The sequence below is a fragment of the Bos javanicus genome, chromosome 13 (genome assembly GCF_032452875.1).
Source record: "Bos javanicus breed banteng chromosome 13, ARS-OSU_banteng_1.0, whole genome shotgun sequence".
Classification (NCBI taxonomy): domain Eukaryota; kingdom Metazoa; phylum Chordata; class Mammalia; order Artiodactyla; family Bovidae; genus Bos; species Bos javanicus.
The window spans coordinates 11,272,563-11,765,232 of NC_083880.1; the positions used below are offsets into that span (position 1 = coordinate 11,272,563).

Below are 492,670 nucleotides of genomic sequence, written 5' to 3' on the forward strand. Positions count from 1 at the left end.
CATGTCCGACTCTTTGCGACCCAGTGGACTGTAGCCCGCCAGGACCCATGACATGGGATTTCTCAGGCAAGAATATTGGAGTGGCTTGCCATCCCTCCTCCAGAGGATCTTCCTGACCCAGGATTCAAACCTGTATCTCCTTTGTCTCCTGCACTGGCAGGAGGATTCTCTACCACTGAGACACCTGGGAAGTCCCTCAAATCATCTGAGGGAGCTTTAAACATTCCTACTGCAGAGGTCACTGCCAGACCAATTCCATTAGAACCAGCAAAACGCAGATGAGTGATTTCAATGATCATCCACATCCAAGAACCACTGAACTAATTCTTAAAAAAGTCACAAATTGTAGGAGTTCAAACCAAAGAAGAGAAAGGTCATCCTGACATGCTTCCCTCCTCCCAGCCCCCAGCAACCAGGAGTGAGCAAAGCACCCCAGGTGGGACTTAGCCAAGAGGGCAGCCTGCAGGCTTGACGCCATGGGGAGGGCCTTCCACAGGGCCTTCATCCCAGGCTTGCCCAGGCCTGGCCACATGGTCAGCAGGTGTTCAGGCCACAGAGAAGCAGACAGGGAGGCCCAGCCATGCTCACAATCTGCTCCAGAATAAACAAAGCATGTGACATCATTTCCTGCCTGCACTCAGCTCAGGGCCTGCTCCCCGAGGGTGAGGGAGGGGACAGGCAAGTGTGGTGGGGCAGGTCCCTAGATGAGCTCCTGTGATAACCAACTGCAGCCTCTCCTTCAGGCTCTTGCATGTGCAGAAAGCCCCTCATGTCAGGATCTGCCACCTTACATCCCCGTGGGCTCCAGGTCCTAATCCATGACTTTCTATTCCTGTACCTTACTTTCAGAGGAGTGAGTCTATTTCAGAGCCTCAGTATCACCAACAAGGCGCCCGGGGATGGGACTCCTCACCCACCCCTGAGTCTGCACAGCATTCTTCAGCTGCCAACACAATCTCTGCCCGTCACATCCCTCCACTTTTGAGGGAGGAAACCATGTCTATTCCTTTTCAGACTATTTTTAGAGCCGTTTTAGGTTCAAAGCAAAAATGAGGGGGATGTGAAGAGATTTCCCATCTACTTCCTGCCCCCAGACATGGGTGGGCTCCCCCCCATCAACATCCCCCACCAGAGTGGAGCATTTGTTGTAACTGATGGACCTACGCAGATGCCTCAAAGTGGTGCTACCCCTCGGATCACTGCCCAAAGTCCATAGTTTACACTAGGGTTCACTCTTGGTGTATGTTCTGTGGGTTCGGACAAGTACATGACGACTTGTATCTATCACCACAGTATCATACAGAGTGTTTTCACTGCCCCCAAATCCTCTGTGCTCCACCCGTTCATCCTTCTCTCTCAGCTCACCCCTGGCAACCACGTCTATTGTCAATTAGGTCCTTAAAGCTCCTGGCGTTTTCCTAGGCATGCTGAATGCAACAGATACAAACAATCGACCAACTGAAAAGAAATATCTGGAATTGCCCAATTCCATCGACTTGGAACACTGCCCTTTCCAGCTGTTATGCTAGAGGGCCAGGCTTGGGGAAAACTGAATCCTGGGTGAACATCCATCCCAGTGGTAGGACGACCCTGAGATGACACAGAGATGACCCCAGGCGAGGTCCAGGGCAGGCTGGTGACTGGTTTCCGCAGTGGTTGCTGGTAGGTTTGGGTCACTTCCCAGAAGCCACTGCTACCCTTTTGCGCTTGGCTGGGATGCTCAGTTCTGAACCAATAATACCCTTTCAAATTTAAAAATCCCTCTGCCTGGACAAAGAGGGAAGACAAAGGGGATAGGGCAAAACAGGAGCATTCTGAACCCTATTGCAGTTAGACTTCAAGGTAAATAAGTCCTACCTTATGCTAATCCTGCCTCCGATGGGCCCCACCAGCAAGCTGATGAAGTCATAGTGGGGCTGGTGGGGGCGCTAAGCCAAGGTTCCTGCTGCCCACCCTAAGTAAGCAGGGCAGCAGAGCTAGCGTACCGGCCGTTTCTAAAAGGGCCCTGAACCTACCAGGCTAATGACCGGCCGGAGGGAAAGTGAACCAGCACAGCTGAGGCAGTCAGCGCCCAAACACGCTGGCTCCAGGTGGAAGGACGCAAGGTGAGTGGCCTGGCGGGACCACGTGTATCCACCCATGACCTGTAACCGCCGGAGCGGCTGGCCTGCCAGTTCCATTTACTAAACCAGTAACTTGGCGATTCATGATCTTGGCCAACAAATAGTTATTCTGAGTGCTGACCTGTGTCCTAAGGATGACAATAATGAGCAAAACAGTCCTGGCCTTTGCACTCATTCAGGCCCACCCTCCACTATCACCACCTGTAACAAAATAGCCAGGGGTTGATATGAAGAAACCAGGCATGGGAAAATCAGCCTTCTAAACTGATTCGCTAGCAAGTTGGCTCCAAGTGTGAATCTGTGGACGGATGTCTTTAAAAGCATCACAAGCTAATTCACAGTCACTTTAGGAAACTTCAGAAAACCGATTCACTTTCTCTAGGAAAAACATAACTGCACACACATACCGGGGGGTGGGTTGGGGCACCTTGCTTTGCTTCAGCCAAGTCTAACAGCTTTTCTCCCTGCTGAGGAGGGGAGACCCAACCTGAGAGTGGACGATTTTTTTTTTTAACCACCGCGGGGCATGCAGGATGTAACCCCAGACCAGGGACTGAACCCATGCGCCACCCTTGTGTTCCCCACTCCCTCCCCCGCCCTTGTGGCAACACCGAGTCTTTACTCAACCGCCAGGGAAGCCCCAGAGAGCAGATGAATCATTCCTCTCTTTTTAGAGATGGTAGCAGTTTCCAGCTGCTCACAGTAGTGTGGGGACCTGGAAATCACAGAGGGTAGCTTCCTTCAGAAAAATCCAGAGCACAGGAAGAGCCTCAGCGGTCCCAAGAAAGAAATGGTTGCCCCTGGGGCTCCTAGTCTTACCTTGGCCAGTGGGTGCTAGAACCAATCTTGCCTGGCAAGTCATAAGAGCCAACTTATTCCCACTGGAGCTGTCACACTGGTGGCTCAGTCACAGGGGACCTTTCTACCAAGAGCTACCCCGCAAGGGTTACTATCCTAGCAGCCTGAGCAGAGATGCAGCCCCACTTAATCCGCCTTCAGGGCCATCTTTAGCTGCTCAGCTGAGGCCTGGCTGCTTAAAGAGCATCTTGTCTCCAGCTGGAGTGTCCTCCTGCCAACAGGGGCGCTGGGGTGCCCACCTGCTTGGCTCTTGACGGCTACATCCACTCTTTGGAGTGGGTGGGGATGGAGCAGGCCACCTCCGGATAATGAGTTGCCACCTCCCTTAGTTACTACCTGTAGCTTCTGTGCTACGAGTATAGCTCACCAATGTCGGCCTCTGTTGGATTCCACCCCGGTTGGCTAATGCCAGCTGAAAAAGGCTCAGAAAAGACTGACTCCCCTGCTGAAGACGCATAGATGGTACAGTCTCATTGCTACGGGTTGAGGACTTGTACCAGCCACACCTGCCTCTTGTGAACGTGTTAGAAATTTAGAATCTCGATTCCCATCCCAGGCCTATTGAATGGTAATCTGCAGTTTAAGGAGATGCCCAGGTGTTTTCATATGTCCAGTTAATTTTGAGAACCATTGTGCAAGGGGACGCACTCCCATTGCAGATGGTTCTGTCAGCAGAATCATTTTACCTGTATCCCTTGCCCCTTTCCAGAGAAGGCAATGGCACCCCACTCCAGTGCTCTTGCCTGGAAAATCCCATGGATGGAGGAGCCTGGTAGGCTGCAGTCCATGGGGTCGCTAAGAGTCGGACACGACTGAGCGTCTTCACTTTCACTTTTCACTTTCATGCATTGGAGAAGGAAATGGCAACCCACTCCAGTGTTCTTGCCTGGAGAATCCCAGGGACGGGGAAGCCTGGTGGGCTGCTGTCTATGGGGTCACACAGAGTCGGACACAACTGAAGCGACTTAGCAGCAGCAGAAGCTTGCCACTTTCTCTCTTCATTGTACTTCTCTGCTCCACGAGGTCACAAGTGTCACTCAGCACGCTGACTGGAACTTATTGTTTCACAATGCCTGCTTTATAAGATTTGTCACGATGTAATAGGCTTGGATTTTTAAGACAAGTCACTAAGAGGTCTGGATATTTATTCCCAAGTACTTTCCCTCCCTTTAGGGAAGTGTTTTCATGGCAGCCTGGCTGGGATTGAGGACTGCTGAACTGTGGCAAGGTTGCCTAAGTCCTTGCCTGTCAACTGATGAAATGTGTCTCCAACATGTATTGACTATTGCTCAATGGAGGTAGAAGCCCTTGGAGTAATAAAATACAAATCCAGCGTTTACTTTACTGAGGTATAACTGGTCCACAAAGAACTGCACATGTTTAGTGGGTACAATTTTATGAGTTTGGATGTATGCAAACACCTGTGATGCCATCTCCACAATCAAGGCAACAGAGAGATCCAATACCTCCCAGAGTTTCCTCCTGTCCTTTGGGTTTTGTTCGTTTTGGTCTGGGTTTGATAAGAACACCTAACTGTGACGTTCACAAGATTGCATTGTTAGTTATAGGCATGGTGTGTATGGCAGATCTCTAGAATATATTCATCTAGCTTAACTGAAACTTTATACCCACTGAATAACAACGCTCCATTTCCCTGATGTCTAAGCCCCTGGAAACCATTGGTACATCCATTCTCTGCTTCCATGAGTTTGACTGTTTTAGATAACCTCATATAAATAGAATCATACAGTATTCTTTCTCCTGACATTGGCTCATTTCACTTAATATCCTTCTGGTTCATCCATGTTGTCACAAATGGCAGGATTTCCCTCTGTTCTAAGGCTGAATAATATTCCATTGAATGTAAGTACCATATTTTCTTTTCAAATTCATTTTTAAAAGCCATTTGCCCTGTCAGTCGTACTTGCTGGTGTGCTGAGCTCATTAAAAAAGGGCCACATTATTTAAGAATTTGGGGACACTGCTCTAGTGGTCTGAAGTCCCAAGTTCTCTGGAGTGTCTCAATCAAAAGAAAGACATTAGTATCTATTTTCACTGAGCTGTGAGTTTTCAAAAAATTTAAGTGTTTAAGAGTTAAATATAAATACTGACCTATTGTTTTTTTAAAAAATAGGATCTTTGTGGGGGACTGTTTGTACCGGATTATAATTATATATTTGTGTAACATGAGTTACCGCTGGGGGCTTCTCTGATAGCTCAGTTGGTAAAGAATCTGCCTGCAATGTAGGAGACCCCGGTTCAATTCCTGGGTTAGGAAGATCCGATGGAGAAGGGATAGGTTACCCACTCCAGTATTCTTGGGCTTCCCTTGTGGCTCAGCTGGTAAAGAATCCGCCTGCAATGAGGGAGACCTGGGTTCGACCCCTGGGTTGGGAAGATCCCGTGGAGAAGGAAAAGGTTACCCACTCCAGTATTCTGGCGTAGAGAATTCCATGGACTGAATAGTCCATGGGGTCACAAAGAGTTGGACACAACTGAGTGACTTTCACTCACAGGGTCTTTGGTGGAAAGGGTAGAAGGAGGATATTGGAAAGAAGGGACATTCTATTAACAAAGAAACTAATCTGACTCCATATTGGGTCTGTTTCTTTTACTTTAACCTTTGTATTCTATTGCTTTTGCTCAAGGGGGACTTCCCAGGTGGCTCAGTGGTAAAGAATCCACCTGCCAATGCAGGAGGCATGGGTTTGATCCCAGGGTTGGGAAGATCCCTAAAGAAGGAAATGGCAACTGACTCCAGTATTCTTGCTTGAGAAATCCCATGGACAAAGGAGCCTGGTGGGCTACAGTCTATGGGGTTGCAAAAGATTTGGACACGGCTTAGTGGCTAAACAACAACAAATCACTAAAAGGATGTTGTCTTTAGCTTAAAGTATACATAACGGCCCATCTCTTGGAACTCTGCCTCCTATGTCTGAGCTTAAACTATCTTTTTTTAGCTCACAGGAAATATCCTGACCTGGCCCACCTGTGAGTGGCTACAGGAAAGAAGAAATTAACACATCTCCTGAGTATGGTTGGAACCAGGAATATTTGCAAAAATGTACAGGCTTTTTTAACTTTACCTCTTCACTTCCCCACTTTGTTCTATAAAAGCAACTAAGCATCCAAACCAGGCAAGACGGTTCTTTGACACTAGTTCACCATCTTAGTCTGCTGGCTTTCCAAATAAAGTTGCTATTCCTTGCACTAACAAACTCATCTCTCAATTTATTGGCCTGTTGTGCAGGGAGCAATACAAACTTGGACTCGAGAACATCATGACACCACTTCTGGTCCTGTAAATTTCCAATCTGGATTTGGTCAGTTATAAGCCCTCAAGTCAGTTACCTCTGTTATAAGCCCTCCAACAATAGATGTCTGCATTTTATATCTACATATTTTTGCATTGCAACTTTTTCAGTTACAACAGCGCTTAGAGACCAAGAATGTAGACAAACTAGACTTGAAATCAGACTCCCAAATTTCTGTATTATATAAAAAATAAACAAGATACTAAATCACATCGATGTGACAAAGATAAATACTTTGTTTTGTTGACAAGTTTGTTTTGATCCTGTCCTTTTAATTTTTTCTTTGTGAATGCTTTACATGTTCATCTGTAAGTACAACACTAGATGCCTATAATTTCCAAATATATAAATAGTCATACGTTAGGGATGCTTGCATGCTCAAGGACTTTATCAAAAGAGTACACAATCAAAACTGTTTGGAGACCAGTAACTAGATGAATGATCTCTTGCTGTTTTTTGTCAACAAATGGATCAGAAAAGTCCTTTTATTGCCATTCTTTAAAGCCGTCGTCATGCTATCACATTTTCTAGGCCTGAGTCATCCTTGTTAACATTCCTATTTCAATTTGCTCATTTAACACGAGACTTGGAAAGAACTGACAGGAAATGCGGGTTTCATAACTACTGTAACAAGTCTAATTCACGCTCTTCCTTGCCTCTGGAAAAGCCTGAAATTCAGAGGTTCAACTGAGACTCTTCCCCGAGTTTCTCAGGAAGCAAGCAGGGTACATTAGACATGGCAACACCCTCTTCCAGACAAAGAGCAAAACCCCAAGAGAGACACTGGCACGTGGCAGAACTGTAACATGGGGATTCGGTGCTGTCTGGGTGTCACAGGGTTCGAGGGCTAGAGGCTACCTTGGGGACCCATCATGGCATAAATGAAGACAGGAGGCAGAGATCAGAATGACTCACTCAAGATTACACAGCTCGACAGTGGTAAACCCAAGACCATGTCTTTGGATTCCATTTGGGCCCTGGGACTCCCTGACATCCCCTCAGGGCTGATGTGGGGGAAGCGGGGTGGCGGGGGGGAACGCCATGACTGTTGGTCTCGGGTGAGACACGACACTGGTGCTCAGTGACCCCAGGCAGTGTCCTAACAACATTCTAGCCATGTGGCTCAGCGTGCCTGTGTGGGGTCCATGGGGAGAGGATTGTGGTGGCCTCCCCCTGGGAAAGTTGCCTCACACAGCCCTGCCCCTGGAGAGGAGGAAGCTTACCTGCGTCTTTGCCTCCAGCTCCAACACACATTGAGGCAAATGAAAGAGGAGGATGGAACCCCGAGGAGGTCAGAGGTCCTTATGCTAGAGCATCCCCGCCACACAGGAGGTGCTCAGGAAATTGTTGAGTGAGCGAGGTCTCACCTGAGAGGTTGCAACGGGGGCAAGTGAGAGGACCCAGTTTTCAGACCTGATCATGCTGGACTTGCAGGGGGAGAAGCCACAGAGGTTAAGAGTGAGAGTCCGGCCTGGAGAGCGGATCAGGAAGGAGCCAAGAATCATCCCCCGGGGATGTGTTGTATTTCTTGCCGGGCTGGGAGGTGTTGGGGAAAACTCACATCCTTTCTTTCAAAGCTGGGAAATGAGCCCACTTATATATCCTGCACTTGACAGGTTTCCCCGCTCCTCACTCGCTCAGCCTCGCAGGCCCAACTCTGACCCTGACACAAGTCACTTCCTCCCTCTAAGACTCAGTTTCCTCATGTTCAGAGGCAGAAGTCAGGCGCTTTGCCACTCACCTGCGGAGCTGCTGTGAAGACTGAAGGATAATTCAAGGTCAAGGGCTTCAGTCACTGTGAACTGCTCCGCACATGTGCGTTGGCTTTAGCGAGAAGAGGCCACATCTATCTGGTCCACTGGTGGATTTCGCCCGGAGCGTGTCCCCAACTATCTTCAGAAGGAGGGGAATCACTTAAACTGGCCCAGAGCAAGAGCCCTTTCCAGTCAGTCTCTGCACCCGGGTTTAACCTCAGTTGTGAGGACCAGCAGCCGTGGGGCACGGCTTCATTTCCCAGCTCCACGTGCAGCATCGACTCTCGGATCGCTCAATCTCTTTAAGAAGAATCACATGGGCACCTATTGGTAGATGGGGTGCACCTGCGGATTTCAGGATGTGCACGTCCAAAGCTTGCTTTTTTTTTTTAGCTCTGGGCGCAGTTAAAAGCTTTTTTCAGGACACAGGGAATGCCGTGTCTTGAAGCTTGCAGCTTCCCCAGAGCAGTTTGCTAAGGCTTTGGCAAGTTTGCGCTACACTCTTACAGCAAATACAAGATTTTAAAGACATTAATTGGATGAATGTCGTTCTGAGAACGTCTGGGCTCTTTGCAGCATCTCGGGGCCCTGTTTCCACTGCCTCTCCCTAAGCACGTGGACTCCGGCCACAGATCACGGTCCAGCCTCACTTCTCTCTCTGGTCAGCAAGCGTGACTGAGGGGTCATGAGTGAGGCGACAGAGAGAAAAGGCTGTGGGAGGGAGCTGTGCAGAAGGCCCCCAGTGGGCCCCACATGGTGGTCACGCCCTTGAGCAACCCTCACTTCTAATGAATAGAATATGGCAGAAGCACTGAGGCACCAAGATTAGGTAATAAAAAGACTGTGGTATCCATGCTGCTACTTCAGTGTTCTCTCATTGCTCCGCCTGCCTGTCTCTTCCTTCAGCAGCGCTCACTTTGTCAGCAGCCCTAGATGAGGCCCACATGGTATGGCTAGGAATGAAGCCCACGAGGGCACCTTTTCACCAGCGATCCTGGCGCCGTCGGCCCAGGCACTGGTATTTCTGAAATGATCCCAGGGTGATTGGGACGTGCAGGCAGGCGTGAGGACCACCAGCAGCAGCAGTGCCACCTGGGGGCTCAGCCCACACCCCCCAGACCTGCTGACTCAGAAGCTGCGTCTCAGCAGGATCTCCGGGGGGCGGGCGAGGTGAGGCGTGGGAAGCTTTGGGACGCAGCTTTGAGGCAGTGCAGCCTGGGGACTGTTTGTCAAGCAGCACAGGTGAGGGGATGGGGCTCCCGTTTAGGGCAGCCTGTGCCAGAGTGATGCCAAGTCCCCCCACCACTTATGGTGCCCCTGAAGTTCCATCACTATTGGGACTACTGTCCAGACCGGAGACAATTCGTTTAAAAGACTTACCATGAATAAGCATTCTCTCCTCCCACAGGGGTGCCCTGTGACAAGCACTCTGGGACAGGTGGGTACAAAAGTCAGCCGTATTCCACTTCTATGCTGGGGAATAGCTGGCCCTAAGGAGAGGGGTCGGTCAGGATGCTCTTCTCCGTGACTACAGCCAGGTTGGCTGGCGGCTCAGCATCCTGTGTGAGTGTTTCTCCATGAGCCGATATAAACAGCCTGAATCAGCAAGGCCCACAGAAATGAATCCTGATGCCCCCAAGACAAATATAATGTTGAAGCTAAAACAATGTTTTTTTATAGAGAGGGGGAAGAAGCAGCCTGAGATGAAGGCAAGAGGAAAAGGGTTCATAAGTTGACCACAAATTGCATTTTCCTGGCCCATTAAGTCTTTCTGGACAGAGTCCGTGCTTGCTGGTGGAAACACATTAGGAAGATGAACTCATGCTAAACACAGTTGCTCCCAGGGGAGGATGGAAGAGAAGCAGAGATCTGAGACACTGTCTTGAAAATAAATCAGCGTTTTTGAAGGCGATCTGGGGAAAATAGCAGACAACAGGGAGGTCTGCACGTCAGGGATGAAACTCCGTGTATATGAAGAGAACTTTCCAGTGATATCAATCAGAGTAAGAGAAGAGACTAACTTAAAACACAAAACTAAAAACCCAGCAGTGTTATGATTATCGTCTGCAGCTCTGATTCTAGGTCAAATACAGCTTCTGTGACATTTCCCCTGAGACATGAGACAGTGGAACAGCAGAAAACACATGGGCTAGTAACAGTTATGCCTGTGTTCCCTCTGCTGTTGTCCCTCATTTACTGAACTTGTGTAAGTCTAGGCTGAGATGCTAAGAGAAGTTTCTCTTGGAGACGTGGTGTGATAGACCTTAGGAATGGTGACGTTCCAGACTTAACTGATTCCATGGTGTCAACTCAATAATTACCAGTGGCCCCCAGTTACTAAACAAATGAAGTCCAGATTGGGCAGTTTGGAATTCAGTGACTTGCAGAGAATTACGAGAGGAAGTACAGTAGGATGGCCTTTGATGTCAGTCCAGTTGAGTTTGAAACTCTGCTGCCTGTAGGTAAATCGTTTAATCTTTCTGAACCCATTTGGGGAAGAAGGGCACCTTTCTTGTTGAGCTGATGGTTAAATGAGATACTGAATGGAATTCAGTTAGCACAGTATCTAGAACAGACAATCTACGGCATGGTTAGTAGGAGCAGTTATTGCTGCTGGTAATAATAACAAAGTATGGTTCTTGTCTAGATGGACAGTTCTGCATCTATGCAGGGAGGCTTTTGTTTAATTCTTGTACCACTGGTTCCCTACATATATTCTGGCCAATGATAGACCATCCCAAGAGAATGGGAAGAGCAAAATTTTCCTGAAAAATATAAGGAAATTTGAGGTGAATTTCAATGCATATTGAACATTTTTTGAGCCACAAGGGGGTTTGGTGAATGTCTGAAGGATAAAGGTGCTGGGCATTGCTGCTGGAACTCAGTGAATTCAAAGTTTGACCTTAAACATTTCAACTCTAAGGCTCTAATAAATATCAGCTTTCTATTAGGATAAGTTTTATACTTCTGTGCACTTGCTTTGGCTATATTTTCAGTCACAGTTGGTGAGCCTTCTCTTTAATGAATCCTTACAGATAGTTTTCAAAACTGGTTAGGTTACTAAAGTTCTTTCGTTCCATAAAGCCTGCATTAACTATGTCACCTATGCACCCGCCGAATGAACCGTGCGTTATGATATAGCTCCTAACTAGGGTCTGTGTTGAGAGAAGCCTTATCAGCTAAGAAAGGACTAGACATCAGGTATCAGATGATGGATACTGTATTTATTTGGGGCTCACTTATTTCCACTAAGGTTCATGCTTTTTTCACTTGTATGGGTTAGTGTTTATTCTTTATTTCTACAACCACGTCCAATTCCCGTCTTCCCCCTTGATACAACTTATTATTTGGATTGGAGGAATTGTCTGGTGGATCACATCCAATTCCCACAATATATCTGACGGTCTATGAGCTGAAGGTGTTCCAACCAGGAAAAACAAACAACAAACAATATTCACTCTTCTGATTGAAACAAAGCAGGACCCTATGGTCCTCACCCTCATGTCCTCTGCCTTCATTTTGCCTGTAGAAAAATGTTAGCCAAAGATCATTTAATCAGAGAAGTGAGAAAATGTAGAAATCAAGGAAAACAGTCAAACAAGACCAAGTAATGATAGTTCAGTCATTAAGCAAAGTCAAGGACCTTTAGTTCCTCCTCAAGGGCTGTAGATAATATTCTGAACTATATCCTGTGAGATGTCTTATAGATGCTACCAGGTGGAGAAGTTTACATGATGACCAGACTGTAGCCATGACTTAAGTTGCCACAATTCCAAGAACTGGCCCCAAGAAATGGAAACAAACTACCCTGGAGCTGAAGGTTAACTGTAAACGATCAAGGTGACACTGATCAGACCACCGATGACCACTTTCAAGATCAAGAGCTGACTGTGCTGTTTCTGCATGTAAGGCCCTCTGTCTATAAAAGCTCTTGCCCACTGACTGTAAATGGTGGTGGGGGAGTTGGCCTTTGGCGAGGTGTCTGCCCGCCCCCTCCCTGGTTGTTGGCATCCAGAATAAAGCAAACTTTCCTTTCCACCAACCTTGACTCTTTATTGGCTTTTGAGTGGTGAGCAGCCAGACCCCACTTTTGGTTACATGGTCAGAAAAGAATCTTCCTTTGGGCATTGAGAATTCCCAGGTTGTGCCCAGGAAATGAACAGGTGTGGGCATGTGTGGGCTGGCATGTGAGACTCAGAGAGGTTTTCCTGGAAATTAGTGTTGGCTTTTCCTGAAAACAACTCAAGAATATCTAGTTAGTGTGATCTGGGTTTCTGGGGGCTTCTGGGTCCACCTCCAGCCACCTTCTGCAGCAGTAAGGCAAAGGGGGAGCCTGAGAGCCCACCAGAAGCCTCAAAGCCAAGCTATGCCTGTCCTGCCCCCATCTTTGGCAGGATTCCTGCACAGGATTCCTGGGGTGGTGATATAAAGTATTTGTGTTGTGTCCAGTTGCTTCAGTCACATCCAACTCTTTGTGACTCCATGAACCATAGCCCACTGGGCTCCTCTGTCCATGGGATTCTCCAGGCAAGAATACTGGAGTGGGTTGTCATGCCCTCCTCCAGAAGATCTTTCCTACTGAGGGACTGAATCCGTGCCTCTTGTGTCTCCTGCATTTCAGGTGTATTCTTTACTGCTTGAGCCATCAGCTGCTAAGTCACTTCAGTTGTGTCCAACTTTGTGCGACCCCATAGATGGCAGCCCACCAGGCTCCCCCGTCCCTGGGATTTTCCAGGCAAGAGCACTGGAGTGGGTTGCCATTTCCTTCTCCAATGCATGAAAGTGAAAAGTGAAAGTGAAGTCGCTCAGTCGTGTCCAACCCTCAGCGACCCCATGGACTGCGGCCTTCCAAGCTCTTCCGTGCATGGGATTTTCCAGGTGAGGGTACTGGAGTGGGATGCCATTGCCTTCTCCTGAGCCATCAGGGAAGCCCATAAAGTATTTAGGGGACGTTATGAATTACCAGGGGCTCAATTCACCTCCTTCCTTCAAATCCAAACTTTACAAAGAGGAGGACAGAGAGAGCTGTTGAAACACTCCAGTCTGGCTTCTTATGGAGGAAACGAACGACACACATCTGAAGGTGATTAATTGTCTTTATTGGAGGAAAACAAGAAGTCATCAATCTCATCATCAGTATGATAGAAATCTTGATATGTGTACATGATTGTCAAGGCAGAGAGTCATTTGCTACACAGGCCCGTTAACAATTTTGCAGTGCCGCAAACCTATGCGGAGTAAACTTCTTGCAGAGTTTATTACATGCATGGAATAAATGCACAGTTTCCCTTCTTTTGGACAAGCATGTTTTTATGGAAAAATTGAACCAATTACAAGCCTAGTAATAATAGACACAGGGACATTCCTGGGTTCAATGTCATAAGCTTTTGGAAAACATGCTCACTGTTGGGAGAGCTGCAAGAAGGACTATGACATTATTGCAGTGACCAGAGCCAATTTAGAAATTGTTCCAAATTTTATTCTGGACAGAATGTACCTTTTGTATAAATATCTTTCAACCTGAATGTGGGGCTAAGATAAATGTTCTCTGGAACTTGCTGCCTGTCTTGCAAAACAAAGATGCTGCAGCAAGGCTGTAGCATTTTTGTCACTACCACCACGTTTTTGCTTTATAACATGTCAAGAGCCTGGCTGCCAGCGCTGCCCCAGCACCTCCTCCCTCAAGTGCAAGGTTACCACGAGGGCCCAGGAACCTCAGTCTGTCCAGATTCAGGTTTTTCTTTGAGAAGTAATTTATCCAGTGTTTGGGGTTTTTGAGTTCCTGGTGATATCTTATCTCTATGACGAAAGCCTCAACACTCCTTTTGTTTTCTTTTTTCCTGTCCATAAGAAAATAAAATCACCTCGAAGTAAAAGAAGTTGGTAAATCATCAGAAGACACAATCATCATATGAGAAGTTCCCTGGAGACCAAAAGGTTAAAAATGGATATGGCGAATGCAGAAGCGGCATTAGTACAAAGGGGGAAATGCAGTAGTCAGTCCCTTTGGTGTAGAGAGAGATACAGACACCAAGAAGCCATTCCACACTTTGTCCACGAAACCAGACCTGGCAGCCACATGCTGCAGGGTTGGCTGCCAAATGAACAGCCTTTGCGTTTGCAGAAGCAGAGGCCCCGGAGCCACAAGCGTGGCTGCTCCTGCTACAAGTGGCAGGGAAGGCGGGAGAGACTGATGCTCCTGCCCGTTGCATCTGGCCCAGAGCAGGAGGTGGGCCAGGTCGCGGCCAGCATGCAGGGCCGACTTCACAGTGGGGCTGGGCTCCTGTGCCTGTGCTGGGCTGCAGATCACACACTGGGTTCAATGCACTGGGACCACACTGAAGGTCAGGGCTGAAGGGGGCTTGGGCCTCCTGCCTTCCTCTTTCTCCTCCCTGCCTTCTGGACAATGTAGAAGTGTCAAGTAATCTCATTGGCAGGTTGGTTTTCTTGGCATCTCTGTGAATTAAGCTCCCCTTTTAGAAATCTGCCCAATTCACCCTTCCTATCTCAACTTTTTCAATTCTGAAAACCAACTGGAACACTCTGTGGCCAACTTGCAGCCCCAACCTAGGACCAGCCCCCTGTCCCTCACAAAGAGTGGTGGGTTACAAACTGGTATATACATTTTTTTTTTTTAAACAAACTGAACAGTGTTTGGTCTGGAATGTGTTTAAGGAAAAGGCCAACTCTGCAGAGTGTAAGTGGACAGAACGGGAAGCAGTATTGTTTCAGAAGAACATGCAAAGGTTTCGTGCATCAGTTGATTCAGAGGACCTTCATTCCATTTGCCAGGACTGATAGTGAGACCCTGGGAAAGAGCACATCTTATTTCCGCTTAGGGAAATGGGAGGAACTGCCCTCTACTGGGCCTTGCTGTCCGTTTTCACAACCAGAGGAAGCCCAGAAGGGAGCTTGTGGAGACCATAGAAAGTTGGGAAGTCAAAAGTGTTGTAGGCGAAACACAGAGGCCATAACCCTCCTTCTCCCACTCTCAAACCTGAAGCAATGGTTCCAGGGTGGCTTCTCCAAGGTGAAGAATCAACACAACCCAGGTCCTGGGTGGGTGAGGGGGCCATGGTGGCCAAAGCCTTAACATACGGAGTTATCTGCACTGGGATACAGTCTTTTCTCACAACACATCAAACCCCAGGGAATTCATCAAGCTGTCACTCCTGCAAAGAAAGGGTCAACCCCTTTCTTTGCAAGGAGGGGTCACTTGCATTCTGTCCCTTTGTCCCTAGTGTTTTTGGCCTTCATTCTAAAGGAGGGGGTCTTCCTCTTCCATTCATAATCTCTTCATAATCATAATCTGGACACCACGGGAGACCAATGAACAGGATGAGATTAGTGCTGTAAGTAGGCTGAGCCGGGGGCACAGGTGTCACATGCCTTTCACCAGCTCATGCTCCCTGAGTGCCAGAGACTTGTCTGGTCAGCTCTAAGTCCAACTGCCCAGTTCCCTGGACGCTACACTCAGAGCCAGCTGAAGAGCTGGGACTTGCTCAAAAGTCTGTCAGGGCCACACTTGGGTGCACGCTCTCTGTTTCAGAAAACACTAGCCTCCCTGATGGCCTCATGGATGAGATGAAGCTCAGGGAAGTGAAGGAGAGACAGGAAGGCAGCTAAGAGCAAGACCATTCGAAGACACTCTTTCAAATAAGAAAAATAACCCACTTGCTCTGAGGAGGTGAAGAGACCAAATTGGTGGGGGTGGGGGGTGTTGGAAGGAAGCCTGTGATGAAGTCCATGGTCCATCCTTAGCCTAGCCACAGGCACTGGCCTTGAGGGGATGGGTAAGCCGGGTGCCCCTATGAAAAGCTCAGCTTCTGTTGGTATAATCTGACATCAGTGAGGGTCCTAGGGCTCGACCACTCCACTTGGCAGGTGTACCAAAAGGCATATTCCGAGTTCTCTTCCCGTGTTGTAATCAAGTGTAAATAACACGGTTGAAAGAGAACCTCTGTTTTTTAACTGCTAATCCTCTCTGAGCAGAGAAGCTTTTCCACGTGGGGCTTATTTTCTCCTCTTCCTAAAACAATGGGGAAAAAACCTGAGTCTGGTGGCATCCAGACAGCAGAGATTCACCTGATGTCAAGTTCAACAAAACTCTACTTTTAGGCTGAAACAGCCACTATCTTCTTGCAGTTTGGTACTGAGACCTGATGTGGCCAACCATGGCCAAGAGCTGACCCCAAATCACAAAGAGACACCTGCAACCTGCCCGTCTTTCAGCTCTTCTGCACTTTTCAGGTAGGACATATTTTCAAACTAATTGCCTAGAACATGCATCCCATATTTCAGCTCCAGAAAATAATTCACCACCCATAAATCTGGCTCCAGATGCTGCTTTCCAAGTGAAAGTGACTGTGTAGTGCACAGTTCAAGGAGCTGGTAACTATTTGGGCACACATTCTAAGTATCAGATTCAGGCAAATTATCACCCTTCCTCCATAACATCTAAGTACTTCTCCTCTTATACTGTGAAACTTGGATCTTCCATTACACTTGTTAGTAAGCAACATTCTACTAACTTCCTGGGAGACATGCCTCAGTTTTCTGATTCTGTTTATAATATTCATGCTATTGTCCTTCAAATGAGGCAATACTTGCTTCTTAACTGAGTCTTCTGTCATTTTATAGACATTTCCAGGTTTGTTACAAATTTTGAAGAGTAACAGCTTGATTTCCACTCTGGATACACGTGTGGCAGATGTCAAGTGGGATTCCTGTCAAGGGGCTGAGTGTCTATGATGTGGTGGACATGGGGTGGACCAGATGCCTGTCTTTCCAGCAGCTCTTACACCCAGCTGCACTGCTGTCCTGAAGGAGGCAGAATGCAGCTGTTAAGCCTCATAACACTGTGTGTGTGTGTGTGTGTGTGTGTGTGTGTGTGTGTGTGTGTGTGTGCTGAGGGGGCCATCACTGAATATTTGGCCTACACCCAGGCAAAGGTGTAGAAGTGACAAAGACAGCCTGACCAACAGGATCCGCTGAGTCTGACTATCTGCGGGAGAAGAGCACGAGGAGAAGGGAAGTCATGGGACCATCAAGAAGACATGCAGGGACCCACTGCAGCTTGAGGCCGACTGTGCGGATGCAGACTCAGGGCATCGTGTGGGCACGAGGGCTGAGGGAGGGCTTTTGCATCTGGCACCACCTGCTCGCCTCTTCATGACAGCATCTTGGAACTCTCGTGGAGAAGCGCTTTGTCCTGGGTTTCACACTGTGCTCGCTCTATCCTGCACATCCGTCCACCACGTGGGTGAACAACGTGGCCCAGTTTTCCTGGGACACTGCTGGTTTGAAAGTCCTATATCCTGGGAAATCCTTCAGTCCTGGGAAACCTGGGACCACTGGTGACCCCACGATCTCAGATCTTTGGTTTGGGGATTCCCTTCGTCAGAGGGATGGCTTTGCATGCCAGCTGGGCCTGGCTGGGGTGGTCTCTGGTTGTCACTGCAGTGTCCCACTGGCTGGGCAGGTCACCTCTCCTCACCACCTCACATCAAAGGGGTCTTTTCCAAGGTCATTGCCCTCTCTTCCTCTCTCCGGATCCTCACCCTCTAAGAACAGCATAAACACTCGCAGAAACAACCGGTGTGAGCTGGAGGCTATTCGCAGTTGTAAGATTAGAAATGCATTTTTAAAAAACAGAGAGATCAATTTTAAAACTGCATAGCTGGGCTTTCACATGCCACCCTCCTCGTGAGAAAGGAGAGCTGTGTGAGAAATTTGCTCCAAATAAAATGGCATCGTGCTCTTTCTGTGCGGGAGGCTCTGAAATTTTTGCTGGGGGAGAGGGGTCATCTCCTTCATCACAAGTCTAGCCTTTCATCTTGGGGGAGTAGGCGTCTTCATTTCTGACCACCGACGGCCAGAGGCCCCAGGGTCTCCAGTTGGAGAGGGCTTCACTGGAGGAGCTGCCAGGCAAGGTTTTCTGCAGGTGCCCTCCCACAGGCTCCCCAACTCCCAGGGAGAAAACAGGCCTGCAGAAGAGGTGAGTTATCTTCTCAGAGAACTGCCCCTCCAAGGAACAAAGGGAGACAAGGGGAAGGAATTGAAGTAAAGTGCACTCTTCACCTTGGAGACAGATTCTCGATCAATCCTCTATTAGAATTTTAAAAAATACTTTTAAATTCCCTTTGAAGGAAAAAAAAAAATCTCTTAAAGATTAACATAAAATTCTACTACCGACAAGCAAAAGATACAGGTCATGGAAGTAAGAAGTATAGCTTGAAAGGACACATTTCTTAAAAGGAAAAAACAAACAAACCCTAATGCACAATATTTACCAATACTTAAATAATCCAGTTGAAACCTTTTTTTTTTGTCATGAATGAAAAAATACAACATAGACGGTTACCTCTACTGAGAAGAGCGGGAAGGACAGGGCTTGGGGAGAGGAACTGAGAAAGTCCGTTCTGTTAGAGCTTTGCGAGATTCATATGTACAGCACCAGATCCTATTAAGTCAGCTCCCTTGAGTCAGTACAGTTTGTGAGAAATGAACACTTCAGAATTGCAGTATAAAATATGGCCATAAAAAAACTGCTGTCTTCCAGTCCTGTGCAGGGAGGCGCACCATGCAAGGTGGGATCGCTCTGGAGTGGCTGGTGGCGCTGGTGGCCCCCGGGGGCCCCCTTCCCTGGCCCGGCCCCCCGGGCCCCACCTCCGGGGCCAGTCACTTGCTTCCAGAGTGCACTGTCGTCACAGTGGTGGGCCTCGGTCTCCGATCTGCTCCCACTCCTGAGACCCCGGACGCAGAGGACACGAAACTACAGAGCGTGGAGGATGTCAGACCTGCAGGGGTCAGCGGACACAGAAGTTCAAAGCTTTAGAAGAACGTACTCACTCCCTCTTCCCACTGCAAGGGTTTGTTGGGGTGGGGGGAAAAAACTTTGAGGCCCTTGCTTCTAAACTTTTACCTACCCACAGGAAAACATCTGCAAGGATCCCAAGTCGTCTTAGGGACTCGTCTTCCCTCCTTGCTTCCACATAGCAATGATAACTGTGTTGTATTTGGATACATCATGGTTTAGCTACCATAACAGGATGGCTTCCATTTACTGAGCATTTACTACATACTAGGCATCAGGCTAGGTATTAAACACATGTGTGTGTGTGTGTGTGTGTGTGTGTGTGTGTGTGTGTGCTAAGCTGCTTCAGTCATGCCCAACTCTTTGTGACCTATGGACTGTAGCCTGCCAGGCTCCTCTGTCCATGGGATTCTGTGGGCAAGAATACTGGAGTGGGTTTCCATGCCCTCCTCCAGGGGATCTTCCCCACCCAGGGACTGAACCCGCATCTTTTATGTCTCCTGCATTGGCAGGTGGGTTCTTTGCCACAAGCACTGCCTGGGAAGCCCAGTGAATATGTACTGTCTTCATAAGAACTGTTTATTTCTTACAACAGTGCTGGGAAAGCAGTGGCTTTAAGAGCGAATAAAGAATGACCCCAGCTTGCTGTGTGCTCTGGACTTTTGGCTAAGAAGCATCTGTGACCCAGGATACACTGACTTAGTCCTGCATGAATTGGCAGCCCCCCAGTCTAGAACAATTCCTGACATGCTGCACCTCCCCAGGCAGATGCTGGCATCAGAAATGTCCTGTTGTGGAATGATCTTAGCTGTGACAGTGTACCACCCACCCTTGCCACCATGAACCCGTGAGCACAAACACACGGACGCCGTAAAGTAAATGACCATGATGGCTGTGCTGTCAGAGCCACTGTCTGAATCTTCAAATAAACAATAGGTTGTGGGGTTTCCTTTGACCAGAAGGTGGAAAGGATTTGCACTGAAATGTAAATTGGGCCTAAAGCAGTGTGCAATTGTGTCAGAAAATGCTCAGTGGAGGTATCCTGGGAGGACTTTAGGGCTGGATGTTCAGAAATGAGATTCAAGGATTATTTAAAGATGAAGGGAACTGTTTTTTGAGGCAAACAGGAAGGAAGCGTCATGCCCAGGGTGAGACCAAGCTGAAGGGTTTCAATGAAGGAAATTCTTCAGGGCAGATGAGAGGTTCCCTGGTGGCTCAAAGGGAAGGAATCCACCTGCCCGTTCAGGACACACCTGAGTCGGGAAGATCCCTTGGAGAAGGAAATGGTAACCCATACCAGTATTCCTGCCTGGGAAATCCCATGGGCAGAAGAACCTGGCAGACTACAGTCTATGGGGTCACCAAAGAGTTGGACACGGCTTAGTGACTACACAACAACAAGCGGGGCAGATGAGCCCGTGGAAAAGCCCAGCGAGTAAGGTGAACGTGTAGAGTGGGGACTGGGAGAGAAAAATAAGGAGGCTGTGCACGTGTCCTCGGCGATGTATTGTTCCACACAAAGATGGAGGACAAGGAAACATTAGTATGGGTTGGCCAAAAATCTGGTTCAGCTGTAACATATTATGGAAACATATTATGGAAAAACCTGAACCAACTTTTTGGCCAACCTAATATCTTTACTCTGATCGCAAAGCCAACACACTTCAAATAAATTAGCTCAAATGGTCATCCAATAATACGTTTTAAAAGTCAGTGAGACCCAGGCTGTCATGAGTCTCTGTCATCGGTCCCTAAGGGTGACGCCCAACGAGAAGCAAGTCAGATCATAAGGAGATGCATCAGAAGTGTCGGCTTCCGTTCACACATGGCGGGTGGGACTTGAGCCACTGATGTCTCATCTCGACATGGAAATACTAGGACTTAGGGTTACATAGATATTAAATAATTAAAATTTTAAACTATTTTGAAAAACAGTGTGCTAGAGTTGTTGGGAGTGTTAATGAATTGAGTATTAACAGTGCCTGACACACTTACTGTGAAAGTGTTAGTGGCTTAGTCGTGTCCACCCATGGTCTGTCCATGGAATTCTCCAGGCAAGAATACTGGAGTGGGTAGCCATTTCTTTCCCCGGGGGATCTTCCCGACCCAGGGATCGAACCAGGGTCTCCTGCATTGCAGGCAGGTTTTTTAACCATCTGAATTACCAGGGAAGCCGGACACACAGTAGGTACTCAGCAAACCAGAGTCCCCTTTTCTCCCTACCAGATCTGCCTCAAACACCAGTTGGAAAGCTCTGTTTTTGCTACATACGCACAATCTTTTTGGCTGGCCAGACTGAGGCTGCTCGAAACACTTGCATTTGAACTGTCCAGGCTGCTGCCAAGATGTAGTTTTCTCATATGTCTCACGACGGCCGTGGCGTTAAACGCTTGCTGATATTTCAGAAAGAGGAAAAGCAGACAAAATATTTCAGCTAATTAGAAAAGCCTCAGGCTGTCTCCTATCATGTCTCTTGTTACCCTCAGCAGTTTAACTTCTGAAAACATTCTCATGAACCTCTAGAAAGGAAACTTATGTTGCCGCTTCTTCCAAAAGTACATTCATCCTTTGACCCTCTCTCCCCCCATCAAAATACATTTTGGAGATGACGAGAATATTTTTCTTCTGACATAATAATGTAAACTGCAGAATAAATGTAAACCAATTCTCTCCATAATTCCGAAGTGACTTCTAGAATAAAAAGCATATTGTAATAACGCAGTACCTTAACATCTTATTTTTAAGAGTTTTCATTTCTGATTATTGGTGTTTTTGTCCTAAATAACAGCATTTCCTGTGAATAAAGTAGTTCAATGGAATTATTATCTGCATAGTGTCTACTTGTTGGCTGTCATGGAAAAATAGCCAGCTCTTAATTACCCATGCTTATGAGGACACAGGCTAATAGTTTCAGTCCATCACATTTTTACTGGAATGTAGTGATAAGTTCAATTGAGATTTCCTGTTTCCCTTTTCCATTTTTATATCACTTTTTAATACGAGTCAATTCCTCAAAGTTCCAGCAAAGTGAAGAAAGACAACAGAGATTTCTTAGGAAACTGCAAATGAGGAAGTGCTGGCAATATTGCTGTTTCTGGGTCTCAGAAGGAAGACATTAAATCATATACTTTATCCTTCTCACACCACGATGCTCTCTCTTCAAGTCTTCACCTTTACTACTTAAAATCAGCACCATTATTTGGGTGAGGTTCTGGGAATTTTCATCAGACCTCCTGGGTGAGAACAACCTTTAGAAAGAAGAAGCCCTCCACCCATAGGGCAGGTCTGAGTGGTCAAGTTCACTGGGGATAGAGGAAATAAGGACTTACTCTCCACTTGCTTTTGGCGAAGTTCTTCCGGATCTGGGCGCTGACCGACTCGTGGATGTTTTTGCTGAGGGCTGTGTCACCAGCGATCCTGAAACCAACGCAAAGATGCTTCTTCAGAAGGGTTTTGTAGGCGGTGGGGTGGCGGGCGGGTGTGGGCTCTGACACGGGGTCCCATGCTTTCTTGGCAAAGCCGTGTCCTGTCCCCTTTGCAGGTTTGCTAAGAGGGGGGCCTGTACCCCCACGGCTCTGGTTGGAATGTTCACAGTCCACGACCACCGCGCTCCGAGCCCCGACCCACCTCCTCTCTGCACCCCTCCAGGCTTGGGCAGCACCTCCATGGTAGACCGCTCGGCCTGGCTTCCCCTTCCCCCTTTGTCACCGCCATTCCTACAGCTTCAGAGTCCACATGGACCACACAACCTGAGCTCAGCTCCCCTCCCTTTCCCCCAGCTTTCTACCTGCTAGGCCTCACCGCTGAGATGGCAAGCAGGTCCGCCAGCTGGTCTGACCTCCCAGCTTCCTCCCACCGGCCCCGCTCCCTGGCATCACCAGAGCCTCTGATCCACGGACCACTCACCATCCCAGGCCCAGCACTCCATTCTGACTCTATCCCGGCTAGGCTAAGTTCCGCCACGTTCCACTCTTGCTCCCGCCCTCGGGGCCCCTGATCTGCTCTGTACGCGGTGACAGGGACCCAGTCTCAGCTCAGCCCTGACTGGCACACCTTCTCCTGCATTTCCTTGAGAAGTCCTCAGAACTGCAAGGACCACGCCCCCCAGATCCCACTGGGTCCCTGACATCACTGGGCAATCTTGATGTTGTTCCTGCTTGACCTTGGCTTTCTATTCCAGGGAAGAAGGGTAGGCTTGGTCTTTGCCTCCTACCCTTGGAGTCCCGCTCATCCTGTCACTTCCTCCCTCTGCTCTGCCACACCTCTCCTCTCTTTCTTCCCCACTTCCCTCCTCCCCCCGACCCCCCAATCTGTTCTTGCGCCTCCCTCTTTTCTCTGGGCCTGCAGTCTCCTGTCTCACTGATGGCCTGGGGGTCTCTCCAGCCCATTCCTCTCCCTCAACACCAGCCTCACTCGACATTCGACCCCCACCACCATTCTCTGGCAATCTCACAGGAAACTGTTCTGTTTAGTCTTTTCTGGGCTTGAATCCACCCATCTTCCTTTTCTCTTAGCACCAAACTATTCAATTCTAAGCTGACTAATGATGCTTCAGAAATAATTTCTTGGATTTTGGAAAAGTTAAGGGGCAGACAGATGCCGGGGACACTGACCATCCTTTCTGGCTGGAGGGTGACCTGTGGGTGAGGGAGTCGGCCGGGTCTCAGACTCAGATAGCCCGGGACACAGGCCAGCTTGGACACAGACTGCTGTGTCCATTCACTTCAGGACATGAAAGGAAGAAACCGCCGCTGTATGAAACACATTCCCACCACCAGCTCCTCCCATTAGAACTGAAAACATGGCTGGTGCGCTCTGGAAAGGAAGTCTGTGTCAGGCTGGGTCTAAGTTAGAATACAGTCTCATATCCCAGCTCAGTGCAAGGCCCCCTCAGTAGACTCCTCTGGTTTTCCCAGCAGGGCTTAAAATACACATCTCAGATGACACTCAGAAATGAACCTAAGCCAGCAAGGTTTCCATTTCCTTTTCCACTTTTTTTTTTTTTTTAAGTGAAGTATAGTCCCCATGGACTGTGGCCTGCCAGGCTGCTCTGTCCATGGGATTCTCCAGGCAAGAATACTAGAGTGGATCCCCTTCTCCAGGGTATCTTCCCAACCCAGGGATCGAACCCTGGTCTCCTGCATTGCAGGTGGATTTTTTTTTTTTTTTTTTTTACCATTTGAGCCACCAGGGAGGCCCTAGGTTTCCATTTTCAACAACTGTCAATAGCCCCCTTTCCCCAGACACATGTCAGTGAAGGGCAATATCTGAATGAACAAACCCGAAGAAGCAGACGTGTCATGAAGCCTCTTCTCCTGGAGGGCTCATGTGCTTCCTCCTGCGCCTCTTGTAACAGCTACATCCTCAGAAAAGAATACCAATTCTACGTGTCGTTGGCCAACTCTTTCTTGGAAACCTGGGGGCAGAAGTGGCCGGAAAGATGGAACTCCTTGGACTGAGCACTGCTGCAAGGCAGAGTCCTCTCCAAACCAAACAGGCTGGGCAGGGGTGTCAGGGAGACGCCCTTCCCTGTGGGTGAGCCCAGCTGAGAGGGACAGAAAACGCAAATCTTCAGTTGTTCTAGTAAAGTCCTGTGCTCACTTCCCAAAGTGCCCAGGCATGCTGCCACTGGCGAAGGACCCAGCAGGACAGACAGTGGCCCAGAGGCCCTTGTTAAACATCCGGCTTGGAGGTGAAGCCAGCCATCTCGGCTCATGACAGCTCATGACCACCTTCCTCAAACAAGCATCATTCCCAGCAGCCAGGAAGTTCCCCAGGATAACGTGGGATGCTCAGCGCTCCCAGCTTCAGCCTCGTTCACTGGCAAAACCAGAGGCACAGAACCTGAGAACTAGAAGGGACCTGGGATGTCACCTCGATTGTCCTAGGAACTGAACAACACCTCAGATACAGAAGAATTTCCTGATGATTCTGTACACACAGGTAAAGCTACAGGCACCTCTATTTCATCCGGGTCTCCGACTCTCTCTCGCTTCCCAGTGTCTGCCTCTAGACTAACAAGGGAGATGGCATTCACATCAATCATGCTGTGTCAGGTCTGCCTGGCTCTTTCTCACCACACACAGATCATCAAACTCCTCTCCTTGCCTTTTGGTGCTTTGATATCTTGTATACAGCCTATTCTGGGCTTCCCAGGTGGTTCAATGATAAAGAATCCACCTGCCAGTGCAGGACACACAGGTTCAATCCCTGGGTTGGGAAGATCCCCTGGAGAAGGAAATGCAACCCGCTCCAGGATTCTTGGGATTTCCCTGGTGGCTCAGATGGTAAAGCTCAGATTGTCTGCCTACAATGCGAGAGACCTGGGTTCAGTCCCTGGGTTGGAAAGATCTGGAGAAGGAAATGGCAACCCACTGCAGTATTCTTGCCTGGAAAATCCCATGGACAGAGGAGTCTGGCAGGCTACACTCTCTATGGGGTCGCAAAGAGTCGGACGCAACTTCACTTTCACTTTCCAGCATTCTTGCCTGAGAAATCCCATGGACAGAGGAGCCTGGCAGGCTATAGTCCACGGGGTTTCAAAGGAGTCAGACACGACCAACCAACCAAAAAATAACAACAGTCTGTTCTATTAGTACCTACATAGCTCTGATTGTGCGTTCTTGTAACCACTTGCTCAAGACAGGCTTGGTGATGCCTAGTGTGTCTCCCAGACCCCTGGGATCCTTCCCAGTTCCTGCAGTTGCCGCAGCTCAGCTGCCTGAAGCCCCGGGGAAGGGAGGGGTCTCCATGAACACTGAGGACAGCGCTTCAGATGCCCCCTGGCTGGGCCAACACAACAATGTCCCCCCAGGAGGGAAAACTGCTGTTGCCCTGGGGACTGGCTGAGTGTCACCTGGGATCACCTGAGGTCACCTGCTGACCCTCAGGATCATCACTATAGTTTGCTTGTCACTGAAACTGGAGGCAGAGGCTCAGAACAATCCAAATGAAGTAAACAAACCTCATCAAGGTGCTTCCCTGTCACTGGGACTGGATTCCCATCCTGCCGTTGTCTGCTCTTTAGCCATCAGCCAGCACTCGGTTGGCTCCCAACTATCCATCACTTAGAGGAAGGCGAGGCCTCCCGTGCGGGGCTGGGGAACATATGCTGAGATGGGCTGACTGCCCTCTGCAAGGACAGCTTGGAAAGGAACCCTGTCCTGCCTGGAGGGGTCTGTTTTGAGGCTAAGGGGAGGCCCTGCCCTAGCCAAGCCAACAGGCCTTGGCTCAGTGGGAAGAGCAAGTGCAGAGTGCGAGATGATGCTCTCTGGGTGTCATCTGTGTACTGGGACCACGGTCTCCAGAACAGGGATGCTGGTAAAGCCACATCTCACATCCTGCAAGCTCTCAGCTGAATCCGTGTTTTCAAGTTGCCTGGGCAGTGTTACATATGAGAAACAGGTATATTGTAAATGCAGGTGTTTCTGGAATGCTTGAGTCAAACCATCTGTCTTTACCATTTTCTGACACTTGACTTTCTGGGAATTCTGAAATGCACAGTAAGAATTATAAAACATGGGGGAAAAAACCCTATCTCTGAAGTAAGGAGGCATTTATTTGTGCAGCTCACATGCCAATACATCTCAATGTGACCCAGGCTGATGACCCTGAAGTCATCTCAGACTTGACCTCTTTCCTGAGCTCCAGACTCATTCTGCAAAGCACCCACCAGAACAGATCTGCATCAAGATGACACAGCACCCTCATTCTCTTTTACTCCAGCCCGCCTGTTCCCACAGCACAGCATCCTCCCAGCCCCTTGAACTGGATAATCTGGAATAACCTCACCGCTTCACGGGTCAGCGCGGGACCCGTAGCTTCCCCACCCCTGGCCTGTCTCTGCCCCCTCCCTGCATTCCTGGGACACTGGGCAGACCACCTCCACCCTCCTGGGGCCAGCCCTCTCCACGTGACTGCTCAATAGTCCCCAATCCTGCTGCCAGGCTGAGGTTTTGAAAATGCAAATTTGATCACTCAGCTTAAAACCTGTCTGGGGTCCCCACTGCCCAAAAGCAGAAGAATTCCAATAGATTGGAGATTATTAGGTACTCTTCTTCACATGGATTATCTCATTTGCTCCCTTGAAAATCCCTCTAGGATATATACCACTGTTATTTCCCATCTCAGAGCCATAGGCGAGGCCCAAAGTTTAAAGAGCTGGCTCACACAGCACAGCCCGAGTCCAGGACTGGGGTCCACCGGGCCCAGCTGAAGCTCACGCCAGAACCTGCTGGGTCTCTCCTTTACAGTCTCATCTTTCAGTGCTCCCCGTCCACTCTCACTAAACGCTGCAGCTTCATGGATGGGTGTACAGTGTAAGCCCCCAGGCCTGGCCCAGGAGGCTCATGCAGCCTGGAATCCCTGCCCCACCCTAGGTGGCCTGATGACAGGCTTTTCAGAGCACAAGGCGGGCATCTCTGTGAAGTCCTGCTGGATTCTCAGCCCTGCCTTGCCCCTCTGCCAACATCGACAGTCCGCATATTGTACCGGCTGTTTTACTACTCCTGGCCTTTGTCTAAAAAAGGAGGCTCATGATGCTTTAATAAGAGAGCTTAATGACGCATTTGCTACGTGCCAGATGGGCTAAACCCTCTATGTGTGCACGTGATCTCAGACACTGCTTCTTACATTGACCCCCAAAACTAGGTACCGTCATCCTCACTTGAAAGATGAGAAAATTAAGGCTCAGAGAAGTATAAACCCAAAGTCACCAGGTTCAACCCTAGTAAGTGGCACAGAAGGTGGCTTCAGGCTTCCCTCGTGGCTCAGAGATTAAAGTGTCTGCCTCCAATGCGGGAGACCCGGGTTCGACCCCTGGGTTGGGAAGGTCCCCTGGAGAAGGAAACGGTAAACCACTCCAGTACTCTTGCCTGGAGAATCCCATGGACGGAGAAGCCTGGTAGGCTACAGTCCACGGGGTCGCAGAGAGTCGGACACGACTGAGCGACTTCACCTTCAGGGCACCACAGGAAATGTAGTCCAGGATGTCATAAACTATCCATTCATCCCACTGGAGACGACGAAACACTAACTTGAAAAGCATCTTAAAAGAAAAAGAACATATAACCTCAATCTACTTACTGGCTGAGTAATAAGCTCAAGGAATAAAACTCCGCTCTTAAAGCCTCCTTGGGGGATTACCTTCAATAAAAATGAGCCTAAAATATTTCACATAAAGTGAAAAAGCTACAGCTATTTCTTGTGCATCTGTCATTAGTGCCTTCAGAGACCGTGTCCTCCAAGGTTGGGTGGGGAAAGGAAGAAAGCGCTGGCCCCACGGAACGCCAAGCCTCACCCGTGGTTTTCACAGTGGAGACCCAGCCGACTGGCCCCTCGAGTGGGTGACGTTCTTACCATGGGTGCCGAGCTGCCTGCTCGCATGTGTATCTTTTATTCGGATCTTTCTCCATCAGGTTCCGAATGAAGTCTTTTGCTGTTCAAAAAGAAGGTGCATGGAGAGGAATCAGTGTGTGGCCTGAGATGTGACAATAAGATACCAGTGGGTCTTTGGGAGTATCAAGGGTACCACGACAAATATGAGACCAGCCTTCCACAGCCACTAGGGAGCTGGGACAAAAGGCAGGCAGCACCAGCGTTCGGGGAAAAGAGAAGCTGAGATCTGAGGTTCTGAGTGGTGACGCAGTGAACGAGGAGGCAGCTGAGCCTGGCCTGGGACCCGCCTCCTGGCTCGGAGTCCCTTCCTGCCGGCAGGCAGCGAGTGGTACCTGTGGTCCAGGGAAGAGATGAACAATCCTTGTCACCAGGTGCCCCTCACTCAGCTCACCGCTGCCTCAGGGAGCTGTTTCGTTGATGTCTTCTCCATGTTAAGACATCACGGATTCAACGAAATCGCCCAAGCACCCACTAGGCTCCCCAGGGCTTGGGTCAGCCCTGGGGTTGCGGACACACAGCCCGCCAGAAGCGCCCCCTGCAGCCCCCGAGGGTGACGACAAACAGCGAGCAGGAAGTGCTGAGGCAGGAGGTGTGCCCTGGCGGAGGAGGAACTGCTTGGAGGCCCAGCAGTGGGTGTGGCCTGGGCAGGACACTGAGCGCGTGGGGGTGGGGGAGGGGCTGGGTCCCAGAACTGGGGGACATGTGCCGGGGGGAAATCTGTCACCTTGGGGGCCCAGCAGCTCACTGCCCGCAGGACTGGACTTCTGGGGGACAGCTGTGCCCTTCCCAGCTCAGAAGTAAACTAGTCCTCATGCGGCCCTTTCCTGAAAGTCTTGGAGGACCACAGTCCCATCCCAGGTTTTAGAAGACTGAGGAAGAAAGCAAGGCATTTCCAGTTAGGAGGAAACAGTGCAAGTGTGTGATGTTTGGATAGGTGGTTCATTATTTCATTTGATCCTTATACCACCTGCCAGAGTGAGGGAGTAGTGTCACCATCCTCCTCTGTTAGGGAGGAAGGTGAAGTTAGAGACGTTTGATCTGCTCCTGTGGGCCTTGGGTTTGATTGTTCTCCCTGAGGGGGAAATGGTGAACTTCCCTGGCAATGTTTCCTGTGGCACAGTAGCTGAGGTGCGGGCTCTGGCTTGAAGGTATGGGTTCAAACCCCAGCTCTGTCACTTACTACCTGCGTGGCTTCAGTCAGGTTATTTCACCTTCTGGGGTCTCAGTTTCCTTATCTGTCAAATGGGGCTAAAAGGACTCCCCACCTGACAGGTTGTCCTGTCCCAAGGACTGGGTGAGCTAGCACACATCTGGAGCTCACGGTTCTTAGCACACAGTAAGCGCTCAATAAACACGAGCTAACACTGTCTCCTGGAGTTTATGAGTCTGAGTAAACTTTGGAAGGTGGTGAAGGACAGGGAAGCCTGGCATGCTGTGGTCCATGGGGTCGCAAAGAGTCGGACACGACTGAGCGAGTAAACCAACAGCAAACACGGTCTCACTCCAGAGCACCCAGAGCAGCGTGTGGCCGAGCAGGGCAGGAGTGAGTCCCCGGCCCAGCCCGGCTGGGACACATGGCCCAAGCCTCTCCTCGCTCACAACTCAATTCAAAGTGTTAGCTCAGGACCATTCTGAGCCCCCAGGGCCTGTCGGAGACGGAGGTGATCTGGGTGTAGGGGTCCCCGAGCCATGAGACCTACCCGAGTCGGAGATGTCATCCCAGTAGGGGGAGTCGAACTCATATTCCGCCTTGAGGATCTGCTCAAAGAGCTTGGAGTCGTTTTCGTCATAGAAAGGAGGGTAGCCGCAGAGCCTGGAAGACAAGAAGGCGTAAGGATCTGAACCGGCTGTGGAACCAGCTCCACGTGGTGGCTCGACGTCCGGCTGGAGGAAGAGCTGTCTTCGCTCGAGTGGAGAAACCTGCCCTGAGTGTGCTGCACACACAATCTCAGCCAAGAATCCGAACCTCCCATGGGTTCACATGGCACAGAAGTTCACAGGCAGCAAAAAGAGTTAACCCAGGTGGTGACAGAGGGTGAACATGTACACTGAATTCATCTTAAACGTTTCTGATCTTACTCCCCGTGATATCATCCCCAGTAGAAGACAGGTTAAGGAAACAAACAGAAGATATGTTCAGTGTACTCTATAGAGAGCTTCCCTGGTGACTCAGCAATAAAGAATCTGCCTTCACTGCAGGATATGCAGGTTAGATTCCTGGGTTGGAAACGTCCCTTAGAGGAGGGTATGGCAACCTTCCTCTAAGGGATTCCAGTATTCTTGCCTGGAAATCTCATGGACAGAAGAGCCTGGCGGGCTACGGTCCATGGGACTGCAAAAGAGCCGGACATGACTTAGGGACTAAAATGAAAACAAATACATTTTAGAACCCTTCCAGGTTCACTTTATTTAATCAGAGCAAAATAGGGAAATTTTTACAAACCTGAGTAACCAAGTTGCCATAAGCGGCCCCCAAACGCACAGTTTCACCCTACCACATCCAACCTGGGTATCTGAAAGGTTACAGTTTCTCCCATTAACATGTAATAAGCAGAAGCTGACATAAGTTATAATACCATAACCTTTTCCCCAATAAACCCTTAAAATTGAATTTTCAAAGATAATCTAGGTCCAGTGGTTAGGACTTGGAGCTTTCACTATAGTGGGCCTGGGTTCCATTCCTGATCAGGGAACTGAGATTCCACAAGTTGTGAGGGGCAGGCAGTCCAAAAAAAAAAATTATTTAGGATGTTGGTAGAGAAAACTTCTAGTTCTAGAGATACTGACAGTCACAATAGGGAATTTTTATTAAATACCCATAAAGCAACTCGTGCCATGAAACTGTGGGTTCTCCCGCCCAGGTCTGCTACCAGCTCTGATGTGACCTTCACCACTAATAGGCCAGTGATACATTTTTCTGGACCAAGATGTCCTCATCTAAACACAAAGAGGCCAGACTGGAAAATTCCTAACATTTTTTTGGCTTTAAGATGCTGCGGCTCTGTGCTGCCTTCTCCCAATTTGTTTGGCTGGCTGTGCGTGCGTGCATTCTAAGTTGCTTCAGTCATGTTAGACTCTTTGCGGTCACATTAGACTCTTTGTGACCCCATGGAATATAGCCCACCAGGCTCCCCTGTCCATGGGATTTTCCAGACAAGAATACTGGAGTCGGTTGCCACTGGCCTCCTCCAGGAGATCTTCCTGACCCAGGGATTGAACCCTTGTCTCCAGCATCTCCTGCATTGGCAGGTGGGTTCTTTACTGCTAGAGCCACCTGTGAAGCCCTTGACTGGCTGGGAGACCAAGGGAAAGATCTGGTCCACGCTTGAGGCCTGGGTGGGGGAGGGAGGGACGGGGAAGACAGGGGCAGGCCCTGGTTGGGACTGGACATCAGAAAGGGATGAGATTTACACTGTGACTGTGATGGACAGAGCAGAGGGCAAGGCTGGATTCCAGAAGGCTGGGCAGAAAGCTGGATGGCACAGAACTTGGTTCTGGGCCTGAGACAACCCCCAGGGTGGCAGCAGCCACCGTGAGAGAGTCCTGCCCCTAGACGAGCCCGGAATCTTCCCACACAGCCCAGTGTTGTTCAAAGCACAGCTACAGCCCAGAGACCAGTTTAATGAGAACAAGGGAACAGGCATCAACAGGCTCCAGGCCTTTGAGGGACTGAGGCTGTCGGCAAGTAAGAAATTTAATAAAGGGCCAAAGCACAGCTTTCAGTACATTTTTTCAGCCGCTCCTGCACTCTGCACAGCCTCGCTGCCTCTGCTGTATAGGGGAAGGGCTGACGACACTTTTAAATGCTGTGAGACATTCTGTGGGCCGATAAGATTCAAAACCGTCTCTCCCTACAGGGTTGGTTTAGGGGCTAAGAGCCTGGAAAATTTCATTTTTAAAGATTTGCTGCTTTTGGCGAAATGAGTGAGAGCCAGTGCTTCTGAAACCACGAAGCCCATATTTCACTTCCCAGGAAAGCCTGGGGCTGAGAGACAGACGCAGAAATGTTTCCCATAATGAGGATTTAGGGTAAATGAAATGTGCATATTAGGAAAAGCAGACAGAGCGAAATGTTAGTTCATCTTGGAAAACAGCGAAATTGTAGATACGTGAGGCTTCTGTTTGTTAACAACAGAGTGTGTTTTATTTTACAGTTCGACTTTCAAGGGAAAAAAATCTTTAAGAAAATTTCAAGGAAGATTTATTCTTCATGTGCCAATCTTCTTAAAGTAATTTGATTTCTTCTGGTTTTAGCTCTCTTGGGGAGGGGAAACACAAAATACTTTTTGTGTTTTGGTACTGAGGATGGAGGGCTTCTCTGATAGCTCAGTTGGTAAAGAATCCACCTGAAATGCAGGAGACCCCAGTTTGATTCCTGGGTCGAAGATCCGATGCAGAAGGGATAGGCCACCTACTCCAGTATTCTTGGGCTTCTCTGGTGGCTCAGCTGGTAAAGAATCCGCCTGCAATGTGGGAGACCTGGGTTCGACTCCTGGGTTGGCAAGATCCCCTGGAGAAGGGAAAGGTTACCCACTCCAGTATTCCGGTCTAGAGAATTCCATGGACTAAAATAGTCCATGGGGTCGCAAAGAGTCGGACACAACTGAGTGACTTTCACTTTCACTGAGAATGGAAAGAAAGGAAACGGATGGAGCTTGAGGACTAAATTAAAATTAAGAAAGAAGGTTTTAAAACAGGGATGGAAACAGAATGGAAGGGCAAGGAGAGGTTGTAAAATCTTCCTCAGACCTAGAAATTTCACAGGGCTCCCAGGCGAGGCTATTTCATGAGTGGTTTGTGTGGCAGGTTTAATTAGCAGAAATGACAACTGTGAGATGTTTCTATCTCCATATACAGGATGCTGACTTCCACAGTCCTGGGCCTGCCCATTTGCAGGCTTCGTTTTCATCTCTGTGTTCACATTTTACATATCAAACCAGCTAAATAACCTACAAATTGACAGGTTCTCAAAGACGATAAAGCTATTCCCAATTGTTCTAGAACAAGAAGCCCGTGGTTCAGGATAATGTCTGAACTTGCCCACGACAGAGGGTCCCCCCAGTGCCAGCAACCCGGCTCCACCAGCTCCTCACTCACGTCCATTCCAGTCTTGGAGGGCCATCCAGGGAGCATGCTTACCCCTCCCGTCTTCCCTCTACTACTCTGTCTGTCGTCTCATCTCCTCTGGCACACTTAAACAGATGTACACTGGGTTCTAGTGTAGCCTCAGCTGAACACTTATTCGGGGTCAAAAGTCCCACCATGCGCTTGCTCTATTCTCTCTCTTAAACCTCACTCCCCCAGGAGGGGAGCATCTCTGACAGCCTGCCTGGACCTGCAGAGCCACCCTCCACTCTGCTCTGTCCCCGGGAGGCTGGCCTGTATGGAGGGTTGCTGAGGGCTGAATTCTCTGACATCTGCTGGGGGGTCAGCCAGCGGGGACCCCAGGGGAGATGGGGGAGGAGGGCAGGGCAGGGCGATGCCCTGGCCCCTTCCACTGAGACTCAGGCTGGTTACAGCACTGAGCCCAGGGCAGTGCTGCTCCCAGGGAGGGGGCTCTGCCACACTCTCCCTTGGGCGGGGTAACTGCTTCCTCCTCCCTGATCACTGAGGGTCAGGGCAATTACCGCTCAGCTGCCATCAGTCTCAAGGTCACGGTGCTATTCCTTGCGGTCCCTTCACACCAGAGCCCTGTATACAGTCCCTTGTATAATTCTCATTTTAAAGGCAGAGAAGCTAACTTGCAGCGAAGTCGGGACATGAGCCCTGTCTGTCTGATTCCGGGTCTGTTCTTAACTGTCTTGCTTGTTCACTAAAGGGAAGGAGGCTTGAGAACTGAACCTTAGGTTTCAGTTTTGACTTTGAATTCTCTCTGCAGGCCCTTTCCTTTGCCCACTGGCCCCTTCAACTGCAAACAGAGCCCAGCCACTGGACCCGACCTCCCCATTTCCCAGATACTGGGTCTAGCTGCTAAGATGCTTAGGGTTGGTTTGCAGTCCACAGAGTACTTTTTATTTCTGGACCGAAATGAAGGTCTGCACTCTACCTGGGCTGCCCTCCCCTGGCCCTTTCCAACTGGCACATCCCAGCTAGGGTGTTACTAGGAAGACCCAGCCCTCTGCTGCCAGGCAGTGTGGGTGCCCTGCTCTGTGATCCTTCCTTATGGCACACTGTCCTGACCTCCACACCCTCCTCAAGGCAGGACCATGTCTCGTGTTTTTCTTTTTTCTTGGATTTCTAGTGCTCAGCTCAGGGTCTACCTATGGCAGTTCCTGGGTCAATGTCTGGATGAACAAACATGCTCTTGGAGAGGGGGTTTCACCGCTGGCTGCTGAGCCCTCTGGCTGGGCTCTGAAAGAGAGACAAGGATGAAGGAAGGATGCAGGAGCACCCACTGCAGCACAGCCCAGGACGCCATCGGAGTCCTCACTCATCCCGACTCCTCCCTCCTGCACACCACCCTCCCGGAAGGTGGGAAATCAGCAAAGCTCGGTGCCATTGACTGACGTTCCAGAAGAACCCAGTGAGCAAGGCCAGGTGCTGGGAGCAACCTGGCCTCCGTTTGTAGAGAGAATGCATTGGGTTACCTAAAACGCCACTACCGTTTTGTGGACAAGTCTCATGGAGGAAGTTTTCCATGAAGAAGGCTGTTAACATAAATGAAAGTGAAAATCACCCACAGCCAACCATGGCTGGCCCAGCAAGGCACAGTTATTCTTGGAAAATGAAATGGTGTGATAGGCTTAGAGCTTCCACTGAGCGGTCCCGAGACTTGACTGCAATAATTGTGCTGATTAAGGGATGTTCCACCTCCTCCTTTGACCTTGGACAATATCAGTGTCCTTACACAAATGGAAGCCTGCTGAAAAGAATTCCAGATAACAATCAGTTGTTACCTCTTTCTGCTTTTATGTAACTTTACTGTCATAATTCACTGCAGCCTTCTAACTTCTTGCATATTTCTTAGACCTGATTTAAGGTTCTGCTTTTCCTTATTGACTTTTGGTTTGAGAGACAGACACAGAGAAGACAGGAAGGAGCTGGTATCAGAAGCAGTGACAGGCAATGAGTTATTACACTTATACCTGTTAGGATGGTCATTATTAACAACAAAAAAATAATGAAAGTTAACAAGTGTTAGGATGTGGAGGAAATGGAACCCTTGTGCACTGTTGGTGAGAATGCAAAATGGTGCAGCCACTATGGAAAATGATACGGATGTTTTCCAAATATTAAAAATGGAACCACCATGTGATCCAGGAATCCTTCTTCAGGATATATTCCTAAAGGAGATGACATCAGTGCCATGAAGAGATACATGTGCTCCTGTGTTCACTGTAGCACGGCCAAGATGTGAAAAAATTCTATGTCCACTGATGGATAAATGGATAAAGGTGGCTCCGTGGTAAAGAATCCACCTGCCAAGTGGGAGACATGGATTTGATCCCTGGGTCAGGAAGATCCCCTGGAGAAGGAAATGGCAACCCACTCCAGTACTCTTGCCTGGAAAATTCCAAGGACAGAGGCGCCTGACAGGCTATAGTTCATGGGGTCGAAAAAGAATCAGATAGGAATTAGTGACTCAGCACAGAGAACAGAGGAGCCATGTGGGCAACTGACTGCAGCTGTGTGGAGGGTGGGTTTGAGGCAGGAAGACAAGTTAGCTGCTGTGAGCAGACATGGGAAGGACCGGAGGCACAGGCAGTGGTAGCGGTTGGGGGAATGGATTCCAAAAGGAGTCCAGAGGGAAAAACAGGAAGATGAGGTGATTAGCTATGGAGAAAGGGAAGGCCAGGATGCCTCCCAGGTCTCCAGCGTGGACCACGGGGGCTGCATCAACCATGGTGGAGAACACAGAGGGGAAGGGACCAGGGACAACCCCAACGCGTCACCACAGCACCTGGCAAGTCCAACCTGTCTCTTCAATAGACACAGCCCTCCTCGGGGAAGCAGCTCTGGGCAGCTGTGTCCTTACAGTTAGGAGATCAACACCTAATGTCCTACCCCAGCCTGCCTTCTAGAAAGACAGGAGGTGGCCCATCAGTGGGAGACAGGGATGAAAAAAAGTGAACCCGAGTCTTTGCTGAACCAAACCCCAATAAGGTCACATCCGGTAGCCCTGGTTCAGCGCTTGGCTCCCCTGCACTGCAGCAGGGGGTACAGAGGATAGAAAAGCTGCCGTCCAGACCCTGGAGCTCAGGGCTGGGCAGAAGTTCCGGCCTGCCTCTCTTACCCAGTGTAGCTGGGAAAGCAAGCAACACATACAAGCAAACCTTCTGAGCATCTGAAATGTGCCTCCTGGGCTTCCCTGGTAGCTCAGCTGGTAAAGAATCCACCTGCAATGAGGGAGACCTGGGTTGATCCCTGGGTTGGGAAGATCCCCTGGAGGAGGGCATGGCAAGTCACTCTAGTGTTCTTGCCTGGAGAATCCCCATGCACAGAGGAGCCTGGCAGGGTACAGGCCATGGGGTTGCAGAGTCGGACATGGCTGAGTGACTAACACACACACAGCACAAGTGCCCAAACACACTGCAAATATTCTACATAAAAAGCCTCTGAGTGCAGCAGTCCACACTGACAACTGAGGCATCATCTGGAAACAGCAAACCAGAACGCGCCCTTTAGTCTAACTGGAGGAAGAGCGTGAAGATGAAGAGGTGGGTGACTTTGCAAGTCCTGTCCTCTGAGGGCTGACTTTGCTTTCATAGGCATTTCGTGGTGTGGCTTCCTCAGCCTGGGATTCAGAGAGATAAAAGACACAGATTCGATTGGCAAGATGGCGGAGGAGTAGGACGGGGAGAACACTTTCTCCCCCACAAATTCATCAAAACAGCATTTAAACGTCGAGTAAATTCCACAAAACAACTTCTGAATGCCGGCAGAGGACATCAGGCACCCAGAAAAGCAATCCAACTCTTTGAAAGGAGGTAGGAAAAAATATAAAAGACAAAAAAAGAGACAAAGAGGGAGGGACGGAGTTCCGTCCCGGGAAGGGAGTCTGAAAAAGAGAGAAGTTTCCAAACACCAGGAAACCTTCTCACTGCCGAATCTGTGCCAAGCTTTGGAAGCACAGAGGGCAACATAACAGGAAGAAAAAATAAATAAACAATTAAAACTCGAAGATTGCGAGAGTCCTACGGTAACTCCCCCAGCGGAAAAGCAGCGCAGACGCCTGCACGCGCCATTAGCAAGCGGGGGCTGGGCAGGGAGGCGCAGCGTGGGCTGCATTGCTTAGAGTAAGAATCTGGCCTGAATACCCTGAGCACTATCTGAGCGAAATAATTTGGGCTAGCAAACCAGACTGTGGGATATCTACCACACGAAAAGCCAGCCCTAACCTAAGACCGCCAGGCCCACGCACGGAACAAAGGACTGAACAGAGATAGCCGGCTGCAGACCTTCCCCCTCCGGTGACAGGCAGCCAGAGCCGGAAGGGGGCAATCGCAGCCCCAGAGAGACATTATCTATAAAACTGTAAGCAGGCTTCTTTGCTAACTAAAACTTCTTGGGGGTCTGGACGGTTAACATCTGCCTGAGAAGGCGTGCCGGTTTTACACCCAGATAACCGAGTGGCGGGGAGGCGATAAGTCGCAGCATTGGCGCTCGCCAAACACCTCATCACTTGAGCTGCTCGGACCTGGGAAGAGCACAAAACTCAGGCCCAAATGAGTCTGCGCCTCTGAGGACTACCCGAGTGCCTGAACCTGAGCGGCTTGGACCTGGGAGGTACATGCAACCCAGGGCCAGCCTCGGATTGTTCCCGGCGGAACAACCTAGAGCCCGAGCCGTGTGGGCAGGAAAGCTACACGCGCCGTGAGCGGGGGCAGACCCAGTGTGGCTGAGGCACTGTGAGCACACGCCAGTGTTATTTGTTTGCAGCATCCCTCCCTCCCTCCCCACAGCGCGACTGAACAAAGAGAAGAAATACAGCTCCACCCATCAGAACACCGACACAAGCTTCCCTAACCAGGAAACCTTGACAAGCCACCTGTACAAACCCACACACAGCGAGGAAAAGCCACAATAAAGAGAACTCCACAAACTGCCAGAATACAGAAAGGACACCCCAAACTCAGCAATTTAAACAAGATGAAGAGACAGAGGAATAGCCAGCAGATAAAGGAACAGGATAAATGCCCACCAAACCAAACAAAAGAGGAAGAGATAGGGAATCTACCTGATAAAGAATTCCGAATAATGATAGTGAAATTGATCCAAAATCTTGAAATTAAAATGGAATCACAGATAAATAGCTTGGAGACAAGGATTGAGAAGATGCAAGAAAGGTTTAACAAGGACCTAGAAGAAATAAAAAAGAGTCAATATATAATGAATAATGCAATAAATGAAATTAAAAACACTCTGGAGGCAACAAATAGTAGAATAACAGAGGCAGAAGATAGGATTAGTGAATTAGAAGATAGAGTGGTAGAAATAAATGAATCAGAGAAAATAAAAGAAAAACGAATTAAAAGAAATGAGGACAATCTCAGAGACCTCCAGGACAATATTAAACGCTACAACATTCGAATCATAGGGGTTCCAGAAGAAGAAGACAAAAAGAAAGACCATGAGAAAATACTTGAGGAGATAATAGTTGAAAACTTCCCTAAACTGGGGAAGGAAATAATCACCCAAGTCCAAGAAACCCAGAGAATCCCAAACAGGATAAACCCAAGGCGAAACACCCCAAGACACATATTAATCAAATTAACAAAGATCAAACACAAAGAACAAATATTAAAAGCAGCAAGGGAAAAACAACAAATAACACACAAGGGAATTCCCATAAGGATAACAGCTGATCTTTCAATAGAAACTCTTCAAGCCAGGAGGGAATGGCAAGACATACTTAAAATGATGAAAGAAAATAACCTACAGCCCAGATTATTGTACCCAGCAAGGATTTCATTCAAGTATGAAGGAGAAATCAAAAGCTTCTCAGACAAGCAAAAGCTGAGAGAATTCTGCACCACCAAACCAGCTCTCCAACAAATACTAAAGGATATTCTCTAGACAGGAAACACAAAAATGGTGTATAAATTCGAACCCCAAACAATAAAGTAAATGGCAACGGGATCATACTTATCAGTAATTACCGTAAACGTAAATGGGTTGAATGCCCCAACCAAAAGACAAAGACTGGCTGAATGGATACAAAAACAAGACCCCTACATATGTTGTCTACAGGAGACCCACCTCAAAACAGGGGACACATACAGACTGAAAGTGAAGGGCTGGAAAAAAATTTTCCATGCAAATTGGGACCAAAAGAAAGCAGGAGTAGCAATACTCATATCAGATAAAATAGACTTTAAAACAAAGGCTGTGAAAAGAGACAAAGAAGGTCACTACATAATGATCAAAGGATCAATCCAAGAAGAAGATATAACAATTATAAATATATATGCACCCAACATGGGAGCACCGCAGTATGTAAGACAAATGCTAACAAGTATGAAAGGAGAAATTAACAATAACACAATAATAGTGGGAGACTTTAATACCCCACTCACACCTATGGATAGATCAACTAAACAGAAAATTAACAAGGAAACACAAACTTTAAACGATACAATAGACCAGTTAGACCTAATTGATATCTATAGGACATTTCATCCCAAAACTATGAATTTCACCTTTTTCTTAAGCGCACATGGAACCTTCTCCAGGATAGATCACATCCTGGGCCATAAAGCTAGCCTTGGTAAATTCAAAAAAATAGAAATCATTCCAAGCATCTTTTCTGACCACAATGCAGTAAGATTAGATCTCAATTACAGGAGAAAAACTATTAAAAATTCCAACATATGGAGGATGAACAACACGCTGCTGAATAACCAACAAATCACAGAAGAAATCAAAAAAGAAATCAAAATTTGCATAGAAACGAATGAAAATGAAAACACAACAACCCAAAACCTGTGGGACACGGTAAAAGCAGTCCTAAGGGGAAAGTTCATAGCAATACAGGCACACCTCAAGAAACAAGAAAAAAGTCAAATCAATAACCTAACTCTACACCTAAAGCAACTAGAAAAGGAAGAAATGAAGAACCCCAGGGTTAGTAGAAGGAAAGAAATCTTAAAAATTAGAGCAGAAATAAATGCAAAAGAAACAAAAGAGACCATAGCAAAAATCAACAAAACCAAAAGCTGGTTCTTTGAAAGGATAAATAAAATTGACAAACCATTAGCCAGACTCATCAAGAAACAAAGGGAGAAAAATCAAATCAATAAAATTAGAAACGAAAATGGAGAGATCACAACAGACAACACAGAAATACAAAGGATCATAAGAGACTATTATCAACAATTATATGCCAATAAAATGGACAACGAGGAAGAAATGGACAAATTCTTAGAAAAGTACAACTTTCCAAAACTCAACCAGGAAGAAATAGAAAACCTTAACAGACCCATCACAAGCATGGAAATTGAAACTGTAATCAAAAATCTTCCAGCAAACAAAAGCCCAGGTCCAGACGGCTTCACAGCTGAATTCTACCAAAAATTTAGAGAAGAGCTAACACCTATCCTGCTCAAACTCTTCCAGAAAATTGCAGAGGAAGGTAAACTTCCAAACTCATTCTATGAGGCCACCATCACCCTAATACCAAAACCTGACAAAGATCCCACAAAAAAAGAAAACTACAGGCCAATATCACTGATGAACATAGATGCAAAAATCCTTAACAAAATTCTAGCAATCAGAATCCAACAACAGATTAAAAAGATCATACACCATGACCAAGTGGGCTTTATCCCAGGGATGCAAGGATTCTTCAATATCCGCAAATCAATCAATGTAATACACCACATTAACAAATTGAAAAGCAAAAACCATATGATTATCTCAATAGATGCAGAGAAAGCCTTTGACAAAATTCAACACCCATTTATGATAAAAACTCTCCAGAAAGCAGGAATAGAAGGAACATACCTCAACATAATAAAAGCTATATATGACAAACCCACAGCAAACATTATCCTCAATGGTGAAAAATTGAAAGCATTTCCGCTAAAGTCAGGAACAAGACAAGGGTGCCCACTTTCACCATTACTATTCAACACAGTTTTGGAAGTTTTGGCCACAGCAATCAGAGCAGAAAAAGAAATAAAAGGAATCCAAATTGGAAAAGAAGAAGTAAAACTCTCACTATTTGCAGATGACATGATCCTCTACATAGAAAACCCTAAAGACTCCACCAGAAAATTACTAGAACTAATCAATGATTATAGTAAAGTTGCAGGATATAAAATCAACACACAGAAATCCCTTCCATTCCTATACACTAATAATGAGAAAACAGAAAGAGAAATTAAGGAAACAATTCCATTCACCATTGCAACAGAAAGAATAAAATACTTAGGAATATATCTACCTAAAGAAACTAAAGACCTATATATAGAAAACTATAAAACACTGGTGAAAGAAATCAAAGAGGACACTAATAGATGGAGAAATATACCATGTTCATGGATTGGAAGAATCAATATAGTGAAAATGAGTATACTATCCAAAGCAATTTATAGATTCAATGCAATCCCTATCAAGCTACCAACAGTATTCTTCACAGAGCTAGAACAAATAATTTCACAATTTGTATGGAAATACAAAAAACCTCGAATAGCCAAAGTGATCTTGAGAAAGAAAAATGGAACTGGAGGAATCAACCTACCTGACTTCAGGCTCTACTACAAAGCCACAGTTATCAAGACAGTATGGTACTGGCACAAAGACAGAAATATAGATCAATGGAACAAAATAGAAAGCCCAGAGATAAATCCACGCACATATGGACACCTTATCTTTGACAAAGGAGGCAAGAATATACAATGGATTAAAGACAATCTCTTTAACAAGTGGTGCTGGGAAATCTGGTCAACCACTTGTAAAAGAATGAAACTAGAACACTTTCTAACACCATATACAAAAATAAACTCAAAATGGATTAAAGATCTCAACGTAAGACCAGAAACTATAAAACTCCTAGAGGAGAACATAGGCAAAACACTCTCTGACATACATCACAGCAGGATCCTCTATGATCCACCTCCCAGAATATTGGAAATAAAAGTAAAAATAAACAAATGGGACCTAATTAAACTTAAAAGCTTCTGCACATCAAAGGAAACTATTAGCAAGGTGAAAAGACAGCCTTCAGAATGGGAGAAAATAATAGCAAATGAAGCAACCGACAAACAACTAATCTCAAAAATATACAAGCAACTCCTACAGCTCAACTCCAGAAAAATAAATGACCCAATCAAAAAATGGGCCAAAGATCTAAATAGACATTTCTCCAAAGAAGACATACAGATGGCTAACAAACACATGAAAAGATGCTCAACATCACTCATTATCAGAGAAATGCAAATCAAAACCACTATGAGGTACCATTTCACACCAGTCAGAATGGCTGCCATCCAAAAGTCTACAAATAATAAATGCTGGAGAGGGTGTGGAGAAAAGGGAACCCTCTTACACTGTTGGTGGGAATGCAAACTAGTACAGCCACTATGGAGAACAGTGTGGAGATTCCTTAAAAAACTGGAAATAGAACTGCCTTATGATCCAGCAATCCCACTGCTGGGCATACACACTGAGGAAACCAGAAGGGAAAGAGACACGTGTACCCCAATGTTCATTGCAGCACTGTTTATAATAGCCAGGACATGGAAGCAACCTAGATGTCCATCAGCATATGAATGGATAAGAAAGCTGTGGTACATATACACAATGGAGTATTACTCAGCCATTAAAAAGAATACATTTGAATCAGTTCTAATGAGGTGGATGAAACTGGAGCCTATTATACAGAGTGAAGTAAGCCAGAAGGAAAAACACCAATACAGTATACTAACGCATATATATGGAATTTAGAAAGATGGTAACGATAACCCTGTATACGAGACAGCAAAAGAGACACTGATGTATAGAACAGTCTTATGGACTCTGTGGGAGAGGGAGAGGGTGGGAAGATTTGGGAGAATGGCATTGAAACATGTGAAACGTCATGTATGAAACGAGATGCCAGTCCAGGTTCAATGCACGATGCTGGATGCTTGGGGCTGGTGCACTGGGACGACCCAGAGGGATGGTGTGGGGAGGGAGGAGGGAGGAGGGTTCAGGATGGGGAACACATGTATACTAATTAAATAATTTTCTATTAAAGAAAAAAAAGAAAAAGAAAAAAAAAAGTCAAAAAAAAAATAAATAAAAGACACAGATTCAAATTCTGGCTCCAACAAGGCCTGGTAGAGTGACTTTGGGGAAATTATGTATTGTCTCCCAGTCTCAAGTTCTTTTGTAAAATGACGAAAATAGGACCCACATTATAAGAGATATTATAACATATATCACACACATTGTATAATAATCTATATTACATATAACACACAGATAGATGAACGGATGGATACAGGTAAAAGATATAACATAGGAAAGTGCCCATCACATTGCAGTCATTAAATGCCAGCTCCCCTCTCTTATCTCCCCTTGTTTGTCTCTTTTCTATTCTACCAGCTCCATCTAACTTTTCAGCTTCCCTCTGCTGAAATATTGTGCAGTGAGACCCCGCTCACCATCTGGAAGACCCAAGGGAGTGGGAGAGAGGAACAGATGAGTCTGAAGGGACTCAGTCCAGTGTCCTACCCTTTTAACGTGGAAACAGAACAATATAATTAAAAATTTTGTACCAAGTCTCAGAATCATTCATGACTGACTGTACATCCTGACCTCAGCTTCTACACTGCTCTGGAAGGGAAGGAGAGAGAAACCACCTCTAGTCATGATAGTATGTGATAGATGTGCAGACAGGATGTTCTGTAGACCTGCTTTTCAACCTTGATCTTTGAGGATGGGTATTTCCAAGCCTTTTATCAAGAAGTCCTCAATTCTAGGAAATTGCTCAAGCTTCCCTGAGAACACTTACTCAAAGGCATATTAGTGAAGAAAGTATTTTTATGCAATTGATGCTTTCAAACTGTGGTGCTCGAGCAGATTCTTGAGAGTTCCTTGGACAGCAAGGAGATCAAACCAGTCAATCCTATAGGAAATCAATCTTGAATATTCACTGGAAGGACGGATGCTGAAGCTCCAATACTTTGGCCACCTGATTCGAACAGTCAACTCTTTAGAAAAGACCCTGATGCTGGTAAAGATTGAAGGCAGGAGGGGAAGGGAACAACAGACAAGATGCTTGGATGGCATCACTGACTCAATGGACATGAGTCTGAGCAAATTCCAGCAGATGGTGAAGGACAGGGAAGCCTGGCGTGCTGCAGTCCATGGGGTCACAAAGAGTTTGACATCACTTAGTGACTGAACAACAACAGTGTAATTGGGTGAAACAACAAACTTCTATGTATATTGCAAACCAGAGAAACTGAGAAGGGCCAACCCAGGCCCAGTTGGTCTCTGAAAAACACCTGAAACCTCAATCAAACCTGGGCATTCCTCCTCTGGAGAGCAGAGTCTGCTGGATGTATAACAACCCCTGGGCAGCCACCAGTTGGCCCTGCGTCTTGGCTGTCTGTGAGACTCAACAAGTGTTTACTGGATGAATGTCTGGAACATGTACTAAGCAATCTGAGTTCTCGTCCTCTTACTCTGGTTAATAGGACAGATTTTTTAAAATAATAAAACAAAGCAAAGCTTTTTAAGCTGTCAAATCTCTGGTGCTTAGTTGCAAGGCTCACTTAGCAAAACAGATATCAGCACATTATTCGGATTTGTAGACCAGAATGACCGGTAAGACCTGAATGTTTACAAAGATGTAATGCAATTACTTTAGCAACTAGAGATTTGCTTATATGCATGCCAGAGCTTCCTCCTTGCAAACCTGAAAGGGACGAGGGAAAGTTCACGTATTAGAACCATGTGCAGGCTGACTTCAGCAAGGCGCCCTTGGTGAAACGCAATGGCCAAATGTCCCGTTACCCCTGAAATTTGGTTAATACTTTGAAAGCTGAGAAGGTGCAAGCCGACCAGGGAAAGCTCTAGATGAGGGAAAAAAAGGGACACTAGAGGGGAGACGGGACACACATCCCTTAGAAAGTTTATATATAACTGGAGCTGAAGTCCAGGAGTTGGGCAGGAGGGGAAGAAGGACAAACTCTTCCCCAAGCGTGAGAAATTGGCAGCATACTCCATTTGGAGTAAAATAGTTACCAAATAATAATAATAATAAAATAAAACTTGTCCACAGTAAAGGGTTGGGCTGGACAAGACATCGTCCAAAGGTGTGCTATGATCCAGGGACCTACTTCCAAATGTGTAACTTTTTGATTCTTGCATCAGCCTAAAGGACAGCATCCCCAGGAAGTCTAGGCGGTGAGCACACAAGGGAAACACCTCCGAGGGAGGTTCAGACAAACCCACTTTCAACTCAGCCTCTGCTGACAGTGGATTGGAGGTGGGGAAGGGGGCGGTCAGAGGAGGATAAGTGAGGGGAGCTTCCAACAGCCAGGAATGTTGCGTTAGAAGAAACACGGCAAAACTTTCAGCAGCTAGAATTAGTTCTCACGAGTGATGAATTTGCAGCAAGGAGTGCAGACATCCAGTCTGGAGGTGATTAACAGGGGCGCTAACTGATGATTCTGAACCCCGGGCAGATTGCCAACTCCACTTGTGCATCTTGTAGGGTTTTTGCTCTCTGCCTCCCTCCTCCAGCCCGTCTTCCTTCTCTCTCAAGTTCTGCTGGGTAAGCAGTTACGAATCTGTGCAGACTAACAGCCACACTTGGGAAATGTCTTGTACCTCCATTCTGTTGTTGGCCTTGGCTTTTGATTGCACTTTTTGCTTGTCCCCTAACCTCCAACAGCTCTCTCACAAGGCGCTTTTAAAAAAATTTTTACTTTTTGGCTGTGCCATGTGGCATGCAGGATCTCAGTTCTCAGACCAGGGGTGGAACCCATGCCCTCTGCACTGGAAGCGTGGAGTCTTAACTCCTGAACCTCCAGAGAAGTTCCCACAAGGCACTTCTGAGGATGACTAGAAATTGCTTCCACCCTCAGAGGCTCATCCTCGGACGTGCACTGTGAGAGCACGGCAAGCCTATTGGAAGCTGCGGTGTGGTCTTGTGTGCAGCCCTGGAGCACCTGTACCTGCCATTGAGTCATGGGCTCCTGGTCCCTCCTTCTGAACCACCTCCACGGTCGTTTCCAGAATTGCTGGTGTGAACTGGTACTTCTCCTCTTCCCACCTCCATCTCTTCTCTTTCTGGTCACAAACCCAGCTCAGACTAAGAGGTCTGAACTCACGACTCATATTATTACAGCTCCTGGCGAGCTGGCCACTTTCCTCTCTGTGCGCCTTTTGGTTTTCTAACCAAAAGAAAACCTGTACCACCTGCCTCCAGCCTCCGTGCTGGCATGCTCCATTCCAGAGGATAAACCTTTTAAAACATAATAAAAGCCTAGATTGATTCTTTCGTTCACTCGGTGTGGTGCTAGACAAATGAAACATCCTGATATTCAGAGATTTTACTTTCCCCATCGCTAAGTATTGGTGATACATAAGTTCAAAGCTGGATCAACCCTTCCAAGTTATATTTTAAAAATTACGTTCCAAATTGAATGAGACATCTTTTATCCAACACAGTAAGCACATGATATCTTTAGATAATTGGGTCTTAGAGAATTAACCACTTCCCCTGCCTGACAACCTGGTAGATACTTGAAGACAATCCTTCCAAGTCCAGGTCACTGTACGCCACTCTCGGGGAGCCTTCCTCAAGGCTTGGGCAGGGTCCATATCTCTTCCTGGGAGTCCCCCCGCCTCCACCAGCTCCTGCCGCCCACCTTAGGGACAGGCAGCAAGACCAGATTGTAATTTATCTGTTACTGCCTGTTGCCTCTGGCAGACAGGAAGCGCCTGTGTGGCCAGGGCGGTAATGAATCCATTTCAGCAGCCATGCCATATTGCCAGACACGTATTAGTTTCAATAAATGTTAGTTAAGTGAGCAAATGTCAATCCCCTGCCTTCCATCCTCCAGGCTAAATATCCCGAAGCATTTAGATGCTACTTAAATGACAGTCTCCAGGAGATGATGCTTACATGAAGTAAGTGAGCAGAGGGAGTGAAATGCTCTTCCATTTGTCCTGAAGCCACACTATTCAGTGTGGAAAAGGAGACATTCTCTTCCTGCTTCTCCCACCGGGCATCCTTTCTATCTTGTTGTTGTTTAGCCACTAAGTTGTGTCCAACTCTTTGTGATGCCACAGATTGTAGCCTCTCAGGCTCCCCTGTCCATGGGATTTCCCAGGCAAGATACTGGGGTAGGCTGCCATTTCCTTCTCCAGGGGATCTTCCCGATCCAGGGATCTAACCTGCATCTCCTGCATTGCAGGCAGATTCTTTACTGCTGAGCCACTGGGGAAGCGCACCTCCCCCGCCCCACCACCTGGGCCTTTGCAGAGACAAAGGCACAGATGGGGTGAACTTCACCTTCCCCAAAGTCACTGGCAGGAAATTGCTCCCATCACTGTGGAAAATGGAGCATTTCTTGACCTCAGTGGTACTGTTTGTAAAATTTCCTCCATCACCCTGTGCATATCCCTGCACCCACTTCTTGAAACCAGAGAGTATTTTATGCTTGGTTCTTTCCTAAGGGTTAGAGGTGAACCAACTGTCAACAGACCACTAATAGTCCTTCTCCCAAAGCAGCGGAGAGAGGGTCATGAGCCCATGAATGAAGCTGAAATATGGTCAAGCAGGACTCGTAAACAAACAGCACTTAGGCACCCACAAGGTCCACTCAGTATAGACCAGGGGGGGTGGCGAGGATTGGGCATCTTTCTGAGACTCCTCAAAAAGCAGCCACACTGAAATGCAGGAGTAAAATCAGTGAGCCTGGAAATTATAACCAACATCAATGCCTGTTGAAATAAAAACAGTGAGGCTAGAACAACAAAAGAAGAGTGCAAGGTGGTGGCTGGTCTTTAAGGTGGAGGGAGGCAGCAGGTGTAAGAACGTCTGCACGCGGCCACTCTGACCAGAGATGCGGCAACAGTGGTCCCCCTTTTCCAGAAATCACCTTTGGGAGACAGAGGTGACTGGGAGCCCACGAAGGGCTTCATGAAAACACCCAAGGCCATCCAAGTCCACCCAACTCCTCAGCTCTGATCCCTGGTCACTAAGGAAACTCCCTGTTGGAGTCTGCTTTCTCCTGGAACTTGCTAGTCTGATGACATGCATATCTCATTATTTTGCAGGGCATGCATCTCATTATGATTTAATAAATGGACATTCCAGTTGTGGGTTTTTTTTTGGTTTTGTTTTAATATCTTTAGAGTCTGGCTAGTGTGAATCAATTACCTGAGATCATCTGAGCAAGATGAAGCAACAGATGTAATTTCATTTCTAAATGTCTAAAGCCAAGGTTAAAACTATATACCCATGGTGGCCTGGATGTGGCGATATGTCCCACTCTGCGAGGTTTATGAAAATATGATAACTGCTGCCTGCTGACAATGCCAGTTCATTATTTCTATCAGGGTTAAATGAGAAGAGGAACCATCATAATACCCCAGGCTTGGATGTTTCACTGGGGCTCAATAATCACATCGTGTTCTCTCCTACTGAAGCGTGGGTTTGTGCTGTCTCTCTGGGACACATGGGTCCATAAAGGGGCAGCTCTCAGTGGTGGAAAGAATGATGAGTTCCTTGGTAAGGAGCATCCTTTGTCTCAGAAAATGGACCTAGTGTGCCAGTTAAGGATTCTTAGTTCCATTCTTACAAAGCTAATTATGCTGTGTACCTTGGTCAATTTATTTCTGTGACTTAGTTTAAAAAACTGAACAGTGTAGGAAGGCAGTCAAAAAGTAAGGGTATGCGCATGAGTATTCACCTGGGATTTCCTCTAGGCAGAGAGGTCAGAGGTCACAGCATGGGTAAGCGCCCTCACCACCCACAGCAGATCTGGCAAATCCACCCCTAACCATCCTTTAGCATTGACTGGTTTCCTTTAGCATTGACTGGTTTGATCTCCTTTCTGTCCAAGGGGTTCTCAAGTCTTCTCTAGCACCACAATTTTAAAGCAGCAATTCTCTGGTGCTCCACCTTCTTTGTGGCCCAACTCTCACACTTGTACATGACTACTGGAAAAATCCTAGCTTTGAGTATATGGACCTTTGTCAGCAAAGTGGTTTCTCTGCTTTTTCATACACTGTCTAGGTTTGTCATAGCTTTCCTTCCAAGGAGCAAGTGTCTTTTAATTTCATGGCTGCCGGCACTGTATTCAATGATTTTGGAGCCCAAGAAAAGAAAGTCTGTCACTTCCACTTTTTCCCCTTCTATTTGCCATGAAGTGATGGGATGGGTGCCATGATCTTAGTTTTCTGAATTCTGAATTTCAGGCCAGCTTTTTCACTCTCCTCTTTCACCCTCATCAAGAGCTCTTTAGTTACTTTATGCTTTCTGCCATTAGAGTGGTATCATCTGCCTATCTGAGATTGTTGATATTTCTCCCAGCAATCTTGATTCCAGCTTGTGATTCATCCAGCCCAGCATTTCTCATGATGTACTCTGCATATAAGTTAAGCACGATGACAACATATAGCCTTGACATACTCCTTTTCCAATTTGGAACCAGTTCATTGTTCCATGTCCAGTTCTAACTGTTGCTTTTTGACCTGCATACAGGTTTATCAGAAGACAGATAAGGTAGTCTGGTATTCCTATCTCTAAGAATTTTCCGGTTTGTTGTGATTCACACAAAGCCTTTAGCATCTTAATGAAACAGAAGTAGATGTTTTTCTGGAATTCTCTTGCTTTTTCTATGATCCAGCAGATGTTGTCAATTTATCTCTGGTTCCTCTGCCTTTCCCAAACCCAGATGTACACCTAGAAGTTCTTAGTTCCCATACTGCTGAAGCCCAGCATGAAGGATTTTGAGCATGTAAATGAGCATGACTGTACTCAATGTAGTTTGCGCATTCTTTGGCATTGCCTTTCTTTGGTATTGGAATGAAAACTGACCTTTTCCAGTCTTGTGGCCACTGCTGAGTTTTCCAAATTTGCCGACACACCGAGAATAGCACTTCAACAGCATCATCTTTTAGGATTTGAAATAGCTCAGCTGGAATTCCATCACCTCCACTAGCTTTGATTATAGTAATCCTTCCTAAGGCCCACTTGGCCTCACACTCCAGGATGTCCAGCTCTAGATGAGTGACCACACCATCATGGTTATCTGGATCATTAAGACCTTTTTTGTTTTTTTAAATAGTTCTTCTGTATATTCTTGCCACCTCTTCTTAATCTCTGCTGCTTCTGTTAGGTCCTTACTGTTTCTGTCCTTTATCGTGCCCATCCTTACATGAAATGTTCCCTTGGTAACTCCAATTTTCTTGAAGAGATCTCCAGTCTTTCCCATTCAGTTGTTTTCTTCTATTTCTTTGTATTGTTCAGAAGGCCTTCTTATCTCTCCTTGCTATACTCTGGAATCTGCATTCAGTTGGGTATCTTTCCCTTTCTCCCTTGCCTTTTACTTCTCTTCTTTCCTCAGCTATTTGTAAAGCTCCTCAGATAACCACTTTGACTTCTTGCATCTCTTTTTCTCATCAGACTAGACACCAACAAATTCATTATGGTGTCCAGCCTACCCATCTTCAATCCTTCCCAGCAGCTTAGGCTACTTGGGCAAAGATTTTTTTTTTTCCAAGTCCTGATCCTCAAAGGAAGATTCCTGGCAGGGAAAGGACCTACCAAAAGGGTTTTTAAAAACGAGTCTCCTTGTTAGGAAAAAAACAATATTTCTCTTGCCAAATAATGGATAACATTAATGACTGTGGAGATCCAAAAGAGAACCGATTTATCAAGGATCTACGCCGACAAAATGAGGAATGTTTGAATGGCATGCGGAGAGGAGAAAATGGGGTGTCTGTCACAGCCACTGTTGCTACAAGCTGATATCTCAGGGCGACAGGCTCATCAAAGGGCAATAACGCTGCTGCAGCCCCCAAATGGCAGAGGCTGACCTCTTTCCCATGCCAGGCGACACGAACGATCAAAGGCTCGGCATGGATTCCCCCAGGGAGCACCGGCTTCTCTGTGTGCTGCCTGTCGGTCACGACCCACTCAGCAGCCTTCCTCATCGGTCTTCAGATCAAGGATGGGATAGGAAGATCAGGCATGGCGGACCCATGCAGAGTAGCCAGAGTGTGAGTTCCATGAGTTCTCACTTCTGACACTAGTTCAGCCCAGAGCCGACCTTCTAACCGAGAATACCAACCCAGTCAGAGCCTTTCACAGCGTATTTTGCGGTCCTCAAACACGCCTCAGGCACCCCAGTTCCCGTGTCTGCATCTCTCCCCTGGTTGGGATGCTGTCCTCTGGCTTCTCTGCTTACATTAGTCTTTTCCAAACTTCTGGATATCCTTGGGATGATGGTCCCTCCTTCCTGAATACCCTATCCTTCTCAATGGTGGCTTCATCCCAGGAACTATGAGAGCTGGACACCAGCCTTGAGTGTCACTCAGTCTACTTAGGAAACTGCTTGTGCCACCATATACACTGTACTCTGATGAGAGGCATCATGTCTTTGTCATCTTGATTATTTTCAGCACCTCACACAGTGCCTGGAATAGAGAATGTACTGAAGAAATGCCAGTTGTTGACACCGATAATGATGAATTTGAGACCAGTGGTTCTCCAGGCAAGAGCCCTATTATGTAGCAATTTATACCTAGGATTTGGCCTTTTACTCATAATAATCTGAGCACTGTGGAAGGTATAAGTGAGATGTCCAAAGTCCATCTGTTCTCTGCTTGAGACTCTCTGAGCTCTGGAAGGTACCAAGGAAGATAAAAACCCAGGCTGCCATTTTGAAGTCTGACACAATCATGAAATCAACCTGAGACCAATCCTTGAAGCAAACACAGTGGTGACCAGGCAACCATCAAGTTTCAGCTTATCAAGTTTATACTTAATATAAAAACAAAGAAATACAGTATTTCTTTGCTTAATGCTCTATGGGAATCCAGCCAAATATTATATTGTATACTGCACTGATAAGGAGTGGGATGTATTAATTCTACTGCTCAGCTCATACCCAGTAAACCTGTCAGTATCTCTATCCCAGATTTCTGAACTCCACACGTAGTCAATGGGTGTCTCAAAGGTGACTCAAGTTCAACATGACCAAAATGAAATTCCTAATCTTGCCTACTCCCTAAATTGTTTCTATATCACTCTCCTACCATCTGCCCCAAAGTTGGGTTTATCCTTGAAGCATCCCTACCCTTCATCCTTCACATCCACAGTATATCTACCATTTCACCTCCATCCTTGCCCCCAGGGCAGAAGCAATCATCACCACTCATCCAATGTAAGCCTCTGAACCGTCTTTGTTCTGCCCTGTCTAATCCCTTGTTAGAAGAGTAGCCAGACTAATATTCGAATGAACATCACTGTAGTATACAATATAATATTTGGCTGGGTTCACGTAGAGTGCAGAGTGAAAATCAGATCAGGTCACACCTCTGGTCAACTGTTCTTTGACTTCGCACTACAACTTGGGTTACAATCTAAGTTTTTGGGACTTCCCTACTGGCCCAGTGGTTAAGACTCTGTACTTCCACTGCAGAAGGCGCAAGTCTGACCCCCGGTTGGGGAACTAAGATACCTCATGCCACGTAGTGGGGCCAAAAAAAAAAGAAAAAAACCGTCAGTTTTCTTTCAGGTCTCCCCTTCCCCTGGCTCTTGCTTATATCCTGTCTTGATCCTCTAACCATGTTGGCCTTCTGATATTTTCCTACTTATGCCCCGTGGCAGACACAGTGTTACCTACTGCAAATCCATTTCTTGCCTTCTTCCTCACTGAAAGTGAAAGTGAAATCGCTCAGTCGTGTCTGACTCTTTGCAACCCCATGGACTGTAGCCTACCAGGCTCCTCTGTACATGGGATTTTCTAGGCAATAGTACTGGAGTGGATTGCCATTTCCTTCTCCAGGGGATCTTCCCAACCCAGGGATCGAACCTGGGTCTCCTGTGTTGTAGACAGACGCTTTACCGTCTGAGCCACCAGGGAAGCCCCCTCACTAGCAGTTCTTCCTCACTAGCAGAACTCTGATTTCACTCAAGGATACACTGCACTGTAATACAAAGGTTTGATATCGTTATTGTAAAGTGTGTGCCACGCCTGACCTAAAATGTCCATGTTTCAAGGGGATTCTGCTTTAATATTTTCACTAAGCTGAGGTCAACCAAACCATTTACTGTGGACTAAATTGTGTAACCCAAAGCCATATGTTGAAACCCTACCCCTCAACATGATGATATTTGGAGATAGTGCCTTTGAGAGATAACTACATTTAGATGAGGTCATTAAGGTGGGGACCTCCTGATGGGATTAGTGCCCTTAGAAGAAGAGATACCAGAGAGCTTTCCCTCCCTCTTGGCAAGAGGAGGAAGACACAGCAAGATGGTAGCCATCTGCACACCAAGCCAGGAAGAGGGTTCTCACCAAGAACCAAACCAGCTGGCACCTTGACCTTGGACTTCCAGCCTCCAGAACTGTGAGAAATAAATGTCAGTTGGTTATGTCACTCAGTCTGTGGTATTCTGTTAAAGCAGTATGAGCTAAGGCACCAGTGCTTGGTTTTAAACTGCTTATCCCAATAATGCAGTACATACCTCCTCTCAGGTATTCTGACATATGGTACCCCAGTGCCAAGACTTCAGGGAAATAATTATATATAGACACTAATGCAGACCAGAGCAATGGCTCAAGATTCAGAATGGATGTAATGAAGCAAAAAAGCAGAAGGCCAGATAAAGGGTCAGTCTTTCACCTAGACCCATGGAAGATTTCTCTAGATGATACCTGCTTTGGTGCTTTGCAGGAAGAGGACTGGCTTATCGCTCATTTCTCTAAGTCTTTCACAGTCAAGCTGGTCAAGGATAAGAGCTTTAGTTGAGGGTTTAGGGAGCCAGGGAAATAACACAAGGCCATGGCCAGAGTCTGCTCACCCAGGACCCTCCAATACAGTATGCAAAATTGTATGGGTGTGAGTTTATAGGGAGGAGGATCCACAGCTTTCATTAGATTCTCAAAAGGGTCTGGAACCCACCTCCTTCCATAAAAAGGACCACACGACTGCAGAAGATGGCCAACGTGCCTCAGAATTGAAAGCATTCTCTAGGTGCAATGTGTTAGCTTTGTTTAATAGCTCAGATGAATCTGGCTTTTACCTAAATTCCATAAGTGGGAGCCCTACACCCAAGTACATCATAACAGATAAAATTCTCCTGTGATAAGGCCAAGAATCTACAAGAGCTGTCAGCTAAATCCTCATTAAATTGCAAAAGTTGCCAATTGAAAGGATGCTGTATAAAGACTACTTGCTTCCCAGATAATGAGACAAAACCAATACAGGGGGGTGTTTCCAGTCTTTCTCCCATCACAGTCTCTCTTAGCCTCTTGGCTGTGGTGGGCTTTGTCCCCTCCTTGAGGATGTTAAGGAGAAGAGATTCATCTGCTATTAGTTAGGGACTCACTGACCTAAACCTACCCTGAAAGTATGTTCCATAATAAGTGTTTGAAAGTATCACTACAAAAAGAAATTGTAACTTAAAAATAACTTTACAGTGAACTTAAGCAAATCAACACATAACTATAAAAAGGAGAAGAAGGGGACGACAGAGGATGAGATGGTTGGATGGCATCACCAACTCAATGGACATGGGTTTGCATGGACTCCTGGAGTTGGTGATGGACAGGGAGGCCTGGTGTGCTGTGGTTCATGGGGTCACAAAGAGTCGGACACGACTGAATGACTGAACCAAACTGAAAATAAGTGCAACAGGCCTATGACCATGGTGTTTCCTAGGTCGTAGAGATAAGGCACCTGAGAAGAAATGAGCAATTCCAAGGCTAAATTTTGGTTTCCATCACATTTTTCTTACTGTGATTTCTTGTTTTAACATACATGTATTTGGTCTTTGTTGCAGCACATGGGCTCTCTGCTGCAGCACGCAGGCACTCTAGTTTTGCCTGTAGGCTTGGTTGTTCATGGCACGTGGGATCTTAGTTCCAAGACCAGGGATTGAACCTGTGTCTCCTGCATTGCAGGGCAGATTCTTAACCACTGGACCACCAGGGAAGTCCCTCTTACTGTGATTTCTGTTGGATTTGCCCTAATATTTTCATATTGCATCGTCAAGCCAAGGTGGTACATGAAAAGATGCTCAACATCACAAGCTGTAAGGGAAATGCAAATCAAGCCCAGAATGAGATACGACTTCATCTTTCCACCTACTAGGAAGGCTGTTGTCAAAAAATGGAAAAAAATTGATGGCAAGGATGTAGAGAAATGGGACACCCTTGTGCATCCCTGCTGGGAATGTAAAATGTTGGTGTTGCTTTAGAAAACAGTATGACAACTCCTCCAGTAGTTAAACACAGAATTACCACGTGACTCAGCAATCTGAGAATACACTCAAAAGCATCAAGAGCAGGACGCAAACAGGTATTAGTGCACCTGCATTCATAGCAGCATTACTCACAATAGCCAAAAGGTGGAAGCAACCCAAGTGTCCACCGATGGATGAATGGATAAGCAAAAATGTAGTATATACACACAATGGAATATAATTCAGCCTCGAAAAAGAATGAAGTTCTGACACACACTACAACATGGATAAACCCTGAGGACATTACACTAAGTAAAAAAAAGAGAGAGAGACAAAAAAGGACAAACATTTATGATCCCCTTTCCATGAGATACCTAGAGAAGCCACATTCATAGAACCAGAAAGCAGAGTGGTGTTGCCAGGGGCTGGGGGAAATGAATGGGAGTTAATGTTTAGTGAGTTTCTGTTTGGGAAGATGAAAAAGCTCTGGAGACGGATAGTGGTGATGGTGGTACCATACTGGGAATGTACTTGATGCCACTGAATTGTACTCTTCAGTTCAGTTCAGTCACACAGTCATGTCTGACTCTTTGCGACCCCATGGACAGCAGCACGCTAGGCCTCCCTGTCCATCACCAACTCCCGGAGTTTACCCAAACTCATGTCCATTGAGTCAGTGATGCCATCCAACCATCTCATCCTCTGTCGTCCCCTTCTCCTGCCTTCAATCTTTCCCAGCATCAGGGTCTTCTCCAATGAGTCAGCTCTTCTTTCAAGTGGCCAAAGTATTGGAGCTTCAGCTTCAACATCAGTCCTTCCAGTGAACACCCAGGACTGATTTCCTTTAGGATGGACTGGTTGGATCTCCTTGCAGTCCAGGGGACTCTCAAGAGTCTTCTCCACCACCACAGTTCAAAAGCATCAATTCTTTAGCACTCAGCTTTCTTTACAGTCCAACTCTAACACTTAGAAATGGTTAAAATGGTAAATTTTGTATACAAAATAAAATGTATATTTTGTTACAATTCCATTTAAAAAGAAAAAAAGAAGCCGAGATGGCAAGTCATACTTACAAGATGTAGGCAATCACCCCGATGGACCAGCAGTCGACGGCTTTGCTGTAGGGCTTCTGGGCGAGGACTTCAGGAGCTGAGACAACAAAGGAGAGACACAGCCTGACAATTTAAACGACAAGAACATAAGGTGGTCTGTGGGCGCCTTTTCGCTTTTTTGGTCTGCTACTTGGGCTGAACTTTTGGTGATTCTAGAAACTGAGAAGAAACATGCAATCTGATGTATTTGTTGACTTTTGTAACTGGACAAAAGGGGAGCGTTCACATATGTGTATAACTGGAGGTTGTAAATCAATCAACACACACTGCACAGGAGATATTTTATGTCAGTGCTGTTCTAAAGCTCAGACCAGACAGAGAGGAGTGAATACCCAGTCTGGGGCCCGGGGTGTGACTTCACCTCAAATCAATTCAAGGAAGCATTTCTGGCCCCTGTGTAGGGTCTTTCTAGGTGCTGTGGGGACGGGCAGGTGAAGCCCCCTCCTCCTGCCTTCATGGAGCTTATAGTCAAGATTAGATTTAGAACAAGTCTCCGGGGCCCTGCCTCAAGTCTGCCCCTAGTTCCTTCTCTAAAGTTTTGATGGGTTATCTGTCACTTGTGCCATTTTATTTTCTCATCTGTGAAACAGGAAAAATGCTACTTAATCTCATTTCCTGGTTCTAACACGCTATTCATCAAGACTCGCCTGTCCAGGGCCTTGGTTTATTTTGTATTATTTCCTGTTCCTGGCCTGTGGCTACTGCCCAACATTGAACAACCCACCAGGTGTCTGGCACTCAGCACAGTCTGCCGTATGTATTTGTGCAAAGAGTAAACAAACATAGAAAAGGAAGCAAACCGTCTTCACAAGTAAAACCTCCTTTTTATGCAAAAACACATCTGGTTGAAGTGTCTAGGATAGACTCTGCAGAAAATTTAAGAACGTAGAGAAATAGAAATAGCTCCAGGTTACATGGTACTTGTCACAGGCTGAGCTGTGTTCTGTGAGCTGGGGATGCATTAACCCCCTACAACTGCATTGGTAGGGAAGAGCTTAGTTACCATCCTGCTTCCCAAGTTACAGGTAGGGGTGCATGGGGCCTCAGACAGCAGGGCACTTTTCCACAGCATCCAGCTACCAAGAGGCTTCTACACCAACTTAAAAGTTAAAGTGTTTAGTCACTCAGTCATGGCCGACTCTTTGCGAGCGCATGGACTGTAGCCCACCAGGCTCCTCTGTCCATGAAAGTCTCCAGGCAAGAATACTGGAGTGGGTTGCCATACTTGGTTTCACTTGAATTAAGTGCCTGGGTCTCATCCTGTTCATTCGTAAACGTTCTCTACTGTCCTTCCAACAACTCTGCACCTCAACAGTAAGGAAAATGAGCCTCGGACATGTGCCTTCTCTATTTTAACTAATTAACTAACTTTGGCTGTGCTAGGCCTTTGCTGCTGCTCAGGCTTTTCTCTAGTTGCGGGGAGCGGGGGCTCCTCTCTAGTTATGGTGCAAGGGCTTCTCGTCGCGGTCGCTTCTCTCGTTATGGAGAACGGGCTCTAGAGTGTGTGGGCTCAGTAGTTGTGGCACATGGGCTTAGCTGCTCTGTGGCACATGGGATCCTCCCGGACTAGGGATCAAACCTGGGTCTCCTGCACTGGCAGGCAGATTCTTGAGGACTGAGTCACCAGGAAAGCCCTGAGATGTGCCTTTTCTGACAACACCCAGGAGATATGGCTCAGGAGATACTGAACACAATTCAATCTCATCCTGTTCCTGCTCTTTCCACTGGAACCTACTGACTATGAAGATAGCATTGCTTCAGTTTGGAGAAAAGCCCTTTTGCAGAAAAACGAACAGGGAAGTCCTCTTACCCTGTTGCAGATACCTTCCTGAGCAAGAGGGAAAGACACAAACTCCTGTGGATGTTTCTGCTTATGATGGTAAGAAATACAGTCCACGGATAACACCCAAATCTAATTTTAGGTTTCAGCCCCAATTCCTCCGATCACTTAAAAAAAAAATTTTTTTTTAACAAGAGCAAAATAAACACATTTCTACATCTTTGTTACGTTCACCTTCAACTACAAAGCTAGGGAACCCACAACCTGGAGAAGTGGCCCTTGGATAACTGGGAGCTGGCTACAGCCATTGTTCCTTTTCTCCAGAACTGCTCAGAGTCTGTTTCTCAGATACTTCTATTACAGCAATGGATGAAAGGGAGCCATTTCCCACAGCAAACTAATTTAGGAGGTAGGCGGTCTTAGAGCTGATGTTCTAGTCTGAGTGGCCACAAGGGCACAGGTGGTGGGAGGGGGCTGTTTCTGCAGGGAGCTTATTTTTGAGCCTCCAGGGCCATCCTCGTGGCCTGATGGAAAGTTCAAAAGAAGCAGAAAAGGCTCACAGAGCAACGTCTGATCCAGGTCCACGCATGCATACTAAGTCGCTTCAGTCACGTCCAACTCTTTGTGACCCTATAGACCATAGCCCACCAGGCTCCTCTGTCCATGGGGTTCTCCAGGGAAGAATAATGGAATGGGTTGCCACGCCCTCCTCCAGGGGATCTTCCCGACCCAGGGATCAAACCTGTATCTCTCATGTTTCCTGCCTTGGCAGGCGGGTTCTTTGCCACTAGCACCACCTGGGAAGGCCCTGATCCAGCTCCACCTCCCCGCAAAGCTGACAGCAGATGTCAGGAGCACCAAGCAGGTGGGGAGAAGCCCCAGCTTCCGTGTCACGTGGTCTGTCAGGCTCTTTAGGGGCACGATAGTGGTGCCTAAACACTCCATGATACCAAAGGATGAGACCCAGCCCCAGCAAAGCACGCTGGACTCCTAGGAAGAGCTAATCCTCTGTGTTCTCCTCCTGAGCACTCCATTCTCACAGTCTTCCAGTTCTGTGAATGTGGGAGGAAGAATTCTTTAAAAAAAAAAAAAAAAATCCTCCTCCTCAACATCATCTGTTAGAAAACAGAAAGTACTGGCCACCATCCACTGTTCAGCAAACAAGGGAATAAAGAACACGGTTTCCCTTTTGAAATCCACATGCCTGGGGACACCTGCCCATCAAGCCCTTGGCCTGCAGTCTGGCAAATTTCGAGACTTGAAAAGCAAGTGGCTGAATTATATGCAACTTGGGCCATGGATGTTTAGATTCCTGAAACCACAGATGACACCTAATTTTTAAAAATATGAGATTTCTGTTTAAATAATACACTTTTAACATCAAGTAAGGCTTTTTTATTAAAAGACCTGATATAGAACAACTGCAAGGATGTTAGGGCAAAGTTCTAAATGATGGGTATCCACATTGGGGGTGGAACTCTATGTACCTGTACCAAACATGTCTTGTTCTCTTTGACATTGTGTCTTATCTGGGTTATAGCAACTGCAGCAAAACATAAATACTTTTCAATCAACTGACACCAGAACCATTTGCCCTCTGGTGAAGTTCTTCATTGCACTTGAACCAAATCCAGGGGGTGAAGCCAGATATCATGCAATGTCATGATAAAAAAGACAAAGCAAACTGATTTGGAATTAAAATTCTCACCAACTTAATATATTCTTACAGTTGCATGATGGTGCACACGTGAATCGCTTAAATTCTGTTTTCCCTTGAGAACCAAATTCTGTTTTCCTGGAACCAAAATGATTTGGAATTAAAATTCTCACCAACTTAATATATTCTTACAGTTGCATGATGGTGCACACGTGAATCGCTTAAATTCTGTTTTCCCTTGAGAACCAAATTCTGTTTTCCTGGAACCAAATGTTCTTCCGGACATGGTTTGAACAAGCCCACCTAGCTTTAAATGGCTAACGTTTCACCTCATAGTAATTCTTGGAAAAAATTAACTCTCAGGCAATATTCAAAACCTTCTGGACAAACAGACATGGTGATCAAACCATGGTGAACCCCTGAGGTCATGGGGTGATATTTTTTCTCCTAGTCTCCATCTGTGTTCTGCACTTGGCTCCATTGTTCTGTCAACGGGTTTCACTCCTCTGGTTTTTGGTCCTCCTACCATTTCCCCTCCTACCACTGTGGCTCAGAGAGTAAAGAATCTGCCTGAAATGCAGCAGACCCAGGTTCAATCCCTGGGTCAGGAAGATCCCCTGGAGAAGGGAATGGCAACCCACTCCAGTGCTCTTGCTTAAAGAATTCCATGGACAGAGGAGCCTGGTGGGCTATATAGTCCATGGGGTCTCAAAGAGTCGGACATGACTGAATGACCACACTCCTACCACTCCCCTGGTCCCTTTCAAATATAGTGCTGGCAGAATCCCTTTTCTCTGATCTTTTTTTTTTCCTCTGATCTTTTGAAATACCAGTTTTCATTCTGAGAATCAACCAAACTCCTTCATGTTATGTTATCAATCTTATACCATTGGCGAGAATTCACTGGAATTCTAAAAAGTCACAGCATCCAACTTACAAACTTTCAAACAACAATTGAGGGCGATGGCATGGAACACTGTCCACCTGGAGCGTCAGGAAGTGATGAGGGTTCTCTGTGCCACCACCATCCCATCTCACCCCCAGCACCCACAGGAGCTGCCGATTAAGAACTTTTTCATCAAGCAGAAATAATTTTCTCTCCTAATTGTACCCAGCATGATTCACGTGTTGTGGCAGGTTGGCAATGACTCTAGCCACCCCCACACCTTCTAACTGAGGGTGGCTTTGAATTGAAATAACTTAACTGGAGCTACTGACAAAGGGAGCAGTCATGGAGAGGCACTGCAGCTTGTCTGCAATGCCATCAGCCCCCAGGCAGAGCAGGAAAGGGCTTGATTTTGAGGCACAGACACAGCAGAAGAGGAAAACTCAAGTGGAGAGAATTCCCTGCAAGTCCAATGGTTAGGACTCCACGCTCCTAATACAGTGGGCTCCATCCCTGGTCAGGGAACTAAGATTTTGCATACCACATGGTGTAGACAAAAACAAACCAAAAAACTAATGTTTTTTTTTTTTTTTTTTTGTAAAGATTCAAGTTTGGAGGGCACACGTGTTCCTCCAGTGCATTTTAAGACCCGGACCTTGGGGCAGTCAGTGGTCATCAGTGGCAGTAGAGGTGTCCGCCCACCCAAAGTGTTGAAGGGACAGATCCAAGACAGGTGGCAGGTCCAACCTCCTGACTGCATCTTAGGCTTGGCTGAAGTCAGCCTTTTCGAGGTGGAGAGAGTAGGGGTGGGGTGTCGGCAGCCTCACCTGGGTGACTTGGGTTGAACCTGACAGTTGGGTTCCCAGGTCCATTCATCACAGACCTGTCATCCACTAGCCTCCAGCAGGCTCCTATGGTACCTCATCCATCCCTTTACTGCTGTGTGAATCACACTGTCAGCACCAGACTTCGTGCTGCTGGAGGCCATCTCTAGACTGTATTTTCAGGCATTAGCACATACTGATTATTCATCAAATGGTGATACAACTGAATCCAACCCACTCAATACACACATGCCATTATTTCTACAAGAAAATGTTTCCCAGGACTTCCCTGGTGGTACAGTGGATAAGAATCCACCTGCCGATGCAGGGGACATGGGTTAGATTCCTGGTCCAGGAAGGTTCCATGTGCTGAGGAGCAACTAAACCTGTGCACAACAAGGAGAGAAGCCATTGCAATGAGAAGCCTGAGCACCGCAACTAAGAAAGCCTGTGAGCAGCAACAAAGACCTAATACAACCAAAAAAAGACAATTCCAGAGAGATGATTGACAAATAAACTTTGCTGCCTCAAATATTTTCAGTGAGTAGCCATATGAACCATAAAAAGAAAAAAGGAAAGAAAACATAAAACATAAAAAGAAAACAAATTTTGGATTGCAAGCCACTGTCTCTTGGGAAGTCCCTATATTTCGTACATTGTTGTTCAGTTGCTAAGTTGAGTCTGACCCTTTGTGACTCCATGGACTGCAGCACAGCAGGCTTCCCTGTCCTTCACCCCCATCTCCTGCAGTTTTCTCAAATTCAAGTCCATTGAGTCAGTGATGCCATCCAACCATCTCATCCTCTGTCGTCCCCTTCTCTTCCTGCCTTCAATCTTTCTCAGCATCAGGGTCTTTTCCAATGAGTCAGCTCTTCACACCATGTGGCCAAAGTATTGGAACTTCAGCTTCAGCCTAAGTCCTTCCAATGAATAGTCAGTGTTGATTTTCTTTAGAATTTACTGGTTTGATCTCCTTGCAAACTAAGGGACTCCCAAGAGTCTTCTTCAGCACCACAGTTCAAAAGCATCAATTCTTCAGCACTCAGCATTGTTCATGGTCCAACTCTCACACTCATACATAACTACTGGAAAAACCATAGCTTTGACCAGAAGATCAATTGCTAAATACCTTTCCTTAAGCAAATTATTTCTGACATGAATTTGGGGGATAAAAGAAGCAGAATTATCCCTAATTCTCTGAAAGTGGGTGTTTGTCATTCATCTTGCTCTCCTTTTAAAAGCTTTTCTTAAAGGGATTTCAGAATTATTAATACTAGTTCTAGGGCTAAACAGTAAAAAAGGTAGTCTAGTAAGTGATCTCTCAGAACCTCCTTCCTGTTAGATCTTGGGGGCTATTAATTCAGATTTGGAGGGGGGTGGTATTCCCAATAGAAACAGTATCCCATCAGCTGAATTTACACCAGTAAGTAGAAGTCATCTCCAGCCTCAGCAGAGCCTCCCACGAGCTCCTGGAAGGATCTGTGGACAGATGTTCTGCCTTCTGAGCCCCAGGCTTACCCCACGCTCTCCAGTGAAACAGTAGGTTCCAAAATGACAATAATTAAATTTACTGTTATGAGACTCACTACCAACCCACTGTGGAAAATTCCACTTGGTGGGAAATGTCTCCTATAAACAGAGCTGTTCTATATTGATTTAGAGCAAGGATTTCTGGTAAAGGGAAGGACTCCAGAGATTTAAAAAAAAAAAAATTCCAGAAACCTTTCATGTTGTTTTTAAAACAATTAAGTTGCCCATTTTCCTTACTGAATCAGAGAGAGAGAAAAAGGCCTAACCAAGTGGAATTGGAAACGCGGACAGTGGCTTGTAGGGGCGGGGGCCACAGTCATCAATCCTCAGGCTCTAATAAAACAGAGGAGGAATTTTCCCTTTTCCTGCATCCAAGGATGTGCTGCAGAGAGAGGGGAGACTGAGAACTCACCGTGTTGCCACGTTCATGTTCAAGGTGATTTGTTTCCTCCATGGGTGTCTGAGGACCACTCCTCTCCATAGGTCAAAGATGTCACTTCTTGGGGAGAAGAGAGGCACTGGCAGGAGGGGTGGCCCAAGGTGGCAGGAGCAGCCCTCAATGATGGAAAAGAAGAGCCAGTGGTCCAGAACCACAGTGGGGGGGCTTCTCCTTATTCAATTGCTTAACGGGTTGCATCCCCCTTCAGGCACTGGCTCTATAGGTGACCGCAGCACAGCTGGCCCCTGCCCCCAGGGCACACCTGTTCTCTGCGTCACTGAGGGTACACACAAGCCTCAGCCACCTTCCTAAGGACGATGATTGTACTCAGACAAGATCATGGCAGGTTTGAGAGGTGGTCTTGATTTTTTAATTTAACTCATTTGAAATCCAGCTCTGAAGACAACTGAACTTACTCTAAAGTGAAAGTGTTAGTTGCTCAGTCCTGTCTGACTCTTTTGTGACCCTATGGACTGCAGCCTGCCAGACTCTTCTGTCCATGGGATTCTCCAGGCAAGAATACTGGAGTGGGTTGCCATTTCCCTTCTCCAGGGGAATCTTCCTGACCTGGGATTGAACCCAGGCCTCCTGCATTGCAGGCAGATTCTTTATTGTCTGAGCCACCAGGGAAGACTTAAAAATATTCAAGGAAAAAAATAAATTACCTCCAATAGTCAAATGAAAAATAAGGTGAAAATAGATAGTGAAAGATACAACCAGTGAAAGAAATTACTGTGGCCAGTGGTGCTGTAAGAATAGGCCTTCACGTTGTACTCTAAGAAAAAAGTAATAGGTGTAGAGATAAGAGTAGGAGAGGTCTGAAGGATGTGGAATGGTTGCCAGGACTTAGGTTCTTGTAACAAAAAATGACTTTAGTTGTCTGGATATAAGAAGTTTTAAATAGCTGGGTACCTAGGCTCTACCATTTACTGCATGTGTGGACATGGGTAAGTCCCTTAACCTTTCTCAGCCTCCATTTTGCTCATCTGTAAAATGGGAACATCAATAGAGGCCAACTTTGAGGACTGTTATGAGGCTTACAGGAAATAAGCAGCACATAACTTATGGGTATAAGTAGTAGTTATTATGTAAGGAAGAGAAGTTGGTAAGATCAAGGGAGCAAAAGGAATGTAGGCTTTATCACTTTCTAGAAGTAAGGCTGGATAGATTCCTGATATCATGTAGTACTTTCCTTTGATTCTAGCTTAACATAATGGAAATGATTCATAAAGGAAGATTTCCACCCTTTTGATGAAAACCCTCAAGTCAGGACTGAGCCAGGCTCACAGGAGACTGGAAGGGCCGGTCGGGAGAGCTTGAGTCTTAGAGCTGGCAGGAGCCAGGTGGTCCCTTTGTTCATCTAGTTATGGATCCCTGTGGTCACTTCATCACCAACACATTTACATCATCCCCTCTTGGTCCAGACACCAGCCCTGACCCGGTAACAGGAGCAGCCTGTCATGGCTGACTGGCGGTGCTGTGAGCATGAGGACCATTTGTCCTGGTATCAGATATCCATGTGCTGGCCAGGGGCTCTGGCTGTGTGTGGCACCTTCATGGCTCTGCGTCTACTGAGGGAAGGACAGACTGAGCTCCTCCCACATTTTTTCCCCCGGCCCCCACCTCCCCTACCTCCAGGCCGGGGTCATCAAGGTTTCTATCTCCATCGCCCTGAGCTCTCCTCATCCTTTAAGCAGTGACAAGGGTGCAAAGCCCAGTTCTAACCAGTTCTTGCTTTCACGGGCCTCAGTTATAATTCTTTTTTAAAGAAGGTTGAAAATTGTTCTGGAAGACTGGTTATAAAAATGCCCATATCCTAATTTTTTCCCCTAAGTTTTCCTTTATTGAAATATAGTTGATTTATAATGTTGTATTAGTTTCTGGTATATGGAAAATGATTCAGTTATATATATGTGTGTGTGTGTGTGTGTGTGTGCATATAGATATATTATTTTTCATATTCTTTTCCATTATGGTTTCTTACTGGATATTGAATACAGTCCCCTGTGCTATACAGTAGGACCTTGTTGTGTATCTATTTTATATATAGTAGCTTGGATCTGATAATCCCAAACTGACAATTAATCCCTCCCCCACAGCTTCCTCCTTGGTAACCATAAGTTTGTTTTCCACATCAGTGAGTCTGTTTTATAAGTAACTTCATTTGTGTCACATTTTAGATTCCACACTTAAGTGCTATCATATGGTGGTATTTACCTTTGTCTGATTTACTTTACTTAGTATGATAAGCTCTAGGTCCATCCATCCATGCTGTTGCAAATGGCATTATTTCATTCTTTTTATGGCTGAGTAGTATTCCACTGTGTGTGTGTGTATACATATGTATACACACACCACGTCTTCGTTATTTATTCATCTGTGGATGGACATTGAGGTTGCTCCCCTGTCTTGTCATTGTAAATGGGGCTGCTATGAACACTGGGGTGCGCTGCTTAATTCTCTGGAATGTGCTACACTGCTGCCACCTGTGCCACTTGAGATAGAGCTGACGGGACCCTCAGAGCAGCGACACCTCTACCTGTCTTTGAATGAGCTTCTGTTTTTTGAAAATGAATTTGAAACATCCAACCTACTACGTAGCCTATGACATCAGCAGACAGGCAGGCAGGCAGACGGGCAACCTGCCAGTCTATGGCTTAGTCTAAGGTTCATCTGTCGCTCCCTGTGGCTGACCTTGCTGAAGTCCCATACATTACATGGCACAGTATTTGCATATTGTTTACAACATCCTCCTGCAAACTTCAAATCATCTCTAGATGACCTGTAAAACCTTATACAATGTTAAGGCCGTATAAATCATTGCTGATAAGCAGCAAATTCAAGTTTTGCTCTTTTGGAGCTTTTTTGCAATTAAAAAATATTAACAAATGGATAAGAAAGCTGTGGTACATATACACAATGGAGTATTACTCAGCCATTAAAAAGAATACATTTGAATCAGTTCTAATGAGGTGGATGAAACTGGAGCCTATTATACAGAGTGAAGTAAGCCAGAAAGAAAAACACCAATACAGTATACTGACGCATATATATGGAATTTAGAAAGATGGTAACGATAACCCTGTATGCAAGACAGCAAAAGAGACACAGATGTATAGAACAGCCTTTTAGACTCTGTGGGAGAGGGTGAGGGTGGGATGATTTGGGGGAATGGCATTGAAACATGTATAATATCATATAAGAAACGAATCGCCAGTCCAGGTTCGATACAGGATGCTCGGGGCTGGTGCACTGGGATGACCCAGAGGGATGGTACAGGGAGGGAGGTGGGAGGGGGGTTCAGGATGGGGAACACGTGTACACACATGGCGGATTCATGTTGATGTGTGGCAGAACAATACAATATTGTAAAGTAATTAGCCTCCAATTAAAATAAATAAATTTAAATTAAAAAAAAATTTTCGATCTGCATTTGGTTGAATCTGAGAATTTGGAATCTGTGGATCCAGATGGCCAACTGTATGTTATGCATGTGTGTCCCAGGACACTTGAACCAAGTCTTCCTGTCCCTGAGGAATCTCCACAGGTGGTGAGAAGGGTCACAGCAACTCTGCTGGTGGATAAATGAATAGAGCTTAAACCAAACTGCAATATAGTTCCAAAGGGTTAGTGACATTTGTGTGTCATCGAGGTGGCAAGAAGGACTTCACTGAAACAGTGGGAGATACAAACCACTATATATAAAACAGGCAACCAACAAAGACCTACTGTGTAGCACAGGGAACTCAGCTCAATATCTTCTAATAACCTATAAGGGGAAAGAATCTGAATAAGAATAGATATTAATACATAGATATAGATGGGCTTCCCTGGTAACACAGCAGTACAGAATTTGCCTGCAATGCAGGAGACCCAGGTTCAATCCCTGGGTCAGGAAGATCTCCTGGAGGAGGGTGTGACAACCTACTCTACTACTCTTGCCTGGAGAATCCCATGGATAGAGGAGCCTATGGCTGCAGTCCATAGGGTCCCACAGAGTCAGAAATGACTGAAGCGACACAGTGAAGCAGCAGCCGCACTGGCAGATACATACGGGCTTTCCCAGGTGGTGCTAGTGGTAAAGAACCTGCCTGCCAGTGCAGAAGACACAAAAGACCCGGGTTAGATCCCTGGGTGGGGAAGATCCCCTGGAGAAGGAAATGGCAACCCATTCCAGTATTCTTCCTGAAGAATCCCATGGACAGAGGAGCCTGGCGGGCTACAGTCCTTGGGGTCGCAAAGAGTCAGGCACTACTGAATTGACTTAGCATGCACGCATACATAGATACGTATAACTGAACCACTTTGCTGCACACCTGAAACTAACACATTGTAAATAAAAATACAGTGGGAGAGAAAGAGGACATTTCTTCCCAGTAGTGACCTGTTCAGAGCCAGTAAATAAAATCCTAAAGATCAAGGAAAATAAGATTCAGGCGTATATATCAGAGGAGAATCCAGCCTCGGAGAGAGCTGCATTACAAAGAGGAGGCGGTACTGAACAAGTTTACTCAGATCTGCTTCCTGCCAGTAGAATTTTCAGCAGGAGGAGTATTCAAAAGGAAAAAAAAAAAACCCTCAGTGAGGGGCTTTACTATGAGCATAATGTTGCTTCACCTAGATTTAGAGTATTGCAATCTGGATTGTTGGCAAACAAAAACACAGCTGAAATACAGAATCCTTCCTTGCTGGTGGTTTGTCTTCAGCCCGAAGTTGCACAAGTCAGGAGGAGCAGAAGGTTCTCGGGACAGCTTGTTCTCATTGTGCTGGTTATAGGTTCCTTAGCTCTCTCTCATCCTCTTTTCGAGTCGTAATTCACTAAAAATGCATCACAGAGGAGCGGCTCACTTGGATTTTCCTAGTCGCTTCTTGAATTTTACCACAGGCATGAATTGTCCCCATTAAAGCGCCATCCTGGTTTCCCATTACCAGTCTGACTGGAGCTGGGTTACTATTCAAATGCTCCCGAAGCCAAAATGTGGCTGGTGGGAGTCCGGGAAGGAATGGAAAGGGAGTGGAAAACAGGGAGGGTGGCTGGTATCTGGTGTTTTCAAACGTGGGAGAGACCTGGAACTCAGCGCAACAGAGGAAGAAAAACGTTCTGAGTAAGGCATTTCAGAGCAGTGTGGCATGGATAAGCCCGTAACGTGTTCCCTGCAGGTGGGCCCAAGATTCTGCCTCTGCCCTAAGGGGTTTGTGACCACAGTCAGATGGCTCCTTTGCACTGAAGCCCTCCTCGCTTCTGAAATCTGATGAACTACACTTCAACATGAAGAAGACTGTTACACTCATTTCAATGTTTTGGTCTATAATCATTCAAAGGAAAAAAAAAAAAAAAAAGAGTAAATTCCAAAACGTGGCAGAGCTTCTTTCCACTCTACCACCGCAAAAATGGTATCAGTTCAGAAACGATGAAATTCCATCCCCAGGATTCAAGTGTTGAGAGAGGAGCTGTGAAGGAATTCCAGAAGGATGGAGACTGCTTCACAGTTTTAGGAGGGATTTAGTGGGGGCGGGGACTCTTCCAGGGCAGGGCTGCGTTCCCTTTGCTTGTGTTCTGCTCATGACCTTTTGCCCTCACCCATATGCACTGTCAAGGGCTAAAAGTCTTGCCCTAAAACTCTCCCCATGTGCGGGCGGGGGGCTGTTCTCTCTGACAAATGGAGTCTGGGTGCAGCGCCCAGTGTAATGAAACAGTTGCTGTTGGTTGTCACTGAGCAGCTGCTGAGAGAGAAGGAAAGAGGAAGTTCTTATCTGGACCTTCCACTCAGTCATCTGTGTGACAGTTTATCAGTTACAGAAAATCCTGTTTCAATGCTAAGGGTCTGAGAGGGTGAGAACAATGATGTAATGCTCAGAGACGTGTGCTAAAATTTAAGTGAACAACAAGTAAAGCCCCAGCTCTCTGGGAGAGAATGACCGCACAGAAGAGTGAAGATGAAAGCAGCAGGAACAGACGATCCATGAGGAAAGATAAAAGGAACCGAGTGGCCCAGCTTGCTTAAGAGATGGGTGACGTCAACTTAATTGAGTTTTTTTTCTTGTGTGTTCTGAATGAAGATGGGGGAAAAAAAGACGGTCAAATTTCCTTGACACACACATATTTATACACTTAAAGGGTACTAACTCAGATGTCTGTAGAAATAACAGGATAGTAGAACCAGAAAAAAAGTCACAGAGGTCAATCTGTAAGCATCTTTTGATAGGAAAAAGCTCCTAGTAGGAAAGTTCCCTGCAGGTGGCCCTTCTGTCTCGCCTTACCACTAACCTTAAACCAGGCGCCCCCATGCTGTATTCATCTCCAGCCCTGGCACACCTTACTAATCTTTTGTTCATACAATCCTTTGCCTACCTTGTTGGTTCTTTCACAAATCAAAGAAGCAGAAATGAAGAATAAGGAACTGACAGAGGACCAGATCTCTTCCCTAGCTTCTCTTGAGTTTGCAAACAACTGTGTGAACAAGATAACATCTGAAGAAAGGCCAGAAGGAGTGGACCAGCCAGCACCCAAGTGCGTATGCAGTGGGGGAGGGCGATGACTGGCCCCTGCCTCAGTGAGTCACGAGATGACTTCCCTGTTTCCCTTAAAAGCTTTCATGGCAGAGCAGGATCTTGGGAGGTGGTTTTGTGGGGACACTGAGTCCACCATCTCCCCAGATTGCTGGTGTTCTGATTAGAGGTACCTTTCCTTTCTATCAACATGAGTATCGTTTTTGTAAGTGGAGAGCAGTGGGACCTGATTTGATAATCAGTTCAGCAGGCTTATTTTACAAACAAGAAACTGAGAACCCAAGGGATGGCTCAGGCCTTCCTTGGAGAAGGCAATGGCACCCCACTCCAGTACTCTTGCCTGGGAAATCCCATGGATGGAGGAGCCTGGTGGGCTGCAGTCTATGGGGTCACTAAGAGTCAGACACGACTGAGCAACTTCACTTTCACTTTTCACTCCCATGCATTGGAGAAGGAAATGGCAACCCACTTTAGTGTTCTTGCCTGGAGAATCCCAGGGACGGGCGAGCCTGGTAGGCTGCTGTCTCTGGGGTCACACACAGTCAGACACGACTTAAGTGACTTAGCAGCAGCAGGCCTTCCTTACAAGTAAGCAGTGGCAGAGACAGAATCTCACATTCAAGACCCCCTGTTGTGATGGCCACCAGCTACAGGCTGGGCAGCTTTGAGAGCAGGTCTTCATCCCAGCGTGAAACCCTAGTTCCTGGAATCCCCAGTTTCCAAGATCTCATCCAAACCCCAAGCTCCTTATCAAGTTTTCACAATGCAATGATCTCATGAATTAAAAAAATTTCTCTAACAGTGAAAAAATATGCCAAGAATGCTGACCAACTGTTCTCCATTTCCATTTAGAGGGGAACACACGAAACTTGTCTAAACGATTTCAGACATGTTAAGCCAGGGATAGACCAAAGCCTTCAGCAATGTCTCTGCAGGCAACTAAGTTACGAGAAGAGACTGGAATGCCTCCTTCTTCAAAGTTTAAGTAACGTCACAGTAAGGCACCTTCTGAAGGACCAAGATATAGTTCTGCTTATAAACACAATGACAGCTCAGACAGAAAGGCTTCTCTCCTTATTTCTGAGGAACATCCAATAATGAAAAAGTGGTTCCTGGCATGTATTCCAAATGGAAGACTGCAAAGTGAGGGATCATCACTCAAACAGCTCGATGGAAAAAGAAAGTCTCATGGAGCTCAAAGGCAAACATCAGAGAGCGCCACCGAGCACCACCCCTGCCTGCTTGCCCTTTTGAAAACGAAGCTTGCAATGTCTGAAAAAGAAGGACTGTTCTCTCGAAGAATCAGTAAGAGCACAGGCTTGCCCTCTGGTGAGGCACTTCGTCACTTAATTCAGAGACAAAGGTTCAAAGTTTTTTTTTAAAAGAACTTAATTTTCCAATAGAATTTTCCCCATAGAATCTGAGAAATCACACCAGTGTGCAAATAGCAATTATCTAGAAGTCAAACATAGGCTTTTCCCTACTAAACAGAGGTACATTTGTCATCTCTAGTCTCTTATCAATTACATGACTAATATGAATGCTTTCCGTGACTTATTGTTTCTGTTTAGTGATTCAGGAGAGCTCGTTGGTATTTTAATTGATGCAGCAGAGCAAGTCGCATAAGTAATGTTACAAACTTTTCAGCTCTGATTTTATGTCTTACTGGCGGTGCCAAGGGGATTGTTACATTTGGCTCAATTAAATGGATTCCAAATCCAGGTCAGCACCATACTGACGGTCACCTTGTTACCCTGAGGAGCTGATCGCCACCAGACAGCCTGATGTTTCTCCTAAATTCTCTCCAAGGACTTATTAATGCAGGTCCGCCCTCCAAGCCAAGTCAGTCTGCTCATCCCCCAGACCGTGTACCTGAAGTCATTCACAACCCTGGACCTTTGTTCTCCTGCTTGCCTGCATCCATCACTCCCTTCATCTTGGCCCAGCTTCTACCCTGCCTTCAAATCCTGCCTCCTCTATGAGTCTCCTCCCTTGTGGTTCTAGCCCTCGCCCAGCCCCCTCTCACCCATACTATGAGGTTGCTTCTGAAATGTCAGTTACTAGATACTGCAAACATGATCCCTTATATGGGTCCATGTTTCCCACTGGCCATCATGTACTGGAGCAGCCCCAGGTGTCTACAGAGCCCCAGGGGCTGCCTGCAGTAGGAATGCAATACACCAGAACACCAATATGGAGATGCCCGCAATCCTGTCACCAGTGACCTGACACCCAGCCCAGGCCTAGGTTCCTTATACAGGCTGTGTAAGGACCTCATGGCTTCCCTGGTAACTCAGCAGTAAAGAATCTGCCTGCCAATGCAGGAGACTCGGGTTCCATCTCTGGGTCAGGAAGATCCTCTGGAGGAGGAAAGGGCTACCCACTCCACTATTCTTGCCTGGAAAATCCCATGGACAGAGGAGCCTGGCAGGGTCCATGGAGTTGCAAAGGGTCAGACTCGACTTAGTGACTGAACAACAACAACAAGGACCCTTTGCAGCTGCTAAGGGTCAAGGGTGAAGTTCAAAGGGCTCAGATTCCTTCGCTTTCTCCCAAGGTACCATGTGTACTGGGATATGTGAGCTAAACAGCCATTTCCCCAATATTATTTCATTATTAGAGAACTCATTTAAATTGAAGTAATGACGTTGGTAAAACTATTCAGTTGCAGATTCATTTAGGTGATAACTGACACAACAACAGAACAACCGCGCCTGCCGACTGAAACCAGCACGACTGGGAAGGATTCTGCACTAAAGCTGACAGCCGGCCTCTGCTCCTGGCTCGGGCCTGGGGGCGTTCAGGACCCCCAGGATGGGCAGCAGGAGAACGGTACTCTCTTCCTTCTCTCCCAGAAATGCCCACTGGGCCTGCCCTATTCAAATCAAAAACAGTTGGGGCAAAAAGGAGGCCGATACAGGGCACTTCGTCCTTCCTGAAGCACTGTCCAAATGCCACGCTCCCCCACTTCTCTTCCCACTTCACCTCTGTCCCTTCTCTGTCCCTCCAAGTCCCCAGGACTCAACCCCAGGACCATTCCCTCCTCCTTCTACACCTGCTCGCCGCCCCCTCCCCCCCAGCCCCCCGCCCCTCCCTGCTACACCCGCCCCTTGCGGATTCCATTCAGGTTCATAGCTTTAAAATGCATCAGAGGGAACTTCCCTGGTGATCTAGTGGTTAGGACTCCCAAGCTTTCACTGCAGGGGATGCTGGTTCAATCCCTGGCTGGGGAATTAAGATCCCACAAGAGGTGCAGCACAACCAACCCCCCACAAAACAAAAAATAAAACACATCAGAAGCTGTCAGTTCCCAACTAACGTCCATCCTCACTACTTATGGATTCCGTATCTGAATTTGCCTACTTGCTAAAACCCATCTGCAGCCCCCAGATCAATACTTGGGATGCTTTTGTGTCCATCTGTAGACCTGCTCAGAGTGGCCAGAACCTGGAGTTGCCCGCAGTGCTCGCTCCCAGCCGGGGCACACGTGGCAGCGCTCTGTCCTCTTGTTTCATCTCTCACACTGTCAGCAGCATGGTTTTCATGGTCCACTCACTGCCACATTTTCCCACATTTTTGTGCCTTTCGTTGACTTTGCTATTAAAAACAGCCCTCACGAGTCAGGGCCAAGGTGCTGTCCAGGGCTCCCAAGCCCGAGAAGGCTGGGTGTGCCTTAGAGAGAAAGCGTGTATTCAATAAACTTCATTTAGGCAGGAGTTACAGTGCTGTTGGCCTGAATTCAACGTTAGTGAATCAATAATAATATTAAATAAAGTGTCACTGAACAGAGATACAGGGACTTCCCTGGTGACTCAGATGGTAAAGAATCTGCCTGCCATGTGGGAGACCCATGTTCGATCCCTGGGTCGGGAAGATCCCTTGGAGTTTATCACAAGGGATAAACTGTCTACCACAGTTTACCACAGCATCTGTTTATCACGAACAAACAGATAAAAATCACAAATACACAACTAACCGCAGTTCTGTACCTACACTGTTAGCCACATTTAGCGTCATTCTGAGGGAGCCGAACTGACCTTACATACAAGTGCCTTTCTCCCACAAAACTGAATGAAAAAGCAAAGTCAGCATCTTTTAAACCAGGGGCCACATAGTGAAAACTGTACATTGTTGTCCATTCGTTTAAAAAGCAAAGTCGCTAGATGGTATAAAAGTGATGACCGGTGCCTTTGTGATGGATAATGAACACTTTTTCTTTATGGCTGAGAATTATCTCCACTCTCTCTACATAACCAGAGACACTTCCTGTTCTCTTTCCTGCTCAGACACACACACACACACACACACACACAGACACTTCCTGTTCTCTTTCCTGCTTTATTTTTCTGCACAGCACCCATCACCATCTAAGATATTAATACATCTATTAGCCTATAGTCTGTCTCCATCTCAAACATAAGTGCCAAGAGGTTGAGGATTTTTATATTTCTTTTTTCTTTCTACAGATACATCCCTAGTGCCTAGAACAGAAGGTAGGCACTAAATAAATAATCCTAGAATGATGCATAATGTGATTCAATTCACCTGTTAGCCCTCTGTCTCTCACAAGACTGTGAACATTTTGAGATCAGAGACTCTGTCTATCTAACCCATATTTGTATTCCTAACACCATACTACTGTGCATGACATGTAACAGGAATTCAATAAGTGCACCCTGAATGAATGGCAGGGGAACAGAGAAGAAAAATCACTAATGTTCATAAGCTTAGGTGTTTATTCAACATGCGACTGTGCAAAGATTAGAAAGCACAGCCCCTGCTCTACTGGAGCACGGGTGAGACACGAATAAAGATGGGCCCAGATGCAACGTGATCAGGGCCATGATGAGGAAAGGAAAAGAACAAAGACGACAGAGGAGACAGTGGGTGTTGAGACAGCAATCAGAAGAGGCTTATGTCACCTGGGCTTTGATGGTCAAATAGGAGCGTGCCACACAGACTGTGGAGGAGAAACAGCCTGAGCTCAGCTGCTCACTGCCCAAGGCATGTCTACAGAGACACAAGCTTCCCGATGTTGCGCCTTCTTTGCTCTAAGAGGTCTCTCAGCAGTCTTGGTGCTTAACAAATATGAACAAGCAGAAACGCTCCATTCCCACGGTCGCCCTCCTCTCTCTCCTCACTCAAAGCAAACCTGTGTCTGATGACAGAATTCCCTGATGGCTCCACTCGCCACCATGTAGGATGATAAGAGCAAAGGCCACATCCAAATGTCAGTCCCAGCCCCATCAGCATCTGACGTCTAAACAGAACCAGACCACTCGGATAGCAGCCACTTAGAAACCCAAAGAGACTGCCGTTCCACCAGCTCTGCCAAATGCAAAAAAGCAGAAATCGATTTAGAAAGTGCTAGAGCTTTCCAACATCAGAGCCAAATATGTGAACGATGTGACCCATATGTAAATATGCACATTCTGTGTCAGGACATCTGAACCCGCTGTCCCGAAGGGGAGCTGGGCGGCCACAGCATCCCCAGTGGGACACAGCAAGGCCATTCTGGCCAGGAGACTGGACCCCAGGACCTCACAAGCCTGTCCATCTTCTGATGTCTATGGTTCACCACAGTTGGAGCAGGCTTTTTCCTCCCTGTCTTTTAAGAGAAATGAGAATAGCTTGTCTCATCCATTGTTACTTGCTGCTTGCTTGGTGGCTTGGACTAAACTGGAAAAATTCTACACACACCCATCACACACCCACATTTCCACCCATGGCACCACCCCCAGGCATACACGTGTGTCTCCCCACGCATCTCACACCACAGCCACTGTTCTGAGTTCTCCTGGTGGGGTCCAGGCTCTTCCTGAAACCATCACTTTTCTATCCTAGAGCAGGGACAACTTACCCTCCCATGCACCTCCATCAGATGTGCTGCCTCCTCCAACAGGATCAGAACATTCTCCCTTCTCTGTCCAATGCAAATACACAACCCAGGGACAAAACCCAGGGACAGTCAAGAGCTAAGAGGTACTGAGCACATCTTTTCCTCCCCTCCCACATTTACACCATCGTGATCTTCTCCCAAATCTGTTGCTTCTTTCTATTCCCCTCATTTTCTTTCTCTGTTCCCCTCAAGTCTGTATTTTTCTCCCCAAGTTCCTTTAAGAGTGCACAGGTTGTGACATGAACAGGGATGACTTAACGCCCATTATCATGCAAGCACCTGAAGGGCCCTGAAGTGCCTCCAAGGTCATTTGAAGTTTCCCACAATGCTCGGGGCCCCACACTCATTCTAGATGAGGCCTGCTCCCCTCATATAAGGGAAGGTCACACGGCACTGGTCATATAACTTCACCTCTCCTCCTTAAGGGCAGGTTTACTGTTATCACTAGGAAAAGCCATCATGCTTTGTATGATGAGAATTCAGCCTTGGTCTCTGGTTCCCAAAAGTCTTTACCAATTTCCGTTTCTCTGGCTCTTAGCCCTTCCTGGCTTATACTCTCTCTGCAGCACCAGCTGATGCCTCCACTTGGAACACTGTCTCCTAACCTTCCCATGGCTGGGGCTGCTTCTCGTCATGAAGGCCAATGCCCAGGTCTCCTCCTGTCCCCTTAGCCATTCCAACTCTTCCTCACACTTGTCACTCTGTCCCATACCCCTGTTTATATCTTCTTCATAGCATGCAAGGTCTGAAACGCCTCTTCACCTGTTTCTTTGCTGTCTGTCCCTCCCAACTAAAACGTCAGCTCCATGAGGGCAGGTGCCTGATCTATATTCACGGTCTTCACCCCAGTGCCTAGGACAGCATGGAGCACACAGCAGGCACCTGAGTGTACATTGCTGGAGGAATGAACACAGTCCTGTAAATGAAGTCTAACTTCATCCACAGCTCCAGTGGCCTTTCTCCAGGCCCCCAGAAGACGGAGGAGGCTTCTCGGTATTTGAGTGCTCAGATCTGCCACAACCTTTTCTGCATTCTGCTGTGTTTGGGACAAAGGATCTGGGGTTCTGATTATAGGAAAAATTTTAAATTCTTGGCTTCTCCAGGACAGGTCAGGATTGGCAGAGAGCCCAAGAGAGTGACTTGGTCAAGGTTTGAACCAGACTCCTCTGATCAATCTTTTCTTTCTACCTATGCCTACCTCAGCATTTAAATGTTTCGTGTGTGTCTGCACCCTACTGCTGTCTCAACGTGTCACTGTAAATATGTGAAAACATAGATACATGTGCTGTATTTCTGGTCTTAGAAACGGGGAATTCACCCAAATCAATTCCTGGCCTCCATGCAGGCCCACACCCAAATCAAACAGGATTTCAGGGGAGGGTTTCAGGGGAAACCACATCCCTTGAAGCTTGTTCCAGTGTCTCTCAATCTTTTTATTACTCCCTCAAGGGAAACGATGCAGGTGCCAGGTTTGAATGCTAAAGACAAGCGATCAGGCTGACAAATGGGAAAATACACACGCAAAGTCCTTACCAACATAGCCTGGGGTCCCACAAGCTGTGGACATCACGTCTCCTTTGCCTTCCATTTTGGACAATCCAAAGTCGCTGATCATGATTTTGGACTCCTCATCTTGACTGTAGTACAACAGGTTCTCAGGCTAGAAAGAAAAGTAGGAAAAAAAAATTTACAAACTACGTTGATAGCTGGGTTAATTGTGGGAGCCTCACCAACTCACCAAAACTTAAGGACAATGGAGGACAGACTTGAGCTTTAGACACAGTAAATACCCTAAGAAAAGCAGCGTTTAATGAAAGCAATGTGGGGGCCTTACCTAGTATTGGGGCATTTATGGATTTTCAAGAAATGTGAGCCCTTATTAATATTTCCTCTCATTAAAAAAACTGAAGTATATACTGAAGCAACTAGAAAGTAGATGCCTTCCAGACTTGTCGATTCATTTGCTGGGTTAGGGGAAAGGAGGTTCCCAGAAAGAACACTGCTTTTACAGGTGTTCTGTGGTTTCTTTTTTTCTGACCCTTATCAGCAGCCGCCTCTGACCTAAGGGTCTCTCTCCCGGATCTCAGAACCCTCCTGAGTCGTGCAGCTCTGCACATGCATTGCACACCCCCCTTTCCTCAGCCAGCTGACACCTACGCACTCTGGGAAGTATGCTTCCCAGAGCACCTGCTTCCCTGGGAAGCAGAGGGAGGTCATCCTGGAATGCATCGATGTAGAGGATCCAGAACTTTCTAGCCACGTGTCCTCAAGAACTCGAAGCCTCTGCTTGTGTTTCTGTATAACACAGAGTGATGGTTCCTCCTGTGCTTCCCCGACTGTAAATGTCAGAGTTCAGGAAGCAGTAATTCCCCACATGCAGCAAAGGTTTGATTATAACTTTGTCTCCACTCCAGATCTGCACGTCAGTGGCACCTTCATGGTATCTACGTGGGAGGGGCTTAAGGGTGACAACCCTGGGGCTAACTGGGAGACGATGAAACCTCCTCTGCATGGCATCTTCTGGAAAACTGGGGAATTTGGTTGTTCCTGGCAAAAAATGGGAGAGAGGCTTATGCAGCCCTGAAGAGCTGTTGAGTGAGAAACCCTTTACCCTTGTCATCTCCTCTTGGTAATTTACCATCCGTGACCCTTCACTCTGCTCAGTGGTTATACATCCTCATGTGTCCCTGCTGAACTTGAAGTGGAGCCCAACTCTCTCCCCTAATGCGATGTCCCTCTTGCAGGAGTCTTGAATAAAACATTCCTTACCATTTGAACATGTGTCAGAACCAATTTATTTTTCCTTTAACAGAATCCCCCCAAAATACTACCCTTCACCCAAAATAACAAGATAAAAAGGAACAGCATTTATCAACCACAGGGACATGAATCCTGTGGACAAAGCATGAGTTTAGAAGAAAATCAAATGCATGTTTGCGGATGTTTCCAGTGAGTTTTAAACTAGGATAAAATGGGCCAATCAATAGTGGAAACAATAATGCTCAGAAAGCAGAGGGAAACAATCTGACCGAACAGTGCACGTGGCTTCTCTGAATGCTTAGGGATTAGCATTTGGTGAAGAGTTAAGAGTCCAATCATGGGGGCAGAGAGATTTTTTTTAAGTTTCTGATTTTGAAACTTCCTATCCCTGACAGTGCTTCTGCAGCTGTCAAGGATCTCATGCTCCTAGACAAGGCTGCATCCAGGCAGGAGATGGCCTAAGAGCCCAGAATCTCTCCATACACCTTATTCCTACAGGAGATGCATTTGGATCAATAAACGGCTTTTCTGAAGGGCGACTACTGACGAGGATTCAATCAGCTGGTCATCCTCAGGTTAGGTCAATACTTGTCTCAAGATTTAGTAAAGACAGCAAGACTTTTCAGGATGGAGGGGGAAGTAGGGGGAACAAAAAAGAAAGTGGGAGACAAGATGGGCTCAGGGATAATGTAGGTGGAGGCCCCCAGCTGGCAGAAGGAGGGCTGTGGGTGATGGGGGGACAGAGGGGATCTTACAATCCTGCCTGGGGTCCTACAAGGCCCAGGACTCACCTAAAAGATTATTTTTTCTGCATTTTATGGAATGTTTGCAAGACAGCTGGTGGCCAACACATGACTTGGGATGTCAATTCCAACCCTTGTTCATGTAAGTTTTTTTTTTTTTTTTTATGTTTTTAAATTTTTATTCCTTTATTTCTCATGTGTTCCCCATCCTGAACCCTCCTCCCTCCTCCCTCCCCATACCATCCCTCTGGGTCGTCCCAGTGCACCAGCCCCAAGCATCCAGCATCGTGCATTGAACCTGGACTGGCATCTCGTTTCATACATGACATTTCACATGTTTCAATGCCATTCTCCCAAATCTTCCCACCCTCTCCCTCTCCCACAGAGTCCATAAGCCTGTTCTATACATCAGTGTCTCTTTTGCTGTCTCGTATACAGGGTTATCATGTAAGTTTTTAAAAGATCTGAATCAACATTTCCTGTAGAGTTCATGTTACATATAATCATACTCCTAATCCAGCGATATCTTTCACCCCCCGAGGGAACACCTGGCAATGCCAAGAGACATTTCCGGTGGTCTAAACTTCAGGAGTGGTACAGGCATCTCACGGGCAGAGACCAGGGATGCTGCTAAACATGTCCCCGTGCATGGGACAACCTCCCCCAGCAAAGAATGATCCAGCTCCAAGGCCAACAGTGCAGCCCCTCCCCAACAGGGGGAGGCAGCAAGGACACTTCTCTTGGCTTGAAAAAAGGGCAACTGAGGATCTTCAGTAGCTTCCCCGGGCAAGAAGACACAGGAATGCCTTTCTGAAGGGAGAAAGAGGTATGTTCATGTGTGGGGGCTAAGTAGTATCCTAAGTTGTGCTCTAATCTTTTAAAAAATAATTGTATTTATTTATTTTTGGCTGTGTTGTTGCTACACGGGCTTTTCTCCAGTTGCTACAAGGAGGACTATCCTCTAGTTGCAACGCGTGGGCTTCTCATTGAGGTGGCTACTCTTCGTACAGAGCATGCGGCTCTAAGGCACAAGGGCTTCAACAGCTGTGGCACTCAGGCTCAGTAGTTCTGGTGCATGGGCCTACCTGCTCCGCAGCATGTGGGATCTTCCTGGATCGGGGATCGAATTTGTGTCTCCTGCACTGGCAGGCAGATTCTTCAGCACTGAGCCACCAGGGAAGCCGCCTAATCTTAAATTAACCCAACTGTAAAACTCTCTATTTCCCTGGCCTAGATCACAAAGTTAAGTGTTTTAGAGGTTTATGAAAGTTTAATTTCTGAACCCCAACTTCCTCTGCATACATAAAACTTCTTTGTGCCTCTGTAAAGAGCCCACAAAATTGTCCTAAAATGGTAATGTTCTTGCCACAGTGATAAGCCTGGTGATCTTAAACCTCTACCAGCTGGGAGACATATGTACTTCTCCAAAAGCACTATCTGTGTATAAAAACCCCCATCGCCCATGCAGCCAGTCTGTCTTTCTAAGTGGAAATAGACATTGTCCATCTAGGAAATGGCCTATCTGCTTAGGCTGGATTTCTAGTGAGTACAACTTGCCCATCATATCACATCTTCACGGTCACCAAGCTAACTTGTTTCAGGAAGAGTTGACTGCTGAGGTCGAGAACACAGAACTGGCATTTGGTGAGAACACAAGTGAGCAGAGAAGGCTCTGCTGCTTGGCTTGGAGGTGCCATGTGGCCTTACCGAGCCCTCACCTGGCCCTCTGAAGGACCCCCAAAGTCCTGAAGATTACCTACAGCCCATTTCACCTATCAAAAAGCCTACAAAGGCTGTAAGAACACCATCAATGTCCTCAAATACCCTCATCCAGTGGTTCTCCAAGTGTGGTTCCCAGGCCAACATCAGTATCACCTGTAAACCCCTTAGAAATGCAAGTTCCCAGGCCTGCTGCAGACCTGCAGGGTCAGAACCTCTGGGGGAGGGCCAGAAATCTGTTTCTTTTCAGCCCTGCAGATAAGTCTTCGCTAGTGGTAAAGAACCTGCCTGCCAGTGCAGGAGACATAAGAGATGCAGGTTCAATCCCTGGGTCAGGAAGATCCCCTGGAGGAGGGCATGGCCACCCACTCCAGTATTCTTGCCTGGGGAATCCCCATGGACAGAGAAGCCTGGCGGGCTACAGTCCATGGGGTCACACAGAGTCGGACTTAGCTTGCACAACGCAGACAAGTCTGATGTAGGCTAACATTTGGGAGCCACTACTTCAGTCACTGGGAAAAGATCAACACGGAGAAAAGAAGGAAAAATTTTACAGTGGGTCCCTATGAAAGAAAAAGCTATACCGTTTTACACCCTGACACCCAGTACCAGATAATGGGCAGATGTTAACATTCTGTTTTAACACGTTTATGATTTATTCTTTACATTGATTTAGACTGCCCATAGTCGTGAACAGCACAGCTTCAGTACAATATGATCCCTGTGTTTCTGACAGGAGTGGTGCATATGCGTAATGGGTAGGGTTTCCATCTTGACCAGTCAGTGAACCCTGGGGGCTGGGCCTGGATCTACTGTAGAATGAAGCCACTTTACAGTTTCGGATCAATTACACCAATTTTTTCTGTTCCTCAAATTGGTATGTTTGATCCTTGCTCTTGGTACTATGATACCTACCCTTTGGCATCTACTGGGACCTGTGAGCCAAGGTGACCGAGGCCCAGATCCTTCAGTGCTATTAGTCAACAGCAAGTATTCCTAAATATTGTAGGGAAAAGATAAGAATGGAACAGACAGGACACAGGGAGAAGGCTGTGTTTGCAGGTCATTTAATCTGTCTTTCCTGATCATCTTCGATTTCCTTTCTCTCTCATCTCATTCCTCTACCAGCCACTTCTTCCCCCGACCCCCCCACCCCCATGTAGTGGGTTATGCTGAAGCAGGGCCGGAATTGGAAAAGACTGAAGAACTGCACTGGGCAAAGGGTCTTCATGGCCTCTATGTCTTGATCAAAATTACCCTTTAGACAAGCTTGAACCAATACACAACCTACCTCTCCCATGGCCCTTTTAGTGCATGAAAGTTAAAGTGAAGTCGCTCAGTCATGTCCGACTCTTTGCGACCCCACAGGCTATAGCCTACCAGGCTCCTCTGTCCATGGGATTTTCCAGGCAATAGTCCTGGAGTGGATTGCCATTTCCTTCTCCAGGGGATCTTCCCAACCCAGGGATCGAACCCGGGTCTCCCGCATTGTAGACAGATGCTTTTACCATCTGAGCCACCAGGGAAGTGCATAATGGTTATTAAATGTCTCAAACAATGGCCAGCCCCATTGATCTCCATCATCTTTCAAGCCACTTCTGGGTCCCAAAGGCCCTGACAACTAACAGTAGGCAAAGCCCACCATTCATTCCACCCCTATTCCAAACCAAGGTAACCTCATCCCTCCTCTGGAGCCGATCCTCTCCTGACAGTGCACTGTGGGTTGGAAAGCAGTTGGAGAGTGTTGCTAAGTGATGGCCTCACCTTGAGGTCTCTGTGGACAATACCCATTCTATGGAGATAGTAGACCGCATCCAAGACCTGGCGGATCAGAGTGCTAGCGTCTTTCTCTGTGTAAAATCCTTTCTCCACTATCCGGTCAAACAGCTCTCCACCAGATACACTGTTAAAAAAAAAAACAAAGAACAAATCAGTGTAAGTTTATTTTTTTAATGTTTTATTTATTTAAAAAAATCTTTATCTCTCTGACCGGGTCTCAGTTGCAGCACACAGGATCTTCAGTCTTGTGGCATGTGGGACCTACTTCCCTGACCAGGAATCAAACCTGGGCCCCCTGCATGGGGATTGTAGAGTCTTAGCCATTGGACCACCAGGAAGTCCCCAAATCAGTATACGTTTAAAAAGACATGTTGAATTGTTCAGGGAAAACTATCAATAAGACCTATCAATATGGTGAAAGACTAAAATTCTATTTCAAAAATGAATCTACTTTCAGATTTAAATGTTGTCTCCTTATTCCCCAGAAGTTATACCAGGGAAGTGTTTCTATGTCATGATGGTACAGATAGTCTAGAAGGAAAGAAAGAGAATAAAAACACACTAGGACCTGTGGACTAGGCAGGCCTGAGAAGTCTCTCTTGGCCTTTGCTCCATCCCGCTGGGACACTAAGTCAGAATAACCTTCCAGAATCATCAGTGACAGGGAGACAACACTGCAGAGGGGCCCCCCTCACACGTGACTGTAGCCTTAGAGATCTGGGTGGTGGGATGGGGTGTTGGTGGGCAAAATAGCAAGCAGCCAACAGGATGTCCGGGTTCTTGACCCAGATCTGCTCTTAAGATGCTGAGAAGATGAAGACTCTGGGAACCTTTGGACCTCAGTCTTTCCATCTATGAAATAAGGGAGTTAATCTAGTCAATCATTCCCTCAGATGCATCAGAACGTCAAAGCCACTTTTGAATTACAAAAAGATAGAAGAACGACACTCCAGTGTATTGTTTTAATTTGGTTTGGGGGAGAGACTATTCCATTTTAATTTGCTTTGAGTTTCAGACTGCATTAACCATTTTTTGGTATTTATCGAAAGGGAACCTAGGTCACCAAAGGTCAAAAGGCCCTGGTGGAGAACCTCCAGAGTCCTTTTCAGCTATGATATTTGATGCTGCTCTAGGTTTCACAAAGTAACAGAACTGCAAAATACTGAACAGAAACAATTCAACTAACACCTCTGCCTTCAAATTCTTAGACTACAGGATTCTCAAAGAAAAAGTGTTTTGTTCAAATAATTAAGCCATTTTGGAAATTAGCTTCAAGGGATTTATTAGCACTATTTTAATAAAAGAAAAACAAATTTCCCCAAAATAAAATGGAAAAGATATATCTGAAACTCTAAAATCATGAAACTTTCACAAAAAAACTTTTACATCTTTAAAAGACAGGCCCCAGCAGTAACACACACATACACCAACACATGAAGCTATGATTCATTCTCCGCAAGTCAAGGCGATTAATGTTCAATAACTGAGCCACTGAAATGTTCTTTTTTAAAGAACTAATAAAACAAAATTGCAGCTATAAAAGGCCTGTGTATGAGTCTCTCCCATTACTTATAATCAGTCTGAGCCATATTGAGCTTGGATAATGTCTCATTTCCAAAGCAAACTGAGCAATCTAGATAAAAGAAGAAAGACGCTCTGGAAAAATAAAAAAGCAATTCAAAGAGTGAAAAGAAACAGAAACAAGAGGGGAGTAAGTACAGCTGGACAACCGCACTGTCTAAACGATCCATCCTTGGGGAAACCCGAATCCCAGGACATTCACATCCCATCTCAGCAACTCTCATCAAGTTCTCGCCACTCTTCCTTTTTCCCAGACTCTTCTTCCCAGTGAGCTTCAATGCAGAAACTCTACACAAGACTGTATTACAGGAGACGTATTGCTGCCAGGGTTAGGGTAAATGTGGGTCATTCACCTGGAGGCAGTTCACTTCACTAGATCACTTATTCACCACTCATTCTACATGTGCTGGGCGCCCACTAGGTGCCAGCCACCCTGTGCAGCTGGTGCCAATCAAGGCGTCATTAGCAGTACAGGAGGAAAAGTCTATCTCGACTGTGCCCCTCCTCACCCCCTACATCGGCTCACCTTCAGTAAGGGCGCTGAGCTAGTGTTCTACCACTGGGCTGCTACTCACATGCTCCGCAAGGTGCCTGAAGGCCTTAGGCAACAATGCTCCCCACCCTTAGCACCCCATAACTTGTAATTTGCCAGATCTTTCCCCTCCCTCCAAACTGATCCTTCCTGCTTTCTAGTCTCTCAAAGTCCTCTTTTCCGCAATGGGATGTAAGATATTAATAGCTACTGAATAATATTTTCTCTGTGATAGTTCATGCAATAAGATCTGAAGCAGGGACTTCCCTAGTGGTCAGTGACTAAGATTTCGTGCTCCCAGTGCAGGGGGTCCAGGTTCGATCCCTGGTCAGGGAACTGGATCCCACATGCCACAACTAAGAGTTCACTCACATGCCATAACTAAAAGTCTCCATGTGTCCCAGCACAGATCCCATGCGCCATAACTAAGACCCAGTACAGCCAAACAAATAAATAAAATTTAAAAAACATGATGCGAAGCATCAGAATTGAAGAGTAAGATACTCCTGTGCTCGGTAGGGTCAGGATCTCAATTTTCTGCCCATTTAATATTTCACTTCTTAAATTCCAAATTGCACCAGGGATTTATTTTTCTGAACAGTGCTCAGAAAGAATGTGGTTTCCTTAGAAACCAAGGAACAGGGAAAAAGTTTTAAAACTTGCCAATAAAAAATGTAACAATACTGATAAAAATACTTTAAAGTCTGTAAGTTTTTATACTTTGCAAAAATCTCCTCAAGCATACATTTCAAAAAGGCCATTCTGACAAGACTGAATGTTTGAGCTCCCCCAATTCATAAGCTGAGGCTCTAAACACCCACATGATGGTATCTGGGGGTGGGAACGTAGGGAGGTAATTAGATTTAGTTGAGATCATGAGAGTGCAGCCCTGATTATGGAATCAGTGTGTTCATGAAAAGAATAAGGGACACCATAAAGACACAGCAAGAAGGCGGCCATCTGTAAGCCAGGAACAGTGTCCTTAAATGGAATCAAACCAGCACCTTGGTCTTAGACATCCTAGACTCCAGGACCGTGAGAAATACATCTCTTTAAGCTGCCCAGTAGCTGGTATTCTGTTATGACAGCCTGAGCTAAGACACCCAATCATTTTCAAAATCACTTGTGAACAACCAGAATCCCAGAATCACTGGTAAGGAAATAAACTTTTTTTTTCTTTTTTTTTTGGAAATAAATTTAGAATTGTACTGAGGGGCATGTCTCATTTTCCGGCTGGCAGGATGCATGAAGGTTGGGTGGTCAGCTGCTGAGCTGACAGGTGGTTTTCTTGAGTCAATATTTTTCTACAGAGAGCTTCCAATGTGTGTGGTTTAAAGGTCCTCATTAGAAATGGAGTTCCCCAAGGAAAACTTGCAAAGCACCAGAATGCAATTAGAAGGATGAGGTCAGGTGATTGGAGAAAAGGAGCAGGACCATAACAACAGGTCAATAAATAAAATTACTTAACGGTAGCCACGGGAGAGAGGTTCAGCTTTAGGGAGATGTAAGCTATTTCAACCCACTCCAGTACTCTTGCCTGGAAAATCCCATGGATGGAGGAGCCTGGTGGGCTGCAGTCCATGGGGTCACTAAGAGTCGGACACGACTGAGTGACTTCACTTTCACTTTTCACTTTCATGCATTGGAGAAGGAAATGGCAACCCACTCCAGTGTTCTTGCCTGGAGAATCCCAGGGACGGGGGAGCCTGGTGGGCTGCCATCTATGGGGTTGCACAGAGTCGGACACGACTGAAGTGACTTAGCAGCAAGCTATTTCAAATCCCGAAAGATGATGCTGTGAAAGTGCTGCACTCAATCTGCCAGCACATTTGGAAAATTCAGCAGTGGCCACAGGACTGGAAAAGGTCAGTTTTCATTCCAATCCCAAAGAAAGGCAATGCCAAAGAATGCTCAAACTACTGCACAATTCCACTCATCTCACATGCTAGTAAAGTAATGCTCAAAATTCTCCAAGCCAGGCTTCAGCAATACGTGAACCGTGAACTTCCAGGTGTTCAAGCTGGTTTTAAAAAAGGCAAAGGAACCAGAGATCAAATTGCCAACATCCGCTGGATCATCGAATAAGCAAGAGAGTTCCAGAAAAACATCTATTTCTGCTTTATTGACTATGCCAAATCCTTTGACTGTGTGGATCACAATAAACTGTGGGAAATTCTGAAAGAGATGGGAATACCAGACCACCTGACCTGCCTCTTGAGAAACCTATATGCAGGTCAGGAAGCAACAGTTAGAACTGGACATGGAACAACAGACTGGTTCCAAATAGGAAAAGGAGTACGTCAAGGCTGTATATTGTCACCCTGTTTATTTAACTCCTATGCAGAGTACATCATGAGAAACGCTGGGCTGGAAGAAGCGCAAGCTGGAATCAAGATTGCCAGGAGAAATATCAGTAACCTCAGATATGCAAATGACACCACCCTTATGGCAGAAAGTGAAGAGGAACTAAAAAGCCTCTTGATGAAAGTGAAAGAAGAGAGTTAAAAAGTTGGCTTAAAGCTCAGCATTCAGAAAACAAAGATCATGGCATCTGGTCCCCTCACTTCATGGCAAATAGGGAAACAGTGGAAACAGTGTCAGACTTTATTTTTGGGGGCTCCAAAATCACTGCAGATAGTGATCACAGCCACGAAATTAAAAGAAGCTTACTTCTTGGAAGGAAAGTTATGACCAACCTAGACAGCATACTGAAAAGCAGAGACATTACTTTGCCAACAAAGGTCCGTCTAGTCAAGGCTATGATTTTTCCAGTGGTCGTATATGGATGTGAGAGTTGGACTGTGAAGAAAGCTGAGCGCCGAAGAATTGATGCTTTTGAACTGCGGTGTTGGAGAAGACTCTTGAGAGTCCCTTGGACTGCAAGGAGATCCAACCAGCCCATTCTGAAGGAGATCAGCCCTGGGATTTCTTTGGAAGGAATGATGCTAAAGCTGAAACTCCAGTACTCTGGCCACCTCATGCGAAGAGTTGACTCATTGGAAAAGACTCTGATGCTGGGAGGGATTGGGGGCAGGAGGAGAAGGGGACGACAGAGGATGAGATGGCTGGATGGCATCACCAACTCGATGGACATGAGTTTGAGTAAACTCCGTGAGTTGGTGATGGACAGGGAGGCCTGTTGTACTGTGATTCATGGGGTCGCAAAGAGTCGGACACAACTGAGCAACTGAACTGAACTGAAGTATATAAGAAAACTGGCTACCAAAGACTAAAGGAACAGAAGACAGGGGATATGGTTTGAAAATTCTCTATCCTCTCAGTTGAACTTGGACATTTATTTAGAACAACTTGTCTGCAGTGAACTTGGGCTTGCTCAGCCTCTGACCTCCGTGCCTATTATACACTGCTATCACTATGTGAATCTTAACTACTCAAATACCAATTAGCTGGATGTAATGATCTCAGTGGGCTTCCCGGGCGGCTCAATGGTAAAGAATGTTCCTGCCAATGTAGGAGACATGGATTCAAACCCTGGGTCAGGAAGATCCCCTGCAGAAGGAAAGGGCAACCCACTCTAGTATTCTTGCCTGGGAAATCCTATGGACAGAGGAGCCTGGTGGGCTACAGTCCATGGGGTCACAAAAGAATCAGGTGTGACTGAGCGACTAAAAAATGATGTCAATACTATTTACTAGCAGAATTTTAAGTAATGCAGATCTCTTCAAATTCAAAAACAGTCAAGAAACACAGTTTCAAAATTGCTGGATCAAGTAAGTAAACTGTAAGTTTTGATCCTAGACCGTAATATATTCTGTACTGTACTATACACAACTTTGTCGGTTTTCCATGCATCCACTGTGAGTACTAGGCAAACTGCCCTGCTTTTCACATGCACTTGAACTTCTCCATCTGATTTTGGTAGAATGTTGTTGTTTAGTAGCTAAGTCATGTCCAGGTCTTTTGCAACCCCATGGACTGTAGCTCTACCACACTCCTCTGTCCATGGGATTCTCCAGGCAAGAATACTGGAGTGGGTTGCCGTGCCCTCCTCCAGGGGATCCTCCTGACCCAGGGATTGAATCCAAGTCTCCTGCAACTCCTGTTTGGCAGGCAGATTCTTTACCACTGAGCTACCTGGGAAGCCCCTGATTTTGGTAGATATTATCCTCTTATTTTAAGATTTACTGCTAATTACAGCGTGTGTTATAAGTTATAACAATATCATCCGCACATCCATTCAAAACTTACATTTGTGCTAATGTGGAAAAATAGGCTCCAAAAGTCTATTACTCTAGAAGTTAGATTTAATAAAAGATGAAAAAGGCCAATGGAAACCAGAGTATGTCACCCCAATATATGCCTCTTAGACATAAAATTATTTTGAGTTGAAGGCAGTTAAGAAGTGTAGGAAAAAGCTCCCCCTTTCCTGTCTAAAGGGAGGAAATAAATTCTCCTTTCACTGGAGACACACTCTGATCAACCCAGAGTGGAACTGGCAAACAAACCGAGTTCAACTAATCCTTCTCACCTTAGTTCATCATTTACTACCCCTATTCCAAACCCCTTTGTATTGTCTGCTGTCCATAAATGTACTGTTTGCCTAAAAGGTATAAAAGCTTTCTGCCCTGGTCACTTACTGAGGACTTAGTTGCCTTGTGTAGGCTACATATGTAAAGATTCAATAAAATGTGTCTGCTTTTTCCTTGTTCATGTGTGACTGTGAGTTTCATCTTCAGATCCAGCCAGGGACGCTCAGAGGGTTGAAGAAAGCTTCTTCCTCCCCAACAAGGCCAAGCAGTATAGCATGGTGCTATTAATGTTAGAGACAGGAGTCTGAGAAGTATCAGTGCTGATCCTGGGATGATAAAAAGTAGTATTACAGCAGACATGCCCTGAAATTCACAAGACAGTCACATAATGAGGCAGCACCAGTATTAAAGACCCAGGTGACTCGGTTACAAGAGCCATATGGCCTTAATGTGCTCCAATGCAAGACTGGTTATAAATGTGTGTTTTCTAAGAACCATTTCCCCTATTTACATAGAATCCTAAGGGGAAGGCAGTCCTGAAACATGCAGGTTGTGATTGAGAGGCTGAAAACAAAGCATTTTTGAACTGTGAAAGCCCAAGGCTCAGATGACAGAAATACACATTCTTTTCACCCAGCCAGGAGAAAAAAAGGGACCATCAGTCATCGCCTCAATCGTGCCCCTAGGACTTGCTTCCTCCCACAGAGGGCACCCACTCTCACTCTGCCCCCACTCCCCAATCCTCGTGACTTCATCTGCCTTTGGTGCCCCCACCCTCTGCTCCTGGGGGGCTCTCTCACCCTCTCCAGGAAGATTAAGGGTTTATGTCATGAAACCTCTGTCCTCAATCTTTCTCTCCTTCAGCAAATCCCACTTTAATAATAAAAATATCTTTGTTCTCAGAATTCGGTTTCACAACATCTTCCCAGCCTCAATCTGTTCAGAAATTTCTAAAACACAAACACATGCCTCTCCATGGGATGGACCAGAGATGTGTAACCCCTCGTGTGCTGCTGAATTTTGATTCTGGCTCTTTTGTTCTCTAGGTATCAGGGTGTTGTGGGCTGAATTGTGCCTGCCCCCCCCAATCCCAATTTCTTAATGCTGAAATCCTAACCACTCTGGTACACCTCAGAGTGAGACTGGATTTGGAGACGGGGCCTTTAAAGAGGTAATACAAGTTAAGTGAGGTAGTACAGGTCCAGTGTGAAGAGACGCCAGGGATGAACACAGAGGCTGGACCCTGTGAGGACACTGTGAGAAGACAGCCGTCGGCACACCAGGGAGAGAGGCTTCGAGAAACCAAACCTGCCCACGCTCTGATCTTGGACCTGAGTCTCCAGATTGGTTAGGAAGTAAGTTCCTGCTGTTTCAAGTCACCCGGTGTGTGGTATTTTGTGGTGGCTAACTCCACAGCAGATGAATACACTGAGCAACATAAAGGTCAGTCCATATCCATGTAGTGTATCTTTGAATGCATTATTGTTATTGTTTAGTCACTCAGCTGTGTCTGACTCTTGGTGACCCCACGTACTGTAGCCCACCAGGCTCCTCTGTCCATGGGATTTCCCAGACAAGAACACTGGAGTGGGTTGCCATTTCCTTCTCCAGGAGATCTTCCCAACCCAGAGATCAAACTCGCATCTCCTCCCGACCCAGAGATCAAACTCACATTTCCTGCTCACATTGGTAAGGTAGATTCCTTACCAATAAGCCAGCAGGGAAGCCCCTTCAAGTGTATACCCTTCTTTATATTTTTTCAAGGTTTACTGGGAGAAAACATTTTTGCTACTTTACTTGTATGCTTTTTTATTCACCTAATCAAATAGTCTTGTATCACTTGATAAAATGTTTTCCTGTTTCAAAGGGGCACATGGTCCAGTGTGTATAGAGGGAGTGACTAGGACAGACAGAGAAGAGTTGGGACTGAGGGGTGAGGGTACCCTGGAAGACCACAGAAGGACCCTAGAAGAGACCCCAGGGACAAGGCAGGAAAAGGTGAATCGGAGCCATCTTAAAGAAGGAGCAGTATTTAGTCAAGTGGAGAAAAGCCCAGTGGGCAGGGAGAGTCCAGTCATTTGAACCATCATGAAAAGAGTTCTTGCTGAATTAATTTTTAGGGAAATAGAGTCAATGAACGAAGTGTTAAGTGAGCACTGTCTACAAGCCCAACACGTGGCATGCAGTTTCGCCCATATTTGGGGAGCTACAAAGTTCAAGTTGACCATCAAGACCACTAGCAAATAACGACTTGCCAGATTGTGACCCAGGCTGGCTGACCACAGCACAACCCAGAGGGGAGAGATTTGTGGTTAGAGAAGGTTCCTGAAGGGGATGTTGGAACTTCCTCTCTGTCTCTGGGAGTCTGGCACAGCACTCAGTGAAAAACGTCAGCTGATTCCTGAAGGAAGACGTTAGGAGGAAGATCACGAGAGGGAGGAAGAAGAGAGAGGTGGGAACGGACAAGATATGCAAAGAAGCCTGATTATCTGGAAGATGTGACTGGTGAGGATGAGGTCAAATCACGAAGGATTCTGAAACTCAGGCAGTGGAGACGGTATGGGCTGTAGTGGATGGCACTTAACTCCAAGCCGCTTGTGACCTAACGAACCCCCTTCTGAGAGAGATGCTACTGAGAGTGTGGCCATCGGTGCCTGTGGGCATGGAGGCAGGGACATACTGGAAGGAGCGTCCTTTTGCAGGGTATGCACACGATCCTCTAATGTAGGTCTGTCCTCCCCATCCTGGAGGTCCACTTGCTTTTACAGTTCTGATCCTGCAGGCTTCCTACCGCCTTCAGATATGCTCACAAGAGCAAATCCATTCCTCCAGCCCCAAGTCAGTGAGCTCTGCAGTGTGCACTGATTCTTTCATCCATCAAGGCAACAACTTTCATTGCTTTGGTGGGACCTCAGTGATTCCTTACAACCATCTCTCCCTATTTATCAACTATGAACCACCCCCCCACCCGCTCCTCCCTACCCCCCAGTTCCCATCCAGCCTCGAGGCTGGCCTGGAAAAGTGTGGTTAGAGCCAAAACGATGGGTAAGAAAGAAGTGAAAGTGTTTTTATTTTGAGTATGAAACCTGCCTGCTGAGACTCTGATAAAGAAATTTTACTTTTGCATTACTCATAAGAAAAGGATGAAAAGATTTATTTAAAAAATTATCAGCATGCTCAAGATTAAAACAGCTGATCTCTTCTAACTCCAACACCTGTCCACATTCCAAAAAAAGATAAGTTAATTACAGATCATTTTTATGGGCCCAGCACGCTTCCGCGGCGCCACTCTGCTACAAATCACTTTTAGACTTTTGTATTCCAAGAGGGCAAAGCATGTCTTATCCATACTGAATCCCTAGTATCTATGACTTATGTTCCAGTGAGGGAGGAAGAAAAAGGAAATAAATGAACAGATAAACGTGAAACAGTGTTGTTGTGGTTTAGTTGCTAAGTCATGTCCAACTCTTTCGCGACCCTATGGACTGTAGCCTGCCAGGCTCTTCTGTTCACCGGACTTCCCAGGCAAGAATACTGGAGCGAAACAATAAGAGTTTGGAATGCTGTGGGGAGATGGAAACAAGCCTGAGATGAGTATCTGGTGGAGCCACTTTAACGTGGGCTTCAAGATGGCCCCATTGCATGTCAGGGAAGAGCCAGCCAAGTGATGACCAAGGGGAGCTTCCAGGCAAAGGGGTGAGGCTGTCCTAAGACTAGGATAGCCCAGTCTTAGGGCATTTGGTGACCAAAGACAAAGTCATGGTGAAGTGGAGTCTGATGGGCAATGTAGTGTGGTTGAGAAAGACGAAGGCCTAAGTCATATAGGGCCATGCCTTATGTGTTGAATGTTTATGTCCCTACCCCCCACAAATTCATATGCTGACCTAACCCCCAAAAAAATGGTACTAGGAGGTGGGGCCTTTAGGAGGCGATTGGGCCATGGGTGGAGCCGTCATGAAGGGGATGAGCACTCTCATCAGAGACTCCAGAGACCTAGCTGGCCCTACTTCCACTACATGAGGACACAAGGAGAAGTCGGGAGAAGCCAGAAGAGAGCTCTCACCAGAATGCAGCCATGCTGGTGCTCTGACCTGGGACATCCATGCTCCAGAACCATGAGGAATAATCTTCTCTTGTTTCCAAGCCACTCAATCTACGGTACTTTGCTATGGCAGCCCAAACGGGCAAAGATGCCAGGTAAACTAAGATTTAAAAACAGTGGGTTTATGCTACATCAGATGAAGTATCATTGGAGGGTTTTCAACCAGGAGACAGGAGAACTGTTTTACAGTTTTCAAAGCCTTGGCTTTGAAGTCCCTGTGGGCATGGCTACCTGTTGTGTGGACAATGGTTATAGCATAAGAGTGGAAGCAGGCAGATTGTTGGGGAGTCCCTGTAGCGATTCAGGTGACAGAGGCTGCTGGCTCAGCTTGGGGAACGCTGGAGTCTGAGAGGAGTACAAAGACATGAGATATATTTTAGGGACACAGTAGACAAGACTCACTGATAAAATTGATATAAGGCATGCTAGAAGGAGAGGAATCAAGAATGTCTCCTGGGACTTCCCTGGTGGCCCAGTGGATAAGAATCCTCCTGCCAATGCAGGAGACATGGGTTCGATTGCTGGTATGAGAAGATCCTACATGCCAAGGAGCAATCAAGCCCATGCAGCGCAACAACCGAGCCCACATGTTGTAACTACTGAAGCCCATAGGCCTAGAGGTCAGGCTCTCTGAACAGGAGAAGCTGCAATGAGACGCCCACGCACAGCAATGAAGAATAGCCCCTGCTTGCCACAACTAGATAAAGACCGCACTCAGCAATTAAGCCTGAGCGATAACAGATAAACTAATAAACTCCATAAATTTCAGCATTTACTCCGTACACCCAGCGCAGCCAAAATAAATAAAATAAAATAAAAAAGGATGCCTTTTAGATTTTTGACTTGAGGAACAACTAGATTATTTGAAAAGGGGGTCCCTGGTGAAAGAACAAGTTTGGAGGAGATAAAAACAACTAGGTCACCACTGACCACCAGAACTTCCTGCAGTGATGGACATGCTCCTTATCTGCCTTCTGATGTGGTGACCACGACTCACAGGGAGCTACTGTGCATTTGAAACGGCTCGTGGCACTGGAAAACTGACTTTTAAATCTTATTGAATTTTAATTAATATAAACAGCTCCATGGCACTACCATATTGGACTGCACAGATCTCGAGCCTTGGGTAGGATAAGGAAGTCTGAGATACCTAGAGGATGGATGGAGAGGTCAAGCAGGTAGCCATGGATATGAGACTGAAGTTCGGGGGAAGATCAGGGCTAGAGTTCAAAACTAGCAAGTCATCAGCATGCAGACAGTCTTCAAAGCCAAGAGGGTAGACCTGATCCACTGGGAGAGTGCAGCTGGATAAGAGAAAAGCGGCTGAATGCTGGGAATGCCAACGCTCAAAGACGAGCCAACAAAGGACCAGACAGAGGTAGGAAGCAAAGGAGGAGTATGGGGCCATGGAAGTCAAGGAGGAGGTCTGGTCAACCCTGACAGATGCTGCTGAGAGATCAGGGAAGATAAGGACAGGAAAATGTCCACACGTCTTCGTGTTTAAGAAGACGAAGGTCAGGGCTGGAGGCAGAGAACCAGGAGTCAGCGGTATATGAAATGGCTTCTCGACTTTGGGACTGGAGATGCCTGAGTACACAGAGAAGAGAAAGGTACTCAGGACTGGCCTCTCTGAGCCTCATTTTCTCAACTACACAAAGGGGAATTAAGCTTGCCCTAAGAATTAAGTGAGACAATGAAGGGAAAATCCCTAGGCAGACTTCCAGCATGCTGTAGTGTTTTATAAATGTTGGTCCCCTTCTCCCTTTTCTGCAGGGCATGGAGGGGGAGTGGGGCAGGAGCTGATTGATAAGGGATCAGTGTAGAGGGAGTTGCTATAAAGAGGGAGTTGCTATAAAAAGGGAGTTGCAAAGAAAGGAGCTTGACATAAGAGCTTCTGGTCCCACCAACATAAGGGTTCCCTGCTCTCCTCTCTGCTCTGTGTAAAAAGGCTGGGCTTTTGGAAGATACTCATGTACTTCATTATGACGTAAATTTGTGACAATGTAAGCTTTCTTATGTAATCTCAAAACTTTGTATTGTGACTTCTGTATTAATTATATGTATTCTTGTAACTTTATATAATGAGGACTCACAATGTGAGGGTTGAACGTTATTGACCTCTGATGGCACATTTTCTGAGATGTTCTCAGTTAATGAGAAGCTAACTGATGGGCCAGAGTTCCAAGCAGTGACCTTGTGGTAGAACATATATATATGCATGAGCTTTATACTAACAGATGTTCCTGAATACATTAATTATAATTTTTGGAAAAAATTCTGTAATGAAATGTTTGTTACATACCAGCCTTCCCACTGTTAGTTCCAATGAGGAAAATTTCACTTGGCAACAATTATTATTTTTCTTTTGCAATTTTTGAGTATGAATATAATTTTGCATTTCTCGAGTAGATAACAACTGGAGGAGATTGGAGACAGCTTTGGAACAGGTCTGGAGTATGGCTTGGTTACAGACAGTCCGTAAAATCGCCAACTCCCATGTGGGGAACTGCCAGTTGGCTGTCAGCACATCTCTGCCTATCTTGCGTGAGTTTGTTCAAAACTAACCGAGAACAATTACGCAACTTCATACATGCTCAGAGGTTCAGAATCTGAAGGAAACTTGATGCAGTCCCAATTCTATGACAAGTCTAAAAAATGTATTTTAATTCTTTTGTTTGTTCAGCTTTAATTTATTATGTGTATTTATATTCATTCTAGTGTTTCTCAGCTAATCTCTACTGAAAACCTTAGAGCAGGTGTGTGTGAAAGCTCATGCAGGGATGTAATATGAGAAAAGACTTAGAACGCCTTCAAAAAAGCACAAGCAAAGTAAAAACTGCCTACCTATCATTCGGACTTAAATCTGCGGAATTCAAGTTCCCTTTTTATCATCAACAAATGTGAAGATTACAGCTGCCCACTGGAGGGTTCCCTGGCTCTGGGCCACCTTTGTACCCATTGAACCCACACATTTTTTATCTTCCTAATTATCAATCATCATTTAGATCCAAGCTTGGACATCATGACTTCAGAAAAGGCTTTCCTGACCCCCAGACCACATTAGGTCCTCCCCTCCCCCTGCCCCATAGCACTCTCTCTTAGCATCTATATTTCTGTCCACCACTCATCGTAGAATTAAACATTCAAATATGTGTCCAATGCTGACCCTCCTACGCCACTCCTGCCTATTCTGGACTGAGAACTCCACGAAGGGACAGGTAGCATCAGCCTCTTTGCTGACACTGTTTTATCCAGGACCTGGCACAGACAGAAAGCTAACTCAATAGATGTTAAATAAAGAAAGATTTTGTACACATGCAAACAAAACAAAACAGTGAGTGGGATCTGGGTGTAGCTGGGTGTGGCATACATAAGCGGTCATGCAATCCTCAAAGCAAACACCATGAAGGGCACAGCAGAAGAGTTCTGAAGCCCACCTCATCCATCCATCCTCAGTTCTCCCAGCCACCTCAACTTGCTGCTGGTTTGCCTCTTTCACCTCTCTCTCTCCAATCTTACCTCCCCTTGACATCCTAACGCCCTGTGTTTTGCTTTATTGCTTGGAAGAAGCACCCCACTGAACAATGTTCTAGAGCTCCCGACTCACCCAGTGAATGGTTCTCCTGCCTGGTTGGTCCTGGCTTTGTCTACAAACCCTGAGCAGACAAGACTCGGTAAATTCCTCTTAATAGAAGACTGCACCTAAAAGCATCTAAATAAGAGGACCTTTCAGCATATTTTTATAACTATCCATTTTTAAATCATGTCAAAAATCCATTTAGGATAAACTGCTAATGGGTGAGTTATGAGTGATACAGAGCAGCGTGTGGGGACAGAGTGACCCAGGGTGTGAGCGCCTGGCTGGCAATGTCACGGCCCAATTGTGTCTCCAGGACTGAGATGGGGCAGATCAGAACACACCAAAGCCATTTGTAGAATGAAAGCAGCTAAGCCATCATAGTTTCCCTTGTAATTGCATAAACATAAATTATATGCTAAAATGGCTTCTTCAGTTAATTTGCTCTTTAAGAATGAAGATAATGAAACAGAGATTTTACTTAAATATACACTACTGCTCTTTCTCACTCAGCCTAAATTCATTCAAGTCTGGGAATATAACAAAAGCTCCACTCATAAACTCACACACGTCCCATGTGCTCTAATCCATCACTGGGCAAAAAGAATTCCTGCTGATACACTTCCACTTTTCTAGCACCCATACATTTATCTTGCACATGTAGCAAAGAGTGAAATAAGATGTAAAATGACCCTGAACGTGATCCCTGCAACATATTTGAAGACACCATTTAACAACCCACAAAACCTCATTATGGTTGTGTTAAGGACAAGCCTTAATACAAAAACAAAGACAGGTTTTCTGCTAAGACAGACACCACTAACCCCCAGGAATGAAGAGCAGCTTTGTGAAAACCACCCTGAGATTTGGAGATAATTTAGAATCACTACCTCTGAGGCACCATGCCTGAAATATAGGAGCTGTCTTTAAACACAGATTGATGGTCCAGGTGTGAATAACTGGTAAGACCTAACGTTCATGCTTTCACATGAGAAACTGTCTCTCCAAAAAAACAAATTATTAGAATAAGAGTATGAGTACAGAGTTCATTACGTGGTGGAAATATTCTGGAATCACGTAGTGGTGATGGTTGCACAAGCTTGTGAGTATACTAAAACCCCAGTGAACTGCATTCCTTATTATAAAGGTGAATTTACGGTTTATGAATTATATCTCACGTATTCTTAAAAATGTTTTTCTTTTTTAGACCCATTATTTTATCAATAGGATGACAGATGTGCACAAGGCATTTATACTAACCCTGGAAAGAGCTTAGTTTTTTGCCTTGACCATTTCAGTTCAGTCTCTTGTGTCCAACTCTTTGCGACCCCATGGACTGCAGCACACCAGGCTTCCCTGTCCATCACCAATTCCTGGAGCTTGCTCAAACTCATGTCCATTGAGTCGGCGATGCCATCAAACCATCTCCTAAGTTCCCTTCTCTTCCTGCCTTCAATTTTTCCCAGAATCGGTCTTTACCAATGGGTCAGTTCTTCGCATCACGTGGCCAAAGTATTGGAGCTTCAGCTTCAGCATCAGTCCTTCCAAAGAATATTCAGGACTGATTTCCTTTAGAATGGACTGGTTTGATCTCCTTGCAGTTCAAGGGACTCTCAAGTGTCTTTTCCAACACCACAGCTCAAAAACATCAATTCTTCAGTGCTCAGCTTTCTTTATAGTCCAACTCTAATATCCCTACATGACTACTAGAAAAACCATTGCTTTGACTAGATGGACCTTTGTCAGCCAAGTAATGTCTCTGCTTTTTAATATGCAGTCTAGGTTGGCCATAGCTTTTCTTCCAAGGAGCAAATGTCTTTTAATTTTATGGCTGTAGTCACCATCTGCAGTGATTTTGGAGCCCCCCAAAATAAAGTCTCTCACTGTTTCCATTGTTTCCCCATATATTTGCCATGAAGTGATGGGACTGGGTGCCATGATCTTAGTTTTTTGGATGCTGAGTTTTAAGCCAGATTTTTCACTCTCCTCTTTCACTTTCATCAAGAGGCTCTTTAGTTCTTCTTCACTTTCTGCCGTAAGTGTGGTGTCGTTTGCATATCTGAGGTTATTGATATTTCTCCTGGAAATCTGGATTCTAGCTTGTGCTTCATCCAGCCTGGCATTTCACATGATATACTCTGCATAAGTTAAATAAGCAAGGTGACAAGCTTGACATAATCCTTTCTCAATTTGGAACCAGTCTGTTGTTCCATGTCCAGTTCTAACTGTTGCTTCTTAACCTGCATACAGGTTTCTCAGGAGGCAGGTCAGATGGTCTGGTATTCCCACCTCTTGAAGAATTTTCCACAGTTTGTTGTGATCCACACAGTCAAAGGCTTTGGCATAGTCAATAAAGCAGAAGTTGATATTTTTCTAGAACTCTCTTGATTTTTTGATGATCCACTGGATGTTGGCAATTTGATCTCTGGTTCCTCTGCCTTTTCTAAATCCAGCTTGAACATCTGGAAGTTCTTGGCTCACATACTGTTGAAGCCTAGCTTGGAGAATTTTGAGCATTACTTTGCTAGTGTGTGAGATGAGTGCAATTGTGCAATAGTTTGAACATTCTTTGGCATTGCCTTTCTTTGGGATTGGAATGAAAACTGACCTTTCCCAGTCCTGTGGCCACTGCAGCTGGCATATTGAGTGTAGCACTTTCACAGAATCGTCTTTTAGGATTTGAAATAGCTCAGCTGGAATTCCATCACCTCCACTAGCTTTATTTGTAGTGATGCTTCCTACATCTCCTCAGGTCACCTATCATGTGACCTCAAACGGCACCTCACTCACTCACAGAAATGTGTCTTTTAAAAATTCCTATCAATAGATATCTTCAGCTAAGAATTTAATTGCATTAAAACCTCACTAAAGTGATCTGCTTCAAAATATACCAGGAGTCATTTTCAAAGGAATATGCTAATTAGGGTAATAAAAATGTTCTGAAAGTGGATTCAAGTGATGGTTGTATAGCTTGGTAAATTTACTGAGTTGAGTGAACTTTATGGTACATAATTATACTTCAATGAAGTTGTAAAAAACAAAACAAAAAAGCCCAGGTGGGCAGAAGTGGGTGGAAGTAGAGGGCAAGCAAGCTGTCCCTTAGGCTGACAATGGAGGAGGCTGGGTGATGGCTAAATGCAGTGAATACTGCTGGTGTCAGAGCTTTCCACGTGGTTCAGTGGTAAAGAATCCACCTGCCAATGCAGGAGATTCAGGAGACTCAGGTTTGATCCCTGGGTCAGGAAGATCCCCTGGAGGAGGAAATGGCAACCCAGTCCAGTATTCTTACCTGGGAAATCCCATGGACAGAGGAGGCTGGCGGCCTACAGTCCTCAGGGTTGCAAAGAGTTGTACGGGACTGAGCGCGCACATGCACTGCTGGTGTTGCCTACCGAACCCCTTTCAGGCCACCCTGGTCCGCAATTCTTAGAACTGACTGAGGACGTCGCTGAAATTGCCCTTAACTCACCTCCTCTCTCTGACCTGTCCCCTTGTTTCACCCCTGACAGATGCTGATCCCAACAGCTCTTCTCAGAAAATCACCTGCACCCAAATTTCTGCATCATTATCTGTTTCCGGGGAACCAGACCTAAGACAGAGGCCTATTAAACATTCTCTCTACATTTTAAAGCGTTTAAAAATTTTTATAACAAGAAGTGATAAACAAAGGTTACACACCTAGAAGTTTCCAAAACTGAAGTGCCACAAACTCTAGAAAAATTATACAGGATGTTTCACAGACATTGTGGCCAATACTAAATCTGTCATTCTATGAACTCCAAGTCATAGAAGTCTGCCACCTCACTGTCTTCCAGGCTGTTTCATAAAGGACGGTGAGATGCATTCACCTTCACCCGTCCGTTCAGATGGATTTGCTGAACTCAGAAGGTCTCTTCTTACCCTGTCTGCAATAGCTTCAAGAGTATGTGTTCTCTGCCAAACACGAAGAAAGGAAAATGAGAAAATCGGAGAGTAATGAGATCCTCAAGAAAGGCAAAGAAATGCAGGAAAGTCTCGAATTTAAGAGTCCATTTTTTCCCCTACATTTAATTTAATTGCACTTTCTGCTAGAAAGCCTGCAGGCAAGGGGATAATAAGATTTTGGTGATTAAATTATTTAAAGTCTCTGATATTATAGCATTTTAGAGAGCGTTCCACATATTTTGTCTATCAAAAGGATGATCCGGAAAATCCCCTTTCCTTAGGGAATCCAGGAGCCACCAATTATCTGAAATTGCTTTGCTTAAAAAAATCCCACTTATTTGAATTGGGATTGCTTGTTGTCTTACTGTTATTAACTCCCACTGGCCCATTACATGAATGCTGGCACTATATTAAATGTCCTCAAACAAAGAGATGCTAATTACAGATTTTGTTATGTATGGTAAGTCCAAATAATACCTAGCACTATGGAGTGTACTGTCCGATGCAAAAGATAGATCTCTCCCAAGAAGGCAATGCCACCTAAGTTCTTGCAATTTGCTCCAGAACTGCCTCAGTTTACCTATTTGCTCCTTGTTCAGTGTCTCATCTCCTCCAGATGTGAGCCTATCTTCATCAGTTCATCCTGTCTACCTCTGGTTCCATCTTCTCCTTCCGATCTTGGTACAGACGTCAGTGGATCGCTCACTTATAACACAAAGTCCTCTCCTCATGTGCATTTTCCCCACAGACTGGCCCCTGTGAATGCTGACCTATAACCCCAAACCAGGGATGCCAGAGGGTACGGCCCCAAAGGAGAAGAGGGGGATCTGGGGCATGGGCAGGGAAATGCACAAGGAGAAATCAAGAAAATTAGACCCCAAAGTATGTGATGAAATAAAAAACCACACTGCTCTGTTACCACACTATTATATAATATTTTTACAAGTTAGGAAAAACATTTGGCATAAATAATACCACTTTTCAACTCTTAACTGCTGTCAATCTTTATTTGTCAAAAATATTTGTGTAATCAAAATGGCAATATGAGTTTTCTACCATCTTACCCCCAAGGAACTCCCAACCACTTCCCCAAAGCCCAGGGGTCCAGAGGAGATGTTCCAGGACATCACTGGAGCAAAATTAAATCTGAGGTTGCACCCACTGAAAGGGGTGAGACAAACAGTTTCAGTTTACCCATGTCAGTCTCCCCAAGACAGCTCAGGACTGGGAGGACTTCTCAGCCTGTGATTCCTCTCAGTGTCCCTGGCTTCCCCAGCTGTGCAGAACACTGTCAGAGACCCATTTCTGTAACAGAGGACAAAAGAAGGGGAGAAGGAGACAAGAAAAGCGAGAGCATGGGCCCCCATATGGGGGGGACTCATGGGTCACTTGGAGCACTAGAAGCTCCACAGCAGCCCTGTCATTTGGCACCATAATCGAAATCTTGGGATGAAAAGAGGGCACATTTCAGGACTTGCTGCGGATCTGGCTCTCCTCCATACCAGCTCCTTCCGGCAGCACAGCCTTCCAGCCAGTGCCAAATCTAAACAAAAGGAGCCCACAGCACTCACTGGCTCAGAGCTTCTTTAAAATTCCTCAACGTGCCTACAGTGGAATTTCAATCAAAGTCAGCTTATCCTTCTTTTTCCCCTTGCAATCTGAGCATGCTGCCAGCTAGCTCTCAATCCTACAGCAATGGAATACTAGGGGGATGGGTATGAGGAATGCAGGGTTTTTTTTAAAAATAGACTTTCTTCTAGAGCAGCTTTAGATTCACAGCAAAATTGAGGGGAAGGGACAGAGATTTCCACTTACCCCACCCTCACATAAGCACAGCCTCCTATCAACACTTCCCATCATTTGTTATAACTGATGAACTTACACTGACACATCACCATCACCCAAAATCCGCAGTTTATAGCAAGGCTGACTCATGATGTTGTACATTCTATGTCTTTGGACAAATGCATAATGACATGTATCTACCATTACAGTTGTAGAAGAGTTTTTTCACAGCCCTAAAAATCACCTGCACTTTGCAAATGAACCTATCTACAAAACAAAACAGACTCAGAGAGATCAGACTTGTGGTTGCCAAGGTGCGGGGCTGGGGGGGTGGGGGTTGGCAGGGGTGGGCAGGGATGAGTGGAGAGGGATCGACTGGGAGGCTGCAGCTGGTAGATGCAAACTATTAGATTTAGCATGGATGAATAAGGTCCTACTCTATAGTACGGGGCTTCTCTTGTGGCTCAGCTGGTAAAGAATCCACTTGCAATGCAGGAGACCCCGGTTTGATTCCTGAGTCAGGAAGATCCCCTGGAGAAGGGATAGGTTACCCACTCCAATATTCTTGGGCTTGCCTGGTGGCTCAGCTGGTAAAGAAACCTCCTGCAATGCAGGAAACCTGGGTTCGATCCCTGGGTTGGGAAGATCCCCTGAGAAGGGAACGACAACCCACTCCAGTATTCTGGCCTAGAGAATTCCATGGACTGTATATAGTCCTTGGGGTCGTCAAAAGTCTGACACGACTGAGCGACTTTCACTTTCACTGTACAGTACAGGGAACTATATCCAATCTCCTGGGATAAACCATACTGGAAAAGATTTTAAAAGAATGCATTTACGTGTGGCCGCTGCTGCTTAATCGCTTCAGTAGTGTCGAGCTCTGTGTGATCCCATGGACTGTAGCTCGCCAGGCTCTTCTGTCCATGGGATTCTCCAGGCAAGACTACTGGAATGGGTTTCCATGCCCTCCTCCAGGGGATGTTCCTGACCCAGGGATCAAACCCAGGTCTTCTGCACTGCGGACAGATTCCTTACCATCTTTGAGTCACTTTGCTGTTCAGCAGAGATTGTCAGAACACTGTAAATCAACTATACTTCAATTTTTTTAAAAAAATTAAAAAGCATCTGTGCTTTGCCCATTCATCTCCCTTCTCCTCAACTCCAGGCAAACACTGATCCATTTACCGTCTTCATATTTTTACCTTTTTTAGAATATTATCGTAATCATACAGTGGGTGGACTTTTCAGACTGATTTCTTCCCTTTAATAACATGTATTCAAATTTCCCCCATGTTTTTTCATGGTGAGGATAGCTTTTCATCTCCTTTCTTTGTTTTCAAGAAACACACTGACTGTGCCACCCTGTAACTCCACTGGGACTTGAACTGGCCAGGCTGCCAGCTGCTCCCTGCTCCAAGGTCAGAGCAGAGCATTCTACATGGTGTTTGGTGACCTGGACCATAGGATGCAGGGAGAGGGCTGGCTCCCCAGATGGAAGAGAGAGTCCAGTTCCTTCTAGAGAGACACATTCTGCCAGTGTTACTGTGTGGATGGAATACAGTGAATGAAAGTGGGAAAGGTTCCAGGTACATCCTTGCTCTGCTTCCAGCTCCCTGAATCCAGGTATCATACTTTACACTCTAGATCTCATATCTGTAACATGGGCGTAGTAACTGCAGTTATTGCACAAGATCATCAGGAAGATTAAATAAGATAATGTATGAAAAATAGACACAGAGCAAGCGCTCCATAACTACCAGCCATTATTATTATCATAATCATTATAAAGCACTTTGAAGCAAATACCCGGGAGTACATCTCCATTTCACAGATAGGACTGATAAGTTTTTACTGCTCTAACAAAAGTTTACCGCACGCCTGTTTTGAGATAGGTACTCTGTGAGGTGTGGGGAGGGATGGGTCCAAATGCCCAAATCCATCCTCCTAACGAGCTACTTACGCACAACCTGGTGCCAAACAGCTGGCTGCAAAGTCCTCTGAAAGGACGCAGGAGATACAGCAAAAGGGAAAATATGCACTATGAGAAATAAAGCCGCGTAAGAGAGTCGGACATGACTGAAGCGACTTAGCAGCAGCAGCAGCAGCAGCAAGAGAGTAAAGTGAAGACGGGGGAGCGGAGAGGCAAACTCGCAAAGCCACCAACTTCTCTGTCCCCAGTGAAGGCAGTCACAAACATGACTCTAAGATGTTTCTACAGCCAAGTCCAAGAGGTTTGTGTCTAGAATTTAACAAGAACCAATTGCTCAAGGGAAGCACAAGACACGGAGGACCCGAATGGAGGCTACTGCTGGGGGCTTCATCACAGGGGGTCTTAAAGAAGCTTCAGATTTGATCTGCTCACACGTGAACCTCTGACTTTTCAAAAACTTTAGAAATTAATTATACATGCAACAAACACACGTGGATACTTATGCTTTTGAAAGTTGCAACAAAACAAGTGAATTTTTCAATTAGTTGGAGAAAAGCAAGTTCAATTCAGGACCCAGGAAACCATCTGAGCCAAATGTCTCTGAGAAACGAAGGCAAATAAACCTTATGTAGCAAACAGCTGGTGCTTCCCAAGAATAGAAGGATCAACAGTCACTGTGCTCCAAACTGGAGGCACAGGGTCTCATGTGAGGATTTGGGACCAGGGAGCGACACTGTAATGATATTTTAAGTAGTTACTACATGCCAGGCACTCTGCATAATATTTTATATACATTATCTTATTTGACCTTTACTCTACGGACATGAGTTTGAGTAAGCTCTGGGAGTTGGTGATGGACAGGGAAGCCTGGCGTGCTGCAGTCCATGGGGTCGCAAAGAGTCAGATACGACTGAGCAACTGAACCGAACTGAACTGAATCTTTGGGGTGTGTACTATTATTGTCTCTATGCAACAGGTGAGGAAATTGAGAATGAGAGGGGTTAGTACTTGCCAGACAGTAAGCGGTAGAGAGAAGATCTAAAATGAGGTCCAGGGAGTTTTCTGTAGTCTAGTAGATAGGATTGTGAGCTTCCACTGCAAGGGGCAAAGATTTGATTCCTGGTCAGGAGAACTAAGATCCTGCAAACAAAGGAATAACCAAACAAGCAAACCTAGCTGCTTGGCCAAAATATCCAAAGGGAACATGAGTGCATTTAAGAAATAAAATGAGGTGCATTTTGGCTCCACTGCCAACGTCTTAGCTCAATCCTAAGACACAGATTATCTTGCCAGATGCTAGCATCATGATCCCCCATCGCTGCTGGCAACTTTGGACTCCAGATCCCTGCCGCCATACTTTCCAGTGAGGTCATTAGCTCTTTGTTGACGGTCTACCTCTCCAACACCATAATGCTTCGTCATTTCTCTACACGTAGCTTACCCTGCTCATGCCTGAGTCTCTCAGAACCTTGAAGGAGGGCCTCTCGGATCCTCCAACGATGCAGTCCTGCACCCTAACCTCACACACATTCATGCTCCTGGCCGTCCCTGGGGCCTTGTCATTACCAGTAACTGCGATCCATCCACAATCATAACAGCAGGCAAGCTCCTATCTGATCTCCACCTTCAATCTTTCCAACCCACTCCTTCTAGTATCCAGAATCCAGCAATCCTTCAGCTCCACTGGACCCCTAATCCATCATTTCCACCTGTCACCTTTTCACTGTCTCTAATCACCTCCAAGTTCTCTCTTGCTCCTTTAACCAGCTTCACTTCCATTATAACATCCCTTTTTCTATCTCCTTGCTCCTCTCCTGTCTCGTTTACTTGGCAAAGCCATGACCCTGGTTGATCCAGCTCTACCCCTGTTATGCCTGTACCTGCGCTGCTAGACATGGTGGCAGAAGACACGCGAGGACGACAGGTCCCACTTGCAAATCCTCAACACTGCTCGGCAACTACAGTCTCTGCTTCCCTGCATTCTCTTTGACTTATTCCGACAGACCGTCGTCTCACAACTTCTCTCCTCCATTCTCTATCTTCCAAGACTTAGTTGATAGGATCTAGTTGATTTCTTTCTTCCCTGACAAAACTGAAACAATCAGAAGGAATTTCCAGAGGCTTCTGCCACCTAAAGCAACTGCACCAAGTTACTCTGCCCTTTTATAGTCAACCTCATTCTTCTAAAGTCAATCCTCCTGCCTGTGCGTGAGGTCTCCTTTCCTGGGCCAAGTCCACATCTGGACAATTCTCCATGCTTCCCTCCACAGTATCAGCTAGTCTCGTCTCTGCTGGATCATCCTCACTGGAACACAAGTAAGTACACTGTACCTTTTCTCATTAAAACAAGACTCTTATCTTGATGTTGCTTCCCAGTCAGCGACTGTCCTATTTCTCTCGTCTCCTTGGTAGCAAAGCAAAATATACTCTCTACACTTAACTTTAAATCCTCTCCCCACAGTTCTAAACCCTTCACCTCCTATCAGGCTTCTGCCCTAGCACTTCACTGAGACTGCTTTCATCAAGATCACCAAAGTAGGAACCACATTGGTGGTCCAGTGGTAAAGAATCCACCTCCCGATGCAGGGGACACAGGTTTGATCCCTGGTCCAGGAAGATCCCATGCCTCGGAGCAGCTAAGCCCGTGCATCACAACTACTGAGCCTGTGCTCTAGAGCCATGAGCTGAAACTACCGAAGCCCACATGCCTAGAGCCCATGCTACACAAGAGAAGCCACTGCAACGAGAAGCCCGACCAGGTAACCAGGCTGTAGCCCCCACTTGCGGCAACTAGAGAAAGCCCACATACAGCAACGAAGACCTGGCCCAGCCAAAGAAATAAATAAAATTTTTTTAAAAAGATCACCAAGGTGGTGATTCTCTACTGCTCAACACAGCTGTGAAGTCTCAGTCCTCCGCCTACTGGAGCCATCAGCACATTGGACACCCATGGCCATGACTTCCTTCCCGAAACGCTTTCTGGACTCACCTTCCAAGGATCTGGATTTCCTGCCCAACTCACCAGTCACTCCTTTTCAGCCTCCTTTTCTGACTCCTCTTCTTGCAACCCCTACATGCTGGGGAGCCCCAGGTCTTGGTCTTCAGTCTTTTCTTTGTCCACTCTCACTATCTTGGTAATCTCATTCTGAGTTACAAATTCAAATCAACATACCAATGACTCCCCAGGGTCTATCTACAGGACTGACCTCCAGCCTAAATGAATCAACCTGCCTATTCCAACTCTCCACTTGCTTACATCTCAGGCAATTCAGACTCAGCACATTCAAGAATGAACTGACCTTCCCTCCCAATCAGCTCTAACTCCAACCTTCTCATCGGTTGGTGGTAATTGAATCCTTCCAGCTACTCAGAGCAAAAATCCTGGTACTGCTCCTGGGTATATTTCTCTTCTGGGTATATTTCCAACTAGGGAATATTACTGAACCTCAAAATATTTCCAGAATCCAATCACATCTCCCTATCTCCCTTGCAACCATCCTGGTCTGCAGCCCATCCTAACCGGGTTGACACAGTAGCCTCTTTTTTTTCTTTAAGACTTATTTATGTATTTTTGGCAATGCTGGGTCTTTGCTGCTGCATGGGGCTTTTCTCAAGTTGGGGAGAGCAGGGGCTACTCTCTAGTTGGGGTCCGCAGGCTTCTCACTGCTTCTTACTGTAGTGGCTTCTCTTGTTACAGAACACGGACTCTAGAGCACAGGCTCAATAACTGTGGCACGCGGGCTCAGCTGCTCCATGGCATGTGGGATCGTCCCTGACCAGGGGTCCAACTCTCATCTCCTGCATTGGCAGACAGACTCTTCCCCGCTGTGCCACCAGGGAAGCCCTGCAGGAGCCTTTAATGGACCGCCTGGATCCACTACTGCCCTCTAGTCTATTATCGTTGCAGCAAAGCAGCAGAATTCTTTTAACATGAAGTCAGGTCACAATTCACCTCTGCTAAAAATCTCCCAAAGATTTTTTCATGCAAAGATGTGCACAATAAGGGACCAGCAATGGTATGGACCTAACAGAAGCAGAAGATATTACAAACAGGTGGCAAGAATACACAGAAGAACTATACAAAGAAGATCTTCATGATCCAGATAATCATGATGGTGTGACCACTCACCTAAACCCAGACATCCTGGAATGCATAGTCAAGCGGGCCTTAGGAAGCACCACTACAAACAAAGCTAGTAGAGGTGATGGAATTCCAGTTGAGCTATTTCAAATCCTAAAAGATGATGCTGTGAAAGTGCTGCACTCAATATGCCAACAAATTTGGAAAAGTCAGCAGTGGCCACCGGACTGGAAAAGGTCCATTTTCATTCCAATCCCACAGAAAGGCAATGCCAAAGAATGTTCAAACTACTGCACAATTGCACTCATCTCACACTCTAGCAAAATAATGCTCAAAATTCTCCAAGCTAGGCTTCAACAGTACATGAATAGTTTACTTCTAGATGTTCAAGCTGGATTTAGAAAAGGCAGAGGAACCAGAGATCAAATTGCCAACATCTGTTGGATCATCAAAAAAGCAAGAGAATTTCAGAAAAACATCTACTTCTGCTTTACTGACTATGCCAAAGCCTTTGACTGTGTGGATCACAATAAGCTGTGGAAAACTCTTCAAGAGATGGGAATACCAGACTGTCTGACCTGCCTCCTGAGAAACCTGTATGCAGGGCAATAAGCAACAGTTAGAACCAGACATGGAACAACAGACTGGTTCCAAATTGGGAAAGGGGTACGTCAAGGCTGTATATTGTCACCCTGCTTATTTTTAACTCAACTTATTAACTGCAGAGTTCAGTTCAGCTCAGTTTAGTCACTCAGTCGTGCCCAACTCTTTGCAACCCCATGAATTGCAGCACGCCAGGCCTCCCTGTCCATCACCAACTCCCGGAGTTTACTCAAACTCATGTCCATCAAGTCGGTGATGCCATCCAGCCATCTCATCCTCTGTCATCCCCTTCTCCTCCTGCCCCCAATCCCTCCCAGCATCAGAGTCTTTTCCAATGAGTCAACTCTTCGCATGAGGTGGCCAAAGTACTGGAGTTTCAGCTTTAGCATCATTCCTTTCAAAGAACACCCAGGATTCATCATGTGAAATGCTGGGCTGGATGAAACACAAGCTGGAATGAAGATTGCTGGGAGAAATATCAATAACCTCAGATATGCAGATGACACCCTTATGGCAGAAATCAAAGAAGATCTAAAGAACCTCTTGATGAAAGTGAAAAAGCTGGCTTAAAGCTCAACATTCAGAAAACTAAGATCATGGCATCTGGTCCCATCACTTAATGGCAAATAGATGGGGAAAAAATGGAAACAGTGACAGACTTTATTTTGGGGGGCTCCAAAATCACTGCAGATGGTGATTGCAGCCATGAAATTAAAAGACGCTTGCCCCTTGGAAGAAAAGCTATGACCAACCTAGACAGCATATTAAAAAGTAGAGACACTACTTTGCCGACAAAGGTCTGTCAAGTCAAAGTGATGGTTTTTCCAGTAGTCATGTATGGATGTGAGAGTTGGACTATAAAGAAAGCTGAGCACTTAAGAATTGATGCTTTTGAACTGTGGTGTTGGAGAAGACTCTTGAGTGTCCGTTGGACTGTAAGGAGATTCAACCAGTCCACGCTAAAGGAAATCAGTCCTGAATTTTCATTGGAAGGACTGATGCTGAAGCTGAAGCTCCAATACTTTGGCCACCTGATGCAAAGAACTGACTCATTTGAAAAGACCATGATGTTGAGAAAGATTGAAGGCGGGAGGAGAAGGGGATGACAGAGGATGAGATGGTTGGATGGCATCATCGACTTGATGCACATGCGTTTGAGTAAGCTCCAGGAGTTGGTGATGGACAGGGAAGCCTGGCGTGCTGCAGTCCATGGGGTTGCAAAGAGTCAGACACCATTGAGCGACTGAACTGAACTGAAAAATCTCCCAAAGGCCCCACAATTTTCTCAGAGTCAACCCAAAGTCCAGTCATGCACATGCAGCTACAAAGACTAGAGAATCCACCCCTTATGGATCTAGACCCCTGTTTCTATCTCTTCTCCCCTGCCTCACCCTCACCAGCCACACTAGCCTCCTCACTGTTCTGTGGCCTCTGTTCCGTGGCCAGACCAGCCTCAGATCTTTCCACTCACTGTTCCTTCTGATTGCAACGATCTTCCCCTAGATATCCACGATGTTTACTCCCTCAACTCCTTTAAGTCTCTGCTCAGATGCTACCTGCTCAATGAGGTGTTTCTCATTGACCACATTCTGCTCCTGCGTCCTTGAGCACCCTACACTGCTTCATTTTTCTTGAGAACTCAGCACCTTCCAACGTATTACAGAGTATACTTATTATATTTATTAGTACTGTCTGTGTCCTCTCCTCTATAGAGACAGATTTTACTTTCCATTGTAAAATATAACCATCCTTGGCACTCAGTACATACTTAATATACAAGACTGGTTGTATGAAAAACATACACACACAGAACAGCCCTGTCTAATGTTCCAAAGCTCTATTATTCTGGGAACTCAATTATATTCAACCGCAATGACACGCAGGCACAAAGAAGGGCATTCATCAGGATACTGAGAACCTGAGTAAGGACGTAAGGCCAATTTCAATTATTGAAACTTTTCAGATTTTTCATGTGTTGGATTACCTTAAAATTTTTTTCTCCTTGTTTATAGAATTGGTAGTCACTATAATTGCTCATTGTGAGCAGGTACACTACTGTTGTATCTTCTAGCATTTTTGTAGGTAAACAACTAACCAGAGAGTGAGGTCAGAAACATGAGTGTACACACACAGACACATCAAAAGCCAAACCACGGTGGCAGCCTCTATAGAATCACTGACTTTGGGAGCCAAACCATGCAACCCTGCAGCATGAAAAAGCAAGGGGTTCCCCGGGGAGGGTGAGTGAGTAAAGTTTAAACAGCAGAAAGAGAAACCAGCCTGCCTCATCTCGTGCAGCCATCAATGGCATAAAGATAGCATCTCCTTATAATGATTTTAGAAGCCAGGTGTCTGGCTCAATCCTGTTACCACTTGCATAATGCAATACTGGAACGCTTCTTCCCACGGACTAATTCATAGCCTCCAGTTCCTACACATAGACCCTATCAGGCCACTTAACTCTGCTCTAATGCCAGTTCCCATCGCTGGCTGTCTCCACCCTGCAGTAGCTGTTACCCTCGCCCAGGGGCTCTCCTGATGGACTGAAATTAAAATATAACCCCAATGCTTGTGTGGGTGTAACCCATCTTGCCCAAGGATCTGTACAAGCGGCCAACTGGGATGACAAAAAAGATAGAGCTGTCCCTGCAAGATGTCAGCAAAGATGGGCTGCTAGAAAAACATGCAATATTTACTTAGATCTTGAATTGCAGAAACTGCATATCCAGGCATTTAGTAAGACAGGTAAAATCAAGACTGTATCAGCCCACTAACACGTGATACTGGAATTGCAACTCAGTGTTATGGAATCGGCTCTCTGCTTTGCTCCCAGGGAGGCATTTAAGCATATCTTCCAGTTCAGCTTCCCTGGTGGCTCGGACGGTAAAGCATCTGCCTACAATGCGGGAGACCCGGCTTCGATCCCTGGGTCAGGAAGATCCCCTGGAGAAGGAAATGGCACCCCCACTCCAGTACTCTTGCCTGGACAATTCCATGGACTGAGGAGCCTGGTAGGCTACAGTTCATGGGGTCGCAAAAAGTCGGACACGACTGAACGATTCCATTTTCACTTTCCAGTTCAAAGGGCACAGATCTTAGAAATGTGACACATTTTAAAAGTTCTATGGCTCTTAGATACATCATAGGATGTTGTACAGTGATACACCAGGATCTGATCTTGCACATAAATTAAAACAATCAGCCTCACTGCCTTGATGTTGAGAGTTGTGTGTAAGGCTGGGATATATTTCAGGGGTCACCACATGGTACAGAAGTGTCCCCCAAAACACCCTCATCCCCATGTGTGTGACTTCTGCCTCTGAACGTTTTATTTATCAACCCATTCGTTACACTTGTTCTATAAAATACAATGGGCCAGCATACACTGTACACAATCTCAGTCCAAATGTCAAAATGCAAACTGCTTAGACATTCACACACCATCAGTAAAAAAGCTACTTGAAGCAAGATTTTTAAGAAATATTGAACATCAGAACAGACTTGTGACAACTTCTTTGTCCTCAATGATTACTTAACCTCAGATGACAAATACACCCTGGTGTCATGGTTTTGAGTCTTCATCCTAACATTTCTGGGCTTGAAAGGGATTATTTTAAAAGGTCTGCAGAAGGCTTTAAGATGTAGCCTACGGTAATTAGAACAAGTCTGAGTTTTGCTTCCCTTCCTGGGTAATGAGCTTTTAGAAAACTGCAAAGCCCCAAATGCTGGCTTTTTTGGCCCCACAGCCCACAGCCCTTGCATGCAATAGATGCCCTGGGGAGAATGGCCAGAGGACCGTGGAGGGGGAGGGTCTGGATGTGATCGCAGGCACAGCTGTCAGGGACATGGTTTTAATGCAACCGCCCCTCCCCTCGGCCTTGGGGGTCAGGAGTACAGCACAGAGGAAACTTGGTTCTGGTGAACTTTCACCCGGATGAACAAACAAGTGCAAAGAATACTTTTTAAAAAAAGCTATTCTGGAGGAAACAAAAGTGGAAACTGGGAACCCAAACCCTCCCCATATCTGAAACTCAGTGGTGGTAAGCAAAGTCTGGGACCTGGGAAAGGTGAGAACAGATCCAAGCTGGGTCACCCAGGCGAGCCACTTCTGTCTGCCTATCTCAGCTTCCTTAGCCACCACAGAAGAGGCATGAGGATTTGATGAACAATGTAAAATGTTCAGCACAACTTTGCTCCATAGCAAGGGGTCTACAAGTAATTACTACTCATAATAACATGCTCTGATTGTGGCTTTCGTAGAATTTTCAGGACACATCTCTCTGAATTCTGCCGAACTGGATATAATTAATGTTGACAGCATGTAAGTCTGTTTTCTATTAGCCTTCGGTATTCCCATTTATGACGTTAAATATCATCAATTCCATTTTATAACCTAAGTAAAAACCCCAATTAACTATTTATTAGCTAGAAAAAGCACACAGCATGTGAATAGGAATGAAACACTAAAAACTTCCACCCCAAGAATTCCTTTCCAAAGTGTTTACAACATGTGGGGAGAGTGGAAAAATTACATTTATTTTGTTTTGAAGATTTTAAGTGCTGTCTATAAATACGTTATACAAACAAAATCTACTTAAAGAAAAACAAATGATAAAATTGTGTGTATCTGTATGTGTGAGAATCCATTTTAAAAACATGCAACATTCAAAATTCCAAAATTTCATTCTGCTATGGTCATTGACTGTGGAACAAAATTGGAAATCCTCCATAGCAATGTTATTTTGAGCCTATGTCTTTCGTACTAAATGTACTCAGAAGTACATTAAAATGGTTTTGACCTTGAACATGGGTGAATCAAGACTATTCCTTAAAAAGAGATAGAGCCTTATACAATCAAATACCATACTATTTGGCAGCATCTAATCTGCTAGGAAAAGCTGACCAACTTTGAAATCCTGTATAATCCTTCCCTCTCAGGACAGGTACAGACATGCCCTATGCTATTAATTTTACATGCTAGACTCTAAGATGAAAGATGAATACTGAGGAGAAAAAATACTAACTGACATTGCCAGAGGGTAATTATGATTTTTTAAAAGACAGCAGTTAAAAGTTATCTGATTACAAACCACTGTGGATGAATATTCTTTGAAAAAATTTAAAAATTATGTTTGGGTTAATATATCTGAGTTGAAGTTCCATTTTACTCTTTATTGAAGTTGTTTTGTTATAGTACTTTATAAGGGAAAAAATTCAAAAGATACTTCCATTGGAGGAAAAATAAAATTACAGTATGAGCTATTATCCCTTCTTTAAAAAATAAGAATAACAAAAAATTTTCCATTTTTATAAAATTAGTTTTATTCCATCAACAAGGATACCTCTAAAACAGCTGGCAATTTATCTGGCACCTCAGTATATTAATTTATTATTGCCTGGTACATATTTTTACAAATTTAAGACTTAAGTATAAGGAAACTGTGAAATTATTTGTTTACCTCTTGATAAGCAATCTGGAAAGATATCATAAACAAGGAGTATGATTTGTTTACTATATAGCCCACTTATCCACACTTAAGCAATTTTTAAACAAGGGAAATTGTACATAAATTTCATAATGTGGCTTATAATTTCTTACAAGGAAACAAAGTTGACAGGTCAAAATTAGCATTTGAATGTCGACACTGAATCGACATGCAAAGTTTTAAATAACTTTGACAAAGTTATTTAATGTAATATTCTATTTTTAAAAGATAAAGCTATCAGAATTATATAGTCTATTTAAATTAATCTCTTCTCCATGCCTGAGAATTTTAAATCCTTGGTGTCGAGCTTCAAGTAAATATTCTTTAAAGCTGTGTGCTATTTAAGAAAACGCACTATATTCAAGCGTCAGTATATTTTTGTTTCTGTAGCACTGCTAAGTCTACATAACTGTTCAAAGCATTTATATGTTTGTATATTCTGGTATACTTTTATGAACAAAAAGACATAGCCAGACCAGGATAAAGTGCAATACTTAGCGTTGGTATAGCATTATAATTTATGAGGTAATAGTCAAATCATGAAATATAACTACCCTCAATAAGACTCTGGGCTCAGGCATTTTAAGTACTTTTTTTTTAACCAAACAATTTCTTTTTTTTGTTTGTTTTGTTGTTGTTGTTGCTCAATAACGTACCATATTTTTCTTCTTTTTACCTTTTGAAACCCTTCACCAATTTCTCCAGCCTCTCACCCCTCCAACCCTAGCAATCACCAATCTGTGAGCTAGATCTGCATATATCTGAGTTGAGGTTACATTTACTCCCTTTAAAATGAGTATGTTACGTCCTTTTGTTTACTATGAAGTCAGTCTATTTTTTTTTTTAATTTATTCAAGTATAGTTGATTCACAATGTTGTGTTAATTTCTGCTGTACAGCAAAGCGATCAGTTATACACACACACATACACATCTTCTTTCACATCTCTCTTTCATACTCTTTTCCATTATGGTTTATCACGGGATATTGGCTACAGTTCCCTATGCCGTATGGTAGGACCTTGTGAAAACACCCTATTTTTGAGCTGAGATGTATAGGAACATACTAAGGCCTGACGCTGGTGAGGATTTCCACGGTCAGGACCACAGGGTGCTTTCACGTGCGTGTCCTTACTCAGCCTGTGGCAATCTGGCGAGCAGCCAGGACAGGACAGATCTGCAAGCTGATTTTGTAGACAGAGGACTGTGGATCCAAGGGGCTCCCCAATTCCCCCAAATTACATTGCTCCAGGGAAACGGGGCAGGGATGCCCTTCTACTGCCAACTGCTAGACAAATGTACTTACTTATTATTCAACAAATGTAAATCTTTAAGAAAGTTGTGATAGAAAGAAACATGCCTTTAATGCTTCCACGGTTGCATCAAGCGTCTCAGGTGGCAGAAGGTGGGACACAGATGGACATATCATGCCACCTCTCAGACCCGAGGGAAGGTCCTGAGGAGTAAGGCTGAGTGGGGCTTTACTCCATTCTAGGCAGAAGGAGCATCTTACTTTTAAATCTTCAAAGTATTAACACTTCCCCAGACAGCCTTTAGATTCAAGTGCCTTGCAGTGTCTATGACCATGTACTCAGTTGCCTTCTTTAAAGCGGACTGACACAGTTTTGTTTTTGTCCAGCAATCGTGGTTCATTCTTACCCCTGAAGATGTGGAGGTACGGCTGCAATACATCTAAAGCAGATGAAAACTCTGAGGACGTGAGGTGACTCCTACCTTCAGTTACTGTGTACATGCTAAGTCGCTTCAGTCGTGTCCAACTCTCTGTGACCCCATCGACTGTACCCCACCAGGCTCCTCTGTCCAAGGAATTCTCCAGGCAAGAATACTGGAGTGTGTTGCCATTTCCTTCTTCAGGAGATCTTCCTGACCCAAGGATCAAACCAGAGTCCCTTATGTCATCTGCATTGGGCAAGTGGGTTTTACCACAAGATCCATCTGGGAAGACCTGTTACTGCAGAACCCTCTAAAAACCCCAGAACACACACACTAAATAGCACAATCACTTCTCCCTAAGTCCTGATACCATTTTCCTTACACTTTTAAGATAAAAGACAACCATAGATAGTACAATACAAATCAGGAAATACATTTTAAAACCTTGCTTGTGTACATTAAAACTACCTCCAGGTCACAAGCATGGTAATTTATGTTGTATTTTAGTAGAAAAAGTTACTTTCTGCTACATAGCAGCTCTGCTGCCCATGAAGCGCTTGCTCCCATGAATATACAGGCTGATGAACTTAAAGTGAACCAGAAGATGCAGGTTCCCTGGGCTATTGTGCAGTCACAGCATGTTCTTATGTAACTGATACATCTGTGGTATGTTTAGTCATGTGCTTCCTTACATAGATAACCTTCCCCTTCTTTCTGAGATGCCCTGAAACTGAGCATTCAGCTTGTAACAACTAAAACGTGCCAAGCACTTGACTATGGATGTCTCATAACAACTCTTTGAAGATTCCTTTTCTCCATCTTCTAGATGAGAGTGATGGAGAATACATTTCTATTACTTCCAAGAGATGACTTTACAATCTGTGCTCATCTCAAACCTCTTTGGGATTATATTAAAATGCAACCCGAATGTCAGCAGCTCCTGCTGCCTTCCACTTTCTGTGTCCCCTGATCAGACTTTGTCATAGCCCACTGCCAGCCTGGACACAGAACTCAGCCCATCTTTGAATTTATCAAAGAGAATTCAGCCACAGAAAAGCATCAGTGAGTGCTGGAACCAGCTGAGGTTTTAAGGAACCACAGAGGAGGGAGTTCACCTCTGGATCCACTCAGCAACAATAAAGAAGCAAATCCTCATGAGACAGCTCTGTTCTCGTGCCAAAGTCCTTCCTCACCCCATCCATCACCAGCAGTCCTAGATCTTCACCAGCCCCTCCTGCTCACAGGCTTCCAGGCTCCAGGCTTCTCTCTCATGAACTGCTCCCATTTCTCACTCCCTCCGTAGCACAGAGCAATTTTCTTTTTCCTACAACCACTTCTCCACTCGCTTCTTCCTAATGCACCTCCAAGATCAGTGAAACTGGGGTCCCTCTAGGTACAGAACCCATTGCACTTAGAGACCAGCAAGGGGTTTAATTAATTCCTATAAAAACTTCTGGTATGGAATGTTAGGTCTACACTGGTAATTCTGACATGTAGAGTCGAGCACTGTATCTATAATAACACAAAGGCTTGTCTACGGGAAGGAAGACTTGGGCTCACCCAAACCTACCATTTCCTGCCAATGTTTTCAAACAGATCTTCACAACACTCAACACGATCTGAAGGACCTTGACCATTTATGTGTTGACTTCATTTCTGGGTTTCCCTCTAACAGATAATAAGCTCTGTGAGTGCATGGTCTTTGTCTGCTTTGCTCACTCCTATGTTCCTGATTTGCAGAAAGGGCCTTTCACCTAGTAGATATTTTTTGGATGAATGACTGAACAAATATATGAATGAATAGTGGCCAGAGAAGGTAACATTCAGTTTTGAAGCTCTGAGCCATCAACAGCATGCATCCCAGATTTTGACCTGCAACCAACAATGCACAATTGAGTGAGAAATGATCTCCCAACACTCCCGAGGAAATTCCATTCTTCCCTGTGCAAAGTTCTAGAAAGTGTTTTCATAACCTGAATGTGGAGGGAGACAGAAGTAAAGAGGCTGCTCTCTCTCAGTGAGGATGAGAAAATGTACTGTGATTCATCTCAAATTATTTACTGAGTGACTGAAATGTGCCAGAAACTGGAGTAGCCAAGGAGACTACATGAGTTGCAACACGGTCTCTGTCCCCATGTTCATATATCCATGCTTTTCCAGACACTAGTCCTTTGACTTTGAAGACCTTGGTTGTGCCAGGCAAACTCACCCTCCTCTCAGGCTCTGCTCACCTGCACCTCCCCTGACAACAGGCTGTCTACCATTGGTGCTTCCCAAGATACTGGGATTACCCAATATCTACTACTCCCAAGACATAATTCAACCAATCTGCTATTATTTGAGTACATACATCTCAGTTCAGTTCAGTTCAGTTCAGTCGCTCAGTCGTGTCCGACTCTTTGCGACCCCATGAATCGCAGCACTCCCTGTCCATCACCAACTCCCGGAGTTCACTCAGACTCACGTCCATTGAGTCGGTGATGCCATCCAGCCATCTCATCCTCTGTCATCCCCTTCTCCTCCTGCCCCAAATCCCTCCCAGCATCAGAGACTTTTCCAATGAGTCAACTCTTCACATGAGATGGCCAAAGTACTGGAGTTTCAGCTTTAGCATCATTCCTTCCAAAGAAATCCCAGGGCTGATCTCCTTCAGAATGGACTGGTTGGATCTCCTTGCAGTCCAAGGGACTCTCAAGAGTCTTCTCCAACACCACAGTTCAAAAGCATCAATTCTTCAGCGCTCAGCCTTCTTCACAGTCCTCTACACCCCACCAAAACACAGCAAGCCTGATGAGTCAAAGCCTACATATATGACCTCACAGAATCTTACCAAAGATCTCTGCTGAATGAATTAGTAATTTGCAGAAGACAGGTGTGCTGCTCTTGGCTTCTGAGAACTACTCACAAGCATGGTGCAAAGTACATCTTTGGGTTGCAATTAATTATAAGGCTGAAAATACTAACAAATGACTGTACACACAATAGACTTCTCAGCATAACCTGCCAAAACCCACCACCTTTCTTTAGATTTGAAAAGTCTTAGATATAAATTCCTATTGATTCTTTAGAACCATTCAAGAGAAAAAATTTTTTTTCCATTGCAGCATTTCATTCTCAAAAAGCAGCTTGGCTTGAAAGTCTCCCATTTTCATGTCATATGTCTGTTAAGACAATCAGGGTTTTGTGCCAGCCATTGGCTGGGAACAATGGATCTGTGTTTACTTTAGTTGAGATTAGAGAATTTGTCAGCAGTCACCTTATCAAAGACATCACTTTTGGGTCTCCCTGCCAGTAAGTAATGGTTGGGTTGAAAGATTAGTAAGAATGTCCTGAAGTGAGTTGTTAGAGGCAGTAGCTCAAAGACTCGCCGTGTTTCTCATCACTCAACCTGGCTCTCCATGTTCAAAAACAGGCATCCATTCTTCTGTGTTACTAATGGGACTGTGTCTTGAGACCTGTCTCAATCATCTTCTTCTAGATATAAGTAAAGACATAAAACCAGTAGGGGCATTCCCTACGTGATGGTCCAACGCCCTTCCTCTTCTCTCACTGAAACCCCAAGAGTTACTCTTTGCTAGGAATTCTGGAAATGGACCAAGTTGGCTATCTTACACTCTAACTGAAGTTATATGTCTCAAGTCACACAAAGTCATGCATGGTTCAGAAAGAAAGGGCTTTCTGTGGCATCACTCTGTTTTTCACCTACAAAAGCATTTCTCCTTAGAAGTGACAATGAGTATTAGAAGCATGTTCTCAAAGGTCTTGCTACTCAAAGAGGAACCCCTGGAGGAGCAGCATTAGCATAACCTGGGAGTCCAACAAAATGCAAATTCATGCCTCCTTTCCTACCCAGGTTGACTGAATCAGAATTGGAATAAAGGTGGGACTGAGGAATCCTCGTTTCAACAAGATTGCCAGTGATTCTGATGTGCACCAAAATTTGAGATCTGCTTTAAAGTACTCCCGTGTAGATTTCTCAGCCATACTTCCCTAAGGACCAAAATAAAAAAGCTGGAACAGGCAATCGCTTTTAGGTTCCTACAAGTGCTAACAGTGTTATATATAGGTTTTGCTCTAGGATAACTGCAAGAGAGACTTGCTAAATAAAACTTGTTCACCAAAGGAGCAGAATTAAGATTGACAGGGGAGGCAAAGATCCAGAACTAGCCGTTTGTTCTCTTTAAGTTCCTAGTGTTTGCCAATGAGTGGTTTTGGGTAAGGTCAATACAGAGTAGTTCTAACCCCCAAAAGAAAAGAGGATTATGGGTGAGTCCTCTTATGGATGAGTTTAGCCTGCTTACTCCTCCCTGCCTCACATGAGGTGATCACAGAAACATCAGGTGAACTTCTCTCCACAGATTTCTTCATCATTATGATAAGTTGCACCATGAGACATTCTGTGGTGCATCTATGAAATGAGTGAAATTCTAAACCATTCTCAGGGTGAATCTTGAATGAAAAACTTCAGAAGAGACATTACAAGAGATGGAACTGATGCTTCAGAAGTGAAGAAAATCATAAGAGACCACTATGAAAAATTACATACCATCACATTACAAGAAGCTAGTGCATAAAACAGAAAAGAAGCAGACTCAACGACAGAGAACAAACTAGTGGTTACCAGTGGGGAGAGGGAAGGTGGCAGGGGCAATATAGGTTTAGGGGACAAAAAAGGGGTTATTATGGGATTATATGAAATCACATGTGTGAAACTTCTGAAAACTGTAAAGCACTACAGAATTTAAAGAATCTTTCATTCAATGAAAAAAACACATTCATGACAAGGAAATAAAAAAGGTGTGTTTCTATACACTAATAATAAACCATACAAAAAGGAAATTAAGAAAACAGTCACGGCCAAAAGAATAAAATACTTAGGAATAAACTTAATCAAGAAAGCAAGAATTGTATGCTAAAAGCTACAAAACAGAGATGAAGAAGTTAAAGAAAACACACATAAATAGAATTATATCTTTCCAGTCTTCATAGATTGGAAGATTTGATATTGTTATAATGTCCATACTACCAATAGTCATCTAGAGATTAAATGCAATTCCACAATAATCTCAATGACACTTATACGAAGAGAGAAAGCAATCTTAAAATTCATACAAAATCACAACAGTCACTAAATAGCAAAAACAATCTTGAGAAAGAAGAACACAGCTAAAGGCATCACACTTCCTGGTTTCAAAATATATTACAAAGCTAAGTAATTAAAACAGTATGGTGCTGGCATAAAGACAGACATATAGATCAGTGGAAAAAAATCAAGAACTCAAAAATAAACCCACATACATATGGCAAGTGATCTTTCACAAGGGTGTCAAGAAAACACAACAGGGAAAGGACAGTTTCTTCAACAAATGGAGTCTGGGAAACTACATATCCATATGCAAAAGAAAGAAATCAGACACTTACTTTATGTCTTGCATTAAATCAACTGAAAATGAATTAAAGACTTACACTTTGGACTTGAAACTGAAAAACTCCTAGAAGAAAAACATAGAAGGAAGCTCCTTGACACTGCGCTTGGCAATGATTTCCTAGATACGTACCAAAAGCACAGGCTGCAAAAGCAAAAATAGGTCCATGGGACTACATTAAACTCAGAAGCTTCTGAACAGCAAAGGAAACTATCAACAGAATAAAAGAGCAACATATGGAGTGGGAGAAAATATTTGCAAACCATTTACCTGATAAGGGGTTAATATCCAAAATATATAAGGGATCCCTACAACTCAATAGAAAAACACCAAATAACCAGAGTTTTTAAATGGGCAAAGGACCTAAATAGACATTTCTTCAAAGACGACATACAAATGGCCAACAGGTATATGAAAACGTGCTCAACATTACTAATCCTCAGGGAAATGCAAATCAAAATCACAACAAGACATCATCTCACACCCATTAGAATGTTCTATCTGTGTTTGTGCTCAGTTGCTCAGTTACATCTGACTCTTTGCAACCCCATGGACTGTAGACCTCCAGGCTCCTCTGTCCATAGGATTTTCCAGGCAAGAATACTAGAGTGGGTTGCCATTTCATTCTCCAGTGATCTTCCTGACCCAGGGATTGAACCCATGTCTCTTGTATCGCCCACATTAGCAGGCAGGTTCTTTACCACTGGGCCACCTGGGAAGCCCCTGTTAGAAAGGCTGTTATCAAAAAGCTAGAACTTATTCAGCTGCAGATCTGCTGTACAACACTGTGCCTATAGTTAATGATATGCTACTGTGCAGTTTAAAATTTGTTAACAAGTTAAATCACATGTTAAATGCTTTTACCACAATGAAAAAAACAATCCCATTATCCCTCTCCTCTGTCTCATTTTGGTTAAACAATCTCCCTGTGGGGTTTTGGAGTTCTTGGCAGATGTGAAAGTGCCCGATCGTGAGGACTCTGGGAAGCAAGAAGGCAAGGTTAGCAGAGACTACTGACGTCAGACGAGCAACACGACTTCCGCATTCTGCTTTGAGTGTGAGCGCCCAAAATCTTCAGAAAGCTTAGGGCCAGTTATGAAACCCCTAAGGCATCATACATTCAAGTTAAGCAGGACAAAAAGAAACAAGATACAAAGCATTTGTACCTTGAATGAAAGAAAAAAAAGCAATAAAAAAGAAAAGCTAATGAAGAAGATAAGTCATGATGCATTGGCAAAACCATCTTGAGAATCTTGTATAATCACCCCTGATAGCCCTAACCTATCAGTTCAGCTTGAAACTATGAACACCTGCTCACATTGTCACTTTTTATTATTCAAAATTTACTGAAGTTGTTTTTTTCAAGGCAAGTCCATTTATTTACCCAAGTGGATATTTAAAAACCTGAGGGAGCCATCTGGTGGCTTGTGTGCCTAATTAGAATCCTTCTCCTGGGCACAAGATTGCTGCCCTGTGGGCACTGTCATTGGAGCAAATGACACAAGACAAAAAAGAGTTGACAAAAAGCATTCTTGTGGTGTATGAAAGCCAAACAGTGTTGTTTAGCTACAACCAAACCAAAATTAAGGGTGGGCATCCTTAAGAGTAATTCTGATATTATTTTCTCTACCTGCTCTGAAAAAGAAACTAAATAATGGCTATGAATAACAAAAAATTCTGTTGTGAACTCTTTCAAGATTGCATTTTCTCATAGAATAAGGAGACAATTCAATAATCAAAAAACTAGAAATCAAACCAAAAACATAGATTGATGGCTTGCTGAAACAATGCTTAAGTTAAACCAGCTATACATCTTATTCTGACTTTGTAAGAGAGCAGTAGCATAAGATGGGAAGATACAGGTTCTGCTCAGAAAAATAAAAAATTCAAGTCCTGAGCATTGTTAATAAAATAATTTAGTATTTAATACACTTATGCTATGCTATGCTAAGTCACTTCAGTCGTGTCCGACTCTGTGCGACCCCACAGATGGCAGCCCACCAGGCTCCCCCATCCCTAGGATTCTCCAGGCAAGAACACTGGAGTGGGTTGCCATTTCCTTCTCCAATGCATGAAAGTGAAAAGTGAAAGTGAAGTCGCCCAGTCGTGTCCAACTCTTAGCGACCCCATGGATTGCAGCCTAACAGGCTCCTCCGTCCATGGGATTTTCCAAGCAAGAGTACTGGAGTGGGGTGCCATTGCTTTCTCTGTTAATACACCTAGTACACCCTTTTATTCAGGTCCAGAATGTTAATGGTTTCGGTGCAGAGTCTACTTCTTCAAATACTGGAAAATTCTTTCTCTGTAATACATTTTTTTCATGTTTTAAAAAGCATACGTACGATGCTCATTAGGAAGGAGAAAAGAGGACTTCAAAATTTCAGATAATTGCCTTGAGTAAGAAGTGGTTCTTCTGTAACAACACACTTTATAAACTTTTCTTATAAAGCTTCCATTACTTCAACTTGCCCAGCATCAAATAAGTTACTGGAAATGATTTTTTTTTCCTTTTGCATGAGGAAAACCCAGTTTCTTAACACAAAAGACGAATTACACTGCTTTCACTGGCAACCATGAAGAACAAGCACTTAAGAGTTTCTCATTATTGCCTGTACAGTTTATTGTTAAAATATAAACTGGCTATAGAAATGTACCAGAAAGCTGGCGTAAATGTGGAAAATAAAAACGAAATTTCTCAAATTTCTTCTAAAACCAATACAAAGACTACTTAAAAAAAGATATATCTCCTAAACTACAATTTAAACCAAATACAACATTTAAAAAGACTATGAAATGTACATTGTTGCTGGACTATTTCTAAATTAATGGAATTCTTTTTTTCATCATTTAACATTTTTTAACATTATTACTGTGGTTGTCCTGGATAAATTGAACACTTTCTGTGGTTGACAACTAGAAGTATGTAAATTACATGCTAATTGAAACTACTTTAATTACATTAAGAGTATGTTTCACCTTTTATTGAATTGTTTTCTTTATATCAGTTTTAACTCCAATTGTTACTGCCATTGTGTTTATTTCCTATGGATAGTAAAGCATATCCTGTTTTTATTTTTAATTTATATTCATCTTTGTTTTGTATTCAATATGAAACAGAGTTCAGTTTTTAAAGCTCAAATGATTCCTTCACATTCAAATCAGAAATTCATTAGTTTAAAACTTAATGAAACAGAACCATTTTTGTCGTAACACTTGCTTTGGAAATGTGAACTCGTTCGAACATGACTGATATATCACAAAATTTCCCATTTGCATAAATGCAATTCTGCCTGTGAGAAACACTAAGTCAGATCCAAATCAGGGCAATTTTGCTCCTGAGAGGATATCTGGCGATGTTCGGAGACATTTCTGGCACTTAATGGGTAGACATTAAAGGTGTTGGCAATCATCCTACCATGAGCAACACAGCTCCCCCAACCCCCCACCACAACACAGAATTATCCAGCACCAAACATCAGTGGCGAAACGGGTGAGGGACACTGCACTGGTGAAGAAAACGGTGAGCTGCGCAGCAGAAACAAAACGCACACACTGCACACCCTTCAAGCGTGGACCGGGTGCCCTGCATTTCCCTGCGCCTCCGTCACAGTCACAACTTCCCATCTGGCTGCTGACCATGCTCCTCCCCTCCTCTTCCAGCGACTAACAAGCTCCAACCCTTCTTACACCCACTTCCACAAGCACATTTCAAGGAGTGTTTTTAAGGTAACTACTTCTAAACCACTTAACATGCAAAAAATTATGCTGTCTCTACTAGGTTCCCATGGACTTCTGGAGAGTTGCATACCTTACACCATTTCTCCATAAGCTCTGTGGTTTTTGTGATGATTATGTGATTTTTGCATCACATAAGAAGTCTTGGAAAAATATACGATATTATTATAGGAGAAATGAATGCATTTTTTATTTCTGTGTTAAATATACGTATTCTTCTCTCCTCTCTGATTAAATTTCTTAATGTTAAAACATTTTCAAAATATGTTCCATGGTCTAAACGGATTTTTAAAACAACTTCCAAAAGATGGCTTCTAAGCATACATAAGGGCATGAGAGAGGGGTGTTCCCCTGGTTCTACCACTACCTAGAACTTGAAAATAGATGCCTACCCTGGTGCCTGATACATAACAGGCACTCAGTACTTACTAAATAAGCAAAATGCCTTCTGCCGCCCCACCCCCACAAGATCTAAGTATAATCTGATAGAGGGTATGAACATCCATGACATTTCTACATTTAACCTTTAAAAATACATTATACTCTCATATAATATACAATGACATGGCCTTCTGCATGCAAAAGTTAGATGCTCACACAATCAATCAGAGCTTTGCATTCATGACCAAAGTCAAGTTTGAGTTGAATCACCACGCTTGTCTGTACAACAGTATTTCATTGTTGGAATATCTTTGACATTTTCCTATTATTAATTACGAAAATAGATGTTAAACGACAAGATGCACCTGAAGCAACTAGTGATAAAAATGAAGATCTTACAACAGTAACGCAGGTGAGATGAGACAAAGATGGCGCCTGTGAAACGGAGCCAAAGTGACCAGCTGACTGCTTACTGCACTCCAGCTTGTCCACTGTTTGGGTTTAGTTATGAAAGGACAGAACAAAAGTCAAAGAACTATATGGGACGCTAGTAATACAGCTCCAGAAACTGTGACTAAAGGATTACGGGTAATGAAGGCTTCTGGATATTTTTATATACCTATTTATATAAATATTAGTGTATTTAAAAATCTGTCTGGAATAGAAATATTTAAGTGTACTGGTCAAGTTTTGCAAGTAAGTGCCATGTTCTGGGGAATACAGTCTGCAAGAAGATAGAGGTTTGTATTAATATTCTAAAGAAGAAACACACGTATGAGGGTGAGCATGGGAATCAAGCAACAAGGGAAACGCAGAGAAGAGGCCAACCAGGACCGAGTGAGCAGTGCCTTCCAGCACGGTTGGGGGGACACTGGCTGTGACCATGGTCTGTGGCAGGAATGTGCCTACAATGGAGGCGAAGGGTTCAGACTATCCATCACACTTGACGGCGGCAGCCATTAAAATAACCCCATTCCTGCCGCTTGCTCTGATTCCAAGCAGTCTCCTGATTGTAGCTTGCTTCTTCAGATAATTTTGCTTAAAGGCAAAGAATAGGATGCTTAGCAAACATGAGCTCACTGGATAATTACACATTTCATTATTAATCAGTAAAACTAGCTTTCTCCTTCTGTTGATGGATTCTGTTCTGACCAAAAGATCTACTCTTGGAGTGCTGAGAAATCAGTAAGGCCTAGATGCTGGCCTTGCAGGGCACTGATGCAGCCAGGTATATGCCACCCCTTGAGGGCCACCTACACGCGCAGCTGACCTTCCCCGGGTCTTCCCCAGTCCTAACGACCATCTGCAGCTGCATAATTTTCAAGCACAGGGATGGCCCAACCCCCCTAACTTCCATTCTCTCTACTCTGATTCCTACAAATGTTGATCAAAGTCTACGTTCCCTCCCTGGTTGTTGTTGTTTTTTTAAAACCAAGATGCATGTGTATCTGCTGTGCCAACACAGAATGTCCAGGCCTTAAATGTCACTGCTGTGAAAAGCCAGTTAGCAATAAGCAACCTGGAATTCTCAAGAACAAAGTTAACCTAATGTCACACTTTGACCAACCTCTGGATAACAGGCACTTAGTTTATGGAAACTCCAAAGCCTAAACAAGACCCATAACAAACCTATGGTGTCTTCCACAAGTCTTCAACAGTTTGATTTCTTAAAGGAGGCACCCACTTAACAGAAGCCCTAAGAAGATCTGAAATAGGCTCCTCCAGGAGTTTCAAAAGAATCTTTCCGTACGGAAATGTGTTTTATCATGTGATTATGCTTTGCTCTTTTCACAGACAGCGATCTTTGAAACTCTTCAAAGTGTCAGTTTGACAGTGTAGCCGCTGTTGATAAGCTCCTTCCTCTCTGCCCAGGCACACGCACACACGCACTGGGTCTCCCTCCACTTTTTTTTTAATGTGGACCATTTAAAAATGTTTCATTTATCTTCGCCTGTGCTGTGTCTTCACTGCTACACAGGCTTTTCTCTAGCTGCAGTGCATGGGTTTCTCACTGAGGTGGCCTCTCTTGTTGCAGAGCACAGGCTCTAGGCTGCACGGACTTCACTAGTTGTGGCTGCTGAGCTCTAGAGCACAGGCTCAGCAGTTGTGGTGCACTGAGGCATGTGGGATCTTCCTGGATCAAAGATCGAACCCGTGTCTCCTGCATTGGCAGGGGGATTCTTTACCACTGAGCCAAGAGGAAGTCCCCAGGGCCATTTCTGGAAGCTGGCTTTGAACTACCTTGATGTGCACGCCTACCCTAGCCCATCTTCCATTTGACTGTAAATACTCTAGAAACAAGGGCTGCACCTGAACTTCCCTGAATGTGTCACAACGACCGCTGCCCTGAGATGTTTCGACAAACGTCCCTTCCCATTGGCTCTGAGGATCTTCAGGCGAAGAAGAGTGGGATGTTCCTCAGAATACAAGTGAACTCTGGCTCTTGGACTTCTTGGTGAAATTCTTAAAAATATCTTCTTACATCTTCTATGTCCCCTGTTCATGGCAAAAGAGCAGGTGCCCCAGAAATAGGTACTGATAATATGCATAAGTCAGCAAATAAACCCTACTTTGCCCCCAGAAAGTAAAAGTAAATGAAGTTAAAAGAACAGCAGCTGAGTGTGGCTGAGTATATGAGAAACATGATCAGATGGCATGGTACACAGAATATTTCAAATCAGGTTTGTCCAAGAAAAATGTATCATGTTTATGGGAAACATGTTTATTTTCCCAATTTAATTGAGAAATATTTGGCATAATCACTGTATAAGTTTAAGGTGTACAGCATGATGGTTTGATTTACAAATATTGTGAAATGATTACCACAATAGGGTCAGCTAACATCCATTTCCTCATAGATACATAAAAAACAGGGAAAGAAAAGAAATCCAAAAATTTTTGGAAACATATTAGCTTATCAAGACTGAATCAGGAAGAAAATAGAGAATCTGAATAGACCAGTAACTAGTGAGGAGACCATATTAGTAATCAAAAAATCTCTCAAAGTGGTTCTGTGTACCACACAGATGGTTCTCTGGTGAATTTTACCAAAACATTTCAAGAAGAATTAACATCTTTTCTTCTCAAACTATCCCCAAAAATGAAAGACAAGGGAACACTCTCAAGCTCATTTTACAAGACCAGTATTGTCCTGATACCAAACCCAGAAATGGACACTACTAGGAAAGAAAACTGTAGGCCAATATCCCTACTGAATACAGAGGCAAAAATCATCCATAAAACACCAGCAAACCAAATTCAGCAGCACATTAAAGCGGCCATTCACCATATTCAAGAGGGATTTGTCCCTGGGACACAATGACGGTTCAATATTTGTAAAGCAATCAAATCAGGAAAGCTAATATTTTAGAAGGAAGCCAAGAATATTCAAATGGAGAAAAAATAGCCTCTTCAATAAATAGTGCTGGGATAATTGGATATCCATATGTAAAAGAAACTGAGCCCATATCTTATGCCACTCACAAAAATTAACTTGAAATGGACTGAAGCCTGGTACTGGGTTTGCTCTGGGAGCCAATTTGCCTGCCCCTCTCTTGGCTTGAATGTTGCCGAGCCACACAGCTGCCAGGAGTTGTCACCAACATGTTTTAATCAGACGGGGCTGAAGGCACCCTCCACACCTTGCCTGGGAGTGGGCAAACCTGGCTCCAGGGCCAGCAAAAGTCCTCATTTGAGGATCCCGGTCAGGCAAACCTTTACTTCGCCCCGTTTCCTAGTCTGAGTGACTCCTGACTTGGTTCTGCAGGTGAGCAAAGCTGCTGGTTGGGACTCTCTAGGCAGGAACTCTGTTTGCCAAGATTCAAGTGCTGCTGCTGCTGCTAAGTCGCTTCAGTCATGTCCGACTCTGTGCAACCCCAGAGACGGCAGCCCACCAGGCTCCCCGTCCCTGGGATTCTCCAGGCAAGAACGCTGAAGTGGGTTGCCATTTCCTTCTCCGATGCATGAAAGTGAAAAGTGAAAGTGAAGTCGCCCAGTCGTGTCCAACTCTTAGCGACCCCATGGACTGCAGCCTACCAGGCTCCTCTGTCCGTGGGATTTTTCCAGGCAAGAGTACTGGAGTGGGGTGCCATTGCCTTCTCCGATTCAAGTGCTAGGTGTTGCAAATCCTTCCCCTCCTCTCTGTCAAAGTATGATTCCCAGGGGTTTAGCCCACAGATTTCCCTGTGATCCCCATTGTGTGAGATCAGAATAGGGCTCCCACAAAGCCACCCACAACGCCGGGGGAGGTCGGGTGTCTCCCCAGGTTTTCTTTTCCTACTGGAGAAACCAGGGGCTCAGGGCAGACCTCTCTATGCAGTGCTGCAACGGCCCGGGGCAGGGCGATGGGGTCAGCACATAGCTGCTCCTCTTATCCCTCTAGAGCAGCCTGTCTTGCCTTGGTGATGCAGGGGGTGCTTCAGTCTCACCCCCGGTTCTACCATTCTCCCAGTGGTACCCTGTTCTTGAATAGGTGTTAGTTGTTCTCCTCATGAACACAGCGAAGCTAGGAATGACTGAAGTGGCCATCTTGGTAACATCACTCTCTCAGGAAGTATACATACCAACAGAAGAATTCCAGTAGAACTCTATTCTGGACCAACTCATTTTCAATGATATATGGAAAAACTAATGTTGGATAATTCTCATTGTCAAGGTTCTCTTAATTCTAGCCTAGCATTGTTGGAACAGGTTGGGGGATACAAGTGGACTAGATATTTAGAACAGCTGGAAAGGACAGACATCAAATGGTGTGACGATTGTGGTCAAGTCAGAATGTCCTTCCCTGTCTCATATGGACAGAATTTGCAGGAACACTCACTGTCTCAGCAAAGCAAAGAATGTTTGCATGCACTGTTTTTTATTAGAAGATCAGCCAGAAGTAGCATTAAGCAGCAGGTGCTCTGGCGAACAATTTTAGGGTCTCCACACTCCACAAGAGGAAAAAAAGGGCTCTCCTGGTGGTCCAATGCTTGGGAATTCCGCTCCCAATGTCAGCGACATGGGTTCGATCCTTGATCCAGGAAGATCCCACGTGCCACGTGGCCACTAAGCCTGTGCGCGACAACTACCAAGCCCACTTGTGGCAACTACTGAAGTCCACGTACCTAAGAGCCCCAGCTCTGCAGCAAGAGAAGCCACTGCAATGAGAAGCCCTCGTTGGAACTAGAACTAGAGAGTAGCCCCGACTCTCTGTAACTAGAGAAATCCTGTGCGTGCTTCAGTGAAGATGCACCCAGCAGAGCCAAAAATAAATAAACATTAACATAAGTGAAAAAATAAACTTTGGGAGCTCTGAGAATTGCAAAAGGCAGGCACGAAGGGGATTCATCAGAACTCTTGCAAGGATGCATTCTCATGCGTGTTTATCCACAAGCAATCCTGCCGAGTTTTTTGCTATTCATCTTGTGGAACTACCTCTTCTCTTACTTTTCCTGTATTTCCTGCAAAGCAAGGTTCGGATGGTTCTCACTGGGTGTTTTCCTCCCTCAGCCCTGCAGATGGCGCTTCTGCTCCAGGGCGCTCGGGCTGCCCTGGAAATAGATTGTTTCCTCAGAAGCTAGTATTTGCTACATCACCTTATGTAACTAAAACAGGCAGTTTTCTATTTCGCTTTTAGCCAGAAACCAACTGTTCCTGGAATCATAGGGCCCTTAGATTTTATTAAGCTGAAATGAATACAAAGAGGGAGAGAATAAAAAAGAGAAGAGGCTTTCATGATTGAGAATTCTAGGCAACAGGTTTAAGTGGGAGATGGATTTTTAAATTCAGGATGAATCAGACAAACAGTACATACAAAAGCACGGTCTACCAACCACAAACCCATCTTGGTCTCAACAAGTTGATGGAAATTTCAACTCCGAAGGATCAAATATCAATCAAACACAACAGGGATCTGTGTAACTTTTGTGTGCTGGCTGTGTGGATGGATGCCTTGGTGTAACACGTCCCTGAGAGCCCCGTGTTCTTCTTGGGCTTCTCCATTGTACGAGGGCTGTGTTGCGTGACTGTTGCTTGCGTTAGTGGAATACAGCATCAATCTTCACAAAATCTGCCTCTGCCTGGATTCTGACTACAAAAGTATTGTGCTTTCACTGGCTGAAGTTGGATGGTGTTCCGGGCAGCCTAGGTGGGTTAGTCCAAGCATGCTGGCCACACTTTGAGGACCTGAGTCCTAAAAAAGCTGGTGTCCCCGGTCTTCTCAGTCATCATCCAGAATGCTAACAACTTTCATGTAAAAACCAAGAGCTGTCATACTGCATCAGAAGTACTGCTTTGCTTCTCTGTCTCCACTAGTCTGCAGGCTCTTTATTTTTCATCTGGTATCTTTCACAGCTACTGTAAGTCCTAGTCCATCACAGGTGTTCCATAAACATGTACGGAATGAACGGCTTGGTATCACTCAACTACAGAAAACTGTCAATAGACTGTCCAAAACCTTCTTGAAGGTGGCACGACACTGTTATGTATAAATCAATGCCATCCCATCTGGACCCACCTATTGTACCAGTTTACGGAGATATAACCTAGGTTCTAAGTGGGGAAACTAAAGAAGTTGTTGAGTGTCTTTGGTCAGTTGGTTACAAATGACAATAGGCGATATTTCTTCAAAAAATTATGTGACAGATGCAGTGTTAAAATCTCACTTAATGCTCACAACAGTCTATGAGATAAATATTTATTATATATATTTTTAATTTTATTTAACTTTACAATATTGTACTGGTTTTGCCATATATCAACATGAATCTGCCACAAGTATACACGTATTCCCCATCCTGAACCCTCCTCCCTCCTCCCTCCCCATACCATCCCTCTGGGTCGTCCCAGTGCACCAGCCCCAAGCATCCAGTATTGTGCATCGAACCTTGACTGAGGCACAGAGAAGGTAAGTGATTTGCTCAGTCACATAGTAGGCAGCAGAGTCAGGTACAAACACATGTAGTCTGACTCAAGAGCTGGTTCTTTGAATCATCACACGGTCCTGCCTCCCTTTACTGTGGGGTCCTCTCTGATTCTCTTAATGGAAAGCCTGAAGCAGCACCCACACTAATACCAGTAACTTCTTTCTTGAAGGTGGGGAGTGGGGAGAGGTAGGCCTTATTCAGGGAGAAGGCAATGGCACCCCACTCCAGTACTTTTGCCTAGAAAATCCCATGGATGGAGGAGCCTGGTAGGCTGCAGTCCATGGGGTCACTAGAGTCAGACATGACTGAGCGACTTCACTTTCACTTTTCACCTTCATGCATTGGAGAAGGAAATGGCAACCCACTCCAGTGTTCTTGCCTAGAGAATCCCAGGGACGGGGAAGCCTGGTGGGCTGTTGTCTATGGGGTTGCACAGAGTCGGACACGACTGAAGCGACTTAGCAGCAGCAGCAGCAGCAGCAGGCCTTATTCAACGTTCTCAGTAGCTGATGATCCGTGTTGTTCCTATATGCATATGCATGCGTGCTCAGGTGTATCCGACTCTGTGACACAATGGACTGCAGCCTGCCAGGCTCCTCTGTCCATGGGATTTCCCAGGCAAGAATACTAGAGTGGGTTGCCATTTCCTCCTCCAGAGGATCTTCCTGACCCAGGGATTGAACTCCAGTCTTCTCTGTCTCAAAGCATTGGCAGATGGATTCTTTACCTGGGAAGCCCTGTGTTGTTCCTACACAAACGTCATCATCCACCAAGGGGAGTTTCCAGCCCTTTACTTCAGAATTTCTGTAGTTCTCGGCATTTTCAAGTGCTTCTTGCAGACCCCATATTCTAATTCAGATGAAAGAGATTATCTACTGAAATTATGATGACAAGCTCTCTGGGACAAAGCCCCAAATTGTACAATGGCTCCAAGGCAGCAGACATTGATTTCTTGTGCACACAAGCTCATGAGCTCATGATCACTGCTCTCTTCTCGGGAGTGACCCCTGGATCCAAGATCCTTCCTTCCAGTCATCCCATCTTCTCCAAGAGGAAGGGTGTGCATCTCCACCCAGCCAGTGACAGGAGAAACAGCACGAAGAATTTTGCATGGGAGGTTCTGATGGGCCAGGCCAGGAAGGGCACTTATCACTTCCGCTCACATTCCATAGATGGGGCTGAATCTAATTGCAGGATGAACTGGGGAATTCAATTTAGCATTGTGCCCAGGAGGAAAAGGAAACGGGTTTGATGAATAGCTAGCCAGCTTCTCCCACAGGCTAATCTTAGAATTAACAGAAGATGCAATCAATAAAAGAACTTCAAACCTCTTCATTTATACATTTATACATTTCAGTATATCATGTATACATTTTTTTTTCTTTCTTTTAAAAGAGAGAACCATGATGTTAGAACTTTCAGGCTCTTCATTTTGTGTAAATAGATCACCACCCCTCTGCAAACAGGACATGAGCAGTCTGTGAGGTGCGTACACAAAATAAAACAAAGCAAGGACTCTGACCTCCCCAATTTCTAAGACGTTTTCATCCACACAGGGAAACCACTGCTCATCTCCTTCCATTACTTACAGGTTATAGCTGTGCTGGCAGGAGGATACTGTACCCAGCAAGTACTGATTTCTGCATTATCATTATAAGGGACACAAGCCAGCATTTCAGACCATCCTCTGATGAAAACATAACCACAAGTGACAGATGGCACAGAGGCAAATGTGCTGGTGGCTGCAGAAATCACAGAGAGATGACCATATTCTGTGGAAGCAGGGGCGCAGAACTCACCCCCCGCGCTCCTCCCAATTCCTTCTCTTAATCCCAGTCTCCTGGCATCTTAGGGCTCTGGGCGAGAAATTTGAAAACTACTATTCAGGAGCCATGTCAGCAGCTGTAAAGAGCTATGGACAGACTGATTAAAAAAAAAAAAAATCTATGCTGTTATCCCAAGAATAAGCATTTCCACATCTACCTCCATAGCTGTGGTTTAATAGCAACAATCTGGCATTGAGGAGCCCCCTTATTTTAAGATAAATACTTGTCAAATGAAAAATGATGGATGGCTCTATCTGTTTCTGTAAGCACATCTATGCAATACTGGAGTCTTCTCAGAGCTTAGGCTCAGAGCTCACAAGCCTGGGAACCAGCCACAGATGCCAACTTCTAGGCCACTTTCACTGCAAAAACAAGGATATCTCACCATCTTTGCCAGAAGTCCTGAGATTGCACCTGCCCCCAAGCCTTTCTAACGGACCAAATAAACTGAGTAGGATCCCAGGTAAGTCCATGTGTAAAATTGGATCTCCAGTGACGGGTAATACAAAGCAGCAAAGAAATCTGACTAAGACATTCAGTTATTTGTAAGCCTGTGTGATGAGTTAGCCACCTTAAAGGATTTGTCTTTCAGAGGATTTGTTGTTCAGTTGCTAAGTCATATGTGACTTTTTGCAACCCCATGCACTACAGCATGCCAGACTTCCCTGTCCTTCACTATCTCTTGGGATTTGCTCAAACTCAAGTCCATTGAGTCAGTGATGTCATCCAACCATCTCATCTTCTGCTGCCCCCTTTTCCTCTTGCCCTCAATCATTCCCCAAATCAGGGTCTTTTCCAATGAGTCGGCTCTTCACATCAGGTGGCCAAAGTATTGGAGCTTCAGCTTCAGCATCAGTCCTTCCAGTGAATATTCAGGACTGATTTCCTTTAGGATTGACTGACTTGTTCTCCTTGCAGTCCAAGGGACTCTCAAGAGTCTTCTCCGCACCATGGTTTGAAAGCATCAATTCTTCAGCACTTAATCTGTCTGCAATGCAGCAGAAACCTGGGTTGGGAAGATCCTCTGGAGAAGAGAAAGGCTACTCACTCCAGTATTCTGGTCTGGATAATTCCATGGACTATATAGTCTATGGGGTTGCAAAGAGTCAGACATAACTAAGTGATTTTCATTTCACTTTAACCTTCTTTATGGTCCAACTCTCACATCTGTACATGTCTACTGAAAAACCATAGCTTTGCTATATGGACCTTTGTCAGCAAAGTGATGTCTCTGCTTTTTAATACACTGTATAGGTTTGTCACAGCTTTTTTCCAAGCACCAAATGTCTTCTAATCTCATGGCTGCAGTCACTGTCCGAAGTGATTTTGGAGCCCAAGAAAATAAAATCTGTCACTACTTCCAGTTTTTCCCTATCTATTTGTCATGAAGTGATGGGACTGGATGCCATGATCCTAGTTTTTTAAAGCTAATGTTGAGTTTTAAGCCAGCTTTTTCACTCTCCTCTTTCACCCTCATCAAGAGGTTCTTTAGTTCCTCTCCACTTTCTGCCATTAGAGTGGTATCACCTGTATATCTGAGGATACACATATTCTAATTCCAGAAGACAGAATGTCATTGCACTAATTTATTTCTATTTTCCTCTCTTTCAGATGATAAAAAAGACAGGCAATCATGCTCTTAAAAAAAAAAAAAAAAAACTCTTCATGGAGGTGCCCAAGTGGTCTCTATGTAAGTATGACAAGCTTAAAAACAAAAACAAATTCCCAAAAGTGTAAATATGACACAACACTGTAAGTCAACTAAATTTCAATACTTAAAAAAAAATGTAAATATGGTCAACTGTGCCTATAACAAGAAATTCTGGGCATCTAGTCCACCTTCTTATATTTCTTTCCTACTGGCCTCCTGTCAAAAGTAACTTTTCCTTCAAAATGTACCAACTGCTGAATATGCCTAAAGTCTGCCAGAGACTAAAAATTAAATTAAACAAAGTGGCAAAACTCAAAAGAGAAATATTTTCAAGCTGATTGAATCATAAATTCTTCTAAAGGCCCTCCTAACATGCTGGGTAAACAGATATGTTCACGGATGCTGCTACAGGGAGGAAACAGGATAGCTCAATCCTGCAGCCCCTGAAGACAACGCTTGCCATTTCTGAGTTAGCAGACTCTCAACTTTGGGCTCCAAGCCTCCGCTCTAGATACTTTTATCCCCACGAGATTTAAGAACACAGTCAATTCTTCATAGGTCTCATATTTTCACTCTCCTTCCACCGACTCTTAATTGCATTGCAAAGCCCTCTTTTCAGTTTGTCTCTGTGTCCACCAATGGCCCAAGGGTGGGGAGAGCTGGTCCATTCTGAGTCCACATCTCCCTTACTAAGAAAAAACTAACCAAAAAAGAAGAAAAAAACAAAAACCTTCCAACAGTGAGTGGCCTTAGCACTCTCCTCACATTTTCTCAGCCAAGAACTTTTTTAGCCACAATGTATTCCATCTCTACAAACCCTCCATGTCTTTTTTTGAAAAAACTTTCCATTTATATCACTGTGGAGGCTTTCCCTAGGCCTCCACAGTCAGGTTCTTACCCGCCCCTAGACAGAGTGACTCATCCAGGAGCAAAGTCTGATGTGGGAGGCTGGGTTGGGAGGCAACCTCATCCGAGACAGCCACCCGCCACCCCCCAGCACAGCTCAAGCCCCAGAGAGTCGGGGCCCCTCTCTTGGCCTTTCTGCCAACTGGGATGCTGCAGAGAAGCGCTAGCTCCTGCCCACTTCCCCTAGCCCAGCTTCACACCTAAGGTCAGCCATGCTTCCAGAAGCCACCCCAGCCACTGGGCCTCAGGCCTCTCAGTTCTGGCTTTCAAATCTCTTAAGGACATGCTGACCTGGATTTGGATCCCAGTTCAGTTCAAATCCTTGTGGCTCAGCTGGTAAAGAATCTGCCTGCAATGCAGGAGAGCTGGGTTCGATCCCTGGGATGGGAAGATCCCCTGGAGAAGGGAAAGGCTACCCACTCCAGTATTCTGGCCTAGAGAATTCCATGGGCTGTATAGTCCATAGGATCTCAAAGAGTCAGACATGACTGAGTGACTTTCACTTTCACTTCAGTTCCGATCTGTGGAATACCCATGAGTTAAGCATCACCCCACAGGACCCTGTAGTTAAACGCCTCCATCAAGTAAATTTCAGGCTTCCCTGATAGCTCAGCTGGTAAAGAATCCACCTGCAATGCAGGAGACCCTGATTCGAGTCCCAGGTTGGGAAGTTCCCCTGGAGAAGGGTTAGGCTGCCCACTCCAGTATTCTTGGACTTCCCTGGTGGCCCAGATGGTAAAGAAAACACCTGCGATGCAAGAGAATAAAGAATCCACCTTATATGATCATGCCCACAATCAGTGAATTTCACCTGGGTCCCCAAAGCCCCCGCAGTATGTGCTTGCCTCCATACCTGCCTGACCTTACCTATTTTCTTATTCTGCCTCATACACTGGAGACCAATCTACGTTTGCTCGCTTGAGGGCCCAGGGGTTCAGTTCTACACTGAGAGCTCCATGTACTTCTGTTATTTCTTTTCATTCTCACAACACTTGAGCAGGGCCAGGCACCTGCTCACACATTCTACATAATGACAAGCTCCGCCCAGAAGCCCTGTAACTTGCTCAAGGGGCCTGAGCTAGTAAAAAGTACAGATCTGTTTTGTTTTTTTTTTTTTACTCCTAAAGTTCCATATTATTTTCATACTATCTAGTGTTTCTGATGATCACTTCGGATTTGCAATAATGTTTCAAAATTAATTACCCCCAGGCTTTATAATCATGCTCATAAATGGCAAGAAAGGTAAAGTCACAGAGTAGCCAGGGAAGCCGCCCACAGGCTTCAGTCTGGTAGACACTGGGTGGTGGGGGTGAAGCTGTGGACAGGCCTGAGCAGTTCTGGTCTTTGAAGACTTTTTTGAGTGTAATATTTTGAACTGATTTCAGGACACAAGTTGTCACCATCTGCCTGTGGGTATTTAGTTTGCTTGATGACTTAAAAGGTATAGGGGCAGAGAGGAATTCAATCTAAGAATTTCGTAGGATCTGAGAGCCTTGACCCAATGACTTCTCCCCAGGGAGTTCAACAGCCTTCCCCACAATCAGCATCTCAGCTGGACGTCAAGACCCAACTCACTTTAATTTTACAACACTGGGTTTTGAAGGAATGTGCCTTTGTGTGTAGAATGTAACTATCTGTTTCACATATTTCCAAAAATCGAATATTTGTGCCTAGGTGGTTTAACACTGCATGAGAAACTCTCAGGAATGGAGGGAGATGGGGAAATTGACTTTGAACTTTGTGGAGTGTTGATGCCAGCTCAGCTTCTTACCAGCTGACCTGAGGATTTCAAGATCCCAAGATATAAGCATGATCATTTAAAATAAACTCCAGTACATCAAACAAGACACCCATGTTCAATATCCAATAAAATCCCAGATTAGTCAAATCAGAAGTATACCTACAATATCACAAAAATAAGAAGCAGTGAACAGTCCTTCCACCTGTAAAGCTATTCCGATTACACTGTCTTGGGAGTTAATATCTGTAAAATGAGGGAAGAAATCGGTGCCACTGAAGAATAGAGAGACGCACAAATTCTTTGAAATGACAGGAAAAGGAAAAGATCCCCAACTCTCTTGCTGAGGTCATCTAAGGACTTTAGAGAAACATGGAACAAAAGTGTATTACAGCTGCTGCTGCTGCTGCTAAGTCGCTTCAGTCATGTCTGACTCTGTGCGACCCCAGAGACGGCAGCCCACCAGGCTCCCCCGTCCCTGGGATTCTCCAGGCAAGAACACTGGAGTGGGTTGCCATTTCCTTCTCCGATGCATGAAAGTGAAAAGTGAAAGTGAAGCCGCTCAGTCGTGTCCGACTCTTTGCGACCCCATGGACTGCAGCCCACCAGGCTCCTCCGTCCATGGGATTTTCCAGGCAAGAGTACTGGAGTGGGGTGCCATTGCCTTCTCTGTGTATTACAGCAGAGGTCCCCAACTTTGGGGATCTAATGCTTGATGATCTGAGGTGGAGTTGATGTTGTTTATTTCTATGTAACCATAGAAATAAAGTGCACAATAAGTGTAATGAGCTTGAATCATCCAGAAATCATCCCTCCTCCCCAAGTCTGTGGAAAATTGTCTTCTACGAAATTGGTCTCTGGTGCCAAAAAGATTGGGGACCGCTGTATTACAGACTTTCCCACAAAACCAATGGCATTTATGCTACCTTAGCCATGCTTTATTATTCTAAGTTGACATCTAACTGGGTTCAGGAACCAGGCAGAAAAGAAGTAAATATACACAGTGTCCCGGTCATCCTTCCTATGCTTTTCTGACGTGCAGACTGAGTCAAGTTGCTTTGTTCTGTGCCTCACCTTCCTACCACGGCCACCTCCCAAAGTCCATATTAACAACAGTAACGGAGCATGTAGACACACACTCCTGGGACTTGGGAAGAGCCTCCCAGCTCACGGAGGGGCAGCACTGCCAGCCTGCATCAGAGGTGGCAGCATTCAGACTGCACAGACGCGTAACTCTCGGGGCGGGGGGTGGTTATTAAGACCGCAGGTAAACGGACTTGATTTGTGCTGCACTGAAATCCTTCTGTTGTACAAACCTGCTGTGAATGTGAGGGAACAAGCCCAACCAGCTGCACTGTGTGCCCAGCCGCCGCAATCACCGTGTCGTTGTTTTCTGTTGTCCAGCTGCCAAGTCGTGTCTGACTTGGCATGTGACTTGGCACAACTTCGTGAGCCCATGAACTGCAGCATGCCAGGCTTCCCTGTCCTTCACTGTCTCTTGAAGTAACCATGCAATATGAAATATATATACTGTATCTTCTTAAAACAATCATGTGTGTGTATATACATATACATATATAGACAACATAATATTACTCAGCCATAAAAAAGAGTGAAATATTGCCAAGTCAGGCAGAGAAAGACAAATATTATGTAAAATCACTTATATGTGGAATCTAAAAAATAATACAAATGATTCTACATACAAAACAGAAACAGACTTACGGACATAGCAAACAAACTTATGGTTACCAAAGAGGGAAGGGGAGGGATAAATCAGGAGGCTGGAATGAGCAGATCCAAACTACTATACATAAAATATATAAGTAATGAGGACTTACTCTATAGCACAGGGAACTATATTCAATACCCTGTAATAACCTATAATGTCAAGTAATCTGCAAAGATATATATATACACACATATAACTGAATCAACTTGCTGTACACCTGAAATGAACACAAACTGTATATCAACTATATTTCAATTTTTTTTAAAAGATGCCAGATTGGATTTGTAAGGAAAAAAACTCATCACCAGTAGTACACAAATCCAATTCTACCCTAGCCAGAACAACTAAACCAACAAAAAATTACCCCAAATCTCTCCTAATATAATTTAAATGAAACACATTATTATAATCCTGCTTTCTTATACACTTATACACAGTGAAATCTTAATTAACCAGACCTGCCCTAACTGGCACTCTGAATAACTAGAAGTTTTGTTCTGAATTCAGTCTTTAAGAGAAAGAAGCAATGGATACTCAAAGCATATCAAGTGCTGACTACAGAAAACATACACTGCGTTCTGGAGTCAGAGTGTCCCCTCACCCACCTCTCTAAAAACTCCCATCTTTCTCCAGCTGGAGGAGTTTTCTTTGCCTGTTAAATTTTAATTCCAAAATTTTGTGATGGGTATCGGAGAAGGCAATGGCACCCCACTCCAGCACTCTCGATCCCATGGACAGAGGAGCCTGGTAGGCTGCAGTCCATGGGGTCGCTAAGAGTCGGACACCACTGAGCGACTTCACTTTCACTTTTCACTTTCATGCATTGGAGAAGGAAATGGCAACCCACTCCAGTGTTCTTGCCTGGAGAATCCCAGGGACGGAGAAGCCTGGTGGGCTGCCGTCTGTGGGGTCGCACAGAGTCGGACACGACTGAAGCGACTTAGCAGCAGCAGCAGCAGCATATCCCAAACCATGCATTCAGTCCTTCCTTCTTTAACAGCCCAGATAAGTTCACACACACGTCCCTCTAGTCTATCACTTGTCATCCTGAATGACTGTGTGCATCCACACATCCGTTTCTGTCTCTGGACCAAGGGACAGGCCATTATCTTAGGATTCCCACAGCATAGCGCATAGTAGGTGCTCAAAAAAAAAAAAAAAAAAGCTTGCATTCGAGAATAAATAAGGAGAAACTGCTATAGAGCACAAGGAGCTCAGCTTGCTCCATGCTCTGTGATGGCCTAGAGGGGTGGGATGAGGGGTGGGGGGCGGAAGGCTCTAAAGGAAGGGGATTTATGTATACTTACACAGATTCATGTTGTACAACAGAAACTAACACAACATTGTAAGGCAATCATAATTAAAAATCACAATTAAAAATAAATAAGGAAATGCATGAAAAAACAGCTCTTTCTCATCTTCTATCTCCACATCCATAGAGATGAAAAAGACCCTGACGCTGGGAAAGATTGAAGACAAAAGGAGAAGAGGGCAGCAGAGAATGAGATGGTTGGAGAGCATCACCACTGACTCAATGGACATGAATCTGAGCAAACTCCAGCAGATAGTGGAGGACAGAGGAGCGGGGTGTGCTACAGTCCATGGGGTCACAAAGAGTCAGACACAACTTAGCGACTGAACAATATATATCCATATCCACATTGCTGCACTGTGGTTCTTTGTTTCAGAATGATGATGATGTAATTTCCTAAACTGATAAAGATGCAAGGCCTTTAGCATAACTAAGTGCTAAATACAGGTGCTGAAGTATTACAAGGCATCTCATAAAGATGTTCAAAATCATGAAATCAGGAGTTTCTAGTTAACACTGTGCATGCATGCTCAGTCACTTCAGTCATGTCCAGCTTTTTGCAACTCCATGGACTGTAGCCTGCCAGGCTCCTCTGTCTATGGGGATTCCCCAGGCAAGAATACTGGAGTGGGTTTCCATGCCCTCCTTCAAGGGATCTTCCCGACCCAGGGATCAAAACCATGTCTCTTACGTCTCCTGCACCGGCAGACAGGTTCTTTACTACTAGCGCCTCACTACTTTTAGCTAATCTGACTGTTCAATTAATAAAAAGATTCTCACCCTGGAGGCACTCCAGCTAAAGAGAAATTGCTATTCTTACAGAGCATATATCCTGTTTGGATGAAAAGAAAAGAAAGTATGTCTCAACTCTTGGCAAGAGAAACAAACAACTGAATTCTGGCCTAAATCCTTGTTACAGTCAATGACCTTCATTCCTGGTTTCATTTACCATGAACAGAGATAGTTATCAAACAGAAATAGTCAGCCACAGTCAAAACCAAAGACCAGACTGACTTTCCTAAAACAGCCTGTGTTATAAACACACCCATGTTCATGTAAGTGAAACAAAAGCTGAATAAAACAATATTTTCTTATTCTTACCTACAAAGGCATGCGTGTGTGCTTGGTTGCTTCAGTCGTGTTCAATTCTTTGTGACCCTATGGATTGTAGCCCACCAGGCTCCTCTGTCCATGGGATTCTCCAGGCAAGAATACTGGAGTGGGTTGTCATGACCTCCTCCAGGGGATCTTCCCGACCCAGGGATCAAACCTGCATCTCCTACATTGCAGGTGGATTCTTTACCTCTGAACCACTGGAAAAGCCCCTTAGCTACATATGGTAACTAACATTTCCTATTCTTTTTTCTTTTTGTAAAGCCAGTTATAATCCAATGAACTGAATTCAAGATCAGATGGTGGGTCAAGACCTCAGTATGAAGAAATCTACCCTGTAGTCAAAAAATGACCAATTAAGTAGCACACAAGTCAGCTCCCTGAGTTATCCCTGATCCCTACTGATCACCAATGATGGCATAGAGACAGCGTACCAGTCCAACTTTTTTTTTTTTTTTTTTACCAAATCTTATTTCACACTTCTAGAACAACACCACTGCAAGGGAATAATTAGAACAAGAAGAAAAATAAGTGATGTTTAACTCATAAACATACACTGAAAGTAGATCTTCCATGGGAGATGCATAAAATGAATGCCATCAAACATTTAAAGGCATTATACATACACGCAATGCTCATCATCTGACAATCTTCATGTCCTACTCCACCCCCCACCCACAAAGTTTTCCAAAACCCATTGTAATCTCAGTTGTCATTTTATCGATTGTCAGTCATCCAGAAAAAGTACTTCACTTGAGCTTCTACTCCTGATGACTCATTCTTGGGAAAACATCTCTTCTTTTTGAGTTATCTCTTAGGTAGGGAAAATAAGATATTTGAAAAATGTAGCATTTTGTGTAAAGCCACTTATAATCCAATAAACTGAATTCAAGATCAGATTGTGGGTCAGGAGCTAAGTATGAAGAAATCGACCCTGTAGTCAAAATATCATCAATTAAACAGCATACAAGTCAGCTTCCTAAGCTATCCCTGATCCCTGCTGTTCACAAATGATGGGAGGTCTGGCTATACAGACAAGGGTCTCAATTCAAAATTCCAAGAGCAGGTGACAGGGCCCGAGGACCCACATTTCTCATTTGTCCCCAGCCATTTTAACTCAGTGTTTCATACAAAACTAAGATAAAACTATAACTAGTAAAACGAACTCATGTTTCTATTCCAACAGTGGGAGGGTACTGATAACTATAATTAGCTATGTCGACAGGGTTTATTGATAACAGCAAGGGACTTTACATAAATAATGTTCTGGTTTTTAAACCTTGATGTAACAAGGCTGCCTCTCAAAATTACCTTTTAAAAGGTTTAAAAGGAGGATGAAGAGCCCAGCTGTGGGCATACCTGCAGTGAATTCATTCATGTCACTAACTGGAGGGGCCACTGAATCCTTCTGCGCCCCCCACCACACACACATACTTCAAAACAGTCAAAAAATAAATAACTCAGAGGACAACACTGGTCTATTTTTGGCTCTCCAAGAAGAATGAATTGAGTATCAAACCTTGGATGATTCGTCTATGGTATATATTGTTGTTGTTCAGTCACTCGGTCGTGTTTGACTCTTTGCGACCCCACAGACTGGACTGTAGCACAGCAGGCTTCCCTGTCCTTCACCATCTCCTGGAGTTTGCTCAAACTCACGTCCATTGAGTCAGTGCTGCTCTCTAACCATCTCATTTTCTGCTGCCCTCTTCTCCTGCCCTCAATCTTTCCTAGCATTAGGGTCTTTTCCAATGAATTGCATCAGGAGTCCAAAGTATTGGAGCTTCAGCTTCAGCATCGGTCCTCCCAATGAATATTCAAGGTTGATTTCCCTTAGTATTGACTGGTTTGGAATACATGTAATCTATAACTATGAACAAATATGAGAGTTTACTTTTTGACAGCATTTCACATTTTTTTACTAAACTTAGTCATCTTAAAAAAATATCTGGGTGATGGATGAAAGACTGCTGTTTGATAAAGCAGTTAAATAAGTGCCATTTCCAGGTGGGCGCTACGAAGGCACCTTTCCTTACGGGGACTTGAGTATGAAGGCACCTTTCCTTACAGGGACCTCAGTCACAGGACTGACTCCCACAACCCGTGGGCCTGGCAGCTTCCACACAGGCCGTCCTGAGCCCTGCCAGCGGGACCCTTGGAGCCCTCTGCCATTCTGCACATGAAACAGGAACTCCAGCAATGAGAATCTTTGCCTACTTGGGAGTGACAGCTGAAGGGGAACCGCAGGGCTCCAGCCAGGTTCCCAACTGGATATCATACACATGAGAAAGAAGCTTCTATCATAAGCCTTTCAGATCTGGGACTGATCTGTTCCAGCAGGAAAGAACTCCAGATTTCCTTTCCAGGAGCAGGTGACTATTACCACTTGTGTCTGGAGAAAAAGAAAAGAGCCTCAGGCTCCTCCAGAGAATACTAGCAAATTACCTGGAGTTTGTGGGAAGATGGATATTAAAAAAAAAAAAAAACAAACACTTCCAGATGTTTATCACAGGGGTGTCACTTTAAGAAACAACATACCTTAAACATACTGACCTGACCCGGAAGAGGCAATCTAGCTCTGGACCAGATTTATTCAAAGAGTCTGAAGTCTGTTTAGGTGTGGACTTAAAGCCATGGAAATGATGACGATTAACTGCAATTAATTGAGTAATTAAAGTCTTTGTAATCTTTGCAGGTGTTCATATTGTTCCATTTTGTTTTTACAAATCGCTTTAGATTATAATTATAAGGAATAAGCCACTGGAAGTGAAGGTTGTTCATTAGACACTAAAGAATAAGCTGTAGGAAATACAAAAATGAAAATGTCACCATTTAAACATGGTGACAAGTTTTCAATCATACCCAAGGAGTGATACTGAATTCAATATAATTTACAGGAAAAAACAAAAACCAGCTACTTTGAAAACTGAAAGTTGATCAGTTGTGTCCAACTCTTTATGACCCCATAGACTGTAGTCCATCAAGCTCCTCTGTTCATGGAATTCTCCAGGCAAGAATACTGGAGAGGGTTGCCATTCCCTTCTCCAGGGGATCTTTCCCACCCAGGGATTGAACCTGGGTCTCCTGCATTGGAGGCAGATCCTTTACCTTCTGAGTTACCTTAGGGGTACACAAAATATAGCCCAAACAAGGTTCTGAAATAATACAAGGATTTGCTCAGAATTTAGAGGCAACAATGGAATCAGATTTGGCTTAAACATCTTAAAATCTCTCAAAAGCTTCTACCTGTTATACTTCCAAGAACCAGAAGCGGAGTGAGAATGTAGAATTTTCCAGGGACAAGAAAGTGATCCTCTTTTAACAAAGGCTCACTCTTTTGTTGCCAAATGTGAAGCAACAGAGATTAAGAATAGGAATGTGGGTTCAAGTTCAGCAGTGTTGCTAAATGTTTTGAGAATGCAACGACATTTCTTAAAATCAAGGACAAATGAAAGACCCTTGGCACAGGGGTACTTCCTGCATCTCCACAGACATTACTGACCTTACCAGCCTCTGGCTTTGGTCTGGATTTTGGCCACTATTTGGGGGAAAACACCCAACATGTGTTTCACCCGTTTGTAGAGAAAGGTAAAGAAAATTAAAATACAAATACAGTCGGACCTCATCAGTCGTGGATTTCCTATTTGTGAATTCACCTACTTGCTAAAATGGCTCTGCTGCTGCTGCTAAGTCGCTTCAGTCGTGTCCGACTCTGTGCGACCCCATAGATGGCAGCCCACCAGGCTCCACCGTCCCTGGGATTCTCCAGGCAAGAACACTGGAGTGGGTTGCCATTTCCTTCTCCAATGCATGAAAGTGAAAAGTGACCCCAAAATAAATAGTGGCGGCATTCTGTGGCCATTTGAGGACGAGTAAAAGGGAGAAAGAATATTTAAGTCCCAACATGCATGCTTCCAGCTGAGGTGGAACAGAGAGGTGCTCTCACTCTATAAACCAGTATCCTCTTGCAGTCGATTTATTGCCATGGTTTTTGCATTTTTTGTTGCCGATTTTGCTGTTGAAAATGGCCCCAAGCACAGTGCCGAAATGCTATCTAGTGTTTCTGAGCTCAAGAAGGCTGGGATGTGCCTTATAAAGAGAATATATGTGTTAGATAACTTTTGTCCAAGAATGAGTTATAGGGCTGTTGGCTGTGAGCTCAATGTTAATGAACCAACACTAACTTATTAAATGAGGTCTCTTTAAACAGAAACACACAGAAACCAAGGTTATGTATTGACAGGTGGATGAAAATGTGACCAGAGAATCACAGGCACCTAAGCCTCTTTTCCTCTAAGAACAAGAGCTCAGGATTTGCTAATTAAGTGTTCATGGTGACTTCATACGTCTAAAAATGCCAGTGAATATAGCTTTCAGGAGCATCTATTGTTTCAGCAATTGAGGCACACTAGAAAACTGGATCAGATCTGACAATAGAGTTCTATTTACAAAGTTACCACCAGGAGAAAATGAGCGTCACTCTTTCAATAAAGAGCAGCCGTCCCAAGGCCATCCAAGCTTTCCTATCAAACCAGCAACTCTCGGCAAATACACTGAATGGCCTTTGTGAGACTTAGTGGTTTTGGAAACGACAGAGCCATTTCCCACAGATCATCTGCAAACCTACTGACCTTTTACACCACGTGGCTGCCTGCATCCCAAACTCTGAGTGATGCCAGCCAAAACCCAGACCACAGCCAGAAGCTCAGTAACATCAATGGAAATGCAGAAAGTGTGCCTGGGTGGAGGGGTCTTTCCCTTGTCTTTGATTTTTAAAAGCATTATTGCCTTCTCAAAAAATTAAGCAACACTGCTGAAACTTAGCCCAGATTCCTATTGTTAATCTTTGCTGGTTTTTCTACAGCAATAGACTAGCAAGAAGCCAGGAGGTTAAAAGTAGAGAATCATTTCCTGGTCCCCAGAGAATCCCCAGTTCCAGTTCCAGCTCTAACATATATGAAAAGGTAAAAACATTTCTAGAAATTTTAGGACTATTTAACCCAAACCCGATTCCATCATTTCCTCTAAATTCTGTGGGCATCGGTGTATTATTTCTACCTCCTGCTTTAGGCTATATTTTATCCTCACCCTAAAGTAGCCTGTTTTTACTGTAAGTTATGTTGAATTCAGCATCCTTTTTTTCTTTTCTTTCTAAACTCAGTGAAAAGCAATGTTAGTATGATCACAAACAAGCTGCTTAGCTGAGAACTCGAATCCATTCTGAAAAAAACCCAGGCAGATAAGTGTCCTAGAATATTAACTGACACTGCCAAGATGGAGCCACGTCTAACCACGAACTGTGTGTATTTATACAAAACTGTCAGAGCTTCATGAGCTATTTTCTTCGAAAGCCCCATTTTCCCATAAAAGCAAGAATTCAAAGTTTATTACTAGAACTACTTGTTCTACTGAGTAGAAAATTCTTCTGTTTCCAAATATAATGAAGAACATCAAGAATTACAAGTAGAATTGAGTCAGTAAATGACAGCTTGTAGAGAACGACATTTTCATCTATTAAGACAATTACTGATGAATGTGAAGATGAATATGTAACTTAAGTAGATGGATATTTCTTCAGGCATTCAGACTCCTGAGATAATTTTAAAGCAGCAATTTTCAAGCTTTTTCACCCTCAGGACAATTATTGAAAAAATCTGGGAAATATTCAAACTCCATGTCTCTTTTATAAGTTAGAAATTGGCAGGATTTCCAAAGAGATGAAATATTCCTTTATTTTTTAACTGACTACATTGTTGCATGTATTATATCACAGAACTGTTAAATTTCAGAGCTGGGTGGGACTACCGTGCTTCAATTGGGGGTTATCAAAATGTGGCTGTAACTAACAAGAAGGGCATCTATCAAGGGGTCTGTAAGCCCTTCTCTATGTCCAAACAACTACAGGGCACTTCATGGTAACTAAAGCATGGACCCTACTATGTGGTATAAAATATCACCTTTTACTTATAGTAATTACCAATCCCATTGTCATAATGCCCTGGCCTCAGGACCATGGAGGAGAGAGGAGAGAGCTGGGAACGGGCAGGGATGAAGCTAAAGGCAGGCCCCAAGGATGGGGTAGTCAGAACAGTGGCTCCCAAAGTTGTCCTTGTCCCCACAACCCATGAGCCTGACAGGTTATTGGCAAAAGAGACTTGGTAGATGTGGAGAAATAAAGGATCTGGAGATGGGAAGGTGAGCCTGGAATGTGCAGTGTAATCACAAGGCTCCTTAAAAGACCCAGAGGGAATTCCTTGGTGGTTCAGTGGTTAGGACCCAGCGCTTTCACTGCTGAGAGCCTGGGTTCAATCCCTGGTCAAGGAACTAAGATCCTAAAAGCCACTCAATGCAGCAAAAAAAAAAAAAAAAAAGAAAAGAACACATATTAAAATTATTCAGTAAAGATCTTGCTTGTGGAAGAGCCGTGATTTGGGGTGGATCATTGCTGGGCCTGGCAACTTAATCTTTGCCTGCCTCGTGTGCTACCTGCTCTGTCACGTCCAACTCTTTGCAACCCCATGCACTGTACCCTGCCAGGCTCCTCTGTCCATGGAATTCTTCAGGCAAGAATACTGGAGTGGGTTGCCAGTCCCTTTTGCAGGGCATCTTTCCAACCCAGGGATCAAACTGAGGCTCTTGCATTATAGGCAGATTCTTTACCACCTGAGCTACCAAGGAAGCCCTGCCTGCATGGTGGGTAAATACAAATTTAGTAAATGCTCTGTGGCTCTCGACAGGTGATGCATTATCTTTAATTTGACCAGGTGATTAAACCTGCTTTCATTAAAACATATGACTCTCTGGTTCCCTTGAAAAAAAAAAAAAAAGAAAACCTATTAAAAAAATAATAAAATTTCTCTTGATAAAAAAAAAAGCCAGAGAAGGAAAAGGAGCTCTCATGGAAGAGAGGAAGATGGCATACTGATAGCTTTGAAGGTGGAGGAAGAGGCTGGGAACCAAGGAGGGCAGGTAGCCTCGAGGAACTGGAAAAGGCAGGGAAACATTCTCCCCTAAAGCCTCCAGGATGGCGGCTTGGAGTATGCCTTGATTATGTAGCCTAGTACCCCCACTTTGGACTTGTAACCTCCAGGATACTACATTTGCATTGTTTTAAGCCACCGGTTTTATGGTAATTTGTTACAGCAGCAACAAGAAACTAATACAGAAGCCAACATCTAACTGACGGCATGTAAGAAGAGAATGAGACAGTGAGATGGGGCAGGATCCAGGCTGTCATTAGTACTTCAGGGTAAGTCAGGGACCTCAGTCGTTGGAAACAGAATCATAGTGATTGGGGCAGGGTCTTGGCTGAGTCTCTAGGAGGTGAGGTTTGGCAACGGCTAGGTAAGTTTGGGCCAGGACCCTAGTCCCAACAGGGACCCCACCATATAGATGGAAACCACGGTGGCTGCTCTGCCTCAGTGCCCAGGCATTCAAGAGGGTGGTGAGAGGACAAGCAGGCAGTGAGTTCCTGCCCTCCTTCTGCTGGAACTTCCGGGAAAAGAGGAGAGTTCCTTCCACAAGGTGAAGATATGAGTCTAGGGCTGTCAGCTGGAAAAACTGCCTAAAAAATAAAGAATCCAAGAGGACACAACTAGATGATGAAAACAGATCCAGACAGAAATCCAATTGCGTCAAGAAGCAAGTTTGACCCCTGATGACTTTTAGTTTTGAAGCGATACTTTGTGCTTAATCCAGTGTGAACAGGGTTGCTAAGTGAATGAGTCCTAAATAATACACAATCATTAAGAAAATTCTCTCTTTTCACATAGAAAACATCAGCTCTCTGGCATTTTGCTTGTTTAGTCGCTAAGTCGTGTCTGACTCCTTTGCAATCCTACAGACTAAAGCCTGCCAGGCTCCTGCCAGGTGAAAATACTGGAGTGGGTTGCCATTTCCTTCTCCAAGGGGTCCTCCTGACCCAGGGATTCAAATCCACATCTCCTGCCTTGACAGGCAGATTCTTTACCACTGAGTCACCAGGGAAGCCCATTTTAATGAGGGCAAATAAATTTGGGGGGAAGCAGATGGAGAGGAGAATAAAGGCTGGAATGCATGAGTCATGTCTTTTTGTTAAGCCAGCCCAATACTTTAACACTTTTAAATACTTAAAAAATTAACACATAGGAACTGTATAACTATAGACATACATACAAAACAAGTAACCTGTTATTACAGTAGTTCCAGGACAGAATGGATGAGGCAGAATAAGCAGGTTTAGCATTGGCTAGTTTGAAGTGTTTCTGTGATGAATGATTTAGTTTGAACAATAGCTAGGGTGTAGGGGTTGTCTTAAATTGTCTGGCCCGGGAGGATTAGAGGAGTGTTGTTCCTGAAAGTAAGAGCCCCACAGAGGAGGAGGTTAGGGTGTGGGCTCTGGGTCGGCTGGTCTGCATACAGAAGGCATGATCATAGGTGAGTCATGGACTATCTCTAGGAACTGGCTGATGCTGGGAGGGGCAATCCTTCCAGCATTAACAAGGCCCCAAGATGTCAAAACTTCAGAAACACATGGTTAATACACTTATATTATCCCATAACACTTTACCCATGAGCTATTTTCTTGTTAATGTATTTGTGTTCTGTTTATTTTCTATTAGCTCCACTGGAATGTAAGCTCCTTAAGGCAGGATAATTATCTGCCACATTCACTGCTAATTCCCAGCACCTACTACCGGAGACGATGCTTGATTTATGTGTACTGAAAGAATGAATGAATTTCTCTCCCTGGAATTGCTATTTTTGTCCCTTGCCCATTTTCCTATTTAACAATCCCTTGTACTTTTCTTATTGCTTTGCACTTTAATGAATACAAAAATTAAGGCTTGGTCAGTGATGTGTTTTGCAAATATTTTTTTCAGTTTCTCTTTATTTTTTAAGATGGTCTTAGCCATAAAGAAGTTTTAATTTTTATTTTCATGTAGTCTCAAAGTTATCAGTATTATTCTTTATGGCTTCTGAGTTTTAGGTCAAGCTTCTGCAGCTCAATATGATATAAAATAGCATGATATTTTAGTGTTTCATTATAATTAATCTTTGGGGTGATTAGAAATGATTTTGTATGGAGAAATAAGGTGGAGATCTACTTTTTCCTAAATTACTAGCACTATTTATTCAACAATCTACATTCCCCACTAGTATAAAATACATTCTTTAACATATACAAAATTGTGTATGTATGTGTGCGGGTGTATGTTTATGTTTTTATACACACACATGTTTATAAACCCAGGTCTCCCACACTGCAGGCAGATTCTTCACCAGCTGAACCACAAGGGAAATCAAGAATACTGGAGTGGGTAGCCTATCCCTTCTCCAGCAGATCTTCCTGACCCAGGAATCGAACTGGGGTCTCCTGCATTGCAGGTGGATATAAATTGGGAAGGGCATATTTTTTTCTGAACTCTGTATGACCCCTGACTAGTCTTATATCAATATCACATATTACCTAAATCACTATGAACTAATATCCTCTATTCTAACTAACAAGAGACAGGCCACACTCTATTACCAGATCATTAAAGGGGCCAGTTTTGCAGCTGACGTGAACAGCTGTATCAAAATACAGAAATACCTGTGAAGGGGAAGTAAAATTACCAACGTGTAACCCCCCAACACATGAAATCAAACAGATACTCTGTTAATATAGCCCTTGTGATAGAGCAAAAGAGTTCAATCATTTGGTTTAAATCCCTTTACCTTAAAAAAAGCAAAATAGGAACTGCCACATCTGTCTCATCTCTCTTTGGAGCCAAAGGTGAGTCTACCAACCTATGTCAGCCTCAGGGCCAAAGTGAGCTACACCAGAGGGCCAGGGAATGGGTCCCCACAGCTACAGGGGGGTCAGGGTCACTTTTCTTCATCATTTCTGACCATCTCAAAACGGACACCTATAGGATGTAAATGTTGGTTTGGTTATGGAAGGCTTCCGTCTCCTCCTCTTCATTTTATTCACAGAATTTAATCTTGCAGATTAAAATACAGAGAAACTGAGCCTATGCCAGGCATTAAACCTCTCTGTCCGGAGTCCTTCCATCCCCATCCACAAATGCACGCTCACACTGAGGCCTGACCACCTTCATTCAACTTCTCCGCGTGTAACATCTATGTCACGTATCAGCCCAACTTCTGGAAGGCCCTACCCACCATGACCCTTTGTCAGTTTCAAGCATCACTTTGAGGACAACTTTCAGGAATCTGGGGGAAGGAAGAGGGAGCTTCCTGCCACCCTCTGTGCCGTTTGTTGTTTCAGGAATGAGTGCTTCAGCCACGCGCGTGTGACCATCTGCGTGTGAAACAATGGTGGTGAGCTCTTGTCAGCGGGAGCTATGATCTGAGTTGCCTTCAGTAGCTGGCACTGAAATATTAAAGGAGTCAAGGCACACACAGCTCGTGGAACAGTGGCTGGTCCCGCAAGTGCTCAACACTCGGGAGTCCGTCAATATTCTTGCCAGCTCTCCATGATTCTCGTCAAGTCTACAGTCATGTGACACACGGTCCTGGGGCGTTTGAATGAAGCTGACAGGTCCCAGTGGACATCAGAGAGAACCCACCAGTCCTCAGTGCATAGATTACGGTCAGAGTTACTATCAAGACAAGTCATAGCAATTTCCCTGGTGGTCTGGTGGCTAAGACTCCACCCTTCCAATGCAGGGGTCCCTGGTTCGATCTTTGGTCAGGGAACTAGATTCCACATGCCACAACTAAGACCCATCATAGCCAAATAAATAAATTAAAATATTTTAAAAAGACCAAACTCATAAAACAATATAAATATCTCTCAGCATCCACGATCCTGGCACATCGAAGAGTTCTCTGTGTGTTGTCTTACTTACTTTTAACCTTTCAACGAAACCATGAACCCCTGAAGCAGAATGAACCATAAAAACGACAAACTAAACCTCATTTTGCTTTCTACCTAATGATAAACTGAATACAATGAATTTTATAAATAGTAGGCCCAGTTCAAACCAGTTCCTAATATCTACACTTCTGTAAGAAAACCACTTCATATATGCTTTTACCCGAGTTTTCTGTTCAACTATACTTTAAATTGTAGATGAGGGGTGAAGGTGAGAGAGAAGTGAAACCTCTTTATGAAGCAAGCTGTCAAACTGCCATGACGAGAAACAAGCTATTAAAGAGTATACTTTATTTAGTTAATGAGCCTATATAACCAACTAATAGAGATTAAGCTTCATCTGAAAGGGGAGGGAATGAGGAAGGAAAGAGAATTGAGTGAGTGATGAGAGCTGGTTGCCAGGGAAACTTCCTTTATGAAAAAACAGTCACCCCACAGGGTGGTCATAATTTTTCTCCTTTTCAGTTTAATCCAAGTTGTAGGAAGCAGGAAGTCAAAGGGGTGGGGGGCGTTAACCTCTCTCCTCTAAAGGCTTATATAAGATGGCTGAGAAGGGAACACTGTGCTTCCTTTCTCAGAAGCATAAACAGTCTTCTAAAAAATCTGAAAGAATATAACTCATTACCCAGACATCTGAGGATAAGTTGAAGCTGTAACCGTTTCAGAAATTAAAGGAATTCTAGGCCCTGAAGGATCTACACCATCTCACTGACTTGCGATCAAGGAGTTCTGGATAAGTTTTCTATCCAAACGTGGCAGGGGAAAATCTGCCAATATTGTAACAGTAACATTAGGGCATCAAATTCTATTGACTTGTTTGTAATTCTTAAAATCTTTCGTTCCATAATTTATCTTCAAAAAGCTAAACAGGAGTTGGTAATTAGCGACTGGTTTGCATTTATTCTTATTTCAATCAAGTACCACTTTTTCAAGGATGAACGCAGACGTGTGTGGCCAGAAGCCCTCGCACTATGAATGAGTCATTCACACCAAATGAAGTTTTATCAACTGACCCACTCATCCACCTGCTGCCAGGAGGGCGTCAGGCCTGGAAAGAACCAAACGGCCCCTAGAAGGCTACTGTGGAAAACAAGAGGACATATGTCACAATGGTATTTTTCTAACCTTACAAAAGAATTAGAACATGAAAATACTTTCTCAGCAGAGCCTGGATTGAAATGGTATTTCATTCATCTTAGTCCCGGCTGGTTTTCATCGTGTCCACTTCTGGGGAGCACAGATGATCTGTTTTCAAGCAACTTTAACATATTGGACACCTGAATATATATAGGTCATTAATCAAATGTATTTTCAGCCATGCTTAAAGTCACAGAAGTCTTGAAATCACAAGAACTGAGACAAGACACACTGTTCCTGGGCTTAGTAGCCACGATGTTCCTGAGACAGTGTCAGGGAAGAACATGAGGATAATTGGCAGAGAAGCACAATTTGTTACAGCCACACAGATCTTCAATGGGAAAGCCAAGCTTCCTGGTTATCACAGTCCTCAGCAGCTATTAACTTCAATGTCCCCCCTCCTTTTTTAAAATTTATCTCCAGAATATAGAAAAGGGGTCTTTATATCAGTCTACCACTCGCTCTGTTGCTTGCATTATGGCAAAGGATGCCTCCTGTTCTAGCCTGATGTCTAAGCCCTTTGGTTTGGACACTCCTAGGCTATACATCAGAGAGAGCAATGGCACCCCACTCCAGTACTCTTGCCTGGAAAATCCCATGGACGGAGGAGCCTGGTAGGCTGCAGTCCATGGGGTCGCTAAGAGTCGGACACGACTGAGTGACTTCACTTTGACTTTTCACTTTCACGCATTGGAGAAGGAAACGGCAACCCACTCCAGTATCCTTGCCTAGAGAATCCCGGGATGGGGGAGCCTGGTGGGCTGCCGTCTATGGGGATGCACAGGGTCGGACAGGACTGAAGCGACTTAGCAGCAGCAGCAGGCTATACATACACAGAGGCCTTCAGTTTGTGATGTGGTCACAAGAAAATATAATTCTGCTAAGACCGAGGCACCAGTCCCGGTCATCCATCAACCACTTCACATTACAACAAAATGAGAAGTTCATCAATTCACAAAGGTTCTATAAGCTTATATTAAAGGCATGATGGAAATTAAACAGCATCTTTAATCTACTGCAAATGTAAAATCCAGCAGGGAGAGAACAGGTGTAAACATTTCTGGCATACAATTCTGGAAGCACAATACAGGTAGCATTGTGTTGAAAGGCTCTTTGTCACAATAGATGGTACAATATGTTTTTTCCTGAGTATAGACTCAATAAATCAGAGGGAATGGCTGACCCTGAAGCAACATGAATTGCTCAGTGAGATTATTAAAGACCCAAATCATTAAGGACTCAGTTCGACAGTTGAAATTAAAAATGAATCTGTTCTGAAAATGCACCATATCAGACCTTTTTCTCATTTAGAGTCTGATATTATTTGTCAATGTAACTGCCTCTCTCTTAATCACATCTTCATGGTGGAAGATTTAGGCTCTGATTATGCTAAAAAAATGGAATTCTGTGTCATATTGACAACTGATTCTCAATGCTTCAAAAATTATTGGTAGAAGCAAAATAATTACTATTCAGGCTGGCAGTGAAAGATCCAGTGGCTGAAAGACCCAAAGGGTCTTAATGATCTGATAAGTGATTTACAATAAAGTCTTAAAACACTAGGGTTCCTTAATTAAAAAATATATATGGTTTAAGAAAAGAAATTCAAATAGTATAAAAGGGTATATATTAAAAATGTTTTCTTCCTATTCTAAATGCGAATGCTTTCCTCCAAAAATCAACTCTGAGCAGTTTTCTGAATATTCCTCTAAACACTCCCTGTATATATAAGCATACATGTGCCTGTATAACCTATATAACCTTATTTAAAAACACAGGTATGAATACATGCTACAGGGACTTCCTGGTGGTCCAGTGGTTAAGAACCCACACTTGCACTGGAGAGGGCTCAGGTTTGATCCCTGGTCAGGAAACTAAGATCCCACATGCGGTGTGGGGTGGCCAAAAGATTTGTTTGTTTGTTTTTTAAATGCACATAGTGCTTATCAAAACCACCCATATAAGCACTTAACCAAGTAACCTCATCCAGGGCATAACATTCCCATGGAAGTATATGGTGTAAATGGAACTTTCAATGCGGAAACAATGTTAATTTCTAGATGCAACTTGAGCATCTAGAAGCTTAGAATCAAGATGATCCTGTGCAACTATGTTGTTTTACTTACAGATGCCACTGCAGAGGTCTGCCTGTTACTCACTGTTACTTGCTGTACTCTAACCCAGAGAAACTGTTTCCTTCTCTGCACAGGATGCATCAACTCTCTGGCTCATATGCAGAGTGGGAGGGGTGCTATAGCTGGGAGACGGATGGAACAAAATAAAATACAAGTGAAGGGCCCTCAAACTCCTGCAAAACTTCCCTGAAGTATCCAAAATTCCTGCTACTGTCCACTTAGTTGTCCTCAAGGTACAAGTCCACCCACCTCCGGTCACTCATCCACCCTTAATCTACCACTTTTCCACCATTCAGAAACACCATCTCCTCTAACAAGCTGGGGATGACTGAGAACAGAAGATAGTGAGTCACCACGGAGAGGGGCTGGGAATGGCTTTTCTGAATATAAATATGCATAATTCAGTGGCTGGAAAACTATTCCTGGAATCAGATGATGAGCTGCTCAGGCTCTTCATAAGGCACCAGGGTCAATTTACTTAGTTAAGCAAACTGCTCTTGGGAAGGTAGATATTTGAGCAAAGTTAAACAGTTATTTAAACATTATTTTAGAACAATTCCATTATTTGTATGGACTTTAGTTTTTAGATACATGAATTAATAAATTCCAACTCTACTCAGGAATGGCTAAAAGATTTAGCCACCCCCTTCAAGGACCTTTATCAAGGGTTTATAAACTAAAATAGCCGGAGTCCTTTCTTCCAAATAACTTGGCATCAATCGGCAGGAAATGTTCTGGTTGGGACTGCTTCTGAAATGCTCACTTCCTCTGCATTGACCCCATATCTGACCCAACACACTTTCTCCCCCACTCCCCGTCCCCATCCCATCTGACCCTACAGAGATGCAGTTCAGCCAGATGTTACCGATCCATCAAAATCCCCTGCTGACTCAAGGAACTCCATTCATTCCAGGAGAAGGATGGTTTCTTAAAACTTTAAGATATTAGAAAACACTTCCGGCCGCATCCTAGTCCCTGAACGGGAGCCCCTCTGCCTACTCATAAGCCTTACAAATTGGGCTCTGGGCTCTGTGGTTAGTATACTAGTGATGTCTACGTATATCATGCTCTTGCAGACAAGAAATTCCCCTTCTTTAATGATGTGCTTTTCTTAGGCTTCACTGGTTTGTTTTAAAGGCACCAGATGTCACATCTGTATGCAATGCAACTTCATTCCTATGTTAGAGAGCGCTCCTGCAACCACTATGAGTGGAACCACCACGTGCAGCTGCCCTGAAATGTGTTCAATTGCACGTGTTTGTCACTACGGTGTCTGAATAAATGGTTACTGAGGGTGATGAAAAGAAAGGTATGTTGAATGCAAATGCGTATGGACACGTTAGCTTATTAGGGTGTTATACCAAAAAAAAATCCCTAGATTTCTAAATTCATTGGCTTAACAATCATTTTAAGAATAATGATTTACTTAATAATCATTAATAATCAGAAATAATTTACTCAATATCAATAATCAGAAAAGTTTACTTAATAATCACGAATCTTTTAAGTTCCAGGCATTGGGATAAATCTTGAGAATGTACAAATAAGACAATGCTTCAAGGGAGCTTACAGTTAGAAGAGAGACATGTGTGAGCAAGTGAAGAGCAAAAAGAATGCAATGAAATCATTTATGGGACAGTGGGAAAAGACAGGAAGGACTGGTTTAATTCCTAGAGATAAGGCAGATTAGAAAGAGAACTGCAGCAAGAACTACTGAATTACTTAGGAACTAACCAGCCTATTCAGAGAGTGAACGAAGCCACTGAAGTTAATAAAATCATACAATATCTGAATTTTTTATTTATGGACTGACAACTGGCTTACCACATTGGTATGTCGATGAAAAAGAATTTTATTTAATAACTATCTTCAAAAAGAAACTCATTTCCAAAAAATAAAATAACATATCCACATATATTAATTTAAAAAAAACTTCTTTCTGTTGACTATATTAATATCAGAAAATAACATAAGCAGAATAAATACATTTGGAATATAGTCACCTATTTTCATTAATTTTTAATTCATATCCCTCTTTAAATCCACATCTAAAGAATTCACTTTTTCTAATGTGGACCTATTATTTAAAATTTTTCATAAAATTACTTACAATCTTCAAAGTTGTATTTTATAATCACTAAATTTGAAACTGTGAACACCCGTGGTGGATTCATGTCAATGTATGGCAAAACCAATACAATATTGTAAAGTAAAAAAAAAAAATTGTGAACAGCTTCAAGAGAATTTTTTCTATTAGCCATAATATTTTTAACTTAGAAAACACTCTTTATGTAACTGCTTCAATACATAGTAATTCAAAGTAAGTCCTGCTAAACAAAAACATTCTAAATTGTAAATTTTAAGTCAAAATATATAAATACTTCAGCCCAAGTATTTTTATACAGTTACTGTCATTTTGCTACGTTTCTTGAACAAATACTATCTTTCTTTGATAAATACTACCCTCCTTTTGGAGAAGGAAATGGCAACCCACTCCAGTACCCGTGCCTGGAGAATCCTGTGGAGGGAGGAGCCTGGTAGGCTACAGTCCATGGGGTCGCAGAGTCGGACACGACTGAGCGACTTCACTTCACTTCACTTCACCCTCCTTTTAAAAGATAAACCCTGTCAAATTTGTCTCTGTTGATAATTTTTAAAATGTTTATCTATATGTGAAAGCTGCAAAACAGTTTTCCCGGTCTCAATCCATTGCAGTACAGATACAAAGTTACCCAATTAAAAATAGGAGTTCCACCAAGATGCTGCTCACAGATTCAGTTATTCCAAAGGACAATCACAAAATCCTGAAACTATGAGTTTGTATACATATATACAATGTATATGTATATGACATTACTTATATATGTATGAATACATATATATATATATGTATATATATAAGACTTTATTTGAGCTCTCATCATGTAATTTGTTCAGTTTCTTTCTTTCATAGGGATGTGATTTCAAGTTTTGTCTTCAATAACTGCAGTTTGCTAAAAATGTCAAAAGTTGTTATTGTTTTGCACTTGAATTGTTGAATACTTTGATGAAAGATTTCCAGCTGCTTTTTTAACTTATACAATCAAAATATGGGGGATTTGTTTACAAGAAGCTTGATATCACTTTAGTATCCTTGTATTGATTTACAAAGTACCATCCTTAAAGGCTCATACAGTTCTAATACCCAATCAATAGAGCAGGTAGCTTAGAAGAACAACGCATGTCTGGAGTGAGGGGAAAACAAGAGAACAGAAGCAGAATCTTGCCAGAATCACATAAAAAGAAAGCTGAGTGATGCTGGACTGGGCTGAGATTGGAGACCATTTAATTTTCAGCAGATCCAAGCCACCAGAATGTGTCCTAAATTCCAGTGGTACCCAGCAGCCCTCGTGTAGGAGCAGAAGTCACACTGATGTCAAGTTTTGCATCTGCAAGATGGATACAGCAGGCAAGGAAGGAAGGATGCTGGCAGGGGGTGACCATGGAGATACTGGAAGGGTGCAGACTATAGAAGGAAACCCAGGAGGGAGGCATTGGGGGACCCCAGTAATGCCAAAGAAGAGGCAAGAAATTTTAAAAATTGAGGGATTGTTGTCAGCTGCGCTGAGAACAGGTAGAAATTGATGTGTCAGACAACAAAGTATTCAATATATAAAAGAAGGTGGGGCCAAACAGTACAAACTTCCAATTATAAATAAGGAGGAGGGATATAACTTACAACACGATAAATGAAAATAATACTGCTGTATATTACAAATGAGAGTTAAGAGAGTAAATCCTAAAAGTTCTCATCACAAGTACCTATATGAAATGATGCATATTTATCAAAGGTATTGTGATACCACTTCATGATGTAAATGAATCAAACCATTGTGCTGTATACCTTCAACTTACACAGCCCTGTATGTCAATTCTATCTCAATAAAACTGGAAGGAAAGAAAGAAGATGGGGGATGACAGAAACAAGGAAGGCTGGAAGAAAACAAAGCTTGAGAGTCTGAGCCTCAAAGAAGCAAGGATTTTGATTTCAAGATGTAAAGTTAATTATCCAGATCTAGCAGAATTCTAAATGCCTGCTTCCAGACAGCAACCAGAGAACCTCTCTATAACCCCCAGCCCTGCCCTGTAAAACATCGAATTTCCTCCACTAATCGGGGTTGCCAAACCAGCTTCATCATCAACCTGCCTTATTTATGAAGCCCCATGGATTCACAGAGACAGAACATGCTTTTAAAAGTATCATCTTGGGAAATGGAGAGACTGGGCTAGCACATGCAGAAAACCAAACTACTGGATTTCTAATGTCTATGCTTGTTTCACACTGAGAAAATGGGTCAGCAAATTAAACAGACCACGGAACCTGAGACCTGAGACCTTCGGCTTGTCTGACACAAGAAAACAACAACAACAAGACTCTTCCACTTTACAGACAAACCAGGGAGGCCAGGTGCTGAGCTGTGACGGGACTCATCAGAGGCAGGAGATGGCCCGGCATCCATGGTTCTTTCCATTTGTAGCATCCTTAAATTAATTTCTTAAATAAACCCCATGAAGTGAAGTGAAAGTTGTGTCCGACTCTTTGTGACCCCATGGACTATACAGTCCGTGGAATTTTCTAGGCCAGAATACGGGAGTGGGTAGCCTTTCCCTTCTCCAGGGGTTCTTCCCAACCCAGGGATCAAACCCAGATCTCCCACGTTGCAGGTGGATTCTTTACCAACTGAGCCACAAGGGAAGCCCAAACCCCATGAGATCACCCCCAAATCTCCTTCCAGATGCTGGACAAGATCTCCAATGGAACAGGAGGGAGTTTACACTGAATAGCCTCAACCTTCCCCATGAAATAATCTGAAAAAACGGTTTGGATTTCCATGATCCCAAGGAAAGGGCAGTGATTCCCTCAAAAGGACAGAAGTTGGTGTTGAATTTGATTATTTCCAAGGTTACCTTGGGCTCCATCCCAGGACTTTATAGTGTCTTTGCCGTGCAGGAACTCAGATGTAAATCGGCAATCCAGGACGCAGTCACTTAAAAGTGAATGTGCCGCGACACAAGTAAACTGTGGAGTGTTCTAGAACTCCCCGCTTCAGACCTCCTCCCTGCTACCCCTCCTCCTCCTGAATCCAGGCCCCACTCGACGTGCGCCCCAACTGGGGCCCTTCTGCTGAGCCGCTCACCTGCGCCCTGCCTCTCAGCGGCCTCTCAGGCCCCCTGACTGTCCCCTACTGTGGGGCGCACTTGCCCCACCCTCACCCTGCACCTGTGGTCATGCTACCGGAATGCTTTCTCTGACAGCCACATGCAGGGCTGGCCACAGCAAAGGCTACGCCAAGTGCAAAATAAAACCAAATGTTTCTTGCTCAAAAACTAGGAAAACTTTCCCCCCTTTCTTCTACTGTCTCTCACTCAACCTGTCATGGTGCTTTTTTCTTTTTTTATGTTATTTAACGTCATGCTCCTTCAGTCACGGGGATACTCACCTGTGGGGTGAGTGCAGACCCCACAGCACCTGCAGTTCCACTGCGGTGTGGACTGTAGACATCTGACCAGAACCCCCACCATGCCCAGATCCCCACAGGGTGGGAGCAGGGGAGAAGGTGGTAGGTGGGAAGACGACAGGAGGTAGAACTTGATACAAGCTGATGCTCCAAGTTCCTGGGACTTGACTTACAAAACACAAATTCAGAGTCAATCACTGCTATATTTAGAATGGATAACCAACAAGGACCTACTGTATAGCACAGGGAACTCTGCTCAGTGTTATGTGGCAGCCTGGATGGGAGGGGGATTTGGGGGAGAATGGATACATGTGTATGTATAGCTAAGTCCCTTTGCTGTCCACCTGAAACTCACAACATTGTTAATCAGCTATATTCCAATACAAAATAAAAAGGTTTTATTTAAAAAAGAGAAAAAAAGAATTTTAAGATGGCAAGTACAAGATACTGAACTCCAAGTGTGGGGTCTTTTATGGGTGCAGGGCTCCATGAGCCACACCAGTGAAGTCAGGCTTGGCCATGCAGTTCATGACCTCACTTCCTTCAGGTCTCTGCTCAAATGTCACCTCTCAGAAAGCTCTCCCCTGACCATGTGTATAAAATAGCAAACCACTCACCCACCTTTCAGAATTTCACATTCTCTGACTCTCCTTTTCTCGATAGACCTTACCACTGCCTGGTAGATGGGAACTTGTTGATGAAGTGACCTGTGCATCTGTTGTCTGTCTCTCCTGCTATAATGTTTGCTCTGTTGAGGAAGGGAGTTCGTGGTGTTCATTGTTACATCTCCTGGGTTAATAAACCCAGACATATGGCAGGGGCTCCAGAAGCACCTGCTGAGTACATGAATGAATGGTTATTAAGCTGCACAATGACCACGACAGGTTGTAAATGTGCGTTTCAGGAATTTCAGGAAAGAGTGAGTCTTTGTGAGCTGGGGCCCGGGTACACAGCTTACATTCTAAAGAGGAATAATTTTATGACTGCTTTCTTCAAGGTTTGTGCAGAATTCTCTAAGGTCACAGAGAAGGCTCTAGTGGAGGTGACACCCTTGGGTGGAAAGTGATTAGGACTTAGCTTGATGGATGTGCTGGGCATAAGGGGGTTGTACTCCAGGCTGAAGGGCTGCTTTAAAAAAAGAAGAAGAAGCATTAAGCAGTCTGGGTGGGATATGAGGGTTTAGTCTGATGGCCCAAGAGAAAAGAGAGGGTCCAGATGCCTCAGAAGAGGAGAAAGAGCATTTAAAAACCTGGGAAGACATGAGAGAAACTCTGAGGCTAGGACATCCACATCCTATTTGCAGAGCATGAGAAAATTGGTTTGCTTGGAGTAGAGAGTCTGGTTCTTTTAATAAGTCATCAAATGGAATTGTAATTCAGGGGCATCTTATACTAGAATGTCTAATCTGATATATGCAATTTATTACAGAAATTTATTATATTAATTTATATGCATGCTTTTTATAAGCCTCAAATGTTTATCTACTAGAGAATTAGAAGCAATGAAGTCTACAGAGATATCTCTATTTTTTATTTTATAAGCTCCAATTGCTGACTCTACACCATTACATGTATCCTTAAATCAAATAAATATGTGTACAATGTGTAAGTTAGTAAGTGGGTAATTTCTGAAATTGATGTTTTATATTCTATGGATGCCTCTACTTTTTATATATGTTTATGGATTCTCAAATTTGAATCCATATCAGTGACCAGATGCAATCTATCAAAATGTTTACAATTATTCTAAAATGTATATGGTAGTGGTAGTTTAGTCGCTAGGATTTTTAAATTGTGCATACTTTAAAGAACTCACTAGATTTCAGGAAAGTAGTTCAACTTTGTTCAAACTGGATAAAATGGGGTAAGATGGTGTTTGTGCTGTGCGTAACTGCTCAGTTGTGTCTGACTTTAGTGACCCCGTGGACGGTAGCCCACTAGGTTCCTCTGTCCATGGGGATTCTCCAGGCAAGAACGCTGGAGTGGGTTGCCATGCCCTCCCCCAGGAATCAAACCCAAGTCTCCCACACTGCAGGCCGGATTCTTTACCATCTGAGCCACCAGGGAAGCCCAAGAACACTGGAGTGGGTAGCCTAGCAATTGAACCGGGGTCTCCTGCATTGCAGGCAGATTCTTTACTAGCTGAGCTACCGGGGAAGCCCAAGATGTTGTTTAGAATAAAATTACAATGTATCAAACATGATTGCATTAAAACATGATTATAAAGTCAAACTGTTATAAGAGACAATGAAGGACATTCTATGTTGATAAAAGGATCCATTCAACAAGAATATCAGAGGTCCAAAACACATGGAGCAAACATCAGAAGGACTGAAGAGAAAAGCAGCTCTATAAGACTAGAAGGAGACTTCAATATTCTGCTGCTGCTGCTAAGTCGCTTCAGTCGTGTCCAACTCTGTGCGATCCCATAGATGGCAGCCCACCAGGCTCTCCATCCCTGGGATTCTCCAGGCAAGAACACTGGAGTGGGTTGCCATTTCCTTCTCCAATGCATGAAAGTGAAAAGTGAAAGTGAAGTCCCTCAGTCGTGTCTGACTCCTAGCGACCTCATGGACTGCAGCCTACCAGGCCCCTCCGTCCATGGGATTTTCCAGGCAAGAGTACTCTCCATAATAAATGGAACAGTCAAACAGCATATCAATAAGGAAAAAGAGGCTTTGAACATCACTACAACCCACCTGAACCCAAGAGACATACACAGACTATACCACCCAGCAACAGTACATGCACATTTTTGTCAAGTTCAGATGGAACATTCTCCAGGATACATTAAGAAACAAAACACAAAAAATTAAATTTTAAAAGAATGAAGTCATACAAAGTTTCTTTTATGATCACAAGGGAAGGAAACTAGAAATCAACAGCAGAAGGAAAGCTGGACATAATTCATAAATATGTAGAAATTAAACAACACACCAAGTCAAAGAAGAAATCACAAGGGAAAGGAGAAACTATCTTGAGACAAGTGAAAATGGAAACACAATATACCAAAAATAGGATTCAGCAAAAGCACAGCTAAGAGGAAAATTTATAGCTGTAAATGCTTACTTAAAAAAAAAATATTAAAAGATCTAAAAAATGTGATTGTATTTTGGCAATTTCACAGTTGAACCTAGTGAAACTGGTCCATGATTATACTGGATCTCGGCGTTTTTCTTTTCTTTTCCTTCTTAACTCTCTAAACTCTTTAACGCTCAGTAGGTTTTTCAGTGGCAGGAAAGACAATAAAGCCATATTAAGTAATCAGCCTGGAAGATGACAGAGTAGCAGCAGCTGCAGTATTGGGTTTGTCTCTGCCAACGCCTCCAGCCATATCTCCCACCAAGAGGACGTACCATCCCCAATCCCAGCCAGACTGAAACCCCACAGGCCTAAAACCACATACAGCTTGAGCCCCAAAGACATGTCCCTACAGACTGAGCACATTACAGAAGGCACCTTTCACAGACCGAACCCTCCACGGATTGAACATACGACAGACTGCATCCCCCATAAACTGAAACCCTTAAAGAACAGACTGCCACAGACTGGACCCCCTTCATTCTAAACCCTTCAAAGACTGGAGCCCCCACACACTGGACCCCTCACAGACTAAACCTCTCACAAACTGAACACATCAAAGACTGAATCCCCCATAGGCCACACCCCTTGAAGAACAGACCCCCCTGTTGATTAGACTCCTGATATTCTAAACCCCTCACAGATTGGACTCCCACAGACAGGACCCCTCACAGACTAAACATCTCACAAACTGGACCCCCCACAGACTGAGCCCCTCACATCCTACCCAGGCTCCTTAAAGCCTCTCTGTGTACCAGCCTTTCGGCCTTGCATGTTATGATGGCTCCTCTGCAAAGAGAGCCTTAGATTCCCCCAACCACACCTCACATGGGTCCCCCAGTCCCCCGCCCACCCACCCAATACTGAACAGAAGTCACAGGTCCTCTGGGCTCTCAATTAGTGCCTGTTGTGAACAGAGATAAGACTTTGGTAATCTATATGTAAATATACTAAGGTGTCATAGTCAGAAGCACTTTTGTCTTCATGATTATGCTTGGCTACTTACAAAAGACTTTCTATTGGGAGTCATAATTTGTGTTCTAATTAAAACTGTTTCTGGGAACACACGGTATGAATTATGAATACAATACCCGCATGAAGCTAACACCGACAACCCACAAACAAGGAACTATTCAAACAGCTTCGTACACCAGCTAATGAAGTAGATAAATCATATTTTCTCTTGGAAGCTGCATATATTTTTGTGTCTTGGACTGCTCAGGAATCAAATTAACATTCTTTAAAGAATATGTGTTTAATCACTAGTTTTCAGGCTCAGCGGGTAACTAGCTGTACATATCTTAATGCTATCATGGAATAAAAGGAACATTATAAATATCTTTATCTTATGTGGTAATATGCCAATGCAGAAAGTCACAATATTGATAAAACACATTCATTCATTTCTTCATTAATTGAAAAAATTATTTAAGAAAGAGACATGATCATTGCTATGAATGAATTGAGATTGCTTTAGCATTTCCTGTGATATCATCTAGTAAATTTTTCCCCTCACAAACTACTACAAAATAGAGGGCATATTATAGTTAGCTAAGCTTTTATGAAATCCTAAGTAATACATTTTTCCAGGTTAACTGAACTACTCACATTAATATTACCTATGAGATTCTTTCCTACAAAATGTCAACAGTATATTGTATTACAATGATTACGTGTATCCACTGGGTCACCCTCTGGCTTGGATGAAGGATCCAGCATTTCTGCTCAGGTTCTTCATGTAAAATTGGGATAAGAGTTGCTCCTTGGGGTAAGAATTAAATGAGTGAATAAATGTTAACCACTTTTCCTTTTATATGTGATCATTAATGGAACAAATATTTGGTAAGTGCCTACCATAGGGGGCAAGCACATTTCTAAACAGAGAACAAAACGGAGGGACATTTTCTGACGGTGGTATAGAGAAAAATCCAGCTGGGAAGAAGACAGGGAATAAATGAACATGTGGCAGGAGATGGGAGGAGAGATGCTGTTTCACAGGGCAGCTAGGGAACAACTCACTGGAAAAGTGACATTTGGTAGAAATTCTAATATTTCTAGTATTCCCACGGCAGCATGAAGAGACAGAGTTCCAAGCAGAACAAAGGTCCACTGGGCCGCAAGCACGGTGCGTTTGAGGAACAGCAACGTGAATGAAACAATGCAGCTGAATGAGGTAATGAGAGAGGAGTGGGAGAGATGAGGTCAGGGAGGTGACCAGGGGGTCTGGACACGGGAGGTCCTGGAGACCGCTTCAAGGACTCGGTCTCAGGACCTTCCCTGGCAAGGCAGTGGTCGAGACTCCGTGCTTCCACTGCTGGGGCTCTGGGTTCTGAAATGGGAAGGCAGTGGGAGTTCTCCACAGAGTCATGACAAGGTCTGGCTAACACGCTGAGAGAGAACAGTGCAGCCGGGCAAGGCTGCGGGAGGAAAGAGGAGTTTCATTCATGGTGGTGATGATGGCGAGAAAGCGGCTGAATCCTCAGGATAGTCTCGAGGGGGTAACCGCAGGGTGTGCCGACGGATGGGATTGTGGGGCATGAGAGAATAAAAGATGAGTCAGGGAGGACTTTGCATTTGGCCTGAGCAATTGGAAGAAAGGAGTTTACCACTTGCTGAGATGAGACCGACAGCAGGAGAAGCAGATTCTGTGGAACGTTCAGGAGTTTATTTCAAATCTCATGAGTGAGTAATACTCATGACACGGCCAAGTGGAGCCACTGAGCAGACAGTTGGATATACAGCCTGGATGTAGGGAAAGGTCTAGACTGAGGATATAAATTCAGGAGTTACCCACATATAGACATTTAAGCCTAACTGAAAATATGATATAATTCAACTCAATACGAGGTATAATCTCATTCTTTAAAAAGTATTCTGATTTGTCCTTTGAATTTTATCAGCCTGAAGTGTATTTTGCATCCTAAGTTGTTACAGATGTGGAAGGGGAGGAGTTGAGGGTGGTCTTTTATCATCTCCAGGTATGTGGGCTAATATTCCACAAAGTCAGGCCAGAAATAAAGTTGAAACAAACTGACTTTTCTTCTATAATTTACCCCAGTGTCATTTTGACCTCACACCATCTAAACGAAGAATGTTCCAAAAAGAACTATTCATTATGCTGTACACCTAAAATGAATACGAAGTTATAAGCCAATTATCTCTCAATAATCACAAAAAGAACTAAAACAGAGAAGCAAGTTCCAGAAAACAGCATTCTGAAAAAAAAGATATTTGTCCCAAAACCCAAATAAAATTTAAATATAGACCTCTATAAACAATCTAGTCTCTTTTGCTGCAACAGCAATGGAACAAGTATGCTACATACTCAGAGTTGAAACAGCAATTAGCTAAGTAATAAAATTAGGGGGCTGAGCATCCTCTATAATATCTGAGTGTCAGTGACCACGATGATGTTTCCCAGGAAACCAGAAATCTCCCAGTAACAAATATTGTGAAATACAGTTCCCCTCAAATGCTGTGTTCTAGATCAGCCTCGAGTACTTAGAAAATAAGGACTTTCTAAACTCTTCAAAAACAAACAAACAAACAAACCCAAACCTCCTTCCGCTGATCTAAGCAGAAAAGACACGGGGGTCTTGGGGACAAAAACTATTGAGACTTATCCATAAAAACTAAAACACAACAACAAAAACAATAAAGCCCACAAAATCCTCAGCCTGACCAAAGATTTTCCCAGGACTGTATTCTGATAGATCAAAGCTTTTCTGTCAGTGCTTTTTCCCTTCTTGCCTTCCTTCCTCTCTCCCTCGTTTCTTTCTTTTTTTTTTTTTTTTTGTCACTGCTTTAAAGAAACATCACTGGTTTAGATAAAAAATGGAGAAGAGGAAGGAATAAGAAAGGTCAATCTCAATTTTTAAAATATCTGACATAAAATACTTTAAAGGAATATAATTACAACATTAAAATACACTTAATATTTAGGACTAAACTATCAACATTTTACCAAATGCAATTCCTTTGGGGACCAACCAGAATTAATGTGAATTGCAGATGACATGACTGTTTAGATAGAAAATATTAAGGAATCCACAAAACAACTACTACAACCTGTAAGTCAACCTAGCAAAGTTGTAGGTTAATGTACAAAAATCAATTGTATTTTTATACGATTATACATACTACATATATAATAGCAGTGAGTCAATGGAAAAATGAAATAAACAAGAGGACTGAAAAGGGAAAATATTTCAGAATAAATTCAACAAAGACAATGGAAGATTTATACACTGACAATAACAAAGTAGTAAAAGCAATATTTCCAAGTTTGTTCCATTCTGGACGCTTTCATGCTCTCCTGCCAGCCCACCTTTATATACGCTTCTGCTCCTAAGTATATAACCAAGCTGCTTAGAAAGGCAGAATTCAAATGTACTTGAACTTTATCTCATAAAATTAAAGACCATCTGCAGAGACAGACTGATAAAATGATATAATTCCATAAAGAAATTAGTCTGCATTGAGGACCTATTATTTATAAGATTATTTCTCACACATTTTTTCTCTCTCAGTACTCACTATAGCCCTCTATGTAAATATATTATTATTATGTAAAATTTTTTCCAGTAAGGAAACGGAGACTGAGAAAGGCCCAGTTATTTGCCAAAATACACCCAGCTATTAAGAGGCAGAGCTGAGACACATATATTTGGGGTGCTTTCCACTTATTTAGTGACATTACCATAAACAGAGAATTTAAAGCAAGTGAATACATGTAGTTTTGGATTCAACTATCAATACTTTGGGGTTTTTTTTTTGTATCACCAATAAAGAAGCACACATTTAAATATAATACTGACATTTTGTGGGGCTTTTTCTTGTCACCAAAATGTCCTATTTTTCCCACAGGGCAGTCAGTTTTTGGTGGAAAGGTGATTCACCTGCTTCTTTAAGAGGTGGTTCTGTATAAAACAGAGTCCCACGAGCTTCTAGGAAGTACCTGAGACTTGGGGAGAACTAGAAATGTGCTGCTGCTGCTGCTGCTGCTGCTGCTAAGTCGCTTCAGTCATTTCCGACTCTGTGCGACCCCATAGACGGCAGCCCACCAGGCTCCTCCATCCCTGGGATTCTCCAGGCAAGAACACTGGAGTGGGTTGCCATTTCCTTCTCCAATGCATGAAAGTGAAAGTGAAGTCGCTCAGTTGTGTCCAACTCTTAGCGACCCCATGGACTGCAGCCCACCAGGCTCCTCTGTCCATGGGATTTTCCAGGCAAGAGTACTGGAGTGGGGTGCCATTGCCTTCTCTGAGAAATGTGCTAAATTTTCTAAATTATAAAACAAACAGAATAGCACAGAACTAGGAGAGCCCACACTTAGGATACTGAAAATTTAACATGGAGCCAGCAGTCATTGCCTATTGTATGGCAGACAACACCACAAGAACCTGTAAAACTGCTTATCACCATCTCGGACTGTCTTTCGTCAGAGAAAAAACACCCACATGCTTCCAACCTAGACACTTTTAGAAGTATCTATACAAAAATCTCATAATCTACTAAAAATACTTCAAAATAATGAAATATTAAACAAATGCATTGATGAACAGCTGTTTGCATGTTAATATGATTCCAAGTTAATACACTGTTTAAACATTCATCAGGAAAAGGAAAATCGATTTAAAAAATAAACCGTAATGCCTGACCCTCAAATCTTCTACCTTTGGAAATCCAAAGTCTGAAAATCATTAATAAATAACAAAATAAATAACAAAATAACAAATATTTTGACCTTCAACAAAAATCCCCTTCGGTTATTAAGCTCAATCGTACAGTGTTTCAGAATTTACTCAAGTGGTGGTGAAAATGTAGCACTCTGATCCAGTTTCCATCACTTAATACTAACAAATTTAACCCTAGGATACTCCTACTAATTATATCACTTAGAAGAAAGCATTTGTGTAAGTGGGGAGGCTAATTTCATCTCACATTTAAAAAAAACAAATGTTCAAGTGAAGTCTCTACCTAGATTTTCAGCTTTCTTATTTCTTCCACCTTCTGGTAAGCTCCAGAGTTACTGGAATGCAGAAATATTCTAAAGGGGGACTATGTTAATGGCATAGTCTGACTCCAATTATATGTCTCTTGTGTCTGGCATGAATCTCATGCACTTTCATCTGCCAGCAGCAGAAGAGGAGAAGGGGAGGGACAGAACACAGAGCTGCCATCTGCTGCTACCCCCGAGCTCCTGAGAAATGAAGACAAGCCGGGGAGTTTCTCCTGGAGACAGAAGCCGTGTGTATATCCCAGCGGGACCACGAAGTGCTTCCAGGAAGCAACATTTGGACCTCGCACATTAAAAAGCAAAAGAATTTCCCTGGAGGTCCAGTGATTAAGAAGCTGGGCTTCCACTGCAGGGGGCATGGATTCAATCCCTGGTCGGGGAACTAAGATCTTACAAGTCACGTGGGAATAATAAACAAATAAAAATAATTTTTTTTAATCCACAGTTAAAAAAAACTTACAAGAGACATCCTAAATAGAGTGACCCTGCAAAAGTAGCATTGGATTCCATTATGAGAACTGTAGATTTTCACATCCAGCAACTGCAGACAACAGCAAGTGAGGTCTCAAGGTCACTGTCCTTAGACAGACACAGTCTTAACCCAGTGTCCCGCAGTTCCCACCACCCGCTGGGGTCCTTCTACTGACCCATTCCATTAATTCGTTTCACAACCTGGCCCTTTAGGCATCTGAGTTTGCAACCCCTGGTCTGCAAACAATTAAACACAGTACTTACAGCTGCATGACCAAGTACAAGTGATTTGGGCTTTCATAGATGTCTTCCAGGGCCACGATGTTCTCATGCTTAATCCTGAAAGGAAAAAAAAGTGCGCATATGGAATAAGTACATGAGACATGTAAGTACAGAGACATGCTACCTTAAAACAAAAAACAAAAAAACACACATGTCGTAATAGCAAAAAGTTCTAAGACAGAATCTAAACACTACAAGGTGATGTTTTAAGATGCCTCTTCATCTTTTCCCCAGACTTTTTTCCCGACTCATCTTCCACGCTCTCTGCTCTTCTCTCTGGAGGCTCTGTATCTGATCACATAGCAATACAGGATAACCATCACTGCTTCCCTGTACACCCTAGCCTTCTAGCATTTATTCACAGGAATCCCAGGAATGGGCCAAAATCCTATTATCTGGCAGGGTGCACTTTGGACAGCTGAGCCCCCAAGGAGCATTTACTTGTTTCCTCTTTTGCAGCCTCACAACGGCCATCACAGACTGACCGGAACAGCCCGTTGTATGTAAATCCATCCCCACAACAGGCTGGATGTTCCAGGGATCAGCTTCACCTTCAGGTTTCTGACTCCAGGGTAAGTAATGGAAAACTAGACTGACCACCTCATTGGGGTTCTAGTCACCATTATCCTCAAAGGGCCGTTCAGTACCCCAAGCACAGTAGACCGATGCTTCCCCAAGAGTGCCTCCCAGACAGGCAGCACCAGCGTCTCCTGGGAGATAGTGAGAAATGCAAATTCTCCTCAGACAGAATCAGAATCTCTGAGGCTGGAGCCCAGGAACCTGCTTTAACAAGATCCTCAGATGATCAGTCTGCACAAGGGGAGGTGGAGGAATTCTGTATTATGACAGGGCTTCTCAAAGGGCACACTTGAATCTCTGGGGAATCTGGTCCCAGCACACATTCTGATTCAGTGGATTCTGGGCAGGGCCTGAGAGCCTGGCATTTCTAACAAGCTCCCAGGAGATGATGGTGCTGCTGGTCTGCAGACCACACCGGGAGCAGCAAAGTCCTAGCAATAAAACTAAAAGAGAAGAAAACAGTCTAATTCTTGCCCTTCGAACTACCGATTAGGAATAGCTTCTGCTCAGAATGTACAACTTGGTGTTTATTTAAAACATTTGAGAGAAGAATCATTTCATTATGAGCTAATTAGCTCTTACCACAAACTTCTTTGAAATGACTGCTGAACCATTTAAAAGCAAGCATTGAACAGGCAGATTCCTGTGAATCCCTGAAAATAGGCATGACAGGCTACTCATGCTATTTCCCCTCAGTACTTAGCACAGAGCTGCTTGATAGCATGGAGCTGCTTTGCTCCTAAACAACGAGTCATTATTTATTTAGGGAAAATGAATGCAATTTTCCTAAGTGTGAAATGTCTACCCCTCAAAAGAAATTTATAAGATAGAACAAACCAGAATATGATCTTCCTTTTGAGCAGATGAAACAAGAGAACAAAAGAATTAACTGAGAGAGGCTATGCTTTGTTTTGATCACGGCAGCTCTTATCAGTCAATGCAGTTGATGTGTAGGAAGTAAGAACACAGATTATCCCAAATTCACATTTCATCTGATTCCAAGGCAGGGAACCTAATTATTTGTTGGCAGTGGCTTCTGTGGTTCCTAAGCAAAATAATATCAGCAACATATCATATGAACCAAGGAAACCATGAGAGAGTAACCTGGCACCCTGATACCCCAGATGTTTGTGGAATTATTATTATTGGACACGTGAAAAAAAATGCAAAAACAGTACAGAATACATGGATTTTCCCCTTTTCCAATTAAAAAAAAATGCCATTGGAATCCATCACATAGGCACAAATGTCTTCTTTCAGTGAAGTTTACTTGGGAGTTAATTAAGAGCTTAGACTTATGGGAATGTGAAAGGAATGGGGTTTATACGGAGAACTGCCAGATAAAACACAGGACACTCAGTTACATTCAATTCTAGATAAACAATGATTACTTTTAAAATATAAATGTGTCCCAAATACTGCACTGCAGTTTATCTGAAATACAAATGTAAGTGGGTGCTAGATCTGGCCACTCAAGTACATGAATCACAATAAATGAGCCTCCAAACTGGGCTTGGGGGTTGTACCTAGAATCTTAGCTCCCCTCAGAGGTTCGGCCAAGAAGACAATTTGAACCCTGGACTACAGCCATTAATACAGATTCAACTATATACAAAGAGTCAACTATATACAAAGCACCTGCTCAGCCAAAGTAGGAGACTAATAAATTAAAAATATAAGTCCTTTATTTGGATGCAAGGCATAGAGAAATTAAAATCTATTTAACTTGCTACACCTTACATGAGTTCTTACAGTGGCTCAAACGGTATAGCTACTGACTCTCCCTTTGATGAATCAATCAGTCAATCAGTCATCACTTCCTGACTTTCTGCTCTGTGTCTGGGAGAACATAAGGAAAAAACAAAATAAGGTTTGCCCTCAAAAATTTTATCACCTTAATGGAGAGACCCATGAAGCAATGAGGGAAGAATTAAATGCTATGTACTGCACAACTGTTGTTAAATTCAGAGAAAGCAAGGCCCTGGGTCAGAATTATAGTGAAGGCCTCAAAAAAAAAAAAAAAAAAGATGGAGGCTAAGTTGGGTAGGATAATGTATCAATAAGCATATCATAAATTTCAGGACTTCCCTGGCAGTCCAGTAGCTAAAGACTCCGAGCTCCCAATGCAGGGGACCTGGGTTCCATCCCTAGTCAGGTAACTAGATCCCGCATACAGTAATCAGATCCAGCAGAGTCAAATAAATGTTTTTTAAAATTTCCAAGAAATTCTAAAACGGTCTTTTAAATGTCTCTTAAGAAAAGCGGTTTAATTCACTTGTAAATGTTACAATGTGACAAAAGATTGCAGCCTGTACTTTATGCCACCCTCAGATTCCTTAAGGAAAACCAAACTGAAAATTTTAAACATTATTTCATAGCCAAATTATCCCTACAAAATGCCATGTGAATATCCATCCACACATCTCTGCGTGCTCACCATGTACTAACCACACAGCTAGGAATCACAACAGAGGTACCTCAGCCCTGTAGAAGCTCACACAGCTGGGCGTCCAGCTGCAGCCAGGACACTTCACAGGCAATCTTTCTTATATTTACCAGAAATCATCTTCTTTACAATTAGTGCTCTCTCCTGGTGCCAACACAGAACAAGCTTACACATCATATAAGCTCTTCTCATATACCCTGCAAATATTTGTGGGGTATAATTTCCCTACTAAGTTTACTCTTCTTATCATCCATCAGTTCTCTTCCAACAGGAATTCTATTCCTTCCATCGTGTTACTGTCACTTGTTTGTTGGTTTTGTTTGTTCAGAGCAGGTTATTCTGAACCGAAAGTAATGATCGCAGTGCAAGATACAGCATCAATAATAAGATACTAAATAATAGGGTAGAGCTATTAACTATGCTGAGCTGGATATTATAATTTTGCAGATAAAGCTTAACCTTAGGTACATTTTTTACGGCAGCTGCATGACTGTTGTCATATAAAGAATATAAGCTCCATGGAGGCAGGGATTTTTGACTCTTTTGTTCATTACTCTCTCCCCAGTGCTGAGAAAAGAGCATGGCAGGTAGTATTAATACTGTCAGTACATGCTTCTTGAATGAATAGAATAATATAAAGTTTAGGGACAATTAAATGACCAGATTATTTTTACCTAAACTTCTACCAAACAAGATCTCCTCTCTTACTCAGGCTTGACTTTTTGAACTTAGCTTCATTAAACTCAGTCTTTTGGGCTCTATGTGATGCTTCAGATGATCAGAAATATTCTGGAGTTTGATTCTCTCTTCTATTATATTTATGACCCCTCTCCACATTGGGCCATCTGCATATTTTGTTGGGACACATGCATTCCCTATGTCTTCATCCAAATTCCTGAATTCTTAAGTGGGAAAGTTACAAGCCAGAACTCCATGGTATTCCACCAGAGACCCCATCAAGAAAACCAAGACATTCATTCATCAGCTGGCTTTGATGGCTGCTGAGTTGCAAAGCCAGCAATTTTAGCCCATTTATTTTACTGTTCTAGCCATAAGTGGACAATTAAAATTCTTTGCTGAAATGGCACTCCTCACTTTGAAAGTGAAGTCACTCAGTCATGTCCGACATTTGTGACTCCATGGACTGTTGCCTACGAGGTTCCTCCACCCATGGAATTTTCCAGGTAAGAGTACTGGAGTGGGCTGCCACTTCCTTCTCCAGGGGATCTTCCTGACCCAGGGATCGAACCTGAGTCTCCCGCATTGCAAACAGATGCTTTTACCATCTGAGCCACCTGGGACTTTACATACCACATAATACTATTTGAAAGGGAAATGGGTATTTGGAAAGAATTGTTCTTGGTAAGCCCATCGTGACTCCTAGCAACCACTACAGGTTTTACTAAATGCTTATAATCCATGTGCCTAATTTATAGTTTCAGAACTTTGCTGTGCAGTGGAGTCAAACTATCCTGTCTATACATCTCATAGTCTACCTTTTTCATATTTGGAAGATTTGCCAATATCTCTTATGTTGTTATGACCAACCTAGACAGCATATTCAAAAGCAGAGACATTACTTTGCCAACAAAGGTTCGTCTAGTCAAGGCTATGGTTTTTCCTGTGGTCATGTATGGATGTGAGAGTTGGACTGTGAAGGAGGCTGAGCACCAAAGAATTGATGCTTTTGAACTGTGGTGTTGGAGAAGACTCTTGAGAGTCCCTTGGACTGCAAGGAGATCCAACCAGTCCATTCTGAAGGAGATCAGCCCTGGGTGTTCTTTGGAGGGAATGATGCTAAAGCTGAAACTCCAGTACTTTGGCCACATCATGTGAAGAGTTGACTCAATGGAAAAGACTCTGATGCTGGGAGGGATTGGGGGCAGGAGGAGAAGGGGACAACAGAGGATGAGATGGCTGGATGGCTCGATGGACGTGAGTCTGAGTGAACTCCGGGAGTTGGTGATGGACAGGGAGGCCTGGCGTGCTGTGATTCATGGGGTGGCAAAGAGTTGGACACGACTGAGCGACTGAACTGAACTGAACTGAACTTATGTTGTTTTCTCAGATATTTCAACTGGGACACTTGAGATAAATGCAATTTCCTTAGTCCCCTGGGATGTACCACATCTAAATCAAGTGAATTAATTTTATAACTTTCTTTAGGCCCCACTTATATATGTGGACTTCCCTGGTGGCTCAGATGGTAAAGCGTCTGTCTACAATGTGGGGGACCCGGGTTCAATCCCTGGGTTGGGAAGATCCCCTGGAGAAGGAAATGGCAATCCACTCCAGTACTATTGCCTGGAAAATCCCATGGACAGAGGAGCCTGGTAGGCTACAGTCCATGGGGTGGCAAAGAGTTAGACACAACTGAGCGACTTCACTTTACATATGTTTTATATAAACCATGTTTTGAGTGTTAACTATGTGTCAAAACTATACTAAGTATTTTTAAGGATTTCATTTAATATAGTAACCTCAGAAAGTAGCTATCATTCTCCCTATTTTTAAAAGAAGAAAACTAAACTTAAACTAAAAGTAAGACCCCCAAGAGGCTAAGAAAGCATTCCCAAGTCATACAACTAGTAATGGATTTGTCAAGATTCTAACTCCTAAGACCCTGTTCAAGCACTTACGCTATAACTTCATGTTAACTAACTTATAATGAGAATATCAAAGATATTCTCATAAATTCTGAGTTGTCTGTATAAAATCATAACACCTAAAGTTGAAGTATTAAGTTTCATAACTAACAACATAATATCCACCTCTGGAGGCAGTGAGGCAGAGATCTGTATTACTCTCCTGAAATCTACTGGAAGCTCTCAAGATACTTGGTTATAAACACCCTGACAGACGAAATCCCAGTGGGTCAAAGTGAGCCAGAGGGAGAGCTATTCAGAAGCAGAAGGAACAGTTAGGAGTCCAGAAATTCTAATTAGGAAGAGCCTTCAACCAGCCTACATCTGCTGGTGTCCTCAGAAGAGGGAAGAAAGTAGACAGAGAAAAGAGGTGGGGCACCTCATCAACAACCAAATGGAAAACCAAAGTTCTGTCACCCTTGCATAGCTGAATCCCTAGGTCAGCACTCAATCTCTCTAAAACAGGGCCAAGAGAACCTTCATACATAAGGAATGTTCACCCCCAAACAGCAATCCTTTCTAAAATGTGCATAATTCAAAAGAGTAATGGCACTAAAAACAACTCTGTGATGAAAAGAGCCTCACTTAATTTTAATCACTTGCCTACCAGGCCCAAAGTAAGCCCTGGATGGTACATCTACATACAGAAGGCAAATGATTTAAGTAGTAATCTACACTAAAATTGGGCTTCCCTGGCAGCTCAGCTGGTAAAGAATCCGCCTGCAATGCGGGAGACCTGGGTTCAATCCCTGGGTTGGGACAATTCCCCGGAGAAGGGAAAGGCTACCCACTCCAGTGTTCTGGCCTGGAGAATTCCATGGACTGCACAGTCCATGGGGTTGCAAAGAGTCAGACATGACTGAGCGATTTTCACTTATACACTAAAACCTCCATAAATCTCCACTAATGGGTAGAGTAGGTGAGCTGAGGAGAGTGGGCCCAGGCAGAGAGAAGGAGAGAAAAGCTGAATGGAAAACCAGCATATGGACGCTGCTGCAGACTTCTGCCTGCATGGCGACTGACAGCCATGCAAGAAAACCCCACGGAGAGCCAGGAGAACATTGTAAAGTTAATCCATGCAAAAAATTGTGCCAAATGCACAAGCAGGCCCCATGCCAAGCCCCCAAGCTGCAGAGAATATCAGGACCCAGAGGACAAGCATCCTATTGACTACACACGCTCCTACAAAATGATAGTGAGATCATTTCTCCGTCTGGTCCAGTTCTCCAACGCTTACAGAAGCCACACATTTTCAACTCCACATAAAATGAGGGAGGTTAGAAAAACACTAAAGAGAAGAGGAAAGCAGGGAAATCCCTTTTTTGTTGTTGTTGTTTTTTTCATCCTTTTTTCACTGATCTTGAGGGGGACAGGGAACCACAGCAGCAATTATGAACACTAAGAAGATTATCAGGAGGAAAGGCAACAAAACATCTTTCCTTCGCGTGGTCTTTAGAAAAGGTCACTTCTCTACTCAAGTGAAAGAGGCCACAGGAGAATAAGAGATGGAAGTAAATGTAATCAGAAGGGGACATGAGACAAGGTGTTTACTGGTGAAGGGGCGGAATGGATCTCAGCACAGGTGCACAGATGGAAGTTGCATCAATGAGCAGCGACCAGTCTCCCGTCCTCCTCCCTTAAGCACTTCTGGGCTAACAGTCCAGTCCAAGAAAGCTCTTTCTCAGGGGAAACACAGGCCCCTCTCAAGCAAAGACCTAAAGGACTGGGTCTTTCACTGCCCATGACTCTTAACTTTTTTTAAACAGTCCACAAAACTTAAATTTCATTCACAAAAAAGATGCTACAGTTCTCTGGCATCGCAAAATAGCCTCAAAAATATCTGAAGAGCATTCTGACATGTTGGCAAACACTCTTGCTTGCCTAAGCAAACAGTATGTTTTCTTTTTCTTAATAAACAAAATAATTTCCTCTTTTCTTGGGTCATTTACAGTGGCTCAGTCGTAAAGAACTCGCCTGTGATGCAGGAGCCTCAGGAGATGCGGGTCCGATCCCTGGATTGGGCAGATCCCTCGGAGAAGGGAATAGCTACCCACTCCAGTATTCTTGCCTGGAGAACCCCATGGACGAGGAGCCTGGTGGGCTACAGTCCATGGGGTCACAAAGAATCGGACACGACTGAAGTGACTGAGCATACACATAAGCAATACAGGAAACACTGTTGAGAAAATCAGGATATTGTCAGTCACAAGGGAAAGTGATAGAGCTGAAATATTTGCCAGATGGTATTAAAAATAATACCTTTCCTTTTTAGAACTTAACAGGCACATTCACAGACGTGATCACATTTCATTTTCACAACAACTCCATAAAGCAGGTATTATTATTCCTATTTTATAGATGATCACTCCCAGTTTATAACCACTTAATCGTTCTTCCATCTTCCCTCTGGTCTTGCTCTCTTTCTAACCATTCTCCCTGCTATTTAAAGAGTCATCATTCCACAATATAGAATATGCTGACCAAACCGACTGAAATTCATCAGTGGCTCCCACTAGTTCAGAATAAAGTCCAAATGACTTGACATGACCTACAAGGTACCATGTTGCTTGGTCTTCACATACCATCTCATCCTCCAGTGCTGCCAGAACTCTACTGGACCCAGGCAGTTCTCAAACACCAGTGCACACCTTCTTCTCTGGCCACACAGGTGTGCTCATCCCTCTCACATCTTCTCACTAATCTATTCACCCTCTCAGACCCATCCTACGGCACCTCCACTGTGAATCCCTTGCTATTCCTTACCTTCCATAGGACTGATTCCCTCTCCTCTGGACTACCCCAGCTTTTTCATCACCTGTTGTTATACACATGGCATTGCATCCATCTGTTTGTATGAATATCCATGTATATACTAAACGGTTTTACATGCAGAGAATAAAAGTCTAGAAGGATACAGTTAAACTGGTGAGTACCTCCAAAGGTGAGCTAAGATGGGAGGATATTTTCACCCTCCAGTTTTTGTTAACTGAGTTTCTTCATCTGAACACAACAGAGGGAAACGATTTGAGTGACTGTTTTCTCAGTTCTTTCAAGGACAGCACCATACTAGTTGCATAGGAGAGAAAGTTAATTCATTATACATAATAAATTCTTTAGGGCATGAGGGCTTGATTCTCTTACTGAACTCAAGTACAAAAGTCAATGGATTGTTGTATTGCCAGATTTTTACTAAGAGGTACTTTTTAAAAGGCTCTTGATCAAAATCATCAACAGCTGGTTCACCAAAATCTATCCATAATGCTGGACACAAAGAAACACATATTGATTAGTTTAAATGCTCAAGCAATCAAGACATACTATGCCTCTCAGCTCTGACACATCTAACTGCAAGATTTTGGACAAGTCATGAAATACTTTCTGACTTGATTTCTTCATTTCTTAAGTGAATACTAATTATGTGGTCTCATTATCTACCTCTATATACACACATATATATATACATGTATAGAGGTAAAATCGGAGAAGGCAATGGCACCCTACTCCAGTACTCTTGCCTGGAAAATCCCATGGACGGAGGAGCCTGGAAGGCCGCAGTCCATGGGATCGCTGAGGGTCAGACACGACTGAGCGACTTCACTTTCACTTTTCACTTTCATGCATTGGAGAAGGAAATGGCAACCCACTCCAGTGTTCTTGCCTGGAGAATCCTAGGGACGGGGGAGCCAGTGGGCTGCCGTCTATGGGGTCGCACAGAGTCGGACATGACTGAAGTGACTTAGCAGTAGCAGTAGCAGCAGCATAGAGGTAAAATTATCACACATACACATACTATCTATGATATTAGATAGACATGGAGAGATCCTGTCTACTAGAAATATAGGCCACCCCAGGAAAAACTAGAGTTCAAAGTCCAAAAGCTTTGAATCATCTTTCTTTGCAGCCAGCAGATGGGGCTGTAATCAACAGGACAAAAGGAGCAAAAGCCTAGTACCTAAATCAAGAACATCTTAAGAATGCAAGCCACTTTCCTTGTCTTTTTAAGGATTAAGTACCTAGAACTAACACCCAAAAATGATGTCCTTTTCATCACAGGGGACTGGAATGCAAAAGTAGGAAGTAAAGAGATACCTCAAATAACAGGTAAACTTGGCCTTGGAGTACAAAACCAAGCAGGGCAAAGGCTAACAGAGTTTTGCCAAGAGAACACATTCATCATAGCAAATACCCTCTTCCAACAATACAAGAGAAGACTCTACACATGGACATCACCAGATGGTCAATACCGAAATTAGACTGATTATATTTTTTGCAGCCAAAGATGGAGAAGCTCTATACAGTCAGCAAAAACGAGACCGGGAGCTGACTGTGGCTCAGATCGTGAACTCCTTATTACCAAATTCAGATTAAATTGAAAAAAGTAAGGAAAACCACTAGACCATTCAGCTGTGATGTAAATCAAATCCCTTAGGATTATACAGTGGAAGTGAGAAATAGATTCAAGGGATTAGATCTGATAGAGTGCCTGATGAACTATGGACAGAGGTTCATGACACTGTATAGGAGGCAATGATTAAGACCATCCCCAAGAAAAAGAAAGGCAAAATGGTTGTCTGAGGGGGCCTTACAAATAGCTGTGAAGAGAAGAGAAGCTAAAGGCAAAGGAGAAAAGCAAAGATATACCCTTTGAGTGTAGAGTTCCGAAGAATAGCCAGGAGAGATAAGAAAGCCCTCCTCAGGGATCAAGGCAAAGAAATAGAGGAAAATAATAGAATGCGAAAGACCAGAGATCTCTTCAAGAGAATTAGAGATACCAAGGGAACATTTAATGCAAAGATGGGCACAATAAAGGACAGAAATGGTATGGACCTAACAGAAGCAGAAGATATTAAGAACACGTGGCAAGAATACACAGAAGAACTGTACAAAAAAGATCTTCAGATAATCACAATGGTGTGTTCACTCACCTAGGCCAGACATCCTGGAATGCAAAATCAAGTGAGCCTTAGGAAGCATCATTCTGAACAAAGCTAGTGGAGGAAATGGAATTCCAGTTGAGCTATTTCAAATCCTAAAAGATGATGCTGTTAGAGTACTGCACTCAATATGTCAACAAATTTGGAAAACTCAGCAGTGGTCACAGGACTGGTAAAGGTCAGTTTTCATTCCAATCCCAAAGAAAGGCAATGCCAAAGAATGTTCAAACTACTGCGCAATTGCACTCATCTCACAAGCTAGTAAAGTGATGCTCAAAATTTTCCAAGCCAGGCTTCAGCAATACGTGAACTTCCAGATGTTTAAGCTGGATTTAGAAAAGGCAGAGGAACCAGAGATCAAATTGCCAACATCCACTGGATCATAGAAAAAAATAAGAGAATTCTAGAAAAACATCTACTTCTGCTTTATTGACTATGCCAAAGCCTTTGACTGCATGGATCACAACAAACTGTGGAACATTCTTCAAGAGATGGGAATACCAGACCACCTTACCTGCCTGCTGAGAAATCTGTATGCAGGTCAAGAAGCAACAGTTAGAATCAGGCATGGAACAATACACTGGTTCCAAATCGGGAAAGGAGTACATCAAGGCTGTATATTGTCACTCTGCTTATTTAACTTATATGCAGAGTACATCATGCAAAATGCCAGGCTGGGTGTAGCACACACTGAAATCAAGATTGCCAGGAGAAATATCAATAACCTCAGATACCATCCTTGATAACCACAGATGATACCAACTTTATGGCAGAAAGTGAAGAGGAACTAAAGAGCCTCTTGATGAAAGTGAAAGAGGAGAGTGAAAAAGCAGGCTTAAAACTCAACATTCAAAAAACTAAGATCATGGCATCTGGTCCCATCACTTCATGGCAAATAGATGGGGAAACAATGGAAACAGTGACAGACTTTACTTTTGGGGGCTCCAAAATCACTGCAGATGGTGATTGCAGCCATGAAATTTAAAGATGCTTGCTCCTTGGAAGAAAAGCTACGACCAACCTGCTGCTGCTGCTAAGTCGCTTCAGTCGTGTCCGACTCTGTGCGACCCCATAGACGGCAGCCCACCAGGCTTCCCTGTCCCTGGGATTCTCCAGGCAAGAACACTGGAGTGGATTGCCATTTCCTTCTCCAATGCATGAAAGTGAAACGTGAAAGTGAAGTCGCTCAGTTGTGTCCGACTCTTAGCAACCTCATGGACTGCAACCTACCAGGCTCCTCCATCCATGGGATTTTCCAGGCAAGAGTACTGGAGTGGGTTGCCAATTGCCTTCTCCAATGTAGACAGCATATTAAAAAGCATTTTCATTACTTTGCCAACAAAGGTCTGTCTAGTCCAAGCTATGGTTTTTCCAGTAGTCATGTATGGATGTGAGAACTGGACTATAAGGAAAGCTGACTGCCAAAGAATTGATGCTTTTGAACTGTGGTGTTGGAGAAGACTCTTGAGAGTCCCTTGAACTGCAAGGAGATCAAACCAGTCCATCCTAAAGGAAATCAGTCCTGAATATGCATTGGAAGGACTGATGCTGAAGCTGAAACTCCAACACTTTGGCCACTTGAGGCGAAGAACTGACTCATTTGAAAAGACCCTGATGCTAAAAAAGATTGGAGGAGAAGGGGACAACAGGGGACGAGATGGTTGGATGGCATCACTGACTCGATGGGCATAAGTTTGAGCAAGCTCCAGGAGTTGGTGAAGGACAGGGAAGCCTGGCATGCTGCAGTCCATGGGGTGCAAAGAGTCGGACACCACTGAGCAACTAGACTGAACTTAAGTATCACATGTGATATTCTCTCATTTTGAAATGAGTTTTGCTTTGAATCCTTAAAAACAAACACCAATTAGAATCTTGCACACTGCTGATCATAGTTTTAAAAAAGCATCTTGCACATCCTTAGTACAAGACAGGGTACACAGAGTGGAGCCTCACATCAGGAGGCGGGTCTAGAAACTATCATGGTACCATGAGAGGGCCACCAGCTAGCCTGGCTCTGTCTCAAGGGGGCCATATGTCGATTCCATTATTTTCCAGAGTCTTAGTTTCCTTCTCTGGAAATTAACTAGGCAAACAGGGACTCCCTTAGGTCCTTTCCAACTCTAACAATCAATGAATCTAAAATAATGAGCAAAGTATACTGAAGTATGTCTGATCCCACAAAGCTTGATTCTAAGCCAATATGCAGTGTTCTCCAGGATTGTACTTGCTACACAGAAACCCGGATTACAAGTCACGCTTCAACAGGCTCTTTTGCGTGGGTAAATTTGTCAGTTAGACATGGAATAGAATTTCTTGAGATAAGAATCCATTTACAAGGAAAAGACTTTCTTTTCACTCTCCCACAGTCAGCCTCTACAAGGCCCTGAACCAACAGAGAAAGGACCGAGTGGTTTGTTCATGTCTGGAATAACTCCAGAAGTTCCAACCAAGGCTTGGTTGTCTTTAATCCAAAGGAGAAATGAGTTAGTTTCAAATCAGTGTGAAAAACCCAGTGCTTGGCACATACCAACACTCCGTGAATATTGCACAAGAATGGATAAATCAACGAGTGACTAATCCCAGCCTTCCTAAAGTCTTACAGACCAAAGACACTCAAAACCTGGGCACCTGAATCAAAAAAGGATAAAGATTTGACTCTTTCTTTCCTACTCCTATCACCACCCATAATAAATTACAGATGGGTCTCAAAATCAGAATTATCTGATTTTTTGATAATTTTTAGAATTATCTGAGGAGTTTTAAAATATATGATAGACTTCCCTGGGGGTCCAGTGGTTAAGACTCCATGCTTCCACTACAAGGGGGCACAAATCTGATCTCTGCTCAGACAACAAAGATTCCGAAAATTGCTCCTTTAAAAATAAATAAACAAAATTAAAATAAAATATATGCTATCTGGATCTACCCCCCTGGAGATTACGATTTAATTGTCTTGGAAAGTGGCCTAGGCTTCTGAATTAGGAAAAAAAAAAAAACAATCCAAGTGATTCAAATGCAAAGTCTGAGTTCCTCTGATAAGTTACTGAGTTAATAAAAACCTTGGATGGTGAGAAAGGATTTACTTTTAAATACTTGGTTGAATACATTTATTTCATAACTGATCTGATTTAAAGATAAGATGCAGGGTGTCCTGAGGATAAAGGTTCAAGGCTACTGGGCCTACGTATCAGTCCTCTGGGAAAAATAATATGAAAATTTAACAAATTTCAACTGGTTAACTATAACATTTCTAATATTTCAAGGCCTTACTAAGGCCTTGAAACACTAACACATTTAAGGGAATGTTGTGATTTCCTTCGCTGGATTTTTGGCTACCTTTCTGTCAAAGGGTAATAAGGGTAATACACATTTCTCTGGATGTTTTAACATGAGAATAGACACCTTGGAGTCTTGCAGAACATAAGGCCCTTACTTGCCTGGAAACAGAGATAAAGTCTTATAACTCTCATTTACCAGCTCCACTGATATGACAATCCAGCCTCCAAAGACACCTTACGAAGGGACTCTCAGAAAGCTTGTTCCAGGGTCACTGCAGGCCATTCCAATGCGAATTGAGAAGCCACGCCTATGTGCGATCCTGCGATGACCTGTAACCAGACGCTGACAGCCTGGGCTGCATCCCACGGCTTCCTAACACACACACACCATGCCCCAGACCAAAGACATGGGGTTTGCGTTCAAGGAGCACCTCTAAGAGGCTTGTAGCTCTGAACAACTTGCATCCCTGTGAGTATAAAGGAAAAGGGGCCAAGACAATGCGTTGGAATCTTGAGAAAAGGCATCATGTCCTGTTTCTTTCCTATCACGAGAGCCCTGCGCTTTCTCTGTGCCAATACCCACGGTGAGGTCCTGTATTTCACAACTTGAATCCAGGCTCTGCCAAGCCCGCAGGTGCCCAGAGTGGCTCAGGGGCACGGCCCTGGCACAGCACAGCCTGCAGGTGAACACGGAGCCCCGGGAGCATGGGTAAGGAATGCAGAGGCACACGGCTGCCGCCTGTGCTCCCTCCAGACAACGAAGCCTCACGGCCAGAGGAGTAGGATGCTGGAGGCTCTGTAAATCTGCTGGAATACTGTGCTGTTTATTGCTAAAGCGAGGAGCAAGTTATACAGGAAAAAGATGGGGTGAAAAAGAGTTAAAAGGGAAAACTAGAGATGGAAGTCTGCTCTGAACAACTGTTTCCCATCAGCTCCGTTTCAGACTGAGGAGGATGGAACTAGATGCTCCTCAATGTTCTAGAAAAGTGCCCATGTTCAGACAACTGGCCAGAATTGAGCTTTCTTTAGCTTTTGAACATCAGTGATAAACACTGTCAATGCTCAGGGCTGCTCAGGTCAGTTCCAGGCTTCAGGAAATCAAATGCATTTGATGGAAAAAGTAGTGTTCAGGCACTTTCATGAAGGTGTTTGTGGCTGGCTGTGTGTATATATAGCATACAATCAGACACACACACACACACACACACATACACACGCTGTGTTCAGTCACTCAGTTGTGTCTGACTCTGATGTGACCCCATGGACTGTAGCCTGCCAGGTTCCTCTGTCTATGAGACTTCCCAGGCAACAATACTGGAGTGGGTTGCCATTTCCTTCTCCAGGGGATCTTCCTGACCCAGGGATTGAACCCATGTCTCTTGTGTCTTCTGAATTGGCATGCGGATTCTTTACCACTGTGCCAACTGGGAAGCCATATATACATATCTGTGTGTTTTTTAATTGTATAAATTATATATAATATATATTTATCTGTTATATATTGTTTATTTTATTTATTATATATTTATAATATAAATTATATATATATAATTCATACAATTTAAAAAAACACAGAGGTAATCTCTATGTCTAATAAGGGCAACTCTGTTCCTTCTTGAGAAAGCAAGAACAAGTTTCTTCATAACTGCAATTACAGACATGATTAGAAAAAACAGCATGTTTTGCTTTGTCAATGAATGTTAAAACGATGTGTCTGATACATGCTTCGCCTCTCCAAATCGTAGTTTTATGGTAGATGGGTGTGAAGTGCCGAGGTAGTTTGGACTTTCTAGTTTTACGACGTCCTGCTAATAAAAGATTATGATAACCCAGGGGATGAGCACCAAGGCTACGAGCAAATTCTCAGGAATGATACTATTCACAGATGGTGGCTCATAAACTAATTTCCATTCACCCCGCTTTCTAATCAGAATTTAAAAGGGAATTAGGAACGCAATCGTGCTGTGAGGGATAAGGGAATGGGAGAAGCCCCGTCATACGGATTGACCCTGACAGCTACACAAGGGTAGCCGGGGAGGGGATGGTGGCTGTCCCTGGGCTCCTCCGCACACGCAGAGCAGCTGCTGTGCACAGGTGGTGGCCATGGTCTGCAAGCCAGAGATGGGGGAGGGCAGGCCAGGCTGAGGGCACGCACAGCCCGCCAGGCGCGTTTTAGGTGACTGCCTTTTTCAGAGCAAAGGTATGGAGACTTTTTTCTCTCCAAACATCCAAGCATCTTAGTCCAACAACCAGACTTCCTTGAGGTCACTTTGGATCCAAGCTTTCCAGTCTGGTTTCCCCCAGCTCCTCCGTGTTCTCAATAAATATTTTAGAGCCATCATGAAATACAACTTTTACAGACCCAACTCTAATAGATACCAAATGTGAACACAGTGGAAACCACCAGCAGGTTCGCTTGTGTTCCCCTTGAGAGCACTTGTAATAAAAGTTACAAAATGGGATTCATACATTCACATTGATAAAATACCACATTTCTTACCTGTTTGTGTACTGGGGCTCTCTATGTATAAAAACGTATATTTTAAAGGGTTCTGTTATTTTAAAAAAAGAAGAAAACAAAAAAAAAGATAGGGGAAAAAGAAACCACTGCACTAAACAATGCAGAAGGGAATTAAACAGTTTCTTCCCTGTTCTACCTAAAGAAGTCTAGCATTAATATTATGAATATATTTTCAGATACAAAGAGTCCTGGCCTCAGAAATTCATTCACTAAGATGCTAATGTTCTTTTTCTTTCTGAATCTTTGGTGTCTTTAGAATTAGTTATTTAAGTTCTGTTAAAATCAGGCAGACGCAAACAATGCAAAAAAGCAAAACAAATGGCAACGACTCCAGGATTCTTGCCTGAAGAATTCAACAGACAGAGGAGCCTAGCAAGCCACAGTCCATGGGGTTGCAAAGAGTTGGACACAACTGCACGGCTAACACTTTCTTTTTTCCTTATGCACTGCCTAAAGTCACACAGCGCTGGGTTCACAGCGTTGGAGCTGCTTTCTCACCAGAGGCTGGGGGGCAGCCAGCACTGTGGAATACACTCTTGCAGGCACAGAGCCTGGCAGAATGATGTATCTCAGGGAAAGGATGCCAAGAACATTTGAGGAGTAAAGTACAGAAAGAATAAGGGCCTGGGTGGAGGAAGGTGCAAAGTGTGGTACCTCTGGCAACGCACACACAAAACTGAGTCAGAAGCCCCTGTGTGGACGGTGTTAATTAAGGACCCTTGGGGGAAGGAAGCTTCAACGTGGAAATGAAGACCGGCAGTTGCAGGATCTTGCACTGAGCGTGGAGTCGGATGAACCATCTGGTAGTTTTCCCTCTTTCATCTTTTTTTTTCCTCTCTTTTTCCTGGGGTGTGGGGGATGGGGCTGGTGGCAAACCAAGCATCTGAAGGTCTAATGTGACTTTATGACAAATAAACACACAGAAGCTCGGCTCAACAGGACAGTCAGTCAGCTGTCAGGATGAACACTGCACAAGAATGCCACCAGATGCATCGCAGGCGGGCGACCCAGGCAAGGAAGCGAAAAGCACGCGCTCTTAGAGTCTCCACCACTCTCCCTCAAAGTCCACTGCACGCCAGAGCCCTTGGAAGAGCGTCAGTGCGCATCACTTGCAGACAGTCAGCATAAAACTCACAGACCCAGACTTCATCAGACGTCAAGAGAGTACCTGACTGATTCATGTTGAGGTTTGACAGAAAACAACAAAATTCTGTAAAGCAATTATCCTTCAATAAAAAAAAGAGAGAGAGCAGCTTCAAGCACCAGACATGAGGCCAAGTAATCAGGATAGAAAAAGAAATGAAAATTTGTTTAGTCACTAAGTTGTGTCTAACTCTTGTGCGACTCCATGGAATGTAGCCTGCCAGGCTCATCTGTCCATAGGATTTTCCAGGCAAGAATACTGGAGCGGGTTGTCATTTTCTCCTACAGGGGATCTTTCCCACCCAGGGGTTGAACCCACATTTCCTGCACTGGCAGGCAGATTCTTTACCACCGAGCCACCTGGGAAGCCCCATAAATAAAAGAGAATCCCTGGAACTCCCTGACCCGTGTGGAAAGACAGATGTGTAAGGAAGCATCAGGGTATGGCTCAGCCAACCTCCTGCCAGAGGGGTGGATGCTGGCAATGGAAGCACAGCCCACTCCCATGTCTTATTCTGCCTGGGTGCTTGGCAGGGTTTCACCCCAGGTGCTGATGTGCAAACTTGTTGGCAAGTTTGCCAGGCCTAGAAAGACAAGGAAAAGAGTTCTCCAGAGAGAGGGAACAGCATTTGCAAAGACACAGAAAAGTGAGGTGGACTGTGTTGGAATCTAAGGATACTCAGGTAGATGGGGAGAAATCTTGAGGGCAGATTAAGGAACATTATGAGAGGCTTGCTTGCTAGCTTCAACAGTATGAGTTTTATGCTAAAGAAATTGGGAAGCAGGATGCACATGTCAAACTCCAGCTCTGAAAAAAAGTACATGTAGTATTTTGTTTTGCAGGGATATTTAAATATAGCCAGTAAGAAAAGCTAAGATAAGAATGTGCCTTCAATGCAGGAGACCCAGGTTCGATCCCTGGGTCAGAACGATGCCCTGGAGAAGGAAATGGCAACCCACTCCAGTATTCTTGCCTGGAGAATTTCATGGACAGAGGAGCCTGGTGGGCTACAGTCCATGGGGTTGCAAAGAGTTGGACACACTGAGAGACTAACACTTCAATAAGAAAAGCTATGACAAACCTAGATAGTGTATTAAAAAGCAGAGACATCACTTTGCTGACAAAGGGGTGTGTGTGTGTGTGTGTGCGCGCGTGCTTCAGTCATGTCCGACTCTGGGTGACCCTGTGGACTGTAGCCCAGCAGGCTCCTCTATCCATTGGATTCTCCAGGCATGGAGAATCCACTGGGGTGGATTGCTGTGCCCTCCTCCAGGGGATCTTGCTGATCCAGGGATTGAACTGGTGTCTTTTATGTCTCCTGCATTGGCAGGTGGGTTCTTTACCTCTAGTGCCACTTGGGAAGCCCCTGCCAACAAGGATCTGTCTAGTCAAAAGCAATGGTTTTTCCAGTAGTCATGTATGGATGTGAGAGTTGGACTATAAAAAAAGCTGAGAACTGAAGAATTGACGCTTTTGAATTGTGGTACTGCAGAAGACTCTTGAGAGTCCCTTGTACTACAAGGAGATCAAACCAGTCAATTTCTAAAGGAAATCAATTCTGAATATTCATTGGAAGGACTGATGCTGAAGCTGAAGCTCCAGTATGTTGGCCACCTGCTGCGATGAGCCAACTCATGGAAAGCCGACTGATGCTGGGAGAGACCGAGGGCAAGAGGACAGAGAATAAGATGGTTAGGTGGCATGACTGACTCCATGGACATGAGTCTAAGCAAACTCCAGGAGACAGTGAAGGATAGGGAAGCCTGGTATGCTGCGATCCGTGGGGCTGCAGAGTTGGATGTGGTTTAGCTACTGAACAACAACATTTCAAAATAACTACAAATGGAGTATAGGTTTTAAAAAATATGAATCACTAAGCTGTACACTTGAGACTTATATGATACTGTAAATACCTCAAATTAAAAATACATATAAAATTGCAAATACCTCGATTTTTTTAAAAAGCAATACCAAAAATCAATACATTATTTACTTAATTAAGCCTTATGACCTAGTTCCTTATAAACCATGCTTGAAGTCCTTAACCCTCTCTCTCTCTCCTACCAATGGTGTCACTTAAACATGAAATTTCACTTTCCTCCAATTTTGATCTCTCAAGTAGAAAGTTCATACACACTTCTCTATTTCACCATGAACAAGGAGAAAAAGTCAATTGGACAAATAAACACACAAAATGTGAGGGTCACGACTCCTTTTGCCAACAGTTTTTTTTTTTCTTTTTTCTCTAAAAGAAAAGAGAATTGTGAGAAAGAAAACAGCATCTGTCACAATCTGGGGTTTTGTTCTTCAGAGTCTTCTTACACCTCCAGAATCAGGATACCGTTGATGGAATGTTTCTTATTATTTCCCAAAAAAACAAGATAGAGATAGGAAAGACCTGTTCTTCTTCATCAACTACCAACACTTGGCGACAGAGAGAATGCCAACTACTTGAAGGGATTTCTGATAATGCAGAGACCCATCCAAATTTTCCATGGGCCTCAACACAGCCTCTGATCCTTTTAGAGACATATCTATCTCCTCTCTTTTCTTAACTGACGCTCAAATTCGGTACTGAATAATAACACAGGATGAAAATCAAGGTAGCCTCTCTGTATTAATGTGAATTAAAACTTGGCAAAGCACAGACCTTAAGAGAATTGAACAGACATAGAGAAGGCAATGGCACCCCACTCCAGTACTCTTGCCTGGAAAATCCCATGGACAGAGGAGCCCGGTAGGCTGCAGTCCATGGGGTTGCTAAGAGTCGGACACCACTGAGCGACTTCACTTTCACTTTTCACTTTCATGCCTTGGAGAAGGAAATGGCAACCCACTCCAGTGTTCTTGCCTGGAGAATCCCAGGGATGGAGGAGCCTGGTGGGCTGCCGTCTATGGGGTCACACAGAGTCGGACACAACTGAAGCGACTTAGCAGTAGCAGCAGAATCTCAAAGTGAAAACTAAGCGTCGCCATATAGAACATTTTTAAGGAAACTGCTGTACGCTTCTAAAGTAAAAGAAACCTGCATGACAAGGGATAAAGAATTTCTAAACTTTTAAAATAATTTGCTACAATTCGGTTGGATCTTGATTTTTTTTTCCTTATTCAGTTCCATATTTTTTTGTAATAACTATCATTTACTTAGAGCTTCCTACGTGTAGGACCCTAGGTGGATCATGTTTCAAGAACTGAAAATGCTAAGGGAGGAACCTATTATCCTTACTTTACAAGAAAGGAAACTGAAATTCAAAGGGATTAGGTAATTGGCCCCAAATCAGCTAAACGGCATGTCCCGTATTCAAACCCATGACTCATTCCTAAGCTCACTACTTTCTACTACAGTAAATGCCTCAGAAAGGAAAGTCTGGATGTATTCCTCCACATTTCTTTAAGATAAGAAAATTTTTCTAGAGAAAGAGAAGTCTTATTACTTCTGTAACATTATAACAGTATTAGTTACATAACAGGCTTTCTTTTAAATTTCTATTATCTGTAATGGTGGTCAGAAAAGGTTTTTTGGAGTTACACAAGTCAGACAGAAAGAAGCTATGAATATTCAGATGAAAGAACATTAAAAATTCTCACTGAGATTGCAGGAAATTACTATCCTAAAACCTGAAAAAAATCTTTTAAAATCAATTATAAGAATGCTTTGCACTCAGAAATCATCTCCCATACTGAGATTTGAGTTTTTAACCCAGCTTCTGGATAAAAATAATTAATAGAATAAATCAAAGAGTAAGGAATTTTTCTCATAGAAATTTATTTTCTATTTAATGGAAGATACAAAACAGAAGCTATTTACAATGTATCAATCACTTGCTAAAATACTAGACATGTGTGAGAAAATTACAGAAATTCTCCAAATAGTATGAAAACAATTTAAATAAAGTCAGACACCCTCATGATGAAAACGGACAAATAAACATCTCCTTAGGAGACTTCCCTGGTGGTCCAGTGGCTAAGACTGAGCTCCCAATGCACGGGAGCTCAGCTTGAGCCCTGGTCAGGAACTAGACCCACATGCCTCAACTAAGAGTTCACATGCTGCACCTAAAGACCTGCACGTGGCCACAAAGATGGAAGATCCCGCGTGCCGCAACTAAGGCCCGGTGCAGACAAATAAAGATACATGTTAAATAAACGCATGTCCTTAGGAACATTCACAACGTAGGCAGCATTTTCAGATAAGATGCTCCTAAGTTATTTTTTAGAAACCCCCATGGTGTGATAGATACCAGGCTGCCTCCCGTTAGCCATGCAGCCCTATTCCTTGGTGAAGTTCTTGAGTTTTCACTTGACCTACTCAGTCCCACACAGCTTGTGCTTTGGGGAAAGTTAACTCTACCCCTAACAGTAAGATCAGGGCATCCAGCTCAGGCCTTGAGTAAGGAAGCCAAGGATCTAAACGCTGCTGCCTGTCATGGGACCAGAAGAAGGAATTAACTATAAGATGGCATTGTGGAGAACAGAGCAAAGGAAAACGGTAGAAACCAAGCTCTTGATCCCGGTACTATTTCACTGCGTGAAATTAAACGTTTAAGACAGCCCTGTCTCTGGAGGAACAGACACATCCACCCATTTTCCAGCCAGTCTCTCATACAAGCTTTGTTTTCTGTTGCTTACGATCAAATGCATCCTAATTGATACAGATGGTCCAAGTGAAGAAGTTCATGCATTTCTATCTTTCTCCGTAAGTGTGAACAAAAATAGAAGTCTGTTTCATAGCTAGGTTTAGAAACAAATTTGAAAACGATAGCACTGCCTTAATAACGAATAAATTATTATTGTGAGTCTTGACTAAAAATAGCAGGGGATAAAAAGTTGCTCTCATCAAACAAAATGTGGGAAAATGTTCACTGCTCTTCATATACTTCATAAAAATAGGCATCCACTTAAAATGTGAAAGAAATAAGGGAGACAGAGGAGGAGCTCTGGAATAACTCTGAGCCATCTGAGACATACAGTAAAGGCCAGAGGCCAAGGAAATGACAGCTTGGCACAAGAAAAGGAATGGATTTAAGCCATTTGTGATGTGCATCTAACCTTCACACAATCCAACTTAGATTTCTGCGTATTCGAAATCCACTCCTAATACAGGAAATTTTTAAGGAGCCATCTGACATCTATTTCCACTTTCTTCGAAGAGACCCACTGAATGCAGCTATCGAGGGATATTAACACAAATCAGTATTTACTTGTAATGGCTTATGGAAAAATAGTGAGGAAAGTCATTTCTCTGTGGAGCTCCATAAGATATGAATTAGACCTTGCACTGCCTGTAAGGAAAAATGTATAATTTAATACAAAAGGCCTAGAAGCCCCTTCAGAATCAGAGGGAAGTCTCCACATTGGGGCTCACTAAAATTCCAGGGGAAGTTCAGATGGCTGAGAGGGGCCAGGAACCTCGAGGAAAAGACGAAGGAAGCCACATAGTGAGGAAGCAACAACCCAGGGAGGAAAGAAAGCCAGGCTCTGAGGAGGAAGGTCGTGGAGGTTTCCAGAGATGAGGTAAGGGTCTGAATACGGAAATACTCAACCTGACGGCCAATTAAGATGGCGAGTTATCTGACTTGTCACCAACGTGAAAGGAATTTAGTTTGGATGTCAAAGGTTTGGGCATTTGGCACAATCCTTTGGTTTGAGTTGTGTTTATTTTTTGACTCACACTAATGGAAAAAAATAGAAATTTATTTTTGTTGAGAAATTCAAAGAGGTAATAACTCTGTTCTGTTCTACTCAGGCAGCCCTAGTGGAAGAGAAGACAGAGTGAGAAGCTCAAGGCGGACTTTTATACCCCAAACAAGGCGAGGTCACACGGACTGCACTAAACATATGTATCTAGTTTAGTGAAGAGAATAGATAAGCCTAGTTTTTATAATTATTTTGGGGAAAGAAAGAAAAATAAGTTATATAACTCACTCCCTTCCAAGGCTACTTTGGACCTTTTTATTTTTATATTTTACCTCAAATATACTAGGAAAAATTGTTAAGTTTTCTTCACAGAATATTTCCCTAAACTCACTGGAAAATGACTATACAGCTTTCTTCTGCATTGTCAAAACCCAATCAAAACTTGAAACCCTAAAATAAACTAAAGAGTGGGTGGCAAAATTAAATTAAAAGCATAAAAAACATGAAAAAAAAAAAAGAAACCACTGTTAGGATAAATTTAATTTATTGTGTCATTTATTATTGGTAGAATTATTTTTGAATCTAGCTTCTGGCCATATGTAAATTTAATTAGTATGCCTTCCACGTCTTCTTCCAAGCTATTTATTTTTCCAATATTGGAAAGAATATGTTCTGAGCCAGCCCTGGGGCAAAATCCCCAGAAATTTTATTCCAGGTTTATATTTTCTACTGATCAACAGCCTTTGGGTGTGGCTACTTGACCAATTACGTGTCCACTAAAAGATGCTTACTTCTTGAAGAAAAGTTATGACCAACCTAGACAGCATATTGAAAAGCAGAGACATTACTTTGCCAACAAAGGTTTGTCTAGTCAAGGGTATGGTTTTTCCTGTGGTCATGTATGGATGTGAGAGTTGGACTGTGAAGAAGTCTGAGTGCCGAAGAGTTGATGCTTTTGAACTGTGGTGTTGGAGAAGACTCTTGAGAGTCCCTTGGACTGCAAGGGGATCCAAGCAGTCCATTCTGAAGGAGATCAGCCCTGGGATTTCTTTGGAAGGAATGATGCTAAAGCTGAAACTCCAGTACTTTGGCCACCTCATGCGAAGAGTTGACTCATTGGAAAAGACTCTGATGCTGGGAGGGATTGGGGGCAGGAGAAGAAGGGGACGACAGAGGATGAGATGTCTGGATGGCATCACTGACTCGATAGACGTGAGTCTGAGTGAACTCTGGGAGTTGGTGATGGACAGGGAGGCCTGGCGTGCTGCGATTCATGGGGTCACAAAGAGTCAGACACGACTGAGCAACTGAAATGAATGAATGAATGAAGTGTGGTATATTATTTAGCTCACATTTTCCCATCTCACCTATAAGGATATTCATTAATGTATTCAACAAACGTTTACTGAACACTTGTTACGTGGCAGGCCCTACAAGTACTGGACTAAATGACTCCTGGTCCAGGCCTCAAGAAAATCAGTCTAATCCATTGATGGGCCAGTGAATATCCACAACATAATCTGAATGATAAGACAGCATCTCCAGGCACAGGACTGTTCACCTATGTCAAAACTTTGCTCAAAATTCTATGCTGACTCGAAGTGGTCCCTGCTTACTTTCCTTATGGTGTTCACAGCCCATTCCTTCCATGGTATGTTTTGGGGTCTTATCTAGCATCAGCTTATTCCTTACAGTCCTAAATTCACGTGTTTCGATGGTTTAAATATTGACTTATTTTTTTAAGTCAAAAGTTTATCAAAATTGTATTTTCAGCCAAAAAATATCCATGATGATGGATAAATTATTCTTTAAAATCAGTTTGAAAGAATTTACCTGTTAACAGAATATACAGTGTAGAGATATCCAATCTTTTTCATGTCAGCACAGTGTGTAAAAGACATCATATTTGTAAAGTTCTGCACCAGTGTCTTTCTACCAATTACAGGGGGATGCAAATTGCCTGATTCCACCTCATGAAAGAAAAGATTTCTTGTCTGTTTATCCATTTCTCATATCTTCATGGTTTAAACCCATGGAGAAAATATGGTACTACTTGTTTCCTGAAATTTTCCAGCTGATCTGTCCAATGGGCTTACAAATAAGACCCTCCAGTGGAGCTGAATGCCACCCACACAACCTACATTTATTGAGAATTTAATGCATGGAAAGCTCCATACTAGCTTTTTGAGGACCCACCTCTGAGACAGACAGAAGAACCCCTATTTCTACTGGGAACCAAGAGATACCCTAACTTGCCAAGTATCCTGGAGTTAGGTTTTCCTGATTCTAAAATCCTTTTCCTTTCCACCATCCCTGCTGGCAAAACCTCTGGCAAAACCTTCCCTAATTGCACAGGGTGAAGGCAAGCTGACAGCAAACAAAACCCCCCAGTTGGGAGAAACATTCTCGTGTGCAAAGCAAATGAAAAGAGTTTTCTAGGAGTAGAAATTTCTGGGTCTAGGAACACAGATTCCTCCCAGTGAGAGGAAGGAACCATGCTGTGGAATAATAATAAGGACATCTGTCGGTTTCTATCATCCAAAAGGGGAGTTTCACAGAATGTTTTATGGTAGGGTTTTTTTCCCTCCTGTTAAAGGCCAGAGTTTGAGGAAATAGCATTATCAAAAATCATCGATTATTCCAGTAGATCTACCAAGAGAGGTTTCACATAAAATTTCAGGTGCACAGAAATCTCCAACTGAATGGCAGGAATATGGACAGACTCCAAATAAGCAATATATTTCCATGAATCATTGATTGTTAAATAGAATCATTTTCCAGAGAGCAATGTAATGAGAAATTACCTAGGGGCCTAGATGATCTGGTTATGAAAGCAGGAGCATGCAAACCAGTGAAACTAAACAAACAGTAAATAGATGGGCAGTGGGAAACAAAATGGTAATTATAAAGTAAATGAATGTTAGCTCTCTCTTGAAACAAGTTTTCACATGTGTCCTAAAGAACATGGAGATGGAAATTCTCCTAAGATTTCCTTGCAGTGGACAGATGAGCTGGACAATTAACCCTCAGAGAGCCCATCCTGGTTCTCATCAGACCCTTAAAGCATTTTCTCCATAATTTGTAAGAAAAGGAGACAGCACCTTCTCTTCCTGATGCTCAAAGTCCTATATATTGCTGTCAACTGAATTCATGAATTCCTGTAATTCAGCAGGTAGACACTGGACATTTTGTGTATCCCAGGAAGGAGCTATGTGGTAGACCCAAACAGGGAGCCGGCGGGGGGGGGGGGGGGATGAGGCCTCAGTGCTTGTTAAGAGAATGGTCCAGAGAGGATAAAGGAGGAGAGTAGACAGATAAGATCACTTACAATTGTAATGAAAACTGGGAGGGAGGTGCTGGGGACAAAAAGGACGGTAATGTAGATGACAGTGCCAGATAAGGTCTCCCTGAGGATGAGTGTTTTACCACAGCAGAGGGAAGGCAGCCTCACTTTCCTCTTTCCTACTCTTCCTGCATATTTACAGACTGAGAGGTGCAAAATGAGGGGTGGGCGGGGAGGGCTGCACAGCCAGTGTGGGATGGAGCTCACCCCTTCCTTCAGGTGCAGAGAAATCTCCAGAATGTGCAGAGACATTTACTGAGCTCTGATGATATCACAACCTGTGAGCCCCTCACGTTGCCCAGGGAGACTCCAGTGAGCAGTCTATTCTGATATGTGTGTTACATGTTAATGTTGCGGGGGAGGGCTATGGGATCTTGCAGAAGGGCAGCCTGGCCAGTTGTAGGGGCTCCAAGATGACTTCCTGATAGAAATGAATGTGGTAGATGAAGAAGGAGGAGAATTCATCCAAGAAAAGGGGGGGTGGGCAGGGAGGGGGGTGCAGGGCGTAGGAAATAAAAAGGGGACAGAATCCTCCGGGCAGACAGAAGAGCCTTTACAAAAGGCTGAGGTGACCAAGAGCACAGGGTGTGGCAAGGGGTGCTGGGTTTGGGACAGTCAGATAATAAAGGGCTGGGGGTGAGGATGGGGAAGCCTGGGTGGATGTTGTAGGAAAAGCCAAGAACAAAGATTGGATCCTGGAACCAACCAGGCTAGGAGTTGGGGACTTTATCTAGATGGCAATGCAAAGCCATGCAAAGTAGATCTGAGGGGATTTCCCTCGTGGTCCACTGACTAAGACTCTGTGCTCTCAATGCAGGGAGCCCAGGTTCGATTCCTGGTCAAGAAGATCCCACATGCCGAAACAAAGATCAAAGGTCCCAAGTGCTGCAATTAAGCCCTGGCTCAGTCAAATAAATAATAAATAACTGTATATATACACACACACACACATATATATTTTAAAGTAGACCTGAAGAAAAGGGGGGGTGGGCAGGGAGGGGGGTGCAGGGCGTATTGGATCTGCAAATGAGAAAAAGTGAAACAGTGGCTAGAAGCCTAGTCTTCATTAACTTCTGTCCTCCCCCAACTTTGCAATGAACTTATGGTCAATCAATGAGGGAGAGGGGTGTGTGTGTGCACGTGCAGAGGAGAAGGGGAAGAAAGGGGAAAAGATGAGAGGCGGGGGTAGGGGAAGGAAGTAGAGAGAGAGAAAAAGGAGGAAGAGAGAAGGTTCCTGAAAACACAGCAGTACCCTCCTTCCCTGTCCTGCGGTCCTCCTCACCAGGAATATGTCTGGAACTTCCCCACCCACCCCCACTCTGCTGCCTCCTGGCTGGGAGGAGAGGTGGGAGCGGGGAGGGGCATCTTAGAGACTCTGGGCTGGGGTGTTGAGTGGCCTTCCTCTACTCTTTTAGAAGCCAGATTATGCATCTGTGAAGTTTTCCCTCTTATATGCACGTCAAACTAGAGAAGGAGCACGTTTCTTTCCTTCTCGTGCCATATGGCTCGCGTTCCCATCTGAGTGATACGCCTGAATATAGCACCACAGCCTCACAAAGGGGAACAACGCCGAGGACGCTTCACCTCTAGTTCCTAGCCAGGTTCTCAAACAGACTGCTTCTTCCAAGGATAAAAAAGATTGCTAACATTTGCACGATTTTTGCAGCTGACTTGGCTCCCTGACAACAAGGGCACCTGCACATCAGCAGGTCCAGCAGCACCAACACCGAGACCTTTCCTGGACCTTCTTGTCTGGAAAATTCCATGGGCAGAGAAGACTGGTGGGCTGCAGTCCATGGGGCCTGCAAAGAGTCAGGTATGACTGAGTGACTGAGCATACATTCTCTTCAGTAGTAACATTTCTACTACTTCCCTCTATACCCAGGCCAGCCATGATGAGATTAAAAAGGGAACTTAAGTCACATGTCTGTGTGTTTTCATAAAGACACAAATGCCAGCATCAGTGGGCAAGAATGTAAAGTAACAATGAGAATCACTTCTTCCTGCTGCTGCTGCTAAGTTGCTTCAGTCGTGTCTGACTCCGTGCGACCCCATAGACGACAGCCCACCAGGCTCCGGCTTCCCTGGGATTCTCCAGGCAAGAACACTGGAGTGGGTTGCCATTTCCTTCTCCAATGAAGGAAAGTGCAAAGTGAAAAGTGAAGTCACTCAGTCATGTCCGACTCTTAGTGACCCCATGGACAGCAGCCTACCAGCCTCCTCCATCCATGGGATTTTCCAGGCAAGAGTACTGGAGTGGGTTGTCATTGCCTTCTCCATCACTTCTTCCTACTAGAGTTAAAAACCAACACTTGACTTTCAGAAGGGAGAATATTCTAAACAGAGGTACATGCAGTTGTCGCATTTTAGGGATCTAAGTCTCCAAATCCACTCCGAAGAGAATATGGTTTTGATTTCTAGTTGCTTTTGCAAATGCCCACTGTGTTGGTGCTCACGTGCGCTGATTAGGAACATTCAAGCACAAAGGAAACACTCTCTATTCTGGGAAAATGTGACCAGAGCCCTGATCTGTACCGAAACAGTGACTGGCAGAGGGCAAGACGCCAGAATTAAAACATTAAACTGAAAATCACTGTGAAGTGGTAGGAAAAACCTTGGCTTCGGAGGAAGTTGCATTCAAATTCCAACATCTATTGACTGTAAAACCTTAAACAAGGTACTTGATCTGTTTTCTTATCAGTAAAAAGAGAGTATAGGCACACCTCATTTTATTACACTTCGCTTTATTGAGCTTTGCTTTACTGTGCTTCACAGGTACTATGGGTTTTTTGTTTGTTTTCTTCTTTTATTTTGATTAAAAAAAATAAAATTGAAGGTTTCTGGTAACCCTGCGTCAAGCAAGTCTATCGGCACCATTTTTCCAATGGCATTTGCTCACTTCATGTCTGTGTGTCACATTTTGGTAATTCTTGCAGTATTTCAAGCTTTTTCATTACTAGAATATTTGTGATGGTGATCCGTAATCAGTGATCTTAGATGACACTAGTGCAAAAAGATTATGGCTCACTGAAGGTTCAGATGATGGTTAGCGTTTCTTAGCAATGAAGCATTTTTAAATTGTTACATATATATATATATATTTAGACATAATGCTATTGCAAATTCAATAGTCTATAGTGTGGTTATAACTTTTAAGTGCACTGAGAACCAAATAATTCATGCAAACTTGCTTTATTGTGATATTCACTTTATTGCAGGGGTCTAGAACCAAACCTGTCATATCTCCAAGGTATGTCTGTATTTAATATGCCCCTTACAGGATCATACTGAGAATTAAATCAAATACAAATTTGATTACATACCAAATAACATGTTATATACATTTGACATATAAAAAATGCCTAGTAATAGTGCTGTGGCTAAATAAAATACACAAATCAGCAAGAGAAGCTGCAAAAACTCATGGTCTTTTCACAAAGTGAAAAGGGGTCTGTGGATGGTTGGTAGTGATGGTTGCCACTGAATTATACCCTTAAAAATGGTGACGATGGTAAATTTTATGTGCATTTTATTGCAATTACTGTTAAGGAACTACTCCAGCAACACAAGAAACAATTTTTTCCAACTACAATGGGGTTGAAAGTCATCCTACAAGATAGGAAAAGCTCCTAAACTGATCCCAGGACAACCCAAGACCCTCAGCATCCCGCCTCAGGCTTTTGTGTTTCCCACAGCACCACCAAGTGGACCAGAAGGAATCCTCCATCCAAGCTCCGCGTGAGCCAAGCCTGAGAAGTATTTCTTCTGTTCAGACTTCAGGCTACCTCAATCATCAATCAAGATGATTGATGATTGAGGCCTCAGAGAAGCAAGTGAATGTAAATGGTCAGGGCATGTTGAACAAGAGCCTTTTTGGAAGAACTGCTTTGATTTTTCACACAGTCTTAGGGACCGAGTTTCTCCTATCACCCTGAGCGAACTGCATAGGTATCCAGCAATGCTCAGTGTTAAGAAGCTCACAAAGCCAAAGCACTCTCTATCAATATACTGGAACTTGACCTTCTCCAGTTCAACCTTCTGCAGAGATGGAAGGAACTTGCCAGAAACCTATTATTTGCGGATTATTACTGCCTCATCTCTCACTGTTGCCTGTCAGGGGTTAAAAAAAAAAAAATTACAAACTTCTCAACTGCTCTAATCTTCTCCTGCAAGACCACGAAGGTAGCCTCTGATCTATTTGCTCGTTTCTCTCAGGCACGGCTCCAATCTCCCACCTCGTCCTGAGGTGTGGCAGACAAGACAGAACCCCTACAGGGATGGGACCCATAGCAGGAAAGGAATGACTTCTTAGCTCAAGCTCAGCTCTCAGCATATATGTTACCACCTTTTTATCTATCAGAGGAGGCACAACTCACTCGCTGCAGCTCAGCCTCTGGGGGCCTCACCAGAGGAGACCCACAAATGGGGAGATAGCCCAAGTTTTAAGTCAAACACAAGACTCCAGACAGAAAGAATTCCTAATGGGCCATCAGAAGGTCTGGGTTCCAGCCTCCAAACCCCTTGAAGTTTCATTCCTTCATCTCTAAACGGGAATAATTATATCTGACTGACTGGCTCCAGGCTGCTGTGAGGTTCAAATATGCAGGAAAACATGTTAAGTCAGATACCAGCTCTCAATAGCTTCGTGTAATTAGATTATAACCCATTTTCCTTAGGATAACCTCATGGCCCACCATGATCTCACCCCACCAGCCTTTCCCACCCGGTTGAGTGAGTTGAGTCTCTCCAGTCCCATGGTCTTCTTGCTGTTTTCCAGCAGCCCAAGGTTATTCCCTCTTGTTGTTGGTGCTGTTTAGTCACTAAATCTTGCCCACTCTCTTGTGACACCACGGACTGTGGCCTGCCAGGTTCCTCTGTCCATGGAATTTCCAGGTAAGAATACCGGAGTGAGTGGCCATGCCCTCCTCCAGGGGATCTTCCTGACCCAGGGGTCGAACCCACGTCTCTTACATCTCCTGCATTGCCAGGCAGGTTCTTTACCACTAGCGCCACCAGGGAAATCCCTATCCCTCTTTAGGGATTCCATATTTCAATAAGGCTCATCTCCAGATTCTGCAAGGCTGGTTCCTCATGCTTTCAACTTCTGCTCAGAAACATGACATTCTCTGATTCCCTATCTATTTAAAACAGCCCAGGGTAAAACGGAGAAGGAGTTGGTGGCCGTTACCTGCAACAGGAAGGTAAATCTTACTTTATGAAGTCTGCCCCCCATGGAGAAGCCTGAAACTGAGTTCAGTGCGGCCTTGACCATACAGCGGTCTCATTCATCAACCAGGAGGGAGGGCCCGGATTGGGGAAGGATCAGCTCAGCAAGACTGGCAACAACCAACCTTGGCAAAGTGTTTTTGGGCCTTTATTCATTTACTCCTTCATCTAACAGATACTCACCGAGTGTCTCCCGCGTGCCCTGCTGAGGCTGGACAGAGACAGAAACAGTTTCTGTTCTCATGGTCTGCATCCTCCCGGATACATTTTCATAAAGAAGCAAGTGCGTATTCTGAAGGCAACCTCTCCGGTCACATGGCTCCACTTTCTTCCTGGCACATGACCTGAACTGTCCCCTGTTCTAATGATGGCCTCTGAACAATAATGGACAGTGTCTGGATTTTTCAAGGCCACCCAACAGATGGAAAACTTTTTAACGAAGATTCACCAGCTTTCTTAAAGTACCTACTCCCCGATTTTACCAAGTTCAATGGCAAATACTTCGCACACAGAAAAAATGTCCATGAGAACAGCAGCATCTAGCTTCCAGGATCTGTTCTAATCTCTGGAGACCCACATCACAAGAACACTGCTGAGAGTCTTGGCTGCCACCCTCAGAACAGTCCTCTGCCTCGTTTCTGTTTGTTCATGTGTAAGATCATGAATCATCAAGAAGCGGTGCAAGGCACAGTTGCTTCTCTCAAGGAATTTTCACTTTGGTGGGGGTGGGAGGACCCTGCTTCATCACTAGTGTGGCATCTTCTTGGTCCCTCCCCCCTCACGCACTGATCCTCAGGGGTAACTCTGAAAACAGCACGGATAAAGTGCTGTATTATTTTGTCCAACAGGATCTCCAAGAAGGGAGGTATCAAGAGAAGCTGAGGTCAGGAGGGGAAGATGAGATGAAGAAAGGGAACACCACTGGGCAGAAGAGGGATGAGAAGAGAAGACGAGAAGAGGGCCACACGTGGTCACGGTGTATGCACACGATGGGGTGGCGAGGAGCACTGGCCTCAGGAGGGAAAGCAAGAGAGATGGTCCAGAGGCAGAGATGAGCTTGCTGGGGCACAAGGGGAGGCGGTACAATGATATAAGAGATGACTGGGAGGTAAACAGCTTCAAATACCACCGTGAGGAATTTGGGCTCAACCGTTAGAATTCTATACCCTGCAGGGTGGCAAGAGATCATTGGTCCAAACTGTACCCAAAAGCAAGATTAAAAAGCCCACATTGGGAGCATTAAAGCCCTTCTGCCCTGAGGTCCCTCTGAGCTCACTAAGGATCAGCTGATCAGTACAGAGGGGTGCAGCCCCAACTCTGTCCACCCTCTTTCCATGTCCATAACCCTGAACTCATACCCATCTCAATGGGCGGTCACCTCCTTCTGGAGCCTCTTACTTGGGCAGATGCTACCAGCAAACACTGCTTTGAACTCAAAGAAATGGAACATCTTAATGACATCGAGAACTCTAAAATTGAAAATAAACAACTATTTGGCTCTTGTAAGAGTTACCATTTGGCACTTCTCTGCAAGATATTGTGGAGGCTGAAACAAAACCAGAGGTAGAGAATACGTCCCATCTCTAATGACTATAATCAGATCTTCCCACACAAGGAGTTCTTCCCTTCCCAGTCACACAGGCCTCTCACTTGGCTCCAGGAGATGTGCTGACAACCTTGATGTGGAAACCACACGAAAGTTCTGGCAGAAAGAAAAGCCTTTAGCTCCTGTACTGGTTTTATTTTATTTATTTATTATCATCTTGGGCTTTCCACACCTTGGAACAAGATTTTCCATGATATCAAGTGGAGGGCAGTGTGGATTGCATAAAGTTATAATTTTCAATATCACAATAAAATATCCCCCTGGTAAATTAAACAAAAGGGCAATGTTTGCCATATGCTAAAAAAAAAAACAAAAAACTAACAAGCAAAAACTCAACATCTTAAAAAAAAAATCCCCTTTAAGTATAGACCATTAATGTCCTGTTGTTTTATTTTTAAATAAAAATAATTTTTTTCTCTGTAGCTTCATAACATTTTACAGAATAAGCTAAATGTTAAGGTGTTTTGAGACCAGGATCGAGCTTCCCAACAGGCACAAGTGGGAGAGACCCACCAGCCAATTCAGGAGACGTAAGAGACATGTGTTCAATCCCTGGGTCAGGAAGATCCCCTGGAGGAGGGCATGGCAACCTACTCCAGTATTCTTGCCTGGAAAATTCCATGGACAGAGGAGCCTGGTGGGCTATGGTCCATGGGGCAGCAAAGAGTCGGACACGACTGAAGCGACAGCACATAAGCACAAATGAGACTAGGAATGTTTGTGGCCCCTCTGAATATGATGCAACATCTTTTACCTCTGCCAAGGTTAAACCACATTTCAGAGCAACATCCCAACCCCAGTGCCGCTCAAATGAAGGAACTCATCAGAATCAAGTACAGAGCTTCTACAAACACAAACCCCACAGACCCCACCACAGGCTCAATGAGGCAAAATCTCTGCAAGGGAATCACAGGTGTTCCTAAGTTACACTCACAGTTAAGACAAAGAAATTACTTTCTAACTGTGAATTCTCACATTTGGTAAGCTCTCACATTGATAAGAAAATGTGCAAAGTATGAAAATACTCCAGTATTCCTAGACAGAAACCAACATAGGTTCTGTATATGAAGCTCTCTTTTCAGAAAAGAAAAGCTCCTCAATGCACTCCAGAGGGGGAGAAATGGCCCAGACTCTCAGAAAGAAGGTGGGAAACTATTACCTTTTCCTGAGTATCTAGATGAGTCCATACAAGCTAAACTGGGTTCATCTCGTTTCTTCCAACAAAAGCTGCTCAGGTCTCATGCCTCAGTCTGGTTCTCTAACAATGGGAGGTGAGAAGACTCCTTAGAATATCCTGAATAATCCACAGCATGTCCCCTAAATCAAACATTATGCCCTGAATCAAGCCTGCGAGAGGAACACTGAGCTGTCAGACCCCATACTCTGAATCAGTGTTATAGAGTTATAAGGCAGCAATTAGGTTGTTTTCTGGATATGAGTCAGAATAAAGTAAACTGGGGAGCTGATTGTACATGAGCTGATCAGTCACCCCGAAAGCCACTCCCCTAACTTTCTCTTTAAAATCCCTCCCCTGAAACCAGTCGGATAGGTCAGGTCTTCTGAGCATGAGTTGTCCTCTCTCCTTGCTTGACCCCAGGTCAGGTGCCTTGCAATAGATGTTACACTTTCCTTCACCACAGCCTGGTGTCAGTAGGTTGGCTTTGCCTGCCATCAGGCCAGTGGACCCAAGTTTGGTTTGGTAACAAACCCAGTCCCACCACCCCCATCAGGTTAACGAGGCAGCCTGCCCCACTCCAGCTATCTCCTCGTGCCTCCAGCTCCCAGGCACCGGATTCTCTCTGGAATCAGTCCTTGTGTACCCTTCATGCTGGAGACCTGGAACCAGGGGGCAACCACTGGCCCCAGAGGTAGGCCTTCCACCATCCAGAGATGTGACCTTGTAAGCAGGAGGCAGGTTAAAATCAGAACAGCAAAAATCAGCAACCAGAGGGCTCACAGTGCTTAATGAGGCCAGTCTGAGCCCTGTTCACTACGGTCCAGAGGGAAACGCTCTGAGCCTCTAACAGCCGCAGGAACGGAACATTCTCTTCCTAGAAGGAAAACACGTCTCAGATCAGACAGGTAAACAACACTTAGCGTCTCCTCTCCAGGGGGAACGAGTCGGAGTCCTGCAGGGCGTCACGGGCGTCCCCAGCCCTTCACTGAGGACACGATGTCCCATGCTTCAAGAGGAGCTCAGGGACTGTCCACGTGAACTCCAGTCAAAGCTCTTGGTATCACATGGAAACTCAGGAAATGTTCCTTTGCCGACCTGAGGAGCCAATGGTTATATTTCTGTTTTTTCCCTTACTTAAAAAAAAAAATCCAGCAGTACTTTTTTAACCCAACCTTAAGTCACGTTGCTGTATTTATTCACTTTTGGCCACATCTTGCAGCTCGTGGGATCTCACTTCCCCAACCAGGGATTGAACTCAGGCCGAAGCAGTGAAAACCCAGCATCCTAACCACTAGGCCACCAGGGGCCACCTCCGGTGTGGCTGAGGGGCCAGAGGAGCCCCTCAGAGAAGACAGGTGACTGAACAAAGGCCCTGCGTGGTTCAGCTCCAAACACTAGCAGCCAAACTCTATCCCCATTCAACTAAAGACACATGGATGTTTACGGCAGCTTTATTCATAACTGCCGAAACCAGGAGGGAACTAAGACGTCCCTCAATAGATAAATGGATAAACAAACTATGGGATACCCAGACAACGTAATGGTATTCAGCACGAACAAAAAATGAGCTATCAAGTCACAAAAAGACATGGAGGAACTCTTCACTGCCTATTGCTAAGCGAAGGAAGCCAATCTGGAAAGGCCACACACTGTATGATTCCAACTCCACGGCATTCTGGCAAAGGCAGAACTAGGAAGACAAGTAAGAAGATCGGTGGCTGCTGGGGTGGGGGCTGAGGGAGGAAGGGGAAGGGAGACTCTCTGTGACCCCATGGACTATAGCCTGCCAGGCGCCTCTCCCCATGGGATTCTCCTAGCAAGAAAGTGGTTGTCCTGCTGGAGCAGGTTGTCATTTCCTTCTCCCGGGGATCCTAGGGATTGAACCCACATCCCCAGAGTCTCCTGCATTGGCAGGTGGATTTTTTACCGCTAGCACCACCTGGGAAGCCCCCAACAGGTGGAGATCAGGGTATTCTTAAGGCAGTGAAACTGTTGTATGATACCGGCTACATGTCATTACACATTAGTTAAAATCCATAGGACATGCAACAGAAAGAGTAAACCCTAAGGTAAATGATGGGCTGTAGCTAAATAACAGTGTATCAGTATTGGCTTATCAATTGTAACAAATGTATCACACTGAGGCAAGATATTAATCACAGAGGGAACTGAAAGTGAGGGTTTATGGGAACTCTGCTGCTGCTACTGCTGCCAAGTCGCTTCAGTCGTGTCCGACTCTGTGTGACCCCATGGACTGCAGCCCACCAGGCTCCCCCGTCCCTGGGATTCTCCAGGCAAGAACACTGGAGTGGGTTGCCATTTCCTTCTCCAATGAAGGAAAGTGCAAAGTGAAAGTGAAGTCGCTCAGTAGCGTCTGACTCTTAGCGACCCCATGGACTGCAGCCTACCAGGCTCCTCCGTCCATGGGATTTTCCAGGCAAGAGTACTGGAGTGGGGTGCCACTGCCTTCTCCTATGGGAACTCTGGACTCTCTCAATTTTTCTGAAAATCTAAAACTTCTTAAATAAACAAACAGCTAAAAAAATACATAAAGTCTGTTAATTTTTGAAAACCCTGCAATGAGTCATGCCTACACAAGCACTAAAATGGCTAAAATTTAAAAACAGAACCAAATATTGATAAGCAATTAGAATTATCTTATGCTACTGGAGGGAATAAAGATGGCACAATCACTCTGGAAAACAGTTAAACACACAATATACCAAATTACCCAGCAATGCCCCTTCTCAGTATTTACCCAAGAAAAATGAAAATACACATGTACACAAAGGCTTGAATATAAATGTATATAATAACTTTAACATAATAGCTGCAAGATGGAAAGAACTCAACTGTTCATCAACGGGTGGGGGGATAAAAGGGACTACTATGCAGGCATGCTGCTGCTGCTGCTACTGCTGCTGCATCACTTCAGTCGTGTCCGACTCTGTGCGACCCCATACACAGCAGCCCACCAGGCTCCCCCGTCCCTGGGATTCTCCAGGCAAGAACACTGGAGTGGGTTGCCATTTCCTTCTCCATTGCGTGAAAGTGAAAAGTGAAAGTGAAGTCGCTCAGTCATGTCCGATTCTTCCTGACCCCATGGACTGCAGCCCACCAGGTCCTCTGTCCCTGGGATTCTCCAGGCAAGAACACTGGAGTGGGGTGCCATTGCCTTCTCCATATGCCGGCATGAAAAAGGACAAATACAGAAGCATAAATGAAGCTCAATAACATTGTGCTGAGTGAAAGATAACAAACGAAGATACCACATATACTGGATACTTTCATTATGTGAAGTTTCAGAACAGGCAAAAATAATTACAGTGGAAAAAAAAAAATCAGATCCATTGATTGCCTAGGCCGGAGTAGAAGGTATTAACTTGGAAAGGACACAACACTTTCTGAGGCTATGGAAATATTCTGCATCTTTATTGGGTTAATGATGATCTGAATGTATACACTAGTCAAAAACTCATGGAACCACAGATTTTAAATGGGTGCATTTATTATATAAATAAAACTCTCATAGAGGCTATTCAAATTTAAAAGATAAAAAAGGTACTTATTAAATCCAGGGGGAAACCAAAAAGGCACAAGGAAGAAACTGTAAGCCTAACATACCTTATGATTTTGCTGTGAATATTACATAGTTGCAATAATGTAAGCATTGATCTCTGATTTAATCATTTAAGGTTTTGTGTGTGTGTGTGTGTGTGTGTGTGTGTGTGAGTGAGAGACAGCAACTGAGTATATATGTGTTTGTGGGGTTAGATTTTTAAAAAGCTAAATCCTCTAGTTAGTACAATGTCAATAAACAATGTTTTAAGACCCAGATGAATCAAGAAGTAGTAATAGAAATATTGTAGTTAGAAACTTGGAGGTAAATATCAGAAGAAACAGTTGAAGAAGTTCAAAATGTATCATCTTCAGAAGAAAAAAATCAAAGAGTAAGGAGGGGAAGGAAGAAGAAGAACCAGTATTTTAAATCTAGCCTTACTGTTTTTCCCAGATGGGAAAAGTCAGGTCAACTGCATAGACTTTTTTCATTCAAGTGAGAAAAGTCTACTTGAGAAACCAGATTAAGATCAAAAGGCTTTCTGAGCCCAAAGTCAGATCATCTATCTGAGTAGTCAAGCAGAGAAAGACTCGAGTCGTCTTTCGAGACCTGAGATGTCCTTGCCAAGAGGACAGACTCTTTATGCTCGAACTCCTCCCTTTCTGAGGTTCCACTGTGCGTTGCCATTTCCTTCCCCAGGAGATCTTCCCTACCCAGGGATTGAACCCGGGTCTCCCGCACTGTAGGCAGACGCTGTACCGTCTGAGCCACCAGGGAAGTTCCATTACACGTTAAGGACTGGGAAAGGTGAGGTTCAGCCTGTTCACAATAAGACAGAAGGCTTTTCTGGGAGGCAGATGACAGAAGAAGGGATAGCTGAGAATGGGGGAGGGAAGCACCTGCGAACCAGGGGGTGCCCAGGGATAGGGGGCCAGGGTTACATCAGCACTGAGGGTGGCATACCCAGTGCCACCCTGCCTACAGCAATGCTCTAGGGAGTCCGTGACCTTGAAACCCAAAGCCATCTTCCATCTCTGTTTTTCCCCTGGCCACCCTGCCATGACCACTGAGGTCAGCTTGCTGAGCTTCTCTCCCCAGTCAGGATTCAGGGACCTCAAGCTGGTGGCTTTATATCTGCCGTGTTGGAAGTGTTTACACCACAGAAATGGGTGAAGGCTGCCACAGAGCTGGTTGTTAAGCACTGACCAGCACGCCACTGGGCTGTCTTCCCACCACTTGCTGAGATGAACCTTATGGAAATGACTTCACTGTCTCTAGATCCACAGGACACTGTCTAACCTTCCTGTTTCTTGAACTAGCTGCTATGTTGACAGTCAGTCATGTCTTCCCTCGTGAACCTCCTCTCACCCTAGATTTCTGAGACTCTTTGCTGACTCTTCTTTTCCTTCTAAGCCCATTTGTATCAGGTTCTACAGATTCTTTCCCCAACCAGGCCTGCCACGTTGGTGTTTCCAAAGGTTCTCTCTCCGGTTATCGCATCGTGTCCTTTAACATGCAGCCAGGGCATTGCTTCCTCCAGGAAGACCTCCCTGACATGCCTGGTGTGGGCTATGCCCATCTCTAGAATGCTCCTGCCCTCTTCTCCATCACAGATGAATGTCTGTCTGCTTGTGTGACCCCTCTGCTGGAGGGTAAGAACCTAGAGGACAAGGCCTTAGAACCACAGCAACAACAATAAAAAAATAATAATGACAAACAGCTGTTCCTGGCGTGCACGCTCCACCAGGCACCAGCCCAAGTGCTCTGCGTAGATTATTCCATTGACTCTTTACACCAACCCTGTGATTCTCCCAGGAGACACTTGACACTTGCAGAGTTGAAATCAGATGAGATCAGTCGCTCAGTCGTGTCCGACTCTTTGCAACCCCATGAATCGCAGCACGCCAGGCCTCCCTGTCCATCACCAACTCCCAGAGTTCACTCAGACTCACGTCCATCGAGTCAGTGATGCCAATCTCATCCTCTGTCGTCCCCTTCTCCTCCTGCCCCCAACCCCTCCCAGCATCAGAGTCTTTTCCAGTGAGTCAACTCTTCGCATGAGGTGGCCAAAGTACTGGAGTTTCAGCTTTAGCATCATTCCTTCCAAAGAAATCCCAGGGCTGATCTCCTTCAGAATGGACTGCTTGGATCCCCTTGCAGTCCAAGGGACTCTCAAGAGTCTTCTCCAACACCACAGTTCAAAAGCATCAATTCTCAGCACTCAGCCTTCTTCACAGTCCAACTCTCACATCCATACATGATCACAGGAAAAACCATAGCCTTGACTAGACGAACCTTTGTTGGCAAAGTCATGTCTCTGCTTTTGAATATGCTATCTAGGTTAGTCATAACTTTCCTTCCAAGGAGTAAGCGTCTTTTAATTTCATGGCTGCAGTCACCATCTGTAGTGATTTTGGAGCCCAGAAAAATAAAGTCTGACACTGTTTCCACTGTTTCCCCATCTATTTCCCATGAAGTGGTGGGACTGGATGCCATGATCTTCGTTTTCTGAATGTTGAGCTTTAAGCCAACTTTTTCACTCTCCACTTTCACTTTCATCAAGAGACTTTTGAGTTCCTCTTCACTTTCTGCCATAAGGGTGGTGTCATCTGCATATCTGAGGTTATTCATATTTCTCCCGGCAATCTTGATTCCAGCTTGTGTTTCTTCCAGTCCAGCGTTTCTCATGATGTACTCTGCATATAAGTTAAATAACTTGCCCCAAATTACACAGACTCGAACCTTGAAGCGCAGGTGCTGAAATCGAACTCCTTAACCAATGCCCTGCGGTGGCTCTCCCAGTTGGCACAGCCCAAGAATTTGATCACCAAATCAAAGGACATGAGCTTGAGCAAACTCCAGGAGATAGTGAGGGACAGGGAAGCCTGGCGTACTACAGTCCATGGGGTCACAAAGAGTCGGACACAACTTAGGGGATGAACAACAACATGGATGAGGAACCAAGAGAAGAATAGACAGGCTGCTGCTGCTTCTAAGTTGCTTCAGTCGAGTCTGACTCTGTGCAACCCCATAGATGGCAGCCCACCAGGCTCCTCTGTCCCTGGGATTCTCCAGGCAAGAATACTGGAGTGGGTTGCCATTTCCTTCTCCGAACAGATAGGCATGGCATCTAGTAAATGTCTTGATATTAATATTTCTTTTTAAAAAAATATTGTATTTATTTATTTGGCTGCACTGGGTCTTAGTTGTGGCATGTGGAATCCAGTTCCCAGACCAGGGATCAAACCCAGGCTCCCTGCATCAGGAACATGGAGTCTTATCTCCGTCAGAGATGTCCCTAAATGTCCTGATACTTCAGTACAAGTTTGTGTTTATAACACTGTTGAATAAACAAAATAGTTCTTAGCTCCAATTTACTTGGTTCTTTACAACTGCTATTTTTCAGGCCAATGCAGCTGGATTTTCATACAATAAAAGACAAAGGATGGTTCCTTCTTAGTGAAAGTGCAGCATGGAAGAAGAAAAAATGCTACTGAAGACATAACCTTCAATCTTTTGACACAAACAGCAAAACACCATACACCACAAAAGCAGGTTATGAATTCCATTTACGTTCTCTAGTCAGTCTGTTTTGTTTTTGAATCTGAGGTTACCCTCCCCACCAAAAAAATAAGAAGTGCCCTGGGGGTTTGAACTCCTGTTAGTTTTAAAAGCAAAAGCATCTTTGTGTTTGGGGAGGGAAGTGCGGCGATCTACTGGGGCAATCTGCAGAGCTAGGCCTTGCTTCGGATCCTCGGGTGACTCAAGGCTGCCAGTCGCTTGCTGGAAAGTTTGTGCTTTGTGTCTGCGGCCACGGCAGTGTGCGCTCAGGGGGCTGAGAGAACAGGAAGAGTGCAGGGAGACATTCCTAGGAAATTAACACATCACTAAATGGCCCAGGAGGTTTTCCATATTCCTCTCATTAAAAAGCCCACGACACCTCTCCAGAGCAATTTTCCCTTTACATTGATGCTGTGGGATAGTTTATTGGAGCATGTAGCATTAGCCCTGGAGTTCCTTCACTACTGAAGGGAATGGGACAGGCAGGTGATGGGTGTGTGTGTGTGTGTGTGTGTGTGTGTGTGTGTGTGTCCTTTCCGACTCTTTGCAACCCCATGGACTGTAGCCTTCCAGGCTCCTCTGTCCATGGGATTTCCCAGGAAAGAACACTGAAAAGGGCAGCCATTCCCTTCTCCAGGGGATCTTCCTGATCCAGAGATCAAACCTGCACTGCAAACAGATTCTTCACTGTGAACCTTACTTGGCTTTAAAGACAAGAAGGAGAGATGGGGAGAGGAAGGGAAAGAAGAAGAGACAAGGAAGGAAGGAAGAAGGAAGGGAGGGAAGGAGGGAGGCAAGAAAGCCATAAGGGAGGAAAGAAGGGAGAGGAGGGAGGGGGAGAGAGAGAAAGAAAGATGAAGGAAGGAAAGAATGAAAAGGAGAAAAGGGGAATGAAGAGAAAATTAAAGGAAAGAGAAGTCAAATCACTGGGAATGTCCCTTTGCACTGTCTGAACAGCCAGCCTTGTTTTGGGGGCCCAGGTATGGGGTCCCTGAGATGATCCCCAAAATGTAACTCACCGGGGCCCTGACTTCCATCCTTTCCTTCAAGAAGAGCAAGACTGCACGCACATCCTGTCACTGAGCACCACTGCCCGCTCACTGAGAGTCTGGGCTTGTCTACTCCTCCATCGAATTGGAAAGACCCAGCTCCCAGGGTCCTGGACTCCCTGTGCCATGCAGTAAAGCATACAGACTCACACGTCCTGTGTGTGACTCTACCAAGCATGTGCCTCCTACAGAAGGCAGCTCTAAGAATCAGACTCTCGACTCCAAGTTCACTCCTCTGGCACCACTGCCACGGGAACGACAGTCACTGTGCCATGTGCTGAGTACTCCGGGGTTGTAGGGAACCAATACACAACATCCCTTCTTTCTCCTGCTGAGTTAAGAAACAACAGAAAATGAGTCAGAAGATACACACACCAAGGATGGAAATGAAACATGAGCTCTGTTCCTGAGAAGCCAACTGGACCCCAATCTGGCGAATACTGGCCCCTGAATTCTGCAGCCCAGCCCTCCCAGCACAGGCCCCTGAGTCCACTGGCTGCAGGTCTCCGCTGAGACAGGATGCACGTTCCCATAGGAAGCTCAAGGCGCAGATGGGGCCAAGCCCAGGGCTCAGCCCCCCTCCCCTCCTCAGGGCTCTCCAGCATCACCACCTCACTCCTCCTCCCAGGGGAAGGACAGGAGAGAGGCAGGGCAGAGCCTTAGGTGAGCAAGTCTGGGGGAACCTGAGGCCCAGGAAATGCGGGTTCTGTTTCAAAAGCATCTTCTCACATCTCCGTTTACTTCTGACAGCGAGGCTTAGAGAGATGGCAACAAGGGTCCAAGGTCACCCAGGCAAGTAGGAAAATGGGATCTGCAGCAGCCCTGTGCTCAGCCCTGCTCTAGCAGTAAGACTGAGGCCCCAATGAGCAAACAGTTTGGCCAGACACCACACACCCATAGCAGAAGGAAGAGAAAGACTGAATGCCATGCTGTTTTCTGATCGATCAGATAGATGTTTTTCAATGAACAGCTTCATTTCTCCAACTGTCTATCATCCAAAGAGAAAAATAAGCCTTGATTGATCATTAAAATTTCATTTGTAAAATGATTCTGCTGTCATTCAAAATCATTCCTCATAGCTCTGTTTGACCTCTCTGCGTATCCTCTCCCACGGAAGTCAGAGATTAGACTTGTCTGGGCTACCCAATTGTGAAAGGGCTCCCACATATCTGGCTGCACCTCAGGGCGTTCAGATTTCTCATTTTAAACTCCCCCTGGCCTCCCTAAAAGTGATCAACTCACAAGACTACACACTGCTGAACCCCCTGGTATAGGGTGTCAGCAGAAGAGCAAGTGATTTTCTAAAACTACTGGAGGTTTTTGAGGGTAGAAACATGGAAGGAGAGGAAAGAAAGATGAAGAACACACAGAAAATGTACCTAGAGGTTGTCATCCTGAGTTAAGTAAGTCAGACAGAGGAAGACAAATATCACACGGTATTGCTCGTATACAAGCAGGATTTAAAAAAATCGCACAAATGAACCTATTTACAAAACAGAAATAGAGTCACAGATGTGGAAAAGAAACTTATGGCTACCAAATGGGGAAAAGGGGAGGGATAAATTGGGAGGTTGGGATTGACATATACACACTACTAAACATAAAATAGGTAACTAAGAAGGACCTATTGTATCACACTCTACTATATACTCGGAGAAGGCAATGGCACCCCACTCCAGTACTCCTGCCTGGAAAAATCCCATGGATGGAGGAGCCTGGTAGGCTGCAGTCCATGGGGTCACTAAGAGTTGGACACGACTGAGCGACTTCACTTTCACTTTTCTCTTTCCTGTACTGGAGAAGGAAATGGCAACCCACTCCAGTGTTCTTGCCTGGAGAATCCCAAGGACGGGGGAGCCTGTTGGGCTGCCGTCTATGGGGTTGCACAGAGTCGGACATGACTGAAGCGACTTAGCAGTAGCAGCAGCATATACTCTGGGCACTATATAACTCAGGGCACTCTACTCAATACTCTGTAATGACCTAAATGGAAAAAGAATGCAAAACAAGTGGATATATGTATAACTGATTCACTGCCGTACAGCAGAAACTAACGCAACATTGTAAACCAACTACTCCATTAAAAATTAATTTTAAAAAATGAATACACAGAGAATGGAAGTAAATGAAAAAACTAGTATTTACTGAGCATATTCCATGGGTCACGTGCTGTTCCTGGTGTCTTATGGGCATTAATTCACCCAATCTCACACGAACCTTCAAGATAAGCACTACTATCCACCCCTTTGCACAGATGGCGAAACGGAGGCACTGGGACATGAAGAACTCTGATCGCTCGGTCTGTGAGCCTGAACGTGCAGCCAGGCAGGTCTCAGGGCCTCTCCTCGACGCGCACGTCACACTGTCCAGCCACCAAGCACAGGCAACCACTGGCCTTCAGAGCAAAAGACAGTCTCCTCCCCTAGTCCTCCTTCCCTCCAGTCTTCAAGGAAAAGAGGGCAAAGGTGGCTATTATCAAAAAGGCAAGAGAGGACAAGGCTGGTGAGGATGCGGAGAAAAGGGAACCCTCAGACACTGCTGGTAGGAATGTAAATTGGACAGCCAGTGTGAAAATCAGTGTGAAGTCTTCTTTAAAAATCGAAACATGATCCAGCAATCCCACTCCTGGGTACATACCTGAAAGAAGTGAAATCAGGGTCTCAAAGAGCTCTCTGCACCCCACGTCCACCACAGCACTCTTCACTGTACCCAACACATGGGAACAACTAAGGGCCCATCGTCAGATGAGTGGATAAGGAAAACGTGGCACATGTGTACGATGGAATGTTACTCAGCCGCAAAAAATAAGCTCTTGCCATTTGCAACAAGATGGATGAAATTTGAGGCCATCGTGCTAAGTGAAATAACTCAGAAGAGAAAGACAAATGCAGTAATGATCCCACTTACATGTGTAAATCTAAGAAAATCCAAACTCATAAAAGCAGAGCCTAGAACCGTGCTTGCCAGGGGCTGGGGGCAGGTGGGGGACATGTGGAGATGCTAGTCAAAGGGTACACACTCTCAGTTACGAGATGATTACATCTGCGGATCCAACGCACAGCACTGGAGTAAAGACAAAAGGCTCTATTTAGTACTGGTGTATTATATACTTGAAGGCTGCTAGAGGAAGAGATATTAAAATGCCCCCACTGTAACACCAATAAAAACTGGTAACTACACGATGTGACTGAGGTGTTAACAAACTGGATCATGGTGATCACTGCACAATATACACGTGTACTGAATCATCACTCTGTACAGCATCAATCCACACAATGTTGTATGTCAAGTATAATCTCAATAAAGTAAAGCTGAAAAAACAAGGAACCGGCCCATCCTAAAAGCAAACAGGCATCCGCTCCCTGGGATGGTAAGTAGGAGTCTGAGTTTGGGCGAAAGAACAGGTCTTGAATATTTGCAAAAGGAGCCTCAGGTTCCTCATCTACAAAATGAGTGAGACATAACCTAGCTCCCAGTATCCTGCTGGTGATGAGAAGAGCTCATTTATACAACGCGCTCAGTGCTCAGTCCTTGACTCACCGCAGAAAATCAGTAATAGGAGCCGCCGTCACACCGACCACGGGGGTGACACAGAACGTGTGCATCCTCAGGCTGGCTCGAGTCTAGGAGTAGATCAGGGGCTTGACGGGGAGGACATTTCCCACTCTCAAAAGCATCAGGAAGCCACGAGCTGAAACCCACGGCTTCCGTGAGGAGCCTCGCCCTGGGGGGACCGTGCACGATTCCCACAAGTACCTAGCAGACCTTGGAGCCAAGGCCCTATATTTAGGATGTGCTGTCTTAAGAACCTCAGGGTAAGCTCAGTCAAGCAGGTTAACGGAAATGGGCAGGTGGTCAGTGTCGAGAAGAGCTGGTTCATTTGTGAATTATCCGGCATCCTGGTCTCTCTGAGACCCAAGTTTTCTGCCTCTGGATGCTGTTCCATCTATGAGGGGCCCACAGGATAGTGAAAGCAATGTGTGAGTCAGAGGCCCTGGGGGTCCAAGGTCTAGTGGTCCCTCCTCTGGGGGACCTTGGTTTAGTCACCACTAAACCAAGTGGCTGCCTCCATAGCTGAACGTCTCTGTTCAGCTATGCAATGAGGATAAAGCACCTGCTTTCACTCAAAGTAAAGAGCTATTCTGGGTACTTTCTGCTCCAAGTTGCATGGCTAAGAAACGAACAGACAAAGCGTTTCAGTTGGACCCTTTTCCCAAGCTCCATCTGCCCCTAGCACTGAGGACTCCAGCTATGCCTGCGATGCCCACGTCTGCCCTGTGGCTCCCAGCCCTCTGCATCTGCCTCGGGCCCCGCAGGCAGTCTGAGCCAGGCTGCTGGCACCAAGCCCCTGCACTCCCGGACCCCAGGGAGAAGCCGGGCTGTTTACTTTTGGTTTCCCAATAACTGCTGTTTCTAAGAGCTCCCTGCCAAGGGAGAGGAAGGGAGGGAGGCAGCTACAAATGGCCACGGCCAAGGGCAGCCCAGGGCTGAGGCAGTACTGTGGAGCCACGTGGGCCACGTGCTAGGCACCTCTGCCCGAGGGCCCCCACAGCTGCCTTCATCAGCTCACTCCTGAGAAACCCCCTTATCTGAATCGCCCTCTGAAGGCCGTGGAGAGGAATTATACTTGGGAAGTTCCACTTGGGACACAGAACAGCAGATGGAGAAGGGGCGCTGGGGCTCAGGGTGGGTCCCTGAGTGACCTGGAATCACCAGGTGCTGGGAAGGGAAGGGCGGCCGGGGCAAAATGATGCTGACAGGTGGGTAGGTGAGCAGACATAGAGGCATACCTTCTGCTCCGGGCCAGTCCTGACCTGGGACATGTGCCTGATGGCCTCGCTCTTAGACTTACACACACACACACACACACACACACACACACGCACACACGCACGGCTTCTTTCCCCTCTCACCCTGCATTAGGTAGAAGCCACGTGGTTCACAGTGAGGACCCCTGACCTCGGAGCCCGGAGACCTAAGCTCTGGCCCCAACTCCACCACGTCTTAGTGTCACAGCCTTCATCTGTCCAGGCCTTGGGGTTTTTTCCTCCATAAAATAAAAATACTGATTGCAGCGGATCAGTATTTCTCAACATGGAGCTCTACATGCACTAGTGTCCAGGAAAAAGGATCCCGGAATCAACTACATTTTCAAGCCCCTCGCACTCCAGTACCAGGGCACCCCCCTCCCATTCCTGGAGATTCACGCCCTTCACTTCCCCGTACTCCTGACACGTGATGGATGTAATACGCATTTGGACAGTTAATTAGAATCTGAATCCCTAGATGCGCTCAAAGTATCACTCTCCAGTTACAGGTAGAAAATTATTACTATTCTCAGGAATGAGTTACCTGGAGATAATTAATAAGACTGACCCTCAAATTTCTGACCCCTTCTGAAGAGCATCACACCACTGATTCCAGAAAGCTCCCCTAAGAAGCTGAGTACGTGGATGACATCCCTGTGTGAGGGAGAAATTCAGCTTCCGGTGTGCCAATGCTGCGAAGCGTTCAGCTAATTAGTCAAATATTTACTGTATGTTGTATACAGACTCACAAACATAGAAAACAATCTCATGGTTATCAGAGGTAGGATGGGGGTATAAATTAGGAGTTTGGGATTAGCAGATACACACCACTGTATATAAACAAAGACCTACTATATAGCACAGGGAACTAGATTCATATCTCGCAATAATCCATAATAGAAAAGAATTTGAAATGGAGATATATATATATATATATTCATGAATATACATAGAAAACTAACACAACATTGTAAGGCAACTCATACTTCAATAAAAAAAAAATTTTTTTTTCACTCTGAGCAGCTGCCAGGTCAGGGACACCATGAGATTTAGAGAGTGTCACGTGTCATCGCCCTGTGCTTTAAGATAAGGCCCAGCCAGAACAGAATGGGACAAACCTTGTCATAAAAGAAAAACTTGCTCCCACTGTTTAGGGGACACAGACTGCTTGTGGGCAGAAGTTCAGGCCACAAAAGACCGATAAAGGACTTCAAGATCTCTGAGCAAACAGCCTGCCTGCTCCAGTAAACGAGAGGGAAAATTCTTTCATTATCGGACATTTCAGTTGCTGAAAGGGAGAGTTGACCACACTTCACTTGATCAACATATGCTAAACAAAGGAGCCTGGAAATTAATCAAAACACCTGTTCACCGAGTCCTCCGTATTTTGTTTAAAAATAAAAACCAAAATGTTAGTGGACTGCAGTGTGGAGGCTCTTTCGGGTTTTACCTGGAGTTACACAAAGAATTTGAGTTAAAATGCAGGGTCCATTGTCTTGGTTGGCTGTTTCTGACGTCTCCCTTGAGTGGAATAGGTCTCAAAGGGAACACTTAATCAGATTTGAAGACACCCATCCAGCCTCCCACTTAAAGTGGTGAAAGTGAAAGTGAAGTCTCTCAGTCACGTCTGAGTCTTTGTGACCCCATGGACTGCAGCTCACCAGGCTCCTCCAACCATGGGGTTTTTCCAGGTAAGAGTACTACTAGTTCAGAACAGGCTTTTGGCCTACTATATGCACCCAAGCATCCCCTGGTTGGTAGTAAGGGATTTACAAAATTCTGGAATTCTTCTCATCTCCAGAGGCTGACTCTGGGGAAGCCCCAAGCCCTCCCTGCAGAACCCAGCTGTAAACTGTGTTCATAACCATGGGCAGGATGTCCTACGTCAATGACAAGAGCTCACAAGTGCTCATAAAATAACAGCATCTCTCAGTTGGAGAGACGAGGCCAAAGTGCCAGGACTGGAGCCTCAGCTTCACCATCAGTTCTTCCAATGAATAGTCAAGGTTGATCTCCTTTAGGATTTACTAGTTTAATCTCCTTGCAGTGCAAGGGACTTTCAAGAGTCTCCTCCAACATCACAGCTTGAAAGCATCAATTCTTTGGCATTTAGTCTGCTTTACGGTCCAACTTTCATAACCAAACATGACTACCAGAAAAACCATAGCTTTGACTATACGGGCCTTTGTTGGCAAAGTAATATCTCTGCTTTTTAATATGCTGTCTAGGTTTGTCATAGATTTTATTCCAAGGAGCAAGCGTCTTTTAATTTCATGGCTGCAGTCACTGTCCGCAGTGATTTTGGAGCCCAAGAAAATAAAATCTGTCATTGCTTCCACGTTCTCTCCTTCTTAAGACTATGCCAATTCAAAAAAAAAGAGCATGAAGAGGTTTAACTTCTCAGGGAGTTGTTCTAAAATTTGCAGAAGCAGACTATCCCCAAACACATTCCATTTTCTTCTGAAAAGGAGTTTGCTTCCTGAGACATGAAGAGGGTGATAGGCACTGAGTAGGTACCCAATGAACCTCAGTTCAAACCACTCCGGATCTCACTACGCTTCTGTTTCCTCTAGTCCCCTCTTGGGATAAAGTACATATTGATGCATCTTGGGAGCTCTTTATGGACAAAATATCTGCATCGTTCAAACGTGATCCTGCTGGACAGCAGCTGTAGGAAAGGAAACAAACAGGCTGGAGTGGGAGCCGCACAGAATCACATGCTCCAAGCAGGTGTGCAGCCGCAACGGTCAACCACGGGCACACATGAATAATGGAAAGGCAATCGAATATCCTTCAGTATTTTTTCATTTTCACAGCAGGAACCCAGGTTCAGCTACTGCTTTCATGTGGCGACACTAAGAATCAAAGCATGAATGAGGTCTTACTGAAGCTAATAAGCGATTATTCTTCACCAGAGAAATGTGATTAGAGTGTCTACACATGCATATGTTTTATAGCATCGTCTTTTTCTCTTTTTTTTTTGGCTGTACCACATGGCATGTGGAACCTTAGTTCCCCGACCAGGGATCAAACCCACATCCTTTGTATAGGAAGCATGGGGTCTTAACCACTGGACCGCCAGGGAAGTCCCAGAATCGTGAGTCCTTCAGCTCCTGGACTGCTCGGTGTTTCTCCTCCACAGCATCTAGTACAGTAACATCCCCATGGTAACTGGCAAATATTAGTTGCTGTTGTTTGATAATGATGCCAACACTGGCCTGACATCCAGGTAACTGTCCCAGGTGTGATGATCACAGAACACATCTCCCAGAGATCTGGTGAGAGCACAAATAAAGCCACCCAGCTCGCACTCAGCAAGGTCAAGCTTTATCTTTTCAGAGAGAAGGAACAGCTGAAGGCAGATGGTGAATACAGTCCTCTGGGCAGCCCAGGAAAACAGGCAAGTTAGTACCAAAGAACTGGCCAAGGATGTGGATGAAGTGATCATCTTAAAGCTGGAATGGCTCAATTTACAGGAAGGATCTGACTCTCTCACACACCTGGGCCATACAAGTACCTCCCTGTGAGAAGAACGCTATAGTCTCTGCTTACAGTTTAGGTCTGCTTACTTCCAGGGCAGTAACTTCACAGCCACCCCCTCATTTACTGAGGTGCCTCTCAGAAAGGGAAATCCTGTGCCCTCGAGCTAAATGCATCTGTGAAAGGAGACTTGCAACCCCGGAAGGCCAACGACCTTGAGATAGCAGGGCTGTGAGCTCCAGGACACCCTGGCCTCCATTCCTGGAAGTTCAACGTGAAGTTTCCACAGCTGGGACATCACAGCGGGGGTTCCATTCTCAAGGGGGAGCCACAGATGTTCCCCCAACCATTATGTCATCACAGAGTCAGACTGATGCCTCGTGTTCAGGAAACTACCACAGAACCCAAGTGTGATCTGCAAAAGTGGTTGTTTTGTTGTTTCTTTTTCCAAACAGACTCTGTTCCCCCAACTGCTTGAACCCTAGTGAGAAGTGCTAAGCTTCCCCACAAAGCTGTAAATTCCCACGGGCAGGGGCTGTGTATTTACACTTCACATGGCAGGGGCTCAAGACCTGTTGAATGAATTTGACCCCAAACCCCACAGATAATTCAACAGCCGCATCTTAACTTAGCACTTACCTTATTAACATTTATTTTTACCATCTTCAGTCCCTTTGGGACTTCCCAGGTGGCTCCATGGTAAAAGAATCCACCTGCCAATGCAGGAGACTCAAGAGATGCGGGCTCGACCCCTGGGTCAGGAAGATCCCCTGGAGAAGCAAATGGCAACCCACTCCAGTTTTATTGCCTGGAGAAGCCCATGGACAGAGGGGCCTGGTGGGCTATAATCCATGGGGTCACAGAGAGTCGGACACACCTGACCATGCACATACTCCACACTTCAGTCCCTTTATCAAAGAGAGAGTTAATAAAGGCAGATAAAACAGCCACTCCCTCCAAAAAAAAAATGCAGAAAAGGAAAACAACAATGCCAGATCTGAAAACACTGTGGGAGGGACCGGTGGTCTGCAAGGCACAGAGGGTGGGACACTAACGACAGATCTGAAATGCATCTTAGGGTCTCAGAGAACCCACCCCCAACTCCATTTACACTCACTATCTCACGGGATCTTGGCATGAGAATCCTTGAGGGTAAGGCTCCATGCCCATACATTCCCATCTTTAAACACACTCACCTATTTCTTTCTTAAGTTTTAACAACACTGATCTACAGGCTACATCAGGATGCTATATCTAGGAACAGGTAGGTCACCTAGGAGAATCAAATCAGGAGCTTTGGGAATAAATTCAACCCCTCCCCCAAATCTCCCTACATTCACCTCACTCCCTGTCGCCCTTTTTCGGGGGTCTTACTAGGTCATGTCCCTTATTATGACGGCTGGATCTGTCCTCTCCCCCCCGTCACAGGGTGTCTGATGCCCACCCAAGGGGGGAGCCCTCCAGACTACATTTCCCAAACTCCTTCGTGGATGGTTCTCCTCCAACAGGTGCAGGGGAGATGGATGTGAAGTTGCTTGCTACCCACAGTCCTGGAGGTGTCTGATTTATCCAGGGCTGGTTACATGATTTGCAGAGTCTAGTGCAAAATAAAAACACAGAGCCCTTAGTTCAAAAAGCAGGGGTGTCTCTTTCCCCAACCTCTCCCTGGAATTTTTTATTTGCCATTTAAAGTTGGGCTTCCTTGGACACAACGATGGAAGGTCGGCACCTTGCTCTACCTCCTTCACAGTCCCGACCCTTTGCACACTCATGCCGGACCAGCACCAGAGCGGGTGTGGCAGGGGTCACTGGAAGAGGGCAGGTGATAGATGGCTGAGAACCTGCCCTGGAGAGGCGGTCAGGTGGTGGGAGCAGAAACTCATGAGCCAAAGAGAGTAGAACATGTTCATTATACTTAACCTGCAAAACATAAATGCAAAGATAAAACAGATAGCCAATGGGAATTTTCTGTATGACTCAGGGATCTCAAACAGGGGCTCTGTGACAATCTAGAAGGGTGGGATGGGAAGGGAGATAGGAGGGAGGCTCAGGGGGGAGGTGACATGGGTCTACCTATGGCTGATTCCTGTTGATGTATGACAGAAAACCAAAAAATTCTGTAAAGCAATTATCTTTTAATTGAAAAAAAAAATTAAAAAAAAAAAAAAAGAATGTGAAGGCGGCCCAGATTTATCACCCACCGAGGTGGCAGAGGTCCCAGGGAGCGGGCCCTGGGTCAAGAGTTTAGAGTCGGGGGAAGTGTTGATTCCACAGCCCGCTACATCTCAGTGGTCCCCCAGATTCTGACCATTCTTCGTGTTCTGATCCTCCTCTGCCTTCTGACTGCAGCAAAAGGGGCGTCTCATGGATTCATTTTGAGGATCATTCTTGGCAGCCCTCCTAATAACCATGTCAGCACTGAAATCCCTCTGTTCTGTTTGTCTGTCTCCAAATTCGTCTGTTGAAGCCTTAACTCCCAGTGTGATGGTATGTAGAGGTGGAGCCCTTGGGGGTGATGAGGACATGAGACTGGGGCAATCACAATGGGACGGCTGCCCTTAGAGCAAGAGGAAGAGGGTCAAGCACTCTCTCTCCACCTCGTGAGGACTCAGTGAGAAGACAGGAAGAAGAGCCCATGCCAGGCCCTGGAATCTGCTGCCACTTTGATCTTAGACTTTTAGCCTTCAAAACCATGAGAAATAAATATCTGTGTTGAAGCCACAAAGTCTACAGTATTTCTAACCACAGCCCCGGCTGACAAAGAAACCCCGGACTACTGACTTTGCGCTTCAACAGGAGCTTCTGCTTTTTCTGCAACTGAAAAGTAAACTCCATTCTCCTCAGTCCTAGTTCCAGGCCCCTGGGCAAGGCTATGCTGCCGCTTCCCTGCCTCCTGGGACCTTCCAACACTGGCAGGCTAGATAGGCGAGAACCACAAGTTCAATCTTCTGGAAATAGGTTTGTACCAGGAAAGCAAGTGTATTAAAAAAAAAAAAATGCATTTCCCCACAGACACACTGCTAGTAACCTAAACTAGCCTTGAACTTCCCGATCATGAGAAACATTTCTACATCTGAGACATTGAGAAAGGCCTGGGCTCATTGACTCCCTGAAAATCCACTGCAGGAAATGAGGGCAGAAAATGCAGAATCCACTAGCATTGGCTCTGCTGGTGGGTGTTTCCACATTCCCCCTGATTCCTGGCTCTGCAGACTCTGAGGAGTGTTGACAGCCCCAACTACAAGGCATTTACAAGATAAGAAAAATACAACTAGGATCAGCATGTCCCAAATGGCACTTTGAAAGGAGATGCTACATAAACAAGACTCACACCTATAGACTTAACTGTGGTTGAGCAAAACAAACCCGTTTGGTTGGTATAAGAGAAAGTATTACATCTTGAAATGCTTGGGGAAGGTTGCTAGGTGGCAGCTGGGTGTTTTTTTTTTCCTTTCCCCAAATCACATTAATAACTTCACTCCCATGTTTTAATGAGAGAAGGATCACAAATTCCCATCTGGCACAACAACTGCCCAGCCAAAGATAATTACCAATTGAGTGGCCCAAACTTGGGAAGACAGGTAAGTCCGGAAGAATCTAGTTTGGAGGGAGAGGAGGAAAAAAGGCCAAAGACCACCTAGGATTCTACTTTAAAGAAATACTCACAGCTGAAAGATAAAGAAAAAACTTGACAAACAAGACTGAAGACAGTGGGAAAAGGCAGACCTCGATGCCTGTTGCATTTCCACCTTATTCATTCATTCAGTAAACATTTACCATGCACCTGCTATATGCCAAGCCCTGTGCTTGTCTGATAGATAGAGAAATAGACATCAGTTAAGCCCTGTATAAAATTTAACAAGCTTCAGTTCAGAGGAAGAGAGATAACAGACAATCACATAACACTATGCAGAAAAACTTCAGGGTAATCTAGAACAGGGGCTGGTAAACTACAGCCAGAGGCCCACACTTGTTTTTGTAAATAAAGTTTTATTGGAACTCAGCCCATCCACTCATTTACATAACGCGTTTGACTGCCTTGGCATGACAACAGCAGACTTAAGAAGTCACCAGCATGGCTGCAAAATCTAAAACATTTACTACTAGATTCTTTTAAAAAATATTTACTGAGCCCTGGTCTAGAGAATAAATGGGAACCTTAATTCAGACAGAAGTTTAGGACGGTTTCCTGGAGGAAGTGACAACTTAGAGGCATAAGAAAGAAGAGGAGGAAGAGGCAGACAGAAAGAAGAGAGAAGGGTTTTAAGCAGAGAGGGCCATGTGGGTAAAGGCAGAGGTGGAAGACAGCTTGGCAAGTTCAAGGACTGTAAGGGGTGATGCACACAGGAGGCAGAGAAAGCAGCAACTCCACGCATTCTCTCTGATGGAGGCAGGAGTGACAGCAGCATCTGGCAGACACAGAGTGAGAACTACGGGCCGGCTGCATTGAAGCATTTTACACACAGTAATTCTTCACTCCCTGAAGGGGCTTATGGATCCAACAGAATTAGAAATGAGGGGCTGGCAACTGTAATTGCATAACAGTTCCCCTAATGTTGAGAAATTGGAGTAGGGAGGCCAAGAAGGAGGGAATATATATCTATATAATGTGTGTGTGTGTGTGTATATATGTATATACATGTATACTTACGGCTACTTATGGCTGATTCACGTTGTACTGCAGAAACCAGCGCAACATTGTAAAGCACTTATCCTCCAATTTTATGAAGTACTTATCCTCTAATTACAGAGAAGGCAATGGCACCCCACTCCAGTACTCTTGCCTGGAAAATCCCATGGATGGAGGAGCCTGGTAGGCTGCAGTCCATGGGGTCACTAAGAGTCGGATACGACTGGGCGACTTCACTTTCACTTTTCTCTTTCATGCATTGGAGAAGGAAATGGCAACCCACTCCAGTATTCTTGCCTGGAGAATCCCAGGGATGGTGGGGCCTGGTGGGCTGCCCTCTGTGGGGTCGCACAGAGTTGGACACGACTGAAGTGACTTAGCAGCAGCAGTAGCACTATCCTCTAATTAAAATAAATAAAAAATTTTTTAAAATAAAAATAGAAAAGATAAACATACTGGGAATAGAAAAAGTGTTGAGACACTGTCAATTGCTCACATCAGAGAATTGGGAGGTGGGTGTGGGCTAGCAGATACTAAATCCCTCCCCACCCCACCTTCAAGTGCCCCTTTGGCATTGTCACATGCAGAAGGAAGTGACATGCAAGGTGGTCTCTAAAACAAGATAATATTATCCCTTGAATTAAAGTGAATTATTGGCATTCTAAAGAGGAATATCAACATTATTGGTGATTTCAGACCTTTACATCTACTGAGAAATCCTGGAGAATAAGAAAAATCCTGATTTTCAAAATGAGAGAAAAGGGTGGATTCCAGAAAAAGGACAGATGATGCCTGAATCCTCCTCCTAGCAATATTCTAGGGAGATTATGACATGGAAATTTTATAAACATTCAGAAAACACTGAGGCGAGGTCACTGAGCCACCCCAACTTCCTGGCCTGTCTGGGTAGAGTGATGGGGTTGACAGATCAGAAAAATGCCCCAGACAGACTGTATTTTCATTAGAGCCAAGCAATCAACCAAGACTTTTCCATATATTCTTTTGATAAAGAAGAGACAAATATGCTTTTTTAAAAGCCTATGATGCAGATGTATAGCTGGCAGCACATTCAGAACCAGAGAGAACACCCAAGTAGGCAAGACTGGTGTTCTCTGTGGCTCTTCCTCCATAAGGGTGTTGCTGTCGTTCAGGCCCTTAGTTGTATCTGACTCTTTGGGACCCCATGGACTGTAGCACGCTAGGCTCCTCTGTCCTCCCCTACCTCCTAGAGTTTGCTCAGATTCATGTCCATTGAGTCAGTGACGCTATCTAACCATTGTATCCTCTGCTACCCTCTCTCCTGTTGCCTTCAATCTTTCCCAGCATCAGAGTCTTTTCCAAATGAGTCGGCTCTTCGCATGAGGCAGCCAAAGTATTGGAGCTTCAGCTTCCGCATCAGTCCTTCCAATGAATGTTCGGGGTTGATTTCCTTTAGGATTGACTGGTTTGATCTCCTTGCAGTCTCAGAGACTCTCAGAGCCTTCTCTAGCATCATGGTTTAAAAGCATCAATTCTTAGGCATTCAGCCTTCTTTATGGTCCAACTCTCACATCCAAACATCACAACTGGAAAAACTATAGCTTTGACTACACAGACCTTTGTCAGCAAAGTGAGGTCTCTGCTTTTTAACACGTTGTCTAGGTTCCAAGAGGATTTCTAGGTTCACCATAAGGGAAATGCAAATGATAACAGGTAAATGCTAATTATTCAGCGTCTACTTTAGCAAGGAAGTCATCCACCACCACTGGCATTTGGCAGAGACTCAAAACAGGCAGAGAGGTGGGAAAGTTTGTGGTGGAAAAAGGGAAGGTTTCAGAAATGCCTGGACTGGGGGCTGTCAGCATGGAGAAGCTACAGACAAACTACAGTGGGGCATCCTCTGGTTGGTTTGGGAAACATATCGGGCTTCCTCAGGCTGCTCCTAAGATGAATACTAGGGAAGTATCAGCGATTGGTTAAGTCCTGCTCATTTAGGACAAACTGCCACAGAGGTTATTGTGTGGTTCCCTGGACTGGTTACTTCAGAGGTCAAAATTCTCATGTTTTATGTGGTCTGGCCACGTTCTGCTCCCTTCCCACATCCTCTCTGTGACCAAAGTGGGGAGAACAGATAAACTGTTCAGGTAAGTTTACTTCAAAGTGGCTTGAAGAAATTTTAGAAAGTAGAGAAAACAAACCTGGAAGAGGGCATGGCAACCCACTCCACTATTCCTGCCCGGAGAATCCCCATGGACAGAGGAGCCTGGTGGGCATGAGGTCGCAAAGAGTCGGACACGACTGAACGACTAAGCACAGCACAGCACAGAGAAAACAAAAGCAACTAATTAGCCCCAAATTCAGAGGCAATCAAATTAAAAAATCAATTAAATATCTTCCACAAGGAAAATCAAGGGCATACAGAATGATGAAATTTACGTGTACTATAACAGGTAGCTAAAACAATTGCCAGCAAAGTCGGTTTATATGCAGCTTATTAATGCACGAGTTAGAATGAATGGCTGATTCATCCACGGTTAGTTCTGCAAACTTGAACAAGTCACTTGATCTCTATCAGCCGTAATTTCTTATCATCTGTAAAACAAACAGGCTGAATTAAAATCTCTCAAGTCCTTTATGGCTATAAAATTTTATGGTTCTATGATTCTGGTCACTTGGAGAGTTCTTTTATTCTACATGCGGCAGCTTTATGTCTGCCCCGTTAGATATATTAATTCATTAGGAGCTGAATTGGATAAACAAAACAAATTACACCCATGTTTTGTAAAAGTGCATTCATTCCACAACAATTTCAGAATAGTAACTATGGATAAAGCACTCTCCTAGGAGCCATGGGAGAAACAAAGAGACCAGACAGAGACCCAGCACTGAGGGACTACAGTTGAGAAGTGAAAATATGCTCAGAATTAACTCTAAATAGACAAAGTATTCAGTGCCCTAAACCGATACAGAAAGTGCTCCAGAAAAATGACCAATACTCTGGACGCTCTGGACCCTTGAAGGCTGCAAACAGAATGATTAGCTAGTGTCTTATTTTTTCATACATATTGTCATTTGCATATTGTGACCGGCAAACAATTTTTGTTTGCTTTTAAGTTTCATTTGGTCTCACTCCTTTCCCCCTCAACTTTGGGGTTTGGCACATCAGAGCTATACTAGCTGGTCCCTTCTGCAAAGGGCATTTAAAAGGAGGGTTTAGGACTTCCTTGGTGGCACACTGGGTAAGAATCCATCCGACAATGCAGGGGACACAGGTTCGATCTCTGGTCCAGGAGGATTACACATGCCACGGGGCAACTAAGCCTGTGTGGCACAACTACTGAGCCTGCACGCTGCAAATACTGAAGTCCGTGTGCCTAGAGCCTGTGCTCTGCAGTAAGAGAAGCCCCCGCAAAGAGAAGCCCAGGCACTGCAGCCAAAAGTATTCCCCACTCAGCAACTAGAGAAAGTCCGCACAAAGCGATGAATACTCAGCACAGTCAACAATAAAATTTTTTTTTTAATTTTTAAATAAATAAAGGAGGTTTATGCCAGAATGTTGGCATCCCTACATGTGACAAGATGTTCTGGCCAGAGAAAGCCCAGTCTCAGAAAATACTAAATAACTTCATTAAAGGGGCAATGAAATGTTCCCATGAAGCTGATTTTCTTCAAAGTCCGGTTCCTAGGAAGTGGTAAATACTGACAATTATCATTTCCTGCTCCCCTCCACACCTGTCTAAAGCTACTGAAGTGTGGGGTGGGGGTGGGGTAGATTTTTTAAAGATACAGTTTCATAACGTTAGAATGCCTATGTCTTCATTGGCAAGAGAGGGGTTCTGGAAGATTTTCACTTGCCCCTTCCTGGCTAGGAAGCCTGCTCCTTAATGTCTGCAGCTCTGTGGCGGCCATCCAAAGATGCTCTGATTTTCCCTAATTTAAGAGAAACAGGCAAATCACAAAATAAAAAGTGCTCTCTGCCCAGGAAGTACAGCCGCTGCCTGCAGGCTTGCCTGTCAAACTGCCTCTGGCCACAAGGCAGTAAACAAGTCAGTCTCTCCAACATACCAAACAATTTTGGGTTACATGTTACAGTCTGTTACCAATGAAAAAATAAACGGATACAAAAAAAGGCACTTTAAATTGACACAACTCTCTCAAGTCCAATGCAGAGCATACGTTACTTTCTTGAATAGCAGCTGAGAACTGCACAAAGGCTGTCTGGGTTTTGTTTTTGTTTTTGGAGGGGGGAGGGTTGCGGGAGGGATGTCCAGGTCAATGGAAGGGCTTTCTTTTGCTAGCTTATCTTCCTCTCCAGGGTGGCAGGCAGCCCTGAGCAGGTGCACTGCTGCAGGGAGAGACAGACGAGGGAGAGACAGATGAGAGCAGGAAACAGGAAGTTCTTACAGACCAGTGGCTCCTGGTTTGTCAATTACCAAAAAACAGGCAACCAAACACTGACTCAATATTTACTAAACCTGATAAGGGTTTTGGAGGTCCCGCCTGATGCTGACTCTATTGACTACAAATCCCCAAACAATTAGCAGGCACTTTTGGAGAGCAGGGCTTCTCTCGGTTTTCCTGCAAATTCTCCTGGGTGTGCCTCCTTACTTACATTCTGGGACTAAAAGCCCTCGAGGATGCTGCTAAGTCTGCAGTCAGAGTGTCTAATCATTATTCTTAACAAGTTCACCCTCTTCATATGGCCAGACCAGCTACGGGATGCTCCCCACCCAGTCACAATGGCACACATTTGGCAAGGTGTTACCCACAAACGAGATACAAAGGGACAAAGAGCAGCTGCGGTCCCCAGAGGCCCCGACAACTGCAATAGGTACTGAACCGCCCAAGTTTTTTCCCACCCTCCTGGGAATATTCACTTCAGAATTGCTATTCTAAACTAACTTATTTCCACAAGACATAGATGTGACCTCCTCTACTTAATATTCATGTTCTCCCACAAAGCTTGCATGTAAACATATCCTTTAGAAACAACAACAGAGTCACTGTTTAAAAGAGCTTGAAGGCAAAAATCTTCATTAACTCATCCTTTCTACAGCACAGACATTCCTTCATCTAGAGAAAAAAAAAATCTGCAGAGATGCTAATGCAAACCCAAATATTTATTCTTGAGCATAGGAAAAGAAAAGGAGGGTGAACATGTTTTTCTAAAATGATATGCAAAGATGAGCCATTTTTTTTTACAGAAGCCATTTCACCTGAGCATTCCCGTGGAGCCCTGCCTGCTCTGTCTTTCCTGCTGTGTTGGTTATTCTGGTCCAAGGATTCTCAATCCTGGCCCCACATTAAAGGAGATCTGGATTTTTGTTTGACCATTTTATAAAAACTTGAAGTATAGTTCATTTACAAGGCTGTGTAAGTTTCAGGTATACAGCAAAGTGATTCAGTTACATATATATACATTATACATATATAGATCTATTCTTTTTCAGATGGGAGGTTCATTTTTTAAATTTATTTTTAATCGAAGGATAATTGCTTTACGATACTGTGTTGGTTTCTGCCATACATCAACGTGAATCTGCCACAGGTATACATATGTCCCCTCCCTCTGGAACCTCTCTCCACCTTCCTTCTCCTCCCACCCCTCTAGGGTGTTACAGAGCCCCGGTTTGAGTTCCCTGAGTCATACTGCAAATTCTTGTCCGCTATCTATTTTATGTATGGTAATGTATGTTTCCATGTTACGCTCTCTATACACCCCACCCTCTCCTTCCTCCTCCCTCACGGTGTCCATAAGTCTGTTCTCAGCGTCTGTGTCTGCTTTATTGCCCTGCAATAATTTCATCAGTATCACCTTTCTAGATTCCATATATATGCATTAATATGCAATATTTTTCTCTTTCTGACTTACTTCATTCTGTATAATAGGCTCTAGATTTTTAAATATTCATGTCCAGACCCCAGTCTAGACCCCAAAGATTCTGATTTAATTGATCTGGAATAGGCCCCAGTGGTTTTAATACACAGCCAGAATTCAGGACCACAGGCTAAAATCAAAGGTGGTAAGTCACTGCGATCCATCACCTAACCCTAAATAAACGTGGACAATGAGAAAGTGAGTACATTCCTAGCTCCGAATCTCCCAGAATTTTATATATGGGATATTATTAGAGGGACTCCAAACTGTTGTTTGTGCTGGCTTATTTTGGAAATCAGAGCATATTTTAGGAAAGTGACTGTGGGCTGGCTAGTTCCCAGTTGTTGCTTATTAGCTTTAGGTTGTGTACCATCACACCTTTCCCAACTCTGCTGAGAAGCCTGTTTCCCTTTGAAAGGAAAGGAAACCATGAAATCAGAGCCTGCTACTCAGAGATCATTTTCAACTAGACAATTAACAGAGGAGAAAAGTGAAGCCAAGAGTGGATACAATGAAAATCACTAACAGAAAGATGCCCCAAGTGACAGGGAACCAAGACCACAGTCTAATTTTCTGGTAGAAAATGGGGTGAAGGCCAGCCTCTGTGCTTCTGAGACTCCTGTTTCCTATCAGTAAGAGAATCCCCAGAGAACAGCTCTGCTCACAAGATGCTCTTAGCCAGAGTCCGGCAAGTTCTCACCTGTCAGCAACAGAAGCAGAAAAACAAGTAGGAAAGGGAGCTCTTCAGAAGTCTTGCTTTTATTTTTTACTTAAAAGGCTGTTATTTCTTTTGAAATATACCTTTCCTGTGTGTTTTATAATGTTAACTTTATTTTGTGTAATGATTTTCACAATAGATTTAGTTGGCTGGAAAAGGAGTACGTCAAGGCTGTATATTGTCACCCTGCTTATTTAACTTCTATGCAGAGTACATCATGAGAAACGCTGGACTGGAAGAAACACAAGCTGGAATCAAGATTGCCGGGAGAAATATCAATAACCTCAGATATGCAGATGACACCACCCTTATGGCAGAAAGTGAAGAGGAACTCAAAAGCCTCTTGATGAAAGTGAAAGTGGAGAGTGAAAAAGTTGCCTTAAAGCTCAACATTCAGAAAACGAAGATCATGACATCCAGTCCCACCACTTCATGGGAAATAGATGGGGAAACAGTGGAAACAGTGTCAGACTTTATCTTTCTGGGCTCCAAAATCACTACAGATGGTGACTGCAGCCATGAAATTAAAAGACGCTTACTCCTTGGAAGGAAAGTTATGACCAACCTAGATAGCATATTCAAAAGCAGAGACATTACTTTGCCAACAAAGGTTCGTCTAGTCAAGGCTATGGTTTTTCCTGTGATCATGTATGGATGTGAGAGTTGGACTGTGAAGAAGGCTGAGTGCCGAGAATTGATGCTTTTGAACTGTGGTGTTGGAGAAGACTCTTGAGAGTCCCTTGGACTGCAAGGAGATCCAACCAGTCCATTCTAAAGGAGATCAGTCCTGGGTGTTCATTGGAAGGACTGATGCTAAAGCTGAAACTTTAGTACTTTGGCCACCTCATGGGATGAGTTGACTCACTGGAAAAAGACTCTGATGCTGGGAGGGACTGGGGGCGGGAGGAGAAGGGGACGACAGAGGACAAGATGGCTGGATGGCATCACTGACTCGATGGACATGAGTCTGAGTGAACTCTGGGAGTTGGTGATGGACAGGGAGGCCTGGCGTGCTGCAATTCATGGGGTCGCAGAGTCCGACATGACTGAGCGACTGAACTGAACTGAACTGAACTGATGCATGTATACAAAGTAGCCACTCAGTTAATGTTTCAGGAATAACTGAATTGAAAGCTCTTATTTGTTCAGTCGCTAAGTCATGTCTGACTCATGTACACACATGTACACGTAAAGAACTGCCTACTGTGTGAGGCTCAGAGTACATTTTTTAACCAACAAGAGGGTAGATAATGCCCTTTGGTGGTCAGCAATGGATTAGTACTTCAAAGGACAGAAATACCGTTGCTTGATCCACAGTAGATTTCAATGGTCATAAGGGATCGGTGACTCCACCTTAGGGAGTCGAAAAGGTGAAGGAGGGGATGCAACGCCTTTCCCACCAGATGTGCACATCTCTCTTGAATCAACACTGTTGCTCCCTTTCATGTTCTTGTACGGACACGTCTGGGGCTTTCCAGGAGGCGCTAGTGGTAAAGAACCCACCTGCCAATACAGGAGACACGGGTTCGATCCCTGTGTCAGGAAGATCCCCTGGAGAAGGAAATGGTAACCCACTCCAGTATATTTGCCTGGAAAACCCCATGGAGAGAGGAGCGTGGTGGGCTACAGTCCATGGGGTCACAGAGACAGACACGATGGAGCCCGCGCATGCGCGTGCACATGTCTTTGGAAAACCAGGAAGAAATTGGTGGAGATAAAAACCAAATCTTGCCTGAAAAGTGTGGTTGTGTTTTGCTGTCCACCCCCTGGAGCGTGCATGGTGCCCTCCAGAGACAGGAAGTGGGGTCGCAGGAGGGGCCAAAGGAAGACAGAAGGGGAACTGACTCTTTCTCTCTTGGCCTGGGTGCTAACACCCAGCATTTGCCTTCCACCTGTTGAGTGAGAGATGATGGAAGCAAGCTGAGAACAAGGAAGGCAGATCCCCAGACAGACCCACATGGACTAGACAGAACCCCTGGGCTCTGGAGACGAAACTGCTGTGCATCCCTTGGAGGACAGAGCGTCTTGATTCGTAGAAGTCTCCCTGTTTGACCACTCCTTTGTAATACCCTAGCACTGGGTAGTCTCAGAAGTGCTGCAGGGAACCAGAGGAAGAGACACCAGGGAAGGCTGTTGGCCTGTGTCTGAGCCTGGGTGTAAAGGGACAGAAACAGGTGGTCACACTCCTCAGAATGAAACGCAGAGAAGGTGACTCGGGGCTGCAGGGGAGGCTGGGAGTCAGCTCCCTCTCTTTACAGGGTCTTTTCTTGGAACTAGCTTTGGGAGCAGGGACCTTGGCAAAATCCCTCTTTGTTTTAAGAGGCTGAAAGAAGCCGATGGTGGTTTACCTGCTGCGGCTATCACCAGTGAAAACGCACTGGGCATGCTTTAGAGCAGTGCTCCCTAACCTTTTTGGCACCTGGCACTGGTTTCATGGGAGACAAACATTCTATGGACCGGGGGTGGGGGGTGATTTGGGGAGGATTCAAGCGCATGTATCGTGCACGTTGTAATAATAAAACCATTTGTACAGGAAGCAATATGATACCCAAAAAGGCTTAGATTCTAAAGAGATCTAGATTTTAATCTCAGTTTTAGGCAGCTACTGAAACTTTCTGAGTCTCAGTTTCTGCATCAGTCAAATGGAGATTCAATACCTGGCTGATGGTACTGCTGTTAAGTCTGGAGACAAATGTGCATGGGAACAGGTATATGAGTGCCCAGCAGTGGACATGCTGCCACCATCATCATTATCCCACCTCCATCCTCCTCCTCCACACCATCCTCCTCACCATTACCATCATCTTCATCCCCATCCTCCTCCTCACCTTCATCAGCACCATCCTTCTGGTCATAACCATCATCATCCCCACCATCCTCGTCCTCAACAGCCTCCTCCTGCTCAGCCTCCTCCGCCTCACCACCACCACCATCATTATCATCTCCAAGTTCTTTCACATGCATGGCTTACTTCTTGAACAACAGCCTCTAGGCTTCTGCTGAAGGAAATTCAATTTCTTCTTCCTGACATGTTACTCATTCTTAATACTCCCTTAAAATTTATTGCCACTTTTCCAAATAAGAGCAATATACCTGGTAGAAGCCTCTTCCTTCTGATAGCTTTTTATTTACTGGCATAAATCTTATGGTTCAGCATCAGTTTAAGAATCTACACTCACAAGGTATCAATAAGAACCTGAGATAAGTCGAGCTCAGCTTTCTGCTCTCCACAAACGGAGAGACGAAAAGGGAAAGAGGTGCTCCCAGGAGGACAGACACTGTTTCCATGGAAATCACACAGTCACCATTCCCGAGTGTGCTCCCAGGAGGACAGACATTGTTTCCACGGAAATCACACAGTCACCAGGCCCGAGTGCTGACAGCTACTCTGCCATCATAACGTTCTGATTATTCTACATCTAGTTAGTACAATCACACTCATGCAGTCTCTGGAAAAATAAAAACAAATAGGAGATGTTACCTAAATGAGAAATCCCAAAGCATGGAGTATATCAGGAACATGGAGATATTCAGAATGACTGACAACTATTGACAATGTCAGATAAAAATCTAAGAGTCCTACTGGGAAACAGCATCGTCTTTGAACTTAACAAAAAGCACAATGCCCTCACAGAATGCTAGCCACTCAAATAATAAATATACGTAAATGGATGTCAGCTGTCAAATTTCTATAGGTAAAATAATAATAGCCATTGCTTCTCTTTCTCCTCTGGCCATTCCTGTGGCTACTGGTGGAACCTTCCCAAGCACTCTTGCATCCTCCCTAGGCTGGTACCCAGGTAAGCAGACACAGTATCCCATGGCTCTTGTTTTCCTCTCCAGTGGGGCCTAAATGATATAGTCATTTCGTTATGATTTACATTCTATTTTTCAAGTACAAAGTGAAATTTGAGCTGGCTAACAAGCCGTGTTTGAACAGTAAGGCTTCTGCATACAAAGTACATTTTCCACCATCATCTGAACCAGGGTTCTCAGAGGGCTTAATGTGCAGCTAATTCAACACTTGTGGAGTCACTAGCTTTGCATACTGAACACTGTGACCTGGGAGGCAAGTGGCTGGCCCCAGAAGGCTCCAGTCTCTCTTTGACACTATATATAGAGAACTAAACCTTCAGGATCCCCTCCCTGAGGAATTCTAGCTCAGCCCAAAGACCCTCTGTGGTTTCACAGGACAACTTTGCCTCCATAAAAAAGGTGGGATCCCTGGATTCTCTGCTCAAGGGAAAAAACTCCCAAGGGAGACACAGGAGAAAAAGCTTAGCGTGGACACCTTTCTAAATGACCCCACCATCTGAGCAAAAAGATGCCATCTATAAACCAGGAAAACAAGGCTGGTTCTTTTCCTGAGCGTCAAAGAATTGATGCTTCCGAACTGTGGTGCTGGAGAACACTCTTGAGAGTCCCATGAACAGCAGAGAGATCAAATCAGCCAATCTTGAAGGAAATAAACCCTGAATATGTTTTGGAAGGACTGATGCTGAAGCTGAAGCTCCAATACTTTGGCCACCTGATGCAAAGAGCTGACTCATGAGAAAAGACCCTGATGCTGGGAAAGATTGAGGGAAAGAGGAGAAGGGGGTGACAGAGGATGAGATGGTTGGATGGCATCAGCAACTTAATGGACATGAGTTTGAGCAAGCTCTGGGAGACACTGAAGGACAGGGAAGCCTGGCGTGCTGCAGTTCATGGGGGGTCACAGAGAGTTGGACATGACTGAGCAAACTGAACTGAAATGATGAACCAGGAAGCAGTTCCCAGCCTTCAGAACTCTTGAGAAATAAATTTCTGTCATTTATAAGCCACCCACCTCTGGTATTTTGTTACAACAGCTGAATGGACTAAGCCATCTGAGAATTTTAACAAGGTAGCATTGGTCAACAGGGTTTGAAAAATTAAAGGGAATCTACACTTTGAAAAGCCTATGATGTCTGGCAACTCAAATTAATTGGAGCTCTTTGGGAAAAGAGCATCAGTAGCACGGTTGGGCAGAAGCTGTGCTGTAAAGAGTTGCTAAGTGAGTTGAGGGAGGAAGTATAGCAGTCGAAGGAGGTAGGAACATGATTTAAAGTCTAGTCGGGGAAGAGGGCAAGAAGAAGGAAAGAAAAAAAAATGATAAAAAAGGGGGGCATTCTGCAACCACTGGGAGTGATAGGGTGAACTCACTGTTCCAGAAGTCAGACCTTCAGAGGAGAAATCCTCCCACTCTGTGTTGACAATAGTACTAAGCGTTGGCTTCCTTTGTTGTTTAGTTGTTACTTCGTGTCTGACTCTTTGTGACCCCAGGGACTGTACCGTTATGGAGCTAAACAGAAAGATGTGCTCACAAAGGGATTTGCCTCCCAAGTGTTAATGTTCTAACGTGTGTGTACTCAGTGGTGTCCGGCTCTTTGTGACCCCATGGCTTGTAACCCACCAGGCTCCTCTGTCCATGGAATTCTCCAGGCAAGAATACTGGCGTGGGTAGCCGTTTCTTCACAATCTTCCTGACTCAGGGACTGAACTCTCGTTTCTGCGTCTCCTGCACTGGCAGGTGGATTCTTTACTGCTGCGCCGCTAGAGAAGCCTAACGTTCTAGACGATACCCCTAATATTCAACCCAAGACAGGGATGCCACCTAAACTGCTACTCTGCCATCTTTTCAGGCCACCTCCCAGGGTCTGTGTCAAGGGGATCTGTCCTGGAGGGGCCCTGCCAGGATTAAACAAACACACACACACACACAACAACAAACACACCAGACATCCACAGTGAGGGAATCGGGGCTGGATGTATGGAATTACAATTCAAACCAACCCCCTCAACTGGAGGGAAGCACTGGTTTTAAAGAAACAGCCACATTATCCCTTGCTCTGCAGCAAGGAGACTCACTAGAAAGAACATCTAATGTTGAGTAACAGCTTCTTTCTGGAATTTTACTTTTATACCTAGAAAAAATTACATACTAATGTATAACAACTTGACATTGAGGAAAATTCTGTGGCTACTTGAACCGATGGGCTTATCCCTCCAACAGTACCTTTCCTGGGTGGTCAGCTCCTCAGCGGCCTCCACAGGGCCAACTGCAAAATGACCCGCGTCCCTCAAACCCACTCTGATGTCCAGGACAGTATGAGACAAGCCACCTCTCCCTTTGTTTCTAGAACGCTGCAGAAAGGTACAGAGAGAGGGGTCAAACAGTGCAAGCAGGCACAGGACCGGAGCCTGGTGCTCAGCACGTCTCCCTCTCCTAAGCCACATGGGGAAGGTGGGCGGGTCTCTCAGACTATGACCCCTCCACAGCAGCACTTTCCATATTTCCCTAATCATTCCGCAGTCTGGAGCTGGCTTCTTCCTACTGCGCTTCTGAGAAGTAGTATCGCCAATCTGTTGCCAAGAAGCTGGCACATAGGACAGGGTCCTCAAACACCCCCGAAACAGGAAGGAAATATTCCCAGAGGTTCATCTTTAACCCAGACTCTGAGTTCCTTTGCAGCAAATTGCAGGGAACCAGAGGCAGCTGTGGGCTGGACCCGAGAGCAATCGCAGCAGCCTGCAGCATCACTGCATCAGCACCCAGGAGGGGGAGGCAGAAAGAACAGCACAGATAACTGAAACCACCAGGGGACTTTCTGGAACCGGATCCCATATCTTACACTGGAATGTGGCCAGGGTACCAGGGCAGAACCTTCAGTCTCTGTAAACATACCACAGCACCTTTCAAAATGAGGAAAAACTGACCTTCCTGGAGGTCCAGGGTTAAGACCCTATGCTCCCAGTGCAAGGGGCATGACTGGGGAAGATCCTGCATGCCACATGGGATTAAAAAAAAAAAAAAAAGCTACCTTTCCGATGAGCAGGAGTCATTTTCTTGCATTCTCCCAAGGGATGCTCTACGAGAGAACCAGCGTGGTGTGTGGATAGAGTTCTGGAGGAGGAGGCCAGAAACCATCGCTCTGGCTGCACACTCACATGAGCCTGTTCTGTGACCTTGGGCCACTCGCTTGACCTCTCTGACCTGTTGTTCCATCTGGAGGTCAAGACAACTGGACCAAAACCTCTAAGGTCCTCTTCCAGTTCTAATGCTCAGTGACTGCCATGTTAGGGGAAGAAGACAGCAAGAGAAACAAATGGTATCTGCCTTCACAGCTTAAGAGAAACAGTAAAGCTGATGTATTCCTGACAACTGCAATCACGCCAGGCATCAGCACCATGGTATGGCCTCCGCTGGATGAGGGAGCCGCCTCCCTGTGGCTGGCAGTGCGTCCTCCGCCAGCAGGGCCTCCGTGGGCTCCAACAGGCAGGCCGTACGCATGTGATGTGGCTTCTGGGAAGGCACCTTCTCCCGTTTCCACTGTCCAGCCAGACTGTCCCTCATACATGTAACGATGTAAACAGCAAACATTGAGCTCACACAACGTGCCAGACGCTGTTATAAGCACTCTGTATGCATCAGTTCTTTAATCTCCATAACAACAATGTGAGGTAAGGACCAACATCTTCCTGATGATGGAGGCACAAAGTTGAAATCGTTTGCCCAAGCTCATTCAGCTTCTAGGGCTTCTCCGGTAGCTCAGTGGTAAAGAATCCGCCTGCCAATGCAGGAGACGCGGGTTCGATCCTTGTGTTGGGAAGATTCGATCCCTTGGAGAGGGAACCAGCAACCCACTACAGTATTCTTGCCTGGGAAATCTCATGGACAGAGGAGATTGGCAGGCTACAGTCCACAGGGTGGGAAAGAGTTGGACACGACCTAGCGACCAAACAACCACCACCACCACAGCTTCTAAGTGGGGTAGTCAGGTGAAAACTCAGGCTGATTCTGAGGTCTTCACTAATATTTTATACTGTCCCTCTAATGGCAGTGTAAAACAGAGATAACTTCCTTTCACTATTAATGAGCACCCCTATGTAGTGGGCTGCGGTCAACATCAAGAGTATGTGGCCCTGTTTTAACAACATGGGAACACCAGACAGAGCAAATCATAATGGGAAAGACAGAGAGATCTGGGTCTGACTTCCTGCTCTATCTACTTATGAGGCCTCCGGAAATTTTTTAAATAAGTCCCAGCTCAACTATAAAATGTGAATAATAATATCCACTTCAGAGATTTATAGTGAAGATTACATAAAACGAGGCTCCTAGAAGTCCCAGCTAGTTTTTAAATGATGACAAAGTAGAATATTTGTTTTTAAGATCTCAAAGGGTAGGTATGTATGGCTCTAGACTTCAGATTACAAGGTTGAGACAAAAGCTTGAATTCTGATTTTAGAGTTAATCAGTCTGTTAATTTAATCAATTGACATCTATTGCCTTTTTAAATCTATTGCTATTTCTTCCTACTTGTTGGGAGTCATAAGACTTTTTTTGGCTATTTGGCTTGTGAGATCTTAGTTCCCTGACCAGGGATCGAACCCAGGCTCTCAGCAATGAAAGCACGAAGTCCTAATCACTGGACCGTCAGGCAGGTCCCGGGAGTCATAAGACTTCTGATTCCCAAGGGCTGCATCTACAGTGAACAAAGTTCCCAAAGCAGTTTCCTAACAGAAGGGCAAGCTGGGGATCCTAAAAGATGGGGAACAGCTCCACAACGTCTCCCCAGCTCCATCTCATCCAAATTAGTCTCTGCACTTCAGTTTCTCCTTCCACAAAATGGGTACAATTTCTGCTCTGAGCTCTCCCACCAATTTATTCCACACTCTTACAATAGCATGATGAGAGTAGCAATGCCTAACATTTGCATAATCCCTAACACTGGAAGATTTTAACATTTTAAAAAGGCTTCTCTTATGCCTTATGATCTTATTTAGGCACCCAGACAGCAGATTATTGACAGCCTTGAAGGTATATTGACTAAATTAAGCAAAAGGAAGTTTTTGCTCTTAAGTGAAAAGATGTAAAAAAAAAAAACAAAAACTGAAATGTATTTAAAATGTGTATAAGTGTATATGTAAATATGTGTATCTACATATACATACATGTGTCCATATTTATGCACATATACACATATAAATGTGTACATTTAGCATATCAGTTCAGTAACCTTCAACAAAAATGAAAACACCACATCCATCACACCACTGAACTTGTTTACAAATAAATATCCTTGACTGTTGGGATTCCTCAGTGAGACCTACCTCATGCCTGAATCATGTAGTCAACCTTATTTTTTAAATATGTATAAAAGAAAAATGTAAATAGATAAAAATGAATATTAAATCCCATTTACCAAATTCCATATATGTGTGTGTGTGTGTGTGTATACATATACATACACACGCTATTTTAGAAATTATTTCTTTCAGTGTATATATAAAAACTTCAGACCAGTCACCTAAGACTCTAATCTCAATCTTAGACTGACTTGGAGGACAAAAGTCAGTGATATGGCTTTCAAATGGTAACCGATTAAACCACCCAAAGGATACCCTTGGACTTTAAATATGTAAAATAAAGTCTATTCACCAAACTTTATAGAGTTTAAACTATAATCAGTTTAAACTGATAATCAGTCATAAATAAAGCTTCACTAGAATCATTTATCCAAATAAACAATGATGCAACTATGTAGAAAATAGAATTGACACAACCTAAAGTTTAACAGAAAAGAAACAGTGAACTTTTGGTGTATATTTATTTCTTTTTCTGTATTTGCCATACTGGTTTTATCCCAGGATTCCTTGTACTTAAGTCTTTCAGGTTGCTAAGGATCCTCCAATATAAGCTTTTCTGATTTTTTTTGAAATATCAGATAAGATATGTATGTATATATGTGTACACACACACACACTTATGTTGGAATCATTTAAATGAAATTTATATGAATCATTAGCTAAGTAAGTTGACTGGAGAAGAGAGAAAACACTTGCCAAGATAATAATAATTTAGAGGAATTTAAACCACCAACTAATCCACACAAGGGTTGAACTGCCCAAGCACACAGTCAGATTAGATGACAGGGAGACAGCACATGGAAATAAGCATGCAAATCACTAACACTGTTTTTAAAAGTGTGATAAAACACAATGTTTCTTCAAATACTCTAAATATCTACAGAGTCATATATATATAGTATAAAAGGTGGCAGGAACAGCCAGACTAGATTAAGTCAACTCTGTTGCTGTAGAAGAATCATCTTCCCCTCAAACCTGGCTCGTCTTCTAGAAGGCTCCCTGCCCCCACTGGCTGATGGAAAGCCCATGGAAATCAGCAGAGGTTTCTTCCCTGCTCTAGTCTCTACTGAGTCAGCACCTGCAGCCAGCGTTTCTAACCCTCCTTATCACCCGAATCCCCTCACACACTCCTCCCCTCGATGCTCCCCACCTTGCTTTTAGTTCTGGGCTGGACTCTGGAAATCCATGGTCTTAGGAAGAGGACCTCACAGGCACAGTCAGGGGGGACAGAGGTAAGCCTGGTGCCGTGGGGGTCTCAGAGGGAAGGGCACCCCAGGGCGGGACAATTGGGGGAAACCCTGAAGAAGAGGGTGTCTCAAACTGAGGCTCAGCCCACTGAAGCAGAAAGGAAAGAGGAGAGGCAGGGGTCTGGATCATTTATGCAGGAGTCATCTGTGCCTTTTGGAGGAATGAACTTGAACTTGGAGGGTGGGGAGGTGAAAGCTGCTGATGTTAAAGTGGAGGGGAGGGTGCTGTTTACCAAGGAGTCTGGATCCCATCAAGCAAGTGACTTCACAGAATTAAGGTGGAGAGGGTCAACAGCAGATGTGCAATTAAAATCTCATGTGCATAGAACTGGAAGGAGGCATTAAGAAAGAGTCTGTCTGATCATGAGAGCCACACTTCACATGGTACTTGGGAAGCAGAAAACGCACGCAGGGAGACACTCCAGAGGTTCATGGTCCCTGGAGAGATAAACCACCGTTCCTGGCCAGACTAGTCTGAATATCCCTGTTGCAGCAAGGAACACCACCAATTCTAGTCTCCTCCTATTCACAGCAATACCCAAGAAATTGATAGAACTCATAAAAATTCACTGCTCCTGGATCTCAAGTCAAATTTTTTAAATGTTCCTGGATTATCTGCCTTGGACAAAAAGCACCATGGGAAAGCCACTGGGAAGCATCACATGTATCCTCTTTTGGCTGTACAGTCACGTTGGCACGAGGCCAATTTTATTTCTTATACACATGCCTACCGTTAGGATGAAATAAACGATGACCAGCAAATAGTGGTTTGGACAAAGCTGAGTTTACAGTCAGATCCACAAGGCTAGAAGAAACGGAGAAGTGAAGTACAGAGTTAAAGAGGAGAAAGTGCACCAAATTTGACAAGATTCCAAGGTCGGTCTCCAATAGGGCCAGATGGACTAGCGTTGGCTCTTACATATGTTTGATGCTTTCATTAAGCCTGGAGTGAACAGGTCCAAGAAGGGCTGTGTCACCTTTCCAACGCGACTAGAGTCCTGCAGCTGATACACCCGCCTGTGCACGCTCCAAGCTTGACAAGATTGTGACTTTAATCATAGCCACATGGAACAAAAATAACCACCACCAAATAACCGAACCACATCCCTCACCCTGTTTTGTTGGAATTACACAGTTTTTCCCAAATTAAGGGAACTTTCAGCAAAAGTTTTTCAGGGTAGTAAAGGGTTCCAGGATCATAACAGAGAGAGAGCCACCTCCCTATTTGTTATCACATGGCCTCCAGACATTCCGTTTCACACTTCCTGCCTGTGTCCTTAATTCTGAGAGTATGTTTCCACAGGAAAGGTCGCTCCGTGCCGGAACACCATCTTCTAGGCAGATTAGATCCTTAAAAAGTTGTATTGGTGCCTGAGAAACTCAAGTATCAGCTTTACCACCTTGGCCATTTTCCGTCACTGGAGAAGTGGTTTTGTTCACTCTGAATCGATGAATTTCTATTAAAGTGTCTGTTTCTCTGACACACACAATAAACCGGCACTTGGCAGTGATTTAAAGAAGCAAACGGGCCAGCTTGCCGTCAGAACAAAGCTGCAGGAGCAGAAGCAAGCCAGATTTCAATGAGTTAATTTACAGAAAAGCCTTTCTCTGAAGGCTAATACTTAATTCAAAACCAGCTGTCTTCTCCTTTGGGGGCTCAAGCTGCTTGCCTTGCCTCTAGTTAGTCTGTGCCGAGAGAAACGTGTCTAGTCCAAGAGAGCCAGGGAATGAAGCTCCTGTAAGGAGTGCTCAGGCCTCCGGAGCCTGGCTGTGGTGCTGACTCACGCTCTCCCAGGAAGACAGCCTCACCGCCCTGTCCGCGATCCATCCTTGACCTTGGCCATAGCAGATCCTGGGCTTTGGTGTCTGCTGCCTTCAGCAGCCCTGATTCCCTTTGAATGGCAGGCTTGCCAGTGAGAGTCCTGCTGACTTGACCAAGCCTTATGCCAGCCTCTCCAGTCTGGGAATGGCCATTACTGCCCCTACAACCCGGCCACCCTCGAACAGCCAGGTTCTCACTCCTGAATCCAGCTAGTGGCTGGTGCCTGCGCCCCACTGAGTGGGATAACAGGGTCGAGTCAATTCCCCTCCAAGGATGAAATCCAGCTCTTCAAGAGGGACCACATTTGAGTTTGCTCCACTAAACAAGCCCTCACACCTAAAGGAAGCATCATCTGGTAGGTGTGTGCGTGCACACATACACGCATGTTTACATCTGGTGTGTGTGTGCACGCACATATATGCATGTTTACATCTGGTGTGTGTGTGTGCGCGCGTGCATATGTGCATGTTTATGTCTGGTGTGTGTGTGCGTGTGTATGTGCACATATATGCATGTTTACACATTTCTCCATACTGCTGGGCACATGAAGAGCATCTTCATCCCCCTGGCAGGTGAGACCATGAGGCCAAAGCCTTTGAGCAGCTCTTCTCAACACTGACTTGGCTGCATGTAAGAGTCCTGAGACGGAGATGGGGTGCTTTTTAAAATTTCCCAGTAGCCACCATAACCTCCAATTCTATCTCAATTGGTCAGGCTGGAGCCTGGGCGTCAGGATGTTTGCAAAAGATTCCTGGGTGATTTTAAAGTGCCATCAGGGTTGAGAAACACTGATTTAGAGGGAAAAAGGCAGAGACCCTGAGCTGAGACTCCCCAGTGTATCCACGATGAAGTACTTGCAGTTTAAAAGCAATTCCTACCCAGGCGAGAATTCTCCCCCAAGAAAGATCATCTCTGCAGCCAATAAAGTAACCATTAGAACAGCATGGAATCCTGGGGCCATGTTTCATGAGTACAGTAACTCTTGAAACAGTCCAAGCCTTGGTAACCCCAACTATTAGGAAAAGGGTTACTCTGAAGACATCGGTTTTGCTTCTCTCGTCTCCTATATTCCATCTCTATGCATTCCCTTCATCTGTCATTTCAGTGCAGGCTGTTCGTATATTTTCCTTTCTACTTCTCCATAAATGCTTTATGTGTTGCCTTGAAATTAGATTTGAGCACTGCCTGCCCTCTAAGTAAATAATACCACGGAAACGATAAGCTCCATAATCCAGTGGTAACACTAACATTGTGATATTCCATAATGCAGAGAACACGCCCTTCACAGGACCTGAGCTAACCATTCCTCCAGGGAAGGCTGGTGCTGAGCCATACAGACCCTGCCTCCTGCCGGTCAGACAGAATCCCTCGATGTCACATAGCAACTGCCTACCATGACGCCTGCCTCTTTTTATTCCCTCTGAGCTTGGTTTAACATCCACTTATCAAGTAGGAGATTCATTTTGGGACTATTTTCAGGGCAAGAATAGAGACATCCTTAAGGATATATTAGCTACATTACTTTAATCCAATGAAAATCATAAATCTCTCACCCTGCAATAAACTCAGCACAGAGGAGGGCAAGCAGTCTCCCAGATGGGCCTCCTTAGATGAAAAACAGCCTGAAAATATAACAATGACCAGGGTATATGACAGAATTTGGAATAATGCAGGCCTCTTTGGAACCCTATTTTCAAGGATTTAGTTACAGAGGACCAAAGGATTTTTTAACACGTGGTTTCAGACAAATTTAACATTCAGCAAGCCCAGGTCACGGCTGGGCTTCAGATCTCCATCATCAACCTGCCATCCCCCAAGACCAGCATGTCTGAATCAGAACTCACCACCTCCCTCCTGCTCCTGGATTTCTGATCTCAGTTAACAAGGTCATCATCCATCCACCCACCTAACCAATCAGAAGCCTGGAAGTTATCCTAGACTCAACTCTCCCCTCAACTGTCTCCCAACTCCTCCCCAATCTCTAAGTCCTGGAGATTCCATTTTGCCTCTTGCATCCCAGCGCATAGATCTGATTTTAATGCACTGCCGTGCCTCCAATGGCTGCCTAACTGCTTCCCCGTATAGTAAATCTTGCCCCACTTTCTTCGATCTGTGACAATAATCTTTACGAAACAATCCTGATCACGTTGCTCTTTCCATTAAAACACTTCAAGGCTCCCCGCTGTCTGCAGGATAAAGTGGGGATATACAGCATCCCATGATCCAACCTCCCCAACCTCAGGGCCCTCACATCTCACCTGGGACCCTCCGCCTGGTCCACTGGGCTCCGTGGAGTTCCCAGCACACCAGCTCGCCTCCCATCTCCTTTCCTCTGTTTACCCCGCCTCCTCCTGATTGGAATATCCCTCTGCCCTTCTTCCCTTAGCAAACTATACTCACTGTCTAGACGCACCTCCTCCAGGAAGCCTTCTCTCACACCCAACCCCAAAGGGAGAAATGGGAAGCCCCTATCTTAAATCCCTGGTAAGACCTCTCATACAGTATCTACAATGTCATTGCACTTACCTAGCTCCTGGAAGACAAGGATTGTATCTTGGATTTTCAATCTCAGCACCTAGCAGTGCCAACTGATGCACAGGAATTTCACAAACATCAGTGAAATGAATGAATGCTTCAATGGTGGCTCTTGATAGCAGTTCCAAAACTATCTTTTCTACAACTAATATATTATACTTTGCTTTCGACTGCTTATGACATGTGACAGCCTCTTATTCTACTTGTAAATCATTCACAGGGACCAAAACCCATATAGGAGATATAGCCCATTTTATCCCCTGAGAAATCACTGGTTTTCCATTCCTCAAAGAAGGGTCACACTTCAAGGCACCCCAGTAGCAGAGACTGAGAACTATCAAAATAAGTGATTCCCAATCCCTGGTCCTCCCTTGCTTGAACCGCCCTGTTGCTGGAAGTGCGTATCATTTGAGGGAGCCACAGGGTGGAGGCACTACTTACGGCAGAAAGACCAAGACACGAGCCAAGACTGGTTTATGAAGTTTGCATCTGCTGCCCTTGCCCAAGGAGACAGAAAATATCACCAAAAATAAAACCTGACCTCCTTGGTTTTGTGGCTTCTAAGCTCATGAGGGAGACACCCAAAATAAAGACACCCATCGCTGATTCAGCAACAGGCAGCCCTTGTGCCCAAGGCAGAACCTCTGGAAGGCTCTGAGCCCACCCAGATTTCCATCTAAAATGCCAAATATCTGCAACGTGGCTGCAACTTAATACACAGCCAAATCCCTCTTCTCCGGGTGCTGATTTCACATTGGAAAATGGGCAATTTAAATAAGTGTTTCATTAACATAGTGTTTTCCTGCTTGATGCTAATGTACGTAGAGAAATTTGTTTTCCCAAATTCTTTGCCACAGAATTATTTCATGCAGTCCTCACAGGAAAACATGAAACTCTTCAGGTCTCTAAGAGACCAAACAAATAAGAGAAAACGCTTGTAATAAAAAGTACTATCGAGATCCATTTGTTCCAGAACACACGTCACATATGCTGAAAGGACAGGAAGATCCTGACCACCTCGGTGGCGCTGGGCTTGTACTGATGGCAACAAAGCATCGTTCAGTGGGCACAGTTGGTCCCCAAGACACACAAGTGGGAGAGTTTATTCAGCAAAACCCAGACAGTGTGACACTTTGAGACCCAGTAAGGCTTGTTCCCATTCTGTTTCACTTATCTGTACAGGGATTCTTGCTCTGTGCTGATTCCAAATCCCCCAAATTTCAAGGATACTTCTAGCATCTTTTGCTAATAGGAGAGCTTAAAAACTTCATAGCACAATGCTTGGATACACTCCACTCACACAAAAGCAGGTCTCATATAAAAGTTTGTTTCCTCAAACCTTGGGAGACACAGGGGGAATGGCTTGACCGTGAAAATGAGGGGAGAGGCCTCGACACCATGCTAATGGGAGACCATCTTTTGGGAGGATTCAACCACATCAGAACGGTTCTCGGCACCTTTGATCTGGAGGCATTACTCTGACTTAGTTCTGAGATGCTGGGATAGGGCTTCCCAGGTGGCACTAATGGCAAAGAACCCACTTGCCAACGCAGGAGACATAAGAGACCTGGGTTCGATCCCTGGGTCGGGAAGATCCTCTGAAGAAGGGAAAGGCAACCCACTCCAGTATTCTTGCCTGGAGAATCCCATGGACAGAGGAGCCTGGAAGGCTACAGTCCATGGGGTCACAAAGAGTTGGATACAACTGAAGCAACTTAGCACACATGTAAGAAATATACATTTGGTCACTGAGTTGACCAAAATATATTTCTCATATATACATTTGGTCTTGTCCACAGGTCCCAACTTCAGCTCATAAAACTCTTGGAATTTCCTAAGTGTGAGACAAAGGTGCCTTTGTTATGTGAATGAGGTGACTTTTAGAAGCACCAGGCTGGAGGCTATGTGTGTGTGTGTGTGTTAGTCACTCAGTCATGTCTGACTCTTTGCAACCTCATGGACGGTAGCCAGCGAGGCTTCTCTGTCCATGGAATTCTCCAGGCAAGAATACTGGAGTGCGTTGACTTTCCCTTCTCCAGGGGATCTTTCCAACCCAGCAATCAAACCTGGGTCTCCCGGATCGCAGACAGAATCTTTACCATCTGAGCCACCAGGGAAGCCCAGGCCGGAGGCTAGCTGCCAGGAGAATCAACCATGTGACTAGAGGGTTGGGGCTTTCATCCCATCCCCCAGATTTCCAGGGAGAGGAGAGGGGCTGGAGGTTGAATCAGTCACCAATGGCCGATGATTTTATCAATCACAACTATATAATGAAGCCTCCATAAAAGCCCTAAAGGACAAGTTTTTGTCCCTTTTTGGAGAGCTTCCACACTGGGGAACCAGAATGCTTCTGTGTGCCACCCTGGCCTCACGCTTCAGGAGGACAGAAGCCTCTTTGTTTGGGACCCTGCCGTGTGTATCTCTTCATCTGGTTCTTGGTTCACATCCTTTAAGATCCTTTCATAATAATTCGGCCGTTCAGTGAGTAAACGGGTTTTCCTGAGTTCCGCGAGCCATTCTAGCAAACTGATGAATGCCCAGGAAGGGGTCGTGGGAGCCTCTGATTTGCAGTCGGTCAGAAGTACAGGTAACACGCAAGCTTCAGACAGCAGCCTGACGGGGGGTGGTCTTGTGGGACTGAGCCCTTCACCTGCGGGATCGGACTCTGTCTCCAGGTGGACAGTGTCAGAATTGAGTTGAACTCTTGGACACCCTGATGGCAACAGAACTGCTTGCTGGTGAGGGAAAAGCCATGCATGTTGGAACTGGGTCCAGAAACCCCATCCAGGTTCTATTACGTGGGGAGCAAAACCAAACTCAGTGAAGAGGTAAAGCAGGTACCCAGTGAGCTCTGGAACTTGCTGGGTGCCAGGTGCCAGGTGAGTGGCAAGAGCAAGAGGCCCACCAAAGACTGGAAATCACACTGGTGGGGCTGACCTCCCGGGCTGTGCCACATCTGAGCTGCAAGGCAAGGGACAAGTGACTTTCATCTCTGAGCTTCACCTCCTTCTTACAAAATAAAGCACCAACAACAAGAAATCAATAATAGTACTGGGCACAGTGGCAGCTGCCCTTTCACTGACCACGTACTCTGCAGCAGGCACTGCACAGATACTTGCTAAGCACCATCTCACTTAATCCTGAGAACACCCAGGGGATGTTATTAACTCCAGTTTATGGAGGAGGTGCAGAGCTCAGAAACAGCCCAAGGTCACCTAGCTGGAGGGAGTGGCGGGGTCTCAGTTCAAATCCAAGTCCATCTGACTGCTCTGTTCTTTGGAAAGAATAATGACCTCAAATGACTGCCACAAACATTAGGAGATGAAATACAGTATGGAAAGTGCTCTGGACGCCCCATATAAACAGCAGTCAGGATTAACAAGCCCACTCCTCACTGCAGGTCAGCGTCCTGGTCGCCCTCTCTAGCCACTGAGCATGCAGCTCCCTGTAGCCTCCTCCTTCCCTTGCATCAGAGACCCCATCATCTTAGCATGACCCCCGGTGAGGGGGTGGGGAGGCTGTCCTCCTGCACTCACTTTCTCAGGACGGCGATCTCATTCTCAATGCTGCTTTCTTTGCCCTTCAGCGCCTTCTTGGGGATACACTTGACCGCAAAGAGTTTTCCAGTTGCCTTCTCTTCAGCTAAGACCACTTCCGAAAATGCCCCACTGTGAACAAAGAGGGAGAAAAAGAAGCAGATTAGATTGAGAAGATCTGGGGACTCCTGACAGGTCCTTTGATCCCACTTCCAAAATCAAGAGTAATAGCAACAATAAAAATGATCCCTGGTGATTTTTTTTTAAGCCAACCAAACGTCTTTATGCAAAGAGTAAACAGAGGCAAGGGTGACCGCTTGCAAAGGGACACGGGGATGTCCACGTGGGTGTGGCCACCTCCCCCTGTCACCTCCCACTCTGAGAACAACCAAGCAGTGATAATTCAGGAGTTACAGGAATGCTCCAGGAAGGTTCCTGCAGAAAAGATTGCACCCATCTGAAGCTGTCGGCACCCCCAACCCCAAGCAGACAAGAGGGTAATATTCAAATGTCTACATTCCTCCCAGGCCCTTTCAGTCCCAAGAAAATTTCAGAGCACTTCGCAAACCTGTAATTAATTCTCACAGATAGGTAAAAGTGTAATTAATGTGTACAATGTGTGGTATTGACACGGGTTAATTAATTGGTAGGGCTGTGCATGGCTGCAGTGAGCAGCTTATTTCTCTTTTAAGTCAAACAAACAAAAACAAACATGATGCCCTGAGTCAGGGAGACTTTCCTGCCTGAAAACATAAATCTTTCTCTGTGAGGTCAGAGCCCCAAACTGAAAATGTAACCAGAACATTCAGGCCCAGAGATTACCTATCTCCTGAGAGGTGGTCCATGATCCCCAGAGGCTGCCTTGTCCCTCCACCTGCCACCTTCTCTATCTCCAGCAGAAAACCTCTGGGTGCCACTCTCGGGAGGGGACACAACTTCCCTAATGACTCAAACAAAAACAGACACCTTCATTGTCTGCTGCAGATCTCAGTAACATGGGTTTTGTGCAGGCCACAGAAAGTCACTGAGTCATTCTTGGTCTCCAGACTTTCAGGGGCAACTCCTATTTCCTTTGAGAAACACTAAACACAGCTGCTAAACAATTATGATCAGAGACAAGCTCTCCTGCATCAAAAGAAGCTACTAGAAGGACCAATGTCATCCCAACACTGGTGCCTTGGGGCCTTTGTTCTTCAGTCAACGTCAAAGAGATGCCTAAGCAATGGATGAATGGATAAAGAAGATGGGGTACATATACACAGTGGAACACTACTCAGCCACAGAAAAGAGCAAAATAATGCCATTTGCAGCAACAGAGATGGACCTAGAGATCATCATACTGAGTGAAGCAAGTCAGACAGAGAAAGACTCACATCACGTGATACTGCTTAGTGTGAAATCTGAAAAAAATGCACAAATGAACCTATTTACAAAAGAGAAAGAGTCACAGATGTAGAAAACTTGTGGTTACCAAGGGGGAAAAGGGGGCATGGGGAAAAACTGGCAGATTGGGACTGACACATATACACGACTATATATAAAACAGATAATACAGACCTTCTGCACAACACAGGGAACTCTACTCAATACTCCGTAATGGCGTTTATGGGAAAAGAATCCAAGAAGAGTGTATACAGGTATATGCTTAACTGATTCACTCTGCTGTGTACCTGAAATTAACACAACACTGTAAACCAACTAAACTCCAATAAAAATTAATTTAAAGAAACAACAGATGCCTAAGCAAGAGCGGACTTTTCTCTCCCCATCCTGTGCCACCTGACAGGGCTAGGCATCTGTCCCGGAGCAAAGACAGACTGATAGACAGATTTTAAGTCCTTTCCAGTGGGAGGAATTCACCACTCAGTGCAATTAACTGTGAGTCTTCGGGGCAAGTGCTCCTCCTGAACCCCAACTCTTGAGAGAGCAGTCTGTCTTCAAGGCCTGCATCTAATTATAGAAAGCCAAGAGACAGAAGATAGGCAGTCCACGGAAGAACCAAGTGCAATATGTCAGAGCAAAGATCTGCCCACGGTCACGGGCCAAGTCACAGTCTGCCCCACCCTCCACATGCCTGGCATATGCAGACACCGTCTTGACTCCGCCAGAACAGCAATTAGGAAACGGAAATACATAAAACCCAGGGCAGATTTATCAGAGTGATATATGGTATTAGACATTCCCAGTGGCATTTGGTCACTGCCAATGGCTTTCATCCAAAAAAGCCAATTCATAACAACTTGAGGGACTCCTCCACCCAGCAGCTGCTCTTCCTGCTCGTGTGTGCCTGGGGATGAACTGAGGTGAATTCTCCTCCCAGTGAGGGTTCCTAGGCAGAAGGAATGTGAAGGGTTACGGACTCGCTCCCGGGGAAAGGGGGGATGGGAGGGATTGGGATTGACACAAATATACTACTGATGCTATATATAAAGCAGATAGCTAAGGGGAACCTGCTGTGCAGCACAGCGAACTCTTCTCGGTGCTCTGTGGTAGCCTAAATGGGGAGGAAATTCAAAACAGAGGGGATGTATGTATACATATGTGTGCTAAGTCACTTCTGTCATGTCCGACTCTGCAACCCCATGGACTATAGGCTGCCAGGCTCCTCTGTCCACGGAATTCTCCAGGAAAGAATACTGAAGTGAGTTGCCATGCCCTCCTCCAGGGGATCTTCCCGACTCAGGGATGGAACCCGTGTCTCTTAGGTCTCCTGCTTGGGCAGGCGGGTTCTTTACCACTAGCGCCACCTGGGAAGCCCATGTATATGTATAGCTGTACAGCCGAAACTAACACAGCTTGGTAAAGGAACTCGAATAAAAATTGATTCTTAAAAAATGGTTATGTTGGAAAAATTTGATAAGCCTTTTCACTCATTACCTCTCTAAAGGAGAAAGAAGTTATATGAATAACTGGAGGCACTGGATGTTACATACCACTTGACATTTACAAAGTGCTTTGGCCCATTTCAATGAATCCAATTCATACGGCAACCCAAGAAGTACACAGGAAGTTACTGTCCTCTGTTTTGCAGAGGAAGATACTGAGGCCCAGGTGATAAGGGTCAAAAAGGAAAACGCAGGTTTCCTAACCTTCCCCAGGTCCTTTTCAAGACACTCTGCTAGGCTGCTAGCAGGGAGCCTGCCCCACAAGAGGGGAGGGTCAGACACTGCCTTTCGGTGAGCTGTCTCCTGTCCTCCCGCCCCGAGGGTGCAAACCCACCTCACGGCCTCGCTGAGCCAAATGGTGTGCATCTATCCAGCTTTAAGCTTTCCAAAGACCGAGCTCACTGGTCTTCAGGGGATATAAGATAAGCATAAATTGCTATTGTTCCTACAATAAACATAAATCACTGGAAGACACTTTCCCATTCCAAGAAAGCTAATTAAAAATATCAGAAGCAGAAACTCCTGAATGAAGAGTGGGGGCACTTTCAGTGTAATTACACAACAAAGTCAGGCATGTGTCTGCTTGTGTGCAGTAGGGGGGAAGGAGAGGGAGACAGGGAGAGAGAGGAAGGCTGGCAAGGGGCTGGTCACAGGAAGGAAGACAGCAAGAAAAATGATCTGAGAGCCAGAAAGTCTCCAGACAACCCAGGGAAATAAATTCCTAAGAACGCAAGTAGGGACTGAGAGTTACCAAGTTATACAAAATACAGGGAGGTCAGAGCAGGTCGCGCTCCACAGCTGTAAGATACAAGTGCTGGGCATTTCATACTGGGCGGGAGAGCCTTCCAGCCAGACTGAGCCACACCTGAAGCTTGAACTGGTGGTCTGTGTGGGGGCCGCTCCTGGCTGGCACCCCCTTGTCCTCCCTCCATGATCTGACTCCTCCTTTTGTCACCCTTGACTAGAACCAGGAGCGCTGGCCACTGGGAGGTGGCAAGGGTCGACCAAGTGCTAACCCAGGGCTCTCCTGCTCCTCATCCTATTGGTCTCTTGTGTGACCTCTGACGGCGGTAGCCTCCTTCCTAAAACTCCCTCCTTCCTGGTTCTATGACAGCTCTCTCCTCCCATCTATACATCCAACTTCTCTCAGGGCCACCTGTTCCTCCTCTTATCAAATGTCAGCGATCCCCTAAGTCCCATCCTCAGCCCAGCCTTTATCCTAGTCTACGCCCTCCCCTGGAAAATCTGGGGGTGTTTCCTGTTTCCACACCACCACCTATCTCCTCATGGCCCCCTAACCTTGATCTAAATTGTAACCTCCCTCATCTCATCTCATGTGCAAATCTCATCTTTCCAGCTGCCCACTAGGGTCCTAGTATCTTCTTCCCCAAACTTCTATCTCTTATACCCACTCTCATTTCTGTAGATCTAGGAAACCAGCCTAGAACTCAACCTCATTTTTTTTTTAATTTTATTTTTAAACTTTACATAATTTTATTAGTTTTGCCAAATATCAAAATGAATCCGCCACAGGTATACATGTGTTCCCCATCCTGAACCCTCCTCCCTCCTCCCTCCCCATACCATCCCTCTGGGTTGTCCCAGTGCACTAGCCCCAAGCATGCAGTATCGTGCATCGAACCTGGACTGGCATCTCATTTCATACATGATATTTTACATGTTTCAATGCCATTCTCCCAAATCTTCCCACCCTCTCCCTCTCCCATAGAGTCCATAAGACTGTTCTATACATCAGTGTCTCTTTTGCTGTCTCGTACACAGGGTTATTGTTACCATCTTTCTAAATTCCATATATATGCCTTATTATACTGTATTGGTGTTTTTCCTTCTGGCTTACTTCACTCTGTATAATAGGCTCCAGTTTCATCCATCTCATTAGAACTGATTCAAATGTTTTCTTTTTAATGGGTGAGTAATACTCCATTGTGTATATGTACCACTGCTTTCTTTATCCATTCATCTGCTGATGGACATCTAGGTTGCTTCCATGGCCTGGCTATTATAAACAGTGCTGCGATGAACATTGGGGTACACGTGTCTCTTTCCCTTCTGGTTTCCTCAGTGTGTATGCCAAGCAGTGGGATTGCTGGATCATAAGGCAGTTCTATTTCCAGTTTTTTAAGGAATCTCCACACTGTTCTCCATAGTGGCTGTACTAGTTTGCATTCCTACCAACAGTGTAAAAGGGTTCCCTTTTCTCCACACCCTCTCCAACATTTATTATTTGTAAACTTTTGGATCGCAGCCATTCTGACTGGTGTGAAATGGTACCTCATAGTGGTTTTGATTTGCATTTCTCTGATAATGAGTGATGTTGAGCATCTTTTCATGTGTTTGTTAGCCCTCTGTATGTCTTCTTTGGAGAAATGTCTATTTAGTTCTTTGGCCCATTTTTTGATTGGGTCATTTATTTTTCTGGAGTTGAGCCGGAGGAGTTGCTTGTATATTTTTGAGATTAGTTGTTTGTCAGTTGCTTCATTTGCTATTATTTTCTCCCATTCTGAAGGCTGTCTTTTCACCTTGCTAATAGTTTCCTTTGATGTGCAGAAGCTTTTAAGGTTAATTAGGTCCCATTTGTTTATTTTTGCTTTTATTTCCAATATTCTGGGAAGTGGGTCATAAAGGATCCTGCTGTGACGTACGTCAGAGACTGTTTTGCCTATGTTCTCCTCTAGGAGTTTTATAGTTTCTGGTCTTACGTTGAGATCTTTAATCCATTTTGAGTTTATTTTTGTGTATGGTGTTAGAAAGTGTTCTAGTTTCATTCTTTTACAAGTGGTTGACCAGATTTCCCAGCACCACTTGTTAAAGAGATTGTCTTTAATCCATTGTATATTCTTGCCTCCTTTGTCAAAGATAAGGTGTCCATATGTGCATGGATTTATCTCTGGGCTTTCTATTTTGTTCCATTGATCTATATTTCTGTCTTTGTGCCAGTACCATACTGTCTTGATAACTGTGGCTTTGTAGTAGAGCAAAAGCCCCAGTCCAGACGGCTTCACAGATGAATTTTACCAAAAATTTAGAGAAGAGCTAACACCTATCCTGTTCAAACTCTTCCAGAAAATTGCAGAGGAAGGTAAACTTCCAAACTCATTCTATGAGGCCACCATCACCCTAATACCAAAACCTGACAAAGATCCCACAAAAAAAGAAAACTACAGGCCAGTATCACTGATGAACATAGATGCAAAAATCCTTAACAGAATTCTAGCAATCAGAATCCAACAACACATTAAAAAGATCATACACCATGACCAAGTGGGCTTTATCCCAGGGATGCAAGGATTCTTCAATATCCGCAAATCAATCAATGTAATACACCACATTAACAAATTGAAAAATAAAAACCATATGATTATCTCAGTAGATGCAGAGAAAGCCTTTGACAAAATTCAACACCCATTTATGATAAAAACTCTCCAGAAAGCAGGAATAGAAGGAACATACCTCAACATAATAAAAGCTATATATGACAAACCCACAGCAAACATTATCCTCAATGGTGAAAAATTGAAAGCATTTCCTCTAAAGTCAGGAACAAGACAAGGGTGCCCACTTTCACCATTACTATTCAACATAATTTTGGAAGTTTTGGCCACAGCAATCAGAGCAGAAAAAGAAATAAAAGGAATCCAAATTGGAAAAGAAGAAGTAAAACTCTCACTATTTGCAGATGACATGATCTGCTACATAGAAAACCTTAAAGACTCCACCAGAAAATTACTAGAACTAATCAATGACTATAGTAAAGTTGCAGGATATAAAATCAACACACAGAAATCCCTTGCATTCCTATACACTAATAATGAAAAAACAGAAAGAGAAATTAAGGAAACAATTCCATTCACCATTGCAACGGAAAGAATAAAATACTTAGGAATATATCTACCTAAAGAAACTAAAGACCTATACATAGAAAACTATAAAACACTGGTGAAAGAAATCAAAGAGGACACTAATAGATGGAGAAATATACCATGTTCATGGATTGGAAGAATCAATATAGTGAAAATGAGTATACTACCCAAAGCAATTTATAGATTCAATGCAATCCCTATCAAGCTACCAACAGTATTCTTCACAGAGCTAGAACAAATAATTTCACAATTTGTATGGAAATACAAAAAACCTCGAATAGCCAAAGCGACCTTGAGAAAGAAGAATGGAACTGGAGGAATCAACCTCATTTCTTTCCCACTTCCACCACCAAGTAGATCCAGGTTTCCACTAACAAGACTCTCAGATGACCATCTGTCTTTCCATCCCTACACCACTGCTTTGAGTTCCAGTTATTCCATTCAGGACTCTCTCCTGGCTCCTCTGGCCTCAGTAAGCCTACTTTCCACCACTGCTGTTGCTGCTGCTGCTAAGTCGCTTCAGTCGTGTCCGACTCTGTGTGACCCCAGAGACAGCAGCCCACCAGGCTCCCCCGTCCCTGGGATTCTCAAGGCAATCACACTATCTTCTACCTATTCCTGGAATTATTTTTCCAAAGCAAAGATCTGATTATGTGACTACCCTACTTAAAACACTGAGGCTTCAAGTCTACACAGCATAAAGGTTAAACTCCTTTGCAAGTTTCCATGGCATTCAATGGGCTTTCTGGTGGCTCAGACGGTAAAGAATCTGCCTGCAATGCAAGAGATCTAGGTTTGATCTCTGAGTTGGAAGATCACCTGGAGAAGGAAATGGCAACCCACTCCAGAATTCTTGCCTGGAGAATTATATGCACAGAGGAGCCTGGCAGGCTACAGTCCATGGGGTTACAAAGAATCAGACACAACTGAGTGACCAATACTTTCACTTCCATGACATTCAAAGCTCTCTGCAATTTGACCCCAACCTGCAAACTCCTCCACCACTAAGCCATCCTCCCCAGCAAAAACATGCCCCACCATGCACGCATCATCTCCACTCAACCACAAAGGTCAGCTGGCATTTCCCAAATACACCCATGTCCTTTCATACCTCTTGAGGTGGGTTCCAGTCCACCCATCTCCTCTCTTTCTTGAATACCATTCCTTTTTCTTTCTGCTTGGCAAAACTCTGTTTATATTTTTAAAGGGCCTAGTTGATATATTTCCTTATCTTTGAAGGCTTTCTTAATTGTCTTCCCAGCAGACAGAATGAGGCCGTCATTCTGAGGCTCACACACTTGACTCACACCTCTATTGCCTTATGCACACATGCCATTTGTGGCCTTTTGTGTGCTTCCCTATATGTGAGCAGAACTCCTAAGTTGTTCTCTTCTGTGTCTCCATTCCTAACAATGTTTGGCACTAAATGATGCCCAAGGCAGTTTGATGATCACCATTACCTGAGGCTCTCCTTGGATTCTCCCCTATGCTGCAGATGCACCAAGTAAATGATGTTCTCCAATGACCTTCCACTCAGTGTAGGGGAAAAATACTGTTCCTTTCCTCCTTTATAATGTAGTCCTCTGAGTTTCTATGCAAGCCTATGCAGAAAGATCCTCAACGGTTTCTCTCGAAGCATACAAATTCTTTGCACCTTTCCAGATATATTTTAAACTGTATGCCTATGTATCTGAATGCTTAAATCATATTCTGCTGCTGCTAAGTCACTTCAGTCGTGTCTGACTCTGTGCAACCCCATAGACGGCAGCCCACCAGGCTCCCCCATCCCTGGGATTCTCCAGGCTAGAACACTGGAGTGGGGTGCCGTTTCCTTCTCCAATGCATGAAAGTGAAAAGTGAAAGTGAAGTTTCTCGTGTCCGACTCTTAGCGACCCCATGGACTGCAGCCTACCAGGCTCCTCCATCCATGGGATTTTCCAGGCAAGAATACTGGAGTGGTGTGCCATTGCCTTCTCTGTAAATCATATTCTACACTTGGATAATCCTGAGGTCACTAATTTGTGAATTTATGGCATGATATTTCTCCCCATAAATCATTATCTTGATTATAGAAGTAAAATTCGTTAGGAAAATGGAGAGGGCAGATTTTTAGATAGGTAAAGGACTTTAGGAAATGCATAATCATGGGGGAAATAAAAATCCCAGGGACTTGAAAATGGTATTTCTTCAAGTTGTGACAAGATACTTCTTTGAGTTTCAAAGAAAACTATTCTATTTTTTAAAAACACAACACATTTCCAATTAAATTAAATCTTTATGATGAATTACTGAAAAGGTGAAAGAAAAAAGTTCTTCATGAAGTGCTAAGTATTTTCATCTCCTGAAGATAAGCTGCACAAATTACAAAAGCTGTATCTTTCCCCCTTTTCTTCCACATTTCAAAGCAAATCACATCATTACCCAGAGGTACACCTTACTCTGATTGTAAGCCAGGCACACTGGAGAAAATAAACAATCTTTTGAGAGCTGAATTTCCAAGACTTGAGGGAAATGTCATATTTTCTATATTGACTAAAGAATTCTAAATGACTCCCCTTGCTTCTAACTTCATAAATAATGGCTCTGAAAAAGACGCTTTGTTTTTGCTTCATCTAGTTAGTTGTAAGAATGGAACTCTGGTGTTGTAATGAGAACTATCCATGCCATAGACTATCCCTGCTATGAAGTTCAGTCAGTGATTGGCACCCAGTCCTCTATGAGTGAAATGATTCCCAACTCGCAACTGACTAATGGAAAAGCAAGCAAAGAAGTGGGTCGGGTTCCACAAAGTCCTTATATTCTTGAGCTCCCTAGAAAAAGCAGCACAAAATCCATGTGCATCAAGGATACCTTGCTTTAAATAGACATTTAAGGGTTTTGTGAATCACAGTTAGACATTTACCTTCCAGGTGTTAAAGAAAACTTCTAGGGCCATTCAGAGCACCTTACCCCCCAGATGTGCTGCAATATATTGAGACTAGAACTCAGAGCACAGCCACACCCACAGATTCACTGGATGACACAACTGCTCACTACCAATTCTGATCATAAAAAGTAAACACAAGAATCTATAGGGAGGAGGGATAAATTAGGAATATGGGATATATACCCACTACATATATATATATATACCACTACATATAAAGTAGATAAACAAGGATTTACTGTATAGCACAGGGAACTATATTCAATATCTTGTAATAATCCATAATGGAAAATCTATAATGAAATACATACACACATATATATGGACAACTGAATCACTTTGCTGTACACTTGAAACTAACACAATATTTTAAATCAACTATACTTCAATTTTTAAAAAAGAGGATCTCTGGATTCTGCTTTCTTGATTTCTATGATCTATAATCTGAAGTTGTTAAGAACAAATATCAGGTAGTACCTAAGAACAGGAGCTGATGTGCCAGCTCCCCTAAGTGCACATAATGTTAAAATAAACTCTTTTCACAAACAAGAGCAATTGCATCACAAAATATACAAACATTTAGTCTCTGACCACCTGCTATGACTTGTATATTTTCGGTGCTCCCCACATGTCCATATGATTGAACTGGTGAAACCTCTAAAAGACACCGCTGATTTTTAAGCAAAATCAGGAATTCCAGAGCTGTCTTTCTGATTCATGAGAGTACACTAAAGTGGCCACTCGATAAAATTATATCCATCCCAAATTAGACCAAGAAATAATCAGATGCTGCTGAAATGATATGCCCTATTAGTTTAGAGCCAGCTATTACTTGTCCATTGAGCTTCCAAGCTTCTGAATCATTCTACATGCAAATCAGATTGGCTGTGTTATTGTCTTTATTAACACCATCACCTCTAGCCCACTGTTACTACTACAACCTGCAACTGGACAGGCAGATGTTACCCCAGGCTCTGGACCGTAAATCTAAAATGTTCTTTTCCACTAAGCCTATTGTTTTTCCCGGTGTCAGGGCCAGGACAATATTAAGGGCTGATGGGGAGGAAAAGAAAAAAATCTAATCAGTAGAAATGAAGTTGGTAATATTTGGCTTGAGACAACAGAGAAACAAACAGGTGCCTTTGAGACCTCTTGTTCCAGAGCAGAATCAATTCTCAAAATAGGAAAACCTATGTGCTCACCCCAATAGTTGTCTTACTGACCCCAGAGAATCCAAACAGATAATAACAGGAGTGGAGTCAGATGGTCTCAGTGTCTAAACTCTCCAGGCAGAAATGAGGCAATTTTAGAAGTGGCAATAACTCTTTCTGGTAGAATCTTCACTTAAATATCTTCACTAATTCATATACCACGAATGACATTGTATGCTAATTCAGTCCAGTGACCTAAAGAAAGACATGCCCGATATGAATAAAGCTCTGACAAGCAAGCAGAGAGAGAAGTCTTAATTCAACAATAAATATGTGTGCACGAAAACTGGCATCTCTTCATTAATAGATATAACATCTATTACTTTAAGTGTGTTTCCTCAAATCCTCCATTTGACAATTACATAGTACTACTCATGATAGTTCACAGCAACGCTTCAGCTAGAAGTAACACAAACTTCCTTTTTTCAAGAAAAAAAAAGTATAACAAGCCCTCATTAATTTTGATCCGTGTCTCACCAGCCAGCTCACATAAGTGACATTTTCTTAACTTTAGTAAGGAAGACTCCCATTAAAAATAGCTATTCTTTTTCACCCAGAAATACCCTCTTCTTCTTCAACTGGCAAATTCCACAATGACTAGCCACCAGATTCTAAAACAGCTTCAAGAGCCATGACAGAAATGTTCTTAAACATTCATCCGATTAGTGTGATTGTTGCCCAGATCACTTCTCATTCTAAGTACATCCCACATCTAAAGCCACTGGAGTGGGCGATGACAACGCTCGTCACAGGGAAAGCTGCAAAACAGCACTGTCTTGCGGGTGGCAACTTGGGTTCCTTAAGGTTCTTCTTGGCGCTAAATCTTTCCAGCTAACTGCTTCACTGATCCAAATGCAGAAGAGAAATAAATTCCAAATGAATGCCTCCTGCCGTATTTTAAAGAACACACTTCATTTAATAGCACAACTTTCCCCTTCACTTCTCTGCTGTGGTCCCATGTCTTCTCTCTGCTCTTGTGAAAGGCTGATTCGGAACTCGAGTGAGTCAGTCATTTTTTCCTCAGCACATCCACAGGGAGCATTCATGGAAGCCTGGTTTTTGGAGGTGATGGCAGAATAAAAGATTCCGTTCTTCTGGGATTACAGAATCTCCTTGTAGCCATGGCTAAAGGGCCGGCAACACTGAAAGGCACGTAAGGTATACTTGTGGGTCACACATGCCTTTGCTGCAAGAACGCCTTTTACTTGGATGATGTGGTGATGACTTGGATGAAACTAAACTCCCAGGATCTTCTCTATGTTCCTTGATCAACCATGCAGACCTAAGAGACCTGCAGCCTTCATAGATCTCCTCTTTGGCCAAGATTTTCCTGACAGAGGTGGCTCTTCAGAATGCCCCGGCCCTTTCTCACTCCCATTTCTCATGGCGGGGTAACCAGACCTAGTGTACATTCATGTCCCGCTGCTAAGAAGATCCAGCATCCCCCTGATGCCAAACCCACAGGCTTCGGAGGGACTGGGAACAAGGGGTGGGCAAAACCATAACCCCTAAGCCAGGAGGGACATTTATGGTTAACCCAGCTGGAGAAGGCGATAGCACCCCACTCCAGTACTCCTGCCCGGAAAATCCCATGGATGGAGGAGCCTGGTAGGCTGCAGTCCATGGGGTCGCTACGAGTCGGACACGACTGAGCGACTTCACTTTCACTTTTCACTTGCATGCACTGGAGAAGGAAATGGCAACCCACTCCAGTGTTCTTGCCTGGAGAATCCCTGGGATGGGGGAGCCTGGTGGGCTGCCATCTATGGGGTCGCACAGAGTCGGACACGACTGAAGCAACTTAGCAGCAGAAGCAGCTGGCCATTCCTCATACGGTCATTTTCACTCACTGGTAGGCTTGTATTTGAAACCCTCTTTTAAGCTTATTTGAATTCTTGCTCAGGGCAGATGCAACAATAGGTAACTTCAAGGGAAATGCCCTTGAGCTCCATGACAACCAAACTTACACAACAAGGTGCCCTTTCATAGGTCTTTCAAGCTCCCCCATTAAAAAATAGAGAGAAAGAGTCCTTATTGCTATAATAATTACTACATTAAAAAGACATTTGGCTGTATCTATTGAAAGAAAACAGGAGGCCTAATAAAACTTGGTTTAAAAAAAACCAATATAAGTTTGAAGTAGCAAAGCACTGTAAATATCCTACATCAAACCTCAGAGCTATTGCAGCTTTTGGTTTGAGACCACCAAAATAAAGCAAATATCACAAAAAAGTCACATGAATTCTTTGGTTTCTCAGTGCGTATAAAAGTTATGCTTATGCTACATTGTAGTCTATTAGGTATACAAGAGCATTACATCTAAAAAAGCAATGCACATGCCTTAGTTTTAAAATATTCACGGCTGAAAAGTGCTAACATCTGAGCCTTCAGTAAGTTGTTGTCTTTTTGCAATAGTGACGTCAAACATCACTGATCACAGATCACCATCACAAACACTCTAATGGTTTAAAAGTTTGAAACATCGTGAGAATTGCCAAAATGTGACACAGACACATGAACTGGGCCAATGCTGTTAGAAAAGGGGCACCAACAAAGCTGCTCAATGCAGGGTTGCCCCAAACCTCCCACTTAGTAGAAAACGCAGTGAAACACAATAAAGTGAAGCAAAAGAAAATGAAGTCTGCTTGTGTCCATCAACAGGAAATTGACGGAGTAAATTACAGCCTAAAAATACAAGGAACTATTATGCAGTCATGTAAAATAATTAAGCAGACTTATGTGGGCTAATATGGAATTGCACCCAAGATACATTGTTAAGTGAAAAAATAAAGGTGTACAGCAGTGTCGTTTGTGTTACTGTTTGCATCACACACACACACACACACAGGCACACATACACACACAATTTCTGAGAAGTCAGACAAGAAGCAAGTAACACTGTTTCTTCCAGGGAGAGTCCTAAGAATGAGGCTTGCTGGAAGACTTCCTTCCCACCCATTTTACGAAGTACCCAGTGTATGTACATGCACTGTTTTTCCATTAAAAGTTATTTAATGAGGTAGAGAAAATTTTGGAAAAAGAGAATAACCAGTAACTATCTATGCAAAATGACTACCCAGCTAGTTAAAGGCTTATACTAGAAGTCCAGTTGGATTAACCAACTAGCTATATGTTATTGACAAAATGTCAGCAACAATCCCATTACAGAGCCAAGTTCACGCTTGTGCTGGGTGGAGACTAGTGGACAAAAGCAGAACAATGTGGCAGATGTTACACGCGAGAGGCGCGTGGGAGGAGGAGAATTTTCCAGGAGACAAGGCTAAGCAATGCTATGTGCGCCCATGTGTGTGTAGAGCTACAAAACACACCCTCTCTGTTCACAGCACTGCAGCAGCCTTCGGTGGACAGAACAGTGCCCCTCTAAAGACGACCACCTTCTAATCCCTGGAGCCTGTGAATATTAGCCTCACGGCAAAAGGGACTTGGCATCTGTGATGAGGTTAAGGGACTTAAAATGGGGAAAGTACCCTGGATTATCTGGGTGGCTCAATGTAATGACAACGGTCCTTACAAGTGGGAGGCAGGAAGGTCAGAATCAGAGAAGGACATGGGGTTCCAGAAGCAGCAGTCAGGGGGCTCCCCTGGTGGTCCAGTGGTTAAGACTCCATGCTCCCAGTGCAGGGGGCCTGTGTCGAATCTCTGGTCAGGGAACTAGAGCCCACATGCATGCATGCTCCAAGTAAGACTGGGGGGTGGCGGGCAGGGAGAGTGGGAGACGAGAGAGAGACGGGAGAGATAGAGAGAGAAAGCAAGGAGCAGTGGTCAGAGTGATGCAAAAGGGGCTGTGAGCTGAGGAACAGAGGCAGCCTCTAGAAGCTAGGAAAAAGAAAGAAGAGGTTTTCCCCAAGGCCCCCCAGAAGGAACGGAGGCCTGCAGCTTCTTGGCTTTCACCCTGTAATACCCACTTCAGAGCTTCTGACCAGACCTAGTAAGTCACTAGGTCTGTGGTAATCTGTCATAGCAGCAATAGGAAACTAATACAAATCTCCAGTATTGGTATTTATCCCCATTTTACAGACAGGAACACTGAACTCATCAAGGTCCAAGAATCTGCCCAAATCTCAAAGCTAGGAACTGGAGGAGCCAGGATTCAAACCCAGGTGTAAGGGTGGAAGAGAAAGCAGCCGCTGGACAGGGAACTTGGAGCCACACTGTGAACATCATAAATGTCAGACGGAAGAGTGTCACTTCGTGCAGCGGGTAGTCAGAAGGCGTGAGGTTCTGAACACACAAGGGAAATGAACAGAGCCGACTGACATTCTCAACCCAGTCCAATGTATCACAGGCAATCTTGCGTGTCTTTTTCATCATTCTGAAAGGAAACAGAGATGGGTCCTCCCTGTCACAGTGATATGATATGGCTTTGCCCTGAGGACGTTCACTGATGGCAAACATTTTCGCATTAGTAGTCCTGAATGGTATAAAAACAATTTTCACGAAGAAAATTCCCTTCTCTTTCTCTTTACTTTAGAGATTGTTCCTAATTGGCTGCATCGCCTTACACTAAGCTGATGAAATGCTCCACACATCTTCCCATCATTGAGCTGCACGTTGAACAGGTTGGAGACAGAACCTGGATGCAGGTTATTCTGTGCTTCCTTATAGGTGCAAAGTTTCGGCCTAGAGAACAATGTTCTTCCCCTAAAAAGATCGGTTATTGTGAAAAGAATGAAGCGTCCCTAACCTAGATTATCACCAACCACCACCACCATCAACATCCTTGTCTATACTGATTACTAAAGAAAAGTGAAAAGTGAAAAGTGAAAGTGAAGTCGTTCAGTCGTGTCCGACTCTGCGACCCCATGGACTGTAGCCCACCAAGCTCCTCTGTCTCTGGGATTCTCCAGGCAAGAATACTGGAGTGGGTTGCCATTTTCTTCTCCAGGAGATCTTCCCAACCCAAGAATTTTACCCGGGTCTCTCGCATTGTAGGCAGACGCTTTACCATCTGAGCCACCAGGGAAGTCCACTGCTTACTAAAGCCTTATTAAAAGCTTACTTTGAAAACTCTTTGCCAACAGTTTTCTAATTCTACCAATAACCCTGTGTGACTGCATCATACCCACATGACATTTGACAAAACGGAAGTTCCAAGAGCTTCAAACTTCTGCTAATCAGTTAATCAACTGACAGTCAAACTCTGGTTTGATGCCAAAGCCATGCTTTTTCATTTATAAAACTATGCCACCTCTTCAGGTAGAGTTAATTTCATAATTCATGAAGGGTAAAGAAGAGGGGGTGGGGTGCAGAGGTTTTCCTCACTCTATTTCATCCCCGAATTGTCCAAATTCTCACCCATACTGTGTCAATGACAATCTGCTTCTAATGGGTAAATTCATTTCTTAACCTGTGAACAGAACCCCAGGAACCCTGGTTTTCTGACACTGTTTATCCATTTAAATCCCAAGGAGCCGAGGCACAAAGTTCTTCCCACCTCCAGGAACCCACACGCTGCAAGAGGAGGGTGGGCGAATTTTTAATTTGGACTTTCTGTCCATGTTCCTAAGCTACTCCTCCAGGTTTTCAAATTAAGCCCCCTCCTTACTGCCTTTATATCTTAATATTCTAAGGCTCATGTTCATTCCTTTCAAAAGTATAAAAACTCAGTAGACTCGAGATCAACCCTGAGGGGGCCCCACCCGCTGAGCCCTTCTCTTCCTAAACTGCCCACACACCCCATTCTTCATCTCCCCATGAAAGGAACCAACTTAATCTTCAAACACAACGGCCAAGTGCTCCATTTCCTGTAGCAGCAGCATCACATTAACATTATCCCAGATCAAAGAAAAGCTCCTACATCCTTCCACAGGCTCTAGCGTCTTGCTAGAAAGCTTTACTTGCTTGTCAACCACAGACACACCAGCTACTAAACAATCTGCTGTGAGGGGCTGATGACATTATCTCCAGCCAGACACAGTGGAGTGCACCTGCCTAGCAGGGCCCCACAAAGCACAAGAGCTTCATCTGAGATACTGATAACCTCCGCATGGAAAATGACAGCCAGAAGCCTGGGGATACGGTTCACTGGGCTTTTCTCCATGACTTGACCTTGAGGTTATGACTCATCACAGAGATCAGGGAAAGGAATACGGGGGTAACCTTGCCCCTGCCAGCCCTCCCTAAGTCCCAGGCCCCAGGAACGGTGACCTGGATGCTCTGATGCCCAGAGAGGAAACTGGTCCTCTCTACTTGGCTTCTCCCAATAGGACTGATAAGTACATGTGTCTCTCCCAGTGCAAGGGGGATGCTGTCTTTAGAAATTCCAGGATCCCGTCCCCCTGACAATGCTCTATTCAAGTTTGGGCTTCTCTGAGATTTCTAAAAGGTAAAACAGGGTCAACCCTCCAATCAGTGAGACTCCCCAGAGCTGGGGAGGGACTCCAAAAGGCTTGTCTGCCCCTAGAATATCTCCCTGTATTTGCCCACTAAGGTGCCTGAGCCACTTCTTCGTCTAAGGGACATACCTCCTGCCCTCCCCTCCGAAGTCCAGGCGCATGGCCTGGGCACGTGCCACATTCACACCTGCTCAGCAGGAAGTCCTTAATGACACTGGGGACCATCTGGAGTTTAAACATTACTCAGCTCTCGGCTGTGAAGATGAACTTCAGTCTCAGAGAAACAAGCTACAAGTGTCACTGACTGCTGTTTCCTGGAGGTGGTGACAGATAGGGGGCAAATGTCCCCAGGCCCTGCTGCTGCCTGGGGAGCAGGTCCCCCACCTGTGAGCCCCCAGCGCGGACAAAGGCCAGGCTGCTTGGTCAGCTCACATACAGTGAGCATTTGCCAGACCCTGTGGAGAGGGACGGAGAAGGCAATGGCAAATCCACTCCAGTGCTCTTGCCTGGAAAATCCCATGGATGGAGGAGCCTGGTAGGCTGCAGTCCATGGGGTCACTAAGAGTCGGACACGACTGAGCAACTTCACTTTCACGCATTGGAGAAGGAAATGGCAACCCACTCCAGTACTCTTGCCTGGAGAATCCCAGGGACGGGGGAGCCTGGTGGGCTGCCGTCTATGGGGTCACACAGAGTCGGACACAACTGAATCGACTTAGCAGCAGCAGCAGCAGCAGCAGCAGCAGTGGAGCGGGAGGGAGGCAGATGAAGCGAGCTTTCTGCCCAGGAAGCTCCCAGGCCAGTGAGAAGGGAGGCAGACCATAAACAAACATATATGTCAGGCGCTGGTCAGAGCTAGAAACAAAGATAAAGTGCAGGAGCAAAAAATATATATAAAATAGCATGGACGTTTCTAGATGACGTGGCCAGGGAAGGTCTCTGTGCTGAGAACTGAACGGAACAAGGAAGAGGGATATTCCAGAAGCATATCCAGAAGACTTTTCCAGGATGAATGCAAGGCCCTGGGCTGGTGGGGGTCCTGGCTTGGTAAACAGCAGGCAGCCAGGGTGCCTGGAGTGTGGGAAGGAGGGGGAGGAGCCTGGGAAGTTCATACAGAGCATTAGGGCTTCTGGGCCACGGTTCTTGCCTGAGTTATTTCACAAAGCTGCTCAGATGGGCCTCTTTAGGCCTCAGTTTTGCCATCTACACAACAGGGATGATGTCTGCACCAAATAAGAGTTGTAAAGGCAATGCACGCCAGGCCCGCCCTCAGACTCCACTGTGAGTGGGGGCTCGAAACCCAAAACTTAACAGCTCCACACCTCCCGCCGTCTGTACCCACATCTCCTGCACGGTGCTGGCTGAAGGGGGAATAAAAATGCCATCTGCATCTCACTGCTCATCTGCCAGACACCTAGCTACTGGTCTGCACCCCCTCAGGCCCTTCCTGGAACTGGCACTCCACCTTATAATGGCTCAAGTCATGTCATAGATCAACAAGAGGAGGTTATGAAAATGTATCAAACACACACACACACACAATGTGATACTAAAATGATTTAATTTTCTTTTTTCATTTGTCACAGTCTTGAAAAGTCTGCTTAAAAATAGAAACTGGATCCACAAATTGTTTGCACCATTAAATCAGATCCACTTCTCGAGCAGCAGCAAAATGAACTCCCTTCCTCCAACCCTGGCTGTCTTCCTTTCTTCTCCAGGAACAAATCACTGTGTCTCAACCATCTTAAATGACACGAGAGCAGAATGGAAGAGATCAACTGTCAGGAGGCCTCAGTGCCAGCATTCTCCCGAGGGTAAATATCAGGGACGATTAGAATGGCCTTACTTGATTTTTCAAACAAAATCCTTACTTGATTTTTCAAACAAAAATACCAATCCAGAACTTCCTCCTAAGTGCGAGCAACCGTTGGCTGGCTGTGCCTTTCTCCCTCTCCGAGAGCTTCATAGCATTTGAATGGGAAAGATCAAAGTGTCGTCTTGAAAGAGAAAAAGATGAGAACACATGTCATGGCATCATTCTTCAGCAGAGCATTTGATACAGCATCCAAGCCAATGCTATTTAGTCAGTGAGTTCCCAGGCCTTAGCCAGGCTTTATTTACATATCAAGAAAACCTGCATTGCTTAAAATTCCCAGTTAAAAAAAAAAACAGAACTGGTGGAAATGCTTTAAGAAAAAAGAATTAGAAGGTATGCGTAAGTCAACATTTTTAAGCAGGGCACAAAACGACAAAAAAATCTACTCCAGAACAGAAAATATTCAAGTCTTATGAATTAAAAATGGGGCAACAGTAGAAGACACTGTAAGCAAAGTGAAAAAAAAATGATAGGATGAGGTAGAGACACAAATTTTGAGTAAAGCTGGAATGGTATATTCATATCATGGGATATTATTCAGCTATTGAAAAGAATGAGTTAGTTATAAGAATTTATCTAGAGGAATGTAATATTCCTAATTTATATATACAGATATCACTGCAACCCATAAGACAGAGTTAACATCCCTCTAATTCCAAGGGCTTCCCAATAAGACAATTCCAGGGGGCGTAACTTATAGAATTCATGCTCAGCAGAGATACTCTGGTCCTGAAAATTGATATGAACCAGGATACAAATATGAAGTTCACAGAATGGCCAATGAACATATTAACTGATGCTAAACCTTTCTAGTGGTCCAGAAAAAAGCTAAATAAAACTTCAACAGAACAGCTTCCTTCTCTAAGGTTGAAAACTTCTGTCTACAAACTGTCAACGACATTTTTGGAAATGAACTGGCTATCCCTGTTCAATTTCATTTTAGGAAATCCATCCTTTAGAAATAAAAGCATTCTATAAGGAAACAGATATAAATATGCTGATTATAGCACTATAAGAAGTAGAAAATAATGAAAACAGCATGAATTTTCAGTAATATTGGAATGGTACATCCATAGCCATGGAATGTAACATGGGCATGAAACAGAATGAGTTAGAGTTATATGTATTTATCTAGAGGGATGAAATATTACATGTATCTATAAGAATATAGATACCTCACATAACAAGTAAAGATACTCAGCAGAATACTCTGTAGCAATTAAATGATGAGATCTACTTGAATTAACAGGGATAAATCTCAAAAACATAATAATGGCAGAGAAAAATCAGGTTACTAAAAGATACTATAATACTGATGTCATTTATATCACTCTATTACACACACACACACACACACACACACACACCAACAATACGAAGCCTACGCTGTAGGATGCACAGTGTATACATATGGAGTAAAAGTATAAAGACACACAACAAGAACATACACACTAGCTTCCAATACAAGTTGTTTGTGGGGATGGCAAGAGAACGGGACATGGATCCATAACTGTGTAACAACAGCATTTTTTGCGACGTCTAAAGCAAATATGGTTATATATTAATTAACATTTGCTCAGCCTGGATGGTGGGCCCATAGTAGTCTGTTCATTTAATTTTCAGTGCTTTTTGGTCAATTTGAAATATTTCATGATATTTTAAAATTTAGCCAAAGGCAGAATAGACAGTGGTGCCTTAAGGAACGGTCGTGCAAGCGTGCATGCTCAGTCACTTTAGTCGTATCCGATTCTTTGTAGCTCCATGGACTGTAGCCCACCAGACTCCTCTGTCCATGAGATTCTCCAGACAAGAATAAAGGCATGGGTTGCCATTCCCTCCTCCAGGGGATCTTTCTGACCCAGAGAGCGAACCTTCATCTCCTGCGTTTCCAGCACTGCAGGCGGGCTGTTTACTGCTGAGCCACCAGGGGAGCCCAAGGAACTGGAGAGTCAGGGGCCGATATGGAAGTCCTGGGCCCTGATCTCCTAGGACAGACCCCATCGCACCTCCCATCCTCAGAGAGCAGAAACAGACTATCTTCCCTCTCAGTAGCCCCAGACCACACAACATAGCCTCTCATTTCCTCCTCAGTACAACAGGGATGGTGACACTCCATACCTAGGAAGCTGTTTGAGGATGGAACAAAAAGACAGGAATTATACCCTTACTCCCTGGTGTGATCTGTACCAGAATATCAACTACTCTGATGAGGCAATAGGCCCTAAAACAAGACCAAAAAAATGCACAAAACATTACAAGAACTCAGAGGTAAAAGAAAACAAACTTGGTCTGGCCGAAATGACACATCAGACTTTCACAAAGCAGAGGCATCTGAGCAACCTCTTAGGAATGAGAATTTTCTAGGGTAAACTCAAACTAGAGAAGGCAGGGCCCTGTCCAGGTTGAGAGGATGAAACTGACAAGGTTAGAACGCGACTAAAGACGTCTGGAGGCCTTTAGAATGGGCCTCTGGATGTCGCCCAGAATGTTTTAACTCCTGGCCTCGTGATCTTTGACTGATTTCACAGAGGACTTTGTGGTCACTCTCATGAGGAGGACATATCACTTACCCAATAATTATGGTCGAAGAAGGTTAAAGTGCCTGCTTTCATGTCTTTGGGGAACAAAAATCAAGACTCAGGAAACACTGAACAAATAAAAACAAGTCACTCTGGAATTAAGAGCTAAAATTGGTGGGATGGACAGGAAGTGGCTTAAGTTCCAATCCTTTTGCCACCTGATGCAAAGAGCTGACTCATTGGGAAAGACCCTGGTGTTGGGAAAGATTAAAGGTAAGAGAAGAAGAGGGCAGTAGAGGATGAGATACTTGCATGGCCTCACCAACTCAGTGGACATGAATTGAGCAAACCCCGGGAGACAGAGGAGGAAGAGGAGCCTGGAGTGGAGCCTGGAGTGCTGCAGCCCATGGGGTCACAAAGAGCTGGACACGGCATAGTGACTGAACGAGAAGAAGTTGGAGAATGGAGGAAACATCAAGGGCTGCTGCCATGAGACCCAGAAGGGACGAGGCCTAATCTGATAACCTGGAACAGGAAACGTCCCTGTGGGAAACAGAACAGCAGGAGCTTGTGTCAGGCCGTGGCTGAGACTGTTACCATTCATTTCACGGCTCTCAGTGTTTTAATGTCTTTCCCAGTAACAGAATCCTGACATCATGGGGGCAGCAATGTGCCCAGGGGCTGGCCATTTCCCTTTTGTCCCAGACACACAGCTGGACTCTAGTTCCCAGCTTTTCAGGGACACATGACCACGTGACAGAGCTCTGGCCAGTGGGGCATAAATGGATGTGATGGGCCCCTTTCAGGATGAACCAGAAACATCCCACATAGGACTCTCTACCATTATTTGCCACCTGCCCATTCAATGCAGAGGACGGCAGGTCCTCAAGGAAGGTAGTACCAAAGAGACAAACTCTGGAGGTTGGTTTGTTCCAACAGCTAACATGAGTCTAATATACCAAGCTACACCGAGCTGCAAAGGTAAAATTCCCAACATCCCTTTCAGCTAAAGGTGGTCCAGGAGATTTAAGCCAGGGTCATTGTGTGAGGCTTACAGAAGACTCTTCAAAGGGGGCTGACTTGCTGTGATGCCTGCTTCTTTGTCCTTGCTCCTCCTTTGCTCTAGAGTAAGGCTATGATGGCTGTATCTCCAGTAGTCAGCTTGTGACCCTGAGGATACAAGTCCTTGCTAATGGTGACAGAACAGAACAAAGAACCTAAGTCTCCGTGTCTTCACAGAGCCACCATGCTAGTCCTGGATTCTCTAAGTTTTAAATTTTTTCCACATGAAATAATAAGCCCACAATCTGTTCACAGCATGTTAGTAGAAACTCTTACTATCTTCCAAATCTATTTACTAATAAAATGGTCATATCTACCCAATTACACTCATTTCACATGCCAGCAGGGTAATGCTCAAAATCCTTCAAGCTAGGATTCAGCAGTATGTGAACCAAGAACTTCCAGACATACAAGCTGGATTGAGAAAAGGCAGAGGAACCAGAGATCAAATTGCCAATACCCACTGGATCATAGAAAAAGCAAGGGAATTAAAAAAAAAATCAATATCTGCAAAAAGCCTTTGACTGTGTGGATCACGACAAACTGTAGGAAATTCTTAAAGAGATGGGAATACCAGACCACCTTATCTGCCTCCTGAGAAATCTGTATGCAGGACAAGAAGCAACAGTTAGAAACAGACATGGAAACGGACTGGTTCCAAATTAGGAAAGGAGTACATCAGGCTGTATATTGTCACCTTGCTTAATTAACTTACATGCAGAATACGTCATATGAGATGCCTGGTTGGATGAAGCTCAAGTTGGAATCAAGACTGCCAGGAGAAATATCAATAACCTCAGATGTGCAGATGACACTACTTTAATAACAGAAAGTTAAGAGGAACTAACGAGCCTCTTGATGAGGGTGAAAAGCAGGTTTAAAACTCAACAGTCAAAAAATGAGGATCGTGGCACCTGGTCCCATCTCTTTATGGCAAATAGATGGGGAAAAAGTAGAAACGGTGACAGATTTTATTTCCTTGGGCTTCAAAATCACTGTGGACAGTAACTGCAGCCATGAAATTTAAAGACCCTTGCTCTTTGGAAGAAAAGTTACGACCAACCTAGACAGCATATTAAAAAGCAGAGACATTACTTTGCCAACAAAGGTCTGTCTAGTCAAAGCTATGGTTTTTCCAGTAGTCATGTATGGATGTGAGAGTTGGACCATAAAGAAGACTGAGTGCTGAAGAAATGATGCTTTCAAATTGTGGTGCTGGAGAAGACTCTTAAGAATCCCTTGGACAGCAAAGAGATCAAACCAGTCAATCCTAAAGGAAATCAACTCTGAATATTCATTGGAAAGACTGATACTGAAACTGAAGCTCCAATATTTTGGCCACCTGATTCTAAGAGCCAACTTGTTGGAAAAGACCTTAAGCTGGAAAAGATCGAGAAGAGAAGAAGCGGGCAAGAGAGGATGAGATGGTTGGATGGCATCACTGACTCAATGGACACAAGCTTGAGGAAACTCAGGGAGACAGTGAAGGACAGGCAAGCCTGGCGTGCTGTAGTCCATGAGGTCACAGAGAGTCGGACACGACTTGGCTACTGAACATACATTTTTTTTAAAGGAAAATGGAAAGTGTTAGTCATTCAGTCATGTCCGACTCTTTGCGACCCCATGGACTGTAGCCTACCAGGCCGCTCTTTCCATGAAATTTTCCGGGCAAGAATACTGGAGTGTGTTGCCATTCGCTTCTCCCAGGGATTGAACTCGAGTCTCCTGCGTCTCCTGCATTAGCAGGCGGAGTCTTTACCACTGCACCAATGAGTTGATACATTTTTTAAAGGCCTACACGAGAAAGAAGAAAACGCACAAAGTATTCTATCATATTAAGAAAAAGAAACTCAATTATGTGTGGAGAAAATGAAGATTTTTTTTTTTCTCTCCGAGGAAAATTTTAATTGTTCACTAGAACACCCAGGGAGAGCATGATCAAGTGGAAATGATCAGCTGGCCTGGTCAAAGCTCTCCACTGGGTAGCATTTGGAACATTCCCTATTGCAAAGACTTGGAATAGGGATCTGTTACAAATGACCTAGGAAAGAGCTCCTGGATTATAATTCTTTGTAATTAGAGACAGAAAATCTCCTTTGAGTTTGCTATCAATTCCCTGGCCTCAGTTACTAGACCCCAACTCATCAGTTAGTTATTTACCACATCAAGCGCCCCAGGAGGAAAGCCAGCAAAAGTCATTTTTTAGTTTATGACAGACACAGACAGAACATTATGAGAACACAATCACCAGGAAACAAAGAAAGCAAATGTCAGGTGAGACCAAGTCTTGTTTCAGTTATAATTACACTGCATTCAATAGTTCGTTGTTTCATGCTATTTTGTGCAAAATGGGTTTGGTTTGATTCAGTTTGGTTCAGTTCTGATGACTCCTGGTTGTCTCTCCTGCTCCATGGCTGTTCACAATGACGACACTGGAGCCACTGTTTTTATCATTAGGAATCTGGTTCCAAATAACCGGACTGTGCTTGCTGACAATCTGTTTAAGCCATTGTGATGCATACAGGTGAGGAAGGGCCAAGGCACAAGGAAACTTCTGAGGTTGGTAATTTCCACACATCCCCAGCAATGATATCTCATTTCAGCACAAGGTGGACAAGGATGAATGCACTCCAGGCAGGCTGGGGAGAGAGCTTTGCTTTTTTGCCTGAGTGGTGGTGGTGGTTTAGTCGCTAAGTCGTGTCCAACTCTTGCGACCCCATGGACTGTAGCCTGCCAGGCTCTTCTGTCCACGAGATTCTCCAGGCAAGAATACTAGAGTGGGTTGCGATGCCCTTGCCTGAGTGGGTCCCTAATATACATTACATCCTCCTGAAAAAAAGTATCACCAGCTCATCATTAAATTGTGATGGTCCAGATTAAGAATACTCACATGAATGTAAACTTCATACATCTTCTACTTCCTGTTCTATTTGCCAAGAAGAAGCTTGACAGTGAGGGTCCTTTAAGCCTGTGCTCTAATTGTTTGATCCTGGATAATCTCAGAATTCTTAACACCTCAGTCTCCAAAAGTAATGGAAACGAAGGGAGGAAGCTTGGAATTATAATGTGGAAGGATGGAAGCGGTCCACAAAAGTAATGCACAAAAATGGCCCCTGGCAGAAAATACATGAGAATCCCTGCCATCTTACCCTCAAGGCCATGAGGACCCTCTTCCTGTAAACTCTTCCAAGTCCTATATAAACCACAACAGGACCTTCAGGCCTCTTCATTTGTAATACACTATTATCATGCAAATTAGCAAGCTGCATTTTCCAACCAGAATGTCTACTATGCTGAATGGGGACCCCAATCAATTTCAGATCACAAACTATTAGATGAGCGGGGTGTTTGTGTGTGTGTGTGTGTGTGTGTGTGTGTGTGTTAAGTCAGTTCATTCGTGTCCAACTCTTTGTAACCCTATGGACTATAGCCTGCCAGATTCCTCTGTCCTTGGGATTACCAAGGCAAGAACAGTGGAGTGGGTTGTCATGCCCTCTTCCAGGGGATCTTCCCGACCCATAGACCAAACCTGCATCTCTCATGTCTCCTGCATTGGGAGGCAGATTCTTTACCATCAGTGCCACCTGGGAAGCCCCAGATGAGCCACACACATCATCAAGTTCAATCCCCTTGCTTCCCAGAAAAGGAAATGAGGTCAAGAAAGACTGAGCAACTGGCCCAAGGCCCAGGCATTTCCAACACTGGGGTGATAATTCAGTCTAGCGCTTTCCTCAAACAAGATACTCATATTCACCTGGGAAGTAAGACGGCCCAAGGTTCCCCATACACAGCTCGCAGGGAGGAAGCAGCTTAACTGCGCTCCTTGTGCGGATGCCAACAGCTTCTCTGTTCATTACAGAGAAGTGTTCAGGAAAGCATGGCCTCTGGAGCCAGACAGACCTTGACTTGAATCCCTACACCAGCACCAATCAGCTGTGCAAGTGTGGAGCAGTAACTGAAGCCACTCTGAGCCTCAGTTTCCCCACACGGAGAACAAGGATGTGAATCCCTTCCTTAGAATGGCAATAAGCATTACATGCTTATGAATATTATAAGGTACATTATCCAGCTCAATATATCATGACCAGCTGGATAAACATGTTTTTCAAGAGCGTGTAAGAGACAAAAAAAAACCAGGCTTCCCAGGTGGCTTAGTGGTAAAGAATCCGCCTGCCAATGCAGGAGATGCAGGTTCAATTCCTGGATCGGAAAGAACCCATTGAGAAGGAAATGGCAACCCACTCCAGTATTCTTGCCTGGGAAATCCCAAGGACAGAGGAGCCTGGCAGGCTACAGTTCACCAAATCACAAAGGGTCAGACTTGACTTAGTGACTAAAGAAGAGAAAAAAATCACATTCAAGTTGTTTCCATTTCTAAAGCCTTACCTCCAAGAAGAAAATGACAATGAATCTCCCTTCATCTCAGTGTAAGACAGAGGGAAAGAATCTTATCTATTCTCATCCACACTTAATTATATTCATCCTGAAAGGCTCATTAGACTCTAACCCTAGAGAAAAAATTTTAAAACATACATTAGTTTAAGAACTTTCTTCTATTTGTTTCAAAAATGGCCTCTCTAAATCCACAATGATGAGCAAAATTCATAAGTGACCTCGGTCCACTGCATAAAGCAATACCCAGCTCCGTGTGGTTCTCCTCTAATGGCCTTAGGAAACAGATCCACAGATCCATTAATACACCCTCATGAACATTGGCCATCTACAGCATTTTATATCATCTGAATCAAACTATGGCAAATATAAAGTATGCAGTCTGGAAATAAAGACTCATAGGAAGGGTGACCCTTTGCCCTGGCCTGCCCAGGACAGTCCTAGTATGACGACTACTCAGGTTCCCTTTCACTCAGAAAAACGTATCCCGATTGGGACAACACGTGTGTTCAGTCGCTCAGTCATGTCTGACTCTTTGTGACCCCAGGCTCCTGTGTCCATGAGATTTTACAGGCAAGAATACTGGAGTGGGTTGTCATACCCTCCTCCAGGGGATCTTCTCGATCCAGGGATCAAACCCACGTCTCTTGTGTCTCCTGCATTGGCAGGTGGATTCTTTACCACTAGAACCACCTATGAAGCCCTTGGAATAACTTAATACACGATAATTACACATATGATCAGTATGTGTCAAATACTTATAGGTAGGAAGACATGTAAAAGAAGGGTGACCCAAGTGTGGCCCCTTTGCTGGGTAAGTTACCTGTCATCTCTGAGCATTCATTTTTCTCATATCTAAAAAGTGGGAACCATAATACCTATTTAGCAAGGTTATTTTAAACATCAGAGACGTGTCCTGCAGAGTCCCTGGGACATTTGTATCCTATAAATGCAGTTATGTGGTGATAATGAAGATAAGGATTTCATCAATTTAGTTCTCCAGAACTGCTTCCTTATGCATGACAACTAACATCCATGCATCATTTTACCTTTGACAAGGTGCTTTCTGATACATCATGATGTGTGATCAATAAAATCAGGAAGTAGGACATCCCTGGCAGTCCAGTGGTTAAGACCCAGAGCTTCCATTTCAGGGTTCGGCCCCTGGCTGGGGAAATAAGACCCCACATGCCATATAACATGGCCAAAAATAAATAAATAAATGCATAAAAATGTTTAAATAATAAAAATAAAATCTGGAGGTAAACTGAGACCATGTGAGTCTCTTCCAACTTTAACTTCCTATGATTCTATTTCTCCAAGTCTTATTGGCTAGGAATACACTATACTTTCCAGAGAAGATAGCAACAATCATTGAAAATATCACATCTCTAGTCTAGAGATTGTATTGCCACCTCTCCAGCAAGTTGCCTGACTTTTCTCAGATTTCCTACATGAAGAATGAATATAGTTATTACTTTAGAATGAGAAGTGTGATGTGCTCACAAAGGCATTTCATTCTGAAGGTGATTTGTACTATTATCACTAACGTAATTTTCTAGCAAGCAGGTGCTGGCATGTGATAGATAAGTGTTGGATTTTATCATCACTGTCATTATTATAATAATTGTAGCTATGTGTAAGGACTTTTGAGCCAGACAGGCTAGATAGCTCCTCTACTAATTAGCTATGTTACCTTGGACCAGTTACTGTACTTAATTTCCCCCAAAAAGTATCATCATCTGTAAAACGCGAATAATACTACCTACCTAGTAATACTGCCTATGTAATAATACTACTTACCTAATAGGATTGCTGCAAGGATTAAATGGATTAATAAATGTATGGTAGTTAGAACAATGCTTGGCACATAAAGCATTTAGTAACTGTTGTTTTATTGTCACTGTTAATACCATCATTGTTATCTCTAATGTGTACTATTAAGTAAAAACAAAAAACAAATGCCAAACAAATAGCACGCTACTGCTTGTTTTTTAAAAGGGGGATGTAAGACTTGTGGGACCAGCCAAGATGACGTAAGCTCACAAAAGCCTCTCTCTCCCCCTGATTACAAGTAAAACCTCTGCACAGGACACAAAAGTCAACTTCTTGAGGCCTCTGAAGAGTAAACAGTATCAGATAGACTGAGAAAGAAGTTAAAAATTGAAGAAACACACATTGGCAAGTTTCCTGGATTAAATTTTCCTCCATTATCTCTTGGCTTTGACTCAAATGTGGGTCCAATCAAGGAAATGCACAGTGGGAGAAGATAACAAAAACTCCAAGAAAAACTCCTTTCTGGGCAGACAACTAGGATAAAGGGCCTCTTTAAAAAAAAACAAAGAGTGGAATGGGATATTCCTGGTATCTTTTTGTCTTTTTTCCCTCCCTGCCCTGATGTAAGGTTGGACCTCATCAGGGCACTGATCTGCTGCTGTGCATCACGAGACCCTACAAGCCCAGGAAACAGCCCATCTCTCTGGCCAGAGGAACTGGGAAAGCAGGCCCTGTGGTCTCAAGAGTGTAAGAGGAGACTGGTTATTTTTCTCTTTTTCTCTGGCCACTTTGCTTTGAGGGCAGCCTCCGGTGTACAGAGCTGCACAATAGCATGTCTTGGGTGAGAGGGGAAAACTCCAAGACACATCCAACTTTCTGACCCAAGAACTGAGAAGAAAGACCGCTAAGAGTGAGAGTGAGGAAAATCCTAGAGAGGGGAGGGTTGGGGGAAGGAGACCGTGTAAATCTATATATGGATCAACACTGGTTTCAGACTACCCACAAGACACACACGAGTGAAATACACCCAGAGAAGCAATGGCTTTGAGGACTTGCATGGTGGTCCAGTGGTTAAGAATCTACCTGCTATGAAATCTGCATTATAATGGATAGAGCACTAAATACAAGCAGTAGAAATGGGTGCTGGGTATGCACATGCTCAGTTGCCCAGACATGTCCAACTTTTTGCAACCCTATGGACTGTAGCCCCCCAGATGTCTCTGTCCATGGAATTCTCCAGGCAAGAACATTGGAATGAGTAGCCATTCCCTTCTCCAAAGGATTGTCCCGACCCAGGGATCAAACCTACGTTTCCTACACTGGCAGGTGGATTCTTCACCACCAAGCCACCTAGGAAGCCCCAGGTGCTGGGAGACCCTCTCGCTAATCGGCCAACCAGTGACATCTCCCTCTTGCCTCATGAGAGCAGACTGATGAGACAACTGTTACTAGTACTGGCATTCATGACACCTTAATGTTGCCACACTGCTCTCCAGCTTCAAAGCACTTTCAGACTCATTATGTCATTACTTCATCACAACAACTCAGGGGAAGTCAGGTCTCTCCCAGACAGCACAAATGACAAAGGCCTGGGTGCAGAGGGCATCATTCAGGACGCTCTTAGGACCAAGCATGGCCCACCACCACCACCAAGCAGACCACAAGACACAAATGCTTGATCTGAGCACAGAAGACCAGTGTAGATACACAACACATCGTCACTTGGGCTGTGACTACTTTGAGTTTTCACTTTAAGCAAAGGATAAGGAGGGAATTCCCTAGCTGGCCAGTGGCCAGAGGTCTGCACTTTCACTGCCGAGGGCATGAGTTCAATCCCCGGTCAGGGAACTAAGATCCTGTGGGCTGAGAATCCACCTGCAATGCAGGAGATGTGGGTCTGATCCCTGGGTCAGGAAGATTCCCCTGGAGAAGGCAATGGCTACCCACTCCAGTAATCTTGCCTGGAGAATTTCATGGACAGAGGAGCCTGCTGAGCTACAGTCCATGGGGACGCAAAGAGTCAGACACAACGTAGCAATTAACACTTTCCTTTTCAGGAAGAAGACCTTGGACAGGCAGAAAACTGAGAGGTCAGTCAAAAAAAAAACCGGCAAAACATCTGTCCAAGCAGCTGCAGCCAGAAACACGTGACCGGGAACACTGCTCACAAGAAGCCCCATCAGAACCTCCTCTTCTGGGGCTAGGTTGGGCAGGAGAGCCAAGCCTCTGCCAATCATCGTGGGGTGACAAGACAATTTTGGCTGAATTCTCTGAGATCTGTGCTCTTGATTCTGTTCAGGAAAAGAAAACATAATCAGCCCTCTGTAACGTAGGGCTCTGCATCCTCAGATTCAAACAACCACAGATGGAAAATATTCGGGAGAAAAAAATTCCAGGCAGTTCCAGGAACTTGCATTTGCCACACACCAGCACCTGTTTACACAGCCTTTACTATGTCTGATGAGTACCCTAGAGGAGATTTAAAGTGGATGGGAAGATTGTGCAGGTCATACGCAAATATGACACTGTTTTATATGAAGGGCTTGAGCATCTGTGAATATCCAATATCCGTGGGGTCCTGGAACCAGCCCCCAGAGGATACCCAGGGACAACGGTAACTGAACCAAAGTTAAACAAAGCCTGTTCGCGTTGGTCCTTCTATTACGGGAATTGTCAACAACAGCCCCGCAGCGGTTTGCTTGTTTTTCCCCCTCACACTCTTTGAACAGACTGAAATCACCTGGACCAGGAAACATTTTTTCCCTTGGACATAAGTGAATGCCCCTTTGAGTTTTAGTGAGCTTTATGAGCACAACCTTTCTCCTGGGTTTAACAAAACACGCAGATGCTCTCATGCCCACTTTCAGGCTCAAAGACAGGGAGAAAACAGCAACTGGAAATGAATAAAACACAATGGTGGCAGCCAGGAAGTCTAAATCCCAGAGCCCAAAAGGAAGCCCTATCTATTAAAAAGAATCATGCTATACTTAATTACAGCTCCAGGAAAGAGCCTTGAATCTCCCGATGGGCAGATGCAAAAAAAATAGTGGGCTTTTGGTGAAGTGGGTGGTGGAAATGTCAAGGTGATCTGAATCCAGAGGCAGCTGAATACAGGGCCTTCTGGAGCCTTGATGGAGCCCACGTGAGTCCCTCTGCTGGAAAGGGTTTTACACATATTTATTATGAGTCAACACATTCTGATACCTATTTGTACCCTCCAGCCACATGCCAAGGGTTTAGACAGTTATAATCCACTGGGCATCTTATTACAGCAAAATATGCCAGCGTCCTCCAGCATGCGTTTCATTCTCTTTACCTCCGTGCCTTCACATATGTGCATGATTTCATGCCATTCTCTCCAACAGCTCAGTGAGGAACAAGGGTGGGCACCGTTATCCTGATTTCACAGATGAAGACACAGAAGGACAAAACCCACACTTTGAGCCTGTGAATAGACGGGGCTTCTACCCACATGGTTCAGACCTGCTGTTCCTGCTGCTGGCTTGGTGAGAAATCAGAGATGGTCCATTCTTAGGTTCTTTGTAGGGGAAACAAATCCTTGCGTCCATCGAGGTACGAACACCCTTCTGTGTGGTCGCAGGGTTCTCTGTACTGATGCCCAGTGGAATTACCAAAAAGGTTAATTTTTTCAAATACCAATGTCTGGGCACCATTCAGAGATTCTGATTCAGCTGGACTGGAACAGGGCCTGGGTATGTGCATTTTTTTTTTTCAAAATTTCCCCAGGAGATTATAATCTGTAGCCACTGATAAAAACCACCAGCCAGTAACCTCTTTATTGTTCAGTCACTAAGTTGCTCAATTTTTTGCGACCCCATGAACTGCAGCACGCCAAAATTCCCTGTCCTTCACTATCTCCCAGAGTTTGCTCAAACTCATGTCCATTGAGCTGGTGATGCCATCCAACCATCTCATCCTCCGTCGTCCCCTTCTCCTCCTGCCCTCAATGTTTCCCAGCATCAGGGTCTTTTCCAATGAGTTGGGTATTCACATCAGGTGGCCAAAGTATGACCTTTAGCTAGCAGGTCATAAACATCTGAGTTGACGAGAGCACTGGAGTGAGAATCCATAAAGGCTGAGGACAGGAGGTGTTTGATTCTGTAACCTAGATTCTCTACCACCTACAGCACACTGAAGTGGGTCGACGGGGCAGGTACTAATGAAGAAAAACTCGAGCCTCTTTGTAACAAAGCGGGCCATCAACTGCACATTTAAGCCATGCACACAGTATAACTGCTGAGAGAATGAAAAGTGAAGGTCGAAACACCCTGCTTCAGAATCCAGGTCTTCTGCAAAACCTAACAGCCTAATCCTTTCCCCACCTCAGGCTCCATTTCTCATCAGACTGCAGGGACCACCTTTAAGGAATGAGAAATCTAGTGTGTACACAGCACTGCTGAATTAAGGCTTCTCGAAGCTCGTCGGCACTGCCTTTCTGCATTCATCTGCATTCATTTCTACTGTCTTCCTGCAGAATGGATGCATGCACAGGCAACCAGAAAATGCTAAGCTTGTACATCTGCACTCCTCTGCAGCCTGCTGAAGGCCCCCTCTGATTCACTCAGTGATCGCCAGAATGAAATTACATGTCATCAGTGACTCTGAGGAAGGACTGAATTACTGGGTGGTCCCGAGGCTGTGCTGGCAGCTGGCCCAGAAACCAGGACCACCCTCCTCTCGGCAAATGATCTGATTCCGCTGCACCCACGTGCAGCCACCTAAGCGAAAATACATTCAATTCTCAGCTGTGTGTCTCAATGCAGGAGCGCTTTTGTGATGGATAACAGGGAACGATTATAGGCGATCTTAAGGCATCTTTGGAGAAGGCTTCAAAAGCTTCCCGAACCATCATGGACTGAGCAGTGTGGCTCTGAGTTTAGGCCAGCAGGACACACAGATGCTGAAGGCTAGGACTGGGTTTGTATCCAGGTTTTTCTACACCCACAACACGATCTCTGTTTGAAAGTCTAAGGGCATTTCCTCCCCGACAATGACAGCAGACAGCAACACAGACTATATTCTTTTCAGTGACCCCAGTACCTAAATGGAAACATGCATCCAGCCAGCAGGCCTGGGAGGAGTCAGCAGAGGGAGCCAGGCCTGTGTGCGAGTCCCCCGGTGCCCTGTGCCTACTCCTGAACCACTGATTGGCAAAGTCCCCTGTGAATGGAGGACAGTCTCCAATGTATTAAGTGCAGGGGCAGGGATCCACCAAACACCTGTGTGGGGACAAGGACCACTTAGAAATCACATTCTCAAACCTCAGAGTTCTGGAAGAAAAGTGTGCTTCCACCTCGCCCATGTCAAAACACACAAACTCACGTCTAAAAGGAAGGTGACAATCCACATTCACCCGTGTCATAATAAAACCACACTGCTTTGGTCAAACACTGGTCTCCACAATTGCTTTTCCTCCTAGAGGGGGATTCCAGGTCAGGAAATGGCTGTGTGTGCCAGGCGTAGGGTAGTGACCAGTGCACTCACCAAGGGCAGGTGGAGCTGGGGGCCTGGGGCCCCTCCCACTGGCAGCTGCTACACGGAAAGACGTGCAAGGAACCCAAGGAAGGCTCTTGCCAACCCTGCATCTTGGCACAGGCTGCTTCCTCTTCTGAGATGCTTTCCTGCATCTCGGAAAATTTAATAAGATGTGAATGGTCACAACGTCTATGCCCACACCCCCTCTCAAAGATTACCTCGAACTCCACCAGAATTGCCAACCCAGTCTTGGGCGGGGAGGCAGTTTTCCAGAAGTGTTAATGTTGCTTACAAATTCATTTTCCTTTAATAAACACAGGACATTGTGTGTATTGGCCAAGGACATTCCTGGTTTTATTACTTTGGTTTAAATGCACAGACTACATTAAGTAGGTTCCTTCCAGCTTTCTCCAGGTTGTATTCACTAAATACGGATCAAGATAAGGACTAGAGTTAGAGTGGGGGAAAGACAGATGTGTTTGGTTTTTTTTTTGCTGTTGCTTCAGTTTTTTTGATGTAACATAAAATTTACCATCTTAACCGTTTTTAAGTGTGCATTTCAGAGGTAAGAACACTCACCTTGTTGTGCAACCATCACGTCCGTCCATCTTCAGAAATTGTTTTATCTTCCCAAACAGAAACTCTGACCCCATTGAACAGTAAGAGTCCACTCCCCACCCCATCCCCGTCCTCAGAGCCTGGCTGACACCATCCTACTTCTGTCTCTACAAATCTGATGACTCTAGGGACTTCATATAAGTGGAATCAAGCAGTGTTTGTCCTCTTGAGTCTGGCTTCTTTTACACAGCATAATGTCCCCCAGTTCATTCATGCTGTAGCATGTGTCAGGATTTCCCTCCTTTTTTAAGGCTAAATAGTATTCCAGTGTACAGATACACATGGCATCTTGTCTATCCATTCATCTGTCCATGGACTTCAGGATTGCCTCCACCTTTTGGCTGTTGCAAATAAAAACATCTTTACTTTTGGAAGGATTAGTCTAAGGCACCAAAGAGATACACAGAGGGAAAAAACACAGAGTTGAAAGTCAGGATTTCTTGATGAGGGCAAGCAGCCAACATGGAGATTGCAATTTGAGAACATCATTCCAGAGCTGTTTCCCAGGATGTCTCAAGATGCCTGTTAAAAGGTCTTGACCCCATCAAGGCCCACGGAATCAGACAAGCTGGAACAGGACTCCAGGTTCTGCATTTTGCAAGCCGCCCAGCAGATCAGACAGACACAGGGAACACAGGACACTGTATACAGAGAAGATGGGGTAGCTCATTCTAGAACGCAATCTTCAGAAGCACCTATGTTCACACAAAGGAAAGATCAAAAGGAGCCATGACTAGAGACAGGAAAGATAAATGAGTTATGTGCAGAGGCAGCAAGGGAATCGATAGAAACAAAAGAATCAGAAAGAGCAGTAAGGGCCAGCTGAGGGGAAACAGCCTGAGTCAAGGGGGACCTGGTTGGCGGACTTCTAGAAACTGAACTCTCAGGGAGCCAGGAGCCCACACACGGTGCCTTGTGCCAATTTTCAAAAGCTTCCCTTCCTCTGGGTGCCCCCTTGACCAGCAGCCTACAGAAACTGGCGCAGCTGCAAGTCTTAAATCAATCTCCTCAAGCTCCCCGTTATTCCTGGAAAAAGAACAATAGGATTTTCTGGTGTCAGCAGCAAATGATTTTCTTGGTGAAAACCAGAAGTTGAGATTCCCTCCTCTTCACAATATGTTTCATCTTGGTGAACGTAAGCCTTCCTGCAACTGATGAACAGAAATTAAAGAGACAGACAATACCTTGCTGTGGCCAGGCAGTCCTCATTTCTTAGGACAGAATCCTCAAAGCCAACAACTACAGGAGGCAGGCATCATCTGAGTTGCCACAGGAAACCTTATTTCCACTGCACCAGAGAAGGCGATGGCACCCCACTCCAGTACTCTTGCCTGGAAAATCCCATGGACGGAGGAGCCTGGTGGGCTGCAGTCCATGGGGTTGCGAAGAGTCGGATACGACTGAGAGACTTCACTTTCACTTTCCACTTTCATGCATTGGAGAAGAAAATGGCAACCCACTCCGGTGTTCTTGCCTGGAGAATCCCAGGGACTGGGGAGCCTGGTGGGCTGCCATCCATGGGGTCGCACAGAGTCGGACACGACTGAAGCAACTTAGCAACAGCAGCAGCAGCAGGGTTTCCAGGGTTTTCTTAGCCTCTTGGTTTTCTCCACGGTGTCTATCAGCTTGAGGGACATATACTGTGCATACTACCCACTGAAACCCACTCCAGTATTCTTGCCTGGAGAATCCCATGGATGAGGAGCCTTGCAGGCTACAGTCCATGGGGCCATGAGAGTCAGACACAACTCAGCACTAAACCACCATGACCACCACCCACTGGAACAAAGAATCACGAGGAAACAGAGCTTCCAGAAAAACCCAAGTTGCAGTCTCATTCCAGACAGCAAAGTATATTCAAACAATAACTCTAAGGCTTTCAATGCATTCAAAAATTCATCCTCACCTATCCTTAAAAACTGTGTTTCTTTTGAAACATTTTTTTTTCACACATAACACAAGCAATGTATTTAGAATCACATGACTGAGTCAGGTTGGTATGGTGGGAAGACATTTTTTTTTCTTGTGTACTTCTGCGGTTTGTGTGTTTGTTTGGTTGTGGGAAGAACACTTAACATGAGATCCAGCCTCTTAACATGCTTTAAAGGGCACCATAGAGTGTTGTTAACTACAGATGCAGTGCGATATAACCAATCTCTAGAACTTACTCATCTTGAAAAACTGAAATTTCATACCCATTGAAAAGTAATTACCCATCCCTCTCCCTCCAGCCCCTGGCCACCACCATTCTACCCTCTCCTTCCATGAGTCTGACCACTTTAGATTCCTCTCTCTATATAAATGGAAACCCACTCCAGTATTCTTGTCTGGAGAATTCCATGGACAGAGGAGCCTGGCAGGCTACAGCCCATGCGGTTGCAGAGTCGGACACGACTGAGTGACTAACCCTTTCACTTTCATATGTAAGTGGAATCACGCAGTATTTATCCTTCCATGAATGGTATATTTTACTTCACATAACATCCTCTAGGTTCCTCCGTGTTGTGGCAAATAGTAGAACTTCCTTCCTTTTTAAGGCTGAGTAATATTCCACTGTTGATGGGGTTCTCAAGGCAAGAATACTGCAGTGATTTGTCATTCCCTTGGTGATGGACAGGGAAGCCTGGCATGTCGCAGTCCATGGGGTCTCAAAGAGTCGGACGTGACTGAGCAACGGAACTGAACTGAATATTCCACTGCAGGTGTAAACCACATTTTCTTTATCCACTCATTTGTCAATGTACATTTGGATTGTTTCCATATTGTGGCTGTCGTGAATAATGCTGCAGTGAATGTGGGTGAGCAATAGATCTGGGAGATTCTGATTTCAGTTCATTTGCTATCCTTAAAAATTTTAATGAGGTGCTCAGCTCTGTAACAAACAACAAACAAATGGTTTCCTCTATTAATCGGTGCAGTTCATTGGAAAAATGTTCCCAGCTCTCCCTTTCTATGGGGAATATTAAGACTTCTACGGCTTCCTTTCATTAATTCCACAAACATTTATTGAGCTGTGCTAGGAGCTAAGGAGGGCTTCCCAGATGGCACTGGAGGTAAAGAACCAGCCTGCCAATGTGGGAGATGCAGGTTCAATCTAGGGGTCAGGAAGATCCCCTGGAGGAAGGCATGACAACATACTCCAGTATTCGTCTGAAGAATCTCATGGACAGAGAAGCCTGGCAGGCTACGGTCCATACAGTCACAAAGAGTCACAGACAACTGAAGCGACTTAGCATGCAGGCATACAGGAGCTAAAGACACAAGGTAATGGAAGCAGCAGGGTCCCCACCTTGGGCCTGTGCCCACTGGTACCCAGTGCTGGGTGAGCAGGAAAGAGAAGGCCTGGGTCCTTTCATTCACTCCTTTACAGCGGGTAGAGAATCTTAAACATCCCAAGCACTGGCTCATACAGTCTTCTCTGATCCTCACAAAAAACTCAGGAAGCTGGCTGTGTGCATGCTCAGTCACTTCAGTCATGTCCAGCTCTTCAGGATACTAGAGTGGGTTTCCATGCCCTCCTCCAGGGGATCTTCCTGAGCCAGGGACCGTACCCATGTCTCCTGCATTGCAGGCAGATTCTTTACAGCTAAGCCACCAGGGAAGCCCTAGGAAGCTGACTAGACAGGCATAAACACCCATGGCACAGATGAGAAAATCAAGGCTTGGGAAGTTAAGTGACTGGCCAGCCCTCACATGTTTAGCATGTAGTAGAGCCTGGAATCCACCCAGATCTCCCTTGCTTCTAATCTATGACTCTCATACAAAAGATGAATGGGGTGCCCCTTCTTTTGGGGGAAATGATACATTCTCATATACCTGTGATGTGATGGGGACAGGAAAGGTCAGGAGGAGGATGAGGAGGAGGGCAGCTGTCTGAAATCATCTATCAGGGCAGCCCTCCTCTGCTCTATCCTGGTTAGTATGTGCTACATGCCTGAGCTTGCGCTGGCCTTGATAAAGAACAAACAGCAATAAAGCTTCAAAGCACAGAAGAGCCCCAACCTTGCCGAGAGAAGCGTAATTAAATTCTCATGAAATAGACTGACGCTCCCCCATTTGTTTTCACTATTATTTATTCCTGGTTGCACAACCGAGCTGAAAAAGTGGGGGAAAAAAAAAAGACAGACCCTGCTTGTGAAGGAACTTCAGCTGTTCCTGTGGCTGAGGAAGTAGCCAGGGAAAGTTCCCTCCAGAAAGTAAAGACCAATCTTCCTAATATCGTAACATGTGGAAGCTTTGGTTTCACCTTCGAGAAATCTCCACATCACAGTTTTATTGCCTTTGAAATTACTCTGCCTTCTTATCCCATGCTGGGTTTTGCAGAGGCATGTTCATTCCCCTGGGACCTTGAGAGAAAAGAGGTCCAGAAGTGCTTTACCTGCAACCAGTTCAGTTTTTTAAGGCTCTTGGGAGTCCCCATCCTCGTGTCCAGAGAGAGGCCAGGCAGGTCCTGCCATCAAGCTTCACTCTAGTCCCCTCCAAAGCCACACTCCCTCCACTAACACTTCACACGTTCTCACTGCTTTGACACCAATCGAGGTATGATGGGGTAACAATGGTCAAGGAACACCTCAAAAATAAAGAGCAAGCCAGAAAAAAACCCAAGAACAAAGAACACAAAGATTAAGGAACAGGAGATGATGGTTTGTGACTGACCTGTCAGAAGCAGGAAGACGTGAGAGTCCAGGCTCAGTGCGCTGCTCTGTCGCCATCAACCACTGACCTTCCCCAACTAGTGAGGCTTCAGCCCTGCCTCCCGAGAGATGTGGGCCACACCTCGGGAGAGGGTCAGAGAGGACATGGATGCAGAGCGGGGGCAGCCTGGGAGAGCAGCCACCTCCTGGGAGGGGGCAGAAGAGGACAGTGGAGGGTCTCTGATAGGACACGTTCCCACAGGCTCGCAAACCTGGCCTCACCAGATCTGCTTAATGGGCTCCTGATCCGAGTACCACACTCCAGAAAAAGCGGGAAAGCAGGACACCCACGGGATACTTTGTAATCAAAGCCAGCCAGGTGCCCTCAGACAGGAAGTGCAAGTCTTCTTGAGAAATACCGACTGTCCCGAGGCCAGGGTTTTGCCTGCTTAGGAACTTGGACTTTGAACCCTGCACCTTTAACATCACTGCAAAGCAAGACTCCTAGAGAAACGCTCTGGTACGATCTTCCATCTTCCTGACCACCCTGCAGCAGCCGCAGACCTAGCTCAGGAGGACTGGCCCCAAAACACAGCAAAGACTGTTCGGTTAGGAAACACAGAAGTATCCGAATAAGTCATCACTGTCAGTTACTCCTCCAGCAGATGCATTTATTCATAAGGGTAGATTCAGTCCAGCGCTGTGAGGGGAGGCCTGATGTGAATGTTCGTCTCGTGGTAAGATCTCTGCTCCCAAGTGTCGCCCCTGCTCGTCACCAGCCTGCTCCTGCCATCACCTCTTCTCTCCCTTCTGCCAGGGAGATGCCCTCCCATCACTTATTAAAAGTAGCCCAGGCAGCCAGACGGCTGTGACACATGCCACCCAGAGGGACCTGCCGCCAGGCTGGAGCCCAGATCCCAGGAGTTGTTTTTGGTTCACACATCTCATTGAATGTATTTAAATACATTATATGTGGCCGCCTGGCTGCACAGGCAAAGGGAGAAGCAAGCGCTCTTCCCAAAAGCCCAGCAGCGTGCGCACGCAGACACACGTTCACACATACACATGTATACACATTTGCAAACATTTACATATACACGCACATGTACACACACATGCATATGTATATACATGCACACATAAACACATGCACCAAATGCGCACACATGTACACATGCACACACATAACCACACATATATCCACATATACTCATGCGTGCACACACATACACATGTACAAATACCACATGCATGCACACACAGACACACACACAAACATGTACACATGAGTGCACACACACACACGCCGATACACCTCCCCCCCCTCCCTCTCCAGGGGCTGAATACTACTGTGATTGAGGTTCCCAGTCAGTCCAGCCTGCCCTGATCTCTCCCCTGCGACTTGCGCTCAGTAGGTCCCCCTCCCACCCCGGGTGGTCCTCAGCATCATCAGTACGCCCCTCAGTACACCCCAGGGTTTCTCAGTGTCAGCATGGCTGATGTTGGCTGGATCACTCTGTCCCAGGGGCGGTCCTGTGTGTGGTTGAGCAGCATCCCTGGTGTCTACCCACTAGATGGTAGCACACACACACACCCTCCCCAAGGTCTCCTGGGGCACAGTCACCCCGGCTGAGAATCACTGGTATACACAATCTCTTGTTTTTTGGTCCTGCCCCTCAGCATATGGGACCTCAGTTCCCTGACGAGGGATCAAACACATGACCCCTGCATTGGAAGTACAGAGTCTAAACTACTGGACTGCCGGGGAAGTTCCTACACTATCTCTTTAATTAAACCATCAGCTCCTGGAGAACAGGTTCCATGTTATTTCCTTTTTTATTTCCTCCCAGCAACATGGCTGTGCATACAACAGATAGCATGGCAGTACCTGCTGGAATGAAGACATGACTACGCACACAGCAGGACAGTGGCACAGAACAGCAATTAGCACAGGGCAGCGTGTGTCCCCAGGTAAACCCAGGCTTGGGCACGTGTAATATCCCCCATGTTCCTTACGATGTAACACACAAGAATCAGATTTCCTGAATAAAGCCACTCCTTAGTGAATTTTAGCCAGTAGGTAGTGCTTTGAGTATAACAAGACACAATAAAAAACTGGAGAATGATAAGGGCAGACCCCAGGCCATTGTTCACAGAGAAAACTATGAACCAAACTTCAAGGCAATTGCTACGGGTGTAGCATTAGGCTGGGATTCCCAGGTTTCCACTTCCCCTGTGTTTTCCTTCATTGCTGGGTAGGCAGAATGGCTTTGAGCTAAGAAACCGTACACAATGGAGAGAAGGGTACATGCAGTCTGGGGGTCAGGAGGGCACAGATGTGGATGATCAAAATGTCAACTCTGAGCCCAGACATCTTTGGCGAGGGATCTCTGGGACCCTCAGTTTCATTATCTGTAAAGCGAGAAATTAAATGACAACCACAGAAAGTTACTGAGAGGCTTCACTGAGGCAATCTACATGAAAGTGTTCACAGAGCGGGCATTTAATAACAGTACAATTTCCTCCTCTTCATGCTAACAAGAGAATTCAACATTAATATTTTTCATCACCAAAAACTGTGAGGTGCAGAGTATAGCTGCACTATATACTCTTAATTACAGTAGTAGTTAAGAGTATAGCTCTTAACTTCATTGAGAAGTCCTCATCAAGGATCCATACCTTGGTGTCTTCACCAAGAAAGCCTGACTAGATGACCGACTGGTAGAACGTCCCAAGCCACTTCTGACAGACCATTCTCTGTACGTGTCCACAGTCACAAGGTGACTGGTCTTTTCTGCCATACAGGCTCATTACAGATATAGTTCAGGTTCAGTTCAGAACCCCGAAATAAAGCAAGTCACTAAAATTTTTTGGCTTCCCAGTGCATGTAAAAGTTATGTTCACACTATACTGCAATAGCATTATATCTTTAAAATATGTATATACCTTAATTTTAAAATACTTCATTGCTAAAAATGCTAACCATCAGCTGAGTCTTCAAAGAGTCATAATCTTTTTGAGATAGTGACATCAAAGACCACCATTACAAACATACTAATCACAAAAAGGTTTGAATATTGTGAGAATTACCACAATGTGCCACAGAGACATGAAGTGAGCAAATGTTGTTAGAAAAATGGCACCAATAGACTTGCTTCCATCAGAGTTGCCACAAACCTTCAGTTTGGGGGAAAAAAAATCCCACAATATCTAGGACATGCAAAATATGAAGATCATGGCATCCAGTCCCATCCCTTCGTGTATGGCAGATGGGGAAAAAAATGCAAACGGTGGCAGATTTTATTTCTAGGGCTCCAAAGTCACTGTGGATGGTGACTGAAGCCATGAAATTAAAAGACCCTTGCTCCTTGGAAGAAAAACTTACAAACCTAGACAGCATATTCAAAGCAGAGACATCACCCTGCCAACAAAAGTCTTTATAGTCCTTTGACCACACAAAGGATTATAATCCTTTGACTATGGTTTTTTCCAGTAGTCATGTACAGATGTGAGAGTTGGGCCACGAACAAGGTTGAGTGCTGAAGAATTGATGTTTTCAAACTGTGGTGCTAAAGAAGACTCTTGAGAGTCCCTTGGACAGCAAGGAGATCAAACCAGTCAATCCTAAAGGAAATCAAGCCTGAATATTCATTGTAAGGCCTGATGTTGAAGCTGAAGCTCCAATACTTTGACCACCTCCTGCCAAGAGCTGAGTCACTGGAAAAGACCCTAATACTGGGAAAGATTGAAGGCAGAAGAAGGGGATGACAGAGGATGAGATGGTTGGATGGAATCACTGACTCAATGGACATGAGTTTGAGCAGGCTCCAGGACGTAGTGAAGGACAGGGAAGCCTGGCGTGCTGCAGTCCGTGGAGTCGGACACGACTTAGCAAATGAACAATGACAACAAAGCGAAATAAAGCAAAGTGCAAGAAAACAAGGTCTGCTTGTACATCAAAGACATCCTCAGTCCCCAGGAAGGCAGGTCACAGCAAGGGCAGCGACAGCAGGGGCTCCTCCAGTTCCAGAGGAGAAAGACTCCCAGGCTGGCTGCCTGTCCCCACCAGAGGAGACACACCACTGACGGGTGATGCTGGGTCTCACCTGCCTCCATCCTCAGCGGGGGCCAAAGGTAGGTGAGCACACCTGGATAGGTGCACATAGGGAATGATCCTGCTCCAGGAGAGAAAGGAAGGAGTTACACGGCTTTCTTCCCCTCACCGCCCTGCCCCCTCCACCCTCCAGGCGGCCAAAACTACATCGTCTTTGGGCACCCCAGATTGGCCACGGTCTCACTAAATGACCCATGGAGGGTCCTTCTTTCTGTGATTCCTTTTCCTCAAGTAGACCATGGGCAATGTCAGTCTGTCCCAGCGCACCTAGGAAGGGTCCCGGAACTGCACAGAAGCCCTGGCAGGGGCCCCTGCTGTGCAACAGCAACACCCATCAGAGCCCCTTGGAAGAGATTCCTCAAAGCCTAACCCCTAAAGGGCAGAGAATCTGCTGTAATGCTATGTTTTCCCCAGGCTGCTCTAAGGGACCATTCTCACATCTTTCAAGCCCATCCACTGAAAAGAGTAGAAAAATAGCCCTTCCTGGTTCTGTTTCAGCCAAGTCCTAGCACTGGACCCCACGTGTGCCACCCGCCAGACGGCGTCTCCCAGGGACAGACTCAGATGTAGGGAAATCCATCCTGACGCCTCTGGGCCAGCGACAGGAAAGCGTTTATTTCTGCTCTTGCCTCTGACGTGTCTCTCTTTCATTTTTCATTTCATTTTTTCAGAAGCCACTGGAAGGTAAGAGAATCATGAAATATGCATGCGGATATGGACTGTGGGCAGCTCAGATAAAGCAGCCGGGTTCTTATCAGAATGAGAATGGAGGTGCAGGCTCCTGGCCGTGAAACAAGACCCAGAATCATCCATCCACACCTTAGCCAAAGCTGCTGGTCTCCCCAAACGACCCCGTCCTTCAGCTCTAAGTACTGAGATTGATTTTTAAAAGATAACATATGGAAGAATGGCTGGGGAAGTTTTTATTTACCCGATACCCCTTCCATCTTTCTTGCATCTAGTCCACTAATCAGCCAATAATATAAATGATGATAAAGCGCCATGCTTGATATGGATGCAAAAATATATGGAACTAGTAGAAGCCGAGAATATAGATTTCAAGTATGATCCAAAGCAAGGTTTTTTAAATCAATGACAATTTATTCACTGCTAAAATTGGGTATGAATATCTGCTACCTAAATGTTATTGTGAAAATTGATAGAAGTCCTTAACTTAGATTACATCCCATGGAAGGAAAAGATTCTACATCCAAAGTAAGGTAGAATCATTACTGCTTTTCTTTGCAACTTCTTAATCGAAAAGAAGTGAACGCATCACAACCAGTTCTAATGTAAAGATGTATTGTGTCAATAGCAACAATGACCTTGGTGTTTCCTTGGAATTCCAAGATCAGCTTGGGGGCTTTAATCAGCCCACCTGGATAACCCCAATCTAGGCCGGTCCCAGGTACTCACTCTAAGAGTTCCTTCAGTCTGGGTCAGGCTTCGGTCCTGGAACTCAGATCTCAGGTTCACATCGTGAAATCCTTGACAGACAACAATAAATCGTCTTGTACATTCTTTCTGCGTTCCGCTAGTATAACATATTAGAGTATTTCCACCCTTTCAAAGCTGCCTAAATATTTATTCCTTAACTTTCCAAAGGACATAAAACCTTAAGTGAGTAATACTTTCAAATGAACCACTCTGGCATCCTGTATGTCTTGGAGAGCTAAATATTTTGCTCCCTTAACTGGAAAAAAAGTCTCTGATTTTAAAAATTACGGCAAATTTTTTTAAACTGGAAAGAACCAACCCATTAAAGCCCTGGATACATGGAAAAGGTGTATCATTGTTTGAATTAATTGTAAATATTCCTTGATAACATTCAGTTCATTCTAAACAGTCACAAAATTGATGTCATCATTGTGTCCTGCATTATCATAAAGTCATGTGTACTTGTGACAGTTAGAATAAACAGTTATTTGCCTACATCTGGAAATGTTTTAGGCAGTAAAAAAGGTGAAGGCATTTTTCCCTTCTCATAGAAAGCATGGGTTTTCACCAGGGCAGCAAATATTGTTGTGAGAAATTCACAAGGGTGGGGGGAAAAGTGCTTGCTTTGAAAGGAACCATAATCTAAGTTTTCAGCCCATAAATTCAGTGTCTTTTTTTTTTTTTGGCCATGCTACATGGCTTGCAGGATCTTAGTTCCTGAGCCAGGGACTGAGCCCAGGCCCTCCAGTCCTGAAATCGCCAAGTCCTAACCACTGGACTGCCAGGGAATTCCCAAGAATTTTTTTTTTAATTGCCAGATTTTAACAGAGGTGTCTTTAATCCTAAATGAGATTTTCACCTGAAAAAAAAATTCCATCTCAAAGTAACTCTTACCCCACTGATTTCTAGCATGTGTTTAGAATCAGTTTTTTTTTTTTTTTTTTACTAGATATCAAACTTGAAACAATGAGATAGATCTGAATCAATCAACCAATGAAGGCGAAAAATGACAAGATAACCTGAGGCCACAGTGAATATAAAATCAAAAGCAACAACATCAGGCTTGGTGACACACTTGGCTGGCAGGACACAGGTGGGGGCGAGGGACAAGGAAGCAGGTCTGCCTTCCTATGTATACCTTCCAATATAACATGTGTGTGTGTATAAAACAAATGTTAAAAATTAGCATGTGTTTCTCTAGCACACAGCAGCTGGGGAGGAAAGCCGGCTCAAAAATAAGCTGCATGCCAAAAATATTCAGAGTGAAGCTAGCCTGGGATTCAACCTTTCCCAGTGATAATCCACCCTAGATAATCTGATTCTATAACTGAACTTAAGCTTCTAGTACTCACCTTCATCAGATGTACTGTACTATAAATGGCTGAGACTTTTCTTGTCGGTACTAACATGACACCTGCCAGTCCTGATACACCCCACCTTGCTGAGCAACCTTAACTCCCCTTGGAGACTCCTGGCAGGAATGGTATTTCCCCCTCCACAAGCACTGTGCTGAAGAGATCTTCATTACATTAACCCAGGCCTCAAGTTCAAAGATAAATCTCCTATAACATTCCTTCAATGTCTCTCATACTGTATTTTCCCTCCCCATCCTCATATTGTAATCCCTGCATTTTATTTTATTTCTCTCTTGCTCCATGACCAAGTTTTCTTTTTTTAATTAATTTTTATGGGAGTAATGTTGCTTTACAATGTTGCATTAGTTTCTGCTGTACAGCAAAGTGAACCAGCTATACGGATACATATATTCTCCCTTTTTTGGATTTCCTTCCCATTTAGGTCACTGCAGAGCACTGACTAGGGTTTCCTGAGTTACACAGTAAGTTCTCATTAGTTATCTACTTTATACCTGAATGTCAGGTCAGACACTATAAAACTCTTAAGAGGAAAACAGGCAGAACATGCTTAGACATAAATCACAGCAGGATTTTTTTTAACCTACCTCTTGGAATAATGAAAATTATTTGCCATTTGTCTTTTTAAAGCTCAGATGGGGGCGGGCTTCCACCAGAAAATGAGTGTATGCTCACTGTGGAGGCTAATCTTCAACCTATTTGATCCCACCCCACATAAAAGGAGTAACATAAAACAGATACACAAACAGGCTGATATCACAGGCACTCTTCTAGGCTAAAAGACATCATCTTTTCTCCATGAGATATTGAGTGTACTTATGAAGTCCTCATCTATTTACACTGGAGTTGGTGTCTTTAATTTCCTTCTGCATTCATTCTCTGAGAGTATGATTTCACCACTACCAAAAAATGTAACTGATACCATTTTCAAAAGTGTATTTCCAATGAAAGGCTCTTTCACACTGCTCACAGGACAACTGGGATTGGGTCTGAGCAGTCAGATGCTTAAAAACAAAGATGCAATGCTCCCTGACTTCAGACTACACTTCAAAGCTACAGTAATCAAGACAGTATATTGTGTGTTCTGTGGCAGATTCATTTTGATATTTGGCAAAACTAATACAATTATGTAAAGTTTAAAAATAAAATAAAATAAAAATAAATAAATAAGCAAGGTGGCAATAAAAAAAAAAAAGACAGTATATTGGTTTAGTCGCTAGGTTGCATCAGACTCTCGTGACCCCATGGACTGTAGCCCACTGGGCTCCTCTGTCCATGGGATTTCCCAGGCAAGAATACTGCAGTGGGTTGCCATTTCCTTCTCCAGAGGAATCTTCTCAACCCAGGGATCAAACCTGAATCTCCTGCATTACAGGCAGATTCTTTCCCAACTAGGCCACAAGACAGTATGGTACTGGCACCAAAAAAGACACATCGATCAATGGAAAAGAACACACTTCAGAAATAAACCCGTGCACTTATGGTCAATCAGTCTATGACCAATGAGGCAAGAAGATACAATGGTGAAAAGACAGCCTCTTCAATAAGTGGTCCTGGGGAAATCTGGACAGCTACATTTAAAAAAATGAAATTAGAAAACTCTCCAACACCATATGTAAAAATAAACTCAAAATGGATTAAAGACTTAAATGTAAGACTGGATACTACAGAACTCCTGGAGGAAAACATAGGCAGAACATTCTTTGACATAAATCACAGCAGTATTTTTTTGGATCCCTCTCTTACAGCACAGGAAACAAAAGCAAAAATAAGCAAATAGGACCTAATTAAGCTCTTTTGCACAGCAAAAGAAATCATCGACAAAACAAAAAGACAACCTATCCCTGGGTCAGGAAAATCCCTGGAGAAGGAAATAGCAACCCACTCCAGTGTCCTTGCCTGGGAAACTCCATGGACAGAGAAGCCTGGCAGGCGACAGCCCACGGAGTCGCAAAAGAGTTGGCCACAACTTAGCAATTAAACAACAACAGAATGGGAGACGATACCAGCAAATGATATAACCAATAAAGGGTTAGTATCCACCATAATGACGAACTAACCAAGTGGCCAGAAATGAGGGAACCATAGACTTTTCACCAGGGAATAAAGGAGAGCCAGAGTACCCAGGCTCAGCTGTCTCTTATCTATGGTCTATAAACAAATTTCAGGCAGGCGGGGAACTCCTGAAACTGTCTGCAAAACTCCAGGGGTGTGTGTGTGTGCATAAGTGCCTTTTTCTTGTGAGAAGATGCACAGCTGGCATCAGATATTTCAGGCAATGTGAAAAGGTTAAGAACTAGTACGGGAGGATCTTGGAAGGTTCCTTCCTGCCCCAATGCTTCGTAAGGCAGGTGGGTTGTGGGCGCTGGTCACACCTTCCCCTCAAGGCCACTCTGCAGCCCACTGGCATCTGTTCACCTCCAGACGTCAGCCTGGGCTCCTCAACCTTCAGAGAAACCACTGCCGCTGGCCCCACTGCCACTTGCCTCTAGGCGACCCCAGCAAGATCTTTTTCATGACAGGCCAGGGAACAGACTGCAGAGGGCAAAAGGGTTGTTTATATTGACTGTGGTTATGTGGGTCAGTGAACATGCCACAGTGACCTGCTAAGTTATTGACAAGAATATATAAGCAAGTGTTCAAGGGCTTCATCCATTAATAAAACTACATGGCACCTGCCAGGCTGGCCACATGGGAAGCACAGAAGCAGTGCTATGGACGCTGGGAGTGTGCACTCAGCAGGACACAGGCAAGAGTGGGGCCATGAAATCCGCCCCGGAAAACAACAGAGGTATAGTGAGGCTGGCATTCTGTTCTTCTTCAACACCCATCCCCTTTCCTCCTTCTGTCTTCAAGTTCCCTTTCCCCTCCATCACTTCCCTGGCTTCTAATTAAGCTGGGGCAGGTCCCCAAAGGCCCCTTCCACACCACAGGAACCTTACAGCCATGGTGGCAGAAGAATCTAGCAAGTCAGGGTGTCAGAGCGCCCTGCCAGCAGCTGGCTCTGATGACAGCTCCAAGGGCTGTATTGCTGTTTCACAGCGCTTATCACACTCTAATTAATTTCAAAACAATGTCTCTCGAGTCCTTTGCCTCCACGCAGCACCAGGCAAGGGTGGGGGGGACAACCCTTGAGTGGTTTCCCGAGCCCAATTAAGGCTTCACAGTAGAGGCGAGGGCTGCAACACACAGGGAACACTGCTCTTAGGCAGGGGCCCCAGGAGATTGTACCCAGGAAACCTTGGAAACTCCCCCGGGTGGTGCCAGCCAGCTCCCTCCTAGGCCCCAGCCGGGTGTCACCCACACCTTTCACGCCTGCCCCGTTCACAGCTGTCCCACGCTATCTAGAGCAGGGGACATCATGTTCACCAATGTGATCCCCTTGTGCTAAAGGCAGGAACGCAGCCCCCAAGGTGTAGGAGCGCCTGGCAGCACACGGCCCTCTGCAGAGCTGGCCTCCATCTGCAAAGAGCTCCCCAAGATGCAGATGGTCAACTTGAGGCCAATGAATGTGAGAGCTCAAGATAAAAGCTCAGGCAATAGGTGATGGAGATGAAGTGGGGGGCTGATAAAGAGCATGCGCAGGTACACGCTGCAGGAACTGCCAGGAAAGGGAAGCCTGGGACATCATTCCATTAGTTCACACCATGTGGACAGTCTCTATTAAAAAATCTACTCCAACACCAGTATAGTGTAGAGTCACTGCCGACAGCTGTGATCAGATAAGTCGACTCAACTCTTCACTGGCTTCACAGGAGACTCCAGGGTCATTGTGTCATAGCATCCTCATCCAGAGCATATGGAAGAATCAGCATCACATAAAGGATCTGGGCCACCACTGTGACGGTGGGGGGAGCTTGGGAGGCCTCCATCCTCAGAAAACAAAAATCTGTACCCTTTAAATAATTAACACTGGAAATTTGACCTTGGACTCACAACTCTCTGAAGCATCCTGCTAAATTGTTATCAGTCACTTCAGCTTAGGCTGAATGATGTGGTGGGAAAGAGCGTGGGTGACATCTGGGAAGGGAGGGGAGCTCTGGAAAGGTTTTCCGAGCCCCTTGGAGGGAGTGTTTCCCAAGCTTGCGCTCATCAACAGAAGCCCTGAATTGCCCAGGTTGTTAACACAAGAATGTAGGGACCAGGAGCCCACAAGCATTGCTTATTATTAAATAAGCATCTACGAATATATATTTTTACACTTTCCATTTGAGATAATACTGACATTTGCTGACTCTTGCTAAGGGTCTGTTCCGCTATTAGAACAAAGAGAAAAATCTGTCCCCTTGACTTTGAGAGCTCTTTTGAGAATGATACCACTTTCTGGTAAGAGGAATCCCTGGTGCATGAGTGCATGCTAAGTCACTTCAGTAATGTCCAACTCTTTGTGACCCGATGGACTATAGCCTGCCAGGTTCTTCTGTCCATGGGATTCTCCAGGCAAGAATACTGGAGTGGGTTGCCATGCCTTCCTCCAGGGGATCTTCCCAACCCAGGGATCGAACCTGTGTCCCTTATGTCTCCTGCATTGGCAGGCGGGTTCTTTACCACTAGCACCACAAGGGAAGCCCGGAATCCCTGGTAGGACCCATCAGAAATGACTCCAGTTTCCCAGCACCTTCCTTTTGGGATATGTGTCATCACAGTGCTGGGCTGAGGCTTACTGCAGCCCTTGAACAATGATAAAAGGACTCAAATATTGATTGAGGGTCAATCCAATAAAATGAAACCCAAATAAACCGAAATAAATCAACCAATGCTCTCTCTGCCACGGGGCAACTCCCAGGGCCATGCCAGTTGTTCAAGAACAGTCTGTGAAATCAGCCATCATGTTATTAACCTCGTGAGTTGATCGATAAGTTTGCTCAAGGTTAAGCAGGAGAAGCTGGCAGCAGAGGCACTGGGAGTCCAGTGGAGTTAACCCACGTGTAAATCAAAAATTTCCATATAAAACAGGGAGCTTATTCATTAAAAGGACCTTGTGAACTATCCTATTTTCAACTGAAAAATGAGCTCCTAATTTCTCCTGTTACACCAGTTTAAATTTTTAGGCACTGCATTTTCTGAAAGCAAAGCGTCCGTGGCTGTTAAGTCTCTGACCCACTGTGGTTGTTACTCAAAGACTAAACCACGAGACCCCAGCCTCTACTGCTCTGCTCACTCACTGCCTTCCTAGGAAATCCTGAAACAGAGAAGGGGGCATCTGGGATGGGCCACAATGTATGACTGTACTTGGCAGCTGGTCATATATTAGTCAGCATTCTACAGAGAAACAGAAGCAACAGAACCAGAAAAACAGAATCGATAGACTTATTATAAGGGATTGGTGCACAATTACCGAGGCAGACAAGCTGCAAGATCTGCAGGTGAGTCAGCAAGCGGAGGCCCAGAAGAACCCATGGTATAGTTCCAGTCTGAAGGCCAGCAGACTCGAGACTCAGGAAGAGCTGCTATTTCAATTAAAAGTCAGACAGGAGAAAGCCAATGTCCCAGTTCAAAGGCCATCAGAATTATATATCACAGATTATATGACCTAAAAACTATAATACTATAAATACGCTTAAGTCTCAATAAAAGGGTACTTTTCTATTTTGCGGGGCGGGGGGGGGGGTGGCTTCCCTGGTGGCTTAGAGGGTAAAGCGTCTGTCTGCAATGCAGGAGACCTGGGTTCAATCCCTGGGTCGGGAAGATCCCCTGGAGAAGGAAATGGCAACCCACTCCAGTACTCTTGCCTGGAAAATCCCATGGATGGAGGACCCTTGTAGGCTACAGTCCATGGGGTCACAAAGAGTCGGACATGACTGAGCGATGACATACGTTTCCATTTTTTAAAAAAGGAATTTCCCTCTGGACATACATATACCTATGACTGATTCATGCTGATGTATGGCAGAAACCAACACAATATTGTAAAGTAATTATCCTCCAGTTAAAAATAAATTTTTTAAAACAGGAATTCCCTCTGATTTACAGGAGGATCAGCCTTTTTGTTCTATGCAGGTCTTCAACTGATTGGGTGAGGCCCAGCCACACTAGGCAGAGCGATCTGCTTTATTCAGTCTACTGATTTAAATATTAATCCCATCCAAAAACACTCTCACAGACACATTCAAAGGTGATGTCTGACTAAATGTCTGGACAACCCAGATCCCAGTCAAGATGACACATAAAGTTAACCCTCACAATGGTGATAGCTGTTTTCTACAATGGGGAATTCAGGAGCAGGTATCAGGCGTCCACGCAAAGCTGAGGATCCCAGAGGGAACTTAGCCAACACAGGGCAACCAAACTTCAGGGCTAGAACACAGTCCTGGGACTCTCAGGGTGCGGAAAGGGTCTTAGCCTCAGGCCCACTGTCCAAAGCCCCAGAGAGACACCAAAGGACTGCCTGGGGTTGAACTTTGTTCTTCTGTTGCCACTACAAGAGGCAGTGACATCCCATATGGCTGTCAGGTGTTAAACCTAGCTAATCTGCAGGGGGAAAAAATAATATGACATCTTGCCATTAAAACAATTTTCTTGTGGAAGGTCCAACCTTCCTTGATCTATGACCTTGTTTGGACTCATGAGTATCTGAGCCAATCTCCTCTGCTCACAGATTAAAAAAAAAATTGAACCAGAGAGAGTTTGGGGCAGTGCGGCTGAGGCCACATCATCCAGCCATCACCATCTGAGTCTCTGCCTTCCCTCCCAAGACCCTACAGTGCTCACAGTCCCACCAAACAGTGTCTGACTTCCTCCTGTTTACACGGCTCCATGTCACCAGGACTCCCTATCCACCACCAAGACAGAGGCGAATGGTGGCTACCACGTATGGATGGGGGAGCCTCTCTACTGAACCTCGGGGCTCAAGGCCCTTCTTGACGTGATCCGCTGGCTTCACCACAGCCATGCTGCCTGCCCCTATGCAGAAGCAGGGGCACAGGGGCTGTAGGGCCAGCACCGGGTCTTCAAGGAGTCCTCCATCCTCCAGGAGCCACCAGTGGCCCTGGCAGCCTCGGGCCCCAGCAGCTGTGAGGAGGCACAGAGGAGGCGGCCACCACGCTCAGCCCCCAGCACTCGGCCCTGCCCTCATCTCCATCTCCCTCACTCACTGCAATAAGCTGCTTTAGCCATATCTGCTAAAAATACGCCTCGCTTCTCTGTGACACTTACTAATACATTCTATTTCAGGCCTGTTTGCATTCCCATGTACAAACGCCCATGTGGGTCGCAGCGAGCATGTGCAGAATGTTAGAGCATTCCCTCCAGGAAGATTCCTCCTGCTCTGCTCAGCGCACACATCTGAAAAGCACCTCTTTCTGCACCAGTGGGAGCTGCTTAGAAAACCTTCCTACACTGGATGGGCGCTGGCGATAGAGAAGAAAAAGGCTGGGGTCAGAGGGGAAAAGAAGAGACGAATGAGGAAGCAGATGTGCACACAGTGAAGACCACACTTGCTCCTGTCACACCTGCACCCCGCCAGCTGGCACACAGCCCTCCCCCACCACCCCTCCCCCACGCCTGGCCCCCTGAGTCACGGTCACTCCAGAAGCAGCTGCAAAACGGCATCTCCACTGAAGTCATACGACACATGCTGGAAACCAGGAGAACATCTGAAAAAAGGCACAACCTGGGCTGAGCTCCACGAGCCACCCCCGGGAGGGGCTCATTTCTACGTCTGAGGCCTGGAGAAATCATCGTCTCCACCGCAACAGCGGTCCCCTCCTATGAGCTCATCCTTCCCCAAACGGACATTCCTGCTGGCCGGCCTCGGCCGGCCTGGAAGAGCTGCTCAACTTTCCTGGCGTTTCCCAGAACTTGGGCTCTCTCCTCTAATTATAGGGAAGATAAATGACAGCTCTCTGATCTCTGCCTTCCTCAACGGAAGGAGGGAGAAGTTCTGTGTGACCAGTTTTCAAAGGTCTTAATTTGTGCTTCCTTCTTGTTTTATCACAAATCTTAATACATCTTTCTTTGTTTGGAGGTGAAACACCACAGCAAACAGTGACTGGGTGCTGCTGGCTGCAGGGAAGGCCGTGGAGGAGGGGAGGGGAGAAGGGACCCCAGTGCTGGGGCCAGAACACGCAGGAGGATGTCTGGGGGAGCTGCAACTCAGACCCAGCTGGTGCCGTACCGATGTCTTTCCGACTGCAAAGCTCTGGGGTGACAGACGCATAGATAAGTGCAGAGTGAAGCGTTCAGAATGCCAACTCCACCCCACCCTTTTCAGGTCCCAGGACTTGGCTGGGTGCACAAGCCCCAAATTGGAGCTGCTGTTCCTCAGTTAAGAAATCAGATCCTTTAAAAAAATTAAAACACTTAAAAAAAAAAAAAAAACATGCGACCAAATGATGGCCCCTCAACCAACACAGACTGGAGTCTCCCAAAGTCTGGAATTGAGGGCTTCACCAGCTCCACACGCATAGGAAGTGGCTGGGCAGAGATTGTTAATGGCAGGAAGGAGGAAGCTAATCCAGCCAGAAATTATCATGATGAAGGATCACAAAAAAAGCTAAGGGTTTCTCTGACTGTATTATCTCTTGCACACTTAGCCAGCACCGTGATTCTGCCAGGGAAGTGATTATTAACAACCCTGACATAGGAGATTCTAACATCTGAAATTTTCCTGAACCCCAGAGATAGCAGAATCTTATTTATCTAGGTTTGATTCCAACCTTAGTAAGAGAAAACACTGGGATAAACAAAGAACTCTCCAGCACCATCATGACACCCTACTGGTGAGTTCAGATAACCAAACGAGCCTTATCTCCTTGCAGTCCATCTTCAGGTGCTGCCACTGAATCCGATTTCATCCATGTAACAAAAGACAGTCACAATCACAAGCTGTTTATCATGCACACCCCGTAGGCTTGGCCTGGAAGCCGGCATAGATGCAAATGTGTATATAACATACACACGCATATGGAAAAAACCCACTAACGATACAGAGAAGTTTCCCAGACCTCATCCCTTTTTATTTTCTCTGCTAGTCCTCTGAATAGCTCATCTTGAACACTGTAGCTGCCAAGACAGAAGAATTCACTGAGTAGGGAAAAAAAAAAAAATTCCATTATTCCAACTTTCTTTCCTTGAGCTTGATGAGAATAGTGAACATGCCTGGTGAGATTTCTTTAGCAGAATGAAGGTTATTTCTCCATTTAGCAACCAGGTGGTACAAAGGAAGTGGGAATACAGGTGAGTGGAGTCCCCCACAAGTGGTAACTGCATGTCCACCCAGCTCTGAATGTGAATTGCAAAATATGCCTTATACCCTCCGACGTCACCTCTACCCCATCTCATCACTGCTGTGTGATCTGTGGACTGCGGGGGCAGCGGTGGAGAGAAGCAGGGAGAGGAAGCAGGAGCAGGCGATCCCAGTTCACCTCACTCTCTTCAGAAGGATGCTAAAAGGATTAAAGAGGTAATTATTGCCTCTGGAGCTCTTCAGCTATAAGACGCTCTATAAATACCAATAACCACCCCCTCGAGGGAAAACACATCTCATTCCAGTGGAGGTAAGGGCTGCAGCAGCCTGCAGAAACTATGGGCTGCATCTTGAAGGGATCTTCTGGCATCCTGAGTGCTCCAGAGTCATCGCCACGTACAGCAGGTGGCCTACAGAGCATCCCACTCTGACTGGAGACCGCATCACCCCAGACTGCTGGCGTCTCATACACCCATCCATTCTGATCTGTCCATTCGATGTGCACTTATTAAGCCCCCACGGTCTGCTTGAGGGATGGAGTAGCATCGTGGTTACATGCCTGGGCTCTGGGGCTGGGCTGCCTGGCAGCAATCCCAGCTCTGCCCGCACTCTGATTGTCTGCCCTCAGGCAAGTCACTGAGCCTCTGTGCAGTGAGGACATGGAGGTCCTCACTCATCACGCGGGGATGATAACAGAAGCCACTTCACAAGGTCACTATGATTCAGGGGTGCACCTGTGACCAGTGGTTAGACCTCTGATGGATACACTGCTGCTACTGCTGCTAAGTCACTTCAGTCGTGTCCGACTCCGTGCGACCCCATAGATGGCAGCCCACCAGGCTCCCCCGTCCCTGGGATTCTCCAGGCAAGAACACTGGAGTGGGTTGCCATTTCCTTCTCCAATGCATGAAAGTGAAAGTGAAGTCGCTCAGTCGTATCTGACTCTTAGTGACCCCATCGACTGCAGCCTACCAGGCTCCTCCATCCATGGTATTTTCCAGGCAAGAATACTAGAGTTGGCTGCCATTTCCTTCTCCGATGGATACACAGTAAGGGCTAGAGAAGAAGACCGCTATGGAACTTAATCTACAAAATGGATGGGTCCACGGTACGCCATCTATTCCATGACTATTTTAAATTCCATGATTTTAGAATCAAAATCAAGATGGAAAAGGAGGAGTTAGCAATTAGCAGTGGGCCTAGCACTTAGCCCTGTGTGGAAAACAGAAGAGCAGAAGATGAGGCCCCTGACTGGGAGCCTCCAGACCCAACAATGAAGGGAATTCAGGGGTCTTTATCTTCAGCTGCCAGACAGTTCCCTACGAGGGGCGTGGGGAGAAGAGCGCGACCACAGACGTGCTTTAGGACTGCCAGCTCCCAGCAGACAGCCTTGAGGTCGATGTCATTACGGACTGAGATTCTATTCTGGCAAACCCTTCTCTCAGCTCCTCCGTCCACCCCTCCCCTTTACCTCACTACCCCTGAGCATGCCAGGATCACATCCAAAAAAGAAAGAGCTGCCCACTGAACCTCCCACCAGGAAGCCCTTAGTCCCTCCACCCTGGGCCGTGAGCACCAAGCCTCCACTTCAGGGGTCCGAGATGCACGTCCTGCCAATCAAAAGGCAGTGGGGCAGGCCTGGGGTGCATTCCTGTCCTGCTGCTGAGCTGAGTGGCTCTGAGCTGAGTGGGTCTCAAAGTGCAGTCCCTACAGCAGCAGCAGCACCCAGGAACTCTTAAGAAACGCTACTCCTCCCACTCGATCACAGACCTGCAGAATCTGAAACTCCGGGGATGGGGACGGGCCCGGCAGCCTGTGGTTTAACAAACCAGCTGGGGATTCTGATGCCTGCCCACTGGCTTCGAGAAAGTGACTTAGTTTTTTCTGAGTCACAGTTTTCCTCACTCAGCAAAGGGGGTTAACAGCACTCGCCTCATGAGGCTGTAATGTAGGAGTCAAATGAGATGCTAGATGTCAAGCACTGGATACAGCATGCCAACAAGGGTAGGCACTCAGCATACTCTGCTTTTGTCATCACCGTCTTCATCACCATCATCATCATGGTCACCAGCACCATCAAAGTCTGCTAGAGCAGTAGCTCAGAAACAGCAAAAATAAGATTGTAATCCATGACAAGCCTGCTTTTCAGCAAAGTGGCTCTAAAGACAGTCCAAGGACAGAAGCTACAGGGAACTGGTAGATACATCCTACCTTGCCCAAGGTCACCCAAGGGCTGCCAGGATCCTGGGGTTACTCTTCCACACTACCTGTGATCCATGCAGATTCCCACAAACTCTGAGCATCTTGGGGGTTGGGAATCCAGAAATGAAAAGCATTCCCCATTTTATTGTCAAAATAAGGATAATAAGAGTTTTGAGGCGACACCACCAGAGAGAGAACTAGAGGTGTCTGAGTTCAAATACTGGTATTTCGAACGCACAGTGGAAGTCCTTAGAACACATTCTGAGTCGCTGATGGGTATTTTCAGACAGGAAGGGTGACAAGAAGAATCATGTACAGACTGACAGCATCTAGAATCCAAGAGATAAGGGGAGAGCATACTGAAAGAACTTCTTGGATTACACACCAGCATTGCCTCAAACAACTGTGGCAGAGGTCATGAGGGCCTCCAACAGCCAAAAGCAGTGGACACTGGTCAACCACTGTGCCCTCTGGAACCTAACAGTTGACCACTCCATCCCCTCCATCTCCTCCCTTTGACCTCCAGCACACCGCTCGTCCTGGTTCTCCTATCCTCACCCAGACCTCTCTCCTCCTCCTTCTCTGGGATCTGCCCCACCCCGCAGATCCACACCCACTGCTTCTCTTTCAGCTCAGCTACTGAGACCCTGTTCCTCCCACTCTGGAGTGTGCACTGGGCATATGAAGATAAAGGGTTGAAGAAGCACCAGGTCAGGTGCCATCTCTTCATCTCAGTCTATCATCTACTCTGTCCCCTAAGATACGGATGCAGAGGTGAGCAAAGAAGAGGCTGGTCTGTCTTTGGTCTCTTCTTGTGCCTTTTTTTCCTCTCTGGCAATCGCATCCCCCTAAGCATTGGGTTGACCTCATGGTGACCTCCAGCCCCAGGTTAATCCTGAGCCCTAGAACTTCATGTCCCATCATTTACTTCCCTCCACCTGGATGCTCACCTAGCATCTCAAGATCAGTATATCTGACAGGGACCCCATTATCTTTCTCATGACATCTGTTACGACTCACCCCAAACTCAAGTTCAGAGTAAGACCCAAAAATTTAGGTGGAAAAACTTACAACATTTAACATAAAATTACTCACCTAGTTTCATCCGTCACCTTCAAAACAAACCAAGAAGATATTAACCTTCACGACAGATGCCCAAAATAAAAAAATCCTGACATGGTAAGGGAAACATCTGTAAAGAAATATAACCATCCTCTTTGAATAGGACTTTAAATTCTATTGTATCTTTATTTCATTTTCTAGTTCCGTTAGACAGTTGTATTGCAATTATCCCCACCCTGCAGAGCATTCACAGAGCATCCGTGGGCCAATGGAACTTCTAATTTGGAGAAACCCAAAGAGGCTTCCCTGGTGGCTCAGAGGTTAAAGCGTCTGCCTCCAATGCAGGAGACCTGGGTTCGATCCCTGGGTTGGGAAGATCCCCTGGAGAAGGAAATGGTACCCCACTCCAGTATTCTTGCCTGGAGAATCCCATGGATGGAGAAGCCTGGTAGGCTATAGTCCATGGGGTCGCAAAGAGCTGGACACGACTGAGCGACTTCACTATAAAGTATTAGATGTACTATTTGTCAGCTCTCAATACTCTCCCCATTTGCCAGTCCTCCTAGTTAACAGGGCCATGTGGTCCCCCAAGCTAGAAATATGGGACTCCCTCTAGATTCTTCTCTCTTCCTTATGCCCCACCATGAAGTGCAGATTCATGAATGCCCCTATTTCTACTTCCTAGACTGTGCCCAGATCAGCACTGCTCTTTCTGCCCTCTTCTCCCCCCACAACACAACCAGCAATTGCACAGCTCAGGGAGCAGCCACCTCCTGCTTGGAATCTGTCAGTAAGTGCTTCCTGTTTCAGGCCCACTGTGCTTCTTATTTCATAAAAGTGGGGAGGAGAATCCACCCAAAACACACTTCTCTTGAAATCCACCTCTTATATTAAGTCTGATTCAACATGGTAGGAATGGAAAGAAAAGAAGGAGGCTACTTCCATGCCTATAAACACAACCATACTAGAATTTTTTTTTTTTTTAATTCTTCCAATTTTATTTTATTTTTAAACTTTACATAATTGTATTAGTTTTGCCAAATATCAAAATGAATCCGCCACAGGTATACATGTGTTCCCCATCCCGAACCCTCCTCCCTCCTCCCTCCCCATACCATCCCTCTGGGCCGTCCCAGTGCACCAGCCCCAAGCATCCAGCATCATGCATCGAACCTGGACTGGCAACTCGTTTCCTATCTAGGAGGACTTAAGACCTCATGGAAGACCCAAAAGAACTGAAAGCAGGGAATTGAACAGATAATTGCTACATGTTCACAGCAGCATGATTCACACTAGCCAAAAGATGGGAGTAACCCAAGTGCCCATTGACAGATGAATGGAAACAAAATGTAGTTTATCCACCCAGAGATTATCATATTAAGTGAAGTAAGTCAGAGAAAGACAAATACCATATGCTATCACTTTTTTGTGGAATCTAAAATAATGACACAAATTAGCTTATTTATGAAACATAAACAGACTCACAGACATTTGTGGTTGCCAGGTTGGGGCTGAGGAAGGGATGGATCAGGAGTTTGGGATTAGCAGGTGCAAACTATTATATATAGAAAAGATAAAAAACAAAGAGGTCCTACTGTATAGCATAGGGAATTATATTCAATATCCTGTAATAAACCATAATGGAAAAGAATATGAAAAAGAATGTGTGGGACACACACACACATACATATATCCAAATCATTGTGCTGTACAATAGAAATTAACACAACATTGCAAATCAACTATACTTCAATAAAATAATTTTATGTGATTTATCTATATAAACCAAGGTGGAATATTATTCAGCCTTGAAAAGCAATGAAATTCTGTCATATACTACAATATGGATGAACCCTCAGGACATTATAAATGAAATAAATCAGACACAGCAAGACAAACATTATATGATTTCATTCATATGAAATACCTCCAGTAGTCAAATTCACAGAGACAGAAAGCAGAATAGTGGCTGCCAGAGGCAGGAAATGGGGGGAAATGGGAAATCATTTAATGAGGTATAGCATTTCAGTTTCTGGAGATGGATGGTGGTGATGGTTGTACAACAATGTGAATGTACTTAATGCCAATAAACTGTATACTTAAAAGTAGTTAAAATGGTAAACTTTGATATATATATATATATATATATATGTCATGTGTGTACATACACATGTGTGTGTGTATATATTTTACTACAAAAACATGACTAGAAACCCATTTTGTGTCTCATGGTTGAGGTACCAATTAAGGTCAGTGTCCCAGAGCAGCTACTTTCCCTGGTTTTCATGGATTCCCCAAAGGTACTATTAGTGAAATTGCCAGTCTCCCATCCAACCCAGAAATGGAAGAAAAGTCCAAAGAGACTTAAAAGAAGCATCTAATAAAAAATTCCTTTCTATTATATAGCAAAATATCAGTACTTTAAATAATATCAGCATATCTCTCGTTTAATTCAAACATTAAGCTCCATTAGCATATAGGGCATGCTTTGTTATAAATGAATGTTGGTTTAAAAATAGGTTCCAGAATTGCCTTTTCAGTATACATAATTCCGAGAAAGTTATTCTAAAAAGACTGTTCCACCAGATTTCCCACAAAAATTGCAAGGACTTCTAAACAGCCTTCCTGGATCAAGTTTCCATCTGTCTCCAAAGAGAAAGAATTATCTGCACAAATCTCAGATCCTTTCCCCCATGACATCCCACCTTTCCAAGGACCCTGGGGCCAGCCAGCACGTCCAGCTCTGGACTATGAGAGGCTGCCAGTTAGAGAATTACCTCTGGGTCATGTGGTCACTCAGAGTAGACTCATGGCTTCAACTCCAGCGCTACCACCTGCTGTCTAAAAGACCTCCTGTAAACCTCAGCCTCTCTGGCCTCAATTTACTCATCTGCAAATTGGAGACAATAATAGTTCCTCCCTCTTAGAGTTGTTACAAGGATTAAATGAATTAATAGCTATAAAATGCTCCCATGTGTTAGCTATTATCATTTTGATATACAAGGATCTTCATGATGTGGCCACAATCTATCCAAGTACAATTTATCCAAGTGCAACTCCTGCCCTTGATTCCTGCACAGATAACCCTGCAAACTGATCTTCACCAACACGCCACACCATTTATGCCTCCAGCTCTGCATGTGCTGTTCCTTCTGCCTGCACACCCTCTGCCCCAAGTTGACCTGGTAAATTCTTTAAGGGGCATAACTTCACCATAGGTGGCTTTCCTGGCTCCTAGATGGACTTTTGTCCACTTTTCTCTGAGTTTCTGGTGACCCCTGCTCACCATGAAAGCCATCCCCACCTTGGACATGTGTCTGCTCACCTGGCTCCCTAGGTAAAGAGCAGTGAGCTCCTGGGAGGCAGAGTCTGTACTAACAATGTTCCCTGCACACGCGGCCTCAAGGAGAGGCCTGGCACATAGAAGACATCCAGTGAAAGCTGAATGAATGTTGAGCATAAAGAGTGAGACCAACACCAGGAAGGAAGGGAGAGGAAAGAAAAGACAGGCTGGAATAAAGCTGTGCCAGACTTCACATGGGAAGAAGCATGTGCTCCAGGGAAAGGAAGAGATGCAAGGTTTTTAATCTCAGGGAAAGTGAAGTCACTCAGTCATGTCCTACTCTTTGCGACCCCATGGACTGTAGCCTGCCAGGCTCTGCTGTCCATGGGATTTTCCAGGTAAGAATACTGGAGTGGGTTGCCATTTCCTTCTCCAGGGTATCTTCCCAACCCAGGGATCGAACTGGGTCTTCCACACTGCAGACAGACGCTTTACCATCTGAGTCATCAGGGAAGCCTTATCTCAGGAAGGAAAGAATCAAAGGACACGTGGGCCAAGCAATCATTGACACGGTGCACGGGTTATCTGAGGCTCACGGGTCTTGCCAGGGCTCAAGCCATCCATGCTTGTGATAACTTTAGACAGGAACACACAGAGAATGGTGGGAGCTGCGTGGAGAGTGGCTCCTCTGTATCTCAAAGTGCCCTCTCTCACACCTCAGTAATCTGAGTGATGTACCCCAAACAGGGGTAAGTGCACTAAGCGAAGGAGAAGAGCAGAGACATGTCAGATTAAACATGTTCAGAAGCACGACTCTCTCACCATCTCTCCTTGTTACTGCGCCAGCAGTAAATGAAGAAATCTGAAACCCATTTGGCAGGTGGAGAGATGGGTGGAGAACCCAGGGTGGGGTGCAAGGTGGTGGGCGGTTTCTAGCGCTGTCTTTCATGATTCTCAGGAACTGAAGAGCAGAAAGGCCCTCAGCAGCCAGGACAGCTCCTGGCCTTTAACCTGCAGGTTCAGGGTTGTTGAGCTCTAGTCATAGACTCAGGACGCATTTCATATGGTCAGCTGACAGGCAAAGCTGGCCCCACACTGAAAAATGGACTCACCATCTAAAATGAGGTGCTATTTCCAGTTAGAAGTCAACATCAGGACAAGTGAGCTCAGGCCCCAAATAAACATGAAAGAGGACCAAAAGGAAGCCGTCCCACTTGTACCCATTGCAGATGTCGACCAGGGCTGAAGCCCACCCTCCAGGACGAGCAAGTCCGCTCCCACCACCTGCAGGGAGCATGCACACAGGCAGGGGAGCTGATCAATGTGCAGCAGCTCGGCCTCCAGCTTCTGATCCACAGCAGCCAATGCAGAAGGAACACTAAAAATAAGTATGCCAGAAACACACACGGGGTGACAGGAAGACACGGAGCAAGAGAGGAGAATGAGAGGGGACTGATGGCACTCTGACTGCCAGAGGGAGGGTCAACCCCACACACACTCATACACACACACACACACACACACACACACACACCACACAAACCTATACATGCATACATACACCCACACACATCCACACACCCACACGTGCATATCCATATACACACCACACACACACATATACATACGTACACACAACACACATACACACCACACACACACATATACATTCATATACACCTATACACATACATACCCATATAGCACACATGCATACACACATGTATGCAGCACACAACACCCCCTACACATACACACACATACATACACACACCACATGCACACCTACACAAACACACACACACACACAGGGCGGCCCTGTTAGTATAGAGGCAGCAATACACTGGACCATGACACTCACTTCAAACCAAGACTGGGTTTCTTGGGTTTCAAAAGACATACATAGTATTTGGGGGCAATGCTGCAATATGAGAAAAATGCCCAGTTATGTCATTTAATTAAAAATGGAAGAAACAACACACAATATGAAAGCAATTGTGTTAACTATTTATGCATAGAAAAAGCCTGGAAAATATATTAAAATTTAACAGCGGTTATTTTTGAGTGACAAGATTAGAGTAGATTTTTATATTCTTCAAGGTTTTGCATCTTATACAAAGTGGGGGGAGCACACTTTCCATAATTTACAAAAGCAAGCCTAGACAGACTAAGCCAAGGTTTTCAAAGCATTAGAGAAAATCATGATGAAAGCTGGGAGGCAAATGCAGCCCTCGAGGCTAACTGTGTTTCTGTAACAATGGACATTTTGAGACCATCTGAAATATCTAATTATCTGGTTGCTTACTAATATGTGAACATTTGGAACCACTGAGATGTATCTTTGAATACAAAGAAAAATCCAAAGCAATCAAGTGGAAATTCACCATCCTTTTTCTGGTTCTCATCCATTTACTTAAACATCAGAATGTGCCCCGAAGAGAATGTTCAATACTTAAGAAGAAGAACCTAGTAAACCAAAAAAGTGAGGACACAGAACAAAAATCTACCAGGAATAACAAGGTTCAGAGAGACTGATTATATATCAAAGCTTAAAAGAATAATTTAACACGTGCATTTTCCAAGTCCCTTGAAAGGGTCTTTTTAACTAAATCATCACTCAAGTAAAATACAACATTAGTTTCTCCAGAAACTAAAAATTTGAAAACTAGATTCTTAAAAATGTACAAAATAATATTATACTATATTTGCAAAAGCATGTTATTACATTAGCTTTTCCTGGGGGAAAAAAGCTCTCAGGGTTCCCACATAGTAACTTGCTGTTTACGCAGTTACTTAAGAATTAGTAATTCCTGTGAAAGGCGTGTCTTTTATTTTCTAAATGTATAGCACAGGGTGGCAAGCCAAATAAGGGAATATTATCCAAATGTCGCCTTCCTTGGCTGTGTCTAAGCCAAGGGTTAGGGTTAGGGTTAGGGTTAAGGCAAGGAATGCAAGGCTGGTTGCCTGTGCATCCCAGAGGGAAGGCCTGCCTCAGCAGCAAGAGTTAACTGCACGAGTTAGTAACTTGGACAGGCTGAAATGCAGACACTCACAGGTCTATATATGCAAGAGGGAGGGTGGGGGAACCTCAACTTTCTACTCTAGAACGCTGAATTTAATTCAGGAGTATAAAAATGATGGGTGGTTTTTTTCTCTCCCCAAAAGGAAACAAGGCCACCTTTCCACTTCAGATGAGCCCCTTGGGCTCACAGGGGCTGTGATATCCACGATCACAGGAACAAACCCAGATGTTTGCCCTACACTAGACCACCAGCCTCCTCTCCTGTTTCCTCTGTGTCAGGGGAGCTGCAGGTCTCCCTCCTCTGAGCATCTCTCCCTGTGGAGATGGTGACCTCATTTCCATCAGCCTTAATGACCCACCTCTCTGGGGGCAGGATGCTGTGTGGGTTGCTGGGGCAGATGAGATTTGGGAAGAAACTGCTAAATAATGGATAAAAGGAGGCACCACCAGCCCTCCAATACTTAATTATTTGCTTGCCTGAATCCGATAAGAAAAACAACTTCATGAAAGGAAAGGATGACAAAGACAGAAGCTCATTCTTCTCAAACCTTCAGGAAACTCTGGCTCCAAACGGGTAGGGTGTGGTCAAGGATTCGGCTGCAGACCAGACTCGAGCTCCTGCAAGTGTAAACCATCACACATGTTCCTGCCACGTGGGCTGGAGAGAAAGGGGGGCACAGGCAGGCAGTAGGGGTGCCCACCAGGGGGCCAGCTCATCCCTGGAAAACGTAGGACAAGGCTCCCTCCTTGCCTTTGAGCTGCCAGACAGTTTTCTTCTGTTTTCAGTTCAGCCAATAGCCTGGGAAAACCTCTCCTCCTCAACTGGGGACTCCCCACCCCATTCATCCCACGCTCACTTCTCCGCTGCATCTGGGAACCAGCCTCAGCCCAGCACCTGTCCACAAAGTCAGGTTCCATCTTTGCCACACAAGCCCACTTCCTGGCTTTTATCCTCTCCAACCAAATTTCATTATTTTCAAATCACTTGGATGATACATCACTGAAAAATGCAAATAAAAACTACAGAGGTATCATCTCACACTGATCAGAAAGACTGTCATCAAAAAGTCTACAAACAACAAATGCTGGAGAAGGTGTGGAGAAAAGGGAACCCGTTTATAGTGTTGGTGAGAATGCAAACCATACAACCACTATGGAGAACAGAATGGTGATTCCTTTAAAAATTAGGAATAAAACTACCATTCGTGCATGCATACTGAGTCGCTTCAGTTGTGTCCAACTCCATGCAATCCTATGGGCTGCAGCCTGCCAGGCTCCTTCCATGAGATTCCCCAGGCAAGAACCCTGGAGTGGGTTGCCATGCCCTCCTCCAAGGGATCTTCCCGATTCAGGGATTAAACCTGTGTCTCAGGTCTACCTGCATTGGCAGGTGGGTTTTTTATCACTAGTGCCACCTGGGAAGCCCTAAAAACTATCATATGACCCAGCAACCCCACTACTGGGCCTATATCCTGAGCAAACCACAATTGAAAAAGACACATGTATCCCCAGTGTTCACTGCAGCACTATTTACAATAGCTACAACATGGAAGCAACTGAAATGTCCATCAGCAGATGAATGGATAAGGAAGTTGTGGTACATATACACAATGGAATATTACTCAGCTATAAAAAGGAACACATTTGAGTCAGTTCTAACGAGGTGGATGAACCTAGAGCCTATTATACAGAGTGAAGTAAGTCAGAAAAAGAAACACAAATATCATATATTAATGCATATATTAAATGCATTCTATGCGATGGCACACAAGCGCAGCCTAGAGGAGCTACCCCACACCCAAGGTAAGGAGTGGCGGCTGTGCTTTGCTGGAGCGGCTGTGAAGAGATACCTCACCTCCAAGGTAAGAGAAACCCAAGTAAGACGGTAAGTGGCTGAGAGAGGGCATCAGAGGCTAGACAAACTGAAACCACAATCACAGACAACTAGCCAATCCGATTACATGGACCACAGCATTGTCTAACTCAGTGAAAGTAAGCCATGCCATGTGGGGCCACCCAAGACAGACAGGTCATGATGGAGAGGTCTGACAGAATGTGGTCCACTGGAGAAGGGAATGGCAAACCACTTCAGTATTCTTGCCTCAAGAATCCCATGAACAGTACGAAAAGGCAAAAAGATAGGACATTGAGAGATGAGCTCCCCAGGTCAGTAGGTGCCCAATATGCTACTGGAGATCAGTGGAGAAATAACTCCAAAAAGAATGAAGGGATGGAGCCAAAGCAAAAACACCACCCAACTGTGGATGGGACTGGTGACAGAAGCAAGATTCGATGCTGTAAAGAGCAATATTGCATAGGAACCTGGAATGTCAGGTCCATGAATCAAGGCAAATTGGAAGTGGTCAAACAGGAGATGGCAAGAGTGAACATCGACATTCTAGGAATCAGTGAACTAAAATAGACTGGAATGGGTGAATTTAACTCAGATGACCATTAGATTGCACGGAGAAATATCAATAACCTCAGATATGCAGATGACACTACCCTTATGGCAGAAAGTGAAGAGGAACTCAAAAGCCTCTTGATGAAAGTGAAAGTGGAGAGTGAACAAGTTGGCTTAAAGCTCAACATTCAGAAAACGAAGATCATGGCATCCGGTCCCATCACTTCATGGGAAATAGATGGGGAAATAGTGGAAACAGTGTCAGACTTTATTTTTCTGGGCTCCAAAATCACTACAGATGGTGACTGCAGCCATGAAATTAAAAGACGCTTACTCCTTGGAAGGAAAGTTATGACCAACCTAGATAGCATATTCAAAAACAGAAACATTACTTTGCCAACAAAGGTTCGTCTAGTCAAGGCTATGGTTTTTCCTGTGGTCATATATGGATGTGAGAGTTGGACTGTGAAGAAGGCTGAGCGCTGAAGAATTGATGCTTTTGAACTGTGGTGTTGGAGAAGACTCTTGAGAGTCCCTTGGACTGCAAGGAGATCCAAGCAGTCCATTCTGAAGGAGATCAGCCCTGGGATTTCTTTGGAAGGAATGATGCTAAAGCTGAAACTCCAGTACTTTGGCCACCTCATGCGAAGAGTTGATTCATTGCAAAAGACCCTAATGCTGGGAGGGATTGGGGGCAGGAGGAGAAGGGGACAACAGAGGATGAGATGGCTGGATGGCATCACTGACTCAATGGACGTGAGTCTGAGTGAACTCTGGGAGTTGGTGATGGACAGGGAGGCCTGGCGTGCTGCGATTCATGGCGTCACAAAGAGTCGGACACGACTGATCTGATATCAGATATCTGATCTGATCTGATATCTACTACTGTAGGCAGGAATCCCTTAGAAGAAATGGAGTAGCCATCATGGTCAACAGAAGATTCTGAAATGCAGTATTTGGATGCAGTCTCAAAAACGACAGAATGATCTCTGTTCGTTTCCAAGGCAAACCATTCAACATCATGGTAATCCAAGTCTATGCCCTGACCAGTAATGCAGAAGAAGCTGAAGTTGAACAGTTCTATGAAGACCTACAAGACCTTCTAGAATGAACACCCAAAAAAGATGTCCTTCTCGTTATAAGGGACTAGAATGCAAAAGTAGGAAGTCAAGAAACACCTGGAGTAACAGGCAAATTTGGCCTTGGAATACGGAATGAAGCAGGGCAAAGGCTAACAGAGTTCTGCCAAGAGAATGCACTGGTCATAGCAAACACCCTCTTCCAACAACACAGGAGAATACTCTACACATGGACATCACCAGATGGCTAACACCAAAATCAGATTGATTATATCCTTTGTGGCCAAAAATGGAGAAGCTCTATACAGTCAGCAAAAATAAGACCGGGAGCGGAGTGTGGCTCAGATCATGAACTCCTTACTGCCAAATTCAGACTTAAATTGAAGAAAATGGGGAAAACCACTAGACCATGCAGGTATGACTTAAATCAAATCCCTTATGACTATACAGTGGAAGTGAGAAATATATTTAAGGGAGTAGTTCTGATAGAGGGCCTGATGAACTCTGGACAGAGGCTCGTGACATTGTACATGAGACAGGGAGCAAGACCATCCCCAAGAAAAAGAAATGCAAAAAACAAAATGGCCGTCTGAGGAGACCTTACAAATAGCTGTGAAAAGAAGAGAAGCGAAAAGCAAAGGAGAAAAGGAAAGATATACCCATTTGAATGCAGAGTTCCAAATAATAGCAAGGAGAGATAAGAAAGCCTTCCTCACCAATCAGTGCAAGGAAATAGAGGAAAACAATAGAATAGGAAAGACTAGCCATCTCTTCAAGAAAATTAGAGATACCAAGGGAATATTTCACACAAAGATGGGCTCAAAAAAGGACAGAAATGGTATGGACCTAACAGAAGCAGAAGATATTAAGAAGAGGTGGCAAGAATACACAGAATTGTACAAAAAAGAGCTTCACGACCCAGATAATCACAATGGTGTGATCACTCCCACTCACCTAGAACCAGACATCCTGGAATGTGAAGTCAGGTGGGCCTTAGGAAGCATCACTACGAACAAAGCTAGTGGAGGTGATGGAATTCCAGTTGAGCTATTTCAAATCCTGAAAGATGATGCTGTGAAAGTGCTGCACTCAATATGCCAGCAAATTTGGAAAACTCAGCAGTGGCCACAGGACTGGAAAAGGTCAGTATTCATTCCAATCCCAAAGAAAGGCAATGCCAAAGAATGCTCAAACTACCGCACAATTCCACTCATCTCATACGCTAGTAAAGTCATGCTCAAAATTCTCCAAGCCAGGCTTCAACAGTACGTGAACTGTGAACTTCCAGATGTTCAAGCTGGTTTTAGAAAAGGCAGAGGAACCATAGATCAAATTGCCAACATCCACTGGATCATCGAAAAAGCAAGAGAGTTCCAGAAAAACATCTATTTCTGCTTTATTGACTATGCTAAAGCCTTTGACTGTGTGGATCATAATAAACTGTGGAAAATTCTGAAAGAGATGGGAATACCAGACCACCTGACCTGCCTCTTGAGAAACCTGTATACAGGTCAGGAAGCAACAGTTAGAACTGGACATGGAACAACAGACTGGTTCCAAATAGGAAAAGGAGTACGTCAAGGCTATATATTGTCACCCTGCTTATTTAACTTATATGCAGAGTACATCATGAAAAACGCTGGGCTGGAGGAAGCACAAGCTGGAATCAAGATTGCTGGGAGAAATATCAATAACCTCAGATATGCAGATGACACCATCCTTATGGCAGAAAGTGAAGAAGAACTAAAGAGCCTCTTGATGAAAGTGAAATAAGAGAGTGAAAAAGTTGGCTTAAAGCTCAACATTCAGAAGACGAAGATCATGGCACCTGGTCCCCTCACCTCATGGCAAATAGATGGGGAAACAGTAGAAACAGTGGCTGACTTTATTTTCCTGGGCTCTAAAATCACTGCAGATGGTGACTGCAGCCATGAAATTAAAAAACGCTTGCTCCTTGGAAGGAAAGCTATGACCAACCCAGATAGCATATTAAAAAGCAGACATTACTTTGCCAACAAAGGTCCATCTACACAAGGCTATGGTTTTTCCAGTAGTCATGTATGGATGTGAGAGTTGGACTATAAAGAAAGCTGAGCACTGAAGAATTGATGCTTTTGAACTGTGGTGTTGGAGAAGACTCTTGAGAGTCCCTTGGACTGCAAGGAGATCCAACTAGTCCATCCTAAAGGAGATCAGTCCTAGGTTGGAGGGACTGATGTTGAAGCTGAAACTCCAATACTTTGGCCACCCGATGCAAAGAGCTGACTCATTTGAAAAGACTCTGATGCTGGGAAAGATTGAGGGCAGGAGGAGAAGGGGACAACAGAGGATGAGATGGTTGGATGGCATCACGGACACAATGGACATGGGTTTGAGTGAACTCCAGGAGTTGGTCATGGACAGGGAGGCCTATGCGTACTGCGGTTAATGGGGTCGCAAAGAGTCGGACACGACTGAGCGACTGAACTGAACTGAATGCATATATATGGAATCTAGAAAGATAGTACTGACAATCCTACATGCATGGCAGCAAAGGAGACACAGACATAAAGAACAGACTTTTGGACACAGTGGGAGAAGGAGAAGGTAGGATGATCTGAGAGAATAGCCCTGAAATGTATACATGACCAAATAGCCAGTGGAAGTTTGATGTATGACACAAGGAACTCAAAGCCGGTGCCCTGTGACAACCTGGAGGGATGGAGTAGGGAAGGAGGTGGGAGAGGGGCTCAAGAGCGAAGCATCACAGGTATGCCTAAGGCCAATTCACGCTGATGTGTGACAGAGGCCATCACAATACTGTAAAGTAATTATCCTCCAATTAAAATAAGTAAATATTTTTTCTTATTTGGGAAAAAAATTTGGGTAAAATCAGCAGATCATCCTAATGGCAGGGTGGCCTGTCATCTAGGTGTGATATTGGGCTACAGTGCTGTAAGATGTTACCACTGGGAGAAACGGGATAAAGGGCACATGTTGTGGTTGTTCAGTCGCTAAGTCATGTCCAACTCTTTGCAATCTCATGGACTGCAGTATACCAGGCTTCCCTGTCCTTCACTAACTCCCAGAGTTTCCTCAAACTCATGTCCATTGAATCGATGATGCCAGCCAACCATCTCATCCTCTGTCACTCCCTTCTTCTGCCCTCAATCCTGGCCCACCAGGCTCCTCTGTCTGTGGGATTCTCCAGGAAAGAATACTGGAGTGGGTAGCCATTCCCTTCTTCAGGGGACCATCCCGAACCACGGATCGAAACCAGGTCTCTTGTATTGCAGGCAGATTGTTTACCATCTGAGCCAACAGGGACGCCCCAAGGGTACATGAGCTCTCTCTATATTATCCGTGTAATATGTTATATGTATATTACTCCCGTGTTCATGTAAATCAACTATTGCCTCAATTAAAAATGTCCATTAAAGAAAACCCAAATAATACATGTTTCATGTGAATAGAAACCAACCAAGAGGTCATCCTACTCATGATCATCACACAGCCTGAGCCTGAGTACCGTCCAGGCTGCTGTCATTCAGCAAATACACGTCGTCCCTCAGCATGCCAGTTACTACACCAGGCATTATGATGTCTGTCTCAGTTGATGGTCTCAGAAAATGAACAGTGATGAGAGAGAAATCAGTGAGGAAGCCCTTGTGTAACTGACAATCTGATTTTTTAAACAGAGGTGAAAATATTTAGACACCCTTGAAATAACCGCACTATTCACACCAGAACATTGCCCCAGTAACAATTCATCTGCTCCCAGAATTCCAGCTGCCCAGAAAACATGAGAGTGGATTCCCCACCACCAACTCTGACTACTTAACTGTGGCAGCATCCTTCATTTTTTTCTGCTCTTCACATATTCAGGAGCAAGTTTCTCAAGGAGCAGGGCTGATAAAGAGAACCTGTACTTTGCTTCAGAATGAGTTCTCAAAACCCCGTGTACCTTTTAGTCAGAAGGTTCGGGAGATCTTCAACAAGTGTGCTCCAGGCCATGACAACCTTCATTTAACATGCTGCTTTGTTTGGCAGCTTCTATTTGTCCAGATTAGATGTTGCTCTCAGTCAGCTTAAACAGCCCTTCAGAGCTACCGTGATGACCCTCCCGTAACCCAGAAGGACCAAAGAATTGATGCTTTTGAACTGTGGTGTTGGAGAAGACTCTTGAGAGTCCCTTGGACTGCAAAGAAATCCAACCAGAGTCCATTCTGAAGGAGATCAGCCCTGGGATTTCTTTGGAAGGAATGATGCTAAAGCTGAAACTCCAGTACTTTGGCCACCTCATGCAAAGAGTTGACTCATTGGAAAAGACTCTGATGCTGGGAGGGGTTGGGGGCAGGAGGAGAAGGGGACGACAGAGGATGAGATGGCTGGATGGCATCACTGACTCGATGGACGTGAGTCTGGGTGAACTCCGGGAGTTGGTGATGGACAGGGAGGCCTGGCGTGCTGCGACTCATGGGGTCGCAAAGAGTCAGACATGACTGAGTGACTGAACTGCACTGAACTGAACAGTCCCAAAAACAGACTCTTCTCAATGGACAGAGGTTTAGGGAACCAACACTCTTGCTGGGCATATTTACTGCTGCTGGTGCGTATCAAAGTATTTTTAATCCATGATCTAATTTGCTTTCTACAATTTGTATCAGTACTTTTAAATGAAACTGAAACTAACTCGCTCAAATATTTATTTTTCAGTTCTTGGTTACTCAGGACTTGATGATTCAAGATTATTTAACCTTTCTCCAGCCTCCTCCTAGCATTTAGGACATTTTACCCCATTCTACCAGGGAGCGGGCAATAGTTTTGAGAGAGTATGCCTTGAGTTGGGGAGGTGAAATTACTCCTCAGCCCCCTAATTCACCGGTGACCTGGCACTTAGCTTCCCAGAACCCTGGTCCCCTCATCTATGATGTGGGCTAACACCCACACTGCAGGGTTGAAGGGATGATTCAATGGGACAATGTGAATAGTGTACTAGTGGCTGCTCAAAATGTTACCCCTTGGGTCAAAAGCTGGTTTTGAAATAAGATTCATTCAACAGAAACACGAAAGTAACAACCAAAGTGACATTTTAGGATTATCAGAAAATTTTAACTATCTGCACCAATCTCTGGATAATTGAGAATGGTCTGTAATAAGCGGCTGCCTCAGAAATGCCCAGGTGAGAAGGAGGATTTGTTTCTTCTTTTCGTTTATCTGAACCGGTAAAGAAATGCCACCCTGCTATCTTATCCTTCAATTAGAAATCCCCCACTAAAGCTCTGCATATAACTAACATACACAGAATTCTAGGGACTTACGGTTGTGTCCTCACCGGATTTCTACTTTATGGCCATACACACAAATGCAGGGTTTAGAAATGATTATCCCCTGCTGGATGCTCAGAATGACTGGCAAGCAAGTGTGTACTTGGACTTCTACTAAGGAGAACTGCCTTACGAACGATTTCTAAGTGGCCAAATTTCAAAGAACTTGAAATCTGGCAAAACACACCTGAAGTGTCTATACTGATCACTCCTTGCTGCCTTGTCTGACATTAGCCATTCACAGTGAACTTCTCAAATTATAGTGTGGGTGCCAGGGGGTGGGAGAAGCCACAAGATTACGATAGCACATCTTCCTGATGCACCGGTGTCCTCAGGACAGTCCGTGAACCACCCAGAGATGCCTGAGAGCACGTGTTTGCTTCTCTCCACTCTGGAGAGTACTGGGGGAAGGCTGAAAAGCACTTCTGCTGGTGAAGGAAAAGAACACTTTATTGAACATCCATCTGCCAAGGCCTGTGCTGCGTGTTGACACACCATCATCCTGGTTAATTTCTTACTTAGAAATTCAACGATCCTGAGAAAAAGGACAAACAGCCAGGTACTTTTTCTTACTGTTTTGAGATACATTTTAACCCAGAACCCAGCTCAGCATTTTATATCACATCCTCTGAGTCTCAGATGAGAAAAAAGCACCAGCAACTTGGTAGTGAAAACATACCAGTGGCAACCACAGATGTGAGAAAATTGGTTGATAAAGATACAGAAGTGCTGGTGGGGAATGAATTCTCTTTGTTTACTTAAAAAGGTCAACTTCTGAATATAAGCAAATGATCAAATTTACTAAAAACACTCATAAGCACCAATACGTGACACATTTATATATGTGTGTGTGTGTGTGTGCATGCATGCATACATGCATGCTCAGTCACTCAATTGTGTCCAACTTTTTGCAACCCCATTGATTGCAGCCTGTCAGGCTCTTCTGTCCATGGGATTGTCCCAGCAAGAAAATTGGAATGGGTTGTCATTTCTTTCTTCAGGGGATCTTCCTGACCCAGGGATCAAACTCACAACTTCTACATCTCCTGCATTGGCAAGTAGATTCTATACCACTGTGCTCCACCTGGGAAGCCTATATACCAACTCTTAAGAGTTTATTTTCATTCCCTAACTCTATGAGTCAGGAAATAAGTTTGCTCCCAAGACAAACCGCAGCCACAGTTTGCTCAACAGAATTTTGCCAAGAGATGCACCTTCTCTAGCATCATGCTCCTTTTTTCTTCCCAGCCCTTCAGAATGGTCCTATCCATGCTGCTGTTAAGTGCTTCCCTCTGCATTATCTCAGCAACATGAGAAGACCCCCTTATCTTAACTGGTTATAAATACATAAAAGCTCCCTGGATCAAATCAGCCCAGTGAGCCTGTTTCATCTGTCCTTTGATGTCTCTCCTTTCTTGTTACACATATGACAAAGAAATCTTAGTGAGTGCCAATAAAATACACAAATGTCAACTCTACTCTGTTGTCCTTGATACTATTACACTTTATACCCATCCTTCCAGGTTGCCTTGAGATGTTCACAAATATGGCCAAAAGCTTATCAGTAGTTTTAAAAACTCTTAACAGGCCAGAAATACAAACTGTCCCTTCAGGAAAACATGTCCACAAAAGAATCATTTATTTTTCATGAAATTAACAGAGGTGGGGCTTGGCCAAAACACTAAGACCACTGTGAACACACATTCATCTTCTTTCACTGACTCACAAAAAAGCTAAGGATCTTGATTTGTGCACAAGATGTAAGAAATGTTGGACAGGAATATTCAGGGGAAATGGACACCAGAACACAGCATCTACTGTGTACACAGGAGATGGAGGGGGTCCCAGGAGAAGCAGGCTTCAGTTTCTGTGACAAGCAACAAACTTCTGCCTCCAAAGATATGTTGGTAAAACAATATAGTCTCCTCTCAGCACCACTAATCTGCTATTAGGAGTATATATCAACTACAACTGTAGAGGAAGAAGGCCTAAAACTAGTTGTGAAAGATTCCTAAGCTGGTGCACTGCTTTGGTGGTATGCTTACTTTATTTTTTTTAATTAATTTATTTATTTTACTTTACAATATTGTATTGGTTTTGCCATACCTAGACTTGAATCCGCCATGAGTGTACATGTGTTCCCCATCCTGAACCCCCCTCCCACCTTCCTCCCCATCCCATCCCTCTGAATCATCCCATTGCACCAGCCCCGAGCATGTATCATGCCTGTATCATGCCTCAAACCTGGACTGGCGATTTGGTTCACATATGATATTTTACATGTTTCAATGCCATTCTCCCATATCATCCCACCCTCGCTCTCTCCCACAGAGTCCAAAAGACTGTTCTGTACATCTGTGTCTCTTTTGCTGTCTTGCATAAAGGGTTATCATTACCTTCTTTCTAAATTCCATATATATGTGTTAGTATACTGTATTGGTGTTTTTCTTTCTGGCTTACTTCACTCTGTATAATAAGCTCCAGTTTCACCCCCCTCATTAGAACTGATTTAAATGTACTCTTTTTAACGGTTGAGTAACATTCCATTGTGTATATGTACCCCAGCTTTCTTATCCATTCATCTGCTGATGGACATCTAGGTTGCTTCCATGTCCTGGCTATTATAAACAGTACTGCAGTATTAGGGTGTCTCTTTCAATTCTGGTTTCCTCGGTGTGTATGCCCAGCAGCGGGATTGCTGGGTCATATGGCAGTTTTATTTCCAGTTTTTTAAGGAATCTCCACACTGTTCTCCATAGTGGCTGTACTGGTTTGCATTCTCACCAACAGTGTAAGAGGGTTCTCTTTTCTCCACACCCTTTCCAGCATTTATTGCTTGTAGACTTTTGGATAGTAGCCATTCTGACTGGCGTGAATGGTACCTCATTGTGGTTTTGACTTGGATTTCTCTGATAATGAGTGATTTTGAGCATCTTTTCATGTGTTTGTTAGCCATCTGTATGTCTTCTTTGGAGAAATGTCTGTTTAGTTATTTGGTCCACTTTTTCATTGGGTCTTTTATTTTTCTGGAATTGAGCCACAGGAGTTGCTTGTACATTTTTGACATTAATTCTTTGTTTGTTGCTTCATTTGCTATTATTTTCTCCCATTCTGAAGGCTGTCTTTTCACCTTGCTTATAGTTTTCTTTGTTGTACAGAAGCTTTTAATTTTAATTAAGTCCCATTTATTTTTGCTTTTATTTCCAGTATTCTGGGACATGGGTCATAGAGGATCCTGCTGTGGTTTATGTCAGAGAGTGTTTTGTCTATGTTTTCCTCTAGGAGTTTAATAGTTTCTGGTCTTACATTTAGATCTTTAATCCATTTTGAGTTTATTTTTGTGTATGGTGTTAGAAAGTGTTCTAGATTCATTCTTTTACAAGTGGTTGACCAGTTTTCCCAGCACCACTTGTTAAAGAGATTGTCTTTTCTCCATTGTATATTCTTGCCTCCTTTGTCAAAGATAAGGTGTCCATAGGTGTGTGGATTTATCTCTGGGCTTTCTATTTTGTTCCATTGACCTATATTTCTGTCTTTGTGCCAGTACCATACTGTCTTGATGACTGTGGCTTTGTAGTAGAGACTGAAGTCAGGTAGGTTGATTCCTCCAGTTCCATTCTTCTTTCTCAAGATTGGTTATTCGAGGTTTTTTATATTTCCATACAAATTGTGAAATTATTTGTTCTATTTCTCTGAAAAATACCATTGGTAGCTTGATAGGGATTGCATTGAATCTATAAATTGCTCTGGTAGCACACTCATTTTCACTATATTGATTCTTCCGATCCATGAACATGGTATATTTCTCCATCTATTTGTGTCCTCTTTGATTTCTTTCACCAGTGTTTTATAGTTTTCTATATATAGGTCTTTTGTTTCTTAAGGCAGATATATTCCTAAGTATTCTATTCTTTTTGTTGCAATGGTGAATGGAATTGTTAAAAACATCTCTCGTTATCCCAAAGAGCAAAAGGCATTAGAGAAACAGCCCACCTTGGTTGAAATTCCCCATCGCCCAAATGTCTCACCTTTGCATCTGTGTCTCTCTTATTTCCTCTTTGAATTCAGTAGAGTTATAGACATAGAAAACAAACCTATTGTTGCCAAGGGGAAAGTTGATGGGGGAGGAATAAACTGGGAGATTGGGGTTGATATATATACACTATGGTGGGCTACAGGTCATGGGCTCACAAAGAGTTGGACACAACAGAGCAACTAACACTTTCACTTTCACATACATAAAACTGGTATATTAAGGACCTACTGTATAGCACAAGGAACTCTACTCAATACTCTGTAATGACCTATATGGGAAAAGAAACTAAAAAAGAGTGAATATATGTATATGTGGGGCTTCCCAGGTGGGGTTAGTGGTAAAGAAGCTGCCTGCTAATGCAGGAGATGTAAAAGACCTGGGTTTGATCCCTTGGTTGCAAAGATTCCCTGGAGGAGGGCACAGCAACCCACTCCAGTATTCTTGCCTGGAGAATCCCATAGACAGAGAAGCCAGGCAGGCTACAGTCTATAGGGTCACAAAGAATCAGACATGAATGAAGTGACTGAGCACTCACACACACATATGTATAACTGATCTACTTTGCTGTATACCTGAAACTAACACAACACTGTAAATCAGCTATACCCCCAATAAAAATTTAAAAATAAAAATAATTTTGTAAAAATGAATTCAGGAATAAAACACAACTCAGCGAGCACCAAGTGTGTATCCTCATGGTTCCTACATTCCTCGCGTTGTCCCTAAGCACAGCTGCTTGATGCACATCAATCACAGTTTACAAGGCTGTGGCCTCACTGTCAATGATGGAGAGTGTAGACAGTCCCGCCATCACGGGACCAGCTTTAGCGACCTCCCCACCCAGGTCCAGTGATGCCGGCAAACGTTCTGTAAGGCAGGTGGCAGAGTGGAAGGCCTCGTGCAGTCACAGCCTCTCCTCTTCTTTATCTACCAGGAAGCAAAGATCACGTCCTCCTGAATTCACCCTGAGATGGATTCCAAGAGAACAGATCTGACAAAGTTCTGAAACATCCAACCTCAAAGATGGCCCAAATCTCTTCATCAATAAAGCAGAGGGAGATACAACAGCAAGCTTCCATCCTCACCTTGCTGTGCATTTCCCAGGATGGCTGTGGATCCTGGAACCTCTGGGCATTTCATTAACTATTCCACAGAATGGACTTTATCATGATTAATAAAGATCTTATTATTCTGCATTTTTCAAACCTTAAAACAAATTCTGATGGCAGGTGCTTCTGTACTTCACTCACAAGCCTAGGATTGTTTGTGAACATGCTGGCTCCAGATACATCTATATTTTGGACTTTGGTTGCCAGGAAAATTTCAGACTCCCAAGTCTGGCAGCCAGTCTGTGTCGTTACTCCTTTGTATCTGAGCAAGACTCAAGTCATAGAACTGGAGATGCAAGAAACACTCTGACCATCAGATGTTTCCTATGCCTTTGATCTCTGTTCCTCATGTTTCACCAAAGTTGACTTGAACCCAAAGAAACAGAGAAAAATCTCTTTCAAAAAGTCATTTCATCATAGAAACTTTAAAAAATAACCATATTAATCTTTCATCTGATTCAGAAACTATGAAAGAGAAATCTGCCAATAAAGAGACCAGAATAAGAAAAAAAAAAACAAAAACAAATTGAATAAACACAGGAAGTAAATGTTCCACACGTCTGTATTATCCAGTGTGGAACTATCTCCATGGCAATTTCAGACAATGAATATAGAATGTGAAGGGTACATGGTGTGTTGTGTGTGCTTAGACTTTCTATAGTTAGTATGTTACAGTAAAGGGACAATTTATATTTAACCATTTTATGGATGGAAAAAACAAATAACAGACTTGTCATAGAAATATCTTGCCTAATAACCTATGGTTGTACTCACAAATCATATAGATAATTATCCCCACTACAGCCCCACTGTTGTGAAAACAAACCATGATGGTCAAATCCACTTTTTATTTATTCCAATAAATTCAGGTCTCCTGCCAACACAGCAGTAAACTGGGGTACAGTGACTGCTCTGATGTCTTTATGTCTCTGTTTAAAACTTCAGTGATATTGATCTTACAGCAAAATGAAATCTTGACTGCTATAGCAAAAGATCAGAATTGAGAACTGACCCTACTTTATTATCCCATGTGCAAGAATACTGTTCATGAAAGCACCATGAAGACGGATAAAGATCAGCAATGACCCTCCCTTCTGACCTCAGCATGGGCTCCTTTTACTTCCTCCCCTGGACCCCAGCAGCAGGAGGCTTCTCTTCCTCACTCATCACCTGCTTGTCTGTCTCTTCTTTTGAAAATGCAGGCTTTGTAGAAGCTTGGACCTTAAGGTGCCTGCTGACACCTAAAATAGTGCCTGACATGGCAGATTGGCTGATTGGCTCAATAAGCACTGAATGCACTGACTTAGCTTCTGAGAAATGAAACAGAGCGGGTAGCCTCACCTTCTCACAACACATTCAACCAGCTTCACCTTCTGTCACCTACTCATGGTCTGGTTCCATGTCAAAGGGCATGCTGGGACAGACGCACTTTCACTGGTTTGTTTTTCTGCATCCTTCAAAATGTCAATGTAATATTAAAAAAAATACATACAGGAGCCTGATCACTCTGCTCTGCTCTGCCTGCTCCAGGAACACATATGTATGTTTCCTGTTTATCCATCCAGTGTTTCTTTATGCAGATATTAGCAAATTCACCTACAAATCTTCATATCCCAGTCTTTCTTACATAAAAGTACCATACTCTCTACACTGTCCTCCACCTTGCTTTCTGCACTTGGCAATTAACCTGGATATCATTCCACATCAGAACACGGACCTTCCTCACTCTCTTTTAACAACTGCACTGTACACATACACCACGCTTCAACCACTTCCTTATGACTGATGACACTGGGTGGCTTCTGATGTTTAGGCATTATACACAGTTTCAGTGATAACCTTATACAGATGTCATTTCATTACCTGGGCAGGTGTTATGTATAGGGAAGATTCCCAGGACAGGACTGCACATCTGTAATGCTGGTTCATACCACCAGACCCCTTCCGTCAGCTTGTTAAAAATAGTGTTAGCTGGCTATAAAGAGGTATGATGCCTTAAACATGTGGATATGGCATCCATCACTAGAATTTTTCCCATTCTTGTTAAAGGGAATGCTAACCTAATTCTTCAGTTTCATTAAACACAGACACTATTAAAATGTAAATCAATGCACTATCCCCTGATGATGGCCAGTGGTAGTTTTCCTATTCTACTTCCATCCATCAGGTCTCTAGGCTAACAGGTTTTCCTGCTAGCAACCTATTAGAGGCTCTCTAAAGGCTAGCAACAGGCTCTCTAAAAAAGCCTTGAAAGCCTAGTTAATACAGGGGGAATTAAATTTTTATAAGAGTATTCAGCAGTTCTAAATCAGCAGCAAATATTTTTTTCCTCACAATACCCAAAATGACATGGAAAGAAAAACACAAATGAATATTTAAAGCCTTTATTCATTCCAATGCAGGGGACCCCCCCCCCAAACAAGTTTATATTCTCAGAGTTTTTAGTAATTCATGACTCTTTTTCACAGTGAGAATCTAAAATTAGAAAATGATGCCTATTTGCAGAATTAATGAAAAGGTCTTTTTCCCACTCCTTTTAGAGAAGGCATGAGGAAACAACATACTTTCACATGAGAATCTTGGCTTTCAGGAAATTGGCCCTCCAGCTTAGGTTATTTATCATAGTCAAGGAGCACAAAAGCAAAGATTTGCTCTTGTACCAGCGCAGTTTGCTAAATACAAGTATACCAGACTAAATTCATTTCTTTGTTTGATACACAGTTGACCCTTGAACAATGTGGTGGCTGGGGTACCAGCCCTCCTGAAGTCAATAATCCAAGTATAATTTAGAGTGGTCCTTCCATACCCACAGTTCTGCATCCCAAGGATCAACTAACCACATGTGATGTAGTACTATAGTATTTCCTACTGAAAAACAACTGCATATAAGTGGAGCCACACAGTTCAAATCCATGTTGTTCAAGGGCCAACTGTACTACTGTAAGATGCCTTCAATATATTTTAAAACCATTTGGCATGGACAGAATGATATCCTCCCCATGCTCTTGAATGTAAACTTCAATCCTAGAAACAGTCTGTTAACCTTAATCAATAACTCATATTCCATCCACCAAAGACACACAAGAGCATCTTTAGCTGCTGCATTCATACTGGCCCCAAACTATAAACAAATATCTACCAAGTGTATAATGGATATCTAAATTTCATACAATGGAGTCTACAACTACTACACAACAACAGGAAAAAATGAACAATTTACATATGCAACAACATAAATGAATCCCACAAAATCTAAGTATTACTCCATTTATATGGAATTTAGATCAGGCAAAACTAATTTATGGTGACAGAGGTCAGAACAGTGATTACCTCTGGGCAGGGGGATGTTGTTCCAACTGGAGAAAGGGGACCCGGGAGACTTCAGTGATGGAAATGTTCTACCTCTTGATCTAGGTGGTCATTACATGGGTAAAAGTGTTTGAGATTTGTGAACTCTGTGCATGAGTGTATGTGTGCTCAGTCATACCAGACTTTTTGTGACCCCGTGGACTGTAGCCCGACAGGCTCCTCTGTCCATGGAATTTTCCAGGCAAGAATACCAGAATGGGTTGCCATTTCCTCCTCCAGGGGTCTTTCTGACCCATGGATCTAATGCACATCTCCTGCACTGGCAGGCAGATTCTTTACCACTGTGCCACCTGGAAACATCAACTATACTTCAAATTTAAAAACACACAGAAAAACACCACAATATCAAAAAGACTCTCAAAGACTTCAGCTAGCTCTAAATGGCATTGGAAACATTTATGGAGCATATAAAATGCAAGGTTAAACCCCAAACTGGGTTTAAAATGAGTTGACTGCCTCTTTCTCTCTGGTAAGTGTACAATTTATCTAACCAGTATCAATGCTGTTTGTCCAACCTACAGCTTGACCTACAGGTCAAGGCAAGGGTGAGGCAATACCAACCTGTCTCAACTGATCCCATGAACTAAGTCATTTCCAAATTTTCATCTCATCCTGCTATAGAGTCACAGTCTCTAAACTTTGAATCTGCCTGCTCCAAGAACAAGAGCTAAATGAGCAAAATCAGAGCAGCTCCCTTAATGTATTAAACATAAAGCACCATGCCTTAGGGATCATTCAGTTAGTCCTGCTTTCTCCTTCCTCCAATGAAGCAACTATAGCAATATAAAGTCAATTCATTGTATGACTGACCTCACGGGGGGAGACTGAACAGGAACTGGTATTAGAGGATATTAAAAAAGCATTAATTGTATTATTTGTGATCATATCATTTTGGTTATATGAGGAAATTTCCTTCCATCTTTGCTTCTCTCCTACCTCCTTCCTCCCTTTCCTCCTATGGGAGTAACACGTAATCCATACTAAGAATTGTTAGGGTTAGAATGTCAAGATATCTATTTTTTAAATGGACATATAACATTGCATAAGTTTATGAAAGTGAAAGTGGAAAGTGAAAAAGTTGGCTTAAAGTTCAACATTCAGAAAATGAAGATCATGCCATCCGGTCCTACCACTTCATGGGAAATAGATGGGGAAACAGTGTCAGACTTTATTTTTCTGGGCTCCAAAATCACTACAGATGGTGACTGCAGCCATGAAATTAAAAGATGCTTACTCCTTGGAAGGAAAGTTATGACCAACCTAGATAGCATATTCAAAAGCAGAAACATTACTTTGCCAACAAAGGTCCGTCCAGTCAAAGCTATGGTTTTTCCAGTGGTCGTGTATGGATGTGAGAGTTGGACTGTGAAGAAGGCTGAGCACCGAAGAATTGATGCTTTTGAACTGTGGTGTTGGAGAAGACTCTTGAGGGTCCCTTGGACCACAAGGAGATCCAAGCAGTCCATTCTGAAGGAGATCAGCCCTGGGATTTCTTTGGAAGGAATGATACTAAAGCTGAAACTCCAGTACTTTGGCCACCTCATGCGAAGAGTTGACTCATTGGAAAAGACCCTGATGCTGGGAGGGGTTGGGGGCAGGAGGAGAAGGGGACGACAGAGGATGAGATGGCTGGATGGCAAAACAGACAGAGGATGAGATGGCTGGATGGCAAAACTGACTCGATGGACGTGAGTCTGGGTGAACTCTGGGAGTTGGTGATGGACAGGGAGGCCTGGCGTGCTGCGATTCATGGGGTCGCAAAGAGTCGGACACAACTGAGCGACTGATCTGATCTGATCTGATGGTGTACATCATGCCGCTCTGATATACTTACATACCGCACTGTGATTACCACTACAGTGTTAGCTAACACCTCCACTGCCTCACATAATTACCACTTCTTTCTCGTGGCAAGAACATTTACCATCCAGTCTCTTAGCAACTTTCAAGTATATATTAATAACAGAGTATGTTAACTATAGTCACCATGCTATGCATTAGGTCCTTGGAAATTATTCATCTTTGAACTGCAAGTCTGCACCCTTTGATCAACATCTCCCCAATTTCCCCATCCCTCACCCCATCCCTGATAACTGCTGTCCTACTCTCTGCTTCTACAAGTTCAGCTTTTTTTAAGTTCCACATGTAAATGATGATATCATACAGCATTGGTCTTTCTTTGTCTGATTTATTTCACTTAGCATAACACCCTTTAGGTCCATTCATGTTGTTACAAATGACAGGATTTCCTTTCCTTTTTTCGCATGACTGAATAATATTCCATTATATCTATACTATATCTTCTTTATCCATTTGTACATTGGTGGATGCTTAGCTTGTTTCCATGTCTTGGTTATTATCAATAATGCTGCAATAATATATCTTCATTTTACTTTAAAGTATCTTAGCATTTTTTGCAAATGGAGTGAGTTATGGGATTTCCCTGGTGGTTCAGTGGTTAAGCCTCCATGCTCTAATTCAGGAGGCACAGGTTCGATCCTTGTTGAAGTACTAAGATCCCACATGCCCCAAGAAGTGGCCAAAGAAACAAATAAGATAAACAAATGAAGTGAGTTAAATAAGCAAATGAAAGAATGAACAGCTGTCCTGACCCAAGGTGGTTAGTGGAGGACCTGGGTAACAGCCATGCATCCCTCCTCTAATGGTTTACAAAGGATCCTTTACATTCCTTTGTATTCCCAACACCAGAGCAGCTACTTAAGGTGACCACAGAATCCCAGAAGGTCATTTAAGCTCTGCTCACTCAGCTTTGGGGGGGGCTCTGTGCACTACAAATTAGTGTGGCAAACCGGGCTTTGATGAAACAAATAAGTTGATAGACTGGCCTTCTTCTCAGTTCCAAATGATCAAGTAATGGCCAACAGTCATTGAACACTGCACTAAGTAGACATCTGTCCCAAGTTTCTATGACCATATCAATGTACCAAGAAACTAGAATCTCTCATCACGTAATAACACGACCTAACAGAATTAGACAGCATATTAAAGAGCAGAGACACTACTTTGCCAAAAAAGGTCTGTCTAGTCAAGGCTACGGTTTTCCCAGTGGTCATGTATGGATGTGAGAGTTGGACCATAAAGAAAGCTGAGAGCCAAAGAATTGACGCTTTTGAACTGTGGTGTTGGAGAAGACTCTTGAGGGTCCCTTGGACTGCAAGGAGATCCAACCAGTCCATTATAAAGGAGATCAGTCCTGAGTGTTCATTGGAAGGACTGATGTTGTAGCTGAAACTCCAATACTTTGCCCACCTGATGCAAAGAGCTGACTCATTTGCAAAGACCCTGATGCTGGGAAAGATTGAAGGCAGGAGGAGAAGGGGACGACAAAGGATGAGATGGTTGGATGGCACCACTGACTCAATGGACATGAGTTTGGGTAAACTCTGGGAGCTGGTGATGGACAAGGAAGCCTGGCGTGCTGCAGTCCATGGGGTCTCAAAGAGTCAGACATGACTGAGCAACTGAACTGAACTGAACTGAACAGAATTAGTGTATATTCATACAGTAATAGCCATGAACTGCTTACTATATAGCAGAGACTATTTTAAGTGTTTGACAAGAATGATCTCAGTTAATCAATGCAACATCCAAAAAGATCACTGTCTCCATCATACAGATGAAGGGACTGGAGCACAGAGAGGTTAAGAAACCTGCCATGACTACAGAGCCCAAAGGGACAGCACCACTGTTGAGAACGACTCTGACACACCCCATTTCCACATAGTCACACTGGATGTTTTTCACTGGGAGAAAAAGTCCAGGGGTACTCCTCACTGCTGTCCTAAAAATAGTACAAAAGAATGAAAACAAAAGGTAAAAGAGAAAAACAGAATCCAGCCCACAGGCCAAAACACAATGTCCGACATCAGAAAAACCTTTCACTTTGTTTTCCTCATGAAAAATCCAAACCACTTGAGTGCTGCCTAACCCTCTTCTCCAACCAAATCTGGAAAGAGTCAGGAACTCTGCGATTTCCCCTCTACAGAACTATCCAGAGGCTCCCAGTGGACAGCAGAGGCTGAGGCCACTGGACAGCAGAGGCCAAGGCTGCCCAGGAGCCTCTCATCCAGATGTGATGGGCAGCTGCCACCAGTTCCTACAAGGGCACCGCGCAAGTTTCACAGAAAACGTTTCACACACACACACAGGAAATAAAGGAAGATGCCACTGACCATCCAATGCCTTCCTCTAACCCTTCCACTCCTGACAATGGCTTTGAACACATGTATGCCTGTGGCGGATTCATTTCGATATATGGCAGAACCAATACAATATTGTAAAGTGAAACTGGAGCCTATTACACAGAGTGAAGTAAGCCAGAAAGAAAAACACCAATACAGTATACTAACGCATATATATGGAATTTAGAAAGATGGTAACAATAACCCTGTGTACGAGACAGCAAGAGAGACACTGAGGTATAGAACAGTCTTATGGACTCTGTGGGAGAGGGAGAGGGTGGGAAGATTTGGGAGAATGGCATTGAAACATGTAAAATAAAATATCATGTATGAAACGAGTTGCCAGTCCAGGTTCAATGCACGGTACTGGATGCTTGGGGCTAGTGCACTGGGACGACCCAGAGGGATGGTATGGGGAGGGAGGAGGGAGGAGGGTTCAGGATGGGGAACACATGTATACCTGTGGCAGATTCATTTTGATATTTGGCAAAGCTAATACAATTATGTAAAGTTTAAAAATAAAATAAAATTTAAAAAAATAAATAAAATTAAATTAAAAAATGAAAAAAAAATTAAATTACTTCATTAAAGGGTGTCTTCAAAGCTAAAATGAGATATAACACTTTAAAAATCAGATTGAAACAACCTATCCTAGAAAAGGTGAGGTGTCTTAGGCTGAACTGGGGACACTGGCTGTTGGAATGGTCCCACTCCAGACCTCTTTCCCTCCATTAATCCAACAGGAGTAAGTTCAGGGTGTATCGTGTAATCTTGGAAGAAGTTACAGAATTCTCAAAGGACATCAAAGTCAAACCACAGCACATGGAGCATCTGAAAGGCAGAGGGAAGGTTAGACTAAAAACCAGATCAACGAGAACCAAGAGTTCTAAGTCCAAAGGGCTCAGTAATTAATTATTGGCACGGATGTTTCTGCAAAGGGCCTTGATCACAAAGAGAAAAAGAATTTTTATCTTGGCTACTTCCCCTACTTGAAAAACCTGAGTTTCCTCAAAAATTAGCAGGCTGAATGAAGAAGATAATTAAGGCGAACAGGCCATATTTTCCTATCTGCCATGGAAATGAATGAACACTGGTATCGACAAATAACAAGAGACTCTTCACATGGAACCACTTCCTTTCACTAGCCGGGAACTTTTCGTTCCTTCTCCAAATTTATTATTGTTAAAATTAGTATTTGACATTCACCAAATGCCAACAGCAGGCCTCTATCTGCTATTATGACTACATCATTTGTTCCCCCCTGAACTGACTTTCAAAACATTGTTAACTTCAGCCCAGAAAACTAGAGTCAGGCACAAAGATAAGGAAGGCAATTCAAAGTTATACTAACAATAAAAATAAATTAGCAATACAATTTTCAGCCGTTGTCAAGGCATGCCTTATGGTTTTTACATTAAAAAGACTGGGAACTCTTTTCTTTCTTTCTTTCTTTTTATGACTTCAAACAATGCAAATGCGATTGTTATAATGGCTTAAGGCAAGTCAGGAACAGAACTTGGGGCGATCTCCTGTCTAAAAACATGTGTTGACATTACTAGGCAATGAAACTTTGCAAACTTAAAGGCAAGTTCCTCTATTCTGCCTCCTTTCTTACCCATATTTTGGTGCTAAGCATCTCACAGTTGGGAAAGGCGAGGCCAACATGGAAGCCAGTAAGGTAACCAGAGACAGGAGGCCGATGCCCATACTTCAGCCACAATAAAAACGGCAGAACCAAAGCTACTTCAAACTAAACTGTAGCCATGCAGTTCCAAGGTGGTTTCATTTCAGAACTCTCATATTAACTCAACTAGCATATTCTCTTCCTCAAAGTCTCAGAGACCAGGGAAATGGCGATGTCCATGGTCCTTCTCATGCCCGACTGTATGAGCACAGTCATGGTTCATGTCTCCAGGAAGGCAATTACACTATTATATTGGAACCACTAAATTCTATGCTTGTCTGTCCCTTTTCCTCCAAGACAGAGCCCTCAAAGAGCCCAGACACCATTTATCCATCTGTCTGTCTGACAGCAACACCTGGCTCAGACTGGACGTCCATCATCTCCATTCCATAAATACCGAATAGATGGTTATAAACACAGAATACCCAAGAAGACTTTCTGTTCATAAATATCCTTCCTGCTCCAGCCAAAATTTCACTGTTAAAGGTTAATTCCTTTGGCTGTGTCTTCCAGTCTTTAACAAAGCAGATCTCTCTGAAGGGTGTCACTGTTTTCTCATCTGCTGTGAGAAACTGTATAAAGGGAGTAAAAGGAAATGACTCAAAACCAAAGGGAAAGATTAAAGAGGAAAAAAAACAGTGAGGAAGAAGAGGAAAGAGTAGAGGAAATGAGAAAAAGATAAGGTGGGACGGAGGCAGAGCAACGCCCGCCTTCTTCAATTCTGCCTGGAATCCAGCATCACTGCCTCCTTTCCTGGAGGAACTGAGGGTGTTCCCGGGTGTACTCATGCCTACCGTGCTTCCCCCTACAAATGAAATGGACGAAGCAGGTTTTCACTGTCCCCAAAATGCTCAACGGTAGTTGCCAGTTTCCTTTTGATCCCTTTTTCCTTTTTAGAAAAGAAAGCAAAACAAAAACAAAAAAGAGCACTCCGCACACCACCTTTCACCACCTCAAAAAGCAACATCCTTAGACTTCTGACCTGAAGGTGAAAGATCAAGGTTCACAAACTGTTTGTCGCTCAGTCGTGTCCAACTCTTTGCAGCCCCATGAACTACAGCCCACCAGGCTCCTCCGTCCATGGGATTTCCCAGGCAAGAATACTGGAGTGGGTTACCATTTCCTTCTCCCGGGGATCTTCCCGACCCAGGGATCAAACCTGCATCTCCCACACTGCAGGCAGCTCAAGGTTCAGAGTGACAACTAAAAATAGTGACCAGGAAAGGAAGGGCTTTGCAGATCCAACTGAAATAAAACAATAAGAGAATGAAGTTGTGCTTCTATATGATATTTAAGAGAAATCAAAATTTTAAGAAAAAAACACTAGGAAAGATCACTTGAATAACTCCTTGAGCATATGGTTTAAATTTTATTGCGTTTTCAGTCCATTCTAACTCATTAATAAGACTCAGAGAATTATAACTGCTGCATTTTTATGCCATCAAAGAGATTCTCTTTTAGACCTTTAAATGAAGTAGCAAATTTCCATTCTTTTCACCTTTCTGTGCATGAAAATTCTATTTATAATATATACATATGTATATGTATACATATATATATCCAAAAGGACTAAAATACAACAAGAGTGGCAGGGAAAAAAAACAAGCAACAGATCTACTCTTTCATAATTACTACCTATTTTAAAAGAGACTTTTATCAGGAGTTACAAGGGATAAACAAACTCCAGGCCCAGGGAGCCTCATCTCTGTCTTTCATCAGATTTAAAGAGAAGTTTCTGCTATAAAGTAAGACACGTCAGGTCACTAAATTTTTCCCCATCTTGTTTGGACAAACGAAATCTCCTCAGCCTGCCTGGTATCCAAGACATAGCAGGAAAAATGAAGGAAGTGCTGGCTCCTCTCAGGACTTGGGGACCAGCAAGTTCAAGTGCAAACCACTCGGGAATGCAGCTCCACAGCTTGTTCATGCAGCAGATGTTGACACAGATGATGCTAAAGGAAGGAGAGAGGATGAACAGTTAAAAGGGAGAATCCACAGTTGTCACCACAGCTGAGCCCTCACATGCAGGCTAACAATACAATGCACATTCCGGGTGCATCAATTTCATCTCCGTGGCACACGGAACGGTGATAAGGCTTCCTGTAAATAAAAAGGGATGTGCATCCACAAAATAATTTTGAAAACATGTGGCTCTTGCTGTCTGGCCTCCAGTAAATAAATGCACTCATAGACAAGCACTTTCAATAAATATGAAACCACAACAAACAACCGTTCTGGTCTCTGAAACACACGTAGTCTTTTTACCCACAGAAAGCATCTGTCATATAACTTCAAAAAATGAGCTGCGGAAAAGAAAAATAATTTTAGCCTGTGGGATACAGAACAATAGTCCTCAGACAGTGAGGCACTGGGGCTGGGAATACAAGCTCCTGAGAAACGCAGACAAGAATGTCTGACCTCTGTCCTACCCAGACGATGGTCTCCTACCCATAAGAGGTGCGTGGCTTGGTTTTAATAACTGGAAGGGGAAGATGAGAAAGACTCCTGCACCAGAAGGCTGAGGTCTTGGGAAGATTCCATGGAAAACTCAAATCTAATACAAGTATTATGTCTTTCTAAAAGACAAAAATGGAAGTAACATAGTGCTGTTTGAGGATGTTGCTTATACTTAGTGTCCAAAGGCAAGTCTCTTCATTTTTTTGTTCTCTAACTGAAGTCAAAACTGATAACTATGTAGTAGAATGGGGCAAAGCAAAAAGGAAAAGAAGACATCCTCTATGCTACAGAGAATAAACCCATCATGTCTCTACCTCGATGCCTCAAACTTCAGAAGTTGTGGCAAGAATTTTAAATCTTAAGGTTAATGATCCGTAGCATGACTCCAAAAATGCAGACCCAGTGCCCCTAGTAAGTGATCTGCAGTAGTAAGCAAATATGATTACAACCATGGCATCCGGTCCCATCACTTTATGGCAAATAGATGGGGAAACAATGGAAACGGTGACAGACTTTATTTGCTTGGGCTCCAAAATCACTACAGCTGGTAACTGCAGCCATGAAATTAAAAGACACTTGCTCCTTGGAAGAAAAGCTATGACCAACCTAGATAGCATATTAAAAAGCAGAGACGTTATTTTGCTGACAAAAGTCCGCCTGGTCAAAGCTACGGTTTTTCAAGTAATCATGTATGGATGTGAGAGTTGGGCCATAAAGAAGACTGAGTGCTGAAGAATTGATGCTTTTGAACTGTGATGGAGGAAAAGACTCTTGAGAGTCCCTTGGACTGCAAGGAGATCAAACCAGTCAATCCTAAAGGAAATCAGTCCTGAATATTCATTGGAAGGACTGATGCTAAAGCTGAAGCTCCAACATTTTGGCCACCTGATGCGAAGAACTGACTCATTAGGGAAGACCCTGATGCTGGGAAAGATTGAAGGCAAGAGAAGAAAGGGACGACAGAGGATGAGATGGTTTGATGGCATCACTGACTCAATGGTGTTTGAGCAAGCTCTGGGAGTTAGTGAAGGACAGAGAAGCCTGGTGTGCTGCAGTCCACGGGGTCACAAAGAGTTGGACATGATCGAGCGATTGAACTGACTGATAATTACAATATTTAACTCCTGGACCAGTGAAATTAATACAAAGAGCATCTCAGCAAATAGGAAAGTGGCCACAAGGCAAAGACTTTGCCCAGAGAGCTCTACTGTTGGAAAAGCCTGGACTGAACATGCCATTTAAGAAAAGAAATGAATTAACGTCCTGGGGAGTTAAGCCTTTTCATGCTTCTAATTGAGAGAGGACAAGAGCCATACAGGTAATTCCATCAGGGCAGAGGACCAACAAGCCGTTACCTGATGTGAAGCAAAGGACGAGGGGTGGGGGGAAGAGGCCAAGAGCTGTTCAGAACGAGGATTCTTCTCCAAGGCAGGGCTGAGATCGGGCGCCAAACTGAAAAGGATGAGGACCAATGGAGCCTTAAAGCCTGGCCTAACAGACAGTGAGTCGTCCCTGTGACACTGAGATTCTAAACACAACCATTCACCAGGTGAGGCCTAACTCAGAACACCCAGCAGAGACACAGAGCAGAGATGCGGCAAGGAGCAGGGCCTCAAACGTGTATTTGTTCTGCAGGCTGTTGGTCGGGGCTCTCGAGACAAATGGAACCAGAAGGGGATACAGAGAGATATCTGGGGAGACATGTTACAGGAACTGGCTCACACAGTTATGGAAACTGAGAAGTCCCACCATCTGTTGTGTGCGAGCCAGGGAACCCCAAAAGCCAGAGGTGAGATACCTTCTGAGTTCAAAGGCCCAAGAAGCACGGAAGCCAATGGGTTAAGTACCAGAGTCTGAAGGCCCGAGAACCAGGAGCTCCGATGTCCAAGGGCAGAGGAAGATGGACATCCAGCTCAAGAAGAGAGTGAATCTGCCCTTCCTCCATCTTTTTGTTCTTCTAGGCCCTGAGGACTGGACGAGCCGTCCCCACACACACGTTAGGGAAGGCCCTCTGCTTTATGCACTGCACTGATTCAAATGCTAATCTTCTCCTGAAACACCCTCACACACACCCAGAAATAATGTTCAACCAGCTACCTGGGCAACCCCTTAGTCCAGCCAAAATCTATTACTGCAACAATGCTCTGAATCCATGGCTTTGCTTTTCTTTCTTTTTTTGTGATTTTTATTAGTCAATATACACCAAGTGGTTCCTGGAGAACCACGTGTAAGGCATTTTGGGGAGACAATAAAATAAGATCCTGTTGCCCTTCAAACCAGGTGAACCCTGAACAAGCGTTCCAAAATTCCACGTGTTGGAACTAACAGAGTCTGCTTCCCTTGGCCCAATTTCATCCTTCTTTTGTTGACTGAATCATCAAGGAAAATTGGAAGGCCGGGGGCAGAATGGTAAGAAAACCTAGACCATTTTGTTAGAAAAAGCAAATATAAAAAATATCAAACCCTTCAATCTGAGAAAGGAGCAAAAACAACAACAACAATAAACAATCATGTTGCAACCTGGAAGAGGAAATGAGGGCGGAAAGAATATCGATCGTTGGCAATTAAGTCCTGTGGTCTGCAGAAGAGCACTCTGTAGGGATGAGAACAAGCAGCGAATCTCCAGGAAAGGGCCAGGCATCCAAGGATCTGAGGCTAGGAAAGGTACTCAGCTGGGAGACCAGGGGATCTCCACGTCGCTCTTGTCTCTAAGAGAAGACCAGCATAAAGAGGGTAATTGTGAGGTGTGTTGAGATGAAATCCAAACCAGCACCAGGTGTGCAGTATGTGGCCTTCTCCTGGTGACATGACATCATCTGTGCCCCACTCACCACTTCCCCAATGCCCAGGATCCATATGAGTGCGGTCAGTGGTTCTCAGTTATCCAGTGAGAGCTGGTGAGTGGTTTTGCAGTATCTGCATTTACTTTAATTGGCTGGGTCTTACACAAGACTCTCCCCAAGGATCTCCCCTTGCTGTGTAGGCTCTCCCATCACTGATGCATCTCCATCTTGGGGGCAGATGGCTGGAATCTGGGCTTCAAAGGGTGCAAAGTGTGACCCCAATGAGAGCAGAGAACGGGTGACAAGGAAACCATGAGGTTGGACAATGGGGAGTCTTCAGGGAGCAAGCAACCCCAACAATTCCAGTGGCCTAGGTAAGTGCTGACACTTACCTATGGTACCTACGGCACCTAACACCATCCATCCATCCAACTATCCATCCATCCATCCATCCATCCATTCCCACTTTGGAGGGAAAGTAAAAGACTTCAAACCTGGCCCCAGCCTCCTGGGTTGGACCTGCCAGAGACACATGAACACAGACAGAGCAGACAAATGAGCCCCGGAATCACCCACAGCATTGCCTGCAAGCGCATGTGGGCGGATGGAAAGGATTTGGAGACACAGCTTCACACGGGTGAGAAGCTCTCTGGGGCTGTCTTCCCTCCTCCAGGGGCAAGTTCCAGTCCACCTCCTCTCTCACTAACAACAACTCCGTCTCTCTCCCTGTCACCAAAGGTGAAGAACTGCTCCCAGTCTCTGGAAGAAGAATTACGCCAGCCCTGGTGCACCTGCAGACCTGGAAACCATCCATCCTCAGATTCACCCCAAACTCTTCCTCACACAGAAGTCAGACCCAGAGGATCCCCACAGCCGGCCGGCCCTGCTTGAGGAGATGCGCTGAGCCTTCTTGGCTGTCTTTCCCCAGGTTGACCTGACGCTCCAGACCCCAACTTGCAGCTAAAAAGAAAATCCCAGTTGGAGGTCCGTAGGCTTTCAGGAAAAGAACAGTCAAGAGCTGCAAGAGGCTGCAGAGAGCGTCTCCACATCCTCACTGAAAGCGAGGAAGTTGTAAATCTTAGAATGTAATAAACAAAGCACGGATAATAGCCATCACTCCTGGCTTCCCTAGGCAAGCCCTTCAGGAAAGCTGAGAATTGCGTGAAAAGTCAGACGTGGTCACACAGGCACGATGAAATGCCTGAAAGGCAGGGACACTTCCCCACGGCCCCACCCCCAGATGGCGAGAGACACACATTCCACCCCCAACCCCCTGGTTGCCCCTCACCAGCCACGCAGGCACTCTGAAGAGTCACACAGGCTCTTCTTATTAGTGCATGTTTTAAGCAATTCATTCCCTAGGGAGATGGGTACCATTTATCACTTCTTGCGGTGTGTGATTATCCGGTTCCCTTGGGGGTGTCTGAAGATTGATCCCACACCCCACTCAGTACCTGAGTCTGAGACAGGCCTGGGACCCGGGGCCCTTTGCTGCAAAGCCTGCACCTGGACACATCTCTCCTCGAGCTACAAAATGTAAAGAAACTGTATAGGACTAAAAAGAACTGCCTGCATGGAGCTGGGGCAACTTCTGGGCCCAAAAGATACAAAGAGACCATAGCCCCAGCTGCCATTTCTGAGGAGGCTGGAGTCAAAGCAGGGTACTGCACATGCCCCCTGCACACAGCACCCGGGTAGTGCTGGGGAGTCAAAATGCCTAAGCCACCCCTCCAACCCGACCCCTGGACACATTCCTGAAAAGTGTTAGTTAACTCAGTCATGTCTGGCTCTGCGACTCCATGGACTGTAGCCTGCCGGCTCCTCTGTTCATGGAATTTTCCAGGCAAGAATACTGGAGTGGGTAGCCATTCCCTTCTCCAGGGGATCTTCCAGACCCAGGGTCTCCTGCACAGCAGGCAGATTCTTTACCAGCTGAGCCACCAGGGAAGCCCAGGACACAATCCTACCCTCATGCCATATAAGGATCAAGCGCGACTCCCTGCCCCCAGAAGCGAGTGAGCAAGGGAACCTGCTGTTTGTTCTCACCACCGTCCTGCTGTAGCAGGGGTCCCAAAAAAGCCTTGCCTGAATTCCTCCTGTGGCCTCTAGTCAGACTGAATCGAGAATTCAATCCAAAGAATTGATGCTTTCAAACTGTGGTGCTGAAGAAGACTCTTGAGAGTCCCTTGGACTGCAAGGAGATCAAACCAGTCCATCCTGAGGGAAATCAACCCTGAATACTCATTGGAAGGACTGATGCTGAAGCTGAAGCTCCAATACTATGGCCACCTCACGCGAAAAACCAACTCATTGGAAAAGACCCTGATGCTGAGAAAGACGGAAGGTAAACAGAGAAGGGGGTGGCAGAGGATAAGATGGTTAGACAGCATCACCGACTTAATGGTCATGAATTTGAGTGAACTCCAGGAGACAATGAAAGACAGAGGAGCCTGGCATGCTGCAGTCCAGGAGTCTCAAAGGGTTGAACACGACTTAGTAACTGAACAACAACAGCAAAGGAGGCCAAGAAGTCTGATTGGTAACAGGTCCTCACGTCTCATCCTAGAGACTGAAGGATCCCAGCCTCGGATTCATCCAGACCCAAATGCAAGCCCGGCTCCCTCCCACTCAGTAAGGAACCAGTTAAGAGCTGACCCCAGTGTCCACTTCTGCCCTCAAACACCAGGGAAGATAGCACAGTTGTGAAAAACAGCTCAGGGGCTCCAAGCGGCACATTGGCGAGGTGATGCAAGTTTGATTAACTTCCCACGAAACTCCCTTTAACGTTTTGGTTTATTGTTTCCATTTGTTCTTCCTCTCTCTACAACAGTCATAAGACACTGAGAACAAGGTGGAAGAAGATACATTTCGGAAAATAAGAAAATGAGGCCAGGCTCCCGATTTGTTATGCAAAAGCCCATAAAAGCATTTAAAAATATGAATCATGCTGAGACACAAAAGCTCCAACATGGCAAAGCTCCAAAGGGAAACTAGAGAGAAATCCAACACTCGAGACACGTGGGTTCGGGCTCCAGCTCTGCCCCTGGGGAAGCGTGTGGTCGTTACTGTCCAGGCAGCTCTTGAGCTAACATTTATTCATCTGCTAAATCGGCAACGTCCTGCCTCATTCCCAGACTATGGCGTGTGGCCCACAGTGGGAAGGTCGCATAATTAATTCAAACAACTTGGGGTGAAAGCTAATTTGATTCAGGGGAAGGTCTAGATATTCTGAAGCAATCTGATCTCTTTCATGCTCATCAGAAGCAAAACCTTGGTGCAGCAGGGCACTGCCCCCCATCACACTGACATCAGCCCACTTGCCAGAGGAGCCAACTGTCCCCACGACACTTGGCTCTCTTATAGTGTTGATGGCTGCCCTTGGGTTCAAATGTATCACGTCACTTTGTCCACCAATCCCTCTTTTTATGGCAAGTACCAAGGTCAACATCAGTTTAATCCCCTCCAAATGCTCACAAATTCCAAAAGAGCCGGATCTGAAGTGATAAGGGGTTTTGACGATTATCCTGGATGCCGACTTGTGTCCGAGAGAGAAGGGCAAGAGAGAGAAGGGATGTGTGCGTTTCCATAACTGTGGCTGGCGATTCAAATGAGCCAAGAAGTCAGAGGTTGCAAAGAATAAGAGGAGAAGGCAAGTAAGACAGAACATGAGAGACAGAACAGAAGGAGTAGGTGACCCACGATCACCTAAGGGACCCCCACACTGGGCGTGCTAAGGAATTGCTCTAAGAGCTGTCTGCCCTTAGCCCAGGGGGCACAGGGGGCACCAAACCAGTAACTTAAATCCAACGAATGCAAACAGTCGTGCATGCACAGCCCAGGGACTTGCCAGGAGCAAAAGCTCAGGAAACTTGCAGCTGCAGACACTGTGCTCTGCTCTCGTCCTCCAAAGGCCTCTGTGTGTACACCTTCCTCAGACCTGACCTTGGTGCCAACAGTCTGCCAGCCCCTGTGCTAAGCGCCAGCACACCAGGATGGATGTGTTGAGTCTCAGGTGTCAGGAGAGAGACAGCAGGGCTGGGAAGGGCCACTGTGACGCTAAGTGGCCAGGAAAGAAAGCTCGGAGGAGGCAACATTTAAACTGCATGAGGAATAGCCAGGAGAGAAGGTGGGGGCGAGGAGAAGGAGGAGGCAGAAAAGAAGAGGAGCTGGTCCAAGCCCTGAGCTGGGGAAGCTCTTGGGTGCCAGAAGCCAGTGGCTGCAGGCGCTGGTGAGGGAGGCATGAGTTTAAGAATGAGAGGGGAGATGGGGAAGGGGGCAGAGGCCCCACATCTGAAGCCCTGGGCCAAGCTAAGGATGCAGGGGTGTTCTCTGCATGCAGCAGGAAACAGATGGAAGCTTTGAAACAGGACATGCCTAGACTGACTGCCGTACCCCCAGGGTTGCCGGGAAGCTCGCGTGGAGGAGGCAACACTGAAGAAGGACAAAACGAAAGGGGGACAGACTGGAGAGCCACCGCCTCTGCCCAGGAGAGAGAGTGCCTGGGACTTGGGTGGTGCGAACAGAGATGGGGAAGGACAGACAGCTCTGATGGCTGACACAGGGCAAAATTCTGAAACCGGAATAAGAAACCTCAGTGAGAAGAAACAGTAAGGTCTGAGTCTTTAGCAAGTGTTGGCTTGTGGTGACCTCAAAACACTCAGACCAACTCCCAAATCCGGAGCCCAGGTGACAGGGCTCTCAGGAGCCAGTGGGGCTGTTCAATGGGCCAGACAAAGGCTGATGCATTCCTGCCACGAAAGGATGAGCTCCGTAAAGCAAGGAGCATACTGCTGGCCCCGTGACAGCTCTCAGGGAGGGGAAGACAGGAAACCCAGTGAAGAAAGGGGGACAGAAAGCCGGTCTCCCAGGCTGCCAGGCCAGGACAGCCCAGGCTGGCTCTCTCCCCGCTTCCACCTCTGCCCTCCGCCCACCTGCATCCTGCTCCGCCCCACAGGACACCTCACTAGGCAGCACTGCGATGTGCGTGCATGCTCAGTCACTTCCGTGCTGTCTGACTCTGCGACCCCACGAGACGGGAGCCCTCCAGGCTCCTCTCTCCGTGGGATCTTGCAGGCAAACTCCTGGAAGGGGCTGCCATACCCTCCTCCAGGGGATCTTCCCGACCCAGGGATCGAACCTGCAGTGCAGACAAATTCTTTATCGCTGAGCCACAGGGGAAGAAGCCCTGGCACTGTAACAGGGAAGAACAAATCTGATTCAATATTGGATCTGGTTTTTTTCTTTGTTTGTTTTTTTATTTTGACCTTTGTATTCTATTGCTTTTCCTTCAAGTTAAGAATGTCGTCTAGAGCCTGACACAGTCAGGATAGCCTATTCTCAAGCCTATGACCTTTAAGAGTATAACACTTTTCCATTCCTATAGAGAGAAAAAGTCGCAGAAACAGAATAATATCTGTTTCGATGGAGGCTTAAAGGAACATTGTGATCTGACCAACGTGGACAAAAGATTCCAGTCTCAAGAAGTTTGCAACCACCAATCAGATCCCTCCCTCACCTTGCCTTTTAAAATGCTTTGCTGAAAGCCTTTGAGGAGTACAGGATTTCAGGGGGCATGAGCCACCTGTCTCCTTGCACAGCCCTGCAATAAACCTTTCCACTCCAAACTCGGACGTTTTGGTATTGTTTGGCTTCACTGTGCATTGGACCCACGAAAGTGCATTTGGTAGCAGCCACATACAGGCTCCCATATGTGACCATCTGAAGAGCAGAGGGCAGGAGAGCGAGCTCAGGGTAACATGCCCCCAGGGTACCAGCAGTGGCCTTGTCCCCACGACCATGGCTCCTTCTGGTACCCTTGGCGCCCTTCTTCAGGGGTCCTCCCTTTGTCCCTTTGCCAGGGAAGGGGGTGGGGGGACTAGACTTTGGGTACCCAAATCTGTTGCTGATTTTTTCACCTCCCGCTTTGGTCGTGAGCCCTTACTGGAAGCATCTAGAGTGGGTTCCCATCTGAAACAGTAGGGATGTTCAGGTGCCCAGGTGCCTGGAAACCCTCTAAACCAGAAACACAGCCGCCCGTCCAGCAGAGGGACGTGCCTTCCTGGTGCTCGGTTGACTCCACATCTGGTCCATTCCCAAGCGCAAAGATGTCTCAGTAAAGAGGAATCACTGCCATGCTCAAAATAACAGCTTCTCACACAGGGTGCGCTAGAAAGGAAATTGTACCATAATAACAGGATCAGCTAAAGTTGGCTAAAGTTAAAGAGCTGACACATACCTGGCTCCGGTACAATCACCTCGAGCCTGAATTCTTTAATAGCAGGAGAATTTTCTAGTTATTATTCCCAGTTCTGCCACCAACACATTCAAAAATATAATTCTTAATGCAGGATTTTACAGTCTTCTTGTCATCATACACAAATCAGGACAACTGATACGTGACAAGGTCTTATTTGTGAGGAATCCTACTTTAATCCTGCCCCTGTATTCACTCGTTTGACATATCTTTATCAGTATTTGTTGCCACTGGAAGGCACTAGGCCAACCTCAGAGAGAATGACCAAGATGCAGTCCTTTACCCTAAAGGAGATGAGATTCTAGTTTTAAGGAATGAGATCAAGAAAACACGCAATTAAATGCAAGGCAACAAGTGGAGCTCAGAGCTCAAGTCAGGAGCGGGGGGCATCTCCAGGAGTAGAAGCGTCTTATTAAGTGTGGAGGAAGGAACAGGGAAGTTTTCTGGACAGACTGAAATCCAAGCAGAGGCTAAGAGATGGGCAGGAGACAGTCCGAGGGGGTCAGGCTGGATCCACATGTGAAAAGTGGAACAGGTCCCATGACACAGCCCTAGGCACTCAGAGTACTGAAGCTGAATGTACCCAGAGGTATGCAGGTGAGGAGGCTCCAGGGGGCGAGTGTGACACCTCGTGAACGACCTGACCAATAGGGAAACTACGGTTTATCATCCCAACCGGGACACGCTGAGGAGGACGTGCATGTGGGGAGACACACCTGAGCTGGGACTGTCCTAGAAACACCAGACACGGGGTCGCTCTGCTTACACGACACCCGGCACTGCGCACGGACGAGCGCCTGCCTGATGGAGTCTGAGCGGGGGAGGAACATGAGCAGATCTGCGCTTCAGGGAAATCACTGTCGGCGCCTCGTGGACACTAAGCTGGAGAGAAGCTGGCCCAGACCATGAGAGTGGGGAAGCTGCTGCTGCTGCTGCAGAAATTCAGGAAGGAGATGGGCTCGCCGCACGGGGATGGGGAGTGAGGAGTGGTCAGTGTTCACAGATGAAGACAAGACACTGACACTGAAATTTACCATATGGGAGAGGGGTTAGAAATGGGGGCTGAGAGGAGAGACGCCGGTAAAGGAAGGAGCCCAGCTGTTGACGCCTGAGTGGGGCCAAGAGAGGAAAATGAGAGGCCTCCAGGAGACGAAGAACTTGGCGTGGGAGCAAGGGAGAGGGTGGGAGCAGGTTCACTCAGGACATGCTGGGCTTGATTTTTCAGGGACGTCCAGGGAACTGATAGATATAGGGGCCAGGGCTTGGAAAGGAGCCCCAGGATGGAAATGGGGGCCTGGGACTTGCCAGCACTCGGGTGATGATCCAAGTGCCCCTGGAATGGGCAGCTGTGACCTTGAGAAAAGTCTCGATGGAAGGCTGGGGCGTACAGGCTGCAGTGAGTGGAGGAGTGAGGGGACAAAGAAACAAACTGGGCAAGTTCTGGAGGGTGTACTCCTTCAGGGGCTGGGGGACATCGAATAAGACAGAGGGGACTTGAAGCAGAAGCTACCGATGTACTCAATAGAGGGCATGTCCCCACCTGGGTGCTAGCAATAGGCCTCCTTTCGTCCATTCGGGATCTTCTTTATTTCAGTTCCACCAAAAAAAACCTAAAACAACTAAATTAGTCAGGATAAAACATCCATGGCTGTCTGAACAAACCTTAAGGGAAACGTTTCTTATGCTTAAATCTGAGACACTCAACTTGTCATTGCAAGCTGGCTTCAATCTGATAGGTGAGAGGGAGACAAAACTTCTGTCACTGATGCTTCCAGACAAACAGACGAGCTGGGTACCTGGTACTGTATTCCTCAGCATCTCACTCGGCAGCCGAAGGTAACAATTTACTTGTCACAGGGCAGAATTTAAGGGCCTCTCTTTTTGATACAGTTCACTAGTCACTCTTATGATATTAGACAAGGTCCATGAATAGTGTAAGACGAAAACTCTCTCAAGTGCCCAGGAGTACAGGGAAGGGGCATAAATATCCCCCCTCCTTCCTCTGTCATTCTGGACCATAATAACATCCTTGCTTTCTAGATACAAACACGCACTTCATGTACACAAGCAATCCCCCAAAAGTAATAAATAATATTGTGTCTATTTTTGTAAACAAAAATCAGTATATTACCCGCATATTTCCTAGAGAGAGCTCAGAGTGGTAAAACGGTTCCATAAGCCAGAACGCTATTTTCCATTTATCTGTAAGGTCATCTTCTTTTGAAGCTCCAAGCTTCTCTTCCATTTTGGCTGGGTGTTCCCATGGCATGCTGGCACTTGAAATACAGCAGTTATTCATATCCAAGGAACTGCGTCCCTTCTAACACCTGCTATTATGTGGTCATGCCTGTGGGTTTGGGACACCTTCAGTCAGAGCTTGTGAGTGATTTTTTTGATCATTGTGTGATTATCTCATTACCAACGTAGGCTGAAAATCAAGAATAACAAGAGAAAGAAAATATACTTTCTTTGTCCCTCCTGCTACCCATGACTAAAGTACCCTACTCATCCCTAATAGATTTATCTGTTAATCAGTATCTGTTAGTGCTTGAAACCAAGAAGAGAACTTCCATATGGTTTAACTACCAAGTATCAGTGAAAAATCATTCCTGAATACCTGGCTTCAAGAGAATAAAATAAAACCACGGGGGCATGACTGAGACTATCAAAAAATACCCAGGCAAAACAGCCCGACGCAAACAATGGACAGTGAAATAATGCACAAATCAAAGACTGAGGGCAATAGCCGATGTGGGAACCAGCTGTGTGTGGTTTCAATGCAGGCTGGTAACACCAGGTCTTAAGCTCCCTGGGATCCTGACAGCAAGCACAGAGGGCACAGTTCTGCCCACAAAGCCTCTGACCCTAGAGCCATAGCATATATGAGATGCTTTCTCTGTGGGATTTTACTCTTCTCCCCAGGCCCACAGAGCTAAGTCCAGGCTGACGCAAGCTTGGGAGAAAGTTCTTCCTACGCTAGGACGCGGGCTTCCCTGGTGGCTCAGTGGTAAAGACCCACCTGCTGACACAGGCAATGCAGGTTTGATCCCTGGTGAGGAAGATCCCCTGGAGAAGGAAGTGGCAACACACTCCAGGATTCTTGCCTGGAAAATCCCATGGACAGAGGAACCTGGCAGGCCACAATCCATGGAGTCGAAAAGAGTTGGACACGGCTGAGCACCTGAGCAAGCATGCACACGCAGACGTGAAAGTAGGAAGCAGAAGAGGCTCAACCACCGGGAGCCCATGCCTGCCTGGCCTAGAAATTCCTCACCCAGAGGGACAGGCTGCGGCTCTGAAACCATGGTGCTGGTCAGGGCCTTCCAGCTCCCCAGGGAAAGCAGTATGTTACCCTTTTTACATGGAGGGGAAGGCAAGCCTGCGCAGCACACACTACACTGATATATCAATAGAAGGGGCCACCTGCCGCCCGCCCCCTTGTCTAACGGCCAGAGCGCCCACTGTCAGGTTGGCCCGGATCCCAAACTGAGCCAGGAAGAAAGATGACAGCCCCCTGGGAATGGAAGAAAATACACCTGCTATTTTATTTTATAGGAGGCTTCTTAGAAACTTGACATCGGCTGTGACAGTACTGATAGAATCTAATTGGTTTACTGCTGAAATCTTCTGTGTTCCTAGATTGCATGACAGCCCTTTGCAAGAGAGAAGCTGTTAGAAATAACCAGAAACTTCAAGCTGTCTGGATGTTGCACTTTTCTAGGTAACTCCAAAAAAACAAAGAATATACTGGACTAAGATTTCCACCAAAAATTCTCGAAGATTTAATTAAACGAATAAGCCTCAATTACCTCAAAAACTTACTAATCCAGAAAAGCCACTGCCAATAAGGCCTTGCTGGAGTTCTAAAAAGAGATATTATAATTTATAAACAATAAAAAGATTAGGTACTTCCCTAGCAGTCCAGTGGTTAAGACTCTACCCTTCTAATGCAGGGGGCCCAGGTCAAGGCATCGGATGCCTCATGCTGCAACTAAGACCCAATGCAGCCAAATGAATAAATATTTAGAAAAAAAAGGATTACATAATATTCATTTGCTCCAAGTGGCCCATCAGTGTACAATATTAAAGGGCTACTGTATCACGCCTCTGCTACCTCTATCACAAAAGTATTATTTTTTAAATATTCTATCCAATTCTTCATTGCTTACTAAAGGGATTTTTAAAATCAATTAATTTAGTTAGTTAACTGAAGTCAGTGAGAAAGTAGGATCCATTCAGAGTCAAGCCCCAGATGAAACAGCTATCTATGGCGGTCACTGCTGAAATGCAAAAGCAAACTTTGTTTTTTAAAAACCCAATATACGAAATAAAACTCTAGGAAGCTGAAAATGGTGTTTCCAGTACTAGTATTTTCTGTAGCCTAGAAACAGCGGGAACTCCTCTGGCTTCTCGGTGTCTGTGTATGTGTTCTCTCTTCGGATCTAGGGCTGAATCACTCTCTGGCTTCATTCAGAATAACTGAGGCTCAATGGGGGCTGGTTACTTGTTCCAGTGCTTTATGCCCCAGGAAGCATGGGTCTGACTCACTACTAACGTGTGCCCTGTGTTTTGTTAATAAAAGCTGTGGAAAAGTCAGAAAACAGCACTTGGATCTCACGTGGATTTTCCTATTTTCTTCACAGTAACTTAGAAAATGTCACTGCTCAAAATCAGTGGGTGTCAGGGAAACCCCCTTCCATTCTTGGAATCTCCAGTAAGTGGCCACAGGCCAGCAAACCTATCACTTTGGGATTAGTTTTCTCAGTTTTTCCTACTCATTAAAAAAATAATAATAATTTAAAAGATGGGCAGGGTTAGGGGGTAAATACTGATGAGATTATATCCGCCAAATTTTGAAGAAAATATATGGTAAAATCATTAACACTTATGAAATCTCCTGTCTCTGGGATTTTAAAAAGCAGGGTGGGATTTCCATTTATTTGAGGTGAGGTTTGAAATGGATGACCTCCCAGGGACCTTTCTAAATTTTAAGTCAAAAATAGACAGAGAAGTCCATTCACTCAGCAAAGTCAAGCAAAAAAGAAGCAGGCAGCCTGTTCCAAAGTTTCCTCTGAGCAATACCCTAACCACAGCCCAGCCTCAGCTGACATCCTTCACCTACAGCAAACCTGTGGACGTCTCCCAGCAGCGGGATCCACCCTTCTCCACCTCCCACTCAGGTCGGGGGTCAGAACCTCCTGGACAAACACGGTAGTTGGGACCTTTGGCCCAACTGAACATGAGGGTTTCTTGTAATGCTTTGATTAGCTTTTAAATAAAAGTCTTATTTGGGGAACTTCCCTGGCTATCCAGGGGTTGAGACTCCATGCTTCCAGTTCAGGGAGCTTGGGTTCAATCCCTGGTCAGGGAACTAAGATCTTGCATGCTGCATGTCACGACAAAAACAGATTTTTTAATTTGTAAATAATAATAATAAAAGTTTCAATTTGGACTTGCAAAATAGCCCAAAAAATTTTTTGGATGATAATCACTGGCAAGAATGTGATAAGATGGATATGCTCGAACAATACTATTAATAGAAGTATAAATTAGCAAAAATATTTCTGATAGACAGTATAGCACCATGCTGCTGCTGCTACTGCTGCTGCTAAGTCGCTTCAGTCATGTCCGACTCTGTGCGACCCCATAGACAGCAGCCCACCAGGATCCACCGTCCTTGGGATTCTCCAGGCAAGAACACTGGAGTGGGGTGCCATTTCCTTCTCCAATGCATGAAAGTGAAAAGTGAAAGTGAAGTTGCTCAGTCGTGTCCAACTCTAGCGACCCCATGGACTGCAGCCCACCAGGCCCCTCTGTCCATGGGATTTTCCAGGCAAAAGTACTGGAGTGGGGTGCCATTGCCCTCTCCGTTATAGCACCATACAAGCCCTTAAAACAAATATCTATCTTTTAACTTAATTCTCCAACTCAGAATCTATCATGAGACCCATGCTTACTGAAGCATTATTCACAATTCCCAAGATATGGACACAACCTAAGTGTCAGTCAAAAGGATGGAAGAAGATATGATACACCCACACACACACACAATGGAGTACTATTTAGCCATGCAAAACAAGGAAATCCTGCCATTTGTGACACCATGGATGGATCTTGAGGGCATTATTCTGACATATATCAGATAGATACTGCATAGTACCACTTACAGGTGAAAGTATGAAAGTATTAGTTGCACAGTTGTGTCTGACTTTTTACGGCCCCATGGACTGTAGCCTGACAGGTTCCTCTGTTCACGGAATTCTCCAGGCAAGAATACTGGAGTGGGTAGCCAATCTCTTCTCCAGTGGATCTTCCGATGCAGGGGTCAAACCTGGATCTCCCAAATTGCATGCAGATTCTTTACCATTTGAGCCATGTGAGAAACCTATCACTTATCGGTAGAATATTAAAAAAAAAAAAAAAAGTCCAACTCATAGAAACAAAATAGAAAAGTGGTTGCCAGAGTTGGGGTTTGGGAGACTAGGGAGAGGTTAGTAAAAGAGTATAAACTTTCAGCTGTAAAATGAATAAGATTGAATGTAAAACATGGTACCTATCACTGATAACACCATATTGTATAACTGAAATGTGCTGAGAGAGTAACACTTGAATATTCTCACATACACACAAAGATGAATTTGTGAATTGATGGGTGTATGAATTAACTAGATGGGAGTTAATTTAATTAACTAGATTAGAATCCTTTCACAATGCATACATACATTAAATCACCACAATGTACACATTTACACTTTAAATATCTTATAACTTTGTCAATTATACTTCAATAAAGCTAAAAAAAATCAAAAACAGGAGGGAAAAAAGAAAATCAGGATTGTGAAAGAGTTGTATGCATCAGGTAATTCTCTCCATATGTTCTTTAAAAAAAAGGAATAAGCTAAATGTTGAACAACATGAGAAGAGATAAATAAACTAAGGCACATCCAGACACCAAGGCATTAAAATGCCACTAGAAAGCATATTTGCAAACAGCTATGTAATTCATAGTAAATTACTCTAAGGATAATGTGTATGTTGAAAGAAAAAAAACTCAGGTGTAAAGTTATAGACTAAGGATGCTACCAACTTAGATAAAAGCAATTTCACCCATGAAGACAATAATTACAGTAGGTCAGTGATGAAGCAAATCCCTCTCTAATGGTCAAGTAGGTCCATCTTCACCTCTCATCTGTCAACAGCTGGCCAAACTCCTGACCTCCATAGGGCATCACAACGTGATAATCATATGTCTCCCTGGATGGCATGTCCTCTGACACAGCTGACCTATGAATGAGAGCTCCCTGCAGGCAAGGACCGGTCCCAATATTTCTTTGGATACCCAACAATTTATTCTGCTCTGACACCCCAGAGATGCTTATTCATTCCTGCATAACTTGCCATATGTCAGCATGGAATGCCCAGATGGCAGGAAGAAATTGTCTTTTTTTTTTTTCTTTTTTGATTTTGAATTTCTTTAAAAAAAAAATTTATTTATTTATTTTAATTGGAAGGCTTGTCTTTGAGAGAAAATATGCCCAGTGTCCATTTGATGTCAACATTCGAGCGGGGCCACTATATCAGAGAGCCCGAGATCACCCCTTGCACGCTGATCAGCTGCGGCCTGCCCAGACCTCACTTCTGCAGGAACCAGGAGCCAAACAAAAGCCTAGCTGGCCTGCAGTTCTCTGATCCTGAGGCCTGGTTCCCAGCCCACAGCCCTGCAAAGTCGTCCTTCCCTGGGCCCAATACCTCCATCCCAGCCCAAGCCCCAGGGCCACCTTCTGAGCAATCCTCCTGGCCGAATGCCACCCTAAGCAACATTTTCCCACCTCCTGTTCTGCAAGGGATCTCTCCTCTGTTTTCCTTCTCAGGAGTCTGTTTTCTCTGGCATTGTGGCACCCCCAAATTCCTGGCTCTCTCTCTTCAAAGACACAACACTGAAATTCTATTCAAACATCTGCCACATTCCATGAAGTAGTTGTGCTATTTGCAACCTCTCCCTCTCTCTCACATACACACACACAGACACACAAAGAAACTCAAAAGATCACGTCCATCACCCTGTGTTTAGGCAATAATAACAGCTGCTGTTTTGTGAAAACTGATTGTATTTCAGCACTGTGCTAAGTTCTCTCCATGGACCACCCTATGAGACAAGTACTGTGTCCATTTCACAGTACTTGATGAGGAAACAGGCTTAAGGAGTTTAAACACTTGTCCGAAGTCACACAAATCAACTGGGACTCAGCGCTAAGCAGTCTGACTCGGGAGCTCCAGGAGCATAATGTTAAGAAACAAGTCCACAGGCCTCAGCAGCCCACGGCACTGCCAGCATCTGGGGCCCGGGGAGATGCTTAGGGACTCCGCTAACAGACCACTCGTACACACCCACAATGAGGCTCACTTCTGGCAGAACATCCAGGGATGCCGGGAGTCCTGGAGCAGGATGCGCTGGGCCAGTAAGGAAAGAAGGAACAGGAAGAAATAGGACTGCAAGAGCAGCAGAGGCCACCAGCAAAGAGAATTTCACTCGCCCTGGAAAAACTGTTAACACGGAATACAGCAAGTGGTTTCCAGTGCTCTCCACTGCCAAGTACTAGTCAGAACCTCCTCTCTGGTACCCACGGACATCCTGGCCTTATGGCCACCCCATTCTGCAGACGAAGCCTTTTCCCCTTCAGTACCGCCCCCCAACACACAGTATGTGAGATCAACACTCCCGCCCCAGACCTGCAGGGTCCTGGCTTAGCTTTATCACGCTCCATCTGAGCAGTTTGGAAATGAAGGCCTCCAGACAGAGGGCCTGTAACAGAAGCAGAAACAGGACTCTGGGAGCCTTGAGTCACCCCTCCACCACCCTTCCTCTGCGCGCTACACAATTTTTCCTTCTCTGAATTTTATGTGCAACCAGCAATCAAGACAGGAAAAACAAGCAAGTCTTACACACACCCGAGAAAATGCTGATTTGTCTATTCTATTAATAACACCAAATCTCAGCAAATGCAAATAGCATTATATGCCCAATTCCATAAAAAGTTCAATCCAAACTAAATGTTTCTAGTTTAAATGACATTGCAAAGACCTCTCCATTAATAAACTTAACACTGATTTTTTAAAGTGACTATCCTGTTTCCTAAGAAAAAAACTATGTAGCCACTAAGAAATCAACATAGGTAATATTTTTTAAATGAATGAAATACTGCCTTTTATTCTGCTACACTACACAAATCTTAGCACAAGAAAAGCTATAATCATATATTAATAAATACTGTGGCCCCCACAGTCAACTGCCTCTCTATTTTAAAGAAGACAGGATAACCATGATTTCAATGTGCTTTGAACAGGGAAGTGATTTCTTAGAGATAATTTTCTAGTTTAGAATAAAGAATCAAAATATGCAGAAGTAAGACCCTGAGAAAGAGCCATGGACATAGAACATTTGTAAGAAGAACATTTGTAAGAAATAATTTTTAGAATATATAGATACTTATACAATAAACGTATCTCACCAACATAGACTCCAAGATACTAAAAGAATTGGCCAGGTAAGTAACTGTATTTTTGAAAGAGAAAAGTCAGATACGTTTCAAGTTTAAGGACTAGAAAATCTTAGGAAGCCTGAAACATCACTTTTCAAGAGAGGGTTGTCCTGATGATAATAATGGGACTGAAAATAGAAGGAGTAGTGGGAATCTATAAACGTGAGGAGGTAACACCATCAAACAGGGAAACAAGACACATTTACAAGGGAAAATTGGAGTGCCTTACCTTGATGCCTTTTTTCAGTGAAAATTAAAAATGAATGTGAACAGATAATGTAGAGCACAGAAGAGAAACTGACTCTCCGTCATTTATTTCCTGAATCTGAACTGAATTTAGCCATCAAGCAAGACCAGAAAAACTTCAACTAGAATGATGTCTACTAGGAAGCCAAGTGGAGAAATAAGCAAATCAAAGACCCAAAAAATCAAGACAAAAAATCTGGACACTGTGGGTAGGAAAGAAGATTTTGTGAGGAAACAATTCAAATTGAAATTCACAGGGAAGAGCCACTCAAGTTTCCTCTCCGCTTGGCCTAAAATATTTCAAAACCATGGGGAAAGAATATCAAAACACTTCCAGAAACAGGCCTACAAATGGGCATTAGTACTAGATTCATTTAAAAGTGAGACTTGAGAAAGCTATAAAGAGTTCCCAGAAGGCAAGATTTTGTACAAAATGCAGTATCTCCTGCCGAACAGGAGATGATGAGGCGCCGTAGGAAAAAAGGCCAGATCAAAAACCCTCACCAGGTCCTCTCTGTGGCTGCTCCACTCTCCCGGCTACTGCTGAAACCACAGAGGGAAAAGATGACCTCCAGGACAACACATGTCACAGCCAACGAGATCATGTCACAGCCAATGCATATGACTGTACATGGTCCACTGTCTGCTTTGCACACTGAGCTTGCTGAGAGAGGCAGGGTTTTGCAAAACGAACAGAAAAGAAAGAAAGTTTAGTGTAATTATCTCCAGAAAATAAAACAGCCAAGACTCTGCCAAAGTAACAAACGTATATTTATTTCCCCATCCCCATTCTCCCCCCTCCCACTCAAAAGGAGAACAATTTTAAATAAAGGAACTAAACTACACATACATGCATTAGATGATCACTGGTGGACTTTCAAGTTTCAGAAAGCTGCAGAGTTTGCCTCCAAATCAAGGAACTGGAGGAGAGTTGTCAACCCTTAATTTTTCCAGCAAGGTCAGTACATCGAAACTACTGATATGGTTACCATTATTTCATGACAGAAAGGATATTTACCATGACAAAATAGGAAAGACAAAATTTCAAGAAAAAAAAAAGGATAATCATTTACACTTAACGTATCTGGATTTCTGGAAAGCCCAGTATATTGTTATGAACCTGGGAAAACTCTGTGGTGAACCAGTGCCGAGAAAAAGTGGTCAAGCAAATGGGTGGCTTAATAAGCCCTCCAGCGATTCTGATTCCAGCTACGGTTAGAGGACCACTGGCAGAAAGCATGTGGACTTCAGAACCGGGAAAGGAGCCCCCGGAGCCTGATTCAAAGCTGAACAGCCAGGTTTCTCACCATCAAACTCAGAGATTCTACAATCCATTTTTCCCCAAACAATGGCACGATTCTTTTCTGAAATATACAGTATGACAAAGGAACAGAACATGTGAAATCAGAACTATATCCCATATCCAAGGACTCGTGATCCATAAACACCAGCGAACAACCAGAAACTTCTCTTTCAAGCCTTCAAACCACAGTCGCCTGTCCTTCTGTCCGGTGGCCCTGCAGAGTCACCACCTTCCTCACGATCACCAGACAACACTCACACCCCGTAAGGTGTGAAGGTGATTCCATTTTTATTTTGATCAACCCAGCAACCCTGTGGAGTACATGTAGTAATAGATACGATCACCCATTTGGCTTGGCGAGCGCATGTCAACTACTTGAGCATTTAGTATTGCTCTGAACAGGAGTTTTATGCTTTTTATTTTCAAAATAGTGGTCTTTGGAGAAGGAAATGATAACCCAACTCCAGTATTCTTGCTTGGACATCCCATGGGCAGGGGAGCCTGGTGGGCTACAGGCCATGGGGTTGCAAAGAGTTGGACATGACTTAGGGACAGAACGGCAGCAGCAAAGGAAATTATACCTTATTAGATAATGCACAGTAGAAAAGCTCATGTCACACAGACTGGCAAATTATTTTCCTTAACAGATCCCTCTTCCACTGGGTACGCAGTTTGTCTTAGGTTCCCAATCTTTCCTTCCACTGGGTGGGATTGGTCACAGAGTACGATACTACCACATTCACGTAATAAATGGCCATCATAAGGCACCTTACACTCTTCCTGCCCTGTGTTATACTGGACTTGAGAGACTTCTGTGGCAGACTTGCGCACTGTGTATTAAGTACTGCTGCTGCTGCTGCTAAGTCGCGTCAGTCACGTCCGATTCTGTGCAACCCCAGAGACAGCAGCCCACCAGGCTCCCCTGTCCCTGGGATTCTCCAGGCAAGAACACTGGAGTGGGTTGCCATTTCCTTCTCCAATGCATGAAAGTGAGAAGTGAAAGTGAAGTCACTCAGTCCTGTCCGACTCTTAGCGACCCCATGGACTGCAGCCTACCAGGCTCCTCCGTCCATGGGATTTTCCAGACAAGAGTACTGGAGTGGGGTGCCATTGCCTTCTCCAGTATTAAGTACAGTAGAGAGCAAAGTGAAAGAAGCTAGAGGCTTCTGGGTGAAACAATTCTCCACTAACATATCTTCACCAGTTGTTTTTTTGCTTTGTTTTTAAAGCAAGAATTAAGTTTCTACTCTGTTGAGCTCTTACAGATTTTAGTCTGTTGGTTGAATGCATACAGCTTAGCCAACTGTTAGAGCTGGATGAAACCTATGAATATAATAAACATCAGAAGACCTTAAAAAAAAAAAAAAAAAGCGTTCCTTCATTCTGTCCCTTGCAATTCAGCACCAGAGTCCTTCCCATGGTACAATCCCCAAATTCATGATTGCCTAAAGTGGCTGAGTCTGTCGTGATGAATACAGCACACAGAGAATGCTGTTCTGGATGCTTTCCCAGAAGACTTTTGAGGCAGTTTCAGCCCCTCCCTGCACAGATGGGACAGGCGTTCCACTCAGAGCCTCAGACCCAGCGACCTGCATCTCTCCCCTGTGGGCCTCCCTTAGGGTCCCTGGGGACCACCATGTGCTTCCAAGGATTTCCCTGGGTCCCCCTGCACCTCAGTCAGGCTGGCCTTCACCTCAGCCAAAGGTACCAAAGGGCCTTTCTCCCCAGCATTTGAATAATACCTCCCAATACATCTGCCAAGAGACGTGGGCATCACTGCTATAACCTCAAGACAGCCAGTCCCCCTGGAGAAGTGAAGGGGCCTGTCTTCTATCTAAGGAGCTGCTCTCAGGAAGATGGCTGAGCACCTCCTCTCAAAGTCCTGGAACCACCTCTGTGACTCAAGCCAGGATGGGTGAAGGGCGTCATAAGTAGAAAAGGTCAGCAGGGATGTTCATGACCTCTTTCCAGGGACAGGAAGAGCCCAGAAGGACCCAACACAGATGACACAGGCTCATCTAAAGGAATGAAAGCGGAAAAAGAGGCTGGAAAATTCAGGCCCAAACACCCCCACTTTACCCGGACCCGCTTCTGTTACATTCAACCCCAGCACCTGCTACACCTCACACTTGGTTTCATTTTTAATAGATGCCATTGCACTTTTCTCTCCTCAGTGGTTATGGAGAGGTGGGCGAGCACTGGAACTAGCTGGGGAAAAAGTACGTGGTGCCTGCTTCCCTCTCGCCTTCCCACCCTGAGCCACCAAGGCCAGACGCTCTGCGAGACACCACAAAACGGGGATCCCAACACAAACTCACACCACTGTGCACAGCCCAAGCCACTGAGGTCAAGCCAAAATTCTTTTTTAACTAAAGCCAGGAACTTGTGAGCTCAGGTTCTTGGCATCCTCCCCACACGCACCCGCCCAAAAAAATAAAACCCAGCCAAGGCTCAGCTATGCCCATGGGATAAGAAAACAAGACACAGAGGCCTGGCCGACGTCATCTCGTCCCGGAGATGGTTACTCGGCACCCAGACCAGCCCAAATAAATACTCTGTGAGTCAATATTTAGTGAGGTGGGCTCAGAGTTTAGTAAAGGAACGAAAGCACTGGATTTGCAAGCATGTCTTGCAACATGAGCTGGGGTCTACAAGCATTCTAGAAAGGTCACAGCCTCACAGCGGCCACTGCAACAAAGCACGGTGCTCCAGCACATTTGGCAACTGGCGCAAACCCAAGAACAAAAGCATGAAGTATATCTGCAGAGATGGGTTAAGAATAATCAATAAAAGCGGGCAGGGGAAAAGAATGTCCTTCCAGATAAAAACAAAGCTCAACAAAGACAAGACCCCAGGCTATCCCTAAGGTCCAGAATTGCCTTGCTTCTGGTCACCTATTAAACTGTGTGTCTTCCCAGCTCAGAGAGAACTGGTATCTATTGGCAAACTTATTATATATTTGCTCCACTGCCTTATCACACTGCATGTGTCCTCCTTTGATTTGTGAAACCAGCAACAAAAAAAAATTTATCAATTCACTTTCTCTGGAGAGCAGCCTTCCTGATAAGTACCTTTTTTTTAATGTGTTTCTTCAACCTTCAAGACACATGTATTACAAGGGGACAGATAACAAGCCTGTTTTGAGCAGACTGTAAATCAGGTCACTATCAAGCTTCAAAGAAACTGGCTTTTCCTTTAAACACTTTTGGGGTGGGAGGTAGAGCAAAACTGCTCCAAGTTCTTGCAATTCCACCCCGGCCTCCTATTAGCACCTCCAGACACGTTTACAAACTGGATGACCTCACTTATGAGAGATAGAAAAATACACACATATCAAGAAAGTGCACAGTTACACCCACTCACACCAGGAAATAGCATTTCTGACTTGTCACCACCATCATCTGGCTGGAAACTGTTTGTAAAGTCAGTCAAGAAATATTTACTAGCAATATGGCAGGCAAATTAATCTGACAGTAACCATGGAGAAGCCCTAAGAAAATAAACAGCATATATTAAGATTTCAAATGACCTGGTTAAAGGAAATGTGGTATATCCATACAGTGGGATGGTATTCAGCCATAAAGAAGCTCTGACACATGCTATCATATGGACGGAACATGAGAACTGGTTTTTTCCAACATAAGTGAAGGAAGCCAGTCAAAAAAGGCCAAATATTGCATGATTCCACTTCCATGAGGAACCTAGAATAGGCAAATACGTAGAGACAGAAAACAGATCAGAGGTTCTAAGGGCTGGGGGGTGGGGTAATGGTGAGTTATTGCTTAATGGCTGCAGAGTTTCCATTTGGGATAATGTAAGAGCTTTGAACCAGGTAGTGGTGACGGTCGCTCAACATTGTGGATGCAGTTAATGCCAGCGAATTGTACACTTTAAAATGGCTTAAGTGAAAAAAAAGGGTTAAAATGGCAAACCTTATGATATACACAAAATACATTAAACACACACACACATATTTACCACAATTTTAAAAGGATTATTGATATACCAAAAACTACTGAATGGTATAGTTTATACATGGTGAGTTGCACAATCTCTGAATCTATATGAATTTATATAGTCTCAATAAAGCTGTTTTTTTTTTTTTTTTAAGATTTCAAGTAGCCAAAGAGAGCTAGCTTCCTGACCATCCTGTCTGAAAGAGTATTCCCTTTTTCCCCTTAGTTTCTATCACAGCAGTCATCATAAGGCGTAGCTGCTTTATTGCTCTATGTACACATTCAGAGCCTCCATCCCATCTCCCCTCCTACTCATGAGTGTAGGGACCAAGTACGTGAAGGCAGGGACCATGCACTGGACCCCTCAGCACCTAGTTTGATGCCTGCTCAGGGAAAGTGCTGATTAAACATTTATAGAATGAGTAAACAAAGTAAGTAAGCAATGAAATGAGCAAGAATGAAACAAAAATCACAAAAGAGAAAAAATACCTATTTTACTTGAAAAGGATGAGCACAGGCAAGTACCAATGACCGGTCCACACCACTGGACCACGCGCTGGGTGATGTCCAAGATGAGGAAGGGAAGCTGCTTACATTTCTGAGTTCCTGAGTCACCAAAGCTTTGCCACATCACCACCCGCCACACCTGCCTGAACCTGAAGGCCCAGTCTGCACTAGACGGAAACAGCTCTCGGGAGAAAGATCCGAGAAGACACCTCTCCTTGGTTCACACATGTTCGCGAGCAAAGAAAGTTGACTGGGCCACATGCACACCTGGATGAGTGGCTGCGGGGCTTCAAAGCGGGCGTGAGAAAATGAGAGTCAGCAAACCATACCCCTCACAATGGGTGGGGGAATCCGTTTTTGTCTTCCCCGGAAGATTTGCTTGGGGAAAAGCACTCAAACCACAAACCATAAAATGCGGGAATATCACCTATTTGGATGAAACTTGTCAACTTCTGCCACAGGTGCAACTGTGGCAGGTTGGATCTACCATCTACCTGACCAGATAGTCATTCAACCAGCCATCCTTTGGCCACAGTAGCCCCCTTCCTCTCCTGAAGAGGGTCACCGTCTAGTGGGAAAAACTGTAGTATCGTGCGCAGGTACAGAGATGGAGTTGGAGAGGGGTCTCTGGGAACCTGTGAAATCATGACCTGGAATCATCCACGGAGTGGAAGGAGGGAGCTGGAAAGCAGAGAGACAGGTGGGGAGCAACAAAGCAGAAAGGGTTGGGGGAGGAGTGGAAATGGAGATGGTTCCCATGAACAGCTCCCATGAAGCTAGAGGCAAGTTTTTGTAGGATTCCAAGCTGGGCCACGACAGGACCCTGTCTGCATTTTAGACACTTGTCTCATGGGGATCTCTGCTTGCAGAGTAGGCATTTTTATCTCCATTTTACTCATCAGGCTCAGTGGGGTCAGAGAGGCTGGATTCCACACCAGGCTGCCAACTGCAGGGCCCACGCTTCTTCCAGCAGGCTACAGAGAATGTACTGAGGGATTTAGCCATGACCATCCATAAGGAACAAGGTAGGCTAGCAGATGGTGGTACAGGAATGTGGATCTTAAAGATTTCTTTTAGAATTTCAGGACACCTGAGCAGGTTTAGAGGCAGCATGGAAAAGAGACAGAGATGAAGACAAAATGGAAAATGGCAAAGAGGAGAGATGGTGGTTGAGGAAGCAGCAAGCTGGGGCAGTAAGGACCCAGCAGAAGGCATCTTCCTTAGAAAGAAAGAAGAGATTCTGGGGTTTGGAAAAGTGCAGTTGCCACAAGTTACTGTGGCTGGCCTCAATCTCCTCTGTAAAGAGACAGAGAAAATCAAGAACAAGCAGCATGGAAAAGGGTTGGAATCCTCCATGAGAAAACCAAACAAACTGGAGAGACGACTTGCTAGGCAACAGACAAGGCCTAGGCAGAGTCAGAAAGCAGGACTCCGCAGAGAACCCAATGGCTTAGTTTTGTTTAATCTTTAGTCAGACGTTCATTTATATTTTCTTGTTATTTCTTATGTTTTTATTTCTGTTTTTAATATTTAACTTTCTAGTATCTGGAATTGATTTTGGTGTCTGGGGAGAAGTGGTGGTCCCTAATCAGGAATGGAAGACAGGGATGCTGAATATCCAGGGATACGAACATTCAGGGATGCCCCGGGCAGGGCTCAGCAAGCAAGAGCCATCATAGCCACAGAACCAACAGGGGCCCCCCACTGAAAAACACTATGTGTTATTTTTCCCAACATTAGCCCACCATACCAGTGTCGAAGATTTATTCACATACAGTTATCCATTTGACAAATGAGCGCTGAGCAGCTCCTGCGTGCCAGCACTGTGTCAAACACATGCAAAGTCAGTACCAGGGCACACAAGTCGCACACTTTTACCTCCCCTTTCCCTGCTGATCTTAAGACATCTGTAGAGAAATGCACTTGAAATGCTCTGACATTCATAAACAACTTGAAAGGGCTGGCAAAATATTCCTAGGCAGAGGCCCGGTAGGTCCTGGTAAGAACTATTTGTTATAAACATTTAATTACATGTGCAAATACTAAGAGCTAAGTGGTTAAACACTGTGACCACACTTGTATGCTCAGCAAACTCCACTTTCATGGATACCAGCCTGCCGCTGCTGGTTATCGCTGGGCATTCCAAACCAATAGGGGTCTCCAAGAATGAGGTCTTACTGGGGGGTGGGGCATGCAGTACATACTTAAAGAGCAAGACAATTACAGGTGTTAACTATTCTGTGTTCAATCTGACTGACTAATGTTTTAAGATAGATGCTTAGGACAAGGGGCATGTGAGTCAATATGTAAGCCAGTCTAAGCAAACAGTGCGGTGGTGTCGCTGGCTTATTGCCTGCCTTCCCACGGAACATAGAAGTGGTGTGCTGGGCTTCCCTGGTGGCTCAGTGGTGAAGAATCTGCCTGCCACTGTAGGAGACATGGGTTCGATCCCTGATCAGGCAGGAACCCCACATGCATCAGAATAACTAAGCCCGTGTGCCACATCTGCTGATCCTGCGCTCTAGAGTCCAGGAGCGGTGACGACTGAAGCCCGTGCACCCCAGGGCCCACGCTCCAGCACAAGAGAAGCCGCCGCGATGAGAAGCCCACACACTGCAACTAGAGAGCAGCCCCCACTCGCCACAACGAGAGAGAAAAAAAAAAAAAAAGCCTATGCAGCAATGAAGCCCCAGGACAGCCAAAAATAGACAAATAAATAAAATTATTTTTAAAAACGGTGTGTGTTACAATGTTTTTAATGGTTACTGGAAAAAAAAAATGATGTGTATTACAGTTCTCTCATTTCTACAAAGAACACCATCGATCCTCCCAAGGTTTCCTCAGCATTCTATCCACACTGGGATACAGTGTATTACCCTCCAAAATTCCCATGCTTCTGACTCAAGCCCAGGGACCGACACAGATGAGGTCTGTGAAATGAGCTGGCTGGGCGGGAGACGGCTGTGGATGTCCCCAGAGGCAGTGATGGGGACACGGGGCTATCTTCGGTATTTCAGAAGTCCCAGCAGAAACCAGACATCACCCACACTACGCGGCACAGGGTAAGCGTGTTTGCTTTGGACTACGATTATATCAACTCAGGTGCAGTGGGCGTGGTGACACCACAGAGACGTTGGCAGTTAGGTCTGTCCTATATTAACAAAAATACACAGGACATGAATAAGTGCTTCAAAAATACAGTATCCTTGGTCCTCAGGATGAAAAAGTTGAGGCTTAAGATTCCTTTTGCTTGATGATCCTATGATTCTAACTTCCACAGGAAGTTCTTCTTACCAAGAGTAACCCATGCTCAGGGTGGCCCTTACATTATGTCCATTACATAATTAACAGTAACAAACAGCTTTCTCTCTTAATCTCCCTACATGTGTTTATATATTTTCAACTAATTAAGGGCATATTTATTTACAAGGGATATAATATTTCCAAACCAAATTAGATGCAACTATATAATCTCTGAAGATGTTAAGAAACCATTTAGATTTGTTCAATCTGTGGTTTCTTCCTCAATTTCTTCCTCTTCAAAAATCTCAAGAAACTAGCTCATTTTTTTCTCTCTGATCTTTTTTTCCCCCCCAAACAAAGGCTTCAGTGCTGTAATCTGACCAACGTCCCTGGTCTCCACGTTGTCACAGTAAAGTCAGGACCACAATGTCACCCCACTGTGGTTCCTATGACAGAGGAGCAGTTGAGATGATATTGGGGGAAAAAATTAAAAGTTCAATGCTTTATATAAATACAGTTTATTATAATTTAATAATCATTAAAATACACTATGATGAGATGGTTCGACGGCATCACCTACTCAATGGACGTTAGTCTGAGCAAGCTCCAGGAGCTGGTGATGGACAGGGTGTGTCCTGTCCTGCACCCTGGTGTGCTGCAGGCCATGGGGTCGCAAAGAGTCGGACATGACTGAGTGACTGAACGGAACGGATGATTTTAAAGCACACGAAATTTTTGCAAATCAAGTATTCTTAGATGCAGTAATAGGAAGGTTTTCTACAGGAATTCTGCGGTGCACCTTTGCATGAATGGAGATTAAATCTCTTAGAAAATCAATCTTGAATCCCAGGTTTATGTTTGTGAATTTACAGTCATTCCATGAGATTTGTTCTTGTAACTATTTCAAGATATGATTTTTCTCAGTACTCACTGTGTCAAGAATTGGGCGAAGAAATACCATCAGCTATCTTGTTTAATCCGCACAAGTAAAGTGGGTTCTATCATCATCATTATGCAAGACAGACGTTTAGTCACAGAGCAGGGACCCGCCCAGGGAAGGGAGGAACGAGGTCCGCCTGAAACCAGAGCCAGCGTTCTGAGCTGCTGGGCACGCCACAGGGGAACGTGAACACATGATGGCCAGGGCTAACGGTTTGTCCCAGGCCACTTTCAAAAACCAGCCCAAAGCCTCTACTGCATCTGGTTTCGTGTGCCCACACTAGTATTCAGACCACACCAGTAGAGATTTTTTTTCTTTCCTCCCAGGTAATTTCACACATTCTGCTTCATGCTCTTTTTCTGCTAACAAACAGATCAACATAAATTACTTAAGTAGATAATGCAGGCAAAAACATGCAACAAGACAAAAAAAAATAACTTGCTTTTGAGATACAAGCCTGGAGCTGAATTTACACATTAATGGATCTCTCCACCCTGGGGTCCCACAGTCCATGCAATTTTACTCACTACATTTTCCCCACACGTCTCTCCTGTGCGTCCTCAGTGGAGGGACGATCTTTTCCAATGCCCAAACATGAAACCTCTTAGCCCTTCTCTCCCTGATGCAGACTGTGAAATCAAAAATGATCCCAGAGACTTAGACTTGACCACCTCAGCACATCTTCTGTCTGTCCCCCTCTCTCCGTGCCCCCTGCCAATTAGGGCACTTACCTCTTCCCAGAGTCCCCCACTCATGAATCCAAGAGCAATTTAATTGGTCTGCCTGACACCCACCTTCAACTTCCCAACTTCCTCTCCAAAGTGGTCTTTCACACACACAAAAAGACAGATCACGTTTTCCCTTCAATTCCCCCACCTTCAGGATCAATTACGAACTACTCAGTGTGGCCCCCAAAGTCCCTGAAACCAAAGCCCTAAGTCCCTTTCCAGCCTCCTCTCCCACCACTCCCCTATTCTTGCCTGAACCCCCAAGCAGACCCTATGCTGTTTCACCCTCTGGGTCTTAGGACCAGAGAGGACCATCTGCCTGGAAGCCCTCTCTCCTGTGCTGAGCTGGTAAACTCCTACCCATCTCTCAAGCCTCAGGCTAAGCCCAACCTCCTCCTCCTCTGTGAAGCCTTCCCTGATGCTCCCAGGCAGACTCTGAGACACCCCGAGCTCAGCTCAGCAACCTCCCCTACCAGCTTCACTGTGCTGCGATACAGATGCTTCTCCCCAGGGGAGAGTGGGCTCCTTGACCCCAGGGCTGAGCACTGGCTGGCTGTATCTCCAGCACCCAGCACGGGCCCAGGCATAACACTGGAGCTCAGCCATATCTACTGATGCCATAAATATGAATAAAAAACAGCACACACAGCTTTACAATTTGTTGGGAGGGAAATCAGACTTGGAATCTGATTTGAGCTTACAAAACACTCCACAAAGAGGAGTTGATGAGCCAGAGACTTGTCACCGAAGGAGGAGGGAATTGCACAAGGACCCTGAATGCTCACATCACACTCTGGGTACAGGCTGTGAGTCTGTCCACTCAAACACCAAGCCCGCATGTGGGGATTCCAGAAGGATAAAGTCACATCTTAAAATACACTTAGCTCCTCAGAATATAAATTTCTCAAAACCATGAGTTATTTTTTATGTACTATTTGGTAGGGATGAGTGATTGTGGGACTCGCTGCTATTAAAAAAAAAAATAGTGGAAGTCAAGTGACATCAGAAGCTAACTGATGGTTCTGAAAGTAAATCAGGAGGTCGGTGCAGCTTCCAAACTCCGGGCTTCTTTTCTGAAGTCTTTTATTCTTCAGATGACAGAAGCTTCAGTCAAATGGTAAAAGAGTAACTAACTCAGATGCTGTTCCCCTCACTCAGCCTCCATCTGACTCTCAGACTTTAAATTCGCAGCCAGAAGTGGGTTCACAGTTAAGTTTAAAGAGCAAAGTCATTTCCCATCATTAGAACATTTCTCCTTTGGGTGAACATCAAAGACTCCTAATGGATGTCCACCTGTGTTACGGAGCCACTTTAAAAGACTGTCTTGTAAAAATAAAGTATGCCATACTCTGAGCAAAAAACTCCGAAATCTTTTCTTAAATTTCTAATGTCATGCCATCCACATGCAAGTTATAGTCCGCTCAGTTTCCTGACTGACAATAGTTACGTCCTATAAAATGATCGTAAGGACTGAATTTGCAAATTCTGAGCCATTTCTCCCAGGGGAAATACAGGATTTGGGTTCCTACGAGCCTCTGGTAGCAGCAACTCCCTCCACAGACAAATGTGTCACCTTGCTTTGTGAGTTTCTGTCCAGAGATATCTTATTTAATACATTTTCTGGTTCTGTAACAGTAAACTCAGGACCAACGGGGACCGACGGCACTGAGGGAAGATTATCTAACACATTATTTTCTCTGTAAAGCAGGTGGCTGCCTCCTTGCACCCAGGAACACTAGGCAGCCCAAGGCACTCTGCTTGGGTGCCGTTTTAAACAGTGAAGTCACTGACAAAATGCAAAAAAGCACAGCCTTAGAAGGACCGTGGATGGAGGAGCCTGGGGGGCTGCAGTCCGTGGGGTCGCTAAGAGTCGGACACAACTGAGCAACTGAACAACAACAACAAATGCATAACAGTAATCAATCATGGCAACTAAATACAGGAACTTTGTATAGGTCTTTACAGCCACAGGAAATTTAATTGACACATATAGACATATTTTTTGCAAGAACAAACATTATACTCAGTTTTAACATTGTCTTTGGGAATAGGATATGAATTTAAACTAAAAAAAGAATGAAGCAGAAATTCTAATGGTTAAAGAAAAGTCCATTTAAGCCTTTTTTACATGGATGATGATAGGTATCAAGTCTCTATTTAGATTCCACTGATTATATTTAAAAGAATGATCTAATTGTTTTATTTCAAGATGTCAATATTTACAATAAGTTGGAAATAACATCCTTTGAAACTCTTTTTTAACCTTTTTTTTTAATTAGAGTTAATCTACAACATTGTTATTTTCAAGTATACAGCACAGTGATTCAGTTACACATACACACAGATTGCAGATATTTTACCATTAAAGGTTATTACAAGACATTGAATATAGTTCCCTGGGCTATACAGTAGGACCTTACTATGTATTTTATATTGGGTTGGCCAGAAAGTTCATTCAGGTTTTTCTGTACCATCTTATGGAAAAACCCAAATGAACTCTGTGGCCAACCCAATATACAGTAGTGTGCATCTGTTAATCCCAAACTCCTAAAGTACCAAAACTCTTAAATTATGATGAAAAATCTTTGCTGTCAACTCAGAGTGTGTGAGGGGGCAGATGGCTTTATCAAATTATTTTGGGGATTAGGGGAGTAAAAGAAAGTGTACAGGCCACCCCGAGGGAGGTTCACCCCTCAGTTCCAGCACACTCTGGGTCTTAACTTTTTGCAAGAGAAGTTGGAAATCTGGATTTTCTATGTGCAATTGATCTTTTTTTAATATATCAGTTTGGAAATTTTTTCAACAGCATGCAGGCCAAACAAAACATACATGCAGGCCAGTATTTTTTCTACCTTGATTCTGAGCAATACTTAGCATCCTCTGTCAGTGTTTCCATATACTTAAAGGAGATCCACTCATTCAAAAAAAACCTCATTGAACAGCGGGGGCTGGGCCAGGCAGTATCCTGGGCCCTGGGGACCCTGAGATGGCAGAAGAAACACAATACCTGCCTTCAAGGAAGAGAGCAGAGCGTGGAGGCAGGAGGGGCATCGACCAGGAGACAACCCTTTGCAATACTGTCTATTAAGTCCAGTGCTAAGGGGCTTGCTTCCCTGGTGGTCCAGTGGCTAAGACTCCATGCTCCCAATGCAGGGGGCTCTGGTTTGACCCCTGATCAGGGAACTAGACCCCACATGCCACAACCAAGAGTTTGAATGCTGCAACTAAGATCAAAGATTCCCACGTACTGCAACTAAGACCCGGCACAGACAAATAAACAAACATTTTTAAAATAAAAATAAATCCAGTGCTAGAGTTAGATCCTGGGTGCAACGGTCACGCATTTTGGCTTGGGTGGGTCAGGAGCATATGGTTCCATCTGCAGAAGCTCAGGGCTAAAGAGAAAGCAGGAAGAGAAGTGTCCCCAAAAAACAACAAAAGTGTGACTTCAGTGCTGGTCATCGGATTGATCACCTTGGGAAGGCTCCTTGTGAGATGGCCAGCCAGGCAGACAGGAGCAAAGACCTTGACAGGACGTCCGAAAACTAAGACCACACAGAGGAGACAAAAACCAGCCCCTCTCCTCACTTGCAGTTCTTCAGTTAAAAACAGGCACAAGATGGAAATAAACCATTGAGACGAGATCCAAAAATAATCTTAACTGGGTGTCCAAGCTCATACAAAAATTCTTGTTTTAATCACTTCTGCAAGGCAGCTGAAAGGTATGCACCAAAGCTCAGCTTGTGAAGCAATCAGTTTAATCTGTTTCTTTGAAAGATTAATTAAAACCGAGATTACCAACAGCGGCAGATGAGTCGGGTCAGCCAATGGGGCACATCTGAGATGAGAAGGAAACAGTTTTACCATCAGACAAACACAGCTGCTGGCCAAGCGCGGAGATGCTACACAAAACCTGCCTCTGCCTGGGCCGGTAATTCAATTCCTGGGGATGACACTTGAGTTAAAAACGCAAACCTTGGGCATGGCTCGAGGCAGGCAATCAGTCTGCCCCGTAGGCAGTGCTGGCCGGCAGACTCTGTGGCCTTGAACTGTGGAATCAAGCCAGCAACAGACGCAGATGGAGCAGGCGGAGGGGAGAGCTGTAAGGAAAGGAATGTTCTCTGATGAAAGATTGCTTCCTTCATAGACAGGAGAGAAGAGATTAAGTAGGAGACCCTTCTGGAAATCCGAGAGGAACCAGAATCTGAACACACTGTCACTGGACTAAGTTATGATACACTGAAAAAACCTCAACCACACTCATCAGGAAAAAAAAAACAATGTTGGCAACCATTTCCAGTGTTCTTCATTCCAAGAGGAATGGAGGAAGACTTACAACACGGAGTAAGGTGCAGAGGGTGGCGGCAAGGAGAAGCTGCCTCCCCCCATCCCCACCATCTGGGCAAACAGCCTCCCAGGGGCTCCAGCATCGCCCCACCCAGAAAGTCCACTCTGGACACCCGTTTAAGCAGCCCTGGTCTGCAGGCTATGGAAGAATTATTCTTCAGGAAGTTTCCCCAAACATAATAGAGCATTGCTCGGTCCACTGGATGTCAGAGCCCTGAGTTCCAGTCCTATCCTGAGGGCCCTCGTAAAACCCCTGATCTCCACCCAGCTCCCCACCCACACCCACCTCCACCCCGACCACTCACTGAAAAGGCTAGACCCAAATCCTATCTGGTCTTTCTCACTCCAATATCTTCTTGTTCTGCATACATCCACCCTGCAGATTATGTAACAGTGGGCAGGCACTAAACTGTCTTCTTTTAGGGAGGGAAAAGAGTCAGAATCCAGAGAAATGCACCAAAATTTGAATCTCCAGCGTACTATGGACACCAAAGAGAAGGTTAGGCTTCACGAATGGTTAAGAATATAGATCCCAGAGCTGCCTTTATTTTCTCTTCTGTAAAATGGGAAGAATACTAGCCTAATTTATAGGGTAGTCAGGAGGAGGAAACGGGTTTTTGTAAAAAGCACTTAGAACAAAATTGTGACACCAAGCACTAGGTGCAGAACTGCTTTAGCCACTATCAGGAAGCAGCTACAAATCACACCCGAATCAAACTGAAGGCACATCCCTGAAACCCAGCCTGCTTCTCCCAGCTCCCAGGTGAAGCACTCTCCCGAGTCCCCCACTGTGCATCCCGTCACCAGCTCAGGCCCACCTCCCTAGGACCATTGTGCCTGCCTCCCAGCCCCCAATACCCCAGACACTGAGGTCAGTTCCTCATATTCTAATATTAGAATACTATATTCTAATAACTTGTAGCATCTTGGATATTCTAACTGCTTGTGTCAGCAGCTAAAATTATAAACATTTTAGCCTAGAACTCAAGACACACTATGATCTGATCCTTTACCTACTCACCCCCATCCTTTTTTTTTTTTTTAACTGAAGTATAGCTGATTACACTGTTAAATTTTTGGTATACAGCACAGTGATTCAGTTGTACATATACATATTTTTTGATTTCAGATTCTTTTCCCTAATAGATTATTACAAAATACTGAGTACAGTTCCTTTCTAAACCATAGGTCCTTACTGATTATTTTATACATAGTAGAGTGTATACGCTAATTCCCACCACCTAATTTATCCCTCCCCACTCCCAAAGAATGAAAAGATATGAAAAAAGTTTAAGAGACCTTTGGGACAATGTCAAACGCACCAACATTCGCATTATAGGGGTCTGAGAAGAAGAGGAAGAAAAATGGCCTGAGAAAATATTTGAAGAGACAACAGTTGAAAACTTCTCTAACATGGGAAAGAAAACAGTCACCCAAGTCGAGGAAGCACAGAGAGACCCATCCAGGATGAACCCAAGGAGAAACATGCCAAGACACACAGTAATCACACTGACCAAAAAAAAAATATATATATATATACATAAAAGCAAAAAGTAACATACAAGGGAAGCTCCACAAGACTATCAGCTGATTTTTTTCAGCAGAAACTCTGCAGGCCAGAAGGGACTGACACTATATAAAGTGATAAGGGACTTTCCTGATGGTCCAGTGGTTAAGACTCAGAGCTTTCAATGTAGGGGGCCAGAGTTGGATTCCTGGTCAAGGAATCTAAGATCCCACAAGCCACTTGATGTGTCCAAAAAGAAAAAAAAAAAAGGATGAAAAGGAAAAATCTACAACCTACAACTGCCCCCCAAGAATACTCGCTCCTTACCCTACCTCTCTAAACTTATTTCCTATTGGTTCCTTCATGCGTCCTTCACACTTAGGTGAGTCCCATCCTTTATGCCAACCCTACCATCGCCCATGGTGGTGCTTTTGGCCTGGCATGTTTAACCTGCCCATGGTACCCACCTCCAAAGCTGGACATCCCCCAGGCTTCAAGGACTGGCTCGTGCTTTAATATGACTCCCCCCAGCTCTTCTCCCCCACAGATGGAATTAATGTCTCCATTTTGAATTGACACAGCTTTCATCTCTGAGCAGGGAAGGCAGAGGAGTGTCCTGTCTGGAATCTGAATCCCAGTCCTACCACTTACTAGCTGAATGTCACTCGTTAGAAAATTTAAATCTCTGACAGATAAAAAATATGTGGTGCATATACACAATGGAATATTACTTGACCATTAAAAAGAATGAAATAATGCCATTTTCAGCAACGTGGATGGACTAGACATTGCATATTGAGTGAAGTAAGCCCGACAGAGAAAGAGAAAGAGAAATATCATATTTCTCTTTATCCCTTATGTGCAGAATCTAAAAAGAAATGATAAAATTGAACTTATTTACAAAACAGAAGCAGACTCACAGACTTAAGAAAACAAACTTACAGCTATTGGTGGGGGATGTATGGGAAGAAGGGATGGTTAGGGAGTCTGGGATGGACATGCACACACTGCTATATTTAAAGTGGATCACCAACAAGCACCTACTGTACAGCACAGGGAACTCTGCTCAATGTTATGCCTGGAAGAGAGAATGGATACATGGATGTTTATGGCTGAGTCCCTTTTGCTGTCCACCTAAAAACTATCACAACATTGTTAATCAGCTATACTCCATACAAAAGAAAAAGCTTTTTAAAAAGAAAATTAAAATCTTGGAAGAGATCTCACGGGGCTTCCCTGGTGGCTCAGAGGTCAAAGCGTCTGCCTGCAATGAGGGAGACCTGGATTCGATCCCTGGGTCGGGAAGATCCCCTGGAGAAGGAAATGGCAGCCCACTCCAGTACTCTTGCCTGGAGAATCCCATGGACGGAGGAGCCGGGAGGGCTACAGTCCACAGGGTCGCAAAGAGTCGGACACGACTGAGCAACCTCACTTTCATCATTCCGAGGAGGAGAAGTGGGCAAAACATAAAGAAAAATGCCTGGTTTAAATTCTCCTCACCTTCCCTCTCTCATGGAATTTATTACTCCTTTAAATTGTATTATAGTAATTTAGGTTTATAACTTTTCTTATTAATAATATATGTTCCATGAGTGCAGAATTTCTGTCTTTCTCAAAGGAATGAGCAGAAGGCCTGACATATAGTGAGAGCTGAACAAAAAAGTTCTGAATGGAGGGATAGGTGGATGGACAATTTTATACTTGCTCTTTCTATTATTTTTAATCATTCCCCAGTTTTACCTATACCGTTGTTAATGACAGCAACCATCCCATAAATTTAGTATAGATATCCAGATGGTTCTGAGGGAGATATTCAAATATTCTGAATCTTGAATGTTTCAATTCCATTCATTCAAATTGGCTTATTTTCTACTGGTTCCTTCATGAACCCCACTAGCAGAAAGCACTATGCCTGACGCCCTGTGGCCGATGAGAAGACAGAATTCTTACTCCCAAATTCACCAACTGGCAGAGTGAGGACACTTTAACCAGCTTCACCAATTTAACCAACTGGAGTGTTTTGTTTTTCTTTAAAAAAAAAAAATTTGAAAATCACCATCCTGAAAAGGAATATTTTATTCATGCTGGTCTAAGTAATGAGGGGGAAAATATTCAGTACTCAAATGGAATAAAAAAAAAAAAAAGTCAGCATGAATTTCCAAAGACATCTGGAAAACTGGCAGAAGAATTAAAAATACGAAAGCACCGGTAATCCCAGCTGGGCTGAAATTGCCTTCCTGTGGAAACCCTGAATAGAAAATAAGCTTCTAAAAAGGCCCGCTCAATGCATTTTCTTTATATGCGTTACCAGACCTAAGACTGCTTTAGGAATTCCCAAAGACAATCCTCTGGAAAGTTCATTTACACAGTGATTCCGATTTAATCAGGGGAAGGCAAACCTACAACATGTCCCCAGGGCCCCAAACGGGCTTTCAGTTCATGAACGTATTCGATTCTGCATTGAGAACAAGAATCCAGGCAGAGATCTGACCTAGAACAGAAGTCAAATCTCACCCTCCCCCAACCCCTTTACCCACGACAGTCAAAGACTGAGCCTCTTAGCACACCACACCTGAGAATAGGGCTTCCTCACTCTAAGAAGAGAGTGATGGCTCAACCCACCCATCTGGAGGCGGCCAGAACTGACCCTCAATCATTCCCTCCATCTCCATGCCAGATTTTGAGCCCGCACTGAACCCCATCAATTTAAGACAAACTCAACACTACGTATGACAGCATTCCATTGTCACACACACTGAGTCCATTCAGAATCTATGGGCTGGGAGGACCACCCAGGTGGTAAGGCTGGACCCACACGTCATACCAGGATCAGCAGCTCACTGGCTGTGTGACCCAGGGGAAGTCACTTAACCCCTCTGGATTTCTGTTTCCTGATGTGTCACTTACATACTGGACAAGATGCTCTTGCTCTCATGTAACCTGAGTGTCAGGGGACAAAGAGCCTGTTAATATGTGTCTTCAGAAGTGCTTCTGGAGGCGTGATGGCCCTGGCCTTGCCCTCTTACCCCATTTCATTCCTGCATGTTGGGCTCTGTTCTGTTCCTGACTAGTTGTATATTCCCGAGAGACAGGGTTCCCTTTTTTGTGCCGGGTTTTTTTTTTTTTTTCCTCGACAAAACATGGGGATAAGCTGTATCTCTGCCAAGTCCCTTTTAACTCTAGAATTCTACCTTATCAGAGAAATCTTTTCCATTGGGGAGTAAAACAGAAGCTGAATCACTTCATGGTTCTCCAGCTCCTTGGTGCAAATCACTAGAAGGAAGGCTACAAAAATTCTGCATCACTTTGAAAATGGACAGGGCCATGTGCTTTATAAAAAGTCATGGATAGTGTAAACATTATGTATCTTTCCTCCAGAAAAGCCAGAGCAATCTATTGGTTACACTTGTGACTCAAAATCAAATCCCATTCAGAACCACCATGCACCTCCCCCAAGATCAAGTCACCATGGACCTCAGCAGGGTGCATCCCACGGTCCCTCTTGAAAAAGAGGGACTTTCCTAGCAGTCTAGTGGTAAAGACTCCAAGCTGCCAATGCAGGGGGCCTGGGTTCAATCCGTGGTCAGGGAACTAAGATCCCACATGCTGCTGTGGTATGGCCAAAAGATTAAAAAAAAAAAAAAAAAAAAAAACCTGTAAGAATCATGTCCTCCTCACTGGGGCTCTGGGAGATCTACTACCAACACAGATGCTGAATTCAACCCCCTCCACATGGAAAGCATTGAAAAAAAGCAGAAGACCACAGGGGACAATTCAAAGCCAGAAAGATTTTGTGACCACTGTGCTCTCGGGCTCTTCCCCAAGAAGGAAAGGGCTTCAGACAGAATAACAGTTGACAAGGACTCCAGGGTCAAGAAGGACAGTTTCCTTATAAATAAAACTTTCAAACTCACGGCCATTAACACTCACCCAAAATAACTGGACAGGAGCCGACCAGGAAAGGGCATGTTACTAAAACTGGCCCTCCAGCCTCCAAGAGGCTCAGCAGAATGATTCTTGCAGTGGGGAGGGGAGAAGGAGGTCTGGTTATTGTGCCAAAGCACTGGAAGGCACAGTAACTAGGTCACGTTCCCACTCGGGTGTGGATGAAGCCACTCGGTGGCTGCTTAGTGGTGCCGGGCAAAGCTGGGTCTGTCACGCTCAGCATCTCTTGGGGAAGCCTGAGGAAGGAGCCTCTGGCCACACCCTCCCCAGGTGAGTAATATCATGACATTTCTCCATATCTTAAAGAGCCTGTCTTTAGAGCAGTGTGCAGAATGTAGCTGGAGGTCTAAACACACATCAAGGACTGACGTGACATGAAACACGCATGCGGCAGCCTCCCTTCCACCCAAAGCCTCAACTCACTCCAGGACCACACAGTGAGTGATGCAATCGTCAGCATGGGAGCTGAATGCAACAAATAAGAGCCCCTTCTCCAGCCAGATGATCTTGCCTCCTCGGCCAGATCCTGCAGAAGGAAACCACACAGACCAGAAGCCCCTTCAGTGGAAATGCAGCCGGGTCTCCCTGGCATGTAAATCACATCAACTTAATGAAAATCTTTGCAATTGGCTTCACAATCCTCACCTTCCTTGGGGCTCATTACGCATTTTCTTCCAACAACAGTTTTCAGGAGAGCCTAGAAGCATGGTAATACACTCCATTCATGCCAGAGCTTGGGACTTCCTCAGGCGTGAGATTCTCCTTTTCATAGCAGACAGACCTCCACGCTGGCACCGCTTATCTGAAAAATGGTTGGAACCTCTAGCCCTGAGCAATTCTAGAGCCGCTGATGAGCCCCTCAAAAGCCTTGCAAGCATGCATTTTTCACAGTGTATTAATTCAAGAGGCTCGTTAGATGAGATGAGTTCTAATTTTTGCTTTTAACTTCTGCAATTAGCAGGCTGGTCCCTTTCCTTGGGCCTCCGAAGAACACACAGCAGAGACACAAATACAGAGGCTGCCAAAAATGTTTCCTGGGGAAAGAAGGCACCCCAGAATATCCCAGGGCTTTCTTCTCCTCTGCTTTTACCCAGTTTTACTTGACACCATTTATTTGCAGACAAAAGACCTGGAAGCTGGAGTCCGGGGAAAAAGCAGTAAGTGACAAAGCTTGTAAGTTTCAAGGCTGACACAGGTAAGAGTCTACCATCACCAGAAGGGTTTAGAAGTCTCTTCCCAAAGCAAAGGGAAAACAACCCAGTGCCCCGAAACAGTCTCCCAGAATATCAGTGAAGGAGCCATTGTAGACAGACATCGCTGGAAAGTGGACATCTCCTGAGAATCGCTGCTCCAAGAATTGCCTCCAGCCACACAGAGCACTGGTCCCAGGTGGGATGCGAAGTGGTAGGTGCCTACAGAAAGGAGGAATGCTCTGGAGAGAAACAGAAAGGGAATACCTGAGGTTTCTTCTCTCCCACAAGAGACTCCATTGACTCACTCACTATGAAAGTGCTTGTTACGAGAACAGAGGGAGGCAGGTGTGAATGAGAGGTGGTTTTATGGCCCAATGATTCTAATGAATAAAATATTTCAGAACTTATGCTCCAACAAAAATAGCTGGAATTTACTGAGCAACTGTATGACACAGGAAGATACATGTATGTAACTTTTAGTAAGAGGTCACAGCATCTGTATATATGTTTTCAAGTTCTCAATAAAAGCTATCATATGTTTCTCTGTGTACATCAAAACATGAAATAACGTATTATTCTAAGAATGGTAATAATTGTAAAGTGAAATATGTAGGGGTAAGGTTATCTTCTTCCTTATTTCATTAGAGTATTAAATCAGTCTTTTATATGGAAGTTGTACATAAAATTTCTTTTTCTGATAACTAACATCTGATTAGCATAGAAAATCTAGGAAACATAGCAAGGCAAGAAGAAGAAAATTAAAGTTATTTGTCATTTCCACACCCAAAGATGACTACTCTCACTATAGTTGACGTAGCTACTTTGGGCTCTCTCCCTATGCATATAATTACAAATGCTCTTTCACAAAATCCAGATGTTACTTGATAACTTATTTTTCACACTAAACAGTATATCATTTACCCATGCCCTTAAATGATATTCTGTTTCCTGAGTTAAAGTCTGCAATGTGTTGCAATCAATTGATGTGTCACGGTTTATTTTGTAAATTTTGTTTCATTTAATGAGCTGTTTCCAACTTATTATAGGAAATCAATCACTATAGGAAACACTAGCAGATAGATAGATAGATGATAGACAAGTAAATAGATTTCTTTTTTGTAAAATCTTTGTGCTGTGTGCTCAGTCACTCAGTCGTGTCTGACTCTTTGCGCCGTGGACTGCAGACCTCCAGGCCTCTCTGTCCATGGGGATTCTCCAGGCAAGAATACTGGAGTGGGTTGCCATGCCCTCCTCCAGGGGATCTTCCCAACCCAGGAGTCAAACCCAAGTCTCCTGCATTGCAAGTGGATTCTTTACCATCTGAGCCACCAGGGAAGTCCTGTAAAATCTTTATTGAACTATAATTTACAATTCACCAACTTATAAGTGTACAATCCAATGGTCTGAGAATACTTACAGAATTGCACAATGATCACCACAATCAATTTGGGAATTTTTTAATCGGCTCCCCCCCCAAAAAATCTCAAGCCCATAGCAGTCATTCTCCATTTCCCTTCAAGTCCTCCCACCCCTAGTCCTAGGCAACCACTAATCTGCCTTGTCTCTACAGATTTGTCTATTCTGGAAATTTCACATAAATGAAAGCATACAATGTGTAGTTTTTGTGACTGGCCTAACATTCTCAAGGTTCGACCTTATCGTAGCATGTATCAGTACTTCATTCCTTTTTAATGGCCAAATATTGTATCACTGTATGGATATACTACACACACACACACTGGACTTCCCTGGTGGCTCAGACGATAAAGAATCTGCCTGCAATGCAGGAGATGTGGGTTCAGTCCCTGGATAGGGAAGATCCCCTGAAGAAGGGAATAGCAACTCTCTCCAGTATTCTTGCTTGGAGAATCGCATGGACAGAGGAGCCTGGCAGGCTACAGTCCATGGGGTCACAAAGAGTCAGACACAACTGAGCAACTAAGACTTTCACTTCCATGGATATACTACATTTCGTTTACCCATTCATTAACTGATGAATTCATTTTCCTCTTTTGGAAATGTGAATACTTTTTATGAATAATGCTGCTATGAACGTTCATGTACAAGTTTCTGTGTGGGCACATATTTTCATTTTTCTTTGATATACATCTAGGAGTAAAATGGCTGGCTTATATGGCAACTCTATTTTAACCTTTTAAGGAACTGCCATCCTGTTTTCCAAAGCAGCTATACCACTTTGCATTCCCACCTGCAGTGTAGGAGGGTCCCAATACTCTACATCTTCACCAACACTTGATATCATTTGTCTTTTCCTTACAGTCATCCTAGTGGGCGTGAAGTGGTATCTCACTGTGGTTTTGATTTGCATTTTCCTGATATCTGATGACGCTGAGCTTTTCATGTGCTTATGGCCATTTGAATATCTTCTCTGGAGACATGTCTATTCATATTCCTTGCCTCTTTTTAACTGGGTTGTCTTTTCATTACTGAGTTGCATTTTAAAACATATTTTAGATACAAATACATTACCAGATTTGCAAAATAAAACCTCCCATGCTCTGGATTGTCTTTTTACTGTCTAGATGGTATACTTGGAAGCACAAATGTTTTTAGTTTTGCCAAAGTGCAATTTATCTTTTTTCCTTTTGTTGCTTGTGCTTCTGTGTCCTAAAAAAATACTGCTTACTCCAAATCATGAAGACATACACCTATGTTTCCTTCTAAGTTTTTAACATAGCTTTAGCTCTGATATTTCGGTCATGGATCCATTTTAAGTTAATTTTGTATACGGTATGAGGGAACCATCTACATTCATTCTTTTGCATGTGGTATCCAGTTATCCCAATGCTATTTGTTGAGAAGACTATTCTCTCCTCTATAAAATTGTCTTAGCACCTGTGTCAAAAGTCAATAGACCATAAATGTGAGGGTTTCCTTCTGGACTCTTAATTCATCAATCTACATATGCCTGTCATAATTTATGCCAGTACCACACTATCTTGGTTATTGTATCTTTGCAGTAAATTCTAAAATTAAGAAATGTACATATTCCAAGATCATTCTCTTTCAAGATTGTCTCGGCCAGTTTAGGTCCTTTGCATTTCCATATGAACTTTAGGATCAGCTCATCAATTTCTGCAAAAGAGCAGGGCTGACATTTTGATAGATACTATGTTGAATCTGTAGATAAATTTGGGGACTTCTGCTATCAGAGCACCACTAAGTCTCCCAATACATTAATACAGGATGTCTTTCCATTTATTTAGTCCTCTCTCTTCATTTCTTTCAACAATATTTCTTAATCTGCAGCATGAGTCTTCTACTTCTTTAGTATAATAAATTTATTCCTATTTTATTCCTTTTGATGCTATCATAAATGGAACTGGTTTCTTAATTTCATTTTCAGATGATTCATTGCCACAATACATATATACAATAATTTCCATATACTGATCTTGTATCCTACAGCCATGGTGAATTCACACATTAGTTCTAATAGATTTTTAGTGGATTCCTAAGGGTTTGCCTGGGCTTCCCAGATGGCACTAGTGGAAAAGAACCTGCCTACTACCAATGCAGGAAATGTAAGAGACATGGGTTTGATCCCTGGGGTCAGGAAGATTCCCTGGAGAAGGGCATGGCAACCCACTTCATATTCTTGCCTGGAGAATCCCATGGACAGAGGAGCCTGGCGGGCTACAGTCCATAGGGTCACAAAGTCAGACACAACTGATGCAACTTAGCATGCGTGCATGCAAGGGTCTCCCTCTACAAGACCTTATCATCTGCAAATCAAGACACAGCTACTTCTTCCATTACAATCTGGGTGTCTTTTATTTCTTTTTCTTGCCTAACTGTCCTGGTTAGAGCCTCCAGTGCAGAGTTAAGTGGAAGTGACAAGGGCAAACATCCTTGCTTCATTCCTGATGGAGAGGAAAGCTTTCATTCTCTCACCACTAAGTCTGATGCTAGTTCTGAGAGCATAATCCTTAAATGTATTTGTTGTGCCAAAATAAAAAGGCCATTTCAGTATAACACCCATTCATAAGAGATACTAGATGCGTCCACTTCCTAATATGCAACATCTTCAATATTTATCTCCCTAAACATATTTCAACATTCTCTGTACTTGTACTAGGTAGGAAAAGGATAGTGATAAGATAAAAGAAAATCTCAAGTAATTCTCAAGTTAAAGGAGACTTGAAATGGACAGATTTAATGAAATTCAACACTTGTGTCTGGTCAAATAAACACATGCTAATATAAAGCCCAAGCAGTGGGCATGAAGTTAAAGTCAATTTGACGTTTCCTGGAGTTGTCAGCCACTCAATTCCCTGTAGAAAGGAAGACTTTATTCTGAGCATGTTCTGAAATTATGTCAATTTCCTTGCTTGAATGTTCCCTGAGTTCTCATTCTGCTGCTCACCAAAATTAGTTCTACCACAAAAGGCTAAAAAAAAGGCACTTGGAAAGATCTGTTCTAATTGTATTTAAATCTGTAAATCCCTGAACAAAGAGGGATTTGACAGTTATTTAATTTGATTATTTAGTCATACCAAATACTTCAGATTAAAAACATCACCCTGAAACCTAGATTACCCAGTTTGACCTCTAAACAAATTACATGAGAGCAACATCTTGGTTAGCCTGGACACAGACAGAGGTACAGGGGAAAACAGCTGGACTTTAAAGGACCTGGACTCAAATTCCAGATCTTTCGAGTCTTAGCTTTACATTTCGGGCAAGATACTTATCCTCTATGTGCAGACTACTAAGAATTTTTTAAGAACAAAAACTTTTCTGCGGGGAGGTTGTGACGATTACATATTACTCATAAAGCACCTGGAAACAGTAGATGCCATTATTACTAGTGGTAGTAGTAGTATTTCTTAATTAAACTGTTCACGAAATGGAATAGTCCAATCCATCCTAATTTCTGGTTTTCAAACTTTTGTGGCTGAAAAATCCTTCTCAACAATATTACTGTTGTTTGTCTCTCTGTATTACAGTAGACAGACAGGTGAAGTGAAGTGAAGTGAAAGTTGCTCAGTCGTGTCGATTCTTTGCAACCCCACAGACTATACAGTCCATGGAATTCTCCAGGCCAGAATACTGGAGTGGGTAGCTGTTCCCTTCTCCAGCGGATCTTCCCAACCCAGGGAATCGAACCCAGGTCTCCTGTATTGCAGGCGGATTCTTTACCATCTGAGCCACCAGGGAAGGCAGGTACATCTTTCATTTCAAAGTATTTCATATGCAACATCCTGTCTCAGGGACTGAAAAAGATATCCAGTTCATCCACGAGTAGCTTAGAAGCTGGTATGAATGAAGCAATCCACACCATAAGGATGTGGTGTGCATGATCGTTACACAGTCTAGTAGAGATAAAGGCGGTGGGATATTGCTCTGACTCTTCAGTGAGGGACCTGGCACCCTTCTAAAACATGGTTTTCATTAATAAATCTTTCCGAGCATGAGGGTCTTTTCCAATGAGTCGGCTCTTCACATTAGGTAGCCAAAGTATTGGTGCAAGATTGAGTGCAGGAGGAGAAGAGGGCAACAGAGGATGAGATGGTTGGATGGCCTCACTGATTCAATGTACATGAGTGTTAAACAAACTCAGAGAGATAGTGAAGAACAGGGAAGCCTGGCGTGTTGCAACTCATAGGGTCGCAAAGAGTCAGGCACAATTTAGCAACTGAAGAGCAAAGTTAATAATTTCAAAATATGAGTTTAGGCTGGTTTTCCTTAAAGGGGGAGCAGAGGAAAAGAACTGAAACCTTTCCTCTCACCTGTATCCCCAAGTTCCCCCAAAAGGTCGAGCCTACACTCTGGAATCTAGCGATGGCACTACCAAACCCTTCCCTTCTCCCATGTTAGCATCCTCCCGATCCAAGCTAATTGGCATGTCTGAAACTGTCCAATTAACAGGCTAATGAGGACGGACCAGCATCGCAAAGGGGAACCCAGGCTGCTCCTGGACGCCACGCCACGAGCTTCAGAAAACTCAGGCTGTGATGCTAATCAATTCAGACAGGTTCGCTCTGTCTTCTTTGAAAGCTTGAAATTCTAGCTGTGAAAACTGTAGGCACTTGACAACAGTTCCCATCACAAAAAGCTTAGCATGTTGGCAGGTAGGGAAAAAATGAAGGAGAGGGTCTCTGTCCACCGGGGGGCAGTTGCTAAGAACTAACCCCAAGTACCCAGCTTGTATTCACTTCACAGTCTCAGCCAGGTCACCTCCCACGGTCCAGGTGCCGGGCTTAGCTGAGCCAGGAACTTCTCAGAAGCCAACACAAAACAATTAAACCAGTATAAAATGCCTACCATATGCAACTAGCACACACATACACGTGCGCACACAGGATTGTCTCATAATTAGTAATATCAGCCACAGAAAGCCATTCATCAACAACTAAAATCATCAGGCAATGAGAGAAATAAATCCAACAATAATCTAGCAAACAGAGGCTCCTCCTCCACATGTTTTCCTGAAATAAAATCGGTCCCCTTAGGCACACAGCCAGGCTGAAGGCCACGTGGTCATAAAGCACAAAAAACTACATCCAGGCCCCAATGCACTGCTCACTCAAGTCACGCAGCTCTTGACAGAAGACTTGGCATTGACTGAGCACTTAGTCTGTGGCAGGTGCTGGCTAAAGACTTTATACATCAGTCCACTTACTTCTCCCCACAGCCAGAGACAGGGGCCCCCGACTACTATACTCCTGGGCCTCCCTGAGATCTGGATAATGAATCAGAAGTAGGACAAGAAGAAGGAAGATCAATTTTTATTCATTTCGCAGGAGAACATACATGCATTTCTCTCCCATAAAGAAGTTTAGCATCTGGAACTCCAGGGCAAACATATAAACAGCCCCAGTGCAGAATGTACAGAAGTGCTGGGATCACAGAGCACTGGAGCCACCACCCTCGCTGTGTGGCCCTGGAGAAGGCCCCCAGCTGACCCAGCCTCTCTTTTCTCAACCTGATCAAAGAACCAGACGTTCGTGGGGCCCTCTCCAGAGCCAAGGTGTTGAAGCTTGAAAATCTAAGATGTCTGTGCATCTGCCCCGGCCACGTGAAGCCTGCAGGACGCAGCCCTGGGCTGGGCCTGGCTACCCAAGGGACGATATGATCCACAAGAAAACTTCATGCTGTTCTAGTTCTTCTGACCGGCCACTGAAGAAACGCTACCCCAGACCCCTCCTTGAGGACCCAGATTTTCATCACATTTAGCCAAGCCCAGCTGTGTGTATACCAGGAAGAGGGCAGCGTTAATTCTGTGACTCCATAAGGCACCTGGCCCATTGTTAGTGCTCCACATCTCTACAAACCTGACCTCCTTTACAATTATTGTAGAGGCACAGCCAGTTCTTTTCACTTCCACCTCCTTTTTATTTCTTTAAGTCTAATGGGAAAGGGAAGGCTTTCAACGAAATCAAAATGGGCAAAACTCAGAAGATGCACCAGCCACTTACACAGGTAGCGCCTAGTTTTGTTTTCATTGGAACCTCAAACCGTTCATTTTAATCACAAAGAGAGGGGTAAATGGCCAACTAGCCAATTCTATCACTACTGACAGTGTGAGCCTTCAATTAACTGAGACATGCTCCCTTAGAATACGCTGATCCAGGTGCAAAAGTCAATCCATGTTACAAGAGCAGCAATCACATGAGAGCAGGTGTGCCATTATCTTATCTGCTTCATAAAAGGAAGGATTTTTTTGGCCTCCTTTCTGTTGTCAAACTGAATCATTATTACATAAAAGAGGTGACAAGTGTGACTGAAGCCTTGCAGCATCAGTAACCGTAAGCTCATATTTGAAATCGTGTATCCATTTAATCAGAAGCTGGAATGGTATCACAGTTTGTGTTCTGCAGGATTCAGATCCAAGGAAGAAGAAGTTCATCTGAAACCCTGAAATCAGAGCTGCCTCCCACTCTCTTAGCCCTGTTTCCATCCCACCTTCCGTGACAGTTATCGAGGCCAAACACACTTCTTTATCACGCCCACCCCCTCCCATCATGCCTTGCAACCAGAGCCCTAGGACCCTGCAGGTACGTGAGAGAAAAACCTCAGGTGCAAATGTCTCCCTTCTTCCAGTTCTGAGGATCCATGTAGCAAATAACATTAAAGGGTCCCTTCTAATTCCTCCTTGAAAAGAGAACTGATTGTGAGTTTTTCATTTTAGTTTTCTATTTTTATTTTATATTGGAATATAGTTGATTTACAAGGCTGTGTTAGTTTCAGGTGGAGAGCATAGTGAATCAGTTATACATACACATACAGCCACTTTTTCAGATCTTTTCCCAAATAAAATATTACATAATATTGAGTAGAGTCCCTTGAGCTATACAGTATGTCCGTGTTGATTATTTATATATGGTAGTGTGTATGTGACTTTTTCATTTTGTATCCACAGGGTCTATAATTTGGTAGACTTGCGTGTGTGTCTGTGTGTACATGAGCTGCATTCTTATCTCTTTTCAAGTTGAAAATAGTATTTCTCGATACTCTGGCTTATCAATTTCCAGGAAACTTAGCAATCCCTGCCCTTCACATGTAGGGAATGACATCTTTTTTTTCAAATTCTCTTAAAGGATTTACACTGATCCATCTACTTATGACACATTGTTTTGAACAATCTCTAACTAGGAGTTAGAGGTAATATTTGGCCATGAATTGGAGTGGCAAAAACTGGCCCCAAATGAAGTGATGTCAGCTAACATTTTCTGAGCACTTAGTATATACCACGTACTAAGCAAATTTAAAAAATGTACTTAAGTCATCTCATCAATACCTCAAAGCAATTCTATACAATGTGGGCCATTATTATCCCCATTTTATGCATAATAAATACGGGCTCAGCACTATACACACACACACACATGGCTGGTGAGGTGGTGAGCTGGGCAGAGAATGCTGTATGCCCATCCACAGATCACGACCTCCTTACGAGATCCTTGATAAGATTTATTTTTTCTCAGGGCTTATTAATTAAAAAATGACTATTAGTTGTGCAATAAAGACCTCATCATATATGATGGACCTTAAATGGTTTCTTTATATTTTTATTAATTGGAAAACACCAGCAGAGAGCCAATAGGAATATTAAGACAGCCAGCAGACCACAACATACTAGGAGCACCACAAATTTTTGCAAAGCAGCGCCTCAGAGATTTTTTGTACTAAAGAATGAATGCCTGTGCTGCTGTTCAGTCAGTCATGTCCGACTCTGTGCGACCCCATGCACTGTAGCCCAACAGGCTCCTGTGTCCGCGGGGATTTTCCAGGCAAGAATACTGGAGTGAGTTGCCATTTCCTCCTCCAGGGATCTTCCTGACCCAGGAATTGAACCACAGTCTCCTGTACTGCTGGCAGATTCTTTACCACTGAGCCATCTGCCCAGATGCCCATACCCAGGTCGTGTTGACTACCCAGTATATCACAAGACTTTCCCAAGAAACCAAAGAACTTTAGTATTCAATAAACTTTAACAAGTAACCCTAAGAAAATGTTAATCAATGAGTAAAAGATCTTGGCTATTAGGCTGAAAGGAAAGGAGACGAAAGTTTTATGACTATGAGGGATCAGAACTGCTATGTAACTTGTAGAACCAGCACCCAAAGAAAATGCTTGTGGTGGGGGAGGGGGCCAATCCTTGTTCAAAAAATTTTAAGACTTTCAAGACAGTGGGAAAAGCTCATTAAATGAAGCCTGGGGCCCTCTGAGCACAGGGCCCCATGTGACTATGAAGCTTGCACCCTCAGGATGCTGGTCCCAGAAGGGATGGGAGTTCAGGGCCCCAGAGGTGACCCTGGACTCCAGAGGAATGAGGCCAAAAAGAGTATGAACTGGTCTGTGAGCTCAGCTACAGGTGTCAGATGCTTTCTCCAAAATTAACCACATGCAATATCGGAATCTCAAACTGGAATGTTACACAGTTTGGCTCCTAATACCTCTGGATGTGGATGCAACACGAGATCCAGTGTTATCTGCTTCTTATGCTGAGAAGTTGCCTGTGACAGCAGGAAAAGGGCATCTTGCATATAAATCATTAGAGAAACAGATTTGAAAATACATCCTGAAGAGAAACAATGAGTAACGTGGCGTATCATGCTGCTATGTCTGTCTTAACAGAGCAGGTGTTCAGCATCTTTAATATTCCTATTGGCTCTCTGCTGGTGTTTTCCAATTAATAAAAATATAAAGAAACCATTTAAGGTCCATCATATATGATGAGGTCTTTATTGCACAACTAATAGTCATTTTTTAATTAATAAGCCCTGAGAAAAAATAAATCTTATCTAACACATTTTTGAAAAGCACTTACAATACACTGCAATAAGAAAACTAATTATTTTAGTGTGAGCAGAACATCAACAATTAAAAAAAAACCCTTCAGTGAGAAAAAAGCACTGAACTGTGAGTCAAGAATATCTGTCCCCTTGTCACTTAACTGCCACTAAGAACCAGCTCAACGCCAGCTCATAAGAAGAGCCGGGGATAGAGATCATGCTCCTGTATGTATTTTAACCATTTGGGAAAATAAACCAGACGTGGTCTGAATTTCTGGCTATCTGCCTGTATTTTCCATGACCTTTTGAATGGATACCTATGCTATAAATGATGTGTATTTTTTTAAGTTCCAAAACAACATTTCGTTTGCCAGAGCCCTGAGGTGACAACTCTGGTTTCGTTTTCTTTTTTTGCAAACAGTCTGATTTAAAATCTCAGGGTTCTCTCGATGTTTTCAATATGATTTTCTTCATTTTGCCAGTCTGGAAATAGCCCGGCGATAACAAAATCTATCTTCAGCCTGTAGCATTTGATGAAGCCCATTTCTCTCTCAGCACAGAGGCTTCTGACCAGCCCGAGCAAGGTCATGAATTCTAAGTGGCAGCATCCTCACCTGCAGACTGAAGATAATTCAACTTCCCAGCTCCAGAGCAAGGCTCTGATGGGCCAGCAGAGAGGGTGGCAGCGGCAGTGTTCTGGAGATTCTGTGACAACAGTTAAAACACACAAGCACACAGGTCTCCTCTCAGAGCCCCCAGGACCACGCCAGGACACACCCCAGGGAAGCCTGCTTCACCTCAGCAGCACAGCTATGAGCTGGGCACAGCCTTCCAGAAGCTTCTTCAGATATATCCAGATCTAAATCACTGTCCTGCAACTTACAATCTTGTGCCCTGGGGTCAATCAGGTCTCCTCAACTGCCAAACAGTACTTAATTCACAGGGTTACTGACAGATTAAATGACCCTTCAAGTGACCAGTGAAGGATCCCAGCAGATATTCAAATATTGGTGGCCATTATTAGGCTTTTTTTAGTTACCTCCACACCTCCTCAGTGACACCAGCCCTGCCAACCTTCTCAGAAAACCTTGTTGTATTTTCAGAAAATGTGGTTTAGTCACTAAGTCGTGTCTGACTCTTTTGCAACCCCATGAACTGTAGCCCGCCAGGCTCCTCTGTCCGTGGAATTCTCCAGGCAAAAATACTGGAGTGGGTTGCCATTTCCTTCTCTAGGGGATCTTTCTGACCCAGAGATCAAACCCAAGTCTCCTGAAGAGCAGGCAGGTTCTTTACACTGACCTACCAGGGAAGCCCCTTTCAGAAAACAGGTGTTGGTAAAAGAAAAACTGCACATTTTTGCACTCAGGAGGTTTGGCCCAGATACCTAGAGCAAAGAAAACTTTTACGTCTGAGTCAGTGAGTCTTGGACGTTGAGACAGAGTTTATTGAATTTTCAGGGAAAGAACATCAGAAAAAACTAGTATACTTGCCCACAAAGTTCTCATCCCACCATCAGGTCTACAGACACCTCATCTTCAAAAGAAAAGTAGCACAGCTGATAACTACACCTGGACCACCCTCGATCTGGACAGACTGGCATGCAGGAAAAAAGTCATAAAACCATGAAAAGCCTGACTGGAAAGGGAAGGGTGAAAACTAAATAGCATTTCTATGAGTACCTCAAGACCGCAACAAGCTGTGTTTGAGGGAGGAAATCCCAGGAAGGAAAATAATAGAAAGTGGAGGTATTTAACACAATACCCCAGGACACAGCCAGCCACGGCCACCCAACGAATAGAAGGATGTGATAATCCAAATATCACTTCTGTTTAGCTTCGGACTTCCTATTGAGGAAGACTCTGCTTTGGAGCCTGACAACTAGGTTTCTTCTTCTAAGCGCAGCCAGATAGTGGCCAAGAGAAACAGCCTGCCAAAGGGAGGAAGCAAGCAAAGCCCCACAGATTAAAAATTCACTGCAGCTAATCCACCGAGTGAGTAATCCACACGTGGAAAGTGGTGACGATGTGAAGATGAAATCCAGAGGGGGAAAATACGGGCAGAACATTTGGAAGAGCCTGTCAGTAATGAAAACATTTAGAAAATCAAGCTTCCTAAGAGACCAAGGAGACAATTTTATTACTCGGGATTTTCAACACTGAACCAAACAAACTCTCCATCTATTACTCAGGGTGCAAGGCATTGTGGGAAACACCCAAGAGGGAAACCACGTGGGTGAGAATGTCCCCAGCAAGCACCTCTGAGGTGCACCAGCTGGAGACAACTCTCACAGAGGAAAAAGCCTGCAACGCTGACCCTCAACAGTAGGATTCTAACACTGAAAGCACAGAGGCAGAGAAGCTCACAGTGGGCTGCTCATGTCTGGGGAAACCTGAGGGAAGAGAGCCAACTCAAGTGATCTTGAGACCCTGGGGAAGTGATGGGGAGTGATGGCAGCAGGAGGACCTACACAACATGGGCAAGATCACACAGGCAGGAAGGACACAGAGGCTGGAGCAGGTCTAGCCTGTCTGGAGGACACAGCCGGGACCACGCCTCTCATCTGCCCTGAATCTCCAGTTGGTACAGCATCAGCCATAAGGGAGAGCTTCACCAGCACTGGACACACAGCTGCCATCTGAGACACGGGCCACTGGAGAAGCCCGACAAGGAAATCCATCAGTCACCAGCTCTTATGATCCATCTCCGTCTATAACTTCTGATAAAATTACCTCTCTTCCCTTGGAAGCCTTAAAACACTTTGCACCATGTTTATGTCATCATGTGCTGCTTTGCATCATGGGTCTACGGGCACATGTCCAATTTTTTCTGTTAAAGAGTTCAGGGGACCAAATTTACCAACCTATGAAGTTGGTATAGTGTTGGTATAATGATGGTTAAGTGCACTGGCTTTGGCCACAGACACATAACCTAAGCTCAAATCCCAATTCTTCCATATAGTTTTGTGTGATCTTGTCCATGTTATGTAACCCCTCTTGGGCTCAGTGTCCTCTTCTCTAAAATGGTGATAACAATGGAACCTATTTTACTGGACTGCTCTGCAGATTTACTGTGAAAATTCATGTAAAATACTGCAGTTGGCACCGTGCCCGGCACCCAGTAAGTGCTCAGTAAATGGTTGCTATTATTATTACTAAAACTATGTTTCCTTTGTCTTACAGAAGCCAGCACTCTCTTTGGCTAGAGCGGAGCTCATTAAATACTGAAGAATGCTAGGTCTGTTCCACGTCTGGAATTCTCTTAGGCAACAGCCCAGCTCACCACCCCCGAGCCCCAGTCCTGGTGAGGTGCCCTCTCTGCAGCTTCCACACTGTGTCCCCTCAGTGCAGTGTGATAGCTGAAGCATAATTGCGTGTGTGTCTCCCCCAAAAGTACCATAGGGACAAGAACCACACTCTGTCTTATCAACACTTTCACAGTGCCTGGCACAGAGCAGACTCTTGGTCTAAAATATCTGACGGGGACATCCCTGATGGTCCAGTGGCTAAGACTCCACACTCCCAATGCAGGTGGCCCAGGGTTCTATCCCTGGTCACGGAACTAGATCCCACATGCCACAACTAAGAGTTTGCACGCTGTAACTAAAGATCCCGCATGCCGCAACAAAGACCCAGTGAAGCCAAATAAATAAAAATTGTATAAAAAAAATGTCTGATGAATTTTTTAAAAACCATAGAATCAGTCTCACCATTCTCCAAAGTCCTACCTGAAACCTGACCGAGGGGACTAAACGAAGGCACATTTCCAGATGGCTTCTGGCCCCAGGACCAGATCAAGTTTCTTTCATTCCAATGGGACAGACCTGGCTTAGGGGACCCAGTCTACTCAGGATTCAAAGAACCCAGGAGCTTTCTGCAGGGATAAGGCTCAAACCCCTGACCATGCTAGGAGCCCACAAAACAGACCCCAAAATCCAAATTCCTGGAGAGTTTCTGAAGGACACTCAGCTCTTAGGACCTTTGGGGTTAACCAAGCTTTTTAGAGGTCCCTGCATCTACCCGGGCCATTCCTGCAATCCTAGGATGAGGTCACACTTACGGAATGTATTTTCAGGAATTTCTTCAAGAAAGGAAGGGGTGAGGAGAGCACACTGATCTGATGACGCCAAGGCTGCCCCATCCATGCCCCATAAGGACCCCACCTGCCTGGGAGCCTGACCAGCCAGGCAGGGCCTCAAGCTCAAGGTGTAGGCATGGGCAGATTTGGTGTCTGGTAAGAGCCCGCTTTCTGGTTCACAGGTAACTGCCTTCTCACTGTGTCCTCTATGGCAGAGGGGGCAAAGGAGCTCTCTAGGGTCTCATTTACAAGGGCTCTAATCCCATTTAAGAGGGCTCCACCCTCATGACCTAATCACCCACCAAAGGCCCAAGGAAGGCAATTCTGACACATGCTACCATGTGGATATGCCCTGAGGATATCATGCTAATATCCATCTCCTAAATCCATCACACTAGGGGTTAGATTTCAACACGTGAATTGGGGTGACATAAACATTCAGTCCACAGCAAACAGTACTTATTTCATGCCATGAAGTGACTGAGAATCTAGATTCCTGTGCCCTACCCCAGGAGTCAGCCACACTCAGATATGAATATTTTTTACCTCCTTCTCCCTGCACGGGTAATTTGCCCACTGGAAGCCTGTTGGCATCTGTTTCTGTCCCACTGATGACTCCGTCAGTGTTTACAGATGGTGATGAGAGGAGAGAGGATAAACATGACAATAATCCCAACAATGCCATCACCACCAGCACCAAACTAACACAAAACACCGGCACCCTAAAAAAAAGTCAGACGTCCACCACATTCAACAAAGACCAACATCCCTATTTCCAGAGCCAATACTCAACCTATAGGCAGTGGTTCAATCAGACTGGTTCGTAAAATACTGAAATATCTTCATATCAACTGATGAATAACCACAGCCCCACCCCAACCCCACACAGCTGACCTCTCCAATCTCTGTTGAGATCTCCCTGCCCACTAGAGGAACCGAAGACCCAAGATTCATCTAGCCAACTAGTTGATGATTCTCATCATCTTCCTTATACACTTCCTTATTTTTAAATTCTCTACCAAGATGACATGTTTCTTTTATAATTTTTAAAGAATTTTTCTGACAGTACCAATCACTGAAACACTGAGAATGAAAACAACACATACCTTAATCAGCCCAGATAAAACATACTACGAAACTTCGGGTTTTGTGTTGATGGTTTCAGAGTTAAGGCTGATTATGGCCCAACTGCTTAGGAGCCCTGCCCAAAAGATGATAGCTAGGTTCCAAAGAGTATGTATGACACCAACGTTTATGAGAAATGACTATTATAAAGCTATAATCTTCAAAACATAATAATACCCTCTATTTGTGTAAAGCCTTGCTACACATACCTTACCCCCCTCAGGACTTACAACAGGGCTGTGATGGAAACAGGTGTCATCATCCACATTTAACAAACAAGGTAATCCAGACATAGAGAGGATAACACCAAGGGTCTATATTTCTCTCTTTGGCCATGACACACGGCATGTAGGATCTTAGTTCTGCAATTAGGGATTGAACCTTTGCCTCCTGCAGCGGAAGCACGGAGTCTTAGCCACTTGACCATCAGGGAAGTCCTGGATCCACACTTCGGAAATGTCAGAGCTGGGACTGAACTCAGAACTCCTGATCTCAGCTTCCTCCAGAACTGTGCTGAGTCAACTTACACATGCTCAGAAGAACCTCATTCAAGAATTGTGCAGTCAGTTGTTGAACCAGGGGTAGCCTGAAGTGGTTCAGGGATACAAGCCAGAGCTGGCTGACCAGCACCCAACAGGCTCCAACGTGTCCTAACCACACCACATCCACAGAACAGGGAGGTATCTGTTCCCACGGCCTCCACTAACCAGCCTGTAAGCAGCATGACATGGGAAGAAGAGAACTGAACTAGGAGTCAGAAGATGCTCCAATCTCCACCTACCACTTAGCAACCTTTTCTCTGGAATCACCTCACCTCTTGAACCTCCATTTTCTTTTCTGAAAGATGCAGCACATGATTGCTCCCTACTACATGGTTGTCCTAAGATGCAGAAGGAATCATGAATGCAAAGTTCAGTTCAGTTCAGTCGCTCAGTCACGTCCGACTCTTTGCAATCCCTTGAACACCAGGCACACCAGGCCTCCCTGTCCATCACCAACTCCTGGAGTCCACCCAAACCCATGTCCATTGAGTTGGTGATGCCATCCAACCATCCCATCCTCTGTCGTCCCCTTCTCCTCCTTCTCCTCAATCTTTCCCAGCATCAGGGTCTTTTCAAATGAGTCAACTCTTCACATGAGGTGGCCCAAGTATTGGAGTTTCAGCCTCAACATCAGTCCTTCCAATGAACACCCAGGACTGATCTCCTTTAGGATGGACTGGCTGGATCTCCTTGCAGCCCAAGGGACTCTCAAGAGTCTCCTCCAACACCATAGTTCAAAAGCATCAATTCTTCGGCGCTCAACTTGCTTTATAGTCCAACTCTCACACCCATACATGACTACTGGAAAAACCACAGCCTTGACTAGACGGACCTTTGTTGGCAAAGTAATGTCTCTGCTTTTCAATATGCTGTCTAGATTGGTCATAACTTTCCTTCCAAGGAGCAAGCGTTTTTTAATTTCATGGCTGCAATCACCATCTGCAGTGATTTTGGAGCCCAGAAAAATAAAGTCAGCCACTGTTTCTACTGTTTCCCCATCTATTTGCCATGAAGTGAGGGGACCAGATGCCATGATCTTCGTTTTCTGAATGTTGAGCTTTAAGCCAACTTTTTCACTCTCCACTTTCACTTTCATCAAGAGGCTCTTTAGTTCTTCTTCACTTTCTGCCATAAGTGTGGTGTCATCTGCATATCTGAGGTTATTGATATTTCTCCCAGCAATCTTGATTCCAGCTTGTGCTTCCTCCAGCCCAGCGTTTTTCATGATGTACTCTGCATATAAGTTAAATAAGCAGGGTGACAATATACAGCCTTGACGTACTCCTTTTCCTATTTGGAACCAGTCTGTTGTTCCATGTCCAGTTCTAACTGTTGCTTCCTGACCTGCATATAGGTTTCTCAAGAGGCAGGTCAGGTGGTCTGGTGTTCGCATCTCTTTAAAACCACAAAACACCACAGAGCTGTGGAAAACTATATGCGTGTCCCTCAAAAAATGAAACATAAATTACTACATGACCCAGCAATTCCACTTCTGGGTATGAAATGAAAGAAGCAAAAGAACTGAAAGCAGGAACTTGAGGAGGGACCTGTACATCCATGTTCACAAAGCATTGTTCACAAAACCCAAAAGCTGGAAGCAGCTCCAAGTGTCCATCAAGAATGAATAAACAAAGTGTGGTCTAGCCACACAATCAAAGACTATTCTGCCTAAAAAGGAAGGCAATTCTGACACATGCTACCATGTGGATAAACCTTGAGGACCTTATGACAAATAAAATAAGCTAGACACAAAATGACAAAAAATATCTGATTCCACTTATAGGACGGACCTAGGGTAGTTGAATTCATAGAGACAGAAAGTAGCATAGGGGCTGCTGGGAGTGGGAGGGAGGGGAAATGGGGAGTGAGTGTTTAGTGGAGATAAAGCTTCAGTTTGGGAAGATGAGAAGGTTGAGATGGGGAAGGCGGAGGCTGCACAACAGCGTGAATGTCCTTAGTGCCACTGGACTGTCCACTTAAAAACCATTAAGATGGTAAACTTTAGGTTATGCATTTTTTTAGCCACAGTTTAAAAACACACACCTGCAAACATAAGGTCTTCTATTTCCCAGCTGTCAAAGGAGCCAAAAGGGCCCTAAAAAGTCAACATCAGCTTTTTATAATGATTAGGACCACAAACCCCATCGATACTGGCCGCAGAGAGGACCCCAGCAGCAGCATCCCCATATAGGCTGCCCCAACTTTTATCCAAGGTCTGCCCCAGAAGTTCGCTTTCAGCTTTTGGTTGTGGTAGTTCAAGGCATATTTTCAAAGAAAAGTGAAATCTCTCATGGGACCCTGCTCAAGCCTAGAGAAGCCTTGAGTACCAAGGCCCCGTGAGGCTAAATCACAATGTGAACAGTCGTGGCGGGGTCCTGGGAACATGGGCTGTGCTGGTGGAGGAGGGGTGGGGGGGGGGGGTCACAGAGGCAGCACCACAGTCGCATCTCTTTTAGGGCCCAGGCCAGTCTAGGACCCAGTTTTGTTTTTTGTTTTATGGATGTGTGTGTGTGTGTGTGTGTGTGTGTGTGTTTGTGACTTGAATCTTAGTGTCTGTGTGTGTGGTTTGAATCTTACTTCCCTGAATCCTTGACCCTTGCGGTGGAAGTGCAGAGTCTTAACCCCTGGACTGCCGGGGAAGTCCCTAGGACCTAGTTTTTTATCAGTCAGTGGCCTAGGATGTCTCTCCCACCTTGCCACTCTTGGCCTTCAATTTCCCAGTTTGCAACTCATTTGTGCCTCCCCAACCCCCACTCAACTAAAGATCCAAAACCACAATTACCTACTTTCCTCCTGTCTTCCAGCCAAACTGCTAGTTCTTATCAGTTTGGCGTGGGAGGAAAAAGTACTTTCTTTAAAATCACTTATACCACAGATGGCTGATCTCTGAACCTATTTCAAGGCATTTGTATCTTCTAATGTTTTAAGGCAAATTTCAAGCAGCCATTTTTATCAAGGTTAAAGAAACGGGAAGAGCCCTGGGGGTGGGGGGCATGGGCCCTAGGGTGTCTGCCATGCCCATCACCCTACCAGACCTCTCAGCTTAGCCCAGCTTCATTTCCTTCTTGCTTTTTCCCCACAACACTATGGGTCTTGGCAGGAGGGGACAGCCTCGTGCGTGGGGCAGGCAGGAACATCACTTGAAAATGGGGGCTGTCCGAGATTTTATTGAATATGGTAGCTTTAGGATTCCATTTATAGCCCCAAATCCGATTTGGTGTAAAAGCAATTTCAGTGATGGGAGCCGTGGTTATAAAGGTCCAAGAGGAGGGCCTCTCACCAGTAAAACTGTTGACACTGTCCAGCTGAAAAGCCTTTTCTGTCCCCACTCACCATGTTGCAAAGATACTAATAAACTGTGACCCCAGATCCAGTTTGGCCATCAAAAGGGCTAACAGAGAAGTTAAGATGAGGGATTTCAAAGAAAAACAAATACCATATATTAACATATATATATGTGGAATCTAGAAAAATGGCATAAATGATCTTATTTGCAAGACAGAAACAGAGACACAGACATAGAGAACAAATGTATGGATACCAAGGGGAAAGGGTGGGATGCACTGGGAGATTGGGATTGACATATATATACTATTGATACCGTGCATAAAATAGGTAACTAATGAGATCCTAATGTATAGCACAGGGTACTCTCTACTCAGTGCTCTGTAGGGACTTAAATGGAAAGGAGATCCAAAAAAGAGTGGGTAGATGTATATGTATAGCTGATTCACTTTGCTGTAGAGCAGAAGCTAACACAACACTGTAAACCAACTGTACTCCAATTAAAAAAAAAAAAAGATAAGGAATTTCACCTGATTCAGACATGAGCTCTCCAACTGTTATACCTACATCCTGCAACCTGGGGAATTAAACTTCTGAGATCATCTCCCATCCCCCATCCAACAATCCCTGATAAGGATGTTGTTGTTCAGTCACTAAGTCGTGTCTGACTCTTTGCAACTCCAGGCCTCTTTGCAGCATGCCAGGCCTCCCTGCCCCTCACCATCTCCCCGAGTTTGCCCATGTCCATGTCTAAAACATCCTGATAAGGATAATTCTGAATAAACTGTTATGTCTGTTCATGTGGTATATACCTAGAAATCTTCCTTTTTGTTAAATTCTCCAGCATTAAAATAAACTGAGTACCTACAGAATTTAAACTTACAAAACTCCCTGATATTTTGGAACACTGTAATCGACCAGTTACTTCATTCTTCCAAGCCTCATGTTATTTTCAATAAGAAAGCAAAGCAGAAAAGACTGAAGCCATTCCCAGAAAGGAGAAGCACCTTTCAGCTGCAAGAAGGGCCACAGCTGCATCAAGATCTAAGAGCTGCTGGAGAAAACAGAAACTGCAGTTAGAAGAGGCTCTTGCACAAGCTGATGTAGAGATAGATTGAAGAAAAAAAAAAAAAACAGCTCAGGGTGCAGGGAGAGGTGCAGAGACACAAAGCTGATGAGATAACCCAGGGAAGGGATGAGTCTGTGTACACAGCAAACTAGGTCACTCAACACTCGAGCTGGCCCAGAACACGCTGGGGGCTGAGTCTCTTGCTGAACAGGAGCACCAGGTGAACCAACCAGCCTCCTGTGGGAAGCAAGTGTTGGATGATGCAATGCACCCTCCAGATGTGTGCAAGTGACCTCTGAGGAGCAGTGTGTCAGCACCACAGAGGTTAAAGAGACAGAAGGAGCACTTACTGCACACAGATCTACAGCCATGTCCTGCCCTGAGTGGTTTTCATACACCCTCATCTAATGTTCACTGCAACCCTTAGACTGGGTGCAAGTCTTACCCTGTTGTGCAGATGAGGGCACAAGGCTGAGAATGGCGAAATAATTTTTCCAAAACCATATGGCTGGAAAGCAGGGGACCCAGGATTTGCACCCCTGTCCTGGGGACTTACAGCCTCCGTTCTTAGCAGCTCAGTACTGAGCTGGGTGGAACATCCAGCGAATGTTCCCCCCTGGTTGACTGAGGACTTGCTGTCAGTTTCTTAAATCAACTCTAGGGGGAGGTTACGTATACACCGTTCTGCATTTATACGCCAGGAGCTTCCAAAAATCAATTTCCAACAGACAGGGACTTCCCTGGTGATCTGGAGCTAAGACTCCACCCTTCCAATGCAGGAGATCCAGGTTCAATCCCTGGTCAGGGAACTAGACCCCACATGCCACAGCTAAGAGATCGTGCACCCAAAATAAATAAATATTTTTTTAAATTTCCAGCAGATACTGACATGTTTTTCACAGCACTGGCCCTGAATATCCAGTCATCCTCCACCACAGCTGCTAAAGGCAACTGGAACTTGATGACAGTTGCTGTTTACTCAATCCCACTTGTGCCAGGCACCTCACAGGCATCACTGAATCCTTACAGAAATCCCACCAGGCAGAAACTTCCATCTCCATCTTAACTCAGAAAGCTGAAGGATGGGTACCAAGAGGGATACAGGTATGAACGGCCGTGCCAGCGCTGCCTTTCTATCATGGTTCACTGCCTCCCCGTGCCTGGCCTCAGTCAGAATGCTGTCTTATAGGCTTATCCTCAAGATTTGGTGTTAATTAGAAGTGGAATTCCTCCACCTCTGAATGGATTTGAAATATGAAGAAAAACAGCACAAGACTCATAGCCGACCACCGGAGACAGGGAATGGACTTGGCATGGAATGAAGTTGGCCTGTGGCCTCCATTTGGTCTGGTTCGAACATGAGGAATCCACACACTGCATAACAAACATCTTAAAAAATCAAGCAGGGTCTAAGAAAACTAGCCCAAGGAAAAGGTGACCTCCTGCATCACAGGGGTCAAAGGGAGGTGCCCAACGTGAACTGAGAAAGAAGGTCACGTTGGCATCTCTCCCAGGGTCCACATGTCTTCCCGTTGTCACATGTGCACTGAACGGACCATCTTGAGTCAGAAAACAAACTTGCATCTGTTGATGAGGGCTCCAGGCTTCGTGCTGGCCACCCATAAGCGGCTCCTTCTTCAAATGAAGGAACGTGTCCCAGGGGCCGTGGGCTCTCTGGCTATTCCTGCAAACTCTGAGGAGGACTGGAGGTAATATGAGGTCCTCGGGTCTACCCTTGTGGGTGTAAGTTGACCAATAACGTGACAGTCCCTTGCTTAAGCAGTGCTAAGCCCTCCCAGAGAGGAGAGGAGGAGATGAAGGAGAAAGATTGAAGGGGATTGATGGGGATTTATTTGGGGAAAGGAAGGATTAAAGGGATTTATGGAGACCTAGCCAAAGAAAAACTCAACAAGTTAACCCCTAAAATCCTCCCCTGAGAGAACACGAATGTCCACCTGCCAAGTCTAATTACTGTCCACTCGGTTGCCAAGTTTGAGCCGGAAATTTCTACCAGAGACAGTCTTCATTAGCCCCTCCAGGAACAAGCTCTAAAAAGTTCAATTTCCCAAATTCCACCCTACTAATCTGTAAAGCCATGAGAGTTTGTTATCTTTATCGCAACAGAGGAAAAACTTCTGGCTTTTCCTCTCTAAACACAAAACATCCTATCAAAGAAAGAAGTAGCAAGAGTTTCTCATGTTTATTATTTTTCATAGAATGTTTGGGCTTTAAATTCTCAAATCAGGGAATTCCCTGGTGGTTCAATGGTTAGGACTTGGCGCTTTTGCTGCCCAGGGTGCGGGTTCAATCCCAGGTCAGGGAACGAAGATCCCGCAAGTCACATGGTATAGTCAAAAAATAAAGTTGGAGATTTAAAAAATAAAAATAAATACATTCACAAATCAAGTAGCAGAGTTGTAGGTTATAGGTCCACCTGTCAGAGTGATCTTCCTATTGATAATTCTAGAGGCAAAACATGGCATTTTCACAGAAAGTTAAGCAATTCATCCAACTACTCAAATGTCAAGCCTATCATGACCTCCTTCCGTGACAGAAAAGGAGACACTTCAAGAGTCATCCCAAATACAAGCTCTTGGAAAGAAATAGATTAGCCTAAAAACCTAAGGGACCCAGGGAACCTCCCTGGCGGTCTAGTGGTTAAGACGCCCCTTCCAATGCAGGGGGCACAGGTTCCATCCATGGTTGGGGAAATAAGATACCACATGGCTTGTGGCATGGCCAAAACATTTTTTTTTAATTTCTAAATAAACAAATCCAAGAGTTCCTCACAAGAAAAACCCAGGAGCCCAAAGGATGTGAGCTTTCCCTCCAAACTCTTTCCAAGAGCTTCCCAGAACACAGACAGCCCTGCTGTGCTCAGAGAGCAGGTGCTCAGAAAATTCTTGGAAAAAAACTGACCAAAACCAACAAGTGGTATCTCTCTTTCAACCCCAAATCCCAGGCAAATCTCACAGCCACACCCAACCCACCAACGACTCCTATTGGCTCTCCTTCCATATGTTTCCAGAATCCAGCCACTTCTCATCACCTCCAGAGCTGCCCCCTCTCCCCGCCCTCCACTACCATTCTCCACCCTGCAATTGTTTCCATAGCCTCCAAGCTAGTCTCCCTGCTTCTTCCCTTGAATCTGCCTGTCCATTCTTAACACAGCAGCCGCGGCCACGATGGAAACACCCAAGTTATGTCAAGGTACACCTCTGTTCAAAACCCTTCAACATTTCCTATTTCTCTAGAGCAAAAGTAGAGTCTATTACCAAGAACTTCCCTGGTGCCTCAGACAGTAAAGAATCTGCCTGCAATGCAGGGTTCAATCCCTGGGTCAGGAAGATCCCCGGACAAGGGAATGGTAACCCACTCCAGTATTCTTGCCTGGAGAATCCCATGGACAGAGGAGCCTGTTGGGCTGCAACATGGGGTTGCAGAGTAAGACACGACTGAGCGCTAACATTGTCACTTTCAAGGCCCTTTGGCAACCTTGACCAACCCTCCCCCAGCTCCACACCTCACACCTGTGTCCCCTCAGCTCCAAAGCTCCTCCTGATGCTCACTCACTTTCAGACACACAAGCCTCCTTGAAGCTGGGCCTTGAAAACACCAGGCCTGCTCCCACTCAGGCCCTCAGCCCTTGCTGTTCCCTTCAACTGGAACATTCTACCTTCATCTCTTCAGGTCTTTATCCACAGATTAGCTTCTGGGCCAGGCCCTCCCTGGCTACCCTATTCAAGCTCCCATCACCCCACCCCACCCTACCCCTGCTCCCGCCCTAGAAAATCCCATTTTCCTGGTTTATTTCTCTCCCTAACGTGTCTACTATGTAACATACTCTTCATTTTCCTGATTCATATTTTTCATTATCTGGCTTCCTCACCAGAGAATGAGAAAGAAATGTGAGCTCCAGGAAAGCAGGCATTTGTGTCTGCCTGTTCTCTGCTGTACTCACCCCCATCAGTGCCTAGAATATAGCAGGTGTTTGATCAATATTTTTAAATGTACAAGAGGCTGAATTTATATCATGCCTCAAACAGAGGGCTGAGACATGCAAACTTCTAACCAATACTGCATCTGGAATACCCTCTAGGAGAACTCTCAGGGTTGCCCACCCCTCTCTGCTCCTCTTGGAGGAGCATTCTTTCAAATGCTTCTCCCAGACTCTACAACTGTGAGTAGTCCCAGAACAAATACTCTCAAAACAGCCAAATACACAAATCACCAGGAGGAGATCTGCAATCTCCCCCTCCCCCAATATCCATACACCACCACTCTACAACCCGAAAAGAACAGGTGAGTCTGTTTTCTACCCAGGCCTTCAGATAAATCAATCACGTGTCCTCAACAGGTGTATTGACTGAGCAATTTCAGAAAAAGGCATGTAAGTATGATACTAGTGAGAAAAGACAGTGCTGGCCTCACAGGAATTTCTATTTATACTCTTCCTAAAGCAGCACCCAGCAGGCACTCATTTCATGAAGAAGCAAAGGCATTGTGCTACTGACATCAAGTGGGGTAAGAATTCCTGCCCTGAGCTATGTCACTTTGCTACTAGCCTGGGCATAAAAATGTCCCTCCAAATGGACCAAGCTGTCCTAGCTACACATGAAAGCTACCAGAAAATTATAGTGAGTGCCTCTCTTACCCAGACAAGCCAAAAAGCCTTAAGGTTGTAAGAGCACTTGAAAATCATCCCATCTTCTCTGCCCCTCTGATTTGACAGGTGATGAAGCTAAGACCCGAAGAAGGCAATGGCACCCCACTCCAGTACTCTTGCCTGGAAAATCCCATGGATGGAGGAGCCTGGTGGGCTGCAGTCCATGGGATCGCGAAAAGTCAGATAGAACTGAGCGACTTCAATTTCACTTTTCCCTTTCATGCATTGGAGAAGGAAATGGCAACCCACTCCAGTGTTCTTGCCTGGAGAATCCCAGGGACGGGGGAGCCTGGTGGGCTGCCGTCTCTGGGGTCACACCGAGTCAGACATGACTGAAGCAACTTAGCAGCAGCAGCAGAAGCTAAGACCAGTCATGTGGACAAATGATCAAGTAGCCCACAGGCCACACACCTGACCAGTGGCTGAGCCAGACCTTGAACCCAGGCCCAAGACCTCCCTGGTGCCCGCTCCAGCCCCCTCAAACAGCAATTATTTCAACACAAAACGTTTGGTCTGTAAGAAAAGCATGTATTCATACCCTGCAGAGATGAATGTCTGTTTTCTAGGACGCGCCATTTCTGTGCTCCAGGGGAAAGAAGGTGTATTGGAAGAACCATTCTGTGCCAACTATCAAGGTCTTTTCTGTTCAGATGCCTTTCATGGTGTGGAAATTATAGAAGCCACCTCCATAAGTCTGGGGTAATTCCTGCACACCATGGTCAAAGCTTTCTTCCCATCCATATCCTTCTTCAGATGGCCTATTTTCATTTTCTTGGTTTAGAAGACGTGGAAAGACATCTACCTATGGTAGAGATGGCCTGAATGGCCTCAGCAAACACACCACAGAAATGTTTATCACTCTTAATGTTTAAAGAGTGACAAAAAAGAAATGTTTAGCACTCTTAATTGCTGTTACACAACATTTATGTGGTCTCATTTATTTGGGGTACCAGGGATCTGAAAACATGGCGTTGATTAATAAACAGTATTTAAGACGTCCCACCTTGTTTGAAGGTAGGGTTAGGCCCTGGGATTTCCTTTCAAAGGAAGACACACCGAAGGCCACAAGTTAAGAGGTTTCTCCGGAAGCCTGGCTCAGGGGTGTATCAGAAAACCCAGGTCCAAACCACCCAGTGGGTCCTTTCCCCTACACTGACCTTTGCTTCCTCCAGCTCTTTTCCCACCCTCGAGGCCAGCCTTCACTCTCATTTGCCGCCCACCCTCCAACAAGGTCCTGCTAACCACACAATCTAAATGGCGTGACCCTTTGGCCTTCAACAGTAAACCTTCTGCTCCGCAGGGAAAGGTACCTGAACCAGGCAGCCAAATATCAGATTACAAGATCTGGCCAAGTGGGTGCTCCTTGGGTCTTTACAATGCTTTTTCAAAGGCATTTTAACAGCTGACAATTTGTCTGCTGGAAGGGCTTTCCGGACTTAGGATCTTAAAGGCATATGGTAAAAGTGTGACAAAATGGGCTTGCAGAGTACCTTGGAAATGAATTCCAATTGTTAGTGTTGAAGCCCTTGACTGATGCTAGGTTTCACCGCAAACAAGACCCCAAACTCAAAATTCACACTGATAGGAGTAGAAGTGACATCTATTTAGACTCAAGCTAAGGTTGCTGGACTTGGCCCCAGGGGGAAACAGGAACCCTGAATTTTGGACAACTTCTAGAAAGTCCAAGAGACAAAAAGATGTTGATAATCCAAAAGCTTTGACAAGTTACATGTCTGGATGACAGGTTACCCTGTGATTATGTTTTAACTTAATATTAAAATTAATATAATTCTTTAATGTTAAAATTAGCCTTCTAAATACAAAAGTTAGTCAAATTATTAACATTTGCTGTTACATAATCCACAGAGTGGCTCAATCCCATATGCATAATCATAAGTTGTTCTGCCTAGATTTGAGTATCAGCTCCACTTAATAAGTAGCTCCTGTTTAGCAGGTCACTTAATTCTCTTTACCTCAGTCTTCCCATCTGCCAAGTGGGGATAACCGTACATACTTCATCAGGTTATCATAAGAATAAAATGAGTTAATACCCATAAGGCACTTAAGGTATCAACTGGTACTTGGTATTCATTTAATAAAGTCACCTACAATTACTACTACTATTATTATTATCACCATGCTATTGACTGAAAACATTTTGATCATTTTATTGTTTGTGTTTTGCTCTTAGAGAACTCCTGCCAGCAGGAAGGAACCATAGCCTGAAGCTCCTCTTCAAAGAACCCTTTCTAAGACAGAAAGCAAAGCTTTGGAATCCTAACAGAGACCCATCCCCAGGTTCTAAGGGGAACTTGGCCAGAGTTCAAGAGGCTGTTTTGCAAGAGCTCTATGTTCTTTTCAGCACCCATCAAGCAAGTCCCCATCCTGCCCAGAAGTGGAACCACCACAATCATCCTCAAACAGTGCCGACCACAGTAGAGCCACTCAGTGAAGCCACAGCTCACTGGCCTGAGCATCCCAGACCACTGAAGAGGTACAGCCTCAGGGCTCTCCTGGGGAGCAGGAGACAGTCAGGGGAGGTTACATCTGTTTGTCTGGAAGCTGCAGGCAGAGGGACCAGCTCCAGGAGTTCCAGTGAGGATGCGCCAAGCAACGCATTTTCCTACCTTAGGACTCCTCTCTCTCCAGCCCCCTCATCCTCAGCCACATGAGCATTCTCAGGATGACCACAAAGGACACGCTTCTTCTTTCTCAGCAACTTAACCATCTCAAAGTCACTGCCCCAAACCCAAATAAACCTCAAGGGTAATTTTCTAAAGTCCTGACCAAACCTCACCCCTTACCTGCCCGTGCTAAGAGGCAGCACCAAGCCCCTCTCTATGAAAACGCAAAGCTCTGTTTTCTTTCCAACAAAGACAAAAAGTCTACACCCACAGGTAGACTGGGTACCTGAAGTGAGCACAAAATCTGGGAGACCCTATTCTCATTCTAGGTAAGTGTGCATCCCCAGGATCAGAAGCATGGAGGGATGCTTCAAAACTTGGCTTTGGGGGACCCACTTCAGATATTGGGGTGGGGAGGGAAAATGACCAAACAACTCAGTGGATCCTGAGTATGGGGCAGAAAACAATCTGGGTTTGAAAATATGGTTCTGGAAAAGCAAACCAACCACAATGACAAGTAAAAGGGGATTAAGAAGGCAGGAAAGAAGAGCACCCTAATTTGTCTTATGAAACACCTCCTCTTTCTCTTATCAGCTTGACCAACACCTCCATGAACCCCTGCAAAATGTTCGGCTCATACAGCACGTATGTGTGTGAATATATATGCTTACATACTGATCACATGAGGGGAGGCAATAACTTCAACTCCAGGTTCTTCCAGCGGCAACCGATCCTCTTTCAGTATCAGTCTCCCTACCTATTCTGAGGCGCTTCGAAACAAAACAAACAAAAACCAACTCTTGGGCAGAAAAGGAACAGCAGCTGAATGGAGCTGCACATGCTTGAGCCTTCCTGACATCGACTTCTGGTTATTTCTGCTTTCTTGAGATCAGCCACCAGCCTCGGACTACACACAGCCCTGGAAAGGAACCGTGGGTACAGCGACCCTCGCGGACCCTCCTTGGTGACCCGCACTCCAGCGTGTGCTGCTGAGCCCGGTGAAATGGACTGACGCTCAGGTAAGGCTCGGCCCACACGTGACCCTGCACACTGCGAAATTCCTCCCTTCCCTAATCGCGCGGCCATCCAAAGTCTTGCCTACATCGAGTACGTGCGGATGTCAATTCTCTAAGAATACATGATGTTAGAACAGAAATGGGAATGCCCGGAGCCGGATTTCCTCGTGACCACGTCTCTCGCCGACACGGTGCGCCCGTGCACACGGTGAGTAGACGCACGCAGCCGGTAAACAGGAATATCCACCATGCTCAGCCCACAGTCACGCGTGGGGAGAATGAGTCGAGAGGGCGGCGGTGTCAGGGAAGTGAAAAGTCGCCGCCTGCGACTGTCCCCGAAATCCCAGGGTCCCCCCCGCCCCCGCGCGGCGCCCACTCGTGCACGCGGGGCGCAGGCCCACGCGGCGGGCACGCGGGGGGCTCCGGAGAGCCGAGAACTGGACAATGAGGACGCGGCGACCCTCTGGTTCCTGCCGCGGTGGAAGCGACGGCGTCGGTGGCAGCGAGAGCCACCTCTGCACCCGCGGCCGCTGCCACCTCCACCCTCTTCTCCCCGCTCCCCACTTACGTTCCGAGGGTCTCCTTGAACTCGAAGATTTTCTTGATGTCTTCAGCTTGCTTTTTCCAGGAGGAGCTGCTCTCGCCGTTCTCCCGGGCCATGGCAGACGAGGGCGGCGTGCGCGGAGGGCGGCGAGGCTGAGCGGCCAGGGGCGCAGGGGGCCGGGGTGGGCGCGCGAGGAGGGGGCACCGGGGGGCGGCGGCGCGGGTGCAGCGGAGGCGCGGGCGGCGGCGCGCCGGTCCAGGAGGGCTGGGCGGGCGGCGCGGGGATGCTCGGCGCGGGAGCCGAGGAGACTTTGTGCTGCGGCAGGGCTTCCTCTTCTGCAGTTTCCTCTTTCACTCTCGCCGCCGCGGTCCCTCCCTGGCTCTTATTTCTGCGCGTCTTGGGCACAGACTTCCTGCCGCCGCGCGCCGGGCTCCTTTGCTGCCGGCTGCCAGCCTCACTTTCTGCTACTTTCTTGCCTCCCTTCTCCTCCCTCCCCGCCGCCCGCCCTGCTCCCTCCCCCCTCCTCCTCCCGCGGGCTCCCCGCCCTCTCCGTGCTCCCCGGCCGCCTCCCGCCTCCCCGCCTCCCGCGCGCTGCCGCCTTCGGGGATGTCCTGCTCCCCGGGAGCGCCGTGCCCCGGACGCGGGGGCACCGCCGTCGCCGCCCGGTTACACTCCCAGCCGCCGCGCGAGCCCTGGAGCCCGGGAAAGGGCAGGTGCAGGGAACCCGGGCAGGTGCGGAAGCCGAGGAGCTTGCTGAAGGACCCCGGCCCTCCGGGGCTGCCTAATTAATTCTGCCAAGTCAAGTCTCGGGGGCGCGAGGGCTTTCCTCCCTAGCGGCGGGAGGGGGCGCCTCTGCGCTGCGCTTGGACGCGGCTGGAAGGGGGCGGGGGTGCAAGGCCGCCCGGATGCGGGGCGCCAAGGGCGGGGGCGTCCTCCCCGGGCGTCCCGGCGCGGCGCGGGGCTGGGCGGGGGCCGGTTGTTATGGCGACGAAAGGAGGCGGCGGGGATGCTGGCGGAGGTGGGCGTTGACTCCGGCCGCGAGGCGCCGGCCGGTGGCTGACGCTCCCGGAGCCTCACGACTTGGCGACTGGAGCTAATTCGCATTGCACCAAAATCGGCGCTCGAGTCCAATTACGGCCGGGGGAGGGGGCCACGCAGCGAGGAGGGAGCCGGGAGCCCTGGAGCCGGGGACGCGCAGGGCGTGCCAGGCGCTGCATCGTTTTCCCTTGGGGAGCTTTACTACCGGGGTTATCTGGCGGCCGGGCGGCGGGTGGATTCGGGCTCCGTGCACCGCCCAGGCTACCTCAGGCCTGGGGCTGGAGCGGGCCTGGGCGGGCCTGGACCGGCCTTCGCTCCAGCTCGGCTTCTCTTGGTCTCTCTCCAGCGGCCAAAACCTAGAGGAAAGGGAAGCTTTGCCCCACACCCTCCTCGCCAGGAGGGCTGCCCCTCGTACCCCGGCTGCGGCGGGTTTAGTAGGGCACCCTGTCTTAGGGCATATACCTGGAAATAGCGTTTCCAACGGACTGGAGAAACGCACCCAGAGCTCCCCACCCGCCTCCCCTGGCCTTTCATGTCCGAGTTGCACTCGGACTGCCCATTCTTCCGTGTCCACCTGTCAGAGGGCAATCCACGTGCGGATGCCCATCCTCAACCTGCGGGGACTATCTCTTGTTTCCAAAAATTGTAGTTTTCTTCATATAAAGACTATCACTCCCTGAGGGCCCCTCGACTGAGTTGGATAAACAGCCTTATGTCTTGATTGCTGACACCTGTCCCATTTTCCCAGGACTGTTCCAATTTCACTGTGAAAGGTGGAAAAATTCTACTGCCTGAAAACTTATCTAGCACCTTCCTCCTCGTTCGGACAGGCTGGATGCAGGCCTACTGCCCTCCCAAAAGCCGTCTGGACTCCACCCCGGCCTCTACCTTTTCCCTCGCCCAAGGAGGTGGGGAGATAACCTGCCCAGTCCCCCACATCTGAATGCTGGATTCTGTCTTTCAGGGGCTGTTAGCTTAAGGCTCCGGAGAAGGCAATGGCAGTACTCAAGAGTACTCCAGTACTCTTGCCTGGAAAATCCCATGGATGGTGGAGCCTGGAAGGCTGCAGTCCATGGGGTCGCTGAGGGTCGGACACGACTGAGCGACTTCACTTTCACTTTTCACTTTCATGCATTGGAGAAGGAAATGGCAACCCACTCCAGTGTTCTTGCCTGGAGAATCCCAGGGACAGGGGAGCCTGGTGGGCTGCCGTCTATGGGGTCGCACAGAGTCGGACACGACTGAAGCGACTTAGCAGCAGCAGCAGTAGCAGCTTAAGGCTCTCCAGGCTGGGGAGAGCAAATAGGGGATCTTGCTATTAGAAACTGACTAAATCGACAAACCCAAATTCCACCGTGAATTACTAACCTCTCAAAGTTGGGGCCTGTCACCAAAGGCAAACAGCACCACGCCAATAAGAAATATGTTTAAAGAACTATACTATCGTCTATTGGGGTCAAAGGTTAGGCAGTAAGAAGAGTAGGAGCCAGGCATGACTAAGATCCCAAGGGACATATCCCTTACCCGCCCTATACATGTGTTCATCCTTTTTCGCTCTTTTCCCGTCCTGGCACTTTTTAACCAGTTCTTCCCTGTTTCACTCTTGCTTCTTGCCTACAGATTATCGTGCCACAAGAGCGCACAGGAACAATCCTCAGTCTCAGCTTTTGTCCACAGAACTAAAGAAGTGGTGATGCTAAAGAAGCGTTGTACCGTTGGAAGTGCTATAGGGAGCTTTATGTTTATTTTGAATTTTCCATGTGCATGCACGCTAAATCGCTTCAGTCTTGACTGTAGCCCGCCAGGCTCCTCTGTCCACGGGATTGTCCAGGAAAGAGTACTGGAGTGGGTTGCTGTGTGTCTTCCCCGGGATCTTCCTGACCCAGGGATTGAACTCCCATCTCTTAGGTCTGCATAGGCAGGCGGGTTCTTTACCACTAGCGTCACTTGGGAAACCCCTGAATTTTCCATAATGATGTTCATTCAGAGCACCAAGTTATCCTCAGCTGGACTAGATCCTACAGAAAAAAAATCAAAAGTGTAATGGGAGTTGAGGTCAAACCAAAGGAATGATACAAAGAAGGAGGTGGAAATGCAGAAGACAAATTCAGTCTGGCTTTAGCATGGTCATTCCTCCCTCACTGGACACCATGTGAAATAAGAGATCTTGACCTTGGGAACCACAATAGAAAACAAAACCACCGTTCCCTAAGAATGATTAAACCTTAGCCTGTAAATGGCTTAATTCTGTTTGCTTGAGGACCCTTGATTGGATGACCATTTCCTCCAGCTACCATGTTTTTCTAGAGGACTAGGTGATGACTGTGAACTCTTCATTCCACTCCAACTCCCATCATCAATCGGTTATTACCTATCAGTCAAAAGCTATCCATTCCCTAACAATTCCACTGCAGAAAGCTCTGCTAGATATTCTAAATTACTAACCTTCAGGTCCCAACTCTTTATATTTCCTTAAAGCCCTTAAAAATTTTATTAAAGAACCCGAAGAACAAGTTGTTTAATAACCCATCATTAAAGACTTACCAATTTTGTGCCTATCAAACTCTTTCCAACCAACAGACCTGCCAATAGATCAGGCTTGTGTGGCCCAGATTCAGAATTGGGTGGGTGGTATGGGGGAAATATCTAGTATCTAAAGCAAATGTGTAGATTATAGCTGAAAATCTCTGCTGCTAAGTCACTTCAGTCGTGCCCGACTCTGTGTGACCCCATAGACGGCAGCCCACCAGGCTCCCGTCCCTGGGATTCTCCAGGCAAGAACACTGGAGTGGGTTGCCATTTCCTTCTCCAATGCATGAAAGAGAGAAGTGAAAGTGAAGTCGCTCAGTCGTGTCCGACTCTTAGCGACCCCATGGACTGCAGCCCACCAGGCTCCTCCATCCTTGGGATTTTCCAGGCAAGAGTACTGGAGTGGGTGCCATTGCCTTTTCTGCAAATCTCTAAATTGCCTCTCTTCAGCCTTTGGGGCTTCCCAGGTGGTGCAGTGGTAAAGACAGCCTTTAGTACCTAAAATGATGAACCAGGAGCACAAGCTGGGGTGGTAGAAAGAACTAGAAAGTCTGGGAAACTAGGCTCAAGGTCCAAGTCTGTTCCTAAATTTTTCTTGTTTTATTTTTTTGGCGCAACCAGGAATCAAACTCAAACCCTCGGCAGTAAATATATGAAGCCCTAATCACTGGACCACCAGGGAATTCCCTCAAAATTTATATTTTTAAATTGTATGTGACAAGAACTTGCTCATGGAATACAGGGCAAGATGATAAAAGGAATTAAAACTGAAGCTGGAATGCTCAGGAAAGAATCAGAAAACAATAAAATCACAGATATAAAGACTAGATTGGAAATGGAACAAGGAAATTGACTTCAAAAAACTTTTTAAAGGATATAGAAAACAAGAATAGTGAAAAAATAAAATGGAATGGGCAAAGATGAGCTAGAAAGTTATATGAAACATGAAGTTCAATATATTCATAAATGCCTTCTGAAGAGACTGCAATAATGGAACAAAAAATATTTCAAGATATTATTCAAGAAAACTTGCCAGAAATGAAGACCTTAATCTACAGATTGAAGGGGAACCTGTATTTTAAAATATATGATCAATAGGAAGACATGTCCTAGTAGAACTACTTATCTCCAAAGAAATAATCCTTTGATTTTCTCAGAAAAACAAACAAAAAAAGAGTCAAGTTACATGTAATGGGAAGTATATATATCAGCCTTTCATAGGCGTCAATAGCCACATCCAATGATAGAGGCTATGTTTATAAAGTCCCTAAGGCCATTAATTGTGATAAAAGAATTTCATGATAATAACTAATACTTACTGAGTTCATATTATGCATCAGGCTTTGCTCTAAGTGCTTTACCATGTTTATTTAATAATTCTCATATCAATTATATGAAGTAGATAATATCTCTATTCTTATTTTGTAGAGGAGACCAAAATTTGAAATGGTTTAGAAGCACACATGAAGCATGAATGAATAAAATCCAAGCAGCCTGGCTTCAGAGCCCTGGTCTTAAGTGTTGCACCGTAATCCTGCTGTCAAAGTGTTGCTCAAATAAAAGGCATCAGATGAACAGTGAGAAATTGTAACTGAAGAAGGAGGGAGTGGATGTTGAGCAGGCAAAGGTGATAGATGCCCCCTACAATGTAAATATCTTTTTAATGAAGAAAAACAGGAGAATGATAGTTGTTCAAAACCAAAATAGGGTAATCAAATGACTGCCAACTCCAGAAATGTATCTGTGTTTACATTTGCTTGTTTTAGTTCCTTTTTTTTTCAAACCTCAAGGAACTTTTAAGTGAACTCACTCCTTTGGGTCTTTCCCTGGTGAACATCACCTCTATCTTCCTACCTTAGATCTGAAACAAGTCTTTGGGTTGTTTCCCAATGTTCTCCCAGACCTGGATCTTGCTCTTTTACAGCTGACATTGAAACACAATCTTGTCGGTTCATATTAGAATTAAGAGTCTATTCTTAGTTCTTAAGAGTCAAGTGAAGTGCATTTGACAATACACACAGGTGCATTTATAAAATTGAGGACACTAAAAAAAAAAAAAGAAAAGCTAGTGGTCCAGTGGTTAGGACTCAGTCCCTTCACTGCCGAGGCCCCAGGTTCAATCCCTGATCAGGGAGCGATGATCCCAAAAGCCATGCAAGACAGGCAAATAAATAAATAAAAATAAAATTGAGGACACTGAAAACAGTAAACGCTGAAAACAGTTCCCTCTTACATGGGGAACCAAGTCTAAACAAAAATGGCACCTCCTCTGATTTTCTACCCAGATCAGGATCTACAACAGACATTGAAATGGAATCTCATCAATTTGTATTTAAACGTAATGGTATACTCCAAACAACTGACGGAAGTACACTGGATGATGCACATAAATGCATTTACAAAATTTGAAGGCATTTAGTCAATAAATACACTGTTTCACATAAGCAAAGCCAAGCCTACACAACAACCACAATGGCCTCCAAAAAAAAATTGCCCAGGAAAATTGATTTTTCTCCAAAACCCCAAATCTTTTAAAAAATCTTTTCCTGTAAAGATGAGTAATTATCAAAAGATGGGAGCCTAATGTAAGATGTTCTTTCTTCTTTTTTAGCGATTTGAACCACAAATACTTAAATTGAACCACAAACATGTTTAGAATATAATAGTCAAATAAGGAGAAAAAACAATCTTAAGAAACATCTTCCAAATAGGCACATGAAAAATTGCTCATCGTTGGTAATTATTAGAGAAATGGAAATCAAAACTATAATGAGATACCACCTCACACTGATCAGAATGGTAATTATTAAAAACTATGAATAAATGCTGGAGAGGGTGTGGAGAAATGGGAACTCTCCTACACTGTTGGTGGATATGTAAATTGGTGCACCCACTATGGAAAACAGTATAGAGGCTACTTAAAAAACTAAAAAATAGAGTTGCCAAATGATTTAGCAGTTCCACTCCTGGGCATTTATCCAGAGAAAAACATGATCCAAAAAGATACATGCACTCCAGTGTTCATTGTGGCACTATTTACAATAGCCAAGACATGGAAGCACCCGAAATGTCCACTGACAGATGGATGGATAAAGAGGGTTTGGTACATATATATAATGGAATATTACTCAGCCATTAAAAAGAATGAAATAATGCCACTTGCAGCAACATGGATGGACGTAGAGATTATCATACTAAGTCAGTCAGAAGGAAAAAGACAAATACTGTATGATGTCACTTATATGTGAAATCTAAAATACAACACAATTGAATAAATCTGAAAAACAGAAACACAGACATAGAGCAGTGGTCCCCAACCTTTTTGGCACCAGGGATCAGTTGCATGGAAGACATTTTTGCCATGGACCTGGGTGGAGGGGATGGTTTCTGGATCATTCAAGAACGTAAATAAAGTGAATGTAATTCACATTACATTTATTGTTCACTTTATTTCCATTATTATTTTATCAGCTCCACTTCAGATCATCAGGCATTAGATCCTGGAGGTTGGGGACCCCGATATAAAGAACAGATTTGTGGTTTCCAAAGGGGAGGGGAGGGAGGGGGGAAGGATTGGGAGTTTGGAATTAGCAGATGCAAAGTATTATAGGATGGATAAACAACAAGGTCCTACTATATAGCACAGGAAACTATACTCAGTATTCTATGATGATAATAGAAAAGAATATGAAAAAGAATGTATATATGTATAACTGAATCACTTTGCTGCATAGCAAAAATTAGCACAACATTGTAAATCAATTGTATTTCAATAAAATTTTTAAAAAAGGAAATGTCTTCCAGTGTTTCTAAATCACCAGTTGTAGCTGATGAATTGTAACACCACTGGGCTGATATTAACCATGTTCCGAGTGCCCTAATTTCTCTGTGAGACATTTGTTGAGCTTGTACTTTTTGAAATAGACACATTCAAAAAATGAACAAAGCACAGTTCCTGCTTCAAAACATTCCAAGTCTAAGACACAAAGACAGACATGTAAATAGGTACATGCTCAGTTGCTCAGTCGTGTCCGATTCTGTGAACCCATGAACTGTAGGCCACTAGGCTTCTCTGTCCGTGGGATTTTCCCAGCAAGAATACTGGAGTGAGTTGCCATTTCCTCCTCCAGGGGATCTTCCTGACCCAGGAATCAAACCTCCCGCATTGGCATGCAGATTCTTTACCTCCGAGCCACCTGGGACTCCCTATGTAAATAAATAGCAAGAATAAAATGTGATTGAGGCTATAATGCAGGTTTGCACAGAGAGTACTGGGGAAGCATAGAACAGAAAGGGCCTGGAAGTGTCAAAACAGACTTGGGAAAAAGGAAGACTTTTGAACTGGGTCTGGAAGGAATATCCATAAGAAATTGCCAAGGAGAGAAGGGAGGGTGCATGCAGATTTCAAGCAGAAGAAAAAGCATGTGTGAAGGAACAAAATTCAGAAAGAAATATCCATCAGAATAGCCTGGTGACAATCCCCAAGTCTTGGTGCCTTATAGGAACCAAGTTTTGTTTCTCACATTCATCAGTCGGTTGGGGAGCCTGCTGGCAGAGTATCCGCCATCTTGGACTTGACTGGTCCCTGTGGCAGAAGGAAATCAAGCCAGGTTTGCAGAGCAGGTGGTTGATTGCTTTGTCCTGGAAGTGACACACATCACCTCCACTCTGGCCAGAACTAATGACACAGACTCACCCACCGAGAGGACCTGGAAATGAGAGCTGAAATGATCTGGCAGATAGCGCTAATGCCTACCCCAAAGGCACTGCAGAAGGTTGCACATTCAGGAAATGGTGCTGAGGGCAGGGTAAGCAGGGGCTGGACATTGGGAGTTAGAAGGCAGTGAGCAGACAGGGGAACACAGATTAGACTGGAAGAAATTAAAGGGTCTGTTTATGAAAGGCCTCGACTGTCCTTCCTTTGGGCCCCAAAATAAAAATTTTAAGTGATTCAGTAAGTGAAACAATCAGGGTTGAAAACAGCCATACTCCGCCTTGCAGTTCAGGAGTGACTGTCACCCACAGAAAGTAAATGGGCTTGGGGCTGCTTTTCTGATCCTAGTAGAACACAGCCTTGACCTTGACAGAACCCTGGACACCTTTGAAGGAATTCCAACCAACAGCTCCAGAGAAGACTGCGGTGTTGCTTCCAATATTGCTACTTCTGACGTTAGTATATTTCAAGTTCTAGTCTTTAAGAAATTTTAAGGCCTGGGTGAGGTCCTATGCGCCAAGGATGAACTGATTAGCTGGGATTCTGAAACGCAATCTACTTTAGGGGTATCTCTGCAAGCATGTCTCGAGACAGTCAGGGGCATCGCTGAATCTTACCTCCAGTCCAGCAGAGTCCTGGGGTCCTGTAATGGTGAGTGGGTGGGTACACCAAGTAAAAGTGACTTTGCAAGCAGCCTGATGCAGGAAATAAGCAAACGAGTAATCAAGTTTGTCAGCCAGTCTGGTAAGAGCTGTTTTGCAAGTTCAGTTTGCAAGTACAGCAAAACAGTAGAGTATGTACAACAGTGGATTTCAACACACACACACAGACACAGCTGGAGTGAATGGCATCAAGCTTGTGTTTCGATATTGGTACACTGAATGCAGGCACAAACCAGAGCCAAGTGTTGAAATGAAAGAACCCAGGTCTCCTGTGACATCTAACCCACTCCCTGACTTTAGGCATTTTCCGATCCTTTCTCCCAAAAGGGGGACCATATGGGTATGGAGGAGAAAACACCAGCAAAGAACTCTGGACTTCTCAGAAGAAAGTCAGAAGGTACACATGAGGTGTTAATAGTACGCACCTTTTCTTTTTAATAGCTGTCATATCTGGGGACTTCCCTGGTGGTCCAGTGGTTAAGACTCAGTCTTTCACTGCTGCAGACCTGGGTTCGATCCCTGGCCAGGGAATTAAGATCCCACAAACCTTATGGTGCAGGAAAAAAAAAAAAAATAGCTGTCACATGTGTCTCTTTTTTACCTGGATTATAAAATGAATGTTTTAAAAAGAAAAAATATTCTACCCAAAACATAGCCACCCACAAGATTTCCACTAGATGGTTGCATTTTATATTCAATGTCAATAATCTGGGAATGCCTTGGATTCTTGTTTCCAGGAGGGGTTTTCTAGCTGCAGGAAATAGCCTCATTAGCCAGATCCTGCCAATACCTTATTTCCTAAGAGTGTCTTGGCACTGTGGGCATTAACTCTTTGAAATCAAAACTTTAAAAAAATCTATAAACAGGAACATATTAGCATTTTTGTATAAACATAAATGTACAAGTGGAGACCACTATTTTTTTAATATATAAAAGCAAATGATTTTTTTAAAAAAAGAAGCAAATGATTTGTCAGTTTTTAAGAAGGATATGCTCCTTCGAGTTGACAGTGCCCCTGGAGGCCTTCATGGTTCTTCTATTTCTCCAAAGTGCTTCTAAAAGCAGAGGAAAGGTAGGGGGAGTCACCCAAAAATTATGAGGCAAAAAAAAAAAAATCATTAAAGTACTTCTCAGCACTCCTGGTCCAACGGCTTTTTTCCAGAGTTCACAGACTGAGGCAGCCATGGCATTTATACCCCAGATGGACATAAACCAGACTGTGGAATTATTGAGGCATTAACTACACCCATGAAGGGTCGGCTCTCTAGACCTCATGCAAACGCTAGCCTAAAACTCACACATTGAGGCAAGACATTTAAATTACCAGCCAGAAGAAGAGCCTTTCTTCTAATTGAATTCACACAGGAAGTCAGAAGGGGGCCAAGTCAGAAACTTGGGCCTGAGTAGCCCTGGAGCACTCCCTCCTTCCTCAACACTCTCCTCCCAAGAAAGTCCAGGCTTCCAGAGCTCAGACAACTCGGTGGGCCCCTCAAGGTTAACAATGCTATTTCCCGTTGAACCAGCCAGAAACAACACTGGAAGTGGGTTTATTTTTACCCCAGGCTTTGTCATCTATCATTACTAAAATACTAAGAGACAGGTTTTGGCTGAGTATCCTGTAGAATATTCAAGATCTCCGTGTAGGATCTGGCTCTCCATCTCCCACATTTGTCTTCTTTGGAGTGTACTCCTTCTCCCTGCCAAGGCTCCTCATTAGCAAGGATGTCTGTGTTCCAAATGAGACGCTGTCTCTCTTGGTTGGACGACTGAAAGGTTCTGTGATGATGTCATAATGTAGCCCTTGTGACATCACCACTCCTTTCATGGAAACAAATCCTTGGTACCCTGGATGACATGGTGTATTTAACCAGAGGGATGGGGGAATAGGCGTCAACATCTCTTGCAGGTTTCTTCAGCATGCAGACATACAGCAAAAACTCACTTTATTGAGGGGGCTTCTCTCCAGATTTAGGTATATTTCATGGAGAGTATCTTTTCCTTGATCTTCAAAATGGAAATTATATCACCTGCTGGTGTGATGCCTTCTTGAACCACAGACCCAGTTGTAAGGTAAATCCCCCGTATCTTCTATACGACATTCAGACTAGACTCTCTTGGTTTGCAGAGTACTCTGTTTATGGAACTGGACATACATCTCCTTCCTCATCTTCCTTTCCAGCCAAGCAAACTTGTTGGCTCCTCTTAGAGCAAATCCACAGTCAGTTACTGGGCCCAGCACTGTGCTGAGTCAGCCCAGTCAATCCCTTTGCTCTCGTTTCCTCTTTTAATTTCTGGTTCTTTCCTATTTTCAGTGGACTTTTTCCCAAGCACCAGACTACCTGCCCTTCTCAAACCCAACAAATACTTCTTTCAGTATTTTTTTGACAGATGTTCCCAAAGGCACAAGTCTATGCAGAAAAGAATGGAGCCCACAGTTCATTTCTATCAAAAAGCTCAGAAGTTGTACTGCCTCTGAGCAAATAATTGAAATGAGGGCTTAGGGTGAAAGCCAAGGGTCACCATCTATGACCTTTATATTTCTCATTACATGACAACTCTCATGCAAAAATCCTGGCAGCAAAATCTATGTTTCTCACATCCATACACATTTATAAACAAGCACCAAAGCCAAATTCAGAAACAAAGTGCCCTGGAAAGGGTTTAAGTCCTGTAGTGGTCACTATCTGGACCTGAGGATGAATGGCTCTGGGGCCGGGCTCCTGCCAGTTACCTGAGGGCTCTATGCTGCCTGCTTTATGTTGAGAAAGTGGGGTTTCCCCAGATCTCCCACATGCACTCCCCTCACACCTGTAAAGACCTTACTTTTGGCATTCCCAAAGGAGATTTAAGTCACCAGGCACTTAAAACCCGAGATGCTGGGTTTGAAGCAAGACAGCCTTCACCACACCCACTTAGAACTCCAAAATCCAGCCTTGTTCTTGAATCCCTGGGGTTGCTTTGAGATGTCTCCTGCATGACCAAGCACAGAGCTCCAATTCCTTCCTCATCACCATACTACCACACTTCACCCCAACAACCACACTGTAAGAATTCTATCTCAACCCTCCTACAGATCCCTGGCAGAAGGTCAGTGTGGGGGTTTTCTTCTGTTGCTTGGCTGACTCAGATCTCTCCTCTCCCCGTGCTGCCTTGAGGAGGCCAAGGTTCCAGGTTTTCTGGTTTCAAAATAAATTGGCAGAAATCTGAAATGATGCCAATAACGCCCTCCTGCCCTCAGGCATCTGGGTCCCAGTGGGAGGTCTCTTAGCAACCAGGCTCAAATCAAATATTTGGGCATCTGGACACATTCAGATTGGGATGAGCTCATCAACAAAAACTTCTCTTTCCCTCAGCCCAGCTACTGAGGGTTAGGAAAGAGTGCTGAGCCCCCTCAATCGCCTCCCTGCACTGGGAGAAGCTGTGACTCATGACGAGTGTTCGATCAGAGGCAGCCCTGGGCTGGCAGGCCAGGTATCTGGCTTCTATTTCTGTCTTGATACTTATCGTTGGATGAGACTCGTGAACTTTTTTGCTGCTGTGCTGACACAAAGCCCAGAGTTTTCATCTGACACTCCGCATGCGTCTTTTCACCAGAAATCAGAATACTCAGGTCACAGAGGGCGAGCTTGTTCAATTCAAACGTGAACCCAGAGGGAGAAGGCTTTCAGAGGCCTCTTCCCCCATCTGCATCCTCCCTGCAAAACTCCCCGCCCGTGACAAATGGTGAATGGGAGGGAGAAGGGGGCCTATGGGTGCTGGCAAGAAAGTTCCACATTTTGACTTTTCCAGTCCAAACCCCCAGGTTTATGCTGCCCTGTATACTCCAAAAAGATCACCAAGTCACGTCCAACCGTTTGCGATCCCATGGACTGCAGCATGCCAGGCCAGCTACTGGAAGGTGAAGGATAGGGATATCCTTCACCATCTCCCAGGATTCGCCAAGTTGTCCTTTGAATTGGTAATGTCATCCAACCATCTCATCCTCTGCTGCCCTCTTCTCCTTTTGCCTTCAATCCTTCCCAGCGTCAGGGTCTTTTCCAATGAGTCGGCTCTTCGCATCAGGTGGCCAAAGTGTTTGAGGTTCACCTTCAGCATCAGTCCTTCCAATGAATACTCAGGGTTGATTTCCTTTAGGATGGACTGGTTTGACCTCCTTGCTGCCCAAGGAACTCTCAAGAGTCTTCTCTAGCATCAGGAAAGACTAAACACACCAAATTTGGCTTTGGATGCTAGTTCAAATTGATACCTTCGTGTACAAGGGAGGCCTAGCTCAGGTTTTGTGTCCCTACAATGGAGCTTTTAAATCCTAGTCTCCTGAGAATTCTCTGGTGGTGCAGTGAGTAGGACTCTGCATTCTCACTGCTGAGGGCCCAGGTTCGATCCCTGATCAGGGAGTTAAGATCCCACAAGCTGTTCAGTGCAGCCAAAAAGAGGCATTATCTTTTGAGAAATGGGCTGGTCAGGGCTCCCCTACCTCAACCAGCATGTACTCATCATAATTATCCATTATACCACCCCCTGGGCTTTTTGAGTTGCTTATTTCTGTGTGCACAGATGTCTAACCTCTTCATTGAGTCCCAGAAGAAAAATGCATGTCTCATATTCCCTTATCACCTTTTAGGTCACCTCACCCACAGCCCTGGGGGCAAACACCACTAGGTCCTAAAGAAACACTGAATGTAATGAGCACCCAGACCCTGCAAGCCTGAGGATGCTCCAAGGTGGAAGCTTGAAGGGCTCTCCCAGCAGAAAAAGTCATCTCTTCCTTCAGTGGAGGCAAGAAGTTAGAGGGCAGTGAAAGGAGCTGGGCTCTGGAGTCAGCACCCTGGTTGGCCTCCCCACTCTCTAGCCGTACGGTCTTGGGCACATTGCCTAACCTCTCTCAGAAAATGGAAGGCACAGTAGTACCTGCTTTGCTGGATTGTTTTCAGACAATTAAATCATCACTGTAAAGCATGTAACTCAAACATAATCAATAAGTGGTGGTTCTTATTGTCATTTTTTACCCAATCATTTAATCATTAAATAAAATGATTGGGTTACTTAGCTTTCTGATTACAAAGTATTTTAATTATTTATCTAAAAAGCTGCAGAAGAGTATGGACTGAATAGTCAAGCACATCAGCTTCAAAGACCTGAGTTTAAGTCATATAACCATTTTTAAATCACTCCTTGGTCTTTTTTATTTTTTTTAAGTATTTGTAGCAACAATAATTGATAGTCCATTTATTTGATTAATTTTTGTATGAGGAACATACAGAAGTTGATCTTTAGGATTCAGTGGTGACCCTGACTTCTGTGTCATACAACCTCCTTCCTTAATCTTCTTTAAAAGCTGCCTGAACTGTTCTCTGCAAGGCTCAAGGATCAATTTTTGTTGATTTTGTTTATACTGTAGAAGATGATGCCAGACTTCAAGCACTGAAAGACATGCTTCTTTTGAAGAGAGCCCAAGCAAGACTTCACAGTAGACATAGTTTATCCTTTTTACTGTCATCAGCAAATAAAGAAGCCAGCATTATCTCCAATAGCCTCAAACTGGAAACAGCCCAAGGGTCCAACAGGTTGGGACCAGTTTTCACAAAGCAATGTGAATTGTATTGTATTGGATCCAACCACCAGAGGTTTATAAAATAATAAAGAGGGATAGGATCTTCTAAATTGTAGCTGTTATAAGGATTTGAGCTTGATCCCCAAGAGTACACTTTTTCAATATGTTTTGATTTTAAAATACATGTATTAATATGTGGTATTTGTTTTTCTCTTCCTGACTTACTTCACTCTATATGACAGACTCTAGATCTATCCACATCCAGAAAAACGGCACAGATGAACCTATTTCCAGGGCAGGAATAGAGATGCGGACATAGAGAATGGATATGTGGACACAGTGGGGGCAGGAGAAGGTGTGGGACAAATTGGGAGGTTGTCATACATTCACTACCATGTGTTAAATAGATAGCTAGTGGGAAGTTCCTACAAAGTACAAGGAGCTCACTTTGGTGCTCTGTGATGACCCAGAGGAGCAGGATAGGGGTGGGGTGGGAGGGAGGTCCAGGAGGGAGGGGATGTATGTGTATATACAGCTGATTCACTTTGCTGTAAAGTGCAGACTAACACAACATTGCAATTATACTCCCATGAAAAATAAAATACATGCAATAGCCCTTCATTCTATTCAATGTCTACAGAGCATCTGCTATGCACCTGGCATTGCTGGGGAAACAACACTGAAAACAATTCACCATCCTCATGGAGCTTACACTCTGGTGTGGGACACAGATAATAAAGGAAAATGCTATTGTACCACTTTACCAAAAATTTTCACATTTAAGTTGTACAGACAAGTTGTCAAGTAGCTAGGATTTCCTGAACACATCTGATAGACGGGGGAACATACTTGGACAATGTCAGTAGCTAATAAGGGACAGACCCGGGACTTAAACCTAAGTCATCTGGTACTTCCACTCCTGGCAGTAGCAGACTAAGCAATTCAGACCAACCCTCCCATCAAAGGCAACTTTAAAAGCTTTGATGAAATATTTGTTTAATTTTCTTAAAAGCATCAAAGCAATAATAAGATAGTGAAGGAACACCTGCCAAAACCTAGGAAAGGACAAACCCCAGAGAGGCTGGCCCAGCCCACAAAGCTTTTATCCAAAAGTATTTGTCAATCTGGGGAAAAAAAAAAACCTTTGAAAATAAGCTCTTGCTTTCAGAGCTTCACAAGACCAAAGTCCAGAGCTGGTCAAAGTTGGGGATTCACATAAATACTCACCATTTTATGCTGGGTCCCTGGGGTGAGAGAGCAGAGGGTAGCCCTCGGGCTTTTAATGGGCTCACATCAGGTTATACAGCCCTCAGGCTTTTAACAGGTTCACACCAGAACTGAGTTCAAGGAATCACAGGCTTTGCACTTGGATCAAGGTGGCTTCAGACAGGAAGTGAATACCTGAATATATTCAGTGCCTTTTCTGTGTACACACGTGTGTGTGTGCTCACTCACTCAGTCATGTCTGACTCTTTGCAGCCCCATGGACTGTAGCCCTTCAGGCTCCTCTGCTCATGGAATTTCCCAGTCAAGAGTACTGGAGTGGGTTGCCATTTCCTATTCCAGAGCATCTTCCCGAGCTAGGGATCAAATCTACATCTCTGCATCTCCTGCATTAGATTCTTTACCACTAACGCCACTTGGGAAGCCCCGTGTATACACATACATATATATATATAGGTGAGATAAGAAAGCCTTCCTCAGTGGTCAATGCAAAGAAATAGAGGAAAACAATAGAATGGGAAAGACTAGAGATCTCTTCAAGAAAATTAAAGATACCAGGGAACATTTCATGCAAAGATGGGCACAATAAAGGACAGAAATGGTATGGACCTAACAGAAGCAGAAGATATTAAGAAGAGGTGGCAAGAATACACAGAAGAACTGTACAAAAAAGATTCATGACCCAGATAACCACAAAGGTGTGATCACTCATCTAGAGCCAGACATCCTGAAATGTGAAGTCATGGCCTTAGGAAGCATCACTATCAACAAAGCTAGTGGAGGTGATGAAATTCCAGTTAAGCTATTTCAAATCCTAAAAGATGATGCTATTACAGTGCTGCACTCAATATGTCAGCAAATTTGGAAAACTCAGCAGTGGCCACAGGACTGGAAAAGGTCCGTTTTCATTCCAATCCCAAAGAAAGGCAATGCCAAACCATGTTCAAACTACCGCACAATTGCATTCATGTCACACTAGCAAAGTAATGTTCAAAATTCTCCAGGCCAGGCTTCAACAGTACGTGAACCATGAATTTCCAAATGCTCAAACTGGATTTAGAAAAGGCAGAGGAACCAGAGATCAAATTGCCAACATCCGTTGGATGATCAAAAAAGCAAGAGAGTTCCAGAAAAACAACTATGACTGCTTTATTGACTATGACAAAGCCTTTGACTGTGTGGATCACAACAAGCTGTGGAAAATTCTGAAAGAGATGGGAATACAAGACCACCTGACCTGCCTCTTGAGAAATCTGTATGCAGGTCAAGAAGCAACAGTTAGAACTGGACATGGAACAACAGACTGGTTTCAAATCGGGAAAGGAATACATCAAGGCTGTATATTGTCATCCTGCTTATTTACCTTATATGCAGAGTACATCATGAGAAACGCTGTACTGGATGAAGCACAATCTGGAATCAAGATTGCCAGGAGAAATATCAGTAACCTCAGATATCCAGATGACACCACCCTTATGGCAAAAAGTTAAGAAGAACTAAAAAGCCTCTTGATGAAAGTGAAAGAGGAGAGTGAAAAAGCTGGCTTAAAACTCAACATTCAGAAAACGAAGATCATGGCATCTGGTCCCATCACTTCATGGCATATGGATGGGGAAACAATGGAAACAGAGATAGACTTTATTTTCTGGGGCTCCAAAATCACTGCAGATGGTGATGGCAGCCATGAAATTAAAAGACGTTTGCTCCTTGGAAGAAAAATTATGACAAACCTAGACAGCATATTAAAAAGCAGAGACATTACTTTGCCAGCAAAGGTCCGTCTAGTCAAAGCTTTGGTTTTTCCAGTGGTCATGTATGGATGTGAGAGTTGGACTGTAAGGAAAGCTGAGCGCCAAAGAATTGATGCTTTTGACCTGTGGTGTTGGAGAAGACTCTTGAGAGTCCCTTGGACAGCAAGGACATCCAACCAATCCATCCTAAAGGAGATCAGTCCTAAATATTCATTGGAAGGACTGATGCTGAAGCTGAAGCTCCAATACTTTGGCCAGCTGATGCAAAGAACTGACTCATTTGAAAAGACCCTGATCCTGGGAATGACTGAAGGTGGGAGGAGAAGGGGTCGACAGAGGATGAGATGTTTGGACGGCATCACCAACTCAATGGACATGAGTTTGAGTAAGCTCCGGGAGTTGGTGATGGATGGGGAAGCCTGGCGTACTGCAGTCTATGGGGTCTCAAAGAGTCAGACATGACTGAGCAACTGAACTGAACGGAACATATATATATGTATAGACATATATATATTTGTATGTTCATTTCTATGTACACACATGCACATATATATTTATTAATAACAAATGCCTACCAGGAGAATTGAAACACCCAAGAAAACTGGTACTTATGAGCAAAAAGAGCAGAAACAGTCAAGGGTGAGACCAGGCCCACAGAGACGTCAGAAATGGGAATTCTTAGATAAGACTATTAAACAACTTAGTATATTCAGAAACATATATGCCATACATGAAAATTGTGACAGAGAATTGGAAACTATAGGAAATGACATAAAAGATTTTTAAAAGAGCCATACAGACATTCTCAGACTGAGAAATATGATCACTAAAGTTAAGAAAAAATCAATGGCTTGGTTAATAGCAGATTATCACAGCTAAACTAAGAATTGTGAACTGGCAATGGGGCAGGAAAAAAATCTATTCAGAAATCAGTTTGAAAGGGGGATAAATATATTTTACATTTATACACACACACGTTATATATATATGATATGTTCAAAAGGCTTCACATACATTTAATTGGCATCCAGAGAGGAAGGAAATATTGGAACAAAACCAATGCTTGAAGAGATGGCAGCCAAGAATTTTCCAGAATGAATGGCAAATGTCAATTCACAGTTTTTGAAAGCCTAACAAATCCTAAATAACATGAATTTTTCGTAAATGCACCCACTGATGCAACATAGAGAAACATAAACAACCAAACACAGAGAAATTCTGAACCTCCACCGCCTGATGCAAGTTTGGCTGTCTCCCCACTTCATGAAGCCCCTTTTCCGTCGAGGCCCAAGCTGCTCTTCCCCTGTCCCACCCGCTCCCCCTGGGTGGGTAGGTGGCCAGTCTTCAATCTTAAAGTGGCCCTGTTTCTGCATAAGCAGAAACACTGCTGATTTCTAGAACACTCCTAAAAATGCTACATCTAGTTAGTAGTAATCACAATGAAACACACTATTTAAACTGGCAGGCTCAAAAGAGTGAATTTGTAACTCACACAAAAGCAGAAGCATCAGCAGGGCCAGACAGGAGCAAGATGAGAACAAAAGTGTTTCCTCCTCCTCTCTGTGGCCAGTTACCTATGTAATCCAATGACCCCACAAAGGCCAAGGTAACAGGGATTCAGGACTAGGTATGGCGATGACCAGGGAGGCAGTGATTTTACACTATCCTTTACAGGTGCTCCAAACACCGGGGACTGTATGTCATTCCTCTTATTTTTCCAGCATCTGAACAGGGCCTGGATAACAAGAGGAAGTCATACATTAATTTGTGAGTGAATGGAAGTGTACACCGTGTGAGGCAATCCTACCAAGCCAGCATCAGGAACCTTGACTCCCAGGAAGGTTTCAGACTGACAGACTCTCCACCTCCCGAGAGAAATGAAAACTTCATCTTATGTCTTTCATCTTCTCCTCTCACACATTACCTGCTGCAGTTTCAAACACAATAAAGATTTTTTTTTTTTTTTAATTTATAGTGTAATGGACTGATAGAAAATAGTACTGAAGCCTTTAAAGAAGTACAACAGCCTGCTGGGTACCATGGACCAGCAGTACAGGGCATGGAAAAGATGGCCATGACCCTGAACTAGTCACAGCTTTTTGGCAGGTCACATGCCACATCCAAACAGCCTTCTTGGGGTGTCCAGATCTTGTCCCCAAAGCCTGTCCTGCTCAGGGAAGGGGGAGGATAGAGTTGAAAGGGCACTAGGCCAGAATTCAGGTCAGGAGGTTCTGGACCAAGTGATCCAGGCTCAGTAAATCACTCATCTTTCCCCAGCACTCACCCAGGGCCTGGGACCTGAGCTGTAAGACAAAGAGCTTAGAATAGAGCAAACCATGCCTGGGATGCAGGGGAGTGGGGATAGGCATGTTTTGTCAAAATCTCCAGGTAGTCATGAGGTGTGTGGATCAAAACTGCCCACAGCCAATTCCCTAAGGCCTTTTCCCGGAAGAAGCCCGTGCATGAGAGGATGGTTCCCAATGTCCCAGTAGAAGTAAATATTTCACGATTCCCCCTTTCCTCGCGGTCTCCTGCCTCCCCCCTCCCCCACTCTGTTTCTTAGAATCAGGAGAGGTGTAGTTTAGACAACAGATCCCTCTGGCTCTGGCCCCATGTTTGACAAGCTTAGTCACCACAATAGATTAATTGAACACCGAGCTGTAGTCCCCAAAGCCACTCTGTGGCAAAGCAGATCCCACAACAAGCTAATTAGCAATCAAAACGTAACCACTGGAAGCAGCTTTATCACCCATCTGAGCTGACAGCACAGGAACGCCCACATGGCTGTCATGGGCCGTCCTTGTTCCCGTCAGCCTGGCCTCTCTCTCTCCTAAAGCCCCAACTGCCGTGTTCTGCCCCCAGTTCTAGCCCGCAGCCCCATCTCATGTCCCTATCACATCGGGAGCTAAGAGCATCCATGCGCTGCACAGGAAGTGGTACCCAGAAGTAATTCATTTCATTTTTAGAGAGGGGCACTATTGAGACTACAGAGTGTTCACACTGGAGAAAGTCTGCAGTTTTGGAACGCTGGACTGCATAATCTCTGGAGGATTGGGGGATCCAAAGAAGTGACTTGCTTTCCATTTGAGCAATGATGTAAATCTTCCCTGAAATAATTGGCTGCCACCCTGCAAAGGAGCACAAAGCAATTCCTTATTCCCCTCCAAGACCCATTAGTCTCCAGGGAAGTATAATAGCCACCTCACTGTCTTTGGACATTCACAAGGTGACTTTGCTGCCACATTACTGTCCATGGACCACATGTTTCAGCTGGCTTTGCCAGTTGTCGGGATGAATTTACACCCATTCATCGATCTACACCCTCAGTCAGCTCCCTGCCCTATGACCGGTGGCAGACACTTAGGCAATGTCTGGCTGTTGGCTGCAGCCATGGAAAAGAGCAAAGCTCACTGGTTTAGACCTGGTCTGACCTGTTCTTAATAGGCAGAGGACTAGGAGGGCAGGCATACCTGCTATAGAACCATTCCTGGCATCTGGCAGTTCCGTCATTCCTTCTGACTCCAAATACCAGAAAGCACAGTCTGGTGGCCCATGGGCTCAATCAAGCCTCTATATATGATTTGTTTTGGCCAGAGAAAGCTTGCTTTTTGTTTTTAAGCTGCCAACATCTAAAATGTAAGAGATGTCATAAAAAAAACCTGGGTTTCTTGCTGCTCTTGAAGAGTCAGAAGCTTTAGCAAAACTTCTAATTAGCTCTCATCACTTGGAGCTGAATAGCCCTGCCTATTTAGGTAAGGCTCTCCAGCCATAGTTCTACCAAACATGGAGCCAGGTATCATGGGGCCTGAAGCTTGTGTAATTTGGAGTGACCTCTCTAAGAAAAATAAATAAAAATTTTAACTAGAAAATTGCTAAGGTCCCTGCAAGGGCTTCAGCATGTGACAGCTCAGGAAACTGAAAGGTCTCCAGCCTCCACGGTGAAGCGAGCTCAGGCGTCCACCCACGGCTGCTCAATTCACACCCAGACCAGAGTCTGCACCAGCTGCCCATCCAGCCTTGCTGGCCTGTGAGACTGTGACTTCTTGCCTGTGTATTGTTGCCATAGGCTCCTGCCACCATTTTTCTTTCCAGGCCTGATTTCCAGCATAAATACAGTTGGGTCCTGGCCCTGAACATCAGACCCTGCTCTCCCTAAAACTCCACTAAGACAAAGGGTAACTTCATTTCTTTTAAAAGATCAACAAAAGAAGTCCTTAGGCTTTATAACTGTCTCTCCTTTGAGAGGTTAAAAAGAGAGGAGATCCTAAGCGACAGTCTGGACTTCATATAGAAGGTGATTCCTTACAGCACGGAGGTCTGTGAAGAGCTACACGAATGGGAGGAAAGGGTGGGGACCAACGTCTGCTCCGTCTACAAATGAGTTTGTAGACCGTCCATCTGGGATGCTCATTTGGCTCACAGATGGTCCATGGGTCGCTAAGTGATCTTGTTTTGAGAGCCAGGTGGAGGGGAGACATGCCCCCCAATAAATGTTTTCCAAATCAATGGTGGACTGTATTACCAAAATTAGATTAGGAAGGAAATAGTCTGCAAGGCTGATTGAGCACCTGCTGTGTCCCAACCCTTGGTCTTGTACTAGAGGTACACAGGGCTGCCCTGCGGGGATCTGTAATCAAGTTGCAGAAGCAGACCCACAGAGAACGTCAGGTCACAGGGAAGATGTTCGTGGGGTACAGGTGACCCCCAGGGACACTTGATGTGCAGAGATCAGCGCCAAGAAAATTCCAGGTGGTGAGAAGGGCTTGGAAGACCAGAAGGTTTGAGTTCTGGAGGGCTAGAGGGATGCTGGGGACAAAGAGAAATGAAAAGAAGGCAGGGAACCTATCCGGAAGGGATGTGCTGCTGCTGCTGCTAAGTCACTTCAGTCGTGTCCGACTCTGTGCAACCCCATAGACGGCAGCCCACCGGTTCCGCCGTCCCTGGGATTCTCCAGGCAAGAACACTGGAGTGGGTTGCCATTTCCTTCTCCAATGCAGGAAAGTGAAAAGTGAAAGTGAAGTCGCTCAGTCGTGTCCGACCCTCAGCGACCCCACGGACTGCAGCCTTCCAGGCTCCTCTGTCCGTGGGATTTTCCAGGCAAGAGTACTGGAGTGGGGTGCCATTGCCTTCTCCGGAAGGGATGTGAGCTCTAGGTAAAGCTTCTCGATTGTGTGGCTCGGCTGTAGAGCACAATACAAGTGCCTGTGCGCAGTGCTCTTCAGTTTACTGAAGATAAACACTGCGGCTGATTCCCACTCGATTCCTAGGTATGCTCTGCATTTGATAATACAGGTCTATTAGAAAATCCAGGTGAGAGCAAAAACCAAAAACTGTCCTTCTGTCAACCAGCAACAACCACTGTTAATATTTTTCGTGTTTTCTTCCTATTTTATTTCTAAATATAATTTTCTTTCAGAAATAGGATGAATGTCTATTTTTCACTAAACATCGTTTTATGAGACTTTTCCTCATGTCAGTGAATATTCTTTGAGGACAAAAAATGTTTACCAACTGCATGATATTCCTTTCCTTGGTGTACCAAATGTGATTAATGATTGTTCTTTGTTCAACTTTTAAGTCATCTCCTATTTTTCATTAGTATAAATAATGCCTCTGAGAACATTCCTGTATATAAATATCAGTCTGCACCTCTCTGATTACTTCCCAGTATGAAATTACTAGAGCAAAGGGTATAAATATTTTGAGAACTCTGAATATATACTGACGAATTGCTTTAAAAAAAGATCTTACCAATTTACACTTTCATCAGGAGTACGTGAAAGGGCTCGTTTTCCCACAGATATACCCTAGAGCTGAATATTACTTTTTATTTGATAAATGAAAAATGGAATCACAGAATTGCCTCTGAAGAATACTTTTTTCTAATTATGAATTTGAAGCTTTAATGTATTTTTCATTAATGTGTACCTTTATTTTCTAATAAACCTGCACTGTGTTCACTTGTCTTTCGGATTTCTTATGGCTCGATTTTTATATTTCACTCTTAATCCATCTGAAATTCATTTTGATATGCCTTTAGTGCCAGTGGTGAAAATCATGCAAGTTGATACGTTTTCCAGATAGTTTGTTTCTCTCCATTACTCATCAAATAATTCATTAAATAAATTCAATAAAAAAATATCTTTAGGAATGATTTATAAAGCTCCTTTGTCATATACCCTTATGCGTTCTGAATGAGGGGAGCTTCCCAGCTGGCTTCTCTGTCCTAGTTATCTGTGTTTTACTGTTATGCCAATAACACACTACTTTAATTACTATGATCTTATGATACACATATAGAACGTTTTGCTGTTTCAGAGACCTTTCATGTGTATCCTTTTATAAACAATTATAATTCTAAGATTTATATAAGTATACACATGAGAGAAATGAAATGGAAATAAAGATAATCCATTTCTTGCACTTCTTTTCTCCTAGTTACTCAGGTAAAAGACAAATAATTATATAAAAAACAAATGCTCTGAGAAATGGATAGCTGGACTAAACCTAAAAAAAGATCTTGTAATTGTGTGCCTTTTCTTTGGGGAAAAATGAAGTAAAAAGCATGGTCTGGTTTTTAAAATGGAACACTTACTGAACTGGAAAGATCAAAACAAAATCATAGTGAAATTTGAAAATAAGTTTACTTTTACTTTTCTGAATTGAGAAGGGGTCTGTTGACCACAAGGAAACCTGGATCTATAAAGGAAGTCAAGCCTCAGAGGTAGAAAGTTATGACGCTTTGAGCTCTGCTTTCCTGAACAGAAATCTCTTGGGATGAGAATTCATAAAAATAGAACTGAATTCACTTACTCTGCTCTTTTTAGAAGTGATGCAAGAATCATTGGCTGTACACTGAACTTGGTCTTCTGGTGCTCAAATTCTTCTCAAAAGCAGGTTAATAAATAATAGGTACCTACCATCAATACAGCACCCTCAGGGTAGGAATCAACTGTCAAGAATTCATATACAACTGCTTCATTCATAAAAACTTGTAGCCTTTGCTGTCATCATGAATCACACCACTGCAGAGTCCAACCAGTCTACTGGACCAAGAACATGGTACCAATGAGGCCCCGGTCAGTGATTCTCCTCACATTCTGAGACTTCCTTGAAACCCTCAACTCAGCTAGCCTGATTCACAAGCAAACTCTGGGTGGGCTGTGCTCAGTACAACCTAGCTCCATCACGAGCAAGCAGTCAAGGTATTCACCCTCTTAGAGGTAAGTCAGTCTACCTCACCTTCTGGGCTGTGAGCTTCTGAAGGACAGGGTCTGTGATTTATTAATCGTTCTGCTATCAGTGGATGGCATTCAACAGTCAATCAGTACATGCTTCTTGAACGAATGAATGAATGGCGACATTCAAGATACTGTCAGCAATGAACTGTGATCAATAGTAGTCAATAAGAGTTAAACTCATGAATCTTAGCCATTTGGAAAATTTTTACGTGCTCTGAATATCCATGCAATTCTTCTATGTATCTATCCAACTAGCTAAAAACAATGTCCAAAAAAAGGTATGTGTGATGAACAGCGTCCCAAGCTTGTCTTCTCAGAGCTAAACAGGCTGCCTTGCATTTTTTTCTATAGGTGGGGAAATAGAAATGGGATTACAGGGAGAGATAGGCCTGAGCACAGGAGCAGAGACGCCGTTAAAAACAAACACTTCATGGATCTGGGAAGTCAGACCCACGCTGCCTCTGATTTTCTTCTCATTTTCTTGGGCTGTGTTTTCAAGGAAATGGTGTTCCTAAGGAATGACTGACAATGAGGGGATTTGCCACATTTTCCAGCAGTCATGTATGGATGTGAGAGTTGGACTGTGAAGAAAGCTGAGCGCAGAAGAATTGATGCTTTTGAACTGTGGTGTTGGAGAAGTCTCTTGAGAGTCCCTTGGACTGCAAGGAGATCCAGCCAGTCCATTCTGAAGGAGATCAGTCCTGGGTGTTCTTTGGAAGGAATGATGCTAAAGCTGAAACTCCAGTACTTTGGCCACCTCATGCAAAGAGTTGACTCATTGGGAAAGACTCTGATGCAGGGAGGGATTGGGGGCAGGAGAAGGGGACGACAGAGGATGGATGGCTGGATGCCATCACCGACTCGATGGATGTGAGTTTGAGAGAACTCCGGGAGCTGGTGATGGACAGGGAGGCCTGGAGTGCTGCAGTTCATGGGGTCGCAAAGAGCTGGACACGACTGAGCAACTGAACTGAACTGAAGCTCCCTTTTAGCCCTAAAATTACATGAATCTAGGAAAGCTTGTCTTTTCCAAAAATGACCATGAGAAAAAAAAAAGAATCCTGAGTGAAGAAACTAACTCCTTTCTATGATAATTAATTGGTTTTCCTTCACGCACAGCGATTTCCTCTCTGCTCCTGTACTCGTGTGTACACGACAGCGCTGCATCCAAATACTGACCGTAGCTAAAACACTGTGGGTGCAGAAATGGACATTTTCAGACAGAGTCAAACTTCATCAAATCCAAAGGAAGACTATTCACAGTCTGAGACCAACTTAAACCCCACATCTTCTAGAAAAGAATGACAACTGATAGAAGGTTGCCTAACAGAGGGAATAATATTCCCTAATGGAGGGCTCTGTGGGGAGCACTTTAGTAAACTGGGAATAAGACATGTACTTAATATTTATTGTCATCTAGAAAGAAATGGTTCTAAGGCACCAAAGACTCAGCACAATCAATTTACCTTGAACAGCTCAGCTCCTCATTTCTCTTATTCATGTGTACGATCTTCAAAGAGGTTGTCTGGCTAAGTAAACACAGGAAATCTTCAACTCAGCTGCTGCCCAGTCATCGTGAATTCCAAATTAGAAGTGTCTGAACTTAACGAAACTGCATTACATGTGTCAATATTGGGTCATTAATTTTAACAAATGCACCATAGTCATGTAAGATATTAACCTGGCAACTGGATGCAGGTATACAGGAATTCTCTGTACTATCTTCTCAAAAGGAATCAAAAAAAAGAGGGGATATGTGTATATGTATAGCTGATTCACTTTGCTGTACAGTAGAAACTAACAACATTGTAAAGCAACTACACTCCAATAAAATATTTTTAAATGTTTTTCTGTAAATCTAAAAGAAAAAGAAAATGCATTGCAGTTTGAAATTCATCATTTTATAACGTACCATAAAACGTGGGCACAGAGCCAGCCAACCTTAGTTACCTACTTCTACAGCTGTTGTTTATTGGTACCAGGAGGCTAATTTTTAACCTCAACCTGTTTTTTTTCCCCCCTGATTCTCAGGCTCCCAAGCTGCAGTCTCATCCTTCCACACCCTGGACTGCAGTACACTCATAAAATGCAAACTAATTTTCAATATTAGCCTAAAGAAGACAAATAAATCCCATGAATAATGGATTACGGAAGCAAATGGGAATTTTTTTAAGTTTCTTGTTTGGATTAGCCATACAGGCACCCCGCTTATTACTGTAAAGACTGCAAGGCAGCAGTAGGCAAGAGACCCGAGTGGTTAGGCAAACGGGCTTTGGCACTGGACAAAACACAGCTCTGCCTGTGACTGAACTTCTCTGAGCCCCCTTTTCCTCATCTGTGAAATTAGGGAGAATGTATGTACATAAGAAGCTGGGCCAACTTCCCAGGACACAGAAGAGACTCATGAAATAGAGCTATTATAAGCATCAACAATAAAGAATTCCTTCTCAATTGGCACTAAACAGAAAAGCAACAGAATAGAGAAGATGGCTGGTCCACCTCCCTGCTGCCAGCATGTGAAAAGAGCCTAGAAACCGTATTCTTGCAAGTAATAGTTAAAATATTTGATAACCCAGCGATCCATCCTGTAAAATGCAACCTCCTCCTGGGAGCTGGCACTTGAAGCAGCCCGGCTGTCTCTGGAGGGTTCGGTGTAGGGAGCTACAGAAATTAGGCCAGTCCAGGTGGATTGTCCAAACGCACAGTCATCGCTGGAAGCCAGCCAGACCCACTGACTTAGAGGAATGACATCCGATGTGTGGAAAATGAGCATTTGAGTTAAAGCTCTGGCTGAGGGTGGACATGACCACCTTTCAGCACAGCTCAGCACAGACAGACAGCCAGGGGCGCCCCTCCCCACCCCACCTCCAGCAGCCCAGACTTGACAAAGGAACATCGTTCCAAACATTCATGGATACATTAGCTTTTGGAACTCAAAACACACTTTCCTCAAAGTATTACAAATAGTTGTTAATTTTTTTTTCCTGATCAACTCCATGGAAGACTCCACAGTTAAAGGTGTCACTGAGGGGACACCCCATAGTCTGACCCCCCAAGGCCAGTGGCCTACTCTCTTAGTTGCAACAGCTAGGCAGCAAAATAAAAACATCCCTATGCCTCAGCTTCTCAGGCATAGGAAGTAATAATATTTATATTTTATAAATATACAAATTTATATTAAAATATAAATAATATTCCTTTCTCTTATTATTAGAAATAATAATACTTCTGTCTGGTTGCATAGTTGCAAGAATGAAGTGAGTAAACACTTACTTATAAAACATTTAGATCATACCTGATAATAATAGGTGTTCAATTAACACTAAAGCTGTCATTACCTTTACTATGAAGGCTAGGAGGTCTCGGAATAGGATTCCCAGGCACAATGGGGGATTGTAACCTCTGATTAAGTAATGAATTGCACAAGAGCCCCGTGGCAAAGAGAAACAACTGAGGGGAACCAGATCCCAAGGCAGCTATTCACTGAGCACCTAGTATGTTCCAGACAGGGCGCAAAGAGCTTTACATGCAGCATCTCTTACTCCCCCCAACAGGGCTTTAAGTTAATTATTAGCGTGATCACTGTCTCCTCTAGTCTGTTCATGAGGAAACTGGGACCCAGAAAGACAAAGGAACTCATCAAACACCACAGGGCTCATTCTTTTTCCCACCATTACATCTCTTTCCACTGCTTCACTTCCAGTGTCCTACCCCAAAAAATATGAGTAGTCTGTAAGAAGAATGTTCCTCAATAGTTTTCATGCTAAGAAAAAAGCCAACAATCTCCACAGCACTATAGGAGGAAAAGGCTGAAAATCTGAGCCTCAATGACCATCCTTTCTCTCTCCGAGAAATGTTCATTCCCTAGAACATGTAGGCAGCATCTCTGGGGAAGGGGTCTATTTTGCCCTCTTCTTTTCTAGAAAATTCTATGCACACTGCCACTCTGTCTCATTAATTCCTAGGTCCCTTTTCAGTGGCAAAAGCAATGGGAACTCTGCCAAGGGCATGGGTGGGGTGAACTGTGAGGTGTCAGATGGGAAATAGATACTGAAAATTATTTATGCTTATGAAAACTGCGTCTACTTCTACTTCTGAAGATAATTCAGGAAGGAAGAAGCTTTCGTTTCACAGGCATTTTCAGGGGAATAGTCATCAATTATTTCTGTATTAAAAGACAAGATGTAAGTGAACCAATGCTAGGAGAGAGGTAGAAAGGGACACCTATGGGTGTTCACCATGATTTTTTTTTAAGCAATCAGGGCTGGGAAGTTCAACCAAGAAAAGTTGAATGGAGTTGGATGGAGAGATGGGCAAGGGCATCTGAGTGTACAGGAGGAGTCCTGTCACCTGTAGGGGAAGCAGGCTCAGCCATGCCCTTGGGGGTTACTGTCAGCAAGAATTCCACTGATCAAAGAAGAGAGAGGATAAAGACAAAGGACCAGCAGATCCATTGAGATGAAAATGCATCAACAGCTGGTTGAAATCCCAAAAGTTAAGAAAGTAAAATTCCTAGCTTTTTTGGTGTCACACAGGACAGTTGAATTACCTAAATTAACAAGTATTTATTGAACACAGACCAATGCTGAGCACTTGGAGTGCTGGGAAGTTTATTGGCTGTAAACATTATGATTCATTGAAATGTCGTCACCCTGGGACAGAGGTACAATCTTCTTCACCGGCCAAAACAACTTATCTCAAAGTCAAGTTTTGCTTAGAAACAGAGGTGCCCTGGCTAGTCAAAGATTCTCCAGAGTTAATGATTTTGCTGTGGGGGTTCTAGTCTCAAAACTACAGATTCTGAGGGGATTCAAGTGCTGACAAATGGAAATATTTTTCTCTTCATGAATATAGTATTATGTTTCTCAAGGTTTAATTTGCTTTTTAATAGTTTCCAGTTTTGTTCATTGCCATGGTTGCAAAGAAAACATCTTTAAATCCTCGAGAATCAAATTAAACTCAAGTCAGGAAACTTTTTTCCTACTTAATATTATAAGAACATTTGTCAGAGAAGTATCCTGGCACTCAGTCAGAACACCTCCTCATAAATCGGAGAATTTTCTCGAGGCAGATTTCCATGTGTTAGATAATAAAATCTCTACCTCTTGCAGGGTGTTGTTTTTTCTTAATAAGAAATTCGGTGTTCTGAACTTATGGTTACCTGGAGGGAGGGGGGAAGGTACAGTTAGGGAGTTTGGGATGTTCATGCAAACACTTCTGTATTTGAAATGGGTAACCAACAAGGACCTACTGTATAGCACAGGGAACTCTGCTTTGTTATGTGGCAGCCTGAATATGAGGGGAGTTTGGGGGAGAGTGGATACATGTGTATGTATGGCTGAGTCTCTCTGCTGTGTGCCCAAAACTACCACAACCTTGCTAATCAGCTATACTCCAATACAAAATAAAAAGTTACAAAATGAAGGAAAAATTAAATAAAAAAGAAATTCTCTGTTCTTTGATGCACTTTACAAAAACTACAACCAGTTTTGCAGGCATAAGTGCACCAAAAGTCCTATGCGTGATACTATGTATAAAGAAGTTTTTGCTTTTCAGTAAAAAGAGCATATCAAATATGTACCAAGTTAATTTAGGATCATTTCTATTGGCAAAATATTTTATGTTAAATTAACTAATTTAATATACAATAAAAGAAAAATCTTTTTTTTTTTAATTTGTATTTTAAATAGTCAACATCTCAAGATTACTCTTATCAAATCACTTCATAGCATTTGGGTGAAGAAGGGGCAAAGTAAGGACTAATCCTTGCCCTCAAGAATCTAGATTCTGTACTTGGGATCCTAATTATTCTAATAAATACAGTAAAATAATTTTAAATTTTAAAAACTTCCTAGCATTAGTCTTATTAATAAAGCAAACAGGAGGCCTGCATGCGTGCTAAGTCACTTCAGTCATTTCCAACCGTTTGTGACCCCATGGACGGTAGCCCGCCAGGCTTCTCTGTCCATGGGATTCTCTAGGCAAGAACACTGGAGTAGGCTGCCTTGCCCTCCCTCAAGGGATCTTCCTGACCCAGGGATCAAACCCACATCTCTTACATCTCCTGCATTGGCGGCTGGGCTCTTCACCACTATCACCACCTGGGAAACCCAAACAGGAGGCTTACTTGGCTTAAAATTGTATTTGTTTTGAATCTTCAAGCAGTTGTCCAAATGGATCCCCTGGGCATGTTTGGTTGGATTGTTGAGTAGATAATTCATCCATTTATCTACTCAACATTTATTGAGTCTTTACTATGGGCAAGGGATCACACTAAATGCTAAAGATTTAGCAGCAAAGGAGTCATCCTACAGCATGTTCTAGTGGGTGGACTGTGCCAGCTTTCTTGGAAATGACGTGAGGTTAATACCGTGAGAGAAGAAAATAAAATAATATCAGGATAATTTCTCTTCTCTTCACCTTAAGTCAATATCTATCTGAAGGATGCTCAGGTGTCTGAAATGAGACCATTTCCTTTCATATCACCTTTCTCCGGTCTTCTGTGACAACCTCTGAACACTGAAAAGATCTGATCCTGCTGCTGCCTTTTAAAGCTCCACGTTTCCTCCTGGTGTCTCCAAGCAGTGAAATTTCTCTCTGAAAACTGAACATCCATTAATGAAGTCTGAAGCAGACCAAGTTTAAGGTTCTGCAATTTGGAACCTTCTGAAGAGAGTAGTGCTCCCGTGGGAGGGCAGAAATGTCCTGAAGGAGCTGTGCCTGGAGACGGTAGGCTACCCTGGTTCACCCTGGTGCTTTCTACTTCCTGGTGTATACAGCTCTGGTCCTCTTCATCACTAAACCTGATAGCACTGGAACATTCTAGAGCACATGGTACTTATTAGGACTCCTCCTCTGAAAGTGAGTTGGCTACTTAATATTCTTCAAGGTCAGTGAAGGAGGGGTCCTGATGGGAGACTATGGACATAAGTGACTGCCTCTCTTAGGACATGTGTCTGATCTATGGTTCCATTGGAGCTTTCATCACAAGCCCTAAGCTGCATGTTATCAACTCCATGCAGCCGATAGTACCTAGTGTGTGCAGGACCAGCAGGGTGACAAATAAGAGTCCCCGATAATGAGCTGGGAAAATAATCAGGTGGAATTTGGATCAGTTCTGTAATAGTGTCTATGCCAAGTTCTGTGGGAGTGCAAAAGGGTAAGACCTTTTGAACGAGTCTTAAAAGGTAAGTGATAATTCTACAGGTGGGGTTTGGGGTAGCAAAATTCCAGGCAGAGGGAACATTAAGAGCAAAGAACAAAGATGAGAACCAGCGTGACATTGGCTATTAGAATAACATGGACTGGGCAGCTTAACAACAGAAATTCACTTCTCACAGTTCGGGAGGCTAGAAGTTCATGACCAGGGTATATACAGTAGATTCTGTATCTGGTGAGGGCACGCTTCCTGGTTCATAGATGACTGTCTTCTTGCTGTGTCCTTACATGATAGAGGGGCAGAGAGACCTCTGGGGTGTCTTATAAGGGCACTAATTCCGTCATGGGAGCTCCACCCTCATGACTTCATCACCTGGCAAGGACCCCGTCTCCTAACAGCATCATTGAGGGTTAGGTTTTAACATATAAATTTTGGCGGGACACAGGCATCCCATCTTTAGCTTACTGTGACCATGTATAATGTGCTGGGGGGACACTGTAAGAGACGAGAGTGAAAAAGAGGATGGTGACAGATTGAAAGGATCTGTGGTTTGTGGTCATCACATTTATCACCTAAGGTCACTCTCACCAGAACAGGGTTTGGGTTGAAATCCACCTTTCCCTTTCCCACTAGGGCAAGAATAAGCTAAGAGGGAATACCCAGTGGTGGAAAAGACTGAAGTCGTGGGTGATGAGCTGTATGGTCACCCCTTGCCACTGCAGCTTGCTCTTTGCCCCCCAGACTGAGAGCAGAACCACCTTTGAGGGATTTTTGTTCACACATAGAAAAGCTCCATCACCAGAATGGCCATAAACCCAGCTGCTTCTCACCATAGTCCCCGTGTAGCTAAACTGGTTCACAGGTTAAAGCCCATCTGTATCCTCTACATCATCAACTTTCCACCCTGGGACCTGGGAAGCACTCTCGGTAGATTGTTGGCAGCGTGCAGGGCATGACTTTGCAGGCTGGAACCAAAGAGAAGCACTCCCCCTGTGCTGACCCTCATTCTGGGAAAATGAATACTTATTAGAATTACAGAAATCCTCCAGGATCTCAACCACACTTACAACTGAGTTGTGGCTAGTAACCCATGTGACCGGTGAGACCCTTGAAAACAGTTGAGCATGACAGGTTAGTGAGGTCAAACAAGAAGTCAGAACCCAAGTAGCATTTATATGTGGGTCCATTCCATAAGCAAACTTCTTCTTGATTTTACCAATACAGTTTTATAGGGTCTGTGACCACCAAGCCACTTCCTGCCCTGGATGGTTGAAAGCACAGTGTTCAAACCTTTACTCCACCACTTTAACAGATTTCTGTAACTTGAACAGATTACTAAGTGTTCTGGGCAAGCACGTATCCTTTCTGAATCCAATGGGGGATGCTCCAGTGGTTTTTTCAGGACCACATGAGATGATTTAAACAGAAGGGATTCTAAAATGTCAAATATGATGTAAAATGCTAGTTATCATAGGATTAATTACTATTGCCTTTGGCTCAAGTCTCACCTGGTGTTTTCAGTCTCATGTGAAGGAGAGGACCCATCCTCATTCTGACCCGTGGAGTCTATGAACAGTACAGAAGAACTTGTTTCCAGGTAACTGTTCCAATCTCACATTGGATGGCGTTGCCACAGGGTTTTCTGGCAGAACTTCTGAATCAAAAGGGCAATTCAGTATAAACAAAGACCTGGCTCTGACCCAACATATAAAATAAATGAATTAATTCTTCCCCTATCCTTAACCTTGGGCCTGAAGCAGTGACTTAGCATTGGAGGAATCACAAATCCTCAAACTACTTGAGATATTTTGAGGACTAGCGGAAAAAGAAAAAGCAGGTAGCCCTCAGTCTCCTGAATAAGGAGTGGCCAAAATAATTATGACCTCATGGCTATCTGGCCACCTTAGTTTTGTTTATTCTTCCAGCAGTTTCTGTACATCAAAATGATGAGAGAAAAAAGGACACGGAGAAGAAACACAAATGAGAGAGAGAGAGAGACACTGTTGGTATGGTTATATTCTGGATACAGGTCAATCTAATGCTTCATTTTAAGCATTTACTTTCCAGATATGTGTTCCTCTCCCCCATCCTTCCTTTCTTACCTTTCTCAGACGTTTTTCTTTTGTAATGTGGTTTCAAAAAGAAACTACAAAAATACATAATATGAAATTGACCATTTTTAAGTGCACAGTTCAGTAACGTGAGATATAATCACATCGCAGAACAACAAATCTCCAAAAATTTTTCAACTTGCAGGACTGACACTCTATACACACTAAACAACAAATCCCCACTTCCCAACTCTCCTTTCGCAGACTTTCAGATCTCTAATATTTCCTTCCAACCATTTTTTTTTAATGACATCTTCCACCAATACACCACTCTGGACTTATACTATAGATAGCCTCATTATAATTTACTTGTCTTACAGTTCTATAGAATCATCTCTATTTGACTTAAAAACAAAACAAGCATCTTTTTCAGTGGTGAAGCTGTCTCTTTCACGGAAGACAGACAGGAAGCTGACATCAGTGTTGGTGTGTGAAATCAACATACCAGCTGTGTGCACCTCTGAGAGGGGAGGGCCATTGCTGGTGCTCAGCAGAGACCGCTGTGATTGAGCACACCCCTTTGCTGATTTCTAACAGGCCCTGTTCAAAAAGTAAAAATTAAAAGGGAGGGGTCTCATGCTCAAATTGGCTGAGAAACCCTGGAAAACTCAAAATTGAAAAAGATTCTTCACTGGGAAATAGCTGAGAGCTGTGGCCACAGTAGTGTGACGGGCGGTGTTTCACAGAACTGCTCGGACTCACGTCATCTTGCTACGGGTCTACAGAGGAGCTCGCCCACCACAGTGAGAGCATGGTGATGGGCAGGATTTGTCAGCTCTTCCCTTCAGTGTGAGGAAGGATCTCACTTTCTCCTGGGACGTTTGTAAACCCAGGAAACTGTCAGAAAAAGCCACAGAGACCAGTCCCCCGTGAGTGTGAAAGTTAAACTTGCCCAGTTTTAGAAATCTGCCCTATGTTTCCCCTTGTCAGAAAAAGAGCAGCCAAAACAGAGCACTGGGTACACAGCAGGCACCCACAGACACTGTTTGTTTCAGCTCAGGCTGGCATCACTAAATACCATTGACTGGGCAGCTTAAACAACAGACATGCACTTTCCACACTTCTAGAAGCTGGAAAGTCCAAGGTCAAGGTGGGGGCCACTTCGGTCCTGCATGAGATCTCTCCTCCTGGCTTGCAGATGACTGACTGCCTTCTCGCTATGTCCTCACATGACCTTTCCTGGGTGTGTGCAGGTAGAGTTCTCTCTCTTTCTCTCTTTCTTCCCTCCCACCACCCAGCACCCATCCCTTCCTCTTCTTGTGAGGCCACTAACTGCATCAGGAGGGGGCCACCTTTATGACCTCATCTAACCTCCTTTTAACCCAGTCTAACCCCCCTTCATCACCTAATCTAATTACCTCCCACAGGTTCCACCTCCAAATACCATCATGTGACGAGTTACAGCTTCAACCTATGAATGTGGGGGAACACAAGCCTTCACTCCATGGTCGTGCTGATGACTATTGGTGGCATGGTCAGCCCTATGCTGGTGAAGGTAGAAGGGAAAGGAGCCTGAAGTCAGAGGACGAAAGAAATGATGGGCTGTCATACAGAGTGAAGTCAGAAAGAGAAAAACAACTGACATTAACGTATATACATGGACTCCAAAAATATAGTACAGATGAACTTATTTGCAGGACAAGAATAGAGATACAGGCATAGAGAATGTATGTGCGGACGCAGCAGAGGAAAGGGGTGTGGGATGATTTGAGAGAGTAGCATTGACTATATACGTATAAATAGCTAGAGAGGCTCCTGTGTAGCACAGGGAGCTCAGCTCAGTGCTCTGTGGTGACCTAGGAGGGTGGGATGTGGGGTGGGGTGGGAGGCCGGCCCAGGAGGGAGGGGACATATATATACACAGAGCTGAGCCACTTCACTGCACAGCAGAAACTAGTAGAACATTGTAAAGCAACTATAGTCCATAAAGAAAGAGAGAAAAGAAATCGGGAAAACTGTGTTTTGAAGTCCTTTATTAGTCTACAGCTTTGGATGAACCAAGAGAAAAACTATGTCTCTTGTTAGTATAAAGATATCTAACAAATCGCTCTCTGTTTCATCTATTTTTTGCTTTGTCGTGTACTTCCATAAAGGACTTAAGGCACCTTAGAACAAAAGCCAAGACACCAGAAACTATGGAGAAAAAGGCAGTTGCAACCCCAGGAACCAGGGGTGGGCAAGTATTGTTATTAAATGCTAAATTTGGTTCATTCTGACATCTTAGGGGCTAAAGAAATGTGATGGCTCCCTCAAACGTGATGGCTCCCTCTTCAGATAATAAAGAGTTTTTCCCCATGAAAATTAAACTCTGAAAGAAATTTATTATTAAATCTAAATATGAGCAAACACATACATTTCATATGGCTGGTTCTTGTGTGTCTTAGTTGCTCATTTGGGTCCAACTCTGCAACCCCATGGACTGTAGACTCCCAGGCCCTTCTGTCCATGGAATTCTCTAGACAAGAATACTGGATGTGTTGCCATTTCCTACTCCAGAGGAACTTCCCAACCCAGGAATTGAACTCGGGTCTCCCACACTACAGGTGGATTCTTTACCATCTGAGCCACAAGGCATTTGATAAGAGCCAAGGGCATGGACTATCGACTTGCAGCTGAGTGAGGAGGACTCTACAGGCCTGAACATACTCATGTCTGACAACCAAATTTAGCAGAAGGGTGAGGGTCAGAGGAGGCGAGACCAGGGCCTCCAAGTGTGTCTCCACCACCCCAGAATCAGCACCACATTCAGCTGCACTGTTAATAATATGTAGATTCTTGGATGGACCCAGACCTACTGAATCAGATTATTGAGAGCAGAGGATCAGAAATCAACACTGTTGAAACTCCCTTGATGGCTGTCATGCCACCAAACTGGGAGACACCATGATCTAGAAAAGGATGTGTGTCTGTGACCTCACAAGAACTTTCTTTCATATTGTCTCCATTGCTAGACAGAAAGAGTTCCCTATTTGTCAGTTATGTGGCGCCAGAATTGACACAGTGCTGTGAAAATTAAGGGGCCTGAAATATATTCTTTCTCAAAGAAAAGCTACTGCTCCTAAAGCAGCAAGACCCTCATTTTTCTCATCGAAGAACTGTGACCCTAAAACCCCAGTGAGCATCTAGACACAGCCAAGTGTCATTAACCATCAAATACAGAAGAGATGATGTAACCTCACATCTCAGACAGGCGTTAGCAGTCCACTGCGGCAATCACAAAATGATTTCATGGGGTGTCTAACATGTATGTAATATTGAGAGGCAATTCCTCCAGTGTGTGCATGATAATAAACACAGGAGACAGGGGTGGCCCCTGAATACAGCTTTAAAAGAAGATCCAATTGTAAGAGCAACCATTGAGACTTTCATAATGAAGATGATTGTTAAATAGTCAGGAAAATGACGAGCCAGTTAAACTGTTTAGTAGCTTGAAATCTGCTGTGGAAATCAGCAAATGCTACAAATCAGGCTCATTTTGCCCCTCTGAGAGCTAGTTTACCAGGGGACCACCAGCACAGACTGAGGAATGGGTCTGAAACACACAGAGCAGTCATGTCACTTCTCTGAAACCTGTGGCAAGGAAACTCACTCATCCTTCCCACATGGTCCCTCTCTCTCTTGTCTCTTGCATGTGTGCATGTTAAGTTGCTTCAGTCATCTCCAACTCTGCAAACCTACGGACTGTAGCCCACCAGACTCCTCTGTCCATGGAATTCTCCAGGCAAGAATACTGGAGTGGGTTCCCATTTCCTTCTCCAAGGGATCTTCTCAATCCAGGGATCAAAACTGCCTCTTATATCTCCTGCATTGGCAGGCATGTTCTTTACCTCTAGCACCCCTGGGAAGCCCTTTCTTATCCCTTGCCCAGCATTAACTTGGGCAATGATCTGTGTTCCCCAGGCAGACAGGTGCATCTTAATTCTACTTAGACAGACTGCATGTAATTGCTTTGTGCTGCTGCTAAGTCGCTTCAGTCGTGTCCGGCTCTGTGCGACCCTGTAGACGGCAACCCACCAGGCTCCCCCATCCCTGGGATTCTCCAAGCAAGAACACTGGAGTGGGTTGCCATTTCCTTCTCCAATGCATGAAAGGGAAAAGTGAAAGTGAAGTCGCTCAGTCGTGTCTGACTCTTAGCAACCCCATGGACTGTAGCCCACCAGGCTCCTCCATCCATGGGATTTTCCAGGCAAGAATACTGGAGTGGGGTGCCATTGCCTTCTCCGAATTGCTTTGTACAGGTTGCTAAAAAAAAAATCAACCTTTCAGTTCATATATTTATTTCATTAAGAACAATGCTGCTTTTGCACTACTAGGGATAAATTTTAAAAGCAAGCAACTAGGAAGAACGGGCTTGTTGATTTCAATTTATACTAAGCGGGACTGATTGATACCCGATCTTTGCCTGAATGTAGGTTTGTAGAGGGAAAGGATGTGAAATGCAGAGTTTGGGGTGTGAAGAAAGTGATGGCAGAATGGACAGGTAGAAACAAAATGCTACAGAGTAGGGAGACTGGGATGTGGGTAAAATGTGATTGGCGGCTTCCTTACATCCAGAGCATCTGTTTTGAAGAAGCTGGTCTTAAGGGCACGAAGCACAAGTCAGAAACTGATTCCCAAAGCTTTGCAGCCTTCTATACTTTTGGGGTCCAAAATCACTGCAGATGGTGACTGATGCCATGAAATTAAAAGACGCTTACTCCTTGAAAGGAAAGTTATGGCCAACCTAGATAGCATATTCAAAAGCAGAGACATTACTTTGCCAACAAAGTTCTGTCTAGTCAAGGCTATGGTTTTTCCTGTGGTCATGTATGGATGTGAGTTGGACTGTGAAGAAGGCTGAGCGCTGAAGAATTGATGCTTTTGAACTGTGGTGTTGGAGAAGACTCTTGAGAGTCCCTTGAACTGCAAGGAGATCCAACCAGTCCATTCTGAAGATCAGCCCTGGGATTTCTTTGCAAGGAATGATGCTAAAGCTGAAACTCCAGTCCTTTGGCCACCTCATGCGAAGAGTTGACTCATTGGAAAAGACTCTGATGCTGGGAGGGATTGGGGGCAGGAGGAGTAGGGGACGACAGAGGATGAGATGGCTGGATGGCATCACTGACTCGATGGATCGGAGTTTGAGTGAACTCCGGGAGTTGGTGATGGACAGGGAGGCCTGGCGTGCTGCAATTCATGGGGTCGAAAAGAGTTGGACACTACTGAGCAACTGAACTGAACTGAACTGAACACTGTCTCCAGGGGGGTGAGACACATCATAGTTTTCTCTCTTGGGAGTGCAAACTAATGCCTGGCTATTCTGTAGTTATTACTGCTATAAAAACACTAGCTTGTATCAAAGTAAGAATGTGTCAGATATAGTAAGAATGTATCAGATTGAAAACATGAATAGTTTCTTTACTGTTAGCAAGGACCTTAGGAATGGACACTTAGAGCATTTTGGCAGTTTGCAGGATAAGTCTTAACAGAATGCACACTTTGACCTAGTAAGTTGGCTTGTGAGGAGTTATCCTAAGAAAATCATCACACTAGTATCCAAAGACATCTGTATGTAAAGCATATTCACTAAAGCTTTATTTATAAAAAAAATTTACAATCCTAAATATTAAAAAAAAAGGTTAAAACATTTTTGTACCTCCAGACTAAGGCATTATTATTAGCTGCTAAAAATGAAGATGTAGATGATTAATTATGTGAAAGTAGAGAAGGCAGTGGCACCCCACTCCAGTACTCTTGCCTGGAAAATCCCATGGATGGAGGAACCTGGTGGGCTGCAGTCCATGGGGTCGCGAAGAGTCGGACACGACTGAGCGACTTCACTTTCACTTTTCACTTTCATGCATTGGAGAAGGAAATGGCAACCCACTCCAGTGTTCTTGCCTGGAGAATCCCAGGGACGGGGGAGCCTGGTGGGAGGCCGTCTATGGGGTCGCACAGAGTCGGACATGACTGAAACGACTTAGCAGCAGCAGCAGGATCAAAATAAATAAACTGTGAAAAACTTTATATCACATTAATTGTGATACCACTCTTAAAAGTTTTCATGTTTGTGTATATATATTCTTGGGACAAAAAAACCTGGAATGCATCTGGCAAAAGAGTAAGGGTTACCCATATTTTTAACTATAAGTGTCTCATCCACCTGCCCTGCCCCTTCTGTACTGGCAAGAGCGTTCCAGCGTCGTCAGTGTCCACGAGAGGCACTGTTATCTGAATGACCAGCTGAAAGCACAGGACAGTAATGGACCACAGCTGTGACCCCAACAAACGGACTGGAAATGGCCAAGAGAGAAAAACTGAGTGCGCTCAGAATGTCAAACTCTCTTTAACTCCCTCCTCTTTGTGGGTCTTCTTTCCTCCCCTTTCAGCGCGTTTTAATTAAGTTATTCCTCATGTTTCCTTACATACTCCCCTCAATAGACAAAGCATTGAAATTTAAAGAGCAAGAATAATAAATACGCCCTTCTCCTGTCCTGTTTGAACAGTTGTCTTTAACTGGGAACAACACTGGTAGCAGGAAGGAGCTGCTGCCCCCGGGGGTGAGCACTGCAATCCAAGATGGTAAAAGTCATAAATATGGTGGCTGGAACCACGAACATCATAGCCAGCTGGTGTTCCCTGGAACACAGCTGAGAACCGCTCATTTCAGTTCATAAATGCCGAAAGCACCAAATCTCTACTCTAGCAAACAGCGATGCAATATGTTTATTTTCCCTGCGACTAGCCCCAAACTTGTTCTCATGGAGAATCCAAAGGAGGTTGATTTTAAGCTTCCTTCCATGGAAGGAACCAGCTAGAGGCCAATCAGTAAAAACCACAAGGCAGTGTCTATTTAGCCACTAAATTAGCAGTAGAGCCTACAAACACTGGAGCTGGAGAAACAACAGTCTAGTGTGAATTAGGAGGTTCTATATCAAGAAGGCGGAGAAGGAGATGGCACCCCACTCCAGTACTCTTGCCTGGAAAATTCCATGGATGGAGGAGCCTGGTAGGCTGCAGTCCATGTGGTCGCGAAGAGTCAGACACGACTGAGAGACTTCACTTTCACTTTTCACTTTCATGCATTGGAGAAGGAAATGGCAACCCACTCCAGTGTTCTTGCCTGGAGAATCACAGGGACGGGGGAGCCTGGTGGGCTGCCGTCTATGGGGTCGCACAGAGTCGGACACGACTGAAGCAACTTAGCAGCAGCAGCAGCAGCAGATCAAGAAGGATGAACAGTTTGACTCAGGGAAGAGAAAGGCACTATAGGAAGGCAAACAGGCTGAGCAAGGGCATGGTGGTGAGCAAGAGGGTGGTGTGAGCTGAAAGACTTCCTGGAGGAGACACCGCTGGTGTTGGTAGGAATTCTGGGATGAGCTTAGAAGGGTGGGATTGGGCCAAACTAAGAAAGGAAGTTGAGTCTAGGAAAGAGCCCAGACCTGAAGCTGTAACAAAAAAAAAGGCAGGCTTCACGTGGCAGGCAGGAGCGAGCTGATGAGCAAGAGATCAATGCAATGAAAGCAATGCTCCACTAGGTAGAAAAAATTTCTCAACAAGACTTTTTAAGCCCAGTAATCCCTAGGAAACCAGTAAACATATGAGAGTGTGTTCTCTCTCTCCTGGACAAGCCCACACTCCTAAAATTCCTGTTTTACCAAACCTACTGTGGTTTCAAACCATCTAAAATATAAAGACTCTTTTTACTTTAACCATTTACAAGCTTTTAAAAATCCACGTATGTTTGCAATTGCTTGATAGAAGCTGGCTCTATTTTCCTCTGACTAGAGAAATACCTCCATTTTTTGTTGAGCCTCATGTTCTCCCAACATTACATGCTGTGTGCTCCAAACCAGGTCAGCCAAACCTTCCAGACTGCTCAACCAGCCTCCTGGAGGTGTGGTGACCACACTCAGGCCACCACTGAGGCAGTGGTTTCCATGAGAGCCTAGGGGATAAATATGAACTCCTAATGTGAATGCTGCTGCTGCTGTTGCTACATAGCTTCAGTCGTATCCGACTCTGTGCAACCCCATTGACGGCTACCCACCAGGCTCCACTGTCCCTGGGATTCTCCAGGAAAGAACACTGGAGTGGGTTGCCATTTCCTTCTCCTTCTCCAATGCATAAAAGTGAAAAGTGAAAGTGAAGTCGCAACACCAAATCTCTATGCATACTGAAGCTGGTGTGACTGCAAGGCGGCTGTCTGGAGGCGCTCTGACCTTCAGAGAACCAAAGCTGCTGCTTGGTCTGGAGTGAAATAATCTGGAGAAAATCCTTGTCTCGCTTCTATGCCATTTGGTTCTTGCCTCCATCTTCCACTTTTCAAAACAGCCCAAACACCATCCAAAGAAATTCCACTCTCTGAGTGACCACTTTCCAATATCGTTTGGTTTGGTTTTTTTGGCCATGCAACACACCATGTGGGCTTTGGGATCTGTCCCCAGACCAGGGATCCAACTCGTGCCCCTTGCAGTGGGAGCTTGGAGTCCTAACCACGGGAATTCCGATTTTCAGCGTAAAAGCAGAACACCCGCCTCTGTGGTTTGACTGTGGCGTCCTCCCCCCTACTCTGAGCCCCGTCACATGTGTCACACTCCACACCAGTGCCTCTCTGTCTTGAGTGAGCACTGTCATCACCTGGACCTGCCGAGCTTGTTATGCACACAGAGCTGGGCCCCACCCCCAGCCTTTCTGATTCAGTGGGTCTCAGATGGAGTCAAAACTTGGCACTGGTGAGGCATTTCTAGTGCCACTAAGTGGCTTTGCCGTGTGATTCTCCACCCATGCTACTTTGCACAGATGCTCTTTCTAGTTCAAAGGTACCTTCCTCCTGAGACAGGGGAATAAAAAGGACCACAAAAATGAAGTCCTTCTGGGAGGGTTAGTGGCAGCTGTCTGGTTGCATTAGCAAGGGAAATCACCCAGGCAAAACTGCTTGAAAGTAAATGGGGGACTCAGACAGCGGGACTTTGAAGTGAAAGAGTCAAAAATTTGGAGTTCAGCACCTGTGCTTGAGTCTGAGGAACAATAACACCTTATAATCATAAAATCTCCTAATCTTAGAGCTGGAAAACACCTATTCTAAACTTCACATCAAATGAGGAAAGTTTTGAGGTTCAGAAAAGTTATGTAACTTGTCCAAGATCTTGGAGCTAACAAATAGCAGGAATGGGATTAAAACCCAGATTTTACAACTTTTGAAAATCACTTTGACTTTTGTTTTGCTGCATCGTAGTCATGGCACGTGGAGTCTTCACTGCATCATGCAGCATCCTCCGTTGTGGCACACAGATTCTCTAGTTGTGGATCACACGCTCCATGGTTGTGGCACTCGGGCTTAGCTGCTCCAAGGCTTGTGGGATCTTAGTTTCCTGATCAGGAATCGAGCTCATGTCCCCTGCATTGCAAGATGGATTCTTAACCAGTGCACCATCAGGGAAGTCCCCCACTTGACTTATTAATGTAAAAAAAAAGAGAGAGAGAGAGGAAAGGAGAAGTTCTGCTACCAATAACCTATATGAAACTCAACTTTCTGCCAAAACGCTCAGAGCAAACAAAAGTTACCAGACAAGAACAGATAAAGGAAAAAATGTACTGACTCCAAAGGGTTACACTACCCAACTTCAAGACTTACTGCTGTAAAGCTACAAGACAGTGTGGTATTGGGGCAAATACAAAGATAAACAAATACATCCACAGAAAAGAATAGGGAGTCCAGAAATCGTGTGTGTTTGTGTGTAAAATGCAATCTATTGGTTTGCAACAAAGGTGCCCAAGTAATTCAGTGGGGAAATTCATTTCAACACATCTTGCTAAAACTACTGAGTATCCATATGAAAAAGAATATACCTTGACCCTGCCTCACACCACATGCAGACATTTTATTTGAGCTGGACCTTAGAAGTAAAAGCTAAAATTTTAAGACTCCTAGAAGAAAACATAGGAGGATATATATATATATATATAGATATATAAATAGATGACCTTGAAGTAGGCAACAGTTTCTTAGTACACAAAAACCATGATAGAAAAGATTAACTGGCAACAATAAAAATTTAAAACAATTTTGTTCAAAAGACACAATTTAATAAAATTGAAAATGCAAGCCATAGGCTGAGAAAAATGCACAATATATACATCTGACAGGGGTCTTATGTCCAGAATATATAAAGTACTTCTACAAAACAAAAATAAAAAGACAACCCAGTTTTTAAATGGACAAAAATTTTAACAGACATGTCACAAAAGATGCTCTACAGATTGCTATCAAGCATATAGAAAGGTGTTCAAAATCATTAGTCAGAGGAAAATGGAAATTAAAACCAGAATGACACACTACTCTATACCCATTAACAATTAAAATTTAAAAGACTGACCATATTAAAGGTTGGCAAGAAGGTAAAGCAATTAGAATTCTCTTGCAGTGTTAGTGAGAGTTTAAAATGGCACAACCACTTTGGATAACAACTAAGCAGTTATCTAAATCCAATTTTTAAGGTTAAACATACACCTGCCATATAATCCACCAATTCTACCCCTAGGAATTCTGTCAACAGAAATGAGAGCATAGGTCGCTGAAAGAGAGAGAGAAGTATAGTTGTTGTAGCTGGGATGGATTCTAAACTGGACAGGATGGAGAAAGGGGAGTAGCTGGGGCGGGGGGCTAGGGAGGGGATGAGAGGTGGGGTGGGATATGGATCTTTGTTTGTTTGCTTGTAAAACACCCTGGAGCATGTTAGACATCTGATCACACCAAAAATCAACGTAAACCCCAAATGGTGTTAACTACACAGAAAGATTACAGAAAAATAAATTATTTTTTAAGTATCTGGAGAAGAGTTTGGAAAGAGGGTACTTTGTCTAGAAGCAGTATATTACATTAAATAGTTAGAAATGGCTATATCTCACTAGACAAACTTTTGAAAACATGTCAAAGTGAAAAAAACAAAGTGCAAACAGACCAGGAAAAATATTTCCACCAAATCTGACAAAGGGCTTATATCTTTATTACTATAAGAATAGTCCATATTAATTGATTTTTTTAAATGTCTCCAATGGATAAATGGGAAAAGTACATAAACTATGACTCAAAGAACTATAGCCATTGGACAAATACATGAGGTAATGTTTAATTGTTCAAATAATAAAAGAAGTTCAAATACTAAATTTTGAGGAGGGGCTGATGGGGAGGGATGGCTTGGGAGTTTGGGGTTAGTAGATGCAAGCTATTATACACAGAAGAGGGGAACATTCAGGCCCTACTGTACAGCACAGGAAACTATATTCAATATCCTGTAATAAACCATGATGGAAAAGAAAAAATACTAGATTTTTTTTAAACTTTTAGTTTTGTGTTGGGGTGTAGCCGATTAACAAACAATGTTATGACTGTTTCAGGTGAACAGTGAAGGGACTCAGCCGTACATACACATGTACCCATTCTCCCCGAAGTCCCTACACTAACTTTTCATTTTGCTACCAAATTAGTGAAACAAAATTTTAAATTAACATAACTAATGCTGGCAAGGATATAAGTTTATAGGTAGATGGATAAATAATATGTGTATGACTTATATACTCTAAAGTGGGATAGTTTTTCAGAGTTATTTTGGCGCAAGGCAGCAAAGTGTCCATATTCTTTGACTCTCCTTCAGAGTCAACCATATTATATTGCAGATGGTCTGTGGATAAAGTTGTTCATTGCAGGGTGAGTTCTAATAACAAAATAAAACAAAAGGAAGCAATTTAAATGTCCAACTAGCAGGAGAACTGCCCTGGAATCATATCTGAACCAAACCCCACTCATGGGCTGTGCTACCAAGTTACCATGCTAACTCTCTCCCAAACTCATCTGAAAAAAAGAGGTAAATAATATCACCCACCATCCTGTAGCTGTGGGAAATAAACAAGATAAACACTGAAAGCTCAGGGTACTCAGTTTAGCATATAATAAACATAACACGTTAGATATTATTTTCCTTGACAAAATACCATTTAGCCTCAAGAAGCTAAAAGTGTGAAATGAAAGTTGGGATAAAATATGCACATGATACACTCAGTTGGGAAAAATAATCCAATTACACACATCACATTGGCACTATGACCATCATAAACCATCCCTCTCTAATAAACTATATGTGCCTGCAAGGAGCCTGGAAGGTATTAAACTGACTTGAAAAAGTCATGATAAGATTATGGATGCATTGTTTTCTTTTGCATCTTCCTATACACCTGTAATAGTATTTTGGTACATAAAAATAAATTCACAAAAAAGGAAATATCCTCTATCAGATCAGTTTTTGACTCAGAAACCAGGAGAGGCGAGGGCAGTCGGCCTGGGCTGCTGGGTCCCTTCCTCGCTCATTGCCCTTGGCTGTCAGCTGGCCCCACAGGCCTGTCTCCTCTTGGAGTTCACTTTGTGATGCTTATGTGGGCAGCCTCTCTGAATCCTATCTGAAAGGCTCCATCTTTTCTCGCTTTCTCAACTCAATAGATGGGCACTGTGTCTCCATTGTCCCCCTTTACAGATTCCGTCCCTCACCCACCACACGAGCAGGCGCACAAGCGTGGCAGGTCTCCTTTGACTCTGACGGACGAAAAAAGCTGTGTTTTCCAGGTCAAGTGCTGCCTGGAAGCCTCTTTTCTAGTGTTCAAAAGCCCTAATCCAGATGATTAAGTGGGGCTTTGCTGTTTAACTGCTTGGTGTCCTGCATGTTGCTTCTGTCTACACAAGACCAAGTTTGTGGTAGGGCCATAAACACTTCAAGCAAGAGTGCTTAAGACCAAAACTGAGTCCCCAGCTCAAGCTCCACTCACTGTTTGTCAAGAATAGGGACTCTTCTACTAATATTTCAATATACACAGCTCACAGTAGTTGCAAATTGCAATGTACAGGGACTTCCCGGTGGTCCAGCGGCTAAGACTCTATGCTCCCAATGCAGGAGGCCCAGGATCCAGCCCTGGGGAGTGACCTAGATCCCACATGTCTCAAGTAAGAGTTCACAGGCCACAGCTAAAGACCCCACGTGCCACAACGAAGATCCAAACTACAGCCTGCTTCCTGTGGACTTACTACAGCAAATGAAGACATGGACATCAGGCACCTCGGCAGCTCAGGCGTGCTGAGCTCCACAGACATTTTATTTAGCATTTATTGGCATCCACTGTGCGCCACGCACACTAAGCACCGCAGACAAGTTCTCGTGATTGAAAAGAACTTGCACTATGCATTCCAACCACCCAGCAGGCTCTTGTATCCCATTTACACCCTCTCCACTCAGAATAACTCTTAGGAGCAGCTCAGGATTCGTAAAGCTGTCCATCCCACTTTTGGTAAGGTTCTCCCTGAGGTTATTTCATAATCCATCAGTTATACAGAGGGAACTGTTGCCAGCTAACACCTCTTGCTAAGAACATGAGTTACTCCCGTCCCTAAATGTCCCAGCTGCCTCTTACCCTGTGACTCAGCAAAATGGCAGATGGGGGACTTTCCTGGTGATTCAGTGGTTAAGATTCTGTGCTTCCAATTCAGGGGCTTTGGGTTTGAACCTTGGTCAGGGAAATAAGATCCCACATGCTGCAGTCCCCTCTGGCCAAAAAAGGCAGACAGTTTGTTAGACCTGAAAGTTGACAATTCACCAAACAGATCTTGTGTATCGTGATATCAATCAGAAATAGGTGGTTTCCAGGTTAGTTGAAACAGTGTCTAGATGCTAGATTTTAGATGTTCAGCTGATGTTCAGCCTGTGCAATCAGGGCCCAAGAAGAGCAAATTAATCTTTTAGGCTCTTGGATGATGAGTCACAAATTCCATAAAAGGCCCACTTCCAGCCTCTGGCACTAAAGATTAATAGCTCTTCACCCTGAGTGTTTAAGTGTTTGATCCTCTGGAGACAGACGCATTCTCACAGGGAGTCCTGACCAAGAGTTCTGACCCCACCCTGGTTATGAGGAAATGCTTTGCCTAAGAAGCAGAAGTTAATAGGGGTGGAAAGGCTTGATGGCTGAAGCAAACAACTTGAAAGAAAAATCTTATTTAAATTTTTAAAACTTAAAATAATTATGCTAGAAGATAAAGCAATGTGTTCAAAATGTTTATGGGAAATGGCTTTGAATTTAGCGTTCTCTGCCCACTCAAATTGTCAGTCAGATGTGAAGGGACAAAAAGACACTCTTGGGCATGCATGTGTGAACTCAGAAGGTGGTTGCCCATGTCTCCACCTAAGAGATCACTCAGAAACTACATGGGCAAAAAAAGAGAGAGAGAGAAATTTAATAAAAGGAAAGAAATGGGATAGAACCCAGAATGTGTGCCATTAGGCTGGAAATTCAGAGAGCCTTCTGTCAAGCAGTGAAATTATAGCACCAAATGACTGAATATCTGTCTCCATAGGTCCATTCACACTTTGAGAGGGTTCTTCCTGAGTAACTCAAAGCTCTCTAAAAAAACAAAAAGTATCTCCACTGAGCCTGGCCTTTGATCCGTCTCCTCCTCCTCCTCGGTGACTCATTCACTGATACATCCACAATAGTGTTCCATTGGGGTTGACCCAGGCAATGTCCAGCCCCTGGCCAGGCACTGTTCCAAGCGGTCCACCTCTGACCATCTGTAGGGGATTTCCTACTGCAAGAAAGGAAGGATGACCGAGCTCAAAGTTCTTGAGTCTGTCATTGATGGCTAATTTTCTGAGGCCAAAGTCAGGACGTAAGACTTGAGTGTCAAGTTAAAATATACTTACCTGAACTGAATGGACAGAATATTCAAAACCAGGCAGTTCTTGAAAAGTGGGATATATAACTATCATTATTGTCTTGAGATGTTTGTCTGAGAGACAAGGCAGATGTGAAATTCTGAGGTCCTGACCCAGTGGGCACGTGGATAATAACACTTTGACATGAATCTCTTGTTTTTTTAATATTTAGTTTATTTGGCTGGGTCATATTTGCGGCACTTGGAATCATCAGATGCAACAATGCAAATTCTTAGTTGTGGCACATGGGATCTAGTTCCTTGGTGTTAGTGTTGTTCAGTCACCCAGTCATGTCTGACTCTTTGTGACCACATGGACTGCAGCACACCAGGCCTCCCTGTCCCTCACCATCCCCTGGAGTTTGCCCAAGTTCATGTTCATTGCATCAGTGATACGCCAGCCCGACTAAGGATCAAACCCAGGCACCCTGCATTGGGAACTTGGAGTCTGAGCCACTTGGACCACCAGGGAAGTCCTTAAATGCCTTCTTATTTCTCTTTGAGGAGTCCTCCCAGTGACACTCTCTCACCTGGGCAGGGGAAAGATATTTGGTGCTTTAACAGGCTTATACCTGGGCACTCCTATAAATCTACAGTCTTTAGAAATTTATTTGATGATTATAAGGGCCTGTTGATTGGGGGGTGCAGGGAGAGAGAAAGTATTTGATAACTCAGACTCTTCTCTTTTGTCCCTAAAAACGGACCCCAAACTGTGTCTCCCACTTAGCAAACAAGTTCCTCCATTGGAAGGCAGTTAGGTAGCTTGCTGTTGTTACTCTAGCATTACCTCTAGGGTCAGGTGGGATAATCTTTTTTTAAGATTTATTTATTTTCTTTATTTATTTGGCTGCATCAGGTTTTAGTTTCAGCATGCAGCATCTTTAGTTGTGTCTTGAGGGCTTAGTTGTCCCTCAGCATGTGGGATCTTAGTGCCCCAACCAGGGTTTGAACCCACGTCACTTGCATTGAAAGGTGAATTCTTAACCACTGGACCACCAGGGAAGTCCCTGAGGTTGGGGATATTAACTTCACTTAAACAACTTATTGAACAACTTGTTCTTCCTACCCCTTAGAATATCCTACCTCAGAACAATTCTGAAAAATATGACTTTCTATCTCACCACTTTTCCATGATATATTAATGTCTCTTAGTAATTGATGCCACTTTGGCCACCTCATGCGAAGAGTTGACTCATTGGGAAAGACTCTGATGCAGGGAGGGATTGGGGGCAGGAGGAGAAGGGGACGACAGAGGATGAGATGGCTGGATGGCATCACCGACTCGATGGATGTGAGTTTGAGTGAACTCCGGGAGTTGGTGATGGATAGGGAGGCCTGGCGTGCTGCAATTCATGGGGTCATGGAAAGTTGGGACACAACTGAGTGACTGAAGAACCATATAAGCTAACTGGTCTACCCATCAATGCCTTTTGAACAGGAGCCCTGAGGAAATACTACAACTCCAGGAACCAGTATTGAGAAGATAAATCTCTGGGCCTACCTCCTCTCTCCAGGGCCCCTGCAAAGGACCCACTCGTCTTGGCCTCCAGATGCCCTGGTGCCAGCTGAGAGAGAAGGTAAGAACCAGGAGGACTCTCTTCCCTCTGGAGATTGTATCATCCTTGGTGAACTCTACCACAAGAGGGAGATAAGGGCTGAGAGGCTTATTTCCCATAGAGTTTGTTTCACACCCAGTAGGCACATGCCCCAAATCCAGAGAGGCAGTAGGCACCTTGCAAATATTTACCTGGCTACATGGCAACAGGGCAGTACTATTTAAAAGAAAAGGCACATGCCCTGCACTTCATTCTCTCCACATACATAAAAAAGGCCACATTCTTTTCTGTGACTATCTTTCCATGTTAAGATTGCACCCCTTTAATTTCCAAATCATCCAGTTATCCAGGGTTTGAACATCCAACAGAGATGATATCAGGTTTGCCTTCACCTGTGAAGTGGCCATCATTCGGCCTTGGAGTTCAGACTCATCCTCGTGTTCTCAGAAATGAGAACCGCAGCACTGCACACTTTCTTTGACCTGCTGCATATCTCCTACTGATAAATTAAGGACACCCTGGTGGCCCAGATGGTAAAGAATCTGCCTGCAGTGCAGGAGACCCAGGTTCGATCCTGAGGTTGGGAAGATGCCCTGGATGAGGAAATGGCAACCCACTGCAACATTCTTACCTGGAAAATTCCATGGACAGAGGAGCCTGGCAGCCTGTGTCACACACACACACACACACACACACAAGCGTTTGGTGCTTACAGAAGTCCATAACAGAGCACAATAGAGAAAGGAACCAGAACATGACCTTCCTTTCCATAAGGAGCTGAGGGAAAAAATTAAGCGCTTTCAGAGACCCACCTAACTGAGCCACCTTCTCCTCAAAACACGTAAGCAAAACTGTGGGCTTGGTACCATGGCAATAGCATGTTACCAGAAAACTTGTTGAAAGGTCAAGCTCATATGAAGAACAAGGGGAAGACCTTAGTCACTGAAAACTCACACAGCAAGACAGGCACTCGCCTCTGTGTAAACAGCATTCTCAGATGTGCCATATGTCACAGCTGGTAAGTACAAGGGCCTCCTGCAAGAGGAACAGTACACGCGTTAACAACCATTTTATCAAGTAGCACTTGCATGGCACCATCTTGTGGTGAATCCATTTAGCAACTTGAGAGAAAGAGGAAGCCCATTTTTTCCATTTTATTAATTTCGTGATGTGCAGTATTTACACTCTTTTTGATAAATTTAAACAGATTGAGCTTCTACTTCCTAATGATACAAAGGAGTTCAGGATACATTTTCCATTGGATCTAAGAGTGAATAAATACTGATTGAGATTTCCCCACCCCAAAGTCAGCGATTGTAAAATTCAGGAAACAGATACACACTACTATATAAAAAATAGATTAACAACAATGACCCACTGTATAGCACAGGGAACCAGATTCAATATCTTATAACAACTTAAAATGGGAAAGAGTCTGAAAATATGTGTGTGTGTGTGTGTACACATATAGAGAGCTGAATCACTGTGCTGTACACTTGAAACTAACGTAACATCGTCAATCAATTACAGTCCAATGAAAACTAAATACATAATAATAAACAAAAATCAAGGAAAATTTTTGAGGAAGACATTTGTTTCACAGAAAATTATTTTTTAATGACAATTACCTTTCTTTATTTGAGAAAAAAACTTCATCCCAACGTTTGGGTGATTCCATTGTACAACCTCATTTCCAGGCAATTTCAAAGATAAGGGAATTTTTCCAGATTCAATCATTGATGGATTGGTTTCAAACAACCTGAAAGGAACATAAGGGCCTGAGCACATGGGTCTATATTTTTCTATTTTCCTTTTCAACTTGGGAAAGGGTTAACCAGTGGTCTCCCTAAAATTTACGTATCAACCATGCATCCTGTTTATGTATGAAAACTTCACATGATTGAATGTGCACCTGCAGAACCAGAGCTGAAACCCAGGTCCCTGAATTTCTAGGCTTGTGGTCTTTGCTGAAGATCTCAGAGCTTTGCTTAGCTAGTGAACCCACATGAGTTAGGAGTGAAGTTCCGCATTTGTGTGGTGAAGAAATCAGTTGCAAATCTGTGACAGAGCAGTCATGGGGAAATACACGAGCAAGACAGCCAGACCTGTCAAGCTGAGGACTAGAAAAGCTCCAGGCCACAGTCAGGATTCTTTATGTTGCTAGCCCAGCCTTACAGCAAACACCGTCACCCACCTTCCACCCAAAACTCACCAGCCTGTAGGATACCTCTGCTCCCAAAATCTTCTCAAGTCCTGCACTTAAGGTAACATGGTGATATCACAGTGCCAAGTTCACAGAGGGCACTCAGTGACTGCTCTTGACCTGTTAACTGATGACATATCCTTTGTAATGAATATCAGAAGACCCCCAATGTCTGAATCATATTGGCCATGAAATAAATACTTTGTTGACTGCATTTTTAAAAAGTTAAATCAAAATTCTCTCTGAAGCCACTACGGAAAACAGTATACAGGTTCCTTAAGAAACTAAAAATAGAGTTACCATAGGAACCAGCAATCCCACTCCTGGGCATATATCCAGAAAAGAGGAAAACTCTAATTCAAAAACTACACACACCCCAATATTTATATACAGCAGCACTATTTACAATAGCTAAGAGATGTGGAACCATAAGTTTATTGGATAAATGGATAAAGAAGATGTGATATATATATAGACATATACACACACACACACACATATATTGTTGTGGTTGCTCAATTGCCAAGTCATGTCTGACTCTTTGCAATCCCACGGACTGCAGCATGCCAGGCTTCCCTGTCCCTCACCATCTCCCGGAGTTTGCCCAAGCTCATGTTCATTGAATCGGTGTATATGTATATATTTATACATAAATGTATATGTATAGATTTATATAATGGAATACCACTCAGCCATGAAAAATAATGAAATATTACCAGTTACGGCAATATGGATAGAACTAGAGATTGTCATACTTAAATAAAGTCAGACAGAGAAAGAAAAATATCATGATACCACTTATATGTGGACTATAAAAAAGTGATGTAAATGAAGTTGTTTATGGAGCAGAAATAGACTCACAGACATGAAAAATAAACTTACGGTTACCAAAGAAGAAAGAGGTGGGGAGGGATAAATTAGGAGTCTGAGACTAACATATAACACTACATGTAACATATAGCACTACAATATATAAAATAGATAAACAATAAGGACCTATTGTATAGCACAAGGAACTATACTCAGTATCTTGTAATAATTGAGAATGGAAAAAATCTGAAAAAGAATGTATATACAGAACTGAATCACTTTACTGTACAGTATACTTAAAACTAACATTGTAAATCAACTATATTTCGATTTACAATAAAAAAAAAAAAGAATTCTCTCTTGTTCAAACTCTGAGTTATTTTGTTCAGATTAAGATTAAGCAAATGTTTACTGACTGCTTTGGTATGGGGCAGGCGTGGTCACATACATGCTTCATTGTGGCTAAATCTGTACAGTCAGCCTGCCTGACAGAGGCTATCCCTCAATAAACTTGCATTGTTGTGTAGGAAGTCCCTCTACTGGAAGAAATAAGCAGGGATGGGTGAGAATTATCGCAATTAGCTTGCAAGCATTTGGGAGGTGGAGGTGCCTGGAAATGCTGTTGAGGTCAGGAGGGCATCTAACTCAGTTCTCTGGAAGCCAGGTGCCGGGCATAACATGAAAGACAAGACAGAGAAAGCCACAGACAATGCCACTGGCCAGGTGAGAGTTGGAAGGAGGATGTGGTTGGCGAAAACGGAGATCAAAAGCAGTGCGGTTGGAAGTTGGCCCTTAGATTCCAGGAAAGGAGGACCATCAAAGGAAGCCACAGGAGCCCAGGAGCAGAAATCATTTTGGTGAGAGTCTTAAAGTGGAACAAAGGAGAAAACAGGAGATGGGAGAGTGCCTGGACCAATGGTTTGAGGATTTTGCAGCTCTCCTTCCTGTCCTCCCTATACAATCTCACTGCTCACTCATGGAGGGGAGAGATTAAGAGTTTGAACTGAGAAATGTTCTTTTTTTGCTGGTCTCAGCAGCCAACATAAAATGTTAAAAGGAAAAGAAAATGAACACATGTGACCAAGGGGAGTAGGGGTACCATGGTGACCAAGTGTGGATTGCAGTGGTCTGTTTCCTTCTCATTCTGTTCCCAAAATACTCCAAGGACATGTTTGTGATGCACTAACCTAGCAGGAAAGGAAGAGATCTGAGAAGATACAGATACAGATGGAAGGAGAGATGCCTAGGGCATAATTAGGCAGTGGGAGGCAAGCTGAGGAAGGGAAAACAGATTTGGAAGAAGTCGTAGAAATAGCTGCAAGGCCCTAGAGAGGAGTTGAAAGCACTTACAAAGTCATTCTGGGAGAGGAGGGAGGCAGCCGTGCAGGAGGACCGTGAGGGGTGGGAGGGGGAGGATGAGCAGGCATGGAGTTACGATGAGAGGGCACCATTGCACCCGGGTGGGAATCTTGACACTCTGAGGTGACCCATTCCAGCTGCCCCCATCCCCAGATGCCCCTCCTTTAACTGCAAGCAGGACCCTTGCTGCCACCCTCATCAGGTCAGGGATTAAGTCACAACTCAGTTTCAGGTGGAGTAGCTGCAGTGGAAACAGATGACAGATGACACACCATAAGAAGAAAACATGTAAGGACTCTGCTCCTTTAAAAGGATTCTGCTTGCTACTCTCCCACCTTCATCCCCCCAAAAGAGAATACCCATTATCCTGGGGCCATCTTGAATAACAAACTCTGAGGAAATAAAAAGGGAAAACACAAGCAAAGAGGTGAATTTTCCACGAGGTGACAGCTACTCCTTTCTCTACTCCCCACAGCCAACCATGTATTACACATTTCCTCCTGGTCTGGTGGCAGAAAAGCCTCTTGGGATGGAGAGCTGGCTCTCCCTGGTCTGTTAAGGTCAAGGCCACTGGGGCTGAGCATCCTTTGGGAAGTTCCTTCTCTGGGGCCTCCCTACTTCCTCCACCCAAACCTCCAACTCCACTCTGATGGAAAGACCCACCAAGGAATAAAAAGAGAGGGAATAGATAATAAAAGTGGTCTCTTTATAGAAGTTTCTTGCACACATGTCCACAGATATGAAAGAATATGTTCAGGAAAGATTATGGAGAGGATGACCAAGTAAAGAGTCTATGAACTTCAGGAGAAAAATATCCAACCTGAAGAATAGAGATAAAAGATGTTTTCTTAAAAATGAACAAAAGCACCCAAGCCATAAAATAATAACTGAAGTTTTGATATCTGTGTCATTGAAGTCCAGAGGAAGAGGAGAGATAGATACAGAAAATATCTTTGAAAAAAATAATGTCCCCAAATTTGGTGAAATATATGAAGTCGCAGATTCAAGAAACTCAGTGAATCACAAACAGAATAGATGCAAAGAAAAGCACGCACAGATGCTGAAATTCAAACTGCTGAAAGCCAAAAAAGAAAAGGAAAAGGAAAACATTTTTAAAAGCAGCTAGTGAAAACCACCTTAGCTATCAGAGAACAATGATTGGAATTACTGCAGAGTTCACCTCAGGGACAACGGAGGACAGAAGATAGTAGAAGGACATCTTAAAAGTTGTGAAAGGAGAGAACTCTTAATCCAAAATTTCATACCCATGAAAATATTCCTCAGGAATGAAGGCAAACACTCTCAGATGAAGAAAAACTAAAAGGACTGCTAAAGGAAACTCTTCAGACTGAGAAATTATACCAGAGGGAAACTTGAAACTTCACGCACAAAAGAGCTGCAGAAATGACTGGTTTCTGGGTCTACACGATTCAGGTTGGCTGCTTCATATGCAATCTACACAAGCCTTCCCCATTCTTCCAGGTATAGTTGTATGTGCTGAATGTTTCTCCAAGGTCAGCAAATGCTTTATAATTATTCTTGTATTCACCTACAGTGGCTCCCGTTGTCCTGTGTATATGATGTAGGAAATTGGTTCAAAGACTCTGGAGACATAATATCTGGATTCAAAGCCTACAACTTCCACTTACTAATTGGGTGTCCTTGAGAAAGTCACTTAACCTCTTTATGCCTCAGTGTTCTTATCTTTAAAATGGGAGGGTAATGTATCTCCCCTGCATGTTACCAAGAAGATCAATTAGTTAATGAAGAGAAAGTGATTAAAACAGGCCTGGAAACCTACTGTGTTATGTGTGTTAACCACTATTGCAAGTGCTTGGAAATTACTAAATAATTACGCCTAGCATGGACTGATACATCATCAGCCTTCAATTTCAAACCCAACAGTTATCTAAGGACTAAACTAATCTCACAGTAAATCCTATGCTACTTGTATTTTTGTAAAATCTATATCAAAATATTTCGAAAATCAGAGTGGTCAAGACTGTTCTCTCTCTTTTTTTCCAGGTGCACCTTCCCTGACCAGAGACCCAATTACCTGCCCCCATCCTCCACCAGGAAGCATGGAATCTTAACCACGGGACAACCAGGGAAGTCCCAAGAATGTTCTTTTGATAAATCAAATCTCAATTGTAATTGATGTAAAACAGAACATAAGTTGACAGGTAGGATTTTGCAAATGAATAATATCATCTGGCACATAAAGCTTAACCACATCTCTTCACTCAGCTAAACAGAGTGTTTTTATCACAGGTTCTTTACTAGTCCTTACCTTGAACTTCCCTCTAATGGTTGGTATTTGAAGCAGATTTGCAAAGACACATGTGTCCATTCACATTTCTAGGAAATAAAAACTCCAATCCCTCTGTCAAGTTCTGTCATCAGAAACTTACCTACTTAAGCCTCCCATAGAAAGCCCTTCAAAATTCTATTTTGATATGTCTTTGATTTTTTGGTCAAAGGTCAATATAAGAAATGGCCATATAAGGACTATCCTTGCATTTGCTGTAAAACTGCTAAAATATAAAGACATTCTTCATTATACAAATTTTACAATAAATCCCCAAAGATACTTTCTCCTGATAAATTACTATCATTACTTTTGTTTGATAATAAAAATTGTATTCAATGGTTTGCCACCCAGGTATCATACAAGAATAGCCTTGACTAGGTTTTAACCCCTCTTTGTCCTCAGGCCTTACCTTGTACCATTTAAATCAGAATCCTGGGGAATGAAGGGCTTCCCAGATGACTCAGTGGAAAAGATTTCGCCTGCCAATGCAGGAGATGCAGGAGACTACGGTTCCATCCCTGGGTCAGGAAGATCCCCTGGAAAAGGGAATTGCAACCACCCCAGTATTCTTGCCTGGGAAATCCCGTGGACAGAGGAGCCTGGCGGGCTACAGCCCATGGGGTTGCATAGAGCCAGACCCGATTGAGCACACACACACCTGGGGAACGCGACTCAGACTTGATGATTTTTAAAAAGTTCTACAGGAGTTTGTCTGTCTGTTTGTTTTTTAAAGATTTCTTGATGTAGACCATTTTTAAAGTCTTTATTGAATTTGTCACAGCATCATTTCTGTTTTATGTTTTGGTTTTTTGGCCAAGAGACATGTGGGATCTAAACTCTCCAACCAGGAATTGAACCTGCACGTCCTGCATTGGAAGGCATAGTCTTACCCACTGGACTGCCAGGGATGTCCCCTCCAGGAGCGGGCCCAGGTATAGGTGTTTCTACCTTTGAGTGCAAGTGCACTTTTGAGTGTTTCTAAAACCTTCTGTGATGATGCCCCAGCAATTATGTGAGTGCATCAAGCTATCCGCCATGGTGGTCTCTGACTCTTAACAGCAGTATTTGACAGCTCAGAATTCGTTAAGTATAATTTAGGTGATATTATCCAAACTCGGAATTTTAATTTGCCCACACCTTTACTTCATATGTGAGGTTGCTCAGTTCAGTTCAGTCGCTCAGTCGTGTCCGACTCTTTGCAACCCCATGAATCGCAGCACACCGGGCTTCCCTGTCCATCACCAACTCCCGGAGTTCACTCAAACTCACATCCATCGAGTCAGTGATGCCATCCAGCCATCTCATCCTCTGTCGTCCCCTTTTCCTCCTGCCCCCAGTCCCTCCCAGCATCAGAGTATTTTCCAATGAGTCAACTCTTCACATGAGGTGGCCAAAGTACTGGAGTTTCAGCTTTAGCATCATTCCCTCCAAAGAACACCCAGGACTGATCTCCTTCAGAATGGACTGGTTGGATCTCCTTGCAGTCCAAGGGACTCTCAGGAGTCTTCTCCAACACCACAGTTCAAAAGCATCAATTCTTCAGCACTCAGCTTTCTTCACAGTCCAACTCTCACATCCATACACGACCACTGGAAAAACCATAGCCTTGACTAGACGGACCTTTGTTGGCAAAGTAATGTCTCTGCTTTTCAATATGCTGTCTAGGTTGGTCATAACTTTTCTTCCAAGGAGTAAGCGTCTTTTAATTTCATGGCTGCAGTCACCATTTGCAGTGATTTTGGAGCCCCCCCAAAAATAAAGTCTGACACTGTTTCCACTGTTTCTCCATTTATTTCCCATGAAGTGATGGGACCAGATGCCATGATCTTCATTTTCTGAATGTTGAGCTTTAAGCCAACTGTTTCACTCTCCACTTTCACTTTCATCAAGAGGCTTTTTAGTTCCTCTTCACTTTCTGCCATAAGGGTGGTGTCATCTGCATATCTGAAGTTATTGATATTTCTCCCGGCAATCTTGACTCCAGCTTGTGCTTCTTCCAGCCCAGTGTTTCTCATGATGTACTCTGCATAGAAGTTCAATAAGCAGGGTGACAATATACAGCCCTGACGTACTCCTTTTCCTATTTGGAACCAGTCTGTTGTTCCATGTCCAGTTCTAACTGTTGCTTCCTGACCTGCATATAGGTTTCTCAAGAGGCAGGTCAGGTGGTCTGGTAATCCCATCTCTTTCAGAATTTTCCAGTTTATTGTGACCCACACAGTCAAAGGCTTTGGCATAGTCAATAAAGCAGAAATAGATGTTTTTCTGGGACTCTCTTGCTTTTTCAATGATCCAGAGGATGTTGGCAATCTGATCTCTGGTTCCTCTGCCTTTTCTAAAACTAGTTTGAACATCAGGAAGTTCATGGATCATGTATTGCTGAAGCCTGACTTAGAGAATTTTCAGCATTACTTTACTAGCATGTGAGATGAGTGCAATTGTGCCGTAGTTTGAGCATTCTTTGGCATTGCCTTTCTTTGGGATTGGAATGAAAACTGACCTTTTCCAGTCCTGTGGCCACTGCTGAGTTTTCCAAATTTGCTGGCATATTGAGTGCAGCACTTTCACAGCATCATCTTCCAGGATTTGAAATTTCTCAACTGGAATTCCATCACCTCCACTAGCTTTGTTCATAGTGATGCTTTCTAAGGCCCACTTGACTTCACATTCCAGGATGTCTGGCTCTAGGTGAGTGATCACACCATCGTGATTATCTTGGTCATGAAGATCTAGGGCTGTCATAATGAAAGTAGTGCAGGCTGCATGACTTAAATGATGGAAACGAACTTTCTGACAGTGCTGGAGGCTGGAAATCCAAGATCAAGGTATTGGCAATTTGGTTTCTCCTGAGGCCTCTTTCGGAGAAGGCGATGGCACCCCACTCCAGTACTCGTGCCTGGAAAATTCCATGGACGGAGGAGTCTGGTAGGCTGCAGTCCATGGGGTCGCTAAGAGTCAGACACGACTGAGAGACTTCACTTTAACTTTTCACTTCCATGCATTGGAGAAGGAAATGGCAACCCACTCCAGTGTTCTTGCCTGGAGAATCCCAGGGACAGGGGAGCCTGGTGGGCTGCCGTCTATGGGGTCGCACAGAGTCGGACACAGCTGGAGTGACTCAGCAGCAGCAGCAGCAGTAGAGGCCTCTTTCCTTGGCTCACAGATGCTCTTGCTGTGTCCTTCCATGGTCTTTCCTTTGTCTGCCAAATCTCCTCTTCTTATAAGGATTGGTTTAGGGTAACAGAAGTGCCTCATTTTAACTTGATGACCTCTTTAGAGGCACTACCTCCAAGTTTAGTTCCATTCTGAGGTCCTGGGGATTAAGGCCTTAACATAAGAGATTCAGGGAGGATGCAATTCAACACATAGAAAGTCTCTTTGCACTTACTGCTCACTTGTACAGTCATTTGAAACATACCTGGATTCATCTCCATCTATTTTATATTTCATTATCTGCAAAAGCTTACTGATTGTCTAAGCCCTTTTTTCCCTGCCCTCGAGGAGGGCCCTGGGAGCAGGACTGGTTTATGCACACTTACATGAGGCCTGAAGTTTGAATAACCAGTCTAAACTTCAGTGTGCTTCCCTGGTGGCTCAGATGGTAAAGAATCTGCTTGTGATGCAGGAGACCCAGGTTCAATCCCTGGATGGAGAAGATCCCCCAGGGAAGGGAATGGCTACCCACTCCAATATTCTTGCCTGGGAAATCCCAAGGACAGAAGAGCCTGGCAGGCTACAGTTCATGGGGTTGCAAAAAGTCAGACACAACTGAGTGACTAACACACTGTAGCAGGAAATCGGAGTTACCCAGGGAGTTTTTAAAATGCTGTCATTCCAGATATTTCAGTCTCATGATCTAGCTGGTTCCTCTGCATTGGTAATTCTAAAAAGAAAGGAAAAAACATAACCCTCTCCAGGTGATGGGAATGTGTAACCAGGGCTGAGAGCTACTGGTTTCAATGAATGGATGAGATTGACGAGAACTTTTCCAGGTGAGGATGAGGAAGAGAAGTATGGGACATGAAAGCAAGATAACCCGGTGTATTTGAAGGACAGTGAGAAGACTGACTCACAGGAACCAGAGATCAAATTGCCAACATCTGCTGGATCATTGAAAAAGCAAGAGAGTTCCAAAAAACATTTACTTATGCTTTATTGACTATGCCAAAGCCTTTGACTGTGTGGATCACAACAAACTGTGGAAAATTCTTCAAGAGATGGGAATACCAGACCACCCTACCTGCCTCCTGAGAAATCTGTATGCAGGTCAAGAAGCAACAGTTAGAACCAGACATGGAACAACAGACTGGTTCCAAATTAGGAAAGGAGTACATCAAGGCTGTATATTGTCACCCTGCTTATTTAACTTCTAATTAGAGTACATCATGCGAAATGCCAGGATGGATGAAGCACAATCTGGAATCAAGATTGCTAGGAGAAATATCAGTAACCTTAGATATGCAGATGACACCACCCTTATGGCAGAAAGCAAAGAGGAACTGAAGAGCCTCTTGATGAAAGTGAAAGAGGAGTGTTAAAAGGCCGGTTTGAAACTCAACATTCAAAAATCCAAGATCATGGCATCCAGTCCCATCAATTCATGGCAAAGTGATGGAAAAACAATGGAAACAGTGACACTTTATTTTCTTGGGCTCCAAAATCATTGCAGATGGTGACTGCAGCCATGAGATTAAAAGATGCTTGCTCTTTGGAAGAAAAGTTATGACCAAACTAGACAGCATATTAAAAAGCAGAGACATTACTTTGCAGACAAAGGTCCATCTAGTCAAAGCTATGGTTTTTCCAGTAGTCATATATGAATGTGAGACTTGGACCATAAAGAAAGCTGAGTGCTTAAGAATTGATGCTTTTGACTTATGGTGTTGGAGAAGACTCTTGATGGTCCCTTGGACTTCAAGGAGATGAACCAATCGATCCTAAAGGAAATCAGTGCTGAATATTCCTTGGAAGAATTGATGCTGAAACTGAAGCTCCAATACTTTGATCACCTGATGCCAAGAACTGACTCCTTGGAAAAGATCCTGATGATGGGAAAGATTGAAGGCAGGAGCAGAAGGGAATGACAGAGGATGAGATGATTGGATGGCATCAGCGACTCAATGAACATGAGTGTGAGCAAGCTCCGGGAGTTGGCGATAGACAGGAAGCCTGGTGTGCAGCAGTCCATCAGGTCACAAAGTGTTGGACACAACTGAGCAACTGAACTGAACTGAACTGAGAAGACTGACAGGCTGGAACTGTGGGTGTGACTTAGAAGTAAAGGAAAATAAGATCACAGAGGTCAGAGTGAAACTACTGTAAGGCTTGTAGAACCTGTGTACAGACAGGAAAGACAGGAGGAATGTAGAAACCAAGTCAGCAAGCTCAGCTAGTTGGTTATTACAGAAAAATAGGTGTAAGATAATGAGGACTTTGCCAAGCTGTGGCACTGAAACAGCCACGCAGGAATAGGTATAAGGATTGGGAAGGAAGTACTGGGAGGATTTGCTAAATGGATGAACTGGTAAGAGATAAATGTTAAGGAGATTAAAGTAAAGGTTGCACTATAAACGATTCCAAGGTCTCAAAGCTGATGGTCTAGGAATATGCTATTAACAAAAAATAAATGAATATAAGAAGCTGTTGTCATGGAATAAAGAGCATAAATTTGTCTAGATCATAATCTTGTCTATGAAATTTTAACCTTCTTAAGTCCAGTTAGAATTGGACATGGAATAACAGACTGGTTCTAAATAGGAAAAGGAGTACATCAAGGCTGTATATTGTCACACTGCTTATTGAACTTCTATGCAGAGTACATCATGAGAAACCCTGGGCTGGATGAAGCAAAAGCTAGAATCAAGATTGCCGGGAGAAATATCAGTAACCTCAGATATGCAGATGACACCACCCTTATGGCAGAAAGTGAAGAGGAACTAAAAAGCCTCTTGATGAAAGTAAAAGAGAAGAGTGAAAAAGTTGGTTCAACATTTAGAAAACTAAGATCATGGCATCTGGTCCCATCACTTCATGGGAAATAGATGGGGAAACAGTGAAAACAGTGTCAGACTTTATTTTTTGGGCTCCAAAATCACGGCAGATGGTGACTGCAGCCATGAAATTAAAAGACGCTTGCTCCTTGGAAGAAAAGTTATGACCAACCTAGACAGCATATTGAAAAGCAGAGACATTACTTTGCCAAAAAAGGTCCATCTAGTCAAGGCTATGGTTTTTCCAGTGGTCATGTATGGATGTGAGAGTTGGACTGTGAAGAAGGCTGAGCGCCGAAGAATTGATGCTTTTGAACTGTGGTATTGGAGAAGACTCTTGAGAGTCCCTTGGACTGCAAGGAGATCCAACCAGTACATTCTAAAAGAGATCAATCCTGGGTGTTCTTTGGAAGGAATGATGCTAAAGCTGAAACTCCAATACTTTGGCCACCTCATGCAAAGAGCTGACTCACTGGAAAAGACTCTGATGCTGGGAGGGATTGGAGGCAGGAGGAAAAGGGGACGACAGAGGATGAGATGGCTGGATGGCATCACTGACTCGATGGACGTGAGTTTGAGTGAACTCCGGCAGACGGTGATGGACAGGGAAGCCCTGTGTGCTTCGATTCATGGGGTTGCAAAGAGTCGGACACGACTGAGCAACTGAACTGAACTGAACTGAAAGTCAGGGATAACATCTTTTTTATTCACACATGGCATGATGTCTTATGTATAACAGCTGCTCCATACACTTCGGTTGGCTAGAGTTAAATGAGGTAGAATCGTAACACCTAAGTAGACATCCAGATATGAAAATAAACATGACAGAGAAGAGAAATTAACATGGAAGAGATGAGCAGGAATTGAGGCTTCTCGCATGACAGAGCCCTCTGGGAAACACACTGAATGTCTAACAAGGGTTTTAAGCATCTCTGCAGAACCTCTCCATCCTGCATCTTTTTCTTCTCTCTGGCTCACCCACTGTAAGAGACATATGTTGTTTTCATCATCCAGCATTCACTCCCTTTGCTGGTTCCTCAATTTCCCTTTGGAGAACTTGCACCTCCCAGGGCATGTGGTCTGGTTGGGACTGTCAGAGTGCCCTGCCCACTCTAGCAAGCATGTCAAACTACTATTTAAACATCAGGACTGTTCATTACATTCAACCTCTCCTCTTCCTGGAGGCCTTCCTGGACCACTGTGCCTTCCATTCCCCTCCTCTTTTGAATTTCTACAAAGTTAGCGTTCATGAAATTCAAACTAGCAGCAAGTGCCCTTTTTACCTAAGCTGGAGCAACCAGACTCTCTCTCCTGGATTCTTAGTGTCGAGTAGAGTAACCAGCTCAGAAACCAGAACTTCTTTGGTGGCTGAGTCCTGGTAACACTGCCCACCAGGTCTGTGAAATTGCTGAGGTCTCTGTCCTCTCCACAGCCTGTTTACTCAACCTTGCTGATAATTACCCTTCCACTACATCCCCTTTCCGTAGTTAACCAGAATCAGTTTCTGTTGCTTGCAAATAGAACTTAGCTGACTGCATTATTTCCCATTGTTCAAATTTTGCACAACTTTGCTTTGCATTCAAAATCCAGAAGTGAGCATACAATATCCCATGGTCTTTCTCTCCCCCTTTTTAAGGCTCATCCCAGGGATTCTCATCTTTATTTCAAAGAGGCAACTTCTGACAGCACATGGTGATGGGAAGCAGACAGCTGACATGTTTATACCTTCCACGTCTCACACCTACTAACTCATTGTCAGAGGTGCCTGGGACCCTTCTGCCCTGGATTATAAATTGTCTGGTTAAAATATTGTCTCTCTTCCTACTCCATTTATTTCCCAAACTCTAAACCCCTCCTAGGGTATGTCAGATGCCTGTCAGGAGTATCTGAGAATATGTTTCTCCATCCCTTCTTCTTTCCTGTCTCTCTATCCAATATCTTCTTTTTTTTGAGGAACCACTTTTTAAAAAAATAACTAAAAACTGAAGTGCTCCCAACATCACTAACATGCATAAAGGAGGCTCTGCTTCTCTCATGTGTGGGAGAAATAGATGTAAATTCTGCCTGTGGAAGTGTGGGCTTCCATCAGATCCAGGGATCAACGCCGTTTACCAGGCTCAAAACAAACAGCCCTCACAGCAATAATGTTACTTGGTATTTCTCCGAGCAATTCATAGACATGAAAGAATTAGCTGTCAGTTCTTCCTAAAAGAATGAGTGTGATTCTGGATCTGATCCTGTCCTGTTTCTCAGACTTAAACAAAGGGCCCTGCATGTAGACTGTGCTGAACAAGATGACTTCTCACAAGGAAAAGAGGGGAGAAGTGAAGAGTGTAAGAAAGAGAGAGAGAAGACCTACCATTCATCCAACAACTATTGTGAGTTTGGGATGACAGACTCACATCTGTCTGAGATGCCCTGATTCTCCCAATGTCAACAGTTTGGAGAAAAACACCCCAGCGTTCTGGCTGAGCTCTGGCTTCATTTATCATACTCGATGACTCCACAGAGGGGTTTCCACAGAGGTTGGGCTGTCTCCAGCCATCCCTCAAGCTGTGATCTTCTGTGTTTGATGATTCTTCTCGTGTGTTACTGGCCCTCTTCCTTATACCAAGTTCAAGTGTTGCCTCACTTATCAAAGCAATTCAGTTTCAAACTAACGCCTGTAACTTGTGTATGTACAAACACATATACACATAACACCTGTACTCTTTTTTTCTGTTCCCCGTTCTCGTTTGGGACCAGGGCCTGGGGAGGCAAGTAAAGAAAGAACCATGCCTATTAGCCCAATGTTTTGCAATGATGTGACTGGAAAGAATGAGATTAGGGACTGGCTTATTCCTTTTCAAGAAATTCTGTCATCAAAAGGAAGACGTGCCTTCACCTGCTCAGAGAAATCACTGGCTGAACTTCTTCACAGAGAGACACCCTGTGAACGCCAAAAAAAAAAAAAAAGAAATGAAGGGCGTAAAAGCAAGAGCCAAACCTTTCCATGGCTTTACACACTGGTCTACCTTAAGATTACTGTGTTTCAGAGTTTTGTCATGCACAGAATGCTCTCTTGTGCCCTGAGTCTCCCAGTGTCAACAGTAATCACTCACGTCTGAGTCAGGGAAGGCTGACACAGCAAGTACAATCCCCTCAACAAACCGCCTTCTCTCACCTCTCGACTGTCACCCTGGTGTGGACGAAGCTGTTTGGCATGAAATAAAACATACGCAACAAACCAAGTTCAGCACCAATCATCTGGAGGATAGGTATTTGCCTAATGGCACAAAATGGATTTTTTTTTTACTGTATAGTCTTGTTCTCATAAATTGATAAATTATATTAAAGCAACTTTTAACTTATAAAATTCCTATAAAATTAAAAAGGTTTTACATGTTACAAAACCAGCTATAAATCAAGGCACCTCTTTATTGTTGATTGCCTGTCCACACATATGTGTATTCACCTATCTTAGACATTCTATTTGTGTGTGTGTATTTCACCACTGGATTGTAAATCTCCTCAAGGCCAGAGACCATTGCCTCCTACCCATCCAGGGCTTTCAAAAACCTAAACTAAGGAATTAAAGAATCAGGAGAGGAGGCAATCGGAGGAAATAAATGTGCCAGCCTACGACTCAAACACAGGTGAGACTTCTAAAATACCGTGCTGCTCCTGGTGCCCCTTCCCTCAAAGATGCTTTGTGGTTATTACACTCCAGGAGGGAGACGAGCAATAAAAGTGTACCCGCCCATCAACACATCAGCTTTCAGTTTTTCAAGGTTTTTGGTTTTTTTTTTTTTTTCAGATTTGTAGTTATTTTCCTCCAAGTGTAATAAAAGTTGAGTGACCTATTCAGAGTCTGCATTGAGCAAGAATGTGCGGGCACCAAGCCCAGTCAAGTGGCTTAGCTCTTGCTGTAGCCAAAGGAACCCCATTAAGCCAAAAGCTCAACTGAGGGCGCTGGATAAGCACACACATGGAGCCTGGGAGCGTCGGCCCTGATCTGAAGAGGCAGCACAAATCAGGAGATGCTCAGGCGAGCCTGGAGCAGGAGCACACACTCTTTCTGGCAGCATCTCATGGCCCACAGGAAGGAATGGATGGCCTCTCAGAATTCCACTCTGGAACAAACGCAAACCAACATGACTGACTTAAGTGGGTGGATGATCAAATGGTGAGAATCATTACCTCTTGAAATGGGACGATGAAAGAAACCTGTTCTTGAAGTAGGAAGGAGATTCCAAGTTTTATTTTCTATGCTTCCAAGTTTGTTCGTGTATTTGGTCTCCAGTTCACGAAAATAGGTCTCCACCAGAATTTTCTGAGATGGCTATATATATATATATATATATTTTACTTATAGGGAAAATTGAAAGCATCACAGATTAATTGAATACAGTCCACATAAACCCGCATAGATTTCAGGTTGTTTTTCTGTGGATTTTGAAGTCGAATGATATCTAGGGTAAAGAGTGTAGGCTTTGGACTTGGACAAATCTGGGTTTGAGCCCCACTTCTGTAATTTACTGTTTGTTACCTAGAGCAAGTTATCTGAGCTGCAAATTCATCTTCTGTAAAATAGGAAGAATTACTGCTTAATTTATCTAGCTGTAGAATTAAAAATCAGGTAATTTGCATCAGATATTTGGCATTCCCTATTCTATAATTTTTTCATTACCAGGTTAGTCATTTCTTGTGTCTCCTCAATGGATACATTTTTTCCTTTCAGTCCCTAATTTATTGCTTTAATATAATTGTATTTGAAACATTTCTGATATATTGGGTTTATTTTCAATCTTCAGGCTGCTCCCTCCCTGTCCCTGGTCAAGTGGAGTGGCTCTGTACTGCAAAGGCACAAACTGTATCTCAGGCAGGAGGAGCAAGTCTTAAGGTGAATGTTGGTTTCACTACAGACAATGCTGTGGCAGAGCCAAGACCAGGTATGCAGGTAAGGATGGGGAAAATAAACACAGAGGGGTCTGCCATTAGAACCCTCTCCATTAATACAGAAGGAAGCAGGAAGAAGATAAAACTCTGTTTTATCATAGAGGCAGACAGTTCACTGAAATCACACATAGGAGGTAAGAGCTTATATTTACCGAACACTTACGATGATGCCAGGAGCTGTCCTACATTGACTTTTGACAGCAGCCCTGTGACACGGATAATATTGCCATCTCTGTTTTACAGATGAGGAAACATGGGCCCAGAGGGATGCAATACCGTGCCCAGGATAAAGCCAATTGTAACAGGTTACCTGGCTCTGGGTCCCTGTGAGAAGCCTCTGTGTGTGTTAAGTCGCTTTAGTCATGTCCAACTCTTTGCAACCGTATGGACTGTAGTCCACCAGGCTCCTCTGTCCATGGGATTCTCCAGGCAAGAATACTGGAGTGTGTTGCTATACCCTCCTCCAGAGGATCTTCCCGACCCAGGGATCAAACCTGTATCTTTTACGTCTCCTACACTGGCAGGAGGGTTCTTTACCACTAGCCACCTGGGAAGCCCGAGAAGCCTCTAGGCCATGCTAATTTGCAACAACAACGGAAGAGCCACGTTTTCCACTTAAATATAAAATAAAAACAAACCATTCAGAGTGATTTGGACATGTAAGGGAAGCAGTGGTCCTGTCTGTGCCTGCCTGGGATGGAGACTGTTTGCTGTGCTGGGAAGGGGCAGGAGAAAGGAGGTGTGTCTGAAAGATGAAAGGCAGGCAGGCAGAATAGACTGAGTTTCATAGGACATTTTTAAAACAAGCAGGCAGCAGTAATAATTGGAGTTTATTCTCAGTTGAGAGGCATCTACATGCTGCTAAGTCGCTTCAGTCGTGTCCGACTCTGCATGACCCCATAGACGGTCTCCTACCAGGCTCCTCTGTCCCTGGGATTCTCCAGGCAAGAACACTGGAGTGGGTTGCCATTTCCTTCTCCGAGGCATCTACATGTTCCATCACAAAAGGCTGTGCAATAAGATAGCCACAAGCTGTGGATGGTTTGATTCAGTTAAAGAAAGACAAGAGCTCCTTAATAACCTTTTTGATTAGAGGTTCCATAATGTGACTAGAAAGGACAGATTAGCATATGTAACGGAGTGCTGTGTTAGTCAAATTGTTTATGTTGAGAGTGATGCATTAGTTTTGGTGATGCTGCCCGTGCTGGAAAGTGTTTTGGGGATTCCTTTAAGACAAGTATTTAATTTAATTTATTAAATTAAGAGTCTTATAATTGTGGCGTGCAGGATCTTTAGTTGTGGCATATAATCTAGTTCCCTGACCAGGGATCAAACCTGGGCCCACTGCATTGGGAGTGTGAAGTCTTAGCCACTGGACCCCCAGGGAAGCCACTTGGCAGACTCATTTTGGGTCTCTTCTACATCACAAGGCCATCCTGGATGCAAAAATCACGTTCATTCACCCCACCCTAAGAAGGCACCACACCAACCACTGGGAGAACAAAGCTAGGACACCAGACTCGCCTAAAGTTACAGTTAGCAGACAGATTACAGTTCCAACAACCTACACCACTGAGTTCCAAATGTAAAAGGATTAGGGTTAGGGTTAACCCTAACTCTAACACTGAGTGCTATGGAAATCCTGGCACAGAAGGAACTCTGTGCCACTTGAGCCGGGCCTTGATGGCCGGCTTTTAACAACCAGAAGATGGGGTCGGGGGTGAGTGAGGGTGAGGGGGATGACGCAAAGCCAAAGGAATAGGAGAGGGAGATACAGATATCCTCGACTCCCTCAAGTGACCAAGTCCAGCTCCCTCAAGAGGCCAAGGTGAGCGGAGCATAGTACGTGCTGGTGGGGATGGAGCCGGGCTGTAGAGACAGGCTGGGTCAGCTGCTCAGAGATTTGAATGCCCATCGCAGACGTCAGCACTTCAGCTTCTAAGGGGACGACCCAGAGGGATGGTATGGGGAGGGAGGAGGGAGGAGGGTTCAGGATGGGGAGCACATGTATACCTGTGATGGATTCATTTTGATATTTGGCAAAACTAATACAATTATGTAAAGTTTAAAAATAAAATTAAATTAAAAAAAAAAGAAATGAAAACTTCTGAGTGACTTTAAGCATTAGAATAACTAAATTGTGCTTCAGGAAGACTCATGTTCTAGTGGCACATAAAATGGACTGCTTCTTAAAGCCGACATCTGAATTTTGGAAGAATTCTGAACCAAGTTTGACGAATAAGAAAGAAAAGTGATAGGGAAGTGTGTGTTGGTTTCTTCAGAAAACAAGGTATTGAACAAAATAGGAAAGAAGATTATAAAACAATCTATAGATTGTAAAACAGATTTTCTTCTGTGGCTTATAAATGGATCAGAAGGCATTTCCAAGAAGATTCAAGAAAAGATTTTGGAGTGAAGGAAACATAATAAAAATAAGTGTACAGTCGTCCCTAAAGCATCCACTTTCACGGACAACAACAATGCTGGTGAATAATCAGTGTACTCTTTTTAAAACAAGTGGAATGATTCAAGTTACTCTTGGAACAGATTATAATCCATCCCCAGAACCAACTTCTGTAATCCCAGGGAACCTTCTTCTCCACCTGCAGTGGCTCCTGATGTGCCGGCATAGCAAGGGGCCATCCTCAGTTATTCACACGCTGACCAGGTCCTGCTGTGAGGGAATTTTGCAGATGTGATGAAAAGTCCCCATCTGTTAATTCTAAGGGAGAGTATTCTGGTGGGCCTGACTTCATCAGCTGCAGGGGAGGGGGAGGGCTTTAAAATAAGGGCTGAGGCTTTCCCAAGAGAAAGACACTAAATTCTACCTGTGGACAAGAGCTTCATCCCATGCCTGGAGTCCCAGCTTGCCCTAAGGCTTCAGACTTATGCAGCCAGACCCCCTTTACTGAACAAATCAATCCCATGTAATAAATCCCTTATTGACATGCACACACACAAGTGTGTATAATGTGTACAGGGATACATAAACATGTAGTAGGGTGATTTTATATACACATACATGTGCATGTACATATCTCATACTAGTTCTGCTTCTCTGGTGGGGTTCTAACACACAGCTTACTTTGAGAGCTGACAATGTGAGGGGAATATCCTATAAAGGAATGAATTACAGAAACCCCATTGCTGGAAACAACTTGAGTTAAAAGTGAAGCTGTTGCATATGTTACTTCTCTGAGCATGCCACACACTGTGAAATGGTTCCATTCTTACAACTACAGAAGCTTTGACTTCTAATCGGATCCCACAAGACTTGAGTGCAGGGATCTTAATCTGCGGTCTATAAACCCTTGAAACTGTGTGTAGTTTTTCCTCAGGTGAGCCCATATCTTTCACCAGATTCTCAAAGAAATCTGTTTCTCTTCATGCTTGCTTTGAAGGTTATTATGTTATTGATACTCAGGTTCCCCAATGATTAACTGTCCATACAGTATGAATGAGTAGCTGATCCCATGGCTGCCTGCCTTGTTCCAAAATTAGTCCTGACATTTCACAAATTTTTTTTTGTTTGTTTTTTGGGGCAGGGGGAGGCCACTTGTAACTAGTAGGAGAAATTCAGTTTAAGTCTTACCTGGATTAAAAGCTCATAAATACATGGTGAGACAATCCACCTAAGAACTCCACAGTAAATATGAATATCTAATAGTCAAGAGAATCAGTGATGCAGAAAACACAGTTTGTCACCGTAATTCATTCTGAAACTTTAACAAAATTAAATAATGATCAATTACAGAATCTCAAAATAATTATATTGCTAAATATTAACTTCTGTTGTGCAAAGAGAGGTTTATATCTTATACATGAAAATCAGTAAGAGTAACCAGTCTAGATTCACCTTAAAAGCCCATGTTACAGGATTTCCCTGGCATTGCAGTGGTTAATATTCTACCTGCCAAGGCAGGGGACATGGGTTCGATCCCTGGTCCAGGAAGTTTCCATATGCCTCAGAGCAACTAAGCCTGTGCACCACAACTATTGAGCCCCTATTCCGTAGAACCTGTGCTCAACAAGACAAGCCACCACAGTGAGAAGCCCGTACACTGCAACTAGAGACTAGCCCCTCAAGCAAAGCTACAAAGACCCAGTGCAGCCAGAAATAAACACATAAACGAATACACAAAAGAATTTTAAAAAGCCAACATTAAGTCTTCCAACGAATTAAAGGATTTCAGCCTATAACATGTAAGAACTTCTTTGTTGTCTTATTAAATTTCTTACCAGTTTCCCACGTTCTGTTCAGTTCAGTCGCTCAGTCGTGTCCAACTCTTTGTGACCTATGGACAGCAGCACGCTAGGCCTCCATGTCCATCACCAACTCCCTGAGTTGACTCAAACTCATGTCCATTGAGTTGGTGATGCCACCCAACCATCTCATCCTCTGTTGTCCCCTTCTCCTCCCACCTTCAATCTTTCCCAGAGCATTAGGGTCTTTTTCAATGAGTCAGTTCTTCAAATCAGATAGCCAAAGTATTGGAGTTTCCGCTTCAGCATCAGTCCTTCCAATGAATATTCAGGACTGATTTCCTTTAGGATGGACTGGGTGGATCCAGCCCAATGGACTTGCAGTCCAAGGGACTCTCAAGAGTCTTCTCCAACACCACAGTTCAAAAGCATCAATTCTTCAGCACTCAGCTTTCTTTATAGTCCCACTCTCACATCCATACTTGACCACTAAAAACCATAGCTTTGATTACATGGACTTTTGTTGGCAAAGTAATGTCTCTGCTTTTTAATATGCTGTCCAGGTTGGTCATAACTTTTCTTCCAAGGAGCAAGCATCTTTTAATTTCATGGCTGCAGTCACCATCTTCAGTGATTTTGGAGCCCCAAAAAATGAAGTCTGACACTGTTTCGACTGTTTCCCCATCTATTTGCCATGAAGTGAGGGGACCAGATGCCATGATCTTTGTTTTCTGAATGTTGAGCTTTAAGCCAACTTTTTCTCTCTCGTCTTTCACTTTCATCAAGATGCTTTTTTAGTTCCTCTTCACTTTCTGCCGTAAGGGTGGTGTCATCTGCATATCTGAGGTTATTGATATTTCTCCTGGCAATCTTGATTCCAGCTGTGCTTCATCCAGCCCAGCATTTCTCATGATGTACTCTGCATGTAAGTTAAATAAGCAGGGTGACAATACACAGCCTTGACGTATTCCTTTCCCTATTTGGAACCAGTCTGTCGTTCTGTGTCCAGTTCTAACTATTGCTTCTTCACCTGCCATACAAATTTCTCAGGAGAAAGGTCAGGTGGTCTGGTATTCCCATCTCTTGATGAATTTTCCACAGTTTGTTGTGATCTACACAGCCAAAGGCTTTGGCACAGTCAATAAAGCAGAAATAGATGTTTTTCTGGAACTCTCTTGCTTTTTGATGATCCAACGGATGTTGGCAATTTGATCTCTGGTTCCTCTGCCTTTTCTAAATCCAGCTTGAACATCTGGAAGTTCATGGTTCACATAACTGTTGAAGCCTGGCTTGGAGAATTTTCAGCATTATTTTGCTAGCGTGTGAGATGAGTGCAACCGTGCAGTAGTTTGAGCATTCTTTGGCATTGCCTTTATTTGGGATTGGAATGAAAACTGACCTTTTCCAGTCCTGTGGCCACTGCTGAGTTTTCCAAATTTGCTGGCACATTGAGTGCAGCACTTTCACAGCATTATCTTTTAGGATTTGAAATAGCTCAACTGGAATTCTATCACCTCCAATAGCTTTGTTCATAGTGATGCTTCCTAAGGCCCACTTGACTTCGTACTCCAGGATGTCTGGATCTGGGTGAGTGATCACACCATTATGGTTATCTGGGTCCTTAAGATCTTTTTTGTACAGTTCTTCTATGTATTCTTGCCACCTCTTCTTAATATCTTCTGCTTATATTAGGTTCATACTATTTCTGTCCTTTATTGGCCCATCTTTGCATGAAATGTTCCCTTGGTATCTTTAATTTTCTTCAAGAGATCTCTAGTCTTTCCCATTCTATTGTTTTCCTCTATTTCTTTGCACTGATCACTGAGGAAGGCTTTCTTATCTCTCCTTGCTGTTCTTTGTAACTCTGCATTCAAATGGGTATATTTTTCCTTTTCTCCTTTGCTTTTCACTTCTCGTCTTTTCACAGCTATTTGTAAGGCCTCCTCAGCTAGCCATTTTGCTTTTTTGCGTTTCTTTTTCTTGGGGATGGTCTTGATCCCTGTCTCCTGTACAATGTCGTGAACCTCCGTCCATAGTTCTTCCAGGCACTCTATCAGATCTAATCCCTCAGATCTATTTGTCACTTCCACTGTATAATCGTAAGGGATTTGATTTAGGTCATATCTGGATGGTCTAGTGGTTTCCCTATTTTCTTCAATTTAAGTCTGAATTTGGCAATAAGGAGTTCATTATCTGAGCCACAGTCAGCCCTCAGTCTTGTTTTTGCTGACTGTATAGAGCTTCTTCATCTTTGGCTGCAAAGAATATAATCAATTCGATTTTGGTGTTGACCATCTGGTGATGTCCATGTGTAGAGTCTTCTCTTGTGTTGTTGGATGAGGGTGTTTGCTATGACCAGTGCATTTTCTTGGCAAAACTCTATTAGTCTTTGCCCTGCTTCATTCTGTATTCCAAGGCCAAATTTGCCTGTTACTCCAGGTGTTTCTTGACTTCCTACTTTTGCATTCCAGTCCCCTATAATGAAAAGGACATCTATTTTGGGTGTTAATTCTAGAAGATCTTGTAGGTCTTCATAGAACCATTCAACTTCAGCTTCTTCAACATTACTGGTCAGGGCATAGACTTGGATTACTGTGATATTACATGGTTTGTCTTGCAAACGAACAGAGATCATTCTTTGGTTTTTTATATTGCATCCAAATACTGCATTTCAGACTCTTTTGTTGACTATGATGGCTACTCCCTTTCTTCTAAGGGATTCCTGCCCGCAGTAGTAGATATAAAGGTCATCTGAGTGAAATTCACCCATTCCAGTCCATTGTAGTTTGCTGATTCCTAAAACGTTGACATTCACTCCTGTTTGACCAGTTCCAATCTGGACATAAGGCCATCTTCAGGCTTTTCTTCCTGATTTTCCAGCTCTTTTGATCTATTCCTACTGTTCCACACAAGTTTTTAAAAAAAATATTATTTTGACTGTGCTGGGTCTTCACTGTGGCACACGAGCTTCTTTCACTGTGGCAGGTGGGCTTCTCTGGTTCTGGCACATAGACTTAGTTACCCTGTGGCATTTGGGATCTTAAGTCACCGACCATGGATCAAACCTCCATCCCTGCATTTGTTGAGGTGATTGTTAACCACTGGACCACCAGGGAAGTCCCCCTATAAGTTCTAATTGTTTTTTGGTATTTGTTTCTGTTTTAGCACACTATGCTGCTTTCTGGATCTTAGTTCCCCGACCAGGGATAGAACCCCAGATCCAAGGCAGTGGAAGCACTAAGGCCCTAACCGCTGGACCACCAGAGACTTCCCCAATCTAATTGTTAAACCCAACTATCTCTAGATATCTTTATTTCGCAAGTCACTGAAATCTCAAATCTTCATGTCCAAGGCCAAAATTTTAATTTTCCTCCCTAAACTGGTTCCTCTTTCTTTCTCATTCTTAGAAAACTGCCTCACCTCCACCCAGCAGCTCCACAACCTCCTTTTCCTTCAGGCCCGACATCCATCAGGGCTTCGCCTTGGCTGTATTCCCCATCTTTGCACCTCATGTCCTCACAATGCCTCCTCCCCAGCACAGCGCCCTGTGATGGAGGCCACCCTGACCACCAGTCATCATCCCCTAACTGGCTGCTCCACTTCCCACACAGAAGCCAGAATAACATTTCAAAGCTCTAAATTAAATGACATCTCTCCTTTGCTTAAACCTCCCGATGGCCTCTGGCCTCACCTGAGAATGAAATCCCAATGTCTCACCTGCACAAGGCCCTGCCTGCTCTTCCTGCACCCACAGTGGTCTCTGCGGTGCTGCAAGTCATCACACCCTGCTTCTTTGTTCGTGTCTACCCTGGTGTCCTGTATCCTGTTAGGTCTCAGAAGGCAGGACATCCAAGATGTACACACGGCACCTAACACTGTCCTGGACCCAACAAACATCTGCCAGAGGAACGAGTTGCTGTCTCAGCATCCTGACTTTATTGTTCCACCTCTGTTAGTTTTTGTGTCTATATGTATTTAGAAGTGTCATTTTATTTTGGTTTTCTCTGGTTTAAAAAAAAAAAAAAAAGACATTTTAATACTTTCTCTCTTCAGGTAACTAATGCCAGACTCACTGCCCAGTCTCATAACATGGGGCATTTAATTGCTGCTTCAACTGATTTTTTGTTGAGGTATCCATATGTGTGCATGCTCAGTTATGTCTGACTCTTTGCAACCCATGGACTGCAGCCCAGGTGGCACCAGTTGTTTAAAAAAAAAAAAAAATCCGCCTACCAATGCAGGAGATGTAAGAGATGTGGATTTGATTCCTGGGTCGGGAAGATCCCCTGGAGAAGGAAATGGTAACCCACTCCAGCATTCTTGCCTGGAAAACCCCATGGAAAGAGGAGCCTGGTGGGCTACAGTCCATAGGATAACATAGAGTCGGACACGACTTAAGTGACTTAGCACCGCGCTGGACTGTAGCCCACCAGGTTCCTCTGTCCATGGAATTTTCCAGGCAAGAATACTGGATTGGGTTGCCATTTCCTATGCCAGAGAATCTTCCTGACCCAGGGATGGAACCCATGTCTCTTGTGTCTCCTGCATTGGCAGGCAGATTCTTTACTACTGAGCCGTATTGCCATTCCTCAAACTCCTTCTTAATGGTATACATAATAGACCTGCACTGCCTACAGAGGCTGAACTTATCACTATTTCCTTAGCACACTTACTGAAACTGTTTTCTATGAGCCAAGACAGCACATGAATAAAACAGTTAAATAGGAATTTTGTCTTTAAAATGTATAAAGATGGCTAAGTCACCTCTCAACATCAGCCTAGTTAATACAAATAAGAAATTGAATTAAATCTTTCAAAGACAGTTATTCCTTCATTTAATTTGTTTGTATTTTTTTAATTCCCCTGCACACAAATGTATGAAATGCATCTGTACCTACTTATGTTTAAAAGACAGTTTGGGGGAAATTTTTACCATTATAATAATAATTTGTCCTGATTGAAACACCTACAAAAAACATTTGGCTAAAAATTCTTAGAAGACATCATTAAACTAGAGGTTCCTTTGTGGTACTGATTCTGCTACAATTCTGGGCAGGTCTTAATTCTGAGCAGTTTTCTGCTAAAAAAAAAAAAAAAAAGGAAGGAAGGAAAAAAGAGGAAAGGGAGGGAGGGAAAAAGGAAAAGAAACTGGACTGAATGATTTCTGAAGTAACCCTTCCCACTCAAAATTTTATTGGTTCTGTTAAGAACTTTCCTTTAATCTACAGAGGTCTGCAAAGCAGAATGGTAGTAACAGCTACTGTTTCTTACGAACCCCCTAAGCATACAACATGCTACATGAAAATCTTTACCTGGGTCAGTTCAATTAATGGAGTTTTTGATTATTATCCTCCCAATTTACAGGTAGGAAAACAAACTTAAGCTGGAAAATTCAGTCGCACACACAAGCTTTGTTTGCTTTTTAACAAACATGATCCTCAACTGCCAGAAAGAGAAAGGGCTGAGTAGACAGGAAGGATTTATGAACTCAAAAAATGCAAATCACAACGACATTGCCTTAAACAGGTCTCTTGGCAAAGTCCGCGATTTAGGAGGCCTGTGCTACATGCCACTGCCTGTAGGACAAAGTAAACATGTTTATCTCAACCTGCCAGAATCAACAGCTGTAACGTCTTTTCTTCCAAAGGTAGGATTTCAGTACCAAACTAAGGAATCACATGGGTATTTATTCTCATAAATTCAAGTGCAAACCTGAAGTACCTCAAAGAAAGGACAGATAATGCCAATAGAATAAAAAGATAATTCGAAACTAACATTTAGGCAGGCATCAGTGACATCTGAATTTACAACATTTCCTGAATGTTATCCTATATGTAATATTAACATCAGGATAGTCAACTAAAATTAAATATACCATGCAAACTATGTACCAAATCACATTTTAAAAAATTTTATTTTTCAATTTTTTGGCCACCCAAGTAGCATGTGGTGATCTTAGTTTCCTGACCAGGGATTGAACCCAAGCCCCCTGCACTGGCAGCACAGAATCTTAACCACTGGACTGCCAGGGAAGCACCCACAAATCATACTTTTACACAGAAAATTATATCTTCAATTGTATCTTCAGGAAAATTAAAGTAAAAATTTAATGAGTTTTACACTGAGAATTGTACCTTTTATAAACTATTTGCTAAATTTTGCTTGAGTCTTTTTTCTTATATATAGTTTGAACT

General features: G+C 44.4%; 1 protein-coding gene, 3 long non-coding RNA genes and 3 other non-coding genes across 8 annotated transcripts; 4 read left to right on the forward strand and 3 right to left on the reverse strand.

Moving 5' to 3' along the window:
* Window positions 1-1,887: 1,887 nt before the first annotated feature.
* LOC133258944 (uncharacterized) lies at window positions 1,888-6,191 on the forward strand. The gene is made up of 2 exons (XR_009740203.1): window positions 1,888-2,105; window positions 5,942-6,191. It is a non-coding gene; the product is annotated as an uncharacterized LOC133258944 (long non-coding RNA).
* Window positions 6,192-13,127: 6,936 nt separating this feature from the next.
* Window positions 13,128-414,601, reverse strand: CAMK1D (calcium/calmodulin dependent protein kinase ID). 2 transcript variants are annotated; one of them, XM_061435695.1, is made up of 11 exons: window positions 414,420-414,601; window positions 253,741-253,872; window positions 173,214-173,288; window positions 83,246-83,384; window positions 77,793-77,919; window positions 56,696-56,771; window positions 29,962-30,074; window positions 28,223-28,301; window positions 22,195-22,282; window positions 21,141-21,258; window positions 13,128-18,848 (listed from the first exon to the last, which is right to left on the reverse strand). In XM_061435695.1, exons 1-11 carry the CDS (start codon window positions 414,509-414,511, stop codon window positions 18,730-18,732), a joined length of 1,158 nt encoding a protein of 385 aa, XP_061291679.1. In that variant the 5' UTR covers window positions 414,512-414,601; the 3' UTR covers window positions 13,128-18,729. The 2 variants fall into 2 exon arrangements, with proteins under 2 accessions (XP_061291679.1, XP_061291680.1); XM_061435696.1 differs by having other exon boundaries at window positions 18,735-18,848; window positions 21,137-21,258.
* On the reverse strand, window positions 53,227-53,298 carry TRNAC-ACA (transfer RNA cysteine (anticodon ACA)). Its single transcript has one exon. It is a non-coding gene; the product is annotated as a tRNA-Cys (tRNA).
* Window positions 93,250-101,890, forward strand: LOC133258951 (uncharacterized). Its single transcript, XR_009740206.1, has 3 exons — window positions 93,250-93,559; window positions 96,375-96,509; window positions 101,052-101,890. It is a non-coding gene; the product is annotated as an uncharacterized LOC133258951 (long non-coding RNA).
* On the forward strand, window positions 313,051-313,122 carry TRNAW-CCA (transfer RNA tryptophan (anticodon CCA)). Its single transcript has one exon. It is a non-coding gene; the product is annotated as a tRNA-Trp (tRNA).
* On the reverse strand, window positions 334,943-335,071 carry LOC133259953 (U6atac minor spliceosomal RNA). The gene has a single exon (XR_009740619.1). It is a non-coding gene; the product is annotated as a U6atac minor spliceosomal RNA (small nuclear RNA).
* Window positions 413,508-471,689, forward strand: LOC133258950 (uncharacterized). Its single transcript, XR_009740205.1, has 3 exons — window positions 413,508-414,059; window positions 464,545-464,683; window positions 471,060-471,689. It is a non-coding gene; the product is annotated as an uncharacterized LOC133258950 (long non-coding RNA).
* Window positions 471,690-492,670: the final 20,981 nt, after the last annotated feature.

Excerpts from the sequence above, each read along its gene's own strand:
- CAMK1D (XM_061435695.1), bottom strand. The coding sequence starts at position 414,511 with ATGGCCCGGGAGAACGGCGAGAGCAGCTCCTCCTGGAAAAAGCAAGCT. Across the intron at positions 253,873-414,419 it reads TTCAAGGAGACCCTCGGAAC|TGGGGCATTTTCGGAAGTGG; the intron begins GTAAGTGGGGAG and ends CTTTGTTCACAG. Across the intron at positions 56,772-77,792 it reads TGGGACCCCAGGCTATGTTG|CTCCTGAAGTCCTCGCCCAG; the intron begins GTAAGGACTTTG and ends TTGTTGTCTCAG.